Source organism: Lissotriton vulgaris, chromosome 1_1 (assembly GCF_964263255.1).
Source record: "Lissotriton vulgaris chromosome 1_1, aLisVul1.2, whole genome shotgun sequence".
NCBI classification, from domain to species: Eukaryota; Metazoa; Chordata; class Amphibia; order Caudata; family Salamandridae; genus Lissotriton; species Lissotriton vulgaris.
The window spans coordinates 1,035,192,241-1,035,768,956 of NC_141685.1; the positions used below are offsets into that span (position 1 = coordinate 1,035,192,241).

Below are 576,716 nucleotides of genomic sequence, written 5' to 3' on the forward strand. Positions count from 1 at the left end.
TGAGGAACCTTCGTTACTTCGACTAGTTTCTGACCGAGCCCGATCAAATCTTGGAACCGTCGGTCGAAACTCTCTTCTTTTTTCACCCTTTCGTTCCCCTTGCCGGAAGTCTATCTCCAATACTAGATCCACCAATGCGGATATCTCGGTGGGTCTATTTGGAATTCCGGCCAAGGCGTCCTTGAGTTCGTCTCTTAAGATGCGGTAAAACACTGCTGCTCGTTTACTCTCTGGCCAGTTTGTCTCTACCACTAACTTGTTGAATTGGGCCAGATAGCCCACCAGATCTCGGTTTCCTTGTTTCAAATCAAGCAGCTCATTGTCGACAACTTGTGATATTCTTCTCCTGTCAAATATTCGTAAAAACTCATCCTTGAATTCCTCATAATTTCTTAAGATTGGATCGTTTCTGGTGATAAGTGGCATGGACCAGGCTGCTGTGTCCCCACTCAGATAAGATAAAGCAAATGCGACCTTGGATTGTGCGTCAGGGAAAATTGAAGGGCGCCACATGTAATGTAGAGAACACTGAGTTATAAATATTTGCGCCTTTTGTGGATCCCCACTAAATTGCTCTGGGGCTGCCAAGGGTATTACTGGGGACAAGGAATGGATCACTTGGGTAGTCATTTTATTTGTACTATCTGACAAGGGGTTCTGTGTCTCTGATCCTGCACTAAGGGGCTGTCTAAGTCTATGTGCTAGCTCCGTTGTTTCTTTTCTATTATTCACTATCTCCAATCTTAGATTTTAGTTCTCCTCTTTAACTGCACTTAACTCCTTCTGGATCGTGTCTAAGATAACTCCTAAACTTTGCAGGTTTATTCCCTCTGCCATCTCTGCTCAGGTGCTAGGTGCAACTTGGGCACTTCACTCTGTCAGATCTTACAAAAGGATACTCTTGGTAGCAGCACGGGAACAGAGATGCTAGCTTTCGAATCCACCCAAGGCAACAACCCAGAGCTCAACAGTATATATATGAGACTCCAGACTCTTACCTCAGGGGGAAGGGGAAATTGGATAAAATAACAAACAACAAGAAGAGATCCTCTTGGATGACTCCGCTCGTCAGTCCGACCTGCAGACCTTCTCTGTCTTGGAAAACCTGTGGGAAATATTACAGTAAATCTTACTTTGCATCTAAACCCCCCTCTCTACTCTTCTCCTATCTCTCTTCCTGGTTCTCACCTACCATTTCTGCCAAGAGTCCTGTCCTCTCTTCTATCAGGTAAGGCTCCGGATTTCAGCTGACCTTTCTTTATGTATTCGTCCTGTAATTCACAATAACACTATATATTAACCTGTTCTCATCTCCTTTCTGCCTTTATCTAATTCCTGTTCTCGCTACTCACTTTCTATCTGTACTCCTATTCAGCTATCCTGGGTGTCTTTTCCTGTCTTCTCGTGGTTTTCTCTGTTAACTGTAACACATTGAATGCAAATGTTTTAACTGAAAAATCTCTACCTCTAGTGTCTTTCTGTGAATATTTTATATAAGAATTCCTGACTTACTTATGGTCTTTACTTATTCTCTCTAGAACCTTCTCCTGTCTTTTTATTAACTCAGTCCTTCATGTATTTTCTCCTAGGGTTTACTTTCTGTTGTTCCAGTTTTCTAGCTTAGGCTGCAGTGCTGTTTGTTATCCACATCAAGCAAGGTATGTATACATCAGACTGTTTTTCGTTTTGCTTAAATACTATTCATGTACGTTATTGTCACTTATCTCTCTTTTTCTGCTTTCTCCTGACAGACTTCCAGATGAGATGAAGCTATTTCGGTAGGTGCGCCGCCGAACTCCTATTCCTGTCGCCGGGATGCGCTGTTTACCTTTTGCTTTTCTTCACAGAATTCACTCCGATATCTTTACATTTATTCTCGGGATTCCAGATTTACTCGGGTTGTTTCTTACTTGAGAAACGTACTTGGAAGGGCTTATAGTACTGTTTCTCCCTAAACTAAGCTTTCCCTAAACTAAACTTTTACAAGACTTCGAATGCGCTTCCTCTTCGGGACACGCCGTCGGTGAAGTGCGCAGTTCTTAATCATCTCGCGCTTCACCTGGAATCGGTCATTAGAGGCATTAAACACTGGACTGCTGACCGTGGCGAAATCCAGCGGCCATCTTGAGTTTCCATTTCTTCCACAACTCGGACCAGGAACCATTCCTTGACTCCACCCCAGCCCGGTGATTCCTGGCGGAGGCGGCTGCCGCGACTTGTAAATTAGGGGTCCTGACGCACACAGTCTGAATCGGCAGGCTGCATGCAATTTGTATGGGGGTCCCTTATTGTGGCATAATACATGCTGCAGCCCTTAGAGACCCTCTTTAGTACTATGCCCTACGTAATAGGGATACCACTTTCTAGGGAATTACAGGTGTTCTAAAGTGTGTGACAAATGAGCTACAATTAGACCATTTTACCTTATTTTTAGGTAAAGAGCACTCGCGCTGGGGTCTGGTGAGCAGGAACCCAGTGCACATCAGTTGAAAAACATCAGTACCCGTGACAAAAAGAGGTACTTTCCTTCACACCTTGGTCTAGCACTGGTAGGATTGTGCCTGTGGTGTTCTACTCAAGGAAACATCGTACCCAAGTCCTAGACTGTGAAGGGGGGTCCACAATTTAGTTGCCTGACTCCCTGTTTTAGCAACAGGCCATAAAAACTGAGAAGTCTGCTCCTCAGAGTCCAGAGGCAAGAAGCCTCACTGCCACTGGACACCAAGGTTCAGCCTGTGAGACCAAGTCCTGGCCCTCAAAAATAGCACCCAAGTCTGCAGGACCTGGTGAAGTAACTGCAGTGCACACACAGCATGGATGTTACAGGAATTCAAAGGGAACCTCTGCTTTTGCTGTAATTGGAGACCAGTGGAAACTGGTTTTATGCTTGAGTTCATATGACATAGATCCCTGAGGCCAAAGCTATCCCTCCATAGACTGAGGGATAGCCAATGGAAGACCCCCGACACTAGCTCAGAGTCCTTGAGTATCTTCAGCATCGTGCATCCCTTACATCAGGACCACTATATTGATTCCTATGGCAGTCGGCCCACAGAGTTTGGAACTGAACTGGAAGATTCTTTACTTACAAGGTAACTGTTATGTTGGACCTTATTAGTCCCTGTGACTGGCTTACTGTCAGAACTGGTCCCCACTCTCCACAATAGTGCTCTTATAGCTGTTTTCAAGTCACTTGGCCTAACCCGTAAACCGTGAGTAGCACTAGATTACAACTCTTTGTTGCGCTAAGTGAAAAACTGTGAGTTATTGTTCCTTTAAAAATGCATATCCCTTGAACCCTCCGGTGGATTTTGTCATTGAGGTATCTATTTAAAGATAAAAATACAACCTATATTTATAAATTGATGTCCGATTTTTATTGTGTTTCATTTTGGCGCTTGTGAATACTTTATCTTTGTTCCTTTGATAAAGCCTGACTGCTCTGAGCCACAGCTCTGAGCCACAGCTACCCAGGACTAAGCTATGGTTTTACAAATTAGTCTAACTGGGCTTGGTACAGAATTGTGCCTTTAATTACATTGTGAGGTCGCACAAGCACACCATAAAGTAAACTACTTTCCACACAAATAGGCTATCATTGTTATAAAATTCCAGCATGCCACCATATTTAGAAATAATGTGTTGGCCATCTTGGAATGGAAGAACAATGATACAATATGGAAAACAGCATTCCACAATGGTCTACTGGTTTAGAGGAAATGGCCATATGGGATGTGATGCATAGCAGAGGAAGTGGCAAGCAAGGGTTCCATTAGCACTGCCCGGAGAGCTGTTGTATCCTCTTAAAACATGAAACTAAAACGAGGAGAAGAAAAGAAATGAAAGGGGAACTAAATAAATATAGAAAACTCAAAACTAAATATACTCTTTATTCAAAACCCAGCGTAACCCACTTTACGGGTGTTTTGCACTAAAGCTGGGAAAGCGCTTCAATAATTATCGCTCTATCTACTAACAAAAATCGCAATGAGGCTGCACCTAAACATATCTATTGCAGCCCCCCTCAGCAGCATTGTTAAACACATAAACTTAAAAAGCCTGCCAGACATTGGGAACTTCATTCATCTGGAACTCCCAAGTGGGCACATTCGTACTCGCTGTTCATATCACAGCTGCAATTTGCGATTCCTTAAATGCAATTGCCAAATAAAGAATCTCAAATTTTGCGATTCCTTATTTTGCATGTGGGTTTTTGTGTGCTACATAGCACACTGCCCTAATTGCGATCGGAAATGCTGAAATTTGCAGAATTTCAGCATTTGCGAACGCAAATAGGCTTCTTACATATGGCCCAGAGTCTTATGCCATTTCTACAGCAAATCCTTTAAGCATAGGACTAGCACAGTGCTGTCCATGCCGATCTGCAGAATGACAAAAGCAATTTACCTCCCCAGGCACAGTATTACAGCCTTGATTTGGTAAAATGCCAACCAAGCGCACCTGAAATGAGAAAACGACTCACCTGACACAAAGTTTTGCTCTACTTACAGCTCTTCAGTGAGGTACAACGTTGTCCAGATAGAAGGGAACACTCAGTATAAGTCAAAACAGTACCCTTTCAGGCACAGAGTGATGCATAAATTATGCAAAAAAGAAGCAGAGACCTTTGGGTAGTTCTCAAACTTAGGTCGAAAGCAGCTCCTGTATAGAGCCCCCTCAACACCAGCGACACTCTAGAGCTGCTCATCTCAAATGTCTGCTTTTCTATCAAAGTCTTTAAGCATAGGATTAGCACAGTGCCACCCATGCCGAGATCGAAAGGGACAAAGTGTTTTGCCATTTCTACAGCAAAGCCTTTCAGCATAGGACCAGCACAGTGCTATCCATGCCTAGCCGGAGAATGACAAAAGCAATGTACCACCCCAGGCACAGTACTACAGCCTTGATTTGGTAAAATACCAACCAAGCCAACCTGAAATGAGAAAACACATCACCTGACACAAAGTGTTGCTCTACTTACAGCTCTTCAGAGAGGTAAAACTTTGTCCAGATAGAAGGGAGCACCCAGTATGAGTCAAAACAAAATCCTTTCAGGCATTGAGTTATGCATAACTTATGCAGAAAAGAACCAGAGAACTCTGGTTAGTTCTCAAGTTTAGGAGGAAATCAGCCCCTGGATAGAGCACTCTCAACGTCAGCAACACTCTAGATTTGCTCACCTCAAATGTCTGCTTTTCTATCAAAGTCTTTAAACATAGGATTCGCACAGTGCTATCCACGCAGAGATAGAAAGGAGCAAGGGTGCAGATTTACAAGCCCCTTGCACTGCCAGTACGTCACTTTTTGTGATGCACTGGCAGCGCAGTTCTCTGCCCCATACTTACATGTGTAAATAAGGCCCCTTTACACGGAGCACTTTGTGTGAAATGGACATTCAATGTGTGTGGCTATGGGTGTTCCCACTGAACATGAATAAGGATTGCGCTGGCACTGTAAGTGCAAGTGTCTGCTAGGGCACTGACTGATGTGTGCTGGACTCACCTGCAATGCTGTGATCAATAAAGTTTTCAACAAAGTCTGTTTTCTTTTTCAATTTTCTTAAGTATTTTATTCATACTCATGAAGATTATCTTTTTCAGATGTTGGCGATTTTTTCAACCATGAGTCATATACATCCAACGAGTATATTATACATCCGACTTATTTTTCAAATGTGTACAAAATACATTCCAATGCATTTCGGCCAGAAGGCCTTTATCAGGGAAATCTGTGAAACAAAGGTTGTATCCATCACTGTATTGTAAGTATTAATGTTGTTCAATACACTGTATAGAACAAAACACAATAGTGCTTGTTTCTAACTGAAATCTAATCAGAAACGTAAACATTAATATTTAGACAACTAAACAGTCGTTTTGATGCTATTACCTCAATCTCTTATCATAGCTCATAAAAGTGATATTAAGCTAAATGTGGCCCATGGTTAATGTATTTTACGCGCTGAGTTATGACATAGTCCCTACGGGCTATTCATCTGGTAATACGGACCGTTAACCTCCTGTTACATGAACTCGGTTGTCCGTTTGCCAAAAGCGGTGTTTACATACATTGTTATCTCGTTTATTAGTAAAAACGCCCAAGTTGCTTATTTAATGCGCTCGCGTGTTAAAAATGCATACGCTTGAAGCTGATTTTGGAGGTATTAAAGTGTTAAAATCAGCAGTTGCCACCCATTTTATTGAGCACAACCACCAAATCAATCAAATTAAAGCCTGCATACTGGAAGTAGTGGAAAAAAACGAAGAAACTGACAACAGAAAAGCCTTGTTAAAACGTGAGAACCACTGGATATATCACTTACAGACTCTACGCCCACACGGGATTAATGAACGGACAGAATTCAGTTGCTATTTGTAATCCATTTTGATAGCAAGTACTAACTACCTATATTTGTGCTGTGCATTATACCGATAAATGATTAATGATTTTCATCAGTCAGGACAATAGCCATAAGTCTTGAGTTTTTGTAATTTATGCTTTTTAGGTAACCCACACTTTGAGTTAACACAGTTTCCAGTATAGCTCCTTTTATTTTTATTTTTAACTTATCTAGCTGGGCCCTTTAAATCTCCGCAGTCAAGCCCTTTAAGGAAAACACGCGTAACTTGAAGCTAATCCCACTCCATACGCGTCACACGCTGTTTGTGCCGCGGTGAGAGCAGCAGTCCACACAGCGGGTTGAACTCTTAGAACTACGTATCTCCGGTAAGCATTCCCTCCGAGCATAATACCTCCAAAATCAGCTTCAAGCGTATGCATTTTTAACACGTGAGTGCATTAAATAAGCAACTTGGGCGTTTTTACTAATAAACGCGATAACAACGTATGTAAACACCGCTTTTGGCAAACGGACAACCCAGTTCATGTAACAGGAGGTTAACGGTCCGTATTACCAGATGAATAGCCCGTAGGGATTATGTCATAACTCAGCGCGTAAAATACATTAACCATGGGCCACATTTAGCTTAATATCACCTTTATGAGCTATGATAAGAGATCGAGGTAATAGCATCAAAACGACTGTTTAGTTGTCTTAATATTAATGTTTACGTTTCTGATTAGATTTCAGTTAGAAACAAGCCCTATTGTGTTTTGTACTATACAGTGTATTGAACAACATTAATACTTACAATACAGTGATGGATACAACCTTTGTTTCACAGATTTCCCTGATGAAGGCCTTCTGGCCGAAATGCATTGGAATGTATTTTGTACACATTTGAAAAATAAGTCGGGTGTATAATATACTCGTTGGATGTATATGACTCATGGTTGAAAAAATCGCCAACATCTGAAAAAGATAATCTTCATGAGTATGAATAAAATACTTAAGAAAATTGAAAAAGAAAATAGACTTTGTTGAAAACTTTATTGATCACAGCATTGCTGGCGAGTCCAGCACACATCAGTCAGTGCCCTAGGACACACTTGCACTTACAGTGCCAACGCAATCCTTATTCATTACACGTACTCCCGAGCAGGGAGTAATCCATAGGAGCATGACTCACGCCCTAAATTTGTTCATAACAAGTGCAGTGCACGGCCACCATCTATAATTGTTCCCACGCAACACCCATGGAACCAGTCACATTTACAGATTTACGATTAATCATAAACCTGGAAATGTGTCATTATGCTACGCCACCCTAGGGGAGGCGTAGCGAGGTGCAACGAGGAGAAATGTTTGCATTTTTCCTCAGTTTTTTCTTTTTTCAATGCGTGCTGCATTCTACATCACGCATTGAAAGAGGAAAATGCCTCTAGTGATTGTTTTTGTGTAGGAAGGTGGTCCTTCCGGCGCAAAAACAATCTCCCCATGACACAGGCATCCTTGCACCATGGTGCAAGGGTGTCTGCACCCACTCATGGGAGCTGTTTGTGTGCCATTGCAGGGGAGAGCACAGGAATGCAACATATCATTGTAAATATGTTGCATTCCTGTGCTCTGAAAGTGCTGCAGTGTGGCGCCGCCAAAGGGCTTGCGGTGCAAAGCTACAGCACTTTCTTGTAAATCTGCCCCAAAGTCTTTAAGCATAGGACTATCACAGTGTAGTCATGCCGAGCAGTAGAATAACAAAAGCCATTTACCACTTAAGGCACAGTATTACAGCTTTGAATTGGAAAAATACCAACCAAGCCAACCTGAAATGAGTAAAAGCATCGACTGACACAGTGTTTTGCTCTGCTTAGAGCTCTTCAGAGAGGTATAGCTTTGTCAAGACACAAGGGAGCGCCCAGTATAAGTCAAAACAATACCCTTTGAGGCTCAGAGTGACGCATAAATTATGCAAAGAAGAAACAGAAAACTTTGGGTAGTTCTCAAATTTAGGTGGAAAGCAGCTCCTGTGTAGAGCACCCTCAACACCAGCGACACTCTAGATTTGCTCACCTCAACTGCCTGTTTTTCTAACAAAGTCTTTAAGCATAGGATTAGCACAGTGCCATCCACGCCAAGATGGAAAGGCACAAAGTCTTTTGCCATTTCTACAGCAAACTCTTTAAACATAGGACTAGCACAGTGCTGTCCATACCAAGCTGTACAATGACAAAAGCAATTTACCACCCCAGGCAAAGTATTACAGCCTTGATTGGGTAAAATACCAACCAAGACAACCTGAAATGAGAAAACACATCACCTGACACAAAGTGCCACCACTCAGTATCAGTCAAAACAATACCCTTTCAGGCACAGAGTGACACATAAACTATGCAAAAAAGAAGCAGAGAACTCTGGGTAGTTCTCAAATTTAGATTGAAAGCAGCTCCTGTATAGAGCACCCTCAAGACCAGCGACACTCTAGAGCTGCTCATCTGTAATGTCTGCTTTTCTATCAAAGTTTTTAAGCATAGGATTAGAACAGTGCCACCCATGCTGAGATAGAAAGGGACTTGGGGCCCTATGTAGGTAATTTGTGTTTTGCGATTTTCAACTTGCGATTTTTAGGGAATTGCAATTAGAGAATCGCAAAACACAATGTAGGTAGGATTAGCAACATTTTTTGCGCATCCCACATATTCCTTCTTTGCGAATCGCAAATTGAGATTCGCAAATAAGAAATACCTTCTCATTCATTCCTATAGGCTAGAAGGCCCATAGGAATGAATGGGAAGACATTCTCAATTTGTGATTCTCAATTAGAGAATCGCAAATTGAGAATGCAATTTCAGGGTTGCAGGGTGTCAATAGGACACCGTTTTGCACCCCTGAAATTAACTTGTGTGCACATGTGGCCCACATACATGCCCTAAGGGCAAATATGTGACCCACATGGCACTTTGAAAAATGCCAAAAAGTGCATTTTTCAAAGAAATCGCAAAATTCGCACAACTTGGGTGCTTCCTACATTGCATTTAGGGAATCGCAATTTGCGATTCCTTAAATGCAATTGCAAAATAAGGAATCGTAAATTTTGCGATTCCTTATTTTACATGTGGGTTTTTGTGTGCTGCATAGCACACAGCCCTTATTGCGATCGCAAATGCTGAAATTCACAGAATTTAAGCATTTGCGAACGCAATTGGGCTTCTTACATATGGCCCAGAGTCTTTTGCCATTTCTACAGCAAATCCTTTAAGCATAGGTCTAGCACAGTGCTGTCCCTGCCGAGCTGCAGAATGACGAAAGCAATTTACCACCCCAGGTACAGTATTACAGCCTTGATTTGGTAAAATGCCAACCAAGCGCACCTGAAATGAGATAACACATCACCTGACACAGAGTGTTGCTCTACTTACAGCTCTTCAGAGAGGTAAAACTTTGTCCAGATAGAAGGGTGCACCCAGTTTGAGTCAAAATAAAATCCTTTCAGGCATTGATTTATGCATAACTTATGCAGTAAAGAACCAGAGAACTCTGGTTAGTTCTCAAGTTTAGGAGGAAATCAGCCCCTGTATAGAGCACTCTCAACGTCAGCAACACTCTAGATTTGCTCACCTCAAATGTCTGCTTTTCTATCAAAGTCTTTAAACATAGGATTCGCACAGTGCTATCCACGCAGAGATAGAAAGGAACAAAGGTGCAGATTTACAATAATATAAGGCCCCTTTACACGCAGCACTTTGTGTGAAATGGACATTCAATGTGTGTGGCTGTGGGTGTTCCCACGCAACACCCATGGAACCAGTCACATTTACAGATTTACGATTAATAATAAACCTGGAACTGCGTCAGTATGCTACACCACCCTAGGGGAGGCGTAGCGCGGTGCAACGAGAAGAAATGTTTGCATTTATCCTCAGTTTTTTCTTCTTTCAATGCGTGTTGCATTCTACATAAAGCATTGAAAGAGGAAAATGCCTCTAGTGATTGTTTTTGTGTAGGAAGGTGGGCCTTCCGGCGCAAAAACAATCTCCCCATGACGCAGGCATCCTTGCACCATGGTGCAAGGGTGTCTGCACCCACTCATGGGAGCTGCTTGTGTGCCATTGAAAGGGGAGAGCACAGGAATGCGACATAGCATTGTAAATATGTTGCATTTCTGTGCTCTGGAAGTGCCGCAGCGTGGCGCCGCCAAAGGGCTTGCGGTGCAAAGCTACAGCACTTTCTTGTAAATCTGCCCCAAAGTCTTTAAGCATAGGACTATCACAGTGTAGTCATGCCGAGAAGTAGAGTGACAAAAGCCATTTACCACTCCAGGCACAGTATTACAGCTTTGAATTGGAAAAATACCAACCAAGCCAACCTGAAATGAGTAAAAGCAACCCCTGACACAGTGTTTTGCTCTGCTTAGAGCTCTTCAGAGAGGTATAGCTTTGTCAAGACACAAGGGAGCACCCAGTATAAGTCAAAACAATACCCTTTGAGGCTCAGAGTAACGCATAAATTATGCAAAGAAGAAACAGAAAACTTTGGGTAGTTCTCAAATTTAGGTGGAAAGCAGCTCCTGTGTAGAGCACTCTCAACACCAGAGACACTCACCTCAACTGTCTGCTTTTCTATCAAAGTCTTTAAGCATAGGATTAGCACAGTGCCATCCACGCCGAGATGGAAAGGGACAAAGTCTTTTGCCAGTTCCACAGCAAAGCCTTTAAACATAGGACTAGCACAGTGCTGTCTATGCCAAGCTGTAGAATGACAAAAGCCATTTACCACTCCAGGCACAGTAATACAGCTTTGAATTGGTAAAATACCAACCAAGCGAACCGGAAATGAGAAAGCGCATCCCCTGACACAAACTTTTGCTCTACTTACAGCTCTTCAGTGAGGTAAAACTTTGTCCAGATAGAAGGGAGCACTCAGTATCAGTCAAAACAATACCCTTTCAGGCACAGAGTGACGCATAAAATATGCAAAAAAAGAAGGGTAGTTCTCAAATTTAGGTCGAAAGCAGCTCCTGTATAGAGCACTCTCAACATCAGCAATACTGTAGATTTGCTCATTTCAAATGTCTGCTTTTCTATCAAAGTTGTTAAGCATTGGATTAGCACAGTGCCACCCATCCTGAGATAGAAAGGGACAAAGTCTTCTGCCATTTCTAAAGCAAAGGCTTTAAGCATAGGACTAGCATAGTGCTGTCCATGCCGAGCTGCAGAATGACAAAAACAATTTACCACCCCAGGCACAGTATTACAGCCTTGATTTGTTAAAATACCAACCAAGCCAACCTGAAATGAGAAAACGAATCACCTGACACAAAGTTTCACTCTACTTACAGCTCTTCAGAGAGGTAAAACGTTGTCCAGATATAAGGGAGCACCCAGTATCAGTCAAAACAATACCCTTTAAGGCAGAGTTATTCAAATTGTGGGGCGCGCCCCCCCCCCAGGGGGGCGCAACACCATTCCAGGGGGGGGGGGGGCGCACTCGACCCTAACATCTGCTTTTGTTGTCCTCCACTGTTCCCCGCATCGCAATCTTTACCCATTTCAAATGGGAATTTCTTTTCATCAGCAAACTCCAGTGACAGAGGGTTGGATGGGGGAGGGAGGGGAAATCACTGGGTGCGCCGTGCCATGCTTTTGTCTGCTAAGTGATAAGAGTTCACCGTCCCAGGAGGGGGTTAATTGGTGGAGCTGAATACTTCAGCTGCAGTGGGAGGCAGGAAGTATCCTTTGATAAAAACGAAAGCAAACGAAGAGACAGTCCTGTTCCTTCGTGTTCGATTTCAAAGCAGAGGAGACTCCTTGACTCCCACTGCAGCTGAAATGACTGTTCCATAGCTTCCACGGTTTCAGATTGCTAGTGTTACACTTTTATAATTTCAGTGTAATTATGAGTGACATTTCAACCACTGAGTGACACTTTTCTCGCACGCAAAATCAAGCAGTAATGACTAGGGAAATTTATATATACATTAGAAATGACACACATATTGGAGCTTTCATTCAATTAATTCACTTGTATAAATTCTAGACCGCCTTGGGTGCAGAGTTTACGTGAGTTATCAGATCTTTAAAAACAATTTCTGTAATATCAAAATTTGCATTGTGTTGCTTGGCTTTTGAAGTCCATTGGATAACTCTGTTATTTAATCAAAGAATCATACATTGACTTGAAAGCCATAATTGGCTGAATATATTTACAAGCTACCTGAGAGCTTCAGAATATTGAATGGCTTTTAAATGTGACATATTGCTTTCCGTTGTCATCCTGCCACTGGCATTCCCATTTGATTATATTTTCCGAAATTCAAATGCTTTGTATGATTGTGGTGGTATTTAATTCACAGTTCTTCTAACCCCCATACACAGTCCTCCTTCCTGTCACCTCACTCAGGAAAACTTCTGTGCCATTCTGCTCACTGCCACTTGGATCGCTGGTGGAAAAGGCCTAACGCCACTGTATGTCGATTGGATAGTAAAGACTGTGGGCCTTATAAAGTTATTTGCTGCCTCGTCGCCACTGTAGCAGATGCAGTGTCTCTACCATGCAGGCGTTGGCTGGGCCACCAAATTTACAGTTGTCTGCTGTTAAATAGACCCATACATACATGGGTAAAAGATACATCATGGCTGCAGGTCAGCCATGCCAGCACTCGGCTACTTGTAACTCACAGTCCCTCACCTAGACCACGAATAAGACCCAACCCCCACTTTTATTTAGCGTTTGAACCGTACCTTACCCTACTCCCTTTGGCTTCCTCCACAGCACTCCGTGATCAAGGGCATTTCTGCCCGAAATGCATTGGGGATAAGTTTATGCACCAACCCAATGGATCCACGCTGTCACTGATATGTTGTTAATATCAGTGTAAATATTTGTGAATAAAGTCTTCAAAAACTATGAACTAAACATTTGTTTAATACTGCGAATCACATCACTGATCGCCCTCGGTGTGCCTCAATAGGGGATGTGTCAGCAGTTTTTCTGCATACACAACTCAGCTTGTAATTTTCCAGGTGTGTGGACGGACGACACCACCCTTGAGAGCACCCAAAAAAACTTTATTGAGACCACTTTGTAAACGTGATTAAACCCGCAGTGCACCCCCTACTCCTTACATCTTTGTCAAGTCATTTCCGCCCCAGGTGGGTAGCACGCATCGAAAATGCAATTTGAAGAGATTAGCAAAAGTACAGAAGCCAGAGCCCACACGCTCGCGTACGACGAATCTGAAAGAGATCGAATTTACTCGCTGATAGAGGAAGACACCAGCCCCTCCACCACCAGTCGAAACAAGGAGCAATGTATCAAACAGTTATTATATTTGTCTAAACGCCATATCAACCAGAAGCTCCACGCGAGCACATTACTCCGATACCACCGGGCGCTCAGAATCCCACGTGGTTTGCGAATAGCATTGAAGCCGTCACTCTGCAAAAACTCCAAAACATTTATGGATAAATGGAATGGAATATTAAATAAATGCAGTCTTGATTTAATACTGCTGATAGTTGAAGAATTGGCTGGGATACTCAAAGATTTGGAAGTTGAAATCAAAGAAATTGATAATGAATTAAAAAACTTATTAACACCTGAGGAACTGACGTCTTCCTTAGACGACATCAAAAACGTACTTGATAAGCATCAAAAAGAAATTAATGAACGAAAAGTGAGAAAGTTCCGCCGGGACACGCTTGATTACAAGCTCGATGAGGTCTACTCGTGGGCTGATCTGTATGCCCAAAGACGACGCAACCGACCACCTAACGCACAGACTGACACATCATCCTCAGACACAGACTCAACAGGCAGAACATCAAGAAGAGCCCCTACCGTTAGACCAACTCCAAATACTGAACAAGCCAGTACATCAGCAACCAGCCAGGAACAAACCTCTACAAGTCATTTTTTAGAGGTAAGCCCAGATCAACTTGACGACTCAGGCGGAGCAAGACCAAAAGAAAAAGAAAAGAGTCCACCCGCCACGCGGAGCACGGTTGCCAAGAAAGACCTCAAACCAAAAAAGACCGTCTAGTTATTAACATCTCTGATACTAACATTTCCACCTATCAAATGGATTTACTTGAGAGAGGAACATCTTTCATTCCGACTACACCCACAAACCTCCTGGAACTTGAGGTTAGCACCTTCAAGTTTACCAGAAAACTAAGACTACGCCACTTTTTCGATAATATACTTCCACCTACGACAACAAAGAAAGAGGATGAACTCAAAGGATTACGACCTTCCAGTGCTTATCAAGCTCCTAGCAGCCACAAATGCATCGATTTGTTTGAAACCTTGGTTCGCAATGATATACAAAAGATCAATTTCAAAACATCCAGGAAATTGCAAAATCTTACCAAAAAAGACCGTGATAACCTCAAATCACTTGCCAACAACCCACTTATCAAATGTGTTAAAGCCGACAAGGGAGGAGCCTTGGTAATTCTAAACACCAGCATGTACACACAAAAATTGCATGAACATATTGAAGATGCCATGACTTACATGGCACTTGACAACAACCCCACCAGAGAATTTCAAAACATTTTGAAAGACATTGTCAGCAAAGCTCATCAAGCTGGTACCATCGAAGAGCGCACTAAAAACTACTTGTTACCAGAGCATCCTAAAAGTCCTACCATCGATATGTGCCCCAAGATCCACAAAAACCTTTTGGACCCCCCTTTCAGACCTATAGTGTCCACAAAGGGCCGAAATAAACCAAGTTACACAAGCACCCTCTAAGAAATCAATTATCCAGGGAATTTCTATAGAGCATTAGTTAATTCAAGGTTTTTACACCAATGTCACCAAGAGGTCATTTGGAAATGAGGAGCTTCAAAGTATGGATCCAAAACAGTTGTTGTACTTCAAAATCTTTATTTTAAACACATTAAAAGTTTTCCAGCTTTGCACTGCCGACACGTGTTTCGCCCACTCAGGGGCTTTTTCAAGGCAATCTTGGTCAGTATTGACAGGTCTGGCGGTCAGGAAGTTCTTATAAACCGAGGGAAGTATAAAGTGTCAATTATCAGAATCCTTATGGTTTCTAGATGTTGAGCCCCACGCTGAGTTTGGTTGTAATGCGGGAAGTCAAGAAGGTATATCTTAATAATATAGCGCGAGTCGCTGCAAGGAGATAAGTCTTTTATTCATGTGGTCTAGAGTCCAACGGACCTTGATAAGTCTTCTAGTAGTTTGTACTGTGGCCGGATCTCCACTGCTGGGCATACTTTGAAGCTCCTCATTTCCAAATGAACTCTTGGTGACATTGGTGTAAAAACCTTGAATTAACTAATGCTCTATAGAAATTCCCTGGATAATTGATTTCTTAGAGGGTGCTTGTGTAACTTGGTTTATTTCGGATTTTTGATACTAGCATTAAGTTGCTTTGTTTCACACCCTTGGTGGTGGGTGTCTTACCAAGTTCCCAGTGCACCTCTTTTTGTTACTTCACGTACTACTTATTCAGTGAAAATAGTCATCAACAGAAGGTGCGGACGTTTTCTCTTCTTGAGGAACACTACCACCAAGATTGTTGTGTAATAGTGTCCACAAAGGGATCGATACATGAGACAACTGGCAAATTCATTGATAAGTACTTACAACCACTTGTCACCAAATCAGCAAGCTACATCAAGGATACCACTAACTTTCTAGTGAAACTATCAGAACTACAGTTGGTACCTAACGAACCCCTCATCCTTTGCACAGCTGATGTGAGTTCACTCTATACCTCGATACCCCACCAAGGGGGAATCGAGGCAGTTGAACAAATCCTACTCAACAGTGAAATTGACGCATCCATGCAGACCTTTCTAATGGAACTAATGATTTTTATCCTGTATCACAGTTATTTTAGACTAGACGATCAATGGTACCTACAGCTATCCGGAATGGCGATGGGAAACTGCGCCGCCCCGACGTATGCGAATGTATACATGGAGAACTTTGAAAATCAACACATATACACCAACCGAAGTTTTCAAAACAAAACCAAAATGTACGTCCGGTACACTGATGACCTGTTCATCATATGGTCTGACACCAAAGACTCACTTAACAGACTACTATCAGAGATCAACACTAAGGATCCACGGATCAACCTCACTTGGCAAATCAGCGACACAGACATTTCCTTTCTGGATGTCCATATTAAAATAACACCTCAAGGCCTAGTCAAAGACTTGCATAGGAAAAGCACAGACCGGAATAATACTTTACATTTTTTTTTTTAAATCTTTATTGTCAAGATGGCATATTATACAATCACATTGTCATACATAGATCTCATTTGTGTACATGTGGTATTTGCAATCAAGAGAAATGGAAAAAATATGTCGTGATCTAACAACTTACGTTTGCCACCTTGTTATGTGCATGGAGCATTCATAAGACTCCGATAATTACAGGTTTTATGTCATACCTTCATAACATTTCCTCACGGTAGTCCTTGCGTATCTCACTCTTGGTATGTTTACCCACTCCTAACAGTTCAACTTTTAAGTATAACAAAAACAGTTAACCCAACTAAGGTCATCATTTGGCAAGGGGTAATTCCGTATACAGTCAGCAGTCGGCCATTCCACACGTGTATTACTAATCACAAGGTACCTTTGCCACCCTGCACCCTCTCGGCACATCCCAGCGCTCAGTGTGTGGACCCACTCCATCTAGTCTTCATCCTCTTCAGACTCTGAATCCCGGCCCTCCGGCAATGGTGCACATGGTTCTCCCCTATATTTGTTCCATGGCGTCCACACCTTATTCCACTTACGGGGGCAAGCTCGCATCACATATACTGCCCTCTCTTTCACCATTAAAAGGTCCATGTTCCTGATCCACCCAGCTACTGTAGGCAGTTCCGGTGCACCCCATTTTTGCGCTATGTCTCGTTTTGCCACCGTTATAGCCAGCGTAACCCATAGCTGTCCATACCGGTCCAGGTCATTAGGGTCCCAAATGTTTAACAGGCACTTACGGGGTTCTGGCAGGACTGACACTTCCATGGCCTGGGAGACAGTGCGCATGATTTGCCTCCATACATCTTGGATTCGTGGGCAATCCCACAAGGTGTGGAGCAGAGTACCCTCCTCCCCGCAGCCCCTGAGGCAGTATGGGTGTGGCACCCGCTGTATTTTATGTAGGAGTGGTCTGGTGTAGTAAGTGCGGTGTAGAATCTTAAGTTGCACTAAGCGGAACCTGGCCGATATGCCTACCTCCCGTGGTGACGCAAGCGCCTCGTTCCATTCCGTCTCATCCATCTCTCCCAGCTCCCCAACCCATTTCTCTTTAAGCTTCTGTGTGGGGTCCGGTAAATTGTTAACTAGTGTTTTATATGTGAGAGAGGTAGCCTTTTGTTCCATAAAGTCTGTCAGTAGCCTGTCCTCCAGTGGTGATGAGTCTGGGATTGTGGTGTCAGGTGGAATTGCCCGTAGTAGGGCATGCCGGATCTGTACATATCTGAATGTCTCAGTGGGGCCTAACCCATATTGTTGTTGGAGTTGGGAAAATGCAAGCACTGTACCCCCTTCCCAAAGGTCTCCCACCACTGAGATCCCTATGCTGTCCCACTGTGCGAATCCCTTACAGGACCTTAAGTTTTCCAGTGCTTTAGCGTCCCACAACGGTGTTAGCCTGGTGATTTTCCCCTTCCAACCCAGACGCGATTGCGCTGTGTGCCATAGTGTTGCCGTGTGTAATGTCGGGCCAAGTAGGTTCTTAACTTGTGAGTAGTTGTATAGCACTGCGAGCATGCCGTCTGTTCCCAGCTGGGACCAGTCCGCCTTGTATGCGGGGTCTCCCCGCGGGGTGTGGATCCAGTGATTAATTATTTTAAGCTGGGACACCCAATAATATAATTGAAGATTGGGTAATGCAATCCCCCCCTCATACCAGCCCTTTACCAATTTATCATGCGCTATCCGTGCTGGGCCATTACTCCACAGCAAGCTAGATATCAGTGCAGCGACTTGTTTAAAGTATCGTGGGTCCACGATATAGGAGGAATTCTCAAGCACATATAGAAACCTCGGGAGAGCCATCATTTTATACAGCGCCGCCCGCCCAAGGAGGGTCAGCGGCAGTGTAGCCCAGAATTTAACGTCCGCACGTAGGCGAACTAGAGGTGGCAGCAAGTTCTCAGTATAATATCCCTTAGCATCAGTAGTAACGAAAATTCCCAGATATTTAAAAGAGGTGGACGTTATCTTTAGGGGACAGTCGTCATGCAACAACGGGGCTGGGCCCTTGAGCACGTATATTATGGATTTGGACCAATTCAGGGTGTAACCCGACGCCTTGCCATGCTCATCGCACATTGCCAATAGGGCAGGGACTCCTTCGGTGGGATTGACCATGTAAATTAGCATATCATCTGCATACAGGGAGACTTTATCCTCCCACCCTTCCTCCCAGGAGATGCCCCGGAACAGTGGCGTTGCTCTGAGCAGGATTGCCAAAGGTTCCAGCACTAATGCAAAGAGAAGGGGCGATAGCGGGCACCCTTGTCTAGTTCCTCGCCCCAGTGGGAATGGCTGTGAAATGTGACCGTTCGCGACTACGTGCGCGACTGGTGACGTGTACAGTAGCCGTACCCATGCAAGATACTTTGTGCCGAAGCCCATCGGGTCAGGACAGCGAACAAGTATTCCCATTCAACCAGGTCGAATGCCATCCTGGCGTCCAGGGATATTATCAATGCTTGATCCGTAAGAAGATGCGCCCGCGCCATTACCCCATGTAGTCTCCGCAGGTTCAGTGCCGTGCTACGGTGATGCATGAAACCCGACTGGTCGGGGTGTATCAAGGTGTGCAGGTGTTGAGTCAGGCGACTGGCTAGGAGTTTCGCTAATATCTTCGCTTCAATGTTGAGCAAGGAAATGGGTCGGTATGAGGTGCATTCAGTTGGTGGCTTGGCTGGTTTGGGAATGGCCACGATCGTGGCCGTGCGCTGGTCGAGTGGGAGCATTGCCTTCTCTACGCTTTCAGTGTACATATCCAACAGGGGTCTTGCCAGCACTGAGGCCGTCGCTTTATACCACTCTACAGGTATGCCGTTGGGTCCCAGCGCTTTGCCTGATTGTAATGCCTGTATTGCTAAGTGGATCTCGCTCTCTATCAGGTCTGCGTCTAGTTCTTGCTGCGCTTCGTGTGACAGCACTGGGATATCAATGTGACCGAGCGAGGCCATCGCCTCCTGTTCCGTGACGGACCGCTCCGGGGTGTATATCCCCTGAAAGTGGCGCGCTAGGGTGTGTACTATTTGTTCCGGGTGTGTCTGCATTTGGCCCTCATGGTCGTACAGTCTCTGTATCCCTCTATTACTACTGCCTCGTTTGTCCAACCATGCCAGCATCTTCCCGGCCTTGTCCCCCACATCGTATATTCGGTGTGCGGTGTTTGCTAAGTGACCCTTAGTGATCGTTGTCAGGTGGGCCTGGTATTGCTGCTGTTGGAGGTGTAACGTATGAGCGGTGTCTGGGGTGGGGTCCGACATGTGGGCAGTGTTCGCTGCGCCAAGTGCCAGTTCCAAGTTTGTAAGTTCCGTTCTGGAGTCCCTTTTATGCCCTGTGATTGCCGCTATGGCTGCTCCACGTAAGACCGTTTTGTATGCCTCCCAGAGCACCGAGGGCGAGGAGACCGTTCCCGCATTTTCGGTAAAGTAATGTGTCGTGGCCTGCTTGAGTTTCTTCCTGACTCCAGGGATCTGTAGATAATTGGGATATATCGGGTATATTCTGGCGCGCTTTGATTCTTTGGTGGTAAGATGTAGTGACACTGGGGAGTGATCTGAAATGCCCCTGGGTAGAATTTCCAGCTTATCTATAGAGCCCAACCCTATCCCTAAAAGGAAGAAGAAATCAATACGTGAAAGGCTGTTGTGCGAGGAGGAATAGTGCGTGTATTGATTTGCTGTGGGATTCAGTTGACGCCATGCATCCGTGAGGCCCAGTGCGTTTAGGAAGCTGGGAAGAGCAGAGGCCCCTCTCGGGCGGTCTCGTGTGGGAAAGGTGTCTAGCAAGGGGTCTGTTATAGCATTAAAGTCCCCCCCAATGATTATGTTACCCTCCGGAAGTTCTAGGAGAAACTGCCCAAGTGCCGGCAGTGCAGTAGAGTGCAGCGGCGGGGGGATGTATACTGACACCACATTAAGGGTTCTTCACTCCCACTGGCCAGAGATCGCCGCAAAACGTCCCTGGTCATCCGTCCTGTGGCTGTGAACCAGAAAGGGTGAGTTTTTCTTAATGAGTATCCCAGTGCCCCTGGAACCCGTAGTAAATTCAGCATGAACTGCCATGGTGTACCCGCGTCTATTTAAAGCCTTGCATGTATTCCCTGTCAGGTGTGTTTCTTGAAGCAAAACCAACTCAGGCCCGTGGCGCTTGATGGTGTGCAGTACCAAACCCCTTTTTATTTTATCCCCTAATCCCCTGACGTTCCACGTAAGTAGTTTCAGTGGGGGCACCATTGTCAGCGCAGGAGCGCCCTCAGTGGGTGCAGCTTGTTCTTGTCGTGCCATCTGTATTTAAAACCCGTGACGCCAATGTGCAGCAATGTGGCGCAATCTGTAAGGAATGATGTGTGTCTGTGTACCAGGTGTGGATGGCCCTCAGTGCGACCGCTTTCCTTATATAAGTGGTGATGACCAATAACGATAACCATAACATTACAACTTTCCCCCCCCACCCCCTCCCTGCTCCCCTGCTCCACGGACGATGTCCCGCCCGCATCCCCAACTTGGCAGAGTGCTTAGTCCCATCCCTATCTATCTTACTTGCTCGTGGGGTTGGTGAGTCCCCCACAGGCATCGACCAATGCCCGCCCTACTCAGCTCCATCAGCTATGAGGTCCCAAGGGCAGCAGGTGTGCCGGTCCATATGCAGCACAGTCACTCAACCCCTAACAGGTTGGCCTGAGTCGAGAGGATCTCTCTCTAGATCCGAGTCCAGCCCCGCGGCTCCCTCTTCAGTTGTAGGGCTATTGGCTTGGTGCTCCGTCGTCCTCCCGTTACGTTGGTTCTGGCGGTCCTTGTGCGGGCGCTGGGGTTGGCCCACCTGCCTCCATCCATCCAGCCATTCTCGTGCCACCTCAGGTGTGTCAAAAAACCACGTTTTGCCCTCGGCCACAATCCGCAATTTGGCGGGGAAAAGCATCGAGTAGGGTAGGCCCCTATCGCTTAGCGTCTTTTTCACTTCAGTGAATGATTTCCGGCGCCTAGCCACCTCTGCCGTATAGTCCGGAAAGAAGGCCAAAGTCGAGTTCTGAATTTTTACAGGCGGTGCGACCCTTGCTGCCTGCAAGATGGCGTCTCTATCCCTGAAGTTGAACAGCCTGTCCAGGACAGGCCGCGGCGCGTCTCCCGGTTTGGCCGCACCTCCAGGGACCCGGTGCGTCCTTTCTACAGAGAAAAAGTTGGACAGGCCTTTCGGTTGCAGCTTGTTTTTGATAAGGTCTTCTACGTACAGGTCCATGGCGCCTTTCCCCTCCGATTCCGGAAGGCCTAGGATGCGGACGTTGTTTCTTCGGGAGCGCCCTTCCTGATCATCCAGTTTGTCCTGTAGTTGCTTTGTGACTTTCTCCATTCGCTCCATCGCCACTTGCAGGTCTGAAGTGTCCTCAATGAGTGATTTTGTGACCACCTCTACTTGGGACACTCTCTCCGACATCTTCTTAAAGTCCGCCCTCAGCAAATTAACTTCGGAAGAAATAGTGCCCACTGTCGCTTGCACCTCAGTGAGCGTTCTCATAATGTCTTCCAGGGTTACTTTCTTCGTCCCTTCTGTGTCCGGAGGTGCACCATAGGAGTGGCGCCCGCCTCCCTGAGAGTGGCCCTGTTGACCATATGCAAATTTATCAAGTTTTGCCTGCGTCGTTGTACTTCTTAATCCTTTGCCCGCCATGGTGTCGCGCTCCCTGTTGTGCGACCCGGTCTCCTGTATATGTCCAATGCAGACTGCCCGTGGGCCGTGCCGTTCCCCGGACACCAGGCTATGTGTGGCCAGACGGGATTCCTACCGTCAGCAGTATCTTGCACCGTTTTCTACAGTTTCCCAGTTTACCTCGGCCGAGGGGTCGAACTTGCTAAGAGACCGGTCTCCGTGCCCTTGCCGTGCGGTCCACCACGTGTGTACTCCGCTCCTCTGCGCGCTACAGCACGCTCATCGTCTGTGCCTCGCGGTTTCTCCGGTGTTCTCAGGACAGGTAGCACCCTATAAATAGCGTCAGAGTCTCGCTGCGTTTCCGAGTCGCAGCGCCGGGGTGAAGTCTCCAGGAGGTCGCAGCCCCTACCAGTAGTGCGGACTTTATAACATACGCCTTCCCAGGACAGCGCCCGCGTTCCACGGGACAAGGATCAGCGTCGCCCCCCCCCGGTGGGCTTGAGCCAATGTTCGCTGCACGGATCTGTGGGCGCGCTGCTGGATCCACAACTCACTCGGTCTCACCTCACATCTGGAGCGGTAATTCCAGTCTTCCTCTCTCCCCATAAATGGCGTCGCCGATGGTCAGGTATTTCCCCGCTTGCGAGGGTGTTCAGCCAGTCCGGGGTAAAGCAGCCGATGTCGCTCCCTCAGGGGCTCAATCTGGTGGCATGGAGCGTCGGAGCGTTTCTTTTTTCTGGATGTCCGCAGGTGCCGGCTGGAGTCAGTGCGCCTCGGTCGCCCAGGGCGCACTTACGCCCGGGTCCGCCAGGTACGCCAGACCGGTGCTGCCGGGCAGTTAAAGGCCGCAGCAGTCCGCCTCCGAACGGAGCACTTCTCGGCGTCAGATGTTCGCCGGGAGCGGATCGGTGCGTGCCGCTTGTGTTCCTCAGCCGATGTCGCTCCTTCGAGCGGGCGATACCACGGATGTGACTACGGATATGTGCACTGGCCGTTATGCCTAGCGGAGCTCCCTCTTCAAGCTGCCGCTATGCTCGGCAGTTGGCCACGCCCCCCAATACTTTACATTTTTCAGGTTTCCACCAAGGCTCCCTGAAGAAACACCTGCCATTCTCCCAAATGTTGCGTGTCAAGCGCATTGTGTCAGATGAACCCACCTTTGAAACACGCATCAAAGAAATGCATGACCGGTTCCATAATCGGGGGTACCCCGAGAACATTCTAAGTGAAGCACAAACCAGAGTGAAACAAATCTCGAGGAAAGATAGTTTACTCAAAAATCATAAGGAGAAAGAAGAACGCATGGTACTAGTCTCCAAATTTTCGACCGTCAGCCACACATACAAGAAAATCATACATAGACATTGGCCCATACTGCAAATGGAACCTGACTTTCAGGGCATTTTTCAAAATTCACCCATATTCGCCCACACCAGAAGCAGAAACATCAAGGAGATTCTGTCTAAACCCACTGACATCACTTCACAACTTCGTGGAACTCAACCCTGTTTAAACTGCAATCACTGCAATAGCGTAATCAAGGGTAACAGCATACAACATCCCATGAAAGGCCACAACATCCAACTCCAAGTGGACACAACATGTGACTCAATGAACTTGATCTATGCGTTGAAATGCCCCTGTGGGAAACTATACGTTGGCAAAACGGAACGCAAAATAAAGACACGCCTAAACGAACATAAGTCCAACATAAGATTGAAACTTGAAAAATCCAATGTCGCTATGCATTACCTTGAATCCCGCCACACCATCGCCCAACTTAAATTCATTGTATTGGAAATTGTCATCAAAAAAGAAGAAATTGATAACCATAAACTGTTACTGAGAAGAGAACTAGAATGGATTTACCGCCTACAGACCCAGAAACCTTTTGGTCTTAACGATCGAATTGAATTTAGTTGTTATCTGTAATTCATTGATCATATCACTGTACTGTTTACATTGCTCCTAACCCTATTGTTTTCTTTGACCCCCCTCCTCACTCGCTCCTTAATACTGCACCCCATTACAACATGGCCGCCTCACAGAGCACTCAGCCCGCCTTTGCCGTATTGTGCACTTAGTCCCTTGTTTACCTCTAACGCGCCGTCGGCGCTTTCTCATCCATTGCATGAATAACCCCCACCCACAAACACCCCTGACAACGATCTCCGAACGGGACGGATAGCAGAACCCGCTACGTGTTAGCATGAAGTAAGTCAGCCACAGACGCTATTTGATATGACCTTTTTTGTAAATGCATGCGTTCCACCTTCTTTTTAAGCACACGCAATTAAACTCCTACACTACCCATCCCCTCACGGATTAGCACCGCCGCACCAGTCAACTTCACTCGGGCTACTTGTAACTCACAGTCCCTCACCTAGACCACGAATAAGACCCAACCCCCACTTTTATTTAGCGATTGAACCGTACCTTACCCTACTCCCTTTGGCTTCCTCCACAGCACTCCGTGATCAAGGGCATTTCTGCCCGAAATGCATTGGGGATAAGTTTATGCACCAACCCAATGGATCCACGCTGTCACTGATATGTTGTTAATATCAGTGTAAATATTTGTGAATAAAGTCTTCAAAAACTATGAACTAAACATTTGTTTAATACTGCGAATCACATCACTGATCGCCCTCGGTGTGCCTCAATAGGGGATGTATCAGCAGTTTTTCTGCATACACAACTCAGCTTAGCATGGTGTTCTTGTCATCACTTGTGGTTCCTGATTGTAGGCCTCCCAAAGCAGAAGGTGGCAAGCCCATCCTAAACTAAAATCCCCCATGCTGTGATAGTGTTCTTCCGTGACGTGGTGCTTTTCTGCCCTACTACTAGTACTACACAAACCTAGTCACGTAGCTCAAAAAAACTGTAACAGCAATCTATTCATGGCAGCAGCGGAAAAGTGTTTAAAAAGATGTAATTAATAACTACAGTTTAGTTAATAGATTACCTGCTCGGTCAGGAACTTAATATTTATTCATGATCGTCACTGGATAGCAGCTGAGCCCGGATGCCGTCCGGTAGGCTTGGTCTCTCCCATTCACATGGTATATTACCGCCACTGATGTGCCATCAGTCATGCTGCAACCAATGAGCACAGCAGCTTGCTGCACCCACTCTCACTGCGACTGTTCCCCCCCATTTCCCCCCGGCGCTGCACAGTGACCCTGACTCGTGAGCCAGCCAGCCAGCCTCTCTAGCCCTGACTTTGGCTGACTGGTGCAGGTGGGATCCGATACCACACTGGAACCGTCCATGAGCCATCTTTACCGCAGATGGTCGACGGTGCCTTCCATTGGCAACGGTAAAAATCAGCTGCAGCTGGCATTAGTTACTGTTGAAAATACCTCAGTCAGCTGCGGTCACAGTGGCGAGTTCAGGAGGAGCAGGAGCTGCACATGTTAAGTTAAAGAAATACAGGCGGCAGCAGGAGGACCGCCGGAAGTGACGCACACAGCCTAGTATTGTGAGTCTACTTCATCATTGCGCACTAACTGCAGTGACGTTGACACTAAGTTTGGCGCTATGTGTGTCAGCCCGGCCTGGAAGTGTGTCTAACTTGAATACTACAATTACATTGTAGCATAACTAACACGCAAGCCGCAGAGCTGCAAACAGATCTAGCAACATCATTTGTGGGATATGGCCCGTGATATGCACGTGGCGGCAGATTCCAGAAATTTCTGTCAGGTGGAGGGGGGGCCCAACATGTAACAAAAATCAGATGGTGGGGCTCAACCTACAAAAGTTTGAAGACCTCTGCTTTAAGGCATTGCATTATGCATTACTTATGCAGAAAATAACTAGAAAACTCTGGGTAGTTCTCAAGTTTAGGAGGAACGCAGCCCCTGTATAGAGCACTCTCAACGTCAGCAACACTCTAGATTTGCTCACCTCAAATGTCTGCTTTTCTATCAAAGTCTTTAAACATAGGATTAGCACAGTGCCTTCCACGCAGAGATAGAAAGGAACAAAGGGGCAGATTTACAAGCCCCTTGCGCTGCCAGTACGTCACTTTTTTTGAAATGGACATTCAATGTGTATGCTGTTGATTTTCCAACGCCACACCCATGGAACCTGACACATTTACAGATTTACAAGTAATCGTACACCTGGAAATGCGTCAGCATGCTGCGCCACCCTAGGGGAGGCATAGCAAGGCGCAAAGAGGATAAATGTTTGCATTTATCCTAATTTCTTTCTTCATTCAATGCGTGCTGCATTCTACAGCACCCATTGAAAGAGGAAAATGCCTCTAGGGATTGTTTTCGTGTAGGAGGTGGTCCATCTGGCTCAAAAACAATCTCCCCGTGACGCAGGCATCCTTGCACCATGGTGTAAGGGTGTCTTTGCCCGCTCATGAGAGCTGTTTGTGCGCCAGCGTTGGGGAGAGCACAGGAATGCGACATATCATTGTAAATATGTCGCATTCCTGTGCTCTGAAAGTGCTGCAGCGTGGCGCCGCCAAAGGACTTGTGGTGCAGAGCTACAGCACTTTCTTGTAAATCTGCCCCAAAGTCTTTAAGCATAGGACTAGCACATTGTTGTCCATGACAAGCAGTAGAATGACAAAACCAACTTACCACCCCAGGCACAGTATTACAGCTTTGAATTGGTAAAATACCAACCAAGTCAACCTGAAATGAGTAAAAGCAACCCCTGACACAGTGTTTCGCTCTGCTTAGAGCTCTTCAGAGAGGCATAGCTTTGTCAAGACACAAGGGAGCACCCAGTATAAGTGAAAATAATACCCTTTCAAGCTCAGAGTGATGCATACATTTTGCAAAAAGAAGCAGAGAACTCTGGGTAGTGCTCAATTTTAAGTGGAACGCAGCTCCTGTGTAGAGCACCCTCAACACCAGCGACCCTCTAGATCTGCTCACATCAACTGTCTGCTTTTCTATCAAAGTCCTTAAGCATAGGATTAGCACAGTGCCATCCACGCCGAGATAGAAAGGGACAAAGTCTTTTGCCATTTCTACAGCAAAGTCTTTAAGAATAGGACTAGCACAGTGCTGTCAATGTCAAGCTGTAGAATGACAAACACCATTTACCACTCCAGGAACAGTGTTACGGCTTTGGATTGGTACAATGCCAACCAAGTCAACCTGAAATGAGTAAAAGCAACCCTTGACACAGTGTTTTGCTCTATTTACAGATCTTGACTGCTGTCACTGCCCTCCTCCTGTCACTGCTCTTCTGCTGCTGTCACTGCTCTCCTCCTGTCACTGCTCTTTTGCTGCTGCTGTCACTGCTCTCCTCCTGTCACTGCTCTTTTGCTGCTGCTGTCACTGCTCTTCTGCTGATACTGCTGTCTCTGCTCTCTTGCTGCTGTTACTGTTCTCCAGCTGCTGCTACTGTCACTGTTCTCCTGCTCCTGCTACTGTCGCTGCTCTCCTGCTGCTGCTGCTGTCACTGCTCTCCTTCTGCCGTCACTGTTCTCCTCACACTGTGGTCACTCCTATCCTGATGCTGTCACTGCTCTCCTGCTGCTGCTGTTCTCCTCACACTGCTTCACTGCTCTACTGCTGCTGTCACTGCTCTCCTCAAACTGCTGTCACTGCTCTTCTGCTGCTGTCACTGCTCTCCTGCTGCTGTCACTGCTCTCCTGCTGCTGTCACTGCTCTCCTCCTGTCACTGCTCTTCTGCTGCTGTTACTGCTCTCCTCCTGTCACTGCTCTTTTGCTGCTGCTGTCACTACTCTTCTGCTGATGCTGCTGTCTCTGCTCTCTTGCTGCGGTCACTGCTCTCCAGCTGCTGCGGTCACTGTTTGTACTGCTGCTACTGCCACTGTTCTCCTGCTCCTGCTACTGTCACTGCTCTCCTGCTGCTGCTGCTGCTGTCACTGCTCTCCTTCTGCCGTCACTGTTCTCCTTACACTGTGGTCACTCCTATCCTGATGCTGTCACTGCTCTCCTGCTGCTGCTGCTGTCACTGCTCTCCTTCTGCTGTCACTGTTCTCCTCACACTACTGTCACTGCTCTACTGCTGCTGTCACTGCTCTCCTCATGTCACTGTTCTCCTCACACTGCTGTCACTACTCTCCTGCTGCTGTTACTGCTTTCCTGCTGCTACCACTGCTCTCCTCACACTGTGGTCACTGCTCTCCTGATGCTGTCACTGCTCTCCTGCTGCGGCTGTCACTGCTCTCCTCATGTCACTGCTCTCCTCACACTGTGGTCACTCCTATCCTGATGCTGTCACTGCTCTCCTGCTGCTGCTGTTCTCCTCACACTTCTGTCACCGCTCTGCTACTGCTGCTGTCACTGCTCTACTCATGTCTCTGCTCTCCTCACACTGCTGTCACTACTCTCCTGCTGCTGTTGCTGCTTTCCTGCTGCTATCACTGCTCTCCTCACACTGTGGTCACTGCTCTCTTGCTGCTGCTGCTCTCCTGCCTCTGCTGTCACTGCTCTCCTCATGTCACTGCTCTCCTCACACTGTGGTCACTGCTCTCTTGCTGCTGCTGCTCTCCTGCCTCTGCTGTCACTGCTCTCCTCGTGTCACTGCTCTCCTCACACTGTGGTCACTGCTCTCCTGCTCCTGTCACAGGGTTCCTTGTATGCTTCTGCTCCTAGTGAACAGGATTTTGGCTCTTGTTCAGTGATCTTCCATTGGCCGTGTTCGCTCCCTCAGCAGTTGCTCTGGGGGCTGGATGGGAACAGATTTTCTCCAAAAACCTGCTTCGAATTGTGCCTCTGGGATCATCGTCTGTGGTTTCTGGGAACAGAGATGTTTTGCCTACCACTCGGAACTCATAAGAATTGGCTATTCCATTTGGACGTTGAAGTATGGCCTGATTTTAACATCTTAAATTGATTTTAAATTTGGTTTTTATTAGTTTTTATATTTTTTAAATATTTTTTTAATAAGGGCTTTCTGTGTGCTTTGGCTTTCAAACTGTATGATTGCTTTTTTTAAACTGATTTTTCTTTTTTCAATGCGTGCTGCATTCTACATCACGCATTGAAAGAGGAAAATGCCTCTAGTGATTGTTTTTGTGTAGGAAGGTGGTCCTTCCGGCGCAAAAACAATCTCCCCATGACACAGGCATCCTTGCACCATGGTGCAAGGGTGTCTGCACCCACTCATGGGAGCTGTTTGTGTACCATTGCAGGGGAGAGCACAGGAATGCAACATATCATTGTAAATATGTTGCATTCCTGTGCTCTGAAAGTGCTGCAGTGTGGCGCCGCCAAAGGGCTTGCGGTGCAAAGCTACAGCACTTTCTTGTAAATCTGCCCCAAAGTCTTTAAGCATAGGACTATCACAGTGTAGTCATGCCGAGCAGTAGAATAACAAAAGCCATTTACCACTTAAGGCACAGTATTACAGCTTTGAATTGGAAAAATACCAACCAAGCCAACCTGAAATGAGTAAAAGCATCGACTGACACAGTGTTTTGCTCTGCTTAGAGCTCTTCCGAGAGGTATAGCTTTGTCAAGACACAAGGGAGCACCCAGTATAAGTCAAAACAATACCCTTTGAGGCTCAGAGTGACGCATAAATTATGCAAAGAAGAAACAGAAAACTTTGGGTAGTTCTCAAATTTAGGTGGAAAGCAGCTCCTGTTTTGAGCACCCTCAACACCAGCGACACTCTAGATTTGCTCACCTCAACTGCCTGTTTTTCTAACAAAGTCTTTAAGCATAGGATTAGCACAGTGCCATCCACACCAAGATGGAAAGGAACAAAGTCTTTTGCCATTTCTACAGCAAACTCTTTAAACATAGGACTAGCACAGTGCTGTCCATACCAAGCTGTACAATGACAAAAGCAATTTACCACCCCAGGCAAAGTATTACAGCCTTTATTGGGTAAAATACCAACCAAGACAACCTGAAATGAGAAAACACATCACCTGACACAAAGTGCCACCACTCAGTATCAGTCAAAACAATACCCTTTCAGGCACAGAGTGTCGCATAAACTATGCAAAAAAGAAGCAGAGAACTCTGGGTAGTTCTCAAATTTGGATTGAAAGCAGCTCCTGTATAGAGCACCCTCAAGACCAGCGACACTCTAGAGCTGCTCATCTCTAATGTCTGCTTTTCTATCAAAGTTTTTAAGCATAGGATTAGAACAGTGCCACCCATGCTGAGATAGAAAGGGACTTGGGGCCTTATGTAGGTAATTTGTGTTTTGCGATTTTCAACTTGCGATTTTTAGGGAATTGCAATTAGAGAATCGCAAAACACAATGTAGGTAGGATTAGCAACATTTTTTGCGCATCCCACATATTCCTTCTTTGCGAATCGCAAATTGAGATTCGCAAATAAGAAATACCTTCTCATTCATTCCTATAGGCTAAAAGGCCCATAGGAATGAATGGGAAGACATTCTCAATTTGTGATTCTCAATTAGAGAATCGCAAATTGAGAATGCAATTTCAGGGTTGCAGGGTGTCAATAGGACACCGTTTTGCACCCCTGAAATTAACTTGTGTGCACATGTGGCCCACATACATGCCCTAAGGGCAAATATGTGACCCACATGGCACTTTGAAAAATGCCAAAAAGTGCATTTTTCAAAGAAATCGCAAAATTCGCACAACTTGGGTGCTTCCTACATTGCATTTAGGGAATCGCAATTTGCGATTCCTTAAATGCAATTGCAAAATAAGGAATCGTAAATTTTGCGATTCCTTATTTTACATGTGGGTTTTTGTGTGCTGCATAGCACACAGCCCTTATTGCGATCGCAAATGCTGAAATTCACAGAATTTAAGCATTTGCAAACGCAATTGGGCTTCTTACATATGGCCCAGAGTCTTCTGCCATTTCTACAGCAAATCCTTTAAGCATAGGACTAGCACAGTGCTGTCCATGCCGAGCTGCAGAATGACGAAAGCAATTTACCACCCCAGGTACAGTATTACAGCCTTGATTTGGTAAAATGCCAACCAAGCGCACCTGAAATGAGATAACACATCACCTGACACAAAGTGTTGCTCTACTTACAGCTCTTCAGAGAGGTAAAACTTTGTCCAGATAGAAGGGAGCACCCAGTTTGAGTCAAAACAAAATCCTTCCAGGCATTGATTTATGCGTAACTTATGCAGAAAAGAACCAGAGAACTCTGGTTAGTTCTCAAGTTTAGGAGGAAATCAGCCCCTGTATAGAGCACTCTCAACGTCAGCAACACTCTAGATTTGCTCACCTCAAATGTCTGCTTTTCTATCAAAGTCTTTAAACATAGGATTCGCACAGTGCTATCCACGCAGAGATAGAAAGGAACAAAGGTGCAGATTTACAATAATATAAGGCCCCTTTACACGCAGCACTTTGTGTGAAATGGACATTCAATGTGTGTGGCTGCGGGTGTTCCCACGCAACACCCATGGAACCAGTCACATTTACAGATTTACGATTAATAATAAACCTGGAACTGCGTCAGTATGCTACACCACCCTAGGGGAGGCGTAGCGAGGTGCAACGAGAAGAAATGTTTGCATTTATCCTCAGTTTTTTCTTCTTTCAATGCGTGTTGCATTCTACATAAAGCATTGAAAAAGGAAAATGCCTCTAGTGATTGTTTTTGTGTAGGAAGGTGGGCCTTCCGGCGCAAAAACAATCTCCCCATGACGCAGGCATCCTTGCACCATGGTGCAAGGGTGTCTGCACACACTCATGGTAGCTGCTTGTGTGCCATTGAAAGGGGAGAGCACAGGAATGCGACATAGCATTGTAAATATGTTGCATTTCTGTGCTCTGGAAGTGCCGCAGCGTGGCGCCGCCAAAGGGCTTGCGGTGCAAAGCTACAGCACTTTCTTGTAAATCTGCCCCAAAGTCTTTAAGCATAGGACTATCACAGTGTAGTCATGCCGAGCAGTAGAGTGACAAAAGCCATTTACCACTCCAGGCACAGTATTACAGCTTTGAATTGGAAAAATACCAACCAAGCCAACCTGAAATGAGTAAAAGCATCCCCTGACACAGTGTTTTGCTCTGCTTAGAGCTCTTCAGAGAGGTATAGCTTTGTCAAGACACAAGGGAGCACCCAGTATAAGTCAAAACAATACCCTTTGAGGCTCAGAGTAACGCATAAATTATGCAAAGAAGAAACAGAAAACTTTGGGTAGTTCTCAAATTTAGGTGGAAAGCAGCTCCTGTGTAGAGCGCCCTCAACACCAGAGACACTCTAGATTTGCTCACCTCAACTGTCTGCTTTTCTATCAAAGTCTTTAAGCATAGGATTAGCACAGTGCCATCCACGCCGAGATGAAAAGGGACAAAGTCTTTTGCCATTTCTACAGCAAAGCCTTTAAACATAGGACTAGCACAGTGCTGTCCATGCCAAGCTGTAGAATGACAAAAGCCATTTACCACTCCAGGCACAGTAATACAGCTTTGAATTGGTAAAATACCAACCAAGCGAACCGGAAATGAGAAAACGCATCCCCTGACACAAACTTTTGCTCTACTTATAGCTCTTCAGTGAGGTAAAACTTTGTCCAGATAGAAGGGAGCACTCAGTATCAGTCAAAACAATACCCTTTCAGGCACAGAGTGACGCATAAAATATGCAAAAAAAGAAGGGTAGTTCTCAAATTTAGGTCGAAAGCAGCTCCTGTATAGAGCACTCTCAACATCAGCAATACTGTAGATTTGCTCATTTCAAATGTCTGCTTTTCTATCAAAGTTGTTAAGCATTGGATTAGCACAGTGCCACCCATCCTGAGATAGAAAGGGACAAAGTCTTCTGCCATTTCCTAAAGCAAAGGCTTTAAGCATAGGACTAGCATAGTGTTGTCCATGCCGAGCTGCAGAATGACAAAAACAATTTACCACCCCAGGCACAGTATTACAGCCTTGATTTGTTAAAATACCAACCAAGCCAACCTGAAATGAGAAAACGAATCACCTGACACAAAGTTTCACTCTACTTACAGCTCTTCAGAGAGGTAAAACCTTGTCCAGATATAAGGGAGCACCCAATATCAGTCAAAACAATACCCTTTAAGGCAGAGTTCTTCAAACTGTGGGGTGCGCCCCCCCAGGGGGGCGCAACACCATTCCAGGGGGGGGGGGCGCACTCGACCCTAACATCTGCTTTTGCTGTCCTCCACTGTTCCCCGCATCCCAATCTTTACCCATTTCAAATGGGAATTTCTTTTCATCAGCAAACTCCAGTGACAGAGGGTTGGATGGGGGAGGGAGGGGAAATCACTGGGTGCGCCGTGCCATGCTTTTGTCTGCTAAGTGATAAGAGTTCACCGTCCCAGGAGGGGGTTAATTGGTGGAGCTGAATGCTTCAGCTGCAGTGGGAGGCAGGAAGTCTCCTTTGCTAAAAACGAAAGCAAACGAAGAGACAGTCCTGTTCCTTCGTGTTCGATTTCAAAGTAGAGGAGACTCCTTGCCTCTCACTGCAGCGGAAATGACTGTTCCATAGCTGCCACGGTTTCAGATTGCTATGTGTTACACTTTTATAATTTCAGTGTAATTATGAGTGACATTTCAACCACTGAGTGACACTTTTCTCGAGCGCAAAATCAAGCAGTAATGACTAGGGAAATTTATATATACATTAGAAATAACACATATTGGAGCTTTCATTCAATTAATTCACTTGTATAAATTCTAGACCGCCTTGGGTGCAGAGTTTACGTGAGTTATCAGATCTTTAAAAACAATTTCTGTAATATCAAAATTTGCATTGTGTTGCTTGGCTTTTGAAGTCCATTGGATAACTCTGTTATTTAATGACAGAATCATACATTGACTTGAAAGCCATAATTGGCTGAATATATTTACAAGCTACCTGAGAGCTTCAGAATATTGAATGGCTTTTAAATGTGACATATTGCTTTCCATTGTCATCCTGCCACTGGCATTCCCATTTGATTATATTTTCCGAAATTCAAATGCTTTGTATGATTGTGGTGGTATTTAATTCACAGTTCTTCTAACCCCCATACACAGTCCTCCTTCCTGTCACCTCACTCAGGAAAACTTCTGTGCCATTCTGCTCACTGCCACTTGAATCGCAGGTGGAAAAGGCCTAACGCCACTGTATGTCGATTGGATAGTAAAGACTGCGGGCCTTATAAAGTTATTTGCTGCCTCGTCGCCACTGTAGCAGATGCAGTGATCTACCATGCAGGCGTTGGCTGGGCCGCCAAATCTACAGTTGTCTGCTGTTAAATAGACCCATACATACATGGGTAAAAGATACATCATGGCTGCAGGTCAGCCATGCCAGCATGGTGTTCTTGTCATCACTTGTGGTTCCTGATTGTAGGCCTCCCAAAGCAGAAGGTGGCAAGCCCATCCTAAACTAAAATCCCCCATGCTGTGATAGTGTTCTTGCGTGGCGTGGTGCTTTTCTGCCCTACTACTAGTACTACACAAACCTAGTCACATAGCTCAAAAAAACTGTAACAGCAATCTATTCATGGCAGCAGCGGAGAAGTGTTTAAAAAGATGTAATTAATAACTACAGTTTAGTTAATAGATTACCTGCTCAGTCAGGAACCTAATATTTATTCATGATCGTCACTGGACAGCAGCTGAGCCCGGATGCCGCCCGGTAGGCTTGGTCTCTCCCATTCACATGGTATATTACCGCCACCGATGTGCCATCAGTCATGCTGCAACCAATGAGCACAGCAGCTTGCTGCACCCACTCTCACTGCGACTGTTCCCCCCCCCATTTCCGCCCGGCGCTGCACAGTGACCCTGACTCGTGAGCTAGCCAGCCAGCCTCTCTAGCCCTGACTTTGGCTGACTGGTGCAGGTGGGATCCGATACCACACTGGCACCGTCCATGAGCCATCTTTACCGCAGATGGTCGACGGTGCCTTGCATTGGCAACAGTAAAAATCAGCTGCAGCTGGCATTAGTTACTTTTGGAAATACCTCAGTCAGCTGCGGTCACAGCGGCGAGTTCAGGAGGAGCAGGAGCTGCACATGTTAAGTTAAAGAAATACAGGCGGCAGCAGGAGGACCGTCGGAAGTGAAGCACACAGCCTAGTATTGTGAGTCTACTTCATCATTGCGCACTAACTGCAGTGACGTTGACACTAAGTTTGGCGCCATGTGTGTCAGCCCGGCCTGGAAGTGTGTCTAACTTGAATACTACAATTACATTGTAGCAGAATTAACGCGCAAGCCGCAGAGCTGCAAATAGATCTAGCAACATCATTTGTGGGATATGGCCCGTGATATGCACGTGGCGGTAGATTCCAGAAATTTCTGTCAGGTGGAGGGGGGGTCCAACATGTAAAAAAAATCAGATGGTGGGGCTCAACCTACAAAAGTTTGAAGACCTCTGCTTTAAGGCTTTGCATTATGCATTACTTATGCAGAAAATAACTAGAAAACTCTGGGTAGTTCTCAAGTTTAGGAGGAACGCAGCCCCTGTATAGAGCACTCTCAACGTCAGCAACACTCTAGATTTGCTCACCTCAAATGTCTGCTTTTCTATCAAAGTCTTTAAACATAGGATTAGCACAGTGCCTTCCACGCAGAGATAGAAAGGAACAAAGGGGCAGATTTACAAGCCCCTTGCGCTGCCAGTACGTCACTTTTTGTGAAATGGACATTCAATGTGTGTGCTGTTGATTTTCCAACGCCACACCCATGGAACCAGACACATTTGTAGATTTACAAGTAATCGTAAACCTGGAAATGCGTTAGCATGCTGCGCCACCCTAGGGGAGGCATAGCAAGGCGCAAAGAGGATAAATGTTTGCATTTATCCAATTTTTTTTCTTCATTCAATGCGTGCTGCATTCTACAGCACGCATTGAAAGAGGAAAATGCCTCTAGGGATTGTTTTCGTGTAGGAGGTGGTCCATCTGGCTCAAAAACTATCTCCCCGTGACGCAGGCATCCTTTCACCATGGTGTAAGGGTGCCTTTGCCTGCTCATGAGAGCTGTTTGTGCGCTCGTGTAGGGGAGAGCACAGGAATGCGACATATCATTGTATATATGTCGCATTTCTGTGCTCTGAAAGTGCTGCAGCGTGGCGCCGCCAAAGGACTTGTGGTGCAGCGCTGCAGCACTTTCTTGCAAATCTGCCCCAAAGTCTTTAAGCATAGGACTAGCACATTGTTGTCCATGCCAAGCAGTAGAATGACAAAACCAACTTACCACCCCAGGCACAGTATTACAGCTTTGAATTGGTAAAATACCAACCAAGCCAACCTGAAATGAATAAAAGCAACCCCTGACACAGTGTTTCGCTCTGCTTAGAGCTCTTCAGAGAGGCATAGCTTTGTCAAGACACAAGGGAGCACCCAGTATAAGTGAAAATAATACCCTTTCAAGCTCAGAGTGATGCATACATTTTGCAAAAAGAAGCAGAGAACTCTGGGTAGTGCTCAATTTTAAGTGGAACGCAGCTCCTGTGTAGAGCACCCTCAACACCAGCGACACTCTAGATCTGCTCACCTCAACTGTCTGCTTTTCTATCAAAGTCTTTAGACATAGGATTAGCACAGTGCCATCCACGCCGAGATAGAAAGGGACAAAGTCTTTTGCCATTTCTACAGCAAAGTCTTTAAGAATAGGACTAGCACAGTGCTGTCAATGTCAAGCTGTAGAATGACAAACACCATTTACCACTCCAGGAACAGTGTTACGGCTTTGGATTGGTAAAATGCCAACCAAATCAACCTGAAATTAGTAAAAGCAACCCTTGGCACAGTGTTTTGATCTATTTACAGATCTTGACTGCTATCACTGCTCTCCTCCTGTCACTGCTCTTCTGCTGCTGTCACTGCTCTCCTCCTGTCACTGCTCTTTTGCTGCTGCTATCACTGCTCTCCTCCTGTCACTGCTCTTCTGCTGCAGTCACTGCTCTCCTCCTGTCACTGCTCTTTTGCTGCTGCCACTGCTCTCCTCCTGTCACTGCTCTTCTGCTGCTATCACTGCTCTCCTCCTGTTACTGCTCTTCTGCTGATGCTGCTGTCTCTGCTCTCTTGCTGCTGTCACTGCTCTCCAGCTGCTGCGGTCACTGTTTGTACTGCTGCTACTGTCACTGCTCTCCTTCTGCCGTCACTGTTCTCCTCACACTGTGGTCACTGCTCTCCTGATGCTGTCACTGCTCTCATGCTGCTGCTGTTCTCCTCACACTTCTGTCACCGCTCTGCTACTGCTGCTGTCACTGCTCTCCTCATGTCTCTGCTCTCCTCACACTGCTGTCACTACTCTCCTGCTGCTGTTGCTGCTTTCCTGCTGCTATCACTGCTCTCCTCACACTGTGGTCACTGCTCTCTTGCTGCTGCTGCTCTCCTGCCTCTGCTGTCACTGCTCTCCTCATGTCACTGCTCTCCTCACACTGTGGTCACTGCTCTCCTGCTCCTGTCACAGGGTTCCTTGTATGCTTCTGCTCCTAGTGAACAGGATTTTGGCTCTCGTTCAGTGATCTTCCATTGGCCATGTTCGCTCCCTCAGCTGTTGCTCTGGGGGCTGGATGGGAACAGATTTTCTCCAAAAACCTGCTTCGAATTGTACCTCTGGGATCATTGTCTGTGGTTTCTGGGAACAGAGATGTTTTGCCTACCACTCGGAACTCATAAGAATTGGCTATTCCATTTGGACTTTGAAGTATGGCCTGATTTTAACATCTTAAATTGATTTTAAATTTGGTTTTTATTCGTTTTTACATTTTTAAAATATTTTTTTAATAAGGGCTTTCTGTGTGCTTTGGCTTTCAAACTGTATGATTGCTTTTTTTAAACAGATTTTTAGATTGATTTTATAATCGCTTCTGCATGCATATACTGTGATACTATTTATGGTAGCTTTCTCAATATTAGATAGAATATTAGACAACTTATGTCCAAGGAGTGGGTGTCATGTCTCTTAATTTGGCCTCGGGAGAAATGCTACCATTTCTACCATATAAACATTTCCTAAGTTGCCTTCTCTTTCGCACAATGACTTTTTACATACATTTGCATGTGTGACAATGCAAAATTAATTTCTCTGAAACTACTTTTCTTACAAATTCCACTTAGTAAGAACATTATCACAACACCTTGAACATCACGTACAAGGCCTCAACAACACATTGTGCAAATGTAGTTATTTGTTTTCATCTACGAGGTGAGGTTGCTATCAATAGATCATAAGAATCGCAGTCTGACTAAGATATTGACTCGGAAACAGCCACTACAACATGGCTGTTTCCAAGCAGAGCCTCTACCACACATGCAATACCATGCATACACTGTTACCACTGGTAGCCTTCCTCATGCATTTTTATACAACATACGTGGTGAAGACATATGCTGGTTACGGTGGTAAAGGCACCTGTGTGGTCAAGGCTATCAGCATCATTAGAGGAGTAAAGAGATCTTTTCGCTTCTTCTTGATGACCTGTGCTGTGCTTCACAAGAGTTGCCTCGTTGTCATCATGTTAAGATAAGGGGGATTGCTTGTGTAATGAATTTTGGGCTTTAAAATGGGGGTGTCAGAAACTGGGGGCCAGGGGGAGGTTGCACAAGGGGACAGATGTAGGGTTCAGGCAGGGGCTGTTTTTTTTAAAGGGCTGGAGGCCAGAAGAGGGTCACACTGGGATCTAGATTAAGGGCTTAGGGCAGGGTTGGGTATTTTTTTTAAAAGGGCAAATGGGTCACGCAGGGCTCTATTTTTAGGGATTAGAGCAGGGGTCGGGTGTTTTAAAAAAAGGGTGAGTGGGGGAGGCCTAGGGACCGGCTTGAGTACTGAGTGCAGGGGTTAGGGAAAACTTTTATCATGCACAGGCATTTACCATACATGCTTTAAACAAAATACATTGTGAAAGCATGCGTGGTAAAGGTTATACGTGGTAAAGGCATTTGCGTTGTAATGCATGTGTGGTAAAGGCATGCATTGCAACGGAATGTGTTGTTCCATCATACAACTATCAGCTCAATAGCAAGGATGCTTTCTGTTATAAATAAACAAGCATTTACAGGTTGGGGCACCGGAACACTTGCTGTCATTGTGAGGTCACTACGCACTGAAACCTCATGCCCAGCTGCTAGTTGATCGCGCTGTGAGGAGGTATGTCCATCCTGTGACCAGGACAGGGACCTACATCCTTTCCTGTCAGGTGATGGAGGTTGGATCATCCAATAGACAGAGCACATATATACACCATAGGCATCTAGGTTAAAGAACGCATAGTAGGAGTATGCTATGTATGCTCATATATTGTTTTTATATGCCTGCATACATACATTGTTTTAGTAAGATATTGGAACTGCACATTCCGTTCACTGTCCTTATATTGTTAATCACTTTCATCTGCTTCTGTCTATTGGTCATTGCTGCACATATATTCTATTCAAGAATCACAATGGTTCATTAAATATTGAAAAAGGCCCCTCTGTGTATTCCTTGTATATTTCTCTGAGAGAAGGAGAACGCCAGTGACTGAGCAAAGGGGTTCTAGATCCATTGCCACGATCGCTGGGCTCAGAGTTGTCATGTTTTGTGGTTACCAAAACCATTTGCTACCTCTCTACGTTTAGGGATGCATATGGTGGCAATGTGGGCTGGCTGGTCTCTATGACGACATATACTGCGTGGTGCGCAGAATCGCTCTTGCACCAACCCTACGTTTATGTTGCCCAACAAACGTGCAGTTCCTACTGGACAGGGGGGAACCATATGTCACTATGTGTGCAACAAATTGGTTTCAAGCACTGTCTAGGCTCAACACACTCTATATTTACCCTTAGGGTAGGAAGGCTCCCTGCTAGAGTCCATAGGGCTCAAAGAAATGAAAACACAAGTAATGATGGGATGTGTGAATGCAGTCTGGGTGGCAGGGATTTAGTCCCTCTCTTTATGATGATTTGCACAAAGTGGCTAATTGCAATTTTCTGAACCTCTGGAACTAAAAGTCCTGCTGTAGCACTTACACTTTGCTACAGTATTGACCAGCCTGTCATCTATTTCGACGTAGCATCATATATAAGGTCTGCCTGGATAACGATGGGCTCCTGGAGCAAATAAGGACTACAAATGTGGTAATCTAATTTTTTTACTGCTGAGTAAGTTCCTTCTATTTTTTCACTAATATTACTGTGCAGATTATTACGTGTACGTTTTTGCATATGACAACGTGATCCAATTCTGTGACCCCTTTTAAAGTGCAAGTGCAGAATTCAAATCAGATCACATGACTTCAAAGTAAATAGACATAGAGGCCTGAAGTACCTCCAGATTGGTAAATATTATAAACATCTTGTTTCAATGCTTACAATTTCATGGGCTTTTAAAAACCTATGTGCAAGTAGCAAATAAATTGTGCAAATGCGCATACAGTACATTCACTTTTCATAACCTTCCAGAATAATGAATTACACGTTTCAATAACTGCATAAATACCATTTTTGAATGTTTGCAATTAGCAATGATGTTTCCGTGCTTACTATTTCACTGGCTTTAAAAACCTTTGTGCAAATAGCAAATAAATTGTGCAAATACGCATACAGTACATTTTCCTATCATGAATGTTCAAAGTAATGCATTACACATTTAAATAGCTGCATAAATGCCTTTTTAAATAATGCAACTGGCGATGAAAATACCCGGTTAAATCCAACGATGAGCCATAATATTTGCATCAATCATTCTGACTGATCATTAGTGTAAAATCACAATTTAATCATAATGGTCACCATATTTGCCAAATCTTAACTTGGTATTAGCGCCCTTATTCTGTCTTAATATCAGAATAAATCCAATTGTTGACATTGTACTCAAAATCTGTGTCCCATATTCAGTCTGGTAATATCTGATAAGCTTAGTGATAAGAACACCTTACGTGTACCCGAAGCCTGTGTGATTAAAATAATTTTCAACTTTACAGGATATATAACCAACTGAGCCCAATTGTATATGTCCTGACAATTACTCAATAACTATCATTTTCCACCCTCATGTTTCATTTTAATAGTTACAAATTGGAATCAGAAACTAACTAAGCTCAACACTTGACTAAGCTATGGTAATAAAATCTCTAATCATGGGGGATTAAGTTCCTGTTACTAAGGCAAATTCTAGATAGTACTTAGTATAAAAATAAAGCATCATACTTATATACTAAAACAATAAATTAATATCATATAGGTAAAGCAAGCCTGCCTTCCTACTAAGATAAAAAAGTGTTTTTATTTTTTATTTTTTAGATTGCCTTGTTGAAACGTACCCTAATATTGATATTTAGGGTAAACAGGTGTACACATGATCAGTAACATTCAATCCCCCAGGATGCTAACTGTCCATCTGTAATATATATTCTGTCTCCAACTTACGTAATTTTGAGTCTCTGTCACCTCCCCTCCTGCTTGCACTGACTGCATCTATCAGCTAGAATCTCAGGCTCTTGTTATCACTTTGATGTAGTTCCCTGAAATGCCTGGCAACCGGATAAGTATTATCCTGATTTGTAATTGCTCTTAAATGTTGCAAAATACGTTTATGTACTGCATGTTTAGTACTGCCCACATATCTAAGCATACATGGACATTCGAGTACATAAATAGCGAATTCCGTCTTGCACGTAAGCACCTTAGGTATGCGGTGTTTGATATTGCTGAAGCCGTCTTTATATGTTTTCTTGTTGTTGCCATGAATGCACGATTTACAGGTTTTGCATCTGTAGAATCTGTCAGATACGCTCCACAGGATCCGGATGATGATCATAAGGCCCACCTCTAAACGTCACAAACACTCCGAATTATATCAACAGAGTATTTGAGCCATCAGGTGAGGGGTAACTACAAAATAATAAACAGGGAAGGAAAGGAAGGGGTCAGCTAGGAAATGGATGTACCTGGAACGACAAAACATACAGGGATAAGAACACCGTTCATTCAGCAATTCAATCACCAAATGTACTTCCCTAAATAGACAAAATACCTGTGTGTATAAAGTTGGACTACTGAAATAGGCTTCTCAGATTCACCTCTTGGCAGTAATGCTTGTGGCCTATATGAAATATAAACATTGTGAGACCATAATCATATCTACAACTGAAGCAAGAGAACCTGGTATGATTCCCCCTATCCTACCTTCGGTCTGTAGTTTATCTCTTTGTATAAGGGGTTCCTGAGGTGGTCTTCCACCAATGAAATAGAAAATGAACTGTGCTGAGAAAGTATATGAGCGAGTAAGAAGAAACACAGAACACGGTAATGCGTGGGAGGCAAGAACCACAGCACTCCGCTCTGCTAAATCCACTGCACTCAACGAAGTCAGCAAATAACACACAGATACTGAAATTGAAGGAAGGAAAGAACAGAATGTTGTTGAATAGAACTATTCAGAACAATTCCATAAGAGCACAACATCCCAAGAATCCATAGTTTGCTCATACGGCAACGTGTAGCTGCGACCGCCACCGCGCTCCGCATGTAGTTTCAGTAAGTTCACACATACCCTAATAGGTCGCCTGTTCTGAGCTGCGACCGCCACCACGCACCACCTACTCAATGTAGGTAGGGATAAGTAAGATAAACGTGATACACACAAAAGTACACAGCGGCGTGTGGTGCCCCCTACCACTCTGCTCCGCTCTTCGACAACGAACTCAAAAAGGAAGTATCTTCCGATACCAAAACGAAACGGCAGCGTGTGGCGGATTACCACTGCGCTCCACTCTACCAAATACCAAACATAGGATAAGGCGCTGCAGTTCCCTCACTGCACGCACCTCGAATACGGCAACGCGTGGCAACAACCACAGCGCTCCGCTCAAAGTCGATCTCAGAAAGGCGGAGAACCGCTCCTACCGTTTCGCCGGTGAATCCGCATGACAGCGCCCCAGGCGTCCTCAACAGCACAGCGGGGAAGAATAGCTCCGTCTCCGCTCGAATCCAAACCCAGAATAACACGCAACAGGAAGCGTGTCTCACAGTCTCATATAGCCTCAGCCGAGGCTTCTGGGGATTGTAGTCTTTCCTGCCTAAATCTAACTTCCATATATTACGGCCGTCCTAGCATTGCAATGCAGGCGCTTAGACGGATCCTGACAGAATCGTCTATTAGTTTGCAACCATGATGTCTTATCAATGATTTCAGGATTGGTATTCACTAACTTGTCCCTCATAGCAGGAGCCCTACTGTATGTGACACAGACTTTGTGCAGGAGGGTGGAACCAATTACGGGGTCATTGAGGACACTAGACCAAATATGATTATGTCATGAGTGATGTAATATGTGATGTCATCAGCAGTGCATTGCTCGCGCAAGTTATAGTGAGTCCAACTAACTATAACGTGGGTATTTTAATGGTTTTATGTCAGTAAAATTTCCAGCTAACTATAATTGGTGTGAAACCTCTGGTTTTTTCAGTGAATTTAATAGGTTTTTTTAATGCTAATTCCTAACTATAACTGGTGTGAAACCTCTAGTTTTTTCAGTGAATTTCATAGGTTTTTTTTTAATGCTAATTCCTAACTATAACTGGTGTGAAACCTCTGGTTTTTTCAGTGAATTTCATAGGTTTTTTTAATGCTAATTTCTAACTATAACTGGTGTGAAACCTTTAGTTTTTTCTGTGAATTTCACAGGTTTTTTAACTGCTAATTTTTAACTTTTTATAGTGCTTCATACCTATGTACTTTTTAGTGAATTTCTAAGCTTATTTTTTCGCAAATGTCTATAGCTGAGAAAGGTATGTTTTTCTAAAAATGAACCCTATATTGTATAATAAGATATTATTTTTGTTTTAAAATAGTATTTTACTTTTTTTTTCATATTTGACTCTGGAGCGCTCCCGGTGCGCGTACCGGGCGCTTCCCCCGCGGAAAATTCAAGATTTTTTTTTTAAGCCTTTATGAGCCTCCTAAGCCCCCCTCAGAAAACCTAGAGGGTCAGGAAGGGTCTACCGTGCCCCCTTCTACCCATTCCGAACATTGTTTGCCCTCCATCTTGTGTCTCGATTGTACCGAAACACAAAATGGAGGACTCCCATTACGCTGCCAGTACGCGTACCGGAGCGCGCACCGGTAAGCGCTCCATAAAAAAAGGTGGGAAAGTAATTTACAGAAAAACCACTGGAGACACTTTCATCAAATATAGAATAAGCCCAACTACATAGCAGTCCCTTCCAGTTGCCCAAATTTGGTGGAATTCCATTGAGACATTTAGGCTACAGGCCTGTCTAAATATCCTGAGGTAAATTACATGACCAAAACACATATGAAGTGTTAGAATTTACAACCAATTAAAAAGTTTCTTTCATTTTCTACGATTATTTCCTGACATTTGATTGGTTATGTACATGAATAAATAAGAAAAAAAGAGAAGGAAACACAGCCATTTTGACTACTGCTTCCTGAAGTACATTTGAAAAGAAATAACACTGACAACTTCAACTGCTTTCTCAAAGGTAAGTTGTTATTTTGGAAAGTGAAGTATGTTGTACACTTTAAGTTAATTTGAGAAAAAATATTCTGTTAGTTATATACTATCCCTCTGTAATAGTTATAGATTGAGATAGACTTCTCTGTTATAGTTATGGATTGAGTTAGGCTTCCCTTGTATTATTATAAATTTACTTAGGCTTCATCACATACTCTTTGTTATATTTCAAATTCCAGCCTGATACCATACACTGCCCAAAGATAACTTCACTGTTAAAAAATCCAAACTACATGTCTGAACTTAAACCCAACAGTGCCCTATCTCTACTGATATAATTATTTTTTATGCAATTTACAGCAACAAAATGGAAGGAGAAAAGAATATTTCTTTTGAAATTGTTTTGGACAACAACCATGATGGAAAAAATGCTGAAAATGATAACATTGACTTTATGGATGAGTCTCTGGACCTTGAATTACTTGAGTTTGTGGAATCAATGAAAACACAGAATGTAAATGAAGAGATTCCAGACAACATTTTATTAGCAGTTTGATTAAATTATGAAAAAGAATCAGAAGAATAAATTTATATTTAATAATCAAAAATTGTTAGGGGCGTGGCTACGCGCGCAGCGAGACTGGCTGCACCCTAGCGGAGCTCCAGCGTGATCCCGCACTCAGGGGTTAATTTATCCGAGTAAATCACCACCTGGCCGGCCCGGACTTGCAGCGAGTGGCTAAGGGGCGCTGACACAGCACCGGACCGAAAATCAGGGTCCAACGAGCCCCGGGACCGCACCGGCAACAGCGAGGCCGACACAGCCGAGAAGGAGTCCACGGGCTCGGCGAGACCTAGCAGGCAAGCCCGGTGCTGCAACCGGAAACGAAGGCCGCACGGACGGGACCCCTAGGAGGCGTGAACAACGACGGCGGCGCCAGGACACATTGACGGTGATCGGCCCCCGACAGACCACAGGGGACGGAGGCGACCCGACTGGCCACGCCAGGGAGACGAAGAAGTGGTGCACTGCGGAGGAAACGGGACCGCCATCCGGGCGGCCGCGATCGACTGAGAAGCGAGGAGGTGCCCATCCCCCCATCGGCCTATGCCAGTGGAGCGGACCGGCGCTGGAGAAAGCGGACCCGGGTGAAACCCAGACACCCGAAGGGCTGAACACCCACCAGGTTCCAGCGGTGCAGCAATCAGAGGCCCCGAGCACCCCCCCAGGTCGGAGATCGGAGCCCCCGGCGCCGCCGGCAGCGGCCCTGCACGGTGAGTGCTACGGCGCGAGGCGCAACGGAAACAGCACCCGCCTGAGCGCAGACCCGCCGCTCCCGGCGACGCGGAGCCCACGGACCCGGACCCGTGCGGCGCCACAATCCGGGTCCGGCGACCAGACAGCAGAGGAATACCCATTGGGGGGCACCGAGGGCCGCATCCGCAGCACGCAGCGCGGGGTAGTGGTGGGGCAGAGCCAGAGGGAGCCACAGACCGCCTGAGAGACCTGGGACCCGACTGTCCACACCACCCGCCATTGCCACAAACAGCCAGGGGACCCCACGTGCACGGATCTATAGGGACAACCATGAGTGGTGGGTGCCACAGGGAGACACTGCCTGCTGCACGCTACACGCGCTGCAGCTGAACGCCACCGGACTTCGGTGCCCTTAAAGCCACGACATAGCTGGACGCCCGACACAACGGGGAGACGGCACGGAGCCTAAAATATACTTCACTGCAGAAGCGACATAACGTCACACATTGCCTGGGCCAGAATCCGAACCAAGCGGACTAGCTACCGCCACCGGGCCACGCTGCGAACTGCGCAGTTCAACCTCACGGAAGGCTCCAAGGTGGGCATATCCTGCACCCCCCGACCTAGGAATATTGCCGGAGCCCCAGCCAGTGGCTCTGACAAACAACGCGACCACAAACCACCACCTCACCAGGGTCCTCCGAGAGCCAGCGCCCGCCCATGTCCGGGGGTGCCGGAAAACGCACAGGAACGGGGAGCACGTCCCAGAAGGGCAAAATGGATAAGACGCAGAAGCAAACGGACGCGGATCCGGTGACGGCCAAACTGGACTCGGTGCTGGCAGCAATGGAACGCCTGGAAAACTCCATCCAGTCTACCCGGACATCCCTGGAGGCGAAAATAGACGGAGTCGCCATAGACCTCACGCACCTGAAGGAAGACCACAAGAAGCTGGCTGAGCGCACCAAGACCCTGGAAACCACAGTGACGGGCATGGAACCTCGAGTCGCCCAGTCGGATAAGCAGATTAAAGATCTCCTCAACAGGGTGGAGTTCCTGGAGGACAGGGCAGAGGATGCAGAAGGGCGGGCGAGACGCAACAACGTCCGCATAGTGGGTTTGCCCGAAAAATGGGAAGGCAAGGATCCGACCACCCACGTAGAAGAATGGCTACGCACCCTGTTACCGGAAGGCACCCTCTCGCCATACTTCGTGGTGGAACGGGCGCACAGAGTCCCGACCAGGCCACTCCACACCGGCTCCAACCCGCGCCCTTTCCTACTCCGTATCCTGAACTACAGGGACCGAGATGCTGTCCTGCGAGAAACTCGAAAACTGGGCACCATACAAGTCGAAAACGCGAACATAATGTTCTTCCCAGACTACACGATCCAGGTGCAGCGCCAGCGACAATCATTCCTCATGGTGAAGCGGAGGCTACGCCAACTGGGACTTACGTACTCCCTCCTCTTCCCAGCAAAACTCAGGGTGGTAGCGAATGAAAAAACACACTTCTTTGACTCCTCGGAAGACGTGGAAGCCTGGCTGGACAATGGGACGGATAAGAACACTGAAAGATCAGGACGCCCGGACAGGCCAAGGAGACGCAGGAGGTCCAAGAGAAGACGCGGAGCCAGGTCACCCTCCCCAGCGGCCAGCAGCACCCAGCACAGCGCGAGCCCACCGGAAGAAGAAATGCGCAGGGAACAGCAGGAAGCTGTGCGGATGGTCTCGGAGCTCAGCGGCTCCCCTTCGCAACGCTCCCCGCCCGCCCACAGCCCCAGGGTATCGCCAAGCGACGACGAAGCGATCTATGGTCTCCCAGACTCGCAGCTCTCAAATGGGCTGCCAGACATCACCCCACAAACGTCGGACCTGTATGGCTAAAGAAGGAGTGCCACACCACGGGGCCTCCAGCGATAGAAGCAAAGACACAGCACAGCCCGGTGGAGACGGACACTGAACACGCAGTAAGTTGAGACAATGTCATACTTGCAGTAGCCTATTGCGGAGTAGCTGCCCGGTGGCACCCACGCCACATGGGCCACTACATTGCGGGGTCCCTATGGGTGGGCGATGGTTATCAGCTCCAGGCTCGACCGGGGCAGAGGCCCCATGACTTTCTGGACACGCTACTAACCAGGCGGTGGGCCGACCCGAGGCCACTCAGGCCTATACTTCACACCCCTCTGGGAGGGCACTCACGCCTTCACGCTCAACAGACACCCACTGGGCACTTGGACTGCGCGATGGGCAGCAACCCCCCAGAATGGACTGTTCGTACTTTTTGCAGAATGTTTGGACGGCTGCACGTTTGGCAACCGACCCGATGGTATTCTCCCCAGTTAATGTTTACCCCCCCTTTCCCTATTGTGAAACGCTGCATGCATGACCTACAGGGGTGCTCACTAGACTTTTTTGGGTGCTGCTCGGATAAAATTGGGGATGCTCTGACACTGGGTGATGGTGGGCCCCTTGAGGAGGCGCTTGGTGTGGGGGGGAGAATGGGTGTGACTGACTTGTTGTATGCCGATGGCTGAAGTCGTAATGTGTACCTGGAATGTACGCGGAATACACACACCCGCACGCAGGTACATGATTTATTCCTACTTAAAGAGACACAAGGTGCAGATAGCACTCCTTCAGGAGACACACCTAACAGCCCCTGAGGTACACACCCTGCGCAGGCGATGGCGCGGACAGATCTATGCAACTGGGTTCTCCTCTTACGCCAGGGGGGCACTGATATGGATGAGACCAGGGCTCCCGTTTGAGGTAGAGGACTCACACATAGACAAAGAGGGGAGGTTTGTGGCAGTGAAGGGACGCCTAGATGGGCGGCCGCTGGTGGTGGCGTCGCTCTATGCCCCTAACACGGACCAACAGGGCTTCCTCGAGACGGTGTCCACAACACTAGCACACTGGCATGGGATCCCCTGGATGTTGGGGGGGATTACAATAGTGTACTGGATACCACACTGGACCGCTCATTCCCACCACTACCCAATGCGCCAGTAGTGGGCGCCATGAAAGCTCTTATAGCCTGGGCCTCACACTGGAACTTGCATGATGTGTGGCGCCACCGGAACCCTACAGCCAAGATATATTCGTACTATTCGGGAGCCCACACCCTACACACCCGATTGGACAGATTCATGCTCACAGATGATCTACTCCCGCTAGTGACGGACGCGCATTACATGGGTAGGACACACTCGGACCACAACCCACACATGTTAACTGTCTCATGGGCGAGTACTCGCCCCCCTGTCCCCAATTGGAAACTGCAGCCGGACCTCCTACTAGACGCGCCCTTCCGGGATTCACTGTTTGCACATATAGTGCATTACTTTGAGGAAAACGCAGGCTCAGCCACCTCTCTGCAAATGGAATGGGAGGCGTTTAAAGTGGTCATTAGGGGGCAGTGTTTAGGTACACAGGGGAATCTCAAACGTCAGGTGGAGAAGGACCTACAGAGGGTGGAGGAGGAACTGAGTCGACATGAGCGGGACTCGGCGGGAGGGAACATCGCTGGGCTTCAACTTGCGCAGGCGACCCACGAACGGCTATTGGAGAGGCTCCGATGTCTAAATTTCGCGGCTCATGCGGCGCGCACGCACGATAGGAGGGACAAGCCCGGTAAGTTGCTGTCGTGGCTCATCGCCAGGGAAGACCGAACGAAACCAGTCACGAAAGTGCTAGATGCGACTGGGATGCCCCTACACACACAGTCAGAGATTCACGGAGCATTCACTACACATTACAAAACGCTGTATCGCTCTTGCCTGCCCACACCCGCCCCGGACATGGAGGAATATCTCCATCGGATACCGTTACCGGCACTCACCGACGCCCAACGAACTGTCCTCGCGGCACCCGTTGCCCCTGAGGAGCTCCGGGAGACCATAGCGGCGCTTTCCAACGGAAAATCCCCTGGCCCCGACGACTCCCAGCGGAGTTCTATAAAGCCTACCAGGACCTCCTAATCCCTGAACTCGTTAAACTGTATGAGACGGCTCTGGAAGATTCCTCCCTGCCCCCTTCTCTGAGCGAAGCCACACTGGTCTCCCTCTTGAAACCGGGTAAAGAGGGGACGCTTATGGGCTCGTACAGGCCACTCGCCCTCCTAAACACAGACTATAAAATACTAGCCTCCACTCTAGCGAGGAGACTGGCCCAATATACACCCATCCTGGTCCACCCTGACCAGAACGGGTTCGTACCCACACGCAGCACATCGCTCAACATCCGCCGGTTATTCAGGGTGCAGGAGTACGCGAGAGACCCTTGGCCACGATCGGGTTGCATAGTATTAGACCTGGAAAAGGCATTTGATTCGGTAGAGTGGCCGTATCTTAGAACGGTTATGCAAAAGTTTGGTCTGGGTGACACCTATCTGGACATGGTGGGACTCCTATACCAAACGCCTACCGTCCGGGTCCGGATAGGGGGCCTGATATCGGATGCTATACAGGTGAGGCGGGGCACGCGACAAGGCTGCCCGTTATCGCCCCTACTCTTCTCATTGGCCATGGAGCCACTGGCGGAGATGCTGAGGATGCAGGGCGACGAGTGGGGCATCCCATTGATAGACGGGGTACACGTGGTTTCCCTGTACGCCGACGATCTACTCCTCTACGTCAGAGACCTGACGCGGATACCCCCGGAACTCACCAACGCCCTCTGCGAATTCACGACGCACTCGGGACTAAGGGTAAACTGGGGTAAGTCTGGAGTTTTCCCCTTTCACCCAGATATGCAAGAGTGCGCAGTACTGCTAGGAGACACGACACTGACATGGTATGCCGGCACCTTTAAGTACCTGGGCATACACATTTACAGGAACGCGGCGGATATACTGGATGGCAACCTGGTTCGAGCCATAAACTCCTTGCGGGCACAGATCCGATTTTGGGGCACGCTCCCGCTTAACGTCCCGGCCAGGATCACCCTGTCCAAAATGATAGTCTTGCCTAGACTTCTGTACTACTACTCGAACTTACCGGTATATGTCCCAGCTCGGGTCTTCAAAGACCTGGAGGCCTTAGCACGAACCCTTATATGGAATGCAGGGAGACCGAGGGTGGCCCTGAAGAAATTGTATGCCCCGACGTCATCGGGGGGACTTGCGGTCCCGAACCACGAGCATTACTATCTCGCCGCACAGCTTCAGTGGGTGGTAGCCTGGCTCGTGGGCAGAAACCTGAACGACACGGCCTCAACAGTCCCAGCTGTGACCCATGCGGAGGCTCTCACACTGTTCCACCCCCTCAGAGGCGCGACACACGAGACGCAACTGCACGTAGCAGTGGCACTGCGATGCTACAAGCGTGCACTGAAATTAACCAAGGAGACTACACCCTACGCCCCAGCATTACCACTGGAGGGACTGCCCAGGCCAGGGGGAGTAGTGACAGCAGCGCGCCTGCACGACTGGGCGCAGGTGGGGCTTGAAACAATGGCGGACCTATATGACGACGGGACCCTGGTACAGTTCGAAGGGCTAGTGGAGAATCCTGGACTGCCAGCGGGTCAATTCCTGATGCATGCATCGATGATACGGGTCCTTACGGAACACTGGGGCGATATGTCAGCGGAACCCGAGACACACCTCTTAATACAATACCTACACGTCATGGGGGCAGGTACACACGTCGTACACTGGCTAACGCAGGCGCTGAGGTCCCACACAACGAGCTCCCTACAGTCGCTCAGGGACAGGTGGACTACTGACAGGGGGGAGGACTGGTCGGATAAGGAGTGGGAAAGGATTCTAGAGGGACCACAACACATTCCCCGCAATTCGAGATTCAGAATCATACAGTTCTACATCACACACAGGGCATACCTGTCCCCGGACAAGATTAACCGCTACTTTGGCCTGGATACATCCAAATGCCCACGATGCGCGCTACTGAACGCGGATCTCCTACATATGCTGTGGGCATGTCCCAAGCTACGGACGTACTGGCATGATGTCACCACGCTGTTGACGAAAGGGACGGAGCTAAGCGTTCGACACGACTGGGACACTTGTGTACTGGGCCTCCTCACTAGGACGAAACATAACAAGGCGCACATGAGGTTCTGGGATTTGGGGCTGATAACCGCCAAAAGACTCATAACCCGCCACTGGAAAGCCGCAGAACCACCGCTGACGAAACACTGGAGTGCCTCCCTCACCTACTGGGCGACCGCAGAGGGCACGGTACTAAGTAGGGAGGAGACGGCGGGGCGGAGGGCCATACCGATAGCCCAGATATGGGAGGGTTTCCTGCGAACATTCACCAGGGCCTGCCATGATAAAGGGCTGATGTAAGGGGAGGGTAGTGAGAAAGGGGAGAAACAAGAGCCACGCGCAGACAAACAAGAAATACCACCCCCGTGACCCACCGCCCTCCCCCTCCCCCCCCCTGCTCGCCCCCCTCCCACCTCCCTTATCCCCCCCCCGCTTCCCCGCCCACTCCACCCTTTCCCCCCCCCACCTGTCAACAGGGGCCACACACACAGGCGACTCCGCTAATGCACTCCCACCCCGGGACTCAGAGTTATCACGCACCACTCGTATCACCTTCCCGTGAGCACCACTGGGCGGCACCCTACGAGACCACTCCGCCCGAAACCATTGAGACAGGGCCCGCACTGCAGCACCCCCTCCCCGAGTTTGGGTTCATTACACCCTCACTTTCTTTCCTGTTCTTCCCTAGATTGGAACAGCGACACCCACGGCAGAGGTCGCCCCCCAGTTGACCACGCCAGATCTGCCTTTCCTACTCGCACCTTCACTTCTAGCACACAGCGACTACACACAGGAGTGCAGCACATATGCAAACCACTGCCGCAACCTTCCACCCCATGGCAACGACATCCTGAACAATCTAGCCGTCCACAGCCCACGTACATGTCGCCCGGAACCGGGCCTGGATGGTTACTAACACTGTTGGGGAACATCACACTTCATTACTGACCAGAAGGCTGCGGACGCCGGGGGGGCGGCTGGTCATCAGGCTGCCCGCCTGGGCGGGCAAGGTTGGATGTCCTGGTAGGAACGGCACTGCGAGTTACACTGTGATAAAACAATGGAATGAATGGTTTGGTGCATGCAGTGTCCACCCATAAGACAACAGGTGGAGTTCTTCATATGCATGTGCATTTATTGGAGTTTCAACCGTCGTCAACATTCGCTCTGATACTGTACGAGCTACTCCAATTGTTGTTTCCCCTTTGAATTATGCACATAAAGAAATGTACCTGTATACCAAGAGTTTCAATAAAACAGATTTAAAAAAAAAAAAAAAAAAAAAAAAAAAAAATTGTTCGAGCCATTATTCATTTTTATATGTAATTCATCAAGAACATCAAAAATGTTTAAAATATAAAGTGAGACTTATAGTATACTGTACAACTTTTTTGTGTTACATAGAAAGTTTGCTCATAGTTACTTCATTTCTCCCACTATATTATCTCCAATGTCTATTTTACATCTCTTTATCATCTCCTGCCTCCATGTTGTTTCTGTTTTCCTGACAGACTATGGTATGGATTCCATATACCACAATAACTTCTGTAACAACATGCAAGATATCTACAAAGGAAACGGTGTATATTAAATTATAGACTCTGCATTGATACCTACATGTTGGTACTTAAATAAAAATAAACAACAAAAAAAACAATTAATAAACATACAATTTTTTTAAGTGATTTTTTTTCCCATAGTACGCTCCCCCCGCGAAAATCGAAAAAAAATAAATAAATTGGAGACCGCTCGGGGCCCTTTAATGGCCCCCACATCAAACCTAGAGGGTCAGGGGGTGTCTACCCTGCCCCCTTGTGGTCAATTCCCCCCTTTGTTTTTGCCACCTCTTGTGTCTCGATTTTACCGAGACACAAGATGGCGGCTGCTCCAGACTGTTTAGAATGTTTACAGACACCCGAGACCCAATCAGCTTTCTGCGCGCAGGTCGCGTGGCGCGCCGGGTGCGCATACCCGTGCGCGTACCGGGGCGCGGCTCTAGATATATATATATTTTTGAACCTAAATTACTCAAAATCCACTGGAGCACATATCTTGAGACATAGCAAAGGTACATCGGGCTACCAGTCCCTACAATTTTGCCAAGTTTGGTGTACATCCATTCAGCCGTTCGAGCTAAAAGTGAAATCGACCGCCCTATGGAAATTAACATGGGGAAAACGCGTTTTGGGCCCCCCCCTCTTATCTCGGACCCTGCTTGACGAATCCCCCCCAAACTTTCAGGGAAGGACAGGGGCGCCGCAAGGCCTTTTTGAGGGAATTTTCAGGCAGATTCGTCAACCGGCGCCAAAGTTATTCCAAATAGAATTTTGAGATTTAACATTGAAAAAAATCCTAGCTATAACTACCTACTGGCGACCGCCAGTAGGTAATATACATATATATATATCTTTCTTTAATGCCATATATGAAGAAAAGTGAACTTATTAGATGCACAAATCCATTCTGAATGTACATAACAATAATAAGATGATCACAACCTCCTATATACAACTAATTATTAAAAACATTATTTAAACTAAAAGTGATGTTATGTCAATTTTTCTCAATTTAGTTTGAAGGCAGTGTATTCAAATTCCAGCTTCTGTAAATCTGGTCCTATCCTTTTTGGAGTTACAGTGATTAACACCTTAAAAAGCCACCTACCATGCTTCTGACATTTTCTAAAATATATGTGTTATTATACTTAAAAGAACATGTCAAAAATATACTTTTTCACAAATTGTACTTCTCGCATTTTCTGATGTTTGAAAACTTTTTATTTTAGATTTTTGATGGGCATTATACTCCATCACAACTGCTTCAAAGCATGCCACCTGGCAAACTCTAAATAAGGCCTTAGATGTTATTTTTAAATAGTTATTTTTCTGGGGGAATAAAGATTCAACTTTTCTTTTTTTGTACAAAAATAATGTTAAACTGCTGATTTTAAAAGCATATCCACTGTGATTTTAAAAAAAGGACATTCAGTGTAGTTTTTTTCCCATGAGGAAAAAAGAGTTGCACATCGCTGCAGATAAACTCTAAAAGAAGTTTTTTGTAAAAGCGCAATATCTTCGGATGCTGTGGTTTTCATATTCTGTCCCAGCTAAGGCTTTTCTTAGAATGTTTATGAGAAGCCATGGCTTCTAATCTCCACAGCGACCAGGGCTTGAGGCCTCATCTGTGTGATGTCACAACTTAGAACCCTGGCCATAGCAACTACTAGCACATCAGAACCTTCAGTGTGCAGACAGATCCAGACAGGAAAGGCGAAGTACCAGGGCTCTCAGAGGCAATACGATGGAGGGTCCCATTAGCTTCACCCCAGCGGGCTTTGCCTATGCACCCAGAACCAGCCAGGACCTTCCTGATTACGAGGATGAAGGTAAGGGTCCGGAATGGGGTCAGAATAAAAGGAGGTGGACCTGAGCTGTAAAGAAGGGCTGGTGTCTCCCAGGCGCAAAGCACCAACATGACACAAACTTCTGAACTTAAGGAGATGATGTATTCGTAGATGGCGAGTTATGACTAAACGTTTTGTTCAAGTCGAGGTTGGACCCTGAATATTCACTGAGTAATAAACTATGTTTAAGTGGACATGAACAGTCCACAAGGAACCTGTCAATGTTAAAACAAAGCCCATGCTTAGGGCTGTCTAGAATTAATACTTGACCATATAAATACAAAACAAAGGTGTGACAGAGCACAGTACTGAACCTTTTATGACAAATAGCATCTGCTCAGGGCTGGCGCTAGGCATGGGCAGCGGCCCAGAGCCAGCGCTCAGTCCACCAATATGAGGCAGGTCCATTTACTACCCACTTGGAACCGCAGTGTCAAACACTGTTGTACATCGCATTTTGTGACTTCCTAATTGCAAGTGGCAAAAAGTCACAAACAGAAACTCGCAAAATGTAGCGGTCGTACATGTTTCCCAAAATCATAAAAACATAGCAAGGGCTTCTTCATGAGGCTGGATCTCCATAAATATCCAATTCTTCCTTTTTTGAGTCTCAATGTATTTCCTTTTATTGCACATTTTTCAAAAACAATAAGCTTAATAATTGTTTCACTTATGCAAACAGTTGACGCAAAAGGCAATATAAAAGATTTAATGTCCTAAAACTCTTCCCTGCCTCATTAAGCTCCATTAAAGGTCTCCTGTATTTGCTAGTCATCAAGAAGTGCTTGAATGTTTGCCCATCTCTGTGTAGGAAGTTTGAGCGGAAGTGGGAGTGATCCCTCTGTATGATTGTAGCATGCTGAAAACCTCATATTTTTCTTAATATTTTATCATTTTCTCATAATGTTTCCCTTACAGAAGTTTGGGTAGGTGTAAGTTTCTGTGAACGTCAGAAGAACTACTGCAGTGAGTATGCAGAGGATCATGAAAAAGGTAAGACTGAATAATATGCGTATGTGTTGTGGGTGGGAAAAAGGCAAACAAAATTCCTTTCTTTCTCCTTGCTCAAAATGAGTTACCCATTTCTACTGTAAACCAGTGGTGTAGCTAGGCGTTAGGCCCCCCATGGCGGCCCTGTGTTTGCCACCCGCTGATGCCGCAGGTAAGAGGGGGTGGGCGACTGCTGCCCCCTAAACACCCTCCACTTGGGGCGGAATCCTTCCCCTTGCTACACCACAGCTGTAAACTCTGTGGATGGCTAAGATCTGACATAAAATTGGTGTAATTCATAAAGTCTTCGCTTTGGTGTGGAAGACTATATTTAACTTACTCAAAATCTGACATTTTCAAAGTGGCTACATCAAAACATATCAGAAATGGGGAGATGAGTAGTTTTTAAATCTTTAATGCCTTCCTGGCAGATCACAATCATGAAAAATATTTTTCAATATTTAGTGAAGAATTAGTCAACCACAATACAAGTGACTATTTTAAGCCTAGTCAGCCTGCCTTGGTAGTTGGGGTATTTCTGTAATTGTTTTGGAACAACGCTTTAACAAATTTTCTACTATGGACCTTTTCGCAAGGCCCTGAAATACCATCTATTTTGATAGATAAGGTCTTGGCCTGTTAGTCTTAGATTTATTGTAGTCCCCTTTGACCACCGGTTTTATCTTCAAGATGCCTTTCGGAGAATATTATGCTATGCAGATACCCTCACTCACTGACCCAGTACTGATGTATATAATTAAGTGATGAGGCAGTGCTCTAGTAATTAACTTTATAGAGGGCGCTTGGCTTCTTTGCTTGCTGAAGTGCACAAAGAAGTATAAGATTTGAAAAATGGGGCACTGTTTATTTATCCTCAAGACTAAGGATTAACTATAAATTTTTAATAATATCGATATAAATGCAATTTTGTACACCAAAAGTAAATTTCGGAAGTTGGCTTAAAAATGGATGACTACCAATTAAAATGGAAATAGATGTGTTTGGTACCCACTTCTGCGATTTCAGTGGTGCAGTCTTTTAGTTTTTTTGTAAACAACTGATTGTAAACTATTTAAAAATGTCAACAAATGTGTGTTAAAAAACATGAGGGTGAAGGCAATAGGTTTGAGGATGACCCTGCGGAGAGAGCCAAATTCAATAGGAAATGGATGTGAAAAGGACAGAATAAAAGTCCTGGTTGCCTCCTCATAATAACGTCCTTTATTTCTTTGAGAAGGCAGTGAGATGGTTAAAAACTGAGGGGATGCAGAAGAACAATTATTATTCTCGCATTCAGCATCCTAACTTTTTTCAACCAGTGGCCCAATTCAAAGGTCGCTGTTTTCAAGAGGATTGGGGATCCTTATTATCCTATGTTGTTAGCACATACACAATCAACACAAGCAAGTAAACACACAACACCCAATATTCTGTTAATGCCGAGGGGAGCCTTGTAGTCACACAGGTCCCAAGGGCCATGCAGAATTTGGCTATCCCTAGACGTTGACCTTATACTTTTTATATTGTTCACTTTTGTGATGTGGATTCTATTTTAGGAGGATGCACACCCAGCCGTGGCCTCTGCAGGTAAGAGCGGTGGAGCCAGGAGAGGAGGGATTTCGAGAGACGGCCACAAGGTGACATTAAGTATTTCTTTAATTTTTCCTTGTGGTCCTCTCTCAAAATCCCCCCTCACCTGGCCCCACCACTCTTACCTGCAGTGGCCGCGGCTGCACTCACGTAAACAGCCCAGACATCTCTCTTGTTCCTTCAATCTCCTGGTAGAAGAGGTTTGTAGGTTGTGATCATTATAAATCCACCAGATCGGTGTAGACAAAAGGAAACAGAAGAAAGGTTATTTACTAACCAAGCATTCCTGTCCTACCTATTCTCAGCACCTCTCAAGCAATTGAGATGAGTCTCTCAATCATTTCCTTTTCCAGACCTCGCCCATAAAGTGTGTCATATTGCACTCCTCTGAGAGTTAGGACGTCTCTGGGAGCTGCAGTCTATGACTATGGAGTTGTTTGAGTCTCCACACCTTGCCTTTCATTTGACCTTCTCTTGATACAATTTGTTTTACAGAATGGTCTACATCTCCTGATGTTCCTGAATGCCCGGCTTTCTCCCCAAAGAATGTGACTGATGCTGAAGAAGGTGAGCGATCTTTTTCAATTTGCCGAGCAAATAATAAATGTTCTACATCGCTGTATGTTCTCCCAGCTTCCGAGATGGTTGGTAACCCATGCTTCGGCAGCCTCCTGTGAATACACTCTTAACAGAAGATAGACTCTTGTGAACCTCATGGTTAGGGACCCTGCTCAAGAAGCAATGTCCCTGACTAAGAGTTGCACAGGATCATTAAGGAATGAGTGAACCTGAATCACCACAAAAGGGTTTGTTATGATGTATACGGTATCCGAACAAATTTTGTTTTATTCTTGATTATTTTTAAGTCCCAGAGTCAGCAAAGGGTACCTGTTTTCTGTGACTCCGTGGTGGGGCGTCTGTGCCGCTGCTCATTCCAGATTTAAATCCAACAATAATAACATATTTCTCGAAACCATTTAATGCCAAAATTCTTGCTATTTCTAAGCACTACAAATACAGGTGTTACTACTGATTGAGATAAAGGTACTGAGTGGCATTTTTACAAGCACCTATCGCCACCATAAAGTCACTTTTCAGGACTTGTGGTGCTATAGGGGCTGTGCCTTATTTACAAGGCAGGGTTAAGCCAGTTAGCGTGGCTGAACGCTGCCTTGTGAATAAGGCCCCCTTTCACGCTACACTTTGCATGAAAAGGGTGGGAAATTAGTGTTGTGGTGGACTCTTACCAGCAGTGGGCGTGGCTGCGCACACGTATTCAGCCCAGACATCTCTCTCGTTCCTTCAATCTCCTGGTAGAAGGCGTTTGTAGGTTGTGATCATTATAAATCCACACGATCGGTGAAGGCAAAAGTAAACAGAAGAAAGGCTATTTACTAACCAAGCATTCCTGTCCTACCTATTCTCAGCAACTCTGAAGCAACGGAGATGAGTCTCTCAATCATTTAACTTTCCAGACCTCTCCCATAAAGTGTGTCATATTGCACTCCTCTGAGAGTCAGGACTTCTCTGGGTGCTTCAGCCTATGACTATGGAGTTGTTTGATGAGGAGTGCAGTCTGAGTCTCCACACCTTGCCTTTCATATGACCTTCTCTTAATACAATTTGTTTTACAGAATGGCCTACAACTCCTGATGTTCCTGAATGCCCGGCTTTCTCCCCAGAGAATTCGACTGATGTTGAAGAAGGTGAGAGGTCGTTTTCAATTTGCCGAGCAAATACTAAATGTTCTACATCGCTGTATGCTCTCCCAGCTTCCGAGATGGTTGGCAACCCATGCTTCCGCAGCCTCCTGTGAATGCACTCTTAACAGCAGATAGATTCTTGTGAACCTCATGGTTAGTGACCCTGCTCAAGAAGCAGTGTCCCTGACCAAGAGTGTCACAGGATCATGAAGAAATGAGTGAACCTGAATCACCACAGAAGGGTTTGTTATAATGTATATGGTATCCGCACGGATTTTGTTTTATTCTTGATTATTTTTAAGTCCCAGAGTCAGTAAAGGGTACCTGCTCTCTGTGACTCCATGGTGGGGCTTCTGTGCCGCTGCTCATTCCAGATTTGATGCGCATTTTATACATTAAGTTCAGAGTGGAGCAAGAAAAAAAGCATTTTATTTTTCATCATTGAGCCTATTCTTGTTCCACTGAGAGGGCCTTATTGTCCCACTAGCTCACACATGATGTGTTCATCAGTATCCAGAAGACAAAAAATGAATGAAGATTCCGAACCAAATGTTAATGGTTAGAATGCTCTCCCTGAGCCCTCATTCACTTCCTATGATTTGAAGATGGGCTAATCAATATGCCAGGCTCATGATTTCCACTTCATCTTATTTGTATTAGAATACAGCTACATAAACGAGATTATATGGAACATGCCACACCCCACAGACATCATGTGCTTTTACAAAGCAGTGGTTGTCAGATGTGTTTCTCGTATACTGTCTTTAATGAATTTGAAAGCAGTAATAATATTGTCATAATATTCTGAGCCACCTTGGGGGTCGGCATGCTATGTGTCTTTTCAATTTAAAAAACAATACCATATTTCTCGAAAGCACTTAATGCCAACATTCTTGCATTTACTATGCACTACAAATACAGGTGTTACTACTGATCAAGATAAAGGTACTGAGGGGCATATTTACAAGCACCTATTGCCACCACAACATCACTTTTCAGGACGTGTGGTGGCAATAGGGGCTTTGCCTTATTAACAAGGCAGGGTTAAGCCAGTTAGCGTGGCTGAATGCTGCCTTGTGAATAAGGCCCCCTTTCACGTTACACTTTGCGTGAAAAGGGTGGGCAATGGGTGTTGTGGTGGGCTCTTACATACAATGGCCGCGGCTGCGCACACATAGACATCCCAGACATCTCTCTTGTTTCTTTAATCTCCTGGTAGAAGACGTTTGTAGGTCGTGGTCATTATAAATCCACCAGATCGGTGTAGACAAAATTAAATAGTTGTAAGGTTATTTACTAACCAAGCATTCCTGTCCTACCTATTCTCAGCAACTCTGAAGCAACGGAGACGAGTCTCTCAATCATTTCCCTTTCCAGACCTCTCTCATAAAGTGTGTCATATTGCACTCCTCTGAGAGTCAGGACTTCTCTGGGTGCTTCAGCCTATGACTATGGAGTTGTTTGACGATGAGTGCAGTCTAAGTCTCCACACCTTGCCTTTCATAAGACCTTCTCTTGATACAATTTGTTTTACAGAATGGCCTACATCTCCTGATGTTTCTGAATGCCCTGCTTTCTCCCCAGAGATTGCGACTGATGCTGAGGAAGGTGAGCGATCTTTTTCAATTTGAAGAGCAAATATTAAATGTTCTACATCACTGTATGCTCTCCCAGCTTCGAGATGGTTGGCAACCCATGCTTCAGCAGCCTCCTGTGAATACACACTTAACAGCAGATAGATTCTTGTGAACCTCATGGTTAGTGACCCTGCTCAAGAAGCAGTGTCCCTGACTAGGAGTGTCACAGGATCACTAAAGCATGAGTGAACCTGAATCACCACAGAAGGGTTTGTTATAATGTATATGGTATCCGCACAGATTTTGTTTTATACTCGATTATTTTTAAGTCCCAGAGTCAGCAAAGGGTACCTGCTTTCTGTGACTCCATGGTGGGGCGTCTGTGCCGCTGCTCATGCCAGATTTTTTTTTGAAAACATATTTTTATTGATAGATCACATAAAAAAAGTCGCAGACCCCTGTACCCCAGAGGTATCTGCAGGACACCAGCATACATAAACCATAACGTAATCCATCATTTTGTTCATAATCAAGGCTTCGGGATCAATGTACACAACTCAACTTTCCCCTTCCCAACTCCCATCCCCCCCACCATCCCAGACTCCATCCCACCCGGATCCCTCTCCCCCCTGCACGGTACTCAACCTGTCCTGTCCTATACACACACATAGTCCAGACCAGAGCGGACTCAAGCCTCGAGATCAGGGTCTGGTTCCGCTGGTGGCTCCAACCAAATACCCCTATAGTCTGCCCATCTTTTCCAAATCTTGCAATGCTTGCCAGGGCAGCCTCGAGCCAGGAATATGGGTTTCTCCATCCCCATACAGAAATCTAGGCCCCTCTTCCATGCTACTAGCGATGGAGCCTGCAGGTTCTTCCAGGCCCTTGCAATGTCTCTCTTGGCCACAGTGAGCCCTAGCAAGAGCAGGTGTCTCTTGTATATGTTGCCTCCCACCCCCTCTAGCACATGCAGCAACCCCAACCGCGGCGTGCGTGGGAGCACCCAACCCAGCGCCTCATCCAACCCATTCCAGACGCCATTCCAGAATCTATGCTCATGCCAGATTTGATGCGCATTTTATACATTAACTTCAGAGTAGAGCAAGAAAAAAAGCATTTTATTTGTCATCATTGAACCTATTCTTGTTCCACTGAGAGGGCCCTATTGTTCCACTAGCTCACACTGGACATGTTCTTCAGTATCCAGAAGACTAAAAATGAGTGAAGATTCCAAACCAAAAGTTAATGGTTAGAATGCCCTCCCTGAGCCCTCATTCACTTCCTATGATTTGAAGATGGGATAATCAATATGCCAGGCTCATTCTTTCCACTTCATCTTATTTGTATTAGAATACAGTTACATAAACAAGATGATATGGAACATGCCACACCCCACAGATATCATGTGCTTTTACAAAGCAGTGGTTGTCAGACGTGTTTCTCCTATACTGTCTTTAATGCATTTGAAACCAGTAATAATATTATCACAACATTCTGAGCCACCTTGGGGGTCGGCTTGCTATGTGTCTTTTCAATTCAAACAAGAATAACATATTTCTCGAAAGCACTTAGGGCCATATGTAACAAGCAAAATTGCGATCGCAAATGCCGAAATTCACAGAATTTCAGCATTTGCAATCGCAATTTTGCTTTGTGGTACGTATGAGGCAAATCTGCATGCAAAACAAGGAATCGCAAAATTTGCGATTCCTTATTTTGCGATTGCATTTAAGGAATTGCAAATTTTGTGGTTCCTTTAAATACAATGTAAGAAGCACCAAAAAAGTGCAATTTGGCCTAAGAAATCGCAAATTACCAGCAACTTCAAGTTGGTGGTAATTTGCGATTTATTTCAAAAATTCACTTTTTTGCATTTTTCAAAGTGCACTGTGAAGTGCATACATGCCCTTAGGGCATGTATGTGTGCCACATGTGCACCCATGCTTATTCAGGGGTGCAACAGGGTGTCCCTTTGACCCCCTTGCACTCTTGACATTGCATTCTCAATTTGCGATATCTAATTGCTAATCACAAATTGAGAATGTCTTCCCATTCATTCCTAAGGGCCCCAAGGCCTATAGGAATGAATGGGGAAGTATTCCTTAATTTAGAATCGCAATTTGAGGTTTGCAATTAAGGAATATGTAGGATTCGCAAAATTTATTGCAAATCCTACATACATAGCATTTTGAAATTCTAAAAATAGCGATTCGCAAAATTGCGAATCGCAAATGTGGATTTTGATACACTACAAATACAGGTGTTACTACTGATCAAGATAAAGGTTACTGAGGGGCATATTTACAAGCACCTATTGCCACCACAACGTCACTTTTCAGGACTTGTGGTGGCGATAGGGGCTTTGCCTTATTTACAAGGCAGGGTTAAGCCAGTTAGCGTGAATAAGGCCCCCTTTCACTCTACACTTTGTGTGAAAGGGGTGGGCAATGGGTGTTGTGGTGGGCGTTTCACCTCAACACCCTTTGATTTTGACACTGCCCCATATTGTGTCTCTGGCGAAACGAGGAGAAATTTTTATTTCTCTTTGTTTTTGCTGTTTGCATGTGTGCTGCGTTGGGCAGCACACATGGAAACAGCAAAACACCAATGATTGTATATGTACAGGTATATGTCCCTTCCTGCACATAAACAATCATTTTTTTAAATGACATTTTGCAACTTCTATGTGTGCTGCATTAGGAAGCACACATAGAAGTTACAACCCCCCATTCAAAGACTGTTTATGTGCAGCAATGGATACCTTACTGCACATAAACAATCTCCCCTGCAACGCAGACACCCTTGCAATATGGTAAAATGGTGCCCTCTTTGGTGCTAGGTAGCTAAATTAAGTGCCAGTGGAGGAGAAAACGCAGGGCTACACCATAGTGTTGTAAATATAGTGCAGCCTGTATTTCTAAAGTGACGGAGTGTGTTGTTTGCCTTCCTGGCCTAACGACAAGCTTCACCACTATACTGGTAAATATGTCTCTGAGTTTCTCACGCATTGGATCTTCTATAGATTCACATGCTTGAGTCATTTTCTGTTGCCATAACGAATGAGTCAAGAATATCATTCTCTGTGGTGACTGGGAATGATTCAATCCTGTGAATCAATGAAAGGTACCGATGCTGGAGAACCGAAGTTACAGGTAAGTAACCTAGGGCTAGATACAGGAAGGCCATAACCGGTCGGTAACGGCCGAAATCGGCTGTTACCGACCGGTAATAGCCTGTTCTTATGTAGGTGGTATATTCACTGATTCGGTAAATAACGAATCGGTATTTTCCGACTCGGTATTTACTGAATCATCATTTACCGATTCGGTATTTACCGAATCGGTAAATGAGATGTAGGAAGCACTTTAAAGAGTGCTTTTGTGCTTTAAGGATTTGTTATTTACCACCAACAATGAGCTGGTGGTAAATAACGAATACCTGCGTAAATGCAAATCTGTGCATTTACGCCTGTGCCATGTGACAGGCATATATGCCCTTAGGGCATGTATGTGTGCCACATGTGCACACCAGCACTATTTAGGGGTGCAACAGGGTGTCAAAGAGACACCCTGCCACCCTTGACTCTTTCCCAATTTTACAGAATCGGTAATTACCGATTCAGTAATTGACATTCATTCCTATGAGCCTCCAGGCCCATAGGAATGAATGGCAATTACTGAATCGGTCAATACCGATTCGGTAATTACCGAATCTTAACCATTCAGTCATTTTTACCAAATTTTTAGCTACATAGCATTTTCCGATTCTTAAATACCGAATCAGTAAAATTCGTATTTACGAATCGCTAAATACTATTTACCTACATCTAGCCCTTATTTCTTAATCAACTGTGAAAGAAAAAGGCGGATCTAGGACTTACTGAGTTTCAAAATTGAGACGTGCTAGTCACATACAGACACCAGCAGTCACAGCTGAACTTCCTGAGCTACCTTGCCATGACATAATAATACATTACAAAGGACAACACCACATTAAAAGTAATAACATATGTTCGCATTGCATGAGTCATGATGAAACACCTGCTGAGCTACACTTAGCAATAAAGTGAGCTTGAACTCACAGAACCTGCTTAACCCCTTCGCCGCGGCGCGAATTCTGCCACGGTGCGAGGGGGTCGGGGTTGGGCATGGCGCTGCGATAATCATGACAGTTCCCGGCCATCATAAACCACCGAGGGCGTGTGCTCATGACGGCTTGGAGCCGTCAGAACTCCGCCCACTGATTAATTCTCCCACACAGGCGGAGATTTAACAGTGCATGGGCGGAGCGGTAACGTTCTGACAGCTCCCGGACGTCATGAGCACACGCCTACCATGACTCATGACGGCCGGGAGCCATCATGAGCACCGAAAAGGTAACGTCATTTATGTCTGTAATATGCTATGTCAGTTGAACTGCTGGCAACAGAGGATTTATAAACAGTTGTTTTTCACTCATAATTGGACATCTGAAACCTCCTATTAAAAACAACACAACTGGTGGTGAGGGCGATACTTAATTGAAAATTCTCTTTTTGAAGCTTTACTGCTTGAAATTTACACACCAGCCAATTAAGCTCTGAGATTCCACCTCCTCGCCAACAAGAGATACTCCTTGTGCAAATGATACACATGTTCTATATATTGGATAAACATTTACAAAGATTCTGTGTTCTATTGTGGAATTCAGTTAAAACAACACATTCTGATGAGACTCTTAAGGATGTAGCAGCCCATTAGTACTAAGGTGTATTCTACCTTCAAAATCCAATTACAGCTTAAAAGCTAATGGTGGTCTTTGATTATGGTAGCCTTTCATTTGAGACCAAGTATTATATAATTTCACTAGCACAAATGTATGGGTATGTTCGGTTGGGACTGTAGTCTTAGACTTTAGAGTAGTTTGAGACTAAAAGTGCAATATTGAAATTTCTGGAGGCAGAACGAAAGGCAATGGGCACTACATACATGCAGTAGTGCCCTCTTGTATTCAGTTCTGGTCAGCACTTCTTATCTCATTAAAGTACTGAGCTGAGGGAATCAGATGGCAGAGCTTTGCATGTTGTAGATAATTATTGAAGCATCTGAAAGAAGTGCCTCTCCCTAATAAGAATTTATATTTCGCTTGCTTGCTTTTTAGCGAGTCTTTGTGTTGTTTCTACCTGTCATTTGTGGCTTCATTCACTCTTTCATTGCTGGGTCTGGTGCTTAGTGGGGTAATGTGTCCACCGAAGGAGCTATGTTTGACCGTATGGTCACAGGTTCAAATCCCAGTGGATCCACTTAGCCTTTCATCCTTCTGATATCGATAACATGAGTACCATTAAATTGGGTAACAATAAACATCTGTTATTAAGCGCCAATATACCCTTTGCGGTGAACGCGTTGTGAATATTATGGTATGTGATTTCTGATTCCTTAATTTTTTAGACGCTCTTAAGATTATGGATTCTGGTTAGTTATAACACTATTGTGACCCTTATAAAGGCAGTAGGCATGCACCTTGATATCACTCAGGCTAAATGTTTTCCTACCATGACCCAACAGATTAAGGGTAATATTCATGCAGGGTTACTGCAGTGAAGGGCAACCTTTTGTTTACAGCCATTGTTCGATTTGAATTGTTTTTCAGCTCACCAGAATGTTTTTGATAACTCAATGTATGTTTTTGTAAACTTAGTAAGTGCTTATCCTCTATTTCAAAAACATGCATAACATGCCTGCTTCTTCCCCTAGTCACTACACTTAAGGAGATGCCAGCTCTTCAACTTAGCTCATCAGATGCCTTTGAAAACCTAATCCATGCAGAAGAAACATCCCCAGATAACACCGAATCTGAGAAGGATGTAGGAAAGGAAGCAGTTGTTGCTGAGCCGGAAACCATTTCTGATGCCAGTGACTGTTTTTGGTATGAAAATGAAGATCACGTTATTGTAATAGGGTCTGACACTACAGAAACAGCAGAGGAGCAAAATGAGGTTACTACTGAATCTATCTCACTAGTCAAGCCACCCATGTGTACATGCCAAAGAGAAGAGAACAACGGCCACAGGATGACATATAGCTCAGACATTCAGTGTGAGTCAAGTGGTGATGTGGAAGTTGTTCCTCTTCATCCACCAATCTCGGATTTCCCTCCTGGTATCCCTATTACCAAGGAATTTGTGCAAAGTTTTCTTTCGCCGGTACAACGTAATATGCTTTTCCCATATGGGTGTGCTGCTTGCTGGCAGGCATTTGCGTCAGCGGACGTGCTGTTCTCTCACGTGATCCACGGAGTCAGGGGGGACTTCAGTTGCCTTGTGTTCTTCCAGAGGTGGAAACTGATGAGAAGACGGCTGCGCATGGTGAGCAACAGACTTGATGCTGCCATCGAGAGGCGCGACCGTCAGAAGAGAAAGAGGGAAGGTCTCATTTCCCTCCCACGTACAGTATGTTCATGCTGTGGGAGGAGCGTCCAGGGGTACGTGAACAGCACCAGCAGCGAAAGCAACAGCAGCAGCTGCTGCAGTGGCAGCCGGAAGAGGAAGCAGCAAGATGATGTTTGTCATTGCCCACCCCCAAAAAGGCAACGTTCTAGAAGAGAGGTATTCTAGAAGACAACTAGAGCAGACCACAAGAGGCAATTGTTCAGCTAATAAGCCCATACTTTTAGCCAACACTTTAGAATTATTTAGCAAATGTTCATACACATTTAGGTTTAGCACATTACTGTTTTTACATTTGGTGATTTGGAACAACTTCCTACTTTCAGTTTCACCTCTCATTTTCCTTTACAGTTCAGTTTTAAGCTTACCATGGTTCCTTATTTCCTGGGGACTTCCTGTTTCTAGATCCTAGACTTTGTATCTTAAAGTGCCCCAACTCCCGGGTGTTTCTCAACACAAAGATATTTAAAACAGGCTTGAATGAGTGAGGAATAGGGACCGGACTTTACATATTTATATTATTTCCTGGCTGAAAATGGCATTGCTCCCTACCATAAAATAGGCACCAACTCCTGCTATAAAACTGGCACAACTGCCTACTACACAAATAACACTACCTCCCTCACACAGATGAACTTCCTCATAGAAAACAGCTGTTATTTACAACTGCATAAATGGGGAATCATTAATCTGCATAGACACACAGGGTGGTAGTAGGAGGTATTTAAAGTGATTACAAAAAACTCAACTTGGGCAGATGTCAGATAACAATTTTAAAAAGTTGTTTAATGTGGCATGTCTGTACTACTACCCGTACCACTTCGTCGTTATTTACTATTTCTAAACCCTCACTGCTCTTATGTTGGCCAACACCCCAGTACCTTAAAAGTCTAATGAACACTAGCATCAAACCCATGTCTATGCTTGAGACACATGAATTGGGAAAAAACGTAGGTAAAACAGAAAAGCATCCTACTCAACCACCACAATACATGGTGGCTGGCCCTTCCACAGAAAGGAACAAATCAGGGCTGTGACTTCTCTAAACAACGTATTAGGGATCGGGAATGGGAAATTCTGCAACACATATAAGAAACATGGAAGGTCCATCATTTTAAATAAGGCCACCTTACTCATGAAATTAAGTGGGAGCTCCATTCACTTGTGAAGGTCCTTTTAAGTCTTTTTCAGCAGAGGTGTGAGGTTAAGATTGTGGGTCAATTCAGCATCACTGATATATGGACACTCAAGTATTTGAAACTTAAGCAGTATATTGGAATGCTTTTTTGCCAACCAAAAGCAGCGTTATCCCCATTCAGTGAAACCAAAAGGGATTTTCTCTAATTTGCATAAATATTAATTTTAACCTAATTTTAAATATTTTATGGCGTTTTAATATTTGACTTTTTTAAGATGTGTAAATAAATGTATTGTGGGTGCTTTCAAAATATTTTAAATGTATGTATTACCTTTGCCTTTTATGATTTTAACAAAAATCGAATAAAGTGTATTTTGACTGACTGACACTTCGTCGTTATTTACTATTTCTAAACCCTCACTGCTCTTATGTTGGCCAACACCCCAGTACCTTAAAAGTCTAATGAACACTAGCATCAGAGCCATGTCTACGCTTGAGACACATGAATTGGGAAAAAACGTAGGTAAAACAGAAAAGCATCCTACCCAACCACCACAATACATGGTAGCTGGCCCTTCCACAGAAAGGAACAAATCAGGGCTGTGACTTCTCTAAACAACGTATTAGGGATCGGGAATGGGAAATTCTGCAACACATATAAGAAACATGGAAGGTCCATCATTTAAAATAAGGCCACCTTACTCATGAAATTAAGTGGGAGCTCCGTTCACTTGTGAAGGTCCTTTTAAGTCTTTTTCAGCAGAGGTGTGAGGTTAAGATTGTGGGTCTGTGGGTCAATTCAGCACCACTGATATATGGACACTCAAGTATTTGAAAAGCATCCTACCTACTTTTCGAGTTTCACTATACCAGCAATACCAAGCAGTGCAGGAAGAGCGAAAGGCGGTTTAGCTCTGCTCTTTTCTTTTAATCTGGCAGGGACCTTTAGGCAACTAGAGTCTGGTTCCCCAAACATTTTAATTATAGAGTGGGCTATTTCACCAGGTTGTATCCTTGTGGTAATAAACTTCTATAACTCATGGGTTAGATCAACAGACATAGTCCACGTGGACCTCCTGGAAAACGTCCTTAATAATTACAGCCAAAATACACGTACTTATTTCGAGCTTATTATATTAGGTGATTTTAACATCCACAAATGCATTTTAAAATGTAACTTAGGCAAATACGAGGGTCAGACTGACACTGGAAATTTACATTTTGCGCACACTAAAGCGGGGGAGGCACTTTAATTTTTTCTTGCTAGCCTTAGCATGTTTGAACCCCACAGCACAGGCAGTTGCGAAATGTTGCCCACTTACAAAGGCTCAGAAAGCGGGTCTGTGATAGATTATATTTTTATCTCTCAGGGACTAACCTCTAAGGTGAGAAAATATGAGGTAATTGCTTCACCACATAGCGACCACAACCCAGTGTCTGCTGAGTTTCACTGGAGTGACTTATGGAGCAAACACCTGGGTTTTCCCAGGGTTTACACATTGAGGGTGCCCAGTGACCAGGGCAGACGGCTCAAGTGGGGTAAGGTGGTCCAGGAAACCTTTATGGCATCCCTGCTCCCTAAGATAGAGGAACCCATGTGCATCTGTCTAGATCAAAATGCCACTAATAGTCAAATTATTTTAGCCTTTGACTTTATTTGCTCACAAACTGCTAAAGAGCTCACAGTTCCCCAATCCCGATTGCCACTTAAGCCCCACAAATGGTTTGACACCAACTGCTCAAGGGCCCACAGAGACCTGAAAAATGCATTAAAAACAAAGCCGAGGGATAACATACTAATCTCCAAATTAAGACGCGATTATAAACTGGCTATTAAGACAAGAAAAAATATAATTAAAAATAACGCCTGGAATGACTTACTTGACGGGGATGTTCTACGTAATAGTAGGAGATTCTGGGACATCATAAATAATCAATTTTTCTCGGGGGAGGTTAACACAATTTCCGATTGTATCATTACTGATGAGAAATGGGTTAACCATTTTAAAAACATATATGGCAGCAATGACACTGTGGAAGAAAATGGCATGGGGCTAGGTTTGGGGTTACCTGCAGTAGAGTTTAATGAGGAGGAGGTGTATAAAGCTATAATGGACTCCACCAAAAACAAGGCTCCGGGATCAGATGAAATCCCGGTGGACTTTTTCAGATACGCCCCAACTACCTGGTCCAAAGTCCTCACCAATGTGTTCAGGGCAACAAACGATGGATGTTTTCCAGATACATGGGCAACATCTGTTATAGTGCCCATTTTCAAAAAAGGAGATAGGGAGGATCCGGGGTGCTACCGACCAATCTCTCTAATAGACTCTGCCTTTAAGATCTTGGGCAGAGTACTATTAACTAAACTGAGAGCAAACCTGGAGCTCTGTGGGGGTCTCGCAGAGATACAATATGGCTTTAGGGAGAAACGGGGCACCCTGGAGCAATGCTCAAACTTACACCTCCTAATCTCCAAGTACACGGTGGCCGGGGAAGGGTCAGTTTATCTGGCTTTTATGGACCTCTCCTCGGCCTTCGACCTGGTAAATAGGTCCAAGCTTTGGTCCCTACTCTGTGAGCTTGGTATCGAGGATTCCTTGGTGGCACTCATAGCAAGCTTGCACCAGGGGCTCCCTGCGAAGGTCCGGGTTTCTAGGGAGGGTCGATGCTCAGACAGCTTCAGGTCAAAGAAAGGGGTGCGCCAAGGTTGCATCTTGGCCCCCCTCCTATTTACTAGCTATATAAATGGCTTGGGGAAGTCCCTGGTAGCAGGCAACGCAGACGTCCCTCGGGTAGGTGGGAAGCAGGTCCCGGCTCTCCTATATGCGGATGACGCCGTTCTCATCGCCCGTACGGGCATTGGACTACAGACCCTTTTGGAGCTATTTGGTTCTTTTATGGGAAACCTAGACCTAAAGATTAACGTAACCAAATCACACACAATGATTGTGGGCCAACAGAAAAGTAAATCACATACAAAAACCTTTACTTGTAAGGGCGAGGTTCTCTCCAGGGTCCCTGTTTTCCCATATCTAGGGATCCTGTTTGATGAGAAAGGCACCTGGGCCCCGCAGATCAAGGCCAAGAATATCTCTCTAGCACGGTCCACAGCAGCCCTGATGGCCTTCACGAAAAGACTAGGGGCCAAACCAATGGAAGCTGTGTCGAAAGTCTACAAAAGCAAGTGTGTTTCCATTGCTTCATATGGTTCAGCTCTTTGGGGGTATGTTAACTTGGATAGTCTTCAGAGGGTAGAAAACAAGCTTATCAGACGAATTCTATCGGTCCCACATTCTACACCCACCTACTCTATACACGAGGAAGTAGGCCTACCCTACATTATAGATGGACTGAAAATGGCTCCTTTACTTTTCTGGGCTAATACCTGGTTAAATACAGAGTTGTCTTTAAATCACAGTATTCTTAAAGATGTGATTGCAAGGGAGGGGGCAATGAAAATACTATGGTTGAAATACATAAAGTCATCATTCACTGCCCTTGGGAGACCCGATCTATACACAACACCTTCAAATATCAGGAGGGCAGACATTGTATGGATCAAGCAGGAATTCCAGGGGAGGGCCCGTCTAGAGAGAGAGGAGCTTGAAGTTAACAAACCATCAGTAAGAGCACATTTGGTCCTATCCTCTTCACCCTCTATGGAACCATATTTGCAATTTGTCACTAAACCCTTGCACAGATTTTTATTAACCAGACTCAGAATCAACCTGATCCACTATTCGCTAGGTCGTTTTCCTGTGTGGGAAAAACCAGAGCATGCACCACCTTGTGAGTGTGATCAGTTCTCCAACCAGGACACCCTTCATTTTATGTTCTTTTTTGGGTTATATAATACGGAGAGGGGAAAATATCTAATACCTCTTTTGAAAACTATGGGCTTTACACAAGTGAGACCAGCTTTACTTTTCCTTCAACTGTTACCCAATGCACATGTCACTTTCTGTGTTGCAAGTTTCCTTACAGCCGCTTATAGAGGAAGAAATAAAAGAATCCCTAGAACTGTATTGTTTTAAACTAAAATTGCACTAACATATTAATTTTAACCTAATTTTAAATATTTTATGGCGTTTTAATATTTGACTTTTTTAAGATGTGTAAATAAATGTATTGTGGGTGCTTTCAAAATATTTTAAATGTATGTATTACTTTTGCCTTTTATGATTTTAACAAAAATCGAATAAAGTGTATTTTCACTGACTGACACTTCGTCGTTATTTACTATTTCTAAACCCTCACTGCTCTTATGTTGGCCAACACCCCAGTACCTTAAAAGTCTAATGAACACTAGCATCAGAGCCATGTCTACGCTTGAGACACATGAATTGGGAAAAAACGTAGGTAAAACAGAAAAGCATCCTACCCAACCACCACAATACATGGTGGCTGGCCCTTCCACAGAAAGGAACAAATCAGGGCTGTGACTTCTCTAAACAACGTATTAGGGATCGGGAATGGGAAATTCTGCAACACATATAAGAAACATGGAAGGTCCATCATTTTAAATAAGGCCACCTTACTCATGAAATTAAGTGGGAGCTCCGTTCACTTGTGAAGGTCCTTTTAAGTCTTTTTCAGCAGAGGTGTGAGGTTAAGATTGTGGGTCTGTGGGACAATTCAGCACCACTGATATATGGACACTCAAGTATTTGAAACTTAAGGAGTATATTGGAAAGCTTTTTTGCCAACCAAAAGCAGCGTTATCCCCATTCAGTGAAACCAAAAGGGATTTTCTCTAATTTGCATAAATACCCGATGGCTCCTCATGGACTTTCAGGATTTTAAATGCTTGTGGTCCTGACACCTGGGGATTTGAGAGGAAGAGGAGTGTATCAGCTCCGTATAGTGCGTTTTTATTTTCCATTGATCTTCCCCAGAGCCAGCCCTGTACTCAAGCGCCGCAGCAGATCATTCGAGGAAGAGGTTCGATGTCAAGAACAAACAGAAAAGGAGACAGCGGAAACCCCTGCCTGGTGTCCCATCAAATTTGGTTCGTTTACAACTGTACCCTATTTATGAGGACTTGTTAATATAAGATAGTCACATACATTCAGTATTTGGGACCGAAGCCCATACCCATTAGGACCTGATGTAAATGGAACCAGTTGACCATATCGAAAGCTTTCTCAAAGTCCATAAGTAGGAGTTCTAATGGGACTGGAATGTCATGTAGTCTAGCTAGAGCTGTATTGACAAGGCAAATGTAGTAATGGGTGCTACGGTTTGACATAAAGCCGGACTGATCAGCGTGGTCAGAACCCAGTGCAGCCTGGTTGCTAGTATCTCAGCAAATGCTTTTATATCCGCATTAATTAAGGAAATGGGACAATAAGAGGCACCGTCATCTCCAGGACGTCCCGATTTGGGTTGCACTACTATATTGGCAATTTAATAAGGTGGGAAGTGACCTTGCTGCACCGCCTCTGTATAGAGTTTAAGTAGATGTGGGATAATTGTATCCCGAAACTTACTATAGTACTCAATAGGGAAACCATCAGGGCCAGGAGTCTTGCCCGTTTGCATGTCTTCCATTGCTGTCTCAATTTCCTCCACCATAAGGGGAGCATTGAGGGCATCCCTTTGAGCACTAGTTAGTTCTGGAAGGAGTATCTCATTAATAAGGAGTCCAGCCGATTGTCCTATTGTAGTATGCATATAGTGTTTGATAATACCCTGCGTTATCTTTGCTATTTCAATGGATGTATGCAGGTGGTACCTCTCCCAGTCAGTGATATGGAGGGATTACTTTGGAGCCCTTATCTCTAGTGGCCAACTAGTAATGATGTTTCCCACTCTTGTCTCCATGTTCATATGCCAGCCAGATAGATTCCCTCCAGCATTGTTGAGCCTTGTCCAGCATGTGCTGCCGCAGCGTGGTTCTATCAAGTATGAGTTGTTGACAGAGAGTTTCAGAGGAGTCGAATTTGTTTCTCTAACTCTATGATTCAGACATTGCGGTCATTACGTTGGCTATGTTTGTCTCTTTCTACCTGTTTAAGGTATGCTTTGGCCAAGCCTTTAATTACAGCTTTGTTAGCTGCCCATAGAGTGCTTGTTTCACTCGCCAAGCCTTAGTTTATTTCAAAGTAGGAATTAGGCTTTGTACCTAGGTACTCCTTCCATCAGGTATCTGGCATTTAACAGTCATGTTGGCCTCCTGTGTTGTGCAGGATCCCCATGCTGAGCTAACAAGTGAGTGGTCTGATTTCCCTCTGGGGAGGATGCCTTCTTCTGTGGTACATATCATGTTGGTAGCTTGAAGAGGCAGGAGGTCCATCTGTGAGAGGGGTTGGACAGATGCTGAGGTATGTTCATATGTGTTAGCCCGAGGAACCTTCCGAATGATTTTCTTACATTAAATTGATCTAAAATGAGTACATTGGGTATTGTGTCCCATATCTGAACCATGAAGAGCCCTGTAAGACAAAGGTGTATTTTCATTTTTCTACTGAATGGAGTTTCCTTTTGTGTTAACCAACTCTATGAAAATCCAAATTATTGTCCCCTGTGAACAAAATGTTTTCGCAACTCTCTGTTTTATGACATTGTATTTCTACTCCTTGACGAAAACAATAGGATAATGTAATATTTATAGGTTTTTATTGTAAAGTATCACCAGTTGTAAATGTTAAACAAATTCTAGTAAAATGTTACGTTGGAAACTGCTGATATACCTTAAAGAAAACACTGCACCAAAAAATCCCACAAAAATAAACTTTACAAACGTGTTGGCTCCTTACCTGCGGCTGTGGTCTCTTTTTTTGTATGAATGGTGTAGGTTACGCCTTTATCCACAGGAAACAGATAAGGGCATATGTACAAACCCTATCGCGATAGGGGCTGCCCTGGCTTAACGCTGCCTTGTACATAAGTGGGCCGTGGGTGTTGTGGTGGGCGTTCCACCGCAACACCCATTCATTTTGACGCACAAGGGTGGCGTACATAGGAGGCAGCCCCAAAATTAAGACCAGGCAACCCCAGCTCTTAAGATGGCGAAGCAAAAAGAAATGCATTATTTCTCTTCGTTTGCACTTTTTCCATGTGTGAAGCACCCATGGAAAAAGCAAAATGCCATTGTTTGCTTATGTACAGGTCGGTGTCCCTTCCTGTACATCAATAAACTTTTGTTTAAAAATCAATTTTTTCACTTTCATGTGTGCTGCATGAAGCAGCACGGGTGAAAGTGACAGAATGGCATTTCAAGGATTGTTTATGTGCTGGAAGGACACCTTCTATACATAAACAATTATCCCCTGCACACAGACACCCTTGCACTCTGGTCGAAGGGTGCCTGCGTGGGTGCTAAGTTGTCAAACTTTGCGTCATCACCTTGCGTTTCAGAAGTGGAGGAGAGAGGCATTAAGCCAGGAAAGCTAACGCCTCTCTCCTCCGCTTCCTTGTACATATCCCCCATTGTTTTGCGATATCTAGCTGACCTTTCCCAAAGAGTTAAGTTTTTTTTGTGGGTATTTTTGCTTCCCAGATATTTTCTCCACATTCCAACAGCTCATAAAACCTGTAATTGCTTTTAGAAAGAGCTGACTGGGTGATTTTTAAATATATGTCATTATACCAATCCAAGAGTATTTCAGAAGCGAAATCCAAAAATGGTAACTTTCATTTGGTGAGTAGGAATATCAGATGTAGATTCTAGATATCTTGAACATGGTGTTACCTCACTTAAAACGTGAGATCGGTTGTAATATGCTGATCTCCAAGTAAGTAAGTTGAGTGGAGGTACCCACCACTGAAGTAGGGAAATCATGCAACCGAAAATGGCAATATATTTGTAGAACACCCCTCTCTGCTCTCATTATGCAGATGTAAGCCAGAGAGAGTCTTTGCATTGCTGTGAGGTCTCATAGGTCAACAGTCATCAACTAAATAAAGCACAGAATGGCCGAGGGCTTGAAGGAGGTGGGAATTTGACTAAGTGTTCCCCGGGGCCAGCATGGAAAGGCTCATATTCACAGGTTTTGCTGTTTCTTCATTTTGTCCAACAATGCCCAGCACAATAAGTTAATTGCGATTAAAGGGAGTGATGACAGGAGAGATAAAAGTGTTCTAAGCAGCCTAGAAAACCATCCAAGATAATGTGCATTAGATATGAAACGTGGTAGCAGCAGGAAGATTAAAGCAGAATAAAAAATAAAAAGATAAGAGGAAGAATACAGACAGACCGATGAGGTCCAAAGAAAAAGAAACAGGAAATGGCAATAGAGCCGGGAACTTGCAAAAATTGTCAGAGCTAAGGGAGTAGAGAGACCAGAGGAATATGAGGAGCTAATTCTATGCATGTGCCAGTCAATATACTGCGCTTCAGTCGGAAGTTGTCTATCCTCCTCCAAAAGAACCAGATCTGTGAAGGAGCTTAAGGTCCAACAGTTGCTGAAACATTAGATCTTGGTGGATGTAGCCTCATTTCCTATCTCAGCTACCACAATATCGGAACTATGCTGAGGATTTGAGTGCTATGCAGGTCCTCAATTTGGATGTTTTGATCTCCAAAGATCGCAGTTTCATAAAATGTTGAGCTTTGACCATCCTTCTACATGCAGTGTGATATATATGCAGGAGAAAGCAGGTCTATCTGCCTTTTGAATTAGGATAAACAGGACCAAAAGGTCGACCTAGGAACAAAAAGTAGGGATGGACTTAAATCTCTGTCTGTCTGTCCCTGCTTCCTTGCCATTGCTGCCTGACTGGACCAGCTCCTGGTACTGTACATGCCACTCTCCTCCCCGAGCCTCCTTCCACAGGCTAAAGCCAGGTGATTCTTGACCATCAGGAACTATGGAGGGCAAGTGTGGTGACATGGTAGCTAAGTACAATGGGCATAAGCTGGTGTAGCAGTAGGTATTAGTGAAGACTGATATGGTTCTTTTTTAAGGTGACTGTGTTTATCCCATATTATTATATGGATTTACCCTTTAAGCACTATTGCAGTCATGCATGTAATATGACCTCATAATGTTACATGCATGAAAGGTGTAGTGTCTGAGTATTTTGGGGGTATGTGGATGATCTGATACCTGGATCTGTCAGACAGAGGATATCATTTGTGGGAACAGCGTTTGGGCAATGCAAGCTCATAGTCGCAGATAAATAGATTGCATCACAATTACTAGGTTAGGCTCTGGTTAGTCAATATCTCATCAGTAGCTTCTCTCGATTAGACCATGGTGTATTCAATTCAACAAAGCCTGTCACAAGACACCAACCTGCAATACACAGACGCCCTGGCATCAGGGAAAATGGCTATTCTGTGACTTTTGGCTCTCACCCTGTTTGAACCTTGTCAGTGGGCACCCAGAGAGTTTGGCAGCTGTTTCATATGTTTGTGTATGATTCCAGTGGCTCAACTTCCTTTAAGACTAAAAGTAATTTACAATAAAAATGTGCATCACTGGATTATTTTCCTGCTATGGCTGTAGGATGGAATTTGTAATACAATAGATGCCTCTAGTCTTCCAAGATACATAGGGAATGCTCCCAGGCAGATGATAGTTTAACATGAGCCTAGAAACAAGAAAAAGTCATGTTAGTCAGAGTGACAAATAATCTAAAGCCAGCTGAAGCTAAAGGAGCATTTGGTATGTCCAGTTTAGCTAAACATATTAGCCAGGCCTAGATTATTGCTTGCAATGCCTGTTCCAATATCACGGAGATACCTGATAAAGCAATAGTCCCTATCCACTGCGAGAGGTGATTTTTAATCATTTATCACAAAAAATCAAAAACGTTATTCTGCAAATGGTCACCTGATACCCATGTTGAGCATTTTTTGGGAGGATTTCCCTAGTAGGGTTAAAACTCATGTTTTGGAGCAAGCGGATAGCACCAACTATTTCCTCAGAAGGGAGACATGCTTGAATAATTGGAATCCACAATGCACAATGTAGCAGCTTTGGCTATATTGACAAAGATAACTGTGTGCCGAGGGATGGTTGCCATATTGTTTATTTCCACTGCCTTCCACGGGCCAGGTAGAACTTCCTTGTGGACCAAGCCAATGGTTGGTGTGTACCTGTTTCCTCTTATCCTCTTTCAATTAATATTACATCACACAAGTACACATTGCTTTGCTAAACCTCAAGTCTGGATACAATATTAAGATTGGGGTGATTCAACCTAACTTTGGAGAATAGTTCATCCTTGTTATGTTCTTTGCTGATGACGCACTGCTACTGATTAACAATGTGAGGGAACTTTAATGTAGTTAGCTTCTTACTGATTTCATAGAAGCTTTAGATGTACTGTGGTGAATCAAAACTAATGATCTTTGGCCTCTTTAGAAGGTGATAGCATCTGGGATACTATGCACTTCCATGTAGTTTGTATCTATTTCTGGCACAGGCATGACCCCAGATTAGGGTACATTCAAATATTAAGTGAAGGAAACCACTGAAATTCAATAGTAAATACCTATAACCAACTGAGCACTTACAATAATGGTCCAATGCTGGTTCACTTAATAAAAACATATCTGGCAGTAATCTTTACAGAACTCATGCGTCGTCAAAAAAGGATCATGATGGATTAGAAGCTGCAGATAAGTCACTGGAGTGTGAGAAACAAATCTTCTTGTTACCATTAGAATGGAACGCGGTATCAATTTTGAGAAAGAAGTAGCAAACTGTGCATCAAGAAATTGGCTCAACAAAATTGTAATGCAAAGGTGGGTCTGTATCTGTGAATAATCAATATGTTTTTTTAAAAGACGCAGCCCGCAAATGAGTGATGGAACTACATCTCATTCTGGATTTCCATACTAGATATGAACAGGTTTAAAATGTGGTTGGGTCAAGAGGATTGGCTCTAAAGGGTGTTAAGATAAAAAAAGACAGTGAATAATTTCTTAGCAGAGGTGTGCATAAGCTATTGTCTGAAGAACTCCAATGTACAAAATGTTTGAAGACTGGCACGAATCTTGGGTTCTCTAAAGGTGCTTTCAGTGAAATGAAATGGTGGAATATGAGTAACAGAATTAGTGTAATTTGCCCACAGCTGTAAATTTAGGGTGAAGGGTTGGAATGTGTTTTTTCCCAGTGAAGAAATTTTGAGATGGCCATTGAGAAAGTAGCAAATCCCTCCAATTGTTCTTTTCCCCACAGCCATAGGCTCTGCCAGTGATATTCACACATCATTTGGCAATCTGTCCGTTATGTCAAAACAGCTGGGAAAAGAGAGCTGATTAATTGTGAAACACCCAAGCAATCCCAATGTTTCTGGGGGCTTGAGGGACACTATTTTGAGGCCACGCAATTTTCGATTTGAGTCTTGTTCTAGCAGGCTTCAAAGGTAGAGGTTTAATGGCCTTTCAGCTAAGAATTCGGTCAGTTATATCCTACTTGCGAACTCACGCATCAAAATGTCAAAATTAATTTCTCAATTAATAATTAGGCTATTCCATTGGATTGAAAGGGTGAAGTTGGACGTTCTAAGTGTCAAGGCAGAACAAATTGTTAAACATTTGGGCAGCTGTTTATGTTTATGTTGGGTGTAAATACACTATGGAGCTTAAACAAGCATTTGCGATGCAATAGGTCTCGCATTCACGCGAGTTTGAGCTATTGCCATTGTAAATGATAAAGCCATTTATTTATGTTTTGGGTTTTAAAACATAAATAAAAGACATTGTCATTTAAAATACTTTTTTAAGTTTGGTTTTATTGAAGGAATAAAGAAAAGGGGGAAGGGGAGGGAAAGGAAAAAACAGGAAATGCATATGACAATAAAATACATCTTAAAGGAGAATATTAGCAAATGTAAATACATAAAGGAAATAAGCATTACACTAAAACTCTCATGAAAGGCATGTACAACGAGCATGAGAATTACATGAACTAAGTAAATATGTATGAATCAAAATTACAGTAACAATACATTAGAATGTAAATTTTTAATAGAAAGGCAATATGAAAGTCACGGTGTTTTGCGTACCTCCTTTTTTATTGCTCCAATCCTCTCTCTTCTTTACCTTCTTTTCTTCAGCAAGTTTCCTCCTTTTCTGCGGTATCTGGTTATCTTCTAAACGCCGATAAATGTGAAATCCTCCCTTTAAATTCTCTTTGCCAAAAACATCTTTTTTCTCAGTCTGGCTTTTCGTGGCAACCTTCTAAAATCAAATATCTGGGTGTTTGGGTCGCTCCTCTCCTATCTGACACTCTCAAATTGAAATGATTATATCTCTAGGAAAATGGACACAGCTATCACACGTTGGCATCCACTCTTTTTGTCCTGGTGGGGCCGGCTTAGTTCTATAAAGATGATGCTATCTCCCCTTCTTCTTTATACTATTTCTATGCTCCCAATGCGCATTCCAATTTCTTTCTTCAAAAAGATTGACTGGTTTTCTTCTGATCTTCCATTTTATCCTCCCATCTGGTTAAGCATGGAATCCTCCTTTATTTCCCCTTTTAATTTCCGTGAATTTATGTCTTTCACGTCCTATCCAGCTCGCCTTCACACGCCTGTCATTTACAATACTAATAGCTTAAACTCTCGCAAAAGCGAGACCTATTGCATTGCAATAAAAGGACTTCTCGACCGCTTGTTAGATTGTAAATATCAGAGGAAGGGATCGGCATGCGACGTCTTCAAAGTAGTAATAAATAGTGCAGTGAAGAAGATGTGTAAGTGTTGTAAATTACACAGACACAAAGTGTGAAGTGAGACTTACATATGATCTGAGCTATAAACACCTTTCATACTGTGATTACACTGTTGCGGCTCAGATGGAAGAGCGGGAGTGGGGGGCTATATCCTGCCCTCTACGTGATTTGAGTCTGCAGTGTTGCACTGCATAATGTCATTGCTCTCTTTAGCCTAATGAACACTCCAGCTATAGTAGGGCCCTGGCTTCACCTCCTGGTTCAGGGAGAGGAGTGCTTTATGGCATGCATGGAGGGAGAGAAGTATGGCCTCGGCTGCAGCTCCAGCCTCGTAGAGTGCCCCTGCTATTACTAGTGAGCGAGAGGCGCTGAGGTGGTGGAGGTGGTGGTATTGGTGGTGGTATTAGTGGTGGTGGTACTGGTAGTGGTACTGGTAGTGGTTGTGGTGGTGGTACTGGTGATATTGTTACTGACGGTACTGGTCCTGGTGGTACTGGTGGTACTGGTAATGGTGGTACTGGTGGTGGTGGTGGTTGTTGGCATTGGTTGTGGTAGTGGTGGTATTGATAGTGGTATTGGTGGGGGTACTCGTACTGGTGGTATTGGTGGTGGGTGTATTGGTGGCGGCACTGGTGATACTGGTACTGGTGGTACTGGTGGTGGTGGTGGTACTGGTGGTATGGTTGGTTGTGGTACTGGTGGTGGTGGTGGTGGTACTGGTGATGGTGGTGGTGGTACTGGTGGTCGTTCTGATGGTGGTGCTGCTGGTGGTACTGCTGGTGGTACTAGTGGTGGTGGTACTGGTGTGGTGGTGATGGTACTGGTGGTACTGGTGGTGGTGGTACTGGTGGCGGTACATGGCGGAACTGGTGGTGGTACTGGTGGCGGTGGTGCTTGTGGTGGTGCTGGTAGTGGTGGTATTGGTACTGGTGGTGGTACTGATGGTGGTGGTATTTGTGGTAGTGGTACAGGTGGTGGTGGTAATGGTAGTGGTGCAGGTACTGGTGGTGGTGCTTGTGGTGGTACAGTTGGTGGTGGTGGTACTGGTGATGGTGGTGGTACTGGTGGTGGTAGTACTGGTGTTGTTGGTACTGGTGGTGGTGCTACTGCTGGTACTGGCACTAGTGGTTCTGGTGGTGGTGGTACTGGTGTTGTTGGTACTGGTGGTGGTGGTACTGGTACTTGTGAATCTGGTGGTACTGGTGGTGGTGGTATGGGCGGTATGGAACTGGTAGTGGTGGTACTGGTGGTGCTAGTGGTACTGGTGGTACTGGTGGTACTGGTGGTACTGGTGGTATTGGTGATACTGGTGGTGCTGGTGATGGTGGTAGTACTGGTGGTGGTGGTACTGCTGATGGTGTTACTGGGGGTACTGGTAGTGGTGGTACTGGTGGTGGTGGTACTGGTGGTGGTGATACTAGTAGTGGTGGTACTGGTGGTGGTGATGGTACTGTTGGTGGTGGAACTGATGGTACTGGTGGTGGTGGTACAGGTGGTGGGGGTACTGGTGGTGGTTCTGGTGGTGGTACTAGTGGTGGTGGTGGTACTGGTGTTGTTGGTACTGGTGGTGGTGGTACTGGTACTAGTGGTTCTGGTGGTACTGGTGGTGGTATGGGTAGTGGTGTTACTGGTGGTGGTATTGGTGGTGGTACTGCTGGTACTGGTGGTGGTGGTACTGGTGGTGCTAGTGGTACTGGTGGTGATGATACTGGTGGTACTGGTTGTGGTGGTATTGGTGGTGCTGGTTATGGTGGTGGTACTGGTGGTGGTACTGCTGGTTGTTGTACTGGTGGTACTTGTAGTGGTGGTACTGGTGGTGTGGTACTAGTGGTGGTGGTACTGGTGGTGGCACTGGTGGCACTGGTGGTACTGGGAATGGTGGTACTGGTGGCGGTGGAACTGATGGTACTGGTGGTGGTGGTACTGGTGGTGGTGGTACTGGTACTAGTGGTTCTGGTGGTACTGGTGGTGGTGGTATTGGAAGTGGTGTTACTGGTGGTGGTATTGGTGGTGGTACTGCTGGTACTGGTGGTGGTGGTACTGGTGGTGATGGTACTGGTGGTGCTAGTGGCACTGGTGGTGATGATACTGGTGGTACTGGCTGTGGTGGCATTGGTGGTGCTGGTGATGGTGGTGGTACTGGTGGTGGTGGTACTGCTGGTGGTTGTACTGTTGGTACTTGTAGTGGTGGTACTGGTGGTGTGGTACTAGTGGTGGTGGTACTGGTGGTGGCACTGGTGGTACTGGGACTGGTGGTACTGATGGTGGTGGAACTGATGGTACTGGTGGTGGTGGTACTGGTGGTGGTTCTGGTGGTGGTACTGGTAGTTGTGGTACTGGTTTTGGTGTTACTGGTGTTAATGGTAATGGTACTGGCAGTTGTGGTGGTACTAGTGGTACTGGTGGTACTGGTAGTGGTACTGGTGGTGGTTACGGTGGTGGTACTGGTAGTACTGGTAGTGGTGGTACTGGTAGTAATGGCACTGGTGGTGGGTGTGGTACTGGTGGTGGACTAGTGGTGGTATTAGTGGTGTGGTGGTGGTTTTGGTGGTGGTGGTGGGAGTACTGGTGGTGGTGGTGGAACTGGTGGTGGTAGTGGCACTGGTGGTACTGGTAGTACTGATACTGGTAGTGGTGGTACTGGTGCGGTGGTATTGGTGGTACTGGTGGTGGTGGTACTGTTGGTGGTGGGTGTGGTAGTGGTACTGGTGGTACTGGGACTCGTGGTGGTGGTACTGGTGGAACTGATGGTGGTGGTACCGGTGGTGGTCATACTAGTGGTGGTGGTACTGTTGGTGCTAGTGGTACTGGTACTGGTAGTGATGGTGATGGTATTGGTGGTATTGGTGGTGCTGGTGGAGGTGGTATTGGTGGTACTGGTGGTACTGCTGGTGGTGGTACTGCCAGTGGTTGTACTGGTGGTGGTGGTACTCTTGGTGGTAGTACTGGTGGTGGTGGTACTGGTGGTGGTACTGGTGGAACTGATGGTGGTGGTAGAACTGGTTGTGGTACTGGTAGTGGTGGTACTGGTAGTATTGGTACTGGTGGTGGCACTGGTGGTACTGGGACTGGTGGTGGTGGTACTGGTGGGTATTCTGATGGTGGTACTGGTGGTGGTACTGGTGGTGGTTCTGGTGTTGGTACTGGTACTGGTAGAGGTGGCACTGCCGGTGGTGGTGGTACTGGTGGTAATGGTAATGGTACTGGCAGTGGTGGTGGTACTAGTGGTACTGATGGCACTGGAAATTGTGTCACGGATAGTGGTACTGGTGGTGGTTCTGGTGATGGTACTGGTAGTAATGGTACTAGTAGTGGTGGTGGTACTGGTGGGGGTGGTACTGGTGGTCGTGTTGGTGGTGGTATTAGTGGTGGGGGTGGTGGGAGTACTGGTGGTGGTACTGGTGGTGGTACTGGTAGTACTGGTAGTGGTAGTGGTGGTACTGGTGGTGGTGGTACTGGTGGTGGTACTGGTAGTACTGGTAGTGGTAGTGGTGGTACTGGTGGTGGTGGTACTGGTGGTGGTTGTACTGGTGGTACTGGTGAGGTGGTACTGGTGGTGGTGGTACTGGAAGTGGTGTTACTGGTGGTGCTGGTACTGGTGATACTGGTGGTGGTGGTACTGTTGGTGGTGGGTGTGGTGGTGTACTGGGTGTGGTACTGGTGGTGGCACTAGTTGTGGTGGGACTGGTGTTACTGGGACTGGTGGTGCTAGTCTGGTGGTACTGGTGGAGGTGATGGTACTGGCTGTAGTGGTGGTATTGGTGGTTTTGGTGGAGGTGGTAGTGGTGGTACTGGTGGTGGTTGTGGTGGTGGTACTAGTGGTACAGGGACTGGTGGTAGTGATACTGGTGGTGGTGGTGGTACTGTTGGTGGTTGTGGTGGTGATACTGGAGGTACTGGGACTGGTGGTGGTGGTACTGGCGGTGGTGGTGGTACTGGTGTAACTGATGGTACTGGTGGTGGTTTTACTGGTGGTGGTCCTGGTGGTACTTGGACTGGTGGTGGTGGTACTTGGTGGTGGTGGTACTGGTGGAAATGATGGTACTGGTGGTGGTGGTATTGGTGGTGGTACTGGTGGTAGTGGTACTGGATAGTGGTGGTACTGCTACTGGTGGTGGTACTGGTGGTGGAGGTACTGGTGGTAGTGGTACTGGTAGTGGTACTAGTGTTACTGGTGGCACTGGTATGGGTGGTGGTGGTACTGGTGGTGGTGATACTGATGGGGGTGGTACTGGTGGTGGTACTAGCGGTGGTGGTTCTGGTAGTGGTGGCGGGAGTACTGGTGGTGGTACTGGTGGTGGTGGTACCAGTCGTGGTGGTACCGGTGGTGGTAATGGTACTGGTGGTTCTGGTAGTTGTGGTAGTGATGGTACTGGTGGTGGTTGTACTGGTGGTGGTGATGGTACTGGAGGTGTCGGTAGTGGTTGTACTGGTCGTACTTGTGGTGGTACTGGTGGTGGTACTGGGGATGAGAGGTATTTACAAAAATAGAGCACACCCCTGCGTCTTCCCAAGTGCTGGTACTAAAAAAGCTGCCGAACGCCATGTTGCAAGGGTGCCTGCGCTGCAGGGCGATTGTTCATGCACACAAGCAATCAATAATGCCGATATTCTCTTTCTATGTGTGCTGCAGAATGCAGCACACATAGAAAGAGCAAAAAACGAATCATTTCTCCTCGTATCGCCATTCTAGGACCAGGATTACCTGGCCTTAGTTTTTAGCGCTGCCCCAGCCTTGTAAATCTTGGACAGCATCAAAAAGTAGTGGGTATTGCGATGGAGCGCCCACAGCACTACCCATTGTCAGCCCCTTTGCCCCAGCAGACTGCGGCAGAAAGGGTCATATTTACAAGGTGGCGTTAAGCTGTGTTTAGGGGCTTAGCGCCACCTTGTAAATATGGGGAATGGCGCAACGCCACCCAAGTGTTGGAAAAAGTGATGCCCTGGTGGCGTTAGGGGCTTGTAAATATGCCCCATAATGTTTTCACTACTTTCCTGGACTCGGGGTGGGAGTGACGCAAGTGGATGAACAAGACTACAAGCTGCAAAGCACGCTGTCAGAGATAATGTTTTATGTTTGCAACATGTGTTGTAAATCACAATCACAGGCTGTCCGTATATTGTATAGCAGGCCTTCTTCATTGAAAGTGACAGCTTGCGGTAAGTGATAGACCTTGTAAGTCAATCAAGGCTTTTGGACCATCTGGCAAACTTGTGCTTCTGTTTCTTGCTCTGTGTTCGCCCACACTAATCCTTTGCGAATGTCCCTGTAGCTGCCCTCCTCTTTCTTCTGAGTAGTGTGTTCTTGCGGTGTCTGTCACTTTGAGTGCTTATTTAGCTTCTGCATAACCAGCCAGACCAGATGTCTGCATCTCCCTAGCAGTGGCATGTTTCCAAATCTCTTTCCCTGATGTGCTTGCAAGAGAGCAAAGGAGAGTAGCTCTCCCTTGCAGATTAGTTTGGTTGTTGGCTTTCTGCCAGTGTACGACCTTCCATTTTTGTGCATACCGTTTTCCTTCTGTAACTCTTGTTGCCTTTGACCTTGCGTGAACGTTCTGTTGTTGCTTTCATGCCAATGTGGTGATCTGCCTCAACTTACTCCATCTCGGCTTTTAGCATTCAGTCCACGGCATTCCATGCATGGACGTCAATTGGGCAAAAGGTCAAGGGTACCCAACGTGAGATCACATACCCTTTGACCTTAACATCAAATGAAGTGTCATCATATGACCTTTGACCTCGAACCTTCCCTGGAAGTGATGTTACTTGGCCGTAACACAGGTCATATTGTAATAACCGACATTACTGTAGTCCCATAGTAATTGTGTTAATAATATAAAAACACAACACAAATGTCTCTTTTGGATAATCCTATTTGGGAGGTTGCGGACATGATCTTTGAAAATGGTGGGATGTAATGCAATACTTGCCCTAAATTGCTCAGAACGGTGTAAATACGCCAGATCTCTTCTGGAGGGAGGGGTTCAGGAGTGGTTCACCCCATGAGACAATTTTTAGAAATGTTGATCAAATAAAGCATTTGAATCAAACTTTTCACATAAATCTACTACAAAGTCATGAGCTCTTTCATGGCGTGCTAAGCCAGTGAAACCTGAAACTCCCAGGAGTTGACCCCACTTTTTTCAAAATGTGTTATGTGTGCACCTATAAGTCAAAAACAACCTCCATTGTGCCAGAATGTAGTCATTGGTTTCCACCATAGATGCCCCCTCACACCAACAATTACATACAATAGGCCAGCCTAAACATTTTGCTATTAATGTTATACATACAACATGGGTGAGCTTTATGTCAAAATTTACCCTTTGTATTTAAGAGCCAGCATTTTGTCATGTTTGCCCACTCCTATATGCCATGGCTGTTCTCCTTCATGCCAAGAATCTCCTCCAGTGTGCCAGTGCCAGCATTTTGCCACTGGTGCTCCATATGCCATTGCCTAAGTATGCCAGTACCAGAATTTTACAATGGTGGACTGTTTTGCCAAGAATTACCTCTATTATGCCAGAGCCAGAATATTTCCGTGGCTGCCTATATCAAGTATTACCTCTAATGTGCCTGTGCCAGTATTTTGTCACAGGTCCCTGTCGTGTTATCCACAGCCTTGGGTTCCCTATTTTTTTTTACAAAGCCATGCAATGTAGGTTTGCATTGCTTTGTAAATCCCAAAATAGAATTAGCATTGGGGCTGCGCCAAAAAGGTGACCCAATATTATTTATTCTAGGCTCAATCTTCATTCTTCTTATACGATGCACAGACATTGTTTATAATCATTTTTTGATTTACACCAAGTTACCAACTTTTGTGTCCCCCCTCCAATGAATGAATGCATGTCTGATTTCTAACTGTAAATTAACTACAAACAACTTTTCGCTTGTTGGCGATCTCTATATTGCGAAGTATGGGGAATTTAATACCCTTTCATAATTAAAAACATATTTAAATATATTTTAATATAAAGTATGAATGTAAAATAATGTAAATAATATTTACCCTTGGCACTTATAAAAGAAATATTTACAACACATTAACTAACTCCTGAAATTAGATTTTTTATTATATTATAAACTAATTTAAATATATATGCATTTAATTTATAAACAGTAATTTTAAACAACTAATTAAAAATAAAGTTACCCACTCTCCTTAACATTTTAGTTTTTGTTCAATCTTCAGTAATCTTGGCCACAAGTTATGTATGAACAAAGAATTTGGAAGTTTTCTTTTTTTTAAGTTTGATTTACTTTTTTAAGTTTGTTACATATAAAAAATGTAAAATTATCAATAACTATACATACATTTTATCACTACAAATGCATATATATAATTTACATGTTGAAATAATTTATTTCATTTAACATTAATTCCTTTGGGGTGTTATTTTGATTCTCTTTCTCCATTAATTCTATAGGAGAAGGTGGCCATATATAGTGCTTCACTTACTTCAAGGCTGGGCTAGAGTACAATTAAGCCTCTTTTGACACTTTTAGGATTGTAGTAACTTTAGAACTGTATTTTGTGAATTGAATAGTATTACTATTTTCAGGGTGTGTATTTTGTATTAGTATGTCACTCCTAATGCCAATCTCTGAAGTTGGAATTAAAAACACTTCAAAAATCATCTTCTTCATGATATTATTTTGCAACTGCCAAGCTGCCATGTTTTTGATCTCTACAGTTTAGCATTCTCTGAGAACAGAATACTTGTAAACAGCTCCGAACATGATGGGGGAAAAAATAAAATTGAAGGGGATTTGTGTCCTAGCACATTTGAGGTTTCGGCGAATATGGGCATTGTCATTTACAATGTCAATAGCTCAAACTCTCGTAAATGTGAGACCTATTGCATTGCAAATGCTTGTTAATTCTAGAGAAGATGCTTGCCCTAATTGAAGGAGTTTTATACCTCCGCATTACCTATACTTGTGTGCAGACTTCTCTGCCCCTACTGCGTGATGAATTCTCTGCCCCTACTGCGGAATCTCTGCACACTGCTCACTGAAGTATATGTTTTAGTAGTAAATGTGGGTGTGGGAGTGGAGGGACTTGGTGGGAAAAGGAGCAGACATCCTACAAAAGGAGATGGGATTGGGGAGGAGCCACAGGGATTTAAGGTTTACCCTGGACTGGTTTGGGGAGGGATATCACCCACCTGCACAAGAGTAAGCTAATTGTATTTCTTTGGGGGTGGAGATAGGTAACTTACACTTTTTTACTAAGTTTACACTCAGAGTTTGTGAATACCAATGGTAGTAAACTTAGTCCAAAGTGTAAATGCACACAAAAGTGTAAGATACTTTGGTAAATCAGGCCCTATGTGTTTTTTACTTTTTTTTAGCTGGGTCTGTTCTAGCGACCATTATTTTAATAAATACATAGATAATTATAATAGCAAACAGTCTGCTCTAAAGGCTGTGGGCTTAATAATGCTGATGAGGTCTGTGAAAATGGTCTGCTTTAGCAACGTATTTGGCAAGAGGTTTCTATAAATTGGTCTGCTCTAGCGACCTTGAAGAACATATTTTAACACCAGCTTAGCTTGTGCTAGTAGTATGAGTGGTGCTTCAGATGGGATTGCGTGAGAGTCTGCATCAGCAGCTCCTTGAGTCCAGCTCTGTGAAACTGTCACAGATTACGCTCTACTTCTGTCAGACCGAGCAGCCACATTAACAACGTTTTATAGTTGTTGGGTCTGGCAAGACACCTGCCAACTTGAAGAACAATCTCACGGTGTAAGGAGGGGGCGGAGCCTTGGAGGGGCAGGGCCTCGTGCCGAGCTGTACCTATGAGACAATTTTGAACACCACCTCTCCCCCAAGCACCCTCATTCAAAAAAACAGTTTACGGAGACTTGGATGTCGGCAGTTCCAAGCCTTGGGAAACGAGCGGGAAAACCACAATTTACAGTGGTTTCTACTTGTTTTTCCTGCCACCGTGTGATATCAGCTCCTCAACGGGAGACCAGGTGACGGGAGTCGATATAGTTTGTCACACTGTGGCACCATGTGAGTTTGCAGGCATGCAACACCCTACCGGGCTCTAATAAACCTGACGAAGCAGGCTACAGCCTGTTTTTGTCAGATGCTTACAAAGTTAAGAATGGAGTCTGTTATGTAGTCAGCAGTCTAGTAGTTGGGTGGGCACAGCTAGCTGGGAATGAGGGGAAGAGGAGGAGTATAGACAGGATAAGGGGCAGTTAGAGTAGGGACAGGGACCTGATAAGAAGTGTAAAATAAAGCTTGTGAATAGCTACCCACGTGTCTGTCATTATTAGCAAGCCAGACACGACAACTGGCGACGAGGGTGGGATGGTGGAGCCTGCCACCCACAGAACCCCAAGGAAAGCGTACTGTCCCCTCCAGCGTGCAAGAAGATACCGCTGCTGCGACTCGAGTGTCGAAAACGAGCCCAGCGCCCAGATCGAGAGGCCAGTAGTGATCACACCTGCCCTGTGATCCTTCAGATGTGTAGAGCCCAGCAGAGGAGCACTGGTGAACGCTGAGAGCATTTGAAGTGGAGCACTCGCTAGCGCCAAAATGACACTCAACCCCGATGTGTGCAAGTTGGCCCGTCGGTAAAGAGGAGAAATCGGAAGCCCACCCCGATTCTGCCTGATAACGCTGGTGACCAGAATGTGCCTGGGGCCCTGCGGAAGCCCCGTGGACGTGCCCAGAAGCAGGAGTGCTGTTCGCGCCGAAAAGAAGGAAAAGCTCACCCCTGAAGTGTGAGCCTTGGAGGGGACGGAGGACGCGACGTCGGGAGCTCACCCCGGTTGTGCCTGTGCTATTCGCTGCTGTGGTGGAGGCGGCGACAGCCTCTGCATTCAGGGAGAGGCCCCTGCACCCGGTGAGTGGAGTGGGGCCGAGCGACTGAAATAGTGAAGAGAAAGCCAAGTCTCGTGAGAGCCGAGATTTCATAGCAGCGGCCATCTTTAGGTCAGGCAGGCACAGACATCCCCTATATGAGGAAGGTGAGTGGCCATTGCTGAGTCAGGCAAGCAAGGTGTGGAAATAAGCTTTGGCAAACCAAAAGGAAAACAAGCATTGGCGCACACAATAGCCAAGCAGTGGCAAATGTAGCTGAGCAAGCATTGATGAATGTAGAGAAACAAGCACTGATAAATATAAATAAACAAGCATTGACAAGTACAAAGCTGCAACAACCTAACAAGCATTAGCAAATGCAAGAGACATGTAAAGGCAACAGTAAAGCCACAGCAACACAACAAGCACGAGCCAACGCAAGAGGCGAAACAAATAAATAAGCACAAGCAAATGCACAAGGTAAAATGAGAAACAAACCAAACACAGGTAAATGCAAGAAGTGCAATATATAAACAAGCAAACGCAAGAATTACAAGTGAAACAAACACGAGCAAGGACAAGCACCAAAGTAAACTTCCAGCGCTGCGCAAAGATAAATAGTCAACAGTAGGAAGAACCAAGAAATCAAATGATCTAAAAGCACGAGTAAACAGACATCAATGAAGCTTTCCCTCATTCTTGAAACCACTGGATAATCTGTGCTAGGCCGAAAAGAGACGCAAGAACGAGATGTCAATGGCGTCGCACATCATCGCGGAAAAACTCCAAAGCACCTCCAGTTAGCACGCAACACCAAAGAGAGTGGAAAATCGCAGAGCCACAAGTCACACATGGTGCAACTGAATGGTGACCATTTGACGTCAGGCGAGCCAAGCTTAACTCACTGAAGCGTACAGAGACAGTCGTACCAGGAGCGGACAACATACAATAGTCACCGGAGAGGGGGGAAACTCACCAGAATTCAAAGGAAACCACCAAACAAAGACTAGCGGCCGGGAAGGGTCAGCAAAAGAAGACAAGAGGAAGAGTAAGGGAACATTCCTGCGACATTGCCATGCCAGCACATTCCACCATCATGTCGGTGAGAGAAGACACACATACATTGAGCCCCTGCATTGGAATGCCACCCCCAGTGACACAGACCGGCAACCAGAACCGGTGGCTGGAATCACTGGACACATTTCTTGACGCTATCGGAGAGCGAAGAGATAGCAAACGTCTACTACTACTACTCCAATTGGTGGGTCACGAAGGCCGACGCCTGATCAGAACCTTTTCAGCAAAGGATACAGGAACATATAGAACACTCAAAAGAACGATACGTGCTCATTTCACCACAAAGGAAGATGTCGATCATGAACGCATCGTTTTCAATGCAGCACGGAGGGAACCAAGGGAATCACTATCTAACTTTATAACGAGACTACAAAAGTTAGTACAGTACTGTCAATTCAACACATTCACAAATGAGGAAGCAGTCCGTCTCCGGGCGATTGAGACCTGTCTAAAACCAGTCGCACAGCTCAAGATACTTTGAAGGCAGTTCTCGTTAAAGGAAATCATCAGGAGGGCAAGAGCTGGAGAGCGAGCCGAAACAAGAGAGCTGTCAAGGGAATTGCATGTCAATGCAAGAAAGGAAAATGAGCGTAAGGAGACATCCCTCGTGTCAGAACATCAAATCCAAGAGGCAAACGAAACCAGAAAGAGGGAGGATGAAAGTGGACCAGCGACAAGACAGCGAGAAAGACAAAGTGACATGAAATCCTCTGAGTCAACAACGCGAAGACAAAAGACTCAGATGATTCAGGATTATGACAGCCCCACCGATATAACCTCAGGGAGTTATTCAATTTCAAGGAGTCACTCAACAAATGGTACAAACTATTCTGAAAAAGAGTCAAGTGGGACGGATCACATGGACAGAACCGATGTCAGCCTGCTCAACAAGTACGAAGGAAAGACAAGCCACAGAACACCGGACCAGTCATGTCAAATCTGGGAGCCGCTACACAAGCACGCCCGAGCAACGTGCGGGTCACCAATCTTCACAGACAAGTCAGAAGAACCATGTAACCGACAAAAACACCACACTCAGGACACAGACACCAGGGCCCCCTACAAGCGAGAGGAAGAAAGAGACCTCACAAAACTGGGTGATTCACTCCGACATCAGAAAGTGATAGGCAAGCACACTCATGACACTAGTGAAAATGAGGAAACTGGGAAGAGACAAATAACATCACACGAAAAGGGCAGCGCCAAAAGGCCTTGGAATCGAACAAAAGAAACAAACGCTTGGTTGTCAGACAGTCTCTCCACGGAAACAGCATGGAAGACATGTCGAGAGACATATCCCAAGAAATGTCCCAAAGACAATTCTGACTCTAAAAGCAGTTTGTCACAGTCTACCGGTTCAAGAAGTACATCAGTCAAGACACACGTGAAAGAAGGGCCCCGAAGAAAATCAGCAAGAGAATTCCCTGAGTCAAAAGACATGTCGGTACAATCACTCGGATCAACGGTCTCAAGCTCACGACGAACCCCATGGTATCGATCACCTGAGCGGACGTTGGACTCAGAGACTGTTCCATCTATCCAAAGCAACACATCTCACGAGGATGGCTCGGAACAATCAATCATCTCGTCAAGCAACTTGTCCGGTCCGTTGCAGTCATATCCGGACCCGAGGAGGGTACCGTCACCCCTGACGGGGTTTGCGAGGCTGACTCCAAGGGCTTTCGGAAGAAAGTCAACCATATGGGACACTGTACATTGGTGAAAAAAAGGACCGTCTCATCACTCGGTCAAGAAGACAAGGTGTGTTGGCAAAGATGGATCAGCATCACGAAGACAGGAGGGGACGAGAACGGAACGTGCCCATGCCCTAATGCTCAAGGAGTTCAACACTGACAAATGCGAGTGGGAGCAGATAGGACCAACAGAGCCGGTATATGAGTCACAAAACCGAAACAGGACACTCAGTGCTCTATTGTCCAATATGCAGGGTCGTGAGCACGAGAGCATTGATGCCCTTGACTGAATGGACAAAAGAAGTGAACGCACAAACAGATGCTTTGAAAAACAAGTGCCACAATGGAGAACAGACCGCCACTGCCACGCTGAGACATCAGTAGTCACACAGCAAAAAGAAAGCGCGACAACTGTGGACTCTGAGAACAAGCAGTTCACGCAAAATGTCTCACATTTTCAAGAAAGCGCTCCTGAGGTCAAAGATGTCTGTGCTGAGACAACAGAAGGATCGACCAAAGACCGGCCCATCACTGATTCGACCCTACTGATGTTCGAAGACCGGATTGGATCTGAATTCATGCATGGGGACACCTTCTGGTGGCCCAAACAGACTGTCAGCCAATTCATGGGGCTGAGTGGACAAGTGCGAACTTGGTAGAGGTTAATTTCATTTTGTTAAGAAAGGGGGAGATGTTATGTAGTCAGCAGTCTAGTAGTTGGGTGGGCGGAGCTAGCTGGGAATGAGGGGAAGAGGAGGAGTATAGACAGGATATGGGGCAGTTAGAGTAGGGACAGGGACCTGATAAGAAGTGTAAAATAAAGCTTGTGAATAGCTACCCACGTGTCTGTCATTATTAGCAAGCCAGACACGACAGAGTCTAAGAAGTATCCCAATAAGTGGGGGCAGACTGAAGAACACAGTAAAGATCTCTCAGTGCAAGGAGTGGGTCAAGCTACCACTGGCAGTATGGTGGAGTAACCTAGTTTTGAGGTTCTTCGAGCTCTGATTGATAAGCTGGTTTATGCAGCTTAAAAAGCCAATGAGGAGGCTGCAGCAAAGTAAAACAGGAGCCAATCTGACATGACGAGGTCCCAGATGATGACCAAGTAATCAGAGGTCATTACTTTCAGAGTAGATGATTTGGAAGAGATCCTCTATATCATTTAAAAAAAAGATTTTGACTTTCTTGGATTTGCAGTTAATGAAGAGGAAAAGGACTCTTGCTACAATACCATCAAAAGAATCCTGATTAGCTTCCTTTTCCTAAGGAAAGTACTAGCCAAAGAATGGTAAGAAGTGAAATTCCCAAAGTGCCACACTTCTCAGCAAAACGATACCATTTACAAGGATTTAATGAGGCGTTTCCCCCTTAGTCAAGGTGGACTCTTGATGGTGGGTCTGGCAACACAAGGTTTGACAATTTCCAAAGATGCAGCACCATGACATCCTGTGGATAAGAAAGTTCATGCTGTTCTGAAGAGATGATATGCAGCATCCAATGTTGTGCTAGATTCAAACTCATGCCACATGTGTGGTACAATTGCTGCTTAGAAACCTCCAAATAGTTGCGGACTGTTTGCAACGAGTTAGTGATTCAGCTCATTTTGTCGCTGACGGGCCATCGAATCCTGCCTTCAGTGGAAATTTCTTTTGATTCTGTCAGCAGCAGCAGGTCCAGATACTGCTGAGTGAAAGAGATGATGGAGAGGGGATAACTCTCAGAAGGCATTGTTGATGCATCTGCCTTTTGTTGGTACCAAAACCCATGGTTGGTTCAAAAGTCGATGGCTTGGTTACGAAGTCACCAGAGGATCGAAAGAGATTTGCTCCTGCATGGCCATTTTTCAAAGTTATAGGTTCCAGTACCAGAAAAGCTTTTGGTCATGCAATTAATTAAAACTAGAATTGTTTCATTCTGAAGGAATCCACATTTTTGCATCCTTGAACGACTGGCTATTTTCTTCACCCTCTATTTCGAAGGGAATTCAGAATGTCCAGAGTGTGTGCTAGGTAGTAGAAAGGTTAGACAGGCTGATCAACGAGTACTCAGTACTCATACCAACCCTATGTATCCAATTCCTCGGAGCACTCTTTGACACAAGTCTGGGGAGAGCCTTCTCTCTGCAGTCTTACCACATTACTTCAGAAAAGCAGGAGACAGCCAGGGAGTGCTCGACAGTTCAGAGGATAATGGCTTCATCCCCTAGTGTGGTTCTCTAAATGCATGGGGAACACCTTCCTGCACATAAACAATACTTCCCCTCAATCAGGCACCCTTGCACCATGGTGCAAACTTGCCTGCGTTGGTGCTAGGCTGCTAAATTTAGCACCAGTGCAGGGAAAAATGCAGGCTGCACCATTTTCTTGTAAATACGGTGCAGCCCTGGGTTTCAGAAGTGGCAGAGCCTGGATTTAAGCCAACAAGGCTAACTCTGCGCTTCGTCACAACTTTTGTAAATATGCCCCGTAGTCACCTTGAGCCCCAGATACAACATATTTTATATCATTCCTGTGACTTTCCATGCTGCAATTCATTTGGTGGAGGCTAGAGGCCTCTAACTTTGGGAAAGAGTGCCCCTCCTTCCCTCCTTCTCCCAATAGGAATAACCAAAGATGTGAGCACAATGGGCTGGTGTGTCACCCTAAGTCACTTCAAGACTCAAGTCTTGTGAGGTTCGGGAGAGAGAGGAAACTCATCAATTTTGAGGGAGCATAGATGCAAAGTAAAGCATTGCACCCAGATGCCGCTAGGGGTGACAGTGTGTGCTCTACAAATGCTGATTGATTGCTTTGCGTTACTAGCAGACAATTTCCAGTGTAAAACAAGTTTTGCACTGCAAGGTAATTCCAAATAAACATTTTGCCTGTTTGAGTCATTTTTGTGACACAAACTGGTGCAAAATCTTAGTAAATCTGCCCCATAGTCTTCCGTGGCCAGTCCTAAGTTCCCTCATGCTACTCTTGCTATCACTTGGACTTCTACCATGAAAAAGTAGGAACTGTTGGGAGCGCAGTCTCAATTAAGTCTGGGGTGATAGTGGTCAAGTACGTTTTCTGTTTGGTTAAGCTAGTCCGACTAAACTCTATCTGGTGTTGACTAATTCCTCAGCTGGTAAAACCAGAGATGAGGTAGACTATAACTTGGAGTAATGAAACTTGTGCTTGAATATTGCCCCTACGGGACAAGTCGTCTTCCTCAGGACTATAGGTACCTCACGATGGGTATTGTGTACGGTCCCTGTTTTATAGTGCATGTTATCCAAGTGCATTCAACGTATCTGTTCTTTTTTCACAAGATGGAGTAACAGCTGTAGAGACACCACTTTTTCATAGAGCAGGAGCACCTTGGGCAGAAACAGTTCAAAGGTCGCTCCATCCGAGGACAGGTACAGCTAGGGCAGTAATATTGGGCAGTAGTTCTGCAAGCTTTGCATCCACACAGAACAGGTATCTAACACAGTAGCAAAGAAACTTCCTTCTCTCACAGATGGCAGCAAGTGCAGCCTTCCATTTCCGGCAGAACAAATAAAGCAGGGCAGACTAGTACAACCGATCATCACTAGCAGAACATGTACAATTAGGCATGAGTTACAAGTAGGTTACAGGCAGCTCTCAGGAGGGGGGCTTAAGTCACTGAGAGGAACGTAATGCTGGATGAGCGAATATGCAAGTTCTGACGCCATTTTCACTTGAGTGATATTGCACGTCAGCATCCTGAAAGTTCTGCTGCTGTCAATAGGAAAACTTCTGTTTGTGTTAATTCGTTGATGTAGGTATTGACAAGTAGCTGGAACCTATAGATCACTGGTTTTTTAAGTAGCCCAGGCACAGCCTTAGTTACTATGATCTTGACAAGCATACAGGTGCAAGTCTTTGAATGTGCGCACTTAAGGGCGCTGTGCAATGCCAGCCTTTCTGCAGTGCCTGTTCAAAATGGTGAGGGCCACCACTGGCATCAAAACATGGGGTTACAGCAAAAGCAGATTAATCTTACTAGATATGGTGCTTCTCTATTTTTTCCCCTTGAGCAAATTTGGATGCTGTGCTGTGTTGCATACAAAATTCTCCTACTCATTTGACACATGCCTCAGATCAAAAAAGATATTGAAATAAAAAAAAGTGTAATATTCTGAAATGGCCACTAGATGTCAGGCGAGTGCACAAAAATATTATTGACAACAGCACATGCTACAAAACCAGTATATATTCAAGGCGCCCGATTTAACCAAGACAATTAGAATGGGGTTGGTCACACTATTTAATGCCCCACATCAATCTGCATTTTTGTTTGTTTGAATGGAGTTCTTCCATTCTCTACTCCTGCAAGTGTTTCGTTACGGTCTTGTGCAGTGAAAAACTACAAATATAATGTAATGGGGATATTATATCCCTAGGATGAAGCACACACTGTACTGGTATTCACAAGTGCATTTATTAATTAATGCAGAACAGCGTCGGGAAATGCGTCCGGATCGCTCCGATATCGGCGCTCAATGCGCACATAAAATGGCGGCTGCGCTCCACGTCATCACGCTCACGCGTAACGACCAGAGCTCGACACTACATATCTCCCTTCTTTATAACAACAACAACAAACATACAATGAGTCTCTGAGTCTCCAGGGCAAAAGTTACTTCACTTCACCCAGCACATAGTCTCTGTATTTAGCAGGTCTCACTATGTTTCTTCCTGCACGTGTACGCCTTACCAGGGTGGAGGTGAGGCCCTTCTCACTGTCCTCTGCCGTGTTTGCCTGTCTCCTTCCTGTTCCCATGGGACTCCCCATCTCAGGAGTCTTGTCAGTCTTCTCCGGATGTTCCTCTGCAATGGGGTTGTCTTCCTCTTCATGATCTACTCCACTTCTTTCGGCACCTAACTCTTTCCTCCCTTTGCTCGATGATAGACTGTCCGTGGGTGAACTTTGGTTCTCTTGTGTCCGGGACCCATCTTCTCGGGGCCACTGTAGTATCTTGTTGCACTTTGCCATGCGATCCTGCGACCACAAATTTCCGTCGCTCAGCAATGCCGCACTGTCATACACCTCCTTTACTTGCATGGGCAAGTTATATTTGCTTTCTCCTTTTCTTCTCAACTGGACCAGTTTGACTCGTACCCACTCTCCTTTCTCCAACATGGTTTCCTTCACATTTCGCCTCTTATTGTAGTGCTCAGTGTATATTCTCTGTGCTCTCTCTAGGTTGTGTTGAACCACTGCGGGTGACCATATACTCGTGACAGTCTTCTCCATCCACGCCAGATTATCCTTGGTGAACGGGTCATGCCCTCTCAGAATTTGGAACGGACTGTATCCAGTACTAACGGGTGTAATGCGGTAGGCCCACAGCATACTCCATACTTCCTTCTCCCAGTCCTTGCCCATCGCTATGGCTGCCTGTATGGAGCCCATTATGACACGATTAAACCTTTCGGCTAGTCCATTGCCTGCTGGGTGGTAGACCGACGTGTGTTTCACCTTGATGCCATTCCGTGCCATGTACTGATACCACTTTTCCGATGTAAATTGAGACCCCAATATCACTCAGAATGGAGCGGGGTATGCCTTCTCTAAGGAAGGTGGCAGTGAGAAATCTGTTTCTGTGCCCATCTCCTCCTGCATGTCTAGCTCTGGCCACTTTGAAAATCGATCAATGAGAACGCACACGTACTTTGGGGTTCCCTGTGTATCCAGTACTGGCCCAAGAATGTCTATAGACAATTCCTCCCAAGGGTTAGCAGGGTTGTCGAACTTCCCCAACGACGGCCGTAGTAGGGTCTGAGATTTATTCGCTCTTTGGCACTGGTCACATTCACGTACTTGTCCCTCGATCTGGATGTCCATTGCCAACCACCAGTACACCTGCTTGGTTCTCAACTTCGTCTTCACAATGCCTAAGTACCCTTCATGCAACACCGCTAGCAAGTGTGGTATCAGTGACGCTGGAGGGACTACTTTGTCTCCTCTAAACAGGAATGTCCCCTGGTCTCCAATGGACAATTCATCTCGTACCTCAAAGAATTTTCTGAGTTCCGCCTTCCGGAGTCTTTTCTCCAGCCATCCTTGCAGTAGGAAGCTTTTGATTTCCTTGATATCTTTGTCGTTGTCATACGCCTGTTTCCATTCCTGACCACTTATCACTCTCTCCAGGTCTTCTGCAAAAGCTACTCTGACTTCGTCTTTGTCAGCGCCAGTGGGTGCTTCCTGCATCGCCGAGGCTCGGCTGAGATAATCTGCCACCTTGTTTTTAGTTCCCGGGATGTACTCGACATCGTATCTGTAATCTAGCAACTTCAGCCTCATCTTGGCGATGGGCGGTGTAGCGCTTGCATGACCGTGGGACGTGAGTACTTTGACCAGGGGTTTATGGTCTGTCTTGAGTAGGAACCTCATGCCCCATAAAAATTGGCGGAATTTCTCATGGCCCACACTGCCACCAGCATCTCTTTTTCTATTACGCTGAATTTCTGTTCTGTCGGTGACTTTGACCTGGATGCAAAGCTGACGGTCGCCATCTCTCCATTCTTCCTTTCTTGCATGAGGACTGCTCCTAGGCCCTGTTTGCTCGCGTCAGTGGTCAATATGGATTGTCCTTGTGGATCATACCCTTGTAGAGGGACTGCTTTGCTGATGTCTTCCTTGATTCTCTCAAATTCTCCTCACCTGTCCATTCAAAGGCTGTTTTGTTTTGTATGAGCAGCCTCAGGTGGTGTGTCTTGGTGGCGAAATGCTGTGCAAACTTACTGTAATATTCGGCCATCCCTAAGAATGATCTCACTTCTTCCTTGCTCTTTGGTGCGGGTGCTTCACATATCCCCTTGACATTAGCGTGTTTGGGCGTGATGCCTTGCTCACCTATCTCATGCCCTAAGTAGGTCACTGACTCTATTCCGAACCTGCACTTGTCCCATTCCGCTGTCAGGCCATTTCTTTCCAGTACTTGCAGCACGCTTGCCAGCTTCCTGTCATGGTCCATTTTATCTTTGCCCATCACCAAGATGTCATCTTGGAAATATAGTACTCCCTCAATGTCTCTAAATAGTTTGTGCATCAGTTTTTGGAACACCGCCGCTGCTGACGTCAGGCCGAATGGCATCCGGCGGAACTGGTAGCATCCGAAGGGCGTGATAAAAGATGTCAGTTTTTGGCTTGTGTGATGCAGGGCTATCTGGTGGTATGGCAGAGGTGAGATCAATGGTGGAGAACCTCTTTATCCCCTTTGTTTTTGCTAGCATTTCCTCAATCCTCGGTAAAGGGAATTTCTCCACAATTATGCATTTGTTCAGCTCCCGTAAGTCCACACACAGGCGAACCTTGCTGTTGGGTTTTGTCACCACCACCAACAGGGCCAGCCATTATGAACAATTTATCGGTTCAATGATCCCGTTGTCTTTCAATCTCTGCAGCTCTTGTTGCACCGCTTCTCTGATTGCTATGGGTATATTCCTCACCTTGTGAGCCGCAGGTGTGACGTTCTCCTTAAGATCGAGTCTGTGAGTGAATTTCGTTAGTCTCCCAACTTTTCCTCCAAACACCGTGGAAAACTCGCTTTTCATTTTCGTGACGTTTGGCTAATGCTCTATGCTGGTCATCAGGACTTGCGTGTCTCCTCCTGGATTCAATTGTATGCCCAAGTCACTTTGGTCGATTCATCCCAGTACCGAGGGTCCCTTCTCAGCCACGTATAGTTTGCACTCGGCACTGAGTTCTTTAAACACAAACTTCAGGACTCGATATCCGACCATCGGAGTGGGTTCGTCCGTAAACATGACAGGACGTATGTCTGGAGTTCAAGGTGTGATCCCAGGCTAGGCTTGAAACTTTCACTCCACACTGTCCGTTGTACTATGGTGTACGGAGAACCCGAGTCTGCTACCATCTTGACAGGTACCCCTCCTATAACCATGTCACATTGTGGTTTCCTGGAGCACCTGCAGTCAATGCCCAGCACTTGTTCTTCAACGCACAATACATTGTCGTCTTCGTCTTCCCATTCTTCTTCAACTCCCTCATCTTGTGCTATGTACTTAACTGTTGGCTTTTTCATTTTGCAACAACACACATTTTCAAAGTGTCCTACAATTCCGCAATACATGCATTTCGCCCGGAAGGCAGCGCAACGTTTATCATATGCTGCATGAGATGTGCTCCCGCACCTGTAGCACGTGTTAGTGCCCTCCTTGTTCGGTTTCTTTGCCTGTGTGGGACGTGGAGTCCATTTGCCTTGCACTTTCCCTTCCACCGCCGTTGTTTTGCCCCTTTCCGGTGGTTCTGCTTCGACAACTCTATTGACCATGGGCCTCGCGGTGTTCTCTCTCTTCGCAGCATCCACACATCTTTTGGATAGCTCAGCCTTTTTTACCATAGCTATAACCTCCTTCAGGGTAACATCCCCATTCACCCATAGCTTGTCCTGGATCACTGCGTTTGTCGTGTGCATGCCTATTTGGTCTTTGATAAACTCGTCATGCAAGGCCCCGAATTTGCACGTGATCGCTAGTTTCTTCAATGCCGACACGTAGTTGTCGAAGGACTCACCCGTTGCTTGTTTCCTCTGCTGGAAGTTGTATCTGTCTATAGACGTGCACACGCCGGTCTGTAATGGTTGTTTAGAACTTCTATTGCGTGCAGAAACACGTCGTCATCAGCGGCTTGCCGTTGTGTGGGGACCAGATTCTGGAAGACCCTGATCCGTCCTGGGCCTGAGTTGTGGAGTAAGATTCTCTTCCTCCTCTGGTCGGGAAATGCCTCTCCATTCTCATCCTCTAGAGCTTCTAAGTAGTTCATGAAGCATTCTCTCCAGTCCTCCCATTTCATCAGGGGCTCACCCGGTTTGGGTAGGAATGGGATTGGAGTTGTAAGCAACGAAGCCTGCGCACACATTTCTGCTCGTCTATCTGGCTCTGTCTCTTCTCCCCGTGGACTGCCCAGTGCGCTTGTGCTTCTGTGGTGCATTTGATCTTGTTGGGGCTCCAAGGCACCCTCCTGTCCATGCAGTGCTTGTTCCTCCAGGGCCCTAGCTACCTAGTAGGTTCATCTGTTGGGTGACGCTGCGCCTGGTGGGACGTCGGTGCCCTCCGTCGTGGGTGGTCCCTCTCTGTGGCTTGCTTCCCTCTTCAGCACGTTCCTTTACTCCTGGGGTGTGCTGGATATGTTTGTTCCCGGGGTTCTACATCTGCCCTTATTGTGGAATTGGGTGTCTCACTTCTTTATTAAAAGGTATGCAAGCTCCCCCCTGCTCTTGGATACTTCTTTCTGGGTGCTTGCCTGTTGTGGTGTAGTCCTCTGCCGCGCTGTCCTGCTGTGCACTGCCCCCTTGGTCACTGTTCCTCGTGGCCTTCTTGCATGCTCTTTAGTGGGTCCTGGTGTTGCTTCCTGCTCAGCTCCCAACCTCGTCGCCACTGTAATGGTGCTAGTATATCCCTATGATGAGGAACACACTGTACTGGTGTTCACAAGTGCATTTATTAATTAATGCAGAAGAGCACCGGGAAACGCATCCGGATCGCTCCGATATTGGCGCTCAATGCGCCCACAAAATGGCGGCCGTGCTCCACGTCATCACGCTCACACGTAACGACTGGAGCGCGACACTACATATAAGCACTAGGAAACCGGAAGTCCGTCTCGATCTCCCTACAGATACACATATCGCAACTATAAATTGAGCATGCATTGGCAAAGCCAATATGTCTCGCCAACAGTGGCATGGAGTGTCCTACAGCACAGTGTGTTGGAGGAGAGTGTCGTAAACTGGATTTGTTGGAGTGGAGTGCCGTTAATTGGAGAAGGGGGAATAGAGTGTCGTTGAGTAGAGGGGAGTAGAGTTCATTGGTTCAATGGAAGAGAGTGACGTAGAATGCAGCATCGTAGAGTGGATTGGCGTAGAGTGGCGTAGAGTAGAGTGAAGTGGCATAGAGTGAAGTAGATTTGAGTGGACTGAATTGAGGTAGTGGGGTGGACTGGATTGGAGTGGGGTAGATTGAAATGTGGAGACGTCGATTGGATTGGGGTGAGTTTGTAGTGGGTTGGACTAGATTGGTTTGGGGGTGGGTGAATTGGGTTAGAGAAGAGTGGTTTGAAGTGGAGGGGGTGGATTGGAATTGGGCAGATAGTTTTGGATTGGAGCAGATTTGAGTGGTGCAGATTGTTTTTGATTGAAGTGGGGCGAATTACATAGATTGTTTTGGATTACTGCTGATTGGAGTGGGACAGGTTGTTTTGGATTGGAGTGGGGCTGATTAGAGTGGGGCAGATTGCTTTGGATTGGATTGGGGCAGATTGTTTTGGATTGGAGAGGGGTGAACTGGATTGGAGTGGGGTAGATTGAATTGAAGTGGGGTAGATTGAATTGGAGTGAGGTGGATTGGAGTAGGGTGGATTTGCCTGGAGTAGGGTGGATTGGAGTGTGGGGGGCTGGATGGATTGGATTGAGTGGGGTAGACTGAACTGGGGTGGGGTGGATTGCATTGGGGTAGAGAGGGGTGGATTGGAGTAAAGTGGGGTGGATTGGACGGCAGTGGAGTAGGGTAGATTGGAGTGGGATGGACTGGATGGGGAGAATTAGATTGGAGTGGGGTGGATTGAAATGGGGTGGGGTCGGTGGAAATGAAGGCGGGTGGATTGGGTGGGGTGGATTGGAGTGGGGTGGATTGAGTGGAAAGGAATGGAGTGGTCTGGGTGAAGTGGGGTGGATTGGAGTGGGGTAGATTGGAGTGGGGTGGATTGGGTTGCAGTGGGGTGGATTGGAGTGAGTTGCGTGGATTGGATAGAGGTGGATTGGATTGGGTGTGGTGGGGTGGATTGGATTGGGGTGAACTGAAATGGTGTGGGGGGGATTGGAGTGGGGTAGATTGGATTTGGCTAGATTGGGTGGATTGATTGGGGTGGATTGGGTTGGAGTGGGTTGGGCGGGTGGGGTTATTGGAGTGGGGTGGATTTTTTGGGATTAGAGTGGGGCAGATTGATTTGGACTGCAGTGGGGTAGATAGTTTTGGATTGGATCTGATTGGAGTGGGGCACATTGTTTTGGATTGGAGTGGGGCAGGTTGTTTTGGGGCAGATTGTTTTTGATTGGAGTGGTGTAAATTACATTGGAGAGGATTGGATTGGGGTGAGGTGGACTGGAGTGGGGTACATTGGATTGGACTGGATTGTGGTGGATTGGAGTGGATTGGGGTGGTCTGGAATTTGGTGAATGTGGGTGGAGAGGGTGGGTTGGATTGATTTGGATTGGAGTGGGATGCAAAGGAGGAGGGGTGGATCGGGGTTGGGCAGATTGAAGTGGGATAGATTGGAGTGGAGCAGATTGTTTTGGATTGAAGTGGGACAGATTGGAGTGGGGCGGATTGGAGTGGGGCAGATGTGAGTAGGGCAGATTGGAGAGGGGCAGATTGTTTTGATTGAAGTGGGGCAGATTGTTTTGGATTGGAGTGGGGCAGCTTGTTCTGAATTGGAGTGGGGCAGATTGGTGGGGCAGACTGTTTGGATTGCAGTGGGGCAGATTGGAGCGGGGCAGATTGAAGTGGGGCTGATTGTTTTTGATTGAAGTGGGGCAGATTAGAATGGGGCGGACTGAATTGGAACAAATCTGAGCACGGCGGATTGGAGTGGGGCACATTGTTTTGGATTGAAGTGGGGCAGAGTGTTTTGGATTGGTGTGGGCAGATTGTTTGGGATTGCAGTCATGCAGATTGTTTTGCATTGGAGTGGGGTATATTGGAGTGGGGCAGACTGCTTTGGATTGGAGTGGGGCACACTGTTTTGGATTGGAGTGGGGAAGATTGGAGTCAGGCAGACTGTTTCGATTGGAGTGGGGCAGATTGGAGTCAGGCGGACTGTTTCGGTTGGAGTGGGGCTGACTTGTTGTGGGGCAGGTTGGAAGGACTGGAGTGTAGTGGATTGGAGTGGATTGGATTGAGTGGGGCAGATTGGTGTGGGGTGAGGTGGGTGAATAGCAGTGGATTGGAGTGGGGTTGATTGGGGTACACTGCACGATTAAGTTAACAAGTAATTTCAGAAATTACAAATAAGAAATAAACAATGTCGCTTTGCTATTAAATAATCCTCATCTTTTGCACACAGCGCTCATGAGCAAAAATAAAAGAATACTTTGAGGTTTGGTCGACCGGTGCACAGCTTTAAATTTGGTTAAATTTTTTTGATGAGGGTCTTAGTTTGAACAGGTGCTCCTGAGGTATCGTTCGTCTTCTACCCAGAGACGAGTAAAGTTCAATGAAAGAAAGTGTCATCAATTGTAAACTGATGGCATCCCTCGGGGCACACTGATATGTGGTGAAATCCTCCTCTATTAATCATAAAAGGTTTACACTGGTAGTGTTTCACATGAAGAATTCAAATTTTATTTTCTTCTTATTCATTAATACATGTTTGTCTGTATTTTCATTGTTGTCAATAAAGTTTTCATTGACGAGCGTTATTTAATCCTGCTCCAATGCATTTTGGGCAACCGCATTTCATCGGGGAGCATCTACAAAAAACGACATATGGCGGAAAATATATCATCTCACATCTGTGTTCCCGCATATCATAATACAACTGTGGCTAAACACGCACTGGGTAGAATTGTGTTTGTGCTGAAAAACGATCGTTGCTAGCATCGATCTGGAGAGTGTAGTTACTGAGTGAAAAGGTGAATGGAGGTCATGGCCAGGGTCGTGCTGTTCGGTTGGCTGTGCTAAAATAAAGACTTACAAGGTGGTGTATGGCAAGACGGAATGCTACTGATAACAAACTCGAGTGAAAATAAAAATAAAAAAGTGAAGTGGAACATAACAGAAACAATGACGGCGCTTTACATGCTGCGGTGTGTGATCGGAACGCTGGTGCTTACTTACAGAGATTGTCAATGCGATGTTGTATTCGTTCTGCTGTTTCGAGTGGTGCAACTCACACTCGCAGTCGTTTAAACGGGTACTGGCGTGAAAAAGCGGGCTCAATTAATGAAGTGGAAACGTCTACCGGTCATGTGGTCGTGAGAGCGTTAGGGTAAAAAGGGGACTAATGAGGTGCCGGAAGCTTCAGTTGCAATGTAATAATGACGTATGGCGTGTTTGTGAGAAGTGTATTAATTAATAAACGGTAAACTAAACACATAAATCTAGTATCCACTAGACAATAGATGTAAAAACATGAGGTAAAACAAATACAATTAAATACACGGTCAGGGGATGGTCCAAAACAAGTGGGCCCATAAAAGTGGGCTTAATAGTCAATATATAAGTGTCTTATAGGTAACATGAAAATTCAATACGTTCACTGAGCCCGTGGGGCTTGATGGAATTAAGTCTGTAAATCCAGTAATTTTCTCGTTGGAGTAACATTTTGTTATTGTCTCTTCCCTCAATTTTGTCAATCACTTCCAACGCCATGAACTTAAGTTGAGAAAAGTTATGGTTCATTTCTATGAAATGACTGGACACTGATGATTTCAAATTCTTTGCCCTGGTGTTGGACTTATGTTCATTTAAACGAATCTTGAGTTTTCGCTCGGTCTTCCCTATATATACCTTCCCGCATGGGCATTTTAACAGGTATATTAGATTGTTGGTATCGCAGGTAGCCGTAACGTTCAAGGCTATCTCTTATCCTTTCATTGGGTGCATCACCTTGTTGCCTGTGATTATGTTATTGCAATTACTGCATGGTCTGGTACCTCGTGAGGTTAAGTTAATGATTTTGGGTTGCTTTAAAATTTCTCCCAGGTTTCTTCCTCTTGTGTATGTAAAGAGAGGTCTTGGCTTGAACATGTCTTTGAAGTCTGACTCTAGCTGCAACATTGGCCAATGTTTCAATATTATGTTTTTGAACATAGAGCTCACATTTGAATATTTAGGTACTATGACCATTTTGTCACTTTGTGGTTTCGCCTTAGATTGTTTAAGAAGATCCAAACGGTTTAGGTCTTTCACCTGGTTTTTGACTGTGTCTAGTATCTGTTCTGGGTATCCTCTTTCTCGGAATCTGTTAGTCATTTCTTCTATTCTGATGTTGGCCACATTGGGATCAGAAGTGATTCGTTTAACCCTTAGTAGTTGAGATTTGGGTAAGTGTTTTATCAAAGATGCCTGGTGAAAACTTGTGTAGTGCAAAACTTTATTCCGGTCAGTAGGTTTACGGAATATATCTGTTGTGATATGGTTGTCCTTTAAAGTGATGAGAACATCCAGAAATGTTATGGTTTGAGAAAACATGTGTCAGGTTGTAACACTGCGCGCTTACCTGAACTACAACGCCCATGTGCAATGGGCCTTAAACTACGTCTCCCATGAGCCTCTGCTTGCGGGCGGAATATAGCAAGTTCCGGCAGGGAGGCGAGTGTACTTGATTGCGTGGATTCTTTGCGGGAGCGGCTGCTCTCAATCGGGGAGTTCCTCGAGGCGGTGTCTGGTAAGATCAGGCGTCTGTTGAGTAAAGACGTTCTGCATTGTACCTTTTACCGCGTTTTTGCTTTGGCGTTTTTGGAACATTTACGAAGAGCGGTTCGCTCTTGAATCTTGGCGAGTAATTCAGTTGTCTCGCTTGTTTTGTGATACTTATGGCGTTCCTTCTTTCTGGGTGAAAGTGAACTGGGTTGGACGCTGATTTTCCGGAACTTGAGTTGGTCTTTCAAGTGGCGGAATGCAAAGGGGCTCCTCCGCATTGCCGTCATGAACACATGACGTTTTGGATTGAACTTTCTGGTGGATTACAAATACCAAAGCGGACGGTGGTGGTGTTTGAACTACGCCCTACCGTGTTTGCTTGTACTTGAACTTGGAGAATTACACATTTGTTTCCAGTCGGTTTTGATGAAGGAATCAATACCGGTTGCATAGGTATTGCCTTGGATATCTCTTTTGTTTTGCGGTACTTTAATTCCAATTTACATGGACGCTGGATTGTAGTCAAGAACAGTGACTACTCATTATTGGCGTTTATATGTATGAATTCTTAACTCCTCAAGGGTATGTACGTGCTTTAGCATTCCATACATAGGACTATGTCTCGAAGTGCCGATAGTGTATTCTAACTGTGGGCCTTGTGTTGTTTTAAGGAAGGAAGGCGCTGGGAGTATGTCGCTGCATGGATCCTCAGAAGCATAGACAGCTCAGGTGATCCCCCATCCTATTAGCGAGAAATTAATGAGAGTAGGTTTAATGAAATGTACTAACCTGTTGTGTATTTGTTTTACAGCTTACATTTTCCTGCTGCCCCTTTAATTTCCTCCTCCCGGTTTTTTCCCCTTTGGTTTTTTTTTCCTCATCGTATCGCCTGAACACCCTGTGTTTACATATCGGGCTGTTCGGGAGGTCCGGAGGTGGAGCTTTGTTACGGCGAGCGGATCCTGCAGAGTGCCAATCCTGACAGAATCAAGTACCCAAGACTTACACTCTGCCCGGTCCGTTCGTGGTGATAATGGCGTCCATGGAGGATGTGTTGCATGCACTAGTGCTGGTTCAGCAGGAGTTGGCTTCCTCCAAGGCAGAGACGGCTGCGTTAAGAGACAAGGTAGAACAGTTATCTAAAAATCCCTTTAACGCCTCCTCCACTGCATCTTCCATACAGGTGACAGTGCCTCCATCCATTCCTTTGGCCAATCCCAAAAGATTTTCAGGCGATCCTCGCAAGATACAGGTTTTTCTAACCCAGATATTGCTGCATTTTTCATGCAAACCAGCTTTGTTCCCTACCAACCACTCAAGGGTAGCTTTCGCCATTTCCTACTTAGTGGGAGATGCAGCCAATTGGGCTGTGCCTTTAGTTAAAAATAATGATGCCATCTTGTCAGACTGGTCTGCTTTTAGGACAGAATTCGAAAGGGTTTTCGACCGCAGGGCTACGTCCTTTAGTGCAGACAAGGAGCTCCTAGAACTAAGGCAGGGAAAAGGCGTGTAGATTACATATTTGACCGCTTTCAACAGACTGGTGGCTGAGGCTGAATGGCCTGAAGAGAAAAGGATGTCCATTTTCTATCAGGGGTTGAAGGAGGACCTAAAAGATGTGGTGGCTCAAATTGATCCACAGCCAAGAACATGCGTGGACATGATTAATCTAGCATTAAGATTAGATAGTCAGATGACAGAGAGGGGGGGTTCTAGGAGAAGATGGGAAAAAGGATCATTCAGTTTTGATCGTTCCCCTCGTAAGGCACCTGGAGGGTTGGAAAACAGCCCTGAACCTATGAAGATAGGAGCACTCAGAGCCCTGTTGTCTATAGAAGAGAGAGAGGTCAGGAGAACGCAGGGTTTATGTATGTACTGCGGGAAGAAGGGGCATTACGTCAGAGAATGCCCCTCCAAGCCCAAGACATCTAGTGTTTATAGATTTAAAAAAGTAGCAGTTTCGTCCACAGTGTCTGAGACGGAGCAAATGGAGAATAAGAGACCAGGGGTGGAAGGAGAGCAGGAATGGAAAATCACTTCTCTATCCACTGTTGGAATAGGAGAAACAGAGTCACATCTTGTCATAGGCATGACGCTTGAATGTGAGCAAGAGCTCCATCAGGTTTTGGTAATGTTAGACTCCGGAGCAACAGGTAATTTCATTGATGATGGCCTGGTGTCTCGCCTGGCCCTACCACGTATCCCGAGAGAAAACCCTGAGGAAGTCTTAGCGGTAGACGGGCAGCCGTTGAAATCAGGACACATAACAGAGAGAACCAGCGAGGTAGGCCTATCTGTTAGGATGCAAGGGAATATACACTCTGAGCTGTTATCCCTGAATATCATAGCTGCTCCGCAGTATGAGGTAACCTTAGGCATGCCCTGATTAAGTCATCACAATCCTGTTGTGGATTGAAAGACTAAGACGTTTAAGTTCTTGCCCAAGTTTTGCCAGGATCATATGGTGCCTGGTCCCTCTGCTCATGTTCCTGTTCTGACCACCCCTTACTTGGCGGCTACAGCGGTGGAAACGAACGTTCAACTCCCCGAAGAATACAGTCTCTACAGAGATGTATTCAGTGAGACTAAAGCTGAAACATTACCCCCATAGGGAGTACGATTGTCGCATTGATCTGGTGGAAGCGGCCACGATACCTACTTGCAGGGTGTACGCTTTGTCTGTGCCGGAAACTACTCACTTAAAGGAGTATATAGATCACTACCTTCGCTTGGGGTTTATCAGACCTTCCCGCTCCCCAGTGGCCTCCCCTCTTTTCTTTATTGCGAAAGCCAACGGGGACCTACGGGCTTGTGTGGACTATCGCGTCTTGAACAAGAACACCGTACGCACCCGTTACCCTCTCCCCCTCATTTCTCTTTTGCTCGACCAGGTGAGGGAAGCCAGGATATACACCCGTTTGGACTTACGGGGGGCTTATCACCTGGTCAGAGTACGGGAGGGGGATGAGTGGAAGACGGCGTTCAAGATGCAATATGGTCTATACGAGTATTTGGTGATGCCCTTTGGGCTTTGTAATGCCCCGGCGGCGTTCCAATTTTTTATAAGTGACATCTTGAAGGATTATGTGGACCACTTTGTGGTGGTGTATATTAATGATATACTGATATACTCCCAGGATGAATCTTGCCATACGGATCAAGTGATAAAAGTATTGGATAAGTTGAGAGAACATCGCTTGTATGTGAAACTGAGCAAGTGTGAGTTTGGTGTTCATGAGGTGGAGTTCTTAGGGGTGAATCTCAGTCCTACAGGTTTTCAGATGTCGGAAAGGAAGGTCCAGGCGGTTCAGGAATGGCCAGCCCCAAAAAGCGTGCAGGAAGTACAACGTTTTTTGGGGTTCGCCAATTATTACCGTCATTTCATTTTGCACTTCTCACAAACAGCTGTACCCATAACTAGATTGTTGAGAAAAGGGGCAACGTTTGTATGGACCAGAGAGGCCGATGAAGCTTTCAAGACCCTGAAAAGAGCTTTCATTACGGCTCCCGTGTTGGCACACCCTGTAGTTGTACAACCTTTTGTGGTAGAAGCCGACGCTTCGGACGAAGCGATAGGGGCTGTATTGTCTCAGAGAGATTCACTTACTGGACAGCTCCATCCTGTAGCATACCTCTCCAAAAAGCTGAGCCCTGCTGAGACCAACTACACCATAGCTGAGAAAGAGCTCTTGGCTATAAAGCATGATTTTCAGGAGTGGAGACAATACTTATGGGGGCTTGTCACGCTGTGACAGTATACACCGATCACAGAAATCTGCAATACATGACTTCGGCTAGGCATCTGATGCAAAGGCAAATGCGTTGGATGCTTTTCTTTGCGGAATATAACTTTGTGGTGACCTTCAGACCTGGCATAGATAACAGAAAAGTGGATGCTTTGTCCAGGCAAGCGTTGTCGGATGAGCAACAGGAGGAAGTCCCTCAAGCTATTATCCCCGCAGCAAAGGTGTTGTGTGTGGTTCGTGCGGAGAGATTCCTGGAAGAGGTTAAGGGCTCTAGGACTTTGACGGCCTGGGAGTGTTGGGCTGCTGGTAAACCTGGAAGGGTGGTGAAACAAGGGTTACCTTTCCAGGGAGAGTGTTTGTACCTGCCGACTAAAGAGATACATAGAAAGGCTTTTGTTTGGTGTCACGTAGTACCTATGGCGGGTCACGCAGGTGTCACTAAAACAGTTAGACTGCTTCAGCGGTATTTCTGGTGGGATTCCTTGGTTAAGGATGCTACTCAGTGGATGTTGAGCTGTGAAGAGTTTGCAAGAGCGAAGGGGGAGAACACCAGGAAGAAAGGCCATCTGATTCCCATGCCCACGCCTGCTCTCCCATGGCAGAACATAAGCCTAGATTTTATAACGGGCTTACCCTTGGATCAGGGGTGTTCAGCCATATTGGTGGTAGTAGACAACCTAACCAAGATGGGACATTTTATTCCATGTAAAAACCTCCCCACGGCAGGTCAGACTACCCAATTACTGGCTTCTCAGGTCATACGGATACATGGCATTCCTCAGGTGATTGTATCTGATAGGGGGCCACAGTTTGTTGCCCGTTTTTGGAGGATGTGGTGTAAGGCTCTGGGCATTGAATCGGCTCTCTCGACAAGCTTCCATCCGCAGACTGATGAGCAGACCGAAAAGGTTGAATCAGACTTTAAAGAAATATCTGCGTTGTTATTCTAAAGAAGCGCATGAATCTTGGGTGGAACTGTTATGGATGGCTGAATTGGCATATAACAATGCGTGGCATAGCTCTACGGGTATATCTCCTTTCAAAGCCAATTACGGTTATGATGCTACCACTTTGCCCATCACTATCCCTACAGCTCTAAGTAACCATCCCACTGTTATGGAACACGTCCATGCATTGAAGAAGGTGCATAAGGGTGTGCAGAAACATTTGTTGAAGGCTAAAGAAGTATACAAATGATGGGAGGATAAACACAGGAATCCTGGTCATCGGTTTAAGGTTGGGGACAAGGTGTGGCTGTCCACCAGGTACATCCGGTTTAAGCTGAGAAGCGTATTCCACCCACGCTTCATCGGTCCCTATCCGATTGTGCGACAAATCAACCCTGTGGCGTATAGACTCAGGTTGCCTGGTTCTCTTAGAATCCACCCCGTGTTTCACGTCCACCTTTTGAAGCGGGCTCTCTCATCACGTAGGAGGGCACCCCCGCCTGTGGAATGCGATGGGGGTCTTGAATATGAGGTAAAATCTATACGCGACTCTAAAATGCGCAGGGGTGTACTTTGGTACCTGGTTTCCTGGAAGGGATATTCGGCTGAGGACGACTCATGGGAACCTTGGAACAATGTGTATGCACCGAGAGCTGTCAGATCTTTCCATTTGAGGTGTCCTTCCAAACCGTGTCCTAGGAGGCGCTTGGGAGGAGGGCATACTGTCAGGTTGTAACACTGCGCGCCTACCTGAACTACAACTCCCATGTGCAACGGGCCTTAAACTACGTCTCCCATGAGCCTCTGCTTACGGGCGGAATATAGCAAGTTCCGGCAGGAAGGCAAGTGTACTTGATTGCGTGGATTCTTTGCGGGAGCGGCTGCTCTCAATCGGGGAGTTCCTCGAGGCGGTGTCTGGTAAGATCAGGCGTCTGTTGAGTAAAGACGTTCTGCATTGTACCTTTTACCGCATTTCTGCTTTGGCGTTTTTGGAACATTTACGAAGAGCGGTTCGCTCTTGAATCTTGGCGAGTAATTCAGTTGTCTCGCTTGTTTTGTGATACTTATGGCGTTCCTCCTTTCTGGGTGAAAGTGAACTTGGTTGGGCGCTGGTTTTCAGGAAGTTGAGTTGGTCTTTCAAGTGGCGGAATGCAGGGGGGGCTCCTCCGCATTGCCGTCATGAACACATGACATTTTGGATTGAACTTTTTGGTGGATTACAAATACCAAAGCAGACGGCGGTGGTGTTTGAACTACGCCCTACCGTGTTTGGTTGTACTTGAACTTGGAGAATTACACATTTGTTTCCAATCGGTTTTGATGAAGGAATCAATACCCGTTGCATAGGTATTGCCTTGGATATCTCTTTTGTTTTGCGGTACTTTAATTCCAATTTACAAGGACGCTGGATTGTAGTCAAGAACAGTGACTACTCATTATTGGTGTTTATATGTATGAATTCTTAACTCCTCAAGGGTATGTACGTGCTTTAGCATTCCATACATAGGACTATGTCTCGAAGTGCCGATAGTGTATTCTAACTGTGTGCCTTGTGTTGTTTTAAGGAAGGAAGGCACTGGGAGTATGTCGCTGCATGGATGCTCAGAAGCATAGACAGCTCAGGTGATACCCCATCCTATTAGCGAGAAATTATTGAGAGTAGGTTTAATGAAATGTACTAACCTGTTGTGTATTTGTTTTACAGCTTCCATTTCCCTGCTGCCCCTTTCCATTACCCCTCCCGGTTTTTTCCCCTATGAGGTTTTTTCCCTCACCGTATAGCCTGAACACCCTGTGTTTACATATCGGGGTGTTCGGGAGGGCCGGAGGGCCGGAGGTGGAGCTTTGTTATGGCGAGCGGATCCTGCAGAGTGCCAATCCTGACAACATGAGTGCAAAGTGATTAAAGAAGACTGGTCAAAATAAAAGAAATTTAAGTATACAAAATACATTTTTGCAATGTTGTTTGTCCTGCTGGGCACGATTTTGCCAGCCACACACTATTTATTTGCAGGGCACTAAAGGTTAAACTGAACAAAATAGTACCTCAATCATGCTGGGAGCAGCAGACGGGAACTGATTAAATTGAATCAGTCAGTACTTGGTCCCTGCTCCATAAAGAAGAATGAAAATGATGTTAGGCCTGCATTGACCAATCACGAGGCTGTAAATAAGAGTGCCATGCAAGTTAACAAATGGTAAGCAACGGGCAGGCTCCAAGACCTTTTTGTTAGGTCGAAGGCCTAAAAGGCTGCGCTTGCGCAGTCTTAGGCCGGAGATTTAATGAGTCTGAGTAGCGGCGAACGTCCCGCCTCCGTGCCCCATCTCTTCTTCATTGGCTGGCTTCCTAAACGGAGGCCAGCCATTGGAGGAGAGATGCGTCACTCCAAACAAGCTCCGTCCTTTTCGGATTTGGGGGCGTAATTTTTGATGTTCTTTAGACAGTGACGTTGCCTGTCACTCAGAACTTCAAAACCATGCCCCCAAGTCCGAAATTTGCCGAAGGATCCTAAATGCCATTTTCCCTTGATCGTCTGTGCGAGAAGTCGCTGTTACAAAGGTCTTGGAACGGGTAAGTGTTTTTATTATTTACATGTAAGCCCTGTTTTTTTTTTTTAGTTAGGCTAATCTTATGTTTCTTATCTCATTTGTAGGTCCAACATGTCCCGTGGCGTCTTCCTGCAGCGATGTGCACCGCTGTGCACGGAGCGCTTCAGACGGGTATGTATGTTGCTGTAGTTTCCGTGTAAAAGTAAGCCATTTTGTTTTTTTAGGCTAATCTTATGTTTCTTATCTTTTTTGTAGGTCCAACATGTCCCGTGGCGTCTTCCTGCAGCGATGTGCACCGCTGTGCACGGAGTGGTTCCGACCCGCGGCTCGTTTGCAGATTGAGGTGAGCTATCTTTTCAATTTTAATAATATTATGTTTCTTATCTTTTTTGTAGGTCCAACAAGGCCCGTGGCGTTTCCCTGCAGCCGATTGCACCACTGTGGACGAAGCTGTTCAGACGGGTATGTAAGTTGCTGTTGTTTTCGTGTACAAGTAAGCCATTTTGTTTATTTTGGCTAATCTTATGTTTCTTATCTTTTTTGTAGGTCCAACATGTCCCGTGGCGTCTTCCTGCAGCGATGTGCACCGCTGTGCACGGAGCGCTTCAGACGGGTATGTATGTTGCTGTAGTTTCCGTGTAAAAGTAAGCCAGTTTGTTTTTTTAGGCTAATCTTATGTTTCTTATCTTTTTTGTAGGTCCAACATGGCCCGTGGCGTCTTCCAGCAGCGATGTGCACCGCTGTGCACGGAGTGGTTCCGACCCGCGGCTCGTTTGCAGATTGAGGTGAGCTATCTTTTCAATTTTAATAATATTATGTTTCTTATCTTTTTTGTAGGTCCAACAAGGCCCGTGGCGTTTCCCTGCAGCCGATTGCACCACTGTGGACGAAGCTGTTCAGACGGGTATGTAAGTTGCTGTTGTTTTCGTGTACAAGTAAGCCATTTTGTTTATTTTGGCTAATCTTATGTTTCTTATCTTTTTTGTAGGTCCAACATGTCCCGTGGCGTCTTCCTGCAGCGATGTGCACCGCTGTGCACGGAGCGCTTCAGACGGGTATGTATGTTGCTGTTGTTTTCGTCTAAATGTAAGCCATTTTGTTTATTTTGGCTAATCTTATGTTTGTTATCTTTTTTGTAGGTCCAACATGGCCCGTGGCTTCTTCCTGCAGCGATGTGCACCGCTGTGCACGGAGTGGTTCCGACCCGCGGCTCTCTTGCAGATTGAGGTGAGCTATCTTTTCAATTTTAATAATATTATGTTTCTTATCTTTTTTGTAGGTCCAACAAGGCCCGTGGCGTTTCCCTGCAGCCGATTGCACCACTTTGGACGAAGCTGTTCAGACTGGTATGTATGTTGCTGTTGTTTTCGTCTAAATGTAAGCCATTTTGTTTATTTTGGCTAATCTTATGTTTCTTATCTTTTTTGTAGGTCCAACATGGCCCGTGGCTTCTTCCTGCAGCGATGTGCACCGCTGTGCACGGAGTGGTTCCGACCCGCGGCTCTCTTGCAGATTGAGGTGAGCTATCTTTTCAATTTTAATAATATTATGTTTCTTATCTTTTTTGTAGGTCCAACAAGGCCCGTGGCGTTTCCCTGCAGCCGATTGCACCACTGTGGACGAAGCTGTTCAGACGGGTATGTATGTTGCTGTTGTTTTCGTCTAAATGTAAGCCATTTTGTTTATTTTGGCTAATCTTATGTTTCTTATCTTTTTTGTAGGTCCAACATGGCCCGTGGCTTCTTCCTGCAGCGATGTGCACCGCTGTGCACGGAGTGGTTCCGACCCGCGGCTCTTTTGCACATTGAGGTGAGCTATCTTTTCTATTTTAATAATATTATGTTTCTTATCTTTTTTGTAGGTCCAACAAGGCCCATGGCGTTTCCCTGCAGCCGATTGCACCACTGTGGACGAAGCTGTTCAGACGGGTATGTAAGTTGCTGTTGTTTTCGTGTACAAGTAAGCCATTTTGTTTATTTTGGCTAATCTTATGTTTCTTATCTTTTTTGTAGGTCCAACATATCCCGTGGCGTCTTCCTGCAGCGATGTGCACCGCTGTGCACGGAGCGCTTCAGACGGGTATGTATGTTGCTGTAGTTTCCGTGTAAAAGTAAGCCATTTTGTTTTTTTAGGCTAATCTTATGTTTCTTATCTTTTTTGTAGGTCCAACATGGCCCGTGGCGTCTTCCAGCAGCGATGTGCACCGCTGTGCACGGAGTGGTTCCGACCCGCGGCTCGTTTGCAGATTGAGGTGAGCTATCTTTTCAATTTTAATAATATTATGTTTCTTATCTTTTTTGTAGGTCCAACAAGGCCCGTGGCGTTTCCCTGCAGCCGATTGCACCACTGTGGACGAAGTTGTTCAGACGGGTATGTAAGTTGCTGTTGTTTTCGTGTACAAGTAAGCCATTTTGTTTATTTTGGCTAATCTTATGTTTCTTATCTTTTTTGTAGGTCCAACATGTCCCGTGGCGTCTTCCTGCAGCGATGTGCACCGCTGTGCACGGAGCGCTTCAGACGGGTATGTATGTTGCTGTAGTTTCCGTGTAAAAGTAAGCCATTTTGTTTTTTTAGGCTAATCTTATGTTTCTTATCTTTTTTGTAGGTCCAACATGGCCCGTGGCGTCTTCCAGCAGCGATGTGCACCGCTGTGCACGGAGTGGTTCCGACCCGCGGCTCGTTTGCAGATTGAGGTGAGCTATCTTTTCAATTTTAATAATATTATGTTTCTTATCTTTTTTGTAGGTCCAACAAGGCCCGTGGCGTTTCCCTGCAGCCAATTGCACCACTGTGGACGAAGCTGTTCAGACTGGTATGTATGTTGCTGTTGTTTTCGTCTAAATGTAAGCCATTTTGTTTATTTTGGCTAATCTTATGTTTCTTATCTTTTTTGTAGGTCCAACATGGCCCGTGGCTTCTTCCTGCAGCGATGTGCACCGCTGTGCACGGAGTGGTTCCGACCCGCGGCTCTCTTGCAGATTGAGGTGAGCTATCTTTTCAATTTTAATAATATTATGTTTCTTATCTTTTTTGTAGGTCCAACAAGGCCCGTGGCGTTTCCCTGCAGCCGATTGCACCACTTTGGACGAAGCTGTTCAGACAGGTATGTATGTTGCTGTTGTTTTCGTCTAAATGTAAGCCATTTTGTTTATTTTGGCTAATCTTATGTTTCTTATCTTTTTTGTAGGTCCAACATGGCCCGTGGCTTCTTCCTGCAGCGATGTGCACCGCTGTGCACGGAGTGGTTCCGACCCGCGGCTCTTTTGCACATTGAGGTGAGCTATCTTTTCTATTTTAATAATCTTATGTTTCTTATCTTTTTTGTAGGTCCAACAAGGCCCGTGGAGTTTCCCTGCAGCCGATTGCACCACTGTGGACGAAGCTGTTCAGACGGGTATGTATGTTGCTGTTGTTTTCGTCTAAATGTAAGCCATTTTGTTTATTTTGGCTAATCTTATGTTTGTTATCTTTTTTGTAGGTCCAACATGGCCCGTGGCTTCTTCCTGCAGCGATGTGCACCGCTGTGCACGGAGTGGTTCCGACCCGCGGCTCTCTTGCAGATTGAGGTGAGCTATCTTTTCAATTTTAATAATATTATGTTTCTTATCTTTTTTGTAGGTCCAACAAGGCCCGTGGCGTTTCCCTGCAGCCGATTGCACCACTGTGGACGAAGCTGTTCAGACGGGTTTGTATGTTGCTGTTGTTTTCGTCTAAATGTAAGCCATTTTGTTTATTTTGGCTAATCTTATGTTTCTTATCTTTTTTGTAGGTCCAACATGGCCCGTGGCTTCTTCCTGCAGCGATGTGCACCGCTGTGCACGGAGTGGTTCCGACCCGCGGCTCTTTTGCACATTGAGGTGAGCTATCTTTTCTATTTTAATAATATTATGTTTCTTATCTTTTTTGTAGGTCCAACAAGGCCCGTGGCGTTTCCCTGCAGCCGATTGCACCACTGTGGACGAAGCTGTTCAGACGGGTATGTAAGTTGCTGTTGTTTTCGTGTACAAGTAAGCCATTTTGTTTATTTTGGCTAATCTTATGTTTCTTATCTTTTTTGTAGGTCCAACATGTCCCGTGGCGTCTTCCTGCAGCGATGTGCACGGCTGTGCACGGAGCGCTTCAGACGGGTATGTATGTTGCTGTAGTTTCCGTGTAAAAGTAAGCCAGTTTGTTTTTTTAGGCTAATCTTATGTTTCTTATCTTTTTTGTAGGTCCAACATGTCCCGTGGCGTCTTCCTGCAGCGATGTGCACCGCTGTGCACGGAGTGGTTCCGACCCGCGGCTCGTTTGCAGATTGAGGTGAGCTATCTTTTCAATTTTAATAATATTATGTTTTTTATCTTTTTTGTAGGTCCAACAAGGCCCGTGGCGTTTCCCTGCAGCCGATTGCACCACTGTGGACGAAGCTGTTCAGACGGGTATGTAAGTTGCTGTTGTTATTGTCTAAATGTAAGCCATTTTGTTTATTTCGGCTAATCTTATGTTTCTTATCTTTTTTGTAGGTCCAACATGGCCCGTGGCTTCTTCCTGCAGCGATGTGCACCGCTGTGCACGGAGTGGTTCCGACCCGCGGCTCTCTTGCAGATTGAGGTGAGCTATCTTTTCAATTTTAATAATCTTATGTTTCTTATCTTTTTTGTAGGTCCAACAAGGCCCGTGGCGTTTCCCTGCAGCCGATTGCACCACTGTGGACGAAGCTGTTCAGACGGGTATGTATGTTGCTGTTGTTTTCGTCTAAATGTAAGCCATTTTGTTTATTTAGGCTAATCTTATGTTTCTTATCTTTTTTGTAGGTCCAACATGTCCCGTGGCGTCTTCCTGCAGCGATGTGCACCGCTGTGCACGGAGTGGTTCCGACCCGCGGCTCTTTTGCAGATTCAGGTGAGCTATCTTTTCTATTTTAATAATCTTATGTTTCTTATCTTTTTTGTAGGTCCAACAAGGCCCGTGGCGTTTCCCTGCAGCCGATTGCACCACTGTGGACGAAGCTGTTCAGACTGGTATGTATGTTGCTGTTGTTTTTGTCTAAATGTAAGCCATTTTGTTTCTTTTGGCTAATCTTATGTTTCTTATCTTTTTTGTAGGTCCAACATGGCCCGTGGCTTCTTCCTGCAGCGATGTGCACCGCTGTGCACGGAGTGGTTCCGACCCGCGGCTCTTTTGCAGATTGAGGTGAGCTATCTTTTCAATTTTAATAATATTATGTTTTTTATCTTTTTTGTAGGTCCAACAAGGCCCGTGGCGTTTCCCTGCAGCCGATTGCACCACTGTGGACGAAGCTGTTCAGACGGGTATGTAAGTTGCTGTTGTTTTTGTCTAAATGTAAGCCATTTTGTTTATTTTGGCTAATCTTATGTTTCTTATCTTTTTTGTAGGTCCAACATGGCCCGTGGCTTCTTCCTGCAGCGATGTGCACCGCTGTGCACGGAGTGGTTCCGACCCGCGGCTCTCTTGCAGATTGAGGTGAGCTATCTTTTCAATTTTAATAATCTTATGTTTCTTATCTTTTTTGTAGGTCCAACAAGGCCCGTGGCGTTTCCCTGCAGCCGATTGCACCACTGTGGACGAAGCTGTTCAGACGGGTATGTAAGTTGCTGTTGTTTTCGTGTACAAGTAAGCCATTTTGTTTATTTTGGCTAATCTTATGTTTGTTTTCTTTTTCTAGGTCCAACATGACCCGTGGCGTCTTCCTGCAGCGATGTGCACCGCTGTGCACGGAGCGGTTCCTATCCGAGGCTTTGTTGCAATTTGAGGTGAGCTCTATTTTGTATTGTAATAATGGTATATTTTTTCTATTTATATGACTTTCCTGTTTTTTGTATGTCTATAGACTACTTTTTTATATTGTAGGAGGTACTTTCTTTGTTATCGTACGTTATTTCTTGAAAAACATTTTTATTTACCTTTCCATTATATTGTGTGTTATTTATTGTATTGCCACATAAGTGTTATTTCATTTCTTACAATTTTTTTTTCGATATTTCTACTTGATTTGTTTGACGAAAGTGCGATTAATAATTGAATAGGGGGAGTACTTGATTTTAATACGGCATGGGCGGGGCACGTTTATTCACGTTACACTCATTTCCCGATCTCGTCTGGAAAGTTCTACAGGTAAGCGAGCAAGTTTTGTCTGTTGATGTAATGTATTAATTATTTATTGTTACATCTATGGTTTTCATTTACAGGTAAGCCATTTTTTTTTTTTTAGGCTCATCTTATGTTTCTTATCTTTTTTCTAGGTCCAACATGGTCCGTCGAGACTCCCTGCAGCCGCGTGCACAACTGTGCACGCAGTTTTTCAGACAGGTATGTATGTTTTTTTTTGTTTAGGATCCAAGTAAGGCATCTTTTTATTGTAGCTAATGTTATGTTTTTTCTCTTCTGTTTACGTATAACATGGTCGATGTATGTTATTGTTGTTTTCCTTTACCGGTAAACCAGTTTTTTTTTTTGTAGGCTAATCTTATGTTTCTTTTCGTTTTTCTATGTTCAACATGGCCCGTGGCTTCTTCCTGCAGCGATGTGCACCGGTAAGCACGGAGTGGTTCCGATCCGAGGCTTTTGCGACATACAGGTACGTTATTACAGGTACGTTATTTCTTTAGAAATATTTGTATCTACCTTTTCATTATATTGTGTGTTATTTATTGTATTAAATGATAACTGGTATTTCATTTGTTAAAAATGTTTTAGCGATATTTCTACTTTATTTGTTTTGCCGAAAGTGCGATTAATAAATGAATACGGGGAGTACTTGATTTTAATACGGCATGGGCGGGGCACGTTTATTCACGTTAACGTCATTTCCCGATCTCGTCTGGAAAGTTCTACAGGTAAGCGAGCAACTTTTGTTTGTTGATGTAATGTATTAATTATTTATTGTTACATCTACCGTTTTCATTTACAGGTAAGCCATGTTTTTTTTTTTAAGCTCATCTTATGTTTCTTATCTTTTTTCTAGGTCCAACATGGTCCGTCGAGACTCCCTGCAGCCGCGTGCACTGCCGCGTGCACTACTGTACTTTTCAGACAGGTATGTATGTTTTTTTTTGTTTAGGAGCCAAGTAAGGCATCTTTTTATTGTAGCTAATGTAATGTTTTTTCTCTTATGTTTAGGTATAACATGGTCGATGTATGTTATTGTTGTTTTCCTTGACAGGTAAACCAGTTTTTGTTTTTTAGGCTAATCTTATGTTTCTTTTCTTTTTTCTATGTTTAACATGGCCCGTGGCGTCTTCCAGAAGCGATGTGCACCGGTAAGCACGGAGTGGTTCCGATCCGAGGCTTTTGCGACATACAGGTACGTTATTACAGGTACGTTATTTCTTTTGAAATATTTGTATCTACCTTTTCATTATATTGTGTGTTATTTATTGTATTAAATGATAACTGTTATTTCATTTGGTAAAAATGTTTTTGCGATATTTCTACTTTATTTGTTTGACGAAAGTGCGATTAATAAATGAATACGGGGAGTACTTGATTTTAATACGGCATGGGCGGGGCACGTTGCGTTAACGTCATTTCCTGATATCTTCTCGAAAGTTCTACAGGTAAGAGAGCAACTTTTGTCTGATGTCATGTTTAACATTTTTTTAGTTAGATGTACTGTTTTCCTTTACAGGTAACCCAGGTTTATTTTTTTAGGCTAATTTTTTGTTTTTTATCTTTTTTCTAGGTTCGACATGGCCCGTGACGTCACCCTGCAGGGATGTGCACCGCTGTGCACGGAGTTGTTCCGATCCGAGGCTCTTTTGCAGTTTGAGGTCAGCTATCTTTTCTATTGAAATAATCTTATGTTTTTTTCTGTCTTTTGTAGGTTCCACATGGTCCGTGGCGTCTCCCTGCAGACAGGTATGTATGTTTTTGTTTTTTATAGGATCCAAGTAAGGCATCTTTGTATTGTAGCTAATGTTATGTTTTTTCTCTTATGTTTAGGTCTAACATGGTCAATGTATGTTGTTGTTGTTTTACTTTACAAGTAAGCCAGGTTTGTTGTTTTAGGCTAATGTTATGTTTCTTTTCTTTTTTCTAGGTCCAACATGTCCGGTGGCGTCGCCCTGCAGCGATGTGCATTGTGTGCATGGAGCGGTTTCGATCCGAGGCTCCTGCGACATAAAAGTACGTTATTTCTTTAAAAATATTTTTATCTGACTTTTTTTATGATATTGTGTTATTTATTGTATTGTCTAATAGCTGTCATTTAATTTGTAAAAATTTTTTTTGCGATATTTAAAGTTTTATTGGTTTGACGAAAGTGCTATTAATAATTGAATACGGGGGAGTACTTGATTTTAATACGGCATGGGCGGGGCACGTTTATTCACGTTAACGTCATTTCCCGATATCTTCTGGAAAGTTCTACAGGTAAGAGAGCATCTTTAGTCTGTTGATGTAATGTATTAATTATTTTGTGTTAGATCTACGGTTTTCATTTACAGGTAGTTCTACAGGTAAGAGAGCAACTTTAGTCTGTTGATGTAATGTATTAATTATTTTGGTTTAGATCTACGGTTTTCATTTACAGGTAAGCCAAGTTTTTTTTTTTTTAGGATCATCTTATGTTTCCGTCGAGACTAAGAGAGCAACTTTTGTCTGTTGATGTAATGTTTTAAATATTTTTTGTTAGATGTACTTTTTTCCTTTACAGGTAAACCAGGTTTCCTTTTTTTTAGGCTAATCTTATGTTATCTTTTTTCTAGGTCCAACATGGCCCGTGACGTCACCCTGCAGCGATGTGCACCGCTGTGCACGTAGTAGTTCCGATTCGAGGCTCATTTGCAGTTTGAGGTCAGCTATCTTTTCTATTGTAATAATCTTGTTTTTTCTGTCTTTTGTAGGTTCCACATGGTCCGTGGCGTGTCCCTGTAGACAGGTATGTATGTTTTGGTTGTTTTTAGGATCCAAGTAAGGCATCTGTGTATTGTAGCTAATGTTATTTCTCTTATGTTTCGGTCTAACATGGTTAATGTATGTTGTTCTTGTTTGCCTTTACAGGTAAGCCAGGTTTGTTTTTTAGGCTAATGTTATGTTTCTTTTATTTTTTCTAGGTACAACATGGCCTGTGGCGTCGCCCTGCAGCGATGTGCACAGCTGTGCACGGATCTGTTCCGATCCGAGGCTCCTGCGACATACAAGTACGTTATTTCTTTAAATAAAAATGTATCTACCTTTTTTTACTATATTGTCAAATTTATCGTATTGCTTAATAGTTGTCATTTCATTTGTTAAAAATTTTTGGCCGATATTTACACTTTTATTCGTTTGACGAAAGTGCTATTAATAATTTAATACGGGGGAGTACTTTATTTTAATACGGCATGGGCGGGGCACGTTTACTCACGTTAACGTCATTTCCCGATATCTTCTGGAAAGTTCTACAGGTAAGAGAGCAACTTTCGTCCCTTGATGTAATGTATTTACTTATTTTGGGTAGATGTACTGTTTTTCCTTACAGGTAAGCCAGATTTGTTTTTTTAGGCTAATGTAATGTTTCTTTTCTTCCGATTCGAAGCTCTTTTGCAGTTTGAGGTCAGCTATCTTTTCTATTGTAGTAGTTTTTTTTTATTTTTTTTATTCTGTATTTTCTAGGTCCAACATGGCCCGTGGCGTCTCCCTGCAGCCGTGTGCACTACTGTGCACGCAGTTTTTCAGATAGGTATGTATGTTTTTTTAGGCTAATCTTATGTTTCGTTTCTTTTTTCTAGGTCCAACATGGCTCGTGGCGTCTCCCTTTTTCACGTTAACGTAGTTTCCCGATATCTTCACTGAAGTTTGCGCAGGTGTCGTCCTGGTATTCGGGTCCTGTACTCTAGTTTTGCCTTAAGTATCTGATGTTTTCTGATCTTTGCCTCTTGTTTTTAACTTTCTTTTTTCTAGGTCCAACATGGCTCGTGGCGTCTCCCTTTTTCACGTTAACGTAGTTTCCCGATATCTTCACTGATGTTTGCGCAGGTGTCGTCCTGGTATTCGGGTCCTGTACTCTAGTTTTGCCTTAAGTAGCTGATGTTTTCTGATCTTTGCCTCTTGTTTTTAAAAATGTATATGTATGCACTGTCCATGTTCTCTTTGTGTTTGTATGATTTATACACCCCACTGACTGTGCTGCTACGATCGACAGGTAAGTGATATATTTTAATACATTTATGCACTGTTCATGTTTTCTTTGTGTGACGATTGTCTGATTTCTACAGTTCACTGAATTTACTGCTACGATCGACAGGTTAGGTGCAGAGCGCTTTATTAGTAATATAAAAGAATATTTTGCCACAATTTGGAGTATCATTAATTTGTGAGCTACTGTTTCAAATTATATGCCTACTGTTATGCTTGCAAGTTTACGCTCAATTTGATAACGTTTTGTTAACACGCTTGCATGCAACTGCGTTTTTATTTTATTACATTTTACACTGCACTTGCGTATTGTTTTTAATGCACGCACGACTTTGTAGTAACTGCCCAGACTACTTGGTGCCACTTTAATTCTTTTGGGAGGGTGGGACCTGTCTCTTGCATCCGCGCGCGTTCACACTCAATTCACATGTAATTGCCACATCTTGACTCGCAATAAGATACACTTCTTTCCAGACAGTCCTTTGTTTGCTAGAAGGAAGCACCGCACCCAAACATTAACATACGGCTACAGGGCAACATCAACACTACATGTGGTCTTCTTTTGGTATTTAATTCAAGCAACTGACAGGCCTTCGCGTATACTTAACACAGAATTCGCACCTCTTCACTCACAATGGAATACACTTCTTGCCAGACAGTCCTTTGTTTGCTAGAAGGAAGCACCGCACCCAAACATTAACATACGGCTACAGGGCAACATCTTACCTATTTGCTGTTTTTCAACACTACATGTGGCTTCTTTTGTTATTTAATTCAAGCAACGACACTTTTTTTTACCTTTCGCACTATTTAAAACACACGAGCGGACTTTCGGGACAGTTCTTGGGAAAAAGCCCGACGGTATACTTCGAGAGCTGATCGATCTCTAACTAAAAACTGTAAGTAACTGCTTTCATTAAGAATAAGAGAATGCTTTACTTTTACCGTTTTAAATTTTTTAACAAAAATTAATTCAATTACTATATTTGTATAAATGTTATAACTTTATCTTTTACTTCTAAAATTGACGTGCACATGGCTTTTTATTAAACACTTTAAAGCATTTTTGAAGTTCTTTAGTAGCTGCAGTGTAAGAAATGAGTGTATTTAAAAGATCTTATTTGTAGTAACTCCATAAAGAGTACTACCAGTGTTCGTAAAAGCATTAACAGTAAATAGTAGCCATGCGGGAAAGAGCCCTGTCGCTTTGCTGTGGTTGAGCGGGAGGGGGGATGCTGTAACCCCGGACTCTACGTAAAGCGCACCCGTCTCCTCGTGTGCCGTCTGTCATCATCAGTGTCCTGGGGTAACTTTTACTTTAACAAACAGATGACATTCTCTTGTGCGAAACAACTGCTCTTCCTGTAAAAATGCCCATTTGTATTCAGTAGTCTAACTCTGTGACATGCTGGGTAAAGTTTTGGAAATGAGCCGAAAGTAATAATATTAGTAAAGTAATAGCGCATTATTACAATCCATCCGTTTGTCAACAGATTGCACACCAAATGGTGTCTCGTTTGTGACGGGCCACGAACGCTCAAGCTACCTTACCTTGCTCGCGCATCCCCTTTCTGCTTGGGGACTGTCTCCGGGGCTGACCACCTCCATAGCGCCCCTCTCCAGCGCGTCTCAGAGGCACAGGGCACATACATGCTGTTTTTGTACATTACACATGCTCATCTTTTTTTAGATTAATTAAAGTAACTGACATTATTTCTTCCTTTCTCAGTATTTGAAGCACACGAGTGAACATTCTGAATATTTCATAAAAAGAAGCTAGGCCGTATACTTCAAGAGCTCATCTCTCGATTTTACAGAAATGTAAGTAACTTCATACAATGGAAAGACAGTAATGCTTTGTTTTGCATTTTTAGCCTTTTTAACTTCACTTACATTTGTTTACGAGAAATGTAACGCTGTCATACCTTTAGCTTTTATTTGTCAAATTTACGCGCACTCTGTAATTTTTAAAACACTATCTTGTACATTTAGATAATTTGTCCATTGCACCATCACTCACTGCTGCACTCTCTCCTCAGTCTAGATGTAACATCCCTTCATTCTCTCCTCAGCCTCTCCCTGCACGGTCCCTTCACTGTTGCCCTCTCTCCTCGGCCTCTCCCTGCACGGTCCCTTCACTGCTGCCCTCTCTGCTCAGACTCCCGCATCCAGCCAGCACGTCTGACTCATCCACTGCACCATCACTCACTGTTGCACTTTCTCCTCGGCCTCTCCCTGCACGGTCCCTTCACTGCTGCCCTCTCTGCTCAGACCCCCTCATCCAGGCTGCACCCATGACTCATCCACTGCACCATCACTCACTGTTGCACTCTCTCCTCAGCCTCTCCCTGCACGGTCCCTTCACTGATGCACTCTGTAATTTTTAAAACACTATCTTGTACATTTAGATAATTTGTCCATTGCACCATCACTCACTGCTGCACTCTCTCCTCAGTCTAGATGTAACATCCCTTCATTCTCTCCTCAGCCTCTCCCTGCACGGTCCCTTCACTGTTGCCCTCTCTGCTCAGACTCCCGCATCCAGGCTGCACCCATGACTCATCCACTGCACCATCACTCACTGTTGCACTCTCTCCTCAGCCTCTCCCTGCACGGCCCCTTCACTGTTGCACTCTCTCCTCGGCCTCTCCCTGCACGGTCCCTTCACTGCTGCCCTCTCTGCTCAGACTCCCGCATCCAGCCAGCACGTCTGACTCATCCACTGCACCATCACTCACTGTTGCACTTTCTCCTCGGCCTCTCCCTGCACGGTCCCTTCACTGCTGCCCTCTCTGCTCAGACCCCCTCATCCAGGCTGCACCCATGACTCATCCACTGCACCATCACTCACTGTTGCACTCTCTCCTCAGCCTCTCCCTGCACGGTCCCTTCACTGATGCACTCTGTAATTTTTAAAACACTATCTTGTACATTTAGATAATTTGTCCATTGCACCATCACTCACTGCTGCACTCTCTCCTCAGTCTAGATGTAACATCCCTTCATTCTCTCCTCAGCCTCTCCCTGCACGGTCCCTTCACTGTTGCCCTCTCTCCTCGGCCTCTCCCTGCACGGTCCCTTCACTGCTGCCCTCTCTGCTCAGACTCCCGCATCCAGCCAGCACGTCTGACTCATCCACTGCACCATCACTCACTGTTGCACTTTCTCCTCGGCCTCTCCCTGCACGGTCCCTTCACTGCTGCCCTCTCTGCTCAGACCCCCTCATCCAGGCTGCACCCATGACTCATCCACTGCACCATCACTCACTGTTGCACTCTCTCCTCAGCCTCTCCCTGCACGGTCCCTTCACTGATGCACTCTGTAATTTTTAAAACACTATCTTGTACATTTAGATAATTTGTCCATTGCACCATCACTCAATGCTGCACTCTCTCCTCAGTCTAGATGTAACATCCCTTCATTCTCTCCTCAGCCTCTCCCTGCACGGTCCCTTCACTGTTGCCCTCTCTGCTCAGACTCCCGCATCCAGGCTGCACCCATGACTCATCCACTGCACCATCACTCACTGTTGCACTCTCTCCTCAGCCTCTCCCTGCACGGCCCCTTCACTGTTGCACTCTCTCCTCGTCCTCTCCCTGCACGGTCCCTTCACTGCTGCCCTCTCTGCTCAGACCCCCCTCATCCAGGCTGCACCCATGACTCATCCACTGCACCATCACTCACTGTTGCACTCTCTCCTCAGCCTCTCCATGCACGGTCCCTTCACTGTTGCACTCTCTCCTCAGACCCCCCTCATCCAGGCTGCACCCATGACTCATCCACTGCACCATCACTCACTGTTGCACTCTCTCCTCAGCCTCTCCCTGCACGGTCCCTTCACTGATGCACTCTGTAATTTTTAAAACTCTGTCTAGCACATTTCGATAATTTGTTGTAAAAAGCGTTCATTATAATGAAACTGTTGCCGTATCGAATGCTCTTTGGTAGCTGCAGTGTTTATACGGAGTGTATTTCAAAGACCTTATCCCTCGTATAAACTCTTTAAATAGCAGCACTAGTGTTCGCAAAAACAGCCTGTAGCTTTGCTGTCAGTAGAGGGGGGGGGGGGAAGAGGGCGGAGGATGCGGTAGCTACAGACTCCTTACGTAAAGCATCCGTCTCCTCGTGCGCTGTCTGCCCAATGCCACACTTCTTGAATTGTTTTATTCAAGTAACTGACATTATTTTTTATTTCCTTGTATTTCAAGCATTCGAGCGACCTTTTCTCGAGTGGTAGCCAGGCAGTATATTTCGAGAGCTGATATATCTCTGTTGCAGAACTGTAAGTAATTTTATACATTAAAAATTAGACAATGCTTGACTTTTAAGGTTTTACCTTTTTTAACTTTACTTATATTTTGACTTACGATATATGTAACAATGTTATGCCTTTACATTTTATTTGCAAAATATACGTGCACCTTTTAATTTATTACACACTTTCGAGCACATTTCAATAGTTTGTTTAGTACATTTGACATCCTCAACCTCTCCCTCCACCGTCCCTTCACTGCTGCAATTGCTCCTCAGCCTCTCCATGCATACTATCCTCAACGTATACAAATGTAATCTGAATGAACGGAAAAGTGATGCAACTTTTGCCATATCTCATATTCTTTACTAGCTGCAGTGTAAGAAATGAGTGTATTTAAAAGATCTTATTTGTAGTAACTCCATAAAGAGTACTACCAGTGTTCGTAAAAGCATTAACAGTAAATAGTAGCCATGCGGGAAAGAGCCCTGTCACTTTGCTGTGGTTGAGCGGGAGGGGGGATGCTGTAACCCCGAACTCTACGTAAAGCACCCGTCTCCTCGTGTGCCGTCTGTCATCATCAGTGTCCTGGGGTAACTTTTACTTTAACAAACAGATGACATTCTCTTGTGCGAAACAACTGCTCTTCCTGTAAAAATGCCCATTTGTATTCAGTAGTCTAACTCTGTGACATGCTGGGTAAACTTTTGGAAATGAGCCGAAAGTAATAATATTAGTAAAGTAATAGCGCATTATTACAATCCATCCGTTTGTCAACAGATTGCACACCAAATGGTGTCTCGTTTGTGACGGGCCACGAACGCTCGAGCACATTTCAATACTTTGTTTAGTACATTTGACATCCTCAACCTCTCCCTCCACCGTCCCTTCACTGCTGCAATCGCTCGTCAGCCTCTCCATGCATACTCTCCTCAACGTCTCACTGGATCATCCCTTCACTGCCGCACTCACTCTTCTGCCTCTTACTGCAACATCTCTTCATTCTCTCCTCAGCCTCTTCCTGCACGGTCCCTTCACTGTTGCACTCTCTCCTCAGCCTCTCCCTGCACGGTCCTTTCACTGCTGCCCTCTCTGCTCAGACTCCCGCATCCAGCCTGCACGTCTGACTCATCCACTGTACCATCACTCACTGTTGCACTCTCTCCTCAGCCTCTCCCTGCACGGTCTCTTCACTGTTGCCCTCTCTGCTCAGACCCCCGCATCCAGGCTGCACCTCTGACTCATCCACTGAACCATCACTCACTGCTGCACTCTCTCCTCAACATCTCAATGGACCATACCTTTACTGCAGCACTCTCTCATTAGCCTCTCTTTGCACAGTCCATTCACTGCTGCACTCTCTCTTTAGTCTCTCCCTCAACCAACATTTCACTACTGCGCTCTCTTCATCCTCTCTCTGCACCGTCCCTTCACTGCTGCAATCGCTCCTCAGCCTCTCCATGCATACTCTCCTCAACGTCTCACTGGATCATCCCTTCACTGCCGCACTCACTCCTCTGCTTCTCTTTGCACCGTCCTTTCAATAATGCACTCTCTACTCACCTTCTCCCTGCACCGTCCCTTCACTAATGCACTCTCTGCTCAGCTATCCATTGCATTGTCTCTTCACTGCTGCACTCTCATCAACTTCTCACTGCACCATCCCTCCACTGTGGTGCTGAGAGCATAAGGCAAAGAGCATAGTGCAGAGAGCGTTGTACAGAGAGAAAGAGAGAATAAACATAACATTAGCAAATTTGAAAAGATAACTTTTCACAAACTTTACAAAAACAGCATATCGAAACAACTTCATGCACAGTGGTGCATATTACTGCAGGGGGACGCCACGGGCCATGTTGGACCTAGACAAAAGAAAAGAAACATAAGATTTGCCTAAAAAAACAAACATGGCTTACCTCTGAACGAAAACAACAACAACATACATACCCGTCTCAACAGCTTCGTGCACAGTGGTGCACACGGCTGCAGGGAGACGCCACGGGCCATGTTGGATCTACAAAAGACTAAAAAAACATAAGATTATTGCAAAATAAAAGATAGCTTACCTCAAACTGCAAAAGAGCCGCGGATCAGAACAACTCAGTGCACAGTGGTGCACATCGCTGCAGGGAGATGCACGGGCGATGTTGGACCTAGAAATACGAAAATATACCTTTTCCAAAAAATTACTAAACAAAACAAAACATACAGACCGTTCAAAGGAGTACTGAGCAACTTCTTTCAGAGAGGGTCAGAGCAAAATGGCCTTTACATATCTACAGCCATTTTCATAGTTGGGTCTGTGCTGGGTCTGTGCTTTTGTTGTTCGGAGCAACACATAACGACACTCACTGTCTAAAGAACAGCAAAACTTAAAGGCCCCCAAATACACTCTCTATATTATGATCTCTGTATTATGCTCTCTGTATTAAACTCTCTGTACAACACTCTCTGTACAATGCTCTCTATACCACACTCTCTGGACTACGCTCTCTGGACTACACTCTCTGTACAATGCTATCTGTACATACACCCTCTGTACTACATACACCCTCTATACTACATACACACTCTATACTACATACACACTCTATACTACATACACCCTCTATACTACATACACTCTCTGTACATACAATCTTCATACACGATCTCTAAAACACACTCTGATACACATGATATGTATTACGCTCTGTTATCTATGCTCTCTGTATTATACTCTCTGTGTTATGCTCTATGTGTTATGCTCTGTCTTATGCTCTCTGTTTTACGCTCTCTGTTTCTTACACTCTGTTTAGCACACTGTTTATACACGCTCTCTAAGATACACTCTGTTACACATTATATATATATCACGCTCTGTTATCTATGCTTTCTGTATTATGCTTTCTGTGTTAGGCTCTCTGTGTTATGGTCTCTATCTTGCGCTCTTTGTTTCTTACACTCTGTTCCTTACGCCCTTTTCTTACGCTCTGTTTCTTACTCTGTTTCTTACTCTGTTTCTTACTCTGTTTCTTACTCTGTTTCTTACTCTCTGTTTCTTACTCTCTGTTTCTTACTCTCTGTTTCTTACTCTCTGTGTATTACGCTCTGTGTATTACGCTCTGTGCATTACGCTCTGTGCATTACGCTCTGTGCATTACGCTCTGTGCATTACGCTCTGTGCATTACGCTCTCTGCATTACGCTCTCTGCATTACACTCTCTGTATTACGCTCTCTGTACCGCATTCTCTGTACTACATTGTAAGAGTAGTTCAGAGAGTGTGTTGCAAAGAACATGGTACAGAAAGCGTGGTGCAGGAAGCGTGGTGCAGAAAGCGTGGTGCAGAAAGCGTGGTGCAGAGAGTCTGGTGCAGAGAGCATGATGCAAAAAGTATAATGCAGAGAGTATGGTGCAATATAAGTTGGCAATCGCTGATGATGATAAAGTGAGTGCAGGTGAGAACCAATCTGCAAACTCCAATTGGGTTGCTTACGTGAGGCATTGCCAACTTTTTCACATCTTTTCACTTTCTATACATTCTCTGTCTGGCGCTCTCTGTCTGGCGCTCTCTGTCTGGCGCTCTCTGTTTGGCGCTCTGTCTCTTGCGCTCTGTCTCTTACGCTCACCCTCTGTACTACATACACCCTCTGTACTACATACACCCTCTGTACTACATACACCCTCTGTACTACATACACCCTCTGTACTCCATACACCCTCTGTACTACATACACCCTGTGTACTACATACACCCTCTGTACTACATACACCCTCTGTACTACATACACCCTCTGTACATACACTCTGTACATACACTCTGTACATACACTCTGTACATACACTCTGTACATACACTCTGTACATACACTCTGTACATACACTCTTTAACACACTCTCTGTACCATACTCTCTGTACCACACTCTCTGTAACACACAATCTCTTTACATACTCTCTGTACACACTTCCTATATTACTCGCTCAGTATTATGCTCTCTTTAATTTATTACACACTTTCTAGCACATTTCAATACTTTGTTGTAGAGTACGTTTGACATCCTCAACCTCTCCTTCCACCGTCCCTTCAATGCTGCAATCGCTCCTCTGCTTCTCTTTGCACCATCCTTTCAATAATGCACTCTCTACTCACCTTCTCCCTGCACCGTCCCTTCACTAATGCACTCTCTGCTCAGCTACCCATTGCATTGTCCCTTCACTGCTGCACTCTCATCAACTTCTCACTGCATCATCCCTCCACTGTGGTGATGAGAGCATAAGGCAAAGAGCATAGTGCAGAGAGCGTTGTACAGAGAGCTAGAGAGAATAAACATAACATTAGCCAAATTGAAAAGATCACTTTTCACAAATTGTACAAAAACAGCATATCGAAATAACTTCATGCACAGTAGTGCATATCGCTGCAGGAAGACACCACGGGCCATGTTGGACCTACAAAAAAGATAAGAAACATAAGATTAACCTACAAAAACAAACATGGCTTACCTCTGAACGAAAACAACAACATACATACCCGTCTCAACAGCTTCGTGCACAGTGGTGCACACGGCTGCAGGGAGACGCCACGGGCCATGTTGGATCTACAAAAGACAAAAAAATAATAAGATTATTGAAAAAGAAAAGATAGCTTACCTCAAACTGCAAAAGAGCCGCGGATCAGAACAACTCAGTGCACAGTGGTGCACATCGCTGCAGGGAGATGCACGGGCGATGTTGGACCTAGAAATACGAACATATACCTTTTCCAAAAAATTAGTAAACAAAAAAAAAAACATACATACCGTACAAAGGAGTACTGAGCAACTTCTTTCAGAGAGGGTCAAAGAAAAATGGCCTTTACATATCTACAGCCATTTTCAGAGTTGGGTATGTGCTGGGTCTGTGCTTTGGTTGTTCTGAGCAACACATAACGACACTAACTGTCTAAAGAACTGCAAAACTTAAAGGCCCCCAAATACACTCTCTATTATGATCTCTGTATTATGCTCTCTGTATTAAACTCTCTGTACCACACTCTCTGTACAATGCTCTCTGTACTACACTCTCTGGACTACGCTCTCTGGACTACGCTCTCTGTACAATGCTATCTGTACATAGACCCGCTGTAGTACATACACCCTCTATACTACATACACCCTCTATACTACATACACCCTCTATAAAACATACACCCTCTATACTACATACACTCTCTGTACATACAATCTTCATACATGATCTCTAAAACACACTCTGATACACATGATATGTATTACGCTCTGTTATCTATGCTCTCTGTATTATACTCTCTGTGTTATGCTCTGTCTTATGCTCTCTGTTTTACGCTCTCTGTTTCTTACACTCTGTTTAGCACACTGTTTATACACGCTCTCTAAGATACACTCTCTTACACATTATATATATATCACGCTCTGTTATCTATGCTTTCTGTATTATGCTTTCTGTGTTAGGCTCTCTGTGTTATGGTCTCTATCTTGCGCTCTTTGTTTCTTACACTCTGTTCCTTACGCCCTTTTCTTACGCTCTGTTTCTTATTCTGTTTCTTACTCTGTTTCTTACTCTCTGTTTCTTACTCTCTGTTTCTTACTCTCTGTTTCTTACTCTCTGTGTATTGCGCTCTGTGTATTACGCTCTGTGTATTACGCTCTGTGTATTACGCTCTGTGTATTACGCTCTGTGCATTACGCTCTGTGCATTACGCTCTGTGCATTACGCTCTCTGCATTACGCTCTCTGCATTACGCTCTCTGTATTACACTCTCTGTATTACGCTCTCTGTACCGCATTCTCTGTACTACATTGTAAGAGTAGTTCAGAGAGTGTGTTGCAAAGAACATGGTACAGAAAGCGTGGTGCAGAAAGCGTGGTGCAGAAAGCGTGGTGCACAGAGTCTGGTGCAGAGAGCATGATGCAAAAAGTATAATGCAGAGAGTATGGTGCACTATAAGTTGGCAATCGCTGATGATGATAAAGTGAGTGCAGGTGAGAACCAATCTGCAAACTCAAATTGGGTTGCTTACGTGAGGCATTGCCAACTTTTTCACATCTTTTCACTTTCTATACATTCTCTGTCTGGCGCTCTCTGTCTGGCGCTCTCTGTTTGGCGCTCTGTCTCTTGCACTCTGTCTCTTACGCTCACCCTCTGTACTACATACACCCTCTGTACTACATACACCCTCTGTACTACATACACCCTCTGTACTACATACACCCTCTGTACTACATACACCCTCTATACTACATACACCCTCTATACTACATACACTCTCTGTACATACACCCTCTGTACATACACTCTGTACATACACTCTGTACATACACTCTGTACATACACTCTGTACATACACTCTGTACATACACTCTGTACATACACTCTTTAACACACACTCTGTACATACACTCTTTAACACACTCTCTGTACCATACTCTCTGTACCACACTCTCTCTTTACATACTCTCTGTACACACTTCCTATATTACTCGCTCAGTATTATGCTCTCTTTAATTTATTACACACTTTCTAGCACATTTCAATACTTTGTTGTAGAGTACGTTTGACATCCTCAACCTCTCCTTCCACCATCCCTTCAATGCTGCAATCGCTCCTCTGCTTCTCTTTGCACCGTCCTTTCAATAATGCACTCTCTACTCACCTTCTCCCTGCACCGTCCCTTCACTAATGCACTCTCTGCTCAGCTACCCATTGCATTGTCCCTTCACTGCTGCACTCTCATCAACTTCTCACTGCATCATCCCTCCACTGTGGTGATGAGAGCATAAGGCAAAGAGCATAGTGCAGAGAGCGTTGTACAGAGAGCTAGAGAGAATAAACATAACATTAGCCAAATTGAAAAGATCACTTTTCACAAACTGTACAAAAACAGCATATCGAAACAACTTCATGCACAGTAGTGCATATCGCTGCAGGAAGACACCACGGGCCATGTTGGACCTACAAAAAAGATAAGAAACATAAGATTAGCCTAAAAAAACAAACATGGCTTACCTCTGAACGAAAACAACAACATACATACCCGTCTCAACAGCTTCGTGCACAGTGGTGCACACGGCTGCAGGGAGACGCCACAGGCCATGTTGGATCTACAAAAGACAAAAAAATAATAAGATTATTGCAAAAGAAAAGATAGCTTACCTCAAACTGCAAAAGAGCCGCGGATCAGAACAACTCAGTGCACAGTGGTGCACATCGCTGCAGGGAGATGCACGGGCGATGTTGGACCTAGAAATACGAAAATATACCTTTTCCAAAAAATTAGTAAACAAAAAAAAACATACATACCGTTCAAAGGAGTACTGAGCAACTTCTTTCAGAGAGGGTCAAAGAAAAATGGCCTTTACATATCTACAGCCATTTTCAGAGTTGGGTATGTGCTGGGTCTGTGCTTTGGTTGTTCTGAGCAACACATAACGACACTCACTGTCTAAAGAACAGCAAAACTTAAAGGCCCCCAAATACACTCTCTATTATGATCTCTGTATTATGCTCTCTGTATTAAACTCTCTGTACCACACTCTCTGTACAATGCTCTCTGTACTACACTCTCTGGACTACGCTCTCTGGACTACGCTCTCTGTACAATGCTATCTGTACATAGACCCGCTGTAGTACATACACCCTCTATACTACATACACCCTCTATACTACATACACCCTCTATACTACATACACCCTCTATACTACATACACTCTCTGTACATACACTCTCTGTACATACACTCTCTGTACATACACTCTCTGTACATAGAATCTTCAGACACGATCTCTAAAACACACTCTGATACACATGATATGTATTACGCTCTGTTATCTATGCTCTCTGTATTATACTCTCTGTGTTATGCTCTATGTGTTATGCTCTGTCTTACGCTCTCTGTTTTACGCTCTCTGTTTCTTACACTCTGTTTAGCACACTGTTTATACACGCTCTCTAAGATACACTCTGTTACACATTATATATATATCACGCTCTGTTATCTATGCTTTCTGTATTATGCTTTCTGTGTTAGGCTCTCTGTGTTATGGTCTCTATCTTGCGCTCTTTGTTTCTTACACTCTGTTCCTTACGCCCTTTTCTTACGCTCTGTTTCTTACTCTGTTTCTTACTCTGTTTCTTACTCTGTTTCTTACTCTGTTTCTTACTCTGTTTTTTACTCTCTGTTTCTTACTCTCTGTTTCTTACTCTCTGTTTCTTACTCTCTGTTTCTTACTCTCTGTTTCTTACTCTGTTTCTTACGCTCTGTGTATTACGCTCTGTGTATTACGCTCTCTGCATTACGCTCTCTGCATTACGCTCTGTGCATTACGCTCTCTGCATTACACTCTCTGTATTACACTCTCTGTATTACGCTCTCTGTACCGCATTCTCTGTACTACATTGTAAGAGTAGTTCAGAGAGTGTGTTGCAAAGAACATGGTACAGAAAGCGTGGTGCAGGAAGTGTGGTGCAGAAAGTGTGGTGCAGAAAGCGTGGTGCAGAGAGTCTGGTGCAGAGAGCATGATGCAAAAAGTATAATGCAGAGAGTATGGTGCACTATAAGTTGGCAATCGCTGATGATGATAAAGTGAGTGCAGGTGAGAACCAATCTGCAAACTCCAATTGGGTTGCTTACGTGAGGCATTGCCAACTTTTTCACATCTTTTCACTTTATATACATTCTCTGTCTGGCACTCTCTGTCTGGCGCTCTCTGTCTGGCGCTCTCTGTCTGGCGCTCTCTGTCTGGCGCTCTCTGTCTGGCGCTCTCTGTCTGGTGCTCTCTGTCTGGCGCTCTCTGTCTGGCGCTCTCTGTCTGGCGCTCTGTCTCTTACGCTCTGTGTCTTACGCTCACCCTCTGTACTACATACACCCTCTGTACTACATACACCCTCTGTACTACATACACCCTCTGTACTACATACACCCTCTGTACTATATACACCCTCTGTACTACATACACTCTTTACATACACTCTTTACATACACTCTTTACATACACTCTTAACCACACTCTTAACCACACTCTTAACCACACTCTCTGTACCATACTCTCTGTACCACACTCTCTGTAACACACAATCTCTTTACATACTCTCTGTACACACTTCCTATATTACTCTCTCAGTATTATGCTCTCACACTCTCTATACACACACACACACTCTAACACGCTTTAAAAGCACAAAATCTACACAACACTCTTTACTACAATAAACTACACAATATTAAGTACATGCTTATCTAAAAACACTATAGTACAAATGCAACTCACTATTATTTATGACTTGCTCAAAAACACAAATACACTTTACTACACACTTTCATTACCTTGCCTTCTTTCTTGTAATACAATACATTAATAAATAATATTATTAAAAGTACTAACTAATGCATTTTTCTCATTTTTCATAGGTTGGCAATTAATCCTTACAAGATCACAAGTTGCTAATTGCGTGTCCAAACAACATCGAGGTAAAAGTACATAACTGTTTTTGTTTCTCTATCCACTTGTAACAGTAAAAAGACTTTTAACAACATCAAATAGTATAGATCTATAAACAAGATAACATAACTCATTTACTCTCTATATATACATATATATATATATATATATATATATATATATATATATATATATATATATATATATATATATATATAGATAGATAGATAGATATAGATATATATGTGTGTGTGTGCATGTATATAGATATATTTATATATATAGATGTTTATAGAATAGCCTACTTAAATTAAAAATAAAAATACTCAAGTATAAATAAAAGACCTAAATATTATAAAAGTAATACTTAAAAGATTACAAGGAAAAAAATAGGCTAGAAATTAAAAGCTATAAAAATACATCTCATTAATAACTATAATATAAATATAGCAATTTGCCAGTAAACTGTAACTATATACAAATAGAACATAGTCAATATACTCTTTAGACAACAGTTTAAGAAAAAAAAATCAGTGTAGCAATAAATATGATCAAAATACTGCAAGCGGATTATCATCAGGGGCATTTAAGATTTTCAAGTAATTCAAGAGGGAGACAATGTTTACCAAATAGCACATTTGCTATTATACACAACTATAGTAAAGTTGCAAATACATGGACTAAAGAAGATTTACATCACATTATGGACTTAGGTGAAGCTTTATACACAGATATGCATTCAATTAATAGTCAAATACTTATGCATCCAGACGAATTGCCAAATTTTATACAACACAATAACACTATCTATGCACTTAAGCTTAAAGAACCATCATATGGAGACATATTGAAACATTTTGACCCATCAACACCAACATTAATAACAACATTAAAAGCTGCACTAGATTGTAACTCAGGTGTTTTACTTTGCATGGAAAAGTATGTTATTTCTATTATAAACAATAACAATTCATACTTTGTATTTGATTCACATAGCCGCGATAACACAGGAATGCCTCACCCAAATGGAACATGTATTACTATACAAATACCATTTGAAAATCTTCTGAGCTACATCACTAAGCTGGCACATAGCATTAAAGGTCCAAATGATAATTGCGTGCCGTATGAATTAACTCCTATAAATATAACTACTATTAAAAAAGATACGCTTCAAAAAGCAATAGTCAATAATGAACAAAATAGAAATTCTATACCAAGAAAATATATATATGTGCATTCTACTGAAGCATGTTCTAATTTTTTTACACACGCCTTTCAGACACGTATAGAAAGAGCAAAAAATATCATACGTGAAGCTAAATTCAGCACCTTTACTAATGTAGAACAGCCATCAACATCATTAGCTAATCCTCTTAGTACTAGATCAGATCCAAATGCATTTTTAACTCCTACAACACGTACAGAACTAACTACGACTAACAGCCATCACATAGATCCACCACAATATACTACTACATCACAGAATAATACTACAACTAACACATATGCTAGTATAGTTAGAAAAACACTTCAGCAAAATTGCATATACAAACATTTAGAAAAACAAACATCACAAGGTAATTTACATGCCAACACATATACAGATATTAATGATCATGTTTATCAACCTATTCCTGTAAGTAATACAATAATAATTCCTGAAAATAGGGCCAATAGCATATTGACTAAAAGTCTAACAGACACAAATAGAGACCTAAATAATGATAATTTGCCACAAACTCCACAAGATATAGATACAGTTAATAGAACACAGGAGCATAAACAAAACACCATTGAAAACACATCACAATATTCACAATCTCTAACAATGAGTCTATTTGCTATACTACACAACTACTGTAAACCAGCATCTACTTGGGACACTTTAGATGTTAATTGTATAATGGATCTTGGAGATGCTTTATATACTGAAATGCACTCTCTTAATAACGATAATTGTGAACTACTACATAATTTACCTAATTACATAGTTCACAATAACATAATATATTCTACTAAGCTGAAAAAAAGCTTTCAAGGTCAGATAAATGAAGAAAACAAAAGTAAAAACGCTAAATTAATGTCAGCATTTACTTCAGCAATTAATTTAGAAAATGGTGTTTTAATCAGTATAGAAAATAATGCAATTTCTGTATTTAAAAATAACCATTCTTACTTTATATTTGATTCACATAGCCAAGATGAAAAAGCAATACCACATCCGAATGGAACATGTATTGCTATAGAAATAGAATCTATTAATCAACTTATCCAATACATCATAGAGTTACCTAATAAAGGAAAACTAACACATTCACAAAGTATTAGTTTACAATTAACTCCTGTAAAAATTATAACAATTAGCCAAAAATCACTTAACGCAACACTAAAAAACAATAGCAATAATAAAATGAAGTCTAAAAAAAACATATATGTCCATACTACACAAGTATTGGTAAATGCATTAACACATATTACAACTACAAACATACAAGTCAGAAATACAAGTACAAACACAGTAAACAGCAATAGTCAAGCAAATGAAGAGCTTTTAACAACACACAGTAATGTCACTGCCGACATAACTAATAGCAATGACAATGTCATAACTGTATCATTTACACATAGTGATCAATTACCAATACAAACTAGTAGGGTACAGGCGCAAAAAACTAACAGGAAAAGAAAGCATACACAAGAAGCAGAAAATTCAGATTACACTGATACTAACATAAGGTTACAAACAACAACTGAAATAATAAGTAGCTTCCATGCCCAAATAAGATATGGTCCGGAGTATGCTTGCACTATTTGCAATCAATTATGGCATAAACAGAATTTAGTTAAAACACACAGTATTACAAAGAAAGCAAAATTCTTAGAGTGTAACATTAGCAAATTCAAAACTGATGAGATATGTAAAACATGTTACACATATATCAATAACAACAAAATACCCCCTTGTTCTTTTTATAATGGTATGACTTTTCCTAATATTCCAGCAGCTTTACAGTTGCATAATTTAGAAGAAAGATTAGTATCACCAAGAATACCTTTTTTACAAATTAGAGCACTACCACGTGGGTCCCAAAAATCTCTATCAGGTGCAGTAGTTAATGTACCTGCAGATGTTATGACAACTGTTACTGTTTTACCTAGGCAAGTTAATGATAACATGACGATTCCCATTAAATTAAAAAGAAAATTAAGTTACAAATCTTATACACATTTTGAGAATGTAAGACCTAATAAAGTTAAACACGCTGCAATATATTTAGCAAGTACTAGCAATATGTTCAAAGAATATGGAGTCACCATTAATCCAGATTGGCAATATACACCTGCAAATATAACACCTTGTAATGACACTTCTGATACTAACGATACATCAGATTCTGAAGACAACATAGCAGCAGGGAATTTAGATACTATGTTAACGAATGAAACTATAACTACAGAAAATACTAATATTTTAAATTTAGCACCTGCAGAACATAACACACCAAGAGGTCTATATGAAGACATAGATTCTGAATATTTAGCTTTCCCTACAATATTTTGTGGCAAGCGAAGGCTAACAAATAAAGAAAGGCATGTACCAGTACATTACAGCACAATTTGTCAATGGGAATTAAGGAGTAATGATAAAAGAGTAGCAAAGTCTATAACAAATGTTTTCTTTAAATTGACTAAGTTGCGCATAAAGCAAATACATAGCAAAATATACATCTCCCTTAGGAAATACTTTAATAATGGCCATGTTATAACTGCAAAAGACATCAAACAAAAATTAGACAAAATTCTACAATTTAATGAGGGGTACAAAATACTTAAAACTGTACGTAGTTCACCACCATATTGGGAGCAATGCAAAAAAGATTTATTTGCTATGATCAGACAATTAGGGATACCAACTTTCTTTCTGACTTTATCAGCTGCTGAAACAAAATGGTATCATTTAATTAACATCTTATTGCGTAGTGAAAACCAAAAGGAATGTACAAAAGAAGAATTTCAAAATATGTCATGGGAAACAAAATGTGCATTAATACAACAAAATCCTATAACTTGTGCAAGACATTTTGACTTCCAAGTTAGAAAACTATTTAATTGTATACTATTACATGAAAGTAATCCAATCGGCAAAATAATAGATTACTTTTATAGAGTAGAATTCCAACAACGAGGATCCCCACATATACATGCCATAATATGGATCGAGAATGCCCCACAATATGAAACTTCTGAACTGAATAAAGTTATTACTTTTATCAATAAGTATGTAACATGTGCAAAAACTCAAGATCCAAATATAGAGTCTTTATTACCGCTCCAAAAGCACGGGCATACAAAGAATTGTCGTATTAAACATAAAAGAACATGCAAATATCAGTACCCAAAATATCCAATGCCAGAAACGTATATATTAGAACAATTAGAGCTAGACAAAACAGATCAAGAACTCCTTCAGCAAATTGAACTAATACATCTAACGATGAACTCACAAGAATTTCAAAATTACACTTTTAGTCAGTTTTTAGATTCAATGCAACTAGATATAAAACAGTATCTTAAATGTATACAATCAATTATTGAAAAGAAAACTATTTTTCTACAAAGAACACCTGCTGAATGCTTTATTAATAACTACAATCCTACAATTTTACAAGCATGGCAAGCAAACATAGATATACAATACATCTTAGATGCATATGCCTGTGCTGTATATATTGTTTCATATATTAGTAAATCTCAACGTGGAATGAGCAAAATAATTGCACAAGCTGCAAAAGAAGTATATCACAATCCAAGTATAAAAGAACAACTCAAGCATATAGGTAACAAATTCTTAAACTGTACCGAGATAAGTGCACAAGAAGCTGCCTATCTCATACTTCAAATCCCTTTACGAAAAAGTTCTAGATCTTTTGTATTCATTAATACAAGCCCACAAGAAAAGAGGACATACCTATTAAAAGACATTGAGACTATAAATTTATTGCCAGATACTTCTAATAACATTCAATATGAAAATATTATAGTAAAGTACAGCAAACGCCCTGAAATATTAGAAACATGTACATTAGCTGACTATGCATCTATGTATGATGTTAAAAAAAAAAAAAAAAAAAAGAATAAAGAAACCGACCATGAAAATTTTCTTGCAGAAAATAACTTTTATAGCTCAGATGAGGAAGAACTTGAGATTAATCTGCAAAATGAAGAAATAGAAGTAGACTACGCAAAACGCAAAAAACAAAAAATAATTCGATATTGTAGATTTAACAAAAACAATGACTCCGAAAATTATTATAGAGAATTGAAAATGCTTTATTACCCATGGAGAGTTGAACATCAAATAATTGGTCAGAAAGAAACCTATTATGAACGCTATCTAGAAATTCAAAGCACAATTGACTATTATCATAATAAATATAATAAAACATTAACAACAAACGACAATGAAAATAGTACATTAGATCCATTACTTATACCTCCCACAGAAATAGAAAATGATGACAACATATGTCCAGAAATACAAGCTAATGAACAAATAATCTATGACTTATCATTCGATTTAGGAATTAGAAGTACAACTATTGAAGAAGAACTAACAAATAATTTAATACCAAATGAGCAATATAACAGTATAATGCAAAATCTTACCAATGAACAACTTAACTTTATATACCATCACTTACATTGGATAAAGACAAAAGAAACACCCTGCTACACATTTTGTACAGGTGGTGCAGGAGTTGGTAAAAGCTTCCTTATTACTGCACTTTACCAAACATTACTACGATACTACAATACTAAAGCAGGAGAAAATCCAGACAACATATATGTATTGCTTACAGCTCCAACGGGCAAAGCAGCACATAACATTCATGGTAAAACACTACATAGTACTTTTAAAATACCTGTTTCGCAAACACTAGATCACAAACCACTAACTCATGAGAACAGGAGCACACTACAAAACCAATTAATGCATCTAAAAATAGTAATAATTGATGAAATCTCAATGGTAGGAGCAAATATATTCAATTTCATACATAATAGACTACAAGAAATAAAAATGTCTAACCTCCCTTTTGGTGGTGTATCAATTTTAGCAATTGGAGATTTTTATCAATTAAAGCCAGTATTTGACCCATACATTTTTGAAACTTCTAAATATTCATACAGACCATTAAGTACTAATCTATGGCAAGAACATTTTAAGTTATTTGAGTTAACTAAAATAATGAGACAGCTCAATGACTTACCATTTGCAGAACTACTAAACAGATTACGAGAAGGAAAACAAACTACTGAAGATATAAAACAGATACAAACACGAGAATTAGAACCACCAGAAAACATTATCAAAACTATACCTTACATAATGGGAACTAACAATGAAGTTAATAGCATTAATAGTGCAGTTTTATTGCAACATATACAACATTACCCAGTTTACACAGCAACAGCAGTAGATACAGTTGCATCTGACTTAACTGAAATTGTTAAAAAGAAAATTCTTAGTCAATTGCCTACAGACTCAACAAAAACAATGGGCCTGCCATTCGTTGTCCATATTGCCTTGAAATTAAGATATGATCTAACTAGCAATATTAATGTTAATGATGGCTTAACAAATGGTGCTACAGGCATAGTTGAATTTGTAGAAACAATAAATAACACCCCTAATGTTATATGGATTCATTTTGATGATGAAAATGTTGGTAAATATACAAGGCAGGAAAATAAACACATATATAACACTAACATTTTGCCTACTTAGACACCAATACATGCTATAACGCGCCATTTCCAATTTACCAAAAAATTTATAACTATTATACGCAAACAATTTCCCGTACGACAATCATCTGCACGTACTTTACATAGAACACAAGGAGCTACTATTGAACCACTTTACATACACTTTAACAATAGCAAAGTACATCATATGCATTATGTGGCTTTAAGCAGAGCCAAATCATTAGCTAACATATATATTAAAAACTTTAACCCTGACAAAATAGCTGTCCATGCTAAAGTACATGACGAAATGACAAGACTAAGAACAGATATGCTATTGCAAATATCTGTACCACAATTATGTAACTAAAGCCAAATGTGTAATTTGATAGTGCAAAATATACGTTCCCTGCAAAAGAATTACACAGCTATAAAAGCAGACACAAATCTAATGAATGCAGATATTCTATGCTTCACTGAAATAAACACTACTAGACTAGCTGATAGCAATACTTTCTTAATAGAACAGTACCATCTATTAATATTTGACAAATTCCACCATCAAGTAACAAACCATGGCATAGCAATTTACTACAGGAAAAATATTTTTTTAATTCCTATATATGAAACACAACACGAAATTGACATTCTACATTTTACTCTGCAGCTTAATAATTGCAACTACTTATTTGTTATACTATACAAACCACCACATGTACACATACAAATACTATTACAAGTTTTAAGTACGATATTGAACTTTTACCCTAATTATAATTACTGCATAATGGGTGACTTCAACATAGATTTAACACAAACATCACAAAATGCTCACATACTGCTACAATATATGGTAAACGAATTCAAATGTGAACAGAAAGTAACAGAATATACAACTGACTACAAATCGACTTTAGATCATATCTATAGTAATGTAAACTTAAGTCACTATGGTATATTAGAGTCATATTATAGTGATCACAAAGCTTTATGGGTTGCAATTTAGTAAGCATGTTGTATATATATGTGTGTATAAATAGTTCACTATCTTTATGTGGCTAAAGCAGTATTTATGTTAAGTAGTAACTCAGTGGCTCTCTATGGGTATATATGTAGCTCTGTATATGTGTTGATAGCTCTCTGTGTGTATGGCTGTCTCAGTATATGGAAGTTTATGGATGTATCAGTATGTAGTGCTGTATATGTATGTCTGAGTGATACACTTTGTCTGTGTGTGGTAGACTCTCTCTCTATATATACCTCACTCTATCTCTCCCTATCACTTTCTCTCACTAACTCTCTCTCACTACATCACTCACTCTATCTCACACACTACTTCACTCTCTAACTAACTCATTCACTCTCTCTAACTCACTCTCTATCTCACTACTCAACTCTATCTAAATAACAGCAACACAATAACACTACTTCACTAACTCTCACTCAATAGCTCATTAAATAACTGTTGCTACATACATCACTCTCTTGCTACATCACTCTCTAACACACTATCTCACTACTTCACTCTCTACCTCACTACATCACTGTCTCTCACTACATCACTGTCTCTCAATTTCACAATTTCACTCTCACTACATCACTATATCACGCCTCGCTCTCTCTAAAGTTCAGTCAGTCAATAACTCACTAACATAATCACTATCTCACTAACACACAAATTCTATCTCTTTAACTCACTACATCACTCTCTCTCAATCTCACTTCATCCGATTCCCAATCTCTCTATCGCACTAAATAACTTCCACTCTCTATATCACTAACGCACTCTTATCTCACTAACTCACAACATCACTCTCTGTTTATATCTCTACATTCCTAAGCATCACTACCTAACTCTTTCAATACTTCACTCTGTCTCTCACTACCTCACTCTCTATCTACCTCACTCTCTCTCACTACATAACTCTCTCTATTTAATAAGCCTGTTGTATAATTTCATAAGTTACTTTATGTTACTTCAAGATAAAGTACAATGTATTCAACAGTTATATTCAAAATGTATACTCACAATTTATTCTCATTTCAGATGATTTCTATACAAGAAATTAAGATGGGCAAACAAGATGAGAGCAAACCTTATCAAAAGGCTATAAAAGCAAACATTGTAACATGTTCTCAAAAAACAAACTACCAAAATGCTAAGAAAGAAAACAAAATCTTATACCACCTTGCCCTAGCAGATGAAAGTGGTACAATAAAAGCAACATGCTATAATGACGATTTTTACAATCAAACAAAACAAGGAAATGGAATTATTATAAGAAATTTCCTAGCAAAGAACAATGTTGTACTTTTAACGAAACATACAAAAATATCAAGGATGATACCTTTAACGCTTACTAGTGAAATTCTGGACGAAGCAAAAAATATACTAGAACCACCAGCTCCACCAGTATCACCGATTAAAACAATAAGACAAGCAAAATTAAGGACATTGATGAGCATAACAGGGACAATATCCGAGGTATGTTAAGAAGTACAACACAAACTCTATTCAAACATGCTCTCTGCCCCACGCGATCTGCCCCCACGCTCTCTGCCTCACGCTCTCTGCCCCCACGCTCTCTGCCCCCACGCTCTCTGCCCCCACGCTCTCTGCCCCCACGCTCTCTGCCCCCACGCGCTCTCTGCCCCCGCGCTCTCTGCCCCCACGCTCTCGGCCCCCACGCTCTCGGCCCCCACGCTCTCGGCCCCCACGCTCTCTGCCCCCACGCTCTCTGCCCCCACGCTCTCTGCCCCCACGCTCTCTGCCCCCACGCTCTCTGCCCCCACACGCTCTGCCCCCACGCGCTCTGCCCCCACGCGGTCTGCCCCCACGCGCTCTGCCCCCACGCGCTCTGCCCCCACGCTCTCTGCCCCCACGCTCTCTGCCCCCACGCTCTCTGCCCCCACGCTCTCTGCCCCCACGCTCTCTGCCCCCACGCTCTCTGCCCCACATTTTCTCTTCAACACACTATCTTCACAAAAATATGTCTGCACCACACTCTGTCTGCACCGCACTCTGTCTGCACCGCACTCTGTCTGCACCGCACTCTGTCTGCACCGCACTCTGTCTGCACCGCACTCTGTCTGCACCGCACTCTGTCTGCACCGCACTCTGTCGGCACCGCACTCTGTCTGCACCGCACTCTGTCGGCACCGCACTTTGTCGGCACCGCACTCTGTCTGCTATACTGCCACATTACATCACTAATAAAATCTAATATTTACTTTATCTTTTACAGGAAGAAGAAACTAAAAACATTTTTGTGTCAGGACAAGAAACAAAATTAAAATCTATTACAGTTATAGACACAACAGACTCAAAATAACATTATGGAGAAATGCAACAGAATTCCCAATAACACTTGGAACGTATGTCAAAATGACACACTTAACCGTCCACGAGTTTAACAATGAGAAAATGTTAAATACTACGCGGAATACACATATAGAGGTAAGTACTACCCACACGCTCGGACCCACATGCTCTCTGCCCACATGCTCTCTGCCCCCATGCTCTCTGCCCCCACGCTCTCTGCCCCCACGCTCTCTGCCCCCACGCTCTCTGCCCCCACGCTCTCTGCCCCCACGCTCTCTGCCCCAACAGCTCTCCTCAACGCTCTCTGACCCCACGCTCTCTGACCCCACGCTCTCTGACCCCACGCTCTCTGCCACCACGCTCTCTGCCCACCGCGCTCTCTACCCCCTGCACTCTCTGCCCCCGCGCTCTCTGCCCCCACGCTCTCTGCCCCCACGCTCTCTGCCCCCACGCTCTCTGCCCCAACAGCTCTCCTCAACGCTCTCTGCCCCCACACTCTCTGCCCCCACGCTCTCTGCCCCCCGCGCTCTCTGCCCCCCACGCTCTCTGCCCCCCACGCTCTCTGCCCCCCACGCTCTCTGCCCCCCACGCTCTCTGCCCCCGCGCTCTCTGCCCCCGCGCTCTCTGCCCCCCGCGCTCTCTGCCCCCGCGCTCTCTGCCCCCCGCGCTCTCTGCCCCCCGCGCTCTCTGCCCCCGCGCTCTCTGCTCCACGCGCTCTCTGCCCCACGCGCTCTCTGCCCCACGCGCTCTCTGCCCCACGCGCTCTCTGCCCCACGCGCTCTCTGCCCCCGCGCTCTTTGCCCCCCGCGCTCTCTGCCCCCGCGCTCTGTGCCCCCCGCGCTCTGTGCCCCCCGCGATCTCTGCCCCCCGCGCTCTCTGCCCCCCGCGCTCTCTGCCCCAAGCGCTCTCTGCCCCACACTCTGTGTATATGTAGATTAGAGTGCGTTTACCTGTATGTATGCAAAGCTCAATAAGTGGGTACGTGTCTATGTGTGTTTCTTTAAGTGGCTCTATATGAGTATAATTAACTCTCTATGTCTATGTAGATGCCTCAATATGTATGTTACCTACATCTATATCTTACAGCACTATCTATCACTACCTAACTCTCTCACTACCTCACTCTCTAACTCACTACATCACTCTCTATCTTACTACATCACAAATTCACTCTCTATCTATCTCACTACCTCACTTTCTCTTACTCTCTATCTCACTCCCTCACTTTCACTACATCACTCGCAATATACCACACTCACTCTCTAACTGTAGATCTGTATCTTACAGCACTATCTATCACATCACTCTCTCACTACATCACTCTCAATTTCACTACATCACTCTCTATCTTACTACATCACAAATTCACTCTATCTCACTACCTCACTTTCTCTCTATATCACTACATCTTTAGATTACTTTCTATCTCACTACATCACTTTCAACACCTCACTCAAAATAGATCGCGCTCAGTCTCTTGAAATCACTCTCGCTCTCTCACTACATCAATAAATCTAACTCAAAACTCCACTCAATTTATCTCACTACCTCACTATCTTACAACATCTATCTCGCAAAACATCACAACTACACAATCTCCCACTAAATAAGTACACCACTCTCTCTCGCTCTCACTACCTCACTCTATATCTTTAAAACTATCACTTTCTATTTAACTTACCATCTGGACTAATACAATAACAGAATAAGAACAATGCACACTATATGCCTCTATTAACCATTTATTTTTACTTTGCAGGTAATAGAACCACCTTTGGAAAAAATAAATATTACAATATATGGGATTGAAAATACGACGCAAGAAAAATGTACACTAACCGTACACATTCAAGACACTGAACTTTTAAAATCAATGGACATCGAAAATACTATTATAATGGACTACTTCGATATACCTACAGACGTAGAAGACTTTAGTGAAGCTCCCATGCTAAAATTACCAAAAAATGTAAATGTTATATTTAAAAATGGCTCCATTCTTGAAATAATCGAATAAGAGTACAAAAATGTAATTAAAAGTTAACACTAATGCAAACTTTAAGAAATGTAAACAAAAGTATATAAAAATTCTAATTAATAAACTTTTTTAAACACTTTTCAGTACTAATTATTTACAAACAACAACAATGTATTTGATCTTCAGAACTATCAATGCATATTTACAAATAGTCTAGGATTACCTCTGTATGTGTAAGTCAGTAGCTATATATGTCCTCACTCTATCTCAAACTCTCACTTTCACTACCTCATTCTCTTCCCATCACAACGTCACTCACTCTCTCTAACTCACTCTATCAATATCACTAACTCACTCTTTCAACATCACTAATCCACTAAATATATATCACTAACTCACTACTCACACAATCAAACACTCAATACCTCACTCACTAACACAATATCTATCTCACTACATCACAAATTCACTCTCTCTCTCTAACTCACTACTTCACTCACTCTATCTCACTAATTCACTTTCAATACCTCTTTCACTACATCACTCTCTCTCAAGCTCACTACCTCACAACATCACTCTCTGTTTCAATCTCACTACATATAACAACACTACACCTCACAAACTCACTCTTTAACTACCTCACTCTCTGTCACTCACTACCTCACTCTATCTACCTCACTCTCACTACCTCACTATCTCCATTTGTATCACACTAAGACATTTTCACTCTGTTTAAATACATTACTCTATAGCTCACTACCACACAAACTCACTCACTGTTTACATCTCACTACTGTAAAAGATTCCACTACCTCAATACCAAAATGTTTCACAAACTGACTTTTTCCTTCTCTCACTACCTCACTCTCCATCTACATCTTTATCACTACATAAATCTGTCTACTACACTATATTTATCTCAGTACTTCAATATCTCACAACTTCTCTCTCTAAAAATATAACAACTTCACTCTCTCACTACTTCACTCTCTCACTATAACTCACTACATCAATAACTCTATCTCACTACCTCACTCTTTCTATTACAGTAACTCACTTCTACTCTCTATCACTACCTCCCTATCTCACTAAATCACAACATCCCTCTCTCTAACTACCTCACTCTTTACTACCTCACACTCTATCTCACTACATCACACTCTATATACCTCACTCTCTCTCACTACCTCACTCTCTATTTCAATATCTCACTCTATCTTGCTACCTCACTCTCTCTCTGCTAATGCAATAAGTATCCCATATGGTGATTGAGAGGGGGGGGGGGGGGGAATGGACGCCCACGGATTGTCAGAAACTTTGATGTGTGCACATGGAAAGGGATTATATAACTGCAAATGTGGATTATAACTAAGGCATCTAATGTGCTGATGGCCATAGTACCAACACAAGTGTTCATTGTTTTAATGTCAGTACAGTATTAACACAGGCCAGAACCTGCTGCACTAAGAAAACGTTTGATACAACCTGAAATGAACATCATAAAATTCATGCCTCCAAAGTGTCTAGGCTAATATGCAAGTAGATCACCTAGGCTAGTCTTTTACTTTTCATTCTGAGTCTTGTAATCCTACTTTTATATTATAAAAATCAGTGGAAAGCAAAAAAAATACGATCTATGTGCAGCACATATGTGGACAGAAAAAAATTGAAAACTCTGCAAAAAAAATAGGAAGAAGTTGCTAGGGAATGTCACTGCCTCATGATGCTTCAGTCAAATAAGTTTGGCTGCCTTTACAGCCCACTGTGACTATATTCTGTACAGTAAACAGCTACAAAAAAATGACCAGTGATATAAAATATTCAACAATTACTGTACTCCTTCCACCATCAATTGGATCAGTATGTTGCCAACTTTTCAGCTGTGCACTATTTTGACAGGGTCTGTTAGACTGACATCATTTTATAATGTCTTCTCACATTAATGGTGCCTAACAGTCGGAGGAGGGGAGGGAAAAAGAAGTCTGTGGTGTGTTTCAATCTCACTACATATAACAACACTACACCTCACAAACTCACTCTTTAACTACTTCACTCTCTCAGTCACTCACTAACACACTCTATCAACCTCACTCTCACTACCTCACTATCTCTATTTGTATCACACTAAGACACTTTCACTCTGTTTAACTACATCACTCTATATCTCACTAACACACAAACTCACTCACTGTTTACATCTCACTACCGTAAAAGACTCCACTACCTCAATACAGAACTCTTTCACGGACTCACTTTTTCCTTATCTCACTACCTCACTCTCTATCTACCTCACTAAATAACTCTGTCTACTACACACTACTTATCTCAGTACTTCACTATCTCACAACTTCTCTCTCTAAAAATATAACAACTTCACTCTCTCACTACTTCACTCTCTCACTATAACTCACTACATCAATCACTATCTCACAACCTCACTCTTTCTATCACAGTAACTCACTTTCACTCTCTCTATCACTACCTCCCTATCTCACTACATCACAACATCCCACTCTCTAACTACCTCACTCTTTACTACCTCACACTCTATCTCACTACATCACTCTCTCTCTCACTACCTCACTCTCTATTTCAATATCTCACTCTATCTTGCTACCTCTCTCTCTCTACTAATGCAATAAGTATCCCATATGGGGTTTTGGGGGGGGGTGATGGACGCCCACGGATTGTCAGAAAGTTTGATGTGTGCACATAGGGAGGGATTATATAACTACAAATGTGTGTTATGAGTAAGGCATCTAATGTGCTGATGGCCATAGTGCCGACACAAGTGTTCATTGTTTTAATGACATTACAGTATTAACACAGGGCAGAACGTACTGCACTTACAAAACGTTTGCTACAACCTGAAATGAACAACCTAAAATTCATGCCTCCAAAGTTTCTAGGCTAATATGCAAGTACCTCACCTAGGCTAGACTTTTACTTTGCATTTTGGGGCTTGTAGTCCGAGATTTATATAATAAAAAAAAATGCAAGCAAAAATACTAGGATCTATGTGCTGCTCATATGTAAACCTAGAAAAATTGAAAGCTCAGCAAAACAAATAGGAAGAAGTTGCTAGTGAATCTCACTGCCTCGTGATGCTTCAGTCAAATAAGTTTGGCTGCCTCTACAGCCCACTGTGACTATATTCTGTACAGTAAACAGCTAATAAAAAGTGAACAGAGATGTAAAAAATTCAACAATTACTGTACTCCTTCCACCATCAATTGGATCAGTATGTTGGAAACTTTTCAGCTCTGCGCTATTTGAACAGGGTCTGTTATAATTACATCATTTTCTGATGTCTTCTCACATTAATGGTGCATAACAGTCGGAGGAGGGGAGAGAAAATGAAGTATGTAGTGTGAGCTGTGTCTCTTTAATTTACCAGATTCATAAAGGTACACATTACTAACCACGCCTACTTTCTGCAACTCTGACTCCACGGGTCCATTCAGGTGGATAAAGCAGCATGTGCATGGGACATCTTGTAGTATGTGAACACTTTAACAAAAAATTTGGATTCATATTAAAACAAATAAAAGGAAGTTTTGAAGTTGAGATTTAAGAATCGGTGAGATTCAGATTTATGCTACAATCTACAAAGCTTAAATATAGGTGAGCAGAGGTAAACAACTGTAACTCAACCTGCTCTTTAGTACCCCTAATATCTATATCACAACGTCACAAATTCACTCTTTCTATCTCACTACCTCACAAATTATCTCTCTCTCACTACTTCACTCACTCTATATCTCACTAATTCACTTTCGCTACCTCTTTCACTACATCACTCTCTCTACACCTCACAAACGCACTTATTGACTACCTCACTCTCTGTCACTCACTACCTCACTCTATCTACTTCACTCTCACTACCTCAATATCTTGATTTGTATCACAATAAGACACACCACTCTATCTCACAACTTCTCTCTCTCAAAACATCACTACCTCACTCTCTTACTACCTCACACTCTTACTACCTCACCCTCTAGCTCACAACTTCACTCTCGCTCTCTAACTCACTACCTCAATGACTCTCTACCTCACTAACTCACTCTTTCTATCTCACTAACTCGCCATGAAACGCCTAGGTGTCTGTGCGCTTAAAAAGTTTAAAATAACATAACTCACTTTCACTCTCTTTCACAACCTCTCTCTCTCACTACATCACTCTATGCTTATATCATTACCTCACAACATCCCTCTCCCTCCCTCACTCTTTCACTACCTCACTCTCTATCTACCTCACTCTCTCTCACTACCTCACTCTCTCTCTATTTCAATACATCACTCTCTCTCTTTCACTACCTCACTCTCTCTCTGCTAATGCAATAGGTATCACAAATGCAAAAAAAGCTAATGCCGATAGAAATGCCAATGCCATTTATTTAGGGATACAAAAAACTCTCTCTCTGCTAATGCAATAGGTATCACAAATGCAAAAAAAGCTAATGCTGATAGAAATGCCAATGCCATTTATTTAGGGATACAAAAAAGATTTTAAAAAAAATAGCAATACCAATAGCTCTACATATAATATTGCCGAGACCATTGCATTGTAAATGCTTGTTAACAACAGTGACTCAAAAGCGTGGTGCGTGCCCTAGCACATGCTCTTGCAGGCTCGACCCTAAAAATGTGTAATTGAGCAGCAACGTTGGAAAATGGCCTTTCTTTTCCCCTCAGACGGTTTATTGTGGTATCCTTAGAATCTTTATTATTGATTTTTGGTATTTTTCTATTTGCTGAGGCTTTGAGGTCGAGTTAGGATACAAGGAGTTAGATCTGGAATTGAATATGGTATAAATTAATATTATTCAAATAAGTGGCTACAGTCAGATAAGAGCCAAGTGACAAAAGCACACAGCTCAAGAACCGGCTCAATAGTAATTTGGAGCATGTGAAAGCTGTGCAATTTGTAACACAAGGATTTGCAATTTGTAGCATACAGATTAATTTGACAAAAAATTGAACGAAATTCAGGATAAACCAATAACATTAAGGTTTTTTTTAGCAGAGAAAATACTGTATTCATTTGTATGTGCGACCCCTCTATTCTTTTTTTATTTTGTATTTCAAGCGGTTTCATCTTTCACATTGTAAAAGTGGGCTGAAATGTATCTTTTACACATTCATAAAATGAAAATTTATTTTGCCACTTTTTGCCCTGTACACAAATCTTTCTGTAACGTGGACAGTCGACAAATTATTTTATATAGTGTCCTAGAATGCAAGGAGGGAAACTGGAGAAAAAGGTTCTTGCTCATTGTGTTGCACCAATGCAAACTTCACTTTGCCCAGACTTCTGTATCCAGGGGATGTCTGGACATTTTAACCTGCTAATGTGCAACGGATCACCGTTAAAAAAACAGAGAATCAGTGGGGAGGGAAAGTGTAAGAAATGGTCGTTCTAAAGATGGGCACCATTAGTCACCTAATTCAAAATGGGTTAGTTCAACCCTTCTGTAATACTGCAGTTATCAATGTTAAAGTAGAAAAAGCCCAATTGAAATGAAAAAGGTGCATTAAAAAAATGTGTTGCTGAAGTGTAACTCGGAATACTAAACATGGACGGCTGTAAATGGGAATCATGATTTATTTTTCTTTATTAAGTTTCTCAAGGTGGGGTACATGTCAATAGGACCATTGGACAACAGTACTGCAAAATATATACATCTGGGTACAACATAGCGGGAAAAGTTGCGCACTGGTGGTGAGGAAGGGTATGAGTAGTAGTAATGGAGGGATGGGGGATAGAGAAGGGGGAATGGAGGTCGAAAAAGGGGGGGGGGGGTGAAGGTAGCAAATATTGTACAGACAGTAGTGTAGGTAATGGGAAATTGGGGAGAGGATGTGGCCTTACTCTAGAGCGGGCGACCTCGAGCTGGGGAACCAGGGTTGAGTCTCAGCAATAACGCTCAACCTCCTGTGATTCTGGGCAAAGCACTTAATCTCCCAGTGCCTAACAAAAATGAATGTCTCCTCGTGTAATACAACTGGTGCTATGTAAGCGCTCTGATACCCGATGTCTCATGTCTAGTTCGCGCTATATAAAACTTCTTTTAAAAATCAAAAAATAGGATCGTCAAAAGGAACAGTGGAGTAGCTCATGGTGATCGCTAGGTGGTGGTAGACATCAAGAGAAGAGGCTTCATATTGTATGATCATTTGCCAGTGTATGGGAAGCAGCAGGGCCTGTGGTGTGCTAGTGGTGATGCACGCAAGGGTGGAAGAAAGGGAGAGGCCAAGTGGTGGAAAAGATCAATAAACGTTATGGGAGAGGGGAGGAGGGGGGTGAGTAAGGTCAGGTAGCCCCTAGTCGGGTCCGGGTGTAGAGGGCACAGTAGGTATCGGGTGCTGTTAATGGGTGGGCGGGGAATCATACTTTAAAGTAAAAATAGTTTCTTGGTGTGAAGAATTTGGAATATAAGCAATATCTGATTTGGAGAAAAACAAAGCAAAAATGCGTTGTTTTTTTACTATTATCAGACGAATGGAAACAGCAGTTTTTAAGGTAAACACGTGACGGCCGTACGGTAGCATCTATTGCTAACCAGAGCATGAAAACAGATAAGTACATATATTTCATTGGGATTAAATAACTAGTTTAGAGGGAATAGGCTTTTTAATGAACATTTTTAAAATGTAAGATGCTGCTCCATAGGAAAAAAACGGGCAGAAGTGCTACACCTCTCTGTGACACAGTAAAAAACACTGAACATATCTTCACAAAAGTTGTTTACAAAACTTTAAGCTATTGCCATTATAAATCACAATCACTTTTCTTTAAGTATTAATTATTAAAAAAATTAAAAGCCATTGTTATTTGTAATATCAAATATATCTAAGTCACGTAAATTCAAAACATGTTGCATTACAAATGCTATAGGTGTCACATTTGCGAAAGTTATAACTATTGGCATTGTAAATGACAAAACTATTCAGTGTTTTTTATTGTGACGAAAATCAAAGAATAGAAGTGAAATATTAACATCTTTTTGTGACATTTGTAATAAAACTTGAAAAATTGAGAGAACATATTTGAGCCAGTGATGCTGTGGGGGTGCTGAGTGATGCTGTTGTTGCGCTGAGCGATGCTGTGGTTGCGCTGAGTGATGCTGTGGTTGCGCTGAGTTGATGCTTTGGTTGCGCTGAGTGGATGCTGTGGTTGCACTGAGTGGATGCTGTAGTTGCGCTGAGTGGATGCTGTGGTTGCGCTGGGTGGATGCTGTGGTTGCGCTGAGTGGATGCTGCGGTTGCGCAGAGTGGATGCTGTGGTTGCGCTGAGTGGATGCTGTGGTTGCGCTGAGTGGAGGCTGTGGTTGCACGGAGTGGAGGCTGTGGTTGCACGGAGTGGAGGCTGTGGTTGCGCTGAGCGGATGCTGTGGTTGCGCTGAGTGGATGCTGTGGTTGCGCTGAGTTGATGCTGTGGTTGCGCTAAGTGGATGCTGTGGTTGCGCTAAGTGGATGCTGTGGTTGCGCTGAGTGGATGCTGTGGTTACGCTGAGTGATGGCAACAGGGGAAACAGCAGACCTTATAACACGTGGGAACAGAGTCCAACTAGTGTGGAAACGAGCGTGATGCGCATGCGGATGAAAGGCTACATGTATTTTGCAAAACATTACTATTTGATAATATCCAAGTTTTTCATGCCCTTGTTTTTACAATGTTGCTCCTTAACATTTGCGCTCATGCACTTCCAGATCAAACACTGCAATTAGTACAAAAGCCCCTAGTGTGCCACTGCGGGCTCAGGAATCCTACCACCCTCCCGGGTTCGCCCCTGCCACAGACCATGGATTCTGTAGTTTTAGTCTGGCCTGACAGTTGTCAAGTGTCCCACTTACACTATGACTTTGTTTACACCATCGGTCACTGGCATAATCATTGGCGCTGCTTGCCCATCTGGGATGGCATTTTGCAGACCACATCTACTTGAAAGGCTGGGCGGTGAGGGGAGGGCGGCGGGCGTAAGCATTTTTAATTTGCTACTTTCAGGCCTTCGGTTTCCAAGCAACTGGGCTACTATATTAAGGCAACTTTTTTGTTTGTTTTTAAAATACACATTTGCAACAGTAGATCGAGTACAACACTAACAGCTTGGCAAGGTCCAGTGAACGCTTGTTTACAGTATGTACCAATTACATTTTTAGGGAGGGGTGAGGGGGCGGGAAGAGAATCGAATGCCTAACATGGTTTGAGGCTGTCTGAGCCCAGTATAGCATAAGCACCTTTGGGGGTAGACTCTTTAGGGCACTACAAGTACCAGAATGCTTTGTGTTACATGAAACCCTAGCCTGCATATCGTCCCCTTTACAGGGTTGGTCGATTGCTAGGCCATTGTAATATTAGACTGGCTCAGCAGACTCCGTATGGAGCAGGGAGGGGTGCGTTAACAAGGACCCACACAACCCACTAAATTAGTTTTTTTTAATCCAACAGCACCCTTGCCAAATACGAGAAGTGGGAATAAAATGAGGCATAACTCACTTATGCACAGATCTAGATCGGTTTTGCAGGTGGAGTTTACGAGTTTTGTTTTGTGCCCCCGGGTGACATGCAAGGTAGAGAGGCGCGTGGAGCACCGCAGGCTGCCTGTATACGGACACAGACACATGCCCATAAACATCTGTATACAGACAAACGCACACAAACACATCTACATACTGAGACACGCACACAAACACATCTACATACTGAGACACACACACAAACACTTCTGTATACGGACACAGACACACGCCCACAAACATCTGTATACAGACAAATGCACACAAAGACATCTACATACTGGGACACGCACACAAACACTTCTGTATACGGACACAGACAGGCTCACGGAAACACATTCGTATACTGACACACTCACACAAACACATCCGTATACTGACACCGACACGGTCACACAGATTATCAGATGCACACATCAACACGTTCAGTCTGACTCTCAAGCACATCTGTACCACTTCCAAACCAGCATCCACGCATAATCATATCTACACACCTACAATCTGATAGGCACGTGCCGAAAAACACACCTAGATAAAAAAACACTCCTTGACGCTGAAACCTAGACAAAAGCACATGTGTAATGTCACTGAGAATTACAGTTTCCAAAAGACACACACACACTCATCTGCACACAGATATCTGTTTGGACACAGACACTCACAGCTCCACGCACTAACACACCACACAGTGCTCAGAGGGTACACAGAAACACACAGTGACAGACACGCTCTGGCGCGGACAGGCGTCTGCTGCCTGTCACCTATCTGTTCACACACACATGATACAGTCATATGTGCTCACGCTCTGGCTGCGAGGTGAAAGCTTGCTGTCGGCATCAGTGCCAGAGGGGGCTGCTCCCTGGCACCTACAGTCAGTGAGCCCCGAACTGCATGCACTGCACAGAGGCTCCTGTGAAGGAGACGTGCGCGCACGCAGGTCTGGATGTAACGACAGAGCTGCAGAATTACGGAGGGGAGGGAGGTCTCTATGCTAAGCACAGGGTTGTAGCTTAGGTGTTTTATGACATGCCCTTATTACATCAGCCACGCCCCTTTGAGAGACTCCGAAGTTTTTTCATTCCACTTAAAGCCCTATCTTTACTGGTTACTGATGCCGCATTTCTTCACAAATGAAATGCTGAGTCTCTGGCCTGTAACTAGACAAGGGAGGAAGAAGCGCAGCCCAGTGCTAGTCTGCTTCTACTATGGCTGCCCCCCACAGAAATGAAGAGCAGAAGCGAGGCACAGTTTGATTTGCCCGTTCTCCCTCGAACACAGTGAGGCCGGACTGCGCCCCAGCCCCTCGATTTAAAAAAAAAATAAAAAAATAAAAATCACTGAAAGTCTGTGCTTTTGATTCTGCGACTGTCCTCAAATCAAAAACAAGGAACAGCAAAGTTTAAGACTTATGGGAGTAACAGCATGCTATCAGACAACCACCGGGACCGGGTAGCGTGTTCAGAGCGTTCGGGACTTCGGGTTGAAAGAAATGTTAAAACAAATTTAAACAAGTACTCTGCTGTATTTTATTTATTAACTTAATCCAAATGTGCGATGCGTGGGCAGAGAGAAGGCAGGCGCTGTAGAGGGAGGGGGTGGGCTGCCTGCAACTCGACCTACCATATGGAGAGGGAGGGGGTGGGCTGCCTACTAATGCGTGTGGCAACAGAGAGAGAATGAGGCGCGTGCTGGAGAGGGAGGGGGTGGGCTGCCTGGTTAGTGCATGTGGCAACAGATGGAGAGTGAGAGCAATTAGGGGGGAGGTGAAGTGAGGCCAGAGCGAGGCTGATGCCTTTGATGATGGAATGTGAGCTCGTGCACGAGAGGCTTGTTTCTCGTGAACTGTCGAAAATCCTCTTGCTTTGGGAGAGACTTTGGGTTAGCAGCATTAGGGCTGGCCCCTATTCCTATTCCTTACGGAATGGAATAGGGGCGAGCCTTAAAAAGTTGACTCACGGCCTCATTTTAAAAGGAAAACAAGCATTAACAACGCCAATAGGTCTGCCTAAGGGACGTATTTGCTGTGTCAATGATTTTGAGCGATGCTACAACATCCCTGATGCTACGGCAGAATAGCGACAAAGGAAACAACAACAAAAGGTGCAGCAGTCCTATCAGTTTATCACACATAACACGAATTTTTATTTTTTATTTATTTAAAAACGTTTTATATAGCGCTACTGGACCCTGGAGTATCAGAGCGCTTTACAGACAGATAATAAAAGTACATATCTAGAACAAATAATAGACAAAAGAACAAACAAGCATCTAGAACAAAATAGAACATTGTTACAAAGTGAATAAAAATTAGCATGGGATAAAGCATTTCAGTTAGAGGAGGAGATTGAGGAAAGGGAGTAATTTAGGGGTCAGTAGGGGGGATGAGGATGGATTGAAAGATAGGAGAGAAAAGGGTACCCAGGAGGAGGTGAGGCAGTTGAAAAAAAAGAGAGACGGGGTGGGTTGAGGAGAATGAGATGAGGACTGAATCAGTATAGGGACAAAGGTGCCCCAATATTTGTTTAGAAGAAGCACCTTGAGTCTTTTTTTGAAGAGAGGGTAGGAGGGGTTGCAGCGAAGATCTTTGGGGAGTGAGTTCCAAATCTTAGGGGCATTACCAGAGAATGCACGTGATTGTGTCTTTGTACAGTTGAGTTTCGGGGGGATGAGGACAAGGTCATAAGTGCTTCTCAAGGACCTGGAGCACCCAGCTTTTTGTAGTTTGTCTGAGAGGTAAGAGGGGGTGTTCTGGTGAAGGGCTTTGTGAGTAATACATGCCAACTTGAAGGTGGATCTACCTTCAATTGGGAGCCAGTTAAGGTTTTTGAGGATAGGAGAAATGTGATCGAATCGTTTACAATCAGAGATGAGTCTAGCAGCTATGTTGAGGGTATAGAGGGGTCGTGGCACGGAGGGGCATATGGGCATGGTGAAGTAGGAATATTAGTGGGGTGTTGTTGGCTGATGTTAGATTGGGATGGGAGAGGTGGAGAAGAGAAGGATAATTCAATAGAGTTGACTTTGTTCGAAAAGAAGCTGGCGATATCTTCACATCTTTCGATGGTGGCTGTTATTTTAGGGGGGCCAAAGGAGGTTTGTTTTTTAATAATGCTATAGAGTTCTCTGGGACGGATTTTGGCCTGGTCAAGTTGTGTGCGGAAGAAAGAGGCTTTTTCAGCAAAGATGTGCTTCTTGTATTTGGCTCTGGCGTGTCAGGTTATCGGGGGAGGGATGATTCCTCCAAGAGCGTTCCGACTGTCTGAGGGCCCGTCTTTCTTTATTAAGGTCAGAATTAAACCAGGATTTGGGAGGATTTTTTTTTTATTTTTTTATTTTGATTGGGGCAATAAGGTCAAGCACTTGAATGACAGAATATTGTAGTGTTCTGTTAGGTCATTGGTGCTGTGGGGGGGGGGGGGGGGCGGAGAAAGCGGGATTTGATAGAGGATTCCAAATCGCCGGGGGGAATAAGGTGAAGATTACGAGTATGTTTCAAGGGTAAAGTGTCAGTAGGAGTGGGGAGAGGAATAGAGCAGTTCATAGTGAAGAGAATAAGATGATGATCAGACCAGTCGACTGGAAGAATCGTTGAGAGAGAAGCCAGATCCTTGCTAGTCATAATGGCATCAAGGGTGGCGCCTTTAGAGTGAGTCAGGAATTGGCAGATTTGTGTCAGGTCAGTAATGTCCATGATATCGTTAAGGAGAATGACAGACGGATCATCGTTATTATTCCAATGAATATTAAAGTCGCCAAGAAAGAGATTCTTGGAGTGAGTGAGCAAGGATTGAGTGATAAGATCAGACAGCTCATCGGTGAAGGGGATGGGATTACCGGGGGGGTGATAGATAGTATGTAGACGAATGGTGGGGGAGTCCGTAGCCGTAAGATCAACAAAAAAAAAAAAAATCAAAGGAAGAAGGGTCCTGGAGATGAACTAGCGTGAGATTAAGTTCCTTTTTATGAATTTGAGAAAATGCACGTGCTGCCAATCAATTACCTGCCTTCTCTTGGCTAAACCTTAGAGATGAAACAAATGTTTATTTTGACCAAAACAGTGTCGTTTATTTATTTTATTTTGATTAGACTCATTTAGTCATTTTCACTTTTTGTAAAAAATATATATTTGAGTATATGCTATTTGCTGTTCATGTTGTACATAAGGTCTTAAAAATGAACTTGGTTAAAATCTTCCTTTAAAGTGAACAGTAGTGAAAATTACACACAGGAGTTCATACATAGCTTGTGCTTGAATGAAGCAAAAGACGAGGCACCTTGGGGAGTATCTAACAAGATCCTGGGCAGGCAGTGGATATTGGCGTTCACAGTGGTAAAGGAGGAAAGTCTGCAGCAAGTTTGAGGTTCTTCGGCACATTATCTGCGGCGGTTTGTTCTGATAGATATTCAACTTGCTCCACCAGACAGGGATGCTACCCGCCAAAAAAGGATGCAAGAAGTTTATTTTAGTCCTTTGTTTATTCCTTAATTATTAGCTTTACCACCTTTCCAGTTGGCAAACCCCCCAAAAATATTATTTTCCCTTCAGAAATAAAAGTTATTTTTTAAACTGTGGGTGCTTTTTAAGTCTTGCCTGTCAATGCGCATGCGCATATAGCGGAGCGAGACTATAGGGGCTTAAACAGACTTTAACTAACTGGCGATTTGATGCTGTGCCGTGCGCTTTTAGGTCAATGCGCAAGCACATTGACCTAAAATGCGCGTGCACAGCATCAAATCATCTGCCATCTGTTCCCCAGCTTGGCGCCTCCGCTCCCGCTCTCTCCTGGCTGCTCCTCCCCTAATTATTCACGTCCGGCCATTTTGTTTCGGCTTCACTTTCACTCTCTCTCGCTCTGCCTTTCATTACACTCGGCGCGATCCCTGTACTTTTCTATTCCTTTCATAATGCATTCATATCTTTCTTACCACCCCTTCCCCCTCAGTGCACTTTCCTCCCTCTGCTGACTCGCTCCCTATGGAACATAACTATTCTCAATCATTCTATTTCTCTTCCTCTCAGCATCTAAATCCCTGTCCTTCCCACTCTCACGCTCTCTTGGTCGCTACATTGTACACAATATTCATTTATCTTTTTTTCTCTCAGTAACTATCTATGTAACTCTTTTGTCCTCAATATCACTCTTTATTTCACTCTCTTTCGGGACCAATCCCTGTATATCTCTATCTTGCGGGTCCCGTCCATGTCTTCACTCCCTCCCTCTCCCATGTAAGCGCTGGTACACCACGCGCTACTGAAGGGGTGCTTCTCTTCGTGTCCCTCTTTTCTGTGAGAGACCTGACACCAGATCGAAACGCTGCACTTTAATTAATACCCGGACTGCTGTTCCACGCCTGTTGGCGCCTCAGACGTGACGCGGAACTGCTCTGTACAACCTGCAGTGGGTGCTGACTGAGGACCGGCCAATGGGCTAAATTTATCATGGAAGCCATGTTTGAAAGAGGGCTTTTTAAAATGTATGGCCAATCGCAGAAGCAGATAACGGTATCACAAACTATTCCTGATGCAAAAAAAGCCTTGCGTCATAGCAGCTAGAGAAAGAACTCCTAATTATTCACGGCCGACCGGCCGTACTTTCACTTTCACGGCCGGCAGGCCGTATCTCGTTTTATTTCTGAATTTTCTCTGCCTCCGCATTCACCTGGTTTTACATAGAGCTCCACCATGTCCCCGCCCTCTCTTCCAGCCCAGCCTCAGCTCTGACAGTACATTTCTCTTCTGACAGAAAGATCTTCACAGGAAACCGGAAGCAATATCTTGCTCATGTCTCAGAAGCCACTGCCAACTTCATCCAGCTTTCTTATTTACACACACACAGACACACATTGTAAGGGCTTTTTAAAATGTACGGCCAATCGCAGAAGCAGACAAGGGTATCACAAACCATTCCTGATGGAAAAAAAGCCCTGCGTCATAGCAGCTAGAGAAAGAACTAGAGTGCTAATTTAGGAAAGAATAGCTGTCAATTATGGGCGCCATGCTGCTAGTACTTGTTTGTGCTACTTACCTAATTCAGTGCTCCTGCACTGTGGACTATTTTCAACGAGCTACATCAGGATAGGCACATAACTAGACAAGCTTGGTCATACATTTAGCCCATTACCCTAACAGAAGTGATTGTACTTAATGTATTCTGTTTCATTTTTTAGCGCCAGAAATGATACTATACCCTTGCACAAGCAATCACGCATTATACAATTGATGAAGGGAAACTCAAGGTAGTTATACAACAAGTAGTAAGTAATACAATAGGCCATAGTTATATTTGTACTCTTGTTTGTTTTAGCGTTGTACTAAAGCTCTGACAACCAGCATGTCACTTTCACGGTTGCCAGGCCGTGTCTCTCGTTTCCCCCCCCCCATTACAGCTTGAATAATGTATTTCAGCTGCCTCCGCTTTTACTAATTTGCCTTACCCAGACAAATGCTATAGGTGTCACATTTGAAAAAGTTTAAAGTATTGGCATTGTAAATGACAAAGCTATTAATTTTGCTATTTTCAAGACAAACAGATTAAAAAAAAATGTCATTTACAAAACCAATAGCTCCAACTTTTCTAATGCGAGACCTATTGCATTTCCAATGCTTGTTTAAGGAAAGAAATAACATAAGAATCCACTTGTGTTTCCTTTGCCTGTCCTGTTTCCCAGCTGAAAACGTGAAGCAGGGCCTGCAGCCAGAACACGTTATTTTTGTCATCCTCTGCAATACACTCGAGTAGTAAAATGGGTAGAATATTTAGAGGGGGAGTAACCTATGGAGTAAGTGAGTCATATTTCATTGAACCTATGTGCTTCGTTCCCAAAGAGCAGATTCCAACAACTTTGTAGCTATAGATTTACTGCAGTCACATTCAGGTGATTCCCATCACAAAGAGACACAATGGGAGACGGTGATGATCGGTGAAGGTGTTAAAATTTCAGGCATCTCCAACGAGTAGCTCGTGAGCTACTGGTAGCTCTCTGGCTACTTAGAAGTAGTTCTCCTATGCGCCGCCCAGCCTAGTAAATTAGAGGTTATTGCTTGGATGATTTACCATATATATTCCAAAATTGCAAAGTGAGCATTTAAGATGAAAATGTGTGCATTTTCCAAGCTCATTAGATGATATTTAGAGATAAAGGATTGCATGTTTAAATGGTATTTACATTCCAAGTTGATAAAACCTTTCTTGCATTACTACTGGCAATCCTGCCTGATGCACCGAGGTGATCACCACTGGCAGTCTTCCATGGGTTGGCCACTAACGTAATGTTGTCTTCAAGGCCGCTCTTCCCGATATGGTAAGATCTCTAGCGCCCAGATGTGCGAATTTTAACATCATTGGCGACCTCAACATTCATTTTGATTGCAGGTCGTCCACAGCCATAGACACCTTGCTCGCGGACCTTGAAGCACTGCAACTTGTCCAACTTGTCACACTCCCCACTCATACAGGGGGACACATCCTTGATCCCTTCTTCACCACTCTTGAGAGGGCGAAGGTGTCCAACCCGATCCCGGTTGGCTGGACTGACCATTTGCTGGTGGAAGTTTTCTGTCCCATTGACGATCCACCATTCAAATCTGTGGATAGGCTGATTCTAAAAAGACACTGGCACAAGCTTAAACTTGAGGAGTTTTACAGGTTACTGGAGAAGAAACCCCTGAGCCCCATTCTGAATGTGGAACGAGGTTACGAACTGTCTTGCAAATGGATTTCGGATGTCCTTGACTCCCTCATACCTATGTGCTGGTCGAAATGCAACTCTAAGGTACCTAGCCCGTGGTACAACGACTCTCTTGCCGAGCTTAAGAAAATCTGCCGGAAAGCTGAGAGGGAATGGAGGAAGTCTTATGATCTCAGCCTGAAATCCTCTTATTTTGCCAAACTTAAGATCTATCATAGGGCAATCTGCAGAACTCGTGCCGCATTCTATGCCCAGGAATTCCAAACCAGTACTAACCCCTCAAAATTAATTTTTAAGGTCCTTAAAGACCTTATGAATAAAAGGGCCACTTCGGCAGAAATCTGCACTGACTCTCATTGTGAAAGTCTGGCATCCTTCTTTCTAGAGAAAGTGCAGGCTATCTACCGAGGATTTGACTGCTCTCTGCCCGATCCAGAGCCAGCTGGTTCTAACTCCCTGGCTTGTGAGACGCCTGACCTGTCTATGGAGGCTTTTGACATGCAGAGCCTCAGGATCAAATCAGGCTCCCCTCTGGATCCGCTGAAGCCAGCTCAAATCAGGATCCTTTCCCCCCAGTGTCGTGTCCCGATACTCTCCTTGATCAACCTGTCGCTTTCATCCGGCATGGTCCCCTCCTCGTGGAAGCAGGCGGTAGTCACCCCAGTTTTGAAGAAGGCAAATTTAGACCCGCTCCTGCCTGAGAACTACCGCCCCATATCTCTTCCCCCCTGGACTGCCAAAGTCACTGAGGCTCATGTAAATTCCATTCTGTCTGATCATCTTTCCCGTAACCATATACTGGACCCGAGTCAGAATGGCTTCCAGGCGGGACACAGCACCGAGACCGCTTTGCTCTACATGATCGAACACCTGCGCTTGGTGCTCGACTCCGGGCGGACGGCGGCACTCCTTTTACTAGATCTGAACGCCGCATTCGATACTGTGTCCCACCGTGTCTTAATTCAGCGCCTAGAGGAAGCTGGAGTAGCGGGGACTGCTCTTCAGTGGTTCCGCTCTTTCCTCTCTGATCGGTCCTTTAAGGTGGCTATACCACCCTGCCAGTCCACCTTCCATCCTTTGGATCTGGGGGTTCCACAGGGCTCCTCGTTGAGCCCGACCCTGTTCAACCTCTACGTGAAACCGCTAGCTGCGATCGTCAAACAGTGGGGTTTGACGATGACCTCATATGCAGATGATACGCAGCTGGCGGTGACACAGAGTGGAGACCCTGAAATGGATGCCCCCAGATTCCGAGCTGGACTTGTGGCAGTAGCAAATTGGTTAAGAACCAATTGCTTACAACTGAACGCCAAAAAGTCCGAAGTCATGGTTTTGGGGAAACATGCGGAGCTTTGGGGAGATCAGTGGTGGCCTCCAGAATTGGGCGTCACTCCCGTTCCAGCTTCCGAAGTAAAGAACCTAGGGGTATGGCTGGATCCGGCGCTTACCTTCACGGGCCATACGAAGAAGGTTGCAGCCACCTGCTACGGCATCTTGCGAGGCTTAAGACCGATCCTTAAGTTTTTTGATCCTTCCACCCGGCAGCTCGTGGTCCAGGCCTCGGTTCTATCTCGGCTGGACTACGGCAGCGTGCTGCTGCTGGGGATAAGCCAGGCTGAGGCATCTAGGCTACAAAGGGTGCAGAATGCTGCGGCACGGGCCATTGTTGGCCTTCCCAGGCATTGTTCTGTTTCCAGCACTATTTCCGCCCTTCACTGGCTGCCGGTCAGACAAAGAATTAAGTTTAAGTCGCTTTGTCTGGCCTTTAAAATCATGAAGCTCTCTTCGCCGCCTGCACTCGCTAACTTGCTTATCCGCTATGTCCCTTCGAGGTCCCTGAGATTGGAGGCTCTTCATCTCGCGGCCTGCCCCCGTTTTAAACTCAGCAGGATGGGTGGCCGCTCCTACCGAGTGCTTGCCGCTGGTTTGTGGAACTCACTCCCGGTGCACATTCGAGCTCTGGATAATCTGACCGCTTTTAGGCGTGCTATCAAAACCTTCCTGTTCTCTGTACCTGGTTAGCCGTCTTTTTCCTTAGTAATCAATGAGATAGGGAGGAGGAATAGGTGTCCATTTGCTTCCCCTGGGTAAGTATAGAGGTAATCAGGTGCGGAAAATGGACACTTGTAACAATTCTAAACTTTTGGTTAGACTGATTATGGTATCCTCAAAAACACAATGTTTTGTTGGTATTGCGGTATACATCTTTCATCCGCCCCTACATTGTTGTTGTGGCAGTTATCATTGAATACCATAAGACGTGCTAGGTGCCTGCCTCATCCAGAGGCTCCTCTAGTTTAGAGTTGCAGTGTCCAGAGATCAAAAGAAAGGTGAAGTAAAAATGACCCCAAAAAATGGATTTAAAATTAGGTCCACACCCCAGGATTTTATTAATTGGTGTGGATCTAAAAGATAAAATGATTGGTACTTGTACTAGATCAAGTAACTGGATCCAGAAGTATAGCTTGGAAAATGGTGTTGACATGTTTCAGCCCCCTATGGCTCAACGGAGTCTGCAGGGCTTTCGTCAGGACTAAACAAACATACAAACATAGAATAGTTATTTACACCTTTTGTGCAGTTACTGTAATGGCTTACTGGTTTAAATAGTCAGTGGCCAATCAGGCTCTTTTAATCTGTAAAAAGAGGGGCAAAAACAGGAAAACAATACACATTTTATCGTTTAGCTGTATGTACATAGGCACCAGAGTACGTAGTAGTCTCTTCTTAAGTGTTTACATAACAGAATTTACTGATATGGATATTGTGAGGGAACATGTCAAGGCTTGGGGCGGAGAGGCTGGATGTGAGCGACTAAGTAGAGACAAAGGGTCCTGCATTGTGTGAAGGGACCGCTAGAAATGGATTATAAGGCGCGATCCACATTGTGAATGATTATACGGAAGACTGTTATGCACTTGTGTAACTATCAACTGCTAACCGTTATATTAATTTTACATTCAAGGCGTGCGAGCGCTCTAGTTGCATCAAATACTTTTGGTAGCGCGAAGCGTTTTACGGGCACTTCCATATAAAATGGAATACTACAAGGTGTGTCAGGTATTGACAAAAAACGCTACTGAAAACAGTTGTATTAAGAGGTGTTCTCGGCATGCGAGCGTTCTTACCTACTGTTAAGTATCAAGAGGCTTCGTCAGGGGGTACCGGCTATAAATTAGCCACAGAGCTGGGAAAAAGAGGTCGGGAAATGTGTCAGTATTTGGCCACCTTACCGTTAGTTTGCAGTGAGGGATAGAACGCTAATACGCCGCCATTATCCGCGTGGGAGGAGACTTCCGTCACTTGTGCTGACTCTGCCCCTGGACTAAGGGTAGACGTCCGAGACACGTATTTGTAGCAAGACACGTGATTGTATCTGATTGAATGTGAAAACTTTATCAACTACAAAATGGCGATGTTGGAATAAGTTAGAACACGAGCAATGAATGTATGTAATAAGGAAAGTACCGCGGTGGTCTGGAGCAGTAAACAGTCTAATAAATCATACTTTAGCAGTGGTCAAGGGAGAATCATAAAGAGCAATGCTCTGGTCTAGTGTGAATTTAACTCAAATGCAGATAAAGGAGGCTGGCTTCACAGAGCTAGCATACTTGGTTATGCAAACTGGTGCCAGGGTATATTATCATTAAGTCCCCAGATGTGAGTTTTGAGGCGATTCACCCATCTCTGCTCCTTTTCATAGATTTTTTTCTCGGCATTACGTGTTTTATCTGTAATCATTTCAATTACAGTCCAACGTATTTCCTCACATGTGTGTCCTGCCTCAATAAAATGGGCGCACAATTTGGTGGTAGTTTTTTTGAGCCTAATATTGCTCCTGTGTTCACCTATACGTGCTTTTACTTTTCGGCAGGTCATTCCAATATAGATTTTTCCACAAGGGCAGTTTGCCATATAAATTACGTGGGTTGAATTGCAGTTCGTATGTTGTCTCTGGGTCCATATGAGGTTCTCTGAAAGTTGTAGCTGTTTTGAAGGAGTTGTATACTTGCAGGCTATACAGTTTCCACAGGGATAATGGCCTGTGACTGGGGTCATCGTAGGGTCTCTTGTTATTTCCATTTGTTGTATTTTTCTCGGTCGAGTGTGAACCAAGGTGTCACGTAGGTTTTTAGTTCTCCTGTTGGCGAACCGGGGTTTTGGCCATTCAAATTTACCGGTCGTCAAGATTTTCCAATTTTTATTCACCAATTTTTGCATTTCATAAGTGGCTGGACTGAAAGTTGTTACACACGTAACTAGATCTGGTGGGGGGTTTTTGGGGTGAACCTGCAGGAGACATTCTCTCGGTTGGTTGTTGGCGCGTTTCATACACCTGTGAATTGTAGCCTGAGTATAGTCACGTGCTTTTAGTTTTTTGCTGAGTACCAGTGCTTGTTCCTTGTAGTCCTCATTTTTGGTACAATTTCGTTTGATTCTAAGAAACTGACTGTATGGAAGATTGTCTCTTAGTGATTTGTGATGAAAACTTTTATATGAAAGTAAGCTGTTTTTCGCAGTGGGTTTGGTGTAAGTCTTAGTTTGTAGGCTGTGATTTTCAACAAAGATGGTTAAATCCAAAAAATCAATTGTAGTCATTTGCTGTGTATGTGAATTTTAACCAGGGATCACACTCATTTAGCCAGTTGATGAAGAGGTTGAGGTCGTTTTTGATGTCCCATATGAGGAGAATATCATCTATGTACCTCTTCCAGTATAATATACTGGAAGAGTACGGGTTGGATTCGTTGAGTACATGTAGGTCCTCGAACTGGCTCACATACAGTCCAGCTACCGAAGGGGCAAAGGCACTGCCCATGGAAGTTCCATGATTTTGTAAATATAGCAACCCTTCATATTCAAAAAAATTCTCTTTTAACGCTAGTTTACAGCATTGTAAGATAAAATGTCTTGGGGTATGGAAACTCCAGTTTTCATGGAACAGAACATCTTCAAGCATCTGGAGAGTATTGTCTTGTGGGAGACTCGTATATAACGATTCCACATCAAGGCCCACCAAAAGCATGGTGCTCTGATCAAAGTAAATGTCAGAGATCTGTAACAGCAAGTCTCTAGTATCTTTCAAGTAGGTGGGGTTTTTTTGGACTAAGGGCTTCAAGTATTTATCTGCGAATTTAGACAGAGGTTCAAGGAGTGACCCTATACCAGCAACTATGGGTCGTCCAGGTGGAGGGGTTTTGTTTTTATGTATTTTTGGGAGTGAATAAAATTATGGTATCTTAGGTTCTTTGGCCATAAGATAATCAGCCTCTTTGCCTGTTATCCATCCATTCGTTTCTGCCTCATAAATCATCATTGAGATGGTGTTTTGGAGTCTCTCAGTAGGGTCTTCAATGATCTTTCTGTAAAATGTAGTGTCTGAGAGTAGGGTTAAACATTGTTGATTATACCCTTCTTTACTTAAGATGACTAGGCCTCCCCCCTTGTCCGCGGGTTTGATCACTATGTCCTCATTTTCTTCTAAGCTTTTGAGTGCTTTTCGTTCTTTATTACTCAAATTTTGGAAGGGGGTCTTTTTCTTTTGTTCCATGGCATCTACGCCCTTAAGTAGAGCTTGTTCGAAGGTCTGAATCTCAGGTGGAACACTGCCAGTTGGTGGATTGAAGGTGGATTTCCTCTTCAGGTTAGTGTCTCCTTCAGTAGATGGCAAAGGGGTACCCGCAAAGAATGCTTTCAGTTTTAGAACTCGGCAGAATTCTGCTAGTTCACATTTTAGTTTGAACGAATCAAAAGGAGGTGTCGGAACGAATCCTAGACCTTTGTTGAGAATATTTTTTTGATCATCTGAGAGTTCTATATTGGCAAGATTAACTATTAGTGTATGTTGTTCTTGCTGGTGCTCGGTTGAGCAGTTGCCATGCTCCTGGTTAGTATGTTTCTTTGTTGGTCTTGCCACGCTAAGGTCTTTTTTCTTCCTCTGGGTTGGTTCTGGCTCCGGCCTAAAAAAGGCTGTTGTCGTTGTTGCTGGATTTGGTGTTCCGCTGGTTGTTGGTTTTCCATTTGAGGCATTTGTTGCATTTGTTGCATTCCATAGTTGTATGGTGCCATTCAACCTCCGTATTGTGGCATGTAAGGTTGGAAGAAGGGCATGTTCATGTTAGGATAATTTGGTCTTTGCCATCTGTTGCCCCTTCTGGGACGTTGGTATCGGTTGGTGTTTCCTCCCCTTCTGGGGTTATAGTCTTCTGAGCTGTTGACTGAATTGTTAGAAGAGGTTCTGCCTAGAGATTCATTATCTGAACCCAGATCGTTGGTATTATAATCTTCTTTTGAGTAAGGGTGCATCTTTTCTTGACTGAATTTCTTGAGGTCCTTTCCAAGTTTTTCTAGCTTGCTCTGCATTAGGAATTCCTTTGTTTCATCCATTTCTTTATTTAATTCTTCCAATTTCTTTTTGTGGGTCTGTGGGTTGATGCCTTTTTTGAGTTCATTTTCCAATGTTTGGATTTCTTGTAGTAATGCTTCAGACAGTCTTTTAGCTGTTTTAATGATCAGTACTAGATAATCCAAGGTACACTTCCATGAGATGGAAGACCAATCTCTGCGGAATGCCAGATCATGTAGAAAGGTCCTTGGTGCATTATTTACCCAAAGACCCCTTGGTGCTGTTTTGTGTCTTAGGTATTCGGTCATAATGATACCGTGGATGGCAGTTCGTATTTGTTCTCTTTTCTTTTCAGAGAGTGAATCCCAGTTGTCTGTTTGGGCCAATGCCTCCGTAAGGTCTGAATTTTGTAAAAGTGGCTGTGCTGCCAGTATTTCGTCAATGTCGCTCTCATCGAAACTCAGTCCAAGGTTGCCTTCCATTGTTCCACTCTACTTTATCCAAAGGTAGATATCTTCTTAGATATTATGTAGATCTCCCACAGCTGCACGTTGCTTAATATACTTAGTAATCAATGAGATAGGGAGGAGGAATAGGTGTCCATTTGCTTCCCCTGGGTAAGTATGGAGGTAATCAGGTGCGGAAAATGGACACTTGTAACAATTCAAAACTTTTGGTTAGACTGATTATGGTATCCTCAAAAACACAATGTTTTGTTGGTATTGCGGTATATATCTTTCATCCGCCCCTACATTGTTGTTGTGGCAGTTATCATTGAATACCATAAGACGTGCTAGGTGCCTGCCTCATCCAGAGGCTCCTCTGGTTTAGAGTTGCAGTGTCCAGAGATCAAAAGAAAGGTGAAGTAAAAATGACCCCAAAAAATGGATTTAAAATTAGGTACACACCCCAGGATTTTATTAATTGGTGTGGATCTAAAAGATAAAATGATTGGTTCTTGTACTAGATCAAGTAACTGGACCTAGAAGTATAGCTTTGAAAATGGTGTCGACATGTTTCAGCCCCCTATGGCTCAACGGAGTCTGCAGGGCTTTCGTCAGGACTAAACAAACATACAAACATAGAATAGTTACTTACACCTTTTGTGCAGTTACTGTAATGGCTTACTGGTTTAAATAGTCAGTGGCCAATCGGGCTCTTTTAATCTGTAAAAGAGGGACAAAAACAGGAAAACAATACACATTTTATCGTTTAGCTGTATGTACATAGGCACCAGAGTACGTAGTAGTCTCTTCTTAAGTGTTTACATAACAGAATTTACTGATATGGATATTGTGAGGGAACATGTCAAGGCTTGGGGCTGAGAGGCTGGATGTGAGCGACTAAGTAGAGACAAAGGGTCCTGCATTGTGTGAAGGGACCGCTAGAAATGGATTATAAGGCGCGATGCACATTGTGAATGATTATACGGAAGACTGTTATGCACTTGTGTAACTATCAACTGCTAACCGTTATATTAATTTTACATTCAAGGCGTGCGAGCGCTCTAGTTGCATCAAATACTTTTGGTAGCGCGAAGCGTTTTACGGGCACTTCCATATAAAATGGAATACTACAAGGTGTGTCAGGTATTAACAAAAAACGCTACTGAAAACAGTTGTATTAAGAGGCGTTCTCGGCATGCGAGCGTTCTTACCTACTGTTAAGTATCAAGAGGCTTCGTCAGGGGGTACCGGCTATAAATTAGCCACAGAGCTGGGAAAAAGAGGTCGGGAAATGTGTCAGTATTTGGCCACCTTACCGTTAGTTTGCAGTGAGGGATAGAACGCTAATACGCCGCCATTACCCGCGTGGGAGGAGACTTCCGCCACTTGTGCTGACTCTGCCCCTGGACTAAGGGTAGACGTCCGAGACACGTATTTGTAGCAAGACACGTGATTGTATCTGATAGAATGTGAAAACTTTATCAACTACAAAACGGCGATGTCGGAATAAGTTAGAACATGAGCAATGAATGTATGTAATAAGGAAAGTACCACGGTGGTCTTTTTCCTCTTCCTGCGTGTTATGTTTTAGTACCTGTTCAAGCGCCAGGACGCCCCTTTGCTGGGGCAGCTGTGCGCTGTATAAATATTATTAATTAAAATTAATTAATTAATACAAAGCTAATCAAATTAGTAGCTCTGCAAGTTTCTTATTGAACACGAGTAGCCCTCGTTATAGAAAAGGTTGGAGGCCCCTATGTTAAATTCTTTGACTCAGCTGCCATTTTGTAGTCAGTTCTCCTTCTGCAGGTTTGCCCAGTGAGTTAGGGAAGGACAAGACTGATTCGGATGAACAAAAGAGAGTCACAGTCCTGGGTGTTAGCAGTGAGGGTCAGAAGCAGTCAGTGGTGCGGAAGGGACAGATGACTGCAGCTGGCTGTGCTGTTCAGTCAGTGATCTCAGTGAGGCTCCAAAGGCATTTGGTGACATTGGCCTTGGGCTGAATGGTGGGTGATCTTGACACTAACCCCAGGCCCAAAGAAAAGAGAGGCATAAGGAATATGCTACTTACCAGTATGCATCTGTTCTTGGCATAGAGGGCTGCAGAGTGGTACATTATGAATAGATCGCCATCTGGTGTTGGGCTCGGATGATTGCACTTTGTTTTTCTCTTGGAGAGTTCTTTGTAGCTTGGTGACTCCTCCTTTGGTTGGTAGTGCGCATGGGCATCGGCTCCATCCTTAGATTGTTTTGCCATAGTAGGGTTAGATGGAGTAGTATGATAGAATACAGATAGGAATGCCCATGTAAGTGTATCTAAATAAGATAATGTTGGAACAGACACAGGTTTCCGGGGAGGCTGGGAGGGCATGTACCACTCTGCAGCCCTCTATGCCAAGAACAGATGCATACTGGTAAGTAGCATATTCCGTTCGAGGCATATGGGCTGCAGATGGTACATTATGAATAGACTATACAGCAGTTCTCTCCCTAGCGGTGGTCACCCGTGTCTGTTGCAACTGTCTGAAATAAAGTCTTTAATACAGCTTGTCCCACTCTAGCTTGTTGTGTTGTGTGCACATCTACACAATAGTGCTTTGTGAAGGTGTGCGGTGTAACCCAGGTAGCTGCTTTGCATATGTCATCTAGTGGAATGTTTCCCAAGAATGCTATAGATGCTCCTAGTTTACGTGTAGAGTGAGCTCTAGGAGGAACAGTTAATGTTCTCTTTGCTTTTAAGTAGCATATTTGAATACATTTTACAATCCATCTGGCAATGCCCGCTTTAGAGATGGGATTGCCCTTATGTGTAGGAGAAAACGCAACAAATAGCTGTTTTGTCTTTCTGAAAGTTTGTGTTCTTTCTATATAATACAATATTGCCCTTCTGACATCCAATGTATGTAGGGCCCTTTCCGCTACCGTCTGTGGTTTTGGAAAGAAGACCGGTAATTCCACTGACTGATTGATGTGGAATGCAGAAATTACTTTTGGTAAGAATTTTGGGTTTGTTCTAAGAACCACTTTGTTTTGGTGTAACTGCATGAATGGTTCTTGAATCGTAAAAGCTTGTAACTCACTTACTCTTCTAAGTGACGTGATAGCTATGAGGAAGGCCACCTTCCATGTGAGGAATTGTATTTCACACCTATGCATAGGTTCAAATGGTGGTCCCATTAGTCTGGTAAGTACTATGTTGAGATTCCAGACTGGGGAAGGTGGTCGTCTTGGTGGAATGACTCTTTTGAGTCCCTCCATGAAAGCTTTAATTGCTGGTACTTTAAACAGGGAAAGATGTTGCCTGTTTTGTAGGTACACCGCTATAGCTGCGAGATGAACCCTGATAGAGGTATATGCTAAATTACATTGCTGCAAGTGTAGCAAATAGCAAATGATCTGTTTAGTGGATGCGTCCAGAGGGTTGATGTGCTTACTGTTACAGTGTATAGCAAACCTCTTCCATTTTGCTGCATAGCATGCTCTGGTGGTAGGACGTCTTGCTTGTTTAATGATTTCCATACATTCTGGTGGTAAATCTAAATATCCAAACTCTATGACCTCAGGAGTCAGATCGCTAGGTTCAATTGTTTGGGATCTGGGTGCATTATATCTCCATGGTTCTGTGTAAGGTGCATGGGTAATAATGTTAGCTTTTGATGTGGCACCTGTGAGAGTTGTAGTAGCGTGGTGAACCACGGTTGTCTTGCCCACGTGGGTGCCACTAGTATCATTGTCATTGAGTGCTGCTGCAGTTTCCGAACCACTAACGGGATTAGTGGGAGAGGGGGAAAAGCGTAAGCAAATCTGTTGGACCAATTTATCCATAGTGCATTGCCCTGGGACCGGTGGTGTGGGTACCTGGATGCGAAGTTTTGGCATTTTGCGTTCTGATGATTGGCAAACAGATCTATCTCTGGTTGCCCCCATCTTTGGAAGAATGGCTGCAGTATTTGGTTGTGCAGCTCCCATTCGTGTACTTGTTCTGACTCTCTGCTTAGGATGTCTGCTACCTGATTTTGAACTCCTGGTAGGTGTTCTGCTAACAGATAGATCTTTTGAGGAATGGTCCATCTCCAAATGTCCTGTGCTAGTTTGGATAGTTGGAGAGAGTGTGTCCCCCCATGTTTTTGAATATAATACATTGCAGTCATGTTGTCTGTTCTGATCAGGACTGCTTTGTTCGTTATTTGCATTTGGAAAGCTTTTAGTGCTAGAAATACTGCTAATAGTTCCAAGTAGTTGATGTGCAGTTTCTTTTGCTGCACACTCCACTTCCCCTGCACTGTGTATTTGTCCATATGCGCTCCCCATCCGGAGAGCGATGCGTCCGCTGTTAGTATCACTTGTGGAATCGGTTCTAGGAACGACCGTCCCTTGGAAATGTTTGTTGTGTTCCACCACTTCAGAGAGCGATGTGTACGGTCGTCTTCCAACACCAGATCTGTAATCTGACCTTGAGCCTGATTCCACTGTGTCGCTAGACACTCCTGTAGTGGACGCATTTGTAGTCTGGCATGTGGTATTAGCAGTATGCAGGAGGACATCATGCCTAACAGCTGCATAAACACTCGTGCTGGTAGTGAGTGTTGTGGTTGAAATCTTTGTATTAACCTGACCATTGTCTGTATCCTGATTGGATTGGGGTATGCTATGGCTCTTTCTGTGTCTATAGTAGCCCCAGGTATTGCTGAATTTTGTTTGGTTGCAGGTGTGATTTTTTGTAGTTCACCGTAAACCCTAGGTGGTGCAGCAATTGAATCGTCTTCTGTGTGTTGTGAAGACATTCTTCTTGTGACTTGGCCTTTATTAACCAATCGTCCAAGTAGGGGAAGACATGTATTTGTTGTCTTCTTAGGTGTGCTGCCACCACAGCTAGGCATTTTGTGAACACTCTTGGTGCCGTTGTGACCCCGAACGGAAGGACTTTGAATTGATAACGTTGTCCTTCCACTACAAACCTTAGGTATTTCCTGAGGGCTTTGTGAATTGGGATATGAAAGTAAGCGTCTTTTAGATCCAGTGTAGAAAGAAAGTCCCCTTTCTTCAGTAAAGGAAGTACCTGTTGGAGCGTGACCATGTGGAAATGTTCCGAATTTATGTATGCATTGAGAGGTCTGAGGTCTAAGATTGGTCTTAGAGACCCATCTTTTTGGGGGATTAGGAAGTATAGAGAGTATACTCCTGTCCCTTGTTGATCTTTTGGAACCTTCTCTATGGCATGCTTGTGTAGCAGTGATAGTACTTCTTCTTTTAACAATGCCAGATGATCTTGACTCATTGGACGCTGTTTGGGGGGGATGTTTGGTGGGGTAGCTGTGAGTTCTAGGCAATAACCATGTTGGATAATTTGTCTCACCCACTTGTCTGATGTGATGTTTTCCCAGACAGCTAGGAACTGTGATAGACGTCCCCCGACCGGTGCTATGTGGTCTGGGGGAAGTTGTATTAAGTCACTGTTTTGGGGTTGGGGAGTTGCGGTTGTTATTATTTCCGCGGCCTCTACCCTTGTTGTTGTTACCTCTGTAACTACCTCTTGAATTACCTTTGGGTGACGTAGGTGTGAAAGAGGTGGATTGCTGATTTGTTCCTGTATTTTTTGAGCCTCCTCTATAGGTGGATCTACGAAAGGAACCCCTTTGTGTTGGCTGTTGCAATGCTCCCATTGACTTAGCCGTTTCTGTATCTTTCTTCATCTTTTCTAAGGTCTCATCTGTGCTTGAGCCAAAAAGTGTTTTCTGATCAAAGGGTTGGTTCAATAAGGATGTTTGTACTTCTTGTTTGAACCCTGAGACTCTAAGCCATGCATGTCTCCTTAACATGACACTGGTGTTGATGGATCTTGCTGCAGTGTCTGCTGCGTCTAGGGCGCACTTAATGGAAGTGTTAGTTATTATCTTTCCTTCCTGTATTAGCTGATCTGCCCTCTTCTGATGTTCTTTGGGGAGATGTGTGATGAGTTTTTCTAATTTATCATAATGTGCCCTGTCATAACGTGCAAGTAGCGCCTGTGTATTGGCTATACGCCAGCTATTTGCCGCTTGTGATGCTACTCTCTTGCCTGATGCATCTATTAATTTTGACTCTTTATCAGGTGGAGGGGTCTCTCCTGTAGATAATGAGTTCGCTCTTTTGCGAGCGTTTGAAACTACAAGCGAGTCCAGAGGTACCTGCCCTTTGATAAATATTGGATCCTTTGGAGCCGCCTTATATTTTTTATCAATTCTTGGGTTTAACACCCTAGCCCTCACTGGGTCTTTGAATATTTCTCCTGTGTGACTGAGAAGACCCTTCAGCATAGGTAGAGTACCTGATGTTCTTTGTGCAGTAGGTAGTGTCTCTAATAGGAGGTCCTCTATTTGAGGTTCTGTATGTAGATCTACCTTATGATATTTTGCTGCCCTATTAATGAGCTGTACAAACCCTGTGTTATCATCAGGTGGTGAAGGCTTTGAGGGATATAACTCTGGGTCGTTGTCATCATCTGACCCTGCGTTATAATTTTCCCATGGGTCATCCTCATCTGGGATAGTGTCATCATCCCCTTGAGGTTCTCCCTCCCCTGTATCACTGTCTACATCAGACTGAGGTGTAGATGGTCTTGGTGTAGAAGGTGCAGGAATATTTGGCATAGTGTGAGGAATAGGAGAAGAGGGTGTGACTTTAGGTCGAGGAGAAGTAGGAGGAGTTGTATTTGTCCCCAGTGTTCTCTTTTTTGAAGGAAGAGGTTTGTCTTCTATCTGTTCATTCTTCCTCTTCTTCGTCACTACTTTGCCAGTTTGTGGATCGATCAACAAAATCTTTTGTTTGGGATCTGTCTGCTGCTCCTGTGTCAGTACCCAAGCCTTCGGTTCCGAAAGGTGCCTTTGTTTTCGATCGTCAATTTTCGGTGTTTTCGGCACCGAGTGTTTGCTTGATTCCGATTTTTTCGGTGTCGAGTGAGTCTTCGACGTCGAATCATGTTTCTGTTTCGACATGGAATGTTTCGATGCCGAGCTTTCCCTTGCATGGAGCTTCGGCGTCGAAGTCGATGTCGACCTCTTCTCGGATCCGACATGGTGGGAGACCGAGAGTTTCGGTTTCAGTTTCGGTTTCGTTGCCGGGCCCGAAGGCGGGGCGTCGGAAACTTTTTTCTGCAGTTTGACCGGGCTCGAAGGCGGGGTCGTTACCACATGGGGTCGGTTTTTTGGTAAGGGGACGTCGTCACTCACGGTTTGTTGCACGTCGAGTTCTTCGACATCCGACTCGTCCCCTTCTGACCCCGACTGATCCTCATGATCCTCTTCTTCATCGAGGTGCTGGTCTTCGAACAGCTCCGGGATCGCCTCCGACTGCATTCTGGAAACCTCGTGTCTTCGAGCTCGATGATTTCTAATCGTCGACTTGGAGGAGAATGCTGCGCAGGCTTCGCAGTCCCTGGATTCGTGTTCAGGCGATAGGCAGAGGTTGCACCTCGTGTAGGTCCTTGTGTGGGAACTTAGCACCACACGTTGGACATTTCTTGAATGGAGTCCTTTCCTGTTCGTCGACGTAGATCAAAGTTTTTTCTTCGATGTTGGAGTCGAAACGCGCCGGAATGGAAATGAAATCGTGTTCGATAACAATACCGTCGAATTGGAAAGGGAATACGCGCCGATAAGTCACTTCTTTTCGAAGTCGATCTGGAGCGTCTCAATCCTCATCCGAACCCGATGGCAGAAAAAACCAATCTAAGGATGGAGCCGATGCCCATGCGCACTACCAACCAAAGGAGGAGTCACCAAGCTACAAAAGACTCTCCAAGAGAAAAACAAAGTGCAATCATCCGAGCCCAACACCAGATGGCGATCTATTCATAATGTACCATCTGCAGCCCATATGCCTCGAACATTTATTTCAGGTTTGCTAAATTACCTATGTGGAAAGCCAACAAAAGATTGATGGGACACAAAAGTTTCCAAAAAATAAACACACCCCTCACATATACATATGAAATGCTGATTTGCTCTCTCTGGTTATTCAATTTTTTTTTTTGGCAGAAGTGAGGCGACTTCTTTTTTCGTTGTTGTTATTATTACATTTCAACACAACATAAATTACCATCACATTATCATGTGCAACACTTATAGTATAACCGTTGTGCTGACAATTCCTCCAACCACCAAGCCCTTGACTGCTCTCCGTGTTGTATCAGTAAAACACTCTATACTCTACAATGTGTGTTTCCAACCTTAAGCAACGCACCCCCCCCTCCGCACCTGATTTATGGCGAGTGCCTGCAACCAGTATCATCACTATACCAGCTCAGTCGTGCTGCCGCACTCCCAGCCCATCCCTTGCCTATGTGCTTTGAATTGTCCAGGCATTGCAGCCAATGTTATTCAACTGCTGTGCCCTTCAAGGGAACTCAAATCCAGAGGATTCCTCAGTGCATCTAAGATAGCCGCCGAAGCTCTAAATCATCCACCAACTTATCGTCACGCCTGGTCTGCTCCTATGGATGTCCTCCGCTGCAGCCCACACTATGTTCCTAGGCCACTCCTACGCTGGGAGAATTATGCGCCATCCACCTTATGGCGATCCTTCGCTTAGCCAATATGAGCCCCAGAAGCTTCAACCTCCTACTTAGCCTTGTCCCCTTCGGGTTCAGGAGTAACCCCAGCAGCACCACCCTGATCCCGGATACAAAGCTGTATGTTCCACCCAGTGGGCCACCATCTCCTGCCAGTAGGAGCTCAGAGATCTGAAGGACCAAGCAATGTGCATTAGTCCGTTTCCCCCTCACCACAACGCAAACAATTAGACTCTCTTGTGGGATACATGATATGTAAAGCCTTATGTGTGAGGTACGTCTGGTGACTGTGGTTATATTGAATTAATTTGAATCTCGTAATGCATGAAACTGTCTTCACCCTCGCCACGTGCTGCCTTACACAGGTGAGATCCCAACTTTCTACCCCCTGCTAGAGCTAAAACTGCCCCCAGTGTCTGCAAGTGTATGGGTTCCATAAGCTGGGCTATGCTGTGGCCGACATTTTTGTAAACTGGAGGTACCATCCCCGCTCAAAGGTCTTCATTGTTTCCTACCTGCCAATGAAATGTCCGTCTGTGTACAGGTGTCCCAGGGTGCTACAGCCTCCCCTCTTCCACTTCTCCACAGACGGGTCAGCAGCTGTTTTCACGAACACTGGAGCACCCCAATAGGCATGTTTGGAGTATATGGCGCTCTCTATACCATCCTTTTCACGGCCCATTCCCACTCTGCATGTCTGTGTCACCACATACGGTGCCTCGGCCGGCACCCAGCACTCTCCATCAACACCACGGGGAGCCCCTCAGCAACTGTTTCGCCCAATTGTCGTCTGGATCCATCCAGTGCAAGGCATGTTGCAAGTGCGCTGCCATATACTAGGCCTTCAGATCTGGCAACTTGAGACCACCCTTATTTCGAGTCCGTTTAAGGGTACTGAGCCCAATCCTCGCCCGCTTCCCAGACCACAGCAATCCAGTGATCAGTTAATCTTTCTCAGTGCAGTCACCATGCATGAACTCATACAGTGAGCCCTGCAATGGGTAGAGGTATCGCGGCAGCAACACCATTTTAACCAGGGCTACTTTGCTCATCAGGGACCAGGGCAGAGTAGTCTGGCCCATGCCTCATCCTACCCTTGATATGTTCAGGGCTGACAAGTCTGATTCAGTATGCCTAACTCTAATACCAAGACACTTCACACTTAGTCTCCCAAGGGAGGCTTGACGTGGACAGTTGGTCTAATACTTTGACCCTCAAGTCAACGATGGGTAAGAGGGAGGACTTGTCACGATTCACAAGGAGCCCTGAGTTGTCCCCAACTCATGCAAAGACCACAATATGAGCACCAGGGCATTGTCGGCACATAGCGTTATTACTTGACGTGTCTCACCCACCTGGATACTCCATGGTCCCTCACCCTTCTAAGCGTACCCACCAGTGGCTCCATCGCTAGGGCGAATAGGAGAGGATCAGTGGGCAACCCTGTCTCAAACCTCTATGCAGTTCACACCTCTCAGAAACCATCCCTCCCATCCTGACTCTCTCCCTCGGTGCAGTGTACGAAAGTAGTACACAGGGAATATATGTATGACCCAGCCCAGCTTTGTCGAGTGTTAACCATAAATATTCCCAGTCCACCAAATCGAATGCATGTAAGGTAACTTGGCAAGTTTACATGCTTGAATTAAAAAAAAATGTTTGCATCAAATTTACTGTAATTACTTGGGGTGCTTCTCAGGGTAAACAAGGCCAAAACATTTGGTGGTGGTGGTGGTGAGGCTCTCTGGAGGGGTAAAACAAGGCTGTCAGCGGGACCAGGTTGGCCTATTGCACAGTCTGGCAGTGCCAGAAGGGCTGGCCGCTGGTCTGACTGGTCAGTGAGGGAGGTTTTTTTGGACTGTTCTGTGCCTGTTTTAATGGTCAGGTGGGTTGGTTATTACTGTTGATTTCCCTGATATTACTACAAACATTGCCTGCAGCAGGCACAAGCCCGCAGTCTCCCATACCTCTCAAATCACTTATACAGAATGTCTTTACAAGTTTCAAAACTGACTACATTAGCAGAATGTGACACGTTTTAGCTATCTGATTTGCTAATGGAGGCCATTTTTATTTTGCTGACCGTGCATATGTTCTGTCCCGGTCCGTCCCAGGTTGCCAGTAGGACTTCTACTAAGGGAGAACTTATTTCTGTCTGAACTTGAACGTTTGAATGGGCAGCTTACCTGCCGAACAAGTAAAAACATAACAAAGTAGTTTATGGGGACTCAGTGCATGACTCGAGTGGCTTATACACAGCATTACCACCTCGCCAGCTCATCACTTCAAGCAGCAGTTTGGATTAAAAGGCACCTTTTCCGCTCTTACTGCTCTTGTGAGAAGGATTGCACTTTCTGTGCTATTGTTAAATGGTCCATGGCTATTTTTTATTTTAAATAAACTGGACAAAATGAAACATGGATAACAATCAGTTGGGAAAAAGCAACAAGAGGAGCAGGCAGAAGGGGTGGAGGGATGGTTTGCCAGGGAAGAAAAGCATTGGACTGAGAGAGAACTTGAAATCACATGCTTTCGAAGCAGTGCTTAACTAGACTGAAAAAAAGTGGTTACATAAAAAAACAGCAGAAGCAGAAAAGTCAGTCAATAAAAGAGATGGTAAAGAGGCTATGCTCCATTGGAGGGACAAACACGACTGAAAGCTGGGACACCACTAGGAAGCAGGCACATGAGAGTGACAGGAAAGACAACCAATGATAAGCAATGCCTGCACTCCTCAGCAAGCCCACAGTATGTCTAGCAACCAGACAGGTGTGCAGTCTGGTTGGCCCATCCTAAAAATAGCAGCCATTCATGTTTGTTCAATGTAATTGAGAGAAATTTCAGAATGAAATACATCGAGGATTGTAGAAAGCATTGAAGAGGGGACTGAGGGTGGAACATGTCAATGGTTGTTGAGCATCTAATGAGATGTCAGAGGATAAAACTGATCTAAATTGTTTCAAGTCTTAGAGGGATGTCAGAGGGTGGAATAGGCCTGTGATTGTTGAACACATTTGAAACAGGTATGTTTTAAGTTGACAAATCATGTGTGAGACTGTGCTGCCCGCATCATTTTCTAAGATACGTTGTGCTTTTGATCAGAATGTCGGAAGAGAAAACGTGCGTGCTTCTCAGTGAATATTTGGGCCGCCACAGTTTGAGCCTCAATTCTTGAGTAAAGTGCCCCATTAAAGGCCAGCAGGGGGAATGTGGTGTGAATAGTAAACAAATACAGATGTTTCTAAGGCACCCAAGAGTGATTTTTCCATGTTTTAAACTCACCATACGGCACATCCGAACCACAGGGCATCTGCTGGGTCTGTTTCCAACAGATAAACCAACCTCGGAAATATCCTGTTTGTCATTTACAACAAAGCAGGCCTGAGTTGGCGATCGGTCTTTTGTCTTTGTCAATTCTTGTTACAAGGTTTTTGGAAAAGTTGATTATATTGACCAGGGCCCAGCAGCTCCCCTAACAAACAAGCATTGGCAAAGCCAATAGGTCTCGCCTACACAGGAGCTACTGGCTTTGACAATATGTTTTAGCATGTTGTACACCAGTGTCGCTGCTGTTGAGCATGGCTAAAAAGTTAGTGGAGTAAGGGAGTGAGTGGTGTCGAGTGGAGTGTCCTTAAGAGGAGTTGGTGGAGTGTTATGGAGTGGTGTGTTGTGGAGGGAGTACGGTGTCGTAGAGTGGAGGGGAATAGAGTTAAGTGGCGAACAGTAGAGTACAGTGTCAGAGTTGAGTAGAGTGTTGTAGAGTGAAGTGGCATTGAGGGTGTTGCGTGGAGTGGAGTAAAGTGTTGTAGAAAAGAGTGGCTTGGAGCGGAGTAGATTGTCATAGAGTGGAGTGGAATAGAGTGGAGTGGAGTGGAGTAAGGTTGTATGGAGTTGCGTAGAGCATTGTAGAGTGGAGTAGTGCTGTAGAATGGCAAAGAGTGTAGAGTGCTGTAGAGTGGAGTGGCATCTAATGGAGTAGAGTGTCAGTGGATCAGAGTGGAGTGGCCCAGAGTGGAGAGGCCTAAAGTACAGTGGTGAAAAGCAGATTTATGTTGGGTGCATTGGTTTTGAGTAAAGTGGTGTGGGTGCATTGGCGTAGAATGCAGTGAGGTAGAATAGCAGAGAATGCAGTGCCATAGAGCAGAGCAGTGCAGAGTAGATTCCAGTGGCGTAGAGTGTAATGACATAGAGTGGAGTAGTGCAAAGTGGAGTCAAGTGGCATTAAGCGGAGTGGTAAAGGGTAGAGTGCAGAGGCATACACTGCAGTGGCGTAGAGTGTAGTGGCGTAGCGTGCTGTAGAGTGACAAAGTTCAGATGTGCAGAGAGGAGTGCAGTGACATTTAGTGCAGTCTTGCAGAGTAGAGTAGAGTGTCAGGGTACAGGGTTGTAGAGTGTAAAGTAGAGTGGAGTAAAGCGGTGCAAAAAGCAGTGACGTAGAGTACAGTGCTTCAAAGCAGAATAGAGTGGCGCAGAGTGCAGTGATGTAGAGTGCCATGGTGCAGAGTAATGAAGCATGCAGTGGCATAGAGTAGGATGTTGTAGAGCATAGTAGCATAAAGTGCAGTGGTGCAAACTAGCTGGCATAGGTGCAGTGGCGTTAAGTGCCTTGCTTTTGAGAAAAGTGGTGTAGAGTGCAGTGACGTAGTGCAGCATAGAGTGCACTGGCATACAGTGTGGTGATGTAGAGTAAGTTGCAGTGGCGTAGAGGGCAATGGCCTAAAGTGGAGTGGTACAGCATGGAGTAGAGTGTCATAGAGTGACGTGGCATAGAGTGGAATTGGGCAGGGTATAGTGGAGTAGTGCAGGGTAGAGTTCAGTGGTGTAGTGGTGTGGAGTGCAATAGAGTGGCGCAGAGTTCAGTGGTCCTGAGTAGAGTGCAATGGTATAGAGTGCAGTCATGTAGGGTAGAGTGTCAAGAATGCAGGGTCATAGAGTGCATAGTAGAGTGATGCAGAGAGCAGTGACGTAGAGTAAAGTGGTGCAACATAGATAGAGTGGCACAGCGTTCAGTGGCGTAGAGTGTAGTGTCATAGAGTAGAATGTTGTATAGTAGCATAAAATGAAAAGGTGCAAAGTATTTGGCATAGGGTGCATTGGTTTTGAGTAAAGTGGTGTAGAGTGCAGTGGTGTAGAGTGCAGTGGTTTAGAGTACAGTGGTATAGTATAGACTACAGCAGCATAAAGTGGCGCAGCGTAGAGGGTAGTGGCGTAGAGTGCAGTACATTACACTAGCATTGTGGTCCAGGGTTGAGTATAGTGGTGCAGGGGAGACCGCAGTGGCATAGAGTAGACTGTTTCAGAGTAAAGCAAAGTGGTGTAAGAGTGGAGTGGTACAGAGTAGTGCCGGAGAGTGCATTGGCGTAGAGAGCAGTGTTGCAGAAGGGAGTGGCATAGAGTTGAGTGGTGTGGAGTGGTGAAGAGTGCAGCTTTGCATTGTAGAGTGGGGTAGAGTGTAATAGGCATAAAGTAGAGTGGGGCAGAGTAGAGTAGAGAACTGTAGAGTGATTTGGTGTACAGTGCAGTGGTGCACAGTAGATTTGAGAGACGTAGAGGGCATTGGCATAGAGTGCAGTAGAATGGCGTAGAGTGGTGCAAACTAGAGTGCAGTAGTGCAGAGCAGATTGGTAGAGAGTGCAGTGCTGCAGAGTAGAGTGCCACAGAGTGCATTGGTGTAGAGTGCATTGGTGTAGAGTGCAGTGGCGTAGAGTGGTGCAGAGCAAAGAGGCAGAGTGCACTTGTGTAGAGTGGCGTATAGCGCAAAGGTGTAGAGTATAGTGGTGTACAGTGCAGTGGTGCAGAATAGATTGGCATAAAGTGCAGCGCCGTAGAGTGTATTGGTTTTGAGTAAAGTGGTGTAGGGAGCATTGGTATAAAGTGCATTGGCAGAGTGCAGCATTATATAATAGTGTGGAGTGGCGTAGAGAGGAGTGGAGCATAGTGGTGTAGACTGCAGTGGCATAAAGAGATTGTTTCAGAGTAGAGTGAAGTAGCATACAGTGCAGTAGTATAGAGTGTCAGAGTGCAGTGGTGCAGATTAGAGTGGCTTAGAGGGGATTGGCGTAGAGTCGAGTGGTGTAGAGAGCAGTGTTACAGAGTAAAGTGACATAGAGTGAAGTGGTAGGGTGGTGTAGAATAGAGTGGAATAGTTAAGGGTAAGGTGAAGTGGTATAGAGTAGAGTGGAGTAGAATGCATTTGCATAGTGTAGAGTAGTGCAGTGTCGTACAGTGGTGCAGAGAAGAATAGATTGGCATAGAGTACAGCGACGTAGAGCGCAATGGTGTAGAGTGATGTAGCGTGCAGTGGCTGAGAGTGCAGTGGCATATAGTAGAATGTTGTAGAATATAGTAGTGTAAAGTGCAGTGGTGCAAAGTAGGTGGTGTAGGTACAGTGGCTATGGGTCCATTGGTTTTGAGTAAATTGGTATAGAGTGAATTGTCTTAGAGGGCAGTGGTTTAGAGTAGAGTGGCATGACGTAGAGTGCAGAGGCGCAGAGTAGATTATTTCAAAACAGAGTGTAGTGGTGCAGGGTAGAGTATAGTGCTGCAGGGTAGAACATATTAACATAGAGCACTGGAGTAGAGCACAGTGGTGCAGAGTAGAGGGGTGCTGCATTGATTGCAGTAGCGTAGAGTGGAGGGATGCAGAGTGGTGTAAAGTGCAATGGCATAGCGTGAAGTGGCGTAGAGTGAAGTGGTGCAGGGTGGAGTGAAGTGGTATAGAGTAGGGGCGTAGAACGCATTGGCATAGAGTGCAGTGTTGCAGAGTGCAGTGGCCTAGACTGTAGTGATGTAGAGTGCAGTGGTGCATAGAAGGGTGGGGTGGAGTTCACTGGCACAGAGTGCAGTAGAGTAGAGTGGTGTAGAGTGGTACAGAGTAGAGTGCAGTGGCATAGAGTAGAATGGTTTCAAGATTCAAGTTGTTTCATAGACTAGAGTAGCATAGAGTTCAGTACTGTAGAGTAGAGTGTCAGAGTGCAGTGGTGTATTGACGCAGTGTGAACTGGCGTAGAGTACAGTGGTGCAGAGTAAAGTAATGTAGAGTATAGTGGTGTACAGTGCAGGTGTGCAAAGTAGATTGGCATAGAGCGTATTGGTTTTGAGTAGTGGCGCAGAGCACAGTGGCGTGGCGTGGAGTGGTGCTGAGTGGAATAGAGTGGCATAGCCAGCAGCGGCATAGAGTAGATTGTTTCAGAGTAGAGGGCAGTGGCATAGAGTGGAGCGATGGACAGTTCAGGGGTGCAGAGTTCAGTCACGTAGAGTGGAAGAGGCTACAGTGTATACTGTCATAGAATACGTTGGTGTATAGTAGAGTGGCATAGAGTGCAGTGGTGCAGAGTGGAGTGGCATACAGTGCCGTGTCGCAGTTTAGAGTGGTATAGAGAGCATTGGCACAGAGTACAGTGGTACAGAGTACAATAGAGTGGCATAGAGTGCAGTGACGCAGAATAGAATAGAGTGGCGTAGAGTGCAGTGACTCAGTACAATGGTGTAAAGTGCAGTGGCTGTAAGTATAGTAGTATAGTATGCAGTGGTGCAGAGCAGGTTGGTATAGAGTGCATTGGCGTGGGGTGGTGCGGGATAGAGTGAAGTGGCGCTGAATGCAGTGCCACAGAGAGCAGATGCAGAGAGTAGACTGTTTCAGAGTAGAGTGGAGTGGTGTAAAGTAGATTAGAGTGGCATAGAGTGCACTGATGTATAGAGGAGTTGTACAGAGTAGAATGCATTGCTGCGGCGTGCAGGGGCATAGAGTGCAGTGTTGTAGAGTAAGGTGGCAGGGTGAATTGGCACAGAGTGGTGGAGCGTGCACTGACGAAGCGTTTAGTGGTGCATAGTAGAGTAGGGTGGGGTAGAGTGCACTGGCATAGAGTAGAGAGGAGTGGTGTAGAGTATAGAGGCTTAGAGTGGAGTGATGCAGAGAAGAGTGCAGTGACGCAGTGTGGAGTGGTGCAGAGTAGAGCCCAGTGGCATGGAGTGGTGCAGAGTAGAGTGCAGGGGTGCGGAGTGGAGTATGCATGGTATACAAGCACACTGCCATTACAGACAACGCATCTTCAATTGAAATGACCATTACATTTGCACTCACATATAGTTTTACTGATAAAAGTGTACAGCACACAAATAAGGTGTGGAAATGTGATCACCCAATGTATTGACTTGATTATCAGCACAGTTCATTTACAGACATTTGAATTTTGTTTGAAAAACATGCATTTGCAAAGCTGGGCGGTTTTGCCTGTGCAAGAGCTATAGTGGCTTTGCCAATATGTTTTAGCCATATTGTACACCATCCTGGCAGCTGTACAGCATGGCTAAAAGTTAGTGGCTTAAAGGAGAGTGGCGTGGAGTGAAGTGGCGTAAAGTAGAGTGGGGTGTATGGAGTGGCATAGAGTGTCATGGATGTTTTAGAGTGGAGTAGAGTGGAGTGTCATAGTGTTGTGGAGCGTCATGGAAGGAGTAGTGTCGTAGAGTGGAAGGGCATAGAGTGCCCTAGAGTGTCAGAGAGGAGTGGTGTAGACCAGAGTGAAGAGTAGGGACTTAGAGGATGTTGGATAGAGTGGAGTAGAGCATTGTAGATTGTCATAGAGTGGCTTGGCATAGGGTACCAGAGTCGAGTGCCATTGAATAGAGTGCCATAGAGTGGATTGCTGGAGTGGAGTAGTGTGTCATAGAATAAGAGTAGAGTAAAGTGGCATGGATTTGCGTGGAGCGTTGTGAAGTGGAATAGTGCTGTAGGGTGGCATAGAGTTGAATAGGGTGTTGTAGAGTTGAGTAGAGTGACACAGAGTGAAGTAGAGTGGCCTAGAGTAAAGTGGCATAAAGTACAGTGGTGCAGAGTAGATTGATTTAGAGTGGAGTGGCGAAGGATGGAGTAGAGTGGTGTGGAGTAGCGTGGTGTAGAGTACAGTGGTATAGAGTAGATTGTTTCAGAGTAGAGTGAAGTGGTCCAGGGTAAAGTGGAGTGGTGCAGGATAGGATGTAGAGTTGTGTGGAGTTGCATAGAATGTAATGGCATAAAGTGCAGTGGTGCAGAGTAGCGTAGAGTTGAGTGGAGGAGAGTGCAGTCTTTAAGAGTACAGTAGTTTACAGTATAGTTTGTTAGAGTGCTGCAGAGTAGAATGCTGTTGAAAACAATGGTGTAGAATAGAGTAGCGCGCAATGGTGTAGAGTGGTGTAGTTGCAGTAGAGTTCGGTGGCAGAGAGTGCAGTCTTGCAGAGTAGATTGTCTTTGAGTGCACTGGCATAGAGTACACTGGCGTAGGGTGCTTTGGCTTAGTGTTGCAGAGTAGAGTGCTGTAGAGAGAAGTGGCATACAGCATAGTGGTGCAGAGTCGAACAGGGTGGCCTATAGTGAAGTGACATAATGTGCAGTGACTTACTTTGAAGTCAAGAGAAAGAAAACTAAAAAACATGCTCCCACGGAAGACAGAGCCTGACATTTGACATTTGATTTTGTGTGCACAGCAAATGTAACAAGATAAGAACAAGATTTAAAAGTCTGTATACACGAAGAGAGTTTGTGGAAGTATACATTAAAAAAAGGTTTGGGCAACAGGAGCGACGAACTCGAGCTGGACAGCCTAAAGGAAATAAAGCCAGCAAATAGAAAGCCAGAAAATGTGTGTTGGAAATCACAAAGCCAAGGGTAAGCATCGGGCAGAATATGTTCCTTGGTCAACTTTCTAACTGTCCCCAAGCTGCCTTTAGCGTCTGGTAGGCTGAGACCTAAAAAAACATTGTTTAAAAGCAAAAATATTTTTCGGTCTCAAAAAGCAAACTTTGCCATAGTAGACCCTGACATTGAAGGTTATATCTGTGTGTGTGGACATGCATCTTGTGAAAGGTTAGAATGGTGTCACTCGCAGTGAAGCTAGCGAGTGACAGAAGTGGGATGATCAACTGCTTCATGCTGTATTCTGTGTTAGGCAGAAGAAAAATGTAAATGACACAACAACAAATCATTGATGAATGGAGCTGACTGACAGCCCCTATAAGAAAGAATAGTATATATAATTTTAATAAAATCAAAATGCCAGAAAAATGATCCAAGATATATTCATTCTGCCCACTTCAATGCAGATACAATCCTCTGGACCAACCTGCTAGGTCAATATAAGTGCCACATTCAACAGTCATCATTTGAGGGTCGTTTCGTTTTTAGAAGACATCCTGTCTGCCATATTAGAGTTTTTGCCCAGGTATACACTGCAAATAGTGTGGATATCCATCAATTTCTGGCAAATATCATACATCCATCAAGCTGTCTTTTCATTTACACTAAGATATCACTCGCTATGTATACACCAGAGTAGTATAGTAAATAAAAACACAACCACAAACTAAAAGGATTAAAATCTTTGCGATAACTTTTGTTTTTATTTTTAACGATTACAAATGATTAACTGGACTTGAAAAGTGTGTAAACAGTGGGATACGGAGACGATCACTTGCAAGAAAAAGTGGACATTGCTGGATTTCGAACAGCATTTAACGGAGTACAGAAACAGATATCTTGAGTTACACGGTCAACGAGCACTGATTTACGATACAGAGCAGCACACTACAAAGAAATTATTACACATATGTAGTCAAGACAACAGTTCACATAATTATAATCTCAGGTGCTGGATGGCAAAGAGGAGGGTCTGTTGAGGTTTAAAGTAGCCTTTAGTAGCACTTGACATTAGGGCACACCCCTTATAATGGGTTCTATATGCCCGGAGAGCCTGTGAGTTAGCCCACAAGTGTTTAGGTGGAAGATCTCTCATAGTTTAGCTCAAATTATTCTCCCAAAGTTTAGAACAATACATCCCATGTGTAGAGGCTGACATATTCACAGGTTTGTAGGAAATACTTTCCACCATGTTTAAAATAAATATCTATGCACAATTTTAGAAAAAAGGGTTATCTCAAAGTTTAGCTGAAGAATGTATTCCTATTATAGAGAAAAGGCAACTCAAAGTTGAAAAGACTTGTAATTTTTATTAAAAAAAAGAGAACTACCAAATGTATGGGAAATATGCATTGCCAAATTTAGAGGGAAAGACATATTCCTGTATTTAGTGAATAAATGTTTCACCAACTTGAATGCTAATTTTAGAAGGAGAACATATCCCCCACCCCATTACAAAGGGAACCCTTTCCCCAATTTAGAAGATAAATCACTCACATTTCAAAGTAAAGGTGTTTCTTTGAATTATTGGGAGAGACGTATAGCCTATTTTAGATTAAAGGTGTAGTGTTTAGAGGAAAGATGCATATACCCCAAAATTTTAAATGGGAGACTTATCCAGAAATTGAGTTCAAAGGCGTATTTACGACTTTCAAGAAAATAAGTATCCTAAAGATTAGAAGACAGTTTTATCCACATGTCTAGAGGTAATACTGATTCACAAGTTGTTACTGGAGCCTTACCCACCTAAACATTAGAACTTTAAGGGAAGGGAGTCTTAGTCTGTCTTCATGTGCCACTCGATGTAATCAAGGAAAGATACCACTGCTTTTTAAAGCTGCAGCTGTCACAAGCCAAGCCAAGAGAACGCTCTCATATCTGAGACAAAAGCTGACATAACCAGGTAGAGCTCTATTAAGTCTTTTAAACTGTTTTCCCATTTGTTGTTTACAGTGTGGACTGCCAAGAAGGCCACCCATGCTGGCGTGGGTTCTTGTCTTTAGTGCTTTTTTGAATAAAACAAACAAGCTAATATCTTAATTAGCCAAGCGAAGCTGTATAGTAATAAGTTATTCAGAACTAAAAGTTCCATCACCTGAACATTTTTCATTCTTGCGTGAAAAAATGACCTTAGGTTTGGCGCAATAGCCAGCGGGATTTCAGCTTCTTTAATGAACCCCATTTGGTGCATCGTACTAACCTTCCTTAGGGATATCCTACATGTGGAGTGAACCCATCCCTCCTGAACCTGCTTGGTCTCCAAAGATGTGTTTTTAGGACGCACGCCATGCAGAAAGGTTGTGGGAGGATGGAAGGAATGGCGCCAATGTGAAGTTAACAACATTATCTCTATTTTTTTTGTTTCTTTCTTTGCCAAAACCCTATGTCTTTTTCCCCTGTAAGTAGCTCACACCATTGAAATCTAAACAGTGTTCGTAAGTGATTTGTCATCTGTTGGACCCGGCCCATTAGGCAGGTTCACCCCTAGACTTTTTGCATTTTCCTAGCCTATTTATGGAACCTGGTATTTGTGATTTTAGGCCTCTGCGCACTTTTTCACTGTGGTACAGTGTAAAGTGCTTGAGCTCTCTGTGGATGAATGGTGAGTGACCTGCCCTCCCATAGGAATGAATGGGGAATATGTATGCCCATGGTAGTTCCTGATGCGTGGGGAGTGCAGGGGCGAGTTTGGTATGAGAGAACTCGTGAGAATGAATGCCGCAAAATGATGTATGCGACATGGCTGTGTCTAGTCTAGAAGTCCTACTTTTGGAAGTTGGCATATTTGTGCAAGTTGGTGCTAGCGTGTGATTGGCTGGTGAGCCTGGCCCAGAGTGCATGGGCCTGCTTGTGGATTGACTGTCTGGTTTGAGGATGACAGGGGCTGGAGAGCCCAGGAGGTTGTCTGAAGTCAGCCCATGGATGAAAGGCAGCATCTGCTGCCAGGGAAGTGGGAGGAGATGGCACCTGATAGTGAAGGGCTGTTCCTGTGTAACTACAAAGCTGGCTCCACCTCCCGCTGGGCGACTGACACCTCTGTCCCTGATACTGAAGGGGACTTCCCTCTAAACCAGTCCAGCTGGTTCTCACACTGCCTGCTTCAAAGGACTTCAAAGAACTTCAAAGGTTTTGCACTGTATAAAAAGGGGTTGTATCCCCTTCCAAATTGTTCTTGTTTTCAACTTGAATCTGCCAGGAGCATGCTGCTGCTGGGGCTCAGGGGGATCCCTGGGCTCTGCCCAGCTCCTGGACATCTGATGGACTGCTGGGGGACTCTTCCTGGCTGTCCCCCTGTCTGGCTGCATCTTTAAGGACTTCTTGAGCATTCTGTGGACCCTTCTTGCTGTAGGGGTCTGCTCTGGGGACCTTTGGCGCCTGGGAGCGCTGTGCCGTGATCCTGGCGCTTGAGAGCGCTCCTGGCTGCATTACGAGCGTTTCGTTGCACGCATTTTGCGTGAGGATTGGCGGGTGCCACCCCGCTTATTTGATTATTTGCTTCGCGAGTGCCCACCTCGCTTATGGCCGTAATTTTTATTTACTCGAGGTAGCCCACTCCTCGGTAAACTCAGCCCCCGCCTGCCTGCCTAAGAAGGGCCGCTGCGCTGCCCGCAGCGACCCGGAAGTACCTGGCCGGCCGGCCAATCTCAGCGCGGCCGGCCGGAAGTCCCGCCCCCGCAGCCCGAGAGGAGAGAAGCTGCCCGGGGGAGAAGAAGAAGGACGAGTGATGGCGGCGCCGGTGTAAGCAGGACTCCCGTGTCTTGGGGAGAGCCCTGCTGGTGACCTGGATGATGTTGCCGGTCTCCCGTGATCGAGAGGGAGACCGGAGACGAGGAGAGCCCCGACGCGAAGGCCGAGAGCAGCTGAGGTTGCAGGCGGGACTCCGTGATGGAAGAGGAGCCCCGCGCTGCACAGAAGGAGAAGCCGCCGCCCGGAGGAGCCCCGCCCAGGAGAGCCCGGTGAGTTGAAGGGCTGGGGGGCTCCGCGTGGGCCACTGTTGGTGCCTGCTGAAGGCACAGTGCCTGCGAAGAGCGGCCCCACTTGGCAGCGGGCCGCTCCAGCATCTGGGGGCATGTTGATAAGCTCCGTGCGGTGCCGGTCGAGGCACCAAGTAAGGGCGACCCCGAATGGCAGTGGGTCGCCCCACCGTGATTACAGAGCTGCGAAGGGCTCTTGAGGGCCCATCTTGCTGCGTGTTGGTGCCGCTTCGAGGCACAGAGACAGGGCGGCCCCGGATGGCAGTGGGTCGCCCCAACGCTGAGAGAGCCTGTGTGGCTCAGAGGGGCCATATGTGTTTTTAAGAGCCTGTGTGGCTCCAACGTTTGACCAGTGTTGGCCAGAGCCTGTGTGGCTCCAACGTGCGCAGTGTTGGCTTCAGAGCCTGTGTGGCTTAGCTGGCGCCGTTTTGTTGATTCTTCAGGTGCCCAGCACTTTGTGGGCACCTGCCACGTTTAGGCTTTTGTACTTTGGACTGGCGCTGCATGGCAGCGCGCCCTGACTTTGGACCCAGGGCATCCTTGCCCCAACAAGGCCAGTTGGCCTAGGGACTGCCACAGGTAGTGGCTTATGTAGTGTTGGCGCAATGTGATTTCTATGTTTTTAAATAGTAATTGCCTACTGTGTGTTTTTGCGCTATTGATTTATTAGGCACCTCTGAATGTTTATGCATTATGTGTCTTCCTTTCCATGCGCTGCACCTCTGAATGTTTAGTCATCATGTGTCTTCTTGCGCTGCACCCCTGAATGTATTTTATTGCATCATGTGCCCTATTCTTAACACCTCTGAATGTGTTACTGCATCATGTGTCTTCCTTTCCATGCGCTGCACCTCTGAAGGGTTAGTCATCATGTGTCTTCTTGCGCTGCACCCCTGAATGTAGTTTATTGCATCATGTGCTCTATTCTTACTCCTCTGAATGTAGGTTATTGCATCATGGGTAATGTGTCCTTTTCCTAGACCCCTAAATGCTGAGTGATACTTAGGTGGTTGTCTTTTCTACTCCTCTGAATGTAGGTTTATTGCATCATGAGTAATGTATTCTTTCTTAGACCCCTAATGCTGTGTGATACTTAGGTGGTTCTTCTTTCTTAGTACAGGTGGTCCTAGTAAGGTCCTGGTCCCTGTTACCAGTGGTTACTGGTTGTTATCTTTGTGATTACCATTTTATGTTTTATTATTTCTTATTCTAGAAGTGATTTGATATTCTACATATTATCTAGGAGTTCTATATCTGACTATGACAGTGGCCCTTGTGGCCCTGTCTTGTGTACATAATCCCTGTGAATATTGCCCGTGCCAGTTGGCACAATGTATATGTGTGATTTTATCTGATGTGTTTTTACAATACAAAAGTTATTTTTATAATAACCTTGTGTGGAGTCTCTTCTGTGGTGTGCCTAGTATGTTGTTGCTGTTGTGCGCTGGCGCAAATGCTTTACACATTGCCTCCGAGTTTAGCCTTACTGCTTGTGCCAAGCTACCAAGGGGGTGAGCAGAGGTTATCTTGGCGTGTGACTTCCTTGCCCTGACTAGAATGGTGGTTTCTGCCTGGCTTTGGCGTCAGCCTTAGCCTACCAGAAATAGCCAGTTCTAACATTGTTGGTCAGCGGTGCGGATTTTGGACTTGTGTTTGCGCAGTGCCATAGCGACAACTGGCTACATTACAAAACTCTACAATTGTTTTTTTCAGATAGTCACATGTTTGGGATTATTGTTTTTGATTTTTGTTTTTCCTCAAGAGTGTCATTTTCAAATGTGTTTCTGCACTTTATGTTTAGTGGCAGATGAGAGAAAGTGACAGGGCGGGACGCCATTAGAGGGGGGAGGTTCCCATAGATTAGGAATCCCTTGCTGGGTCCCGTGTCCAATCCCAAATCCTGTCCCTGTGTGGGTAGATGGAAGAGAGGGAGTGTGAGGAGAAATGACTAGCTCAGGAGGGTGGTTGTTCCCTGAGTGTAGTGTGTGTGTCTGGATTCCCCAGTGTGGTAGGATCCAGTGGTGGCAGCTTAAATGTGTCCAGTGTGTTAATTCCCATTCCCCGCTCCCAGAGTTTGGTACCTGTGTCACGTGTGGTCAGGTTGAGTGATCAGGGGTGGTGGAAACTGCCTTACCAGTCCGAGGGGGGGGAGTGTGCGAATGAGTGATGTGCTGAACTGGAGGAGTTGGTGTGAGTTTTCTTTTTGTTAAAGAGCTTGCATGAGAGGTGTACCTCTGGTGGTGTGCAGGAGGTCCTGCAGAGGCACTGGACAGGAAGGTGGATGTCTGGCGGTGTGCTAGATGTCTTGCAGAGGCATTAGGGAGTGGTTCCAAAAGGAGTGGTTTGTGTATCTGATGATCCTGTAAAGGGAAAGAGGTTCATGTGTAACCCAGCTTGGTCCCAGTAGTATGGTAGGGGTGTAGGGGCTCACGCCCTGTCTCAGTGGAGGCGGAGTGAGTGTGGGACGGTGTGTCCCACGTTGGCCTGAAACTCTATCTCAGGGCCTGGAGGGTTCCTTAAGGGAGCGCCAGGTCAGGGGCCTAAGCTGTACATAGGTCATTTGAGGAGGATCTTCCTGTGTCTAGAGGACGGGGAGTGTCTGTAACCAGAACTCCGGCGGTCCTAGTGTTGGGCAGTACCGCTCCTAAGTGGAGGGTGCAGAAGTCCTGGCTCGCTGAGCATTTGACCGTCTAGAGTGCTTGACCATTTTGTGGGGCCTCTGGAGGTCGTTCCCCGAGGAGGGGGGAAAGCCAGGTTGGGGTGTGGCCTGACCTGGAAGGAGTACTGGAGGAAAGTGTGTCACTGATACGCCGCTGGCGTGTGCTCTGTCTAGCCTGAGACATACTGGAACTGGAAGGGGGTGCAGAGGGACGGTGTCCTTACTTCTGACCCCGGTGTAACCTGAGGGTTTAGATCTTAGGTTGGGAGATTAGGAAACTTCTAGGCCAAGAGGAATCTCTACCAAAGTGGATCAGCTGAAGAGACTGAGGGGGCTGCCCTTGCTGTGTGTTCTGGGGCTCACCTGCAGTTTGTTGTTTTCACTAAGGTAGAGGAAAGGGGGCTTTGCTGTGTGCTGTGTCCCCCCACCTGCTTGAAGAGTAACTGTGCTGTGTGCTTTGTACCTCAGAAGTGAAATAGTTTCCAGGTGGTAGACCAGTGATGGAGTGAGGTCCTGATCTGGTAGGAGAATTGTGTTCTGGTGAAGTGCTTTTCTGTGAGGGTGCGGAAACCCAGAAGTAGAGGTAGGGTGGGGCATTCTCTCCCGTGACCTCTGGTCAGCTTGAGGGTATGGTCCCTAGGTTGGTGGATCAGTGGTAGTTGTAGCTACACTGAGAGAGAGAGTGGAGAATGGCTATTGTGTGCCAGGGGTTACTACCCCCCACTCTGTGGATTAGTTAGGACCTGTGATTTGGATGGCCTATGGCCTGGTCTTGGCTGTGGATGACTAGTGTGTACCAGTGGGGTACCCTAGTTGAGTCAGAGAGTTATTATTTGGAGGAAACCATGTAGGTTCAGAGTGGCGCAAAACTGGACGGTGTCCCTGCTGTGCGAGGCCGTGTCCGTGGTTTTGTCGCCCAAAGCAGTGAAGCCCATCAGTGGTGTGATTGGTCTACCCTGCGTTTTGGCTGGAAGGGGGTTGTGTTGGACCCGGCCCATTAGGCAGGTTCACCCCTAGACTTTTTGCATTTTCCTAGCCTATTTATGGAACCTGGTATTTGTGATTTTAGGCCTCTGCGCACTTTTTCACTGTGGTACAGTGTAAAGTGCTTGAGCTCTCTGTGGATGAATGGTGAGTGACCTGCCCTCCCATAGGAATGAATGGGGAATATGTATGCCCATGGTAGTTCCTGATGCGTGGGGAGTGCAGGGGCGAGTTTGGTATGAGAGAACTCGTGAGAATGAATGCCGCAAAATGATGTATGCGACATGGCTGTGTCTAGTCTAGAAGTCCTACTTTTGGAAGTTGGCATATTTGTGCAAGTTGGTGCTAGCGTGTGATTGGCTGGTGAGCCTGGCCCAGAGTGCATGGGCCTGCTTGTGGATTGACTGTCTGGTTTGAGGATGACAGGGGCTGGAGAGCCCAGGAGGTTGTCTGAAGTCAGCCCATGGATGAAAGGCAGCATCTGCTGCCAGGGAAGTGGGAGGAGATGGCACCTGATAGTGAAGGGCTGTTCCTGTGTAACTACAAAGCTGGCTCCACCTCCCGCTGGGCGACTGACACCTCTGTCCCTGATACTGAAGGGGACTTCCCTCTAAACCAGTCCAGCTGGTTCTCACACTGCCTGCTTCAAAGGACTTCAAAGAACTTCAAAGGTTTTGCACTGTATAAAAAGGGGTTGTATCCCCTTCCAAATTGTTCTTGTTTTCAACTTGAATCTGCCAGGAGCATGCTGCTGCTGGGGCTCAGGGGGATCCCTGGGCTCTGCCCAGCTCCTGGACATCTGATGGACTGCTGGGGGACTCTTCCTGGCTGTCCCCCTGTCTGGCTGCATCTTTAAGGACTTCTTGAGCATTCTGTGGACCCTTCTTGCTGTAGGGGTCTGCTCTGGGGACCTTTGGCGCCTGGGAGCGCTGTGCCGTGATCCTGGCGCTTGAGAGCGCTCCTGGCTGCATTACGAGCGTTTCGTTGCACGCATTTTGCGTGAGGATTGGCGGGTGCCACCCCGCTTATTTGATTATTTGCTTCGCGAGTGCCCACCTCGCTTATGGCCGTAATTTTTATTTACTCGAGGTAGCCCACTCCTCGGTAAACTCAGCCCCCGCCTGCCTGCCTAAGAAGGGCCGCTGCGCTGCCCGCAGCGACCCGGAAGTACCTGGCCGGCCGGCCAATCTCAGCGCGGCCGGCCGGAAGTCCCGCCCCCGCAGCCCGAGAGGAGAGAAGCTGCCCGGGGGAGAAGAAGAAGGACGAGTGATGGCGGCGCCGGTGTAAGCAGGACTCCCGTGTCTTGGGGAGAGCCCTGCTGGTGACCTGGATGATGTTGCCGGTCTCCCGTGATCGAGAGGGAGACCGGAGACGAGGAGAGCCCCGACGCGAAGGCCGAGAGCAGCTGAGGTTGCAGGCGGGACTCCGTGATGGAAGAGGAGCCCCGCGCTGCACAGAAGGAGAAGCCGCCGCCCGGAGGAGCCCCGCCCAGGAGAGCCCGGTGAGTTGAAGGGCTGGGGGGCTCCGCGTGGGCCACTGTTGGTGCCTGCTGAAGGCACAGTGCCTGCGAAGAGCGGCCCCACTTGGCAGCGGGCCGCTCCAGCATCTGGGGGCATGTTGATAAGCTCCGTGCGGTGCCGGTCGAGGCACCAAGTAAGGGCGACCCCGAATGGCAGTGGGTCGCCCCACCGTGATTACAGAGCTGCGAAGGGCTCTTGAGGGCCCATCTTGCTGCGTGTTGGTGCCGCTTCGAGGCACAGAGACAGGGCGGCCCCGGATGGCAGTGGGTCGCCCCAACGCTGAGAGAGCCTGTGTGGCTCAGAGGGGCCATATGTGTTTTTAAGAGCCTGTGTGGCTCCAACGTTTGACCAGTGTTGGCCAGAGCCTGTGTGGCTCCAACGTGCGCAGTGTTGGCTTCAGAGCCTGTGTGGCTTAGCTGGCGCCGTTTTGTTGATTCTTCAGGTGCCCAGCACTTTGTGGGCACCTGCCACGTTTAGGCTTTTGTACTTTGGACTGGCGCTGCATGGCAGCGCGCCCTGACTTTGGACCCAGGGCATCCTTGCCCCAACAAGGCCAGTTGGCCTAGGGACTGCCACAGGTAGTGGCTTATGTAGTGTTGGCGCAATGTGATTTCTATGTTTTTAAATAGTAATTGCCTACTGTGTGTTTTTGCGCTATTGATTTATTAGGCACCTCTGAATGTTTATGCATTATGTGTCTTCCTTTCCATGCGCTGCACCTCTGAATGTTTAGTCATCATGTGTCTTCTTGCGCTGCACCCCTGAATGTATTTTATTGCATCATGTGCCCTATTCTTAACACCTCTGAATGTGTTACTGCATCATGTGTCTTCCTTTCCATGCGCTGCACCTCTGAAGGGTTAGTCATCATGTGTCTTCTTGCGCTGCACCCCTGAATGTAGTTTATTGCATCATGTGCTCTATTCTTACTCCTCTGAATGTAGGTTATTGCATCATGGGTAATGTGTCCTTTTCCTAGACCCCTAAATGCTGAGTGATACTTAGGTGGTTGTCTTTTCTACTCCTCTGAATGTAGGTTTATTGCATCATGAGTAATGTATTCTTTCTTAGACCCCTAATGCTGTGTGATACTTAGGTGGTTCTTCTTTCTTAGTACAGGTGGTCCTAGTAAGGTCCTGGTCCCTGTTACCAGTGGTTACTGGTTGTTATCTTTGTGATTACCATTTTATGTTTTATTATTTCTTATTCTAGAAGTGATTTGATATTCTACATATTATCTAGGAGTTCTATATCTGACTATGACAGTGGCCCTTGTGGCCCTGTCTTGTGTACATAATCCCTGTGAATATTGCCCGTGCCAGTTGGCACAATGTATATGTGTGATTTTATCTGATGTGTTTTTACAATACAAAAGTTATTTTTATAATAACCTTGTGTGGAGTCTCTTCTGTGGTGTGCCTAGTATGTTGTTGCTGTTGTGCGCTGGCGCAAATGCTTTACACATTGCCTCCGAGTTTAGCCTTACTGCTTGTGCCAAGCTACCAAGGGGGTGAGCAGAGGTTATCTTGGCGTGTGACTTCCTTGCCCTGACTAGAATGGTGGTTTCTGCCTGGCTTTGGCGTCAGCCTTAGCCTACCAGAAATAGCCAGTTCTAACATCATCTTTGTATAACTTGCTGTCCATATCTTAGCAACGCCTTGGTACACAACTGTGGGCTTGCGGGAACTTTGGCTTGAATGTTTATAGAGGCGAACATCTCCCTGACATTCCTTTAGGCTTGATGGGAATAGTCTCTATATACAGAGAAGCTAAAAGTAGAAAAGATAGCCAGGCCGACGGAGTAACTGGGAGATTTCCTGACAGAAAAGGGAGGTTGGGATCGATTCAGCTATATGCTGGATCCTACAGCCCAGTTTACGTCTTTACAAAAAAAAACACCAAATGCCATACACAGTTCCAAGACAAGAAGAGGCGCAAGGCTAAATATATAAGCCTACGCATATCTCTGTAGAACGAATCCTACTTGGTCACCTTCTTTGCCACTGTGAGAAGGTGCCACAGCTAGACCATCTCCCAGATTCTGCAACTAGTAAGGTAAGAACATTTGACCTTTAAGCGCCATTTCTGGGTATATTTTCAGTTCCAGGGGAAACAAATTCTTTGCAACAGTTTCCCAACTCCTGACAATCTCCTTAGAGATAACGCTGCTGGGCTACAGAAAGCCTTAGGTTCTGCTCCTAGCACTTTCTATCAACTACTACTGTTGTGGTGACACACATAGTAGTGCACACATAGTAGTGCACACCTAGTAGCACACACCTGGTAGTCCAACAATGAAAAAAAGCCCTGATCACTTGCTTGAATTTCACTGCTCTGCGGTCTTCTATTATGGTGCAAAGGACATCCACTATGCAGCTGCATTGGCCCCTCCAAGAAGGAAAATAGACCCTGCTCTGAATTTTCATCTGTTTCTTCGGTGATGGAAGGAACATGGCAAGACTGTGAGCCTAACCCACACTGTCGTCAAGAATGCGTCCCAGTCAATGCTTGGTTGCTTGTATAACAATGACCAGCTACTTAAATGGAGGACAAATAAAGCTTTCCAATGAGAACATGAAGCCTTGTAAAGCCAAAGTAAAACAATGTATTTGCAATGCGAGGAAAAACGTGTTTGAGAAAGTCTTTGGTTGGCGTGCAATTGACCACACAATGGACCCTCTGCCCCTCAATGGCAGGAATTTGACCGTTCCATGTACACTTGAGAGACTAATACAGATATGCCACAATAGTACCACTGTAGTCCCTTTCATTTGCACTCCTGAAAATATCCACTTCTTCAAACAGGATCGAGACTCCAACACTTCATATAAAGGTTCACCTACCTCAAGTCTTGCGATACCGGAGTGCTTTGTAAAAATAACTAATATAATTATATTTATTATTATTGCATTATGATATTCAGCTTATTTCTTTCTCTGGAGCTGTTGTCCTGTGCTGAAAAGGCCCACTTTCTTCTTAAATTTGTTCAATTAAGGACAGCCGATGAACTGCTCTCTGTTGCCAGCCATGAAATACTGCAGAGTCCAGTCCTAACCTTTAAAGGCCTTTAAAAGCCTTTTACAGCACCCTCACATGAAGAGCCTCTCAAAGTAACACCTTTGCAGACCGTGAAGCATTTATTGGTATGATATATATTAACTTATTTGCCCCCGAAAGTCTTGACAGAGTGGAGTGGTTTCTATTCCCAGCCACTGATGTTGCACACTGCCTCCTGTGGAAAGACGGTGACTAGCATTAGCTTTGCAGACTCTGTTCCTTTTGTGTTCACTCCTGATTTGGATTGCAGGGTGCACTCTCACCACCCCCACATGTTCCTCCTTTTTAATTCGAAATGCTGAGTGCTGTACTTTTCAGTCTTCAGCCAGTGGCAGGGTAGCTTTTTCACTCTTATTGAGCACTGTGAGTCGGCTCTGTAATCTCGGCCTTTGGCATTTTTGGGGACACCTAAAAAGAAAAAGAAAAACATGCTTAAGAAGAGGCACGCGACTTGTGATAACTCATTATTAGTGACACAGAGATCACATTTTTATCACCCTTTCAACAAAAGAATAGTATATCAATAAATCACTGCATTGTTTGCTGGTTTTCAGCCAAAGTGAGGAATATGGTGTTTATTGCTATATGCATTTGGAACAAGTTTTTGCCAGTTGACATTAAGTGCCATTGGTAGCAATGTAGGAAGTGCTGAGTTTCCAAAGGTCTACCTCGTTGTGGAGTAAGTAGAACTCTGCAAGACTGAGTGACTTCCAGGAGTGAAAATCATATATTTATGTTGTGGTCCTCCAGCTGCCATCTAGTTTTCTACCTTCACTTAGTAAAAAGGAGGCGCTGTTGGGACGCCGTGAATAAGTGAACCAATTTGGTGCTGTCCAGTGTAACCAATAACATGAATCGAGTGCACCCTTAAAGCTAAAGCTTGAGATTGTAAGAGGCGGTGGAACTCTGTGTGACTTTTTTGCCACCAAAAGAGATTTTAAGAGTGTTTGGACTTTGTTACCCAAGCAAAGAAGATTCCACATCCAACGGCTGAATGTCTACTGTTATGGGACTGGTTGCTTTTTTAGCAGATATAACTTTTGGAAAAGAGAAGTGAGATGATGAGCGGATTCGTAGATGGTACACACAAGAAACTGATGACGAAAGATATATTTTGGAAAACAGCGGTGTACCCCATGCTCCATGTGGTAGCAATGGCTTTTTGGGAGCACTGTAATGTCATTTGTTGACAAAATACCTTCTATCGCCACCAGCAGAATATGCCACTCGACTCATTTGGGGTCATTGATATTCCTGAAATAGAGGTGGTGGGTGGAAACTACTCACAAGAAGTTTCTAGTGACCACTGGGAGATGCAAGGGAGCAGAAAGAGGACATGATCGGAGGGCACACAAATATAAGTGAGACCATCATTTACCGGCGAAGGTGGTTTCGCAAAGTTCATATGTGCATAGAGTAGAACAGCGATGTCATTCTGTGAGGCTTCCAGTGCGATGGACAGGGCTGTGCTTCCATCCTGTAAACACAAGATACAGTAAGATGGTGATGCATCCTTCCCTCCATCATTAAGCTAAAGCTGACACGTGCACCGACACTGCATTAGGAATACAGAAAAACGCACATACAACTAGATACACAGGGACAACAATAGAGGCACAAACACAGAAAAGGACAAAGAAAGCAGGCTCATGGACAAATGCGTAGGCTTCCAACAGTTCTTCCATCTCTTAGGGAGGTATAAAAAGCAGATAGGCTACTCCTAAATGGTAATTTTACATTGATAAAAGGATGGGTGCATAACTGCTTAGCACAAAAAGGCAAAAGAACAGTCTAAGAAGTGATGCAACAAAACCGATTGATGGTGGTAGGCTCAAAAATGAAATGGATACTTACCAGTAGGAATATTTTTGCAGCTTGAAAGGTTTTGCATGCTTGAATTACTGGGCATTATTCAGCCATCTAGAGGTTGGGTCCGGAGTCGTCTTCTTGGTCCTCTTTCCTTTTTTTTGCGGGCATCATAGACCACCATTTGACGATATGTCCACCCTTATTGTCAGGTCAGAATTGTGCCCCGGAAGTCCCTATGTGTGGTCGCCATCATCAGATTATTTTGTCCCCTTAGCAACTTTATCGATTGGAATCTTTTTTTCTCTTGGTGGGTTGCTGTTGCCCGCGTCTGTTTGTCCCCTCACATTTCCGGGGAGGCCTGTGGGTTGCATGTGAATCCACAAAACCTTTCTAGCTGCAAACACAACATCTAGTGGTAAGTAAATTGTTTTGTTTTGCAGCATGAATCCTTCTCTGGATTTACATGCTGGGCAAGGATTCTGTATCAGTATTCTTGTCCCCTGAGGGGCAGGGTTGAAATGCGGTTAGGTTGGCAAACAGGTGCTGTAGGACCTTCTGTCCCATCTGTACTTCCTTGCTTATCTGGATGTCCGCATAGTAGTGTTTTGTGAAGGTGTGTGTGAAAAACCATGATGCTGCCAAGCAGATGCCACAGACAGAAACATTTGCGGAGGCCAGAGTTGCAACTTTCTTCCTTGTGGTGTGCGCCCTGGGGTAAGGGCTTCCCTGCTTTCTTGTAGATGGTCTTGCTAGTTTACACAATCGATCTCATGGCGGTTCCCTTCTTGACTGGTGCTCTCTTGGTTGCTCCTGCAAAGCAGACAATGAGTTGGTCTCCCTTCCTCAATGTCTTTGTCTCCTTCAGTTAGTATATTAGCACTCTTACCACATCTATGGTGTGTAGCGCCCTCTCGGCTGTGGTCTTTGGGTTTTGGAAAAGTCAACAGGTGGATGGTCTAGCTGACGTGAATTCATGACACTCTCTCAGGTAGTAAGTGGGGGGCTTTCTGGGTATCACCTTTTATTATGGATCTGTAGATTGGGTTGTAGTGTGGTAAGTGCTTTGAGATCCCTCGCCCTGTGTAGTGATGTGATATAAAGAATGGAGTCATTATGGTAAGGTACCTTAACATTGCCTTAGGCATGGGTTTGAACAGGTTCTGTCATCATCTACGTGAGTACGATGTTTAAATTCCACATTGGTGTTGATTCAGCCCTTGGTGGTGCTACCCTCTTAGATCCTTTTGGAACCTCTTTACCAAGAAGAGGTGGCTTTCTGTCGTTCCACAGGTGTAAGAATCTAAAGCCGCATGGTGTATTTTCAGTGAGGCGCATGGCAGGCTGCTGTACAGTGGGATGGTGAGGGATATTAGTACTGTGTCATTGTATGTCCTTGCCTCTAATTTGTTGTGGTCCCTGCACCAGTGAATGTATCTGGTTCACTTGGCTGAGTAGCACCTACTTGTGCTCGACCTTCTTGCTTGCCTCAGGATCTCTATTGTTCTGTGGGGAAGCTTTAGATGTCGGAATAAATGGTACTGAGGAGCCGTGGGGGCAGGCTTAGTATGGCTGTGTAGGAAGGTGGATACCTGACTATGGTTACCGACTTAGTTGGCCTGGGATCCTGCTAATCAGGGTCCCAGGCTATCTGCTCTCTCTGTAAAATGGACTTCATGTACCCTAGGTACATCTCCAATTGGATATTGGGTCACCTTATCAGCCCCTGTACAGTATACTATAGGTACCCAGGGCATAGGTGCATCCAAGGCCTGCCAGGGGCTGCAGCATATATTTTGCCACCCCTGGCTGGCCATCCAAAATGACACAACTGGCTGATCACCCAGCTGGGGCAAGGTGGTGTAATCACCCCTTGCTTAGGTATAGTATACCTATATCTAAACCTATATCTGGACACATATACACCTATATGTCACTCCTATGGCAGGCCTTAACAATCCTGGAGGCAGAGTGCTTGGTTTTATGTGAGATGGTGCTCTAGCATGAGCTGAGCCTGTCTGCAGCTTTTGGGACCAACTCCCTTAGCTGTTCCGGGATATTGCCATACCATATACTCTTAAGTGCATTATAATTCCCGCGGTTACTTGCTAACTTTGGTTTGGCTTTATCAAAACATGTTGTGTAAGGTGTCATATGCTTTGGAATACTCCCCCCTCTCCAGTTCTGGCGACGGGGGTAGCATTCCACCCTTCTAGAGGGAGAAGACATGTTACTTTGCTTAAACACGGTTAAATCTAACCAAAGTCCCAGCATCACAAAATGGATGCTGCTTCCACAGACACAAGTCTGGCCTCCTGCTGCTGACCGAAACTCGGCAGGGGAGGCCTGGACAAATGGCATCCTGTCACAGGGAGGTGTTACACCACCCCAGATAGGAGATAGTGGATTGTAGCAAGGAGGGTTGAATGAAACGAGACACTGCCTGGGGAGCACAAGGCTTCCCATGCATAATCCAGTTGAAACCGGTGCTGGGACACTCCAGTCCCAGCTCTGGCGCGAAACTGGATAAAGGGAAAGGGGTGTAACCACCCCCTTCTCTGGTCCCACCCATCGGAGGGACCTAGCAGGTAATCCAGCCCCTTAATTTGGAATAAAGGTAGGAGCTGTGCCCAGGAGCATTAGATTATCCTGACTGAAACTTTGATACAGAACTCTGGACCCTTCGACATCCCACTCGACGTGGAAGACTGAAGAATCTCCCTTGTGGTCAAGGAGTGACCACCCTGTGCAAACAGGCACCATCCAGCGCCCAACGGTTTGCTTTGTTGCAGTTCCCGCGGGAACTCGAGCGACAGAGATCGATAAGACCCAGCTTCCCTGACTTCTACCAGCCCCATCCACAGTCCCAGCGAATCTGAGACCAGTGGAGGCGACATGAGGCGTGGGGCCGGCCATCTTGAAAAGACTGCGAACTGCTGACCGTGTAGCTCCCGAGGCTCCCTCGAAGCTGTGCATTGGGGTTTGAGAAGCCTCAGCCTGAGCAGCTTGTGTACCGAAGAACTCCCCTCCACACTCATCGAGTGCTGAGTGGGGCCCTTTTGCATTTTCCTGCTCGACGCATTGGTCCGGTCGCTTGCCAGTTGGCTAGTGGCCCCAGAACCGACAAACCTTTACATTTACACTGCTGGTCTGGTTGCTCCAGACTGGCCCTCGCTCCCCTGAAAAGGAGCCCCCGCTCTGACCTTGCTGGTCCGAGTAAGAAGCGATCTTCGAATCCTGCGTGGGTTGCATTTGCCTAGGCCTGTTAACTCCAATCCGGAAGCCGGCACCGCCAACAGCCAGAGCCTTCGTGGGACAACTCGTGATCCACTCCTGGTCATCGTCGATGTCCCCGATTCCACGTGGCAGCGGAGACAAGCTTCACGACAACCACCTGATTGCGCCCGACATCGCCTGGTTCCTTCCTGGTTCCATCCTGGTCACTGGCTAGTGACCCAGTCTCTGTCCCCTCTGCTTTCAGGTACTCTACATCTTCGATCCACCCTTGGATCCAACCGGACTCTTCTCTCCTGGCCGCCTGCAGCATCTTCATTTCCAGGCTCCATAGATCTCCACGACGAAACCCGACACACTTTGGCACCTATGCACCCGCTTCCTGTGGGTGAGGTAACGATCTAACACCGGTGCTCCTGTAGTGGTTTACACCTCTAGTGTCCTAGTTTAAAGTGGTTTAATTCTATTCCTTTCGGAAGACTTCAAAAACAGTAACTCGATAATTTTTACGCGCCATTGACTTTGCATTGGTGCATGCGTGTGCTTTAGGCACTGCACCCGTGTCCCGCGGGCCTCTCCCGACTTCATCACTGCTAGTCCCGAGTAGTCCCAGCGATTCACAACGCCCTAGCCCTTACCATTGTTCAAGAGATGTTACTTATACCACTATTTTAGTATATGGTTTGAGTGGCCACCGGGCCTATCCAAAATTGTGCAACTTTTGAATGTTTAAAATCCAAAATTGTGCAACTTTTGAATGTTTAACTGTGCTTTTGTTTAAACGCTTGTGCATCTGCACTCATAAAGAGTACAGAGGATTATTCTAGTAATAAATACATATATTATTATAATATATAACTTGTCTGGTGTCCTTTCATTTGATATTACAAGATTGCATATGGTAAAACAGCTGGCTTCACATGCCCTCTTGAGTTTAGCCTAAGACTGCTTAGTCCATGCTACCCCTAGGATAGCTTGTCTATAAGGTTGACTTTACAACCACCACCATAAGGGATTGTTTGGACTGATACACGGTGCCACCAGAACTGTGGACATCATACATCAGGCCAACTTCTCACAGGCTGGCTCTAGGTAGAACACTGTTGTAAACTGTGTCATTAGGAGGTCTTGCAATGCCCTCCTAGGTATGATCTGGTACTGGACATTTCCAGGAGTTCTGAAAATCACATCTTCCTGGCCCACTGAGGGGCAATGAGAATGAGGGTCATTTTTGATTTTCTGAACCTGTTCAGAACTCTTGGAATCAGGAAAATCATTGGAAAAGGGTAAGAAAATCTCCATGCCCTGATTACTGACAGTTTAGAACAATACCACTGGGTCTGGGCTCCCAACGACACAGCTTGCCACAAGCTACTAATAAACAACAAAATGCCAATGCCGCTAATTTCTGGATAGGACAATTATTTGGTCAAAACATAGGGATAAGACAGTATGTTTGTTGATTTTAATTACAATTCTTTTTATTATTTTTAAGTTTAAATTGACCACTTCTATTTAGATAAGTACTTTTTCAAATTCTTGTACAAATGTTAAAATCTGGTGTACACAGCAAAAATTGATATGTGCTATATCAAAATTCACAACTTGCTTATTTACAAAGATTACATTTTATTCACCATTCAATCCACATTCATTCATCACTCAAACCAGTACAAACAACCACTACAAAACATAAATAATTCAAAGGATGTTGGAATTACAATATTCACAACAAAAAGCCAGTATTTGTTTTACAACATAAATGAGTATACTCATTTGAGTGAGTACTTATCTAAATAGAAGTGGTCAATTTAAACTTAAAAATAATAAAAAGAATTGTAATTAAAATCAACAAACATACTGTCTTATCCCTATGTTTTGACCAAATAATTGTCCTATCCAGAAATTAGCGGCATTAGTTGATTACTGACAGGGCATTCCCCTCGGACTGCTGGAGGGATATCTGGACATAACGTTTCGAATTTTGCACTTTCTGGGCTTGCAAACAGGTCTATGCTTGTTGTGCCACATCTTCTAAAGACCTTGTCTAGCAATTCTTGGTTTAGCTCCCATTCATGGGAGACACTAGCCTGTCGGATTTGATGTTCTGGTCTCCCATTTGCTGAGGTACAACATCTTTCTTGTGTTGTCCGTCTAGATCAGCACTGTCTCAGCCCTCACATGTGCTTGAAATGCCCTTAATGCCAAGAAAATTGTCTTAAGTTCCAACCTATATATGTTCTTTATCGCGTCCGTTGGGCTCTAGAGTCCTCGGACTTTGAGGCTGTCCATGTGCGCTCCCCACCCCTTGTGGGTTGCAACCCTTGTTATTGTCACTGTATGAGCAGGTTACCTGAAGGGTCTCCCTATAGCAATGTTGCTCGTGTTCCACCATTGTATCTCCCTTTAGATTTTTGCAGTGACAACCACTTGATCTTTGCAGCTCCCCATAGCTCATGACCATCTGTTGTAGAGCCATTTCTGTAAGGGTCACATGTACAGTCTCCCCTGTGGTATTAGTGGCATGCAGAACACCAGCATGCTTATTAACGTTATTACTGTCCTCACTGTCAGACTGAGTCTTTTAGTAGAGGCAAATTTGATGTTATTGCTGTTGCCCTTTGTGGACTGGATAGGAGCATGCTGTCCTTCAGTTCAAGGTTGCCCCAAGGAAGACCTTTTCCTACTTTGGGCACAGGGGAGTCTTCTGATGATTTATGGAGAATCCCAACTGCTCTACTGTGGAGTTGGCCATTTGCATGTCTTGTTGAAGCTTTTTTTTTAGTTTGCTTTAACTAGCCAGTTGCACAGGTATAGGCACACGTGTATGCCTTACCTCCTTAGGTGTGCAGCAACTTCCACCAAGCACTTTGTGAAAACCCTCCATGCCAAGTTTATGCCAAAGCATAGTACTCTAAACTGCTAGGGTACTGTATCGAATACTAATTCGAATTAACTGCTGTGCCTATGGTTCGATGGTATGTGTAGGGAGGCATCTTTAGGTCGATGATGGCCATGTAGTCTCCATTCCTTAGGAGTGAGATTATTTCCTGCAGGAAATGCACCTTGTTTTTATTAATTTGTTGAGGTAGCTGAGATCAATATTGGTCTGTGTGTAAGATTCCGTTTCGGTAAAAGGAAGTACTCGGAGTAGAATGCTTCTCCATGTTCCTGGTGCAGTACCATTTCTATGGCTCATTTTTTGATGAGCTCTTTTGACTTCCTGGTGCAGTTGCCTGCGTATCTGTTCCCTCAATGGGCTTCTACTTGGCGGCATGGAGTGAGGAGGTTCGTTGACTAGTTCAATGCAGAATCCATGTTCTATTATTTTGAGTATCAAATTGTCTTAGGTGATTGACCTCTGTTCATAGAGGAATCTTCCTATCCTACCCCACCACTGATGTCACTTGCTTGCCGGACCCCTCCTTTGGGGACTCCCAAAAGTGCTGTCTTGTTGGGTGTTGGCACTGTTGGTGGGTCGTCTGCTACATTGCCTGTTGGCTGGAGCTAAGTTGTTGCTGGTATTTCTAGGTGGCTGGGGAGAAACTCGCCCTGCCCCTTGGTTTTCTGTCAGAAATCTCTCCTATCCTGAAGGATCCTCTGAACTGCAACGCCCCAACCACCATGGCCGCACCATTATTATTTTTTATTTTCTGCATTGCTTCGTAAACTGCCTGTCCAAAGAGGACCTCGCCTATGAAAGGTAAACTGATGACTGATGCCTGTACCTCTAGTTTAAAACCTGAGAACCTCAGCCAGGTGTGATTCCTGAGTGTGGTGCCTCCTGAGTGTGTCTGCCACATCCAGTGCTGACCTAAGGAAGCATTTAGCAATGTTCCTTTCCTCTTGGACCACTGCCTGGGCTCTCTTTTGGAATTCCTCTGGGAAGTTTTGCATCAGCCCCTCGATCTCGCACCACTTTTGGTGGCCATAGAAGTTGAGGAGGGCCTTGGAGTTGGCTGTCCCTCATTGTTTAGCCTACTCTCTCTCCAGCTTCTTGCCCACCAGATCCAACCTCTTACTCCCCTCTGGTGATGGCCCCATTGATGTGGGAGCATTGTTTCTCTTTCTTGCAATCACCATGATAATGGAGCCTGTAGACGCATTCCCTTCAATGTACTGAGTGGAGTGTTTATATTTTTTCTCCACCAAGGGTGTTAATCCTCTTGCTGGTTCCCTAAATGCCTCCTTGGTCCAGGATGCCGGGGAGCAGGGCCAGGTAAAGATGTGCCTTCTGGGAGGGCATGGAAACTTCCAGTAAGAAGCAAGAGCATTCCTTCTCCTCCTCTAATTGGACACCATATGTGTCTGCTGCACTCATAATTAGCCAGGCTGAGGTATATGGACAGGTTGAATGGCAGCGAAAGGCCTTGGCGGGTACTTACCACCTAAGGGTAGTCGACGATCGAGTTTGTGGCATGTATTTCCGTGCTAGCTATGGTCCTCAAACGCTGCTGACTGGTCCTCAAACTTTAAGGACTCCTGTTATTTCTCCTGTGGTTCTGTGGTCGTGGGTGCTTCAATGTCTGCCTTCTCATCCTCCCTCCCTCTTTGTTCCGAGAGCCATGCAGGGATGTGAAATTCCTTCAAGGAGTCGTTGAACTCCTCGAGAGTTGACATTTCGCCCTAGAGGCTGCGTTTTTGTATTTGACCTTGAGTGCTCTTATTTGAGTGTCGACCATGGAAGGTGTCTTCCTTTTCGGCATTGGTGGTTATTTCGCCTTCAGCTCCTTGCCCCTTTCCTTCGCTCCTTCTCGAGTGCCTGCATGCATTGAGGGTTTGTTGGAAGGTTTTCCAGGGTCAGAACCCAAGTAGCTCCCTATGCTTGTGCTGACATTCATTCGTCAAGTGTTTGCATGTTGAAGTAGCTTCATAGTCTCAGAATTTAGCATCTGAGGCTTTCGTTGCCTTTGTTACCTTCTACCGTTTCCTTTCGGTGTCTCTCACAGGCTTCCATCTTTTCAGTGACAATATCTTCGGCATTTCACTTTCCTCCCTGTACTGGTTCGGCCTCCTCAACATTCTTCTCATCATCACTGAAGAGGCCAAGTTCTTTCAGGAATTTGTGTGTCTTGTGGGTGCTAGCCATGGCATGGTGTGCTGGCTTGCCGTGAAGAAAATTCAGTGCTGGCTTTACAACCTTTAGCACTGTGGTACATTGGGAGACACAGATTGCAGACCTTGTGTGGATATCTCTGTGCAAACCTATGGTGGAGTATCTGGCTGAATTTAAAGGTGGTGTTTTCTAAGACCCTTGGCCGTCTTTCTCCTCTGCATTCTCTGGCCACGTTGTGCTCACCACAGGTATTCCCGGTTGGAGTCAAGAAGGCCACCTGTTCTTCAGTGTTTCTAGTGGCCACCGGTGTTCTGCAGTGCTTTTCTATGAGAAATTGCTGTATTTTCTCCAGCTCCCTCAAGATTCTTAGGAGCTCCTCAGGCATGCTTCTCTAGGCCCAGTGGTAGAAAATAAATCTGAAGATGGTGACCAAGCATAGGGACTTCCAGGGCACATGTTTGATGTCACACAAGGGATAGACTTACTACCAAATGAGGGTCGACCACACCCACGAGGGTAGAAAAAAATTAGGAGAGTGGACTTACAAGATTCTGGACCCAACCACTAGAGGGCAGAATAATGCATAGTATGTGAATCTAGAAAAAGATTCAAGCCGTAAAACCATGATATCCTGCTTCTCCTCTTGATAAATAGATATTGGGGGACATTTAGTCCCAATGGTAAAGACCGTTGGTCTGGCATTCGACCTGGCTTGTCAATTTAATACTAATCAATACTTATCAAAAAAACACCAGTATCTCTAACATCCTGTAGGCGAACTTTAGCCATACGTGGAAAAGTAAGAAAGATGCGGGTTGGTAGCTGGAAATTGCTTTATCCTGAGGTGTTTTCTTAGAGCAAACAAACACTCTAGCATTTATTGGTACCAAACGGTTGAACTGGGGATGCAGCTGCAAAGCGATTCGTTTTTAACTTTCTTTCTAAAGAAAAGATTCAAAGTATAGAGGGGGGATATATCTAGCCACACTGACGAAATAAACACTTCGTCGACCACATCCAGGAATGCAGAAACACTCTTGACTCAAGGAGCCAGAGAGATGAAGCCCAAGAGTAGAGCTACATTTGTTTTGGGTGAACGATAGAGAGGATTCATGAACAGTACAATGTACTGAGCAGAGCCCTTAAACCTGAGACGTTGGCAAAGTTACTGCAAGCTAATGGAGATAGGCAAATATAGGAGGATGGAATCAAATATCCTCAGATTTAGAAAATATTCAAGACAAAAATGTACGAGTGCAGTCACCATCATTATCCTTACTAGTCAGCACGCAAAGTCTTGCACTGCATCCAGAAACGGTAAAAGCAGGAGAAGGCCACACCCAGGTCTGTAACTGACCCTACCAGCATCAGCCACTCGCCCATCTCCACAGTCAAAAGGAGATGACCGCAATCTCCTGTGCATCGCCAGAATCTTGGCTTTGCTGTGATTCAATTTTACTCATTTGTCAAACCCAAAGAGAAACGCCTTGATAAGGTTGTCGTATAGATCCTTCTCCACCTTGAAGATACCCGTGTGTTATTGTCATACATCTTAAAGTCAAAGAGAGTCGAGGGAAGGCCCCAAAGGCTGTAACAGACACACTCAGCGCTTTAAATGGAAAAAGAAAAGTGCCGGTACTCACCAAATTTATTGGGATGGGTCTTGAGGGTCTCGTAGGGGCGTGTCTGTGGGCGTGGCTTCAAGGCAGGTATTTAACAATGGTGGCATTTTCTTATTTAATGCAAAAGCGCTCCAGTGTCCTTCAGCCAAGTTTCTTCATATGTGCACGGCGTAAATGGTGTTTTTTGCAGTTTTATATTGTGCGAACTTGGCCAGAGGGCATTAAAGCTTTTTACTTGAGAAGCAGACGTTTTACATGAAAAAACCTTTCTTTTTGTTTTTATGGTATGGAGAGATCATCCAGAATAACAGGATGTTGAGCAGAACCCGGGACTTCTGCTCTCTGTACCATAAAAAGAAAATAATGTATACTTTTGTGTAGAACTTCCACTACTCATTTAAAGTGCTTTAATACCCTCCTGCCAAGTGTGCACTATAATAATTGCTAAAAAGTACTAATTGAGCACTGTACACATGAGCTGAACTTGGCCAAAGGAGTTGGGCGCTCTTACAGTGTATGCCACCGCAGCAGCCTTACACTCTAACTGACAACACAAAAGTTCCTATGTGGGGAGCTCTGTCCATCAAGCCACATCTCCTTATTCCTGTCACTCTGTCAGTAAAGAGTATAAGGCAGCAGCAGCAACCTAGCGCTTGAATATACTTACTGTTGACTGTCAGAGTGCCTCACAGACACTCTCCCCCGAAGGTATTCAGCAGCACCAGCACTGCATGAAATCCCATACCCCAGAGCCCGACCCCAGCTTGCCTCTACGAGTACTGATACTCTCCAGACACAAGAAGAAGTTCCGGTACTCTAGGGGAGAAAACTGAGAAGTGCCGGGAATCAGTACCGGTCAGTATTGTCCCACTTAAAGCACTGGACACACTGAAAATGAAGGGCGACAAGCAGAACCCGGGTTTGCGAAAGTACCCCAAAGAGCTCCCATGTCCCTAGTGTTATACAAACTCCACTGGTATCTGGTCATTAACCCTTTTTTATTAAAAGTGAGTTTAATTAAAAACTGGACAACAATACAAGAGGAAGTATGGTCTGGAGCATCCTTATTTCTGAGCATGTTCCTTTTAGTTGTAAACTCTCTGCACAGTATAGGTGTCAGTAGACAAGTTTCATCTCCTGGTCACATGACTCATGAAAGGAATGCTGAGGGGAAAATCACTTGCAGTTCTGGGTGCAAGACTCTGGAAGGGAATAGCCTGTCAGTAGATGTAAGACTGGACACCGCGATACAGTGCTTTACACTAAAAGAAAAGCAAGGGATAGAACTCTTAAACAAGCATTTACAATGCAATAGGTCTTGCAGCATTAAAGTTTGAGTTACTGGCATTGTAAATGACAATGCTTTGCATGATTTTTCTTTTTTAATTTTCAATTGGTATATAAACATTGTTTGTGAACGGTTAGCTGTTGCTTATGCTAAGCAAAGTTGCCAGTAATATAGAGTGCTAGTCTTGCTTGTTATAAGCATGCTGATTTAAAGCGCTCTGATACCTGCGGGTAAAGTTTGCGCTACATAAAAGTGAAAACGAATAAATACATTTTAAAAAGCCTACCTTTACCACGTCCGTTCTTATTCTGCGATGCCCCATATCTTTGGATCCCTGTACTTATTAACTGCACCCAGCTGTGGGAAACCTCCATGGCAGGAACAACGTGTTGCACGGCAGACACGGGCAATGTAGCCACTGTCCTGTGGCTGCACCGTGAGGTAACAGGGCAGGAAGGCAGGCAGTTGGTAGTGCTGTGCCATAGCAGTGTAGTTCTCTGTGTATGCTGGCCATGGGGGTTGCTGTTGGCTGACAAGAAGTGGTGAGGAGGTGCCGGTTCAGAATGCCTGCTTGCTGATCTTGGGCAGGCGACAGGTAAAACAAGTTTGAGCTATCGACACTGCAAATAATAATGCCTTTTGTTTTCGTTTATTTAAAAAAACCTAAATAAAAGGCATTGTTATTTACAATGCCAATGGCTGAAACTCTTGTAACTGCGAGACATATTGCATTGCAAATACTTGTTTGTTGTTGTATTTATACTGTTTAACTTGAACATCTGAAAAGAAACGATTTGTAAAATGAATTCCTTGCACTAAAGCGTTGTGCCCCCGGTACAGGGTTTTATCTGGTGACCTGAGTTAAAGCCAGTCCAATTCTCCATCTGGCGAGATGTGTGGGGACAGTCCAAGTCCATCCCAATGAACTGTTCAGAAGACGGTCTCTGGGCCCCTGCAGGCCGCTTTCGCTCTCACTCCCTCAGCTGTCCTGCCACGGAGCCCCCTTTTAATGGCCCAAATTTACGAGGGGGGAGGCAGTAAATATTGCGACATATTGCTCCTACATCAACTTTACCTTCTCCCTGCCCCCTGCCCTGCGACCTGTCGGTGATCCAATGCAGGTATCCAATCATAGTGCAGCGGGGTCAAGTCGAAGCCTTCCTGCTTGGCCTAGCGCCTAGTGCTGCTGCAAGGATTGGGACAAGGGGCTCAGGCTCAAAACTGCCGACAGCCAGGGCAGCAGTGATATAGTTAATCTCAGCAGCCACTGGGTCCCACTAAAGTGAGTTTCAAGGCGCGTTCAGCTCCGAAACGTTGCTCACCTCCAACCATCTCTGAATCCGAGGTTACCCAGCTTTAATGGCTCCAAAATTTGTCAGATGGAGAAGCCGAGGCATGAAGTTAGCGGACAGATAAATTTACCGTCTGATCCCATCCAATCACGTGATTTGCTCAGGAGCACAAAGTTCGGTCAAGTGCAGAAGGGATTTGGTTTCACCAGTACGATAATACCGTTCAGCATAATAACATTAAAGTCGATAATAACAATAATAGTTTAGCTGACATGCAATTATATGGTGCTGCATATAATTCGCGTTACTATTACCCAAATGAAGAGCACTCATTTTATCAATAAAGATGATGAAAATCTGAGCCAACTTCGCATCTAGTGAGTGGTATATTCGATCACGAAAACAAGTCCGGCCCGAAGAGAGGGGAGGCTTTCCTGATGAAGAAAAAAACGGACTCTGCGACATGGCAGTGCCAGGGGCGGGGATAAACTGACCCGCCAAAGGGGGCACTCACCCGTCAGAGGAACTGGTTCGTCATAGTCGCCGGTCCGTCAGAGGGGGGCTCTCACCCGTCAGAAGGGTGAACCGGGCCATCAGTGGGGGGAGCCGGCCCAACAGAGGAGGGAGGAGCGGCCAACCTGGGGAAGGGGAGGAGGAGCGGCCCACCAGGGGGGAGCGGCCCACCAGGGGGAGGGCACTCACACGTCAGTGGTACCGGCCCTTCAGAGGGGGGCGCTCACCAGTCAAAGGGGGGGAACCGGCCGCTCAGATGCCCTGGTTTGTCAGGGGCTCTGGCCCGTCATCAGAACTGCGTTTGAGTGAGATACCAGGGCGAGAGAGGGATTGGCAGAGAGACAAAAACGAGAGAGAACGACAGAAAGAGAACAAGTTATATGTTAAAGGCAGCTTACCTGTGCCTGTACCTTGGTGCAGAAGATAAGTGCTCATTTCTTGCCAGTCTGCCATTATTTTCAGCAAACAGGACAAACAAGGGACGCCCACCATGGGTTTAGCCGAAGCGAAAGCGCACAACCTCCCGGGAACACACACGCAGTCCTTACGCACTGCGCAAACGTGCGGCCAACTTTGCCTGGGGCATGGAGCGCGCGGCAGTGTCCAGGGCTCACGTGAGCTGAGGGAGCCCCGCGTTTTGGAGCCTGTAGCAGAAAGAGCCCGGTGAGTGGGGGGTTGTGTGCGTGTGTGTGTGTGTGTGCGCACGTGGGCCTACATGTGTATGTGTGCGCGTGTGTCTGTGTGTGTGTGCACGTGTGCCTGCATGTGTGCGCGTGTCTGCGTGTGTGTGCGCGTGTGTCTGTGTGTGCGCGTCAGATCCATTGTGTGTGTGAACAGCATGCCGGAATCGGAGCGCGTGTTCTCGCGCGCGACCTGATCTGATTTCGGCATGCTGCGAGTGCACATCTCTTGTCTCCCTCTTGGCTCGTTGTAAGCAGAGCCGCCGACAATAGGTCTCGTGGCGAGAACGCGCTTTGCGCGCTTTCGCCAGGGCGAGACCTAAAAACAGAAGTATTGGCAAAGCTGACAGTTCTGGCATTGTTAAATAATGCATTTTATATTTATTTACGTTTTGCATGCTTATATGAAAAAAATCAATCCCAGCACCAGGTGCCCACCAAATATGGCACACAATACTTTAAAATGTCATAAAAATAATAGGCTGGCACACCAGCCCTGGCACCTAGGTACACTCTGTTTCAGGCACCTGTGCACCTTTGATCAGGCAAAAAAAGGAGAACACACCACAAAACAGTCAGTTGTTGAAGTGAGCTGACCCACTGCCCCGTGCTGTACGTTGTGGTGGGCAGAACACTAAATGATGCATCAACAGACCAAAAGCCCCTCTGTGTATTTATTTTTACTATGAATGTTTACGATTAGGGGAAGCTAGCAAACACCAAAGTTGTCGATATTCTGGACTAAAGCACAAGTTACTACTTGTGTAACAATATATCTGTAAGAGACATTAGTTAGTGATAGAGTCCTTACCTTAGAATATACCCAGGCGTCCGACTGGATCCGGAAAGTTTTGCTTAGCAGTACCCCTGCGTGTCAGTAGGTGGCGTCCTGTGGCTCGGCATCCGTCACTGGCGTCGTCAGCGCCGAGACAACGTCACAGAGGGTACTTATGCATGCTGACGTCAGTTCTGTACCCGACTTTCCGTGCCGAAACGCAGAGCCGTGCAAGATACTGACCATAGGTGCATAAAACTAGGGCCCTAAAAGGGGATGACCTTAACCCTAGTAATCAGTTCGCAGAATGGGGAGGATGGATGGGGCGATAAGGAATCTATCACTAACTAATGTCTCTTACAGATATATCGTTACACAAGTAGTAACTTGTGCATCTGAAAGAGACACGTTAGTGATAGATTCCTTACCTTAGAATAGATACCCCAGCAATACGAACACCAGTGGTGGTTCTGCAAACAAGATTACACCAGAAAGTTACGGAGCACAGAACGATCAAAGAAGCCATCTCTCCGGACCTGACTGTCAAGGCAGTAGAGCTTGGAAAACATGTCCAGCGAGTCCCACGTAGCTGCCTGACAAATGTCCTGCAAGGGAACGCCACGTCCCAAGGCAGTAGTTGCTGCAGTTGCCCTGGTCGAAAGGGTACGCAGCCCCACAGAAGGCTCCTTCTTGGCCAAGGAGTAACATGCTTTGATGCACAGAACGACCCACCGGGAGATGGTCCGTTTGTGCACAGCCCGACCTTTTTTGGCACCCATATAGCCAACAAAAAGCTGATCATCCACGCGCAACTGCTGTGTACGCTGCAGATAGAATGCGAGCGCACGTTTCGGGTCCAGACGGTGAAGCCTCTCCTCTTCCCTTGAAGGATACGGAGGCGGAAAGAAGGTGGGCAAAGTGATGGTCTGCCCAATGTGGAAGAGTGTGACAACATTTGGCAGAAAAGAAGGACGGGTCCTTAAAACCACCTTGTCCGGATGAACAGAAAGGAAAGGAGGTTTGGAACAAAGGGCCTGAAATGCACTCACTCTTCTGGCTGACAGCAACCAGGAAAGCCTCCTTTAGGGTGAGAAGACACAAGGGACAGTTATGTAGGGGTTCAAAGGGAGTGTACATCAGAAAAGTCAAGACAAGATTTAAGTCTCAATGAGGCATTATGAAGGGTAAGGGTGGAAACATGTGCGTTATGCCTTTAAGAAAACGGTTAACAACCGGGAACTTAAAAAGAGAAGGCTGATATGGAAGCTGTAGAAAGGCAGAGATGGCCGAAAGATAACCTTTGACAGTGCCCAGAGCAGAGCCCTGCTGGGCCAGTGAGAGAAGGAACAGAAGAACCTCAGAAAGGGGATCTACAGCCTTCGCTGTGCCATGCCACAAATCTGTTCCACCGGCAGGCGCATACCGTTTTGGTGGAGGGACGCCTGGCTGCCAGAATGACATCACAGACTTTGGGAGGAAGATCGAAAGGTGTCAACTGTTGCCGTTCAATCTCCATGCCTGGAGGTGGAGGCTGGACAGGTTCGGGTGAAGGACCGTCCCCTGCTGCTGCGACAGAAGATCCTCCAGAAGAGGCAGACGGATCGGGGGATCGATGCTCATACTGAGTAGCTCGGGATACCATACTCTTTAAGCCCAGCCCGGAGCCACAAGAATCACTTGGACCCAGTCGCGCCTGATCTTCTTCAGCACTCTGGGCAGAAGTGGTATAGGCAGAAAGACGTACAATAGACCGCAGCTCCACTCGCGACGAAAAGCGTCTCCGAGCGAGTGCCGCCTTGGAAATTCCAATGTGCAGAACTGATGACATTGCTTGTTCTCTTTGGTGGCAAATAGATCTAACCAAGGTTCTCCCCACTGCAGAAAGAGACCTTGCACCATGTCAGAGTTCAGACGCCATTCGTGATCCACCATGCACCGGCGGCTGAGTTCGTCCGCCCTGGCGTTCAGAGAACCTGCCAGGTGTTGAACCACCAAGGTAATGCCTTGATGTTCCAGCCATGTTCCAGAGGCGCAGAGCCTCCTGATATAGGGTCCACGACCCCACCCCGCCCTGCTTGTTTCAATACCACATGGCGGTGGTGTTGTCCATGAACACCCTCACTACACTTCCCCGGACAGAGGGGAGGAAAGCTTTCTGTGCAAGCCAGATCACCCGCAGTTACAGAAGGTTGATATGGAGTCAGGACTCCGCCGGAGACAAGAGGCCTCTGATATCCGTCTCTCCCATGTGTCCTCCCCATCCCAGGAGGTGTCCCTCCACCATCCGTCACCACTGTGTGCTCCGGTTGGGAAAAGGAGAGGGATCTGCCACTGACCCAATTGCGATTCGTGAGCCACCACTGCAACTGTCGTGCAGCGCCCTCCGAGATTTGGACATGATCGGACATGTTGCCCTGATGCTGTGCCCACTGGAACTTCAGGTTCCACTGCAGATCCTGCATATGCCATCTGGCATGTGTCACCAGCAGGATGCAGGAGGCCATCAGGCCCAGAAGCGGAGGGTCAGCCTGACAGAAACTCGGGATAGAGGCTGAAAGAGCAGAATCATTGCCTGAATATCCAGGACCCGCTACTCGGGAGGATAAACCCAAAACAGCGTCGAATCCAGTACCGCTACGATGAAGGGGAGCTTCTGAGAGGGACTCAGGTGCAACTTCTGCACATTGATGGAGAACCTCAGCAAATGCAAGAGGTCGACTGCCTAAAGAGGGGAGCCTGCCTTCAACAGCCAGTCGTCGAGGTAGGGGAAGACTGACACCCCTGACCGGCGCAGATAAGCTGCGACCACCGCCATCACCATCGTGAACACCCGAGGCGCACTGGTAAGGCCGAAGGGGAGCACGGCAAACTGAAAATGCTCCTGGTCTACTGTGAACCGCCGGTAGCGCCGGTGAGCCGGCAGGACGGGGATGTGAAAAAAAGACACCCCGTCTCCAGGGTCGAGGGCAGCCAGGACCTGAGCTTGAGTCAGCATCTTGAACTTCTCCTTCCGGAAGAAGCGACTGATGTCCCGGAGGTCCAAGATGAGGCGCAGGCCCCCTTGCCCTTCTTGGGGACCAGAAAGTAATGGGAATAACAACCACTCCCTACTTCCTGACCGGGAACGCACTCGATGGCCCCCTTGGCCAGGAGGGCCGTGACTTCCTGACGGAGAAGAGCCAAATGATGCCCCGACATGCGGTGGTACAGAGGTGGCATGGCCTGGGGAGGACGGAAAGGGGAGTGAGTTACCTTGGCAGATTATCTGCAGCACCCACTTGTCCGATGTAATTTCGCACCAGTGGTGGAGGTGGTGGAGGACCCTGCCACCCACCGGCGTGGGGTGCTCCCTGAAGCTCGGATTAGGAAGGCTTAGAGGAGGACTGACCCACGCGCTGGTTACCAGACCCCGCCCCTGCGTAATCCACGGCCGCGCTGAGGCTGGTTCTGCACAGGCTTGTTGGAGGTGCGTGCTTGAGCGTCCCTGCCCTGGCCACGAAAGGAACGAAACACAGACGTGGCAGGGTTCTTTGTGGAAAGACTCAAAGACTTGGCCGTGGCACAAGAGTCTTTAAAGCGCTCCAGGGCATTGTCTGCCTTATCGCCAAAGAGGCGCGAGCCATCAAAGGGCATGTCCATGAGCGAGCCCAGGACATCGGGCGAGTATCCAGTGGAACGCAACCAGGCGTGGCGCCGCAACGCCACAGTCGTGGAAATTGCTCCGCCCAACGAATCAGCGGTGTCCAAACCACACACGATGGCAAACTTCGCCGTATTCTTACCCTCCGCAATCGCTTGGGAAAGGACAGCCTGGACCTCCTCAGAACACTAAGGCAAGACCTGAGCTATAGAATCCCACACTGCGTGGGAGTAACGGCCCAATAAGCAGGCAGTGTTAACCGACCGCAGCCCTAAGCTGGCTGAGGAGAACAACCTCTTGCCAAAATGTTCTAGCCTTTTAGAGCCGTTAACCGGTGGAGCCGTGGGAAAGGCACTCTGCGATGTCGAGGCCTGAATGACCAGGCTCTCAGGTGAGGGGTGAGTGGTAAAGAAGGCGGGATCACCAGGCGCTGGGCGATGACGCATAGCAAGGTTTTTATCCACAGAGCCCCCGTGGCCGGTCGCAACCAAGTGCCCAAGAGGACTTCGGTGAGGGCCTCATTGAAAGGGAGCAGCGGCTCGGACGACGCAGACGCCGTCAGGGTCACCTCCGTAAGGAGGTTGGTTTTAAGGGCCACCGTAAGGAGGTCGAGATTAAGAGCCTCCGAAGCCCGACGCAGCACCACTGTGTAGGAAGCACCCTCGTCCATAGTACGTGGAGGAGAGGCAAACTTCGGGTCAGAAGACACATCAAGTTTGCTCGCATCTTCAAGTTCGTCCACCCAATTTTGCTCGGAGTCACACTGCCAGGCAAGGGGGTCCTCGGACCCGTCCCAGTCCTCATCCGGCTCCGGTGTAGAGAAAGCCAGCCGCGGCGGCAGGGCCAGAGCCGGAGAAGGGACAAGGGGCATCGGGAACGGCGCCGAAAACGGCATCGGCAGGGGCCGAGCTGGAGCCGTATCCCAATTCGGATCCCAGACCGGAACAATATGGTATGGGAACCGGGTCAGGATAAATGGCACCCAGTGCGGTGCCTGGGGCGGAGCAAAGGGCGGCGCTGCACCTTGTGGCGCCGGGGCCAGAACCAGCGGTGCAGGATCCTGTGGCGCCGGGGCTGGCACCGGTGGCGGAGCCGCCGGGCCAACAAGATCTGGACATGGGACTGAGGGGCCAAAAGGCGTGCCGGCGGGAGCCGTGGGCCTAAAAAGGCAGTCCATGGCAGCAAGAAACTCTTGCATCTGTTTGGGAGTCGCAGATGGACCCGGGTATAGCGGATAGGCCGCTGGACTCCCCGGCTCCAGAGGAACGGCAGGGGCGGAGCCCCTGTCCCCCTCGTCCATCTCCGGGGAGAGAAGGGGGACGTCGGAGAGCGAACACGCGTCTTCGACTTCTTTTTATGGCGTCGCTTACCGGAATCCGAAGGCGAAGACTTAAAGCCAGTGGAGCGACGGCTCCGGTCCCGCGAGCGGTCTCGTGAATGGCCCCTGGACCCGGAGCGGCGATGAGAGGAATGCCGGTCCTCCAGCAACTTCCAGCGCCTCTCCCGCAAGGCCTTCAGGGGCATGGCTCGACAGTCTCCACAGTCCCGTGAGTCATGATCGGTCTCCAGGCAGTAGAGGCACACATCGTGGGGGTTTGCCACCGATATGTTACGGTGGCACGACCCACAAGACTTAAATCCGGGCATCCCTACATGCACCAGGAGACAAGAGGAGGAGAAAAAAAGTTTTAAACACGTACTTCGCTTTCGGCGCGGAAAAAGAAAGAACTGACGTCAACGCGCATGGGTGTGGCGCCTAAGTACCCTCCGTGACGTCATCTCGGCACTGACAACACCAGTGACGGACGCGGAACCGCAGGACGCCACCTATTGACGCGCAGGGGTACTGCTAAGCAAAACTTTCCGGATCCAGTCTGACGCCTGGGGATATTCTAAGGTAAGGAATCTATTACTAACGAGTCTCTTTTAGATAACTAAATCAGCAGAGAAAATATAAAAGGCAGAACACACATGGCCGGGGTCAAAGACAGAAACAAAGACAGCGAAAGGCAAAAACAGGAGAAGAGATACCCACCCGCAGAGTTAAAGGCAAACAAGACAGATATGTAAAGCCACTTACACAGAAAGACAAATAGACATCGACAGACACTGGTAGTGACAGAGAAATATACACAACAGAGAGGCAAAGAAAAAGACAGACAAAGATGAACAAAAAGTGCCCTGCCGCCAAGTACAGAGAGGTGCACTAGCTTCACCCTAGAACTTACGTGGTCAGTCAGAGTGACGTCACAGCCTGGAGTGGCCAGGAGGACACGTACTATGTCCACGTGGCCGTGCTCGCAGGCGCACATGAGTGCTGTGGAACCATCGTCATCACGCGCATTCACGTCTGCATGACAGGCCAGAAGCGCCTTCACCATGTCCAGGCGGCCATGACTGACCGCCAGCATCAGAGCAGTCTGTCCAGCCTGTGGAGAGAGGGTACAGACTGACGCGGGCTTCTAGGGGGGCAGTAAGTGTGCATACAGTGCCATATGTAAACCCTTGATTGTGAGAGGGTGCTTGTGAGAACATTAGAAAACAGACAACAGTTCCTGAACGGACAGGTGGCAGTGCATGCCTGTTTAATCATCAGAACAGGCCAAACACAGGCGGAAATAGGGCAAGATCATCGAACAAGCCAAGCGGAGGCAGCAAAAGTGCAAGCAGGTAGGAAAAGACCAAAAACAGTCACCGTCAGTGCAAGCTCAGAGAATAGGTCAAGCAGGGGCAGCAATGGTGCAAGCTCACAGAGCAGGCCAAGTCAGGCAGCAACAATACAAGCTTATAGAAAGGGCCAAGTAGGGGCAGCAAAGTGCAAGCACAAAGAACAGGCCAAAACAGGCCCTGTCAGTGGAAGTTCAGAGAATAGGTCAAGCAGGGGCAGCAACAGTGCAAACTCAAAGAATAAGCCAAGTCAGGCAGCAAGAATGCAAGCTTATAGAGAGGGCCAAGTAGGGGCAGCAGCAGTGCACACTCCTAGAACAGGCCAAGCATGGATAGCAACAATGCAAGCCCACACAGCAAGAGTGCAAAGCCACAGAACTGGCCAGCCACGTTTATCAGCACTGCAAGCTTCCTTCAATCACAAGCCAGACCTGGAATGGACATAAAAACTGCAAACTTCTTGCACTCAATTAACAACCAACAAGGCCGAAAGCAATGAAAGCTACCCCCACAGAGAAAATAACCCAGCATGGGCAGCAGCATCATGCAAGATATCCACCACCAACACTCCCAGCTGTAGTGGTAGCCCTCACAGAGCAATGCAAGACTCACACCACATCAAGGTGCAGTAACAGCCCTCTAGCAGTCTCTCCCCCCTACAGCAGAGGGATAATATGAGCAGCAACAGCATAATTCCTTCTTGAGACATAAAACCTGTCTAGCATGAACAGCAGCAGTGCAAGAGTTCATCTTACAATGACCAGCTCCCCCAGTGTCAGGAACAGTGCCCAGTCTGTGCTTCCAAGAAGAGCAGCAGCAATGCTTCCGTGTGGTCACATCCCACTGCTGCCCCCTCTCTCAGGACCCAGGACTCTCACCCCAGTCAGACTCACCTGACTAGCTTTGGCATTGACGTCTCCCAATCTCAGCATTTGCTGGACGGTCTCCATATCCCCTTCGGACCGGAAGGCGGCCAGCGCTGTCAGCATGATGGCAGTGTACCCCGCCTTGTTCTGCTTGTCCACGTTGCACACGCCTAGAAGAGGCACGCAAAGTAAGATGGATGAAAAGCCAGCTAGCACAGTCGCTTATAACTTTCACCCTCACCCATTGAGCCAGAAAACGTGGGAACCACATGCTAGACTGATTTGTCGCTGAAATACAGAACACTTAACACCAAAGGAGACTGCATGCACCATAGGATTAAATTCAACCCACAGCATGAGTGTGTGATGTCACTTCCACTATCCATAACATTTTGGTGAATTGATCTACATGCCTGGTCTGATAAACTTATGCCAATCAAAGAGAGCCCTTTACTACTCGCAGACAACCTTTACACGTCAATTCTGTACAGTTGTTCCTGCAACGGAACAGAGAGACGGCAAGAAGTATGCCGAGTCCCCATCAGTGAAGTAGGGACATCAGTAAGCGGTGGCAGCTGGCACCATTGTCTCGCTTTTTGGTACCCTAGCGCTGCCCTGGCTAGTCATAGTATCAGGGGTCATGGATGCAGCGCCAGGAACAGAAAGCAAACAAGGTCCTTATACTACTAGTAGTAGTGGCTGTAGTGACCAATCCATGGCCCTATCCAACAAACAGGAGGCAGCTGGGGATTAAGGTGGGGCTAAAGTGTGTGTGACATCACTTTTTCTACCTGTGGCATTTTCGACACCATAGACCTGCTCTACCAACCTAAATCCGCCATCCTTTTGGGATCCTTTACCTGTGTCCAGAAGCATCTTGACAATGGCGAAGTTGGACTGTGAGACAGTGTAGTGCAGTGCTGTGTTCCCATTGCTGTCGGCCATGTTGATAACGTACTCCAGAAGCTGCGGGGAGATAGCCCTGAAGACGTCCAGGTGGTGCTCAACCACTTCCGTGTCCACATCCTGGACCCGCAGTATCCGCAGCCACTCCTGGAGAACTGTGGTGTACGCAGCTTTCTAGTGAGGCAGAAGGATATGTGAATGTGGCTGGCTTTACTCACAGGACATAGTAAACCACTGACTGAAGTGTGGCCTCACAATCATAAAAGGTATGGGGTAGGTTTAATTAAATGCAGGCCCCAAAGTGGGTCAATTTTTCTCTTGACACAAAGTGCATCTACAGAGCTGTGTGTGCACCACAGTGTTGGAACAAAAGGTAAAGATGCGGGTTGGGACTGAAAAGCATTGTCAGAGCTGTGCCTCCCCCACTGTTGGAATGCGTGGATTGGTATAGCTATGTGTGGGTCCTATGTGGAGGTAGCAGTGCATTAGCAGAGTGATGTGCGGGTTTTATGTGAAAGTAGCTGTGAGAACAAACTGGGACTGAGGTGCATTGGTAGAGATGTGGGCAGGCCTCATGAGGTATTAGCTGTCAATTAATCAATCAGGGGGCTTAAAGCGCGCTACTCACCAGTGAGGGTCTCAAGGCGCTGTGGCTACAAAAGGTCAGACCTGGCAGAGAGGTAAACATCCTTTACAACAAAACTTTTTCCACGCAGTACCTTTACAACGCAGGAATTACAACGCAAGTCGTTACAACGACTTGCGCTGGAGGGCGCTGGAGGATAGTAAATAGTTTAATTTACTATCCAAAACCTTCCCTACTATCCACGGGGACTGGAGTTGGAATAGTAAATTAAACTATTCACTATCCAGCGCCCCCCAATGCAAGTTGTTGTAACGACTTGCATTGTAAAACCTGCGTTGTAAAGGAAGGCGTAGAAAAAGCATGCGTTGTAACGACATACATCCGGCAGAGATGTGTATGGGTCCAAGGATACAGTAACAGTTGGAATCTGGGTCAGAATTGAGATGCATCCGCCATACGTGGTTGGGTTCCTCATGGGAGTAGCAGTAGGTACTACGGGTCAGGATTCATGTGATTTGGCAGCGCTGTGTACAAGTCTCTTGTAGGACTGACTGCGGCTGTCACTGGTCAGGGGAAGGATGCACTGGAATGCTAAGTGTGGGTCTCAGTGTTGGGGCAGTAGTGAGTGCCACAGGTCAGGATTAAGGTGCACTGTCAGAGCTGTGCGAGTGCCTCAGCCGGTGTATCAGGAGGAGCTAGACATCAAGCTTGAGGGCCATTGGAAGAGCAGTGTACAGGTCCCTTGTGGAAGTAGCCGTGGGTGCCACAGGCCCGGACTGAGGTGTACACGAGACACAGGATAAGATCCCTCTACCACAGACACAGCAAGAACTCTTACCTTGTCCGCTTCTGGGGCAGCCTCTCGGTTCTCCAGGTGCTTCTGCAGGGTCACGCAGGCTGCGAGGAGGTCCTTACTCAGCTCCACCCTGCGGTGAGAACCAGATAGTCACACTCAACGTACCTTCTGGTGGCTCATGAGTGTCCTTAGAAGTGATAAACAGAGCTGTGTGCCCATTCCCAATTGAATGGACAATTGAGAACATGTCATCCCAATTGCTCATTGACAATTTTATATCACATTAAGTCAATAATATTCACCACACTGACTGGCCCAGTAACAACGCTCTTTTATAATTCTCCAATAATCTTCCTTCCAGCTGACTCAATAATAGCCTTACTTTCCATTGGCCCAATAGCAAACTTTGTTCGCAGTAACTCAATGATAGGCTCCTGATTGACTTAACCCCTTCGCTGCGGCGGCAATTCCGCCGCAGCGCTAGGGGGGGGGCGGGGGATTCGGGGCGAGCGGCGCTCAGATGCTCGTGACGGAGCCGCTCCGTCACGAGCCGCGGTTGCGCTGTGCTCATGACGGAGCGGTTCCGTCATGGCCCCGCCCGCTCAATAGAACGCGCCGCGCAGGCGCGGCGGCAGGGCCATGACGGAACCGCTCAGTCATGAGCACAGCGCAACCGCGGCTCATGACGGAGCGGCTCCATCATGAGCATGCAGGGGGTTAATAATAACAGTCCCTTTCATAGGATCAGTAAAATCTTCATTCTCATTGGTCCAATAATATTATTGACTTATACTCCACCAATACTGCTATCCACTCCGGGTGACCACAATATCAATCGTCCTACTTGTTTGCCAACTACAGAACACGTCATTGGTTCGCTGCTAATATTTCCTATTTGGCCCTAATAATAACCTTCCATCTTCCTTCCTAATTAACAAAAGTCTTCTTTTCCATTTGCCACAACAAACTTTCTCCAGGAAAAAAAATATCTTCCATCCCATTAACACCAATAGTAAGCTTAATTTCAATTTGCTAAATAATCCTCTGTCTTCCCATTGAAGTCTTCCATATAAATGTCCCGGTAATCATGTACAATAATAACTGGCCTTCCAAATATTCCAAAAGTAATATTCCTGCTCCTATGAATCTATATTGTCCTTTCCAAAGGTCCAGATATTGATCTTCCTTGCTACCGACCCTAATGACCATTTTCTTTCACATTTGCCTCACATATAATCATCCTTCACATCCGTCCAATACCAAACAGGTTACTTATCCGTAACAATAGGTTTCCAGCTTCTCCTTTAGAATCACATGCTGTGCGTTATTCTGCTAATAAGTGTCTGGCTCCTGAAACAACAACTGAGTGCCTTAAAAAGTGTTTCTTTTGGGAGTCAATCAAGGAGTTAAGATGACTCACTATGACATTGTGCATAAGCCCTCGTTGCCCCGGTGCATAGTCACCATCTTCAGATTCCTTTCCATGTTATGTAGGGTTTATGTTTCCCTTTGTTATTCTTATTGCCTCATTTTACTGTATTTTTTTCTTTATTTGCATCATTTCCAAGGAGAGTGGGGTCACAAGAATCTAGAGGACTTCCAATTGCAAAACTATTCTTACAGATTCACATGCTTTGCATAGAATATATAGCAGGTGTTAATGGAGAGAGTGGCGTACCCGTAGTTGCAAATAAGTGTTTGAACAATTCCTGCCTCACCTGAAACTCCCTTCTTGCAAGGATGTCGTCGTAGTAGTATTTGGTTTAAGTACATCCTGATGATGAGTGTTGCTGCCATGCATATAACCTTTTAGACTGGATGTATGACGGTACCACGCGTACTTTTACAACGCGTACCGTTACCACGCTACTTTTACCACGCAAGTCGTTACAACGAATTGCGTGGAGGGGCGCTGAATAGTAAATTATTTAATTTACTATTCCAACTCCAGTCCCCGTGGACTCTAGGGAAAGGAGTTGGATAGTAAATTAAAGTATTTACTATCCTGGAGCGCCCCCCAGCGCATTTCGTTGTAACGACCTGCGTAGTAAAAGTAGCGTGCTAACGGTACCGCGTTGTAAAAAATGCGTGGTAACCGTTGCATACCTTTTAGACTGCATTACCAATGCATGCTATTTGGGTCTTCTTTTTAATTGTAGAGTGTGATCTTTGTCTTCTTTTTGTTTTTTTGTTGAATAGTGACATAGCTGTATGGTCTGGTCTATCTAGCTCACTATGGTTCACCTGGAAATGGGTAACCCTATGCGGGGTGTAAACATACAATGGACTAGTCTTTCTCGTTGGTTTAGTCATCTGTGTTCTGTTTGCCTTCATCTTCGGTTGTTGAAACAATAAATTGGTTTAGATGAAAAGCAAAACAACATTTGGAACCTAATGTGATTGGTTCTCATCACCATCTACTCCTTGTGAATTTGAAGAAATAGTTAATGAATAGGTAGCCCCTGTAGTTCACTTATTCTGAGTAAAAATATAGTTACTTTAAGGAAGGCTGTCTTCAAAGTGAGATGTGGTTTGCTGGCTTTGTACACTGGCTCAAAGGGCTGCTTCATCAGTTGAGACAGAACCAGGATGAACTTTCTTGTTGGGAATGGAACTGGCCATTGTCCCTTCCAAATCTCTTGTATTACTGGGGTAGCAAAAATGCTTTTCTAATACTACCCCTAGTGTTTGCCACTAAGGCTGCTAGGAGGTCTTCAGCAAATATGTTATGCTTTTGACAATAACAGTTTCTTTTGTAAATACCCCTAAATCTCGCAGTGTAGCACTTACATCTTTATATTTTGCCATCCTCTTATCTTGTTCTCATTTCGAAGTTGATTCTGAGTAGGAATTTGTGTACACACTTACATTCGAATTAGAGTGTTCCTTTTTTTTCTCTCTGCTTTCCTTGACTACTGTTAGCTTTTCTATCAGTGTTGGATGTGTTTTTTGTCTGTAGAATCCACAGACCCAGTTTGCTCTGAAATGCTTTTCCTACTTATCTATGCTTCTTTGGTACTAGGATGATTTTTTCGGATGTTGTTACATTCTATATCTGTTCGCCCCGATTCTTCGACCTCAGACTAAGCTAGTTTCCCCTGGCTCGTAGACTATATCATTCTCTCATCCTCTGATAACTCCATATCCTTCAGGAAGTATTCCTTGACTTGTGCCATGCATAGAGAGCCCAACACAGTTTCTCTAGTCTTTACAGTTTTTAGCTGAAATATGTCACGGGCCCAGCACCCTTCAGACTTACGGTTCTTGGGTAAGCATTGTTTACATACCTTATGTATGTCTATCTGACCCAAGGTGTGGTGACACTTAGGGCAGACTCCAATAGGTGTGGTTTCCATCACACCCCTAATTTGATATTGAAAAGAGACCCCAAAAAGCCAGTCTTCAAGTCTTCTTCCATGTCTTGGTGTCCTTGTCTCGTCAAAGAACTTTGGCTCCTTACACTCTGCCTTTCCTCTTATCTTCTTGATGTTGGTACTTCCCATGTCTTGATGTCAGCTTCATCTCCCAAGACTTTTCAACACACAATTCTCAATCTTGCTTCTGAACCCAATAGTCGAAAAAAGTATCTGAAGATGGTGATTACGCATAAACTACATTGTGGTCTTACATTAAACATCATAGAGAATCATCATGATTTCTCCTGTGTTTTAATAACGAGAATGTAAATGTTTTTAGGGATAGAGAGGGCGTTTCCAGACTCATTCCATGCATTGCGCAACAATGCACAACATGTAAATCTAGAGAACATTCATGCTGTAAAATAATCGTTTTTCCATTGGCAATGATCCTTTTTTCCCACTACTCCAATAGTAATGCTCCATTTCACTCAAATTTGAAATATTCATCCTAAAAACTGCTCAATCATAATTCTTCTCATTTGCCTATCAACAGTGTTATATTTCATTGGCCGAAATAATAATCTTATATTTCTACTAGCCATAACAATAATCTATTTCTCGATTTACTCAATAAAAATGATTCTCTTCCATTGACCCAGTCATAATTATCTGATGGCCCTCAAAGCAAATCTTCCATGCTACTACTGCAAAAATAATCTTATTTCCTAATGGCCTCACAATCATATTTACCATTTCCCAAGAACCCAACTTTCCCTTTAGCCAAGAACAGATTGCTTTATACTGTGCTCCAAAATAATGTTCTTTCTCTAGCCTTTGGCTGATGACACTGCATCATGATGAGACAACTACACTAGCCATCTCCAAGCACCATATCCCTGCGAACTTTCATCGGCGCCTTTTGTTGTAATGAGGCGATCAACACCTCAAGCTCTCCTGTGGGACAACAATGTATTGCTAGAAGCAGACAACCACTTAAACCCTCAACTGTAATGCATATCACTTTATTCAGCTTATACTGAAAGGTCCTCCAAAGCTTACTACATTCTCCATCTTAAACAAGACCCTACGACTGCTAACATGCTCTTAGTTGGTGAGCCGATGCACGGGCTGGGTAAGCATTGGGGACAAGAAAAGCGTGCTGAGGACTTAGTTGAGTGAGACAGACACGGCCATAAGAACAAACAGAATTGAAGTAGGTGTACCTATCTCTGGGCTTACCTTTTTTTGCTATCTTCTGCGACTCTTGAATTGATGCCCGCTTCTGTTGCTGGAGCGTCAGCCGCAACTGGTATTCTTGTTCCCTCTTTATTCTGCCTATTAGGCTCCACCCCTGAAGGCCGGTGCTCCCCATGTGCTGAAGGTACTGCCTCACTCGCCTCATGATACTCACTCTCTGTGCTTTCATTGTCCGAAACATTTTCGGCGGTGCTAGAATCCTCGGAAGATGTGGATTCGTACCTTAAATGGAGATGTAGAGTGAATTTTGGCCCTGGATGAAAAGCCTTCACCAAGACTGGACAATTATGGGAGGGGTGCTATAATGTGCAATATTTGAGCATTTCCTAAGGCCGGGCTTTCTAGCGGGCTTATGGGGGAGGATGCAAGATTAGTGGCTTTCTATAGGTGCTGCTATCAGAGAATTTAAAAAACCTAATTCTCAGAAGTTCACCAGAGTGAACTACAGCAATGGGTAGAAACCAAAACGCTTTCTGCTTCTAAGTTACACACCTGGCAATTTAACAAAAAATCACCCATTCTGATTTGTACAAATGTGATTAATAATTGTAAGAAATGTTTTCCCCCCAAGAATTTGTTGTAAAAGGCGTCTCATTTCATAATTTAGCTTTATTTTGTGATTAGTGACATCAACTTCAGCACACCCAACTACTCAGCTGCTATATTTCACTCTCTGTAACTCAATCTTATACCAAGTGAAGTAAGTCTCTTATCCGATGAGGTGATATTCAATGATGGGGCCAAGGTGGAAGGACAATCACGATAATGTGAGAAAGAAAGAAAAATATGCAGTACCCTCCGTTCACTCCAACAAACTGCAGACTCTTCTTGGTGCTTGGCGAAACGTCCCCCTCTTCCTTTCGCTTCATGATGGATTTGACATTCACCTGTGACAAAGCTGAAATAGTAGACCAGCATCAGACTAAGGCATCCAATCAAATGGGACTCTAGAGGAATGACAGTAAGGCTCAGTGGGACAGGCTCAGCAAAGCCTTCTGTGAAAATGCACCTGCTGTGGGTGGGGCTTAAGACTATCTAGCCTGGTCTCGTAGGCAGATAAGGCAGGCTTGCACTACGCACGTAAACATCTACCCCTGTATCTCAGAAGGTGAGTGCAGCTTGGACAATGCTCCAGATCTTTTGCCTTGTATCTATGTTTTGTGCAGGAAGCTCACTTGGATGGTGAGCGAAGCTTGAATGGGTTTTAGAACACTCACTCTTCTGCTTTAAGATGACTAGGGAATACTGAGGTTATCTTGTGGTCTCTGGTACTGAGATTTTGCACCATATGCATGAACACGTTCCATGGAGATTAGGAATTGGTTGAAAATCGCCTCTCTACAGAATCCTACACCTGCTCCCACAACTTGCGCTCACCCTCTAGCTATCTTTCTTACCTGGGTCTTCATCATCTGGCCCAAGTGTGGGCCCCTTGGTCTCTCCCACCAAGGACTCCGCAGCTGCCCCTTGGGAAGTGAACGGGGCAGTTTGCCTTGCAGATGCTTGTTCTTTGGCAGCTCTGATGACGTCCGGACAGGTAGAATGAGGCACTGCCAAGGATGCTGTAGGCTGATCTATGGAGTGTCAGGGAAAATTACAAAATACTTCTTTAGCAGAAAGTGATTAGAACTCACACCAAACAAAAGTGGAAATGTTCTCTGTGGGATACCCTGGAGGTTACAGTTTTTAATAATTCCAGTAAGGAGAAGATCATGATCATGCGCCCACTGACAGGATCAGTGCACAGCCTGCTGAGTATAGTGTGAATTATTGTGAGGTATGTCAGTGGGTTAACATGAGTACAGCAGACATCTCGGGCTCATATCCGAGTAATCTAGTTCAAGGGTCACAAAGCCTACCACAGGAACATGGGTCTAATCTGCAGGTCACAGAGTTAAATCCTAGAAGGTCTCTGTGTGACGGATGTACGTTGATACAACGCATGCTTTTACCACGCATGCCTTTACAACGCAGGTTTTTCAACGCAAGTCGTTACAACGACTTGCGTTGGGGGGTGCTGGATAGTGAATAGTTTAATTTACTATTCCAACTCCAGTCCCCGTGGATAGTAGGGAAAGTGTTGGATAGTAAATTAAATTATTACCATTCCTAGAGCGCCCCCCAGCGCAAATCGTTGTAATGACTTGTGTTGTAAAACCTGCGTTGTAAAGGTACTGCGTGGTAAAAGTTGCGTCGTAAAGGATGTTTCCCCTGAGTGATTAATGTCCCTGTCACAGAGATCTCTCTCTCTAATTAGCATGTCACAGGGTTGTAGCCTAAGAAGGGTCACACGTTTGCTTGTCTCCGGTATGAATCCGTGCAAGGTCTGTAACGGTTAACTTCTGCTACCCCAAAGATCTTTGCAAAACCTGCATTTCACAGGCTTGACTCCTTGTAAAATTGCTTAATGGGTGACTGCATCTACTGCAGATATCTTTCTGTAAAATGCAGGTCGCAGATTTAACTGCAGCCAAGACAGGCGTTCAGTGGATCCAATGGGTCAGATTCAGATATCTGAATACAGCCTACAGCTCACAGACGAGGACCCTTGGAAAAGAGCTCACAGAATCAGTGAGCCCCTTGCAGAGCGAGGTCTGGGTGCAACTTGCAGGTCCCATATTCACATCCTAGCTAGGGTAAACCAGCCTCCCTTCTTTCTTGGTCAATGACAATTTGCTATATATATGGGCATCAGTGATCTCATCACAGCATACACTTTGACCTTATTCTCCATATGCTATCCAACCACGGAACATGTTAAACAGAAGTGGTAGGCCAACAGATGGATATCATGGCTCCTATTTTTTGGGGTATGAAATTCATTTACCCAACTGGAGTGGGCCCTGGTCCCCAGAAGGCACCAACACTTTGTTTCACAACAACATGCATGAACCGAAAGAAATGGTATATGAACCATCAGATGGATGATGCCAATGTGGGTCTGTGGACTGATTTATAAACCACTGACCAGATAACTTATTTTTGTTTTTTTTTAGATTTCTCAAGCACATTTACACCAAAGCAAGTAGGAAGACTAAGATGACGTAAGTTCTTTCTAAACGTCCAATGTGGTCTAATACTGTTCAGCAGTTTTTAAACGTGTTGAGATTGAACCTAATACATCAATTTCTGAACGGGAAAGGCAACTATAGTGACACTTACCAATTGTCCAGCACCTTAGCCAATCTGCAAAACTTTCCAGAAACAATCTAATTTTTATATATATATATTTTTTAGATATTTAAAGTAAATTTGACCTATGGGGCAGAGATTTTAACAATCCAAAAATACGTTAACCGAGTTAACTATAAGTAAAAAGAACTGCTAGCACTGAAGTAGCACCAGGAAGCAGCCGCATTCCAAGAGACTATCTGGCATCATTTCTTGTCAACCTTCCTCTTTTCAAATAGTTTTAGCTAATGCTTTTAGCTTTGTCAAGTTGTTTGGCCTTTAACTTCTTCAGTACTAAATTTATGATTTTTGGAGGATAGGTAATTAGATAGTGTGTTATTTCTAGCAGGCCACTGGGGGCGCTCTAGCCAACACAATGCTTTTGTAAGGTAATGTGACTGTTAGGATACGTGGTATTAGCTCACGTGGGCTCAATACGGCCAGTCAAATTCAGGATCCATATGAGGTTATGGATGTTTTTATTAAGACACAATTCACCCTGATGCATGAGGAAACACCACCACATCTTTAGCATAAAGGTTACAAGGCCTCTGGTAACCTATTGGGAGATTTGGGACACAGTGACGAACCTTTTCTCTATCTGATAATATGTTTTTACTATGCCCATGGGCTAGCCTTTCAATTCTGATTAATGTACGTTTTAGGTCTTCTATGCCAATTGACTTCTGAATGAATGGAAGGATATGCTACCATCAGATTTGAGACATAAAAATGGGTTACAACATTTATGATCCTGACCGAAGAAGAAACTCTTTTGTGCCTCAACATTTGTTTTATAAATTGGTTTTCTCCTGCGTCAATTATTTTGTAAATAAATTTAATAAGTAATAAGATGCAACATGCGATGAGATTTTCAGTCTTCAGAAAGGCTCTCGGCAGGGAGTTGGAACAAAGGCTAGTGGCCACAGAAAAAGCTATGAAGCAAATAGATTAGCTATAGTTCTGCAGACACAAAACCAATACAATTCATCAGGTATGATATACGACGAATAATGCTTCGTAACTTGTGTTTCCCGCCATGTGTTGTACTTCGTTGTTAGTCTTTTTTTCATGTGCCTCTGGCACAAGGCTGTTTTGAGCATGACGGGGTCTTGTGATATGTTATGTACGGTGTGTTACAGCATAACTGGTGAATTTCTTTGGTTTTTAGGTTGAGTGCTCGCTGAAGCAAAACTAACTTTAACAGCCTTTTCCACTGAATATCTGAGTTTTTAAATGCTATACTGCATTCACCTATCAGATATCCCATCCACGCTGCATACAGCCTTTGGCCGTGTGCAGCAGGAACTGGCCTGGCATCAAAATGTTGTTATATCAGATTATCAACAGTGCCTTCCATGTTTCATATTCTGCTACATGTAACTTCAAAAATCTTACAAGCTTTCATTAAATCAATTTTAAAAATCAATCCTATTACAACCTTTTGTTCCCCTAAATAATGTCAGGCTGCTGTCTCATGCTGACCATCACAGAGCAGTGTATCTTCACCAAAGGTTCCCCCCAAAATTGCATGGTATTGAAGTACATGCAAGGTGATGGGACTCCCTCGTTCACATCACTACGTGATTTATACCGCCACATAAAATGCTCCCCCATATTTTCCTAGCAAATTTCTTTGTGTATAGACATGATCTGAATCCTTAAAATTCAGAGAATAGTCAAGAAGAAAACGTATACGAGTTTGGCATAAACCTTTACAGTCATAGAACATAATCATTCATAACATTTGCAACATGCCCACCATCGATAGGACTCGACGCAGGTCATCAAATCAGATAAAATAGATAACTTGGGTGCTCTTCTAAAGGTGGTTTGGTAAGACATAAGCAAAACCTTTTCCTCTTCTGCTTTGAAGTATTACTTTAAGGACATCAAGTCGCTGATTTAAACTTCTCAACTTTCTTGCTGCGAGATATAGTTTGATTTTATTTATGAATGGAGATCGGTCGAAAAACTGCTTTTTGGATGTGCTGCAAGCACTGGACCTTGCAAGAAATCTTGTGTACAGGCAATTGCAGTAGTCTACCCATCAGTTTACTGCTGCTCCTATGACCATGGATTTGTGACTCGAATATAGAAGCGAGAGGATAAGCCTTAATTTGATTAACTGATTAAAGCTGTTTCAAACAACAGGACAAATGTGAGCAGAAAAGGACGCACGGACGCAGGCACGCGCGCACACACACACACACACACATCTCAGTATGAAAGCTGAAATGTTTAACTTTGGTAGAACGGTGAAGATGTCGCCAAAGCAATTCAGGATTGGAAGAGGAGCTACAGTGGCCCACTCTTTGGTTCCAAATGGATTCGTCTCTGTTTTGGTGGATATGAGAGTTAGGAAGCAGTGACATATCCACAACTACACTTCTAAGAAGAGACTATAGTTTGTTCTGTTGTATTGACCTAATATAGACTTAGGAGGCGTTGGAGTAGGATTAAATTCAAGCTGGTGAATCCCAAGAGGTGCTTAAAAAAAGGGTGCAAGGTATATGGTAAATAGGACAGGCGAATTTGGGAGGAGGTGAGTCCAGTGGAAGCTGGGCTTGGGGGATGAAATGGCCCCAGTGAAACTGGATTGATTTATTCACTTGGGAATGATTGAAACCATTTCAATGTGATGGCATCAACATGCGCAATGAGTGCTAGCCTCTTTAACAGTCGTCCATGGTGCACATCTTGCCTAGGACTGTCAAGTAGATAAATGTTTTAGTTAGTCAGGATGATGGGATCTAAGTGTGATTCTTTAGCAGCAACCTTATGCATCATTTAACAGTACCTTGTTGTACCAGCATGATGAAAACCAAACAGATTGTGGGAGTTGTAAAAAGCTCAAAAAGCATACATAGATTAAAGATCCCTCAAATTGCCATTAAGATCTGGTAAAGTATCACCCAATGGTTCTTCTTTGTTTCTCTAGAAGCCATTTGATACTTTCTAGTCATCACTAGATACGTCTCGCTATTGGCTGGTACGGTGTTCTTCTTTCACTGTGACTCAAGCTTCAAATTGGTATGTTTCATTTCTTCTAGTAGACAACTGACCAAAGCCCCAGGATTTCAGCCTATATATTTTTTTTTATTGCGAATGTTACCATGGTGGCTATCTGTGAAGGGCCGGGAAGTATTATTATGCGTGCCACAAACTTTGGTTAACAACCCTACAGGGAGAGTAAATTCTAGTCGTACCCTTGAGCAAAAAATGTTACAAGAACATATTCCCATGGGAGCATTACAGAATCTAAGAGGATATGGGGAGATGGGAGTTAAGAGCAGAAAACTGACCAGAGTGATCTGACCAAATGAAAGGAGCGATATTCTGGATGGTGATGTCTGAAATTGCATTTAATGTATGTTCTTTACCGTGCATGGAGGAGTAGACAAATTGATAGAACCAATTTCATTCAGTGTGGACGAGAAGAAACAGAGAAACTTGTAGTTTCTTATTGGTGTCTTCAAGCAAAGGGTAAATTCTCCCAGTAAATAGTGACAAAAAACAAAATGAGCAAGCAGGTCTACGATTTCGGTCAGAGCAGCGATTAATTGATTAGATACTTGCATCCCACTAGGGAGGAGAGCAGTCACATTGAGTGACTCTCCCCTCCATGACCATGGGATTTATCTTGGTGTAATATGTGATAATCAAGTGGAACAATCTGGGCCTTGGTCACTAAATTTTTGGGAGTCATCCAGGTCTCAAGCAGACAAGAAAAGAGGTTTGTAGTTTCTCTAGCTGATGCTGTAACGCAGATCTGGTTTCCGCATGCAGCATTTTATTGGTTGGGTGAGGTTGGGTCTTGTGAGTTGTTGTTTTGTTAACAACCGACTTGCTTAGGGCTTTGGAACTGTGATAAGAGCTTTCAAAGCAGCAGTCTGCGCAAGGATGATGGAGTAGCGTGCACTTAGGTCAAGAATACTTCTAGCCCAATTCATAGAAATAATTAGCAAAGCCAAGGTCTGGCCACAGCAAGAGTGAGATCGTTTTCCTTTTTTTGCGAACACAGGTATAATGCTAAAAATCATGGCACACAAAAATAAAATATTGTCTCAGCAGCACAGGCGCACCAACCTTGCCACAGGGGTGAACTCCTTTCCAGGCAGATGCAAAATGCCATCACTCACGATGCCCGACAACCAATGAAGAGGGCTGAATGACTGACACATCATGTACAAGTTTAGCTACGGGGTGCGTAAAATCACAACAGCGATTCCATTCAGATGTTCCAAACTGCTTGATTTCTATCTACACGTTGTGCTCCCTAAATACATCAAAGAACAAATGCCAGTGAGGATACATATAAGCTTTGCAGCGCTTACAACCAAAAAAGCACCAATGATATTCAGCTAAACAATCATTCTTATCTCGATTAGCTTGTGATAACTGAAAATGGAATGGACCCAGATACCTTCTGAGGGCAGAAGAACCAATATTCACAGCCTACTGAGCCTTACAAGGTCCGTCTTGAATCGTAGGTTCTGTCCAAATTGACCAGCGTCTCCTTATAATCCTGCACATTTTGTGAGCTGTCCTACAACAGAGCGAGCAAACTCTTGTTGGTTGTTTATTTCAACCTTCAACCATCTTGTAGTTAAGTCCTCATATTCCAGCAGGGCAATGCTCGACGTTCAATGTGCGGACGATCATATCCCAACAGATTTGCAAAACTGAACATGGGCTGCAGCGGCCCCATGCAGTATTTTCCACATTGCAGATGAGGAGTAATGATGGGACAGCAGTAACGCAACTCTACTCGACATTATTGTGTATCACTAAAATAAACGTAACTACACCGAGGGTGAAGTGGACAGAAGACCTAAATGAGGGACTGACAGATGGCAAATGACAATTTGTGGTGAGGTACCCAAAACTGTTTTCCAGAAATGCTAGGTTTAAGTCGATACAATACAATATACTGCATTACACATCAGACACCAAGCCACTTCTATAGGATATATGCCTTGTCAGATGCATGCTTAAGATATCAGGCTGAGGACGCCGACCTCAAATACATCTTTTGCTCCCATGCTTCTATGAATGCCTAAAGCACAGATGTATCTGGTCTCACTGAGCACCTGATAGACAACACAAGTGTTTGTTGCTCCTGGCTAAATGACCAATAGTCATGTCGTGGAAGTGCAAGAGCCCACCTAAGGTATCACGCTTAGGGAGAGAGCTTTTCAAGTGTACGAAGCTGATGGGTTGGTGGTATTCAGGCAACCGAAGTGGGGGGGCAATTTTGTCTAAAACTATCTGAAAATGATGACACTAGACCCCCTGAACCACATTCATAATCCTCTCTGGAGAGCATGCACAATTGTAGGTGCTGTAACGGTAGCATTATCGCTGGCAGTAAATACATCAGAAGATGATATGGATAAACTTTTGGGTCTGTTCAAATAGCATTAATTACACTTGGGCTACTTGTGTCAACAATCTGGTGTTGAGGCCTGTAGCTGCTTTAGATAGCATTTTGAAATAGAGGCAACATAGGTATTCGGGCCATGTATAGACACCAGTCATTTGCGCTACTTCACCAATATGTAATTCTGTCTGTGATATTTTGCAAACTATGTCTTTGACTGCATCCGCCCTGCATAAAATGAAAGGAGACGAAGCTATCCAGCCTTTATCTTTCTCTTGGTCTAATGGTTACATGTTCATAAAGGAAAAGTTAATAAAACTATTTGCAAAAAAAACTCCATCATGAAGTTATCCTTTGTTAGCACCATCAAAATTCCCACTTCTCATGAGTATCTTAATGTATGCCTGTTTAGTCACCTTTCTGGTATATGCTCTCTGCTTACAGGATATTAATGAGACAGCAAGAAGGTTTGCACACACTGACAACTCTGTGCCCAGGAAACTCACATGCAATTGACTCTACTTACAGTTGGAATGTTTTGCCATTGGCATGTGAGAGCCTTTTAGGGAAAACATGGCACATATGCAGACCTTGGCCATGTTTAGTTATTGTCCAGAGATGTACCTCTGACGGACTGACCCCGAATGCTCACAAAGATGGTAAATAAGTCTGTCAGGCACCCTTATGCAGAATTCCATCATGTAGCAGTTGCACTATGATAATGATATGCTAGTGAATCTAGAAAAAGTTCATGCCACAATAGGCCCAGCGAAAGTCCAACCACAGAGGGCTAATATAGAATGCAATCTGTGGAGGGACCGGGCCACTCATGGGTCAGCTTATTAGTCTGGATCAATAGAAACGCATCTGATGGAGCAGCTTGGATGTAGGTTTTACAGTTTGCAACAATGGGAGGGACAAGAAGAAGAAGAAGGGAAGCCGTCAACAAAGAAACAAGCAACTGACAACGACAAAGCAAACCAATAGTGAGCAATGGACCGGCTTTAAGCCCACTGCAAGTTTTTGTATGGTCCACAAGAGTCTTTGCCAACAGGCGAAACCTAAATATTGACACCAGGGCGACTGGAATGGAGCTGCTGCCTTTAGAATGTGAGGAGCCTACTTTGCCAACGTAATATCTGCCATGAAAGATGTAAGCCCCGAGGGAAACATTGACATGATCTCTGGACTTTTCCCCTTGTGTTTCAGAGGAGGGTGCGTGCATCCTGTCCGAATCACATGCCACCAGCAGACTGCCAAATAATTTAGAAAAAGTAAATACCAATAGAGGCTACAATGACGTGTTTGTATGCTGGGTTACATTCAGCAAAGAACATGGTCCCGAGGTGCAACAGTGGCCCCGAGGCGGGGACAGGCAGTCTAGATGTTCCATGTTCAGTCTGAGTCCCCCTCCCCGAGCTCTCAAGTTACCCTTGACTTCTTGCAGACTCATCGATACACCCTGGTATTGAGGAGAGGGGTTGCCCCTCACCCTGCCTTTGCTTACCTTACTACCCTGCACCCATCGGTGGGAAAGAGGAAAGGCAATGCAAGCACAGTGAAATTGTTACCAGAAGATACACAATAAGTAAAATACATCTGTCTTGTCTTGGCACAAAACCTTCTTGGGTTTTAGATTTAGAGAATGACTCCTAGCCTTCGGGTCTAAGGGAGAAGGAGTCTATAGAATAAGATCTAAATAAACATTGCCAAGATGGAGAACCATTGCTACAGGTGAATAAGCCTCATCTTTTGAAGAAAATGGCTAGAATGAACAAGTCAAAAGGCATTTGTGACCTCATGGATCTTACCTTTCTGGTCACCGAAGGCCTTTTCTGTTCCTCCCGACTCCTGGTGCGATGTGATGCTGATCTTCTTGACCGTGTGGAAGATGTTGCTGGTGTGGTTGGATGGTAAGGGGAAGGACGTCTCCATAACTTCATCCGTTCTGTAGATAGCAAAGTGTGGCGAGGTGACTGTATCACCCTGGCCTTCGGCTTCCTTGGTCTGGAAGGTTTTGAAGCTGACATATGATTCTTTGGTCTCCAAACTCTGGGCCCTCTGTGGTTTCATGTCCATGCCAGTGGCAGTGCTGGCAGCAATCTCAGGCTCCCTTGGGGTCTGCACCACTTTGACTGTGTCCACCTTGATGGGAACCTCCTGGTGCTTCCACAATATACCAGAAGGGGGCTCAGTTGAGTACACTTGCACCCCTACAGTCCTCTGGACACACTGATGATCTTGAGAACTCACATCTCTTCCTCTGGAATGCTCTGCGAGTGTTTGCTGCCATGTTACACTAGTCATACTGGTGGCGTCGGCTGTTTTTGGCTTGGCATCTTGCCCTTTGTCCTCTGTCAACTTCACCTGCTGGTCTAGCTTCTGGTGGGCCACCTGGAGCTCATGCAAAGCCTTTCGCAGTTGCTTCTCAAGCACCGCTATCTTGGCCGACAGTGCTTGGATCATCTGTCGCTGCTTGTCCACCTCAACGTTGGTAGCCACAGATGATATGCCCAAATCTTGTTCCTTCACAGAAACTCCCAAGCTCCTCACCTCTAGTGGACTTCTTACTTCTTTTTTCCCCTCAGTCTCACTTCCTCTTTCCATCTCACGTTCTTCAGTCCCAACACATACTGACTTTGTCTCTTTCTTCAGAACTGACTGAGGGCTCTGTATTACAGATCCTTCGGCCGTCTCACATCCTGAATCTTGCCTAGAGCTACCGTGTGGTGGTGGAGAGCCCACTTCATGGCGAACCCGGTCAGCCTCTTCCTCTGGTATGTCAATGTACAGCTCACCTCTGGACTTGGTCTTACCATAACCAAGATGGCCGAGGAACCGCTGGCTCTTTAGTTGCACGCTGAGCTGGCGCTTCTCCTCCTGCAGAACGGATATCTTCACCTGCAACACAGGAATCATCTTCACTTGCTCCTCCAGCTGCTTGAGCTTCCTCAGTGCTACCGCCATTTGCTCACGGACATGCTGGAGGTGCCCTGGGGTTGGCGACACTGGTGTGGACAGGCCAGAGCTCATTGGTGTATATACGCTAGAGGCACCTGACTGTGATCCATTCTGAGAGCACATCCTGGAGAATGACTGGTTGAGACCGGCACCAACCAGTGAACTAGTGGACCCTGACCGGCTGCCATGCAAGCTCCCCAAACTTGCCAACCTGGCTCTGCCCCCATCACTCACATCACCTTGGTCCGCCTCGAGCTTCTTCTTGGCGTCAAGCAACGTTTTTTCGACCCTTGCATTGAGGCCACTTATTAGTGGTGGGCGGTTCTCCATGCTGTATGCAGGATAGAATCCGCGGCCACAGTAAGAAAAGGAGGAGTGCCGGCTGTCCATGCTAGCATTGGAGCATAGCGACTCTGTCGAGGTCCACCATGATCCTGTATAGCCCCGTGGCAGGGAGCTGAATCGTGGCTTGCGGTGAACTGGCACCCGTTTGATTGTGTGGCCCTTTTCAATATCATCTACATACTTCAGGAAGTCGAGGTCCAACCGGTAGCCATATGGGGTCTCCACTGAATAGGGCATGCCCTGGTCCTTCCCCCCAAACACCGTTGGAGATGTTGGGTTAGATTTCCCTAAAGGAAGCAACAACAATAAAATGAAAAAGTGTGAGATCAGAAAACAATTCAAACCAATTGGAATTCATACTGCTACATCAAGGCCTCTTTGGAAGGGATGGTCTAGAAGTTATTCTCAGATCTTTCTACTTATGAAAAATATTTGCTCTTATTTTAAATCAACAAAGTTTAAGTATCAGCCGCTTACCAAGCTTGAATTTTCTTTTCATCATAGGTGTGGGAGCAAATAAAAACCTATAATAGTGCTCCCACTGAAACATGGGGACATTATGGAAATCTAACCCCTGCGAAAGCTCTGTCCTGGACTTGAACGACTGCGTATTTTCAAAATGTTATTTCACAATAGACACTGGATCTGATTATGTAGGCTGGGATTACCCCACAAATCCACTTTAAATCAAATATATATTTTAATGTATGTAGCATTAAAATAACATTAGAAGTTAAGGTTGTGTTCTAAACATTTGGAGGACGTAACCCAGCACAGTGGTCATGTTGCAGTATCTACGACACAAAACCTAGAAGCCCTTGAAATGCACTGCTAGCAGCAGCACACGTGACATCACAGATAAAATAACAACAGCCACTGGTGACATCACATATCACATCACCATTTACATAATGTATATCCTCACTAAAACTGCTTATGGACACTGCAGCACACAGTCCATTTGGCACAAACATTGTCCTAGTTGGGTTCCCGAGTGGTTTTGGGGACTGGCCGTTGGCCAAACTACGGAGTAAAAGAAAGGGTGGTAGGAGCAGTGACTGCTTTGCTAGTTGCTTGCAGGCAGTGGGCCAAGGATCTGACCTTTGGGTCATGCGTACATGGAGGATAAATGCGTGCATGAGCAAGGGACTACTTTTACTGCTAAGTTTGTTATTTGGCATTTGGCCAGGCACTACACTTATACCCTGGACACTGCACTCCTCCCAAGCCCCACTGGACATGGGCCCAGCTCCATACCTTCACAGCAGTTTAAGGGCTGCAATCCATGATGATGTAATATTTGGTTTTAGCACTGATGTCATTTGTGATGTTGTCCCTGATTTCGTACCTGACGTCATTAGCAGTGCATGGCATGGTGGGAGCGAAGGTTGCGTTTGCTGGTAATTTCAACGGGTTTTAAGTTTTGTGGTGTAGACACTGCATCAAAACAACTTTGTGTCTTGTTATGTCGCCCAACTACTTCCAACACAATCTTAAACTTGATTGAGGTTTTTCCCAGACATTTAGAAGTACACATACACATATATAAATAAATATATATACATACACACATTGGGGTTTTTCCAGACATACATAAGTACACATACACATATATAAACATATATACATGCACACATATTATGTATATATTCATATTCAATTGCGCATACACTGAAACAAATAAGGACATATACAAATGAATTTCCTGTCGTGTTTGTGACAAAAAATAAGGCATTCAATTTATTAAATACATTTATTTAGTTAGGTAGCATTTGCAGTATAATCTAAGATAATACTATTTATATTACTTCAATTTGGCCCTATCAAATTGTAGTTAGTTACACAGTAACATGTAAGCTTTTTAATTTTAAGCAGTTTTTTTTTAAATACAGCAAGTTGACATTTAAAAAAAAGAAATTTCAAAACAGTGTTTTTATTTTTTCCCCACTGATGCATTAATAACGTTAGGTGAAGTTGTGCCATTTTGACTTTTAAGGTGATTTGCAGTTAAAGGATTTTTAAAGCTGATGTTTAAATGTTTCGTCATTAGTAGCGATCTAATCCAAAAAATGGGTAGACATTTTACAACAAACACGCAAAAAAACATTTAGTTTGCTTTTTTCTGCCTAAAGGCTTCCGTTTAATTTCCGTGGAGCATCTCCTCTTTTTCCTGAGCCACATTTTTTGTAAGTGATTAAAAGATTTTTAATACGCCACACACTCCTATGGGATAGTTGAAATGAAATGAAATACCAGTATTTGTAAAGCGCACAGCTACCTCCGAAGTGGTGTCCCGCGCTGGGGGCCGTCGGGAAGATTAAACGAGCTTTTGCCCAGAGTCACCTGGTGCTGGGCTAACCTGTTGCTGGCACCGGGGATCGAACCGCGAACCCCGTAGTGCGGAGTCAGGCACCCTGGTGGCTACACCACACCTCTTCCACAAGTATCTTCATGAGCTCAAGTGCTTTGGGGTTCTTGTGCTTTTCTTGGAGGCTGATTACAATACGGGGTTGCTTGAGTTCCCACTACCTGGCCTGGCAACTCAGGCCCAATTGTGGAGTCCAACAAGTACCGACTTGCACCCACCTGGGTGATCCACTACTGAACTACAAGTACCAGAATCCCGAGGGGCGATCCGGAGGAGGGGCTAGCGGTGTGCGCTCCATTGCGGTGGTTTTTACTAATTGGCTCCCTTGAGCTTTGAGCCGACGGGCTCCTGGATGCTGCCCTGCGTGCCGGTTCGGGCATCGAGGCCATTGACTGTTGTTTGGCGGCCTTCTCCTCCACCCCTAAACCATTTTCTCTACTGATGAGGGAAGTTATCCCGAAACCCGAGCCATGTCTCGGGCGATACCCAAAAACCCGGGACATGTATCGGGTCTAGAGATTCATCAGTCCAACAAGTACCGACTTGCACCCACCTGGGTGATCCACTACTGAACTACAAGTACCAGAATCCCGAGGGGCGATCCGGAGGAGGGGCTAGCGGTGTGCGCTCCATTGCGGTGGTTTTTACTAATTGGCTCCCTTGAGCTTTGAGCCGACGGGCTCCTGGATGCTGCCCTGCGTGCCGGTTCGGGCATCGAGGCCATTGACTGTTGTTTGGCGGCCTTCTCCTCCACCCCTAAACCATTTTCTCTACTGATGAGGGAAGTTATCCCGAAACCCGAGCCATGTCTCGGGCGATACCCAAAAACCCGGGACATGTATCGGGTCTAGAGATTCATCAGTCCAACAAGTACCGACTTGCACCCACCTGGGTGATCCACTACTGAACTACAAGTACCAGAATCCCGAGGGGCGATCCGGAGGAGGGGCTAGCGGTGTGCGCTCCATTGCGGTGGTTTTTACTAATTGGCTCCCTTGAGCTTTGAGCCGACGGGCTCCTGGATGCTGCCCTGCGTGCCGGTTCGGGCATCGAGGCCATTGACTGTTGTTTGGCGGCCTTCTCCTCCACCCCTAAACCATTTTCTCTACTGATGAGGGAAGTTATCCCGAAACCCGAGCCATGTCTCGGGCGATACCCAAAAACCCGGGACATGTATCGGGTCTAGAGATTCATCAGTCCAACAAGTACCGACTTGCACCCACCTGGGTGATCCACTACTGAACTACAAGTACCAGAATCCCGAGGGGCGATCCGGAGGAGGGGCTAGCGGTGTGCGCTCCATTGCGGTGGTTTTTACTAATTGGCTCCCTTGAGCTTTGAGCCGACGGGCTCCTGGATGCTGCCCTGCGTGCCGGTTCGGGCATCGAGGCCATTGACTGTTGTTTGGCGGCCTTCTCCTCCACCCCTAAACCATTTTCTCTACTGATGAGGGAAGTTATCCCGAAACCCGAGCCATGTCTCGGGCGATACCCAAAAACCCGGGACATGTATCGGGTCTAGAGATTCATCAGTCCAACAAGTACCGACTTGCACCCACCTGGGTGATCCACTACTGAACTACAAGTACCAGAATCCCGAGGGGCGATCCGGAGGAGGGGCTAGCGGTGTGCGCTCCATTGCGGTGGTTTTTACCAATTGTGGAGTAGGACCAAGTCTCTGTCTAGAGTGGCACACTGAAAGAAAAACAATGGACTGGAATGCGGCCAGAGCGATCGCCAGTAGCTGTGATTAAGCCAAGCATTCCTTCCATCTCTTTGATGTAAGTGTGACAGGTATGCCAGCAGGGCCGGACTGGGAACCAAAACCGGCCCTGGCAAAGTGCTCGGCCGGCCCGCCCTCCACAGGTCGGTGGAGGGTTGGGGGGGTTTTGGGATTTGTGGGTGCCGCCGAGCTCTTTGCCAGGGCCGGGATATGCCGATTTTGTATCTGGGCCCTGAAACAAAAACGCCCCCCAGGGGCCCAAAACCAGCCCCCCCACCCGTGCGGCGCACCGGGGGATTGCCCGGGGCCCACTACGGCCAGTACAGCCCTGTATGCCAGACATGAGATTCATGATCACTGAGCCACAGGACTCAACCTATATCTCACGTATGAGGCCTAAATAGACTAAAAACCAGGGTTGCTTGTGTACCCACCGGAGGGGCCTGGCCTGGCAGCTCTGGCTGGTTTTCCTACTGGAGCAGGCCCAAGACTGATTTACATATAGCAGGTCTCTGTCTAGAGTTGCAGGGTGGGTGAAAAATGATGGACTGGAATGTGGCTTGAGTGATCGCCAGGAGATGTGATTAACTCAAGCTTTCCTTATCTTAGTTTGTTGCATTAGAAGTAAAACTAACTTTTTGCATCTCTCTTCTTAACTAACAGTGCAGTGCACCCGACTGCTGACTTTTTCTACCTGCCAGGCATCATTGAGGAAGCCATGTGGAACACACGGAGACACCGGATAGGCCTGAATCATTCAGATCAGAGAAAATAAACTCCCTTAACACACCTGACCCCTCCAGTAAGATTTCCCTCTTATGAACATTCCAGGGATATTTCTCATGTTTTCTTTGGAATGGGGAATGCAGAGATCAAAGCAGGGGGTTGCTAGCCAGTGAAAGATGGAAGCAGGAGGCAGGAATTACTGCTGGGCTGCTTATTACCCACAGAGCTTACTTTTTTCTTTCCAACCTTCTTTGCCAGAACTTCTTGAATTAAAAAAAGTAAACCAATCCCTCCCCCTGAAAAAAATCTACAAGCCGCAAAATGTCATTCTCCCACTTTAAAAAGTGTTAAAAGAAGGCCGAGTAAACTACAGAAGTGGCACCCCAACCCTCCTACTTTTCCCATCCTCACCCTCACTCAATGCCCTGCTGGAGCTTCTTTTCCCCTGACTCAAGGCATTTAAACCACAAATCTCTCGAATAAAAGCAGAGCCGCGCAGTTGCGGAGCTCCCCAGCTCTTAGCTGCTCTCAAAAAACCACCCCCTTTTGTACTTCAAAATGGGAGGGGCATTAGCAAGTTTGCATCATTGACAACTCAGCAATTCTGTAAAAGGTAAAGGTTGTCAAGAAGCGAAGATCTTTGCATGGCAAAGTCGTTCCTTCAAAGACATATTTAAAATTGTTAAATAAGTTGTTTAGGAAAGTTGGCATAGTTTGCGAACGTTTGCTATGAATCTAAACAAGCATTTGCAATGCAACGGTCTCGCCTTTGCAAAAGTTAGAGCTATTGGCATTGTAAAAGACACATTTTTTATTTATGTGTTAGTTTTGAAAACAGATAAATAAATGGCATTGTCATTTACAATGGCAATAGTTGAGCATTGATGTGCGCGTGCTCACACTGCTCACTTCTCACTAGTGGAGAAGTTACGGCAGGGGGTCCTGCCAGGTGAGCCAGCTCGACTGCGCATCTTATGATCTTACTCTGGTCAGCACGCACTCTGCCCCTTTATCAAGGTATGCAGGTTATATATGTACACATATATACAAACAACTAAACCAGAAAAATATCACACTGGCTTCATCTTTAAAAAATGCAAAATAAATATATGATTAAAACGGTTTAGTCTACTACTGGGTTATTTGTACCATTAGCCCACCAGTCTATGGCTTAATCAATTATTTGTGAAAAATAGCTGGTGAGCGCAGCGCGACATTTATGGTTTTATTGTACATAAATATATAAACAAATGAAAGAACGAATGAATAAATATGTAAGTTATATATGCCTCTTCCTTGCTCGAAGTCGTCCGACAAATCTTAGGCCTGTGACTGGCTGCGTGGATTGATAATTTTTGGCAAAAGAAAATGGCCCTGTGGGGGCGGCGCCAGTGAAGGGGGGGGGGGTTTGCAGGTGAGAGGGGTACAGGTGAGGTGACAGCCGGGAGAAAGGGGGCTCAATCCAGGCCCCGCCTTCATGCTCCAGTAACGAGGCCTTTGGCGGGGGAGGGTGGGTGGAGGTAGGTCTCCTCCTCATCATCACCAAGGGAGGGAGGAAGGCGAATGCGGAACTGGACTGCCACCCGGCTCATCGCCGCCAAAAGATTATCAATGAAAGAGGTCATTTTACGGGCCATTAAAACGGAGCGAGAGGAGGCGGGCACGAGAAGGGGGCAGGTGGAGAAGCAGAGGGGGCAAGGGAGAAAGCCTGGACAGAGATAGGCAAAGAGAGGGAAGGCACAGCGAGGGAGAGGCACGGAGAGGGAGAGGCACAGAGAGGCACGAAGAGGGAGAGAAACAGTGAAGAGGGCCGGGGAGGAAGAATCAGAGACGAGGGGGCAGAGGAAGAAAGGACAGCGAGGAGGGGAGAGAACAGGAAAGGCAGAGAAAGTAGGCATTTATGGGTCATTAAATTCAAAGGGGAGACTGGAGGAAACTCAGACAACACTGGATTTAAAGAAAGAGAGGGACGTGAGGTGGAGTGGAAAGAGAGAAAGAGGCAGAAGGTGCACAGGGGACAGTTTGGAGCGACAGAGAAAAGAGTCAGGGAGAGGCAGAGTGCAGGGCAGGGGGAGACCGAGAAAGTGAAAGCCAGTAAACAGGCAGTGAGAGAGGAAAACGAGGGACGCCTGTGGGGGGGGGGGGGGGGGGGGGTGAGACAGAGAGTAGAGGGGAGATGGGAGTGAAGAGGGTAAGAGTGAGGCATTAGGAGGGAGAGGCACGTTACAGAGGGTGACAGGCAGGGAGACAGGGAGCAGAGAAACAAGGGCGAGGCTCAGAAAAGAGAAGAGGGCAAAGCAGGGAGAGGGAGAAAGGGGCAAAGTGAGACGGCAACATCGGGAAGGCAATGGAATGAATGAGGAAAGGGAAGAACGACAAGGGTGAGAGGAAAAGACCGGCGAGAAAAACAGACTGGTGAGAGAAATGTGGAGGGGGTCGAATGATGGAGGAAGAGAAAAGCAAGGAGAAGAGAGATGCAAGAAGAAAAGAGGGCAAGAGAGAAGCAAGGAGAAGAGAGAGCACGAGAGAAGCAAGGAGAAGAGAGGGCAATGCAAGAGCAGATACTTGGAGACGTGAAAAGAAAGGCAGAGTGAAAGCTACTAGAGTCGCCGAACACAGACCGTGAGATGCGACCTGATGCAGTGCCATAATTAAAGGCATGTCATGTCCTGAAAAGTTAGGTCAAGTTCTTTGCGATTCGGCAAGATGTCTCTGCGAGGCGAGCACCTGCTGCTGGCATAAGGAGCAACCTGCAGGCCAGAAAAAGTTTGCACCCTGGCAGCCTTTCATCCCCCCCAAACCGAGAAGGATTAAAATGGGAGGTAGTAATATTCATTTAAATCAATAATACATGCGGAAGTGGCGTTAAGCGGGGGTGGGAGCATGGCGGGCAGGACCCATGCAAGCACCAACATTGTGAATGAACTCCTGAACCTACCCCCCTCCTCCGATCAAACACACACACTTCAAGTAAACAATGCAGCCTCCCTCTGAACGTAGCCACGGCACCCGCGGACATTTTAAAAGTAAAGCGCAGGTGCCGCGATTATAACAAAATGAAAGAAATAGAAAAAACATCTATTTCTTTCATTTTGGTGTAATCGCGGCACCCAGGCTTTACTTTTAAAATGTTACAAGTAAAGCGTGGGTGCCGCGATTATACTAAAATAAAAGAAATAGATGTTTTTTCTATTTCTTTCATGTTGGTATAATCGTGGCACCCCCGCTTTACTTGTAACATTTTACAAGTAAAGCGCAGGTGCTGCGATCATACTAAGATGAAAGAAATTTCTCTTTTAGCCCCGTCCCTTGCAGACTGGGTGCCCCGACTTCCTGCTGTGGTAAAAGGTTCCTTATCTTCTTTATGGGGCCATCTGGAACCCATAAAGAAGATAAGAAAACTTTTACGCCAGCAGTAAGTCAAGTAAGCCAGTCTGAAAGGATGGGGCTTAAAGAGAAAAAAGAATGTCACTAGGACCTCTTCTCCAATGGCTGGCCACCGTTTAGCATGAACGGTGACTCCAGCCAATGGAAAAGAGGGGTGGTGCTTAACCTCGCTAGTGAAACTCACTCTACATCATTAAATCTCGCCAGCTTGACTGCGCATGTGCGCAGTCTTTCGAAGGCCAAGATCTAAAAAAGGATGGTATTGTTTGTAAAACATTTGAAATATTATTTCAGAGTTTTAAAAAGTTGGGATAGTTCGTTGGGAATGGTTAGTAGTTTTATTTTGCGATTTGTAGAGCGCCTGGTGACCCGTAGGCATCCCCGCGCTGTAAATTTGTGAAAACCAAGAGAGGGGGACCGGGGAAACTATTTGGGGAACAGGAAGGTTTTTCGTTTTTTTCGGAAGAGGGCGTGACAAGGTTCCAGACGCAAATTGCGAGGAAGTGAGTTCCATCCTGCGGAGGCTTTGACAGAGAAGCGTCGGCCACCGTTGCGAGCCTTCTTGAACTTAGGAACTGTGGCCAGATGTTCGCCGTCAGAGCGAAGGAGTCTGGGGGCTTTGTAGGGGATGACCATGTCTTTCAGGGCGGCTGGACCAACACCGTTGATGAGTTTATGGGTGGTGCACAGGGCCTTAAACTCTACTCGCTGGCGAACAGGAAGCCAGTGCAGAGCCTTAAGAGCAGGCCTGGCAGAGGCTCTAGGAGGAAGGTTCATAATGAGCCTCGCCGCCGCATTTTGGGTCCGTTGGAGTTTGGCCAAGGTAAATTCAGGTGCGCCGAGGTAGACGGCGTTGCTATAGTCAAGCCGGGCTAAGATGAGCCCTTGAACCAGTAGTTTCCTGGATAGGGGGGAAGGAGAGGGAGAATCTTGCGAATTGAACGCAAGAGGCCAAAGCATGTTCCAGCTGTTTTGGCTGCCTGAGTCTTCATGGTGAGGTCAGGTTCCAGCCATACTCCTAATGTTTTAATTTCTTTTTTTGGTGTAGGGATTTCACCAAAGGCGTCCGGCCAGACTGATGGTGGGATGGAGGTCCATTTATTGCCCAAGAGCATGATTTCGGTTTTTGCACCGTTCAGCTTCAGGGAAGATTCGCACATCCAGGTGTGAATATCCTGGAGACAGTTCAGCAGGCTGTCTGGGTGTTTATCCAGGTGGGAAAGAGAGACGACGAGTTGAGTGTCGTCTGCATAGTTTACTATTTTTATCCCGTAAGGGGTCACGACATCTTCAAGGGGGGCCATGTAGACATTAAACAGGGTGGGACTAAGCGAAGACCCCTGGGGAACACCACTTGTGAGTGGAAGTGGGTCTGAACGTGAGTTGCCGTCCCACACCTGAAATGAGCGACCGGATAAGAAGGAGTCAATCCATGCGCGTGCAGTTTCCACAATTCCTGCCCTGGCCAGGCGATGAAGAAGGACACGGTGGTCCACCGTATCAAAGGCGGGACTGAGATCCAGGAGGATCACTGCCACTGATCCTCCTGAATCCAGGATGCACCTTGCCTCCTCGATGACGGAGAGGAGGGCAGTGTCCGTGCCATGGCCGGGCCGGAATCCTGTTTGGGATTGACGTAGGAGTTTGTTTGTCTCAAGGAATTGGGATAATTGCACATTCACTAATTTCTCAGCCATCTTGCTGATACAAGGGAGGAGCGATATGGGTCTGTAGTTGGCCATGTCGTCCGGGTTCAGTTGGGGCTTTTTCAACAGAGCCTTGACAACAGCATTCTTCCAGTTGGGAGGCACTGTGCCTTGGGAGAGAGAGGTGTTAATGAGATCCCTGATGATGGGGGCTATGCTGGGAGACACGGTTTTTAAGAATCTAACCGGGGCCGGGTCAAGGGGGGATCCGCTTTTCATTTTGGCCAGCGTGGAGGTAACCTCGGTAAGGGAAACTGCTCTGAAAGTGGACAGCCGAGGGCTGTTAATGCAGGCCTCTATATCCGTGTGATTATGAGGGCTGGTGGTAGGGAGGAAGTCCAGTATCCGCGAAATTTTGGAATCGAAATAGGTGGCCAGGTCCTTACTTCTATCCGGAGGAGGGGGGTGAGCAGAGGGTGCCATAGGAATATTAAGTAGTTCTTTGACTATAAGGTAAGATTCTTTTGACAAATTAGTGGCATTTTTTATTCTATTGTCATAGAATGCGGCCTTGGCTAGCTTTAGGGCAGATTTGTAGCGTCTTACCGAGCTGTGGTACATGTCCTTATTACTATGGAGCCAGTCCTTTCTCCACTGTCTCTCAGCCTTTTTGCACTCTTTGCGGAGAGCTCTGAGTTCAGAATTGTACCATGGGGCATGGCCCTTTATCCCATTGTTGTTCTCACGTTTTTTTATGGGGATAATACTGTCGAGGGAGGAGGAGATCCAATCTCTGAACTGGCTATCAGCGGTGGAAGGATCCTCCATGAGACTAGGGGTCGTGGAGTCCAGGGCTTTGGACCAGTCCTCCACCGAGAGTCTGGCCCACGATCTGTCTCTGGTGTAGGTAGTGGGTTTTTGGGGTTTCCTGAATGCCCCTGGTAGGTGGGTCGTGACCAGGAAATGGTCCGTCCACGGGAGTGGTTGGGAATTTATGAATTGGAGAGAAGGGATGTTAGAAAACACCGGATCAAGTAGGTGCCCTTTCGTATGCGTGGCACCGGTATTGGCAAGGAGAAGGCCATGGACCGCCAGGTCACAAATTCGGTCGGATGCTCCTGTGTCTAGTGGGTCATCGAAGTGTATGTTTAGATCTCCTGTTATTAGGAAGTTAGATGTCAGGTGGGCCGAGGAAGAAACGGTTTCCAAAAGGGCGGCCGAGAAGGGGCCGAAATGCCCGGGGGGCCGATACACCAGGAGGCCTGACAGGGAGCTAGTCGGGGATAGCTGGATCGTGAAGAGGCAGCTCTCTGACTCCTGGCTCTGAATCTCGCTGGTTCGACAAGCGAAGTGATCCCGGTGGATGATGGCTAATCCACCTCCTCTGCCTAAGGGGCGGGGTTGGGACATGATAAGAAAGCCCGGGGGTAAAGCCAAAACTATGTCCGAGTTAGAATGCTCAGTGATCCACGTTTCGGTAAGGAAAAGTATGTCCAGATTAAGATCGACAATGAGATGATTAATGAGCAGGGCATGCTTGGGAAGCGATCTGCAATTAAGTGTCGAAATTTTAAGGACAGGGGGTGGAACAGAGGGTTTAGGGAGGAGTAGCTTTCCTGGTTTGCAGATGTTACAGCTGGTAAAAGGACCATTGGGATCGTGCATTACGTGACAAGTGCTATTTTTAGTGGGTCTGAGGCTAAGAAGCTCTCTGCGAGAGTAGCTTACCTTTGTGGCGGTAGGGTCCAGCATAGAGTCTGGCCCTAGGCCCGGTCGTGCGCGTACGGGCGCAGACGGGCTTGCCTTAGGCGCTCCCGCTGCGCTCGTCCGCTGCGCTGGTATGGCCGGCACATTTGTATTGGTTGAGAGTGGGCGTGGCCTCGCAGTGGGCGTGGCTGCCGCCTTGGGCGTTTCCCTGTATCAGCGCGGGTCGCTGTCTCAGGGAAGGTCGAGGAGGGCTGTGTCAGCACGTGAGGTTAGCGCTTCAAACAGGTGAGCTCCCAGGTTTTAAAATCACACAAAAGAGCACAGAATAACAATTTTTAAAATCAAATTGTGGTCACAGTCCTCCGGCTTCCGCCTCAGAGGATACAAACAAAAGTAATGAAACCGCTTGTTCTCAGCGTTTTTGTATTGGTTGAGAGTGGGCGTGGCCTCGCAGTGGGCGTGGCTGCCGCCTTGGGCGTTTCCCTTTATCAGCGCGGGTCGCTGTCTCAGGGAAGTTCGAGGAGGGCTGTGTCAGCGCGTGAGGTTAGCGCTTCAAACAGGTGAGCTCCCAGGTTTTAAAATCACACAAAAGAGCACAGAATAACAATTTTTAAAATCAAATTGTGGTCACAGTCCTCCGGCTTCCGCCTCAGAGGATACAAACAAAAGTAATGAAACCGCTTGTTCTCAGCGTTTTTGTATTGGTTGAGAGTGGGCGTGGCTGCCGCCTTGGGCGTTTCCCTGTATCAGCGCGGGTCGCTGTCTCAGGGAAGGTCGAGGAGGGCTGTGTCAGCGCGTGAGGTTAGCGCTTCAAACAGGTGAGCTCCCAGGTTTTAAAATCACACAAAAGAGCACAGAATAACAATTTTTAAAATCAAATTGTGGTCACAGTCCTCTGGCTACCGCCTCAGAGGATACAAAAGTAATGAAACCGCTTGTTCTCAGCGTTTTTGTATTGGTTGAGAGTGGGCGTGGCCTCGCGCGGGTCGCTGTCTCAGGGAAGGTCGAGGAGGGCTGTCTCAGCGCGTGAGGTTAGCGCTTCAAACAGGTGAGCTCCCAGGTTTTAAAATCACACAAAAGAGCACAGAATAACAATTTTTAAAATCAAATTGTGGTCACAGTCCTCCGGCTTCCGCCTCAGAGGATACAAACAAAAGTAATGAAACCGCTTGTTCTCAGCGTTTTTGTATTGGTTGAGAGTGGGCGTGGCCTCGCAGTGGGCGTGGCTGCCGCCTTGGGCGTTTCCCTGTATCAGCGCGGGTCGCTGTCTCAGGGAAGGTTGAGGAGGGCTGTGTCAGCGCGTGAGGTCAGCGCTTCAAACAGGTGAGCTTCCAGGTTTTAAAATCACACAAAAGAGCACAGAATAACAATTTTTAAAATCAAATTGTGGTCATAGTCCTCCGGCTTCCGCCTCAGAGGATACAAACAAAAGTAATGAAACCGCTTGTTCTCAGCGTTTTTGTATTGGTTGAGAGTGGGCGTGGCCTCGCAGTGGGCGTGGCTGCCGCCTTGGGCGTTTCCCTGTATCAGCGCGGGTCGCTGTCTCAGGGAAGGTCGAGGAGGGCTGTGTCAGCGCGTGAGGTTAGCGCTTCAAACAGGTGAGCTCCCAGGTTTTAAAATCACACAAAAGAGCACAGAATAACAATTTTTAAAATCAAATTGTGGTCACAGTCCTCCGGCTTCCGCCTCAGAGGATACAAACAAAAAAATGAAATGTTGGAGTTTTAAGAACTGGGCTGCACTCTGCGCTTAATACACTTCGACTGGACAGTGGATGGGGTTGTCTAAGGCAGTGACCTAGAGATCAGAGCATGTAGACAACCGTTCTGAGTTTCATGTGACAGATCATTGGATTGGGCAACACTTACGACCTCATTACAAGGTGTGTGGAGTGGTACTTCCTCTTGCAATACCACTCCGTCTGTACAATTACACGTTTCAGTAGGTGGTGTAAAACTAGGCAGGAGTACATTACCTGGTAATATCACATCTGGTAGTATACCCCAGATTTTCTAGCAGGTGCAACATGTGAGCACAAGTGGGCACAGAATTATGGAAACGCATGCAGTAAACAGCCTGGTAATGCTGGTGAGTCAGTATTCCTCATTCCGGGGCGTCACACTTATAGCTGGTAACTGAAGAGGAACCATAACCTGGTAATGGCAATGCTGGCCCAGTATTACCAATCTATTTTTACCAGCCAACGGTTAGCAAAACCCTTAATGGGCACGGGCGCCATGGCCACATCTTCTCTCCAGAGCACCTGATGATGCGTAGACCCTATGTCGTGGCTGTGGCAATCTTTAGGAAACAAGATGCTAAGCGACAGAAACTTGTGTGTAAACAGCATTATCCTTATGAAGCTCTTCTGCCATATACACCACAGGCAATAGCTGAAGGGAAACAGCGTTTACAACGCTGTCATTACTTCTCAGTACTATTACAACGCAGTCGCTACAATGACTGCATTGTTGTTATGCAATGCATTTACATCGCAAGTCATTACAACAACTTGCTGTAGGGGGCGCTGAGGTATTGGAAATGAATTCCAACACCTTCCCTACTGTTGCTCAAACTGGAGTAGGAATAGTAAAAAATACTATTCCTAAGTCCAGCGCTCCCCCTACTGCAAGTCGTTTTAATGACTTGCAATGTAAATGCTTTGCGCACTAACAACGCTGTCATTGTAATGACCACGTTGTAAAAGCACACTATGTAATACATAGCGTTGTAACGTGCTATGTTCATGGTTGTAGGACTAAAGGCTCTAGTATGGAGCCAGAAGGCGGGGAGGACATGTCCATCGTCTGAAGTAAGAATACAGTGATCAGCTGGTGTGATGATCGTTTTGCCATCAGAGGATGGCCGGAACACTGATCTGGGAGGAGTGATATTTCCCGATTGAACCAAGCAGTTGGGGAACAGAAGATGCAGGGTCAACTCAAGGTTGGACGAGACCTGTACCTCAAGATTGGCGTCTTGGTTGAAGTTCCTATGGACCTGCCTCTTCTACTCTGGGGACACCCATGTGTACAGCCGTGTTCAGGCAGATGCTGATCCCCATTTTCTCTGAACGGCAGAGAGACAGATGGACTCCTAGAAGCTCCAACTAACTTTCAGTAAGTGGTGACTGATGTGCAGGGTAATTTAAGTGCCATCAGCTAAAAATGGAGGCCACATTCCTATTTATCTGAAATGGGCAAATGTAATTAACAATTCCCCATATGAAAGATGTTACCAAATGGTAATTTGAAGAAACGCGAGTGTTGTGTTGGACAGAATCAAATTCTATGATCAATTTTACCACATAGATCGTCGGCAATATGCAGCACCAGGGTAAGTGCCTTTACTACAAAGTTTTTCATTAATGAAAATAAAGTAAGCGCAGAGGCGCAAAGCTTTTCTTAGGAGCTACCTAGATGTCGAAGTCGTCAAATACCAAGGCTACCTAGTCTTGAAACCACTTCATGCCTCTTTCTTCCATCACCCTGTACTTCTAGACTTTTTTTCTCACTTTTGCTGTCTCATCCCAATCTCTCCTTTCTCCATTTGTCACTTTCTCCCATCTTTCTCTGCCTTATCCTTTCTCTGTCATGCTGGAAGTCTGATGACAAAAACAAGGCTCACAGCATGCCGCCTGCGCCCCAACCCACAAATAAAGCAATGGTTAACAGTGAAGTACTGTAAGGGTTGGTTCTTGTCATCTCATTAATTAATAATATGACTCATTACTCAGCAAAATAAATGTAAAGCGACCTTGATTTGGATTCCATATATTATCAGTATAGCTGTGTGACTTAAAGAAATAGCTGCTTCTGTTGGGCACCTACAGAGGTAGAGGATCCAATTACTGCTATTTTTTAGTGCCAATGGTACATCCACCACTTTTTGGTGGACACCCTACCTCCGTTACATCCTATAGTCTGATTATCCATCGCTGATGTGAAGGAAATTGACCAAACATCCTGAAGTTTACCTGACACGACATGTCAACTTGAAATACAGAACCTATTGGTGCGCTCAAACATACAATCACTTTTGGGTAGTGTTTTAAGATCAAGTCGTACCAGGGAAGGCGGGTTCCATGTGTAGCACCTGCGCCATGTTGTCACCTCTGTCACCTTCTTCACCCTTTCATGGAATCCCAAAGCGCCTTCAAAAGGGACTTCACTGCACCTTGCGACTCTGCATCCGTAGAAATGACTGGAAAGAAGGGAAGGCTCGTCATAAGAAAGGTGCAAGGAAGCATATTTTTTGTCGGGGTGGGGGTTACAAATACTTGAAAACATTTTTCAAAAACAGCAATGAAAATGGAATACTTACTCGATGTTCTGGTTTAGAGCTTGACATGTGGTTTAGAGCATGACAAGTTCTTGTCATAGGTTGCAGCTATTTGATGGATACCTAACCTTGCCAGGGGCGTAACTTCGGGGGAGAGGGTGTTAACCCCCCCAAAAATGTATTTTTTAGTAAATAGTTGGGTATAAGTGCTTACAGTCGGGTACTGTGAAGTGTCTGTCGGATTTCACCTGGAATTTTTACATGCCCAAACTAACAAAAACACTCACACACATTCGACTTGTTTTTAAGGCCTTCAAATAGGTTGAATAGAGTGCAAAATATTGTTTTTTAGGTACCCCTAACGATCCACACTCCTTTCACTTTCCACTGCCTCTTAAGCCCCCTGATGCACCGCTTCTCATATCATGCATTTTAACAAGATATGTCAGCGAGATCTGAAGCTCACACCCCCAATGTTACTGACCAAGCTACGCCCCTGAACCTTGCCAAGGCCCCACCACCTTCTTCACAGATGACATATGTGTACATACATCTGCATGAAACCTCTGTGCCCTTGTTCAGTTTGTTACAATTCCTCTTGATACCCACAGAGCGCCCAAATCCCACCCAAGTTGCTGGCCTCAGTTCCGCTCCCCTGGCTCGCTCATTTCATGCAGAAAATAATAATACAGCGTATGTGCACGGAGGTATGATAGTTATGTGCCCATGTATGGTGCGCGCGCTGGAGCGAGGTGATGTGCACAGCATGGGAGACGAGGGCCAGACGTGCCTATGCATTCCAGGGCAGTCAAACCAGACATCCGTGGGCTGATGTAGCTTGGAGGCATCTATAACTGTGGCCGCCCATAAAAATCAACAAAATCAGTCCTGGACAGTGCATTTGATGGGCCGGTACTGTCTGGTACTTTTTTTATTTTGAAAGGGAGAGTGCCGGCACTTCTCAGAAACAAGCAGGTACCCTATTACAGGTTACCTGCACTTCTATGTTTCCATTGAAAGCACTGGTCCTTGGAGTACGTAGACGCGCACTTGCCATTCGTAACGTTGGTCGGATAGGTGGCTGGGGTACCCTGATCGAGAAGTGTCCCCCTGTCATTTGTGTGTGTTCTTGGCCTCCTTGATGGCACGGTGAGCGGTCGCTGCAGTCTGCATGACCGGGTGTGTGAGGACAACCATGCTAGCACTGGAGGAGGAAAGAGCCAATGGGGGAAGACTGGTCTAGGGGCCAAATCCAGCCTCCAACGCAAGGCACCAGTATCATCGCATGTATAAGATCCCTGAGGAACCATGGTTCCTTTATTTTTTTGGATGTGTCTTGAGTGAACAGGGCACCTTTTCTACTTTGCGGAAGGCTGGACACATCTCACCGGGTTTGGAAAGAGCAACCATTTTGAATGTGTTAAAATATAGTAAACAAAACAACCATGACAGTACACCAGACAAAAACTTATACTACTAAGGTCCAAAGAATGAAAACATAAAATTGCGAAATCAGATCACTGGAAGCAATCTTGAGACAAATTTAGAGGTTTTTTTCGAGTTCACTGTTTCTAGCATTCACTCCACATTTCTGGTACTTATTTTCATTCTTACACTCGGAAGTATTCTCATCACCAAGGACACTACCCAAACCTTTCTCATCCCTCTGATACACGTAGAGACTTTTTACACACTCAATACTTTATCAGCAGCTATTTGAAACAATTTAATATTTAGCTCAATTCCTATCAATGGGTGGGAAAACAATGATGGGCCGTTCTCTAATTCTCTGGATATGTCAGTCTTTCTCCATAATCCACTCAACTCTAGATTACCTCACTGTTTTCCAAATGTTAACCAGGGTTTTAGACTGGTCTTGGTGTGTTGAGCAAGTTCGTTACTCTAATCTCCTGTTAAATCTTTCAACATGTCTGTTCATTTATAGGTGATATAATACACGGGATTCTGCAATCGTGGTTCAAAACCTGTCTGCAATTTTTTTTTTTACAATAGGCGATTTGTGAAGCAACAAGTCACCTATTGTACAGACATTAGGCAAAACTCAACTGTAATAACTTATTAAATCTGAGTTCTGACCTCACAATGCCTGCTGCTAGAGCAATAGAAGTCAATTAAATACATAATGCAATTAGCATTACAAAAAACAGGACAGAACCAAGGAGTCTCAAAGACGTTTTTTTAGAAGAAGCTTATTATTTAGCAGGTTTTTAGGGTCTTTCACATGGCTAAATACAGTTAAACAGCACTGTGTCGAGCAAATCATGTGACAACCGAAGTGGCACTTGGTGAATGGTGATATTTACAATAAGTGAAAGTGCAAGTGCTAAAGTGAGCAGCGTGAACGACGCATAGTGACAAGAAATATGTACAGTGATGGCTCCACAGTTTCAAGTTGCAATTACTTTGAAGCAAAATTCAATAAATTGTTTGGAGCACAAAACGTAAAATGCGTCAACAAATAATGCTGCAGTGTCGACGGCGTTTCGATCCCCGTGAGTCGGGATCGTCATCAGGACAAGGTTGTCGATGAGGGCAGTGCCGCGCACGCATACACTGATTGCGTGAGACAAGTCCTCAGCGCTCCTGCATCCATTGCGAGCCTACCACGCTAGGAGAGCACTCATCGCCCGCTCCAGTCCCTAAGTAATACAGGCTTCCCCGCCGCTGACTCCCTGAAGCCACGATCAGCCCGCCCCTCCGCAGACCCAGACCGGAGGACTTGTCTCACGCAATCAGTGTATGCGTGCGCGGCACTGCCCTCATCGACAACCTTGTCCTGATGACGATCCCGACTCACGGGGATCGAAACGCCGTCGACACTGCAGCATTATTTGTTGACGCATTTTACGTTTTGTGCTCCAAACAATTTATTGAATTTTGCTTCAAAGTAATTGCAACTTAAAACTGTGGAGCCATCACTGTACATATTTCTTGTCACTATGCGTCGTTCACGCTGCTCACTTTAGCACTTGCACTTTCACTTATTGTAAATATCACCATTCACCAAGTGCCTCTTCGGTTGTCACATGATTTGCTCGACACAGTGCTGTTTAACTGTATTTAGCCATGTGAAAGACCCTAAAAACCTGCTAAATAATAAGCTTCTTCTAAAAAAACGTCTTTGAGACTCCTTGGTTCTGTCCTGTTTTTTGTAATGCTAATTGCATACTGTATTTAATTGACTTCTATTGAGACCAGTTGGGAATTGTTTCTTTTTGCATTACTCACCCATCCCAACGTGGTTCATGGGTTTACTCCTGTTTATCTTACACATGCTGCTAGAGCAAGCGCACAAGAGAAGAAAGGCAGAGCAGGTCATGGAGCACAAAACAAAGCATGGCTTATCCTTCTTTTCTAGCTGTAAAGTGACAACCAGAAAGGAGATATTTATAGCAACATGTTTATTTTTCGCACTCCTTCTGCAATTATAGAAAATGTTATAATCTTTCTGCGTGTTTCTGTGCATTCTACGCTCCTGTGCCTTTAAAAAAAAAGACTTTGATTAAACTACTTCTAATATCTTTTTGCAACATATATCTAACAGATGTTCAACTTTACACTACATATTCTATTTTTAAACATTGTTTTATTAGGTTAAAGCAGTTTATCATATAATGTAGCACCACATTCTTGTACACGTCCAATAAACCTAGGCATTTCAATTACATTTTATGACATTTATTATTAATCCCTTAGAGAGCTGCTCAATACTCATCTGACCCGGGGCTCAATCGGCACCTTGCCCTCTCAAACCAGGGACACCATTGGCACAACAGTGGGGGCAGTACAAGGACTTCCCCTGTAATGTAATGTATGTATTGCGATTTATATAGCGCACGTATCACCCGAAGGCATCAAGGCGCTTGCCTTGGGAACCCGTCCTGGCTTTTCCCTGTGAGATAACCCCTACTGGGCATCCCCAGGGTGAAAGCCAGGCATCCCGCAGCGGGTGGGCCGCCATAGTGGAGATTAAGCAACTATTGCCCAGAGTTGCAGCGTGGGACCCCATGATTAGAATCGGCACCGAGGCGAGAATTATCAAGTCCATGGACATTTTTGGGCTCAGGACCCTGCCGCGTCGGGAATTGAACCCTGGTCCCGGGCCAGACCTCTGCATCAGGGTCTGCCGCTCTAATCAGTGAGTAGATAAGAACAGTTCCCAACAGGTATTATGTAGAGACAGTTTGAAAGATGTATGCAATAAGCATTACAAAGAAAGGAAGAGCCAAGGAGTCAAAAGAGTTTTTCATAGACAGTGGTATTATTTCCAAAGTGGTTGAGGGTCAATACAGTTAAGCAGCACTGTACAGAGTGGATCGTGTGACAACCCGGTGACACTTGGTGCAGGTGCTATATACAATCAGTGACATGTGAGTGTGCAAGTGTTTTAAAAAAATGACAGCAGTTGCGACGCATTAAAACAGAATTCACAACATCAAATGATGGCCCCAGTAGAGACAAGTAATCGTTACTCGAAACAAAGTTATTAGGATGGGAGCACAAGATGTGGAATGCGTCGTTAAATTCGAGCTGTCTAGTCGACGGCGTTTCGATCCCTGTTGTTCGGGATCCTCATCAGGACGGGGTTGTCGATGAGAACAGTGATAGTCGCTTTCCTAGGATGGCAAGGTCCAAATCCTGGGTTAAAACTCAGTTTTCAAGGTTGCTGGATGATTTTTCCGTCTGGGCAGCGAGCGGCGTTGGCGGGTCCTGAATGAATCAAGGAGGAGGGCCTTAACCGGAGTCTGCTGTCACAACGGGTTGCCGGCAGTGAATGCACTGCCGGCAACCCGTTGTGTTTCGAGTAACGATTACTTGTCTCTACTGGGGCCATCATTTGATGTTGTGAACTCTTTTGACTCCTTGGCTCTTCCTTTCTTTGTAATGCTTATTGCATACATCTTTCAAACTGTCTCTACATAATACCTGTTGGGAACTGTTCTTATCTACATATTGCACCCATCCCAACGTGGTTTATGGGTTTTCTCCTGTTGTTTTCATACACGCTCTAATCAGTGAGCCACACTCCTCCACTGTAACCATTATTTTCCCTAGACTCCTTTCCACTTCCGAGGACGAGCTCTACTCTCATAGACTACCTTCTCTGCCACCGTGCACCAGTCCATGTCTCTCTTCCAGTCCCTGAGAGTTGGTGAGGACTGAGCCCCACGTAGACGAGATATGTTGTGCTTAGCAGTCATAAGGCCCAAGCTCTCCCAGGTCTGGTCCGCACGCACCAGGTCGGTGGCTTCCCACACATTACGGAGACATCATTTAGTCGCGGGCAACAGACTCTCACCACAGAATTCGCTCATGCATGACACCACAGAGTCCCAATAGGTCTGGATATTTGGGCATTCCCAGCTACTATGATAAAAAGTACCTTCCCAATCACCGCGTCTGTGACACAGCGAGTCCGACCTCTTGCTTATTTTTACCATCTTGTTACAAGACTAGTAAGCCCTGTGAAGTATTTTGAGCTGTACCAATCGAAAACGTGTCCTGATGGCCACCTCCCTGGGTGATGCTAAGGACTCCAGCCAGTCCTACTCATGGATATCAACCAGGTTCTCTTCCCAGCATTCCCATAGGTGCAGAAGTGTTTAGACGTGTATCAGGGGAATTGATAATGAGTTTTTCGTATGTGAGGGGGATCGCCCTGCAGGTAATGTGGACCTCTAACAATCTAATTTCTAGTGGTGCCGACTCTGGGAGGTCCTCTCCTCAAGGTAGCGATGCCTGTAGAGCATGACATATTGGTAGATCTTGGAAGGCCTCAGCAGGAGCTAAATTATAGGTCTTCTACAAATCGGCACAGGAAACTACCTCCGCTCCGGAACAAAGTTCTCTCACCTTAGAGAGACCAATTAGGTCCTATTTGTCGAAGCCCTGTCTTGCCCCAATCATATTTTGATCAGTTATGGCTCTAATATAACCAACCTGCTAAAAACAGTACTTGGTTTAGTCCAGTGGGAGGGGGGCCATTGTGCCCCCTGTTCACATGAGTCTATACCATCAGCAGATGTATTTGGTTAGGTGAGGCCTGTAAAGGGCTTGGCTTCTTTTTATAATGCCATCCTGGTGGAATGTTGGTTAGTGACGCTGGCACAATGCAGGTTGGCAGGTATATTTAAGCAGTATAAGGTAAACATCTATGCAGATACATACATCACCAGGAGCAGCTGCCATCAGTTCATCAGCCAAGCCAAGGCCTAACTGAAAATCACAGTGTTCCATGAGATGACAGGACACCACCACACCCCCCCACCCCCCTTGACACTGAAAATAAATACTGTTAAATTGACCAAGAAAGAAACCAACTAAACACAGAAGTACCATGAAAACTGAGATTTCCATAACGAACACGATCAAAAAACTCCCAAAGAAGATTGCCCGTGAAAAACCACAAACCTAGAACATAATATAGTTTACCCCCAAAACCCCACATTTTTGAAAACACACAACTAAGGGCTCAGTGATGTGTTCTTTTGATTGTGGCCGCTAACTAACGGTCCTCGAGAGGCACCGTGTGTGACCCCATAGATTGCTGGATGGACCAATGAAGCGTGTTTCATCAGTTTCCGTGGCAGAAGACATCACTGAAACTCAAAGCCAGCCTGCTCTGCTTAAGATTCGCCATGAGGTCTCAGCGCACTCCCTGGTGCGCATGTAGTGCCAGATTTACAAAAAATATTTACTAGGATATAGCGCGTTTTCTTCTCTCCCTGCCCGGGCGCACCTAGGCTGCCATGCACCAACACACACACCCTTGCCTCTAAGTGCAACAGTCTGTGTCCTCTTTAAGGAATAGTAATTGTACTGGAAGAGGACCCTTAAAAGTACAAACACTATCCTTGAACACCTTTCCTGCTGTGTATGTGTGCTCTACAGTAATGTATGCATGCAAGGTAGAAAAAAACGAGAAGGAATCAAAACATTGATCCTTGTGCAGGTGTCTTGAGATTTTAGGGCAAGTCTCTGTCTACAAATGTTCGGCGATCGGGATTGGCATCAAAACCCATTGGTGGTTCCAAACATGGCCATGTACAGCCCCCTTGGAAACCCCTGCTAACTCAAAGTAACAGAAAGCAGTGCATAGTGCAACTTAGTGAAACTGCCCAAGTAACAAAAGTACACGCAAACGCAGTGCAAAGCATTTGTAAATCTGGCCCTGTGGAGTTGTGGGTTGGGCGGACCGGAATAACAGGCTGGGAGGCCGGATGTAGTGAGCTATGTTTTCGGATTTATTCAGAGGTAAGGCACACACAGTATTGTTCCACAGAGATATAGGGAAGAAAGTCCGGAGGGAAGCGTCGAGACGGGTGGGTTCTGATGTAGGGTTGATGTCTTGGTCGGGATCCTCTGTAGGCTGTTGTCATCAGATGACGGTCGGGTGATGGGTCTCCTCGGAGATATGTAAGAGAGAGAGTACAAAAAGGGGTTAGTCCAGTTCAGCGAGGACTACCGAGTACTTCCACCTTCACCGGGAGTGAGTGGGCCAGGAAATGAAACGTGTGGGAGGTGGGAAGGGCAGATGGGGATAAGGTCGACTGAGCAAGCGGGAAGGGTAGAGTGACTGGGGTGTCCGGGGTCAGTGCGAGGATATATATACAAAGTGCTCGTGATGCTTCGTTTATCTATGGGGATAGTGCAGGGTGCTCGTGAGGCTCTATATACAAGGCTTTACAGGTATTTACAGTATATTTACAAAGGGACACGGAGAAAGGATAGAGTGTACTCACGTGCCCCGCCGCAACTCTCATCCGAGTTGCGGCCGCTCTCCAGCCACCTCCGGAGGTCGCCACCAGTCCTCCGACCACAGGTCCTCTTCCTCGTTCTCCTCTCCGCTTTCCGCCTTCTCTCCGATCTCCTCCTGCCTTCCGCTCTCCGTCAGGGGTTCCGCGCCGTTCGCTGTCTCCTGCCACGAGTCCGCTGGGCTGAACGAGGTCTTGTCTGCTCTCCCGACTTTTCTATGTTCCTGGTGGAGCGTAGTTGACGCGCTTCCGCTTCCGGATGGGTCGGGTTCCGGGTCACCAGTCGGGAATTCACTTCCGGTATCCGGCTTGTCGGGTTCCGGGTCTTCGTGGGTTAGCGGATCCTGTGGGTGAAGAGAGGAAGTCCGATGACCTAGGGATGCTGTTCGTTCCGGCGTGGGGGTGGGAGACCCCTGTCTGTTCCGCCCTTCCGATGAGGTAGGGACCACTGATTTTCCACAGGCCCATAGAGAGCCTGGAACTTATAGCTGAGCAGGAGTGCTGAGGTACACATATACGGTACATGTCATTACCTATGTGTGGCACCACCCCTTTACCTGGACTAACGCAGATGACCGCACCGTTATGATAAATGGGGAAACCCAACAAGGGTCCTTGGGCCTGGGTGTCGATTAGTACGAAAAACAATGGTATTAGACCTTTCTTGTCACACAATTTACTTTGTAGGACAATTTATATTATTCAATAAAAATTCTGAGCATGTATAGAGTCACATACTATGTGTGCACGAGAGCAGAACTAGGGAAAGAGACTGCACCTTTTCCTTGAGTGAAGAGCGTAGCATCTTTCTGATACATGCTGCTCTGGTCCATGGTTCTCGTAGACGTACGAACTGTGATGTCTTTAGAAGAGAATTTTAGGGATTGGTGTTTGTTTAAATAGGGAGATTTTACAAGTGTGTAGAGCTGGAGACAGAGTACAATGGTGATCGCCTTGTTGGTGTGTGTGTTTCAACATGAATAGAATGAGGCCAGGGTTTGTAGCTTCAAGCGGCGTAAGTACTGTGGGTAATATATGGGTGCCTCCTAACCCTCGTGTTTTTGGACATTTGTGTAGTGTAGTGCTATGGAATGGTGCTGGAGGAAGTACTGGGCTGCACAAGTGTTTCGCTTTTTCAAAAGTTCAGTCTGCACAAACTGGGGGCTGCCATTATGCAAGGGAGACGTTCCACCTGATGCTTCTGCAGCCTCTGGGGGGCGCAGTACTGTGTCCAGATTCATATGCGTAGTTTTGTCTGGCACTAGGCCATGTTGGTTTGACTAGCTAGTGTGACTGGGTATTGAAGATTGTAGTGTGCTGGGCTGCACTTTTGTGTGTATGAGAGGGTGTCTGAGTGTCTTGTTCTTTTAGGTATGTGGAACAGAGCGAAGAGGTGAGAGTTCGCCTTGCTCTTTATGGATGATTGTTGTATTGGTTTCACACGTGTCCTGTGAGTAAGGAAGGGGGATGATGATGTGGCTTGATGTGTCTGTGATGCACAGGCTGTCAATGCTGTAGAATGTCGAGTGTGGATGCTGTGAGAATGTGATGCCGCATGAATGTTGGGGCTGTATGCTGGGTGCAGCCAAGCAGTTGGATGACAAAGCCCTAACTGAAGCTATCAAAATGTGGCTGTACCAATAGGTGACTAAGATAAAATTAAAATAAAATGTTACCTCCTACCTGAGCGGCTCCGGACTCTTGTGTGAAGACCCTGCCTTCCAACTACACCACCTGCTTTTACAGTAATCATTTATATGCATTAACTGCCTACTTAGTTTAGACCAGAGCTTAATTTGAGCCAGTGGTTTCCGATGCTCAGCACTGGCACTTAATTTGCTGCACCGGCACTTATGACAGTCTACCACATGGTGACCTGTTTGTATGATTTAGAGTGAGCACAACAACAGTTGTTTACTAATTCAATATACATTAACAATAACTATTATCTGCCGCCATTGCTAATCTTAATGCTTTGGGGGCTTTGAATAGTCTGAACTGTCACACTTGTAGGTGTGTGATGGTTAGTAGCTGGTTTGGTGCTGTCATTGGTAGTGCTAGCAGTGCAATGAGTGGTGTAGGCTGCTGTGGCCTCCTGGCACCTAATTTTTTTTACAAATTAAGCACTGGTTTAGACATGCTTTCTAGGTGGATCCTTGTAGAGAAAGGAAGTGGCGGATTTACACCAATTATGTTAAGCGGGTTTAAAAAAGAATGATTGGATGCATTGTTATTTTTCTTCTACCCTTGTCCAAGTGGTGAAACACATTTAAGCAATTGTAGGCAAACAATAGCAAAAGAAGCCCAGGAGATGGCAAAGCCTATGAAACAATAAAGAAATCTGCAGCAGTGAAGAAAAACACACACACAAAAAAACAATCTGTGTACAATGCATCTATGAGATGCAAAGAGTGATAGTTGAATGCACTTTGACATTTAAATTAGTCCCTTATATTTTCACTGAAAGCATTCAATGCTTGGTGGTGGAATGATGCATCTAACAGCCTATATCATAAAGAGAGAGGTCAATACTCCTGTGGGTGGAGCCTAAGCAGATGTATATATATATTAAAGATTTGGTCAAAATAGGTCTCCCAGTCAGTTGTTCTATCAGCCTAAAAAAATTCATACGATCGGCAATGTTGGTGGATGAAGTGGTTATCTGTAGACAAAGGCAGCCCTAAACAATCAGCTAAGGTAACGCGTGCAGGAAACTAGATTGGCTTTAAGGAAGAGTTGTGGCCAGAGCACTCCATGCCAGCAGAGCACCAGATTTGTTGAAACATGTTTGTGGCATGCTAGTTAATCTGGTTCAGTTGATGCGAAGGCTACAGGTTTGAGAAAGCACCTTCTTTTGAAATGAAAGTTCGAGATAGGAAATGCTGAGTCTGGGAAAAGTTCAACTTAGGAAAGATTTTTCGATTACAAATAAAAACTCAAAAGAACACGGGTCGAAATGTCTAATAAAACATATGTCTCAATTTCAATTTCAATTTCAAAATGCTTTATTCGGTGTATATAAATATAACCATATAGCAACAAAAATAAAAATTACATGTACATCATTAATTTACATCAGGCCCTAATTTATGGATTACCAAATACAAGCATTATGTGCTCCTTCTTGATTCTGAGAGAGGAAGACGTAACATATGTCTCAATTTGCGGCGAGGTGCCGGTAGTCCTAGGAGTGGGCGGAAACTCATGAGTAACTGCTACATATTGGGTCTAGTCAAAGTGTGTACGCGCGTGCATCCTGCGTCGTCGAAGACGCGCACACACATTGTGTTCCTGAGCTCAGGCCAGGGGATAGCTATCATTGGTGCAGCAGATGCAGAGACACTAGGGCCAGAGCTTCGAAGGGACAATTGAACCCTGGAGTTCAATACAATGAAAGGGTTTATTTTCCTTACTTGCACTAGGGCTCAAGGCATTGTTGCAACGCCACTGTGTGAACTTGTACAAATGCACACGCAAAATACATCACAAAAGCATGTGCCCGTTTCCAAGTCTCCCTCTTGAAAACATACACACCCCTTGTTTGTAAGTTTGTTTCCTACAGCTGCACATCTCAGTCGCACACAGGACTGACCTCTGCCTTAAGTATGGCTCTCTCTCAGAGCGGAGTCCGTGCGCACCCAGACTCCTCGACCGTCCCCGCTCCTCATGATCGTCAGGCGCCCGCCGCCCACGAGCCAAAAATGTGAATACAGCAGAAATAAACCTTCCTTATTGGCCCCTCCCGCCGCTCCCAAATCCGCGGCGCCGATTAAGGAAATTGCGCTTTTGGATTTGTTTCGTCCTCGCTTATTTTCTCTGCTGAAAGAAGCCTGGCAGGGGGTAAGAAATGCGGAAATGAGGCAAAATGAAGCGCGCGCTAAGCTTGTTGGTAGGGTCTACTTTCCAATGATAACAACCAATGCCCCTACACGATGGTCAGTGGTACTTTCCGCAGTTTTAAAAGGGGCCAGCCGGGGAATGAGGTCACCACAGGTCTCAAACCCAACGCACCGCCACCAAACGCAGCAACGTTCTTGAATGACAACTGTTGGTGGCTGCTAAGGATTCAGTTTCGGGTAAAACACATTTTTACCCTCCAGACTTGATAGCATCTTTAAGAAGATGCAGGTACATTTTGGCCAAAATCTGAGCCTGTTCTGGTTTGTACCGTATTGCACTGCGACTGTGGCATTTATACTGCGCTTCGTACCCCTATGTGGGGGACCCAAGCATCTTCTTGATCGGTTAGCATGCAAATTGTTTGAGACCACATGATTGGAAGGCCGCGTATTACGCGTGGGCCTACGCGAGAAGCGTTTTTAGGTCGAAGCCTACCAGTCAGTACAGCTGTCTGGTGCGCTAAAGATATCTTGGGGACATTCGGAAAGCTGACCTAGGAATGCAATCCGCCTACTGCTTATCATCATCTTTGTGGTTTGTAATGTAACTCACATTTGCTTGCTTTCAATTAGCTGGCTTTATTTGTTTTAGGCTATCCAGCTTGAGTTAGTCCATCCTGTGGAGCATACCCTGTTTACAGTGCTCGCTTTCTGTAAATAGGCCTTTACATTTTGTTCTTATCTTGTCACACTTGCTGTGCATTCATAAACAGAGGTTAAATGTCGGGCTCTGTCTTCCGAGGGAGCATGGTGTTTACTTGTATTTCTCCTACTTCAAAGTGAGAGGCTTTATTTGACATTTTGGGGGTAAGAACAGGGGTGGCTTTTTTCCCTTTGATTATGTATAGGGTTCTCTTGTCTTTTTAATAGGCTATCCCTACCACTGTCGCAGCTTCTCGGTTTGACACCTTTGGATACTGTGCCTTCTACATATTTATTTTAGTTACTTACTAAAGGCTTCTTTCGAGCACACAACATTTAAATGCCTGTGTGTTAACTGTACAACTATGCCAGAGTATATAAGAATTAGGAAAGTACAAATGAAGCACATTTTTGTAATCCTGAGGTGTGCTGGAAACAAATATTTGAATACGATCAACACAAATCAATACACTAGGAGATGCCATTTCTACACATTATCGTATGTGCGCTGTATAGTTTTTAGTAAAACTGTATGTCTATGCAAATGGTCTGGTGATTTCAATTGAAAATGTGTAGTCTGTAATGGCATTGGATAACCACACCATGCATACTCCACTCTACGCCACTCCACTCTACATCACACTTCTCTATGACACTTCACTCTACTCCACACTATGTCACTCCACTCTATCCCACTCCACTCTAAGACCACTTTACTCCACTACCTTCTATGACACTCAACTCCAAGCCACTTAACTCTAGGCCAATCTACTCCACTCTATACTCCGCCACTCCACTCTATGACACTTTACTCCACTGTAAGCCCCTCAGCTCTATGACACTCTACTCCTCTCCACTCTAAGACCCTCCACAACACTCTACACCACTCTACTTACTCGGTAACACTCTATGTTACTCTACTTACTCCACGCCACTCTATCCCACTCTACTCTATGCCACTCCTCTCTACTCTATGCCAGTCCAGGACACTCTACTCCAAGCTCCGCCTCTCCATGCTACTTCACTCTACGTCCCTCCACTCTATGACCAGAGCTTAATTTGTGCAGGAGTATTCCAGTGCTCGGCACTTAATTACTAACACAGCACTTTGTGATGACAGCCCACCACACGGTGGCGCTGTCTGCCCATTTTCAGAACACCACATCTAGTTAGCAAATCAATATACACTAAGCAATAATATTAACAGCACGTTGAGGCCATTAGTACTGCCATTTTGCAACTCTGGCAGGAGCAGTGGGTGATGCAAGCTGCAGTGGCATCGTAAGCGGTACCTTGAGCCCCAGCACTTATTTTTGCAGAAATGAAGCACTGTTTACAAACCTCCACATAGGGCAATTGATATTGGTATGTAGCGTGCAGTGTTGGAAGGACCAAGGTTTTTCTGTATGAGGAGTTGTCTGACGTAACCAGTCTTCATCTCAGATGGTAGGTTTTTTTTTTTGTACGGATCTGTTCAGGATGGGCTTAGTTACTGATCTGGCGCAAGTGTTCAGAAGAATGTTTTTGAAGACTTTTGGAGAGACTGGATCCATTTGGGACCTAGAAGGTTTTGGTGCGTTGATAATGTCTCAGAATTCATTTTGTGACTTTATAAAAGGAATTAAGAGATTGCTGATGGACTGGGTCTATTTTTTTTGTAAAGATCTTGCCACTTGTGTGTGGAATGGTTAAAGCTTTTACCTTGAGATGCTCTTCTAGTTTTCCACTTTTTGTGATAAATTGTTTTGCGATTGCTTTAGAGAATGCTTGAGAATGTGTTATTTCAATTACTTGGTGGGGGCTTGGATGTGGTGCAATATTTACCAAAACTAGCGTGTAGCCAGTCAATTCAATGTTGTATAGCAAGGAGGTGCAAATTGAGGTTTTGAACCCTTTATGTCCTGCTCAAACTCGTGTTTCCTCTAAGAGTCAGATAGCATGAACCAATACATTTGAAGAACTGAAAATATGAAGTTGCAGGTTCTCCTCGTTCCACCCACAAAGTAATGGCCCAGTTGAAAAGTTCAACAGAATTGATAAAGAGAGCACCAAGGCTCGCTTGTAAAGCTAAAATAGGATGACTGCTCCAGCCAACTGTGTGTGTGAGTGAGAAGACATTTGCCTGCGCTGTTCCGCCATTTTTGATAGTCCAAGTACAGCTGTTGCATGCAATGACAGACAGAAAACTGGCCACAAAGCAAAGGATCTTTTTGTTGGCAGGAAAAGTGAAGCAATTGTGCCCAAGTACGGACGCTGGTCACAGGCTTGTGCTCCCTACTTGGCAGCCTTCAACCTGCTTCTCCATTTCAGGTGTACACTCCGGAAGACACCAGGTTGGTGCTGTGGATGGCACTCTTAACTAAGGAACTATTTTTGTGCCTCAAAGGAGACTAATGGAGTATTTGCTACGGCTGTACTTCCGGATCTGCCATCCCACATGGTGCCACTGTGTGTCACGTGGTATCAGAACTCTTCACATGGTCACTAAGTGAAAAGTGTTAATTCTAAGGACAGCTGAAATGAGGGATAGATGTGCACTGCTTGGGTCCATTCTATGGTTTCTAACCGCTCCAGGACAAGACTGGTGGCCTCAAAAAGGAAAATTGGTGTATTTGGGGAGGTGATGTCAGTAATCCAAAGACTCACCCCCATTTCTTGGAACCCACTTAAGCGCCTTCTTTTGTTACCACTATAGTATCATACAATAAAAATTATTCTAAGGTTAGTAGGTCAGCACTTCCCCGGAAATGGCGTAAGTAGTAATTTGCATACCCCTGCTGACGCTGGAGGTGATGTAGACTACCCTGCAACATCAGGGATGCAAAAATCGTATGTTGGTATAAAATGCAATTGAAATACAAGTGATTCATGAGATATGTAAAGCAGATGCTACAGGAATTCAATGATGTCTTCCCACGGCTGTGGGAAATGATGGACGTGTGCACTTTGGGGGATGGAAATGATGCAATGTCAGCAGAAGGAAGGTAAGGATGCAGGTCTGTTAGCAGACAAGACAAATTCACTGGGCGTGTGCGTTCTCCATAAAAAAGCATCCTGGATTTGTGGAGGGCAGAGCAACCTTTATATGAGATTTGTGCACAAGGAAACCATGAAGAAAAGACAACTTTAGTTTAGCCAAGGAACCTCTAGACCTTACTCCAAGGACCAAAGACCGGCAGTAGGTCTAATGAAGGATGATGGCTAAAGCCCAGCGAACAGATAAATGAACAAGCCAGCAATTTGGTAAACAGAACCACTATGCAAAGGACAGCCAAGCTCACCCATCGTTTCCAAACTCTGGAAGAAAATGAAATGTACTTGGTTAATGCATCATAGCTGAGAGCTCTTCAATACTGTACCTTTTGGTGAATGTCATGACTACTGCACAGTTTGGAAATCTGATCCCCAGACAAAACAGTAGCGGACTGCAATGAAAATATTTTCATCCAGTTCCCCAAGCCAGACTACACTGAATGGTACAGTGAAGTTCAAAACGCACCACAATCGAATGAGAATATGTTCAGAGGTACTTGTGACCAGCAAGATGCTTTGCTTCTCCTTCGCCTGTCCGTTGTCTTACAGCGCAATCGACCATAAAATCCTACTGACTGGACAAGGACATTTGTGGGATGTCTAATAGTTGTCTAAACTGGATCATGTCATTTCCTGGTGACTGTCAGCAACAGGTACACTTGGGATCTTCAGAATCCTCTTTTTGTGGAATAAAGTGCTGTGTTCCACGAGGCTCCTTACTTTCCCGCTACTTTACTAGAACTGGCTTGAAAGTGCAACTGTGTGCGAGGCCGACTGCTGTCAGTTCTTAAAAATATACATAGAATGATCTTTGGAGCTGCTCAAGGGAGTAGTTCGCTCTCATCTCACGCTAATGGCTGTTTGGTGCATCATTCTGCGTCTTAAGGAGTGTTTGTATTAGAAGACATGCAGGACTGTTTACATACCAAATGTACTCAGAATCACCACACATTCTGTAGTTTTGCTTTTACACTGCAGCAAACGTTTTAAATATTTTACTCAGGATTAAAAAATGCAAGCCAGGTCTTTTGCCAATGCTTGTTATTGGTTATGCGCATCCCTTGTCATATTTGCTAGTCTGATAGAAGATCCACTTCCAGATGCATGCAGATGAAACTCAAATTAACATCTGTCCACAACAGGGATGTCCAACATAGGTCCAAGAAGATCCGACCCATGCCAGATTTTAGGGATATCCATGCAAGTTACATTTACAGAAAATTATTATAAACGGAATTCATTATCCTCGTGGGTATTAATTCTGAAAATCTGACAAGGTTCCAGTCCTCTTGGTCCCCACAAACACTGGGTGAGAAATAGCTATCCGTGCCTAAATAATGAAAAAAAAACAAATGTCTTCTCCTGAGAACACATCAATCCATGCCCCTCCTTTTAAATGGCTTGCCAGACTTGGACATGCTAATCCATCAATCTGAAAGCCAACATCCTAGAATCATTTATGACGTGAACATCACATCCGCCTTCCAATAAGTGTTACTGCTAGTGGTGTCAACTTGCAGCTCTATGTTCCCGGCCCTTTTATTTGCTGATTAACATTCCCTTCGCCTGACCGTCTGCACTACTCCTGGTACCTGCCTGTAAGGTCTGTTTCTCATCCCCAGAGACTTCCAAATCTCGGCATGTCTCCCCCACGAATGGGGCCGGGAAGGGGAGGGGGGGTGCTGGGGGGGGGGGGGGGGGGGGCTTGGTGTTCTCTCGATGCCTCCAACATCTTTTCCCCCTCTCTTTCAATTCGAAGTTATCCTGTCTGGCCACCGTACTCCATTCCTAATATTTCATTTAACAATGCTTCAGGAAAAAAGACCCAAAATACTCGCATAAGCTCACTACACACAGGCTGAAAAAGAATCCTTCCCTGCAGCAGCCGGCTTCGTTCCTCAAGCTCGTTGTAACGGATGAACAGGGGGAAGGGCCCTGGGCGCGGAAGTGCCTCAGCCCCTGCTTGCCCTCTGAACCAAACCACGTGATTCTGGGCATTCTTGAAAGCTGAACTGCACACGCTCTCGGCGTCACCGATCTTCCTGTCCGCATGTCGGCTCAGCGAATGCAGGACGTCAACTATGGGCGCCTACCCTACATGATGTATTCTATCTCCCCTAGGATCGATTTTATTATATTCCTCCTCTTGCACTCTGAGTTAACTGAAAGGTTACACATGGTGCTCTGCTCTATAAAACGGGAAATAAAGAAATAACCCAGAGGTATTATGAGACGGTTGACCTCTATTGGCCCAAAGTTCTGGAAATGGCCTCCCCCAGGACATGCAGCCATGGTGGTACCACATCTCTCATGGGACGCCAACCCTCTCTCTCTTTATGGCCTCACAAGCTCACTAGGCTCACATCATCCTTTTCTTTGCTCGTCATCACCCAGGCATCTGTTTCTCCTTGCTCCTCTCCACGCCCTACTCTCCTCTACATCCAGGGATGTAGCTTGGTCAGTAACATTGGGGGTGTGAGCTTCTGATTTCCCAACAATCTCGCTGACAAATCTTGTTAAAATACATTATATGAGAATCGGTGTATGTGGCGAGCCTAAGCGGCAGTGGAATGGAATAAGAGTGGATTGTTTGTAGTACTTAAAACACAATATTTTGCACACTAATCAACATTTTTTGAAGGCCTTTATAATAGGGATGAGTGTGTGTGTGCTTTTGTCAGTGTGGGCATGTAAAAATCCCAGGTGAAATCTGACAGACACTTCACAGTGCAGGACTGAAAGCACTTGTACCCAACTATTTACTCAAAAAGACATTTTTGGGGGGGGGGGGTAACACCCCAAACACCTCCCCATGAAACATCGCCCCAGCCTACATCCTACCCTGCTGGCCTCTCAGGCTTCAACCCTCCTCCCTCCCAAATCAGTCTCCCTCCAGCCTTATTATTTCCTCTCAGCTCTCCCAGGGCTCTACTAAAAGAAATATAATAAACAATCTTTTTTTCTGACGGATTCGGAAGAGGTACCGCCAAAATACAAAAAAATATATATGTATTTATATAAAACTTGCTAAGCCCCAAGTCTACTCAGTAGGGTTCCTATTTTGGAAGCTTGCATGGGGGATGGAGACGGCTGTGGAAAACAGAGGGGTCATGCAAAAAAAAATACTTTCCATTTCCTATTTCGAGTTCATCCGAAGGGTTATTTTTGAGACATGGGTGGATGAGAAAATACTGGATTCACCCGAAAAAAATAGCCACGAAATCTCAGAGAGCTAAAGAAAAAAAAAAGGCTCGAGCGCCGTACATGGAAGCAATTTTCCTCCAAAAATAAACAGTTGTGGGACTTGGAATATGAGAACTTCCTGGGCGTGGTGATGGCGGATAGCAGCAGTTGAGGGAGGGGGTGGGAGCCATTTTAGAGTGCCCAATCTTGGATTTCATGACAAAAACGTGCGCTCGACACCTTTGACCTGAAATCTACTGCTTAACTGAGCGGTCAAGTGATTTGTATATAGTGCAGCCAAAGGCAACAGGACTGGTTGACTCTGGACATTTCTTTAGTGCAGTATGCTTTCAGAGAAGGCGTCCAAGTGCTGGCCCGCTTATTCATGGCTTTGAGGAAAACAGGAGAGTTGTGCTGGCATTATGTGTCAGATACGTTTGCACAACTTTGGAACTGGAGAACCAGGTTCGAGTCCTAGCCCTGGTTCAACCTCCTGTGTGCTAGGGAGATCACGTCATCACTCTATACCTACATAAACATGTGTGATGTAATCTGGTTCACATGTAAAGTACTCGCATATCCCCGGGCCACATTTGCCCAGTAGGAAAGTGCAAACAAAAAAGTGGGCATTACTTCATGTTTTGAGCACTCACACTGAAAGAGGGAGCCAACCAGGCATCTGCGGGAGACAGGTCCGGAATGGCTGCAGCGGGTGCCGGGCGTTTCCCTGGTGCGCCGGAGGGGTGGGGTTCGGTTTTGTGGCCGTGTAAGCCGGTTTTGTCACTGATGGGCAGTTTTGCAGCAATGCTGCAATATCGGCCCCTTGTAACAAAAGGGGGAGCAGTGCTTCTTACTAGCACCCACCCCCCCTCCCTCCCCAGGGCCGGTCGAGCTGCAATCTGCCAGACATTGTTGCTGTTCCCTGTCCAGCCCTGGCGGGAAAGGATGTGGCAATACGGCAGGTGCTGCTGACTTTGGACCTGGGGAACCAAGTAGGAAGTGGGCACCAACATACTGTGATTCTGGGCAAAACACTTAAATGATAAATTTAACTGGTGTTACAATTTAAACATTTAGGGTCTCTTTCCTCCGCTTGCAAATTTCACTCATTGCATGCAGCAAGGTGAAATAATTTCTGAAGGGCTCACACACCTCTATAATCAGCCTGTGTCATGATACGAGCGTTTAAAGCCTCCATGTTTTTCCCGCTACTTCTGAGACTTGCATTCCTAGTTATCCCATTATCGAACACACTACAAATGCCAGAAGGCAATGAAAAACCCGGCCTGGATTAGCTCCCCGCAAACACCGGAGAAACCTAAGAGTTGTGCCTCCCGCGCCGTGGTTAGGCGCCTTTGGGCGCACATTTGCTTGCTAGATTCCATCGCAGTGGTCGGGAGAGAGCCTAAGCAGCCTGACTGAGTAACTGTTGCTGTGGAGACTTACTAACAGGCTCCCATTGCTCACTTCAGCTTTCCTGTGAGCTGAGCTGTGAGTTCAGTACATTCGAGCCTCTGCCAGTGCTGGCTTGTGTTGCAAACACCAACAGCTGCCACTCTGACCATGGGCGTCCGCAGACATTTTTCCAGGGGGGGGCAAATTGTTAACGTCATCACCATCCTCCGACATGATGTGTGCCAGGTGGGGCACACGAATCACTGAGACGCAGAACTAGGATAGACTTAATTAAATGCCAGGAATCCAGGACATGTGACTGACCCTGCCACGGGCCAACAAACACCACCTGTAGGGAAAACGCTAAACTTTCTAACAAGGTGCTTTATCTCTGTCTGCTAGGTGTGCAGACTTCTGGGTCCTCGATCCAACACCAATCAAGGCTGTCTTCAGCACGATTCGATTTTTATCAGAATACTTTAAAACAGCCTATGATTAAAGCACCAGATTAAATATACTGTATGCACAGTGTATGTTAGGGATTATTTGTAGCACACATATTTACCAATATTGGCTTCTTGGCGCTAGAATTCATGATAAATGTTATCCAAAGTTAAAGCACAACATCAAAGTGAGTAATAAATAATGTAGCAATCACACACGCTAGTGATTTGACAGTGGGTGCTCCCTTAACTAGAATTCCCCGGGCTTTGCTAAATTTTACACACATTCAATTAATTTATACAAAATAAAATGTATAGGTCCAAATGTTAGCTATATTTTTGAAAAGAAACTTAGAGTCCCTCTACCTGTAGTCAATGTCAAACTGACATCGTGCGCACGTTTAGGGATACAATATTGGCCAGCTCCCTTATGCGGAAGCCCAGCACCGTAAATGTGTGGCACATGCGGCGCCCGCAGCTGCGCCACATCACAGGTCCAGGGATGCTGAGTCTTACACAGTGGTCGAAGTGGGGGAAAAAAAGTAGGGGAACAGTGGGCAGAGAACCAGAGGGCGGGAATAACCCAAGGTTTGGATCTGTGTGTGGAGCCAGAGGTGTGGCTAGAATGCGCAGACATCCCAATTTTTAATATTTGTTTGGCATTTCACTGCCCGGTTATAATGAGTTTTTGACATTAAAATATATTCACAAAGTGGGATATGCTTCTAATCACAGAATGTACCAAATTCGATAAAATGTGGAAACACAAGCCATTTGTCTCCGAGTCATGGAGTTTCTGTCATCAGCACTTCACCCATTTTCAACAACAGCAGTTCAAACATGAATGGCAAAATATCCTAGTGTGCAAATGTTTTCTCTAAAATTATGGCTCTGCCATATTTGCCTCATAATGCAAGATCTGCTGCATGATCTGACCATTTAAACTAATAAATTGTTTGTAGCTCAAACATTCCAAAAGTTAATATAAAATGTGACTTGTGTTGCTGCGGAGTGGATGGCCTATTGTAAAGGTTGACTGGTCACCATTCTCACTGCTGCATTTGTATGTTGCACTGGTACTAAAAAGGCAAAATCTTTCCAGAGTCTGTTAGCATGTGTACACACGTCAAAATAATAAAATATCTGAAAATATACTGCTTTACGATGCAGCCTTTTTTTAATGCATAATTTAGTCAACACTACGGCATAATATTGTCATCCTTTGCTGCATACTTAATTCCAGTGGCCCCACAGCAGGCAGCGCATGTTAAAAGTGCTTGTGAATGAAGCAGGGAGACTGTGAAGTTTGCAAACTTAGTTTGGTGTGTGCAAATCCTGCATTCAATTGCAGCTACTGCTGCTGAAACAAGGCCAATGGTGGTACCTTTGGGTGAGGAAGATTGGCCTCAAGGGCAGGGCCAGCCATAGCACTGGTGGTGTCCTGTGCATTAATGTTTGTTAGTGCCCCCAATGACCACCTCTGCCATGGATTCCCTCACTACCACCCTTTAACTGTGCCCCCCAAGTCTCCATAACCACTATCTCTCTGATGCATTTAATTTGATTTACAGCGCCACTCATACCATTGTAGGGTGTCAGAGCACTTTACATCACACACATTACACTGAGACAATCAATATGTGTGTAAATCACTGTATAGAAAATGTTACATAAGACTAAGGACTACAAGGTGTAGGCGTCACATGACAACCATACTAGTAGCCCGTATAGTTTTATAGTGATTGGTCTGGAGAAACACAATACCCGGAATTTAAAACGTAATACCATGGTTGGGGGTTCTCCTTAATAATCAGAATTGATTTCTGTCCAAAAGAACACTTTTTGGGACTTTAGGATAATCAAAGACTGGGGGACGAGGGGAGGAACATAACGCTCGAATTTATACCTTGCAGTTTGTATGCAGCTCTTAAATGACAGTTAATAGCTCACTGTTCTAAGTTAGGATTTTAACTTATAAACTGCAAGTAATAAAAGGATCTCTGACAAAAGCAGTAGATCACTGATCTATTTACATTATGTGCACTTTGTGATCTGCATGGCGCATGTTCTTTGCAGCCGGTACATTAACCCTCTGAGCTACCTTTCCATGAGTCAAAACTTCCACTAGACAAAATTCTGATCGCTCTCTTGGAAGAACATTAATCACCAGAGTCATCATGCCGAAAATTGCTGGAAGCCAGGAAGGAGGCAGCAAGTGTTTTTAAAACCATAATATACTTGCAAACATGATGCCTTCACCTAAAGTCAGCACCCGGTGCGGTCACACTGGTTGCACCGCCCTAGAGCTGGCCCTTCTCAAGGGTCCTGTGACCTCAGTGACTGTTGTTCTAGGGTGTGCTGCTTCATAGGCCTGCCCGCAAGACTGGATGTGAACTTCAGTATGGATAGTGGTGGACAAGCCTTGAAGGTTAACCTACACTTGTCATGCTAGGGTCCACCTGCTGGTGCGAAGACACCAGGACTTCTAAGGTGTTGCGAAGCCTTCTAAGGTCTAGCATGTGATTGTGCTCTCGCAGGAGAGTGGTCTGGTGGGCTGGTTATTAAGGCTGAACCTGGTTCCCAGTTTCAAATTCAGCCGCTCTGACCATAGTGCCACATCCTCTCCCCCACTGAACACCGTACTGCCCCACTGAGAAAAACTCCCACTGTTTTCAACGACAACCCAATTGTTGCCCGCTATAAAATCCTGGATGCACAATTTAAATTACGCACTAGACAAGAGCAATATGCTGCCTACAAAAAAAAAAGGAACGACATCCTGGAAAAAGCAAACACTTATAGGGAATGCAAAATTTAGCAAACCATGTGAAATGTAAGCAGGAACAACATGGTTACCTTAACGCTTTTACACTCACTATTCAGAAATCAGTGAGTGATTTTGCCTGAAAAGTTAAGGACACGACTACAGGGCCCTGAATGGACCCATTTTAATGGCCATTGCTTATATCCTTACAAAACGTAAGCAGTATGGTAAAAAGACCATATCCCTGGACGCAGAGCCGCAGCACACATTTTGTTTTCCAATCCACACATTTTGGTACCTCCAGGATTGGTGCACTAGTTCCAAGTCTAGGGAAAACAAAGACAAGAAAACAAAAATAGAGCTTCACTGGCAAACTCTGTAAAAGTGCCACTAATGTGTTTCAGTGTGAATTAAATCAGTTTGGCCAGTTTGCTACCACTCTGTCTTACTTTATTTAGTTATTTTTCATATTTTTTGTCTGTTATTCCCAATGCTGAACTTTGGAATTAAAATGTCAGAAAAATACTACATTTCCAGCTAAAGCATCTTTCTTTTTTGGATCCATTTCACAGGGAAGCAAATAAAAGAAAGGAGTGGAAAGAGAGTGAGAACACCGTCTTGAAGTCACGGTTTTCATGGGCGTCTGCAGGAGGGGCAAGGAGCGTCGCTCCGGGGGGGGGGGGGGGGGGGGGGGCAAGCGCCCTTCCTTGTCCCCCCCCTGCGGCCGCCCATGACTCTGACCCACCTCCATTGCATCCCATCATTCTTCTTGCTTTTTGATGCTTTTGTTGTGTGTGACGTTGCCTGCAAACTGAGGCAGCAATATAAAATATGCAGAAAAGCTTTAACAATTTCAAACAGCTGATGAACATTACCAACGTTTCTGAATATCTGTAGAAAAGTCCAAAACCTGCAGGAATCTAAGAAATCTGAAGAGGAGTGTCACCTCAATGCTCTTTGAGCAGTGCAAAAAACTTAAAATAAAATGATAATAACAAGACGTTATTATTACTTTCTTTTTCCTTGCGGGACTCAGAGTCAGGTCGAGGCTCAGCTCAGCTCGCCAGAGTGAGGAGAGGTTTGCACTCCCCAAGTGCGCATGACTGTTTGGCCGGCTGTCTTGGGCCGGTCAAACAGTCATGTGTACTTAGCATATTCTCCACCTGGCTGTGTAGCACAGCCTGTTGGAGAACATGCCCAGGCTCACAGGCACTGGCTGAGTGGCCAAACAGGCCACTCAGACCAATCATGATACTGCTGATGCACCGTCGAGCCTGGGTGCTTCGTTTCTGCTGCAGTGCCGAGTGAGGACAGAGGAGAGGCAGCGGCGGGCGAAGGTATGTTTATTTAATGTATTTTTCACCCCGCCTCACCACCACCGTTCCAAGGCAGCCACCACTGCGTCCTGATATCTAGAACTGGTAATGGTCTCTAGGACTTGATAGACAGATTCACCATGTAATGGAGGACAAGGATATGAAAATTAATTTAAAGAAAACTTTTACCATGATGTGTGGGAAAGGGAGATTCAGAAGAAAACTCATCATAATACGGGAGTACACTCGTTGCAACAGAAGGTTTTACATATCTAGGTGGGAATTTCTCTAGCAATAGCCAATCGGGGACTCATGTAGCAGAATCACAACTGAAATTCATTAGATCTTTGGAAGCCCTTTTTAGGTTTGCATCAAAGATGGGTAATAAGCCCATTAGAGAGCTGTTGACCATATATAGAAGCAAATGTATTCCTAGTGTCAATTACAGAGCCCCCTTGTGGAGCCTGACAAATTGTAAAATGTTGCAGACAAAGGAACATCTTTTGATGCAAACTATTAGCAGTGCCCCGTTCAACCTCCTTTTATATAGTTCAAAAGGAATTAGGAGCCCCCTATTTAGAGGATGGCTTGCAGACAAGCTCCATCACCCTCTGGTATAACATTTGGAGTAAAGATGGCACTAAATTCACCAAAGATATAATAACAGACTATCTTACTCTGGAACATAGAGCAAGAATACAATGGTTGGCAAATGTAAACAGTTTGCTAAAGGAGGAGGATGAGAAATTGAGCATCGTTGAGCCAGAGGGAGTATTACAATTTTGTAAGAAATATTTTAAATCTGTTTTGTTAGGGAAAAGGATGGCCGACATAGAAAAGAGAGAGTGTTTCAAACTGACTGTGTCAATGTTCCTCTCAGACCCCATGCAACCAAATCCCCAGACCTACCTCATCTTAGTACTAAATATTCAGCACAGATTTTATTCAAAAAGACTGCGACTAGGCGCATTGCACGTTTTGGTTATTTTTCTTGAGATAGGGCTTCTGTTCCCAAAAGTTACCCAAATGCCCATATGATGGTAAGTCCAACCAGACTAAATTGCATTTTCTACTTTTTTGTAAGTTTTATAGGGATCTGAGGAAACAAATACTGCGGCCATTGTTTTTAACCCCTTCGATGCTGATGACGGTCCCGAGCTGTCATGCACTACAGTGGGCGTGTGCTGATGACGGCTGGGGGCCGTCATGAACCCGCCCAATCGCGATTCTGCCGCACAGGCGCAGAATCGCGGCCGCGCCCAAGGGGTTAAAAGAAAGGGATAATGTTACTTACCCAGTGAGCATCTGTTCTTGGCATGCAGAGCTGTAGATTCACTTGCTTTGCATACTCCTGCCAGCTAGTGTTGGGTCCGGATGTTTGCAAGTTGTTTTTCTTCAAAGAAGTCTGCCAAGTCACGAGGTAAGTGACTCCTCCTTTCAGTAATAGTGCGCATGGGCATCAACTTAATTGTTAGATTGTATTCCCACAGAAGGTGAGAATGTAGTTAGTATAGGTAGAATAGAGATGTCCATGCATATGTATGTAAGTAAGAAGAACTCCAACAGGTACAGGTACCTGGAGAGGTGGGTGGGCACATGTGAATCTATAGCTCTACATGCCAAGAACAGATGCTTACTGGGTAAGTAACATTATCCATTCCAGGCATATGAGCTGTAGATCACATGCTTTGCATAGACTATACCGTAGTATTCTCCCAACGCAATGGCTAACCTTTAGCTGGCGCAGTTGTCTGAAAAAGTGTTCCAAGTACTGCCTGGCCTGCATTATCTTTTTGTCTCGCTAACACATCTACACAATAGTGCTTGGTGAATGTGTGCGGTGTAGACCATGTTGCAGCTTTAAAGATGTCAGCTATGGGGATGTTTCCTAAGAAAGCCATAGTAGCCCCTAGTTTGCGGGTGGAATACGCTCTAGGGGGTATTGGTAAAGTCCTCTTTGCGCCTGGTAGGAGCTCCTGTGAAGAGCTCCCAGTGCTTGGGATCCCGTTGCGGGCTTTATCCCGGTCAGCACCCACCAGAAGCAGAAAAAGTAACTGGAACAAGTAACTGGATCACTACAAGTTATGTTATGTTATGTTATGTTGCTGGCCTGATCGGAGGATTGACGGCGGTTGGAGCCTGGGGAGCCCCACGACCTGCCACTGGACACTCGCCTTCGGACACCTACATCGCGTCGCCAGGACCGGGCGGCTGGGGCGCCGGGAGACTGCAGAGCCATAGCGGGTTGATGAGTCAGGCTGGTTGGCGAAGGTGGGTGCCTGCAAAACCCCTCGACCTGGCTCTGGACATTCCCCCGTCGCGTCGCCGGGACTGGGCGGCTGGGGCTCCACCGGAGGATCCGGGTACCTGCTGAGTGCAACGGGCCGGGACTGGGCGGCTGGGGCTCCACCGGAGGATCCGGGAACCTGCTGAGGGCAACGGGCCGGGACTGGGCGGCTGGGGCTCCACCGGAGGATCCGGGAACCGGCTGAGTGCAACGTGCAACCGGCACCGGGGATTGCTGATCGGACCGCACTGCAGCAGAAGGATTAGCAGCGGCACTGGGGAGCTGTGAGTGGCCCCCCTCCCCCCGACGGCTCCAAGGCAGAGGCGCGGGTTGCTGCGCCGGTTGCTGCGATCGGCGGGGAGTGGCAGAGAGGAGCCGCCTGCACCACATCATTGAATTCGCGGCGCCTTCGGAGGACCGGGAGCCGTGGGCTGTTGCGCTGGTTGAGCAGGGATCTCGAGTGAAACAGTACCGTCGGCCCAACAGCGGTGGAAGCGAGGTGGCATTAGAGGGCTGGGTGAGGCAGAAGGCTGGGTGAGGCAGAAGGCTGGGTGAGGCCCCCCCCCCGCTCCTCGGCAGAAGGGGGCTGGTGTGCCAGTGAAGCGATCAGCCCACACCTCACACATCAGACGCAGCACACTAACGGGATCAGGAGGGAAGTTTGTTGAGTGGAGCCAGCTATCGGAGGCTGGAGAGACAGTGTAATCGGAGGGCTATGAGAGAGACCCCCCTCCAGCCCTACATACAGCCCTATATACAACTCGATTAAAGATGGCAACAGCAACCTGACAATCTCTGCTGGCTGGTATATAAGGTATTTACTTCTCCCCAACCGCCTACTCACATCCTAAACTATCCCCTTTGTTCAAAATGGCTGGGGCCATAAAACTGTCGTAATAAATCCCATCGAGGCCCCTGATGTCCACGAGGCTCTTCAGCTCAACTCCTCCACACATGTCCACCAGAAGTAGAGATAAGCCTCCCTCCCAGCATGCTACGAGCAGTGCTTGCTCCAACGGAATGTGAAACTGCCCTTCCCTGTGCTTAAAGTAATAGCAGCAGACAGAGGACTAACTTCTCTATCTCCCCCAGCGGTTCGGCCATCTTGGTCTGTCTATCCCTGGCGACCTTCATGGACTAGTCATACCTCACGATCAAATGTCCACCTTACTACAGTGGTACTTTATGTATATGCCTATTTGTATCTTGCACACTTCACTTTTTAGTCAACTGTAATGCACCAAAGCTACCTCATATACTTGCATCATATGTTTACACGCAAGATTATGATAGGGTGTTCGCCTTTTACGGTGTCACTATATGTCTATATTCCTAATGGTATACTGCACATCCCACTTTCTCTGCACCTTTATACACCAATTGCTACCTCATATATTTTGGCTGCTCACTAGTGTCACTATAGGTCACATATAATTTTTTTGGTCGCAAATGTATGTTACTACTGATTAATATACCTCATTTATTTTTTGGCTGCAACTGTATGGTACTACTGATTCATATACCTCACTTATTTTTGACTACGCACTATTGTGATATAGCATATAACTTTGTTGCAACTCTATCTTGCTCTATCTTGTATGTTACTACTGATTCATATACCTCACTTATTTTTGACTACGCACTATTGTGATATAGCATATAACTTTGTTGCAACTCTATCTTGCTCTATCTTGTATGTTACTACTGATTCATATACCTCACTTATTTTTGACTACGCACTATTGTTATATAGCATATAACTTTGTTGCAACTCTATCTTGCTACTGTTTCATGCACCTCATTTATTCTGAAGCACCCATTTTTGTCTTCTCACTTTTGTCACTTTTGATTCAGGCGTTTTACTATCTGCATCAGTATTTCAGTCCAGCACATCATCAGTATTATACCTATATTTTATGCTGTACATGTTTGTTACCCACTACGACTTCACTGTAATGCACCGAATAATTGCTTTTATTGACCTGCTACAGTTATATAACCTGCTCCCATTCCAAGTGTCCATACCTTTTTGCACCAACTACTACCTCATACACTCTGGCTGCTCATTAATGCCACTGTTGTTATAGGCAATGGGTTATTAGTGCATGTGATTGTACTCTGCCCCCGTATATCATTATTGTACACCCTACATCTGTGCAACTCGCACCCACTACAGATCTTACCCCTGTTTGCATTGACTACTACAGCATACACTTTGGCTGCCCACTAGTGGTACTTCAGTCCATGCAACCGGCGATTACTGGGCACCCTCCCACACCTACCTACTCCATCACCCCAACATGGAGCTCATCGGCAAGCACACATACAGAATCAACTACCCACCCGCACTCACCAAAAAAGCAGCTAAACGTTTTAAACACAACTTACTGAGGTCCCACCCTGAAGTACCCTTTGCAGACACCTACCACTCACCGGTCAATGGTGCAGTAAACATTGATATCATCTTCCACACCGCACGCAGTGCTCTATGGAGAAAAACGTTCCTCTCTTTACTCACCGTATCCATTACCAGGAAATCCGCTCATGGCCAAACACTCTCCATCACACCATCCCAACTCTTCCCAGGCAGAACCTCCATCACTATCTATAACAACGGGATTGTCCTAATCCAATCCACGGACAGGAACCTGGAACTACTTGACAACCTGTTCCCAACTTTCGTACAGCACCTCTCCAATCCACGGACCCCACTTAGTCCAATCACCCTTAACCCAACTCAGTCCCTAAACGACACGCACCTCTCCTCCACCACCGGCACCGCCGTCAACCACCCACCTATTGCATCCACTTCACACTCATCGATCACAGACTTAGATCTCTCCCCGACACACACCAGCCGTACACCCCCCCGTCCCACCAATACCCGGACTTCCTTTCATACCACTCCCATTCCTCTATCCCCTGACAACACAGCTCCCAACAACAACGCCTCTAACCTACCTCAGCCCCAAATGAACGCACGCCTCTCCCCTACCACCGGCACCTTAGTCATACACCCACCTACGGTTATTACCCCACACCCCTCAATCACAGACACAGTTATGTCACCCACACACACCAACCTTACCCCCTCCCCCCTTTCACCAGCCCACATTCCCATTCTTCTCACCCATGACATCACAGCTCCCACCCACAATCCGCCCAACCACGTTCAGCACCAGACCGACACGCATACAGACAAACCCTACCCCTTATCCCCCCCACTCTCAGCCCCCACTTCCACCCATTAACCAACCACACCGAGCACGCCTCTATCACTTCAACTCCGACTTCACAAAAAAGAACATACAATCACACTTCCCCTCCCGTTCTCACCCCCCAATACCCTACATGCGCCCCCATCACCACTTATACACGCCCATCCTCCACCATGCACTCTCCAACAACCACCAATACCCTCCCCCATACTATGTCATCCTACCACGACCTTCCAATACCCACTACCAACACGAATCCCACACTAGACTACGTTATGGCCTCCCTCCTCCAGCTCAAAGAGGACATTCACATCATCAAACAACTACTCGGCACGCATTCCAGACACTCCTCACCCACCACCCTCCTCAAGCTCAAACAAGACATGCACATCATCAAACAACTACTCTGCGCACATCCCAGACACCCCGCACCCGCCTACACCAGCACCACCCTTCCCAACAGGACCTCCACCTGGTCGGCTGACTCGTGCACTCAACGCCCCCCGCACTGGACCTCAATCCCTGTTCGCAATCGGGAAAACCGTCCCCATCGCTCCTGCAACACACTATCGGACCTCGACACAGTTACCCTCCTCCGCTCCTACGACCCAGCTCCCCTTAACAACACACTCTCCACACTCCGCGCCATTCCAACGATTCTTCCAAATCCCCTTAGACACCCCACGCAAACCAACAGAATGTCTATCCTTAGTAACCTGAGAAAAGTCCCCCTTTCTCTAGAACCCCCTTCCACCCTCGACACACCCCGTCTCAAATGCACCCTCCTCAACTGCAGGTCGGCCTCTAGGCACTCCTCTGCAATCGCTGATCTCATCTCATCACTGGACCTTGACCTAATCATCATGACTGAAACCTGGTTAACTGAATCCTCTACACCCATACTGGACATACTGGTTCCCCCCAACTACCACATCACCAGACTAGACCGGGTTGGTCAAAAAGGTGGGGGAATCGCATGTATACACAGGAGTAACCTCTCTGTCTTGAAAGTAACCTCTCCCTCCCTACCCTCCCTAACCTTCTGTGAATACATTTGCCTAGATATTATCAGTGAGGGCAAACCGATGTGCTCTCTACACGGCATCTACCACCCACCTGGAGACAACTTTGCCTTCTCGCAACAAATCATGGATTTGATCACTACCAATTCAGGGCGACAACACACACAAATATACCTTGGTGACTTCAACCTTCACTGGAACGATCAGAATGACGCAGTGGTAAATAGCCTTAAAAAATTCCTCGACGCCCTTGACCTCACCCAAATATGCAACAGTCCGACTCACAAGAAAGGCTCCATCATCGACCTTATCATCTCCAAAGAGGACTCTATCCAACTCGAATCTATCCAACCCTGTGACTGGTCAGATCATCACATTGTCACGTTCTTCATCAACGAAAAAGTTAAATTTAACCCGGCTCAATCCATCAAGCCCAAAGTCTGGAAAAGGGACCTGAAAAAACTCAACCCAAACTCTCTACCCCCCAACAGCTGCAATATATTACTTCCTCCCACTGGCGTTACGGATGTCCAATCCTTGACGGATCACTACCTCAACGCGATGACCTCCATAGTTAACGAGGCTGCACCTATGCAGCTAAAAAGAGCATCCACAAAGATGTCCAATCCTTGGTACGACGGGAGTCTCAATGACGATAGACGGGCCATGCGAATGGCAGAGCGCACTTGGAGATCAGCCCCCTCCGCACTGCACTTAAAAACGCTGAAGAAAAAGAGAAATGCCTACTTCAGGAAAATAAAACGCTCAAAATCAGATTTCTTCAGCCGCCAGCTCGACCAAGCCAAAAATAGTCCGAGAAAGCTGTTTGAGCTAATCAGAACACAATCCAAGGAACAACCCCAACCTCTCAGCACTCTTGGCGAAGCACCCTCCTGTGAAGACTTCGCTTCTTTCTTTATCCAAAAAACCGACAACATAAAGAACGATCTCCTCATTGATGTAAGTCTCTACCCCAAACCCCTCTGCACAGCACCCACTGAACCTAAAAACAATGCTACATGGTCATCCTTTGCCACCTACTCGGAAGAAGAAATTGGTAGACTACTCAGCACTGTGAAACCAGCCAACCACCTCTCAGACCCCCTTCCTGCCAACGCTGTCAAAGACCTTACCCCGTCGCTCCTCCCACTCTGGACTAAAATTATCAACAGCTCACTTCAACAAGGGACCATCCCCGACTCCCTCAAAGTTGGACAAGTCACACCGCTACTAAAGAAACCTACAGCCGACCCCTCTGATCTAAATAATTACCGTCCCATTACCAATATTCCGACTCTTGCCAAATTGCTGGAAAAATGCGCACAAACTCAATTGACTAGACACATTAATCAGTTTGATCTGCTCAACCCCCATCAATCAGGCTCCAGAGCGGACCACAGTACAGAAACTGCTATGATTCACATAATTGACGATGCCCTCCAAATCTTGGACCAAAACGATACCTGCCTCCTTATCCTTCTGGATCTCTCTTCTGCATTCAACACCGTCAAACATGAGAACTTACTCGAGCTCTTAAACACAAGAATGGGTATATCTGGAACTGTGCTCAAGTGGTTTACGTCCTTTTTACACAACAGAACGCAGAAATTCAAGAGTAACAACTTGATGTCTTCTCCAATACCGGTATCGCTAGGCGTCCCACAAGGATCCTCCCTATCCCCAACTTTGTTTAACCTAGTTATGGAACCTCTCACCACCTTGCTACAGGCATCCAATATTCAATTCCACATGTACGCCGATGACACCCAACTTTATCTCAAAGTACAATCACCCAAAGACATTATGCTCTTGAACTCAACGATCAGAAGCACCCAATCATGGTTGGCCGCTAATCATCTCAAACTCAATGCTCTTAAAACAGAGTTCCTCTTGATCTCACCCCCTGCGAAGATCACTACCACACAAACCTGGCTTAAACACCTAACCGCACTCAATGTTCACCCCACTATCGTAGACTCAGCAAAATCTCTAGGCATAACACTTGACACCAACCTCAACATGCAGGAACACATCAACAAAGCAACTAAGGGGGCGAACTACCAGATCAATACCCTAAGGAAACTCAAACCCTTCCTTCCAGCCAAAGATTTCCAAACTGCGGTACAAGCTCTAGTCATCCCCCGAATAGATTACGGCAGCATCGCCCTCTGCGGTCTCCCCCTAACTACCACGGCACCCATAAGAGCTTCTCTAAACACCGCAGTGAGACTCATCACCGGATCAAAAAAGCACTCACACATTTCCCCTGACCTGAGAGCCCTGAACTGGCTGCCTTTTGAAGCCAGAATACATCTGAAAATCGCCTGCATCACGCACAAGGCGGTCCACCTGAGATCACCCGGATATCTCGCCCAGAAGCTGACGATTTCCGGAGGCTCTAGAAACACCAGAGGTACAAACAATTTCTTGCTAAAGCCCCAACGATTCCGCAAGGAAAAAATGTATAAACGCTCCTTCTCAGGAATGGCACCCAGGATCTGGAACTCACTCCCCACTGAAATCAGGCTCATCTCCTCTACCATACTTTTTAAGAAAGAAGTAAAAGCTATCCTCATGGCTAAATACACTTGAATTATTACTGAGGATGATATTACAGACGTTGGACCATTCAGATCTATTGTGCTTTTCTGCATTTTTGTATGACTCGTGTTACTGACCTGTCTAAGTGTTTACGCTATCAATTATTTGTATTTGTTTCATTATTGATGTGTTTGGTTTACTATGTTCCCACATGTACCTTCCCCACCCCATTTGTTATTTACTCACACGCTCTTCCTTTGTCTGTAAAGCGCTCTGATATCTGCAAAGATCTTGTTCGCGCTATATAAAACTTTCAAAATAAAATAAATAAATAAATAAATAAAATTTAACAATCCACTGAGCAATACCCGATTTAGAAATAGGATTGCCTTTGTGTGGTGAAGCAAAAGCCACAAAGAGTTGTTTTGTTTGACAAAATGATTTTGTTACCGCTATGTAATACAGTAAGGCTCGTCTAGCATCTAAAGTGACGAGCCCGTTCTGCCACTTAATCTGGTTGAGAAAAGAACACAGGCAACTCAACAGATTGGTTGATGTGGAAGGCAGATACCACTTTGGATAGGAACCTGTTAGTGCAAAGAACCACTTTGTCTTTGTAGAGTTCGAAAAATGGTTCCTCTATGGTTAGTGCCTGAAGCTCACCCACTCTCCTCAGTGATGTAATGCAATGAGGAAAGAAACTTTCCAAGTGAGAAATTGCCGTTCACCTTTATTCATTGGCTCGAAGGGTGGACCCATTAGTCTGGTAAGGACAATTTTAAGATTCCACACTGGAGCAAGTGGAAGTCTTGGTGGGAGTCCTTCCATAAAAGTATTGATAACAGGTACTCTGAAAAGGGACAGATGCTGTTTATTTTGAAAGTATGCAGCTATTGCAGCGAGATGTAAGCGTATGGATGTGTAAGCCAATGCTGACTGCTGCAACTGTAGTAAGTAACAAATGCTATTTTGATTGGAAGCATCTAACTGGTTGATATGGTTTTTATTACAATATATAACAAATCGCTTCCATTTATGTGCACAGCAAGCCCTTGTAGTAGGCCTTCTGGACTCCTTAATGATGTTCATACAGTCTGGTGAAAGTTTACAAGAAATTTGAGAGGTGCATTCGAAATAGTGAAAAAAGTTCATAAAGTTTATAAGTCTTCTGTTCTTTCTTTGTTGAATTCTTTTATTCTCTCTTTTTAGGATACAACGGCACAGCCAACACGTTTCATTCCCTTTAGTGCCTTGGGAATTTCGTCAGGGCTACAAGTGGGAACATCTAAATCCGATAATCTGAAGTAAAGTGGCACATTGACTATAAGTGAAGACAAAAGTATGATCGATAATCTAAGCCTGGGATTCCTGTATATTATAAAGTTCTTTGGATAGAAATCCACTTGCGTTTCTTCCGTGGACGACAAGCAGTTGCATTTGGAGGAAGATCGTAATTTTGTCCTTACCCCCAGCGACGGGACATCCGTAACACCAGCAGTTTTCAGAAGTGAAAGAAGGCTTATTTGTAGATGGCGTCCGTACGAGTTGCCATATACGTTTGAGTTATCCGATGCGGGACCTATGATAGGGTCTCCGGAGCCGCCTGCTCCTCCGTGTTCGCGTTCGAAGTAGTAGTAGTACTTCGCCTTTCACTTCTGAGAACTGCTGGCGTTACGGATGTCCCGTCGCTGGGGGTAAGGACAAAATTACGATCTTCCTCCAAATACAACTGCTCGTCGTCCACGAAAGAAACGCATGTGGATTTCTATCCACAGAACTTTATAATATACAGGAATCCCAGGCTTAGATTATCGATCATACTTTTGTCTTGCACTTATGGTCAATGTGCCACTTTACTTCGGATCATCGGATTGAGATGTTCCCACTTGTAGCCCTGACGAAATTCCCAAGGCACTAAAGGGAATGAAACGTGTTGGCTGTGCCGTTGTATCCTAAAAAGAGAGAATAAAAGAATTCAACAAAGAAAGAACAGAAGACTTATAAACTTTATGAACTTTTTTCACTATTTCGAGTGCACCTCTCAAATTTCTTGTAAATTTTCTGTATGGTAGACATCCTTGGCAGCGGATGGTGAGAGTGGTTGCACCACACAAACTTATGAAACCGAGGAAGTTGATGTGCTAAACCTTGGTCTGCTGCTGTGTACTTTAGTTTTTTGTATAACAGTCTGGTGAAAGGTTAAAATAACCAAACTCTAGACTTCAGGTGCCAGATCGCTAGATTTAGTTCTTTGGGATCTGGATGAATTTTGTCTCCATGGCTGTGTGTGAGGAGACTGGGTGTGAGATGTAGTTTTTTATGAGGAACTACTGAGAGGTCTAACAAGGTAGTGACCCAAGGTTGACGGGCCCATGTGGGAGCTACTAGGTTCAGTGTGAGGGGTGTTTGTCTGAGCTTCTGAACCACTAGTGGAATGAGTGGGAGATACGCAAAAGCGTAGGCAAATATCCCTGACCAGTTCATCCATAGTGCATTGCCTTTGGACAATTGGTGTGGATACCTGGAGGCGAAGTTTGGGCATTTTGCGTTTTGATGTGGGGCGAACAGATCTATCTGTGGAAAAACCCACATTTGAAAGAATGGGAGTAGAACTTGAGGGTGAGGTTCCCACTTGTGAATCTGTTGTCTCTGCCTACTGAGAAAATATGTGATTTGATTGTTTACTCCTGGGAGGTGTTCTGCCAGGAGAAAAATGTTGTGATGTATGGCCCACCTCCAAATGGTTTGTGCAAGGCGTGACAGCTGGAGAGAGTATGCCCCCCGTGTTTCTGTATGTAATACATCACGGTCATGATGTCTGTGCGGACTAGGACAGCTTTGCCTGCAAGGTGAGTCTGGAAGGCTTTGAGCGCTAAAAATACTGCTAGCAACTCTAGTTGATTTATATGAAGTTGCTTTTGCTTCTGACTTCACAAACCTTGAACTGTGTGAGTTTGAAGATGAGCTCCCCAACCAGTGAGAGATGCGGCTGCTTTTAGCACTGTCTGTGAAACTGGGTCGATGAGGGACTGCCCGTTGAATAAGTTTTGTGGGTTCCACCACTGCAGAGAGCGGTGAGTGTGGCCATCTGCCAACACTAGATCTGACAATTGACCCTGAGACTGATTCCACTGACGTGCTAAGCATTCTTGAAGGGGACGCATTTGAAGTCTCACATGGGGAACTATTATGACGCAAGACGTCATCATTCCCAGCAGCTACATGTATACTTGAGCTGGAAGTGACCGGACGGGCTGCAATGGTAAGATTAGAGCCTGAATACTGCAGATTCTGGCTGCATTGGGTCAGACTAGAGGGTTTTGAGTATTGAGAGTGGCTCCCAAATATGTTTGCGTGTTAGAGGGTTGGAGATGGGAATTCAACACATTCAGTGTGAACCCCAGATCGTGCAGTAATTGCAGTGTTATTTGAGTGTGTTGGAGACACTTTGGGTAAGAATTGGCTTTGATGAGCCAGTCATCCAAGTATGGGAAAACATGAATATGTTGTCTTCGCAGGTGAGCAGTGACTACTGCCAGGCATTTGGTGAAAACTCTGGGAGCAGTGATGACTCCAAATGGAAGCACTTTGTACTGGTAGTGTTGTCCTGCTACCACAAACCTGAGATATTTGCAATGAGCGGGATGTATTGGAATATGGAAGTGTAAGTACTTTTTAAGTCTAAAGTAGACATAAAGTCACCTTGCTGTAGGAGTGGAAGCACTTGTTAAAGCATGACCATATGAAAGGGATCTGATTGAATGTATTGATTTAGCTAGCTGAGATCTAATATAGGACTGAGTGAGCCGTCCTTTTTGGGTATGAGAAAGTATGAAGAGTACACACCCGATCACTGAGGCACTGGTGTTGATTGCACGCGCCACAGAGTTAGCTGCATCTAAAGCGTATCTAATAGATGTGTTTGAAATTAGCTTTCCTTCCTGATCGTATGCCTTAGACTTATGTTCATCAGATAGAAATTAGAGAAATTGTTCCATTTCGTTGTAGTGCGCTCTGTCGTATCTAGCTAAGAGAACCTGGGTATTGGCAATACGCCAATGATTGCCTGCCTGTGCAGCTATTCTTTTTCCGGAGGCATCTATTAGTTTAGATTCCTTGTCAGGTGGAGAGGCATCCCCTAGGTTTGAGAGTTTGCACTTTTACGGGCATTAGAAACTACTAAAGAATCCAATGGTAATTGACCGTTGATGTAAACTGGGTCTGATGGTGCAGATTTATACTTTTTTTCCACCCTTGGTGAACATTTGTGCACAAACCAGATCTTTAAAGATGTTGTCTGCATGTTTTAGCATACCCTTAAGCATAGGCAGTGTGTGAATGGATCTTTGGGAAGAGCTCAGTGTCTCAAAAAGAAAATCCTCCTCAAGTGACTCTTTATGAAGCTGAACTCCATGATATTCAGCAGCCCTATTTATTAGGTCTTTATACCCTATATTATCATCAAGTGGAGAGGGCTTTGTAGGGTATAAGTCTGGATTGTTTTCTGTGTTTGGATCTGTGTTATAATCGTTCCATAGATCAGGACTATTATCCTCTACCCCGTCCCTGTCATCCTAATTGTCAGGTGATTTTGGTGGTGGTGGTTCATTTGTGGGTGTTATCAATAAATGTGGGTTAGGTGGGTAAGGAGGTGGTAGAGAAGGAGGAGAGGGATTAGTACCAACATGTTTTCCCTTAAAAGGAATGTGGTAAGCGTCCTCTGTTTTTGGTTTGCGTTTCAATATACATTTTTTTTTTAATATGTCCAGTTTTGGGATTGATGACCAGTTTCTCTTGTTACGGGTCTGTGTTTGAAGGTAGGACATCGAAACTAGGCTCCTTTGATGGAGTAGGAACTGTTTTATCTTTCAGTGCCAATATTTTCGGAGCTGAAGTGTTCGGATTAGAGGATGGTTTCAATTTCGGTAAAGAAGGAGTTGATTCTGAAACGTGTATCAATGCTGATTGTTTTGGCTTGGTGCCCTAATGTGCCCGACTCAATCCCGAACCGGAAGGCTTTAATATTTGTTTTGTTGCCAGGCCAGAAGGCGGGGCATCTGAAATATGTTCATGGTGCCGACCTTGGCCCGAAGGCAGAGGAGGGCCAGGGGCCTTTTTCTTGGGCAGCGGTGGACTTTGGGGCAGGAGAGGATCGGTACTCACGGTACACTGACCCTGCGGAATCTCTTCGTCCATGTCGGATTTGGCTTCTGACACGGAAATTAGCTCCTCTTCTTCTTTGGCTTCTAGTGCGTCGTCGACGTCTTGTTTGGAATCTTCTCCGAAGAGATCCGGAATGGAGCCGCTGTGTTGTTGTTGCATTTTGTGATGTAGAGCCAGACGGTCACAGCGCGGCTTTTTGGATCTGAACGGTTTGCACATGTTGCAGTCTAGTTCGTCGTGCTCCGGGGAGAGGCACAAGTTGCACACTTTGTGAGAGTCAGTGCGCGGGTTCTTGGCGTGGCAACGGGGACAGAATTTAAAAGGAGCCCATTCCATTGACTGCAAGATGGTCCAACGCGGCTAGGCCCGACGGCCTTCCACAAAGTTTCCGATCAAAAGAGAGTTTTGTGAACCGATACACTGAGAATAGGAAACGTGATCGAAGAACAATACCATTGAGGGTAAGTGAATTGCACACCGAGAGGAACCCGAGGAACAGTTTCGAACCAGAGCGCAGCAATACACGTCTGAACCAGATGCGGAAAAAGACAATCCAACAAAGGAGTCGATGCCCCTGCACACGATCACCGAAAGGAGGAGTCACCTACCTCGTGACTGGAAAAACTTCTTCGAAGAAAAACAACCTGCAAACATCCGGACCCAACACTAGATGGCAGGAGTATACAAAGCATGTGATCTATAGCTCACATGCCTCAAACAAATATTTGTTATAAAGATGCCTTTAATTGTATCTGTAATCTTAATTCTGTGAATCTGTGCTATTAAGTTTCTGTCTGTTTCTTATGCCATCTAAAGAAGGAAACAGCTGCTATACCTGAAAATTCTAACTTACAAATATGAAAAGTCCATTAATTATCCCTCATCCGATGTTTTCTGATAATGTCTTTTAATTTGATGACCATTGAGTTGACGCCTAGTCTGATATCTGGTGTCCTGCGCCTGTACATCTAACTGTCCACGTTATGAGATACTTTTTATGGATTTTATATAGAATTTTTATTAAGATCTTTTGTAAATTTTATCTATGCAATTTTTGTATGTATATTTTTATCAGAATAAAAATTCATTTGATTGATTGAGGGATTGATTAAAGAAATCTGTGCCTTCCACTCAAACATCTATTGTTTAGATTAGGACTACCCTTAAGTATTAGCCTTTTATTTGTAATGAGAAAAGCCAAACTATGAACACATAATGCAAAAAAAATTTAAGTCGCACCATATGGAAAACAGGCAGTCACCTGCTGATTGTCATACACCTTCGAGCACAGTCTTGTTATCAAATGAGCATGTCACCTCTTCAAACACAGTATAACTGACTTGTTGAACACCATGAGACGGCAGGTCCGCTCAGTTTCTTATGAAAAGGATCTAACTGCACTCCAAAATAACAACTATACGAAGGCATTGGACGAATCTTACATCCTGGGGAAAGTCCAACCATACCTAACGCGGTGCCTGCCGCTTTGTAAATGCAAATGCTGAAATGCATTTTTAGCATTGTGGCGGTGGTGCAGAGAGCACCGCCCACCACAATGCTAAAAATACAGGATGTGCCCGCCGCTGTGGCGGGCACATCCTAATAACCCCCAGGGACCCCCGCCCTTATGGCAGGCGGTCCCTATTACCACGAGGATGGCGGGCGGGCAGAGTCCGCCCGCCATCCTAATGACCCCCTAAGTACCGGGATAGAAAGCTGAAAGTTCCCCGCAACATGAGATTGACTGCTGAAATGTTTTTTTTTTCTTCACAGGAGGCACCAGGAGGGGGTGGAAATGGTGGGTGGGGTTCTAATTTTATTTTTTTACTGTAATGATTTTAATTAATCGAACGGTTTAATAAAAAGAAAAAGACTTGATGAATGGATGCTGAACAGGTGCAGCAGCCTCACTCACTGGGTGAGCATGTCATTCCTTAAAAAAAAGTCTTGCTTCTTGTGAGCTCGTTTCACACTTTGGGACAACACTCTCCCTTATTTGTTAGTGTGTCAGCCCTTCAACACTGTCTCAGTCACTGGGTAAGGCATCTTACATGTTGGAGGTCATTGGCTAGGAGAGTCTCATCCCTTGAAGCACAGGCCCACTCTTTTTGGTGCAAGTCTCATTCAATGAGAATCTCGCTCATTGAATAGGAGTCTCACTTATTTGCTGCAAGGCGCACCATCTTAGTGACTAAGGCTCACACTTCACTCACTGAGTTAGAGACTAGTACACTGGACCAAATTCTCACTCATTGGGATGTCTCACCTGTTGGAGCACATAGTATCATGACAGACTAGCTTCAAATACCCGCGGTGCAAATGCACCCTTGGGGATAGTGTGACCTAGGGGGTAGTAGAGTTATTGTTGTCATGCATTTGCACGTCTCGAGGGACATCAGCCTTGCGGTTGTCCCAACGGTTCGAGTTTTATTATCACTGTTATACAAAAGATATCACAGCACTCAAAAACTTCTAATCTGTTCATTATACTTTTAGTCCATTAAGTTAAGGTCCAGAAATATTCAGGCCAAGCTCTGTTTATTGTTCGAAATCTTCATGTGAAGAAGCAACACCAACGGTACAGCCAACACACGTTTCATCACTTGCGTGACTTCTTCAAGGCTTCAAGATTTATTTAACACAATAACAGGTAGTCAGAAACTGGAATTAGTTTCTATATTCACATTATTTATTAAATCTATTTCAAATGGCAGGAACGGACATATTCTTTTAGATTTAAAGAATTTAGGCCAAAGGCGGAGAAAGAAGTTCCGGATTCCTTTACAATATACCCCTGGGTATGACACCCTAGTGTATAAGTGTTAATAAGGTCAAGGAGTAGTAAAGATTAAAAAAAGAATATGAAGCACAAGATCCGATGTATAGAGAACAAAGAAAGTAAAGGACATCCGTGTTAATCTAGAACCGCAGTGTAATGTGAAGCTGAGCTTACATATTTATGACCACTGTGTCTGTGCGGCCTTCTGTCCGCCAGCAGTTGCTTGCTGCCTGGCGGAGGGAACACCACGTCCCTATTCGGTGTGCGATCTCGTTATAACAGTTATCCAGTTTCCAAATCCATGCGTGGGTAGCTCAGCCAGGCCGGTTTTTCTTTCCCTCAATCACTTCTAGGTCTTGTGGTACCGGTAGGGTGACCAACTGGCATAGGTGCAAATTCAGGACGGTGAGTGTAAAAATTGAGGACAAAGGGTCAAAATTCAGGACAAAAATTCAGGACAAAAGGTCATAATTCAGGACAAAACTTCAGGACAAAAGGTACGTTTTACAGATACGTCAGAGGTGGTCGCGCAATAGTATATATGTAAGTAAATAGGCAACCATCTAAGTACAAGTCAAAATAGGTTTATATTAGGTTGAGACAATTGTGCACTTCACGGTTTTTCAGTAAGGCTGCAGCTTGCTGCCTTAGACAATTCAAAATTTGCATCTCACTCCAGCAGGTACATTAATCACCAGACAATGGTGAACCACACCTGAATATAAGTGAAGCCGCTTTTATTGTTGATTGAAAAATACTGGATATATAAGGAACTTTGGAGTGCCAGCCCCCTGTAACAAACCCCCCCCTTCCAGCCTCCCAGGGAAACACCCGATGGTCAAATCGCCTTGCGGAGTGGAGGAGTCCGTTTAGCAGCGTCAAAGTCCTTCGGCGTTCGAGTCAGCGCTGATTATTCGCGCATGCGCGATGCGGACTCCTCCACTCCGCAAGGCGATTTGATGACCACCTTGTTCTGCAATTCTGACTTCCAACGTGGCGATTTAAGTTTCTCCCGCAGCACGCAGTCCCGGGATCTCTTGGTCCCCTAGCAGTTGCCATCTATTCCCCTGCCTCCCAGGACACGTTACCATCCATGACAAAGGATGCTTCCACTATGAATTCGTTTTTCTGGATACACTTCCATTGAGTGCTCTGGCCCTGAGGAGAATCCCCCCGACTACTAGGGATTCGAAACGCGTAGGCCCCAGTCCCTTTGGTCTGCTTTTGGTTGTCCTAGTGTTTAACTGTGTTACACTAGTTTTGACAATTTTACACCCACTCTTGCAAAAAAACTTCGAAAAAGTTGATTTCATTTAACTCTAAGGAGTGTATCGTATTGATTTTGAATTTCCCTCCAGTGTACAGCAGACTTATTACTTCCCCCTCTGGTGTATTAATTCCCCAGTCTGTGTGAAGTATCTTAGTATGAATGTATGAATGTTTGTGGTATGACTGTGATATGTTTGACTTATGACTGTATGGTTGATTTTTTACCCTATTCTGTGTCCTTTTTCATTATTGTCACAAAATCTCTTATTGAAATTATACACTAAGGTCAAATTCATTGTACCTTCCATATATTTTGTAGAATAAAACAGCTATTAAATAGCACCTCCCAGTTTTGAATAGTATTCTTTATTTGGTTGACAAATTGGTATATGAACTACAGTATCAGTATTGGCACTTCTTCTCTGTTGTTCTGCTGTACACTGAGGCAGGAGGAGGCCGCCACATGATTTACCAGCCCAGACTGCCCCATTGACAATCTGTATGTGGCAATCAGCCCCATACAGAATGACAATGGTCGGGGAGGGGCTGCTCTTTTGCTCGAGGAGGAGCGCGAGGCGCACAATCAGGAACGTGAGGCCTCTCACAGTGGAGCAGTGCTGCTCCCTTTAATGGCCAAAATTACAGACAAAAGGCGTCCGTAAAAGGTTTCCTCCCGGACAACAGAAGTGAGGCCCAAATTACGGACTGTCCGTGAAAATTACGGACGGTTGGTCACCCTAGGTACCGGATGTAATTAAATAAGTTAAAGCAGGACTACAAGTCCCAGAATGCAAAGAAAACGGATTGGATGGGCTACTTATGCACGGATCTGAGAATTTAAAGAGCTGTGGGGTAATGGGCTTCTCTTGGTAATGCATCCAAAAGAAGGAACATGCCCGTGGTGTTTATAATAAGGAGCATTACAAGGGTATATTGATGGCGAAACTTATAGCCCACGTGAACTGCACGCTTCAGGCTAGACCAACTTGGCTTAGGGTACAAGTAGTACATCGTGAGCTCTAGGGAGAATGAAAGCCCCTACCAGAGTAAGGTGCCACAGAGACCGGAAATGCACCTCTGGGGACAGTGCAGCTCAGAGGGAGGTACGCCCACTGCGGGCAGCATGTCGAGTATGGTAGTGTACCTTAGGAGGCTTGTGGCAGAGTACTGGAAGAGGGCGTCGTCTAGTGTATGGAGGTGAAGTGCCTACTTCCCCCACTCGGGCACTAGGCAGTGTGCCCCACTTTAGAACTCTGACTTCAAGGAGGCAGTGCGCGCACGCTGCATCACAGTGAGGTGCCACCTGCACGCGGCGGAGGTGGCAGAATTCTAGCTGACCCCTTCACACCTAGAGGAGGAGCAGCCGCAGCCTGCATGAGGCTATACGGGCACCGCAACGAGAGCCTCGAGCTGAGAGGGCCCTCGACTAGGGTGACCAACCATCTGTAAAATTCACGAACCTTCCGTAATTGGGACCTCACATCCGTTGTCTGTGAGGGTCCCTTTCACGGACGCCCTTTGTCCGTAATTTTGGCCATCACAGGGAGCAGCGCTGCTCCCTGTGAGAAGCCTTAGCCCCTTGATGCTGTCGCCTCGCACACATCCTGGAGCACAATAGCAGCCCCACCCGTCTATAGTCATTCTGTATGCAGCTGATGATTGCCACACACAGAATGACATTGGGTCAGTCTGGGGTGTGACAGCATGTGGCGGCCTCCTCCTGCCTCAGTGAACAGCCGGGCATTCTGTTAGATAAAAGGTAAAACGCCCAAGCTGCAACATTAGAAAACAGTTTATATAAAGAAGCCTGTAAAACAAGTTAAAAAGAACGGGTTATCCTTCTTTCACTATCTCATCATTTTAGAAATTAAGTATTTTCAATATTATATTCAACAAAGCCATGGTTACTGCTTTCTTAGGTCTCGGCTAGTAACGCGCTGAAAGCGCGTTCTCGCCAGAGAACTATTGTTGGCGTCTCAGCAGCCTGAGAACACCGAAGTGAGACAAGACCTGGCCCCGCGCAGCGTTTCCCCATAGGATAACGTTGTGCGCGCGGCCAGGTCTTGTCTCCACAGCATGCCAATGCAGGCCGGATCGCGACGCGCGCCTGCTGGAATGCAGGGGGAGTCCTGCGGCACGTGAGCTGTGTGCGCGCGAAACCGCATTCCAGCCCACGGACATACGAAAAACAGTGAAGAGCTGACGGTGAATACAACTTTCACAAAACTCACACTTCTGCCGTAAATGCTAAAATGCTTTATAGCGGATTGTATAGGAACAGTTATGCATCTCAAACAATTTTTCATTCGGGTACATGAGGTGCTGCACCATGAAGTAAAACGTTATTTTTAAATGAAGACACAAACATTGAGGATTATTCTAGCTGAACCTGCTTATTTTACTTTCAAACTTAAAGCCATCAAAAGCAGATATTCAAAAAAACATCATTGGTGAACGTTAAGAGCAAGGTGAAGGTACCAACCAAAGCGATATCAAAATGGATTTTTAGTCGAGAAACACTTTGAAGCTGATGCGAAAGCCCGGATCCCACGGAAGTGCTGCTAGTTGAGGATGAGGGGCTTCTGTAATCACGGCAGTGTTTGTGCATAGAAAGGGATTTGTGGCTCCTTACACCTCCGGGCGAGGAAACAAAATGTAAGATTTAAAAGACATCTTTTCTCTAAGTTTAGCTGTTTGAGCCACATAGCTTTAGGGGACGATGTACTGTCTTCAGCCTCAGTTTTTAAAATCTATTTGATCACATCATCCCACAGGTTTTTCAAAAAAATAAAGTTCACTTCTCAGTTTAAATCACGTTATCGGGCCCTCAGCTGTCCCCCACACACCATTCTCCCCTCTACGTTGTCTTGGGTGCAGGTGCCGCTACAGCATTTCTCTTTTGTGTAAAACAACAGGCTGGTGCAGATGATCCTATTGCATTTAAAGTATAAAACAGATGTTTGAATTTAAAAAATTGTACATTGACAGTTTTCCCAGCCAGTTTCTAAATCAGTGCAGGGAATTATAGCACCTGCAGCAGCTTGTTGTGTTGACCTAATTTGCAATGGCTGGAGAGACTTCTGAAAACCCAATGGTACCAGGAAAGGGAGGGCGGGGCTAGCATGCCTGATGAGACACGTCTGTTTCCAACCGGAAGAGTGCTTCTGGTGGTAAACATAGCTTCTAGACAGGGATGGTGGGTACTATATTTTAAGTTAAAGTTCAGGCTAAGTCCTTCAGCACCCAGGCTAGCAGATTTACTTCATTAGACAGGCGAACACTCGGTATAAAAAGAGCCAGCAGCAAGGTTGCACTTGAGTCAGAAAAAGACATAGAAGGCGCCGGGAAGCCCCGAGTCGAGGAGTCACAGGCTCTACCACAGCACAGCTCCCACTCCCTTCACAACCCACGCTTCCCTCCTCACTCACAGCTTACCCCACACTTCTGACAGCTCTTCTCCCTCCCCACATTTCACCACCTATCCACTCTACCCTCTCTCACACACCCGCCCTCAAGGCGTACCACTGCTGCCTACAGGCAGACCACCCCCCCCCCCCCACAGATCCCCAAACTCAACACCCCACTATTCTCACAGTTCTATCCCCTACCTTTCTCACAAACCACCCTCCTCACATACCACCCCCATTCCCACAGGCATCTCTAAACTCCACTTTCCTCACATTCTACCCCCGCCCTCCTCACTCACGGCTCACCCTCCTCTCCAGTTAAATCCCATCTTCACCCCCACCACCCATAGATCAACTCAGCACCCCACATCTCACCCTTTCCATTCAACCCCCCGCCGCCCTTCTCTCTGCCTGCGCGTGCCTCTTCCAGTAACGGACTCCTTGGACTCTAAGTGCTCTCTAATCACATCGACGTCTGGTTAAGTTAGTGGGATCAAGCAGGATGGATAATATCTGTGCGTGTGTGGGTGGCTCTGTGGGTGTGGGTGGCTCTGTGTGAATGACTGTGGGTGTGTGGCTGTGTGTGGGTGCAAATGTAATAGGTCTCGCATTTGCGAGCAATTAAGCTATTGGCATTGTAAATGACAATGTCATTTATTTATGTTTTAAAACAAAAACATAAATAAAAATAATGTCATGAGCAATGCCAATAGGTCTAACTTTAACAATACCGAGACCATTGCATTGTAAATGCTTGTTATTTTAAGCAAATAACAACCATTAACAAAGCCAATAGTTCTGGCTTGTTGTTGGTGTAATGACACTTGCTGTATTATATATCTGGATGCAATGACAGAAACAACATAATACCAGTCGCGTGAAACACTATGCTAAGCACAGATTTTTAGACGAGGTGTTTTAAACCACACCCTTATTACATTGAACACCCCCTTTGAAGAGACCCCCCAGTTTTTTTACGCCACGTAAATCCCTGGAAACAACACCATGTCACTGTCACCTCACATCCTGGCACTGTACATCATGCATGACTCATGACTTCTAGTTTTCAGATTGCCTATGTGCAGGGAAATAGTGAAACCCACAACTTGCCACCCCACCCCTTGCTTTAGGAACTACAGCAGGGGTGACGTTCTTGATGGGCCTCTTCTGTCTGCAACTCTGCAGACAAATGCTCAGCTCATAAGAAAAGGTGGGTGAGTAAATAAGTGAAGGAATTTGTGAATGGCTGGATGGATTAGTGAAAGGATGAATGGATGAATGAAATGGAGAATGGATAGATAATGAAAGAAAGGATGGATGGATAAGTGAGTGAGTGGAAGTATGGATGAGAAAAAAGGTAAATAGATGGATGTATGGGTGGAAGGGTGGATGGATGGGTAAAAGGGTGGATAGATGAATGAAAGATTGGCTGGATTGATGAATTGATAAGTGAAAAGGTAGATGGCTGGATAAGTTAAAGGGTGGCTCTAAGGATTGATGAGTGAGTGAAAGGGTGTAGATGGACAAAAGGATGGTTAGATGAATGAAGAAGTAAAGGGTGGATGAATGAGAGAACGGATGGATGGATGAGTGAAAGGATGGATGAGTAACAAGGTCAACGGATGGATTCATAAATGGATGAGTACATGGATGGGTGGGTGAAAGGATGGATAGATGAATGGATGGATGTGTGAAAGGGTAGATAGTGGGTGAGTGAATGGGTGAATGAATGAGTGAAAGGATGGATGGATTGATGAATTGATAAGTGAAAGGGTGGATGGATGGATAAGTTAAGGGGTGGATGTAAGGATTGATGAGTGAGTGAAAGGGTGTAGATGGACAAAAGGAGGATAGATGAGTAAGTGAAAGGATGGCTGGATGGGTGAAAGGGTAAATGCCTGGATAGATGAGTGAATAGATGGATGGGTAGAAGAGTGAATGGATGACTGTACGGATGGATGGGTGAAAGGGTGGGTGGATGAATAATGGATGGATGAGTGAAAGGGTGGATGGAGGGATGAATGAGTGAAATGATGGATGGAAGGGTACATGGTGGATAGGTTTGCAAATGGATGAATATGTTTGGATATAGATGGGCACTTAGATGGAAGGACAGAATGAATGGTAAAAGACTGAATGATATATAAAAGAATGATTACACCTTGTAGCACCCATTATCTTAAGTAACATTTCCTATACATTGACTTTCACGTTTATATGAGTCATTGTCTCTACATAATGTGTGTGTGATGTAACGCACTCTGACACCCTGCCCTACATACTTGGGATGAGTAACACTATAAAAGAAATTGAATACACATGAGAGACGGTCTATGTGAAGATGAGGGGCTCCATTGGAGGGTGGTAGCAAGGCCCGACTGGCCAACCGGCCATCAGGTGTTTCCCTGGGAGGCTGGAAAGAGTGGTGAGCGGTTTTGTTACTTGGGGCTGGCACTGCCAAGTTCCTTGTATATCCAATCAACAATAAAAGCGGTCTCACTTATATTCAGGTGTGGTTCACCATTGTATGGTGACTAATGTACCTGCTGGAGCGAGATGTCAGTTTTGAATCCTCTAATGTAGCAAGCAGCGGCCAAACTGAAAAACCGTGAAGTGCACGATTGTCTCAACCTAATATAAACTTATTTTGACTTGTACTTAAGTGTTTGTCTATTTACTTACTTATATACTATTGCGCAACCACCTCTGATGTATCTGTAAAACTTACTTTTTGTCCCGAAGTTTTGTCCTGAATTTTGACCCTTTGTCCTGAATTTTTACACTCGCCGTCCTGAATTTGCACCCATGCCAGTTGGTCACCGTACCCTCGACCCTTTCAGGAGCAGACACTACTCCAGAGCGGACTTGGGCGCATCACTATATTGTATAAAGGAGACAGTGACTACAGTATATACATCTGTCAACATTTACTTTGTGAAAGACGTGCGATAACCCATACATGCCAACATTTTAGGAAAGGGACGTGGGAGATGTAAAGTAAAAAAATCGGGAGAATGAAAATTCTCCATTGACTTCTATTGCAGAAAAGGCAATTTCAGGCGGGAGACAGCTGAAACCAAGCCACTTTTGGCTTGAAACATCGGTAGTCTCCCGGCTGAATCGGGTCTGTTGGCATGTATGGATACCATTTGTGTAAGCACAGACAAGGCCGGGGAGGCAATGATTTGACTTTCCAGGGTAGGAGGGTCCTGCTGCCAGAATTGAATTCCCCCTGGTGTAAGTAATGCATCCATCCCTGAACAGATGGGTTTTGGTTATCAGTCTAAAGTCCAAAGGGAGTTTAGAAAGGATAGGGGCACCTGTCCAGAAGGGGCATGCTGGCCTCCGGCATGGGCTGGGCATATTTTGGCTGGACCTAGGAGAGGCCCAGTAATCAGCAGGATGTAGTTAAAGATGTCTACCTTGGTGCAGGGCCCTGGTTGTGACAGTGGCCACCCCCAGAGCTGTGGAGGAGTTACAGGGCGATCCAGAGTCTGGAAGGTACAGAAGGCTACTACATGCAGCAGCACATTAAGGGTGCTAAGCCAAGGATACCCAGGGATGTCTTAGCATGTCCCCTGGATGTACGACGGCGCCCCATTAGTCCTACGGGCGGTTGTGGGCCTGAGCAACCGGGGGCTGCCTCGAACAATCCGCCCCCTTTTGGGGGGGCGTGAGGAAGTGCGTGGACTGGCGGTCCACTGACAGGAGGGGTGGCCCCTCCCAAAATTGGTAACCACCGATTGGGTACGGCCACGGTGTTATTTGGCTTATCAGGCAGGCATGCGGCATAGGGGCTGGCCTGCCCTTGGATCGCCCGAGAGATAACCCACCATGATGGCATATTTGTTATGGATATAAACCTGCAGCAAATTTCTCCACTAACAAGGTGTCTTGTGGTTTATTTATGTATGCTGCTGTATGAGAACTGAGGAGTGTTGCCGATATTGGCACTATGAAAATTCCCCATAGACTTCTATTGCAGGAAATGCCATTTCAGGCGGGAGACAGCTGAAATCAAGCCACTTTTGGCTTGAAACATCAGTAGTCTCCCGGCTGAATCGGGTCTGTTGGCATGTATGGATAACAATACGGGTCTGTTGGCATGTATGGATAACAATAACACCACATTGCCTAGGATGACACAACCAGTGCATTACTGTTGTACAAAACATTTGTGTAAGCACAGACAAAGACTGGGGTACTTGACTTCTGAACAGCACTGCCAGGTCGTGGGGAGGGGTAACAACAATAACACCACATCTGCCCAAGAGCAGACAGCCACTCAAGTCCTCGCGAGGCAGCTATGTTTAGGACTTCATGACGTCAGTAAAGTCCTACAGGGGGGCTCGGAGTAGACAATCCCTGAAGTCCTACACTCGCAGATTCGCAGAGGAAGTGGACAGTCAGCCGGGCTAGCCTTGGAGGCTCTGAGGAGGAGGGGCCAAGCAGAGGTCACTCCAGAGGCAGGCGCGCAACTGCGCGGAGGGCAGCCCCCTGCGCTCCCGTCTGAGGTCAGCCACTGGCCACCCCTGATAAGAGGGGCACTGATTACACGGAGCTTAACATTCCCGAAAAATGTAAAACAGAACGAATTTATGTATCGTAAAATCCACAGAAGGGGGCTGGTAGACAATTAATTAAGCCTCGTGGCTCCAGACCCGGGCCTGGCTATGGTGACACGCCGTTGTTAAGAAATACTCAGAGTAAATGAGCCTAGGCGAGTAAGATACTCAAGCACGCGAGCGGCCTGTGAGGAGGACTGAGTGAACCTCCGCAGACGTCTGCAAGGGGGAGTGAGCGAGGCTACTCTGAAATGTATCAGCCAATGAGGTGCACGAGGCCAGTGTTGGCAACTGAGTGAGGGACCACTAAAGGGGGCGATCTCTTCACGGAGCACGAGTGAGGCTCCACAGAGGTGCACAAAGATGGTGGCGGAGAGTGATTCCAATGAAAAGAATGAGTGAGGCGCCACTGAGGTGCACAAAGATGGTGGCGGAGAGTGAGACCAAAGAAAGGAATGAGTGAGGCTCCACTGAGGTGCACAAAGATGGTGGCGGAGAGTGAGACCAAAGAAAGGAATGAGTGAGGCTCCACTGAGGTGCACAAAGATGAGCGGAGAGTGATTCTAAAGAAAGGAATGAGTGAGGCGCCAATGAGATGCACAAAGATGGTGGCGGTGAGTGCGACCAAAGAAAGGAATGAGTGAGGCTCCAGTGAGGTGCACAAAGATGGTGGAGGAGAGTGCGACCAAAGAAAGGAATGAGTGAGGCTGCCCTGCGGTGCACAAAGATGGCGGCAGAAAGTGAGACCAAAGAAAGGAACGAGTGAGGCGCCACTGAGGTGCACAAAGATGGTGGCGGAGAGTGATTCCAATGAAAAGAATGAGTGAGGCGCCACTGAGGTGCGCAAAGATGGTGGCGGAGAGTGAGACCAAAGAAAGGAATGAGTGAGGCTCCACTGAGGTACACAAAGATGGTGGTGGAGAGTGATTCCAAAGAAAGGAATGAGTGAGGCGCCACTGAGGTGCACAAAGATGGTGGCGGAGAGTGAGACCAAAGAAAGGCATGAGTGAGGCGTCACTGAGGTCCACAAAGATGGTGGCGGAGAGTGCGACCATAGAAAGGAATGAGTGAGGCTCCACTGAGGTGCAAAAAGATGGTGGAGGAGAGTGCGACCAAAGAAAGGAATGAGTGAGGCTGCCCTGCGGTGCACAAAGATGGCGGCAGAGAGTGAGACCAAAGAAAGGAACGAGTGAGGCGCCACTGAGGTGCACAAAGATGGTGGCGGAGAGTGATTCCAATGAAAAGAATGAGTGAGGCGCCACTGAGGTGCGCAAAGATGGTGGCGGAGAGTGAGACCAAAGAAAGGAATGAGTGAGGCTCCACTGAGGTGCAAAAAGATGGTGGAGGAGAGTGCGACCAAAGAAAGGAATGAGTGAGGCTGCCCTGCGGCGCACAAAGATGGCGGCAGAAAGTGAGACCAAAGAAAGGAACGAGTGAGGCGCCACTGAGGTGCACAAAGATGGTGGCGGAGAGTGATTCCAATGAAAAGAATGAGTGAGGCGCCACTGAGGTGCGCAAAGATGGTGGCGGAGAGTGAGACCAAAGAAAGGAATGAGTGAGGCTCCACTGAGGTACACAAAGATGGTGGTGGAGAGTGATTCCAAAGAAAGGAATGAGTGAGGCGCCACTGAGGTGCACAAAGATGGTGGCGGAGAGTGAGACCAAAGAAAGGAATGAGTGAGGCTCCACTGAGGTGCACAAAGATGAGCGGAGAGTGATTCCAAAGAAAGGAATGAGTGAGGCGCCACTGAGATGCACAAAGATGGTGGTGGAGAGTGTGACCAAAGAAAGGCATGAGTGAGGCGTCACTGAGGTCCACAAAGATAGTGGCGGAGAGTGCGACCCTAGAAAGGAATGAGTGAGGCTCCGCTGAGGTGCAAAAAGATGGTGGAGTAGAGTGCGACCAAAGAAAGGAATGAGTGAGGCTGCCCTGCGGTGCACAAAGATGGCGGCAGAGAGTGAGACCAAAGAAAGGAACAAGTGAGGTGCCACTGAGGTGCACAAAGATGGTGGCGGAGAGTGATTCCAATGAAAAGAATGAGTGAGGCGCCACTGAGGTGCGCAAAGATGGTGGCGGAGAGTGAGACCAAAGAAAGGAATGAGTGAGGCTCCACTGAGGTACACAAAGATGACGGCGGAGAGTGCGACCAAAGAAAGGAATTAGTGAGGCTCCACTGAGGGTCACAAAGATGGTTGAGACGCACAAAGATGGTGGCGGAGTGAGCGACCAAAGAAAGGAATGAGTGAGGCTCCACTGAGGTGCACAAAGATGGCGGCGGAAAGTGAGACCAAAGAAAGGAATGAATGAGACTCCACTGAGGTGCACCAAGATGGCGGCGGAGAGTGAGACCAAAGAAAGGAATGAGTGACACTCCCCTGAAGTGCACAAAGATGGTGGGGGAGAGTAATTCCAATGAAAGGAATGAGTGAGGCCCAACTGAGGTGCACAAAGATAATGGCGGAGAGTGCGACCAAAGAAAGGAAGGAGTGAGGCTCCACTGAGGTGCACAAGATGATGGCGGAGAGTGAGACCAAAGAAAGGAATGAGTGAGGCTCCACTGAGGTGCACAATGATGGTGGTGGAGAGTGAGACCAAAGAAAGGAATGAGTGACGCTCCCCTAAAGTGCACAAAGATAGTGACGGAGAGTGATTCCAAAGACAGGAATGAGTGGGGCTCCACAAAGATGGTGACGGAGAGTGAGACCAAAGAATGGCACGAGTGAGGCGCCAATGAGGTGCGCAAAGATGATGACTGAGAGTGAGACCGGAGAAAGGCATGGATTAGGCGCCAGTGAAGAGTATATGGCCACTGATGTTCGGTTTATGCAAAACTACTATAAATGCACAAGAAAAGTGTTTTGGTAAATAAAAGCACCAGATAAGTGGGATGACTAAGACTCCATATGACATCAGAGGAAGGAATGAGTTAAGATCTATTGACGTCTATTTGATAAGGAATGAGTTTCACACCAGTGAAGTCTGAGGTCATCAAGGTAAGGAATGAGTGAAATACAATTTGAGATTTATGGGAACATGAACCCCTGGAGGTGAGAAATTAGTGAAACCAATAGCAACAGTGACTTTAGTTGTGACCGGCATCTGCTTGAGCAGGCAAAGTTAACACCACCACTGACAATGGATGGACACTTGTTTGTTTGCTGAACGTTGAACCACATTGGGTAAATCTCTAGTGAAAGAGGTATGGAGGCCAGGTCAGCAAACGCTATAAACAAGAGCAGAAAATCAGGTTGGGGACTGACCTTCGCCTTCTGTCGATGTGATTCATGGAGAAGAATTGGAAAAGCCGCCTGAAGAAATACATTGTATTGTATTGTAATTGCATTTATATAGCGCTTACTACCCCATACGAGGCATCAAAGCACTTTTTTGGCAGGTAGCACGCTACTCCGGGACCCATAGAGGATTAGTGTTGAATTAGTATAGTGAAACATGCAAGTACATTTAAAGTGGTGGATAGGTTAGTCAATTATTTGGATTTGGAATGATAGGAGAAGGATAGAGAAGGAAAAAAAGGTTTGTATTTATATAGCGCTTGTTACCCCTGATGGTGTGTTGAAACATGCTATTCAGGAAGCCCATAAAGGATTAGTGGTGAATTAATATAGTGAAATATGAAAGTAATTTCAGTGGTGGATATTAGTCGGTTATTTGGAGAGAGAAGGATAGGGGAGGGATAAAATGGGAAGAAAGGATTGCATTCATATAGCACTTGTTACCCCTGATGGATGATGAAGTGCTTTTCTGGCGAGTAGCATGCCACTCCGGAATTCATAAAGGATTAGTTTTGAAAATTAGAATGTAATAATATGAAGTAATTTGAGTAGTGGATATGTTATTCAGTTATTTGGGTAGAGAAGGGTAGGTGGCAGGATAGTGAAGGGAAAGAGGTTTGTATTTATATAGCGCTTGCTACCCCTGATGCGGTATTGAAGCGCAAGTAGCACACTACTCTGGAACCCATCAGGATTAGTGTTGAATTAGTATGGTGAAACATGAAAGTAATTTTAGTGGTGGATATGTTAGTCAGTTATTTGGATTGAGAAGGGTTGGTGAGGGGTAGAAAAGAGGGAAGAGTTTAGAAAGGTTTGTTTTGGGGGATCAGTATAGTAAAAGAGGTGTAAGATGATGTAAGGAGGGGTAGAGTAGGAGAGAGTCTAGAAAGGGTTATTTTGGGGATCATAGTAGTGGTATATGGTTTGGGGTTAAATGAGAGAGTGGATGTAGAGGATATATTGAGGAAAGTATATGCTGAGAAATAGGGAAGTGCATTGGAAATGCTAAATTAGAAGAAAGTGATAAATATATAGATACATAAGTACATTGAAAGTATATAGATGCATAATGGAGGTATGAATATTGGGCAGCATTTCTGGCATTGGTCAGTCTCGAAAAGGCTTAAACAGGCAACTGCCCTTGTCCTCTCTGCCTATAGCCTCAACGCCCGGGCTGAGACGCCCTAAGCCTGGCCTTTTATAGCCCTAGTAATCAGGTGACCCCATCAGCCAATGGGAACCGTAGCCCTAACACTATCCAATCACAACACTAGCCCTAACAATCTAGAGCCAATAGGAGGCCAGGACCTTACAGTGAATCTTAGCCCTAGTCCAAGCACCCAATCAGTTCAAAAACCCTAACCGCTACATACAATAGAGGCCCTAGCCCTACCAGTAGTCCCACCCAAAGTCCAAGCAACCAATGGCACAGGAAGCCCTAGTCCCTACTTCCAATAGAAAGCCTAACCCTACTCTTAGTCCCACAACCAGTCCAGCAACCAATCACACCAGAAGTCCTAATCGCTACTTCCAATTAAAAGTCTAACCCTAGCCCTAGTGCCACCCTAGTCCCAACAACCAATAACACAGGAAACCCTAGTCCCTAGTCCCAACCTTACATTGACTGAATCATAGTCCCAGAAACCAATCAGAAGATTCAAATACCCAACCAATGAGGACACTAACCCTAATCCAATAGAAACATCAGATACAACCACCAATCAGTGTACACATGTACCAAACAATATCAGACCATGTAAGGTCCCAGCGACCTCAGACAAGGTTTACTGGCTAGGGAGTTGGAAGCTGCTTTTCTTGTTCAGAATCTCCTTGGAGACAAACATGTGTGCAGATGCTCTGAAGATGCTAACAAGAACCTTGTGGTGCTCCTGGGTTTGAGTTAGTCTTGATGCAAGAGATTGAAAGCTACCAGAAACCATCTCTATCCAGAATCTTCTAGCCAGGACTTTCTTCACCGAGATAACTTGGCAATACAGAAATAGCTCTGATAGAACCATGAGACGCAAACACCCCTAAAATCAATCTCCCTTAGAAATGGCTGAACAAGGCACCATCAGCTGGAAACCTGGACACATATCTTACACAATTCCCAGAGCTTGTCCCAGGCAGGACTCCCTGCTCAGGGCTCGGGTCCAGTCGACGTCAGCTGCCTGGAGAGACAAATCCGGTACACATTCTTTAGCTTCGACACACGGGCTCTTACACTCCGATCCGATTTCCAACTTCTTCTGGTCTGCCAGATGGCGCAGCTGTCCGTACAGGGTTCCCAGTTCTTAAGCTTGCGGGAGTGGAAAGGACATGCATGGAATGTGGAAACCTCAAAGACGGGGGACAAGCCCATGAGTATCCCAGCAACAAAATGGCCACCATCCTGCAAACATCTTTGTTGCCTCACAGCTCCGTTTAAGAGCCAAGACTTACATGTTATTCGCAAGCAGTATCTTGCGCCAATGCTTCTTGGATGTCAGACACTAACTAACGTCCTTTCTGTGAATGACAACGAAGATAGCACTGTAGAGGCCAACTGTAAGACAGGCCACTCCTCTAGATACGGTTGTAAAGGGAAATACGGGAGAATGTCAACATCAACAAGATTTTCTCTGCTTACCCATCATGGCCACATTTTGACCGCGGAGAGCACTGCGGTACTGCCTGTTATTTGTAGCCTGCTCTGTACTTAAGGGAAAACAAACTAAAAATACGTTTTATCACATCTGCTGAGGGTCAACTTGAAAACGCCTATTTAAAAAGTCAAGTGGAACTGGCTGGAGGAGGAACTCGCAGAAGGGTTGCATCTGGATGGAAGAGGCAGGGCAGGCTCCATCTTATTTCGGCAGCAGATGTTGCTTTTTGAGGCAGAACGGGGGCACTGCATTCACTATTCCCTTGAATATTAGTTTTACTGTCAAAATAAGACAACGTTTGACTGAGATACTCAAAAGGATCCGTTTGAGGAAAGATTCTGGAGCAGGTGTGTATCCTGGTTTGGTTGACTACGTTGCAACTTAGTCACAATATCGGCTGCATTCGGAGCACATGGCTTTTGTGTTTTTGGCATGCGTTAGCAGCAGAGATGGAGAGTTGTTCGGGATTTAGTAAATCCCTCCAGGTCAAGTGTCCAAATGCAAATCAATTCCCCAAACCAGCCACAGTTGAAAAAAACACATTTGCCAATCATTCTTTGCAGAAAAGACCTCTTATTTTAATAGCTGCCTCCTTAATGTAGCAGTCACTACTCTTTGGATGTCAAATTAGATGGTCGACTGAACCATAGGAAGTATAACAAGCATTGGCAAAGCCAATAGGTCGCACTTTGTGGCCTATTGGCAATGTTTTTTAGCCAGGCTGCACATCATTCTTGATGCTGTACAGTCTTGCTAAAGTAAAATAAAATCACTTTTATGGAGCTGCACACGTTTTTTTTGTAGGTGCGCGCATCAAGCATGTCAAAATACAAGTCACTTTTTTCAGATCAGTAACTAAAAACAAAATGCGCAAAGGCTGTTTATAAATATTTTTAAAAATCAAAAGGGTTAAGCAAAACAGGGAGGGAGGGAACGGCACACAGGATCAACAAGTAAAGGGGGGGTCACTGCATATGTAACAAGGGGAAGGGTGGTGGAGGATGCAACATGGAATAGCACATGGAGAGTGCAAGAGGGAGGGAGGTGGGGAGAAGCGCACGGAGATAGGCAGCAGCATGAGTTGGGAGAGAAATGTATAAGGGAGGCAGCTCGAAAACATACACTCTGTGAGTGCTTGCACAAAAAGAAAAGAAATGGGGTTCCTAACATCGAGCACAGACACCAGGCAAACGCACACGGTAAATAAGTAGTGGGCCATGGGAGGGGCAAACACAAGCTGGTACATGAATAAGAAGCAGGCAATGAATGGGTTGTATGACAGTTCCACACATGCAATTACTACGAATGCCATTATAACGCCGACCATACAACGCATGCGTCATTACCACGCCGTGCATTTCGTAAGAAAAATGTTTCAACGTGTATGGCTCTACCACAATATCACGGTAAAGGCATGCTTGATAATATGCATTTATCAAGCATACCTTTACCACGATATTATTGTGGTAATATTATATTATATTATAGGCGTGGTATAGGCATCAGCTCGGTAATGGCCTGTGTGCAGTTGGTGCGCGCTCTGGCATGAGCGTTCTAGCTTTATAATATTACTCCCTACGTGATCCGTTCACAGTGTTAATCGACACTGTGAATGGACTTACTTTTAGTGATGAGACAAAGAGGCCAGATCGGGAACCCTGCCGGCCCTGAACCCAAAGTCCGATGGGGCAAGACAAAGCCTGAAGGGTCCTGGGGGACACAGAGGTGAGTTGAACACGTCTTTAAAAAATAGGCTTTTGAAAATATGTAATTTAGATATTTCTGTTTTTTAAACATATTACAGAAGCAAGAGTGCACATGTGATTTCCTTTAAAGTGTTCCCCTGTCGTAGTCTCCTGCCCGGTCCTGACCCCTAATTCCGCTCCTTAAATAAATGCTAGGACCTAAGACCGCTCCTCCCCTCACCACCGTTGCCTCCCACCCACCCTAAGTTCCTAAATCCTTCCCCTCCCCCCTCCATCCTGAGACCGAAAACAGGGTCCATGACCATTACCACACATCCTATACAAATTTACAACATACATGTCTTTACCATATATGTCTGATTTTGCCTGCGAGGTAAAGGCATAATGGCGGTAAGTGCTTTGTGGTAATGCACATGTGTGGTAAAGGCATGTTCGTTGTTAGGAATGCGTGGTAATGGTCATGTGGTGTTATGACCGTGTTATAATGGCTGTTTCCCAAATGAAATTGACATGGAAAGACAACCAATGGTAAGCAATGAGTGGGAGCAAAGCACCTCAGTGTTCATGGTAAGCCAAAATATGCAACACAACTGACAGCTCATGCATTGTCTGGTAGGATGGACCTAACAATCAGATAACCACTGCATCATGGGTACATCTTTATGCTTTTTTAAACCTTCCTGAAAAAGAGAAATTCAACAAAGATCTGAATTTATTTGAAGAGTCAGAATTTATTAGTAGAATAGCAGGGGGCAAACTATAGAGCGGGGATCAAGAGAGCATAGTTTAGATGGGTGTTGCGGATTGGTCAATGGGTTAAAATTAGGACCTCACAGTAAAAATTGGGCTCCTCGGCCCCAATCCTAAAGAATGTTTTTTGGCAGCTGAAAGCCTTGAACAAGTTACCTGTAATACTATTTCCAGGTAAGTAACTTGGGGCTCACGCTGTGGATGGCAGAGTGATGCAGAGTATGAATCTAGAACAGATTCACACCACAAAACCTTGATAATAGTCACAACTTTTAAAAGCCAAGGAAGGCAGATTGCCAGATGCCAGTCTCCTGGCAGCAATCACCCGCCGCTTGCAGATGCAATGACAAGCTGTGAACAAAGTGTCAAACACACAAATATTTTGATCACACTACTCATCCAAGCTTGCAATTGAGCCTGAAGCTTTGGATGGCAGTCATTTCCTGGTAATTAATCTCCAAGTGGAAGTGCTTAGCCCACCACATGAATTGCACTGACCCCGAGGTCACATCACCATTATACACTATTAACAAAAGCATGCAAGTACTTTAGAAATGTGTTTTAAATGGTTCAAGCTCCATGATCTGCAAAAGCAGGCTTTCTTGGTGTCTCGATGACCATGGCATTCTTTGCTTGAGGTCATTCAGCCTCTGAGAGTCACTTCAGCTCCAATTTGAGGCTGTTCTTGTCTTATGACCGGATACTGGAGAAACATTCAGAGGTTACTATACTTTTGAAATCAAAAGAACCGGGTGATCCTCGGCAGTCCTCTACATCCTTCCTTCAATTCAATTCTCTTTCTTACAACACCAAAACTCAGGGGCTGTCACTGAAATAAATACATGTACGTAACCCAACATGAAAAGAACATTTCTGGATTGTTTTCTTGGGAATGCCCTATCTGACTAACTGAAAGACAGATCCAACACTCTTATACCATGGACACATTGACAATCACATTTCATTTTTTTTAAGTTTAGCTCTATGAATGCCACTTGAAGAATTCCTACTTCAAGCTGTGCTATGTGGAATGTCTGGCGTCATAATTAGTTAATCAAGAGAGGAGGCAAGAGCATGCTTCAGGAATGGAGTTTACCTCCCATGTCAAGTTAAAATGCCATGTGATGTTTTCAATGAAGCACTGTTAGAAGGATGTCTGATCTTAGCCGACATTGTTCAAGGCTGGTAATACACTGTCCGACAATATAAAAAGAGTCAGTGTGCCTCTTATCTTCGGCAATACGCATTACAATTATTTACTGCAGGGAACCTGTCTTGTCTTCACTGAAATGCAGACCTTATATATAAAAAAAATTGAGAGGAGTCCAGAAAACGACAAAATATGAACCAGCTCCCAAAGGCACACATTTGCGTCTCATAATGTGGTAAAAACAAAACAACGATAACACTTTGAAGCAACAAAAACACCACATTGTCAGAATCGTAAAAAGGAAATGTATGTTTTTTTTGTTTTAATTTCCAGTAATTTGTCCATGTGCATCACTGCCAAGCAGCCTAGGATATGTGGCATCTTATGCCAGTTTTGACCTTTGTAACCAACAAACTATGCATTTGACATCTCTCGGGGCTTGCTTCCACAATTTGTAAGTATAGTTTTAATGCAACATGCTGCTGGTAAAAAGAAAAGAAAATAACCAGACCTGGCTGGAAGTGTCACAAATGGGTCAGGATGGCATGTCACCTCTATTGCACATCACATGTGACCTCCACTGCACACCCCCTGCACCCCTGCACTGTCTATCATCCAGTGTTTCCATGGCACACCATGTACAGCACACAAAGCATCCACGTCTCCTCTGACGGGAGCCACTCCTCGCTCTCTGAAGGGTCTCACCCTGCGAATCCCTTATTCATTTGTGTTTATACTGTCTGTATCCCTCTGTGTGCACCAGCTAAACAAAAGTCATACCCATTGGCTTTGTCAATGGGGGATTTCTAAATGATGTCTCACCCAGTACTATTGCAACAAAAACAATAATAAAAAGAAATATCACCGGCTTTGTCTCCTTACCTAAGTCTGAGACTCGCCTTCTAGGAGAAACTGCCCCAGCATACTGATCTTACACACGAGTCAATAACTTCCTTCCTTATTTTCGTTACTCCTTCAAACAACTGCACGCATGTTTTTGACTTTTCTTAGTTATATCTGGAGAGAGAAGAATGGGGAACAAAACAATTCGATGAGATCTTATGTTGGTACATAAACATTTTTAAATTCATGTTTTGCTGATTTCCTGGTATTTACAATGATCACTCTACAGCAGGCAAGTATCACTAAGCTGTATATAACACCTCAAGCCAGCCCTGGCTTTTTAGCTAACAAGAGACTGCATCCTGGGACTTGTAGTTTTGCTTTAATGTTGTATGCATAGACTAAAAATTCCCCAGCATGCAAAGTGCTACCTGAACCGGGTCAAACCTAGTTAGGGCGCTTTTCTGCTGGGCAAACCAGGGAACAGCATTTTAACGCCCACAACGTACAAGGCCAAAATACAAGCCAACCTCTCTGTTACATATGTTCAAATTTTGGCTCACGTCTGAGATTGGAGTTTGAAGCCCGGATGAAATTACAATGCTATTCAATACAGAAACTCGCATATAAAAAGATTTCCGCACAGATTCTATGGAAAAGAAAATACATCGTATAAAAAAGTAGGGAAGTCAACGTTCAAGCATTTTTACTGGGACAACTAAAGGATTTTAGGATAATTTTACAGGTGACCAAAATTAGAACAGAGAGGCCCTCACCTACTGAATAAGCGTGGTGTGGAAGGAGTGTAGACTTTGCCTGTGTGTGGGTGGGGTGGGGGGGAGCTTGCAACCTGCAGGCCACACCCCCTGTGGAAGTGGTATATATTTAGGAAGTCTCTCCAGGGTGATGGCAGTAGGGCTGCAGGTATTTGGACTCTATCTAAATCCGAATCCGCTGCATTCTCAAACTGCTGACCATCCTGGAACATGAAGTTAGATACATTTCTTGCATTCAACTCAGGTAGCAGCAGTGGCCTCTGGTCAACAGGGCATTTACTAGTCCATTCGCTCAAAAGGGTTAATTAAGCCTCTGTCTCTTCAGATTACATGTACCGTCTTGTTACTCAAGAGATTTGGAGTGAATGTACCCGCCGGCGGGGAGGCGTCTTCCAGAGGTGACAAGTGGAGTTACTGTCTCCTCATGATAATGTGGCACTCTGCTCGGGCTGAGGCATGGAGTGCTTGTCTAGAAACAAAGAGATGTCCTGCAAGCGGCTGGGGGGTGAAGCTGTTGTCTCCTTTACAATGTAAGATCCTGTGATAGGTGAGGACTGCAGTGATTGCCTTCTCTTGAGAATAGGGGACTCTGTTAAAGGTGACGTTTGAAATTGGGCTTTCCTTGGTATAGAGTGGAGTAGTTGTCGCCTGCTGGTAGAGATGAGACTGTTGTGGGTCGTGTTCTCTTCACAGTGCACTGTCCCGTGGGCTGTAGTGGCCTACTAGCCAGGCAACAGTGCCTAACCATGATGGGTGTATACACATGGACACTGAACGATGAGAGAGTCGCCGAGCAGCTCAATATCCAAAAGTGCATCTTTCAATTCTGGTACCACATCAAGAACTTAATCCAGATGCCCTCCACTACCAGGTTCTGCTGGTGAAGGACATTAAGTAGTATCAAATTGGCAACCCCCCAAAGATTCTTTACAATGTTTTATCAAAGCACTGCAATATTTCTTTGTCAACCCTGAAGGCTTCCTAACACATGAAACCTAAAGCTGGAGTTGGGACATTTTTATCGACTTGGATCGAGCCCAAAGAAAGTACTACACAACTTATTGGGAGATGCAACTAGAACAACTTCAACAAGCTAGAATACAACAGATCACTGAAAAGGAACTTTAATCTTGCTGAAAATATAATTGTGGTGGAAAAACCTAGGCACAGACAAACGTTCTTCAAAAACCCAGACCGAGTGACCACAGTCTGTAAACAGAGATTGGCTGACACAGATCAAAGCACAAGCACAGGATTTTCCAACAGTTGCACTTGGGGGAAGTGGAGTGCGAGAACACTTTCTCCTGCCTACAAAGCCACTCAGACACTTACTTCTCCACATCCTGCAAGAAAAGGAAGTCTTCGCTAACAAAACTGAAGGACAACAGTGTGCCATCTTCGGAAGCCTGTCAGAAACAGTGGAGAGTGCAGCATGCCACCAAAAGATGCACTGTTCATAAAACATGGAGCTACCACTGGACAGACTGTATTATTTGATATATATTTTACATCAAAACATGAGCGCTAGTTTGATTTGTCATGCCAATAAAACATATTGTATGTGCAGTAGTCGTCTCCCCCGGCAAGATGTGTGATTTTTCCCCCTCAATATGTTTTCATAACCGAATAGTAAAGGTGTGGTTGTCTCTCACCCCCACTCCTCCTAGCATAGGAGATCTAGCTTATGCTCAAAGAGGAGCACTTGAGTTCTTGGCTCCTCCCACACAATGTGGTCGCTGCTTACAAACGCTAGCTGGAGTGATTGTTTCCTCCATGCAACCAGGACAGGGCAGGAGTTGACAAGTCCTGCCGTGGAAAGTGGTTTCCCATTGCAGCTTAAGGCATGCGGCGGATGTCCCCCAAGGGGGAGCGGGCTGCTATCCACTTGCACGACTCACATTCGATGTAGGCTTTTCTCTTTCATGCTATCCGCCCTTTTCTCCCACATAAGTGTTGAATGGACAGTCGAGTGAACCCTAGCCGGAGCTAGATCCCAATGTCCTCTCTGTAAGATCTCTATGTAAGGAACACAACTGAATATCCCGCAGGCTCCTCCGAGCTCATGCAGGATAAGTCCTTCAAATCTCACTCATTTACGTGAAGTCTCACACTTGATGCTTTCTAGGAAGCCCTGAATGCCATAAGACAGCCTAATACTGAACATTATCATTTTTCTGTTATAGTGTCTTGTTTTTAAACAAAATCATCCACTCTCAAACCTCAGGCATTTTGAGATCTGTGACTGGCAAGGAGAGAGCGAGGCGGTCGAATCAGTTTGCTAGAAACAGGCCACCACATCTCAGACCTCAACATTTGTCCCTGACAAATGCACCACTTCAGCTGGTAATGTAACTAGGGCTCCCTTAAGACTCCAGGTGGATGGAACATTTTTTCACATTTTGCTGTTTAATTCTGCAATAATTTCTATTATGACACTTAAGTGCACAGAGTGAAGCGCCAGAATGGTTTAGGTGGTTAGGTGAAACTGGGGCTTTGTGCCCTTGGAGATGCACAATAATTCCTATCGTACAAATAAACATTATAAAGCATTAGTAATAACACCAACAAGTGATAAATATAACCTCTGCACCTGTGTCCTGGTGTATATGCAGCCCCAAAGCACTCTTAGATTGTCCTAAAATGCCCAGTTTGCTGTTTTACAATTAAATAAAGTTTTGCTCTACCCTATGAGTGCACTCCAACATTCCCAACTTTGATTGTCAGCACCCAAACCTATGATCTTTTAATGACACACTCGGTAGAACAGACGGGTCTAACTTACTCCATGCTACTGCACTTTTCTTTGCATTTCTTGTGTGCTTTCCCACTCCCACCCTCCCTCACCACCACCACTCCTTCCTCCAAGAACTGTCAACTTTCTCCTCTACTTCCCCCACAGCCGCCCAGCCTGTAAAACTCACCAGCAAACAGATCTTTCTTTCATTCCAGCAGCTGCAGTGCTTGCTTGGATGAGAAGGGGCTGTATTCCCCAGAGAGGACCTGGAATGTATAGATGGATGTGTGCAGAATTCTGCTGCTTGGGGTGTATTACTGAAGCCTGCTCGAGTTCAGGATCACAGGACTGGCAAGTGGAGCGGTGGCTATTTCAGCAAGTCTCGTACTGGGAATCCCTGGTAAATTACATCCAGGAAGGGGGGGGGCAGTGTACCCAAAATATCCAATGCTAGCCTACGAAGCAATGTCTTGGATCTTCGCAGTCTCCTGAACAAACCAGCTTTCGGAGTGACTCCCTGGCACACGCAACCCGAGCAAAGACACAGTGTCACAAAACTGCTCCAATGGAAGTCTCCAAAATATTATTTTAATATTCTTCTGTTGAGCTATGTGGCAAAGGCTTGCTCTGTCTGCAGTGTCAGGCTCTGAAGCAGCTCTCCGGTACCAGGGTCTGGAGCTTGTAGCAACTGCCTGGCACCAGACTCTGGAAAAACTCCTGGTACCAGCATCCGGAGCGACTCCTTGTACCAACCTCTGGAGCGACTCCCGGATCAACCTCCGGGGCGACTCCTGGTACCAAACCCTGGACAGACTCCTGGGCCAGCCTCTGGAGAGACTCCTGGTACCAACCCCTGGACAGACTCCTGGACCAGCCTTTGGAGAGACTCCTGGTACCAACCTCTGGAGAGACTCCCGGATCAACCTCCGGAGCGACTCCTGGTACCAAACCCTGGACAGACTCCTGGGCCAGCCTCTGGAGAGACTCCTGGTACCAACTGCTGGAGAGACTCCTGGTACCAGCCTCTGGGACCGCTCTCCAGAATCAGTGTCTCTAGAGTAACTCCCGGGTACCGGCCTCTGGAGTAAATAATTCCTTGTGACCGGACTCAGAAGCGACTCGCCCCCTGCCAGTCTCCGAGTGACCCTTCTCTGCCACCGTCCGCAGCGATCCGCTTCTGCATCCAGCGCCCCGCTGGCTCCTTCCTCTCTCCGTTTTGCCGTCTCTGTATTTTTTGGGTTCCTCCCGTCTCCCTGGCTGGGATTTTAATTATTTCAAGACGAAAACATGTGTTTCTCGCAAAGACTGGGCTCGGCGCAGGCTGAATCACACGGACCGGCCCCTCCCCCACCTCCTCCTCTTTCCATCATCTTTTGGTTATGGAAAATGTCAAATCACGTCACTGCACATGACCCATTTAACAACTGGTGTGAGGGCGTGATCGCCGCCCCTCCCAGCCCCGCTCAGGCTTCTGCGTTCCGGCTATCACCGCCTTGAGAAGTCTCGGGGGGCACCCACCTCATCTGGCAGGGGGTACCTTCGAGTGAGTCCTTGGGGTCCCCCCATCCCCTGGGTACATTGTCACCAACCGAGAGTTGTGGGAATGCGCGAGCCACTGGCCAAATCCCAAGAGATGTGGGCATAACTGAAACTCTGCATAGCGATGAGACAACTCGGTCAGTTAAGGCGCCTGCTGCGTGCATTATGCAGGTTCCAAATCGCCTAGTGAGTTAACGCACTCGCTGCACCGATCTGGTTAAACCCCCTGGTATGGCGCTTTGCACCCACACTAAACCCTCTGGTATGGTGCTGTGCAACTAAACCCACTGGTATTGTGCTTTGCGCCACCCACACTAAACCCTCTGGTATGGTGCTGTGCAACTAAACGCTCTGGTATGGTGCGTTGCACCCACACTAAACCCTCTGGTATGGTGCTTTGCACCACCCACACTAAACCCTCTGGCATGGTGTTTTGCACCCACACTAAACTCTGGTATGGTGCTTTGCACCCACACTAAACCCACTGGTATTGTGCTTTGCACCCACACTAAACCCTCTGGTATGGTGCTTTGCACCCACACTAAACCCTCTGGTATGGTGCTTTGCACCACCCACACTAAACCCTCTGGCATGGTGCTTTGCACCTACACTAAACCCTCTGGTATGGTGCTGTGCAACTAAACCCACTGGTATTGTGCTTTGCACCACCCACACTAAACCCTCTGGTATGGTGCTGTGCAACTAAAAGCTCTGGTATGGTGCTTTGCACCCACACTAAACCCTCTGGTATGGTGCTGTGCAACTAAACCCACTGGTATTGTGCTTTGCACCCACACTAAACCCTCTGGTATGGTGCTTTGCACCCACACTAAACCCTCTGGTATGGTGCTTTGCACCCACACTAAACCCTCTGGTATGGTGCTTTGCACCCACACTAAACCCACTGGTATTGTGCTTTGCACCCACACTAAACCCTCTGGTATGGTGCATTGCACCCACACTAAACCATCTGGTATGGTGCTGTGCAACTAAACACTCTGGTATGGTGCTTTGCACCCACACTAAACCCTCTGGTATGGTGCTTTGCACCACCCACACTAAACCCTCTGGCATGGTGTTTTGCACCCACACTAAAACCTCTGGTATGGTGCTTTGCACCCACACTAAACACACTGGTATTGTGCTTTGCACCCACACTAAACTCTCTGGTATGGTGCTTTGCACCACCCACACTAAACCCTCTGGCATGGTGCTTTGCAGCTACACTAAAAACTCTGGTATGATGCTGTGCAACTAAACCCACTGGTATTGTGCTTTGCACCACCCACACTAAACCCTCTGGTATGGTGCTGTGCAACTAAAAGCTCTGGTATGTTGCTTTGCACCCACACTAAACCCTCTGGTATGGTGCTGTGCAACTAAACCCACTGGTATTGTGCTTTGCACCCACACTAAACCCTCTGGTATGGTGCTTTGCACCCACACTAAACCCTCTGGTATGGTGCTTTGCACAACCCACACTAAACCCTCTGGCATGGTGCTTTGCACCCACACTAAACCCTCTGGTATGGTGCTTTGCACCCACACTAAACCCTCTGCTACGGTGCTTTGCACCCACACTAAACCCTCTGGTATGGTGCTGTGCACCTAAACAACCTGGTATGGTGCTTTGCACCCACACTAAACCCTCTGATATGGTGCTGTGCACCTAAACAACCTGGCATGCTGCTTTGCACCACTCACACTAAACCCTCTGGTATGGTGCTTTGCAACTAAACCCACTGGTATTGTGCTTTGCACCACCCACACTAAACCCTCTGGTATGGTGCTTTGCACCCACACTAAACCCTCTGGTATGGTGCTTTGCACCACCCACACTAAACCCTCTGGCATGGTGCTTTGCACCTACACTAAACCCTCTGGTATGGTGCTGTGCAACTAAACCCACTGGTATTGTGCTTTGCACCACCCACACTAAACCCTCTGGTATGGTGCTGTGCAACTAAAAGCTCTGGTATGGTGCTTTGCACCCACACTAAACCCTCTGGTATGGTGCTGTGCAACTAAACCCACTGGTATTGTGCTTTGCACCCACACTAAACCCTCAGGTATGGTGCTTTGCACCCACACTAAACCCTCTGGTATGGTGCTTTGCACCCACACTAAACCCTCTGGTATGGTGCTTTGCACCCACACTAAACCCTCTGGTATGGTGCTTTGCACCCACACTAAACCCTCTGGTATGGTGCTTTGCACCCACACTAAACCCACTGGTATTGTGCTGTGCACCCACACTAAACCCTCTGGTATGGTGCATTGCACCCACACTAAACCCTCTGGTATGGTGCTGTGCAACTAAACACTCTGGTATGGTGCTTTGCACCACCCACACTAAACCCTCAGGCATGGTGTTTTGCACCCACACTAAACCCTCTGGTATGGTGCTTTGCACCCACACTAAACTCACTGGTTTTGTGCTTTGCACCCACACTAAACTCTCTGGTATGGTGCTTTGCACCACCCACACTAAACCCTCTGGCATGGTGCTTTGCAGCTACACTAAACCCTCTGGTATGATGCTCTGCAACTAAACCCACTGGTATTGTGCTTTGCACCACCCACACTAAACCCTCTGGTATGGTGCTGTGCAACTAAAAGCTCTGGTATGGTGCTTTGCACCCACACTAAACCCTCTGGTATGATGCTGTGCAACTAAACCCACTGGTATTGTGCTTTGCACCCACACTAAACCCTCTGGTATGGTGCTTTGCACCCACACTAAACCCTCTGGTATGGTGCTTTGCACCACCCACACTAAACCCTCTGGCATGGTGCTTTGCACCCACACTAAACCCTCTGGTATGGTGCTATGCACCCACACTAAACCCTCTGGTACGGTGCTTTGCACCCACACTAAACCCTCTGGTATGGTGCTGTGCACCTAAACAACCTGGTATGGTGCTTTGCACCCACACTAAACCCTCTGATATGGTGCTGTGCACCCAAACAACCTGGTATGCTGCTTTGCACCACTCACACTAAACCCTCTGGTATGGTGCTTTGCAACTAAACCCACTGGTATTGTGCTTTGCACCACCCACACTAAACCCTCTGGCATGGTGCTTTGCACCTAAACCAACTGGTATTGTGCTTTGCACCCACACTAAACCCTCTAGTATGGTGCTTTGCAACCACACTAAACCCTTTGCTATGGTGCTTTGCACCCACACTAAACCCTCTGCTGTGGTGCTTTGCATCTAAACCCCCTGGTATGGGGATTTGCACCCACACTAAACCCTCTGCTGTGGTGCTTTGCACCTAAACCCTCTGCTATGGTGCTTTGCACATACACCACCAGGTATGGTGCTTTGCACCCACACTAAACCCTCTGCTATGGTGCTTTGCACCTAAACCCTCTGCTATGGTGCTTTGCACATACACCACCAGGTATGGTGCTTTGCACCCACACTAAACCCTCTGCTATGGTGCTTTGCACCTAAACCCTCTGCTATGGTGCTTTACACATACACCACCAGGTATGGTGCTTTGCACCCACACTAAACCCTCTGGTACAGCGCTTTGCACCTAAACCCCCTGATATTGTGCTTTGCACCCATACTAAACCCTCTGATATAGCACTTTGCACCCACACTAAACCCTCTGGTATGGCGCATTGCATCCAAAACAAAACCCTCTGGTATGGCGCTTTGCACCGACACTAAACCGTCTGGTATGGCGCTTTGCACCCACACTAAACCCTCTGGTATGGCGCTTTGCACCCACACTAAACCCTCTGGTATGGCGCATAGCATCCAAAACAAAACCCTCTGGTATGGCGCTTTGCACCCACACTAAACCCTCTTGTATGGTGCTTTGCGCCAACCCTGGTCCCTCAGAAAGATGTTCTTCACCAACAATGAACTCCACGAAAGGTCAGGTGGTGATTGGGAGCTCTAGGTCTGGCGGAAGTGCTGGATTTAATCTGTAGGGGAGAAGGTGGGGATTGGATTGTAGGTAAAGGCAGGGATGATGTTCTACCTCAGGTAGTGGTTATGGGATTTTAGGTAAAGCTGTGGGGCTCCTAGAACATGCTGGGTCACAAGATGGTGCATGAGTTCTAGGTCAGTGAGCGGTAGGATAGTTCAAGAGGTGGGGTGAATCCTAGGTCAGAAGCCGATAAGGCTCCTATGAGACGAGACGTTAGGGTTTATATGTCAGGGGGTGATAGGGTTCCAGAAAGTGATTATTTGAACAGGTGGCTGCAGGTGGGGCAGACTGGCACTATTTATTTCGGGCCTCAGGTTATTTTTAATCAGACTCTGACCCAGAAAAAGAGAGAGAAGGGCAACAAATGGGTAAAGGTGGAGGAAGAGAAAGGCAGAAAAACAGCCAAAAAGGGAGAAAGAATGGATGAAAAGTAGCCTTCAAGAGTGAGATAAAGGGTCCGGGAGCGTATGCTGTTGGAATACAAGAGGTGAAAATACAGCGCGGGTATTCGGCAGGCTTCTGGGAACAAGTTGGGCCCAGCGCTTATTCTTTTACAAATTTACAAATTAAGCACTGTTTATAGATCAGGCGATGGTTGGTTAATAGGTCAGACGATGGTGGAGTTCATAGGTCAGGAGGTAGGAGCGTTCCTAGGTCAGGAGGTAGGTTTCATAGGAGGTGTCATGGTTCCTAGATCAGAAGGTGGTAGAGTTTCTAGGTCAGGAGGTGGCAGGATTCACAAGTCAGGAAGTGATGCGATTCTTGGGTTAGACAATGATGGTTTCATAGGTCCGAAGGGTGTGGGGTTCCTAGGTACGAAGGTGATGGGGTTCCTAGGTCCGAAGGTGATGGGGTTCCAAGGTCCGAAGGTGATGGGGTTCCTAGGCCCGAAGGTGATGGGGTTCCAAGGTCCGAAGGTGATGGGGTTCCTGGGTCCGAAGGTGGTGGGGTTCCTTGGTCTGAAGGTGATGGGGTTCCTGGGTCCGAAGGTGGTGGGGTTCCTTGGTCTGAAGGTGAAGGGGTTCCTTGGTCTGAAGGTGGTGGGGTTCCTAGGTCTGAAGGTGGTGGGGTTAGTAGGTCTGAAGGTTGTGGGGTCCCTAGGTCTGAAGGTGGTTGGGTTCCTAGGTCTGAAGGTGGTGGGGTTCCTTGGTCTGAAGGTGGTGGGGTTCTTAGGTCTGAAGGTGGTGGGGTTCTTAGGTCTGAAGGTGGTGGGGTTCCTTGGTCTGAAGGTGGTGGGGTTCCTAGGTCTGAAGGTGGTGGAGTTCAAAGGTCTGAAGGTAGAGGGGTTCCTATGTCTGAAGGTGGTGGGGTTCCTAGGTCTGAAGGTGGTGGGGTTTCTTGGTCTGAAGGTGGTGGGGTTCCTAGGTCTGAAGGTGGTGGAGTTCAAAGGTCTGAAGGCGGAGGGGTTCCTATGTCTGAAGGTGGTGGGGTTCCTAGGTCTGAAGGTGGTGGGGTTCCTTGTCCTTGGGTGATGGGGTTCCTAGGTCTGAAGGTGGTGGGGTTCCTTGGTCTGAAGGTGAAGGGGTTCCTTGGTCTGAAGGTGGTGGAGTTCCTAGGTCTGAAGGTGGTGGGGTTCCTTGGTCTGAAGGTGAAGGGGTTCCTTGGTCTGAAGGTGGTGGGGTTCCTAGGTCTGAAGGTGGTGGGGTTCCTTGGTCTGAAGGTGAAGGGGTTCCTAGGTCCGAAGGTGATGGGGTTCCTATGTCTGAAGGTGGTGGGGTTCCTAGGTCTGAAGGTGGTGGGGTTCCTTGGTCTGAAGGTGATGGGGTTCCAAGGTCCGAAGGTGATGGTGTTCCTGGGTCCGAAGGTGGTGGGGTTCCTGGGTCCGAAGGTGGTGGGGTTCCAAGGTCCGAAGGTGATGGGGTTCCAAGGTCCGAAGGTGATGGGGTTCCTATGTCTGAAGGTGGTGGGGTTCCTAGGTCTGAAGGTGGTGGGGTTCCTTGGTCTGAAGGTGAAGGGGTTCCTCTGTCTGAAGGTGGTGGGGTTCACAAGTCAGGAAGTGATGCGATTCTTGGGTTAGACAATGATGGTTTCATAGGTCCGAAGGGTGTGGGGTTCCAAGGTCCGAAGGTGATGGGGTTCCTAGGTCCGAAGGTGATGGGGTTCCAAGGTCCGAAGGTGATGGGGTTCCAAGGTCCGAAGGTGATGGGGTTCCAAGGTCCGAAAGTGATGGGGTTCCAAGGTCCGAAGGTGATGGGGTTCCAAGGTCCGAAGGTGATGGGGTTCCTAGGTCCGAAGGTGATGGGGTTCCTGGGTCCGAAGGTGATGGGGTTCCTGGGTCCGAAGGTGATGGGGTTCCTGGGTCCGAAGGTGGTGGGGTTCCTTGGTCCGAAGGTGATGGGGTTCCTGGGTCCGAAGGTGGTGGGGTTCCAAGGTCCGAAGGTGATGGGGTTCCAAGGTCCGAAGGTGATGGGGTTCCTATGTCTGAAGGTGGTGGGGTTCCTAGGTCTGAAGGTGGTGGGGTTCCTTGTCCTTGGGTGATGGGGTTCCTAGGTCTGAAGGTGAAGGGGTTCCTTGGTCTGAAGGTGGTGGGGTTCCTAGGTCTGAAGGTGGTGGTGTTACTAGGTCTGAAGGTGGTGGGGTCCCTAGGTCTGAAGGTGGTTGGGTTCCTAGGTCTGAAGGTGGTGGGGTTCCTTGGTCTGAAGGTGAAGGGGTTCCTTGGTCTGAAGGTGGTGGGGTTCCTAGGTCTGAAGGTGGTGGGGTTCCTTGGTCTGAAGGTGGTGGGGTTCCTAGGTCTGAAGGTGGTGGGGTTCAAAGGTCTGAAGGTGGAGGGGTTCCTATGTCTGAAGGTGGTGGGGTTCCTAGGTCTGAAGGTGGTGGGGTTCCTTGTCCTTGGGTGATGGGGTTCCTAGGTCTGAAGGTGGTGGGGTTCCTTGGTCTGAAGGTGAAGGGGTTCCTTGGTCTGAAGGTGGTGGGGTTCCTAGGTCTGAAGGTGGTGGGGTTCCTTGGTCTGAAGGTGAAGGGGTTCCTTGGTCTGAAGGTGGTGGGGTTCCTAGGTCTGAAGGTGGTGGGGTTCCTTGGTCTGAAGGCGAAGGGGTTCTTAGGTCCGAAGGTTATGGGGTTCCTATGTCTGAAGGTGGCGGGGTTCCTAGGTCTGAAGGTGGTGGGGTTCCTTGGTCTGAAGGTGATGGGGTTCCAAGGTCCGAAGGTGGTGGGGTTCCAAGGTCCGAAGGTGATGGGGTTCCTAGGTCCGAAGGTGATGGGGTTCCTGGGTCCGAAGGTGGTGGGGTTCCTGGGTCCGAAGTTGGTGGGGTTCCAAGGTCCGAAGGTGATGGGGTTCCAAGGTCCGAAGGTGATGGGGTTCCAAGGTCCGAAGGTGAAGGGGTTCCTATGTCTGAGGGTGGTGGGGTTCCTAGGTCTGAAGGTGGTGGGGTTCCTAGGTCTGAAGGTGGTGGGGTTCAAAGGTCTGAAGGTGAAGGGGTTCCTAGGTCTGAAGGTGGTGGGGTTCCTAGGTCTGAAGGTGGTGGAGTTACTAGGTCTGGAGGTGGTGGGGTTCCTAGGTCTGAAGGTGGTGGAATTCAAAGGTCTGAAGGTGGAGGGGTTCCTATGTCTGAAGGTGGTGGGGTTCCTTGTCCTTGGGTGATGGGGTTCCTAGGTCTGAAGGTGGTGGGGTTCCTTGGTCTGAAGGTGAAGGGGTTCCTTGGTCTGAAGGTGGTGGGGTTCCTAGGTCTGAAGGTGGTGGGGTTCCTTGGTCTGAAGGTGAAGGGGTTCCTTGGTCTGAAGGTGGTGGGGTTCCTTGGTCTGAAGGTGAAGGGGTTCCTAGGTCCGAAGGTGATGGGGTTCCTATGTCTGAAGGTGGTGGGGTTCCTAGGTCTGAAGGTGGTGGGGTTCCTTGGTCTGAAGGTGAAGGGGTTCCTTGGTCTGAAGGTGGTGGGGTTCCTAGGTCTGAAGGTGGTGGGGTTCCTAGGTCTGAAGGTGGTGGGGTTACTAGGTCTGAAGGTGGTGGGGTCCCTAGGTCTGAAGGTGGTTGGGTTCGGTCTGAAGATGGTGGGGTTCCTTGGTCTGGTGGGGTTCCTTGGTCTGAAGGTGGTGGGGTTCCTTGGTCTGAAGGGGGTGGGGTTCCTAGGTCTGAAGGTGGTTGGGGTCCTAGGACCGTAGGTTGTGGGGTTCAAAGGCCTGGAGGTGGTGAGGTTCCTTGGTCTGAAGGTGGTGTGGTTCCTTGGTCTGAAGGTGGTGAAGTTCCTAGGTCTGAAAGTGGTGGGGTTCAAAGGTCTGAAGGTGGAGGGGTTCCTAGGTCTGAAGGTGGTGGGGTTCCTAGGTCTGAAGGTGGTGGGGTTCCTAGGTCTGAAGGTGGTGAGGTTCCTAGGTCCGAAGGTGGTGGGGTTCAAAGGTCTGAAGGTGGAGGGGTTCCTAGCTCTGAAGGTGGTGGGGTTCCTAGGTCTGAAGGTGGTGGGGTTCCCAGGTCTGAAGGTGGTGGGGTTCCTATGTCTGAAGGTGGTGGGGTTCCTAGGTCTGAAGGTGGTGGGGTTCAAAGGTCTGAAGGTGGAGGGGTTCCTAGCTCTGAAGGTGGTGGGGTTCCTAGGTCTGAAGGTGGTGGGGTTCCTAGGTCCGAAGGTGGTGGGGTTCCTAGGTCTGAAGGTGGTGGGGTTCCTAGGTCTGAAGGTGGTGAGGTTCCTAGGTCCGAAGGTGGTGGGGTTCAAAGGTCTGAAGGTGGAGGGGTTCCTAGCTCTGAAGGTGGTGGGGTTCCTAGGTCTGAAAGTGGTGGGGTTCCTAGGTCTGAAGGTGGTGGGGTTCTCAGGTCTGAAGGTGGTGGGGTTCTCAGGTCTGAAGGTGGTGGGGTTCCTATGTCTGAAGGTGGTGGGGTTCCTAGGTCTGAAGGTGGTGGGGTTCCTAGGTCTGGAAGTGGTAAAATCCTTAGGTCAGGCGGCGGTAGGATTCTTAGATCACAAAGTGGCAGGCTCATGGGTTAAGGGGCGGTGACATCCTGGGTCTCTGGCAGGAAAGGTGTCTTTGTGAAGGTTGGGTGGTGGTGTTCTCTGCCCTGATGCAGGAAGCAGTGCCAGAGGTCCAAGGCCGGTGGGGGCACTGTAGAGGGAGGGGTTAGATCTGTTCTATGCAAGGGAGGAGCCTGTCAGGTAGTGCTTGACATCTAAAGGCGAGTAAGGGGTCCCTGGAGGAAGGCCCGCCCGCGCTGAAGGGGAGGCTGGCAGTGGGTCTGGCGGGAGCGCCACGCCTGGTAAGGGCATGGGTTCTCGGTGGCGGGCGGTTGGAGGGTCAGCAGGGAGATAGGAGGCCGACGAGCGGGTTATTTTTAGTAGGATGTGTGTATAGTGTTCTCTATCAGAGCCGGGCCCAAGAATGTGAGGCCAGAACAAAGGGACTTTTATAAAGGCTGAACTCCCACAGCTGGGCTGCGAGAGAGGGGGGGAGGGCCACCAGGAAGAACCAGAGGGGATGGAGGGATGGGAACAGGCAAGGAGGAGAGGGTGGCTTCAGTGGGACCACCGGTCTGAGGGGAGGAGGCAGGCTTGGAGAAAGAGCAGGGTATGACATGGGATTTACAGAAGAAGCAGCGCCTAGAGCGATGGGGAGAAACAACGAGCAGGGGCAGTCTGAAGAGAAGAGAAGACTAGAGAGAAACAGAGCAAAGGGGGAGGCAATGGCAACCCTATGGGGAAAGATGGAGACTATGGGGGCAACAAGAGAGACTATAAGGAGGGAGTCGGTCTTGGAGGGGGCGTCAGGGACAAACAGCGACACGAGACAAGAGGAAGGGGACAGAGAGAAGAATATGGGAGCAATGGAGAAACAGAGGCGGGAGGGATGAGGCATGGGAAGAGAGGGCATGAGCGGATAGGGAGACATCATGATTAAACTGGGGTGAACAGAGGGACGGAAGGCAATAGGTATCGATAACATAACATAAGATGAGTATGTGTAAAGCGCACGTTCACCTGTAGGTATCTTGGCGCTGAATAACAGATGTTTATTGTTACCCAACTCAATGGTACTCATTTTTCTTGCCCTCCTTCTTCCCTACCCTTTCTCCCCCTCCTCCTCTCCCTTACCCTATCCCTCTATTTCTTCACCCCTCCTTTCACACTAAACCTTCTCCCTATATACCCTGACCATTTAGCTGACCTGTTTCTGTAAAAAACGTGTATATTCCTGTTACTTTTGTCTGCAATCTAATGCCTCCGTCACTTATTTGCCAACGGAAAACATATGTTTATTGTGTTCTCTATATTTATCTTGTCTGAATGCTGCATTTTTTTTACTGTATTTTTTTTAACTTTACTATGTGCATTTCTTCTAATACTTTGTAACTGTATTATTTTCAAACATGATACCCATGGGTGTAGCCAGCGCTATATAAAACCTTTTTGAAATAAAAATAAATAAATACATTTTATCGACCTCAGATGAATGAAAGGCTGAATGGACCTACAGGGATTTAAACCTGTGACCATGAGGTCGAACACAGGCCCCTGCAGTGGAAGCATTAGTCTACTAAGCCACCAGACCCAGATGCGAGAGAAAGATGTGGTGGGGAGAGAGAGGGAGAACTGCAAGGGCCACAGGAGGGAGGAAGAGGCTCGAATGGGGTGAGAAAGGAGGTGTCTGAAAACAAGTGGAGTGCGGGGAAAGAGCTGGAAGAGAAGGCTGAGGTTGGGACAGGGTTTGGAGTTACTGGGTTGCTAGAATACAGCTGCATAAAAGCCACTGCTTACCATGTATGTACAGATACATCCATCATAAACCTAAACATAACCCTGCACCTTACTGTGGCTATCCTAAGGCCTGCCAAGCTCGATCCGGACTTTAAACCTAGACCTCGCCCCAAACCTTACAGTAAACCTAATCCTAAATCTTAACATTAGCCTGCATAGCACGTTTTGCCTCACCCTAAGCTAAACCTACACATTTCCCAAGCACTTAGTCTAACCCTAACTGTTACCAGTAACTTTAGGCATGCCCTTACCCTAAACCTAAGGCTATAACTCACCCTAAAGCTAAGCCCAACCTTCCACCGATGCCTACCCATACAGCACACCTGACTGTACACCACACGGCAATCCTGATCCTACCCTTAATGTGAATCCTAAACCGAACGCTGCCTTTTACCCTACCCCATTCGGTGCAAATGTAGTGTACATTCAGTGCCAGAACCCACTTTCATGTCTGTTGTGTGATCGATAAGGCACTTTACTTCTTTGCCTTTACGCTTAGCTTGCCTAGTGGTGCCTGCGCTGGTGGAAACACCTTTCTGGCAAGGCCGGAAACCCAAGAGATTCCCAAAGAAGCCACACTCTCTATGTGGACTAATACCCCAGAACAGCCTTCCATTGCCCCTCAGAATTGTTCCTTCCTCAGAATTGTGCCTTCCTCAGAATTGTTTCCTCCTCAAATTTCTTCCCTCCTCAGAATTGTTCCCTCCTCAGAATGGTGCCTTCCTCAGAATTGTGCCTTCCCCAGAATTAAGCCTTCCTCAGAATGATTCCTTCCTCAGAATAGTTCCCTCCTCAGATTTGTTCCTTCGTCAGAATTGTTCCCTCCTCAGAATTGTGCCTTCCTTAGAATTGCTCATTCGTTAGTAGCTTTCAGGAGAAATCTCAAAACCAAACTGTAGTAATCTGCTTCTTGTGTAATGCATCTCCCTGGTGGTTCTCTGCCTGATGCTCTAGCTATATGATGTCATTTGGAATGTTATGGATGTTTGTACTTGAAGGGGAAGCAATTAGAGAAGATAAGCTGAGCAGCCAGGAGGCTGCTCCTGGCGGGGCTTATATTAAGACTTACATTGGAACTTACTAAGCTGTAACCTAATGAATAAAATACCATCGAAGAGTAGATGGTATTTCAAGCACCAACATCCATAACATTCCAAATGACATAATAAAGCTAGAGCATTAGGAAGAGAACCAGGGTAAGGAAGATGCATTACATAAGAAGCAGATTACTACACAAACTCTCCACATTCTCAAGGACCATCCTACATCATCTCCCCTCCCTGTCCTGGCGCTCTTTGCTGTGATGCTGTGTTTCTGTGTTTCCGGTCTCTTCTCTGTTTTCACAGCTCTGTCAGCTCACATGGTGTGTAGGTATGCAGGGCTGGGCACAGGGCTCGAGCCATTTCAAGCTAGGGTAGCACTTTGTAAATACTCTCAAAATAACACTAGTGGTGTGAGATGTAGTGGAAATACATGCAGTTGTAGGTTTCAAAAAAAAATCTTCTCTCTGTTCTTTGATAAGTGAAATCGGTTTTATTGGGGTTGCAAATGGTAAGGGGGGTACTGGAGGGAGGTGAAGGAGGCTTGGCAGTCGAGGGGTGCTGGGACGATGTGAGACAACACAAAAGATGCTTGATGGGACAACACATGCAAGGAAAAAGAAGTGTAAATGGGAATTGAGAGTCCGTGAGAAAGGAGAGAGAGAAAGTGCTAGTGAGGTGTAGAAAGGGAGAGAACAAAGATCAGCAGAAAAGGAGACACCGTGAGATGAACAGTGTCAGGGAAAGAGAATGAGAAGGAAGACAAAAAGAGGATGGGCTACGTGGTACATTAAAACAAGAATTGGCAAAAGTCAATAGGTTTTGCCTTTGAGACTTATTGGTTTTACTAGTGGGTTTTAGCCAAGCTGTACAGCATGATTAAAACCAATTTGCAACGAAACAATATGAGAGGGTCATAGAAGCACACGGTGAAACAAAGCAACACATGGGGAAGACTCAGGAAGATACAGAAACACAGAGACGAGACAGAGAAGAACGCAAGGGAGACAGCTGGAAAACACTCGCACTCTTGTAGACAGCTTTAATAAAAAGACAAATGTAGCACGAAAAAGCAAGCAGTGTACGTCCATACTCTAGGAGAAGGACAAAATCAAAATGGGGAAGTAAAGCCCACACAATCCATCAAATAAGAAGCAGGAAAATGAGAGTGAAAATGAGGCCAACTAAAGGTAAAACAATGGGCAGGTTCTAAACCCACTGTAAACTAACAAAATGTCTGACAATAGACTGTGCATGCGCTGTTTAGGCATGACCTCAAAAGTAACGCAGGCACAAGGGGCGAACTTGATTGGTCATGCTGGCTGTAAAGCGCCCCAAAACAGATTTAACTCTACCAAATCTCCATGAAGACAAAATAACTGCAAAACACCTAAAAATGTACAAAAAGATTACGATTTCTGCGTACGAGATAGATACAAATATGTTTTTAAATATGCTTTCTGGCACCAGGAGTGATCAGCACCAGGTCACAATTCTTTGGCACTGTGTGAGTGGAGCAAACGCAAGGAGATGATGGACGGAGCGCTGAAACTTTTCGGACACTCACCCCTTGTCAGAGATCTTGGTTGAATCCATCATCGTTCTTTAGCTCACTTCACCACCTCAGTTCAGACCCAGCTATATGCAAATCAGTCTTGACCCTGTGCCTCATGGGAACAGTCCAGTCCGAACTGCCAAGCCAGGTCTTCCCTAAACCGAAAACAAGCAACCTGGGACTGGTTTCTGGGTAACACCCTTCATCAGCCAGGCTAGCTTGGATCCAGTGGCAAAGCGAGTAAGGAACCCACGTCTGGGCATACCCTGACAACTTAGGGCGAACAAAGCAAACACAAGGAGATGATGGACGGAGCGCTGAAACTTTTCAGACACTCACCCCAGTCATAGATCTGGGTTGAATCTATCGTCGTTCTTTAGCTCACTTCGCCACCAAATTCACACCCAGCCATATGCAAATAAGTCTTGAGTAGTAGTAAGAGGTGAGTGTGTAAACATAGGTGCAATTAGAAGGCAGTGCGAGGAGAACGGGTTGGCAGGGTGGAATTAAAAGAAAAAAGAGATTTTAATGGGGAGCGAGTGTCGAGGAGAAGAGAGAGAAGCGCTTGCAAGGAGTAGAGAGAGAGAACACAGAGATAAGCAGAAAACGTTTAGTTATACAGCGATACAGAAGAGAATGAGTTGAAAAACAAAAAGTGGGAGACGGGGGTTAAGTGGCACATTGAAAAAAGCATTGATAAAGTCAACAGGTTTAGCCTTTAGGACTTATTGGTTTTGCCAATGGGTTTTAACCATGCTGCATAGCATCGCTGATGCTGCGCAGCATAGCTAAAGAATAAAAAAAAAGACTTTTGAAGCAGATGGATCTGCCATTTGTAGGCACACGCACCAAGTGTCCATGTGCCTACAAAATTATGCAAGTGCTTTTTTTTGTTTTGTTATTATTAGTTACCAATCTGAGTTGGATCAGTAACTTAAAAAAATGCTGCAGAGGGGGGCAGAAGCAAAACGGGGAATGTAGGTAGGCAGGGAAGCAAAACGGAAGACGTGGCTTGAGGGAGGCAATACAGGGTCAGGATCACAAAAGAGGGGTATAGAAGCACAGAGTGAGAGAAAGCAACGCGGAGGAGCACAGAATCCCAGAGCTAGGAAGAGCAACACAAAGACAAGAGGCAGAGAAGCACAAGAGGGAAACAGCAGGAAACACATGCACTCTTGTACAGAGCTTAACCAAAAATATAAAAATAACACCAAATAAACAAACTGCATAAAGACTCAGTAATGCGTCTGTCCATGCTTCAGGGGAGGAACAAACTCATGATGGGGAAGTAAAGCCCACACAAGTGATCAAATAAGAAGCAAGGAAATGAGAGTGACAATAAGGCCAACCAATGGTAAACAATGGGCAGACTCTAAACCTACTGCAAGCTAACACAATATCTCACAATAGACAGCGCCTGCGCTGCCTTAGACAAGACATTAAAAAATACTACTCCGTCAAAGCGGGGCCAACGTGACTTCTCATAACAAAAAAAAGCAGACCTTTTCGCATTGCCAATGTTTGTTTCATAATCCCATGCACCCTTTCTGATGCAACGATCTCTCTTCTGTGAAGGGATGTGACGTGTCTCATTGCTTTCATAGGCTGACTAGGATCTGACATCTAAATTCATCTTGGGTGACCTCCACCACTTTCACCTCACTAATGACAGGAGAGTAACCTATAGCTGTAGCCATGGTGACCTCACTGGTTACCCACACTGCATGAGGGAGCTTCGCAAGATGGCACCTCACAGAGCCTCTTCCTGCTTTGCAGAGTGCAATATAAAGAATGTAATGTAAAGGGCAATTTAAAAAGACTTGGGTCTGGGACAGCAAAAGCCCAACTTTTATGGGCCGTTTGCCACACTGGGCTATAAGCGGTACAAAAGGGGGTGGTGATGGACGGAGCATCTGAATCAATCAAACACTCACACCCAGTCAAAAGATCTGGGTTTAATCCATCACCGTTCTTTCGCCCACTCTGCCACCCCAGTTCAGACATGGCTATATGCAAATCAGTCTGACCCTGTGCCTCATGGGAACAGTCCAGCCCGAACTGCCAAGCCATGTCTTCCCTGGACCGGAAACAAGCTTCCGAGGACCGGTTTCTGGCACTCCAGCCGTCTTCAGCCCGGCTTGCTTGAATCCAGTGGCAAAGTGAGCAAGGGACTCACGTCTGAGCATACCCTGCCACACTTATGGCAGCCAGAAGAGGTACAAAAGGGGGTGGTGATGGACGGAGCATCTGAATCAATCAAACACTCACACCCAGTCAAAAGATCTGGGTTTAATCCATCACCGTTCTTTAGCCCACTCTGCCACCCCAGTTCAGACATGGCTATATGCAAATCAGTCTGACCCTGTGCCTCATGGGAACAGTCCAGCCCAAACTGCCAAGCCATGTCTTCCCTGGACCGGAAACAAGCTTCCGAGTACCGGTTTCTGGCATTCCAGCCGTCTTCAGCCCGGCTTGCTTGAATCCAGTGGCAAAGTGAGCAAGGGACTCACGTCTGAGCATACCCTGCCACACTTATGGCGGCCAGAAGCGGTACAAAAGGGGGTGGTGATGGACGGAGCATCTGAATCAATCAAACACTCACACCCAGTCAAAAAATCTGGGTTTAATCCATCACCGTTCTTTAGCCCACTCTGCCACCCCAGTTCAGACATGGCTATATGCAAATCAGTCTGACCCTGTGCCTCATGGGAACAGTCCAGCCCGAACTGCCAACGGGGCTATAAGGCAGTTTACTGCCCCTCCCTCTTTCAAGTGTTTTTATTTGGATTGGCACTTATCTATCAGTCAAGGAACGAGGTGCAGAGCTGGGAATATTCAGCCAGAAAAAGGGTTTTGCAAAAATGTGAATTTGACAGAAACACCCAAGTCAGAACCCTTATGGGAGAAGCACATAGGTGGATTCTGTTGGAGGAAATGTGAGAACCCGGGCTCTCACCTCCTTCTGATGTGGCATTGCCCCAAACTTCAAAGATATTAGGGAAAAATCTAGATGATACTGACCTGATGTTTAGCATCAAAGGATTAGACTCTGGCTGCAGGTCACATCCGTGGTGGCTGACCAACTTTCCTATCCCTTTAGAAACCCACAGGGACGACTGGTAACCTTGCTGCAAAGTGCAGCCAAACATGCGATCCTGGGGCTGTGGGGGTAAAAAAGGTGCACCCAGCTATAGAGCATGGCTTTACTATTTGGTAAATAAGCATGGAAAAGATCTGAATGGTGTTGGCAGGCAGGAGTCAACAGTTTGGTCTACTGTGGAAACCATGCTTGTCTTTTTTAGGGTCTGGATTTAGAGAGGTCACTTGTCCCAAGTTCCTGAGAGTGTTAGGTATCTCTCGCCCTCCCTGAGGGGTGATAAGTGGTGCTGGGTGTTGGTTGGTTTCAATGCTCGGTTGAGGGAGGGGAGATAGAGGTTCACGAGCAGGGCAGCATTTCATAAGAGGCAGACATGCTACAGAAGCAGACATATCATTTGGAGGGGAGGGGTGCTAGTTGTTGGATGTGTTGTTTCATACACTCGGTTTGTTTTTTAATCTGGAGCATGCGGGGGTTTCTGCAAGGAGCAGACAAAGATACTCTTTAGTGCTTAATTAGGACCCGCTGGCCACAGCATGTGGGCGAGTGAATGTGTATTTGTATAAAACCAATAAACAAAGTTGAAGCTAAAATGAAACGAATGCCACACAGTCTTCTGCCTCTGAGCTACAGAAGCAGTCCCTCGGGCAGAGCATACCCTGTTTCTGCAGCTAGGCTACTCAAGGTGGCATTAACCCATGGGTGAGGGGGTTATATGACATTGTGGGTCCCACAGATGCCTCCAATGTGCTGCCCTGGATGGCAATGAGGCTCCATAGCGAGGCCTTCTGAAGTGGTCAAGAGGAGACATGGTCACAGATCCCAACTTGTAGCCCTGGTGAGGAAATATCCTCTGGTGCATCTGGTAGGGACACCGCAGCGTAAGTGAGGTCCCTTGTGTTCTCTTCTGGAGAGGGCCAGCCCTGCCAGCCGGGTATGAACAGTTCCTGAGGAGAAGAATCAGTGCCGGTTTGCCTAAGGAGCCATTTGCCTACAAAGGCACAGTGGGCTAAAAACGATGGGTTAGAATGCTTTCCCGAGCGACTGGCAGTGGTTAGACTGTTTGCGAGCATTTCTCCCTTCACCTTTTGTGTAATCACTGCAGAGAAACAGCTACAGGGGTCAAGACTTACCCCACGTGTCTGAAGATTGCCCACCCATACACCACGCACGACCAGCTGGCCTTAATGCGGCGCTATTCGACGTTTCAAGACCTTAGGGGTGCTCCATTCCTTTCTCAACCCAGGGCACCCCCTGATCTTGCTGCCCAGCACATCTCATTGCTTCTCTGCACTGCCTCACACAAGCCCAAAACAAATTACAAACTGGCAAAAACAATGAAAAAATGTAAACAACAGCTTGCATCTAACCCATACTCAATGATGGATTGCAGTTTTTACCAGACTTTTTATTTTTATTGTATTTACTTCCTATTTCTTTGTTATATTTTTTCCTTAAAGCGTTTCAGATAGCAAGAAGTGTTTTGGATATGCAAGAGCTGCTCATCCTGAAAAAGCCCCACCTGGACCCCAACAACCTCAGTAATTATCATCCTCACCCCTTCCTTCATTTGGAACAGTCATCTAGAAATCCATGATCACCCAGCTCCTCAATAAGGTAAGTGATCCAGCCTCAAATCACTAGACGTCACAAGGATGGCTACGAGATCTGGAAGATCACAGATATTGAAGGTGTGTCCTTTTTTTCGTTCTATTTGTCGGCACAGCATTTGCCACAATGGCGACTAAGTAGATTTTTCTCCAGAATCCCATACAACTGCACACACAAGGCAGCAAAGCACACAAAACTAAGAGTGTCTTTCATCAGTGCCCCCTGCCGGGGAGGATGAACTAGGGCTGGGCGTAGTTTGTGAAGTAGCGCTAAGCTACGCAAAGTGCACTTCGCACTACGCGAGCTACGCGTAGCACTACGCGAACAGCATAGTACCCTGTTCGCACTGTGCAAGATACCGTTTTCAATGATTGCACAGTGTGGACAAGCATCCGACACTTTGCAGTCATTGAAAACGGCATCTTGCACAGTGCAAGCTGTCGTTTTCTGCCGCTCAAGTAAATTTTTACTCGAGCTGCAACTTTCTCAAGGCGTACTGGTAGTTTCTCATCGCGAGCGGTTGCGAGCATACGTGACCACTCGCAATGAGAAACCTGACCTCCCCGTGTGGAGAATCTTGCCGGGAGGTTTATTTTCCACACTCGCGATCGGCAACTTGATGTTGCTGATCGCGAACTAGGAAAAAGTTTTGCCGGGATGTCATTTTGCTTGCTCGCGGTTGCCAACTTGCCGTTGAGGACCGCAAGCAAAAAATGACCGCTACGCGTGTTTGTACTGTACTACGTGCAAATCGCGTAGTGCTAAGTAGCGCAAACTACACGAGCATAGTGTAGTGCTGTGCCCAGGGTTAGGATGAACCCCAATGTGGCAGAGAATGGAATCAGAGTAGCCGTGGAAATACTTGTCCTTGCAGATAGAGCTCTGCTCACAGGATCCGCAACTCTATCCGACTTTCCACCTTAAAGAGCGTGCTTCGTGCTGAAGTACGCCTTATAAAGAGTCTCTGAGGGGCCCTCGAAGCTTGACATACTGCCTGATAGTATGCCAACTGCACAGCATTACCACTGTGCCACAGTGTGACAAAACCAGTGAAATACAACCAGAATACTGCTGTATTATGTAAAAAAAAACTCACAGCATTACGTCTAGAATTAAAGCTGGGTAGCAGTGAATTATGAGGATATTTTTTACCAAGAGGAACTGAGTGACATGAAATAGACAAGAGCAAAGCTCCGGTGGTCCATGTCACTCAGAACCCAGAGGAGAAAAAAAAATCACTTCTCACCGATCTATAATTTTATGTTGTACATAGCCCCAAAATCATCTTCCCCTGATTTCAGCGGCTCCGCAGGGGATTAATGGAGGAGCCATACGTAACATGGCAACTCCTCCCAGTCCCAAATACATAAAAAAAAAACGAAAACAATCTCTTACCTGCAACGCCTAACCAACTCTGAACACATCTGCCTTCCTTCCCCCTGCTGCAGCTGTGCTTTCTGCTTTCATTCAACGCAGACAAGCTGCACTGCACTGACAGGCTCTCGGACAGCCCTGTCAGCCTGCCCTGGAAGGCCTTTACCACATTACACCAGTGGGTAACCAGTTTTGCATACGTAAGCCGAAATTGGTCCACAACCAACACAGCCAGTGTGGGCTGCTACCCTGTAACAACAAAGCGCTGACGAGTATATGTTATATGTTGTAAAAAAAATTCAATAAAAATATTATATTAAAAAAAAAAAGTTTTGTTATCAACTGCTGCTATGTCATAGCAGTGAGTTATGTCATTAGAAACTGAATTAAATGGTTGAGGCTCTCTATGAGAGCCATACAGAACAAAAGGAATTCTGCTCAGTGCTCCAACACTAGAGGATTAGCCGGAATACTGTATTACACTGTGTCAAAGACACTTCCCCACCTTTTCCACTGGAATACTGCACCCCGGAGTGCGAAACCTACCCCATTACCATATAGGGTGCCAACTCCACTTCAGCGGTGTAGGAGGTTCCTGGATTGCACACCCCAATAATTAACACCAATATATCACTTTAAGCCATATTCTGCATGCTGACCTGGCGCACCCTCTGTTCTAAAAGTGCTGTGCATACTAACATATCCATGCTAATTGTTAGCAGACAAAAAGTCTCACAAACTCACTGCTTTATTAGAGCAATTCTGCAGTAAATTAAGATTTCTATTCCAAGATTTTCTTTCAATTGGAATTCTGTTATTTCTTCACCAGTTTGCTCAACATCACCGGTTGGTGTGCTTTCCATGAATACTCTACATAATTTAGGTTTCTTACATCACAATCATGATCTTGCTCAATTATTTTCAGTTGGCATGATAGTAGTTAATCACTAATGAATTTTGGACAGGTGTCTTTCATTGGGGTTCTTTTTTTCAATTTAATTCCAGAATACAATGGAAAAAATGCTAATTAACAATAATATATAGTGAGTATGAGAATCCCTAAAGTATAAATGTACTTTTCAAAAAGAAATTCGAAAAACATCTTTAAATACCATAATCAATCTAAAAATGTTTTAAAAAGTTCTAAAAATCTTGTTTGTGTTGGAATAAAAAAATGTAGCCATGTGAAGTAACTTTCAAAATGTATGCCAACACCACTCATATAATGTGTGCAAATGCAATAATCCTTTTACCATAAATGTTCATATGTGCTTCTACTGTGCAACATGCCGCAAAGGACTTTAAAATGCCATAATCACTCAAAAAAATGAAAGACAGGAGGGCAAGAAGGGGCTCCGCTGTTCTTTTGTGGCAAACAATGAACACATCCTACAGTAAGGGGTAGCAAGAATTTTTTTTTTTAAATCAGTGTGGAAGCTAGCTTTTGGACTGAATGGGGCTGAAAGATTTGACACACCTTTGACTCACTGATAGTGCTCATTGATAATCCTGGAACATTGAAAGAGTGAAGGTACAACCAAGAAGTAGTGGAAAATGAGATTTCAAGACCAGACTTGATTGAGGCAGGGTAGATACCCAGATTAATCTGAGAATATGATGTCATAGAACATTAGAGTTGGCTATCTAGGAATATACACATTTTCACTTGAAATGGAAATGAATCCTTGAAGGATTTATACTGTTCTGAAGAAGACCATTGTTTTCTTGAAGAAAGAAGCCAAAACTGCATCAACAGTGATAAGACTTTAATCTCATTATTGCTTATCTATGGGGGGGGGGTTAACGGCCAGAGCTTCTGACTCTAAAACTGGAGATACAGGTTCCAGTCCCGGCCTCAGCTGAACATCTTGTGATTCTGGGCAAATCACTTAATTTCTCCATGCCTTAAAGAAAACCTTGGGTTATTGTAATTTGGTGCTTATATAAAGCACTCTAGAGCCCTTGGGCCAAGTTTGTGCTAAATAAAAACTGGAAACAAATTTATAACAAATATCCTCCAGAGTGTTTTTCTAATGATAAGTGATCCCCATATTTGCTACTTAATCAGTTTTTTTGTGCCACAGAATTTGGTCTTCCGCTGCCACATAATTTCCGTGGCACTGACCATAAATATATAGTTTTCCAATTCCATAGTACAAGGAATACTGCTCTGCAGTGTGCCACTTTTACAGCTGTAATAATACAATGCTAGACTGTGCTTGTGCCACAGCCTTTGGTGAACCAATGATCCCTGTGGATGGAAGGCGTAAGTCCAGCCCCCACCAAGACTTGCTTCATCGGCTTCTGTGCTCCATTACAGGCTCACATGTTTGACAGGGCCCTGGGCCGTGTTCACTCCAATGGCGTTCTGGGCCAGTGCCAAGGCAAGTGAACCTCGTGTTTTCTAGAGAGTTCCACCAGCTGACTAGAGACTGTGGGCGCTAGAGGATTCACGCATCTCATGCCCAACAAACAAGCATTTGCAATGCAATAGGTCTTGCATTTGTGAGAGTTTAAGCTATTGGCATTGTAAATGACAATGCCTTTTATTTATGTTTTGATAATTAACACATAAATAAAAGGCTTTGTCATTTACCGTGCCAATACCTTAAACTCTTGTAAATGCAAGACCTAGTCACAGAAGTAGCCTCCATTGTCCCGGGCTGGTTGGAAAGTGAAAGCGCACATGGCGCGCTGAATGTTGCAGGAAAGCATGTTGTGCCTGCAGTAGGAGAAACTCAGTAAAGAAAATAGTCCTTACAGACTAAATAAGACCTACCGTGTTATACCATAAGTAAAAGGGCCAATCCTCATGGGAGGTTACAAATGAAGACTAGGCGGTACAAAAGAAGGACTAAAAAGCCTATTAACGAATCAGAAGCCAGCATTTACAAAGGACAAAGAAATAAGCCAATGACAAATATGGGCGGAGAGTGTGCAGGCTTCAAGGCCATACACGAATACAGCATGCGCCGCAGAGCAGTGCATGCGCTTCCCAGGCTCGACCTAAAAACAGGAACACACTGCTAGGAAGGTGCTGCATTTCTAATAAACAAAATTCAAATCTTGTTAGCGTAGCCAAAAGGATGAGAAGCGCTGTACAGATGGTACTAGAAATAACACAAATAATAACGTGTAGCTCATATAACAATGTATCCACTGTGAACTAATAGATAATACCCTGACCTAGGACATTGCTCCTCATTTTAGTCACACTGGAAAGGGCTAGTCGGTTCTGCTTCAGTTCTAACTGCAGGCAGATCTCTGCAGTGGGTGCATTAAACCACTGAGCTACCACTCTTTTTAGGTGCCTTAAACTCGTGATTCAATAGAAATCAGATTAGTCAGGCCTGCAGGACTGAGGGTCTGTTTGTGTTTGTGGTCATCTACTGCTACCACAGCTATAGCTTTCTGCTGGTGAAAAGTGTTAAAGCAAGTTTGCAAAGAGTTAACTTGGCATATGGGATACACACATGCATCTTTGTAGCATGGAAACAAGATATGACGAATGGTCGATAGATAACACACATATTGGGCATAAAGTTCTTGCAAAACAAATTCAGGAAGGAACAAATGCCCTCACATAAATATCTCACCATATCTCTACAGTCACAGTGTGTTAAAGCAGGCATACCCACAGCCGAAGTTTTTAATTGTTATACTTGCGAGTCTTACCTTTGTGATCTGAAAAGCAAATTCTCACCCATCACCCAGAGCCCATTATACTGCCATTCACTTTTTTCCATTGCACTGAAGCAAAATGTCAGTTACATTGCACCCTGCTTGGAACAAGGAGGTCGCACTCTGCACTAAAATGTATGCTTCTTTGACGCTATGTAATGTGAAATTTCATTTAAAGTTCCCGAATTTCTGCTGAGGAGACATGGTCCTCTACTCAGATCAAACAGCGAGTCAAGAAGGTGAGCCAAGAACGTACCAACTCATTACAGTTTATGCTCATTGAGAAAAACTAAAGACAGCACTGGGCAATGTCCTTCCACATAAAAAGTTTGCTTGTGTGTGTTGAATTATGGAAACCGACAGGAAGGTTTAGGCCCAGGTATTTTGTCTCTGTTTTGGGTACAGACAATGAGGGTCAAAAGAGTGTCTGCTACGTTTCCACAGAACCAAACCAGTTGTCACTGCTAGACTGGGAAACAAGCTAGCACTGGGGGGTTATTGAGAGTCCACAAGATTGACTTTGGATGCTATTCTGGGGTATGACGGGCTTTTTCCTTGGCGGAAACCTACAAAACAACACCCGGCTGGCATAACTACAAGCACAATACAACTCCACTATCAGCCAGATAAGAGCCCTCGGATATGTGCCCGAGAACAGAGGGCAGAGAGGAGGCGGCCACAGGGTGGCGGGAGAGAGGACGGGGAGAGGGGGAACACCAGTCTTCAGGGAGAGGAGGCAGCGGTGGAGGGCTGATTGGGGGGAAGAGGTGCCCAACGGACTTCACGAGAAGAGGACAGGCTGAGAGGAGAGCAACTGTCTTCAAAGAAACGGGCAGGCTGAGGGGAAAGAGGAACAGAGGGTACCTCACGGGTGGAGACATGGGGGGGAGGGGGGGAGAAGCATGCTAAGGGAGAAAGGGGGCAGAGAAGAAGCGGAGGCCACGAGACTTCAGGAAAAGGGCAAGCTACGAGGAAAGAAGCCAGACGTGGTGTGGAGGAAGAGGGGGCATGAAAACACAGGATAGAGGTAAAGTCCGCGCTATATAAAAACGAATAAATAAAATAAAAAAATAAAAACCCGCGCTGCTGCGTCAGAAGGGACAGGCTGAAGGGAAATGGAGTCTAAGATATCATGACGTAGTCTGCTGAAAAGTGTGGGCCAGTGAGGGAGAATGCGCCTAGTGAAACGTATGAGGCAATGAAGGGAATGGGTGAGACGCCATTGAGGTGCAGGAGGGCCCCCACGAGGTGCGAGTCTCCACTGACTTGCGTGAGGGTGGTGACAGGGAGTGAATGAGACCTCATCGAGATGCATGACACTAGTGAAGGGGTGGGGGGGGGCAGTTGAGGTTCCAGCCAGAGAGTGCGCGAGACGGCGCTGAATGGACCTAGAAATAAACTGCCCGGATTTTTTACTCTCACTGTTCAGGAGTGAATACGTAAGAGGGGGCGGAAGTGAGAGCTCATTCCACTCCACTGGTGCCTCCTCTCCCCCACAGCCACCCGACGTTACATTAAAGACCACACTGTGGAGCAAAGAAAACACATTTGGAATTCGGGAAGACAGGCGCACAGGAAATGTCTGCCAGAGCCCGAGAGCAGATGCCCCGGGCGCCCCCGGCCCAGGGGCGGTGTGTTGATATAACCGGGGCAAGGGCAGGGCTAACCCGCAGCGCCCCATGACTGAAAACCGCGCAGTAAACAAGGCCTCAAACCCGAATCTCATGTTTTGGGGGCAGACCCAACATTCAGAGTGAGGGCCTAGCAGAGGTTTCAGGGATTGGGAGCCAGATGTGTGGCTGACTCTGCCCAAGCAATCCTCGCGACGTGTCACGTGACTCAGGACGGCGACTTCACTTGAGCTGCAGGCCCGATGCTGCCCCACAATCACAATCACCCTTCAAGCTCACCTGGCGGGCCACTGACGCAGCCCCGGCGACTGACTGACAGAGCCCCCCAAGGAGCCCAGACTGACTGTCGCGGGTGCGGCCGGGCCTAAGAGACCTAAGCGACGGTTAGACATGGAGGTGACTGCCCAGGGCAGAGGCAACCCCCAGACACCGCCAGCGACCCGTTGACTGTCAGAGGCACATTTACCACAGGTGACTGCCCCAGTGGCGGGCCTGACACTGTCCTACTCACTGGACAAAGGCACTGTCCCACACGGTCCTTGCCCTACCATTTCACTTGATGAATCACTGATACTGCCAGGCAGCCTTGCAGAACGGTCTGTGGGACTGGCCTGACACTCACCCAACCAGAGTCGTAGCTATCGATAGTGCAGCAGAGGTGCCGCGCAAACACAACAAGACGATGGACGGAGTGCGAAACTTTTCAACCACTCGCACCCAGTCACAGATGTCAAAGACCTGGGTTTAATTCGGCCTCACCCCGCCACCCGAGTTTGGCCCCAGCCATATGCAAATCAGTCTTGACACTGTTCCTCATGGGAACAGTCCAGCAGGATCTGCCAGGCCGGGTCCTCCCTGGACCGACCCCGCCCAGAGACCAGCATCCTGGGACCAGTTTCGTGGTAAAGATTCCATTTCGATTAGCTAAACACTTATTCAAAAGACATCTCTGGCGAATGATGAGATTGCAAGGATAAGTTTTTTTGTGAAATATCATCCCCAGGTATTTATATTATTTTACGTGTTCCGTCTATCCGCTTGCGTCCATTTGAATAACCATTATTATTACCTCCCCTAAAAAAACATTTTCCTACTTTTTTTATGAGCACTAAAAGAGAATGGTCGCAACGATACTGGTACAGACCTTGCAGTCGGACGCAACGTCATTTCCGTTTGGCCTGATCTACCTCTGTCTCGGAGGTCTAAATCCGAGCCAGTCTATCAGGATATTCATCTAAAAAAAAAACGAACCTAAACCCAGGAAATACTGTGACATTTTGGAATGTATCAGGGAGTCAGCTGTTGCTGCGTAAGAAATAGCTGGCAGGGCGGTTTGAGCGATAAAGCACATCGCTGCAGAACTGATATAATGAATTACGCTCTAGCAAAAATTATAAAATTACCCGGGATTCCTTTCTGTGCATAGCAGGCCCCCCACTCACGCCTGACAAAGAGCAGGCATCATAAACAGCAGGGCTGCCTCGCTCTGGCACCATTAGGAGCATGTGCCCCCGGACCCCCGTGATAGATGGGTCGGAAAGGGTAGGGCGGTGCCGGAGGGTGTCTGGGAATGGAACATTCCCAGCTGGACTCTTTCTCCCAGACAGACAGCACTGCGCCGGCTATGGCAGTGCTCTGATGAACACAAAACTCTTAACAGCGCCCTACCACTCACCCCAAATGCTCACCAGCAGACCCCGTCACCCCCAAGAAATATGTGGCAAGGCAATGCTGTGCAAACGCCAGACACTCGGGTTGTCACGGCTGACGTTCTGCAGCATATGTGACAGCCAGTGTGATTGTGGACTAATACACACTCACAATTATAGGGAGTTGCAGGTATGCCCACGAAGGGCAACAACCCGGTATATAAAATATAAAAAAAATAGACAATTGGTGAAGTGTGGAAAATTGACCCTTGCCATGATGAAATTGCGGTAAGTTCCTCCCTGGCAATGAAACATGTTGGTTTTTAAGTGAGCAGACACACAGCACGGAATAAAGTTATGTAGCCAGTGTTGTCTAGTTCGTTTTTAGATTAGGAATAGCGGTGTTCCAGTTCAGATCCCGCTACTCCTCACAACACTGCCGCATGCCCAGAGAAGGTATCTGGTGCACTGGCTACACGTGATACCACACTCAGCACTGTCTTTCTTCTTTTTCTTACTTTACCACAATTTTTGTTATGGGTTGGCAGTCGCTGATGATTAGAACCTGAGGATGCAGGCGAGTGCCAGTCTGCGAACTCCCATGGTGTTACTCCCGTGAGGCACTGCCAACTTTTCTCACCCTTTTTTTCTTTTCCTTTTTATGTTTGGTCATTCACACTAGAGGGTGGTACAGACCACGGGAGACAGAGCTCACTGACACATTTGATTTTAAAGAAAAGCAGGTGATTCAGGTCCCTCTTGAATAGACAGCATAAGTATAACCGCTGTTCCGTCACACAAAGTTGGGTGACTCTATACGTTTGGAGGGATCACTGAGCAGTTTGTTCACCTACAGAACAGGTCCATCGTTGTTTATGATTTCGTGAGTGGGGGGCGACCTGTTTTTTACCCCCTTTAGCTTCTTGATCTATATGGTGGATTGAGGCAGCTCTGCCGATGGTCACCAACCCGGGGGGCCCTGACGTGCACCGAGGTAGCTCTATCGATGCTCCTCAACCCGGGGACCATGACGTGCACTCGAGGCAGCTCTAACAATGCTCTTCATCCCCGGGGACCACAAAGCGCACTCGAGGGTGGGCTTGGGTTAGTGCCCTGGCATTTCTTCCTGAACTCGCATCCCCACTCCCGGCCTTTGGTGCACTATTTCCATTTGCCTGTTTTCCCAAAATAATGTACGCTGGCTTCGTGCCTGGGATGTTCCGCCAACACACGGGCTGCCCTGCCCACTCTGCTTTTCCCGTGCCAACTCTGTCCCTAGAGCTGGATAATCATGTTTGTTTCACAGGCGTGTACAGCCCTCCAGCGAGCACTCTGTCTCTCTCGCCCCTCCCCTGAGTGAGGGACTGGCTGTTTGTGAGGGTACAAGATGTGGGATGTGACCCCAAATTTAAGGGAGTAGTCATCAAAACGTTCGGGTGGTTACAGTCGGAAAATGATTTCTCTCAAGGGCAGTAGTAAATCCCCAAGTTGAGAATGTAGAGCCCACTCCCAAAAAAGGGGTAGGAAAGTGGGAACAGGTAAAAAACAGATGGGAAAAAAAGTAAGCAAAAGTACACCTTTGCTAAGATATTTACATTGATGTATACCTTGTAGAGATAGGTAAGTAATCAAATTAATAGAGTCGAACAGAGCTGAGCCTGAGTCTGGCTTGGCTCTAAGAGCCTATAAACGAGCAGAGCCCAGGAAATGTTTGACATTTAAATCCTCTGGTCGGCGTTACCGACACTGCGATTACAATGCGACCGCAATGCGACCGCACATGGTGCGGTCGCATACTTCCATTTGTCTATGGGAGCTTGAGCTATGGCCGTAAACCGGCCATAGAACAAGCTCCCATAGACAAATGGGAGAATCTATCCCTGCACAGCGTGGGCTGCCTGCCACACGGTGCAGGGATTAACGGGGGCACAACTCAGCCCCCAACCGGAGGCCGCAGGGTGAAGGGGGTTCTGCTTGAGGCCCCCAATGTTGGTTTTCGACAGGTGTTCTATGTCAGAAAGCCCAACATGAAAATCCAGTCGGAAATCGGCATCGTAATACCTATGGTGGAAATGCCATCCATACGGATTATGGGCAGGCCTCTGATTGTACAACAGGCTCCTTGAGTCAGTCAGAATCCAACTGGAATTACCGTCCGGTTTCACTTTCGACAGCCTGCATCGCAATGCTCCGGTCAAAACTGAAACTGCAATGAGACCCAAAAAGCCTCCGACCAGGCCCTAAATTGAAGGAGCTCCTACCCATCCCCTCACTGCCTATGCTACCATAGTATTAGTAAGCTAAGAGTTAAGTAAGTTGTCATACATACCCTAAAAGTAGCCAAGACTATTATAAATAGAGCAACATTTGAGACTATTTAATCAAACACAGTTGTCTTTTGAACAGCGCACAGCCTGACTTCAAGAACCTGAAGGTGCTCACATATGTGCTCATAGAGAAAGAGGAGGCTCAGTGAAGTAAATATTTTCAGAGGGTCACATAATTAGCGAATATGGCAGGCGAGATTGATCACTGATTTTCTTATTTCAGTGTGTGTTCAGCCCCTAGATGGGTATATTTTTCGGTCTTGTGCTTTACATCAACAGCTAATGCCTGGTCCTGAATTCTTGGTACATGAGGTGAGAGCAGGTAGAAGCCATATAAAAGCTTGGCTCGTGCTGGGCTCGAGGGCCCAAGAAGACCTCGAGCTGTGCCAGAGCCAGGCACCTGACTTGAGGATTCATGGAAGACTGGCTAAACAGACACCATGGGCTGAGCAGAGGCATTACGCAAAATGAGGTGGTTCCTGGCAGGATCTGCTGAAGGGCCCCTGGCACTCCAATATCTCAGAGATATTCATACATCATAGGCGGAAAAGCAGGGACTTCCATTGCAGCCCTGGGACTGTGCTGGAGCTCTCTGAGGGGTGAGGCCTCCCTATTCTAAGACAAAGCCAGTGACACTGCCTGATGCCTGTCTGGGAAGCCCTGCCATTGACTGCGGATATAAAAGGAGTGGGTGCACTAATACTGCTAGATCTGCCCACCACATTCTCCTCCTGAAGAGAGAGGGCCGTGGGATCCTTGTAAGTACCCTAGACTGGATCTCGCTGCACCTACGCATCAGTCTAGCATCGTTTCACTGCCAGTTTACTGCAGCTTCTGCTAGCCAGGGTTCTGGGGTGCTGCAATGCTTGGCCATCTCACCCCTCCTCTTCACCCGGCAGCCGGACAGCAAGCCCTTCAATATAACCTACTCCAACTTCGCCAATGACCCGCGGTTCCTCCTAAAGCAGGAAAACCGAAGAATTTGTATAACTCTGGAAGCGACCACTGCCTCTGACCCTCGACTGATGGATGCTGAGTAACCACCATGGACATAACCAATTCTTAACAGAGATTTCAATTTGGTAGAGAATGGAAGAACTGTCTGGCCACAGAAACACGACCCACTCCCAGCAACATAAGCCGAAATCAGAAATCTTTGAGTATTTGCGGACTCCAACCTTTCCCTGGTTCCAGCAGTGAAGCCAGTTACAAGAAGAAAACAAGTTACTTACCTGTAACTTTGGTTCCCCAGTATTGGTAACTTTCATAGATTCCCATGCTTTGTATCATTCCCCGTCGTCGGAATGGGAGCCTCGGTAAATAGTAAAAAACTAAAGTAGTAAGCACAAAGTGAAAAAATAGGCCTAGGCCTCATCTCATTTTGTAGCTTATCCACCTCTTTGTGTAAAAGAGACCAAATTTCTGCAGCAGCCAATCAGAGCAGCCTCACCCCATAGAACCTTCCTGAGAGAAGCTCAGAGCCTCAGATTTTCGTAGCCGTTGTATATAGCTACCCATCAAGATCAGAAGAGTGAGCTTTCCCAGGGGAGGCGGGTGGGCGCATGGGAATCTATGAAAGTTACCAATACTGGGGAACCAAAGTTACAGGTAAGTAACTTGTTTTCTTGCCCCAGTATTGGAACTTTCATAGATTCCCATGCTTTGTATCAGAGTAACTAGCAGTAAAGAAAAAACATATTTTGTCATACCTAAACCTGAAAATGTGACACATCTCTGTAAAAACAGTATAACACATAGGATCATGAAATATGACAATAATGCAGTATACAAAATATGCCAAGGAAGGCGGGATAGAAAGGAAAGCTCACCGACTTATTGGAAAAGGTTCCTCAGGACTGCTTGGCCCACTGCTGCATCCTCCCTCACAGAAGAATCCAGACAATAGTGGCGGGTGAAGGTGTGGACACTGCTCCACGTAGCCGCCCTGCAAATGTCCTTGATAGGGACTCCTGCGAATAACGCCGCAGATGAAGCCATGGATCTGGTAGAGTGAGCACGAACTGCTCGCTGCAGAGGTTTCCCAGCCGCCTGGTGACAAAATTGTATAGCACTGGAAATCCAACGGGAAATACAAGCCTTCGAAACAGCACAACCCTTGCGTGGAGCACTGAAGGAGACAAAGAGCTGTGAAGATTTCCTGAACTGCTTCGTTCGCTCCAGATAGAATTTCAGGCATCTGTGAATGTCCAGAGAGTGCAGAGTTCTTTCCGCAGGTGAAGAAGGTTTTGGAAAAAATGGTTTCAAGACCACGGGTTCATTTAGGTGGAATTCCGAAGGAACTTTCGGGATAAATTTAGGATTTGTCCGTAGAATCAGCACATTATTCTTAAACTGGAGAAAAGGTTCCTCAATCGTGAAAGCCTGTATCTCGCTTACTCTACGAGCCGATGTCAGGGCCAAGAGAAGAGCCACTTTCCAGGAAAGAAACTTAAGGTCAGACTTATGCACAGGTTCAAAAGGGGCTTTCATGAGGGATGACAGAACCAGATTCAAGTGCCAGGTTGGAGGAGGTGGCCGAACTGGAGGAAAAACCCTGAACAAACCTTTCAGGAACTGTTTGACAATCCTAGCCGACCATAGGGAAGGCCCTGAAGATGAACGTCTGAATCTAGAGATGGCTGCCAGATGGACTTTTATCGACGATGGAGCCAATCCCGATTTTGCCAGAGAAAGGAGGTAAGGCAAGAGCTTGTGTGGAGAAGAAGTATACGGGTGTAAACCTTCCTTCTGGCACCAAACACAGAATCTCTTCCATTTGGCTCGATAGGTCTTGTTGGTACTAGGGGCCCGAGCCTGAGCTAGAATGTCTCTACATTCACTTGGGAGATCTAATCCCTGGAACTCTCTGAACTCAGGAGCCACGCTGTCAATCGCAGGGACTTCAAGTCCGGATGTAGAACCTGACCGTGAGACATTGTTAGCAAAGTTGGAATAGGCTGAAGGAGAACTGGCTGGTCCTGGGAGAGGAGAAGAAGCTCCGAGTACCAAACTTGTCTGGGCCATGCTGGAGCGATCAAAATCATCCTGCACGGTTCCACCTTGAGTTTGCTGACCAACTTCGGAATCAGTGGAATGGGAGGAAAAGCGTAAACAAAGGCGCCTGACCAGGCAATCAAAAGCGCATTCCCCAAGGATTCCCGATGGTGAACCCTGCTTGCGAAGGACAGGCATTTGGCGTTCTGGGGAGTCGCAAACAGGTCGATTGATGGTGTCCCCCATCGAGCAAAGAGATCCTCCAGAACGGTCTGATCCAGCTCCCACTCGTGAGAGACTGTCCTCTGACGGCTCAAAGCGTCCGCCCTGACATTGAGCGTCCCCGCTAGATGTTCCGCCGAAAGGGCGACGTTGTTCTGTATCAACCAATTCCATATCGTTTGGGCTTCCTTGGAGAGGGTGGAGGATCTTGTGCCACCCTGTTTGTTTATGTAGTGCATGGCTGTAGTGTTGTCCGTACGAACCAGCACTGTCCTGTTTTGAATCCTCGGAAGAAAAGCTTGAAGAGCCAAGCGGATCGCGAGAAGTTCCAGGAGGTTGATATGGAACTTGCGTTGCACTGGACTCCAGTGACCGCTGACCTTCAGCTCCTGGAGGACCGCTCCCCATCCTTCCATGGAAGCATCCGTTGTTACAATCAGGGGAGATGGAGGAATGAGGAACGATAAACCCTTGGAAAGATTGTCTTTTTCCAGCCACCAGCCGCCTGCTTTTCTCATTTCTTTGGTAACGACAACCTTGTCGTCGAAGGATCCTGTGACTTGCCGCCACTGCCTGTCCAGTTGCTCTTGTAGTGGACGCATCCTGAGCCTGCAGTGCGGAACTAAAGGAATGCAAGATGAAATCGATCCGAGAAGTGATTTGTACTTGCGAACTGTCAGTGTCTTTCGAGATTGGAGAAGACGAGCTGAACACATTAGTTTGGTCTGGCGCTCCTCCGATGGAAGGGCTAAGCAACTGTCCGTGTTCAGGATGGCACCCAGGAACCTTGTTGACCTGGATGGGTATAAAACCGATTTCTCCTTGTTGAGGCGAAGACCTAGCCGCTCGAACAGATCCTTGCACGTCCGGACTGCACTGGACGCTTCTTGAACAGATGGAGCTTTCAGCAGCCAATCGTCCAGGTATGGAAACACCTGAATAGCTTGTTTTCTGAGAAAAGCTGCCACCGGAGCTAGAACCTTTGTGAAGATCCGTGGGGCGGACCGGAGACCAAATGGCAGTACCTTGAATTGAAAGTGACTCTTGCCCACTGTAAAGCGCAGATATTGCCTGTGAGCTGGATGGATAGGAACGTGGAAGTAGGCGTCCTCCAAATCGAGGGTCGCCATATAATCCCCCGGATTGAGCAGACGAAGGATGTCCTGAAGAGTGACCATCCTGAAGGACAACTTCACGAGATAAGTGTTGAGCTGCCGTAGATCTAAAATCGGACGCCACTTGTTCTTTGTCTTCCGAACCAGGAAGAACCTGGAATAGAACCCCTTTCCCTTTTGAGAAAGAGGTACAGGCTCTACTGCCCCCTTGGTGAAAAGTTGGTGGGCTTCGAGATGAAGGAGCCTGAGATGTTTCGGAAGGAAGGCATCCGGCGCTCTTGTTGGAGGAAGGTCTTGAAACTCCAATGTGTGTCCTTCTCTGACAATCTGGAGGACCCACTGATCCGATGTAATAATTATCCAGTTGTGTAGGCAATGGGAAATCCTGCCCCCCACAGATGTGAATGAGGGAACAGGAACAGTGGAAAGAGCCACCTGGCCGCTATTGTTTCCTGGTGTTGTCTCTCCTTTGCTGCCCCTGGCGTCCTCTAGGCTGCTGGCGAGAGAAAGAGCCCCTTTGAGTGTATTGTGGTTTATACGACTGGCTGGACTGAGATCCAGAGGAGTAGCGATTTTGATTACCTCCACGGTAAGACGAAAAGCCTCTTCCTCTAGCTCCTCTAGCTCCTCTGAAGGGCACCTTACGATACTGCAATGTACCCAAGGACTTAGCTGTATCCGTGTCCTTTTTGATTCCCTGCAGGGCCTCATCAACGTGCTTGCCAAATAGCATCTCACCGTCATATGGCAGATCCAAGATCTTATTCTGTACCTCCTGCCTGAACCATGTGGCCTTTAACCACCCCTGGCGTCGCAGAACCGCCGAGCCAGCTAGTGCACGGAATGCGGTGGTTGCAATATCCATTGCCACATCAATGACTTCCGAAGAGGCCCGCTCCCCTTCGAGCAAAATCTTCTTCACATCTTCCTTAGACGAATCCTGCAGTTCGTCAACAAATGGGGCCAGATCGCACCACATTTGTCGATCATAGCGTCCCAGAATTGCTAACGCATTGGCCGCCCGAACCAGGAGACTGGCCATAGCTGAAAACCTCTTGCCCACATTGTCTAGGCGCCTGCCCTCCTTATCTGGCGGCGTAGTCATCGGCGCAGAAGGATTCTTGGACTTGCTCTGGGCAGCCTGCGAAATGACCGAATCCGGTTTCGGTTGGCCAAGTAAACATGCTGGACTGCCATCCGGTGCCTTATACTTCTTTTCTAGTCTCGGAAGTACCGGGAGGACTGTAGCCGGATTATGCATAGCCTTCAAGCCCTCAGACCAGACATGCTCGATGATTGGAATGGACCTCACTGACTTCCTGAATGGTTCTTTAAAGTCATACAAAAAGCAATCCGATTGCACTGTGGTCACTGGGAGACCAAATCTTTTGGATGCCCTGTCCATTAAGTTGTGAAACCCTCCAACATCCGCTGGAGGCGAAGTAATATTATCCGGGTCGGTGTTGTCCGGATCCATAGGGTCAGTAGTATTCCATGGCGTCTGTTGATCCTGATCAGGATCCGCTTGCTGGTCTGCATCTGAAGACGCAGCATCATCATCATCATCAGTGTCCTGCACCTGCACTACCTCTTGAGGGCGCACTTCCAGCGCAGCGGCACGCTCTCTTGAGGGTAAAGAATGGTCTGCCACAGGACGCAATGTCTGAGGCGGAGGTGTCGTGGTGCGCACTTGTTGGCCTTCCGGAGGTGTCGGGAAACGTTGCTTGTAATCCCGCAACATAAGTTGTAAATCCGTCACTAAAGCGGATGGTATTGCCACCATACCCTCGGGTAACTGACGCATCGGTTGTTGTGGAGGCACCTGCCTGGAAGCAGTACATTCCTCCTCATAATAATGCTCTGGAGCATAGTGCTGTCGTTCCATCTGCTCCTCCTCAGAGCTAAACTCCTGCACCTTAACCTGGAGGTCAGAAGGGCTATAGGCCTGCCCAAATTCACTGAAAGTCTCTTCCTCAGAGTCATCCTCCAAAAGTAGTGTTGGTGGTAGCTTCTGAACCTGGCGAGGAGACGTCATCTCTGGCGTGATATGCTTTCTTTTCAACGAAAAAACATGTTTTCCCGCCAATTCCATCGTCGACGAGGTCGTCGTCGACGAGGCCCTCGTCGACGAGGCCGTCGTCGACGGGGAGGTCTTCTGTATCAGTGTCGACAGTGGAAGTGTAGACATAGAAACTGTCTTCGTCGACGAGGATAGTGTCGTCGACGAGGTGAAGCTCATCGTCGACGATGGTGGAATCGTCGACGGGACCGTCGACGAGCTCGTCGTCATCAGCATGGCAACCGGCGTCGTCGATATCGTCGTCGTCGAAGTCGTCCTCGTCGACGACACCGCCGTCGACGGCAACTTTGCAGACATTGTCGTCGACGTGGAGGTGGTCACCCTCGTCGACGACGAGCAGGATTCCGGAGCCTTGAAAGCAGTCGACGGTGTAGGCGTCGACGCAGCCATCGTCGACGAGCCCGTCGACGAGGCAACCTTGGTAGTGTTGTCCTTTTTAACACTCGTAGACGACGTACCTGGGAGTTTAGTCGTCGACGGTTTATGCTTCTTGTCTGAAGCCACCTCCTGAATCGGGGTTGAAGGTTTTTTGACCCCACGATCCTTCTCTGAGGAAGGCGAAGAGACTGTAGAAGCCTTTCTCACCTTTTTTGATGTCAGAAGTTCCTCAGGCTTACCCTGCCTCTCCTTTTCACCTCGGTGAGGAGATTTTTGGGCAGCCGGCCTGTCAGACCTATCAGAGGTCCCTGGTAAGGCCTTGTGTCGGGACTCGTCTGAAGCAGAAAGGGGGGACCTACCCCTCTTTTGAGACCTCCTGGATGACACCATAGACGAGGAGCCCTCACTGTCCGAAGAGATAATGTCCTTTCGGTCCTTCACCTTCTGAAGCCATGTGAGGAGACGTCCTTCTCTGTCCCTCTGGGTCTTGGCTGAGAAGGATCTGCAAATCGGACAGTCTAACGGTTTGTGGTCCGGATACAAACAGTAGATACAATCCTCATGTTTGTCCTCGACAAACAACCTCTTCTTAGAGCAGGTGGCACAGGCTCTAAAAAGGGCTTTCCTCTCCGACATGTTGAGAAAAAATCCAAGTAGTTGAAGAAAAAACTGAAGAAAACTGAGCAGAGCTCAATGGAGACTCCCTTGCACAACGTGCGGTAGAAAATCTGAGGCTCTGAGCTTCTCTCAGGAAGGTTCTATGGGGTGAGGCTGCTCTGATTGGCTGCTGCAGAAATTTGGTCTCTTTTACACAAAGAGGTGGATAAGCTACAAAATGAGATGAGGCCTAGGCCTATTTTTTCACTTTGTGCTTACTACTTTAGTTTTTTACTATTTACCGAGGCTCCCATTCCGACGACGGGGAATGATACAAAGCATGGGAATCTATGAAAGTTCCAATACTGGGGCAAACACATTCTACACCATACAAGCTCTTCAAGACATCTTACCTCATCTAGGTTCTCCCATACGAAGCCTCAGGCCGCCTTCACCCTCCGTGTCTATTTTAGGTCACAAAAATGGTCACTATATCGAGGCTGCGTTCTTCCAACTCCAGAAACTGGACGGGATCAGACACAGGACAGCAAAACAACATATAAACCTCAACCCAGGAAGGCAGCACACGAGTGCTCCAGATGCTCTGCATAGCCAGAAGAACCCTCCTCAATAAGGCCCATCCACCGCCCAAATAAAGCTCTAAAGATACTCATAGAACAGAACCCTCCACAGTAGACGGCCACCTCAGCTGATCATACCCAACACTTGAGGAACAGCATTGGTAGAATCTCCTACGCCATACAAGCAGAAAATTATGTACACCACCTATTCCAGCAAGGACACGGAGGATGCGGGATTACACTGACCAATAAGCACATCTGTTCATGCACACATGGGTTCCATCGACATCACAAGACCCTGGACTATAAAGATCCAGAACAACACCCTACACAAAGAACTGGAACCTATCACATAGGCCACACTTGCAAGCTATAACTTTCCCATCAGACACAAAGATAACACTCAAATGTGGTATCTCCCACTCCTATCCACTCTACTACATACTAAAGCATACAGACAGATGACAGGATAAGAGCAGCACTCTCATCTTCAATCACAAAACCAATATGCTCCCTACATTGACTTGGCTGCAATTTGTAATTCAACAGTCTTCCAACCTGTTGTATGTGTATTTCTTGAAAATAAAAACCAAAAAGTGTTTTCTTTGTTTTTCTTTTTTAAAGTGGGTTCTCAACCTATAAGTCCTTTAACCCCTACCCGTCCTTTCCCATTTTTTTTATTTCCCTTTGTAGATGGTAATTGGTTCAGAGATCATGAGGAGAGCCCTTAAGGGGTGCACGGGATGGGAGACGCGTCCTATTTGGACAGGGCATTTATAAGGAGTTCTGACTTGTGTAGTAATTTTTCCATCCACTCTTGTGCTGTGGCGGAGGCAGCCTTACCCTGCATCCCTCCCTTCCGTTACCTGCCCAAAAGATCCTGTAGGACTTGTGTTACGGTCAGTGGCGGCTCCTCTGCTAAGGCGGAGGAGCATTGCCCCACTGCTCGTTGAGCAGTGCAACAGAAAAATAAAGTGTCTGTATACTCTGAGCAGCTAAGCTCATACCCTCTGACCCTGTATCATTTCCTATATAACTTGGCTCTCGCCTCTGCAACTGGGTGTGTGTGTAACTGTGTTACTGTAAGCTCTGCAGGTCGCCTCCCTCACACCCTGCACCTGTATAATGTGCGCAGCTAAGCTTTCGCCCCAGCCTGTACATCTGTAAGCCCATGCAGCTCTTGCCTGTAGTAAGGTGGGTGTTGCTCACTCTTGGACTTAACACCTTGGCTGCTAGGTGTTTTCCCCCCCTGTGCTGGAAATTGCTCTGAGGCTGTATTCATGACGAGCTCAGCTCGTCATCAGCACAGCTCAACTGTGCATCATGACGAGCTGAGCTCGTCATCAGCATCGAAAGGGTTAAGCTGCTGCTTTAAAAGAAAAAAAAGCGAGGGACTTCATGCTAAGTTTACAAGATGTTTGGCCAATGTTGGAAGGGAAGGCCTGACTCACCGGTGACACACCAACCCCAGCTGCGCCCCCAGGGGGCACAGAGTTAAAGACCGTGAAGTGGCCTGGCAAGGAAAGACCCATCAGCAGACCGGGCCATAATCCACCGGTAAGGACCTCCTCTCTGGAGGGTCTCTGCTCCAAGCCCCATTTCATGGAGAAGGAAACAAAGCTATTTCGACTAATGCGAAACAGACCTATCCAAACTTTCCCGCGTTTTTTGGCAGCTGCGGGCGAACACGATCCTCTCAGCCGGACCAGCTGACTCAGCGGCTCGTCGAGCGCCAAGAGGCGGGCCCGCGGGGCTCAGGGCCCAGACCGTGTGCGGGAACCTCTCCCTTGCCTCCCGCCCACGCTCTAGACCCTATTTGAATTTTAGGAAAGAACGCGGCCTGGAACTGAACCTTTCCAGCCGTGGCTATGTGTGGGAGAACTGAAAAATGGCACAGGGGCCTGGAACCTTCCCAGGTACTGCAATGTGGGAAAACAGAAGCGCAGCAGCTCGGAGAGGTGGGGTCTCATAAAAGCCACCACTGCGCCATAAACGCCATTACCCGCTGAATCTAAAACGGGGAGGAGTTCTCAACATGTGGCGGGTTATATCAAAACAAACACATTAACCACTTACCTTGGGTCCACGAGTAGCATACCACTCGTCGTATATCGCTTCAGTGCGTCACTGTTACCTACATAAAATTGCAATACTAGGGTGCCATTTAACTATGCAAGGCTTTACACAAGTCCCTACGGCGCAGGGGGCCTCCACCCCTTAAGCGGCACTCCCACCCTAGGGAAGGGAAGGGGGCATTCAGATCATGGTCAGTAAATATCTGTGAGACACAGGAGCGTCAGGGGCCACCACATTCTGTGTTAGGCAACTGTACCAATGGGGTGGTTAACACGAGCGTTGAGCTGGCAATACTTAAATAAACGACTGTTCAACTGCGAATTAAGCGAATGGGCTAAACCAGTGCAAAACAGAACTCCCCCAGAGGGGTAAAGCAAGCCTACTCACTAATCAGAGTACATCACAATTTATACACAAACAAGCATTGGCGAAAGCAACATGATTGAGTGACGCACTCGAGCACTAATGGCGTAGCTTGGTCAGTAAGACTGGGGCGTGTGTTTCAGATTTTCCGGCAATCATGGTAGCATATTGTGTTAGCCATTATAAGAGAAACTGCGCACGGGGGCGGGGGCTTAAGGGCCAATGGAAAGGAGTGTGAATTGTGTGGGGTTCTTAAAACACAGTATGTTGTAAAATAACCATGTTCAAAGACCTTCAACACAGAGACAAGTGTGTTTTTTCTTCTTCTGAATATTTAAATATCTCAGGAGAAATCCAACAGACACAAAAACCACAGTTGATGGACAGAATGCAGAACAATGTCATACATTCACCAAATCCAACAGACACCTTAACATACCAGACTAAAAGCTCCTGTGCCCAACTATTTAATACATAGTACATTTATTAGTTTGGTGCACTGACAAAACAATAAAAGAATGCTTGCTGCAGGGCAAAACACATTAAAAAAAGCATTACCAATTTGTATAAAAACAAGCATTAGCAATTCTAATACTTAGTACAGAGGGATAGGCCAAGCACAGTGTACTGTGTGGTAGGACCCTTGTGGTTCTGGTTGGACTCAACAGAAGAATTACATAACTTGCTGAGAGGTGTTAAGTTGTGGTTTTAACGGTTATGACATAATGAGAGTGCAGTGTGTGATCATATGCTGAGGAATAAAGATGTCTGTTACAGAGCTCCGTGTGTGGCATATCCATTTGCCTGCTTCCAGGATAGGGTGCATTCTGGCAATGAAGGTGGGATACCTGCCCTGAAGAAAAGAGCCTGCCCTCCCTTAGACTTTGCAATGGTACAGTACAGCAAACTGCTCACGTGTGCCCCAAGTCGATGCAAAGCAGTATGAAGTTGGCGTATGTGGAGTCGAAACTTTGCTCCAGGCTAAGCACAGCCTCTGAAGCAGTTGAAGGCACTACTGTTGGTAAGACTGAAAGAAGAAATACTGCATGGCACCATAACACAGAGCCATCAATAACGGACAGCAAACGCTAAAGGCAGTGATAACCAGGTACCAAATTACAAACGTACTTACCAGCACGAACAAGGAAAGTGTTACACAACCACAAATCAGGTGTGACGACCCAGTCTCAGGTGAAAGATCGCTCCATGCAAAGAGGCAAGTGGCATCCAGGGCAACGAAAGCCATTGGAATATTGACATTTTCCAGTGACTGTAGAGGGGAGCGCGAAGTATGATGAAGCCATGTTCCTAAAACTAGCACCACCATGCGACACAGCCAGGAAGCAGAATATTGGCTCTAGGTGGACTGCATGGATTAAGATATTCGATGACTTTATAGGTGCCTTGGAAGAACTACATGATAAGAAAATCATTAAGTATGTAAAGAACCTTGTGAGTGACAAAGTAAAAAACGTGCTAAAGAAAATCTCGCAGACTGATGCAATATCATACCGTCAAATTAAAGAAGCATTGGGAACCAAGTTCAATCTGATGCCGAATGTCGACTACGAAAGGTACATTTTCAATCAAGCAAGACAGCAAGCTTGTGATAAGAAGGATGAGTTTGTAGAGATACTTAACATGTTTATCAAGTTCAGTGAATTCAATGATGAAGAAGCCATGCACCTTAGTCTTTGATGGTTGTCTTTCAGACTCATTCAGAAGACGCATGTTGAGAGAGACACTCAGTTTAGTGAGTCCGTCTGGACTCGTGCCATAGCGGTCGCTCCCCACGCCTCCTGATTCCTGAACATAGCGCCTACTGCTGGAGCGCTTTCCCTGAAGCGCTTTCCCTGCTCTCCGCTACTGCAACTTCTGAACTGCACTGCCCTGCTATCGGCGTTTGGTATCGTAGCCTGCTGCTTTTTAAATTACTATTGTCAGCCCATTCTGCCGGTCATAGCGCATCACACCGTAGCGCCGCACCTAAATGATCTGATATTGAGCGTGACAGTACCGAGACATTGAAACAGCCTGCTCTTGCTTTTACTGTTTTATTTGGCATTTCAGATTGTTTACCTCGCCTCAGTTTCGTTTTCTCTCCCCGACCACCATCTTGTTGTTGTGCTTCCCTTGGCCCGCCTACCCTCCCCGTTACCACCTCCCAGCTGACCCTCCCACCCACGAATAGAAGGCTCACCTCCTCCTACACACCGCTGTGACCGTCTGGACTCGTGCCATAGCGGTCGCTCCCCACGCCTCCTGATTCCTGAATATAGCGCCTACTGCTGGAGCGCTTTCCCTGAAGCGCTTTCCCTGCTCTCCGCTACTGCAACTTCTGAACTGCACTGCCCTGCTATCGGCGTTTGGTATCGTAGCCTGCTGCTTTTTAAATTACTATTGTCAGCCCGCTCTGCCGGTCATAGCACATCACACCGTAGCGCCGCACCTAAATGATCTGATCTTGAGCGTGACAGTACCGAGACATTGAAACAGCCTGCTCTTGCTTTTACTGTTTTATTTGGCATTTCAGATTGTTTACCTCGCCTCAGTTTCGTTTTCTCTCCCCGACCACCATCTTGTTGTTGTGCTTCCCTTGGCCCGCCTACCCTCCCCGCTACCGCCTCCCAGCTGACCCTCCCACCCACGAATGGAAGGCTCATCTCCTCCTACACACCGCTGTGACCGTCTGGACTCGTGCCATAGCGGTCGCTCCCCACGCCTCCTGATTCCTGAACATAGCGCCCACTGCTGGAGCGCTTTCCCTGAAGCGCTTTCCCTGCTCTCCGCTACTGCAACTTCTGAACTGCACTGCCCTGCTATCGGCGTTTGGTATAGTAGCCTGCTGCTTTTTAAATTACTATTGTCAGCCCACTCTGCCGGTCATAGCGCATCACACCGTAGCGCCGCACCTAAATGATCTGATCTTGAGCGTGACAGTACTGAGACATTGAAACAGCCTGCTCTTGCTTTTACTGTTTTATTTGGCATTTCAGATTGTTTACCTCAGTTTCGTTTTCTCTCCCCGACCACCATCTTGTTGTTGTGCTTCCCTTGGCCCGCCTACCCTCACCGCTACCGCCTCACAGCTGACCCTCCCACGCTCCGCCCCCCTCCACTCTCCATTTAAGACTGATGACCCAACGCGCAGCGGTCACGCGCAGCGGTCGCGCCGAAGGTGCGCCAAAGGTAAGCCCGTCTACGCCCGTCCGCGCCTGGACCGCGCCCAGTGCTAGACCCCCTGGCCCCCGCATAATCCACCCCTCCCGCATTACATACGACGCCTCCACCCTCTTAGCACTTAACCCCGGCCGACTCCCTAACTGCGCCCAAGCAGCACCAGGACACATCCATGGACCCTTCACCTGCCACTCCTGCAAATTCACCTGCATCAAGACCCACACCAAACCCACAAACACCAAACAGAGATCCAACACCAACCACCTTAAATACATCCTTCTCAACACCCGCTCGGTTCACAAACACGCCATCGACCTCTGGAATCTACTCGACACCATTTCCCCGGACATCGCCTTCCTAACAGAAACCTGGATGAATGCCTCTTCAGCTCCAGACATCACCATAGCCATCCCGGACGGTTACAAGGTCATCCGTAAGGACCGCACCATCCAAACAGGTGGAGGCATCGCCATCGTCCACAAGAACACCATCCGCGTCTCAACCAGCCCAGAAGACAACTTCGCTACCGTCGAACACCTTCACTTCCAGATCCACACAGACCCCAAGACCACACTCAGAGGCACCCTCCTCTACAGGCCACCAGGACCCCGTACAAAATTCAGCGAAGACATCACTGATTTCATCACCCCACACGCCCTCCCCTCGGAAGAATACATTCTACTGGGAGACCTCAATTTTCACCTGGAAAAGAGCAACGACAATAACACTACCACCCTTCTGGACAATCTCGCCAATATCGGACTAAAACAACTTGTCAACACCCCCACACACTATGCAGGACACACACTCAACCCTATCTTCACTTCCAGCAAGCATATCTCCTTCACTCACACCACACCCCTCCACTGGACGGACCACAGTTGCATCCACTTCACTTACAATAAGACCACGATCCACAACCACCCTCAACCAACTCTGCGAAGAAATTGGAACAAAATCACCATCAACCAGATCTCCACATCGCTTCTTCAAAAACCCCCTGCCTATTCAACGAACCCTAACCAAGCCGCCATCAACCTCACACAATGGTTAACCCAAACCGCCGACAAACTAGCACCCTTGAAAAAACATCAAATCAAGCAAGGAAGCAAGAACGCCCCCTGGTTCAACGATGACCTTAAGAAATCCAAGAAGCTCTGTCGTTCCCTTGAGAAAACTTGGAAAAAAGACCCAAACAATATCACCCAAGCCGCCTTCAAAAACGCCACCCGCAAACACCACCAACTAATCCGGACAGCCAAGAAATCAGCACTCAAAGACCGACTAGACAACAACGCCCTCAACAGCAAGGAACTTTTCAACATCATCAAAGAATTCACCAACCCCACCGCAAGCTCAAACGACATCACCCCCTCTCAAGTCCTCTGTGACTCCCTCGCCTCATTTTTCCATGACAAAATCGCCGACATTCATAACAGCTTTGACAACCAACCCGCAAACCAGTCCACCCCACTCACCTCTGAACCTGTACCTCCTCCGAATAACCTTTTCGACTGGAACCCAATCACCACAGAAGACACCATTCGCCTGATGAACTCCATCCACTCAGGATCCCCTACAGACCCATGCCCCCATCACATCTTCAACAATGCAAACTCCATCATCACACCCCATCTCCGAGACGTCATCAACTGCTCCCTCAACTCCGCCACATTCCCAGAAAGCTGGAAACACGCCAAACTCAGCGCCCTTCTGAAGAAACCCACAGCTGACCCCACCGAACTCAAAACCTACCACCCCACCTCGCTCCTCCCATTCCCTGCCAAAGTCATTGAAAAAGCCATCAACAATCAGCTCGCCGCCTTCCTCGAAACCAACAAATCTCTCGACTCCTCACAGTCTGGCTTCCGAGCCAAACACAGCACCGAGACCGCCCTCATCGCAGCAACAGACAACATTCGAACATTACTGGACAATGGAGACACAGTCGCCCATATCCTCCTTGACCTCTCTGCAACCTTCGACACAGTCTGCCACAGCACCCTGATACAACGCCTCAGAAACATCGGAATTCAAGGAAAAGCATTGGACTGGATCATCTCGTTCCTCGCTGGAAGAACTCAAAGAGTTCGCCTCCCCCCTTTTAAGTCAGAAGCCACCGAAGTCATCTGCGGCGTCCCGCAAGGATCATCAATCAGCCCCACCCTCTTCAACGTCTACATGAGCCCCCTCGCAACCATCGCACGTCAACACAACCTCAATATCATCTCCTACGCTGATGACCCTCAGCTGATCCTCTCACTCACCAAAGACCCAATCACCGCCAAAACCAACCTACATGAAGGGATGAAAGAAGTAGCCGAGTGGATGAAGCACAGCCGTCTGAAACTGAACTCGGACAAAACGGAAGTCCTCATCTTAGGTGCATCCCCTTCCGCCTGGGACGACTCTTGGTGGCCAACGGCCCTAGGAAAAGCCCCCATACCGACGGACCACGCACGGAACCTGGGCATCATCCTGGATTCCTCACTCTGGATGACCAGACAAGTCAACGCCGTCTCATCATCATGCTTCAACATCCTCCGCATGCTCACAAAAACATTTCGCTGGATCCCCACAGAAACAAGAAAAACGGTCACCCACGCACTGGTTACAAGCCATCTGGACTACGGAAACACCCTTTACGCCGGTACCACCGCAAAACAGCAGAAAAAACTCCAACGCATCCAAAATGCTTCAGCCAGACTCATACTAGACATCCCCCGCACAGACCACATTTCTGTTCACCTGAAATACCTTCACTGGCTCCCCGTCAACAAGAGAATAACGTTCCGCCTCCTCACCCACGCACACAAAGCCCTATACGAACTTGGACCTGATTGTCTCAACATGCGCCTTTCCTTTTACACCCCCACCCGCCAGCTACGTTCGTCCAACCAAGCCCTCGCCGCTGTTCCGCGCATCCACAAAGCCACCATGGGGGGAAGATCCTTCTCCTACTTAGCGGCCAAAACCTGGAATTCCCTTCCCATCCACCTCCGCCTTACTCAAAACCACCTAGCCTTCAGAAAACAACTTAAAACCTGGATATTCGATAAGTAAACCTCCCCCTCCTTCCTCAAGCGCCTTGAGACCCTCTGGGTATGTAGTGCGCTATATAAATTTTTGACTTGACTTGACTTGAAAGTGCTAATGGTCACGAGGGCAGAAGAACGTGCAGATTGACAAGCCACTGATACAGAAGCTGGAATAGCGCAAGTTGAATCAGCATTGATCATCGAGTCGTAGGATGCTTGTTTCCAGGCCAGGGAGGACCTGGCTTGGCAGTTCAGACTGGACTCACTGGCGTAACGAAACCTGAGGCCCCCTCCCTGCAGGGTATGTGGAGGGGCCCCCTCCAGACTCAACCAAGAGCTCTCCAGCAAGTTGTGCTGAGGGGCCCCGCTGGAGCTTATGGCTGCAGGGACCTGTGTTACCCCAGTGGCTGGACTGTTCCCATGAGAAAGAGAGTCAGGGCTGATTTGCATATGGCTGGGTCTAAACTGGGGAGACATGGTGAGCAAAAGAACAATGGATTAAACCCAGATCTTTGTTTGCATTGTTCAGCATTCCGTCCATCATTTGTTCCTTTAGCTTTTGTCGCCCTAAGTGGGAAAGGTATGCCCTGACATGGGTCCTGTGCTCACTGCGCCACTGGATTCAAGCTGGTCCAGCTGATAAGGGGCGATGCCCCGAAAAGGTAGGGTGTTAAAATATCGATTACAAAAATATAGCTGACATAAATATAGTTGTAAAAATATCGTTTACAAAAATATCGACTCCCTATACTTAAACAGGTAAGTACATAAATATCGACTCCAAAATATTGTTGTAATTAATATAGATGTAAAAAATATCGACTTTTTAAAATAATTAAAATTACATTAAATAATAAATAAATATAAGTACTATTAACAAAATACATTACATTACTTTTATTTTTTAACTATTTAAAACAAATTTACTACACTTTTTAATTATAAACTTAATAAATGTGGACATATACATCTATTTAACACATTACTTTATATAACAAAAATAATACATACATATAATTAAAATATAGAATATATTACTAATTAAAACATTTGATAGCGTAGGAGTAAAACTTACTATTCCCACTCCAGGGGGTGCAACAGTAGGGAAAGCGTTGGATAGCGTAGGGGTAAAAATGACTATTCCCACTCCAGGGGGTGCAACAGTAGGGAAAGCGTTGGATAGCGGAGGGGTAAAAATTACTATTCCCACTCCAGGGGGTGCAACAGTAGGGAAAGCGTTGGATAGCGTAGGGGTAAAAATTACTATTCCCACTCCAGGGGGTGCAACAGTAGGGAAAGCGTTGGATAGCGTAGGGGTAAAAATTACTAGTCCCACTCCAGGGGGTGCAACAGTAGGGAAAGTGTTGGATAGCGTACGGGTAAAAATTACTATTCCCACTCCAGGGGGTGCAACAGTAGGGAAAGCGTAGAAGTAAAAACTACTATTCCCACTCCAGAGGGTGCAACAGTAGGGAAAGCGTTGGATAGCGTAGGGGTAAAAATTACTATTCCCACTCCAGAGGGTGCAACAGTAGGGAAAGCGTTGGATAGCGTAGGGGTAAAAATTACTATTCCTACTCCAGAGGGTGCAACAGTAGGGAAAGCGTTGGATAGCGTAGGGGTAAAAATTACTATTCCCACTCCAGGGGGTGCAACAGTAGGGAAAGCGTTGGATAGCGTAGGGGTAAAAATTACTAAAAGTATTTAATCATTTATAAAATAACAATTATTATTTTTTTTGTAATCATTAATTAAATAATTAATCAATTAAATTGTAATTAATTTACTACATTTTCACTAAAATATTCCTGTACACACACCTAAAATAATTTAAAAATTAACATAATTAATTACATAATTATTAATCAATTAACTAATTGAAATTAATTAACTATTATTTATTACACTATTTATATTCATTTAAAACATTAATTAATCTATTATTTCATTATATTTAAATTACTTCCCACCCTACTCCCCTATAAACCCACAACCCGCTACGGAACTATTAATACTAAATTCAACATAAAATACATTATTAACTAATAAAATACTACTAAAAATACTACTTTGACTACAAATACTCATTAAAAACACTACATTACTTATAATTATTTAAAAAACGATAATATTGTAAACTATGTTTTTGTAAACGATATTTATTACAACTTTATTAATGTTAACGATATTACTTACCTGTCTGTCGATATTCTGGTCAGACTATATTTTTGTCATCGATATTTCTTCCTGTAGATATTTTTGCAGCGATCTTTAGGTAAGTCGATATTTTTGCGACAATATTCCCGTTCTGTACCCCCCAAAAATGCTCCCAGGATGCTTGTTTTCAGTCCAGGGAGGACCTGGCTTGGCAGTTCGGGCTGGCCTGTTCCCATGAGGAACAGGGTTAATAGTTAATAGTGATTTGCATATGGGTGGGTCCAAACCAGGGTGGCATGGTGTGCAAAAGAACAATGGATTAAACCCAGATCTTTGTGACTGGGGGCGAATGTTTGTATTGTTCAGCATTCCATCCATTATTAGTTCCTTTTCCTTTCCTGAAAAGCAGGCACAAGGTAGATGCAGGCAAGTCAACGTTTACAGCGAAGAAAAAGTGTTGTTTCAGATGTGGGTTTTCATTTCCCAATGGGACAATTATGCAAAGGCTAGGGGAAAGAAAGCCACTTTGAAAAGGTCTGCAAAGCGAAAGAGAAACCAAATGGGTCACAGCGAGAATAGAAAATGGGTACCTGAAAGTTCCAGGAGTATTCTCGCCAACCCCACAAGGCCAGAAAGCAATATCAGTTACGACAAGTAGAAACCAAAGTCGATTGTCATCAAGTTCATCCTACAAAGGCTCTTTAGTGTCATTATCAAGCGCCAGTGAAGAAGATGGAGGTGCGACAATGATATTGACTAAGGAACATAAGTCACATGTAGGTTTGGCGGCTTGCAAGGAAGAACAAAAGGCAAACCACCAAACAAAACAACTGAATTCATTTGGACACTTCCAAGATTACAATAAAATTCATCGGTTGCCCCACAACCTTTATCGTAGACAGTGTTCCATCGAATAACATCATGCCTGTTGAGCAGCTTAATAGCTTGTCTCCCGTGCCACAACTCAACCACCAGACACAAATGTATACAAGTGGGCTTCTTCTAAACCGTTGAAGAGTCAAGGGTCATTCTCAGTGACATTAAGCAGTATCAGTGCAAATGCCAATCCACGTTCTTCAAGAAACGTCCTTCAGTGCATGCCTACTCGAACAACACCACCCTCGCAACACACTGCATACGCCACATAAAGACTCCACACCATATGTATAAAACAATGATCTTTGTATTAAACACACACACATTGAAATCAAAACAAGATACATATTGTATATACATTTTACAGTTATATGCAATTGTTGAACTTCCCCATTAGCAGGAAGGTCAATCACAGATCTTTGACTACGCTTTGTGATCCAGCTCCTCAGTCACTCAACTACACCAGCTAACGATACTCGTTGGCCCTGCTGGCGCCTCATTAACTAGACAGTCGGAACCACTTACCTTGGAAAGAAACAGTTACTTAGTTTTGTCCATCTGGATCAGACCTCTTGGCACCCGGGGGCACCCACAAGCGTTCTGGATCATTATCCTCCATGTAGACAAAATGTTGTGACCCAGGAAGCTGGCACACTTCCAAGTCTGGAGAAATGTTTGCCCTCAGGCGGAGATGCGAGCTGCCGTAGCTCCCAACAGCCAGTCGTAGGTGCCCACAAGGCACGCCGAAACCCTTCGGGCCATGTCACGATGTTCTCTGCAACAAAGTACCTTGTGGCATGTGTCCAGGGAGAGGAAACCAGGGACCTCTAACAGAGGCCACAATATCAGGCACTGTTGTCTTCCCAATCTGGAGGTCTCAACTCCGTTCACCCAGTATCACTCGGACACCACAAGCTCTGGAGTGCAAGCTAGCACAGGCCCCCTTGGTTGCAAGCATTGGTCCCTCGGACTCTGTAAGCTTACCCGCACTCCTTGCACTCCTTGAACTCTCGACATCTCTGCACCTCAGGTGGCTGCTGATCTTTTCAAGCACACTCATCTTGCACAGTGTGACGACAGTGTACACCAGGACGGTCCTTGTCCCAACTGACGATCACTTCCACCCAATTCAGCCACACCCACTGCGGTCTTTACGATCTTGTGGAAACAGTGAGATCCTTTGTGTCCCTGGGATTTCAGGCACAGAAGGACAGCTAATCAGCCCTTGGAGAGATCTTAGGGACCAAATAAAGACAAGGTGGTACTAAGGAGGGACTAACAAGCCTGTTAACGAATCAGAAGCCAGCATTTACAAAGGACAATGACACAGGCCAATTAAAAATATGGGCGGAGAGTGGGCGGAGCTGCACGTCCATTTTTGAATACAGCATGCCTCACTGAGCAGCGCATGCGCTGGCCAGGCTCAACCTAAAAATAGAAAACTAAATGACTGGCCATCAGCCCCAGGCACTGACGCGTGCTTATTGTCAGGTGGATGTATGTGCACGTGATCTGGTAAAATGCCATCACTCACAGAGCAGTAAATCAACTGGCTGAAGTGAGCTGACCTATTGTCACATGCACCATGTTCTACATTCCAAGAGTGAAGAGCATACATGTTAAACAAAAAGGCAATAGAAGCATACTTTTTAAGTCAAAGCACACACATTCTGCAAAATCGAAAACGTGTGGCGAAGAGGATCAACGTGGGCAGTCTATGCCCTTCTCTCAGCAATGCTTCTTAAAGCTCTTTTTCCCTTCATCACTAACGTTCTGGTTACAGCTGTGCTGTAAAACCAGACCTACAAAGAAGTGTTATTATGATACAATGGTTGAAGTAAATAATTAAATTACAGTGTACATTTCATATGCAAAATAATCCCTCATGAATTCCAATTAGTGGCGAAAAGATACACCAAAGCAGCCAACAGAAAAATAGTGTGACAGTAATAATCCCGTGGGCTGACCAAAAATGTGAATGACAAGGTCTCAAACCAATGGCAATAGGAGGTGGAGACAGAGAAGCCAACAGTTGAAGGAGGCTGAGCCAAAGTCAATTAGGGTATGAATAGAATACAATAGGTCTACCATAAAAAGTGAGAGGGCATTTACAACTCAAGCCTAATCACCCTAAATGGTGCAAGTGCCATTATACGTCATACCTGATTACATATATTCCAAAACGGTGAGCTAGGAGTATACAAAGGTTTTGTATTTTTTTTGCGTTCTTCGCCAAGCTCTGTGGAAAATGTTTGTGAAGGGTGCAAAGATTTTCATCGTCACTTGTGCAAAAAAATGTGTCTTTGATTACAACTTTTGTGCACATATATTTAATATTGACAAAATGGTTCTGCATTACATATATTTAGAGGTATGTGAAATGTGCGTAATGTGCTTTCATGTCATCATGCAAGATTCAGGCAATATTGCACACAATTATGTATAATTAAGCAAAATTCGCAATTATGCACTTTTTTTATAGCACAGAATGCATCCTCGTGTAATTTTTGGGAGCAAGGACGCATTCATCAAAAACACTGGAAAAAACAGAAAATCGCATTCTGGTGTTCACGCGGATTTGCGGACCTTTTTACCTGTGAATGGCACATCATTATATAAAGTGCAGTAATGGCATAATTTCAGCAATCTGATGCAGAAGAGAAGTACAAACCCACCTTCCAAAAAATGTGGGAATTTAGCATAACAAATGTGATGCGAAAATCCAAATTACGCAAAATACACCAGCATAATTTAAATTTGGCCCAGGACAACAAATATTATGCAATGCCATTGTGCATGAAACATTCAGGAAAAGGTAAACTTGTCCATACATTTTCTGACTATTTTACCAGCGTGGCTTGTTTAGAGTGAAAAGTAACTCGTAGTGCACTGAACATTATCTCGCAATAAAGCACAACTTTCACTTAGGATCAACTAAAAGGGAAACCTTCAAAGCCTTTGGGAAGGTTGAAAATGATGAACTTCCCAGGACTTAGCTGGCGGGCACACAAGTGTCACAGACCCATCACAGAATCATCCTGTGTTCCCTATCAGACACCTGCAACACAAAAGCAACGTCTTACAGAGGGAGAGGATTTGCAGGAAAACAAAGCAGGAGATTGAAGGAGGGACACAAATAACGAATGGAAGTTGGACACCAAAGTAAAGCCCGAGCTCTTGCATCAGGTCTTGGGGTAGGCTCGAACGTACTTTTGGTATTTTATGAATGAGTAAGGTAGAAGGACAACTCACAAGGAACAAGTCCAGAGTGGAACACACAACTCCGGGCATGCACCAAGAAGCGCCCAAATCTTTGTGATAGTTAGGCAAAACAACTGTGACAATGCAGTTTATGAGAAAGTTAACCGAGTCATTCCAGCAAGTGCTCAACAGTGGCTTACAGAAGAAAGCATTAGCAAAACCGATAGCTCTGGGTTTAAAGTGCTAACGCAAGTATCCATTTGTGCAAGCATCAGCAGCGAGCAGGTGATGTAAAATACTTCTTAATAAATTCAAAGAGGCGGAAGAATACATTCAAACTGCCAATGTCATTAGAGGAGAGTGAATACTTCCCTGGTGCGGCGGAGTGAGAAAAGCCAAAGGTTGAAAGGGGTGAAACCAAAGCCCACTCTATGCATATTAGAAACAAAAGGTCTATTTAGAGAGGTGTGCTGTCAAATTATCCAGGCCACAGAAACAGACTTTCAGGTAAAAAAAATAAAATAAAAAATCATAGGAAAATGTTGGTAGGAGATGATGTAGGTTTCAAAACGGACACCAAATATAACTCTGGAAACTGACTGATCATGCATATTGATAATACCCAAAAGAGTTTAATTTACTTTTATATTAGGAAACCTACATCCCAAAATTGCAACTGTGTCGACAAAGGTTGGTGTGAAGTCATCTTTCACATTGCGCTGGAATAGAACGACCTCTTGAGAATCAGAGATAACTTATGATATTAGGAAATGTGCAAACCAGAAGTAGGTGAAACACAACGCAAAGCTGCACTGTTGGACGGTGCAAAACGAACCACACAATAAGAAGTTGGTGGCTCAGGATTTGAAAGTCTACAGTCCATACTGGAGTGTCCATTTTTAGGTCTTGCCTACGACAGGGCATGCACTGTTGCTACAAGACGTATTGTTTTGCATACATTGGGCTTAACCTGCACACATCATACCATTGGTTGTTTTCTTTGGCAATCTCATCAGCTAGCTTTCTACTGGTTTGCTCCCATAGGCTTCCCTTGATGTCAGGAGTCTGCCCTTCCCTGGAGCATGGACCAAGTACATGTCATCGTCCCATGTTTATGTCGCACACATTTTTTTTAATCTCTGGTTTTCAGACAGCTGCTCCTGCCATCTGATTGCTGCTAGTGGATGCGGGGATTCTGCTCACCAAATGGTATTAACTCATCTGTACGGACTGTTGTCAGGTATTTCTGGAAGGGGCATTTATTTATGTTATGGTGTACCTCGCCTGTCCTTTGCAATCCTCAGCCCCCTGTTTAGTGTCTCAATCCCTTGCCGGAGGTGTGTGGAGACTCGTGTATTCTTTGAGCTACTTTGCACTTTTGTTTGTTGTAAATTATCGTCTAGTGCATCGTGAAGTAGGTATGGCAACATCTACTGATGGGATTTGTAGTTCCTGTGGGTGTGGCTCATTAGACTAATTGAATTTGGCCGTGTCACTTTACACAAGCATTAGCAAAGCCAATATGTTTCTCGGTCTCTCCTATGTTTTGCTCTGCTGTACAACATGGCAAAAAAAACACCGACAAAGCCAAAGATCTTGCATAGGCAAGACCTGTTGGCTTTTAGGGCATGTCACTGGGCTGAAGGTACACTGCAGCCAGATGCCTGGCTCCAGGTTGGACTCCAACGGGGTGTCAAAGCGCAGGCACCAAGGGAGCCCGGAATGACCATAACCCTGCAGCAGGACATCACCAATGAGAATTCACTCTGCTCACCTTTGGTCAATAGCATCACCCATGAAATAGTGAGGGGTCCCGAGTACGGGGGACTGCAGAGAAGTACTGAGGATGTCTTCTGTGAACTCTTCTCCAAGGGTCCAGCTCGAGCACCCGGATGAGGATCAGCTGCCACTAAACGTCAGTCTCCCTGAAGCCTGGGCGAGGGCAGGAAAACAGGGTAGACCAAAGTGCAAACAAGGAGGCAGGATGTCACAGATACTTGTCCATGAAAGTCTTGGGTGAGCCTGGAGGCGCTGTGTGTGAGATGGGTTTGCCCGGATGATACCTGCTTGTGAGTCCAGTGGCCCTGCTCTGGACAGTGTAAAACTGGAGGCAGCATGTGAAAGTCCTGCTGACAGGTGGTTGTGTACTGGTGTGTTCCTGCAGACATCCCTGGGGGTGTGGCGAGGCACGGCTTGGCTGTAAATGAACGCAAGGCAAAGAAGCGAGGAACTGTCGTCAATGCTGGGACATGTGTTACTTGTGATAGTTGTGAGTTATGCACCACACAGACACTAGTGAAATGTACATGATTGCATGTACCTGTAAAAACTATTGAGATTTAAGTGGAGTGTTGGTATTCAAGACTTGCCAATTAATACCTGTACATTCTTACAACTAGCACTAGAAACTAACTTTGGGCTCCAGAGTAGAGCACTTCAACGCTTCCTCAGGGCTAGCAAGTGCTATATAAATTCACAGTACCATACAACCAACTGATGTTACTGTTGTGATCTGCTTTCACTGGAAGTGGCATCCTTATCTAGGCAATAAACAGATCTGTAACATAAGCTGGAAGGGTGGTAGACACCTATTTTTTATTTTATTTATCCGTTTATTCTTTTAAATAAATTGCTCAGTTTATGCCATCGTTGTTTTTGGCAAAGGCCGCCCTAGAAGCGGGCATAAAGGGCCGGCGCAGAGGTCCCAGAAAGAGCCAGTTTGGGCAGGGCGATGCAGCCTGTAAAAGGTGGTAAGACAAGAATCAAGTGTTGGTAAAGGGTCACACCCCGGCAGGGCGGGGTGACAATTGGAGGCTACTCACCTGGGGATGCCTTGCAGCAGCCGACGGGGTATACTCGGAGCACGGCACTCGCAGCCCAGACTCGCCGGACGGCAGGGCACAATTGGACAGACAAGGTAGCAAGTTTGAGCCTAACAGCAGTGGAGAAGGTACTTCCCTGGTGGTTAGAAGAAAACCCAACACAGAGAACTCTATTTACCTCCCAAATTGACATGTCTGATTTATGGTTTATCAAGGATGCGTGAGAAGTGTGGCTCAGGGGTTAGAGGCGGCAGACCCGGAAGCTGAGATCGGCCCTGGACCAGGGTTCAATTCCCCGCCTCGGCGGGTCTTGGGCTCAAAAATTCCACGGACTCGATAATTCTCGCTCCAGTGCCTTCTCGACTCACGGGTTCACACTCTGCGACTCTGGGCAATAGCTTGCTTAATCTCCACAACGGCCCCTCGCGGCGGGATGCCTGGCTTTCACCTTGTGGATACCCTGCTGGGGTTACCTCACAGGGGAATACCAGGACGGGTTCCCTAAGCAAGCGCCGGGAAACCCTTTGTGGGTAGCTGTGCGCTATATAAGCTCAAATACATACATACATACATACATACATACATACAGAAATGATTTATGACATGATTTAGAACTAACGAGCTGATTTATGACGGGCCCTGTCAGAATGCTTTATGACCCCCTCAAGCCAAGGGGGAGGATGTGCTATGCAGACATGCTAAATAAAATTGCGGCCTATAATCCCAACAGAACACATGCCTCGTGTTTTTGTGATGTAAGAAGGTAGTTAAAGTGGGCCAAGTGCAAGAATGAATACAGACAAATAACAACACTTGCTGTTAAGGACCAGGTTTGCGTTGCTGTTTTTTAGGAATGTTTCACAGTACTGTTGCGACTTTAAACATTATTTTCAACTGTTCAATCACACTATTTTCCAGATGGTTTATTGCATTTATTCTAATGTTATTATCAACCTTTTTCAGCTGACACATGTTTCGCTTACGTGGCAACACTCATCCATTCTGCAGGCTTTATCAAAGCTTGCTACCTTATTTTGTTCCCTGTCCAATAACTTCAATAAAAAGACAATCGCAGGACGTAAGATCCCTAAAGCTGGCCAGTATTCAAGATCTTCTTGTGAACAAACTGAGATTGACAGTACCCACAGACCGGAAGACAACACCACAAGATAGCCAGTTTAGGAGAGAGAGGCTTCACCCGGCGAGAAGTGTTTCTACGGGGTTTACTGGATGACGACCAAGCCTTGATGAAGGCAACAGATTAGACGGTTGTAGCAACACGAGCAAAACATGTGTCGGCTGCCAAGGTTGATAAAATCAGAATTGGAATCCACTATTTAGAAAACCGTTTCATTAAACAGCAATAGATGAATAAGGTTGAAAACTAACATAACTATACTATTCAACGTAAGAAAAACGAAGCACTGGCTTTGCAACTAAACTGGCCCATCACAGCAAGCATTTGAACAAGGGAGAAACAAAGCAAGTTATAAAAAAAATGTAAAAACTGCTATTTTCGTGTCAATTGAGTTTAGTTTCACTTTCTGTGGGGATATAAACCCCTCCCTGCTCCCCCCCACCAACTTTCTTACACGGTGGAAAGATGACGAATACGTCTTATGAGCAGCAGATGTGTAGCTTGGGGTGGAGCAAGGTAAAGTAGTCTCTTGGGTTAATAAAGATATTTTTAAGGCGTTTTAGCAATGCGCAACTTATGCAGTAACGGGACGAACAATTCCATGTACTCAGGCCTTTATTAGAAATCAGTACCACCACAAATAAAGAACAAAAAAAACGCTTCAAACAACTTGTGGATATTTATTTCAGAATTTTTTTTTTACCTAAAGCTGCTTACCTAACCTGTGGATAAATACAAATTAATCCTATTTCCATTCCAAGAGAACAGTTTGAAACGACTCTGAGTAAAGCGTGCAAGAAGCTTGGATGGCGTCGAGGAGCTCTTAAAGTCATGATGCAACATTCATGTTAATTACATGCAACGGGTCCTGAATAGGCTTAATGTGTTTTGGCGCTTGTGCCATTCATGGCAAGTATATTGGATTCTATTCTTTCTCTAACTGACTTTGGGTTAGCCTCCTTAAACCATTGGTTTCTTTGGCTGACGATCCGCCTACCATTGGTTTGAGACATTGTCAATCACATCTTGGATCAGCTGACAGCAGTATTTTAGTCTTACCTTCTTTCAACTGGCTGTTTGGGCGTAGCCTTCCTTCTCTATTGGAATGCATGAGGAATTATCTTACTTCTGAAAAGTGCACATATTATACCATCCATACATTGTACAACAAAGCAATTATTTTTGGGTCTAGATTTGCCAGTGCAGTTGTCCAAAAAACCTATTGTTTTCAATAAGCATACAGTGGGCTTTATCAAATCAAATCAAATCAGGGATATTTATTTAGCGCAACATATCACCCGGAAGTCTCATGGCGCTTTGCGGAGGCTCAGGAGTTTGGTTTAGACAGGAGCCAGTTGGGAATCGAACAGCCAGGTTTTTAGTTCCCTGCAGAAACAATTGTGGTCTGAGATAACGCATAAGTGTAAGGGCAATTTATTCCAGAAGGCGGGTGTGAGGAGAGAAAAAGCCCCCCCCCCATTCTTGTGGCACAAATTTTGATGGGTGTTAGAAGGAATTTGCTGCTGGATCTTAGAGTCCAGCATGGGTGATACCAGATAAGTTTCTTTTTCCAGTATCCAGGACCCTTGCCGTGTAAGTTCTTGTGGGTTAGGCAGAGATTCTTGAAGCGGGTCCTGTTTCCTGACGGGAAGCCAGTGAAGAAGTCTCAAGTTAGGAGCCGAAGGAGCTCTCGAAGGGAGATTCAACACCAATCTGGCGGCAGTATTCTGCAGAACTTGGAGCCCAGTAAGAAGATCTTCATTTATTGAGGACAGCACAGTATTACCGTAATCCATAGGGTTGATGATCAGGCCTTGGACTAGTGGCTTCCTGGCTTCCATCAGGAGCCATTTAAACACTTTGCGTAGTTTTCGCATGATTCCGAAACAAGAGCCAATTAGATGGTTGACCTGATCTTTCATATACAATTGATTGTCTATTTGGATGCCTAAGTTCCGAACTGATTATTTTGGCACTGGACAAGGTCCCAGGGTTTGAGGCCACCAGTCATTGGACCAGTGTTCATGAGCTTTGCCAAAGAGGACTATATCAGATTTTCCTCCATTTAATTGTAAATTATTTAGATTCATCCATCTATCGATATGGGTCATGCAGTTTTGAAATCGTAACTTTGTGTCAGTTGGATCTGGACCGAGGGTGATCAGAATCAGAGTATCACTGGCGTATGACACTACATCAAAGCCGTAGGATCTAATCACCTTGGCCAGCGGAGTTACATGAAGATTAAAAATCATCGGGCTCAAAATAGAGCATTGTGGTACTCCCATACTTACTTGCCTATTGCTAGAAATGATGTCATCGATCTGGATAGCTGTGACTCGATCAGTTAGATAGCTCCTCAGCCATTTAAGGGCTTTCCCTTGGACACCAATCTCCCAGAGTCTTAGATCTAAAATTCTGTGGGAGATGGTGTCGAAGGCAGTGGATAGGTCTAGCAGGACGAGAATAGATGATTGTCCTCTATCCAATGCTAGCCTGATGTCGTCTGTGACTTCGACCAGTGCTGTTTCAGTACTGTGTGCGGGCCTAAAACCGGACTGAGACGAGTCCAGTAGACCGTGGCTTTCCAGATGAGATGAATGACAAGCTGTCTAATGACCAATAACTCAAGTATCTTCCCAAAATATGGGAGGAGCGAGATAGGATGATAATTTAGAGATTAGGGTCTGCAGTGTTTTTTTTTAATAATGGGCCTCACTCTGGCGACCTTCCATATCTTAGGGACAACTGCTTGTGATAGTGAGCTATTAAATGGGTCGGTGAGGTGATCCAAAAATACATGACCAATGGTTGGAAGGAAACGCAGTGGTATGGGGTCTACAGGTGATCCAGATTTAATTTTTTCTATAGTTCCAATCACTTCTTCCAAATTACATAGAGAGAATTCTTCCAAAATGGGAGGGGAACTAGTGTAAACAGAAAGTTGACTTTGTGCGATGTTAATGTTTTCTTGGAGTGGAAAGGAGCTATAAATTGCATTAATTTTGTCATCAAAGTGTTTAGAAAGGGAATCCACACAGTTCTGTGAAGCGGGATTAGATGACTGTGCTGGAAGCGACGTAAACCCCAATAATGTTATAGAGCTCCTTGATAGAATTTGCTCCTTTTACTAGTTTGATTTTCTCCAAATAACTACGGTGTACACTTCTATATTTTTCACGGTCAGACTGGCTTTTGTTTTTCTCCATTTCCGTTCCGCTGTCTTGCAGGAGAGCTTTATTTCCTTCAGTTGTTCCGTAAACCAAGGTGCGGTTCTAGGTTAAATTTTACTTTAGTGAGGGCGGCAATTTTATTAAGTGCAGGTGTTATGGCTCCCTCAAGGGAAGTTGCTACCAGGGCGATGTTATCGGCTTGGCATTTAGATGGAAGGTTAAAGTGGATTGAAAAGGAGATGGGAGTGACTTTCCACAATGACCTTCTCCACTTAGTTTCGTTTTTTAAATCTCTTTCACTTTTGTGGACTGGGATGGTGAATTTCAGTAGATCATGGTCTAACCATAATAATGGGAGTGGAGGTTCCACCGTAATACCCGGGGAATTTGTAAATATTAGGTCAAGTGTATGTCCTGCGGAATGAGTGGGACTATCCACCAATTGTACAAGTCCGAGGGAGCTCATATTAGTGATGAGCTGATTAGTATCTGGGTCAGATGAAATCTCTGCATGATGATTAAAATCACCTATTAGGAGAAAAAAAAATCGGAGGCTAGCACATGTGGGGCAATATTCTCCAAAAGCTTATATGTAAAATCAGTTTTCGGGCCAGGTGGTCTATATACCAGTGCTCCTCTCCAGGTGACCTGAGAAAGACTATCTATTCTAAAAATACATATTTCTAGTTGATCTGTACTAGTAGATTCTGAAGTGGTGATGGTCGTACTGGGAGTTGTGGCAATTAACAAGCCTCCTCCCGTTTGCCCTTCCTATCCACCCTGGTTATTTTATATTGGGATGGGAAGGCGACTGCCACATCTGTGGAGGAGTGTTCAAGTAGCCAGGATTCTGTTATGAAACAGATGTTTGGTATCTCCATGTCCATAAGGCTCCATATCTCCATAGTATGCTTTGGGATGGAGCGTGCATTGAAATACATCCCTTTTAATGATTTTAATGTTTTAGGCGTTCGTGTTTGAGCCAGATTACTTGGAGCTTGGGGTGTGCTAGGGTATGTTGGTTCATTAAGCCATGGTTTTTCTTTCGTGTTACTGGCAACAGTATTGCCCTGAAAAACTGGTTGTTCTGAAAACAGTGGGTGGGCTTTAGGTTCACTGGCTTTTATTAACCACCCCTTTCAGCAATTGGCTTGAGACTTGGCCAATCACACCGCAGCAGAAAGGGGTAAAGCCTGTCTCAAATAGCATTGGCTGTTTGGGTACATGCACTGCAGTGCACACGGGGCTACTTTACATCTCTCTGCCACTTTCTTTCTGTCTGCTCCTTGTTCTAAAGAAATGCCCAAATACACCCATGTGCATGCTTGCCTATACATTTGTTGCAATATTAAACCCAGACTCGTTGGCTTTGCAAATCTCTGTTTTCATTGCTTTTCACTGCTGCAGGCATTTCATTGTTGCTTTTGTCAGAGTTCGAGTGCAAGTGTCAAAACTATTGGCTTTGCTAATGCTTGGTTTACCTATAGCTCCCACGTGCATTATGGTTAATCCAGTGCATGATAAGAGTCTCTTTAGTTTACTCATAAGCAGGGCTTTATGTGGGCCGGGTCTGACCGGTGCTGAGCACGGAGTTTTTAAAAGGGGCCTCGAAAGGGGTCTCTACCGGGCTCTGTTTTGTGCCCTGTCACAGGCGGTCAGTTTTTTTCTGGACTGCAGGGACAGCAGGCACATCGATGTGCGCGTGCTCACACTGCTCACTTCTCACTAGTCGAGAAGTTACAGCATGACGTCAAGCCAAGTGAGCGTTGTAGGGGAAGGGAAATCCTTTAAAGAGAGTCATTTTCTCTCTGGATTTCCCTTCTCTTTTTGAAACTCAGGAGCAGCAACTTTGTCCTGGTGTCACCAGGGCTTTAAGTGGAAGCTTTTTCAATATTATTTATCTTATGCAACTAACAATCACTGACAAAGCCAATAGTCCTGACTTGTTATCGGTATGATATTATGTGCTGTATCATATATCTGGATGCAATGACAGACACAGCAAAATACAAGTCGTGCAGCACACTATGCTAAGCAAAGATTTTTAGCTTATGTGTTTTTAAGTCATGCCCTTAATGACATTGATAATTAAACAACAGGGGGTGGTGATGGACAGAGTTTCTGAATAAAGCAGAATACTCTCACCCAGTCAAGAGATCAGGGCTTAATCCAAGACCGTTTTTTAGCTCACTGCACCATCCCAGCTCAGAACTTGGCTATATGCAAATTAGTCTGTCCCTGGCCCAGTGCATCACGGGAACAGGGCAAACCAAACTACCAAGCCAATTCTTTCACTGGGAAGGAAACAAGCTACCGGGGACCGGTTTCTGGCATTTCAGCCGTCTTCGGCCCGGCTTGCTTGAATCCTGATGGTGCAATGAGCAAGGGACTCACGTCTGAGTATACCCTTCCACGCTTATGGTGGAAAAAATAATTAAACAACAGGGGGTGGTGATGGACAGAGTTTCTGAATAAAGCAGAATACTCTCACCCAGTCAAGAGATCAGGGCTTAATCCAACACCGTTTTTTAGCTCACTGCACCATCCCAGCTCAGAACTTGGCTATATGCAAATTAGTCTGTCCCTGGCCCAGTGCATCATGGGAACAGGGCAAACCAAACTACCAAGCCAATTCTTTGCTCTGGGAAGGAAACAAGCTACCGGGGACCGGTTTCTGGCATTTCAGCCGTCTTCGGCCCGGCTTGCTTGAATCCTGATGGTGCAATGAGCAAGGGACTCACGTCTGAGTATACCCTTCCACGCTTATGGTGGACAAAATAATTAAACAACAGGGGGTGGTGATGGACAGAGTTTCTGAATAAAGCAGAATACTCTCACCCAGTCAAAAGATCAGGGCTTAATCCAACACCGTTTTTTAGCTCACTGCACCATCCCAGCTCAGAACTTGGCTATATGCAAATTAGTCTGTCCCTGGCCCAGTGCATCATGGGAACAGGGCAAACCAAACTACCAAGCCAATTCTTTCACTGGGAAGGAAACAAGCTACCGGGGACCGGTTTCTGGCATTTCAGCCGTCTTCGGCCCGGCTTGCTTGAATCCTGATGGTGCAATGAGCAAGGGACTCACGTCTGAGTATACCCTTCCACGCTTATGGTGGACAAAATAATTAAACAACAGGGGGTGGTGATGGACAGAGTTTCTGAATAAAGCAGAATACTCTCACCCAGTCAAGAGATCAGGGCTTAATCCAACACCGTTTTTTAGCTCACTGCACCATCCCAGCTCAGAACTTGGCTATATGCAAATTAGTCTGTCCCTGGCCCAGTGCATCATGGGAACAGGGCAAACCAAACTACCAAGCCAATTCTTTCACTGGGAAGGAAACAAGCTACCGGGGACCGGTTTCTGGCATTTCAGCCGTCTTCGGCCCGGCTTGCTTGAATCCTGATGGTGCAATGAGCAAGGGACTCACGTCTGAGTATACCCTTCCACGCTTATGGTGGACAAAATAATTAAACAACAGGGGGTGGTGATGGACAGAGTTTCTGAATAAAGCAGAATACTCTCACCCAGTCAAGAGATCAGGGCTTAATCCAACACCGTTTTTTAGCTCACTGCACCATCCCAGCTCAGAACTTGGCTATATGCAAATTAGTCTGTCCCTGGCCCAGTGCATCATGGGAACAGGGCAAACCAAACTACCAAGCCAATTCTTTCACTGGGAAGGAAACAAGCTACCGGGGACCGGTTTCTGGCATTTCAGCCGTCTTCGGCCCGGCTTGCTTGAATCCTGATGGTGCAATGAGCAAGGGACTCACGTCTGAGTATACCCTTCCACGCTTATGGTGGACAAAATAATTAAACAACAGGGGGTGGTGATGGACAGAGTTTCTGAATAAAGCAGAATACTCTCACCCAGTCAAGAGATCAGGGCTTAATCCAACACCGTTTTTTAGCTCACTGCACCATCCCAGCTCAGAACTTGGCTATATGCAGAGTGGGCTAAAGAACGGTGATGGATTAAACCCAGATCTTTTGACTGGGTGTGAGTATTTGATTGATTCAGATGCTCCGTCCATCACCACCCCCTTTTGTACCACTTTTGGCCGCCATAAGTGTGGCAGGGTATACTCACCCTTTTAATATTTTCTGTGTTTCTGTACTTGGATCGCCCACTCTGCCCACAGTCCTGCTCATCTGATTTTTCCTTTCAGTGTGTCTGCGTCTGTCCCAGGACTACCTGTTGCATCACCCCAGACAAAGTCCTTTTCCGAAGATATCAAACAATTTGCCTAGGACCACCGGATCCTAAGCCAAACCGAAAACCGCACCTTATTCCCAGTGGCCCAATGTCAACAGTATTGCCCCCCCCCCAGGCCAGTGGCCTCTCCCTGGGATCCCAATCTTACCCCACTATTGCCTTATTTAATAAAGCATGTGCTCCCGATCCCCCTTTCACAACCAGCACCCTCCAAAAGTGAGCCTCCAGCCATCTGAGAAACAGTCTCCCTTCACAATTGTTACCCCTGCACCCAACCTTACTGCCCCCTTTCCCGTGCCGTGTGCCACCTCAAGTCCTGTTTTCCGCTACTCTTGAGCCCGCTCCCGCCCAACTGTGTCCAGGCCCCACCCTTCACCATGGCAGCAAAAGGTCCTGTAGGGTTCTGACCGACCTCTGGTGCAAGCCTGGGTAACTGTTGCCTGCTCCAAAAACTCCACCTAATGCTGCTGGTGATCCACTGACAGTGCGGTGAGAACTTGCTTTCCCCTTCTGCTCTAGCCTGGCTTCATTATGCCTTATAGCGCTTGTGGTGTAAGCCTGCGCAGTTGCAGGGCAGAGGCTAAGCGTTAATTGTCGAGTTGCGGCATTTCCCCTGAATTGCTTTGGGAACGCATACCTATTAAAAAAATTGGGACAATTCCAATGTGCCTAATGAGCAAGTAAGGCTGGGTCAGATTCGCTCGGATGCTAGGTGATTCTGGAATAGGTAATTTACAGGCTCCGGCCTGTACAAAACCTGGATTCGAACACAGGCGCGTCAGCCTCACACCACCTTACAGTCATGTATGAGCAGGCTCAGTACTAGAGCATTCTCACTTGTGACTGCCCCTGCCCCAGTGCTACCTTTCACGGTCACCGATGCAGCTGCACAACCAACAGCTCTGGCCATAATACGCACCTCCACAGCACAAGCTGAATTCCCACCTGGGGCCATGGGCCACTCTCACGCAGCCCATTGTTCCTCAGCTGCCGAGAGAAACCAGTGGTAGACGTCAGTGCGCCCCTCCCCCTCTGATCCCGCCGATGGCTCTGAATAGGGCAGAAACATTTTCAATAAGCAATAAACACACATCCATTAAACCTCCTTTGCTACGCTACTGTCGCCATGTGAGAATGGGCAGCAGGATAAGAGGGTCTCTTACTACTGCAGGGTTGGGGCATAGCTGAACACAGTTCTATTGAACTACGGCCCAGAGGGGCCCGTGAATACAGGGGAGAGGCCCCTGCTGCCAAGCCCCAGCCCTCGCCGCGTCCGCACTAGCACGGGGGTGGTGGGCAAGCACATCCTGACCACGCACCCTTTTGTGCTTGAACCAGGGCTATTGGGCATCAGGTGGTCGGCTGGCGGGCGGCCCGGGCTCGAAAGCCCACGGGCCAACCGAATGTGTTGCTCTTTGTCCCCCCCACCAACGGATAAACAGTCCAAACGTGTTTTCTTAAAATATTAGCGCATCTGCACTGACCACAGTACCCCTGAGGCTCATAATACTTCACCGTCAATATACAATGCGGTTGTTACACATCTTTTTCTTTAAAAGGGTTTGGATACCTTCATTAAATATCCTCAACCATATATTGGCAATAGATATAAGCACGTTGGCCACAGATATATTACTACATATTCTTATTCTTCGGCAGACACATGATATTAAACAATTGCCTGGTTCGCTTTCAAAGTCAACTTGAACCATTCAAGTTGAATTTCGGCAGGCCGCCCAGGCCTCCAACAAACCTGTAGAGCTCTCTTCCCCTCGCGAGCCGGGAAAAACAGGCATCAATCCGGTGGCACAGCCACTGGCCCAGACCCAAAACAATCGGCTATGGAAACCAAGGTCAACTATAATATGCGCTCATGAATATCCAAAATGCCCTCTGCACATGTGGATGCAGCAACGCAGTGGGCTTGGCTCTCTGAGGCTCGGCCGATCTGCAGTAATTACTGCATAAAGGCATGCAACGATACAGATAAACCAATAAACTGTATCCACTCTTCCGCAAACATAGCCACACAGCTGTTACATCACAGATCAGTGCACAATGACTATAAAGTAAAGCCTGCGGCACCACCGCCGCCGTTGGGCAAAGACACAGGACAGGAGAGGGAGACACTAGGGGGTGGAGAGGCTGATAATGCCAGCCCACTAACAGAAACAACAAGCATTCAAAATGCAATAGGTCTCGCCTCCTCCTACTCTTACCACTCCCTATCCTCTGATGACCCCCCTTTTTTCTTGTTCTTGATCCACCCCTTACGCTGTGTCTTACTTGACAGCCTGCGTTAGTGACCCATCCCCACTTCCTTTGGCGCCATTTCTGTCCCCCACCCCTTATTAGCTTCTGCATCCCGCCACCCCACCAGAGCCTAAACCCCAGTCAACTTCCCCGAGACAGCGCCTAATGACGTTTTATGCATCCCGGCTAAATTACTGTCTTCAAGTATCTGCAACGTGAACCCTCTGCTGTGCGCCCTTCATAGCCAACCAGTTCATCCACAATCCATCCATAATTCCATCATGCCTTTAGTGCTTATTCACCGTCTAGTGCCATCCACACGACATGATGGGCTCTGCATGTAATATCCCCTCTTTCCTCCATTCCTTCCGTGTCGCCCCCTGTCCTGCCCCCCTACCCCTTCGTCCCTCCCCGAGCCCACCCTCCCTCCCAGCAGAGCCCCTAACCTTCGCACCCCGCAGCTGATGCGCCCTCCCTGTTCTCCTCGTCTTACCAATTCCTTTCCTCTGCCGACCCCCTTTTTCCTGCCACTTACCACTTACGCCGGGTCTTCTGTGGCTGCCTGCGTTGGTGCCCCATCCCCCCAATCCCTTTGGCGCCCTTTCCTTCTACCACAGTTTCTCTTTTGCACCCTGCTATCACCCCAAGCCCAACCACCTGTACATTTCACTGGGACCACTCTTAATGACATTCTATGCCTTAATCGCTCCATTTACTGGTCGCCTCTGCTGGGAGCCCCCACCAGCTCCGTACTCACAAATATATGCCTAATCCCTCCAGTATACCTTGCGTGCCTCTTCACCAACGAGTGACCTCCAACAATATGATGTTGCTACACATGTATGATCCGCCTCGTCCTTCCCTTTAAACGATAACTTTCACAATTACTTGCCACCCCGCGATGTCCTTGCCTGCGTGCAGCACAAGACCCCTTGCCCCTACTCCGCCCATCACCAACCCCCAAGCTAGCCCAGGACCGACCCCCACGGTCCTGGGCCAGTGAAGCCAGCACCAAGAACTCCAGCTGTCCCCCCCCTATCCTCCGACACCCCTTCATGTGCTTCTCTCCCCTGCTGCACTCTCCTGCTCTCTAGAGATGTGGCCTAATGACCAGAGCTGCCATCTAAGTCAAGTAAATACAAAACATGTTGCATTCCAAATGCTATAGGTGTCACATTCGCGAAAGTTATAACTATTGGCATTGTAAATGACAAAGATATCAATTTAGCTATTTTAAAAACCAACAAATAAATAAAATATTTGTCATTTACAAGACCAATAGCTCCAACTTTTCTAATGCGAGACCTATTGCATTTCCAATGCTTGTTTTTGGTCAGTTACCATGACTATTCCCTCTGACAGCTCTTCGAGCGATAGCCTCTCCTTGTTGGACATCCAGCATCTATGCGGCCCCTAGGCTTCACCTTGCTGCCGTCATTTGTGTGGGCGGCCCTTGTGCCTGTACGGGGGTGCAAGTCAGGGGCGGATTGGCAATGCGGGCATTCGGGCATCAGCCGAAGGGCCGGTATCTCAGTGCCCTCTGTGGGCCGTTTTTTTTTCTCCCCTTTCCCAGCCGCACAGTGAAGCTGCATTCAAATCTCTGTCTCTGTCTCCGTGATCTCTGTGGACTAGGAAAGGTGTTGCCATGGTTGGCCATGTGTAGGTCTAGATTTACTCCAGGTCTGAGCTGGGGTACATTTATTACTGGTTTTTGGGTTCTTTTTTGCTGTAGTAACTTTAGAAGTGCAGTTTGTGAATGCCCATGGACTTACTCTTTTGAGGTTGAATGTCTATCTTTCCCTAAATCCTTCTTAGTCCCTCCTAAATTCCTCCGTACTCCTCCCTAAACCGCACCCATTCGCTAGTAAATATTCCCTTTTTTCCAGCCATTCTCCCAGCCCTTCTCAAATTTACTATTACGTAGTAAACTTAGACGTGTGGGACTCTTTCCAAAAATAAGACGGGAGAGGTGGAAGTGGACATTTACAGTGAGGTTTTAGAATTGCATTTTGTAGTAAGTAGTATTACTGGGAAAGTATTACAAATAGGGTGCACTTTCCCTGTTTGCCCCCTGGCGCAATTATAAGCAGGTGCACCAGGATCAAACGTGGACAGTGCACCCTATTAAAATAAATGCCTTGCCTCCTGGGCCACCATGAACGTGTGCTGCCCTGGCGACAATGCAGTCCGTGAAATACGGAGTGGCTGCTTCAAAACCATTCTGTGTTTCTCTCTGAAGGAGGCAACTAACCTGCACTTTAGAGAGGGGCAAAAGATCCCCTGCAGGTGGGTGCAGTCAGTGCCTACACCTGCCTGCAAGGAGATGTCTTCGGGGACCATGGGACACCCTTTTCTTACTCCAGATGGCTGCCCTCAGACGGCACACTGAGAGTGTGCCAACTTTTTTTGGAGCACTTTGTGAGCCTCCTAAGGGCCTGTTTACCTATGCGCCTGTGTTGGTAATACGGCACGGGCGCAAAAGCAGAGAGATTTCCTTCAATTGTATGCAGCCACACTCCCAGGCAAATAATGGAACGCCTTCTTAAGATAGGGCTGGCTCAACATGAAAATTTAAAACAATCTGCTATAGCCTATCTAATATATTTGGGCAGTAATAATGAACTGTTTTTTTATATATATACATGTTTTTATATTTTTATAGACGTCTGCTTATGTACATTTAATTGAGTTCTTAAACAAATTTTTTCTTGTCTGTTTAAAATTTCTTATTTCTGTTATATGTTTTGTATTACTATGCATGTCTTTTATGAAGAAAATTCGAAATAAAGACGTTAAAAACGGAAACTGATAGGGCTGGCTCAACATGTGTGTCACGGCTATCAGTGTTACAGAAGGGGCTGAACAAGCATCTGCGACTCCTTCTGTAATACCAAAGTACCCCAGTGACATACAAAGTCCTGGGCCACCTTCAAAAATGCAGCCACTGTACTAATGCTTTACGTACTACAAAAGGCAGTTTGGGAAAAGCCCCCACTGTGTTTAGTTTGAAGTACCAGTCTCTGCTGTTGGCAAGGATGGTGCAATCAGGTGGACAGTGGCTTTCCCCATCCAATTTGGATTTTGCTTATATTGTGACAGTTTCTAAGATGGTATCCGTCTAGAGTCTGTCCTGTGGGTATCTTGTGCCAGTTTTGTACGTGAACGTGACTTAAACTGGAATTACGGGTTGTGGCAGTGATGCCTGGTTCCTCATTCGCACCCTTTGACTGTATGGGAGCCAGCACCGCCCCGGAGGATGCACAGACGGTGCAACTGTTGCCTAAACCAACTGAGCTATGATCTGGCCCTAAACAACGAGGCCCTAAAAGTTCTGGGCTGGGTGCCGTCCCTTTAAACCTCAGATTTTTAACAATGGAATATTCAGACGAGAAAATAGAGAAACAAGAGCCACGACAAACCGAAGCCATGCGTGCGGCGCTAGGCCAGGGAATGTGGGCTGGGTGCCAGGGAACCGGAGCCTCTTGGGTCTGCCGGCCCTGGCCTCGCCTACAGGACAGAGGAGGGGAATGGAGCCTAGGCAGGGCCATGCACCATCACCTCCCCACAGCTTAGGGTCCCGAAAACCCAAGAGTGCAGCCACCCCTGCAGTTTTACTGCTAATCGGGGGACAAGAGTGGGAGAGGTGAGAGCTAGTCACTGATTGGCAGTTGACCTGGCAACTTGATGCAGAAGCCCACTATTAGAGACTGCTCTAGCAGAAAGATAGAGGACCTCTGCAGGGGTACACACCTTGCGTTAGTAGCAGGAAGCACCCTGCTAGCAGATGGTGTAGTTGCCCACGTTGCTCTGGCAGTGGAAAGCCTCATGGTAGAAGAATCCTAAGCTTTCTCTCTTTTAGAACCTCTGTCGATTCGATGGTCGATGGAAGTCAACTAGGTATTGCCAGGAGTAGGCAACTACTACCCCTGGACTTTGGTACCTCTTGTGCTGTCCATCAGTGGCGTAGCAAGGGTATCATGGGCCCTAGTGCAAGCACAGAAAATGGGCCAGCCATCAATTCATTCTATAGTAAAAGCCAGTCAGAATTTGGGAGCAGTAGTCTCATATTAATCCTGGGCTCTGGTACCACAGCACCTGCTGCACTATTTGTAACTACATCCTTGCGCTCTCCTGGCTCCCATGCTTATTTATTTTATCACTCTTTTTCCTTCTTTGAATCTTCTCTCACTCCAAAAATGTATTGACCCCTCTCTTTTCATAAAACCGTGTCTTTGTCCCTTTGCATTGTTTTACTCTTGTAGCACGCCGCATCCTCTCCTTCAAGGAATTAGCAACTTTTCAAAGGCCAGCACATCTTAAAGTTTCGGCTAGACAGCGCATGTGCTGCCCCTGCGATATTTCTATTTACATACAGTGCGCCTACAGACCTACGCTTTAGCATTGCTCTCATTTCCTTTTCTCCCATTTGACTCGGCATGCTGATGTCATTTCCTCTTCTAGTGTTTGACCCTCCCCTGGAACATGGACCAAGTACTTGTGCCCATCCTATGCTCTTGTTTTTGGAGCTACTTTTTTCTTTGTGTTCAAGCACTTCATATGAGTGTTTGTATTTTCAGTCTGTCACCCATACCCCATCCATTTAGCTTCTATTAAGCCTGTCTCCCTCCTACCCTGTACTCTACAGCACTGCACACTACTTTGCCCAACTCTCCTCAACTCTATCTCTTCTTAGCACCACTCTGCTCTACCCCCCTGCAATCCACTCCACTCAACTCTGCACAACTTTAAGCCAGTGCGCTTTGCACCATTTACTCAACTGCGCACCACTCTACGTTACTGTACTGTACACCCCTGTACTCTACGCCACTGCACTCTACTCTGCACCATTACACTATGCCAGTCCACTCTACACCAATGCACTCAACTCTGCATCACTCTACGCTACTCTAATCTACTCTGAACCATTGAACTCTGCATCACTGTACTCTACGCCACTCTGCTGTCACTGCTCTCTATGCCACTGCACTCTACCCTGCACCACTCCACGCCACTCGACTCTCCTCTGAAACAATCTACTCTACACCACTACCCTTTACACCACTCTACTCCACTTTGCAGCACTCTACTATATGCCACTGCAGTCTATGCTGTATTACTCCGCATCACTCTACTCTACTTTACACCATGCCACTGCACTCTACACCACTTTACTCAAAACCAATGCACTTTAGGCCACTGCACTCTACACCAATCTACTCTGCACCACTGCACTCGTCACTCTATTCCACTCCGCACCGCTGTACTCTACACCACTTTACTCTGTACCACTGAACTCTACACTACTCTACAGCACTGCACTCCACCCCACTCCAATCTAATCTACTATGCACCACTGCTCTCGATGACCCTGCACTCAACATAACTCAACTGTATGCCTCTGCACTTTCCTCTGCACCACTCTACTCTGAAACAATCTACTCTACGTCACTGCAATCAATGCCACTCTACTCTACGCCACTCCATTCTTCAATACACCATTCCACTCTACCCTGCCCCAATTCAATCTACCCTGCGCCACTCAACTCTATGCCACTGCACTCTACGCCAATCTATTCTACTTTGCACCACTGCAATCTACGCCATTGATGTCTATGTCACTCCACACCACTGCATTCTATGACCCACTACTCTGCAACACTGCACTCTCTGCCACTGCGCTGTGCACCACTGAATTGCCGTGTAAGGTAAGCGGTACGTTCATCTTAGATTCAACACAGTGAAGAATATAAGGATATGCCGGTTTGTCCTGTCACAAATCTCTAATAGACAATGGACAGCAGCCATTTTCATGCTTGCTCTTGACTTGTACTATAAGCCTTGAGGAAGCTCCTGTCCTGTGTAAGTGAAATGCAAGGGTGGTTTTAATGAAGACATAACGAATAAGGAACATTTTTGAATGGCATCGGCTGGAAACTGCTATACGTTGATTGATTGACTTTGTACTAAAGATTTTTGGAAAAGGATTTGACATAATTGCTGGCACTCTTATTTGATATATAGATTCTTATGTTGGGTTGTTTCACAGCCAACGCATAGAGGTGGGCAATGATCTGATTTACATAAGGCAACTCACTGGTAATGCTGTGCATTGGTCCTTAGCTGTCTAGACGTTTTGCCACTCTAAAACAGTACGTAATGCCACTTTACTGCACAACACGCTACTCTACACCACGCCACTCTCCTTTATGCCAACTTTTAGCCATGCTGAATAGTAGCCACGTTGGTGTACAAATGGCTAAAACACATTGGCAAAGCCAATAGCTGCTGCATTGTTGTATGTACTCCCCTTATCTCTCTATGCTCCATCGCATAGCCCATTCCTACTCGTGCACTAAGGTTATAGAGCTGTTATGTTTGTATTAGTTGATTCAATGCCCATTAGATTCCCCATGTTAGACTAATGTTCTGATTTGTTACCTTTGCCTCAATTTGTAAAGCGCTCTGATATCCTTCGGGATCAAGTTCGCGCTATATAAAACTTTATAAATAAATAAAATAAATAGGTGAGACCTATTGGCTTTGCCAATGCTTGTTCTGATTGAGAGCCAATAGCATGACAGGATTTATTTCACATTTCCTATATGTTGATCTCTCCTACCCCTCTTCTGCTCCCTCTTTTCCCACTTTCATCTCCTGCCCTCAGATCTTGGAGGCGACCTCAGAGGTGACAGCAAGCACTTTACAAATAATCAACATAACATATCTTTGAGAGATGCTCTTTGTTATCACTAAACATGTTCGAGGGATCCAGGTCTGAGGTTGTCAATCGTGCACCAAAGCCAAATAGCTGGCAGCGTGAGGCTCTCCGACAATACAACCCACTGCTCTCACGCCCGCAGCTCACAGAGACAAAAGAACATCTTGTACAGCCCACATGCACCCTCACAACATAACAGCAGAACTATATAGCTGGCAAAGGGAGGGGCGCCAACAATGTCGTCCAAACGGCTGCACAATAGGCAACTGTTCACCCTTGTGGCACCAGAGAAAGAGCACACTGCAAAGACTGTGCAAACTCGGACACAGCAGGGCAAACTAGGGCCTTCTATCCAAGCAGTGCGAACCCTCGTTATGCACCACACAGAAGTTACCCTTAGAACCCTTAGTTACAGAGCCCCAGTGAAAAGATGTCTAACTAGCAAGATTCCAGTCAGTTAGAAAGCTCACAACCGTGAGGGAGAGCATCCTTAGAGAGCAGAGAGAGGAGCAGAGTCATGCAAACAGCAGAATGCACTAGAAACCCCCCTAAGCGTAACATTAATATTGAGTGATGGAGTCTCCTTGAGGTTGAGGCGAGCCACGGGATTCTGCTTCGCTTTCGTTGCCCTCAAGGGTCTAGACTGCATGTATGTGTAGCTCAACCCTTTTACCCCAGGTTTTCTCTATGCATTCTGGTACTTGTTGTTCTGAATTTATAATGGAATAAACAAGAGCACAAGACCAAAATGTAAAGCAAAATCCTAGACTGGATGAGGCACAGGCACCTGTCATCAGGATAGTGAAGAGGTTTGGGACTTTGGCTTGGATGCTGCAACTTTCAGCTTACAGTGGTGTCTTGGTGTCAACCACCATCAGTGGAATAGTTAACAACAAGGGGTGGTGATGGACAGAGTTTCTGAATTAAGCAGAATACTCTCACCCAGTCAAGAGATCAGGGCTAGATCCAACACCGTTTTTTAGCTCACTGCACCATCCCAGCTCAGAACCTGGCTATATGCGAATTAGTCTGTTCCTGTCCCAGTGCATGATGGGAGCAGGGCAAACCAAACTACCAAGCCAATTCTTACACTGGGAAGGAAACAAGCTTCCGGGGACCGGTTTCTGGCATTTCAGCCGTCGTCGGCCCGGCTTGCTTGAATCCTGATGGTGCAATGAGCAAGGGACTCACATCTGAGTATACCCTTCCACGCTTAGGGTGGACAAAATATTTAACAACAAGGGGTGGTGATGGACAGAGTTTCTGAATTAAGCAGAATACTCTCACCCAGTCAAGAGATCAGGGCTAGATCCAACACCGTTTTTTAGCTCACTGCACCATCCCAGCTCAGAACCTGGCTATATGCAAATTAGTCTGTTCCTGTCCCAGTGCATGATGGGAACAGGGCAAACCAAACTACCAAGCCAATTCTTACACTGGGAAGGAAACAAGCTTCCGGGGACCGGTTTCTGGCATTTCAGCCGTCGTCGGCCCGGCTTGCTTGAATCCTGATGGTGCAATGAGCAAGGGACTCACATCTGAGTATACCCTTCCACGCTTAGGGTGGACAAAATATTTAACAACAAGGGGTGGTGATGGACAGAGTTTCTGAATTAAGCAGAATACTCTCACCCAGTCAAGAGATCAGGGCTAGATCTAACACCGTTTTTTAGCTCACTGCACCATCCCAGCTCAGAACCTGGCTATATGCAAATTAGTCTGTTCCTGTCCCAGTGCATGATGGGAACAGGGCAAACCAAACTACCAAGCCAATTCTTACACTGGGAAGGAAACAAGCTTCCGGGGACCGGTTTCTGGCATTTCAGCCGTCGTCGGCCCGGCTTGCTTGAATCCTGATGGTGCAATGAGCAAGGGACTCACATCTGAGTATACCCTTCCACGCTTAGGGCGGACAAAATATTTAACAACAAGGGGTGGTGATGGACAGAGTTTCTGAATTAAGCAGAATACTCTCACCCAGTCAAGAGATCAGGGCTAGATCCACCACCGTTTTTTAGCTCACTGCACCATCCCAGCTCAGAACCTGGCTATATGCAAATTAGTCTGTTCCTGTCCCAGTGCATGATGGGAACAGGGCAAACCAAACTACCAAGCCAATTTTTACACTGGGAAGGAAACAAGCTTCCGGGGACCGGTTTCTGGCATTTCAGCCGTCGTCGGCCCGGCTTGCTTGAATCCTGATGTTGCAATGAGCAAGGGACTCACATCTGAGTATACCCTTCCACGCTTAGGGTGGACAAAATATTTAACAACAAGGGGTGGTGATGGACAGAGTTTCTGCATTAAGCAGAATACTCTCACCCAGTCAAGAGATCAGGGCTAGATCCAACACCGTTTTTTAGCTCACTGCACCATCCCAGCTCAGAACCTGGCTATATGCAAATTAGTCTGTTCCTGTCCCAGTGCATGGTGGGAACAGGGCAAACCAAACTACCAAGCCAATTCTTACACTGGGAAGGAAACAAGCTTCCGGGGACCGGTTTCTAGCATTTCAGCCGTCGTCGGCCCGGCTTGCTTGAATCCTGATGGTGCAATGAGCAAGGGACTCACATCTGAGTATACCCTTCCACGCTTAGGGCGGACAAAATATTTAACAACAAGGGGTGGTGATGGACAGAGTTTCTGAATTAAGCAGAATACTCTCACCCAGTCAAGAGATCAGGGATAGATCCAACACCATTTTTTAGCTCACTGCACCATCCCAGCTCAGAACCTGGCTATATGCAAATTAGTCTGTTCCTGTCCCAGTGCATGATGGGAACAGGGCAAACCAAACTACCAAGCCAATTCTTACACTGGGAAGGAAACAAGCTTCCGGGGACCGGTTTCTGGCATTTCAGCCGTCGTCGGCCCGGCTTGCTTGAATCCTGATGGTGCAATGAGCAAGGGACTCACATCTGAGTATACCCTTCCACGCTTAGGGCGGACAAAATATTTAACAACAAGGGGTGGTGATGGACAGAGTTTCTGAATTAAGCAGAATACTCTCACCCAGTCAAGAGATCAGGGCTAGATCCAACACCTTTTTTTAGCTCACTGCACCATCCCAGCTCAGAACCTGGCTATATGCAAATTAGTATGTTCCTGTCCCTGTGCATGATGGGAACAGGGCAAACCAAACTACCAAGCCAATTCTTACACTGGGAAGGAAACAAGCTTCCGGGGACCGGTTTCTGGCATTTCAGCCGTCGTCGGCCCGGCTTGCTTGAATCCTGATGGTGCAATGAGCAAGGGACTCACATCTGAGTATACCCTTACACGCTTAGGGTGGACAAAATATTTAACAACAAGGGGTGGTGATGGACAGAGTTTCTGAATTAAGCAGAATACTCTCACCCAGTCAAGAGATCAGGGCTAGATCCACCACCGTTTTTTAGCTCACTGCACCATCCCAGCTCAGAACCTGGCTATATGCAAATTAGTCTGTTCCTGTCCCAGTGCATGATGGGAACAGGGCAAACCAAACTACCAAGCCAATTCTTACACTGGGAAGGAAACAAGCTTCCGGGGACCGGTTTCTGGCATTTCCGCCGTTGTCGGCCCGGCTTGCTTGAATCCTGATGGTGCAATGAGCAAGGGACTCACATCTGAGTATACCCTTCCACGCTTAGGGTGGACAAAATATTTAACAACAAGGGGTGGTGATAGACAGAGTTTCTGAATTAAGCAGAATACTCTCACCCAGTCAAGAGATCAGGGCTAGATCCAACACCGTTTTTTAGCTCACTGCACCATCCCAGCTCAGAACCTGGCTATATGCAAATTAGTCTGTTCCTGTCCCAGTGCATGATGGGAACAGGGCAAACCAAACTACCAAGCCAATTCTTACACTGGGAAGGAAACAAGCTTCCGGGGACCGGTTTCTGGCATTTCAGCCGTCGTCGGCCCGGCTTTCTTGAATCCTGATGGTGCAATGAGCAAGGGACTCACATCTGAGTATACACTTCCACGCTTAGGGTGGACAAAATATTTAACAACAAGGGGTGGTGAAGGACACCCCCTTTTCTGAATCATCAGTAGAATAGTGACACTCTGAGGCAGGATGAGCGAAACAAAATTTGTCAAAGGCCGCACCAATGGTAGATCACACTTTGCCAAGCGCTAGTCTAACGAAGCGCGCCCTTAGGACCCGGGCCCCCCGGACACGCCCCCCCGGTCACATGGTCTATGGCGGCCGGTTCGCCCAATAGGTGCCCGGCCACCAATTACTTCCGGGTCAGCTAGGACGTATTTCCGGTGTGGCAGGGGGCGGAGACCTTTGGCCTATTTAGGGTCAAGTCCCCGTGGCCTCGGACTCTTCTCCCTCACCCTTGTGGCGGTAAAGAAACCTGCGATCAGTGACATTGTCTAACACAATGGACGGGAGTCCGCCTTGCGTACTCCCTAGGCCAGCACTGAGGGGGGAGACGGTAAGCTCTCCGCTGGGAAGAAGTGACCACCGGCTGGGGAGTATAGGGCGACAGATTACGAGCCTCCTGGGTCCCTGGGCAGCCTGCTGGTCGGGGGGGGTGGGCCCTGGAAATGGCGGACAAGGATCAGAGGTTGGGGCCCACCTGTCTTGGGCGCAGGTGCGCTGCACCTTGCGTGGGAGGCTCAGTTGCGAGATGCGAGCCAGAGGGCCCCCTTGGTGCTGGGGGCGATGATAATATTTGCATTCATGAAGGTCAATATTAAAAGTGTTTTGTGAATTTTAACTATGCATGTTACTTTGCTTTTGTCATGTTTATGAAATGTTGAGATTAAACATGGCCGTTTTAAAACCCACTCAAATCTTTGGTGATTCAATTGTGGGATTGTTTGGCGGCAAGGGGGAGGCGGGGCTATTCTGGGGGATCCGGGTCCTATGCCAAGCGCTAGTCTAAGGAAGCGCGCCGTTAGGACCCGGGCCCCCTGGCCACGCCCCCCGGTCACATGGTCTATGGCGGCCGGTTCGCCCAATAGGCGCCCGGCCGCCAATTACTTCCGGGTCAGCTAGGACGTATTTCCGGTGTGGCAGGGGGCAGAGACATTTGGCCTATTTAGGGTCAAGTCCCCGTGGCCTCGGTCTCTTCTCCCTCTGCCACTCCAGCTGGACGAGCTCGCCGGGCGCTTCCAATCCCCCCCCCCTCTCCTAGACTCCAGTTTTGAATTCCCACCCACCCGTCCCTTTGCTTAGGAGTTAGAGGCGGGGGCTTGCAGTAAAGAGACCTGCGATCAGTGACATTTTCTAACACAATGGACGGGAGTCCGCCTTGCGTACTCCCTAGGCCAGCACTGAGGGGGGAGACGGTAAGCTCTCCGCTGGAAAGAAGTGGCCACCGGCTGGGGAGGCTAGGGCGACAGATTACGAGCCTCCTGGGTCCCTGGGCAGCCTGGTGGTCGGGGGGTGGGCCCTGGAACTGGCGGACAAGGATCAGAGGTTGGGGCCCACCTCTCTTGGGCGCAGGTGCGCTGCACCTTGCGTGGGAGGCTCCGTTGCAAGATGCGAGCCAGAGGGCCCCCTTGGTGCTGGGGGCGATGATAATATTTTGCATTCATGAAGGTCAATATTAAAAGTGTTTTGTGAATTTTAACTATGCATGTTACTTTGCTTTTATCATGTTTATGAAATGTTGAGATTAAACATGGCTGTTTTAAAACCCACTCAAATCTTTGGTGATTCAATTGTGGGATTGTTTGGCAGCTAGGGGGAGGTGGGGCTGTTCTGGGGGATCCGGGTCCTAATAAAGTTGTACCCCAGCGGAAAGACTTATGCCTCAATGTCTATTGGTGATCTGAGGATTTTGAAAATCACGAGTCCAGCACTCAACTGGAATCAATTCCCTTTAAAAAACAAACCATGGCAGGTCATAATGGAAGATCACTTCTCGACCACCCGTGCTCTTGAGAGCCCCACACGGACCTGTTCTGCAAACAACAACCCCCCCCCCCCCCCCCCCCCCCCCACCCGCCGCTACGGTAATATGAGGCCAGCCTCCAACTTTGCGTTCTACTAAGCAAAATACCTACCAATGACCTCATGGTGAAAAGCCCAGCAGATGCCTTTTCGGCTGCTCCACCAACCTATGCACTTCAATGTGTTCAAGCTGCTTTGTCCTCAAGGCCTTACAACCAGAAACCCTAACCACCTTTGGACGCTTTACCTCAGGGATGACTAAAGCTGGTCCTCAAAAGATGAACTGGATATCCACCTGGGATGAATTTACTTATAGTGACTATGTGGCAATCGTTTACACAGTCGTTATCCTGAAAATCTGACATGGATCTGGCCCTCCTGGACGTTCCTAGGACAACCGGGCTCTAGCCAATGTGGCACAAAATCATAAAACATATTTAAACACCAAAACTAACCCCCAGAGTACAAACTACAAAGAAAGTGAAGACGGATCTACATGCAAGAGAAACAAAATGAATGTTAAGCACACTAACCAACTTATGAAAGATTGCAGGCGGATCTGTGTTACTAAAATGAATTTGTGAAAAACGAAAAAAAAATCAAGAAAAGTTCAAAACAAAGCATACTGATTAAAACCCATGTGCTTCACTTTCATTGCTTTATGTGATTGTCTCTTAGTATCCTTGTGTTTAACTATCGCACTGGGTGGCTGTCTGAGCATCTCTCTATGACTGCGCAACATTCTCTGAAAATCTATCTATATGACTGACTTTGTGGTCCTTGTTCTGCGACTATCTCTAAGGTGTATTCTCTGAGTGAATGTCTCTATGCTGCGTCTGTTAGATTGTCCCACTATAACTACCTGAGGGTATCACTATCTGTAACTGTTCAATTTGCTCTCTTTCTGTTACTGTCTCCAAGAGTCTGCCTCTCTCCGAGCATTCTATTTGTACCTGGGACTAGGTATCTCTTTCTGTGACTGTCTTGGTGATTTTGTACTGTGTTCTGTCTCTAAGGGTGAAAGCTTTCCTTTGTTTGGGTGCCTCGGTGTGTCTGCGAGGTTTCCAGGAGGTCGCTGCGTCTGATTATTTCTCTGATATGTGTCTTTTTTGTTGGTCTCTGTGCACATCTCTCACTGTGACAAACTTCAAGTATGTTTCTCAGTGACTCTCCAAGGGTGTGTCCTTTTGAGCTGCGGTTTTTGCGTGGTTTTGTTTTGTGGGAGGAGTGGAAAATGTGTCTGCGCGGACACATCTCTGAGGGGCATATTGCGTCACGCAACTCAAAAAAAAAGATATATGAAGCCACGCAAGGCCACATTGTGCAGCCCTGATTGGCTTCATAACGCTTGAGTAGAGCAACAGTGCAAATTGCTGTATTGCCTTATTCTGCCCAGGGAAAGCGTGCCATAGATGTTGTGTGGCTGTTCCCAAGCAACTCCCATGGTTTTTGATCCAATTCATTCCCAGTTTTCCCAGAAGTGGAAAACCCCGGAATGCACCAGAAAGATACACCTCCCCAGGTGAGACGTAACAAGAAATATCTTTATTTCTCCTTGTTACTTCCTCTTTCAATGTGTGCTGCATTCTGCAGAGGAATTTTCCTCTCAGGACAGTTTTTGTGCAGGAGGTGCCGCTTCCTGCACAAAAACAATCCGGTCTGGGATGCAGGCATACTTGCACCATGGTGCACGGGGTCTGTATTGGCGCTAGGCAGCCAAAACAATGCCAGCGCAGAGACAAGGACAGGTATGCGTTAGGTTCTTTTAAATACGGTGCATTCCTACCCTTTCCCTGTAACACAGCACAGCAAGGTGTCTTGCTGCGCTGATTTGAATTACTTTGCAAAAAATAAGGCTCTGAATATCCACTCCCTTCTACATCCACAAGGCATCTGTAACATACCTTCTACAGGTTTGAGATGTCAGTGAAGAAGGCTAGCGTTACGGGTGTAAAAATATGAGAAAGAAAATTACTGGGCAGAAAAAAAAATCAGGCTTTGTCAAAGTCAGGTAGGTTGAGACCTACTGGCGCTAACAAGGATTTTTGTCGATGATGTACAGTATGGGTAAAATGGAAAATGCTCTTTGCAAATGCTGTGCAGCTTCGGCAAAAGAAAGAAAAAAATGCAGAGTGTTGTCACGTCATGATGCTATTGGCACCCGAGTCATTTAGTAGGTGTCTGCATGCAAGATGATGTGCTTGAGTGCATCACAATACAAACGCGCATCTACCTAATGATGCAAGCCCCATTTCATTATATTTTTATATACTGATCCAAGATGGTCATGGTACTTGGCGCTGTAAATAAAAATAAAAAAATCAACTGCGCCAAAGAGCATTTCTGCAAGTGGAACGACCCAGCAGCAAATGGAGGCTGCAGGAGTACTAAGAATGCAATAAAAATAATTAAACATTAAAAGGATCATGGAGGTGGCCAGGAACAGAGGAGTGTGTGGGGAAAGCAATTGGGAGTGTGGAGGGAGACTATATAAAAACAACAATAAAGTTGATTAGGGGAAAAAGAAGTAAAGAAGGACATTCAAAAGCAGCACACGCAGGATAGGGCAAAATGGAGCATAATGGGAGGTAAACGGCAGGGGAAAAACAGGAGGGAGAGCTGAAAAAACATGCACTCTCATGGAGTGTTTAACAAAAAGGAAAAAAAGTAGTTCCCTAATAGCAAGCAGTGGAAAGATACAAGTCAGCCAATCAAAAGGCTGGTAAAGATAACGAGGCTTGGCTCCAGGGGAGGGGAAAACTACAAGATAAGCATTGGCAAACCCAATCGGTCAGTCACACCATTTTCTCCAATTGGCTTTGTCAATGTATAGCATGTCTAAAGTTAAAAAAAATGTAATTCCTGAGATGTGACCTTCCACGGCATTTAGTATACATGCGCACAACGCATGCAAGCGCCTACAAAATGAAGCAGTTGCTTTTTGGTGTGTTTTTTTTTACTTAGTTACGGCTCTAAGTTGGATCAGTAACTAAAAAATAAAATGTGCAAAAGAGTTTTTGCTTTTTAACCCCTTCCATGCTGATGACGAACCCCAGCCGCCATGCACTACGGTGCTCGTGTGCTGATGACGGCTGGGGTTTGTCACGGCCCGCCCCTGTTCGTGTTGTTTACAGCACACCAGGGGAATCGCGGCCACATGGAAAGGGTTAAAGTGAGCAGAGGAAAGAACAGAAGCAATGGGATGCCGGAGCATCATGGAAAGAGGGAAATCGGACACAAAAACAACACAGGAAGGCAGCAGGGAACAAACACAAAAGCAACATGAAGGTGGGTGGAGGAACGAAAGTGAAGCAACACAGGAAGGACAGTAGGGGAGAGGTAATGGGAAGAAACATGCAGGTGATCGCAACAGAGAGAGGGCCGGGTGACACAGCAACACAGGGAGTGAAGCATACGAGGGAGGCAGCTTGAAAACACGCAGTCACATGGAGTTTTCAGCACAAAAGAAACAAGCATTTTCAATACAATAGGTCTCACTTTTGCCAGTGTCAAAGCAATTGGAATTGTAAATGACAATGCCTTTTATTTATGTGTTTTAAACCCAGCACATATATAAAAGGCATTGTTATTTTGAATGCAAATAGCTTAAACACTCGCAAATGCGAGAGCACTTTAATGTTGGCCACGCCCCTTTCTTTAGACGCTGCTCGCCGTATTCAGGTTACAGTGAACAGAGTCTAAACAAAGGGGCACGGACAATATTAAAGTGAAAGCGCATATGGTGCACTTTCACACAAAGCAAAAACAAAATAATTAATTTTGAAGCGTTCTGCAGCTCGGCTGCTGAAGTGAAAGTGGCCCGCGCTATTAATTAATAAAATAAATAAGCACAGCCACTAATGTGAAAGCGCCTGCCTGTAAAATAAATAAATAAATAAGCGCGGACGCTTAACTGAAAGCGGACCGTGACGTAAATTAAATTACTGACTAAGCGCGGCCGCTATTCTTAAAACGGACCTCGTACGACCTCGTAGTAATTTAAATAAATGCAGTAGTCAAAGCATGCCGTGTGCTGACATGTTGTGGGTGGAATAGGGGAAGAGTAATAAAGAAAATAGGGCTCATCAACTTATATAGCAGACCATGTAACAACACAAGCAAAAGGTCCAGTCGTTATGTGAAGTAACAAATGCAGACAAGGTGGTACCAAGTAGGGACTAACAAGCCTACTAACGACTCGGAAGCCAGCGTTTACAAAGGACAAGGACACAAGTCAATTAAAAATATGGGTGGAGAGTGGGCGGGGCTTCAAATCCATACTCCACTAATGCATGCCTCGCGGGAGCGCATACGCTACCCAGGCTCAACCTATAAAGTAGTGCTTGGAAAGCAAACAATGGAAGCAAAGATGCCAGCCAATGAAAGCGCTGGTAAAGAGACAATGCTGAATGGGAGACAGACAAAGTTGACAATCTGGGGTCTGAATAAGAAGTAACCAAATGAGAGTGACAAGGAATACTGACCAATGGTAATCAGTGGGCTGGCGCCAAGCCCCTTTAGGTTGTTGGTAAGGCACAGTATGTCTAGTGCTGTCTAGGAGACTTGACCTAAAGAGAAAGGAAAGTCATAGAAGAAGCAAGCAAATGAGAGTGGCATTAAACCCAATGAACAGTAAGTTCCCTATAAGTTATTGGTATGTCCACAAGACTCTTTACCCCAAATGGCAAAATAGGCATAAAAACGAAGTAGAGCTGAAAAAGAGGAAGAAAATGACAGTCAAAAATTGTATATGTAAACAAGCAAAAGAAACATGGGCTGAAGTGGAAGTGAACGTAAATTCTGCACAAATTAACATCAATGTAACGTTTAAAAAGGTCTAAAACAGTATTTGTACCTTCTTGTTTTCATAATGCTTGCTGTCACCACATTCTTGCCGCTTCAGAGCACTGTACAGCAAGCTATGCTATGCTATGACTTTGCTGAATGTAATACATTTTATCTGCATCCGACTTGTCAAATGCGAAGACTGCATTGCATAGTTAAAACCTACAAGCTGGAGGTTTTAGACCAACATCTCTACAGCAAGCGCATTAACCCACTGAGCCTCTCATCAGGGTGGGACCGTAAAACTGCACTCCACCTAAGTTTGAACTTGGTGCGTAAACCCACGGCACTAGTTGATTGGCATATCTGCCTTTATTATGCATTATTCCATACAACTGAAAGTCCTCTAGGCGCTACAGATTCTCTTTAGGCTTTAGAGGACGGGTGTCTGATTTGGTTTTAAATGACAGACGGTCTAGGAGAGGACAAAGAGAGGGCCTAGACCGTTAAGTAGGCGTATAATTGACAATCATTTAGATCAATTGTAGGTAGTGCTTGTTAACAGGCCCAATATCCAAGCGCTATCCCTCTCTGCGGAAGATCTTGTGCAAATGGCGTGTCTCATTTCGAAACAACCCGAAATCAGATGTCTCCTTGAAACAAAAGGTCTCTGTACCACACAAGGCCAAAGCGAGTTCCCAGAATCCTCCACACCTCCCACCGCGTGCCGCCTGCCCATCCCGAGCCCCTCGCTGGCAGCCACACGTCAATATCAACATTTCCCTAATCTTGGTCACCAGACATCTGCGCTTTAACGGCCCCCTGCTGCCAAAGAGCTTTAAAAACAAGCAGCTTTGGGTGGGGCAAGCGCAGGATAACAAAATAACAAAAACACATAGTGTGTGTGTGGTTCAAGAGTGGGTGGGCCTTTTAGAACTGATGGCTGCAAAATACACGGATTCCCATCCTCCATTGTCTTCTACTCAGGGGGGCTGGTAGATATTCACCCTGGCTTCTACATATCAACTCGAAGAGGACACTGCTGAAGCATTTTTTTGGGGACAAACATAGAATAAATAAAATTGGAATCACCGACGTATCCCCCTATAAACACGCATAAAGTACATTTTACCGATAACGGGTGACCCCTGCTAGCCATCACTCTGCACATCAAGGCCCAGTGGATAAACACTTCACTAACGACAGTCCTGCAAACTCTCCTGCATTGAATCACACCACACCCACCATCACTACACTTTTGGGAAAAAAGATGTTGGGGTACAAGTACTGCGGTGTAAAAAAAAAATACGTTTTAAGGTGTGGCCAAAGAAGCAAGATAAAGTCTTATAAACACACTGACACCCGGTTTTCTTGGCACCCTAGTGCTGCTACACAGATGCCGAATGTATCCGTGCATAAGAAATTGAAAAGGGCCTCCGTGTAGCTGTCGACAACAACAATCGAACTGTAATGTCAATTCTCCAAAGGTTCTTTACAGCTCACTTATGTTCTAACCCGGAAACACATCCAAAGACATCTCAAGAATTAACCACACTGATGGATGAATAAAAAGAGCACATCTTTAATTAGGAGAGAGTGAAGGCATGGGAAGACGGATGGAACGTGGGAGTAGGAAACTGGGAAAAAAGCTAGCATGCTCCGGTTGTGCATATGGTGTGAATTAGTGGCAGTAAATGACTTAGCTGCCCTACCCACTCGCCGACATAGGCACCCTGATGGGCAACGGCGCTACACGTTTGCTGCATGCTAGACCAAAGGGTCATATTTGGCCCATACATACGAGGATGAGGAGGGTCACACACAGAAAGGAGTGGGCGCAGAAAATAAGTCCACTGAGTCCGATTACTTTTAAGGAATGTGAGGTTTTATACATTGCTGGAGTCCGGCCACTTTATATGCGAGGCTCGGCACATAGTCATGCCGCTGCGCCACTCCTGGCCTGGAGTGTGATGACAATACCAGGAGGGAACAACTACCCCTTCCCTCCCTAGTATGAGAACAGACCCTCCCTCCCCGGAGTCCAGGAGCCGCCCCTGGGTCTCCAGAACAGAGACGACCCTCCCAGTTCACATTCTTCAGCCTCTCGGTTGATGAGACTCCAAGTATTTTACTTTTTTCCTTCTTGGTCCCTTACCCAAGACTGTCATCTCCGCCTTACTAAAGGGAGGAGGGATCGTAAAGCTGCAGAGCGCTCCTGCCTCCAAACCACACACTTTTCAAGCCTCAAACTTCCAACCACACTGCCCAGAAGGGGAGGGGCCTGCAAAAAGCCTAGCTAGTGTGAGAATGGAACGAAGAGAGTCCTAGGAAGCCGCCTTTTTTTTTTACAGACTTTTATTTAGTGCGAACTTGACCGGTATCGGGTATCGAGCGCTTTACATAGCACCAGTTGCGTTACATGAAGACACATTCATTGTTGTTAGGCACGGGGAGATTAAGTGATTTGCCCAGAATCACAGGACGTTCAGCGTCATTGCTGAGACTCGAACTCTACGGGCCGACCGACACATCCCCGTAGGAAGTGACGTGCCTGCAGCGGCAGCCAGCTGCTGAGCACCAGAAGGCTGGTGCGCTGGCCATCTTGTGGCAATACGGTGTCCGCCCTCTTATGAGGGTCACCTGCGGCGACGAGTCGGGCGGCCTGCATAGTGCCAATATCGGCCAGCACACCAACCACCCAATAATCATGTTGTACATGAATAAATGAACACACAGGACAACTTGTTGTTGGGAAAAAAGTGGCTGCAGGTTTATTAGCATACTTATGCCAAAACATGGTGGGTTAACTTACAGATGATCCAAAGGCAAGCCGCCCCTCGCAGCTTGCCACCTGATAGGCCAAGTAGCCCGCGGCCTTGGCCTGACGGTGCTTAGCGGTTGTGGTGAGAGGATAGCCCCTCCCCTATCAGGTGAACCATTGGTCAACCCTCTAGCTCACACCCCCCCCCTACGAGGGGCGGAGCGTTCAAGCGACCCCCGGTTGTCCAGGTAACCAACCGCCCGTAGGATAACGGGGCGCCGTCGCCCCCCCAGGGTCCACCTCACAGATCTCCCGGTTATATTGGGCCTCAGCACCCTTAGTGCTTCTGCATAGGGTACTCCTGAGTACCTTTCGCCTCTGGATCATCCTGTAACTCCTCCACAGCCCTGGATGTGGCTACCGTCACAGACAGGGCCCCCCACCTGAGCTAACCTTCCTAAACGCAGCCTGCTGAAAGCAGGGCTTCCTGAATGTCCAAGAGAAATAAATCCATGCCTACTTTGGAAAGGTGGACTCCTTCCTCGTCAAAGCAATCAGTGGCTTTGGCGTGAAGTTCCCCATGTCGAATGAAGCCAAAGCCCATCAGCTCAGCGAATTTACGCATTGCGCAGTTTACCTTCCTTCACGCCACTTCTATCGCTTGCCCAGAGCGAGCACCTAGCCAAAACCGGCGTGGTGTGATCTCAGACCACCATAGTTCGCACAGTCCCAATAAGTTGCTGATCTTGGTAATGTTCACTTTCATGTCCCTCAGGAGGAACCTTTTACCTAGGATAGGCAAGTGATTCCCTCCCTGGTGCAGGATAAGCACGTTTGGGGGGTGGGCATTCCCTTGTAATTCTTGCGTTAGTAAGCCCAGCTCCCCGCTCCAACGCAAGCCAGCAATTCCTCGCCATACAAAAGGAGTTTTGCTAAACCCATGGTTTCCAGATTCGAGGTCGACTGCCCTAGCCATTAGGCCAACTCCTCTCATGCAGGCAGTCGGATCGCAGCAGTCAGGCGGGGTGGGGTCTGCCACCTCCGAAAAGGATCTAGGATGCTGTTGGGGCGGCGGTCAGAATCCTATCCTTAGCATGAAGACTTTGCCGGCGCAGACACCACCGTAGGGATTACAATGTCTCTTTCCGACAGCCTTTTCACGGCAGTCCAACAGCCATGTAAAGGCGGTCAGAAAAGGACTTTGGGGACCCCAAACCCCTTGTGGGCTACTGTAGAGGGACCCTGTGGACACATGTAGTGCTCCCATGCAAATACATGCACTGTGTACCAGGCACCACGCACCACGCAGTACCTGGCACACGGTGCATGGATGTGCACAAAGTGCTCTTTTACACTGCAGCTTGTGCTGCAGAGCTTTTCCTGGGCCGAAGCATGGGCCACCATGTAAATTAGAACGTTTCCAACCTCTAGCACGGCGGTCTCATTCTAATTAAGCAGTCGGACCGCTGCCTGCTTGTCAGTTGGTCTCCTGAACGACGTGATAGCAGGCAGCGGTTCGACTGCCCGCTATCATAACAAGCATTTGCAATGCAATGGTCTCGGCATCATTAAAGGTAGAGCAATTGGCATTGCTTATGACATTTCTTTTTTTTTCTATAAATCATAAATAAATGGCATTGTCATTTACATTGCCAATACACAGCACTCTGCACTCAACAGCACACACCACTCTGCACCTGCACTCACTGCTCTGCACACTCACTCTGCACTCACTACTCTGCACTCACTACTCTGCACTCACTACTCTGCACTCACTACTCTGCACTCACTATTCTGCATTCTGCACACTCACTCTGCACTCACTACTCTGCACTCTGCACTCACTATTCTGCACTTTGCACACTCTGCACTCACTACTCTGCACTCACTACTCTGCACTCACTACTCTGCACTCACTACTCTGCACTCTGCACTCACTACTCTGCACTCACTACTCTGCACTCACTACTCTGCACTCACTACTCTTCACTCTGCACTCACTACTCTGCACTCTGCACTCACTACTCTGCACTCTGCACTCACTACTCTGCACTCTGCACTCACTACTCTGCACTCACTACTCTGCACTCACTACTCTGCACTCACTACTCTGCACTTTGCACTCACTACTCTGCACTCACTACTCACTACTCTGCACTCACTACTCACTACTCTGCACTCACTACTCTGCACTCTGCACTCACTACTCTGCACTCTGCACTCACTACTCTGCACTCACTACTCTGCACTCACTACTCTGCACTCACTACTCTGCACTTTGCACTCACTACTCTGCACTCACTACTCATTACTCTGCACTCACTACTCACTACTCTGCACTCACTACTCTGCACTCTGCACTCACTACTCTGCACTCACTACTCTGCACTCACTACTCTGCACTCACTACTCTGCACTCTGCACTCACTACTCTGCACTCACTACTCACTACTCTGCACTCACTACTCTGCACTCACTACTCTGCACTCACTACTCTGCACTCTGCACTCACTACTCTGCACTCTGCACTCACTACTCTGCACTCTGCACTCACTACTCTGCACTCTGCACTCACTACTCTGTACTCACTACTCTGCACTCACTACTCACACTCACTACTCTGCACTCACTACTCTGCACTCTGCACTCACTACTCTGCACTCACTACTCACCACTCTGCACTCTCTACTCTGCACTCTGCACTCACTACTCTGCACTCACTACTCACTACTCTGCACTCTCTACTCTGCACTCTGCACTCTGCACTCACTACTCTGCACTCACTACTCTGCACTCACTACTCAGCACTCACTACTCACTACTCTGCACTCTGCACTCACTACTCTGCACTCACTACTCTGCACTCACTACTCTGCACTCACCACTCTGCACTCACCACTCTGCACTCACCACTCTGCACTCACCACTCTGCACTCACCACTCTGCACTCACCACTCTGCACTCACTACTCTGCACTCACTACTCGGAATATGAGATAGAAACTGAAAACTGTTATTACCAATAAATGTAGGGTTGGGCCACCTGTTCCCAGCATGCCTTGAAGATGCAAGGCCCGTTACATGTATTCTACTCTGTTCTTGTCCCGTTCACCCTGTCTCTGTAAAGAGCCACCCATTGGCATCATAGGATGAATGAAGCGCTTTGTCTAGGGCCAATTACTGGTATTGATTTTTCAGCTCAATCTTACTTCAGGCAGCTGCTCCACTATCTATTAATATGACGTGCAATGTGCAATCCGAGATGTGCAGTGAGCGGGAAGGACACAGCACTGTGGAGTGGAAAACCGAATACGATGGCAACTCTATCCCACAGTCCTGCAGTCACAAGCAAACACAAAGGTGTGTCTCACTACAAAAGAGGTCACAGGATGTCACAGTGATTCACTGCAGGACTGTGGCTGCAACTCTACAGCAACTGCACCAACTCAATGCCAAAGGCTGTCGCAGGAGCAAAGAAGACTAATGTAGTGCAAAACCATATACTGCAGCTACAAAGGGTGGCAGGACCATGTCAACACTGCCCCATTGTAGCCAAAGAGGAATAGATACAGACAAATAAAGAAAAGCACAAATTCCTCACAGTCAAAACAAGCGTATGACAGTATTTATACATAGAAGTAAGATTATAAAGACAGAGCATTACCTAACCAAGTACTGTAGTCATAGCAAACACGACCTTCCCTCACATAAATACATGGCCAAATGGATACAGCAAACCAGGAGTTTAAAGCACACGTGACCTTTCAAAGCAAACATGCTACAAAGAGACACCAAGCAACACGCTAAATCTCTCCACCAGCTCAACACTGAGAACACTTGAGAAAGAGATATCTAATTAATCCAACACAGCACGGAAATAAGACAGAATGGCTTATCCCATCTTTACATATTGCACTAGCAACTAGAACTCAACAGGCAAACAGAACAAAAGCCAGTGTCGTTGTTAGAGTGGCGTTGTGAGTCTCGTCTACATGCAGATAAGATGGACACGCTTTCATTTAGCAGCCAAATATACAATAACTCTTACTGCCCCCGGAATTCCGCCGCGGCCGCACCGGAAGTCAGGCAAGGTCGCCTGTGACGGGGGCGGAGCCGTGTCCGGACCGGAAGAGGAGGCAGGCGGAGGAAATGCGTGGAGCGGCCCGGGGCTCCTGCGAGCATGGAGAGCCCCGGGGCCGACAACAGGACGTTGCACACGTGTTGCGGGGCTCCCTTGACCAAGAGGGAGTCCCGGGAAAGGAGCCGCAGCATCAACTCTCCCTGCCGGTGCGGAGAGCGGAGTCCCCCAGATTGCCACAGTAAGTTAAAGGGGAGAGGGGGGGGCCGGTGTGCGCGCGTGCGTGCGTGTGTGTGTGTGTGTGTGTGTGTGTGTGCGCGCGTGTGTGTATGAGTGGGGGGGGTTCTGTATGTATGTGCGTGCGTGAGCGCTTCTGTTTCTATGTATGCGCATGCGTGTGTTGTGTGGGAGCCTCGCGCAGCGCTCGTACTAATGCGCGTGCCAGTTTAGATTCGCCTGCGCGTGCCAGGAGTGTCTCCTGGGAAGCACACTCGCTGACAAAAGATCTCGGCGGAGACGCGCTTCCGCGCGGCTAGCCGAGACCTAATGAGCCCCTAAGAGCATAAAAAAGCAAGCAACTGATCCACATGGGGGTTTGCTCAGTGAGTTTCGGGGCGAAGTTAGAAAATGGCCAAAAATAACTCCAACTTAGGGGGCGTGGCCTACAAGGCCAAGATTGTGGGTGCTTTCTAATCGAACTCCTGCCACCCCCTTAAATCCTACAGCATCCAGCAATGCACCTGTGGATTGGGCGCCGTCACTGCTGCCTCGAAGTGGCCTGAAGCTCAGAGTGATGATCTCCACTCGAGCGAGCTGGCCACAGCGCAGCAGGCGATGGGGGAATGGGACCCGGGCCGCTCGTGTGGGGCGGCGCAAACCCAGCTACTGGATTGGCCAGTACCTGGGGGGGCTTGCAAGGCAGGCCCAGTGTGACCCGGGCGGGGTGACATGTTTGAGTGGCCTGGCTGGGTCTGTAGCACCGGAAGAGAGAGTGATTGTGGATGGCGTTGACGCCAGAAGGACGAACAGCGGTGGGGGCCCGCTTTTTTTCCCCTGCCCCCCAGCCACCCAATGTCCATGAGAGGCTGGCAGTGTATCCTGAGCCCCAGAACTAAGGCGATCTCTGCCTGTGGAGACCTGCCATAGGCCTGGGCGAGTAGTACAAGCTTACCAGACCTGGTAGCGTTCTAGGGGCCCGTAGAGCAGATCCCTGCATCCTGTCTGTGGTGCACGAGGTGAGCCGCCGGTGGATGCCTGATGACTCGTGGTACTTAGATGCTCACCAGCCACATAGTACTGAATGCCTGGTCGATGGATGGGTCCGTACCAATTTGCAATGTTCCGGTGCTCTTGTTTGCCTGGCTGACAGCTTGTGCTGCCCCTCTTCATCCCTCAGGTTTCCATACTGAGGAAGCGGGTCGGGCAGAGAAGACGGTCCAGAGGCCGAAGCTGGGACAACGCCTACCTAAGCCAGAGGTATACCTGGACTACTTGGAATGCCTGGGGAAGGAGCCAGGGCTGTCCCGGGGTGAGTGAGTAACTGGCTGCTCGTGGTGTCCCACGTTATAGTAATTGGGTGGTGGTAAGTGAGCATCAACTTTACGAGGGGGTCTGTGGGCCCCTCCAGTGGATACTTCTCTAGTGTGGCAGCTAGGTGGCCTTCATTGCGGAATGAATGGCAGTCATGGGTACAAGACAAGGGCCCTGTATCACAGGTTCAATCTAAAATAGACAGGTTCACCACCCCTCCAGCTGAAGCGGGGGATGCTTCATCCGACACAGCCCATGGGTACCCCTATGACTGAATCAACAAGCAGTGGAGCCATCCTACAGGCCATTGAAGCCTCGAGGGAAGCAGTGGAAACAAGAATTGAAGAAGTGTGGATGGCGTTACTCTACTCAGGCAAGACCTCGGCAATGTAGCAAATCGGGTCATGGAGGCCGGAAGCCGAGTCTCCATCCTGGAAGATGAAGTATCCACACTTAAGGCCACTGTCTCAAAACTGACCCTCTTGGCGAAACAACTCAAAGCCAGATGAGATGATGCCGAAAATAGAGCTCAGCAGAATAACCTCTGCTTCATGGGGGTTTCGAAAGGGGCGTGCCCAGAGAAATTCTTGGAAACCTGGCTTGGGTACTGGACCTCGACTGATCTCTTCCCTTGCTTCATTCTTGAGCGAACCAATATATAATTGGTGCCTAGGGCCCCCCAACGAACAAGGATTGCACGGATCCTTAATTTACGAGACAGAGATGTGATGCTCCAGGAGGCACTGAAGGCTGTACCTCATGTATCAATTCATCCACATTATGATCTTTTCGGACTACTCGAGACTAGTGCAGCAGAAGCGGAAATCCCTCAATAAGGTTAAACAAAAGCTGAGAGCCATGAAACTCAAATATATGCTGATGTTCCCCGCCACCCTGAAAGTGATCCATGATTCCCATGCCCACTTCTTTAGCACTCCGGATTAGGCCTGGGTGACAGAGTGGAAGAATCTCACCCGATCAGACCGTGCAGAGAGTAGACTTCGAGAAGCCCTGGGGGGCCTCAGCTGAGTACCCCACCCCCTCTCACAGGACGGGGTCGTGTAGCTGGTGCAGCCTGGCCCAGGGATCCCCAGAATACTCTGGGACTGAGATTGACTTGCATAGCTCTGACACAAGTGAGCAGACTGCCAAATTACTCTCCAGGATCCTATGATGGAAGATTTGGGGCAGTCCCTGACTGACTATTCCTCTGGTGGCCCCGGGGTACTACGGCGAACAAGGAATAGCTCTCCTTCGGCTCCATGCCTTGCCTGGGGTCTCCGGACTTGCCTGTGTCCTTGGCCACGGGTTGTAGGCGCACCTTTTCACCCTGAAGTAGTAGGAGGTTCTTCACCGAATCTCCCAAGGCCTGGATACCATGTTGGGTTTTCAGCATAGTTTATGGGTGACAAACGTTCGGGGGGGGGGGGAGATTATGGGGACGGAGGGGTTGGGGAAGTTGATGATACTTTTGTATTGTGTAAAGTTATCAGTACCCAGGCCAGAACCAGAGATCCCATCTATAAATATCCCACAGAATACACCTCTTTTGCACACAACTCGCAGCCTTTGAGGTCCCGCACATTCACCCATTGCCCTTTCCATGTCTGTTATCTATTACCTCTACAGGCCAAATGGTTAATTTCTCCATGGGCCTATTAAACTGCATCAGAGGGCAGACATCCTCCAGTATGCTAAGAGGAGGCTCCCAGAGACACCCATGCTCCAGGAGACTCACTTGCATGGCACCCACTAACCCTACTTATGTCGTTCTGGGTACGACCATGTGTTTCATGCAGGCTTTACAGAGGTATGAGGGTGTTGGCCATACTTTTACATAGATCGTTCCCCATGGTCCACACTAAAATACATGCCTCCACTCAGAGCATATTTCTGGGACTTGAGGGGAGCCTGGAGGGGTCCCATTACAAATTTCTTAGTGTTTATATCACGGCACAGTCTCCTAACGGAGAGTTGGATGATTGTCGTGCACTGATCCTGGTTTTCCCACTGGGGTGACCATCATCACGGGTGACTTTAATGCACTTCCCAATCCCAGGCTTGACTCAACCACAGGATTAGTGGCACGCCAGATGGCCGGCTCCAAATTACGGGAGTTCTGGATGAACTCCCTAGGTCTCTGCAATGTCTGGAGGGGGAGGCATTCACATGCGAGAGAATACACACACACATCCGCAGTGCACAAAACTCTCATTCACATTGATCTGGTGCTGCTCCCACCGACGGATGTCCTCCTTACCATAGCAATATAGATTCTCTTGCAAGGCATATCACTCCCCAGTGCATCTTCATATAGGCACTCCATTGGCAACTCAAAAACCATTTTGGTGGCTTACTAGATGGTTTCCTGACAATTACCAATATTCAGAGTACCTTGGAGAGAAGGTTGCACCATATTTTTAAACCAATTGGGGCTTTGTCTCCTCTGCAAGCCTGCTGTGGAGAGCGGGCATAGCCATGATACATTGATGGGCTTAATCCCTGAATGTGAAAAACACCGACAAATGGTGGCCCTAGAAACACAAATTCTATAACTTGAGAAACAATGCACAGCAGGTCACCATAGCACTTATTCTCGACAATTAAAGGTGGCCAAGTCTTCTCTTCGCCAGCTCGTTTAGGAGGAGGCCCGCCAATGTTGGCAAGCCTTTCTCCATAATGTCTAATATCCAATAAAATACTCTGATTGGCCACTAGAGATATGTCCTATAGGGTAGTATCCGCAGATATGGATAAGAGTGGCTAATGCAGAAGCCTTTGCAGACTACTATTGAGCCCTGTACACTCACCCCCCCCCCCTACTGTCACCACACACCCCGCCTCTTCGATCTTGGTGGATATCCCCCAACCACGGATTTCCCAGCTCCCACGTGCAGACCAGGACCCTCACTGACACTGGAAGAGGTGGCAGAGGCCCTGGCTGAGACGAACCCTGGCAAGACCGCAGGCAAATTTCTGGTGGAATTCTATTGTAAATATTGAGAAATTCTCGTACCCAGATTTTTGTCCCTCTATTTGGAGGCAGTGGACAGGGGGAGGTTCCACCAGGAATTGGGCCTTGCCACCACAGTAGCTCTACACAAACCTGGGCGCCCCCAGAATGTTGTGCCTATTATACGCCAATCTAGAGAATTAATAATGAACTCAAAATATTTGGATAAGTGCTTGACCGTAGACTCCTCCGACTTATCATTGACCTGATCCATCCCAATCAAAGCAGCTTTTTTCTGCGTCGCAGCACAAGGCATTGCATTAGACGACTACATATGGTGCTGGCCTGGAACACCGGGATCCAAGAGTTGCATGCACTCTTACTTATTCATTTTGAGAAGGCCTTTGATTCGGTGGACTGTGTATTTCTGGACCAAGTATTGCAGCACATGGACCTCGGCCCGAGATTTGTACGCTATGTCAAACTATTATACTCTTCCCCCTCTGTCCAGGTGTGAGTCAGTGGAACTCTATTCGACCCCTCCCTTCCCCAGTCAAAGGGGAACTAGACAAGGGTCTCCTTCTCCCCTTTGCTTTACGCTCTTGTGATTGACCCCTTAGCTAGGTATATTAGATGTGGTTCACAGATATGTGGCTAGCCCCTGAAGGGGGAGAGAGGAAGATAGAATAGTGCTATACGCAGACAAAGTCCTTGTGATGACAATCTTGTACCTCTATGGGGAGGCCTGGGGATTACAAACTAACTGGGCAAAATCAATCCTAATCCCACTTACAAGGGGAGCGAAACCAAGGATTGGCAGACAAAGAACCCCATCAAATGTCTTAGCCTCTTTTATCTAGGCGTGCATGTCTCAGGGGAACCTGCCCTGACTTTGTCCCTTAACATTTCCCTGATTCTGACCAAAATGAAATGGGATTTTAAGTCCTGGGAGTGCATCCCCCTTCTGGTGCTACCTTGGTAGGGTGGCCTTATTTAAAATGAAATGATTGTTTTACCAAGGTTTTTGTACGTCCTGCAAAACTTTCCCCATCATATTTCAGTGGCGTGGTTCTGGGATCTTCGGCTACTATTAGATCCTTCCTCAGGGAGAGGCACCCACCACACATTACTTGGGATAAATGTTGCTAGTCGACCTTTGATGGGGATATGGGCATGGCTGACATTGGTCTGCACTATTGGGCTTCACAATTGCTAGTTATTAATGACTGGATGAATGGAGGCTGGAGGACCCAGCCTATAAATTGGAGCTTTCCTGCTGGGTCTGGATAATGCCCATCACTTGCTCTGTGGGGGCCCTTTCTCCGTTTCCTACCCGAGCCTACCAGGATGGTGTTCCCCATATGGCCCACAGCACTGAAATTACTGGAGTAGGAAAAGCAAATCACACAACAAAACCCACTGTGGAGGGGCGGCGATTTGCCCAGGTGAGGACTTTGAGAAATGGGACAGAATTTGTATCACACATGCACTCTACTCCCATCGTGGGGAACTTCTTAATCCTCCAGAACAGAGTTTCCCAAACTGGGGTCCGCGGACCCCCAGGGGTCCGTGACACATTTCCTGGGGGTCCGTAGGCAACAGCTTTAAAAGCACAGAAAAATGTCCTTTATAATTAGCAGCTTTCCAGCAACAATAAAAGTGTCAAGATCATGCCAGTGATTAATGTACCTGCTGGAGCGTGAGGAGAGTTTTGTTCAGTGGCAGCTTTGACTTAACTAATGTTGCACAGAGGGTTAATGTGCCTACTGCAAAGAATGTGTAACATGCATTTTAAAACGCAGTATTTTATGTGCATAGGTTCGTGGTTACTGCTTTTGTCACAGAGTTGTGTTCGTTACTGTGCACTTCACAATTGTAATGTAGCAGAGGGACCTATAAACTGTCATCAAAGAGCTGATTGCAAACTGCATGGTACCAGTTAGTAACTTATGTTTTCCCCCAGTTATTCATTATCCTGATGCTGCTAAAAAGGTTTATTTGGGTGGAAATACATTTTTAATGTTAAAGTCAGTGCTAGCCACCATGTTATGTTCTGAAACACACTGATTTACATGTATGATTCAATGTCTCTATAAGTGTGTGATGTCAAGTGCGCTGGCATCCTACAATGGTATGAGAGATGCTATAAAACAAATGAAATGCTTGTTACAGAGGGGCTATTACTTCAATATAAAATACTAAGGGCAAGATGTATGATCCGTTTTTATATGTGCGAATGTGTTCGCGAACCCATTTGCGCATGCAAAAACCTATTGGGCCATGTACATTGCCTATTTCGCGAGTTGCAATTTGTTTGCGACTTGCTAAATACGTTTTGCAACTTGCTATTTGGAAGGGGCATTTCCTTCCAAATAGCGAGTCTCAAAACCATGTACAAATGTTTTGCGGTCGCAAAACATTTGCAATTACCACCTACTTCATGTAGATGGTAATGCATTTGCAAATTGGAAGGGGTCCTCAGGGGACCCTTTCCCCTTTGCAAATGCATGCAAAATTATTTTTTAAGGGCAGGCCATGGTCCCAGGGACCTCTGCCTGTCCTTAGAAAATTAAACGAAAATGTTTCATTTCCTTTTTCTTTCAATGCATGGTAAATGGGCTGCATTTTCTTTTAAAAACTGCTTTATTTAAAAGCAGTCCCAGACATGGTGGCCTGCAAAGTCCAGCAGGCCACCATACCTGGGGGGGCTGGCATTCCCATTGGGCTCGCAAATTGCGAGAGGCTCATTAATATTAATGAACCTCACAATTTGCGACCCCATTGGGAATCCCAAACAGTGTTAAACACACTGTTGTACATTTCATTTTTCGACTCGCAATTTGCCCCTTTCCATATGTCGCCAATTGCGAGGCGCTAATTGAAATGGTCGTACATCTGTCCCCTAAATCCTTAGGACTTTGAGTATTTGTTTTGTATGCACACGTGTGTATTTTTTTCGAATTACTGTTTTAATATTTGAAGTTTAACTCATACAAATTGCTTGGGGGTCCCCGGCTTCCAGTGGTGACTCAATGGGGGTCCTCAGGAGTCAAAAGTTTGGGAACCACTGCTCCAGAATATAACCCACTCAAGGCCAAACTACTTCAGGGCCCCCTAGGCAAAGGAGGAATTTCACAATTATACAAATCATTGGTCATTAATTCCCACAACAAGTTTGAACTTCTCAAGCAAAAATGGGAATGGTAAGCCCCCTAGATGATACAGACTAGAGGGATGTGCGAATGGCACCTCGTGTAATTGCCATATCCTCTCACTTGCGGCTCATTCAGCACCATTATTTGCATGCCACATACCTCTTGCTGATGCGTCTCTGGAAGGTGGGTAAAAGACCTACCTCACAGTGTAACCAATGTGCCACTCAGGGCACTGACTTTCCCCATGTGGTGTGGCTGTGTCTCGTTACTGCACAGTACTGGTCAGCCGTAGGTGAGGTTTTAACGGAGGTGCTGGAGAGGCCAGTGGAACTCCCTTCTAAATTGCCTCTGCTGGGAATCTTGGAAGGTTTCGGAGGACCCAGAAGAGAAAGCGTGTTGGTGGGCATGGGCACACTGCTTGCTAAACAAGACATAGCATGTCACTGGATTGCACTCGATCCCACCCAGGAAAGCAGACTGGCACTTGGCAATGGACTGGTGCTCCAAACTGGAGGAGCCCATTTACCGGGGAAGGGGTTGTCCACATAAGCATGCCAAGATATGGGGTCGATGGTGGACTTATTCCGGACTAAGCAACGCTGCCTCTACTGGGTGAGGGGGCAAATTGGCAAAAATCATTATTTTGCCGATGCGTAGTATCAGACAATTTTTTTTTAAAGGGCAAAATGAAGTGGTTGCTGTCGTTTCATAGGCGTGTGCATGCATAAGGATGTATGTACAGTTATGCGTCATCACGGATGTGCACATAAAAAAATTACGCAGGCACCAATTTTTTTATTTCCCTATCTGAGATGGATGGATCAGTAAGCAAAAAAATAGATGAAATTTAACTAAGGTGAAAGGTTGGCAGCAATATCCTATTTCTCCTTGTTTTCTCATCTTTGCATGTGGGCTGCATTCTCTTGCACACATTCATTCAATAAATAGGTATAAAACATAGTTTTTGATGAGGAAGGGACCCCTTCCTGTACAAAAGCTTTGTAGGCCACAATGCAGACGCTCTTGCATTATGGCTAAGGGTTCCTGTACTGGCACACGCCTGCACAAAGCGTGCCAGCACATGGGGAGACAAGAGTAGTAGTGAACAGTGAATAGTAGTGAGTAGTGAGTAGTAGTGAGACAAGAACTGCACCATTTTTTATAGCTATGGCACAGTTCTGCTCACTCCAGTTAATGCAACACAGCAATTTTGCTTGCTGCCATGCGTTGTATGAACTCTTACTAAATCTGGGCCAAAATATCAGTAAAGGGTGCCGCTGGACCCACAGGCCTATGGAGTGATAGCTGGATCCGAAGGCCTATGGAGTGATAGCTGGACCATCAGGCCTATGGAGCGAAAGCTGGACCCGCAGGCCTATGGAGTGATAGCTGGATCCGCAGGCCTATGGAGTGATAGCTCGATCCGCAAGCCTATGGAGTGATAGCTCGATCCGCAGGCCTATGGAGTGATAGCTCGATCCGCAGGCCTATGGAATGAATGCTGGACCTACAGGCCTGTGGAGCGATAGCTGGACCCACAGGCCTATGGAGGGATAGCTGGATCCGCGGGCCTATGGAATAATTGCTGGACCTGCAGGCCTATGGAGTGATAGCAGGACCTGCATGCCTATGGAATGATTGCTGGATCCGCAGGCCTATGGAGTGATAGCTGGACCCACCGGCCTATGGAGTGATAGCTGGACCCGCAGGACTATGGAGTGATAGCTGGACCAGCTGGCCTATGGAATGATTGCTGGACCTGCAGGTCTATGGAGCGATAGCTGGACCTGCAGGCCTATGGAGTGACAGCTGGACCCGCAGGCCTATTGAATGATTGCTGGACCCGCAGGCCTATGGAGTGATAGCTGGACCCGCAGGCCTATGGAATGATTGCTGGACCCGCAGGCCTATGGAGTGATAGCTGGACCCGCAGGCCTATGGAATGATTGCTGGACCCGCAGGCCTATGGAGTGATAGCTGGACCCGCAGGCCTATGGAGTGATAGCTGGACCCGCAGGCCTATGGAATGATTGCTGGACCTGCAGGCCTATGGAGTGACAGCTGGACCCGCAGGCCTATGGAATGATTGCTGGACCCGCAGGCCTATGGAGTGATAGCTGGACCCGCAGGCCTATGGAATGATTGCTGGAGCCGCAGGCCTATGGAGTGATAACTGGACCCGCAGGCCTATGGAGTGATAGCTGGACCTGCCTAACTGAACTTTAGTTACATTTCTTCTTGGAATTTTTATACAGTTGTTGGCCATCCTAGCGTCCACTTACCGGGCTTTCAGTTACCCAGGGGAGCTTCTTACAGGCCAGTTGGGAACGCTTTTAGTTCGTGGCTTCAGTTCCAGACCAGTCTCGTCCAACTTGCCCATTTACTGTTATTTTAAATCCATGGTGCCGGTCCTGTGAGGTCTTCACGCAAACCCTCAAGATAAGCACACAGTAGACACCAAACTCCCCCTCCACTATCCCCTAAAAGAAGCTGTGCCAATACAGTGACCAGCCACTGTGTGTCACTGTTGCATCGATGACTGTTCCCTTCAGACCTCAGTGCCATACCATAGCTGACCACTAGGACTCCCTGCTTCACCATTACATTAATTAATCAAATGCTGTGAGTAGTCAGTGGGTGTCACAGATGCACAAATGAGTACTTTCTCAAGGAGTCAGTCACTGCAATACCATGGCGAACCACTCGGTGCCACATCAAATGCCACTTGATTCTGTGTCTGAAAACTGGGTGTCACTGCTGCATGTGTGTTTACTTCTTCCAGACCGCAGGTGGTGCCAAACTGCCACTGGGAGTCAGTGTTGCAACAATGTCAGCATGCTACATCCAGGACCTCATCCAGCGCCATACAGCAGCTACTGATAGTGGGTTTTACAACTGCAGAGATGCCTACTTCCTCCAGAACTCAGGCAGTGCCAATCTAAGACTGGCCAATAGATGTCACTGTTGCACTAGTGTCTGATCTGCCTCCAGAATCTCAGCCACTTCCGCACAGTGAATGGCCACTGGGTGACACTACTACTGGGCTGTCTACTTCCTCCGGACCTCAGGCGTTGCCAAACAGTGACTGGCCATTGGGTGTCCCTGCTGCACCTCTGTCTGCTACTGCCAGGAACTCAGCCACTGCCTTGCAACGACCAGTCACTTCATTGTTTCTGCTGCAACACTGTCTGCAAAGGGGTGTATGAATGTTTAAACAGGAGTCTGTGACTATGATTTTTCTTGAACTATCCACTGGTTAAAAGTTTTAAAAAGTTACGTTGAGAATCAGCTTTCCAGGCACTGAATCCGTTCAGTTCATAAACTGATATAAAGCAGGTTCCACCTGTAGTAAACACTTCAATGAATTCCAGCGAATTAAAGATGCAGCAGGAATGCGGCTCTTAAGAATGTCTGAGGTGTGCGCCTGCCCAATCTGGAGCTCAGCCCAAGTACACAGACCCTGACTAGAACCCTGTGCCATGGCACTTAGGCCCGCGCCAGCCCTGTCTATGGCACACAAGTCTGTCCTTGCACATAAGCCTTGGCCCCGACACACGGCTCATGTCCTTACACAGAAGCACCTGCCTCTCCCAGTGTGGCAAAGCAAACCCTATATGGAACACACCCGTGCTTTGGTGCACAGCCCGTGCACTGGCGCGCATCGCCAGCCGCTTGCCCTGGCACACCAGAGTATTGATTCCCGCGTACAACCTAATGCACAACTCAAGTCCTCGACCCCTGCACACAACTACAATGCCTTTCAGCCACCCCCCACCCCCCGTCCGCATGTATGACCCATGTCCTAATCGAATGAACACAGATCTGCACGCTGCTAGGGCACTTCAGCCATTCAGCAGGTGCAGAACCAGGGTCGGGGGTGGACGGCGTCCACCCAATATTTTCACAGGGTGGACACCGTCCACCCTGCCAAGAAGTTGGGCACAACTGAAAAAGATGCTGAACTCGTCCCAGTGTAATTTCCAACCACCTGGACACTTTCAGCAGTGGCTGCATGTTGTTGTCTGCTTTTGATACCCAACAACCTGCAGGCACTTAGTTAAGACTCCTGCTGGGCCCATAACAAAGGATGAATAGGAGGGGTCATCAGGCCTCCTTTTGTTCAAGGCTCTTGGCTGGCAGCAGTCAGGAGCCTCACACCTAGAAGCAAAAGCAGTGGAGGGGAAACAAAGGCTCACACCTTGTTGCACTTCACACATACTTGAGAGGCAGCTTTTCACTTTTTCCAGGCTCTGTTTAGGAGATATGCATGCACTGTAAGAATGTCAGATGTGTTGGTCTTTCCCAGTATTTACACAAAATAAATAGCATTTATATAGTGCTTACTGCCCTTGAGGAGGCGTTGTAATAATTTAAATATCACTATTTTTTCTTGTAAAGCACTATGGGTAGAGGAAGTTTACGCTGACAAATGGCAACATTGTTGTAAGTGTAGCTTACAAAAGCGTAAATCTTCTGCCTAAATCGGGAGGGTTTCCCTGTATACTCGAAATGTGCTTTAATATATTCATGATAGACGTTAAACATATATGTGACGCTTAAGATCTAGTGTCACTTCTTATGATGCCACTTCGTGTGATGCCACTTTGTGTGATGCCACTTCCCGTGGTGTCAAGCGCATACTGATTAACTAGGGTAGTCCCCCGCACTTACTTTTTAGGACTTGTGCTCTGTGCAGAACCCCATGTCCGTCACAGCTGTTCCCCTACCCAACAGCCCTTGCACACAACCACAGCAAGCTCTTCCCAAAACCTCAACCACACGCTGACGGGCCACTGGGTGTCAGTTCTACAATCTTTCTCGTCTGCTCACCTGGGTGTTATGCGCGAGTGCTGTGCAGTGACTTGCCTATAGGGGGCAGGGCAGTAGAGAACCCCAGAGCGGCCACATAAAAGAAACACATTTGTTTTTCATAAAAACGCCATCTGTTAAAAGTAAGACCCGGTTTCACGCTCAAGGAGACACGCATTTTGTATGCTGGAAATTAGTTTTCCATGCACTGAACCCTCGTGTGACAAAAACAAACTGAAAGCAGATTGCCACCTGTAAAAACGACTTCGATGAATAACCGTCAAAATATGCGGCAGAGCTATGAAGCAGTGTGATTCTGAAGATTGCTGAAGGTAGGCATCTGCCCTGAATGGGAAACTCCACAGGGGCATAGCTATCAAAGGTGAAGCAGGTGCAGTGGCATCCGGGCACACTGGTCGGTGGAGCCCAGAGAATGTAAGATTTTTGTGTGTGTTGCTCTCCAGCCGGCAGCCCTGGGAGGAGCTCTTCCTTGCCTGCACTAAAGCTCTTGGCTCTCTTGCTACCTCACTGCAACCCATTGCACAGACGCACCGCACCCTCCATGACCTAGAGTTCTTCACACAATTGCCATGGCACTTTGCCTTTGTACTGGCACACAGTCCTCACACCTGGCACACAGCTCCTTGCAGTGTGCAAGACCCCCCTACTTGGCAACCAGCTCCGTGGCCTGCTTACAGCCACACCCCACAGCAGACAGCCGCCTGCAACCACCCATGTCATCACTGCACATGGAACTGATATGGGCTCCTCTGCCCCCTGCCCCCTGCCCTCCCCGAACACAACTCAAAGAAATGCGCACAGTCCAAGGCTTGGGAGATATTGAATTGCCCACATGGACACTACTCATGCCCAGAGCATCCTACTTTGGCACACTACCCCTCAGAACTTGTAAATTGAACGTACTGTCTGCCATGGCATATATCTACCCCACACATCCCCATGCCATCACACCGCATAGGGGAGGGGAGGGTCCTTTTAAGATATTTCCACCGCTCAAACTACTTTCATAGTTCACTATACTAATTCACCATTAACACTGCATGGGTTCAAGAGTAGCGTGCTACTCGCCAAAAAAGCACTTCAACACTGCATCAGGGGTAGCAAACGCTATATAAATGCAAACCTTTTTCCCTCTTCTATCCCTCCACTATCCTTCTCAATCCAAATAACTGACTGACATGTCCACCACTCAAATTACTTTCATATTTCACTATACTAATTCAACACTAATCCTTTATGGGTTCCAGAGTAGCGTGCTAATCGACGAAAAAGTGCTTCAAAGCCTCGTCAGGGGTTGTAAGCGATATATAAAAGCAATTACAATACAGTGCAATATATAGCACATGCCAGTGGAAACATTACCCCATTTACACCGGGCATTCTTCCGTCAGTATCTCGGTGTTAAAGGTGCGAACTATTTATTCCAAACCTATAACACCACACTTTTTGAAAAGTACATTAAGCTCAGAAATGACAAGAACCGTGAACATTGTGCCCCAAAATGCCAACTTGGATGTTAGAAACAGAGGCCCCACGAGTTCATAATTGCATATTCAGTGGCGTGATCGGCTCAGTTATCTCACAGAAATGGGAACTCATGGAGGGAAAACCAGTTCCCATAATACTTTTCCCCATAAGGTATTTTACTTAATTAAAATACTAAAATTCATGACTATTCGCTTAAAAACTTAGTTAAAGAAGAGTTTAAGGTTGAGGTGCAGGCTATCAGCCGTTGATTTTTCAGCACAGGAACCTTTGAAAGTCCCATGAAAACCTCCATGTTACGTCCCTGGCGCCCCTCAATATTTTGACAAATGCAGCAACGAGGCTGGGATTGCACGGAGCACCAGGACTGCATAGCACCCCCTGCGCTGTGCATCAAGCATCCTGCTCACAGCCTAGCGCCTGGTGCACCAGGCTCTAGACAGGCACAAAGGTGCCAGCATGTGCCGCCTGTGGGCCTGTCTAGAACATAGTAACTCAGGATGTTGCTGTGCAGTTCCAAATAACAAGGACCAACCGGGGAACGGCTACTTCGCAATATGTGGAAAGCCAAAGAGTCAACACACACTTCAGTAATTCGTAGATGTCACCAAACTTTAATTCTGCTGCATTTCCCAACTAAATATCAATGATTTATCCTGAAATCTTCACTACGTTAAGTCTACAATCCTGCGTAGGCTTTTCTTTTCAGACTTTATCAGGAAAGCCTCTGAGTCAGTGCAGCCAAACTGTGGGACACAGCTTTGTTTTCATCAGCGTAATTAAAAAAAAAACAAGCCAACCTTGAGTGTATGCCTCTGCAAAAGGCAGAGAGTCAAAAGGAAAGTGCCTGTGAGAAGCAGGAGCTTAGAAAGAGAATATGAGCAAGAGAAGACTCAGGGTAAGAGATGGGCAAGAAAATGGGGTTTGCGCTGGACAGGAGGTTTTGAAAAAGGGAATTGAATGTGTGCATATGTCTAAGAGACGAGTATCTCATTGCGAGGTGAGGCTGTGAGTGCGGGGAGGGAAAATGGGATGTCCGAAGAACTGTGTAAGGCAGAAAGCGGACCTTTTACAGAAGGGTGTGAGGAGAAAGTGAAACTAGGAGCTATGTGAACGATGATGTGAGAAAGAGTGCATACGATACAATAGTGAGATGGCTGCCAGAACAGGAGAGGGAGAGAGTGAGAGGGAGGGGGGGGGGGGGAGAGGGAGAGAGGGGGAGAGAGGAAGTGTGTGTGTGTCGTGAGCTTGAAGGAAATGATAAAGATAGACAGCAGGGTATCAGAGGATGGACAGAAATTGGCGTGTGAATGAAAAGTGTGAAAGAGGACAGTATGTGAGACAAAACAAATGGAGATAGTGTTAAGAAGAGAACGTGTCAGGCTCATGCATTTAAGGAAAAGAGAGGGATGAAGGATAAAAAAAAGTTAGAGTAGCTGTGAGAAAAGTGGCAGGGTGAGACACGAGAGCTGGGGGAATTTTTGAGGAAGAGAATACTACGTGGATCCATAGGCATGAGCGGAGCAGGTATGAATGAAGAGCACGAAGGTGCTGAGTGTAGGAAAAAAGGGTGAAAATACAAATTAAGGTGAAACAAGAGAAAATGAGAAGAAACTGAAAAAAGACAGCAATGTGAGCCAAACATGTGCATATAAGAAAGACAGAGAGAGCGAATGAGAAAGATGGAAATGGTAGGAAAGGACAGAATAGAGATAGAGCCCGGATAAAAGAAGAGAAAGGGCTATCTAGTAGAGAAAGGGTGAATAAAGAGACAGAAGGAGCAACGGTGCAGGGACAGTAGAGCATATGGGAGACTTGTGTGCATTTTTTTATTTTAGCAGGTCATAATGGGCACATGTAGATCCCTTCATTCCCTCTCACCCAGTGCGTGGGGAATGTCTCTTTATTGGTATAGCAACCACCACACCCCCCACACTTTTGACATATGTGCATGTGATGTCAGCTGCTGTTGGATCTAAAGGAAGAGACAGGAGCAAGATATGACCTCAGGAGGTACAGCAATGACAACAGGTCTCCGAGTGACAGGACTTTCAGGATGCGGACATGAAATATCCCGTAAGTCAGGATGGTGTCAGAACTTGCATGTTCACTAACTCATCCATCTATATACTCCTCTCACTAAGTTAAACATGCACTCCAGAGATTTGTCTGTAACCTACATGACACTCATGCCTTGACCGACCATGTTCTCTATGTGCTGAAAATTTGTCCTAGACTGCCTCGCTGAATCTTTTCTGTGAGGAATCGAACATTATATCTGCTTTGTGTGCGAGGGAGAAGCTTGCTTTGCTACTGCACTTCTGTAACTGTTCTGTGAGAGAGCAAAGCTTGCAATGCATGATATGTAACACTACACTAGGAACAGCACCGACGCCCGCGGACCATGCACGCAACTTGGTATTCATCCTCGACTCCTCCCTCTCCATGTCCAAGCAGGTCAGCGCCGTCTCCTCCTCCTGGTACAACACCCTACGCACGCTTCGCAGGATCTACAAGTGGATCCCGATCGAAACCATAAGAACAGTGACCCAAGCCCTCGTCAGCAGCCGGCTGGACTACGGCAACGCACTCTACGCAGGAATCCCGACCAAACACCTACAGGGACTACAATGCATCCAGAACGCCTCAGCCCGCCTGATCCTCAACCTCCCCCGACGCAGCCACATCACCCCCACCTCAGAGACCTTCACTGGCTCCCAATCAACAAGAGGATTACCTTCAAGCTCCTCACCCACGCACACAAAGCACTCCACAACTCCAGACCAGCCTACCTGAACAACAGACTCAACTTCTACACCCCCGCCCGCCAGCTCCGCTCCGCCAGCTCCGCTCCGCCAGCTCCGCTCCGCCAGCCTCGCCCTCGCCGCCGTCCCACTAATCCAGCATACCACTTCCGGAGGCAGATCCTTCTCCTTCCTTGCTGCCAAGACCTGGAACACCCTCCGAACCCACCTGCGGCCGACCCAGGACCTGCTCACCTTCAGGAAGGTCCTCAAGACCTGGCTCTTCAAGCAGTAGCAGCAGCCACCTCCCCCCCCCCCCCGGCCCCCTCAGCGCCTTGAGACCCTCACGAATGAGTAGTGCGCTTTACGAGTTCTGTGATTGATTGATTGATGTAGGAGCATGTGATAGGGAAATCTTGTGTTGCTTCTGCTCTATCTGCACCTGTTTTCTAACGGATATAAGAGTACACTTTTTCTGCTCAATATTTTCCAGTGATATGGGGAAGGATTGTTTCCACTGCTCCTGGCCAATCTTATGAAAAATACAAAGGATATATTGAATGCACTTGCATAACATAGCCTGTCAATCAGGGACTGTTTCACAACATTTGATGCAGGATGCCAAGGCCTGTAGTCAGGAGATAGGCGCCTGACTCACAGGGTCAACATTTCGGCATCAACACATTATGGTGAAAAAGAAAAGTACTTCCTGTTGCTCGACTCTTGTGTTTTGAGCCTTATAGTAGGGAGACAACAAGATTTTTTTAGCTCAACAACACACAATTGTAAAATAGTTACGAGTTTAGCAAATGGAGAACATTAATGTCGAGGGGAATGTTGCAGGACATAACCTCACTCCAACTAGGAAACCAATCACAAGGAAATTGAACACCCAGTGAATAAGCAGTACTCCTGGGTGCTTCCCAGTGCTAGAGGCGGAACGCACTAACAAAGCATACCACACTAGGTATGCGAGGCTTCGTCATCCTATGTGAGGGTTTGCCATCCTATATGAGTACATGAACGTACAGTAATTAAATACAAGGTTTGACTGTTTCTTTCAGGATTGTTATATTTCTTGTACGTTTATGTGTGTTCAAGGAGAGTGTGCAACAGTCCTTTAATGCCTCTCGCTCCCTCTTTAGTGTGTTAGCTACTTGTATTGTACCTGTTCTGTATTTGTGAGTGAAACCTTGCGATGTCCCTCCTGCTTCTGCGCCCTGTCTTTTACTTATTCTGGGTGTTGATGTCGGTTGAGATGCTGCCGCCCATGTTTTTCATTTGTTGTGATGTTAAGCTCGTTATTAAGCTTACCACTGCACAAAATGTAAAAAGATTCACATTGCCATCGATTGCTTTAATGTGAGTTAAATGAAAGAGTGAATCTTTACAAAATATGTGAGCAGAGATTACTTTTGGTCTTGTGTGTGAAAAAAACATTTTTTTTAAAACCCAAGTTGACGACTTTTAAAAAATGTAAAACATAGCAGACGCATGGCTTAATGTGATACATAATATCTCGATCCAATTCTGCTATTTAGCCCGTAGCATTTTGCATGCTGTGGTGTTGAACCAGTAATGGCACCATTCATAGCAAAACTATAGGCCCTGCAATGCCAACATTGTGTTGGCTGAAAAGCCAGTATTGGTAGATGGTATTATATGCAGAGCCACTGGAACAACGCAGCAGTGGCTGAACAAATTGTGTAACAGGACTGAGATAATTACGCAGATATGAAAGGCACATTATGAGGCATAAGGCAACACAATCTGCAGCAGTCTTATTTCTGTATTTTGACCTTCTAACAACAATTACAAGTGCCTGGGCAAAGCTGCACCACATTAGGACCATTTTCACCTGCAGCAACCAGGATCAGAAAGGTGACCAGTTCATTTTGCAAAGGATCGGTTACTGCTCAGGATTAGGTGGTGGATGCCTTTGAGCTCGATACAAAATGTCTCTTGTGGTGACATCTTCAGTGGCAGCAGGTGGTGCATTAGCTGTTTAAATTCAATGATTATGTAGAAAACGCTGCAGCTACAGAAACGCTTAGTTCCAGTGGCCCTGATTATATGTCTCAGTGCCAACTGTCAGGCTTCTGAAATGCAAAATACAGGTTAGGTCCTGGCCTTGTACCTTTTTCTCTCGTAGGCAACCAAGAGTTGAACAGCCCATTGGGCTAGAAGGCAGAGACAAGCTTTCAAATGTAGACAGCGGCAACTCACTGCGAATGGGCTAACATTATTACTCATTGGTTAAACAAATGGGCGTGTTAAAAAGATATTTCCCAGAAAAATAGGAACAGAAGCAGCTAAAGTGTCTGAAAAGAGCGGAGAAAAGAAAAATAAAGAACTAGCAACCCCCTTCCCAAGACCATCTTCAGCCTAGAGACAGTGGTTTAACTAAAATGATGAGGCCCCTCTGTGAAGAGGCAACCCTGAGTCTTCAATACCTCACAGATATTCATTTGCCTTGGGCTGAACTGGTGGCCCTTGAAGAGTTGAGGGCTAAAAGCTTTGTGGCTCTCCTGCGCTGCCTTACCTTCCTTCCTTCCTAAAGGTTTCTGGGCTTTAGGTGGAGCGCTAGTGAAGGGCCCTGTCTTAAATAAGTGCAGCGCATACAGCAGGCGCTGCCCAACAAGGGCCACAAGAGAGTTATGTTGTGACCTAGAAACAGAGATTCTACGGAATTCACCAGTTTGGGCAGCTTCCCAGTCGAACTTCTGTTGCTGTCACGCATGACATCGGTGACATCACCAATGTGCAATGAGATTATAATTTTCATCACATGACAACACGTTTCGGTTGCATAATGGGCCAAAAATACTACGGTAATATTTTAGAGGACGGAACACTTTTGAAAAGTTTGGGACAGACTGAACACGTTGGACCAAAATTTATCTGCAGCGCTTGTCTCAATCTAAACTAGAGAGGTGCAAATTATTTATTTGTTTATTTGTTTTATATGCGCGCACACACACACACAGTCACACCTTATTCTTAAATTTGCTAAGTCCCTTCAAACTCAAATGGGCTTGAACTTTTATTTTTGTTGCATGGAGAGATGGCTCAGTGAGATCAACGTCTGCCACTGAAATATGAAATTAGCTGCAAGTTACTAGTTCAAATCCAGGTAAGACCAACCCATTTTCCCGAGGTGGGTTAGCTGATGATCATTAAACGGTGCGATACCAAAGGGGATGATGGACGGAGAGCTTGAGTAAATCAAACACTCACCCCCAGTCAACTGATCTTGGTTTAATCCATCATCATTCTTTAGCTCACTCCACCACCCAAGTTCAGACATGGCCATATGCAAATCAGTCTGACCCTGTGCCTCATGGGAACATTCCAGCCCGAACTGCCAAGCCATGTCTTCCCTGGACCGGAAACAAGCATCCTGGGTCCGGTTTCAGGTTTATAACCCTCATCAGCCAGGCTATCTTGAATCCAGTGGCAAATTGAGCAAGGGACCCACGTCTGGGCATACCCTGCCAACTTAGAGCGAAAAAGCAATACCAAAGGGGATGATGGACGGCGCGCTTGAGCAAATCAAACACTCACCCCCAGTCAACTGATCTGGGTTTAATCCATCATCATTCTTTAGCTCACTCAACCACCCCAGTTCAGACCCAGCTATATGCAAATCAGTCTGACCCTGTACCTCATGGGAACAGTTCAGCCCTAACTGCCAAGCCATGTCTTCCCTGGACCGGAAACAAGCATCCTGGGACCAGTTTCAGGTTCATAACCCTCATCAGCCAGGCTATCTTGAATCCAGTGCAAAGTGAGCAAGGGACCCAAGTCTGGGCATACCCTGCCAATTTATGGCGCACAAAGCGATACCAAAGGGGATGATGAACGGAGCGCTTGAGCAAATCAAACACTCGCCCCCAGTCAACTGAACTGGGGTGGTGGAGTGAGCTAAAGAATGATGATGGATTAAACCCAGATTAGTAGACTGGGGGTGAGTGTTTGATTTGCTCAAACGCTTCATCCGTCATCCCCTTTGGTATCGCTTTGTTCGTCCTAAGTTGGCAGGGTATGCCCAGACGTGGGTCCTTTGCTCACTTTGCCACTGGATTCAAGATAGCCTGGTTGATGAAGGTTATGAACCCGAAACCGGTCCCAGGATGCTTGTTTCCGCTCCAGGGAAGACATGGCTTGGCAGTTCGGGCTGGACTGTTCCCATGAGGCACAGGGTCAGACTGATTTGCATATGGCCAAGTCTGAACTGGGGTGGTGGAGTGAGCTAAAGATTGATGATGGATTAAACCCAGATCAGTTGACTGGGGGTGAGTGTTTGATTTGCTCAAACGCTCCGTCCGTCATCCCCTTTGGATGTGTCAACTGGTGCGGTAGCCCCCAATAAAAAACCCCATCAAATGTAACCCCTAAAGAAAAAACCTGATTCAGAACAAATACGACAACAGTAACATGACCAGAGTTTGTCATATAAAAGGAAAGGATCCAAGGAGGCCAGGCTCGAGCAGCCGTCCGGCCCATTTCAGGTCCAGGTCGTGCCTACCCGCCCGCGGAGAGGTTGTCGAGCGTCTTTTCAGGACCTCCCTCCCCGCCCCCCCCAGCCCCCCTCTAAGTGACCATCCCCTTGCTCTCCATTAAAGACCTCAAGGGGAGGCAGAACACTCCGACGGCTGTGAAAGTGAAGAGATCACTGCTTCCCTCCCCTTATCCATTGTGGCCTGATCATGTTTCCTGACAGAAGTGGCCTTCCCAATGCGTTGCCATCTTGATGGGCGGTTGGCACCTCGGACTCCAGGCCCCTTTGCTTGCGCAGTCGAGCGCTCAGCACTTAGACCGAGGACCTCCAATGCCTCCGTCAGCGAGCGGATCTGGTACAACTTCCCTCGTAGCTTGAAAATTATTCGAAAGGGGTATCCCCAAGAATAAGGGATGCCTTGCTCACGCAGGTGCGAGGTAACCACCTTAAATTCACGTCTCTTGAGTAGAGTGGAGGCCGCTTAGTCCTGAAAGATGGCCGGTGTATGACCCCTGAACTGTATCGGATGAGCCGCTCTCGCCTTCTGGATGATACATTCTTTTAACCCCTTCGATGCTGGTGACGGAACCATTCCATCATCAGTCCCGGTTGAGCTGTGCTGATGACGGAATGGTTCCGTCATGACCACACCCAGTTAAGGGATGTCCAGCACCGGGGAGGAATCAAGGCAGCAGGCAAGGTGCTAATTGAAAATCGTGGATGCACACGAGAATTTCAGGTGGCGGAGCTTTGTTTCCGCGGGGGAGGCCCACTCTGTGTGCCCGGTCCATACGGATGTCGACTACCTCGTCCTCTCTCAGGATCTGCTGAAACAGCGCCCCAACGTACGCCCGGAGATCATCCCCCTCTTCACGCCATGGCACGCCTCTAATCTGTACATTATTCTGCCGGGAGCGGTTCTCTAAATCTTCAGCATGCGCATGAAGATCAATATGCTGTTCCTAGAGGAGCAACATGTCTTGCTGGAGCTGGTGGAGTTCTTCTTCCCTGCTAACATCATTCTCTTCAAGCGTGGCTACTCGCTCCCCAATTTCATCGACATCTCGTCGGACCTCACAGAGGTCTGCCGCAAGTTGGCCCTTAAGATCCTGAATGTTCTCCTTGATGGCAGCAAAAAGCTCAAACATAAAAGCTTTGGTGGCCAGGGTCTAATCTCCTTCCGCCGCTCCGGCAAGATTTTCACCAGCCGATTGCGTCGATACAGATTGCTTTTGGAGGAGCTCCTTCAACGTTTTATCTTTATCGACGCATTTAAGGCCATGGCGCACAAGCTCAGTTCTAGGAGCCCACCTTGATCTTGGAGCACAGCTGTCAGCCCGTTCAGTCCGCTCTATTCTCTGCAGAGCCTTGCAAACACCACCTCCTTCCCGTTACTCACAAATTCTGCAGGGGCAGACAGCCAGTACCAGGAGAATCCTACAACCCAGGGAGGCGCTCGCTTGACCACCGATTACCTGGCCCCTACTAGGACAGGAGGGGAGCCATCCCCGATGTCGTCTCCGATGCAGGCACTCCCCAGCAGAGGTCCTGGGCACCCCGCTCTCGCCGCTGTTACTGGACCTCAGGCCTGGTTAGTGCTATCTTCTTCCTCCCCCTGTACCTGGAAGCGCAGACCCTGATCTCCTCTGTGCTCCTTGGACCTCCTCCTTGCCTAGCCCCAGGGCAGGGCCCCCATGCACCACCAGGTCGTCTCACCCATCTGGTGTGACTCCCACCTGCGCCCACACGTACTGACAGTGCATCTGGGAGCAGGGTACACAGGACGGCAGGACGGACGCTAATCGCGGGCAAAATACTGCTTCCAGGCCCCGGACGTTGTACCCAGCAAGGCCAGTCAAGCGTAGGCAGAGGGGCAGGTAGAGATAAGGGCTGCACTCACTGGTGAATTGCCGGGTGATGCGAAGTCCTCCTGAAGTTCTTGTGATGCGGGATTTCAGGGCCGCCTTCGTTGCAGGCTTCTTGTAGAGCAGGCCCCCAAACTCCCAGCACTATCGCAGGAGAAGACAAAATGGTGAGCCAGGTAGTCATCTACCTTCAGACGCTGTTAATGCGCTATTAGCGTTCTGAAGGCAGAGTGAAGTGCCGGACCGCCAGAGGACAACAGCGAGGGCGCCCTCCGATGTTAAGAGAAGCGCCCCTGACACTCGTAGCCGTCGCCGCCCATCCGCAGTCTCAAGCAGGGCAGAGACAGCAGCAAATGACGGGCATATCGAGAGGCGGGCAGCAGGGCCCTCTTCGAACCCCAGTAGCACGAGGTCAATCCGGCCCCAGAGTCCACCAGCAGTCAGACCTGGCAGCACTTCCAGACGATCAGGCGCCTAACCACTCCCCCGCTCAGCGACTCCGCCTGGGGCGCCCAGGCCGCTACTCCAATGTCAGCGCAGCCGCCATTTTTCCGCGGAAGCACCGCAGCAGGCCCCGCTGGAATCGGACGTGGATCGCCACCACCACCGTCAGAGGTCTTCAATGTGGCGTCGGATAAGGCACAAGTCGATTCCGGGCCGAAATCCGCAAGCAGATGACCGTGAAATGGGGCTCGAACAAAGCTATGAGTCGGCGGGGCCTGAGGGACGAGAATCCACGTCCTACCGTACCGCCATCCTGGCCACCTTTATAGTTACTTTAGAGTAACTGAAGGAGGGTTTCAGCAAGGATTATGACTGGAGCCTTTGATCCTTGTCTCTCTCTATTTGGGCGGGACCGGTGCCAGACCATGGGATATCTCATGGTCAGCATAGCCGTAGTTAGTCAAGAGTAAGTATGTTTCAGGCCTCCGCTGCGCCTCAGTAAATATTCTTAAAATCTTAAACGGAAGTGAACTTCAGAGGGCAGAGAATGGAGAGATCTTCTCTAGACCGCTCTTATCCTGCAGGCTGGAAGTGAAGCAGGCTCAGCTACGCCAACTCAGAGCATCTGGTCACCTGTTCATTTCTGAAGGCCTTGGCTGGACGAGAAAAGGCCCTTCCATATTGCACCTTGATGATGATGCACAATATATTTAAGTGGCATTTTTTCTTTTCTGTACCTTGTCTGTACCTTCAATGCTAAAATCGTGGTTGAGCGAGCAGTGTCTCTTCGACCCATCACCTCCTGGATGATGAGCATTAGTCTGAAGCAGTTTCTCTCCTTTAACCAGAAATTGTGCTGGGCTTACAGCACTGGTACAAGATTGCTGGAGGAACGCGGTTTGAGCACAAACTGCATCATCATTCTGGGCCCCTTGGCTTTGCCAAAGATTTTAGCCAGAAGTCTGATGTAGATTAGACAGCCCAGTCTAGAAGTGGCACTCTGGGGAGGGAGGGTGAGCATGGGTTGAATCCCTCAAAGTAGGCACAGATGTAGGAAGACACTCTTCATGACTCTGTGGTCTTGGGGATGAAAACGAGCTTGGAGAAGATATTTAGAGGTTTTGTTACCTCTGTCCCTCCAGGGTGGCACATCACAGTCCCTTTGCTGAGGTGAATGTGGGTTGTGCCTCCATTGCTTCTGAGTGGGCCATTGTGAATCCTCTACTGTGGTGCTTGGATATCCGAGGCTTTGCAACTTTCCTGCATCTGGGAGGACCCCTTACACTGTTTACTAAGATTTCTCAATATCCTAAACTTGACGTCACAGATTCTGGGAGGACCTCTTCCACCATTTACTAAGATGTCTCAATATCCCAGGCTTGATTTCCCTGCATCTGGGAGGACCTTACACCGTTTACTATAATGTCTCAATATCCCAGGCCTGATTTCCCTGCATCTGGGAGGACCTTACACTGTTTACTAAGATGTCTCAATATCCTAGGCTTGACTTCAATGCATCTGGGAGGACCCCTTACAACATTTACTAAGATGTCTCAATATCCTAGGCTTGACTTCCCTGCATCCGAGATGACCCTTACACTGTTTTCTAAGATGTCTCAATATCCTAGGCTGACTTCCTTGCATCTAGGAGGACCCTTACGCTGTTTACTAAGATGTCTCAATATCCTAGGCTTGACTTCCCTGCATCTGGGAAGACCCTTACACCGTTTACTAAGATGTCTCAATATCCTAGGCTTGACTTCCCTGCATCTGGGAGGATCCTTACACTGTTTTCTAAGATGTCTCAATATCCTAGGCCGACTTCCTTGCATCTAGGAGGACCCTTACACTGTTTACTAAGATGTCTCAATATCCTAGGCTTGACTTCCCTGCATCTGGGAGGACCCCTTACAACATTTACTAAGATGTCTCAATATCCCAGGCTTGACTTCCTTGCATCTGGGAGGACCCTTACACTGTTTACTAAGATGCCTCAATATCCCAGGCTTGACTTCCTTGCATCTAGGCGGACCCTTACACTGTTTACTAAGATGTCTCAATATCCTAGGCTTGACGTCACTGCTTCTGGGTGGACCTGACAGACCCTCTACCTGTAAGTTTCTTATAGTAAGTATAAGCAATAACTTTGTTATTGCTCTATTTTGCCATCTTAACATACATTGACACAAAAGGCATTCCAACAGCACATAAAATGGAAAGGTTTATTAAGAAAGAAAAATATACCCATTACACAGATCGAATTGAACTTTTTATTCACTAACGAATAGGATTATGCCTTGAAGGGAAAGTTAGGACCGCTACTTGGTTTAACACAGCCCTTTAAACTCCAAGAGTAGAGTAGCGTGTATTAAAAGAAGTGTGCACGTGTAGGCTTGTTTTCAGCTCAGTGCTGCACTATTGTTGAACTCAGCCGAAAACACGTTTTACGTGCACACTTCTGGCAATAAAAAGAGTGCCTCTTTTATTCTGTGCAGCCATCTTATGCTTTAGGACTGATGTTAGCTCGGGGTTTATACCGTGTCCACACTTGAAACTTTAGAAGGAACTCATTCCATTAAGAAAGAACACTGCGGAGCAGAGCAGCCTTGTACAACGAAAGCGCCCCGCTAGTAGGCACTATAAGATTAAATTACATCAGACATCAAAAACATAAGTAACATGTTTGAGATTTTTCTGCGCTCTGAGTGTCCTCTTGAAATAACTGCTGCTCTAGAAAACAGTCTCTCTGGGGTCATACGTTTTTATGAACAATGAAACAAAACATTTTCATGAGAAGGAAGGAATCCTTCAAGCACTGTTCAATTTACTTTTAAATATATCCTGATTTTTGACGATACAAACAAGGGTCATTCTCTAGACAAGTCCATCAACTTGGAACATTAATGCTATCTGGGCGAACGTTGTATCTCATTACTACCAGTTCAATAACTGAACGAAGCAACCAACAACTGAAAGGTGATCTATTAACTGTTGCAATGTGTCTGTACTGCACCACGAGCACTGTACTTCTTTTGGATTATTTTGATAATTTACGCAAAAAGCATTTTTTTACTAAAATCTGCAAAGTATGCAGCAGATGGTTGAATGTAGCACGCGCACGTGTAACCGTATTTAAGTGGAAAACTTCACAGCATCATTCAAGAGGCCCTGACTGTGACCCCATTATGCGCCCCTAAAGAAAGTAAATGCGAGTTCACAAAAAAAGGATTAAGAACACCAGATTAAAGTGAAATCGATAAAGACTTATTTGTTTCCAAGTGTAGTATCAGCCCCTTATCTAATGTGTAGGAACATCCCAGGGATTTTCCCGCAGAATGAAAACTCAGAAGGAAGGGGAAGAAATATTTAGGATAAAGGCCTAAGCAATAATATTCAGCACTACATCACAGACACCCTCTTTTTCACTCACCTACATAAACATAAATGCCCCATACTATAGAGCAAGAGGGGTAAATGGCGTGTGTGTATGGGGGGGGGGGGGCTACTCACTTCTAGGGGTAGGTAAGCAGACAGAGAAAAGGCGGCACACCAAATTCACCACTGTTGAGGTTTTCAAGGCATACCAGGGTTAAGACCTAATGACAAACATCTGTACGGGTGGAGGAGGAAGGGGGGGAAGCCAGGTCAGCAGAAAAAATAGGGCCTGCCAGACCTGCCTCCCCCCCCCCTCCCTTTCCAAACCTCGGCTTCATCCTCAAGAGAGAGCCGAGAACCAGGAAGCGAGCCAAGCTCACACTGAAAACATATCAAATAGCCTCTTGCTAGGGCTGAGCCGCCCCTACCAAAAATCAAAAAAAAAAAAAAAACCTCGGCACCGCTACAACCCACAAAAGTCCCTGCCACCAACCACCTCATCCACTCTGAAGACCACCACCTCACCCGGGCAGGAGGGTGCCTCTTCGGGCAGGAGGAGAATGAATGCCCTTTCGATTCTTTAAAAGCAATAAAACAGCGCTTAGCAATAGCAAATCTCACAGAAACTCCCCGTTTCAGTATTCTACGTCCACTCCCTCAAGAACTCCGCACACACCACAACTTCAGTATTTCACCCTTTATTGAAGCAAAATAACATGATGCATTGTGACTGAGCTTTCAGGCAAAATGTGTCAGCTTGTTTAACTTCATTTAATGCTGAAAAAAATGACGCTGTGGTTATGTGTGGAGTACTAGAGGCAGTGGGTGAAGAGTATATATAATAATAAATATGCCACATGTTTGGATGCTTTTATTGCATTAAAAAAGTGCAGCGGTACAAAAATACTACATTTCACGGAGAACCGTGATATATGGAAAATGTTGCATGGGTTGCTATGAAATACGGGTTTCATCACCATGACAGCCCAAACCACTTTGCTACTGCCTTGCCAAGGCTACTGGGATTATGCAGCACTGCGGGCCAAATCATTTGGCAAGGTTATCTAAATTATGTGGCAAAAAAACTCAAACTATGTGCGTCAATTTTTTTATATTATTTGCATCAATTTAAGCCACATTATGTTCTGAAATCTGCAATTTATGCAAATTGCATAACAAATGGCTAAACCCATAATTATGCAGTAAACATTGCAGTCACGGAATCACATAAATCCACTGGCACTCACCATAATAATGTATTTATGAAAGGCAAAAAAAAAAATCATTACAATCGGGGCCCATTGTTAGTTGCCCTTTGCTTTCATGAAAACTGTTTTTAAGCTAATCACTACAAAGAACATTGTAATGTGAAAAAATACATAACGGGTAGCGTGTAATACGGTCCTATACTGCCATCTCGGTATTCTGGAGACATTTACAAACCACTCGGCCTGAGAATGGGGTGGTTTATGGTGTTACCAGAGCTACTCGTGGGCACTACTGGACAATATTAAACAGTTAACCATTGTGTCAATACTGGATGCATTTACACAGTCATCCATTATGTATCCATAACTTGAGCCTGTTAATTATAACCTCTCATCCATTACTCCAAAAGTCAGATTATGTTATTACCAAAGTAAATTTCAACTATAGTGAAAAGGCACTCCTAACTGCAACACAAACGACTGTTTATATTGATTTTCTCACAGCACGGAACTAAACTTTTGTGCATTGACTCTACTAAAATATCTTTGTTTATAAACGCCTACACATATAAGTCTCCGAGTAATGACCCCTCCGCGGACTCATTTAGGGTAAAATGGTCATTAGCCGTATTAAGATAAGGAGATTTTATAAATTGCTGCCTTACGATGCTGTTGTCTTTAATATGCATTGAGCTTAAATTCAAGATTTTATCAGCGATGAGCAGTGGAGTAAAACACATTTTCGAATTCCACTGCAATGTAAATATAAACAAATAGACATATACACTTCTTTCAACCATGAGCCACAAATGCTGACATACATTAAATTATACATGCACACGTTTTACAAGCAACTGGTCAAAAACATCTGCAGATAAAAGGGGAGCCGTTATGTGCGTTGTATGAGCAAAACGCCATCTATCATGTGCATTTGCACACAGCTTACCCGCCGACGCGCCGTGTGGCCTCCAGCAGCAGCCCTGTACAGTGCAGATGTGTTCATGTGCTCGTGCCCCTGGTCTCGTCGGCGGACCTTCCTGGACGCGAAGAGAAACGGGGAGGGCGGATAGTTTAGCAGTTAGAGCTGGGACAGAGGAAGGGTGCGAGGCGGGGTTGGGGATTGGGGGGTCAGGGTGGTTTGTGCATTTGTAGTGAGATCCCTGCCTATGGCTCACTTTTGATGGCTCTCAGCTCATCAGCACTATGCCTCTCCCACAGAGATGGCATCAGCGCCGCCCCTGTGCCCATACTGCTGCACAGCAGACCCTCGCCGCTGCTTATCGCCACGTTGGTGGATCTTAGCTCCACGTCATGTTCGTTTAGGACTGATGTCTAACATTACAGCAGCACCATCGCTGCTGGTCACCAGCTGCGCAAGTACCCCGGCCCGCGCCGCCCCTCGCTCCACAGTAATACCCCACTACTACTGCAGCGCTCATACCTCCGCCGCCGCCGGCTGCCACTGCACCTACCGCTCTTCGCTCACTTGTGTTGACAAACAGAGCAGCGGCATCGAAGCACTCCCCGAGTTCACTGCCCACGGCTAGCAGCACCCCGTTACTCTCTTCTGCTGGGAAACAACCCCTGCCCCCCCCCCCCCTCCTCCTCCTGGCTGACGCCTCAAGGCGCCTTGCCCTGTCTTACCCACGCGACTGATGACCAACATGCCAGCAGCATCGTGAACTTGCTCACCTCATCTGCTGCTGCTGGTCCAGTGGTCCCCCCAGCTCTGGCGGTTCATCACAGCCAAGCAAATGCCTCTGAACGGGGCTGGGAGCGCCGGGGACCCTGCCCGCCCCTCTTAAAGGGCCAGCTTCAAGGCACGGTTCAATCTACAAGTGAAGATTACAAAGTTTCTGCTCTCATCTTCTCCAGAGGGGTCCCAAAGAGATGCTCAGTGCTATTAAAATTCCATCGAGTTTTACGAGGCACGGACGTTTATATTATTTTTAATACACGTTCATGTCTGCTCCTATAGACTAGAAGCCGGTGCTCACTGAATTGGGTGGGGGGGGGGGGGGGGTGCTTGGGAAGTGGGGGGGTCGGGGTGTGTACTCACATCTCACCGTAACAGGAAAATGAATAAATGAATGAGTTTAGGGACGTCCCCATCTACAGCGCACCGAATCATGCACGGACCATAGCTGGCGTCTCTCTAGCGTTTTCAGAGTTTTTTTCCCAATCTATTTCAGTGACATTTGGGGTGACATCTGTGAGTTTCAGGGAGAACCGGCTAACTACATTCGTTTCAGGGAGAAGTCGAGGACGAGGGAGGGGGGTTCGATCTGGGTTGGTGTGGTCTGGAAGCAGATGTCAACCCCTCACCCACCGAACACCCCCACAGAAAAGAGAAACCTTACTCCTTCATGGAGAGCCAATGATGGCTGTAAGTGTTTACGTTACTATAGAAGGGTTAGCAGTGCAGACCACATCACAAAAAGAAACAATACAGCTCTCAATTTAATGGAAAAGCAAAACGAGAGGAAAGTATTATCTTTCTGAACTGGGAATTAGCCCAACTTTGCCATCGAAAGATGGCACTGTAAACACAACCGTGGCTTTGATTTCACGTGGAATGCCCAACCCAGCGGAAACCGCTGTATACGTCGGTTCGTGAGTGGTGATCTCTGCTCATTGAGGTGTCCAGTTTCATACATCCACTGCCGGTTCCCCATCAGAGATTAATGTATGGAACGTATTACATTATTCACCGTGAAAGGACCATTTGCCCCTTTGCCTAGGTGCTTCGGGTATGACGGAGGTCAAAGGAGGAATTTCTCAGCCAGGGAAGACAGTAGTAACTAATACAAGCATTTGCAATGCAATAGGTCTTGCATTTGTGAGAGTTTGAACTATTGGTATTGTAAATAACAAAGCCTTTTTTAAAGTGTATTGAAAACCTGCAAGCGGAGCATAAACATGCACTTTGAACTTATAGTCCTTGCTTACGAGAAGCAAAGCTCGCAGTAAAAGAGGTGCAGTTACTGCAAGCCTTGCTTCTCGAAAGCAACCAGCCTTGCTTCTTGTAAGCAACAACCGTAAGTGCGTGTTTGCGCACCACTTGCAGGTAGGTTTTCAAACACCTAAATAAAAGGCATTGTACAATGCAAATCGACCAAGCCTTGAAAAGCCACTAGGAGAGCTTGCATTACACTGTATGGTTGGGGGCACTATATGGGTGGAAGGTAGGTGTGCAACGCATCTACCTATGTATTTTGATACATTCTCAGATTTACCAACACTGGTAAACCTGGGAATGCATCAGAATTGCATGCCTTCCCATCAGAGGCACTATGGAATGGTTATTTTTATACTATGCTAGTATGCATGTGCGTGAGCGTCCACAGTAATTTTTAGGTCTCGACTTACAGCATTGCTTGTTTGTGTCAAGATTGTTTGTGTCGAGATTATAGTGAGGCTTTCAAAAGTCTACCCAAACTGCTGCGGATTGGGTACAGTTCATGTGAGCCAGGCGCGTGCACAAAACACCACAAGCCTTGGCATCAGACTTCAAAGGGATCCTCTCCCCTGCCCCCCATCAGACTTCAAAGGAATGCGCTCCCCCGCCCCTGCCACAACAATGCAGAGAGCTTCATCACACTTTCCTAACGAGTCTTCCTTCTCCTGCATGTGACCCTACTTGCACCCTCTCGGATCCATCTTCATTCTTTTCTGCTTTTTCCTGTTTCCGCCACACACTCCACTCCTTTGTATCTCTTTTCTGGCCTCATTCCTACTTAACTTTCATTCTTTCTCCTTTAATCATATTTCCACCTTCTCACAACCCCTTTGAGCACTGTTATCTTAACATTTGTGTTTCTCTCCGTCTTATAATGTCTGCACTGCCACCATTTACTTCGGACCCTCACACCTCCTCACCCTCACACACCCTCTCACCCAGACACACCCTCACAACCCTCTCACCCTCACACACCCCCACCCTCACACACCCTCACCCTCACATACCCCCACCCTCACACACCCTCACCCTCACACCCACACACCCTCACAACCCCACACCCTCACACACCCTCACCCTCACATCCCCTCAAATCCCCTCACACCCCCTCACCCTCACACACACCCTCACCCTTACACACCCCCTCACTCCCCTCCCCCTCTCTCCCCCTCCCCTCACACCCCCTCACCATCACTCCCCCTCACCATCACTCCCCCTCACCCTCTCTCCCTCTCTCCCCCTCACCCTCACACCCCCCTCCCCCTCACCCTCACATCCACTCACCCTCACTCCCCTCTCACCCTCACCCTCACACACCCTCACAACCCTCTCACCCTCACACCCCCTCACTGACCCTCACACACACACCCTCACCCTCACACACCCTCACACCCCCCTCACCCTCACACCCTCTCACCCTCACATCCTCACACCCTCACACTCACACCCTCACCCTCACACCCCCTCACCCACCCTCGGACCCTCACCCTCACACCCCCTCACAACCCTCTCGCCCTCACACACCCTCACACACCCTCACACCCCCCCACTCACCCTCACACACACCCTCTCACCCTCACACCCCCCTCACCCTCACACCCTCTCACCCTCACTCACTCTCACACCCTCTCACCCTCACTCACTCTCACACCCTCACCCTCATCCTCACATCCTCACACTCCCTCACCCTCAGACCCTCACCCTCACCCTCATACCCTCACCCTCAAACCCCTCACCCTCACAACCCTCTCACCCTCACACACCCTCTCACCCTCACACACCCTCACCCTCACACACCCTCACCAGCATAGCATAACAAAACATAGCATAACAAAACACAGCATAGCATAACAAAAAAGCATAGGATAGCAAAACATAGCATAGCATAACAAAACAAAGCATAGGATAGCAAAACAAAACATAGCATAACAAAACCAAACAAAACAAAACACAGCATAGCAAAACACAACAAAGCATAGCATAGCATAAAACATAGCATAACAAAACAAAGCAAAGCATAAAATAACAAAGCATAGCAAAACAAAACATAGCATAGTATAACAAAACATAGCATAGCATAACAAAACACAACAAAACATAGCAGAACATAGCATAACAAAACATAGCATAACATTACAAAACATAGCATAACATAACAAAACAAACCATAGCATAACAAAGCATAGCACAAAACAGCAAAACACAACAAAACATAGCATAACAAAACACAACAAAACATAGCATCCATAACAAAACATAGCATGACAAAGCATAGAAAAACATAGCATAGCATAACAAAACGCAACAAAACATAGCATAGCATAACAAAACACAACATAGCATAGCATAACAAAACAAAGCTTAGCATAGCATAACATAACAAAACATAGCATAACAAAGTATAGCATAGCATAACAAAACATAGCATAGCAAAACATAGCATAGCATACAGGGCTCGAAAATTCCACTCGACCACTCGCATAGTCGAGCAAAATTTAACAAGGTCAAGCTGTTTTTAGGTCCTACACGCCCTTTCTGGCGAGTAGGAAAACAAACCAAATTTTGTCCTCTGTCAGTGAAAACAGAGCAAATGTGACAAGATAACAAGATTTAAAGGCATTTTTATTGCTCACAAAGTTAATGAGCAATAAAGATGCCTTTAAAACTTGTTATCTTGTCACATTTGCTCTGCTTTCAGAGACGGTCGAGGACATTTTTTAAGGTACTAGTCCTGCAGGACTAGTACAATTTTTTTGATTTTTCGAGCCTTGGCATAGCAAAACACAACAAAACATAGCATAGCATAACAAAACAAAGCATAGGATAGCAAAACTAAACATAGCATAACAAATCATAGGGTAGCAAAACAAAACATAGCATAGCATAACAAAACATAGCATAACATAACAAAACATAGCATAACAAAACACAACACATAGCATAACGAAACATAGCAAAACACAACAAAACATAGCATAGCTGAACAAAACACAACAAAACATAGCATAGCAAAACAAAACATATAATAGCATAGCAAAACATAGCATACCAAACACAAAAAAACCTAGCATAGCATAACAAAGCATAGCATAACAAAACATAGCATAGCAAAACAAAGCATAGCATAATAAAACAAAACAAAACATAGCATATCATAACAAAACATAGCATTGCATAACAAAGCAAAGCATAGCAAAACATAGCATAGCATAACAAAACATAGTATAGCATAACAAAACACAGCTAAGCATTGCATAACAAATCAAAACACAGGATAGCAAAACAAAGCATAGCATAACAAAGCAAAACATAGCATAGCATAACAAAACAAAACATAGGATAGTAAAACAAAACATAGCATAGCATACAGCATCACTCAGGGGCACCACAGCATCACTCAGGGGCACCACAGCATCACTCAGGGGCACCACAAGATCACTGTGCGCTAACACAGCATCACTGAACGCCACAGCATCACTCGGTCGCCATCACAACATCACTCCGCGCCTCCACAGTATCAATCTGTGCAACCATTCAACAACAACTGGTTCAAATATGTTCTCTCACTGTTTCAAGCTTTATTACAAATGTAACAAAAAGATGTTAATATTTCACTTCTGTTCTTGGATTTTCGTCACAATAAAATACACTGAACATAATCTTCACAAAAGTTATTTACAAAAGTTTAAGCTATTGCCATTATAAATTACAATAACTTTTATTTAAGTATTAATTATTAAAAAAATAAAAGCCATTGTTATTTGTACATGTAAGTCACGTAAATACAACACATATTGGATTACAAATGCTATAGGAGTCACATTTGCGAAAGTTATAACCATTGGCATTGTAAATGACAAAGCTATTAATTAAGCTATTTTCAAAAACAAAACAAATAAAAAATGTGTCACTTACAATACCAATAGCTCAAACTTTCCTAATGCGAGACCTATTGCATTGCAAATGCTTGTTCTTATATGGTTCTGCACATACAACATTCTGCACTGTACTGTTATTTCTGAAGCCTGCATTCTTTCATACTGTTTCCTTTGTCGCTTAATGAGCTTTGCACTGTATTTATAGCTTGCAATGCTCTGCTCTGTTTTTCTTGCATTTCTTCTCCCTTTTGGACAAGACAACTATCAAAATACCTCCCTTGAAACAACAATACCACCGCATAATATTTCTTCATATGCCCCTATAATTTGCTTTTGCAAACAGTACACTTTACGCAGGACCCTAACACCTTACCTCTCTCCAGACAAACATTGTCTTATGAACTGCCACCAAAAGCTATCTAGCATAGGTATATGGACCATTATCCAACACGAAATATTAGTATACCGAAATATCAGTCTCTGCTAATTGTAAAAATCATTAGCAATCCATCAATGGAAATTCCAAACTGTACCATAATGCCCACAGCTAAATGAAAAGCTGGTGTGACATAGAGCTCGAAGAAAGGCAAGTGGGCATGACGTAACAAAATATATCCAGATCTTAAGCACAGAACTGATATGCCCCTCATAGTGTTTAGTGCCTTACAAGTGTACAATGCACGGAACGGAACACACAAAGCTGCACGCAATCAGACAGCACCATAATAAAACAAGGGGCTGGAGCCGCCACCGTCCCCATCACCAGTGAATTGGGTCACAAGGTCGCCGAAAAGCACGAGGAGCCGCAGATGCGCAGAAGGGAAAGCTTAGCCCAGAATAAATCTAGGCTTCAGGGGCCAGTGTGAACCTAGGGCCATGGCGAGGTGATGCTTCCTTTTTTTTTTTTTAAATAAAGCTTATTAAAGATACACCACAAACCCTTTATTGGCAACCGAGAAATATGCAAAAAAAAACAACATACTGCGTGCAAGCAAGAAAATTACCCATCCGTGAGGGGTGAGTACTTTTGCATAACTCCCCCACAGCACACACAATTCACGGCGACGACCTGCGAAACATGACGAATGAAATACTTGCTATCTAATAAAAGCATTAATAACAGAAAAAGGTGTTAGGCAGCATCAACATGCCTAAATCAATTTTCCCGCGCGGGCATGGACAGAGGCAGGTATTGGGCTGAGGTGGGCAATTCAGAAACAACTCGAGCTATAAGTTACAAATCCTTGTATTGGGACAGCGGTAGAAGGGGGGATGTATGGTCAACTGATGGTAGAGGAAGCTCAACTAACTTACAATTTCGAACCATACTGTGCCAAAGCTTGTCGCCAATTGCTGACCCTATGACTGATCTCGCTTTAGGGTGGTGCATTATCATGGACCGCGGCCACATAATTCATGTGCAGCAGTGGACAGTGAAGCCCAACCAAGCTTTGTTCGGATGCACTGTGACAATTTACAAGACCGCGAGTGGTGCGCACGTGCGCACCACAGTGAGCGTTCTGTTTTCAATTATCGCACCCGTGTCTGGGCACGATAATTGAAAACAGATGTGGCCTGTGCGGGTAACCGACACCAATAGGCAGTGGGCGGAGCAAGGTGGGACATGCACCCGCCTTTGCCCAATTGCGTGCTGCCTTTATTTGAAAGACACACGCAAAGCCCATTAGCATGTAAGAAAGAAAAAAACACACGCACGAGCGTGTAGTGAGCTTGGGCACCTTTCTGAAGCCCCCTACTAAAAGTCAAGCAAGCAGCGCATGTACGCTGCTCTAGGCTTGCCCTAAAAATGGGTAATAAACTGCAAGTGAGAAAAGTGAGAATAACCTATTATATCTGGACCCTACTCCCAAAAGGGGTTACTCAAATCAAAGGCGGAACCTTTTATTTCTTACTAAAAATGGAGGCAAACATGGGGTCATGGAAGCAAAAAACATAACGTGAAATATGTAGCAAGGCTATATTTACAAGGGCACCAAGTGGACGGTCGGAGTACGACATTTAAATGGTTCTGTGGGGAGCAGACATTGGTGCAGCAGTGACACCCAGTGGTCGGAGATAATACGGCGAGAGAGGAGACACCGGTGCAGCAGTGCCCCCTGTCTTGAGCAACTGTATGGTAGTGCCAAAGATTTAGAGAGAAGGTACTGATGCAGCAGTGATGCAGCAGTGATGCCCAGCTGTAATTTTTCACATAAAAAGGATACCAAGCTGATCCTGTTGTCTGGGCTCGCTAGAAGAGAACAATAGGGCCCTGAATAGTTTCTCTCAGTTGTTTGTTAACCAGGTTTGTGATACACATTTCCAGTCTATACATGTGAAACTGTCTGAGGTTCTGGAAGGATGAGACACCGACAGCCACTGTCTATTCACCTGCAGATGTCCATTTGGCAGGAGGCAGGGTTCACATCTAGTGACCAATCACAGTATGGCAACTGCTACTGGGGCAGCATTAATACCCAGAGGCCAGTTACAATATGGGATTGGTTCAGATTGTCAAGAGAGCAGCCGTATTGCTGCAGTGACTCCTGACTGCAAGACAAATTAGGTAATTGGCTGAAAGACTGGAGGAATGAGACAGACCTCCTTTCTTACCATTTTAGCATACAAACTGCAGCCCAGTTTCCAGGAAATCCCAATGTTTGGCCTAGACATGTCAACCGGAATCAGTTCCCTTGTCACTACGGCCTGACCATCTAGCTGCCGAGCACAGGTTCTGCATTCTTAAGATGCCTGAAGGGACGGTGGCAACCCTGTGGAAAATTGCCCTATGGTTTCCCTTGCTGCAATTGCTTGTTATATATTCATAAGGGATATACAGAGCAGAAAAGACAGAGAGGAGGTCATGTAATGCGCACTGCCCCATAAAGGCCCTTGGACCCATAGAACAGAGTGTTGAGGACATCCTCGACCTCCCCAGACGAACCCACATCACCCCCACCTCAGGAAGCTTCAGCCGAGACGACAGTTCAAGATGCTGATCCACAGTTACAAAGCCCTGCACAATCAAGGACCAGCATACATCAACCACCGCTTGAACTTCCACCAGCCTACCAGACATCTGCACTCCCCCTCCCTCCTCCTCACTCACCCCCCCCTCAATCGCCAAAGCAACAGTGGAGGTCAATCCTCCTACTTCACTGCCAATTCCTAGAACGTCCCCCGCTCCTCTTCATCTCGAAACCTCATCTTATCTGCTGGATTTCAGGAAAGGACTCAAGACCTGGCTGTTTAACTGAAACCCTCCTTGACAGGGTTCACAGCACCTGCAGACCCTCACAGGTGATTAGCCATGCTTTACAAATCCTGTATGATTGATGGGCACTGCACACCAGACAGTGCTTAATTTAAGCCAGTGGTTTCCGTTGCTCAGCACCTGCACTTAATTGTCAACACTGGCACTTATGACAGTCTGCCACATGGTGGTGCTGTTTGTCTGATTTAGAGATGAGCACACCAACAGTTTATGGATTCAATATACTTTAAAAATAACTAATACCTGCAGCACAAGACATTCTTATAGATATGGGCAAGGCTTTAACCCCTTCGCTGCTGATGACGAGCTCAGCTCGTCATCAGCCACGGGTGGCGTGTGCTGATAACGAGCTGAGCTCGTCATGTAACGCGGAAAATGGAAAACAGCCGCACAGCGCAAAAATCACCGCAGCAGCGATGCGGTTAAGGGGCCAGGTTACAAGAGGTCTGAGCACCAGCAGTTTTTTAAAGGGGGCCTCGAAACGGGTCTCTATCGGTCTCTGTTTGAGACCTGGCACCGGCAGTCCGTTTTTTTCCCGGACTTCAGTGACAGCAGTATGCTGTCACTGCAGTCCAGAAATAGGTGCCAGGGCGCAAAACAGCCCGATAGAGACCCGTTTCGAGACAGCAAGCACATCAATGTGCGCTGCGCACACTGCTCGCTTCACACTAGTGGAGAAGTTACTGACGTCATGCCAGGTGAGCGTTGTGAGGGAGGGAAATCCTTTAAAGAGTCATTTTCTTTCTGGATTTTCTTTCTCTTCTTGAAACGAAGAGCAGCAACATTGTGGTGTCACCAGGGCTTTAAGTGGAAACTTTTTCAATATTATATGTAACAAGCCATAGTTGCAAATTATTTATCTCATGCAACTAATAACCATTGACAAAGCCAATAGTCCAGACTTGTTGTAGGTATGATGTTACTTGCTGTATCACATATCTGGATGCAATGACAGAAACAGCAAAATACAAGTCGGGCGGCACACTATGGTAAAGACAGATTTTTAGAGTAAGTGTTTTAAAGCCACACCCTTAATTACATTGGCCACGCCCCTTTGAGAGACCCAACTCAGTTTTTTCATCCCACTTAAAGCCCTGGATATGGGGGCCTGGAATTGTCTGATTTGTCACACTGGTAAGAGCGTGATGGTTAGTAAGTGTGTTGATGCAGTCGCTGGCAGGGGCAAAGGCTGGTGGAAGCTACAGTGGACTCCTAAAGAGGGCCCTGCCACAATCTTTTTTTCCAACAAATTATGCACTGGCACTAGGTTTGTGCCACTTATCATAAGAAAACCATAGGAGAAAAAGCTTTCTCAGTACAAGCCACCAACCTCTGGAAGTTACTACCAGCCAACATTTGAAGCATCCAGGACCATACATACTGCAGAAGAAAGTTAAAAACATGGCTATTTCATCTATAACAACATCATCCCACACCACAGTGCTAGGACCCGGAAAGACAATCACATCTTCAAGCTCAATCTTCAGCATGAACTCACAGGCAACAACCCAACCAGAAAATTACTTTCTATATGCAAGTAAGCGATGAGAGGCTCACCTACAGTTCACCTTGTTAATATTTAGTTATGTCAATTCATTTATAACATTTCTCCCCCAAACTAATACAATAAGACTCAGCCGTCAATTGTAACTTACCCCTCTAAAACTCACATAATACAGATCTGCTACAGGGGTTGTCCATCGGCAGTACATTAGCAGCCAATAAATTAACTATAACCAAACGAACAGGCATGGGATAACTAAAGAGATCTGTGATACACTGCCAGTCAATCGGAGGACTTTAATGTAGTCCAGGATTGCAAGTCCAAATACTGATACACTAAGACGACTTGTTTACATTACGCAATGACACTTGTATATGAGACAATAGTAACAATACCTATCCCAGATGACCTCTCCACTTGCGCTCTCTCTCTCTCTATAACCATGCCAGCTCAGGACCACAACTATAAACAACATTTAATGTTGGACATCCCAGTGCATTAACCCTCCAAGCAGACTATAATCATAAGAAATAACATAAAGGGGTGTGCAGAGCTGTTCAAAGCTGCCAGCTTACTGAAAAACCATAAACTGCACCTCTCTCTCACACCTCATCATCCACCACACTGCTATGTGCAAAGACAACAGGTTTCCAACCACACATCCCACATGATGTAGCTTGCTGCCCATGTGGGTAAGTACTTTAGTGCTCCACACAGGGTTAGTAAGCGCTATATAAATGCTGCACTACAGTACAATAGATCCTGGACCTCAGGCATGGATGTCATTCTTGGGTGCCCCCCAACACTCCTCCCTTACCGCTCACAAATTGGCTGAAAGTAGCTAAAAATAGAAGCCACTTCAAGGGAAGTAAGTGTCTTAGAGCCAGAGTCTGGCAATGGATTGAGACAGCTGGGAGAATGTGAGAGGGGGTGAGACAGAAAAAAGGAGGGTGAGAAAGGGAATAGGGTGGAAAAGGAGAAGCAATTAGGAGGGGGTGTGATGGGATCTACAGAGTGGCAGAGGAGGGGTGAAGGAAGTAAGGGAAAAGATGGAGAGCAGAGACAGTACGAAGGGAAGACAGGGAGGGGAGAGGCGTTAAAGGAGGCAAACATTTAGAAGGTGAGAGATAGGAAATAAAGAGTGGGAGAAGGGGGTGAGATAAATAACGGGGATAGATGCAGTGGCGTACCAAGGTCAGGTGGTACCCGGTGCGGAAAATTTCTTGTCATCCCCGGCTTGACAAAATGGCAAAAATACGTGTTTTAAGCACATATTTTTGCCATTTTTTCACCCCCTCAGTGATGACACGCGGGGCGGCCCGCACCCCCCAACCCCCCTTCCTACGACCCTGGATAGATGAGGGAAGTGGCGATAAGGAGAGAGGGGAAGACAGTGTGAAAGAGGAGAGAAAAGAGAATGAGGGGCCGATAAGGAACACGTGAGAGGGATAGGGAAGTGGAAAGTCGGTGTGATCGATACTATGGAGTATAGATATCAGGGGGACTGTGGTAGGGGAGACAATATGTGGCAGAAGAGATGTGGGCAAGAAGGAGCGAGAGGGAGGAGTGAGAAAGAGGAGAGGAACATTAAGAATAGGGGACTAGTGAGTCTACAGAGTGAGAGGGAGGAGAAAAGTGTGTGAGAGGGGATGAGAGACAGACATGGGAAACCATAGGGAGACAGGGGAAAGAAAAATGTTAGAGGAGAGTGACAGGCGAGGAGAGATGATAGTGTGAGAGGGGAAACACATTAAAGGGGTAGGGAGGGGTTACAAAGTGATAAAGGAGGGGGATTAACAGAGACAAGAGAGACGAGGGTGAGAGAGATAAGGTGCAAAAGAAGGTTAACTACTGAGAAAGACGGGAGAGAACGAGAAATGCAAGAAAGGAAAGAGAAGAGGGGCCGTGGAAGAGGAGAATGTGTGAGGCAAACAGCAAGTACAAAAGAGAGGTGGAAGAGGCGAGTGAGAGTAGAAAGGAGAGAAGAGAGAGTGAGAAGAAAATAAACGGAGACAGAGAAGTGGAACCAGAGGATGAAAAAGCAACAAGAAGAGGCGGTAAGAGAGAGAGACATAGACGATAGGGTGTGTAGAATAGGATAGACAGAGAAAGAGAGGAAAAATGAGAGAACAGGAAAGGCGGGGGCGGGGAGACGGCAAGCAGATAGAAAAACGACAAGTGGGAAGGTATTAGGGAAAGAGAGACAAGGAGAAAGGAAGACAACGATGGAGAAAGGAAGACAACGATGAAGGAAGGGGAAGACTAGTGGGGAAGGGAGTAGTAGAAGAAGAATGTGGAAGAACCAGTTATAATGGGATAATAAGAGCAGTCTGAAATGGGGAGCAAATGAAGAGGGTGTCGCAAGAAGAGAGGAAGGGAAGAGACAGTGACAGGAAGGGGACACAAAGCCTGCATGTGTGAGAGGGTACAGGAATAATGGAAGAGGGAAGGGAGCACAACTGAAAGGGGGCTTATGAGAGTGTAAAAAGCAGTAATGAGTTGCTGGACGAGAAAGGGTGCACCGTTGTCCGATGACGAGGGCTGACATCACATGCCAGAGGTCGAACTAGCCTTTAACAAGGCCGACCCATACCTTCATCCTCCCCAGGTCAAGAAACGAGGACCAACCGCTTCCTCGATGCTTATGCACACAGAGACGAATTACTGAATGTATTTGATATTTATTTCAAGAGGGCAGTTTTAACTCCAAGAGTGTGTTACAGCTGTCATCTATAAATAAATACAAAGGCCACAAGTAAGTGAGCTGCAGTAGCCTGTGCCACAGCACAGATGCTATCCCCGGACAAACTGAAGCGCGCAGATGCCGGTCTCATGGCCAATTGCGCGCTAGGTCAGTTGCACGCAAAACAAATATATAAATACATCTATACCAAATCTTAGTCGAGCAGTCCGTAGCCGCAGCAGCGCCGCCGAGAAGACAGGATTAAGGGTATAAATAGCACATTCGAGAGTGCTCGAGCACGGCAGGATGCGGCTCCCTCTGCCTGCGTGCGCTTCGTCGCGCCATTAGCCGCCCACGCGCCGCTACTTACGCTCGGGAGGACCCATCTCTGCTCGAGCGGCAGCGGACCTTCCCCCAGCTGAGGCGCGAGCCCCACGTCCGTCCGCGCGGCGTCGTGCGGGCGTCACGGCACGTGGGACAGCACCATCTGCTGGGGATGAGCCGTGGGGCAGTTGTCGAGCTGCAGTTCGCATGCGCATTGCTGCTTACTTCCCTCAGGAAGTGCGGAGGTCCAGTGTTGCTCATCCAGTGTCGCACTGCAAGCTTCCTTTGCACACAGAGCAGGTACCATATATATCGGGTGACCAGAATTTTAAATGCAAAATAAACTGGACATTTCACAAAAATAGAAGAAGGACTGTAATTTTACATCAAGGGATGACAGTGCTCCTCAGAAGAGAATTACAAAACAGGCAGTAAGAACATATATAAGATGCATTTTTTAAACCCAATAGCTTGCCTGTGAAATGTATTGCTTTCTTGGAACAACTGCTAACTGTCCCCGCTTTGTAAAACATGAAAAACACCCCCCACCCGTATTTAGTCGACCCTCTCCAAAAAACGGGGACATGAGCTACATTTTTCGAAATCTACCCGGACTGCTGGTGAAAAACTAGGACCGTCCTGGCAAATCTGGGACGGCTGGTCACCCTACATATACAAGTATCAGCATTCCATTGACAAACATCTAAGGGGTATAGCACGTGCTAGCAGCGGTGCAGGCTTCACTTATGCGCACAAGGGCAAATTAACTGAAAGTTCCCTCAAAAACAGAATAGGTAGCACACACATTGCCCCAGTGCAACAAGGTGAGAAACAGTGCAAATGCCCCTCACACACAGGCAGCTAGTACACAGGCCTCATTAGTGAACGCTTTAGAAAAAGAACAGGATGCAGCAGAACATAGTTGCAAAAGGTGCAGCATGTGCATGACAGCTTATGTTGGACATAACCAGAATCCAGCAGCAGCATTAATTTCCACCCATGCGCACAACGGGTACCATACAAGTAGCATAATATCACAAAAGAGGGGACAGAGAGGAAATCATTAATGCAGCCCGGCACCCATCCTCCCCAAAAGAAAACCTGTAAGTAAATCTGGGGTGCAGTGCCGCTTCACCGCCAAATTGCTGAATTGACTGGTAGATCCAATGTCACCCATTCATCATCTTGAATCCTGTGCAAAGGAAGCAATAGCCTTGACCCACGTAGGTGGTACGCTTCATCAACGGGCTAGTTCCTCGCTGGGTGGGTGGCGCAATACCCAGAAGGCTCCCAAAAATTGATGCTCTTTGACAGAGATATTTTCTCCTTCTGACCTTGTATTTACCCGAGCTCAGGTAACTGCCCTATCTGAGTGGGTTAAGAGGGAAAGATAGACTGGGTTAGGGTGAAGTTAAAATTGGCTATGGGCCCTCCCATGACACTGTTTATTCCTGGCTAATGTCCGTGCTAAGATTAAAAACAGAAATGATCTAATCGGGCATAAGGATGAGCCATTGGTTTTAGTGTGGTCAACATGATTTCATCAGAACCAGAAACAACCCTAATCTACTTAGCTTGGTTTTGTTTAAAAACATAAAAATACTGGTATCTTAAAGAATGCACTCAATTTACCTCAAGTTAAGTGAAAGGAAATTAAAGTGAAGAACAATACTGTTAAAGCCCCATGACCGACTTGGTTTGTATAATGGGACTTTTAGGGTAAACTCAGAGCTGGGAACCCTCAACCAAATGGATGCGGAGGGAGCGCAGCAGACATCCTACCCTGTTTCTGAGGTTTCTGAACAGTCATACAGGTAGCAGCAGTGAAACATTTTCTCAAAAGCATACAAAAAGTTCAGCAGATGTGTGAAAGCTTCCTTTGTGCAAACAACAGGTACCACTAACCAGTTGTGGCACAAGTTTCCAAAACAGTTACAGTGCGTCAGAGCACTGACAAAAAGCAGTGCAATCTTCACATGCAAAAACAGATCTTTTGGTTGTTTCAGGGATTAACATTTGGGGCCCTGTAACCCATTTTGCATTGCGTAACAAACAGGGTAGCATTTGATTTACATTATTATTTCAGCATTACTGACAGTATCGTGGTGAAAATAGTGACAAAAATATCATGTAAAAAATATAATTTACCACAATATTGTGCTCTTACACTTATAATGGTAAGTACAAAAATATCGAAAAAATATATATTTGACGCTAATATCGACAAAAATGTAATTTAAAAAAATATAGTTTAAAGTAGTAAATGTAAAATATTTTAATATGTAAATGTAATATAATGTAAATTAAATATATTCCACTAATGTGTATTACTATATATAAATGTATACTTATATAAACACACAGATATATTGGTTTGCATTTACATGAATATATATATATATATATATACACACACACACACACACATATATAAATATATATAGTGTAACAATTATTAAAACAATTTCTTTTACAGTATAGTCATTTTTAAAACGTATTATGAAATTATATTTATGTATATTTTTGTAGTGATACATTATACACACACACACACATATATATATATGTATATGTATATATATATATATATATATATATATATATATATATATATATATATATATGTATTTTACAACAAATTTGGCTAAAAGGAAAGCTGGCGCTATAATCTCAGTTTACTGGTCCCCACCGGTATGGTAATAATAGTAAAAAACAATAGTACTGAGACATAACCAAAAATGACACGGTGCACATTCTTGCGTAGCTTTTCTTATATTGTTCTTCTTTATTTAATTACTTGTTGAATCTCTTTGCACACCAAATATAATATACAGCCAACACGTGTTTCACACACACTGTGCTTCTTCAGGGCTGTTAAGCAAATACCCCCAAAAATATATTCATAAGTACTTAAACATAAGGACAGTATATACTACATTTAATAAACCAATTGCATCCTGAAATGAAAAGTACACAGAAATGGCAAATAAACCTTTCTCGTTGTCTAAGATGATTATTTTCACCATCAGCATTTGCAACCTGGTTGTTTAGAAATTATTATGCTGAGTATCAACAATACATTTGTTATACACATAAAATGCAAATATTATTATTACAGACAGTTCAAGATCTACCCAGGGGAACACATCAGAAGATTTGTAATTATTGCAGTAGTTGTTCAACCTAACGTTAGAACATAATCGATTGAATAAATGTTTACCATAAGCGAAAAATGTGGTCTCTCTGTGTTTATGCTACATGAGGTACTCAGGTGTAAGTTCTGAGCTAAGAATAACGCAGTCTTCCACAAACATTCCCTGTAATCAACAATTCACTGCTATTAAATTATTTTATATTTTGGTCTTTATTTTGATACTGTGCACGCTAAATTTGAAATCAATTTACTTTATAAAGATGATGTAGTCACTTCTTCCTTATTGTAGGATACTAGAATATTTGTTTGTTCTGAATCTCCATACTCCTCATCATATCTGTCAGACAATTTATATTACTACAATTATTATAATGAGTCAGTATTTTAAATCCTAAATGTACATCTCTATTTTATACCATGTTCTCACCTCTTCCACAAAATTGGTTTCCAAAATATACACGGAGGTCATATTAATATACATATGTGTGTATATATATATATATATATATATTTTTTTTTTCTGAAGTCATATGGTCATATTAGTAAACATCACCATTACTCTGAGTTAAGTAAACAGCACATATTATTTCAACTGGTATCATATATCAACCTGAAACCCTTCTTTTAATTCTTGTTATCTAAAAAATGCTTTGCCATTAAAAAGAAGAAAAACTTAAGTGTTCAAAAATCATCTATTTCATGTATCACTGAGCACAATCCATCGTTGCCACCCCCCATGCAATGCAAAAAAAATCTAATACTCTTGCAAGCTATGCAATCAAATCTGCATTCTTATCGTGTACAGAATAGTCAGTGCTTACCATGGTATGGGCATTTAAAAATATACCACTGTAGCCAGACCTAAAATTGTCCTTAACAGTTTACTTTCCTTTTTTTCAAATTGCCTAAATACCTCTATAACTGTTTTGTAGCCCATATTGCCTCGCTTAATCCACGCTGCAATAACAAATATATACGATTCCCCCATGCAATTAACACTCAAAATGCTGGGTTCCCCACTGCTCTACTCACTGCGTCTCCCGATAGTAACGTCCTCCTTCCTTCTCAAATCATTTGTGCCACGGTATCTATCTCCACAGGCATTATATAGCCCATTCGATTGTGCTAATTATGTTCACCTGATCTTCACCTCTGTGAAATATTTGAATGGCTTGAAATGCTGTGACGGTAGGTACATCTTTAAATATACTCCACATAGTCTTAATCAAAAGCTCTTTCGTTCAATATTTATTCAGAGATTTCTAAGTTGAAATGAAGTAGCATTCAATCCTAAAAATCTCTTTTTGAAAAAAAAGTCCCATTTTATAATTATAACATGTAAGAAGAAAATAACGCTACGTCCTTTCATCCTGGATCGAATCCGTAATTCTCAATGATCAATTCATTGGTTGTATTTTCTGTTGTTGTAACCCTAATTTCTATCATGCATTTCGTTTTGAGGCATTGTAAAAATAGTTATTGTTATTGTTATTGTTATTTCCGGTTTATATAGCGCCAACTCACCGGCAGGTCTCAAGGCGCTTATGACCGAAAGGCACAACAACTTATTTGGCAGGATGAAGAAAATACCAAAGTGTAGCTAGACTGACCTTAAAGCCTCCCTGAATAGAATTGTTTTTAGGGTTTTCCTGAAACGAAAGAGGTTACCTTCTTTACGGAGGGGCTCAGGTAGTTTGTTCCAGATTTTAGGTATCAAAAGAGAGAAAGATCTCCCGCCTTTTGTGGCCAATCTGAACCGGGGGCAAACAAGCAACTGTGCATCTGAAGACCTAAGTCTTCGTTCAGGTTTGTACACCTCCAGCCGTTACTTAATATAGGCAGGTGCTTGCCCATAGATTGCCTTATGGGCTATACATAGGCTTTTAAAATCAGACCTTTGCCTAATGGGCAGCCTATGGAGGCTCTGTAGCAACGGAGAGGCATGGGATCTTCTTGGGAGCCTGAAAATAAGTCGTGCAGCGTCATTTAGGACCACCTGCAATCTATTGGTCAAGATTTTTGGTAGACCTAAATAGAGCGCATTCCCGTAGTCCAGCCTCAAAATTATTGTAGCAGAAACTACTATGCGAAGCATGGACCGGGAAAGAAGGGGGACTAATTTGCGCAGCTGTCTGATTAGACCAGTACAGGTCCCTACTACGGAGGAAATCTGAGTGACCATTGACAGTTCGCAGTCAATCTTGATACCCAGGCTTTTCACCTTATCAGCTGGTTTAGGGGTGGGACCTAATTCCTGGGGCCAGTACAAGTCGCTCCATGGGGAACATATGGACGAAACCACTAAAACCTCTGTTTTTTCAGGATTAATCTTCAGAAGATTCATGGTCATCCAACTGACTGTGTATCTAAGAACATCCTGCGCATGGTTCTAAACACAGTCACTGTGTTATCTATGCTCAATAACAGCTGGGTGTCGTCAGCATAGTTAAATACACGACAACCCATCTTTGCCAGGGAGTTAATCAATGGTTGCAGGTACAGGTTGAATAGGAGTGGGGATAGTGCGGAGCCTTGAGGGACCCCGCACGTCAAATTTCCCACCTCCGATACCTTATCCCCCAGCTGAATCCTCTGTGTCCTCCCTACCAGGAAGGATTTCAGCCACCGGTAGGCTGTGTCCCGAATCCCGAAATTGGCCAGTCTATCCAAGAGCAGGGTATGGCTGACAGTATCGAACGCCGCTGATAGGTCTAAAAGTATCAGGGCACTCGGCTTCTTACTGTCAGCCATCCCTCTAAGCTCATCCAGCACCGAGAGCATCACCAACTCGGTGCTGTGATGTGCACGAAACCCTGTCTGAAGCTCATGGAGAAGATGGTGTGACTCCAGGAACGAGGCCAGGGATTTCAGCAATTGTTGTTCAAGGATTTTGGACAAGAACAGGAGTTGGTAGATGGGCCTGTAATTCTTCAAAGTCTTAGGATCGGCTCCTGATTTCTTTATTAAAGGCTTCACTCGAGCTTCTTTGAAGCTGGCTGGTAACCACCCTGTTTCTAGTGAGTTTATTTCTATCATGACTTTAAGTATACGTTCAAGACCAAAATTAAAATTAAATGAATAACTTATTAGCCTCTGCGGGATTGAACCTATGGCTTCTATCCTACCAATTGTAAGTTGCACTCTACCATTGTACTATCTCCATTCCATACCTTGCGTCTAATTTATATGTATTTAACACTTTCACCTGATCTTGGCCAGAAGAAAATTAATGTTATTCTCCCATTATTTTAAATTCAAATCCATATACATTCTATTAAACCAGGGTTGAGATCACGGTATTCTCAGAAACAATAAAGTAAATTAAAATGAATACACCATGGTTCTGATTATTCTAAAAACAGTATTACTATTGTGAATATAATTATTTGTTCAAGACCAACATTTTCATTAAATTAATAACTGATTGCCCTTTCCAGGACAGAGCCTATGACTGCTATCATACCAATTTTAAGTTGCACTTTACCATTGTGCTATCTCCATTCTGTTACTTTGCATCACAATTATATGTATTTAACATTGACAACTAATATTAAGAAAATTTGTATTATTTCCCAAATTATTTAAAATTCAAATTAGTATACATTCCATTAAACCAGGGTCGAGATCGAGGGTGATCTAAAAAAAACTAAATTAAATACAAATGAATGTAAGGCTATATCCCCAAGGTTTAAGAGGTTGAATCTCTGGTGCGCCATTTTATGTTAATCCGATACACTAACTTAGTGTTATACTAATAATAGATAAAGCATCAGATCTCTTTAATCTAATGATGCATATTCTATAAAGGGGAAAGTAAATGCCTACATCATAGTATACAGTTCCTCATTAATGTTCAGACCATCCTGAACCGTTTTTAGTTCATTGATCCAAAATGTTTCACTGATTCTTATTTTCGTATCCAAATCGTCACCTCTTCTATCTAAAGTGACATGTTCTAGACCCATGAATCAAATAACTCCCACTTCAGTGATTTTCTGATTATCTCTATAGTGCAGGGATACTCAAAGTACGGCCCGGGGGCTGCATGCGGCACTGCTGACCTTTAATTGCGGCCCCCCGGTGAACAGCAGAACTGGGCTGCTGTTCACTTAACAGAGCAGGAAAAATCAGAAGCTGCCAAACAAATGGGCATATTTATTTTACATATTAGCTAAAGTAAGCATAATGCAGAAAATAAAGTGCCCTAGACATCTTATCTTTAGGAACACCCTTAGTATAAAAACACCTTTAGTTTTAAACTCTCTGCAAACAAGTGTATTTTATTAATATGCATGAGAGTTTCACCTTGGTAGATCAGATTGTAACTGCATTGAGAGGCATTTATTAGCAGTGGTAGTTTTCAAACATGATTTTGGAAACTTTCATGCCACCCCCATTCTGAAAAGAATGCTATTAGTGAACCAAGAGAGAAGTAATTTGTCTGGTGCACCTTGTGTGTAGCCTTGGTTGTTATATAATTGGCACACCATTATAGTTTATTAAATACAACTTGAGAAGATTTTGTACCGTACATATCCTATTCCTGAACTCATGTATTTTTAAGGGGCTCCCATATGTGTTAATGAAGAAATAGGAGGCAAAGTGAAATTAACAAATTGCCTAGGATCACACAATGTCATCATGTGGGGAAGTCAGGACTGATACCAGGTTTTCTGGTTTCACATTTTGAAATTCAGACACCGGATGAGTATCTCTTTCGCTCTCATGTTTTACATTTTAAGTTAATGCTTTGACTTTAATTCTTGATGCATGAGAATAGAGCACAGGTGGCTGAGAGAAGTCATCTGAAGGCTCAGTTTGTTGTCCTTATCATGCATCTGCTTCGCATCCCCATATGCTCACCTTTCATCAACCCGACCCTCCCATTGTTGGCATCAGTATGGCTCTTGGGCATACCACAGAGAGAACTGTGCGCCCCCCAGGGAAATGTTTGTGAGTACCCATGCTATAGTGTGTAGCATTGGATACTTGACATCACAGTTTTTTATGGCCCCTAGATGCTCCATACAGGAAATTTTCACTTTTCTCGCAGTGGAATCTACATGTATCTTCCCACAAATGCACGTCATAGAAGGTACACAGTTACAGGAATTACAGCTAATAAAATAAGTTATCTCATACTTCCTATTAGTAAAGATCTTTTACCATCCAGTACATGTTTACAACAAATGCAATTGTTGCATTTGTATCAGCCTTTCGGCAATATGCTGCTCCATCTTTCCTCTACTCCAGTTCCAATAGTAAACTGTATTGTATCACTGGGACTCAATAAGTGTAGGAGCTTTCCTATATACTACGACCAGTTTAGATGGTAAGATTTTTTTAATGTAAATTAATTCAGTAAAGAAGAACAAAGTAAGAAAAAAAATTATGCATGAATGTGCTCTGTATAATTTTTGGTTACGTCTCAGTACCATTGTTTTGTAACATATACTAAATAAAACCGTAACGCATATAAACAATTGAATAAGAAAATTATATCAATTAATGTTGACAACAAATAAAACCTAAAAAATGGAAACACCTGAAAAACGCATAAAAATATAAATCCATTTAACCAATATTATAAAAACGATTAGAATCTAAGAATAATAAATATACTATTCCCACTCTAGTTTATGCAACAGTAGGGAAGTATTGAACTTCGGAGGAGTTAGATTTACTATTCCTACTTCAGTCAGTGCAATAGTAGGGAAAGTGTTGAAATTCGGAGGGTTAAACACATAACATATATGAGTAACCCCATGAATGTAGAAAAAATATTAAACTTTTAATTAAAAAAAAATATATATATAAGAATTGTGTGTAATTAAAAAAACGATTATTAATCAATTACTATTCAATAAAAAAAATCAATTAATAATTATTTAATCACTCATTAGTAACCCCCCACCCTGTACCCCTACATACATAGCAGTCCACACCTCAAATATAATTAAAAGATAACTATTTCATAATTTACATACTTAAAATAAATGAAATAATTAACAATTAATAGTTAAATAATTATTACTTAATTAACTTCCCACCCTAGATCCCTTCAAGCCTAGCATCCAGCAAATAAAATACAATGAAAATGAATCAGTATTCCACAATTTGCATATTTAAAATTCAATTAAATCATTAACTTACAAATAATAATTGATTATACTCAATTAACTTCTCAACCTATACCCCTATAAACTTAGCATCCTGCAACTAAAATATAAGTAAAATAAATCTGCATTCCATATTTTATAAATTTAAGACTCAATGAAATAATTAACAATTAATAACAAATTGTTGATTAAGTATTTCTTATTTAACGTCACACCCTACACTCCTACAAGCTTAGCTGCCCACAGCTAAAATATGAGTAAAAAGAAAAGTATTTGTTAGCTATTACTTAATTAACTTACCACCCTATACCGCGCCAAAGCTAAAAGCCCCTAAATAACATATCATAAAAAAATTAATTAGTATTACATAAATTAAATTATTATCAATCATATAATTAAATAAAAAGTATTAAATAATTCTTATGTATTACCTCATTAACTTTCCACTAAATCCCCCTACAACCCCAATAACCAGCTACAAAACTATAAATTACTATTATAAATTAATCGAAAATTCTAAATCACTTAAAATTACTGGGTATTTTTCAAAAACAATTATTAACATTTAAATAAACAATAGTAATATAAAATTATTATATCAATTAAAACACACTAAATTAATAAAAAAAATTACCCACTATATTAGTGATGATATTAAAAACTTCAATGTTATTTAAGATATTACTTACCTCAAAAAACAATATTTTTGTCAAAGATATTTCTGCATCACGATATTTGCGTCACGATATTTACTGTCCAAACGCCATTATTTCATCTGCCATCACTGACCTCCTCTCTGTGCTCCTCTGGCACCACCACTGTTCTCTAATGCCACTCTCCCCTGTACTTTGGACATCTCCCATGCATGACACTCGCCATAGATATGAAGAGGCCTCTTATGTGTTTCATCATCAGCCAGTTTTAGGTCTCGCCTAGGCAGCGCTTGCGCTGTCTCTTAAAGACATGTTGTGTTCAGGATATGCGCTTGGAGCTATTCCCAACTTTTCTAAGCCCCTCCCATCTTTTGTATTGGCTCCTCCTACTGTCCTTGGGCTTTTCCTTGGTGAAATAGTTTACTAGTTTCTCCTTTTCAAATTTTGCAACCTCGGATTACGGGCTGTCCCTATTACATGGCCCTCTAAGTTCCGCGGAAGCAGATTTATAGCTCACCCCTGAGAACCAAAGAAGGTAAAGGGGGCTGGAATACAATAATAAACAACCAAACCATGATCACCTTGTTACGCTTTGGTTTGGCATGCGTCAGACTCTTGGCGTTGTTGCACATGCTCTGGTAATCTGGTGAGATATGTTGTACAACATTAATATTCCACTTTTTTTACACGTCCTTTAGGCCCCCCAAGCTATACCACACTCCACACACACACACATATATATATATATATATATATATATATATATATATATATATATATATATATATATATATATATATATATATATATATATATATATATATATATATATATATATATATATATATATATATATATATATATATTTCACAACCTCCGACTGGGGAGCCCATGACCCTGCAGGGCGGCCTCTTAACCTGGGCACGGAGAAGCCCGGCTACATTTTCTTGGCAAGAAACATCAAACAAGAGGCCCACTTGAGGAGACAGCATGCATTTAATCAGACAGAGTGAACAGCAATTCCAACGTCCCAACTAGTTTCGGCTCGACAAGCCTTGTTCACGGGTAGGAGTAACACCATAATGTCTGTGTTCACGCATATTTATGACGTGTGTAGGTCACCTGACTGTTCTTGGACTACTGCACCCAGAATGCACCATACTGCACAGGTAAGTGATAGGAAAATTCCATCTGTTATAGCTATAAGCACAATGTACTAATCAGTGTCCCGGTGCATTCCCTATAACTGGAAATGTAAAACCAAGTGGTGAGCAGAGCGGGTTCCATGTAAAAAGCACAATGCTAAAATGACGTCCTGCCGTCTCCTGAACAAATGAACGGAGAGTCATCTCCAGTCAAATCCCTTTCAGCGCTGCCGTCTGATGTACCAATTGGTGAACCTCAGTGGGCCGGGCGGCAGTGTGTGGGTCAGTCTCCCTCGTAGAAACATTTCACAAAGAACCTCCGACTGGGGAGCCCATGACCCTGCAGGGCGGCCTCTTAACCCGGGCACACAACACACACATATATATATATATATATATATATATATATATATATATATATATATATATATATATATATATATATATATATATATATATATATATATATATATATATATATATATATATATATATATATATATATATATATATATATATATATATATTACCTACTGGCGGTCGCCAGTAGGTAGTTATAGTTAGGATAATTTTCAATGTTAAATCTCAACATTCTATTTTGAATAACTTTGGCGCCGGTTGACGAATCTGCCTGAAATTTTCAGGAAAATGGTCTCATGGCGGTCCGGTCCTTCCCTGAAAGTTTGGGGGGGATTCGTCAAGCGGGGGCCGAGATAAAAGGGGGGTCCCAAAACGCGTTTTCCCCATGTTAATTTCCATAGGGCGGTCGATTTCACTTTTAGCCCGAACGGCTGAATGGATTTCCACCAAACTTGGCAAAATTGTAGGGACTGGTAGCCCGATGTGCCTTTGCTATGTCTCAAGATATGTGCTCCAGTGGATTTTGAGTAATTAAGGTTCAAAAAAATATATATATCTATAGCAGCGCTCCGGTAAGCGCACCGGTACGCGCACCGGGCGCGTCACGCGACTTGCGCGGAGAAAGCTGATTGGCTCTGGGGTGTCTGTAAACATTCTAAACAGTCCGGAGCGGCCGCCATCTTGTGTCTCGGTAGGATCGAGACACAAGAGGTGGCCAAAACAAAGGGGGAAATGACCATAAGGGGGCAGAGTAGACCCCCCTTGACCCCCTAGGTTTGATGTGGGGGCCATAAAAGGGCCCCACGGGGCAAAAAAAAAATAAAAAAAAATTTTGATTTTCGCGGGGTGAGCGCCCGGTACGCGCACCGGGCGCGTCACGCGACTTGCGCGGAGAAAGCTGATTGGCTCTGGGGGGTCTGTAAACATTCTAAACAGTCCGGAGCGGCCGCCATCTTGTGTCTCGGTAGGATCGAGACACAAGAGGTGGCCAAAACAAAGGGGGAAATGACCATAAGGGGGCAGAGTAGACCCCCCTTGACCCCCTAGGTTTGATGTGGGGGCCATAAAAGGGCCCCACGGGGCAAAAAAAAAATAAAAATTTTTTTTGATTTTCGCGGGGTGAGCGCCCGGTACGCGCACCGGTAAGCGTACCGGGGAGTGTACCATGGGGAAAAAGAATGACAGTTTTAAAAGTAGCTGATTAGAAAAAAAAATGTTTAGTTGTTTTTTTTATATATACACATACATATATATAAATGCATATGCACATATATATATGCATATATGTCTATATGTGTGCGTGTAGAGAGAGGTAGAGAGGTAGAGGTGTAGAGGTAGAGAGGTAGAGAGGTAGAGAGTAGAGAGTGAGTAATAGAGAGTAGAGAGTGAGTAGTAGAGAGTAGTAGAGAGCAGTAGAGAGAGTAGCAGAGTGAGTAGTAGAGAGTAGTAGAGTGAATAGTAGAGTGAGTAGTAGAGAGTAGTAGAGAGTGAGTAGTAGAGACTGAGTAGTAGAGAGTAGTAGAGAGTAAGTAGTAGAGTGAGTAGTAGAGAGCAGTAGAGAGTGAGTAGTAGAGAGTGGGAGAGAGTAAGTAGTAGAGAGTAGTGGAGAATATTCCAAAGTTTGGCACAGCACCACTTTCACAATGAGTCCAATCAAATCATATCACTTAGAGTACTTATTGAAGCGCTGAATCTTGGTGTATATTCAAATGCTTTTATTTTCCTTAAGTTTATGTACCACAGCCAGCCGAAACGTTTCGTTCTGTACAACAGAACTTCTTCAGGGCGTTCTTATTTCCTTCAAGTTATGTCGGTATCCCGTTGTCATATAACTAGATATTTCTTCCAAATGTTAGACGAGACATAAGTATATTCTTATTAAAAGTGACTAGGTATCAATTTTACCCACACAATTCGGGCAGACTTGAGTAATTTATAGCATCCTCAAAGTCAGTCTTTCAAAAATTCCAAAGTATAGGACATGATAATCCAAATCCAAATGTTTCTCAAGAAAAGTCATTTACAATCGTTCGGAATATCGGTGTTTGGGCAGATATGATCCAGGGACCCCCAGTATGCAAGGGGAATTAGTCCCCCCTCTGCAAAGGCGCCAGTGGCCTGCATTGCAGAGAGGTGTAACAAGGGTGTGGCCTCATTACATTTCTCTGCAATGCAGCTCCCTCGTGCATACTGGAGGCTCCTGGTGGACTAGTTGACCCCAGGGACCCCCAGAATGCAAGGGGAATTAGTTCCCCCTCTGCAAACGCGGCAGTGGGCTGCGTTGCAGAGAGGTGTAACAAGGGGCATAGTCTCATTACACCTCTGCAATGCAGCCCCAGGCGCATACTGGAGGTTCCAGGTGGGCTAATAGGCCCCCAGGGGCCCCCAGTATGCAAGGGGAATTAGTTTCCCCTCTTCAAACATGCACGGGGGCTGCGTTGCAGAGAGGTGTAAAAAGGGTTGTGGCTTCATTACACCTCTCTGCAATGCAGTCCCCTGGCGCATACTGGAGATTCCTGGTGGGCTTTCAGGTCTTATATAGTTAGGAGTTAGCATTAAAAAAACCTTTGAAATTCACTGAAAAAACCACAGGTTTCACACCAGTTATAGTTAGGAATTAGCATTTAAAAAACCTTTGAAATTCACTGAAAAAACCACAGGTTTCACACCAGTTATAGTTAGGAATTAGCATTTAAAAAACCTTTGAAATTCACTGAAAAAACCATAGGTTTCACACCAGTTATAGTTAGGAATTAGCATTTAAAAAACCTATTAAATTCACTGACAAAACCAGTTATAGTTAGCTGGAAATTTTACTGATATAAAACCAATGAAATTCCACGTTATAGTTAGTTGGACTCACTATAACTTGCGCGTGCAATGCACTGCTGATGACGTCACATATTACATCACTCATGACATGGTCAGTGACATCACTCATGACATCACTGATGACACCATCCTTGTGACATAGTGACAGACCTCCTTTCACTGTAATGTAACCCTTGAAACACATATTCAAAAATAGAAACTGAAATTTAAAAAAAAATGGAGATACCCATATCAGTTACAACAAGCAATTCAGTAATTCCACCATCTATATGCACATCCAGTCATTCACCAACAGTTCTATATAGTCACTCATACATATACTCACTTATCATATGAAGTGATACACCTATACATCCTGTTACACACCGACAGTCATCCAAAAGTTACTCACACACATACTCACACGTGCAAATAAACTATTGAACATCCATTTATTTGAATATAGAGTTATACACACACTTCCACCTTACTTGTATTGAAAAATACACATATTTATTCTCTTAAACAATCACTTATAGAAACACATACTTATTTAAACAGGAACTCTTACAATCTCTTACTCTCACATATACTCACTTATATACATCAATATTCACATATACTAGATTAAAACATATGTAGTTACTGATAAAGACACTAGTGAGACAGTCATTCACTCACTAACATACACATATACACACTCATCCATCTATACAGTCCTGCACATATGCTGTCTTCAAAACACATACAAACAGCGAGTCAGTCACTCATGCATCTATGTGCTAAGTAATACCCCCACCAAACCATATAGACACTCATACTGATACTAAGAGAAACATCTAATAACCCATATACATACGCATGTAGCTACTTACCAACACATGTAGCCACTTATAAACAAAGTGAAACAATAATATATATATTTAAATATTTAAACATTACTCACTAATATTTATTTTTCAGAAAGACACATATTCACTGGATGGTGTCATCAGTGATGTCATGAGTGATGTCACTGACCATGTCATGAGTGATGTAATATGTGACGTCATCAGCAGTGCATTGCACGCGCAAGTTATAGTGAGTCCAACTAACTATAACGTGGAATTTCATTGGTTTTATATCAGTAAAATTTCCAGCTAACTATAACTGGTTTTGTCAGTGAATTTAATAGGTTTTTTAAATGCTAATTCCTAACTATAACTGGTGTGAAACCTATGGTTTTTTCAGTGAATATATATATATATATATATATATATATATATATATATATATATATATATATATATATATATATTACCTACTGGCGGTCGCCAGTAGGTAGTTATAGTTAGGATTTTTTTCAATGTTAAATCTCAAAATTCTATTTGGAATAACTTTGGCTTCGGTTGACGAATCTGCCTCAAAATTTCCTCAAAATGGCCTCGCGGCGCCCCGGTCCTTCCCTGAAAGTTTGGGGGGATTCCTCAAGCGGGGGCCGAGATAAAAGGGGGGTCCCAAAACACGTTTTCTCCATGTTAATTTCCATAGGGCGGTCGATTTCACTTTTAGCCCGAACGGCTGAATGGATTTCCACCAAACTTGGCAAAATTGTAGGGACTGTTAGCCCGATGTGCCTTTGCTATGTCTCAAGATATGTGCTCCAGTGGATTTTGAGTAATTTAGGTTAAAAAAAATATATATATCTATAGGCGCGCCCGGTACGCGCACCGGGCGCGCCACGCGACTTGCGCGCAGAAAGCTGATTGGCTCTTGGGTGTCTGTAAACATTCTAAACAGTCTGGAGCGGCCGCCATCTTGTGTCTCGGTAAAATCGAGACCCAAGAGGTGGCAAAAACAAAGGGGGGAATTGACCAAAAGGGTCCCCCTCCTAACCCCCTAGGTTTAATGTGGGGGCTAAAATAGGGTCCTGCGGGGCATTTAAAAAAAATATTTTTTTTCGATTTGTGCTGGGAGCGAAGCACGGGGAAAATCCAGGACCACATTTATGAAGGCCTTGCGCTGCCAGTTTTGCGCCGCCTGTGCGTCACTTTTTGTGACGCACCAGCGGTGTAAAAAAATGCGCCTCGTTGCGCTATATTTAAAAAGTGACGCATTTAGGTAGATGCGTCACTTTTTAAATATAGCGCAACGAGGCGCATTTTTTTAGGTAGATGCGTCACTTTTTAAATATAGTGCAACGAGGCGCATTTTTTTACACCGCTGGTGCGATGCGTCACTTTTCTGTGTGCACTCCTTACGACAATCCAGATGTGTCATATTTAATGTATGACGAATCATGTCGCAAGGAGTTACAGATACGTCAGTATTTCTGACATATCTGTAAACAGAAAAGTGACGCATTGCTGGAGTGCGTCACAAAAGTGACGCAACTCCAGTAATGCGTCCTTTCACATGGGGAAAGCACCATCGCACCAGCGGTGTAAAAAAATGCGCCTCGTTGTGCTATATTTAAAAAGTGACGCATCTAGGTAGATGGGTCACTTTTTAAAACCGTGCGCCACATTATATCTGCGTCAGGTATAATGTATGCAGAAAATAGCAAAAAGCTTGGTAATAGTGACGCAGTGAAATCTATGAGATTTCACTGCGTCACTTTTAGGATGCTGTTGCGTCAAAATCTTGCGCCTGCCTCACAGGAGGCGTAAGACTGACCCAAGCCCTTTCACATGGGGCTTTCCCCATGTGAAAGGACGCATTACTGGAGTTGCGTCACTTTTGTGACGCACTCCAGCAATGCGTCACTTTTGTGTTTACAGATACGTCAGAAATACTGACGTATCTGTAACTCCTTGCGACATGATTCGTCATACATTAAATATGACACATCTGGAATGTCGTAAGGAGTGCGCACAGAAAAGTGACGCATCGCACCAGCGGTGTAAAAAAATGCGCCTCGTTGCACTATATTTAAAAAGTGACGCATCTAGGTAGATGGGTCACTTTTTAAAACCCTGCGCCACATTATACCTGCGTCAGGTATAATGTATGCAGAGGGGGTGTTCCCCCGCAAAAAGCTTGGTAATAGCAACGCAGTGAAATCTATGAGATTTCACTGCGTCACTTTTAGGATGCTGTTGCGTCAAAATCTTGCGCCTGCCTCACAGCAGGTGTAAGACTGACGCAAGACCTTTCACATGGTGCTTTCCCCATGTGAAAGGACACATTACTGGAGTTGCGTCACATTTGTGACGCACTCCAGTAATGTGTCAATTTTGTGTTTACAGATACGTCAGAAATACTGACGTATCTGTAACTCCTTGCGAATTGATTAGTCATAAATTAATTATGACATATCTGGAATGTCATAAGGAGTGCGCCCAGAAAAGCGACGCATCGCTGTTTTCACGTAGCGATGCGTCACTTTTCAGAAATGAGGCCTCCAGTTTATTCACTGTGTCACCTCTACGACCCTTTCTTGCGTCAATACGTCCCTTTTGCATACATTACACCTGACGTAGGAATAATGTGGCACAGGGGTTTAAAAAGTGACGTATTTACCTAGAATTGCCACTTTGTAAATATGAATAAATAAGGTGCATTTTTTATTGGACTGTTGTGTCACAAAAAGTGATGCTTTGGTGGCGTTAAAGTGACGCATGGCTTCATAAATGAGGCCTTCTACCTTCAACTCCAGCAATGCATCTTTTCTTATCCTTCAACACTCCTGTTCTTTTTCAACATTTTCATTGAATATCATCATTCAAAAGATGTTCACGAAACCTAGAATTTTAAAAAGTGGGGCACTTCTTGGAGGCAAGATGGCCGCTGACAGTCTGTAGGAGGAGGACGTGCTCCCTGTCGCTCCCTGTCCCGAGGTAGAGCAATGAGGTGAACGAGGCAGAAAACGCTAAAAAAAACGCTGGAAAAAAAAAAGCATCGGATTGTATCTATCCTCTGTACTGGCGGCGGTTGCGGTGGATTTAGCGGATTTGGAAAAAGGGAAAGTATAGACACGAGGAGAGACGAGGAGAAAGCCAGCCGATGTGGTTTTTTGCACAGGCATTCACGGAGGCACTAACCTTCCCGGCGGCGGCGGATGCAGTGCTGACCCGTGTATTGGACAATGCGTGTCAGCTGATGGTGAAGGCGGATTCCTGGAGGGAGAGCTATCGGCAGTCACGGAGGCAGCGGCGTTTCCGACAGCAGAGTTTGGTAGCAGCAGCGCTATCAGGTGCGTGGCGTGTGATGGCGCCAAAAATATCGAAGGCTTTGCGAGAGGAGAAAGCAGCGTGGAGCGAGTCTGATGCACCAGCGGCGAACCTTCGAGCTAAAAAACTGACACGCACCCAGGAAGAAGTCGGTACTGCTGAGCAAGGAAGGATTGCTGTGAGAAGTAAGGAGGCTGGCAGCTTTGTGGGGGAGAAACAAAAGAAAAAGGAAAAAATAAAAGGGGCTGTGATTAAAGCAAATAAAGGAAAATTAACAGAACAGGGGAACCTGAGGCAGCCGTTAGTCTCAGAGGCCTTTTTTCCTGTTACTGTTTCTAGTTCTCAGGCGCTGGTTACTAATGTGGCCATAACTCAAATAGAAAGGACACAATCTGGGAGATTAGAAGACGAAGGTGAACTGGATTATGTGCCCGAATGCGATTTTGACCCTGAGCATGGCGCCCCTGCGAAAGTGGCAGATAACACTCTCCCGGTATCCTGTGCTTTGATAGGGACTGAAAACGTGACTATTTTGACTGAAAAAGCGCATAAAAACACTGAATTGTCTCAAGGAAGTTTACTTCAGGAGAGGGAAGAGAACTTTTTGGAGAAGGACATAAGAGGGTGTGCTAAAGAGGGCAGTGTGGTCACTGTCACTGTTACTAATGAGCCCTCTGGCAGTGTGAGGGATAACAGACCTACACACAATGCTGAGGAGAATGTCGGAGAGGGTGTTTTACCTCCCAGAGCTGATGCAGTCAACATATTGACTTTAACGGAGGCATTAACTGAGGCGATAAGAGAGGGGGAAAGTAGCCTTAACACTCATAAGCTGTCTGTTATCAACCTACCTGTAATAGGGAAAAACGGCCAGGAGGGTAGTAGAAGCATGCATTCAGATGGAGGGGAGGCTGGAAAAGGAAGTTGTAACGGAAATGATGATGGTGGTAATGGTAACGGCAACGATAATGGTGATATTGGAGTCAATAACACGAAGGATATAACTGTCAGCGATCCTAAGGCAGCAAAAACCATAACTGGTTCTCCTAGTGATGAATGTTTTTTTTCCGTCAATGAGGGTGAAGAGGAAGGGGAAGAGGTGGGGGCGGTCGGGGGAGGTGAGTCGGATCCCTTTATTGCAGACTCAGGAAGCGATCTGACACTGTCTGGGTTGGAAACGGGGACCACTACTACATCAGGTTCTGTACAAGACATAGCTCTAAAGCGTAAACCAAAAGTCCTGACCAAAAAAAGGAGAAGAGCGAAAGGATCTATAAGCCCAGCTGCTATTAGCATTGCAAAAAGGCTAGACTGGGATTACGCAGCCACCTCTCAGTTGTATAAAGAGGGAACTGGCGGCATAGATGAAGCTACGGGTCTTTCACGGAGGACTGAGGAGGGGGCTAGGCAAGGGCAATCTGACACTCAGACCCAGATCCATACCCAGGTTTATAATCAGTCACATCCCCAAGGCCAAGATTCACCTAAGGGGCTTGAAATGATTTTCTCCATGCTCAAACAAATCCAAACTGAGGCGAGGGTAGAGAGTCAGAGAGCCAGGCAGGAAAGTAAAAAAATACAAAGCTCCCTTCGGGAAGTAAGCAAGGCATGTACAGATTTGGCAGGGAGACTTACGGAAGTTGAGGAAAGAACAGGGAATTTGGAAGACGAAATGAAAGGCTGGAAAGAATTTAGACAAGATCAAGAAAGAACTAATAGTGATGTGTTATGGAAGCTTGAAGAGTTTGAGAACAGGCAGAGGAGGAATAATGTAAGACTCTTAGGTATTCCGGAAGGAAGAGAAGGAAAAGACATCAGGACCTACACAATAGAGCTCCTTAAGGGGGCACTGCCAGACATAAAAGGTTGGGACTGGGAGTCAGAAATCCAACGTGTTCACAGATTCCCATTTGTACAGAGGAAGGGGGCTGGCTCAAATAAACCTAGAGCAATTCTAATTTATGTGGGCAATTATCTGCTGAGGGAAGAGATAATGGGGAAAGCAAGGCCACAGACAAAATGTAGATATCAAGAGGTAGAATTCTTTGCCAGACCAGACTTTTGTCACACGACGGTAGAGCGTAGATGGAGATTGCGAGAATTAATAACTCCGTTCCAGAGAATTGGCTGTGAGGCATATTTACTGTATCCTAGTAGACTGAAGGTGGTAAGAGATGGCCAATTTAAAATTTTCCATTCAGAAATTAGGGCAGCTGAATTTTTGGAGTGGCTGAAAGAAAAGAACTCGCACACTCATCCACAACCCCAATCACACGCGGATAGTGAACTGGTGGTAGACCTTTTGGCAAAAAGATAGTAGGATCTAGGGTATAGCCCTGAGAAGTAGATACAGTGACAGAACAGTTTTAGTATTCTGATGTATATAGTATGTAGAAAGATAGTAAAAAATTACACATTTGGTTTTTTTTCTTTTTCAGTGGACAGTAGACAACGGGGGCGGGGAGGGCCAGGGGGGCGCGGGATCCAAGCAGACACAGCTGTCATATATAGGTCCTCTGGACCTATTTTCCCGTAGGGGGGGTGGGACAGTCAGGGTGGGGGCTAGGGGTGGGGGGCACAGGGGGGGCAAGGAACATAAAGGTAGTTGGGAATATAGTACACAAGAGATACTATGGAATAAAAAGATTAATAAAATGGAAGAAAAATCTGCGAGTTATAAAGTCGTGGCAACAAACTGTGTCAATTTTTTTGTGTTTAAAATGATTAAATCTATGGTTATATTTGTTAAAAACCCAGGATGAGTACTCGTATTATGACATGGAATGTATGTGGTCTCAATGACAGGGTAAAACGGCAGAAGGCAGCAACCCTGATTAAACAATTAAGATTGGACTTTTTAATATTACAGGAAACACATATACAGGTATCTGAAATTAGGCTTCTAGATCAGTTAGGGCTAACGGTTTTAGCACACTCTAGGCAGGGCACTAGGAACAGGGGGGTTGCTGTGATGGCAAAGCAAAGAAATATATGTACTAGAAAAAAATGGGAGGATGTATGGGGTAGATGGGCTTTAGTCGAGTGTATGGTCGGAGAAACATGGGTCACCCTTGGGTCTATTTATGGGTCTACAGGGGATGACCCGGAGATTTTTGAGGAAATTGACATAGAGTTGGCAACTTGGGCACCCTTCATATTGATAGGGGGAGATTTTAACATCAATGGAGCAGGAGGTTTGGGGTTGGGGTTAGGACCCCCAGTTAAATACAAAGGGAGGAAGAGAAGAGTTTTTAAAGCAGTATGTAATCTAGCTAGGAATAACGGATTATTAGATGTATGGGATACTCTGAACCCGGGACAAAATGGGTACACATACTATTCATCACCTCATAGGATAAGCGTTAGATTGGATTATTTCTTAATTAGTACTCAACGTATGGATGGGGCAGAGATTGAAAGAATACCAAGGCTTTTTTCAGATCACAACCCTCTCATCGTCACTTTGAAAGGTATGAAAACGGCAAGGAAGGTTACTGAGTGGATATTCGAGAGGGCATTGCTCGTGGAGGATGCATATATCCGGCATATGAAGAAATGGATAGTTGAGTTCTTGAATATAAATAGACAAACGGCATCTGTCGGGATAGTGTGGGATTGTTTTAAGGCCGGAGTAAGGGGTGAGACTATTAGCTTTGGCGCTAGGAAAAGGAAAGAGGAAAAGGAAAGATCTGAGCAGATAAAGAGGGAGTTGTTGTCGGCAGAGGAGGAACTAACTAATAGGACAGAGCGAATTCATAATCAAGACCCAGTAGACCTCCCACTCATGAAACTTGTAAAATTAAGAACGGAAGCAGAAGAGTACATAGCAGAAAGGGCTGCGAAACAATATACAATAAATAGAGAGAATTGTTATGAGTTGAACGAAAGGGTTGGTAAAATGTTAGCAGCCAGAACTAGACAGAAAGCATCTCTTGGTGAGATAAAAGCAATAAAGGATATCTCAGGGATGATGGTAACCAATGTACAAGAAATAAGGGAAGTCTTCAGAAGCTTCTATATGAAGCTCTATTCTGAGAGTCAAATAAAAGATCATGAAGACATAATGGAGTATTTGAATGAATATGAGGGGGGACAGCTGGAAGAAACAGAGAAACAGAGGATAGACACTGTTCTGGAACTAGAGGAAGTAGAAGCAGCTATGAAGAGTTTACCAGCAGGAAAGGCTGCTGGCCCAGATAAGATTCCGTTAGAATTTTACAAAGTTTTTTGGGAGGAGTTGGCAGGAGATATGCTGTATACTTTTAAACAAGCACAGAAGGGATGCTCAATACCGAACACTCGGTCTGAGGCTGAAATAGTGGTTATCCTCAAAAAAGGAAAGATACCGACTGACCCAGGGTCATACAGACCAATTACCCTTATGAATACAGATACGAAGATTTACTCTAAGGTATTGGCAATCAGATTTGCCAGTGTAATAACACCGTTAGTTACTACTAATCAGCACGGCTTTATTCCAGGGCGGGGGACCACGCATCATGTAAGGAAATTAATTACCCTTATGGACATGACGGAGGCTAATGGGGATCCATTTGCGGTATTATTATTGGATGCTGAAAAAGCCTTCGACCGTGTGTCATGGGTATACCTATGGAGTGTTCTGGAAAAAGTGGGATTTGGCAGCGGCTTCTTGACAGCGATAAAGACACTATACAGAGACCCGAGCGCTGCAATTAGAATTAATGCGGGGTTAACGGACAAAGTAAAAATTGAGAGGGGCACAAGGCAGGGGTGTCCATGCTCTCCTCTGCTGTTTGCTATATATCTAGACCCGTTAATTAGAAAACTGGAGTTAAATAGACATATACCCCCAATTGTCACACTTAGGGGGGAGTGTAAGATTCTGGCATACGCTGATGACGTGGCGGTTATAACATCATCACCCACAGAGGCTATAAGATATGTGGAAGAAGAGGCGAAAGAATTTGGGAAAGTGTCTGGGTATTCCTTGAACACTGGAAAAACACAAATTATAAAAAACAGCAAGGCACCATGCCTGGACTCTAGGGTGGCAGTGACAGGAACATATTTAGGAATAACTATAGCCTCAGCATTAGAAAAAATAGTAGAACTAAATATTAATCCTATTATACAGAAAGTAGGGGGTGAGCTGGACAGATTGAACAATCTCCATCTCACTTTGGTTGGAAGAGTAAATATTATAAAAATGTTAATTATGCCAACATTTTTATACCTTTTCCGAACAATTCCCCTATGGTTTGACAATGTCTGGTTTAAGAAGATTGAGAACATGATTAACAAGTTTATATGGTCCAAAGGTAAGACTAGAAGGGCGGCGAGATTTCTGGCACTTCCACGCGAAAGAGGAGGTTGGGCACTACCAGATATCAAGCTTTATTATTGGGCTGCCGCTCTACAGTACATGACAGGATTAATAGGTGGAGCCGAAGCAGAAGGAGAGGATCATCTGGGGTCTTTAGCAATATACGGTATTTTGATGGGGGAAGAAACTAAGAATATTTTTTTGAAAAATTTTGACACGCTATACTTTAAAAGAACGCGCTTTAAGACGATGGTGGGAGCTCACAAGCTATGGAAGGCGTTTATGAAAAAATTTGGTCTGGGTAAATTCAACAGGTATACGAGGATATATGATAATAGGGTATTTCCGCAAGATATCTTTTTCGATTCAATATATAGAGAGTGGTTTCGAAATGGAGTAATAAAATTGGGGGATATTATGGGGACACAAGGGATGAAACAATTTGGAATAATACAGAAAAAGTTTAATTTGCCAAGAAGCCATTTTTTTAAATACTTACAAGTAAGAAGTTTCCTACAAAATAAAAGAGGGGGGACGAGAGGATTTGAAAAAAATAATATATTAGAAATAATAGAGAGTGGAGTAGATTGCACTATTAAAAGGTTTTACGCAGAGTTAAACGAGCATAGAACAGATGACATGGATAAATGGGGGGAAAGCTGGTCAGTGAAGCTGGGTATAGAACAAGATTGCTTTAAAGATTCATTAGTCTTAGGGATAAATATTTTGTGCTCTGCATCTTTACAGGCACAACAATACAAGACCTTGTACTGGCTTTACTATACCCCGGCTAAACTAGCACAATGGGGAGCGACAAACGGTATACATTGCCCCAGGTGTATGAGTGCAAATGCGGATGCTATCCATATGTTTGCAACGTGTCCAAAGCTAGCAATACTACTTAAAGAAATAGAATTGTTTCTACAGAGAGTATTAAAAATAGCTGCTAATTTAACACCCGTGACTGTATTACTAGGGACAGATGGTAGTATTGAAGATGAAGCAGGGAAATACTGTATCTTCATTGCTATGGCAGTGTATAGACTATGTATAGCATCTGCATGGTTAGATCAAACGGTACCATCATTCCAGCAATGGCTAGCCAGGTTGCTGAGTATACACAATTTAGAAAGAGCAATCTACTCAAGAAGGGGGAAAAACTCGAGGAAACTAGGCTTGAAAATATGGGAGGCTATAACGAAATGGAAGGAAGAAGGATGATGTATATAGAAATTGTATATAAAACTGTATTTGTATATAGATTGTATATAAACTGTATATAACTGATAATATTTGGTGTATATTTAATGCATACAAAGGATGTCAAAATCAGTATATAAGCTATAGGATATTGAGCTAATCCTCAATATGATTGATGATATATTTTGTTTTGAAAAGTAAGCTTTAATTTATTCTATGTTGATGTTATATGAAGATGTATGGTATGAATATTCCATGGATATGCTGTATTGTTTACTTGTTCCACGCCCCCTCTGGGTTCCAGAGGGTGGTAAATATGTAAAAATCCTTTAATAAAAAGAATTAAAAAAAAAAAAAAAAGAATATCATCATTCCCCATATTCACTCTTCTTCTCATAACTTTCTTTCCTAACACTCACCTTCTTTCAGTCCTCCTACTTCACTTCCTTTCACCTCTCATACCTTTCTGTTCTTTCTTACTCATTCTCCTTTCAATTATCAATGCACTCTATTTCACTTACTCTTTTTCATTTTTTTAAGAATATAGCTCTTTGATGAGAATTGGAGGTAGTTCTGAAAAGAACTTTTGGTTTTCTTCTTTTTTCAAAACAGGAACAAAAACAGGGAATGGAAACTGCTCAACAGGAGCAAAAAAAACAAAAAAAATTAGGGGTGGGAAGGGCAGGGATGGTTCTCCAGTGCTTGTACCATGAGCTGGACACTTTGCTCCCCATAGGTGAGGAGTTGATTGCAGTATCTGCATCTGACGATACCATGGTTAAATGCAGGTTGAATGTTTGGCACCTGCTCCTGTGATTGCCCCCTCCCAGAAGAAGTTGCTCCTCCGGTGGATGTAGAGGCCCCATCACTGGGAACCTCTTGTGCCAGAGCCCTGACACTTTCCCGGGCAAAATTCTTGGGGTGCTTCCTCTGCACATGCCGGATCATTGTGAAGTTCCCAAAAGAGTACTTTTTCAAAGGGTTACCTCGTGACAGCTCTTCTTTGCAGATCCTGCACTGCACTTTTGGAGCATTTACCTTTTTTTGTCCAGGTGGGATTTCAAAAAATTTCCAAATGAAATGTTCCTTAACTTTTCGTTGAGGAGGCTCTTCATTAATGAATTCTGGGTCATCCTCACTGCTGGATTGTCTGGCAGCCATTGTAAAACCAAGAAATATCCTGGAGCAAAAAGGCAGGTCTTTCAGTCACAAAAGTGAAAGAAGAAGTGAAGGAAATGGGTGGGGATTTCATTCTTTGTAAAAAAAACTGTTAGCAACCAATGAAAAGTGTTATTTTAAGGTCACATGACCCGACGCGCTTACGCTGCGCGCTCCACAGCGCTTCCGGGTGCGTTTACACGGCGCGAACGTAGGCGCTTCCGGGGCGCAAACGTGGCGCGAACGTAGGCGCTTCTGGGTGCGTTTACGCGGCGCGAACGTAGGCGCTTCCGAGGGCACTTACGTTGCGTGCCGAAGTGACGTCATCAAACTTTTACAGAAATGCATAATCATTTTCCTTATAAAAAAAAACTGATTTTATTTGTATGGTACGAAATGTTTTGCATTATTATTAACTTTTCATTCATATTTTTTTTCTCGAACGAAAGTAGCGCTCTGGGTGCGCTTTCAGGTGAGCTCACCGGTTAGCTTACCGGAAAGCTTACCGGAGAGCTTACCTGAAAGCTTCCCGGAGCGCGCACCCAGAGCGCAAAAGAAAAAATTATATATAAAAAAAAAAAATGAATACTTACAAAAAACAGCAAATTGTAAAAAAAAAAAAAGGTTAGAAACTCGATATAGAAAGGAATTAGCATTTAAAAAACCTATGAAATTCACTGAAAAAACCATAGGTTTCACACCAGTTATAGTTAGGAATTAGCATTTAAAAAACCTATCAAATTCACTGAAAAAACCATAGGTTTCACACCAGTTATAGTTACCTGGAAATTTTACTGACATAAAACCATTGAAATTCCTACGTTATAGTTAGTTGGACTCACTATAACTTGCGTGTGTAATGCACTGCTGATGACATCACATATTACATCACTCATGACATGGTCAGTGACATCACTCATGACATCACTGATGACACCATCCTTGTGACAGAGAGACTGACCTACTTTCACTGTAAAGTAACCCTTAAAACACATTTTGAAAAATAAAAAATAACATTTAAAAAAAGTGGACATACCTATACCAGATACAACAACCAATTCAGTAATTCCACCATTTATATACACATCCACTCGCTCATCAACACTTCTATATAGTCACTCATACATATACTAACTCATCATATGTAGTGAGACACCTATACATCCGTTAACACACTGACAGTCTTCAAAAAGTTGCTCACACACATACTCACACATGCAAATAAACTATTGAACATCCATTTATTTGCATATACAGCTATACATACACTACCACCTTACTTCTAAGGAAACTTACACATACTTACTCTCTTAAACAATCACTTATAGAAACACATACTTATTAAAACAAGAACTCTTTCAATCTCTCACTCTCACATATACTCAATTATATACACCAATACTCACATATACTACATTAAAACATATGTAGTTACAGATAAAGACACTAGTGAGACAGTCATTCACTTACTAACACAAACATATACACACTCATTCGCCCTTACAATCCTACACATATGCTGTCTTCAAAACACATACAAACAGTGAGTCAGTCATTGATGCATCTTTGTGCTAAGTAACACCCCCACCAAATCAAACAGACAATTATAAAGATACTAAAAAAAACATCTAATAACCCATATACACACACATGTAGCTACTCACCAACCCATGCAGCCACTTATACACAAAGTGAAACACTGATACATATATTTAAATATTTAAACATTACTCGCTAATATATGTATTCACTAAGATGCACTTAATAAGGCAGTTATCCAATCATTTTTTTTAAAAAAAACATCCATTAAGACAATAATTTAAACAAATATTCTTCCATCGACCTTAACATACATATATAAAACATATTTATTTATCTGAAAGACACACATTCACTGGATGGTGTCATCAGTGATGTCATGAGTGATGTCACTGACCATGTCATGAGTGATGTAATATGTGATGTCATCAGCAGTGCATTACACGCGCAAGTTATAGTGAGTCCAACTAACTATAACGTGGGAATTTCAATGGTTTTATGTCAGTAAAATTTCCAGGTAACTATAACTGGTGTGAAACCTATGGTTTTTTCAGTGAATTTGATAGTTTTTTTAAATGCTAATTCCTAACTATAACTGGTGTGAAACCTATGGTTTTTTCAGTGAATATATATATATATATATATATATATATATATATATATATATATATATATATATATATATATATATATACACACACACTTCAATGTTAATTACCTGGTGGTGTACTTGGCCACACCTCACTGAGGTATAAATGAGGACTAATACCACAAAGGCATGCACTGAAACCCAGATTTGGAAGCCTCTGGGTAGAGTCTCGTCCACGCTGGTTTCAGGGGAGGAACAAGCCTGGTTCGATGAGGTGACGGAGTCTCAGGTTCTCAGATACCTCGAGCCTGATAACTACCCTGCATTTCCTCGGAACAGGTAAGAGTAAACAAATATATACATAAATCAGTCTCTACAGCCGTGCTGATAAGTGACTGAGTCAAGGGCGCACAGTGCCACCAGTCTCTAACACTCCGTTGCACACTGAACTGTTCTAGTTTGAAGGCGCAGCAAACGTGCACGCTTTTTCAGACTTGTACTCACGGTTCTAAAACTCTGTGACAAATTGGGATTCCTTTGTTGTTTGCTGCAGCAGTCTTGTGCAGGTTCCTCTAAAGAGAGCCTTTTATAGCCCTAGCAGGGTGCTCACAGATGCTGTGATGCTGCCGGAGCAGGGCTGTAGGCGGGTTTGTCTAAGCTGTTGAATCCGAGTTGCTGGCCAGTTTCTCCTACTGCAGCTCGGCCAAAGGCAGAAGCTTTAGGATCACCTCCAATATCTTCTTGCTTCTTAGTCCAAGTCACCTATTTCGCATCAATGGGTGTGACGACAGGCATGGCTTAAATGGACTTGGTTGGCCAAAAGGGCAGCAGAAAGCATAGGTGTTTATGCAACCTTCTAGAACAGAACCTTCTATAACAGTGTAGAAGAGCAGGGTGTGACAGTAAGGGAACTTTCTAGACAGTCTAAAACCTCCCAGAACAGCCTACAAGGGCAAGGTGTGATGGTGTGTCCAATGTGGAACCTTCTGCAACAGTCTACAACCTTGATAAAACATTTTTTTGGAGGACAGTGGAGCCTTCTCACTGCCAGCACCTAACCTGCTATTACTCCCAAAGTCTTACCCCTTCCATTCTTATAGGGGTCAGTGTGCACACCGAATGGCACCCACTGTCATAGTGCCTATTCCCTCAGGAATTTAACAAATTGAAACAAAAATGCACAGGTGCACCACTTACACAATAATTCTAAATAGGGCTGGATATAGGGTTCAAAAACAATAGTTAGCGAAGGCAGAGATCTTCAATTTAATTTCTTTATTCCATTTTATTGTTGTGTAGAAAAAACAATACAGCCGGGCGTTTTGTCCTACTATAGGACTTCTTCAGGGCGATGATTCCAATATCAATGGGTCTCTGTCGGGTAGAAAATAACTATATTTCCTCCGACGTGAATTATATATGAGTGGCGATTTCAAGAAACAATCCACGTGTGGGGCACAACAATTCAAAGGCGGTTATACGCTCTAAGTTAGGGGTCCATCAATGCCATCGTCTAGTGTTGATTGAATTCCAAAAATTATCTTAAAAACGATAAATGGCAGTAGTCAGTCTTTGAATTGTCATCAGTCTGATGGAGTGATCATCTTTGAGCTGGATATAAGTGCTCTATCCTTATTAAGGGCCGGGTATAGTAGAGCAGCAGGAAAAATTGCCACAGGTAGCCCAATGGAGTACAAGGGACAGGGTCGCAATGTGATAAAAGCGATCCAACGGAGTTTCCATAAGCGTTGTCTCGACCGGCTCCCTCCAACAGGTCAAGAACCTTCTAGAACAGTCTAGAAGAGCAGGGCGTGGCCAATGTGCAATTGTGGCAAATTTACAATCATTCTGAACTGTGCCTACTCCTGAATGACAAGACCAAAAAACAACATGGTTGTGCAGAAAGCGCTTGGGCATGAAATAGGAAGCATGTAAATTGTGCGTGACCTCTAGACACACATATCCTGCAGCGCTCAGGCAATAATACCACACTAACCCTGAGCTCTGAGGGTTGTGGGTGTGTATTGGGAGTGTAATATGGTAACCTAGTATACTTCCACATTTAACACTAAACTCCAGTCTGTGGCAATCACTGTACCTATAATAAACCCAGAGAAAGAAGTCTGTTAGAACAACGTAGGGGTTTCTAGCAACCCGACAGTAGATACACAAGAATTGTTTTGGCATTCTGTTTGCTCTTCTTTCAAGTATGCCCTTAGTGTTAATATGTAAAGACTCGGCAGACCTGTCAAGTAGGATTTGACACTTTAGCAGGATTTGACACTGTGATGCCAAAAAGAGGCCCGCAGTGATTGGAGCCTACCTGATTGGGAGAACAGAGAAAAGGCTCTACACAGGTGTCAGCTAACATCAGCTAGGATATAAGAGGTCCTCCTTAATTGAATATTTATGTATTTTTTTATCTTTAGAGTGAACAATATTGTTTTTAATCTAATGTCTGTCCTGAAGAAGATGGTGTCAACCCGTTTATGTCCACCGAAAGCAGAGTTAATAACTCTTTTATATTGTATTGTTTTATTATGTAAAACTAAAACTAGGTGTATGCTTTTACCTTGGAGACTTATTGCTAGATGTACCATCTGAACACAACTGACCATTATATATTTAGCAGTAAACAAAATGTAAATGTGGGAATATTAAATATGTGAAAAGTATAATTGATGTGTAGATAAAGGACTACTACGCATAGGGGTGATAATCCAGAGTAACACTGTCTGTGGTCTCTTCTGTAAAAAGATTTTATGAATTGTTTATAAATTGTTTTGACTTTTAAACATTCTTATCGTTGAATACAAAATTATTTTTCAATAAAGGAGGAGATATTTTTACCAAAAATAAGGCTTATAATTTGGATGCATTGTATGTAAGTGTGTGAATAGTATGATGTGGACGCATGTTATAAATAACCCCTGCTCACCCCCTTGGTAGCTTGGTACGAGCAGTCAGGCTTATCTTAGAGGCAGTGTGTAAAGCATTTGCACATAATCAACAGTAATACAGTGTAAGCACTACAAAAGGACACCACACCAGTTTAGAAAAATATCTAATATTTTTATATACTTAAGGAAAGACAAAAAACGATAAAAATACACAATACAGTACTTCGAAATCTTCAGTTATCAAAATACCTTGAAAAACAGTTCCTTGAAGTCTATAGCTCCGTCCAGGGCTATCACAGCATTGTGAACGAACAAATCCAAACAGTTCTGGCTGACCGCGGCGTCGCGTTCCGGAGGTCGGAGAAGGAGTCGTCGGGGCCCTCGAAGTCACACGTGTTGCAGATCAAACTCCTCTCTGTTGAAGTCAGGAGCGCTGGCATCGGCAGGCGTCGGGTGCTGCGGGGCGAAGTGCAGCGGTGCCACGTGCAGTGCCCTCAGGTCGCGGTGCGAGTAGTGGCTCGGTGGCGGCATCAGATGGTGTCGTCGGTGAGGCCAGGTTGGCGGTGCGAAGTGAATGCTGTGCTTGTCGTGGTGCTGGCAAGTCGAGGTGCAAGCAGCGGCATCGTCGGTGCTGGAGCTCTGTCGTCTGGAGTCGATGGCGACGGTAGGCCAAGGCTACGGTGCGGGGTGAGGGCGATGCGTTGTGTAACTTTACGAACAGTGCCTTCGAACCACGGTGCAAGCAGCGGTGTAGATTTCGGCGTGGAGTGATGTCATCTGGGATACAAAGGTGTTGTCGTGAGGCAAGGTGGTGCAGAGCCCACTGGTTATGGTGCCAGCAGCGGCTCTGTGGCGGCATCAGCAGGCGGCGTCAGTGAGACCAGGGTTAAGGTGCAGCGATGCCTTCAGGACACGAAGTCGGCAGCGGCGTCGTAGACCTCTTTGAGTTGCGTTTTCTTCTGTTAAAGCACAACACACAGTCTCCAATGCTGAGGGCAGAAGAGCTTAAAGTCTTTGCTGTTCCTGAGACTTCTTAAACAGGGGGCAAGCCCTACCTCAAGCCCTTGGAGAAACTCACAAAAGTAGATTGCAGAAAGTCCAGTCTAGTCCTTTCACTGCTGAAGACAGAGGCAGCCACTGCAGGCCAACACAGCAAAGCACACAGCAAAGTGGTAGTCCCTCCTCACAGCTTCTCCAGCTCTTCTTGGTCCAAAAGAGTTCTAAAGTTCAGGGATCTGGCCCCAATGTTTATATCCCAAAATCCTTTGATCTCTTCGGCAGAGAGTGTGCCCAGCCAGAACCAGTTCTGCCATCTCTGGATTTGACTTCCAGGCAGTAGGTGGAGACGGCATGGTCAGAGGCAGACCAGGCCCTTTGAGGTGCAAGGAAATTTCCTCCCCCTTCCCCAATTGCAGCCCAGGCCTATTCAGCCCTTTCCCGACCCACCTAGACTATCTGGAGCCACTCCTGCTCCCCAGCCTTCTGTCTTCCAAAACCCAGACAGACAATCCACATGCCAGCAGAGGCACACAGGATGACTGAGAAAAAAATACCTATTTCCTAAAAGTGGTATTTTCAAACACAGAATGTAAGAATCACCTTCACTAAAAGATGTATCTTTAGATTAGAGTTCAGGCATATTAAACTTATTTTCCAACCTAATTACCTGGGCCAGTTATGTTTATAAGATGTTATAAACAAACTCCCCATTCTGTCCTATGGGGAACAGGTAGCCTTGCAATAGCGAAAAACGAACTTGGCCATAATTTCCTATCAGGACATGCCACACACACCAGGGCATGTCCTACCTTTCACATACACTGCACCCGGCCCACAGGGGTACCTTGGGCCTACCTTAGGGGTGGCTGACATGTAAGAAAAGGGAAGGTGAGGGACTGGAAAGTATGTGCAGTGGCCAAGTCGACATGGCAGTTACAAACTGCGCGCAGACTCCGCAATGGCGGGTCTGAGTTACCTTTTCATGGCTGCTCACGTGGGTGGCACAGTCGGTGCTGCAGGCCCAGCAGTAAATTACAAAAAACAATTTGATGGACAGAATGTAGATCAATGTCTTACATTCACCCCAGTACAACGATCTGGGCCTAAATCCATCGTTTTTTGCACTCCACACCACCCTGGGTCAGATAATGGCTTTATGCAAATCAGCTCTGACCCTGTGCCCCATGGGAACAGTCCAGTCCGAACTACAACAGCCATATCTTTCCCAGACCGGAATCAAGCATCCGAGGACCGGACCGGTTTCGAGGTAACACCTCTCATCAGCCCGGCTAGCTTGACTCCAGTGGTGTGGAGGCTCTGGGACCCACGTCTGAGCTACCCCAGTACACTCAGGGAGAAAATTACAAAAAACAATTTGATGGACAGAATGTAGATCAATGTCTTACATTCACCCCAGTACAAGGATCTGGGCCTAAATCCATCGTTTTTTGCACTCCACACCACCCTAGGTCAGATAATGGCTTTATGCAAATCAGCTCTGACCCTGTGCCCCATGGGAACAGTCCAGTCCGAACTACAACAGCCATATCTTTCCCAGACCGGAATCAAGCATCCGAGGACCGGCATGCCCAGCAGTAGCATTTGATTCACAGGCCCTGGCACACTCAGTGCACTTTACTAGGGACTAACAAGTAAATCAAATATTCAATCATGGAAACACCAATCCATAACACAATTTACCACAGGAGCATTTGCACTTTACCACTGACCAGTAGTTAGAAAAGTGTGCAGAAACACCACGCCAGCAAAAACAGAGTCAAAACCGGGAGGTCAGAAAGCAAAAACTCTGGGGAAACACGCCAAAAGATGCCAAGTCTAACAACACAGTAAAAGAAAAATCAAAAATAACATGGGGAACAACATTTTGTTATCAGTTATGTTGACCCAGTTCCCGTTGTCTCTGAAGGTTTGCTCTCAAATTAGTTTTTTGAGTCGGCTAACATTTGCCTGTGACAAGGGCATAGGGCAACCTCTTTGAAGTTAATACAGTTCCTGGGCCCAAACAGCTGGTCATCATGTCAAGGGAATACCGCCACCTCCCCACACCAAAGCCTTTTTTCTGTGCTCTGTGAGCAGTTTTCACACCTCTACAAATGCTAATTACTGTCTGGCAGAAGTGAGAAAGCAAATGCATCTTTCAGACAGGGAAAAGGTACATTTGTAAAAGTTTCATTTTTTAAAATATTTATTAAAAATCAGACTTCGGGGGCGTGGCCTGCAGCTAACCAAGATGGCTGCGACCTAGTAAGGCTCCGAGGGTGAGACCGATTCCCCCCACACATCCGACCAGTTATCCGGCTCCAGCACTGACCCGCGCTCTAAATATTTGTGGCAGAGGTGAACCGGAGTACAGCGATCCAACTCCAAGACTTCTGCAACCTCGGAGCTAGAAGCAGCATCGAAAGGGAGTTTGCGGCCTGCAGCTGCGTTGTGAGCACCGGCCTCAATTTTGGAGACCCACCGGAGAGGCACGGCGCGAGGCGCCGTCAACAAGCGGCGCACCGGACTACAGAGTGCATCTGAGGCGGCCGGCGGTTGGTGAGTGGTGCAGCTGCCCCTCGCCCGGCCTTGCTCCCATCACGCCGCCAGGGCAAAATAGTAGTCAATACACGCCGCAATTACGGCCTGAAGAGGCGCGGAGCCCGGGGATCTCCCACTGCGCCAAGGCTTGACATCGCCCGAATTCGCCCTTCTGTGTGGGCCATCGGCTTCAGAGTGGGCTCCACACTGGTTAAGACGCTTACCTACCGCCCTGCCGATTCTTGTGGCGTGGGGACCCCTGGGCCAGGTACAACTTTCACATGAAGCGACGCCCCCAGACATGGTGGCCCTACACCAGGTACAAACCACGGTGGGTACGATTTCGACTGATGTGACGCTCCTGCGGGCGGACCTGCAAAAAATGTCGTCCAGGATCACAGAGGTGGAACAGGTCACGACGTCACTCATCTCAGACACTGCACTACTGCTTAAACGCGTAACGCAATTGGAGGAAGACAATAGACTAATGGCGGACAAGATGGACGAACAAGAAGGGCGCTCCAGACGCAACAATATTCGCATAATTGGCCTTCCGGAATCGGAAGGGGGACCTGCCATGGACCTTTATGTGGAGGATCTCGTGAAAAACACACTGCAACCTAAAGGCCTCTCAAATTACTTCTCTGTGGAGCAGGCACACAGGGTACCAGGTGGACGCCCGCGCCCCGGGGCACGACCAAGATCTGTCCTGGCACGCCATTCTGCAAACGGCGATGGTGGCACCACCCATACGGATCCAAAATTCTGAAATCTCATTTTTCCCTGACTACACGACGGCGGTGGCAGCGCGACACAGGAGTTTCCTTGAGGTGAAAAAGACGCCGAGATCCCGCAAACTGCCCTACTCCATGCTCTTCCCGGCGTGCCTCAGAGTGGTGGCAGATAAAAAAAACTATTTTTTTGATACACCGGAGGAGGCACATGACTAGCTCGAGGGGTGGCGTCAGGCGGAGGGGTCCGGGAGGCAGAACGGGCGGCGTAGATGATAAGGAAAGACAGATGAAGCTGAAGAACCCGAGCAGGAGGAGAGAGATGAGAACAATGTGACCAAAGACTCTGGGGAATGACTCCTTCAGGCACAAGGGCAGTACTTACCTCTTTCCTCTGTATGATGTGTCTTATAATGCTGATCATTGCTGATTGGGATTCACCTCCCCTACTTACTGAGAAGACTATTAGTGATGAGCCGGGACTCTGGAACTGTTGGGGCTCTATCTGGTCCACCTTGGACTTTCACCCCCCATGCTCTCATAAGCAACGATGTTTTTCGATAGGGACAATGAGCACTCTGCTGAGTTGGTGTGGCGGGCAGTTTGGAGTCCGCAAGGCAGGGAGGCAGGGAGGGGGTGTAAGTTCTTTGTTTTTTATGTTACATGTTCACGCGATGCTTAGATGTGAAATGGACGGCACAGTGTTATGGTTCGCAGAAACTGATTGTCACCTGATTACCACGCAGGTCCACAAGTGCCCTGAAAGTTTTCAGTCTGATGATGGGGGTTGACTCGCACCCTGTTTTAAAGGAGGGCTCTGATGTGGTAACCCGTCCTTATCTATACTCACTTGGAATGTTCGCGGCCTGGGTGACAAAATTTAACGAGGCCTGGTTCTGAAATGCATTAAGAGGGAAGGTGCGGCAGTGGTGCTCTTACAGGAAACACACCTCACTGGCACGGCTACGAGGGCAATGGACAGGTGGGGTTTTAAGATGATGGCCCACTCAGAATTCACCTCTGGGTCTAGAGGAGTTGGTATCTTGGTAAAAAAGCAGTTCCCTTTACTCATACAATCCGTTAAATCTGACAACGCAGGTAGATTTGCTGCTATATACGCACAGTGGGAAGGGAAGCCTATTAATATTGTTTCAGTCTATATACCACCAGCCCTACAGGCGACAGCCCTAGCGGACTTCAGTGCATTCCTACTGGGGCTCCCGGAAGGTGACCTACTTATTGGGGGAGATTTCAATTTGGTGGCTGATAACCTAGTGGATAGATTCCCACCCAGATTAGATGCGTCGGAAGCATCACGGTTGGGGGGCTTCTTGATGACTATGGGACTCGTGGACCTTTGGAGGAAGCATCATCCTCTGGAATGCCAGTTCACCTATCACTCCAGCGTGCATAATATCTCGCTAGACTCGATTATTTTCTGGGCTCGGTGGGTGGCCCTGGCAATGTTGTTAATGTAGAAATCAGACCACGGGGTATCTCTGATCACTCCCCTCTGTTGATTAGTTATGCACATCATCAGCTCAAACGGCGTCGGACCTATCCGATCCGTTCTGGCTACCTCCACAATCATAAGATCAGGAAAGAACTGAAGACGGGGACGAAACATTACTTCCAAGACAACACTGATTGTGTGACCTCATCTATCACACTATGGGAGACCTACAAGACAGTGATTAGAGGGCAAGCAATAGTCTCCATCACAGCACATAAGCGTGCAGGGCAAGCGGAACTGCTAGCTTTAGAAACGGCAGTAGCTGAGGCAGAGACGCAGCATGCTGCTGACCCGACCCCCACAACGGCACATAATTTGCAAGTAGCACAGCGCCAACACAGAGCACACTTGACTGAAGGGGTCAAGCAACAAATGCCCCATTTACGGCACAAAATTTATGAGGTAGGAGACAAGGCGGGCAAGTTACTCGCGTGGCTGGACAGACGTGACAGGCGGGTCAGATGGATAGCACAGCTTGCGATGGAGGGAGGGAGCCCTACTACGGATCCACATACAATAGTCCACATGCTAGCACAGCACTACATGACTGTATACTCCTCTACATCCACTATCTCGGAGGAAGAGGCATACACCTACATCAAAGACCTTAAAATGCCCACATTATCCGCGGCAGAAGCACAAGCCTTAGACGAAGACCTCACGACCGATGAGGTGCAGTTAGCTATTAAAGCACTACAGGCGGGTAAGGCGCTAGGGCTTAATGGTATACCAGTGGAATTATACAAACAGCTGACAGGCACAATTGCGCAACATCTCCTGAATATGTTTAAAGATAGCCTAGAGGCTGGGGAACTTCCATTGGATCAACGCACGGCTACTATTGTTGCTATAATAAAACTGAGGAAGCCAGCTGACCAATGTACGTCCTATCGCCCGATCTCCCTCATCAACGCCGAGGCTAAAATACTTGCTAAATTATTGGAGCTTCGTCTTTCGTCCCATCTGCCCAAACTCATACATAAAGACCAGTCTGCCTTTATGCCCGGCAGGAACACGGCACTCAATTTAAGTCGAGTACATGGTGTATTGGCACGCGCGGAATATCTTCAGGAACCGGCCGTAATACTCTCCCTGGACGCACATATGGCGTTTGACACAGTCCACTGGCCCTTTTTATTTGGGGTGCTACGCCATTTTGGGTTTGGCCCAAAGTTCTGTGCCTGGATCCGCTTGTTGTATGAGAAGCCCATGGCGCATGTCACTGCTAACGGCCATATCTCATCGGATTTCCCCTTGGCCAGAGGCACGCGACAGGGTTGGCCACTGTCCCCGTTACTGTTTGCCATGGTTTTGGAACCTTTGGCGGAATGGATAAGATGGGAGCCTACTATCAGAGGCCTCCATTGGACCGATGATTGAGAAGATAGAATATCCCTGTACGCAGACGATATCCTATTATATTTCACCTCTCCCAAGCGCTCTATTAACACTCTTCTGGATGTCTGCACAGCCTACGGCCGAGCGTCTGGCTATTCGATTAACTGGTCTAAATCCACCATGTACATACTGCGCAGGCCCCACCACGCTTACCGGACGGCTGTCCATTACGGACTGCAGACAGTGCATTTAAGTATCTAGGGATATACATCACAGCTAGCCCGGTTGACTTGCATGCACATAACTTGCAACCCCCCCATGATCGTCTTAAACATGACATACGTCACTTGGAATCGCTACCGCTGACCCTGCTAGGCAAGGCAGCGCTTTTCAAAATGATGGCTCTACCCCGCTTTCTCTATATTTTAGAAAACACGCCATACCCCGTGCATGCCACCTATTTTAAAACAATTGCAGCACAAGTCTCGGTGCTACTGTGGAGTCATAAACCCGCACGTATAGCGCAGGCCAAGCTAACACGAAGCTGGTACGATGGAGGCATAGCGCTCCCGGACATCTGCCTTTACTACTGGGCATCACAGTTGAAGGTTATCAACCAGTGGCTGCATCTCTCACAGTCCGAACCAGCTCTGAAGGCAGACAGGGCACAGTTGGGATTGTCTGGTATGCTGGCTCCCCTCTATGATGAATCCTTAACCGTCACAAAGTTTGACCCACTGAAACACACACTCACTATATGGCACGCGGCACTGACTAGGTTGGGATGGCGGGGAGTTTTGACACAGTTGACTCCGTTATGGGACACAAAGAAGCTGGGGAAACTCAGGCAAACCAAGGGCTTTGACCGCTGGGATGCTATAGGTATTTCAACTATCGGGGATCTATGGCAGAAGGGATACGTAATACCCTTTGAGACACTGAGACAACAGTATGATCTGGCACCTTCAGAACATTTCTGGTATATGCAGATACGTCATGCATTAACAACGACACTGACACCTGAAATGGACATCCCAGAGGCGTCCCCTCTTGAGGACAGACTACTCACAGACTATATGCCATCAAAGGCGACTTCACTGACGTATCGTAAGCTAATAAATAATTTACCTGACCCAATAGTGCCCTTACGGGAGAAATGGTTGCATGATTGTGGGGATATTGATGACTCGGAGTGGCGAGAGGTGATTGCGTCTCCGAAAGAAGTGGGCATCTCCTCGCGTCTCCGCTTGGTCCAACTACGCATATTACATAAATCATATTACACTAGAGACATACTGCATAAGATTAAACGAATAGCACACCCATACTGCCTGCGGGGATGTGGTGAAGTGGGGACCTTCTGTCACACAATATGGGACTGCCCGAGAATTGCACACTACTGGGTTCAAGTGATGCGAACCATGTCTCAATCGGAAGAAGTTTCCATATTGCCAGACCCTAGACGTTGCCTTTTGAATATATGGGAATCTAATGACCTCACACGTTCGAGACAGGGTTGGATGACACTGGGTATGCTGATGGCAAAGAGGAATATATCGCAGAAATGGGGCAGGATGGAGTCACCCACGCTAGCGGCTTGGAAGCATGATATGGATGCAGTGATGATTTCGGGCAGTGTTCTGCAATAGAGGTTGTCCCAAAAAATGGAGTAGGATCTAGGGGGCATGGAATAAATATAGAGGGGACATTTGTGAGCCACCCTCGGATGATGATAGTTCCAGCTCTGATTCCGATTGATGCGTTGGACATAATGCATTTGCTAACAGCCCATGTTGCGATTGGTGGATTGAGATGTAATTATACTTGTGACATAATCATAATGGTTTCTGCTGAAGGACTACTAGTATGCCAATTTGACAATATTTAAAGGGGGAGCACAGGCACGTTACCACTGGTTAAAGTTCTAAAGCCAGCAATAATATAGGGTTGTAGGAAAGTGGGTTTCTGTTGCAGTAACCCCCCCCCCCACTTGTTGCCAGACTACTGATGCACTTTTACTTGGTGTGCCCTGGGTCCCTGCCAATCAGGTTCCCAGGGCCTGTGTTCTTTCCCCAAAACTAACCCAATTGGCATCTCTGCACCCGTTGTCCACGGCCTGAGCTCGGGTGGGCAAACACCACGAGGAGGGCACCCGTGTCTAGATTTGCTCCCTGTGCTCTCCCTGTGCTCTCATATCCACCGCATAGTGAGACTTTCCAGTCTTCTAATAAGCTTCCAGACCCTCCCCTGCATGCATATCCTGACTTTCAGCCATTTCGACACTTATTGGGAATTGACATCAATTCAGTGCTGTTCTTGAACCAGCACTGCCTGCAGTGCTACCTAGACTCTTGAGCTTTAGCTCAATTCTTGTTCCTGCCGCAGCACTGCCTTCTATGCTACTTTGTTTTCTTGATTTCTCAACCTGCACTATTTCTTGGCAGCGTTGTACTCCTCTTTCTGTGTACGTTTTTCTACCCAGTTCCAGTCCTTGTCCAAGTCCATGACTGTGTTCCGCACATAGTCCTGGACTTTCCCTGACACTCCGGCGATCCTGAACCGAGATCTGGTGATCCCTGACCTATCTCATGCCTCCTCCGACACCTGCAGCCTAAATCCAGAAGGCCCCCCTAACGGCGACCAGGGGCTGGCAAGAATATCCGACCCCACAAGGCACCCCTGCCCCGATGCCCCAGGGCCTTGTGTGCCCAAACCAATGGTGCCTAACCAACCCCTAACTTCCCAACTTACCTCTCAAAGTGGTGGTTGCACCCAGACGTCCTTTGTCTCCCTGCCTGTAGTGCCTTTGCAAACCAGAGGTTCTCAATTGGAAACCAAAGGGCATCCGACCTCGAAACAGCACCCTACACCCGGCCGCCCTAGTGCAGCTGAGGGTGCACCTTAGGTGCTAATCTGTTTCGCCATTTGCCCTGAGCTGAAGTGCAGGAGCTTTGCTCCCACAACCCAGTGGCCTGCTTGCCAGCAGCCACCAACCGGAGGCCCCCTATTCCGCATTGGATAACATTGGGCCGCAACACTCTGCACCTGGCTGCCCTAGTGCCTCTGAGGATGTAACAAGAGTGCATCACTGACACTGGGGGAAACCCTTTTTCTAACCCCAGAACCTTAAACCCAAAGACCGATTACCTACTTTAAAACCGATAACCATATTTTCCTCCATAGGACAACAATGAGCGTTTTTATGTGAAAATTTTCTAAGTGTCGAGTTTTGAAATCTAAAGAAACTCTTTCAAATTGCATAATCTAACAAAAACGATTTTACTTACCTGTTTCCAGGAAATGGCCCAGAGTAGTATCCAGGTATACTACTGTGAGTAAGCCTAGTAATCTCAAAAGTTACTTACCTGCTATTTTGTTGAAATTCCCATTGAAGCCTATGTACTGCATTTACTAAGTACTGCCTTTTTACTGCATCCACTGTAAATCATATCAAAGTACATATTCAATTGCAATCCTAAAACTGTGTCATCCAAATCGTATTCTAATTGCATTACTACTGTAAAGCACTTATTGCTTAACTGTACCTGGCTTGCTTCATTCTAGAATTAACCCCTTTAGTGCTGCCGTCGGCCAACGGTCGTCGCGAGCACTACCTTGCCAGTGCTGCGCACGTCTATTTGCCGACGCGGCCGCACCCATTTGTTCGAACATTCAGCACTGGCGCAGAACGTTCGAAGCAACAAACGGGTTAAAATATCTGAAAGAATATTTGTATACAAAACCAATTGGTCTTAAGGTCAGTCTTTGAGTGTGTGAATGAATTTGCTGACGGAGTGGGTACAACAAGTACTTAACACTGTCCTCTGATACTGCCTTACTGCTCGACCACACTACCACAAATAAAGGGTAAGGTTCTATCTAAGTTTATCTCTGCCTACCTTTGGGGTTCCACTGGACTCTGTGCACTCTATACCTCACTTTGGTATAGTATATACAGAGCTAGCTTCCTACGAGGTTCCAATAAAAGGTGACAAATATGGGGTGACCACACAAAAAAGGCAAATTTCCTGCCTTTGGTGATTGGAGAACCTAACTTGGTAGTCCGTCCTTATACACATCCATTTGACCATTGGGTGCTTCCCCATAATATATTTGTTGACATGCCTGTGAAGATAAACACAGCACTCATTTGCCAGATCTGATATTCAAAAGTGGCAGAATCTATTGGCCTTGGCTTCCCAGAAGTGCCACGCAGCAGTAGATAAGACTGCCCATCAATGATCAGTGCCTTGTGAAACAGAGGGGAAAAGGCAGCACACACGTAACCTCCACTTCGTCCTCCGATTGTGAAATTACATAGTTCTACAAGGACCATGATTAAATAAAACATTTTTTACCTTTGTTATCTTTACCTCAAGAAAACACAGTTTACTTTCACTCTAAATTAAAGGTGCTATTCTATGCGGTGCAAGAAGCCAGAAACATTTATTCAGCTGCACAGGATACAAAGTGTGAAGGTGTCATTTCACAGCTGGAGAATTAATATTCCTTCTCAATGACTATTTAGAAGAATTTATCTGTCTGTAGCAGGATGTCTTAGCCCAAATGGAATTTTTGTTCAAGTGGTCTGCCGAAAGCATATCTGATCTTACGTGGCAATTCCTGAATATGCTTTGAAACTGTCCGAGCTGTTAACCTTCACCCCACCCCTTTTTTCAACCCTAAATCCCTTTTGTTACATTGCTAATTTCAGTAATGTACATTCCCTTAACATTTTTTATTTTTCATCATTACTACATTTCTTCTTTAAGACATTTTTTCATTTTGATTTAGGATTAGTGTACTTCTTCATTTTCACCCAAAGCCAGAAAGAGATCTCAATGCAAAGTAGCAGCGTAGCCTCAGTTTTTAATTCTTACCTACAGGTTTTAACTGTCTGTTGTCTAAGACCTATTGCCTACAATACCAAAAAGAGAGCCCACTGGTTTTCTTTGGATTGTTTTCTTCTCAGTCTCATTTGCTTGCTTCCTATTTGATGACATCCCTTCCTCTTCTTGCATGTGTCCCTCCCATAAATCACAGCAAGTGATTTTAATACTAGTGTTTCTTGTGCTATAGTTGAGGCTGACAGACAAAAGTATGTGAAATTGTGTATTGATTAAATAGAAAGCAATTTTGCAAAATTTGCTTTGCATAACATATGGGAATTTCAGATGTTGTTTGTGTGAGAAAGTGCCATCTCTCTTGCATTGGTATACCCCACTTTTTGCTGGACTGCTGTTGTGCTTTGACTGAGTGTGCCCTGGGCTCCTGCCAACCAGGTACCCAGGGAATGTGTTCCTTCCCTAAAGCTGTATTGAAACAAAACCCAAATGGCATCTCTGGCCACCTATTAGCCCCTAGTAAATGGTAGCCTAGGTGCCCAAGGCCTGATGACCAGAGAAGAACAGTAAGGGCTGCAGCACTTATTGTGCCACCCTTAGGGGTCCTGTACCCTGATACCCACACACTGCCTTTGCAGGCTGAGTGTCTAGGTACAGAACTTAACAGAGAGTCGACATGGCACACATCCCTTTGTACCATGCCCACAGAACCCACTGCCCTGGCATACTTCAGTCACCCCTCTAGCTGTGTGCCCTATGCCAGTGGTGTGGGCACATGTGCATAAGGCCTGTGCCCCTACAGTACCCAGAGCCATTCCTGGGCACTGTAAGTGCAGTGATGCCATTAAGAGTACATGGTGATGGGAGGTTGTCATTATGAACTCCACAGCACTATAATGGCGACACTGAAGACTGACAAGTTTGGTACCAAACTTCTCAGCACATTAAACCAGCACTGATGCCAGTGTGGGATGTAATGTAAAATGCACCAGAGGGCATCTTAGAGATCCCCCCTGAAAACCTAACCTACAATCCACATCTGGTCTGAGTGGCTGCAGAGGCTTCCACACAGCAGACATGTTGCTGGACCCCTGGGGGGAGAGCTCCCGCTCTCCTGGGCCTGCAACAATGTACATCCTGGGCGAGGTGCTCGGGCTCCTCCCCCAGGATGTGCAGGGAGAAGCTTCAAAGGCATGCTGCCTCTGTGAGCTTCTCCAGACCATTTGCTGTACTCAGCAACTGGCCCCCACCAGTTCCAACCGCCACTCTGGTGGGAAGACTGGCGGGAAACCCCACGTCAGGCCGGGGGGGGGGGGGGGTTGCCTGTGCCAACCCAACCCCTCAGGTGGGAGAGGAGAGGTGAAGCACGACCCTGGGCTCTGGCCATCTTGAAGATGGGGAGCCCTGCCCAATCACAGCTAGGCTCCTGCCCCCCTCCCACAGGAGAGGAGCAGGCTAGGGGGTGTACCCAACCTATAACAGGGACTTATTGGTCCCTGCCCTACCTGTAACTCCCCTGATTTTAGTATTTGGGGGCACCCGGAACCTTCCTTCCTGAGATCCCGATAAGAAAAGAAGAAAGAAGATCAAGAAGAAGAAGACCCGCTGTGCAGCTGCTAACAACAGGACGACACCCACTGACTTGGCCCCAGCCCTACCGGCCGGTCAATCCTGGAACCTGCACCCGCTTAACACCGGCGACTCCTGCGGACAGCAACCTTGAGAAACCCGGAGGACCTGCCTGCCTTGACGCTCTTAAAGACTGGGACTCCCATAAGCAGAGGCTCTGCTTCAACAACCAACCCCTGGTGCCAGCCAGGAAGCTCAAGACCTGCCCACTCTGCACCCGCCAAGCCTGGCCCATGCCAGATTGATCCAAGACCACAAGGACGTCCCCCCGGCGACTGGGACCCGAAGTCCAGTGCCCAAAGACCCTCCTCGACGAACCAGACGACACCTGCAGCCTCAGAACCAGGGACCCCTCCAACCGCGACCAGCCGAGGGTAAGATTTCCCGACACCCAAAGACACCCAGCGCCCTGCGACCCCCTGTGCCTCCCTTTGGGGTACCTACCTCTTCTCCAGGATCCCAACTTACCTCTTGAAGTGGTGGTCGCACCTGAAGAATCACCGTACCCGAGTCGGCAGCCTTTGTTCCCTTTTTGCCTTTCCCATTGAATAACATTGAGCGCTCGACGGCTCAAAGGCACCCTGCACCAAGCCGCCCGAGTGCCCCTGTCAGTGCAACCTGTGCCCTATCTTACTTCCCCATTTCCCCTGAGCAAGTGACCAGGATCCCAGCTCCCACAGCTGCGTGGCCTGCTAGCCAGCAGCCACAACCGGAGGCCCCCCTGCCCCTCATTGGATAACATTGGGCCTAACTACCTCTGCACCTGGCCGCCCCTGTGCCGCTGAGGGTAAACCAACTGTACCTACCTGACCCTGTGGGACCCCTGAGTCTATGCCCAGAACCCTAACTTCCCCAGCCGAGTACTCACCAGGAAACCGGTAACTCACTTAACTGCCATTGGATAACATTGACTGGTTTGACTCGAAAAATCTTCTGTCTACTTTTGAAAACTTAAAATTTTCCCATAAAATCAACCGAATTCCAAAGTACTCACCTGTGATCAGGAGAGAAGCCAGTACTGCATCTTGTAGCCCAGTACTGAACCGCAAAAGTAATCCTAGTCGGTTTACCAGTAACTTGAATTTTCTCCTTAGGAATCCATTTTGTGCTTTTCTGTGAAATTTCTTCTGTTTACTTTTGAAAACTAAAAAATATTGTTTAAAAATCATACCAAATACTGAAACGTAATTACTTACCTGTTTTAAGTTGAGACCCAAGTGCTGGACCTAGGAGCCCAGTACTGGATTACAAAAGTAACGAGATCGTACTTTAACTGGAACCTGAATTTTCTCCCATTGGATAACATTGCCAGTTTTTCATTGAAAAGTTTCTAAGTAGTTCGAGCTACGTCAGCAAACAAGATGGCTGCTTAGGCTCCCGGCTCCGACGACCTCCGTATCCCGCCACAATATCCTGTACATTATCCGGATCTTACGCCTAGCCTCTGTGTGCATGAACCTTTCCGTACTCCGATGGTGAAATCCAGAAACTTTTATCTGCTGGTTTGACGAAGTTCAATTGAAGATTGTGGCCTACTCCAGCGGTGAAGCCGGGGCCTCGAGTATTTTCACAGCCGGGCTGCAGTGCAACAACATTGGCTGGGAGACCCAGGCTGGCTCTGGTCAATCGGAGTGGAGGCTTTGTTTAAGCCCGAATTTGGCGGCGATCGTTTCTATTGCTCAGCATCGATGGAGGAGTAATTCTGCTTGCTGTAGGCTACGTGTGGGGGTCCCCGTCCCGCGGACCCGGTACTGGGCCCGACGGAGTTCGGTGAGTCGGGGTCTCTGGCCTGCGGCCTTAACCGGGTTGTGGCTGTGAATAAAGACTGGTCACCCTCCGCATCTGCACGTTCGGGATCCTGTTTGTCACCCCCCTGAGGATGCCAGATTCACCCGGGGAGGTGATTGTGATTGGTGTTGGGCGTGAGACTATGGATCGAACGGTGCTTGAGCCATCGCTGAGATCAATACTGGCAGAAATTTGGGCGTTCCATTCACATGTGGATGTCTTATTGAGCAAATTGGACACGCGCCTATTTGAGATGCTCTTGGTGGAACCGGACCCAGCCTTACTATCAGAACAGTAAGCTACAGCCGTTCAAACCGCGGCTATTTTGACTCTGTGCGAGAACCCCGTGAGAAAGCAAGGATTGAAGCCATCGGATGGTGCCCTGGAGGACGGTGTTCCCGAGGTTGTCAGTGTATTGCCGAACCTTCCATCACTATCGACTTTGGAGGTACCGAAAGGCGTTCCCCTGCCGGAAACTTTTGATCGTGACTTTCCATTCATATTGTGGTCGTCCTCTCCTCACTTGGTGACTTTACGACTCCTGGGCAAGATACATTGGGACTTTCCATCTGGGAGGGAGAGTTCTCCTGCGTCTGAAGATTTTGCGGACTCACTGCCTAGGTGTCGCCATAGATTGATTCTTGATGACTCCCTTCTCCTTTATTACTCCTTTGTGTGCCTTTGGGTCTCGCTGGGGGGGTTCGTGTCTTGGTCCGGAAGGGCCAAGGTTAAGATCAACCAGGTCGGGACGGGTTGGAGTGGCTTTTAAGGGTGTTCAACTTGCAACTGTTTGATCTAAGAGGCTGGGCGGTGTATCACGGTGCCCCCTAATTTCTTCTATAAGTGTTGTCATACCTTGGTCTTTTAGTGATAGGGGGTGTCTGTTTCTGGCGGGGGGACTAAAGGGGCTGGGAGCCCAAACGGATAAGCCCTCCTCCATTCTTTTTCCTACTTTTAGGGTTTTAGTTATTAGGGGCGCTGCTAGTGGGGTTAGGCTGTAGCCATTTGCAGGGGTGCAGGGTGGGGGGCTGGAAAGGGGTTTTTTATTTTGCCTTTTTTTATTTCTATGGCCTTTTTCTTCCTTCCCTTTCTCTTCCTTAAAGGATTAGTATAGCTGACGATTCATTTGGATTCTTATTGTGTACTTCTATTTAGTGCTTATGCTTTTATGATATCCTGATTCCCGGGTGGGCAGGCCCTGAGAACTGGCGCTCAACATTGAATGTATATCGTATTGTTGTTTGCACCAATCCATATGCTTCGCGCCAATGTTCCATTACAGCGGTTATTATGTGCATATCCTGTCTCTTGCCCTGTCCCCCGTAATCTTCCGTTTGATTGTATGGCACCTGATCCTTTCTTAAATAATATAAAATGGAACCTCTGTCTCATCCTGGGACTCAGTTGTGCATTCCAATACAAGTTTTATCCTGATTCGCTGCCGGACCTCAGGGTTGTCGGCTGATGAGCTGTGTCGTACTGTGATATAGGCGGTCTTAATTTTGTTTAGCCGCCGGCCCCTGCGGTTGTAGGCCCATGCTTGTATTTTTATTGAATGCTACCATAATGGTTTTTCAAAACAAAAAAAAAGAAAAGAAAAGTTTTTAAGTGTGAACTTTTAAAATAGCTTTAGATTCCTTAAAAATCACTGCAATAAAAAAAACGTTTTTACTAAACTGTTTCCAGAATAGATCCCAGGACTGAATCTAGGATCCAGTCCTGGAACTACCAGAGTAATCTACAAAGTAATCAGAAGTATTTATATAGAAAAACCCATTGAGCTCAATGCTAAATTGTGTTTAGAATCGTGTTGCCTACTGCAACGCCTGTACCTATTGTGTTTACAAAATGTATTGCCTTTCTGCAAAGTACTCATCTGAGACCTCTCATATTGAGAACAGTATATTTTTATATCTGTTGGTTCTAAAAATAAACCAACTATATCTTTGATATAAAAACAATTGGCGTGGAGTTCAGTCTTTGAGTGTGTTAAACCTTTTCCTGATTGAGTGGGTACAACAAATGCTTTACACTGTCCTCTGGTACTGCCTTACTGCTCGACCAAGCTACCACTTTGGAGAGTAAGGTCATACCTGGCTTTAATCTTCGTTATACCTCTGGGGTTTGTGGACTCTATACACACTGTACCTTACCTTGGTCCAGTATATATAGAGCCACTTTCTCACACTGGTGGATCAGCGGTGGGATACAAACTTGCATGTGTTGGACTGCTTGGTTACCATCTGATAACAAGACAGAACTCATAAATTGCCTTTAGAATTCTGAAATTGTTTTTTCCCAAAATACTAAAAGTCTGGTAGGGCCTTGCTTAAGTCCCATTAGAATTTTAGAAAAATAAAAGTCACTATAGTTAGGGTAGGCGGTTAGAAGTGTCAGGTTAGAATGTCTCAACAGAACTCAGCTTTTACTGGTTGAGGAGCTCGACCTCACACCTTACTTGCACTTGAATTTCAAGGAATTGAGGTCTCTATTGTAGAAGAGTAGGTCTGCTTCCTATGGTCACCCCCACTTTTTGCTGTGATTTTCTGTTTTTTTTACTTTAGTGTGGCTGTGGGCCTGCTAATCAGACCCACAGTCCAGCTGTTCTCTCTATAAATTGATTCCATGTACTTTAGGTACATACCTGATTGGGTTCTGGGTCACCTTTGTGAGCCCCTGTATAGTGTACCATAGGTACCCAGGGCATAGGTACATCCAAGGCCTATCAGGGGCTGCAGCATGTATTATACCAACCCTTGGTTGGCCATCCAAACTGACACCACAGGCTGATCACTCAGCTTGGGTAAGGTGGTGTAATCACCCCTTACTTAGATATAGTATATCTATATCTACCTTATATATAGACACATATGCACCTATAAGTCACTCCTATGGTAGGCCTCGACAGTCCTGGAGGCAGAGTGCTTGGTTTTATGTTAGAGGGTACCCTAGCGCGAGCTAAGTCCCTCTGCAGCTTTCGGAACCATCTCCTTATAGCTGTTCTATGATATAGCCATAACATATCCTCTTAAGTGCATTATAATCCTCGCGGTTAATGCTAACTTTGGTTTGGCTTTATCAAAACATGTCATGTAAGGTGTCAAAAACTTTGGAATACTACCCCCCACCCTGCCAGTTCTGGCGGCGGGGGTAGCATTCCACCCTTCTATAGGGAAAAGACATGTATGTTACTGCTTTACCCGGTTAAAGTTCAACAGAGACTCAGCATCACAAAATGGATGCTGCTGCCACAGACACGACTCTGACCTCCTGCTGCTGGGGGAAACTCCAGCAAGGGAGGCCTGGACAATAGGTTTCCTGTTGAGGGAGGTGCTAGCACCTCCCCAGACAGCCTGTAGTTTATTGGGACAGGGTGGGTTGAATGGAACGATGCTTTTCCAGACACTGCCTGGGGCACACAAGGTGCTCCATGCATAGCCCGGTACAAACCAGTTGCTGGGGCACTCCAGCCCCGCTCTGGCACTAACTGGACAAAGGGAAAGGGGTGTAACCACCCCCTTCCTAGGTCCACGCATAGGAGGGACCTAGCAGTTAATCCAGCCCATTTTCTTAGTATAAAGATAGGTGCTGTGTCCCCAGGACTTTAGATTATTCTGGAACGAAACTCTGATACAAAACTCTTGGACCTTCAACGTTCTATTCTGACTAGAAGTCTGAAGACATCTCCCATGTGGTCAAGGAGTGACCACCCTGTGCAAACAGGCACCACCAGTAACTTGCCGGTCTGCTTTGTCAATGCTCCCGCCGGAGCCCGAAGACTTAGCGACACAGGAACTGGACTTCCAGACTTCTCTGACTCCGACCCACATCCACAGCAAAGCTGAGACCCGTGGCGGACACGAGAGACGTGGGACCGGACACCCTGGACATCCTGAATTTTGCTAACTGCATCGACTCCTGAGGTAACTCGCAGTTGTGCATTGGGGTATGAGAAGCCCCAGACCCGAGCGCCATATGCACCAAAGCGAAGCCCTCCACGAGTGCCGCGTGGGGCCCGCTCTTGCATTTCAGCTCAACTCGTCTTTCCAGTTGCTAGCCTGCTGGCTAGTGAGCCCCCTGAAGACAAACCTTTGAAACAAAACTTCTTTCCTAGTTGCTCCAGGCTTGCTCCAGCTTCCCTGCAAAGGAGAAGCTCCTCGGACCTTGATGGTCTGCTCTGAAGCCAATATTCACTTCCTGCATGGATTGCGTTTGCCAAGGCTTGTTGGGTCCAGTCCGGATACCGACATCGCAGTCAACTAGATCATTCGTGGGACAGCTCAAACCCAGCTCCTTGTCGTCGTCGACACCTCCTGGTCCTTGTGGCTGCAGAAACAAGCTTCACCTCTTCACCTGAGATCATCGCGACATCGCCTTGTTCCTTCCTGGTCACTGGCTAGTGACCCAGACTCTGTCCCCTCTGCTTTCAGGTTCTTCATATCTTCGATCCACCCGGACACTCTGTCACACCTAGGCGATAGGTTGTAAAAATGAGGAATGAAAGGGGACTACATATCCCAGAAAACCTATATGGTGTTAAAAAGGGTTTCAAAGACAACCAGTAACCAAAGACCCTTTTAGGTTGCCCGGCGGTATCGCCTCTATGACCCACCAATGTTAATCAATGAAGAAGCAGGCGCTGGAGACTGGAAGGCAGGAAACGAGGATTTTATTCTCTCCGGAGGAGAACACATCAATTCAGACAGCAAGTATCGTCACGAGGTGCTCTAACCACATCTCTGAGGCCTGGCCTCTTATACTAGGGTTTATGACCTTTATTGCACATAACACATTCTCGCAACACGTTGATAGTTGAAAGAACATCCTCGGAATCTCCCCTTCGGGCCCGTTCCCACATACATTTACAGTTGGATTCCCCACCCCGGTCACAACAGGTGATGGTTGCCGCACAGCAGGGCATTCCGCCGATTCACGGAATGCATGGGGTTGATCGGATCTCATAGGGTGGGGGCTTTGATCGGCTCGAGGGTTTTTTTGATGGGGAGGGGAAGCTTCCTACTGTACGGGGTAATAAACAGTATCCGCAGGGCCAGGTGGCGGCCTGGGAACAAGGAAGACAAACGGGGACACAGGAAAAGGGGGTTTGCATCAAAAGGATCTGAGGCCATGAAAGGAATGAGGGGAGGTGTCGCGCTGGAAACAGGATGGGATTCTGTGGTGAAGCTGCGCTGAAGAGGGGTTTATGACCCGAGGCATGAGAGAGCGGAGGTTGCCAATGTGCGGGGGGGGGATGCTTGCGAGGTTAAGAGAGAGAGAGAGAGAGAGAGAGAGAGACGCGCTGGCTATCAGCGAGGGGCAGGGAGGCCATGGTGTTCAAAATGGCTGCCGCTTACGCGCACGAATGGGCGTGAAAAGGGGCAAGATGGCGCCGATAATGTTCACCAAGTTTGTATTTATTTTCCACAGTCCTCCCTTTAACATTTCCGAAGACATCTTGCTGGCCTATTTCCTATCTACACCTATATGCAGCGATCATAAGTAAGGGAGAGGGGATTTAGGCAAAAGAACTGTACATAAACATCACATTATAAACATCATATTGAAAAATCTCGTCATCTAGTAGGCGGGTTCATCGTTAAGTTGGTTGCAGAAAAAGTCATCGTAATGCAATATCAGACTAGAAGTACGTAGCGAGGGCGTTGGGTACAGATCATAGATACTTATAGTCATTTGGAATAAGAACTGGTAAGTTATCATATAAGTAAGTCCTTTTTGTACTCGGCGGGAGCATAGTCAGTCCAATGGTGGTAGGGAGAGAAATGAGATATAATAAAAAAATAAAAATCAGAGTTCTCAGTGTCTATGCCGTCTTCTGTTGGCACTGTTGAGCACCTGGATTACCTATCAACAGAAATGTTCATGTGGATTGAGTCGTTGGGGGTCTGCGGGGAGGGGTGCATTTGGTTTGGTTTTCGTCAGACCTCGTAGGAGAAATGCGTTACGATTTTGGAGCAGGTGCATTTTCTTCCGTAACCCAGTGCATAGTTAGTAGGAGGCAGAAAGGATGGTGATAAGAAAGTGCAATTTGTCTTTGAGTGGTGGGGTCTGTTTGTTTCTTGAGTCTTTGTGATGGGTATTTCCTGTTGCCTCCATCATCTTCTTATCTGGCGTTTCCATCATCTTCAAGGTGCTCGGTAGCGGGCAGAACCACAGACTTTGTTTATCTTTTCTTCGGGGGCGACCCTTGGTGGAGTTCTAGGTCACCGTTCTGGGATTTAACATAGTTCGTGGTCTACTTAGGCGGAGCTCCCTCCCTTCTGACGCAGGGAGTACTCTTCTCTGGGTAGCTTCAGTAGGATTTGGAGGAACTTGGGAGTTCGGGTGGAAAGGTGCGGGTGTGAACAGTCCTTATGGTAGGTCGGAGGAGGAGGGGATGGAGCAAGGCCAAGTCGGGAACAGATCAGGGGGACGGAGAGTTTGCGACAGGCGGGTCCGTAACCATGTTCAGAGAGCGGGGACTTTTTGGCACACGTTGATCATAGAGCAGGGGCTTCAGGTCAGCCCTTTCCTTAGCTTTGTCTGAAACAGTGCCCCGTCCTGCGACTCCTTACTGCTGTGGTCTCGCCTCGTCCTCCGTCGCTGATGTTCCACAATCCGCAGTCAGGCCGCGTGCTCCCACATCCGGTCTCTTTCTCCTCCGACAGTGATACCCTTAAATGAGTGTTGAAAAGACAGTCTTTAGAGATTTTGCAGAAGAAGGTAATTACATAAATCTATTTCTCTCCCAACACCAAGCAACTGGGGTAAGCACTCGCTACATTTGAGATTTTTGCGGCTAACGTATAAACAATTGATGATGGGTTTGCTGGATTCCTTACAACCTCCTTTTGTTGGCTAATTCTTTGGCGCTTTGATGATTATTACGTTCATTTGTAATAGGTACGAGGTCTGTTACTCATTTATTGCATACGTCTATTACAGTAGATGTCAGTTCTTCTGGTAAAGACCCATTTCCCTAGTACGAGTCTTGCAAGGCTAGGCTGGTCTTCAGGGGTTTGTATTTTACGAAAAAGTGCAACGTGCTATTCACCATAGTCTGATAGGCATCCTTCTGAGGGATGAACATAGGCTAAACGACTCTTCATTACATCAAGACATCCTATTTTCAACAAGGTTTACTGCAACAAGTTCTTTCAAATTTCGATCTAATTTTAACTTTGCACACATCTTCCTAACTTTCTATATAAATTCTCGTAACCTGGTTACTACAAGAACTCGGGGGGGCTTGCGATAATTATTAAACTTATCCTTGGGGTGGGTGGGGTCTTATGGAAAGCAATTAGGAGCACAGCGAATTGGAGCAAGGGGCGTTTTTCAGGTTCTCGTTCAGGGCAGCTGATACCAAACTGGGGGCATTTTGGGAAGACGGGGGTGTCTCGATCATTTCTTACTGCTTGGGGTATGGAGACAATTTGGAGTGGGGATGGTCGCATTACCACAGACATATTTTATCATAGAAGCCACTGACAAATGGTTCCCTGAGTGTGGGTCAAATTTAGGGAACCTTAGTCGTCTTACCTGTCCCTTTCCTTTTGGCCAATTTAAATTTCATCCATATTTAGCAGAAAAGGAGAGGTAGTAACGTGGTACCGATACAATTTTATTTAGGACGAATTTGTGCAAATACTTGTGGTATTTGGGGCCAATCAGGAGGTGCACCAGGTTCGCCAATTAGGTGCCAGTCGCTAGGAAGAGGGAAAGTGTGGAGGGGTGGAAGAGTGAGAGAGAGAGAGAGAAAGAGAGAGAGAGAGAGAGAGAGAGAGAGAGAGAGAGACAATAGGCCAAACAGTACACGTGTGACATGGAGAATGACCGTGTATTGTTTGGGCTATTCAGTGCGTTACCCAACGTTAGACGTTTCGGGTCTGTGTTAGGATGTAGGAAGCATGCAGTTTTGGGACAGAAGAGCATTAGATCAGGTACAAAAAAGGTCGTGCATTGGGTAGGGCGTCTTTTTGTGTCGTCTTGCAGCGTTAGTCCGTTTTCATGCATCGGGCGTGACGTGGCTCCAGATCCCTTACGATACTCTAATCGGGATTCTAATGTAACCTGCAGAGGGAAAAAAGGGGGGAAAGGGGGAGGTGGGGGGACAACATTCGAACACATCAAATGTACGGGCACGAAAGTCCTTTACTTACCGCATACTCGTACTTATCTCTTCGGGATATAATCCTTAGGGTCTTGGTCTCTGAAGTTTAAGGGGGCGGGCAATGTGATAGGTGGTTCATGGGGAGGTTCGAGGATGGCATTAAGGATCGTGTGTAGGGAAACGCTAAAAAGATCAGAGGTGCCTAGCGTGGGGTACCCGGTTTTGTAGATGTATCCGGCCATCGGGATCCTTAAATCATTTCCTAAAGCTGTGATGTTCTAAGGCATATCAGTTCTTCGTTCAACCCTGTACCTGAGTACCTTCAACCACCATAACTTTATAGCATTTTATCAATCACACCGCTTTACTTTACCCATTCTCAGAAGTCGAGGTCCTTCTTCATACATTAGTTCCTGAGCTTAGTCGCATATTTTGGAGGCAACGTATCATACCTTTGATTCGATCATCAATCCAGGGCCGAACAACCATTTCTCAGATAACCTTAAAAAAAGGAGCAGAACGGTTGCGCACAGAAAAACCCTCCCACTGATTCCCACATTTACAAAAGTATGTGATGCCTATTCATAGTTTTGAAGGCCTTTATTTGCATAATTATTCAGTACGTAAAATGTGAAGAGTGCAATCATATTTTGGCCGGACATGTCGACGATGGAAGCACATGCAGTAGGGGGTTATTTTGTGGCACAAGAACATGTTAAAAAGGGCCTAATTAATTATTTGCAAGTAACTAAAAACATTTCATTGCGTGACGAGGGAATCAGGGGCATTTCAGTTCATAAATGGAAACACAGTCAAGCTCATCGGAATCACATTTCCTAGATGTAAACCGTGGGTGTGCATCATAAGCGACGTTATGTACCAGTTACAATAAATATCAAAAATAAATCGTTCATTGAAATCAACATTTTTACGGAACCCCTTTCAAATGTTCGCCAAGTGAACCCTCCTCCCTTTTTCATCGAGTGCGCAATGGTTCGTATATATATCTTAGTACATCAAGTTTCATTAGCTAAGGAACACCACGAGGCATCCGTTAGTTCCTATTGATACCGGCGCCATTTTGGGCGAGGCCGGTTTAGTCCGGAAGTAGCATCAGGGGCAAAAATGTCCCCAACGATTGGCGGTTGGACCAGGGTCCCTTTCGGCAGTTCAAAAAAAACTGTGCTAACAGAGGTGCTGGCGATGTGGACCGTCAATCAAGAGAGGGAGGGGGTAGAGTCTTTCTTACCGGGTCATGTTGATGTTCAGCCGGAACTTACTCGAGTTCGTTAGCCCATAATGTTCCTGGGTGGTTCAGACGGAAGCTGATGCAGACACGAGAGCACCGCCATCTTGTTGCTGTGCCGTGGTTATTTCATATGAGATCAATGCAGCTGTTCCTCACCGGAAGCCTGAAGGGGCTGAGGGCCCTTGGGACTTTGGTAGAATCTTCAAAGTCGAGGGGACGTTTGTCGATGGTGGGGGCTTGCGCCCAGGTGGGCAAGCGCCCGAGTTGTAATTTCGGACAAAGTTTCTCCAGTGGCCTAGACCCGCCTTCCGAGGGCCCAGACGCCATTTCGAGACCCTGCAGCAGCAGCCCTTCGTCGTATCTATCAGGAGTGGAAGAAACTCCTTGTGGTGATGAAAGACAGAGCATCATGCTGTTGGAGCAGGACATTTTGGTTCGGGGCGCCAGGGTGCAGCAGTGGAGCCTTCATCTGGGGAGGTGAGGGAGGCTCGTCTGTGCCGTCTCCCTCTCCCGGCGCATCCCACGCCGTCCCTTTGAATCAGGGGTGCACATGATGACCACCCTACACCCCTGATTCCGACTCTTGGGGGACCATTGTACGTCCGGTGCTCCGCAAGTATGCCCGTCGGACATTGTATGTCCTGTGCTGCGTAAATATACCAGTCGGGCATGATATGTCCTGTGCAGCGTAGGTATATGGCCGTCGCCCGGCTGGAGGACATCGGCGCCGGACCAGGGCAGGGAAGCCTCCTACCTGTGGAGGTGGGAGAGGCTCGTCCGCGTCGCCTCTCCCTCCCTGCCCACCCTGCATCCGTTCGATGGAGGAATTCGTGATGGCCGGACCAGGAGATACGAGGGAGGGGGTCATTTGCAGCCGTCCCCTCCCTACTCGCGGCCCGGGGGACGCCATCCCTGGAAGGGTAGTATGGGAAGACCATTTCATTGCCTGCTTTGTGGAGCCTCCAGTACCTTCTCGCCAGCGATCTCTTTTTGGCCCATGGTTGCTGGCAGGCCCCGCCCCACACGTGTTATGTGTTTCGGATGGGCGGGATCATCGAACTGTTACATTTCGAGGACTTCCGGAGTGAGCATAATATGTTTTATATTTCTCCTATTAGTACAGTTTGTTTTTAGAGAGTGTTCTTACTAGTTATTCTATTTACTGTTGGTTGTGTGTTTTCTTTACCGTAATTAAATCCTAAGTTATATAATAGACGCTTGGCTTTCTTGAGTCCTTTCTCTAACGGGGGTTGTTTACACTGGCCTGTAATTGTGTTTGGTTTTCAGAGTGGGGGAGCAACAGAGAGCAATCAGTCCCAGAACTCTAACATGTCGTTAAAATTGGTCTGACGAAATCTGTGCCATCGAGCATAATCAAACGGGGTGGTTCTGTCTGTCCTGTCTGCACTAGTCTGATTGGTTTTTATCTCGCGCCTTTTCCCTTTCTGTCGGCCTGTTCTTTCTGTCGACCCTCCGTTCTTACCTATGCTCTGCAGAGTCGGGCATTGGGCTTTCCAGTGCCCGAGACATTTACAGAAAGCACATTGGTTTTGTTTTAAATCTGTTCGTCCTGTGCATAGTGTCGGGGGATTACCTTCGGGTCGTTGTGTCCCGGGGTTGACTTGTCGGCACACCCCTTTACACCGTTCTCTTTTCATGTCTACTCCTCGGGACTGTGCCATCGCTGGCCCTTCCCTTTGCCTACTAGGCGTTTGGAGGGTTGTCCGTCGTGTCCCTTCACCTTTTCTAAATTCGTCGCCTTCCCTTCGTCGTGTGGCTTCTTTGCGCCACATACCGAGACTATCGAGCATAATAGGTGTTGTTTCATTCCTACGAAGGGCTATTTCTACCGTTTCTATTTTGTCAAGATCAAAGGATCCTCTCAGTGGCCACTGACTTTCTCGATCCTTTTTCGTATATTTATGCCACAGCTCACTATAGGCTATAGCGATTAATCCATGCTTCATGAACATGTCCTTATTAGGGGTGCCTTCCAGCGGAGCCGGATGGTTCATCTCTAATAAGCAGTCCGGGCTAAACAGGCTACTAACCAGTGGGGAGAAGACAGGCATGACGGATCACAATGGGATAATAGTCTGCACTACCTATCTTATCGCTGCGTGCAAAGACTAGACAGAATATTTCTATTCTACGTTGTTTGCACGTAGTGAATACCTCATGAACCAATCTTGAGCAATCAATGTTAGGTCAAAAATAAAAAATCAATATGGTCAATGGGAAGAATAAGTAGGCTCGCAAAGGTTCGCGTCACCTACCCTTTCACTATCTGCAAAGAGGGGACCTATTCTTCCCTGTTTGCAGACAGAGAATCTCCAGAAAACAATCTATAACAGTTAATCAATGGGGGGTGGGGGGCAATTGTTCAATGGGGGAGAAAGATAGGTCCGACGGGTGCGTACCTATCCTTCGCTGTTTATAAAGGGAGAGCCTGTTGTTTCTCCGTTTGCAGACAGTGAATCTCCAAATAAATTAACAAAAAGTAATACTAGTATTTTCTCAACAATTATCAATCACTTTCAATTATCTATCACTTTCGCAATTCGTCGTGTTTACACGACCTTACCCGGACCGCATGGACAGTTTCTTGTCTTCCGAATCCAGCGCCCGATCGTCCTCTTCTCTTCGTACTTCTCGTGGCACTCCTGATGGTTCCCAGTCAGGACCGCAGATCACTCGAGAGAGGTCTGTTCGGAACCAGTGAAGTTCGGATGATCGGCTGTCAGACGAGGGTCTATCGGACAGGGTACCTTCCGATCGTTGCAGTCGTTCACTCTGTCGTCAGGACCTCTCCCACTGGATCCACGAGTCGCTGATGGGCCCCACGTTGGGCGCCAATTGTTAAAAAGGGTTTCAAAGACAACCAGTAACCAAAGACCCTTTTAGGTTGCCCGGCGGTATCGCCTCTATGACCCACCAATGTTAATCAATGAAGAAGCAGGCGCTGGAGACTGGAAGGCAGGAAACGAGGATTTTATTCTCTCCGGAGGAGAACACATCAATTCAGACAGCAAGTATCGTCACGAGGTGCTCTAACCACATCTCTGAGGCCTGGCCTCTTATACTAGGGTTTATGACCTTTATTGCACATAACACATTCTCGCAACACGTTGATAGTTGAAAGAACATCCTCGGAATCTCCCCTTCGGGCCCGTTCCCACATACATTTACAGTTGGATTCCCCACCCCGGTCACAACAGGTGATGGTTGCCGCACAGCAGGGCATTCCGCCGATTCACGGAATGCATGGGGTTGATCGGATCTCATAGGGTGGGGGCTTTGATCGGCTCGAGGGTTTTTTTGATGGGGAGGGGAAGCTTCCTACTGTACGGGGTAATAAACAGTATCCGCAGGGCCAGGTGGCGGCCTGGGAACAAGGAAGACAAACGGGGACACAGGAAAAGGGGGTTTGCATCAAAAGGATCTGAGGCCATGAAAGGAATGAGGGGAGGTGTCGCGCTGGGAACAGGATGGGATTCTGTGGTGAAGCTGCGCTGAAGAGGGGTTTATGACCCGAGGCATGAGAGAGCGGAGGTTGCCAATGTGCGGGGGGGGGATGCTTGCGAGGTTAAGAGAGAGAGAGAGAGAGAGAGAGAGAGAGAGACGCGCTGGCTATCAGCGAGGGGCAGGGAGGCCATGGTGTTCAAAATGGCTGCCGCTTACGCGCACGAATGGGCGTGAAAAGGGGCAAGATGGCGCCGATAATGTTCACCAAGTTTGTATTTATTTTCCACAGTGGCAGTCCTACCTCTCTTTCATCTCTATTGCCATCCAAAAACTCCCCTTCTCCTTTCACCTTGCTTGTCACTTGTGTTTGTTAGCCATGTTCCAGAGGACTCACATTGGCGTTTTCTTCGTGTTACTTGGTGTTCCTAAGTCAGAAAGTGCCGAGTTATCCTGCCTACAAACTGCCTTGGCATTATTTTTCTTTATATTTCCCTCGAGTCGTGCTGCAGGGTGACTCTGTTCCTTGCCTCGCTATGGATAAGCGAGAGACCGGATGCTAACAATTCACTCTCAAGTATTTCTTGGTACGCTGTGGCGTATAGTAGCAGAGAAACCGCGGAACAACGCGCATGATTTTTATGCGCTGATCGTTGTGTGTGCGGTTCAGTTTCAAGACGCTGTGTGGCAGTCCAACACAGCGTTCTCTAAGGAAGACATCGGGTCGCAGTGCTAGGTGCATTTTTCAGCCTCTTTCAGTTCTTTGCCAATATCTGGAGCCGGAGTCTGATAGTTATCAGACGTTGACAGAGACAGTGTGCAGTAGGAAGTCTCCTGCTTTTAAACTGAAGGACCATTTCTCTGGAATTAACATCGACATTCTAAATAGAGCTAAGTACATTTCCTTTAATCCTCGCTAAAGGTTTCTGACATAAGGAGGAAAAGTGGATTGAGAGCTGTATCTCAATCAGTGACAAACGTAGAAGACATTGCACCTTGTTTATTTTCATTCCTTTATTTTTCCTTTTTTGAGCCTTTTTTCTTGGAGTGAATGTGGTTGCCTAGACATGTAAGTTTATGAACAAAATGTTTGAGATAGTATGTCTATCTAAGGGAGGGCAGGGACATACTTACCTTGTTATTGTGTTTCTGCTACAGGAAACCTGGGGCGAGTAAGAAAGTGAAGACATTCCATTCCACTGCACGCCACTAGATGTTTTATGCTGCCACATCTTTATTGTTTCCTTTGTCCTTTTTTACCCTTTCCCCAAATATGGTATAGTAAATGTAAATGTAAATGTACATGTATTTATATAGCGCAAATCGCCCACATCGCAGGCATCTATGCGCTTGCTTAGGGAACCCGTCCTGGTATTCCCCTGTGAGATACCCCGGCAGGGTATCCACAAGGTGAAAGCCAGGCATCCCGCCGCGAGGGGCCGTTGTGGAGATTAAGCAAGCTATTGCCCAGAGTCGCAGAGTGTGAACCCGTGAGTTGAGTAGGCACCGGAGCGAGAATTATCGAGTCCGTGGAATTATTGAGCCCAACCCCCGTCGGGGCGGGGAATTGAACCCTGGTCCAGGGCCGATCTCAGCTTCCGGGTCTGCCGCCTCTAACCCCTGAGCCACACTTCGCCACTGTCTGTGGAGTGATAACTTAAACTCGCAGGTAGTGCCATAGAAATGGATACGGTATCTTAGCATCGCTCCTTCTGTATCCGGCATAAAGGTTAGTGAACCTTTATTAATCTGTGACACACTCTTCCACTGGCCGCCTGCAGCACTTCTTTTGCAGATCTCCATTGAAAGCATCGACAAAACCCGACATCAAAAGGCACCTATGCACCCGGCTTCCCTGGGTGAGGTAACACGAGTACTCCGGTGCTCCCGTGGGTCTGGACTCTCGCAGTGTCCTAGTCTGAAGGGGTTTTGTCGTTGTCCATCCGGAAGTGCCCTTAAACAGTAACTTTGTAACTTCTTCGTTCTCCATTATAAGTCAATGGTAACTCGCGACTGTGTTTAGACACTGCACGCGTCTCCCGTGGGTCTCCTACTTCCTAACCTTTGGTTGTTTAGTGTAGCCCCAGCGATTCCCTAGGCCTTTTCACTATTCCTGAAGTGGTTCTTATACCACTTACTTAGTGTATGGTTTGTGAGGCCCCTAGGGCATAACTGTTTTTGTGCAACTTATCGTATGCTAATTGAGTAATTTGTGAAGTACTTCGATCTCTGACCTCATAAAGAGTGCAGAGGTGTTGTGTTAGAAATAAATACATATATATACCTTGTGTGGTGTCCTTTCATTTGGTATTCAAGGGATTATAATTGGTAAAACAGCTGGCTTCACATGCTCTCTGAAGTTTTAGCCTAAGACTGCTGGTTCATGTTACCACTAGGATAGCTTGTCTATAAGGTTGGCTTTACAACCACCATCAATAAGGGTCGTTTAGACTGGTGCAAGGTGCCCACTAGAATAGTGGACATCATATGCCACGCTAACTTCTCACACCTATGCAAACTTACAAATATAGTCATGGGCCTGCATCCAACCAAACAAGGGCTCCAGGAGCTCCTGACTTAGTATGCAAAAGGCCACCCCTCTGAACAGGGTGACATCCAGTCAGAGGAGGAGGAGTATGATACCAATCCTCGCCCCCCCACCTCTAGGGAAGTAAGGGTCTCTACACCCTTAAACCCAAGAGTCAGCTTCTGGGGGCCTGGGAACCACACAGGTGGACTGGCCCCAGAGAACACATTGGGGGAGCCCCCACGAAGAAGACAACTTCTTAGCAAAGTTGGCCAAGAGATTAGATCTAGAGTCCAGACTCCTGGCTCTAGAAAATGAAAGGAAATAAATGGGTTTAGCTCCAATCTCTGGTGGCAGCAATACCAATAATAAGAATAAAGAGTTATCTTATGATCCTAAGATCCCCAAAGGGATTGTCTCTAAATTTGAGGAAGGTGATGATATCACCAAGTGGATCACAGCCTTTGAGAGGGCTTGTGATATCCGAAGATTAAAGAAACCTCTCTGGGGGGCACTCCTGTGGGAACTGTTCTCTGGTAACTGCAGAGACAGGCTTCTGACCCTCTCTGGGCCAAATGCAGGGTCCTATGACCTCATGAAGAAAACTCTGATTGAGGGATTTGGGCTCACTACTGAGGAGTATAGAATCAGGTTCAGGGGGGCTCACAAAACCCAGACCCAATCCTGGATAGATTTTGTAGACTACTCAGTAAAGACACTGGATGGTCGGTTAACTGGACACAATATGCATGATTTTTTTGGACTTTATAATTTATTTATGAAGGAACACATTTTGAGTAATTGCACAAATGAAAAATTGCATCAACATTTGGTAGACCTAGGTCTAATTTCCCCCAAGAATTGGGAAAGAAGGCAGACCATTGGGTCAAGACTAGGGTGACAAGGACAACCACTGGGAAGAAGGTGGTTACAAAACCTCCCCAGGGGAAGGGTGGTGAGAATCCCCAAGATAAAAAGCCTGAGTCTTCCAAAGGGCCCCAAAAACCTGTACAGGTCGGTGGGTCCCAAACCACTCCCTATGTGGCTCAGCCCTATAGGGGTAAGAACTTTGATCCTAACAAGGCCTATTGTAACAATTGTAAGAAGTTGGGATATTTAACTGTAGACAAAAACAGCCCCTACAATAAAGCCCCTAAGGCACCCAGTACAGCCACCCCAGGGACAGTGAATCTACAGATGGGATCAGAGGAGGGCCCATGGCAAATCTAGGAATACACTCAAGCTAGTCTAGTCTCCTTGGGGGAAATTTGCAATACCCCTCCATTAATGGAACTAGAGTAGAAGCCCTGAGGGATACAAGTGCCAATATCACTAGGGTAAAGGAAATGCTGGTTTCCCCAGAGCAATACTTGATTGAGAAAACGTACCCAGTCACCAATGCTGACAGCATTACCACACAACACCTATGCCTATGGTGACATCAGGTTGGGGGGAGGTTACTAGCCTGAAACTGGTAGTAGTATCTCCACAATTGCCAGCTGACTGTCTGCTTGGAAATGACCTAGAACCCTCAGCCTGGGCAGAGGCTGAGCAAGTAACACATGCAGCCATGCTGGGTATCCCTAGACTGATGTGTGTGCAAACCAGAGCACAGAGCAAAAAGAAGGGTGAACAAGTAGGTTTGGAGCCTGAACGTATGGCCCAACCAACCAAGAGAAAAAGCAAGAAGACTAGGGGACCAGCTTCTACACAGCAAGCCTCTCAGGACACCTCTCCTCAGGGAGAGGACTTGAAAACCCTAGAGGGCCCAGAGCCCATGGAGCTTGATTCAGAAAAGGGGGTGGTGATGGACAGAGTAACTGAATTAAGCAGAACACTCCTACCCAGTCCAAAGATCAGGGCTTGATCCATCACCGTTTTTTACCTCACTGCACCATCCCAGCTCAGAACCTGGCTACATGCAAATTAGTCTGTCCCTGGCCCAGTGCATCATGGGAAGAGGGCAGACCAAACTACCAAGCCAATTCTTACACTGGGAAGGAAACAAGCTTCCGGGGACCGGTTTCTGGCATTTCAGCCGTCTTCGGCCCGGCTTGCTTGAATCCTGATGGTGCAGTGAGCAAGGGACTCACATCTGAGTATACCCTTCCACGCTTATGGTGGACAAAACGATTCAGAAAAGGGGGTGGTGATGGACAGAGTATCTGAATTAAGCAGAACACTCCTACCCAGTCCAAAGATCAGGGCTTGATCCATCACCGTTTTTTAGCTCACTGCACCATCCCAGTTCAGAACCTGGCTACATGCAAATTAGTCTGTCCCTGGCCCAGTGCATCATGGGAACAGGGCAGACCAAACTACCAAGCCAATTCTTACACTGGGAAGGAAACAAGCTTCCGGGGACCGGTTTCTGGCATTTCAGCCGTCTTCGGCCCGGCTTGCTTGAATCCTGATGGTGCAGTGAGCAAGGGACTCACATCTGAGTATACACTTCCACGCTTATGGTTGACAAAACGATTCAGAAAAGAGGGTGGTGATAGACAGAGTATCTGAATTAAGCAGAACACTCCTACCCAGTCCAAAGATCAGGGCTTGATCCATCCCAGTTTTTTAGCTCACTGCACCCTCCCAGCTCAGAACCTGGCTACATGCAAATTAGTCTGTCCCTGGCCCAGTGCATCATGGGAACAGGGCAGACCAAACTACCAAGCCAATTCTTACACTGGGAAGGAAACAAGCTTCCGGGGACCGGTTTCTGGCATTTCAGCCGTCTTCGGCCCGGCTTGCTTGAATCCTGATGGTGCAGTGAGCAAGGGACTCACATCTGAGTATACCCTTCCACGCTTATGGTGGACAAAACGATTCAGAAAATGGGGTGGTGATGGACAGAGTATCTGAATTAAGCAGAACATTCCTACCGAGTCCAAAATCAGGGCTTGATCCATCACCGTTTTTTAGCTTCTGCACCATCCCAGCTCAGAACCTGGCTACATGCAAATTAGTCTGTCCCTGACCCAGTGCATCATGGGAACAGGGCAGACCAAACTACCAAGCCAATTCTTACACTGGGAAGGAAACAAGCTTCCGGGGACCGGTTTCTGGCATTTCAGCCGTCTTCGGCCCGGCTTGCTTGAATCCTGATGGTGCAGTGAGCAAGGGACTCACATCTGAGTATACCCTTCGCCGCTTATGGTGGACAAAACGATTCAGAAAAGGGGGTGGTGATGGACAGAGTATCTGAATTAAGCAGAACACTCCTACCCAGTCCAAAGATCAGGGCTTGATCCATCACCGGTTTTTAGCTCACTGCACCATCCCAGCTCAGAACCTGGCTACATGCAAATTAGTCTGTCCCTGGCCCAGTGCATCATGGGAACAGGCCAGACCAAACTACCAAGCCAATTCTTACACTGGGAAGGAAACAAGCTTCCGGGGACCGGTTTCTGGCATTTCAGCCGTCTTCGGCCCGGCTTGCTTGAATCCTGATGGTGCAGTGAGCAAGGGACTCACATCTGAGTATGCCCTTCCACGCTTATGGTGGACAAAACGATTCAGAAAAGGGGGTGGTGATGGACAGAGTATCTGAATTAAGCAGAACACTCCTACCCAGTCCAAAGATCAGGGCTTGATCCATCACCGTTTTTTAGCTCACTGCACCATCCCAGTTCAGAACCTGGCTACATGCAAATTAGTCTGTCCCTGGCCCAGTGCATCATGGGAACAGGGCAGACCAAACTACCAAGCCAATTCTTACACTGGGAAGGAAACAAGCTTCCGGGGACCGGTTTCTGGCATTTCAGCCGTCTTCGGCCCGGCTTGCTTGAATCCTGACGGTGCAGTGAGCAAGGGACTCACATCTGAGTATACCCTTCCACGCTTATGGTGGACAAAACGATTCAGAAAATGGGGTGGTGATGGACAGAGTATCTGAATTAAGCAGAACACTCCTACCGAGTCCAAGATCAGGGCTTGATCCATCACCGTTTTTTAGCTCACTGCACCATCCCAGCTCAGAACCTGGCTACATGCAAATTAGTCTGTCCCTGACCCAGTGCATCATGGGAACAGGGCAGACCAAACCACCAAGCCAATTCTTACACTGGGAAGGAAACAAGCTTCCGGGGACCGGTTTCTGGCATTTCAGCCGTCTTCGGCCCGGCTTGCTTGAATCCTGATGGTGCAGTGAGCAAGGGACTCACATCTGAGTATACCCTTCCACGCTTATGGTGGACAAAACAATTCAGAAAAGGGGGTGGTGATGGACAGAGTATCTGAATTAAGCAGAACACTCCTACCCAGTCCAAAGATCAGGGCTTGATCCATCCCCGTTTTTTTAGCTCACTGCACCATCCCAGCTCAGAACCTGGCTACATACAAATTAGTCTGTCCCTGGCCCAGTGCATCATGGGAACAGGGCAGACCAAACTACCAAGCCAATACTTACACTGGGAAGGAAACAAGCTTCCGGGGACCGGTTTCTGGCATATCAGCCGTCTTCGGCCCGGCTTGCTTGAATCCTGATGGTGCAGTGAGCAAGGGACTCACATCTGAGTATACCCTTCCACGCTTATGGTGGACAAAACGATTCAGAAAAGGGGGTGGTGATGGACAGAGTATCTGAATTAAGCAGAATACTCCTACCCAGTCAAAAGATCAGGGCTTGATCCATCACGTTTTTTTAGCTCACTGCACCATCCCAGCTCAGAACCTGGCTACATGCAAATTAGTCTGTCCCTGGCCCAGTGCATCATGGGAACAGGGCAGACCAAACTACCAAGCCAATTCTTACACTGGGAAGGAAACAAGCTTCCGGGGACCGGTTTCAGGCATTTCAGCCGTCTTCGGCCCGGCTTGCTTGAATCCTGATGGTGCAGTGAGCAAGGGACTCACATCTGAGTGTACCCTTCCACGCTTATGGTGGACAAAACGATTCAGAAAAGGGGGTGGTGATGGACAGAGTATCTGAATTAAGCAGAACACTCCTACCCAGTCCAAAGATCAGGGCTTGATCCATCCCCGTTTTTTAGCTCACTGCACCATCCCAGCTCAGAACCTGGCTACATGCAAATTAGTCTGTCCCTGGCCCAGTGCATCATGGGAACAGGGCAGACCAAACTACCAAGCCAATTCTTACACTGGGAAGGAAACAAGCTTCCGGGGACCGGTTTCTGGCATTTCAGCCGTCTTCGGCCCGGCTTGCTTGAATCCTGATGGTGCAGTGAGCAAGGGACTCACATCTGAGTATACCCTTCCACGCTTATGGTGGACAAAACGATTCAGAAAAGGGGGTGGTGATGGACAGAGTATCTGAATTAAGCAGAACACTCCTACCCAGTCCAAAGATCAGGGCTTGATCCATCACCGTTTTTTAGCTCACTGCACCATCCCAGCTCAGAACCTGGCTACATGCAAATTAGTCTGTCCCTGGCCCAGTTTGAGCTTGAGCTTTACCAGGTTGGACTCCTGGGCCCAGGGGAACCCACTTGGGAAGAGCTGTGCCAGGGTCAGTGAGACTGCCCCACCCTTGAAAGCCTGAGGCAGCAAGCTGTTTCAGAAGCACAAGGAGATGTCAGTGGTACCCACAGAGATTATTGGGAAGAGGGATTACTGTATGTTGAGGCAAGAAACCCCACTCCTGGAGCTACCAGGAGGGTGGTAGTGCCACAGAAGTACAGGGAGTTCCTCCTAACTTTAGCTCATGACATCCCCCAAGCTGGACATCTGGGGCAGAACAAAGCTTGGGAAAGGCTAGTTAGCCACTTCTACTTGCCCCAGATGCACCAACAGGTGAATGAGTCTGTGAGCTCCTGTGTTACCTGTCAGGCCAGTGGCAAGACAGGTGGCCACCCAAAGCCCCCACGATACCACTGCCAGTGGTGGGGGTACCCTTTGAAAGGGTAGGTGTGGACATTGTGGGTCCACTTGAACCTCCCACAGCCTCAGGGAACAAATGTATTCTAATAGTAGTGGATCATGCTACTAGGTACCCTGAACTACTACAGGTCCTGCAGTAGCCACGGCCTTCCTGGGTGTCTTCACCAGGGTAGGGTTTCCTAAGGAGGTGGTTTCAGACAGAGGTTCCAACTTCATGTCTGCTTACCTGAAACACATGTGGAAGGAGTGTGGTGTGCAGTACACGTTTACTACCCCATACCACCCACAAACTAATGGTCTTGTGGAAAGATTCAACAAGACATTAAAAGGTATGATCATGGGGCTCCGTGAAAAACTCAAAAGGAGATTGGATGTCCTGGTGCCATGCCTGCTTTTCGCTTATAGGGAAGTGCCACAGAAAGGAGTGGGGTTTTCACCCTTTGAACTTTTGTTTGGTCATCCTGTAAGGGGACCACTTTGTCTTGTGAAGGAGTGTTGGGAGAGGCCTCTCCAAGAACCCAATCAAGACATTGTGGACTATGTGCTTGGCCTAAGGTCCAGAATGGATGAGTATATGCAAAGGCATCCAAGAATCTTGAGGCCAGCCAGGAGCTTCAGAAGCACTGGTATGACCAAAAAGCTGCCATGGTTTAATTTCAACCAGGATAACAGGTGTGGGTTTTGGAGCCAGTGGCACCAAGGGCTCTCCAAGACAGATGGAGTGGCCCTTACCTATCCTGGAGAAAAAGAGTGAGGTCAATTACTTAGTGGACCTGGGCACCAGCAGGACACCCAAAAGTGTTATCTATGTGAACCGCCTTAAACTCTACAATGACAAGGCTGACCTCACCATGCTGATGGTGACTGATGAGGAACAAGAAGCAGAGAGTGAACATCTCCATGATCTCCTCTCTTCCAGCCCAAAAGATGGGTCAGTGGATGGAGTGGTCTTTTCAGACACCCTCTCTACCCATCAGCAGACTAACTGCAAGCAAGTCTTGCAACAGTTTGCTAGTCTCTTTTCCTTGACCCCTGGTCTGACCAGCTGGTGTACCCATGATGTGGACACTGGTGACAGTAACCCTGTCAAAAACAAAATCTGTCGACCATCAGACCAAGTCAAGGAAAGCATCAGAGCTGAAGTCAGCAAGATGCTGGGTGGGGTGATTGAACCCTCTGAGAACCCCTGGGCAAGCCCGGTGGTTCTGGTCCCCAAGCCTCATAAACAGGGTGGAAAGAGAGAGATGAGGTTCTGTGTGGACTATAGAGGGCTCAACTCTGTCACCAAGACAGATTCTCACCCCATTCCCAGAGCAGAGCAGATGAGTTGATAGACAAGTTAGGGGCAGCCAAATTCCTCAGTACCTTTGACTTAACTGCAGGGTACTGGCAGATTGGCATAGCCCCAGGAACCAAAGAGTAAGCAGCATTCTCCACCCCTGATGGGCACTATCAGTTTCCTGTAATACCTGTTGGGTTAAAGATTGCCCCTGCCACCTTCCAGAGGTTGGTGAACCAAGTCCTGACTGGATTGGAGTCGTTTAGTGCAGCTTTTCTTGATAATATTGCTGTCTTTAGCTCCACCTGGCAGGACCACCTGATCCACCTTGGGAAGGTTCTACAAGCCCTGCAATCTGCAGGACTGACTATCAAGGCATCCAAATGCTAGATAGGGCAGGGCACTGTGGTGTACTTGGGCCACATTTTTGTTGGAGGCCAGGTCCAACCCTTACAGCCCAAGATCCAGAGTATTCTGGACTGGGCAGCTCCAACAACCCAGACCCAAGTCAGGGCATTCCTTGGCTTCACTGGATACTACATGACTTTTGTGAAGGGATATGGGCCCATTGTGAACCCCTCACAGAACTCACCTCAAAGAAAATGCCCAAGAAAGTAAACTGGACTGTTAGCTGCCGAAAGGCTTTTGACACCCTGAAAGAAGCAATGTGCTCAGCACCCACTCTAAAATCACCAGACTACTCCAAGTAGTTCATAGTGCAGACTGATGCCTCAGAGCTGGGGATAGGAGCAGTCCTATCCCAGGTCAATGAGGAAGGCCAAGACAACCTGTTGCTTTTATAAGCAGGAGGCTACTCCCCAGAGAGCAGCGCTGGAGTGGCATTGAGAGGGAGGCCTTAGCAGTTGTTTGGTCCCTGAAGAAGTTGAGGCCCTAACTGTTTGGAACTCAATTCCTGGTTCAAACTGACCACAGACCTCTCAGATGGCTAATGCAGATGAAGGGGGAAAATCCACTACTAAGATGGTCCATCTCCCTACAGGGAATGGACTCTGAAGTGAAACACCGACCAGGGACGGCCCATGCCAATGCAGATGGACTTTCCAGGTTCTTCCACTTGGACAATGAAGGCTCCCTAGGGCAAGGTTAGTCCCATCACCTTTCGTTTGGGGGGGGGGTGTGAGAAAGTGCCATCTTTCTTGCATTGTATGCCCCCACTTTTTGCTGGACTGCTGATGTGCTTTGACTGAGTGTGCCCTGAGCTCCTGCGAACCAGGTACCCAGGGCCTGTGTTCCTTCCCTAAAGCTGTATTGAAACAAAACCCAATTTGCATCTCTGGCCACCTATTTGCACCTAGTAAATAGTACCCTAGGTGCCCAAGGCCTGGTGACCAGAGAAGACCCCTAAAGGCTGCAGCACTTATTGTGCCTCCCTTAGGGGCCCTGTACACTGATACCCACACCTTGCCTTTGCAGGCTGATTGTCTAGGTACAGAACTAAACAGAGTAGACATGGCGACATGGCACACATCCCTGTGTGCCATGCCCACAGAACCCACTGCCCTGGCATACTTCAGTCACCCCTCTAGCTGGGTGCCCTATGCCAGTGGTGTGGGCATAGGTGCATGAGCCCTGTGCCCCTACAGTACCCAGGGCCATTCCTGGGCACTGTAAGTGCAGGGCTGCCATTAAGAATATATGGTGCTGGAAGGTTGTCATTACGAACTCCACAGCACCATTATGGCTTCACTTAAGACTGAGAAGATTGATATCAAACTTCTCAGCACATTAAACCCGCACTGATGTCAGTGTGAGATTTATTGTAAAATGCACCAGAGGGCATCTTAGAGATGCCCCCTGAAACCTAATCTACAATCCACGTCTGGACTGAGAGGCTGCCTACGCTGCCACAAAGCAGACATGTTGCTGGACCCCTGGGTAGAGAGCCCCCGCTCTCCTGGGCCTGCAACAATGCATATCCTGGGCGAGGTGCTAGGTCTCCTCCCCCATGATGGGCAGGGAGAAGCTTCAAAGGCTTGCCGCGTCTGTGAGCTTCTCCAGACCATTTGCTGTACTCAGCAACTGGCCCCCACCAGTTCCAACCCTCACTCTGGCGGGAAACCCCACGTCAGGACAGGGGGGTGTGCCAGCCTGTGCCAACCCTACCCCTCAGATGTGAGAGGCGAGGTGAAGCACGACCCCGGGCTCTGGCCATCTTGAAGATGGGGAGCCCTGTCCAATCACAGCTAGGCTCATGCCCCCCTCCCATAGGAGAGGAGCAGGCTAGGGGGTGTACCCACCCCATGACAGGGACCTATTGGTCCCTACCCTTGCCCTACCTGTAACACCCCTAAATTTAGTATTTAGGGGCACCCTGAACCTTCCTTCCTGAGATCCCGATAAGAAAAGAAGAAAGAAGATCAAGAAGAAGAACTGCCATGCAGCTGCTAACAACAGGACGACACCCACTGACTTGGCCCCAGCACTACCGGCCTGTCGTTCCTGGAACCTGCTCCTGCTTAATCCCGGCGACTCCTGTGGACAGCAACCTTGGGGCACCCGAAAGACCTACCTGCCTTGACCCTCTTAAAGACTGGGACTCCCATAAGCAGAGGCTCTGCTTCAACAACCAACCCCTGGTGCCAGCCAGGAAGCTCAAGAACTGCCCACTCTGCACCCGCCGAGACGGCCGTGCCCGAGTGATCCAAGACCACGAGGACGTCCCCCCGGCGACTGGGACCCAAAGTCCAGTGCCCAAAGACCATCCTCAACGAACCTGACGAAGCATGCAGCCTCAGAACCAGGGACCCCTCCAACCGCGACCAGCCAAGGGTAAGATTTCCCGACACCCAAAGACACCGCTGCACCCAGCGCCCTGCGACCCCCTGTGCCTCCCTTTGGGGTACCTACCTCTTCTCCAGGATCCCAACTTACCTCTTTAAGTGGTGGTCGCACCTGAAGAATCACCGTCCCTGAGTCTGCAGCCTTTGTTTTCTTTTTGCCTTTCTCATTTAATAACATTGAGCGCCCGACGGATCAAAGGCACCCTGCACCCAGCCGCCCGAATGCCCCTGGCAGCACAACCTGTGCCCTATCCTACTTCCCCATTTGCCCTGAGCAAGTGACCAGGAGCCTAGCTCCCACAGCGGCTTCGCCTGCTAGCCAGCAGCTACCAACCGGACGCCCCCTGCCCTTAAGATAACATTAGGCCTAACTACCTCTGCACCCGGCCCTGTCCACTGAGGGTGAACCAACTGTACCTACCTGACCCTGAACCCTAACTTCTTCAGCCAAGTACTCACCGGGAAACCGGTAACTCACTTACCTGCCATTGGATAACATTGACTGGTTTGACTCGAAAGATCTTCTGTCTACTTTTGAAAACTTAAAATATTCCCATAAAATCAACCGAATTCCGAAGTACTCACCTGTGATCAGGAGAGAAGCCAGTACTGCATCCTGTAGCCCAGTACTGAACCGTAAAAGTAATTCTAGTCAGGTTTACTAGTAACTTGGATTTTCTCCTTAGGAACCCATTGTGTGCTTTTCTGTGAAATTGCTTCTGTCTACTTAGAAAACTTTAAATATTGTTTAAAAAATAATGTGTGGAGACTTTAATATTAACGGATTAAATGGCTTATGGAAAAGTGACCCTGATAAATTTGTAGGACGAAAGAGGAGAAGCCATAGGGCTCTAATTCAAACCATGAATGACAATGGGCTTATAGATATGTGGAAACAACAAAATGCATGCACGGGTGGCAGTACATATTATTCTGCACCACATAAAGCAGCAGCACGACACATAAAGCAGCAGCACGACTAGACTATTTTCTGATTTCTCCTACTTTTCGCTACATCTGCAAAATAAGCAGGTTGCCACGCGTAATATCTGATCATAACCCCCTAGTACTAGAGATTTTAATCCCAAATCATCAGATTCAACCAACTAGCTGGTCATTCAAGCGAGCTTTACTACAAGATAATAAATATGTGGCACACATGGAAGGCTGGCTGAAGGACTTTCTCAAAATAAATAGAGGGACCGCGTAGGCTGGGATAGTTCGGGACGCCCTGAAGGCCGGTATTAGGGGGGGGGGAGACCATGAGCTATTCTATTAGACGAAATAAAGCAGAAAAGGCAGAGATGGAGACGAAGATAAGGCTAATTGCCACGTTAGAGGAGGAATTGGTCAGAGCGATCGGGTCTAATCACAGCATAGAAGAGATAGTCCAGAAACTGGCTCTAGCTAAGGCAGGGGAGTTGATTGCTTCTAAAGCCGCCGGAAAATTTTTGGCCTGGAAGTAGGATCAATATGAATATAGTGAACAAGTAGGGCGTATTTTAGCAGTCAAAACTCGACAGGAAACAACTAGAGGGGATATATCAGAGCTGATGTCAGACACTGGGGTAACTGCTACCACTCCTAAAGAGATTTGCATGGTGTTTCAGGAATTCTACCAAAACTTATACGACTCGGACAGGGACATGGGTAGAGAGGAAATAGATCACTATCTTGAGTCTGCATCAATCGAGAGGTTCTCCATGGAGGACACTGCAGCTATGGAGGCTTGTTTTTCTTCAGAGGAAATTCAGGGGGCAATTAACGATCTACCTGTTGGGAAGGCGGTAGGGCCCGATCTTATCCCCCTTGAATTTTGTAAGAATTTTTTTCCAGCCTTAAAAGAAGATATCTGTAGACTTATGATCCAAACCCAGAGTGGTGAAACACCCCCACAATCCTGGGGAGAAGCCACAATTGTGGTGTTTCTGAAAAAAAGCAAGCCCCCCAACAGATCCAGGCTCATATAGACCAATCAGCCTCATGAACAGTTATACTAAAATATATTCAAAGATCCTAGCTAACAGTTTGAGCTAGGTAATAGGGAAGGTAATCTCTCCTAGACAACACAGGTTCATCCCAGTGAGGGGCACTGCAGACCATATCAGAAGAATGTGCGCTTTATTCGATGGTACGTTATATCAAAAAACAGGGGTGCCAGGACTCGGGTTCAACTTACAACAGCTTTTTATTTAGCGGCTGTGTCCCTTCTTTTTATGGATTCAGAAGGTTTGTATTTTCATTCAAAACATTTTTCAAAAGTTCAAAAATATTTACATTTTGTACAGACAACAGAGGATTTAACATTCCTTAGACAATTGAAACAATATAAACATAAGTCATAAGTGCAATACTTTGTAGAAAGACAAATTATAACATTCCTTTGTAAGTACACTTTAGCTATTAAACTGGAAAACAAACTCAATTTGGTACACCACTTGTTTTGGTAAAAGTCCTTACGACCGAGCGTACATAGTTAATAGGACTAGACACATGGGGCCTTATGACTTTGGAGAAATCGCCCTATGTTCGTGTGCAAACCCTTAGGATTTAGGTTGCCTTTGAAGCAGCCGAACAGCCGACGCGTTTCCAAACCCTTTGTTCAGTTTATAGGGTTCTTCCTCAGGGCTGAGCTGTGGACCTATGGTGTAAGATTGGGGGACATTTAGTATCTCCTTTTCTCTGATTTATTTAACTAACATATTGCATGAGTAAAACATGGGGTTAAAGTTTTACCTCTTCTCGCGTTAATGTTCACTGTGATTTATTGGGCACAGGGCATCTGATTATCCTTCGTTATCACCATTGCCTAAACAATGAAGTAAAGGATGGTGTTCTGGTAAGTTTTTTATCTTAAGATGCAAGTTTTAAACATTTTGTGTCCTTATTTAAACTATGCCAGCACTTACTTGTTTGTGTGTTTCAGATTGCTTAGTAACTTGAGATAACCGTTTGTGAAGATCTTTTTAAGTTCTGGGATGCTTGGTTCTGTTAGAATGAAAATTTAAATCAGTCCGTGTGTAACAATGGATAAATGTTTGTTACGCAGTCTAAAGTAGTGAGACTTACTTATGTGTAACGTGGTAAAGGTCTTGTATGCGGCTCCTCTTTCTTTTGTTTGTTACTCGTTGCCTCCTATCGGTCGGAGATTCTGTTAATTTAAAACACACAGAGGGCGACCAATGAATGTATTACTGGGTGCGGTCATGGTATTGCTTGACTATAGTCCGGTAAAGTTGTTCCGAACTACTTACCTCTGTCGCTAGTTCTGTAGTGTGTATCAAAGAACTCCGTGTGGCCGCATGACAGTCGTTCAGTTCGCTGCGAGTTGAGTATGTTTCCCAACGTCTCAGCGGAACTCGTTTTCCGTTTAAATACTCTGCTAAGCATCTTGGGACTTGTAGTGTTCTGTGTGTAACCCTGTTTGGCACTGTATAGAACTTGTATTCCACTAGGTTAAATTGAGTTATGTTTTAAGCAGTGGCTGGCATTATGTCTTACAAGAAAGTGTATGTTCACAAGGTGGTTTAGCAGAGGGCTCAGTAATTAGATCGTTGTAATTCAGACATTTCGTTCAACCCGTCCACCACACAGTTAAATTTAAGAATTAGGTAGGCTTCTTTTTTCAACAACATGGCATCTATGTTTCCCCCTCTAGGAGGGACGTTCATTGCTGCCAGTACTGTCCATTTAAAGTCTGTCTCGGTGTGTTGTTGTTCAACGAAGTGTTGTACCAAAGGGGCAGTCAACACTTTATGCCTTATTCTGGATCTGTGTTGTGCTATTCGCTGGTTTACTTTTTGAGTGGTTTTCCCAATGTACAACTTGGGACACGGGCACACGATTGCGTATATAACATTGCTAGTTTTACAATTGGAGAATTCTTTGTGTATCCATTTCATTGTATTGAATTGAAATTCCTCCCCTTCCATTGTGTTAGGGCAGGACACGCACGAGCTACACTTATGGTGGCCTCTTATTGGTGGTAACTTCCATAGCGAGCGTAAGTCAGCTTTGGCTTGGCTTGCCCCCAGGTCGGCTCTTACAATATATTGTGCTATACTTTTGTTTTTCTTTAGAGCAAACAATGGTTTCTCCATTGGGACTTCCGAGTTCGTAATCAAATGCCAATTTTTTTAAATTATTGATTTCAATTTGTTTGTGTATGGCCCGAAAGTTGTGACACAGACTGGCCTTTCAAGAGGTTTGGTCTCTTTCTTTTTCAATAGTTCTTCTCGTGGCGTGTACCAAGCCCTTGTTGTGGAATGTTTCAATAATTTCGAGGGATAACCTCTTTGGCTTAGTTGATCGCTAAGTATTTGGGAGTGTGCTATGAAGTCTTCCTTTCGGGAACAGTTGCGTCGAATTCTCAACATTTGTCCGTATGGTAAATTAGACTTTAAACTTTTGGGGTGATAACTTGCATAATGCAAAATTGTATTCTTGTCCGTGTTTTTGCGATGTAAAGTGGTCGTCAATTTGTTTTCATTGGGAAAAACTACTACATCAAGGAAAGTGAGAGATGTTCTGCTGTGTGTCATTGTGAATTTTATGTCTGGGTGTCTGGTATTAAGCCACTGATGGAATTGGGCGAGCATTTCTTCAGACCCTTTCCATTGACACCAGATATCATCTATGAAGCGATACCATGTTGTTATGTTTGGTTTGAATGGGTTGTTGTGGTAGATGAAGCGTTCCTCATGACGATTCCATAGTGGTAAAACACGCTGACAAGGGGGGCGCATTGGTGGTATGGGCTCGTGATAAATACATCGCAGAAGCCAATAGCCAAATCAAGAACACTGAGTGGTACAGAGAAGTAAAAGAAGATCCAACTTCACAAATAAAAGCTGAGATTCAGACAAAAATCGCAGAGGGTCGTGACAAGGGGATACTAGGAACAAAGGAATTTGAATATCTTGACAAAAAAAGCCCACGCATTCCAGTCATTTATTTTCTACCGAAAATACATAAGAACTTGACTGAACCACCCGGAAGACCCATTGTCTCCGGGTGTGATTCATTATTAGAACCACTGGCCAAGTATGTGGATGTGTTCCTAAAACCTTTCTTGCCTCAAGTGACATCGTACCTTAAAGATACCACAGACTTTATTAACAAGGTTGAAGGGGTCCCATTCGATGACACTCAGGAACTGCTGGTATCCTTCGATGTCACCTCTCTATACACCCAAATCCCTCAAGAGGAGGGATTGGAAGCAATGGAGTACTACTTGGACACACACCCCAGACCACAAAGAGTCCCAACGGACTTTATCATTGACTTAGCGAGGATAGCCCTCAAAAGAAACTACTTTCGGTTCATGGACGCGTTCTACGTGCAGGTGAAGGGGACCGCCATGGGGTGTCCTTATGCCCCGGAAATGGCGGTCCTCTTCATGGCCCTGTATGAGGAACGCTTCATCTACCACAACAACCCATTCAAACCAAACATAACAACATGGTATCGCTTCATAGATGATATCTGGTGTCAATGGAAAGGGTCTGAAGAAATGCTCGCCCAATTCCATCAGTGGCTTAATACCAGACACCCAGACATAAAATTCACAATGACACACAGCAGAACATTTCTCACTTTCCTTGATGTAGTAGTTTTTCCCAATGAAAACAAATTGACGACCACTTTACATCGCAAAAACACGGACAAGAATACAATTTTGCATTATGCAAGTTATCACCCCAAAAGTTTAAAGTCTAATTTACCATACGGACAAATGTTGAGAATTCTACGCAACTGTTCCCGAAAGGAAGACTTCATAGCACACTCCCAAATACTTAGCGATCAACTAAGCCAAAGAGGTTATCCCTCGAAATTATTGAAACATTCCACAACAAGGGCTTGGTACACGCCACGAGAAGAACTATTGAAAAAGAAAGAGACCAAACCTCTTGAAAGGCCAGTCTGTGTCACAACTTTCAGGCCATACACAAACAAATTGAAATCAATAATTTTAAAAAATTGGCATTTGATTACGAACTCGGAAGTCCCAATGGAGAAACCATTGTTTGCTCTAAAGAAAAACAAAAGTATAGCACAATATATTGTAAGAGCCGACCTGGGGGCAAGCCAAGCCAAAGCTGACTTACGCTCGCTATGGAAGTTACCACCAATAAGAGGCCACCATAAGTGTAGCTCGTGCGTGTCCTGCCCTAACACAATGGAAGGGGAGGAATTTCAATTCAATACAATGAAATGGATACACAAAGAATTCTCCAATTGTAAAACTAGCAATGTTATATACGCAATCATGTGCCCGTGTCCCAAGTTGTACATTGGGAAAACCACTCAAAGAGTAAACCAGCGAATAGCACAACACAGATCCAGAATAAGGCATAAAGTGTTGACTGCCCCTTTGGTACAACACTTCGTTGAACAACAACACACTGAGACAGACTTTAAATGGACAGTACTGGCAGCAATGAAAGTCCCTCCTAGAGGGGGAAACATAGATGCCATGTTGTTGAAAAGAGAAGCCTACCTAATTCTTAAATTTAACTGTGTGGTGGACGGGTTGAACGAAATGTCTGAATTACAACGATCTAATTACTGAGCCCTCTGCTAAACCACCTTGTGAACATACACTTTCTTGTAAGACATAATGCCAGCCACTGCTTAAAACATAACTCAATTTAACCTAGTGGAATACAAGTTCTATACAGTGCCAAACAGGGTTACACACAGAACACTACAAGTCCCAAGATGCTTAGCAGAGTATTTAAACGGAAAACGAGTTCCGCTGAGACGTTGGGAAACATACTCGACTCGCAGCGAACTGAACGACTGTCATGCGGCCACACGGAGTTCTTTGATACACACTACAGAACTAGCGACAGAGGTAAGGAGTTCGGAACAACTTTACCGGACTATAGTCAAGCAATACCATGACCGCACCCAGTAATACATTCATTGGTCGCCCTCTGTGTGTTTTAAATTAACAGAATCTCCGACCGATAGGAGGCAACGAGTAACAAACAAAAGAAAGAGGAGCCGCATACAAGACCTTTACCACGTTACACATAAGTAAGTCTCACTACTTTAGACTGCGTAACAAACATTTATCCATTGTTACACACGGACTGATTTAAATTTTCATTCTAACAGAACCAAGCATCCCAGAACTTAAAAGATCTTCACAAACGGTTATCTCAAGTTACTAAGCAATCTGAAACACACAAACAAGTAAGTGCTGGCATAGTTTAAATAAGGACACAAAATGTTTAAAACATGCATCTTAAGATAAAAAACTTACCAGAACACCATCCTTTACTTCATTGTTTAGGCAATGGTGATAACGAAGGATAATCAGATGCCCTGTGCCCAATAAATCACAGTGAACATTAACGCGAGAAGAGGTAAAACTTTAACCCCATGTTTTACTCATGCAATATGTTAGTTAAATAAATCGGAGAAAAGGAGATACTAAATGTCCCCCAATCTTACACCATAGGTCCACAGCTCAGCCCTGAGGAAGAACCCTATAAACTGAACAAAGGGTTTGGAAACGCGTCGGCTGTTTGACTGTTTCAAAGGCAACCTAAATCCTAAGGGTTTGCACACGAACATAGGGCGATTTCTCCAAAGTCATAAGGCCCCATGTGTCTAGTCCTATTAACTATGTACGCTCGGTCGTAAGGACTTTTACCAAAACAAGTGGTGTACCAAATTGAGTTTGTTTTCCAGTTTAATAGCTAAAGTGTAATTACAAAGGAATGTTATAATTTGTCTTTCTACAAAGTATTGCACTTATGACTTATGTTTATATTGTTTCAATTGTCTAAGGAATGTTAAATCCTCTGTTGTCTGTACAAAATGTAAATATTTTTGAACTTTTGAAAAATGTTTTGAATGAAAATACAAACCTTCTGAATCCATAAAAAGAAGGGACACAGCCGCTAAATAAAAAGCTGTTGTAAGTTGAACCCGAGTCCTGGCACCCCTGTTTTTTGATATAACGTATACTGTCCAGCCAGGACCCGTAGGACAAAACCCCTCCAGTGCTAAAAGTTTATTCGATGGTACGGCAGCCTCACGAGACCCTATGGCCCTTATATTGCTCGACGCCGAGAAAGTGTTTGACAGGGTCTCGTGGGGCTTCCTCTGGTCTGCACTAGAAAAAGTAAATGTTGGAATAAGCTGTATAAGGGCTTTACAGGCACTATACATAAACCCTAAGATTAGACTTCGAGCTATGGGCGAGGTGATTGAAGTAATCCGCATTCGGCGAGGAACCCGGCAAGGGTGTCCCTGCTCCGCTACTATTTGCTTTTTATATCGACTCCTTTATCAGGAGAATAGAATTAAATATAAGCATCCTGCCAATAAGATTGAATGGGTATGAAACTAAAATCTTAGGCTATGCAGATGACTTAGCAATCACGTCTGCAGAACCCGTATTGGCTATGGTGGAAATAGAACAAGAAGCAGACATCTATGGGGCATTGTCTGGTTAGAAATTAAACCAAGGCAAGACACAAATTGTGGTCAATAATAAAATCACACTGACTGACCAAAGAGTAACAAAATCAGCTATATACCTTGGAATAATAATACCATCGGATTTAACAAAGATAGTGGAAAAAAATCTGGCCACTGTAATTCAAAAATCTAAAAAAAGATCTAGATAGAATGAACAATCTACATCTGACGATAGTAGGTCGCTGCTACATAATAAAAATGATATTCCTCCCAAAAGTCCTGTATTTATTCAGGACCATCCCACTGAAATTTAGCAATAACTGGTTCAAAGAGATCTAAAGAGTTGCCAACCATTTTATCTGGGCGCAAGGTTGAATGCGTAGGGCTATTAAATGTATGTCCCTCGCTAGGGATAGAGGGGGCTAGGCAGTACCTGACTTTAGGGCATACTATTGGGCGTCGGTCCTCCAATATATGAGGGGGCTACTAGGAGGCATTACTTCGGATAAATGGAGGGGAGGGGAGGGCGTGCCAGACATCTATGAACTTTTAATAACCAAGGTCAATAATTGGCTCTTAACGTTCAGTGAGGCAAGCTATCACAAGAAAGTTAAGTTTAAGACACTTGGGGCAGCAATTATGGTTTGGACTTCAGTCCGGAAAAAGCTGGGACTAGGAAGAATGAACCACTATACCCCCTTATTTAAGAACCCCTCATTACCGGAGGTGTTTCATGATAATGTAATGAGACGATGGGACGAGCTTGGTGTAAAGACTATTGGGGATTTCACTGACACTACAGGCATAATTTGATAAAGCACAAAACTTATATAATTTAGAACATAGAGATTTTTACCTGCAGACAAGGTCGGCTTTGCTAAAGAAGCAAGGAGGTAACAAGGTATTCGAAAGAGAAGCAGTCATGGAGCGATTGCAAAGCCAGGAGGGATGCTCAATTACACATATATATGAGGAACTGAGCCAGTACAAGGAGGACGATCTGGTGAAAACCTCTGAAAAGTAGAGAACAAAATTGAATATAGCTGGGAATGAGTTTGAAACCTCGCTTAAACTGTTGAGCATAGTAATTAAGGGTGGCGAACCTCCAGGCTCAACACTGCAAATCTATTTTTGAACTATATTATACACCAAAAAGAATAGTTCGCTGGGGGGGGGGTACAAGCGGTATAAGCTGCCCGCGATGCCAAAGTACAGAAGCGGACACGATTCATATGTTTGCCTCATGCTCTATCCTAGCTCCCTTTAAAAAGGCAATAGAACAGTTTATGGCAAGAGCATTTGGGATCCAGATAAGTTTAACTAATGAATTAATGGTTTTGGGAGTAATCAGAGAAGGAGTTCCTGTAGTTCCTCAGGAATTTTTATTCCTGGCAATGGCTAAAGCAGGATCTGTATAGCATCTTTATGGAAAGACCCAAATCCCCCAACGTTCCAACAATGGTTATCACAGCTCCTAGCTATATATATAGTCTAGAGAAGGCATTATATGAGAAAAAAGTACGGAAAGCAAAGCAGCTAGGGAAGCGTATTTGGGCTCCAGTCATAGAGTGGAAACAGAGGCTGGAGAGTAATTAGCTGGGAATGGCTATGAGTACTGCTCCCTTGACTAAAAGCTAGGAGGATCCCGCTAGAGAGGATGAAAGATGTGAAGGATGGGACGAGAGTTGTATTAAGGCTGGATTAACAGGAACGGATATTTATAACAACGCTAAGATCTATGATGTGTTTCGTATACCATAAAGACAGAAGAAGATACTAGATTCTGCTGTAAATATACAAGGATATGTATCAGTACAAAGTGAAAATTGTAAGCTGAATGTACATGGATTTTCTTTTTTTAACTTGTGTATCAATGAAATGATGAAATAATGAATTGATGATGATTGGAAGAAAAAAAAAAAAGGAATCCATTGTGTGCTTTTCTGAGAAATTTCTTCTGTCTACTTTTGAAAACTTGACATATTTTTTAAAAATCATATCAAATACTGAAACGTAATTACTTACCTGTTTTAAGTTGAGACCCCAGAGCTGGGCCTAGGAGCCCAGTACTGGATTACAAAAGCAACAAGATCGTACTTTAACTGCAACCTGAATTTTCTCCCATTGGATAACATTGCCAGTTTTTCGTTGAAAAGTTTCTACGTGTGAACTTTTAAAATAGCTTTATATTCCTTAAAAATCACTGCAATAACAAAAACGTTTTTACTTAACTGTTTTCAGCTTAGATCCCAGGATTGAATCTAGGATCCAGTCCTGGAACTACCAGAGTAATCTACAAAGTAATCAGCTGTATTTATATGGAAAAACCCATTGAGCTCAATGCTAAATTGTGTTTAGAATTGTGTTGCCTACTGCAACTCCTGTACCTATTGTATTTACAAAATATATTGCCTTTCTGCAAAGTACTCATCTGAGAGCTCTTATATTGAGAACAGTATATTTTTATATCTGTTGGTTCTAAAAATAAAACTATATATTTGATATAAAACAATTGGCCTGGAGTTCAGTCTTTGAGTGTGTGAAACCTTTTGCTGTTTGAGTGGGTACAATAAATGCTTTACACTGTCCTCTGGTACTGCCTTACTGCTCGACCAAGCTACCACTTTAGAGAGTAAGGTCACACCTGACTTTAACCTCTGTTATACCTCAGGGGTTTGTGGACTCTATACATTCTGTACCTTACCTTGGTCCAGTATATATAGAGCCACTTTCTCACAGTTTGTGTAATGAAAATTTTGCCCAGGTCTAAAGTGGAAATATGTGCCTCTATTATGATTTTTTTTTAATCTGTGTTCACCCTACAGGGCACAAGTATTAATTCCAGCAGAGAAATCACAACCTTTCATCCTTCTTAGATTTATAAAATGTGCATCAATGAGTTAACTGCAGCAGTCTTCTGTAGCACATGCTACATAAAGCAAAAGTCACTGTATATTTGTGAAATCAAGAAACAGGTCACAATGGTCGCCATACAGCAGGAATAAAGTACAACACATAAGACGCATTGGTGAAACCAATAGACCTGCCATTTGCTGCCAGCCTTTTGACATTGTCAATGCTTGTTTTGTCATCCTTTTATGAAACCTTTTGTTGTGGGAACTACTGAACAATCGCCAATACAAAAAACAATGGGTTAACAGCAAAAATATTTTTGGTCTCAAACATCACACATTTCCATAGCACTCCCTGGCACTTACAAATGAGCTTCTTGTGAAAGTGCAGAATGCCGTCACTTACAGTAAAGTTAGCCAATAGCCAAAGTGAGCTCACCAATTACTTCACGGTTTATGCTGAAGTGAGCAGAAGAAATGTGAATGACACAACAGACCAATCAAAGAATGAAGAGGACTGGCTGACAGCTCCTACAAATACGTATATTTACTATTTTAGCTCAACACCAATTTAGCACCAATAATCCCATAATCATTTCTCTCTGCACACAGTACACCCCTAACTCTAATTGGAAACGATGTATGAAGTGAATAAGAGTTACTAAGTAGGGCAACATATTGCACATCTATCCGAAATCATGGTATCATATGATAAGCAGTGACTAAGTAGGGTTATGTAGTACACAAGATGGAGTTGTGAAACCTAAATAGATATACTTTACATTTCAAATTTAATGGTGGGCCTGTACTTGCAAAAACCTTTTTTTTCAAAATTAATATGGCTTCTTTCATGGTGTGTTCACTGTCATTATTTAGTCAATTACTATATATGTGGTTTTATGGATAACCTAAAAATGCATATGTGTGCGTGTAAATGAACGTTCATTGTTCTAACTACATTTTGTGGTGTGGGTTACAATTGTAGGTTCAAATGTAATTCGGTGGTTCAGCTGTACACTGGTTAGAATTAGGCAGTATTAGGGTGTCTGAATGTATTGTATTGTATTATAATTATATAGCGCTTATTACCCCTGACGAGGCGCACATGAGAGCGAATGTCCCTTTGTTTAGGCTTAGCTCAGTGTGTTCTTGATGGTGGAGTTAGCATGACCCTCATTATGTAATGTTCATTTCATTTTGACCAGGTAGTAACAGAAATTTCATTGGTAATTTCTTTGAAAAGTACCACAGAACATGCTGATGTGGGATTTGAGGGCACAACAAAAAAATAACCTGGAAAATTGTGGAGATTGAAAAAATGAGGTTGAGAGAAAGGGAATGGAGGAGAAAGGAAAAAAGACAGGAAGGGAGATATGGAAGAGGATGACAGAAGAAAGAAAGAAATATACTTAGAAAGGAAAGAGCGATGAGGCAGTGAAAGATGGAAAAAGAATAATGTGATTGGAGAAAGAAATAATAGAAGGCATGCAGAAAAGAGCAGACAAGGAAAAAACGAATAAGTGGGAGAGTGGAGGATAGGAGGGCGAAAACAAAGTTGAGAAACAAAATTGTAAGAAAAAGAAAGCGGGGATACAGGAACAAAAAGAATTATGGAGGGCATAGAGAAAGCATAAGAAAGGACGAAAAGGAGAGCGAAAAAAATCAGAGAAAGAAGTGGAAAAGAAAAGAGAATATAGAACTACAGGTAAGCAAGTGAAAAGTGATGAGAGAAGAAAGTGAGAGGGAGAGAGGTCAGAAACATGTAGAAGAGGAAGAGAGGAGAAGGCAAAGGGGAAGGGGAAAACAATGGTAAAAACAAAAAGGTAAAGAAAAGGGAGAGGGGATTACAGGAAAGCAGTGATTCAGAAGCAATTGTAGCAGAAAAAAACTGGATTGACAAGGCAAGTCAAAGTGAAAGATAGGAGGTAGAAAGAAATTGAAGAGAGTCAGAGAAGAGAGAGAGAAGCAGGTGGAAAGAGTAGGAGAATTAAGACAATGGAGAAATAGAAGAAAGAACGTCAGTGAGCTATATATAGGGCTCAGTTTAGAGTTGGTGCATGGGTTACCTCGTCACAAACGTGACAGATATCCGGTCCGTCATATTTCAAGTGCATTATATCCTATAGCACCTATAATACACCAGAATGGAAATCCGTCATATTTGTGACCGAGTATCCCATCTGCCAAACTCTAAATCAGATCTATAGTCCGTCCACCTGAGGAAAAAATGATCCACACTTCACCTGGAGGAATTCCAAGCTACACTTACATCTGAATCCAGAATGGATCAATATTGCGTGTGAAAGGCATGTTTCTTAAATATCTATCAAGCTTTCACACACGATGTAGGCCCAATGCACTGTAAAATTAAGCATTTTGCATGAAATACCAGTTTGCATGTGGAAGGTTCTCTAATCCCTTCAGTGTGTTAAGATCTTATGTTAGGATTATTAGATCAGTATCACTGCCGAAATTTGCTTTAAAAGCACAATTGTTCTACTTTAATTTGGGGAATTGTAGGACCATGCAGGTGTAGGATGAGGAGAAACGAGGCCCGTCCTACAACCACATAACACTACTTCTTTCCTCAGGTCTACCTCTCTCTCATCAGTCTGCACTCATCACTTCTCCACTCCAACCTTCTCTTGTCAGGCCTCCCCACCTCATCAGCCCTTCCTCTTGCTCTCCCCCCAGACCTTCATTCCCCCTAACCCATCTCTCCTCATCTCTTCCCCTACCAATCCTTGTCCTCACAGCACTTCCTGAAAGAAACTTGAGAAAGAAGGAAGGAAAGAAGAAAAGAATGAATTAAAGGGGAGTTGGTATTGTGGTGCAGGGGAGGAGACAGGGAAGACACAAAACAGGGACCAGGAGACATTAAAAGAGAAGACCTGATAGCAAGAATCGGGAAGCAACCTTGTGAATGGATGATTGTCCCAAAAACACCGTTTTTTCACCAGACAGAGCAATGGCACTTTATGAAAAGCCACATTTAAGTGCCTAACCAACATGGACAAAAAAGGAGATAATGTAGAGCAGGAGAGGGTAGGACAACACAAGAGGAAAGGAGCTAGACATGCTTGGTAACCGTGACTACAAACAGGGCTTGCCAGAGAATAAGCGCCTCGATGAGCTGGTCATGAACTATTGGGGTCGCCTTGCACGAGCCACTCAGAGGCAGCAAGTTGTTCCCCTTTTCCACATCCTGAGTCTCTTCCTAATAAACGCATATTAAAGGGTTTCTGGAAGGTCGGCTACTGTCAGGGTTAGGGAAGCCAAATCTTTAACCGGAGTTTACAGTGGTTGGAGGGAAAGGATGAAACTAGCATGAGAGCGCAAAATACATAACCCCAAATGCATGGATTCTCGGCTGTGGAGTTACCTGCTTGCTGCTCCGAACTCGACCTCTGAAAACCAAATGATACTGGGTTAGGATTGCATATCCTGTTACAACACAAAAGATGCCAGTATCTCTACAACTTACTCTTTTCCTAGGTATAATTTTTCTAGCTTATCCAAATGTTGTTCACTTTGGTTACTGATTTGCTGTAGCTTTACTTCTGCCAGGACTTTTTATACTACTTTGAGCATTTACCCAGAAAATCCAGTTTCCCAATCCCGTCACCTCACTAAAGAATTTTACAAAAAAACTCATAATGGCATGTGTAGAAATATATGTTAAAAAAAATCTGAAAAGTTTCAGCTAGAAGCCAAAACTATATCACAACGAACACCGGTGTTAAAATCACTAGCTGTGATCCATGGGAGGGGCCTATTCTACATTCTATTTGCTATAGTTCATGCACTTGGGGCATCCTTCCCCCATGACAGCAGGGGAGTTTTCTGCTGTACTAACATCCCATCCTGAAAAAGTGTACAGGTACGATATATTGGTAAATGCTTTACGAAGGAAACATATTTTTGCTTAAACTGTACCATTTGTCACCGTTTTACGAAAATACTTTGGGGAAAGGGTGCTCGTATATTTTATAAGTAGTTTTAAAGTCCTAAAAGCCTACGACTAGGGCAACACGTTTTAGAATGCACCTTTTCCCACAGATAATGCAAACACTAGAAACAGAAAGTTCACATCCTGCCAAGTGTAATAGTCCAATGTTTTTAAAAATGCAGTATTTGCCATTCAGCTGGTAAATGTCATTAAGGGAGAGGCCAGCACCCCCTGCGTGTTTTTAAGTCCTGGTATGCAGAAATCATTCACTGGCCCAGTGTTGTAAAACACACAATTCAACCCGAACTTTCTAGATAAATGAACCCCTCTTATTACACATTGGCCCACAATAGTGAAAGGAAGCCGAAATATTGCTGTAGATTCCCCTGCTATTCGATATCTTAGCACTCCCCCCCCCCCCCCCCCAAAAAAAAAAAAGATTGTCTAGATGCGCCCCTGGTCTCTACACCACCCCACGGCAGCAGGCATGCGCTTTTGTGCTGTTGAACAGCACTGGCAACAAGCGTGGTTTTCTTATTGCCGACAGAATTTGGCATCGGCAACAAGCACTGGCAAATCCAAAATGTCTGCTAACGCCTTTCAGGGGCAAGGCTTATTGCCTCTGCCAATGCTCGTTAGTACTCATTTGTTGAAGACACCCCTCACAAGGTTCTGGCAGTCACCACAGGGAGCGTGTGATCTCTCTATCCGTCAGGCTGGTCACAGGATCCGTTGATGATCCGGAACATTCTGCGTGACCAACATTTGTATCTGCCCGCCCTGACTTCCGGTGAGAGCCCGGGCTAGAGCTCTGCGGGGGGCGTGGGCTTGTCAAAACCAGTGTGAGGTCCACTCTTGTGCGTGTGCACGGCTCGTCTTCTACTCTTTGTTTCCCTTCCTGAGAGTGGGACCCGCACTGCTCTGCTGGTACCCCTCCACCCTACCTACCCTGCAGCTTTCCTTCCTATCGCACACAGCTGTGCCAGCGGGGCACCTCACCCCTGCTCTCCGTCACACTCTCTTACTCCAATATTAGGCCACATCATACTCCAGCTTTGATAATGCACCTCAACCCTGACGAAAAGTTACTTCCCCAGTATTTGGGGCCCACACACAGCTGACACTATACCTCACAGCTGCCCTACAGCTTCCTGTCCTATTCCAGCAGCGAGGCCACGTACAACTCAGTCAACGTCCCTCGACCCTGCTCTACAGGCTGCCTTCGTATTCCGCTGCTCTTCATCTCACACAGTTATCCGTCCATGTGACGAAGCGCACACCTGTGAGAAGTCGGCACAGGTTTAACGAACCGCGCAGTGTGTGCGCCATACATGGGAACAATGTCAAATAAAGTTCACGAAGCACGCAGTGAATAGATTACAATTTTCCAGCAGACTGCAATGGCGTTTTCTTTTCCTATGCTGCGAGTTCAAACGTTCTGTTCAAGTCAAGTCAAGTCAAGTCAAAGCACGCTTTATTTGATTTAAAAAAAATCATAAAAAGCACATACAATACATATACATTAAAATCACAGCTCATTTATGTACAAAATCAGCCCAGGCCATAATTAAACTGTACTACATCTTGTTTGGCACATATAATTAAAATCTGTTAAAAAGATACCATATTTACAATAAAATGTTTAGTGGTACACGTTTATTCTTAGTTCTAAAGGCTTCCGCTAGAAAGCTGGCAACGCTAAAAGTAATGTAAATATTGCCCAACATCTGGAGGTAGATTAATGCGGGTCTGACTTGAATAAAGCCAGCCTCCCTCAACACAGGTAACAGATGTTTTTTCCTAGCGGCAGTATAAAACCCACAAAACATCATAAAATGCATGGTATCTTGATTTGAAAAATTATCACACTCACAAGGAGGGGCATCTTCTGAATTGTCCCATGATGGGTAACAGCCTAAGGAGAATTGAATCAGGTTAACCCTGAATCTTACTAATAGGTGTCTATGAAGGGGTCTTGTAACAAATTCCAGGTATGGTTCCAGGGTGGGAGTAGTGATTAACATAGAGTGTGCTCTTACAGATGGTTTCATTATTTCCTTCTCCTCTCTGTTAAGACGGACTCTCGCTATAAAATGGACCTTGATCCACTTTACATTTGCTCTCCTGATATTAGATGGAGATAGAAAAAGTTCCGGTCTCCCTAGAGCAGAGAATGTGTTTTTTAGATACTTCAGCCAAGGTATTTTCATGGCATGATCCAAAGAAGTGTCATCCTCCAGGATAAGATGGTCCAAGGTTAACTCTGGATTTAGCCATGTCTTTGCCCAGAGTAGGAGGGGTGCCAGGTTCAACTTGTCTGCAATGTAAGGCAAACCCCCTTCCTCATGGATGGAAAAGGTAGGGGTCGATTTGGGGACTGCGAGCAGTTGTCTGATTATCCTATTTTCTACCCTTTGGATTTTGTCTTGGGTAGCATAGCCCCACAATTAAGTCAGCGTCCCTCGACCCTGCTCTACAGCCTGCCTTCGTATTCCGCTGCTCGTCATCTCACACAGTTATCCTTCCATGTGATGAAAGCGCACACCTGTGAGAAGTCGGCACAGGATTAACGTACCGCGCAGTGTGTGCGCCATACATGGGAACAATGTCAAATAAAGTTCACGAAGCACGCAGTCAATAGATTACAATTTTCCAGCAGACTGCAATGGCGTTTTCTTTTCCTATGCTGCGAGTTCAAACGTTCTGTTTGTTGCACAGGGTGTGAAGTGAAGCTCATTATGTATGCAGCTGGTAGGGGTGAGTGAGATGTCTGGCAGGAAATATGCAAATGAGCAGGGGAAGTGAGAATCATTTCCAGCGCGAGCACAATCAGCACCAGTGCCGGCCGGGGTTGCTTACGTCTGGGTAATGTGCAGAGCTTGTCGCCTCAGTGGCTGGGGCTTTTCGTGACTGGTGCAGGGATATAGATCCTTCCATCTCTATGGTTAGGGGCTTATAGGAGTGCTGCAGGTCTACAGAGCTTTCCAATTCTATGGTTAGGGTTTTATAGGAGTAGTGCAGGGCTGCAGAGCATTCCATCTCTATGGTTAGGGGCTTATAGGAGTGGCGCAGGCCTGCAGAGCATTCCAACTCTGTGATTAGGGTCTTATAGGAGTGGTGCAGGGCTGCAGAGCCTTCCATCTCTATGGTTAGGGGCTTATAGGAGTGGCGCAGGCCTGCAGAGCCTTCCAATTCTATGATTAGGGTCTTCTAGGAGTGGTGCAGGGCTGCAGAGCCTTCCATCTCTATGGTTAGTGGCTTATAGGAGTGGTGCAAGGCTGCAGAGCCTTCCAATTCTATCGTTAGTGGCTTATAGGAGTGGTGCAGGGCTGCAGAGCCTTCCAACTCTATGGTTAGTGGCTTATAGGAGTGGTGCAAGGCTGCAGAGCCTTCCAATGCTATCGTTAGTGGCTTATAGGAGTGGTGCAAGGCTGCAGAGCCTTCCAATTCTATCGTTAGTGGCTTATAGGAGTGGTGCAGGTCTACAGAGCTCTATGATTCGGGGCTTATGGGAGTGGTGCGGGGCTACAGAGCCTTCCAACTCTGATTATGGGCTTATAGGAGTGCTGCAGGCCTACAGAGCTTTCCAATTCTATGGTTAGGGTCTTATAGGAGTGATGCAGTGTCGTAATTTGACAATGATCGGGTTAGCGTTAAGCTTTGCTACATATTATTCCCTTATCTTGACTATAGTTGTTAAACGCCATTTTGTATGTTACGGCGGCCATTTTAGAGAATGCGTCGCCTCGTGGTCAGCATGCCCTGTCGTCCTTCCTCTGTACCACTGACCACTCGAGTTTGCCCAGCAACAGGTTATTTTTAGTAACGGTCAAGCCCGCACATGCGCAGGTCAGACTGACCAGTCATCACTTAGGAATGTTCCGCCAAACTGACCAGTGGTGTTGTAGCCCCTCCCATGAGTTGGCTGTGTTCCAAAAATGACCATATATGTATTTAAAACACTGTAACCATGTACCGCCTATCTTTTAATGTCTGTAAAACTGTATAAAAGAAGGACTTACACCGATGTTCGGTGTGATACTTCTTGCATTTCCGAAGGGTGATGTAGGAATGTACCACCACCCCATGGGGTCTTAATAAACTTGTGTTTTGCATTTTCTAGTTTCAGTGCCAACAGTTCTTATGGTGTAGAGGGTATTCTGCGGAGTATGTAGGCCTGGAGAACCCAATACCACAAATTTGCGACCACGAAGGGACTCATCGGTGACTCGGATGCCCGAAGGAGAGGTCGTGACAAAGGATTGGAAACTCGCCATGGACGCGTACGCTGCCATTGAGTGACCCGAGTCTTGGCATCCACTGTGTTTTTTTTCCCTTCCTTCTGATCTGACCTTCCAGGTGGCGCCGGTCCCCGACTGAGATCCTGCTCGTCTGAGTTGTCGTAAAGTGCCGGTTTGGCTGATTTGATCAAAGACCTTGGCAGTTGGAACCTGGATATCTGAGATTTTGGTAAGACTTGTGATTGGTAAGGTAGTCTGCGGACGCTCACTGTGGTTCTATGAATATGAATATGTTTTGAGTTAGCTAACATTTGGTTCTATGATTTGACTTATATGTGTAGTGCACTTCACATAGGCAGGCATGTAGAGATGTTTCTCTAACTTTGTTTGTGTTTTGAGCGGCACATTTTGTGTGAAGTATAGTAAGTGCCATTTTTATGGTATCACGTTTTCGTGATACTTTTTGAACATGCCTGTTTTAAGCACACTCCGAGGAATGTGCTGTTTTGGGAATGGTACCACATATCGACTAAACGAATCTCAGCCGGCTCCCCCAGAGGGGACTCCCAATCGTGAAATGTATATTAAATTTGGCCTTCCCCCTATATTGTATAGTAAATTATGGAACAAATACACCAAGTCTGATCCCGAGTTGCAATGGCCACTACATGGGTCGTTTGATTTACGAAAGGTTCAGTTTGTGGAGCAATGTTTGTTTCAACGCAGGTCTAGACAGGATATGTTTGACTGTGTACGAATGTGGGAGAAAGCAGTGCGTGAACAAATGAAGCGTGAGATTGCCTTGGCGGAAAAAGAGCAGCGCAAGGCTGCTCGAGATAAAGCTTTACAGCTGGAGGAGAAGGAGTTGCAGGAGAAGAAAGAGAGGGAGGCACGGGAACGTAATTTGCAAACGAGCGGTCAATTTCCTATTCAGCGTTCGCTTTATCCGGTCCTTACTAATGAAGTTGATGATTTTTCATTATTAGATCGGTCTCTGCCTCCGTATGTTCTGCCTACAGCTCCGGACGAGGATTTGGGCGACGAAGATCGAGATAGTGCGAGTACGAGGTTAACTGCTGGTAAAGCCGCGGATTTGCGCAGTTTCGCTAGGAAACTGAATTTGAATAAAATAACTATGTCAGAGATTAATGTTGAAAGGAATAAGTGGTCAGAACGAGAACAGTTGTATTTCCTCAGTACTTTTGCAGACGAAGTTGTTGAACGATTTCGTAAGAATTCAGATGATCTAGAACCTAAGGGTATATCAGTACATCATGAGAATATGCGTAAAGGTCTATTTGTTATTACAGATGCAGATGCTTTTTTCCTACGATTGGTCCAGCTACGGGATGAGGCGTCCAGATTACGGGAAGCACGAAAAGCATCAGAGAAGTCTGTGCCGGGGGTCGACGGAGCAATCCAAAGAGTGTTCTATCTTTGGAGCAGATAAGAGTTCTAAAGTGCATGTTATGCCTATGCGAGAAGCTGCACCTTTGTATGTTCCCCCTAAAGGGCAAGGTACCAGTGATGATAAATTGTCTGGGGATGCAAAAGGGTATTTTATATATAATTGGGTGTATACGCCTTGGAATAGAGCAGATGTTATGGCTTTGAAAAACGCTTTGCCCGATCCCCGTAAAAATCCGGCAGCTTTCTATGAAGGAGTGGAGGGGGCTATTTCTTCTTGTGTTATGACACTAGTTGATATAGATCTTTTCTTTGGATTAATACTCCCCCCTGATATGTGGAGAGCGATTCGTAAGTTTGATGATCAAACGATTTTAGGAGCAGATTGGAAAACTATAGGCCTGGCTGATTTAGACAGGGAACCTGCATGTAAGCCTTGTCAGTTAATTCTCGATCTCCCAACAGCTATTCTGTACAAATTAAAAACGCTTGTCCCCCCTAAAAAGATTGATTGGACTATGTTAGCCTCTTGCAAACAGAAACAAGACGAGTCGGTATCTGACTTTTTCTCACGTTTTGAAGAGGCGTTTCATGATTATAGTGGGCAATTATTGACAGACGATACGGGTAGGCATTTGTTTGTTGACAAATATGTGGCTAATCTCCTACCGGAGATTGCAAAGCGATTAAAAACTAGTGAAAGTTCCTGGACCACGGTGACCCCTGCGTCTTTGTTAACTATGGCTCAGTATTACGAACGGCAGGAGTTAGAAGCTAAAGAAAGTGTTGATAAGAAAGCGAAGGAGTTAAAGACGAAGGTGATGTTGGCACAGGTTCGTGGTGCACAATCTAGAGGGAATGATAGAGGCAGGCGAGGAGGGGGTAATACGTCGTATGGTTGTACCGACATTGCTGAGGACCAATGTGCATATTGTAAAGAGTTTGGGCATTGGGCTGAAGATTGTCCGGTGCTTCGTGAGCAACGTAGCCAGCGTGGTCGAGGAGGTGGAAGGACACGGAATAGTTATTCGGGAGCGAGAGGTGGAGGAAGCGATCGTGGTAGGTTTGAGGCGAGGGGTCATGGTCAGGATGAACGTAACACTTTCGACCGACGAAATCAGTACCAGATATCGGAGGGTGAGAATGTGGAGAGTCAGGATTATGTGCACGCATAGGATTGCGTAGGATGGGGTGTGGAATCGGTTGAAGTGCCAGTAGATCAAAGAGGTCCATATGTATCAGCGGGCGTTTTGGGTTCTACTGATCAGTTTTTAGTTGACACAGGAGCTACCCGTAGTGCTTTGTCTAAAAACTTGGTTCCAAGGGCTCCCCTGTCTGGCGAAACGATTACATGTATAGGGTTCGATGGCACACCCTCTCCAAGCCCATTGTCACAACCTCTTGCGTTTTGCATTGATAAATTTTTTGGCCTGTGCCCATTCTTATTGTCGCCTCATACCCCAGACAATATTATGGGCATAGATTTGCTCAAATATTTTCGAGCAACAATACGCTGCGCTCCTGAAGGAGTGCGGGTTATTTTGAATGACAATTATCCGGATGCAGGAAGACAATGCACCATGCAGGAAATTGAAGCACTAGCCTCTCTCCCGCACACGTTATGGGCGACATCAGATACGGATGTGGGACAGATGCTCATCCCGCCTATTCGAATTACTGTTAAGGAGGGAGTGTCTTTGCCACGTGTACCTCAGTATAAGATATCTAGAGAAGGTGAGATTGCCCTGACGCACATCGTTCAGGATTTGATTATTGCCGGAGTGGTGGAGGAAGTTCCCTACAACGTCTGTAACAGCCCTATTCCTCCAATCTTTAAGAAAGACACTGACGACAAAGTCTATCGATTTATTATTGATTTGAGAGAAATAAACAAAATTATAGTGCCCCAGTACCCGGTGGTGTCTGAGATCACCACCTTACTTACTTTGGTCCCCCCCACTGCCACTACCTTCTCTGTCATCGACCTTAAGAATGCCTTCTTTTCCATTCCCATCCATCCCGACAGCAGATATCTATTTGGCTTCACGTTGAATAATAAATCGTATAGATTTTGTCGTGTTCCTCAAGGCTACACAGAAAGTCCTAGCATTTATAGCCAGGCTTTAAAAAGACAGCTCGACTCTTTTGAATTGCGGTCTGGAGTAGCTCTTATCCAATACGTTGATGACCTCTTATTGGCTGCAGACACTTATGCACAATGCGAGGAGAGTACTCTTGCTTTTCTCTCCTTTCTGGCTCAGCCTAATCACAAAGTTTCTAGGAAAAGTTACAATATTGTAGACCAAAGGTGACCTACCTCGGTCATCTTTTGTCTAAGGAGGGACGTGCATTAACATCTGATCGAATTCAAGCGATTTTAGATACACCAGTCCCCCGCACTTAGAGGAGTGTGCGTGCCTTCATAGGATTAACGTCCTTCTGTAGACAGTGGATAATGGGGTTTTCGCACATTATAAAACCTTTGTTAGCGTTATTGTCCAAAACTACACCAATGCCCCTTGAATGGACAGATGAATGTCAGAATGCTTTTGAACAATTGAGACAGGCCCTTTGTTCTGCACCAGTGTTAGGTACACCAGATTACACAAAGATTTTCACGTTGTATGTGCACGAGAAAGATGGGTGCGCATTGTCGGTGTTAGTGCAGACACACGGGGATAAGCAGAGGCCCTATGCATACATTTCGGCCATTCTTGATCCTGTAGCACGAGGATTACCTGGGTGTTTTCGAGCAGTTGCAGCAACAGCAGTAGCTATACGACAGAGTGAGGGAATAGTTTTGTCACACAAACGGTTGGTGTTAGTTCCCCATGCGGTGGACGCTCTGCTAAACCAAACGAAAACCCAGTATCTCACGAGTGCACGTTTAACAGGATATGAGCTTACACTTTTGACGCCACATATCACACTAAAGAGATGTGCTACCCTGAACCCTGCCACTTTATTGCCGTATCCGGTTGCGGAGGGCCAAGAGGAAGAACACCATGACTGTGTTTTACTGACTGAAGAACAAACAAAGGGTCGTGTCGACTTGCAGGATACGCCACTTCCAGATGTGGATGGGGAACTGTGGGTTGATGGATCGTGTTTAAGGCTGCCAGATGGCACAACTTCTGCAGCATATGCGATCACGACACTTAAGACAGTGGTAGAAACAGCACGAATACCACAGAAATCGGCCCAAGCAGCGGAGTTAATAGCTTTGACAAGAGCCTGCGAATTGAGTGCTGGCTTATGTGTGAATATCTACACAGACAGCCGGTACGCCTTCGGAGTAGCGCATGACTTCGGCTTACTCTGGAGAGAGCGTGGGTTTCTGACTTCGCATGGAGTACACCTCAAGCACGGAGAGCTAGTGCGTGATCTCTTGAATGCGTGGCTTTGCCCAAAGAAAGTGGCGATAATCAAATGCAGTGCACATAAAAAGATCACTGACAAAGTGGGACAAGGCAATGCTTTTGCGGACAGTATAGCAAGACAAACGGCTATGTCACGAAATGGCTCTCCAATGTATGTGGTGAAGTCGCAGGCTGAGCGATGGCATGATGCTAGAGCGGAGATATTAGATATTCAGAAATCAGCGACCGAAGCAGAACTTGCAACCTGGGCAGCAGAGGGAGTGCTGGATGATGAGGGTTGTTGGAGGAGTAAAGATATGGAACAATGGAAATTGACTGCAGCTTACTTGCAAGCGATGTCCAGATGACACATGTGTTGGCACATGTTGGAGCTCTTGCAATTACTCGATTGCTAACGCGAGTTTGGGAGCATCCTGAGATTGCCAATACGGCCAAGAGAGTAGTGCAGACCTGTTTGATATGTTTACAGCACAATCCTGCAAAAGGGACTCATACTCCGAAAGGAGGGTTCGTTCCACCTACTGCACCGTTTGAAGTACTGCAAATGGATTACATCCAGCTTGAGCGTTGCAATAACCTTAAGTATGTCTTAGTGGTGGTGTGTGCTTTTAGTAAATGGGTTGAGGCCTTCCCCACGAAGGATAATACAGCATTGACAACAGCTAAGGTTTTGCTCAAGGAGTACTTCCCTCGATACGGCGTTTGCTAATTTTTGTGGAGCGACAATGATCCTCATTTTGTTGGGAAAATTGTGGAGTACGTGTTGAAGGGATTGGGAATCCAGCAGAAGTTTCATGCTGTGTTCCATCCTCAGTCAGCAGGTATTGTTGAACGGTATAATGCTACTCTAAAACTAAAGTTAGCAAAGATTGTGGCATCCACATCTTTGAAGTGGCCGGATGCCCTGCCTTTGGCATTACTCTCTATCAGATCAGTGCCCCATTCCCGAACTGGCCTCACACCTTATGAAGTGGGGTTTGGAAGGCCTATGAACATATGGGGAGTTCCTAAGCCTCGATTGTTACATGATGTGCCTTGTATAATGATGAACGATTATTTGGCATGATTAACAAATGTTTTACTTTCTATTCATCAACAGGTTCGAGAAGCGCTCCCTGACAATTCCATTGGAGAGGCTCACAATCTTCGTCCTGGGGATCATGTGATGGTCCGCTCGTTCGAGAGGATGAACAGCTTGGAACCGAGGTGGCGTGGCCCCGAGCAGGTATTGCTCGCAACTCGAACGGCTGTGCGAGTTACCAATAGGAAGCGGTGGGTGCACTCTACTCACTGCCGTCGTGTTTCTCCGGACCTGGTGAGCCCAACTGCATTTTCTGACTACCGAGATATCCTGGACGAGGAAAAGAGCCCAGCTGTAACGTCTGCCAAATCGGAGGGAGCCTTCCCGGACCACACTGTTTCTGGACGAGAAAGATACAATCTACGACCACGATAAGAAGATTTTTTTTTGGTGCGAGACTGGTTGAGTTACCGCTCTGGGGTTTGTGAAACGGAAGCCGGGAATATCAAGGGGGGGGGATCCGTTCTGCCAAGTGTAGCGACACCCGTCTTGACCCCGGAGAAGAAACCAACGGCTACCTCGGAGCTCAGCACTCATATTTTTATTTTTAGCTGTGTTTTTTGAGACATTGTGAACTTTGAACTATGGCGTCTTCAGCAGCACAAGACAAAAGAATTCTTGGTGCTGTGTTATTTGTGTTGACAATTGTGGTAATAGCTGTGATAGCCTGGGTAGTAGAACTTGTGGTGCCTGCGCGAGAACATTTGCTGCCGACTACCCCGGCTCCATCTGAACATTTTCATTTCACTCTACCATATCATGAAGAGAGGCACCGTCAGACTTATTTGAACAATAGTTTTATTCAGATTCTGCATCACACTCATAATATGACGAACACTTCTAACTGTTGGGTATGTGGGATGTTGCCTGGACACCAGAAGAAAGGGGGCACACCGCTTATCCCACTTCCGTTTTCTCATAATGGATCTTGCAATGCCTGGTACACCCTCCTATTCACCTTGCGATGGCCGACAAAAGGGGGGCTGCTTTTTCGTCTTAATAAAATTTGTTTTAATGATCGAGACGGCTATCCGCAAGCTGAAGGAACTAAGTTTGAATGGGAGGAGTACCGCCCCGATAATGTGTCAGCACCACGAGTCTACAGTAATCATCGAAGTGTCAACATGTCCAATTCTCATGTTATTAATGTTATTGATACGAAAGCTGATCTCTGTGTACGTAATAAAGGTACAATCCCAGTTGGCAGAAGTGAATGTAACACCACTCTCACCTTTGATACCCCGAATGGCATTTCATTTGTGGCCTCCCGGAATACGTACTTCATATGTGGTAATAAAGGTTATCATCGTCTCCCTTTAGGATGGTTAGGAACATGTTACATATCTTTTGTATTGCCCCCTGTGTTTATTGCTCCGCCCATGTACCATAATAATTATATATTATATCATGACTTTATATTAAATAGAGTCAAGAGAGCAGTAGTTCTTGATGAGATAGATCAAACAGACACTGCGTTGCAACAATATGTCGATTTCAATCTGGGTTTGTTTTCTTTTGTGGGAGCTGCTCTGAATAGCCGGAAAATACGACGGTTAACTCGTGTTGTAGAAGCTGTTGCCAATGATACTGCTTTTGCGTTAGGAAATTTAACTGAAGAGCTACAGATATCTAGAATTGTAACGCTCCAGAACCGGATGGTTCTAGATGTGGTCCTAGCTGATCGAGGGGGGGCATGCCGTATTATCGGAAGTAGTTGCTGTGTTTACGTGCCAGATAATTCACCATCTGTGTATGATGCCATATCCAAATGACATAAAATTGCTGCTGAGATACATCCTGACAATGGTACGTGGACCTTTTCGGGATGGTTTTGGTCAATGCTTAGTACATGGCGTTGGAAGTTACTGACGATCCTATGTATAATAATTGGGATATTATTTTTCTTATGCCTCTGTATTCAGTGTGGCCCTGCATTATGTTCTATATGTCTATCTGCCTGTATTCCATCCAGACGAGCTTTTGCTAAACATGAACAAATGATTCATAAGGAAGTGGCCCAGATTATGTCCATCGATATAGAAGATGAGTATCCTGATTATGTCCATTATGAGGTAGCTTCAGCTAAACGCTAAAAGGGTCGTCTGTCGTAATTTGACAATGATCGGGTTAGCGTTAAGCTTTGCTACATATTATTCCCTTATCTTGACTATAGTTGTTAAACGCCATTTTGTATGTTACGGTGACCATTTTAGAGAATGCGTCGCCTCGTGGTCAGCATGCCCTGTTGTCCTTCCTCTGTACCACTGACCACTCGAGTTTGCCCTGCAACAGGTTATTTTTAGTAACGGTCAAGCCCGCACATGCGCAGGTCAGACTGACCAGTCATCACTTAGGAATGTTCCGCCAAACTGACCAGTGGTGTTGTAGCCCCTCCCATGAGTTGGCTGTGTTCCAAAAATGACCATATATGTATTTAAAACTCTGTAACCATGTACCGCCTATCTTTTAATGTCTGTAAAACTGTATAAAAGAAGGACTTACACCGATGTTCGGTGTGATACTTCTTGCATTTCCGAAGGGTGATGTAGGAATGTACCACCACCCCATGGGGTCTTAATAAACTTGTCTTTTGCATTTTCTAGTTTCCGTGCCAACAGTTCTTATGGTGTAGAGCAGTGATTCCCAAACTGTGCGCCGCGGCGCCCCGGTGCGCCGTTATGAGAAGCCAGGGGCGCCGCGGCACGATGTGGAAATTGTAGCACTTGCTGTTGGAGGCCAGCTCATATTTGTTTGAAGTGCTGAAGAGGCTTCAACAGCTCCTCCCAGACCTGCAGTCTATCAATTAGCCCCATTGTCATTCTGTCTGTGGCAATTCTCTCACACAGAATGACAATGGGCCAAACTGCAGTTACAGAAGCCTAGCGCACGCACGGCAGGATTGCATTACCTTGGGGAGACATGGAGACTTGTTATTTCGATTTTTCATTATTAAAACTGTTCTTGCTATCCCACATTCTGTCCGGTGTTCAGAAGAATTAATGATAAACAAACTAATTTCAACGTATGTGCCACTGAAACAGGAGAGTAAAGGGAAGGGGTCCCAGTAGTATGAGGACATTAACCAAAAAGATGAAAATAATCAAACAAACATAACTTCCGTGCACATTGTTTTATTCACAATGGGATGATATATTGAATATATATAATTTACAGAATCATAAATCAGTGGTTATTTACAGTGCCCCAAAGGTAGAAGCGGGGAGGGTAGTGTGATAGTGTTGGGAATTGGTGAAGGAAAGAGAGAGGATTCTTAGGTGACAGTAAAATCAGCAATTAAGGATTATTTCACAAAGTTACAAACTCTGTACCAAAAACAAGACCGACAGGTTCATGCGAATTATTTTAAACACAAATCATACTCCAAATGTTCAATGAATGAAAACGATGGGGTGTTGAGTTGACGGTGAAGGACAATCAGTTGTCGACGTTTCGACCCTCATACGTGCAGATATTAGTGTTAATCTTGCTGTGGGGTCTTCATCAGGACTGGAGTGTAGGGGACACGTAACCACGGACGTGGTATGGACAGGACCCGGTAATATGTAGGTTCGGAGTCAATTTCAAGAGAGGATCGTAATGTATCCCAGACGCTGTAAGTATTTTTTCACGGATTCTTGAGGGTCCCTTGTACCATCTGTAGTATGTAATCCGCACGCCGTAACCGGTACACGTCCGGCGGGGATCGTGTTCAGTGGCGCTCAGGCGGTGATGAGTAATTTGCTGTGTCTGTCACGGAGTAAATGAACCTGTCGGTCTTGTTTTTGGTACAGAGTTTGTAACTTTGTGAAATAATCCTTAATTGCTGATTTTACTGTCACCTAAGAATCCTCTCTCTTTCCTTCACCAATTCCCAACACTATCACACTACCCTCCCCGCTTCTACCTTTGGGGCACTGTAAATAACCACTGATTTATGATTCTGTAAATTATATATATTCAATATATCATCCCGTTGTGAATAAAACAATGTGGACGGAAGTTATGTTTGTTTGATTATTTTCATCTTTTTGGTTAATGTCCTCATACTACTGGGACCCCTTCCCTTTACTCATTTGATAACCCAGGTCCCCGTAACTTTAACTGGGTCAACCCCCTATCAATATCCCACTGAAACAGGAGCCATGCTTTGGGGTTCAGGGTGCGCAATTTACTTTGAAATACACGGCTAATGGTAACGACTTCCGAGTTATTTACATGCCTGCAATTATAAGACCATCATACAAAAAGTCAGTTTAACTCTGGCGATTAATGTATCTCCTTGAGAGATATCTAAACGTTGACTAATCCCAGTTTTGACTCATCATAAAATAGAGCAGATGGACATGTGCCTCTTGCAAATCACAGAGTGTAACATGCTGCTTAAACAATTGTTTTTATGTAGATGGTTCAGGGTTGCTTTGGAAAATAATAAAAAAGTATTAGTAAGGACAACCCCCAACCACAATGTTATGTTTTGAACCCTGAGTTTGTATTTCTCCAGGCTAAAACGCTCTTAACATATAATTAGGAATTGAGCACTTATGTGGCTGCAGTTTTTTCCTCACAATTATTGATTTGCCACATAACCATTAACTGTTGCATAATCTGCAGATTTAAGCAGAAAAAATTAGTTTCTAGCACAAAGGATCAAACATTTCTAAAAAAGTGGCGAAATGTATTCACGCACCATGTGAATGGTAGTGTATGTGTGTGTGCTCTCTTGTGCTTTGCTATGATGACTTGAATGTGCTCTGCTGCATTTGCTATTTGGATGTATGTGTACTCAGCATCTGCAGAAATAATTTGTGCTTTGCTGCAATTGCAGCTACAGCTTCTCTCTGGTTTGCATCATTGGTGCATGCATTCATGCGTGAGCTCTATTATATGTGCTGTATTGGCATGTTTGTGCTCCATTTAAATTTACTACATTCATTAATATCCTCCTCTTTGTGGTTCAATATGCTTGATTAGCCTTTTGCGGTCGCAAACAGCATGATTCTGCAAATCAGACCGTTTCCAATTGAAAAAGACTTTGTACATATGGCCCTAAGTTCCTTTCTTGTTTACAGCACGGTGAACTCAATACTAACTACATACTTGTGGGGTGGGTGGGTGCAGGGTCACAGGCCTGGTGGAGAGCGTTGGGTGGGTGAGTGCAGGGTCAGGGGCCTGATGGAGAACGCTGGGTGGGTGCGAGGCAGAGGGGAGAAGGGTGCAAGGCAGAGAGGAGAAGGGTGCAAGGCAGAGAGGAGAAGGGTGCAAGGCAGAGAGGAGAAGGGTGCATGATAGAGAGGCGAAGGGTGCAAGGCAGAGAGGCGAAGGGTGCACGGCGGTGGGGAGAAGGGTGCAAGGCGGAGGGGAGGAGGGTGCAAGGCGGAGGGGAGGAGGGTGCAAGGAGGAGGGGAGAAGGGTGCATGATAGAGAGGCGAAGGGTGCAAGGCAGAGAGGCGAAGGGTGCACGGCAGAGGGGAGAAAGGTGCAAGGCGGAGGGGAGGAGGGTGCAAGGCAGAGGGGAGAAGGGTGCAAAGCAGAGGGGAGAAGTATGCAAGGCAGAGGGGTGAATGGTGCAAGGCGGAGGGGAGAATGGTGCAAGGTAGAAAAGGGTGCAAGGCGGAGGCAGAGGGGGAGGGGGCGAAGGGTGCAAGGGGAGGGGAGGAGGGTGCAAGGCAGAGGGGAGGAGGGTGCAAGGCGGAGGGGGAGGAGGGTGCAAGGAGGAGGGGAGAAGGGTGCAAGGAGGAGGGTGCAAGGCGGAGGGGAGGAGGGTGCAAGGCAGAGGGGAGAAGGGTGCAAGGCAGAGAGGAGAAGGGTGCATGATAGAGAGGCGAAGGGTGCAAGGCAGAGAGGCGAAGGGTGAACGGCGGAGGGGAGAAGGGTGCAAGGCGGAGGGGAGGAGGGTGCAAGGCGGAGGGGAGGAGGGTGCAAGGAGGAGGGGAGAAGGGTGCAAGGCGGAGGGGAGGAGGGTGCAAGGCAGAGGGGAGAAGGGTGCAAAGCAGAGGGGAGAAGTATGCAAGGCAGAGGGGTGAATGGTGCAAGGCAGAGGGGAGAATGGTGCAAGGTAGAAAAGGGTGCAAGGGGGAGGGGGTGAAGGGTGCAAGGGGAGGGTGAGAAGGGTGTAAGGCAGAGGGGAGAAGGGTGCAAGGCAGAGGGGAGAAGGGTGCAAGGCAGAGGGGTGAATGGTGCAAGGCAGAGGGGAGAATTGTGCAAGGTAGAGGGGAGAATGGTGCAAGGTAGAAAAGGGTGCAAGGCGGAGGGGGAGGGGGAGAAGGGTGCAAGTGGGAGGGTGAGAAGGGTGTAAGGCAGAGGGGAGAAGGGTGCAAGGGGGATGGTGATGAAGTTAAAAATGTGCCCCCCCCTCTGGATACATTTCTGCGGACGCCCATGATCAGAGCCCACCCCACTTAAACTTCTTGTAACGCCACAGAGCTCCTTGAGCTTTTCTCTAGTCTGGTTACTTTTAGTGGGAGTGCTTTATACTACTCTATGAAGGTATGCATTGAGATGTACTTTATAAGATCTTTGTGATTGCAAATAACGTTTTATGATAGTGATGGCTACTCTCTGAATCCTTCATCACGTCTAGGCCTGATTCTTCATGTAGACCAGTGGTTCCCAAAGAGTGCGCCGCGGCACCACAGTGCGTGGGTAAAAAAATGGTGGGGAGCCATGGCCAACTGCCAATTAGGTCAAGGGAGCCACGGCTCAAAAAAGTTTGGGAACCACTGGTGTAGAGGGTATTCTGCGGAGTATGTAGGCCTGGAGAACCCAATACCACAGCAGGGCTGCAGAGCCTTCCAGCTATATGGTTAGTGGCTTACAGGAGTGGTGCAGGGCTACAGAGCCTAGCTTCCAACTCTATGGTTAGTAGCTTATAGGAGTGGTGCAGGGCTACAGAGCCTTGCTTCCAACTCTATGGTTCGGGGCTTATGGGAGTGGTGCGGGGCTACAGAGCCTTCCAACTCTGATTATAGACTTATGGAAGTGGTGCAGGGCTACAGAGCCTAGCTTCCAGCTCTATGGTTCGGGGCTTATGGGAGTGGTGCGGGGCTACAGAGCCTTCCAACTCTGATTATATGCTTATGGAAGTGGTGCAGGGCTACAGAGCCTAGCTTCCAACTCTATGGTTCGGGGCTTATGGGAGTGGTGCGGGGCTACAGAGCCTAGCTTCCAGCTCTATGGTTCGGGGCTTATGGGAGTGGTGCGGGGCTACAGAGCCTTCCAACTCTGATTATATGCTTATGGAAGTGGTGCAGGGCTACAGAGCCTAGCTTCCAACTCTATGGTTCGGGGCTTATGGTAGTGCTGCAGAGCCTGTCACTTCAAGGACTGGGTGACCCCATAGGAGTGTTTCAAAGCAACAAACCCTTCCGCCTCTAGGGTTAAATGAACGGGCCTAGTGCAGGGTTACAAAGCCTGTTAAGTCAAGGGCTGGGTGACCTTGTGGGGCTAGTATACAGCCTTCCTCCTTTATGGCTGGGGTCTTCTTGAGGTCGGAGCAGGCCTATAGAGCTTTGCTCCTGAAGGGCTGAATGACCTTGGGGGGCTGGTGTAGAGTGAAATATCCTTCCACCTCTATGCCTGGCGTCTTCATGAGACTGGAGCAGGGACACAGAGTCATCCACCTCTATGGCTGAGGAACATTATTGGGCCAGTGCAGGGACACAACTACACAGCCTTCCATCTCTACGGCTGGAGACCATGAGCCTGGAGCTGGCTATAGGGCCTGCCTGCTCTGAAACTGGAGAGGTTCAGGGTTTCGACATGGCAATAGATAAACTCCCACCTCTTGGGTCAGGCATGCTAAATCGAATTGCAAAGGGATACAGATGCTGTAATCTGCAGAACAAATCAGGCACAGGGGGGCTGACACTGGGCAACCTAGCCTGTTACCTCTTTGGCTGGAAGTCCTCAGGGTATGAGGGCAGGGACAGAGAACATGTCACCTCAAGGACTGGATGGTCTCAGGGGACTGGCATTCAGGTAAAGAGTGCCAGTCATGTCTAGATGTGTAGGGAATATCGCAGGAGTCGGCTAGCCACCTGTACAACAGGGTTTTCTTAGCGGGTCGGGACAGGGAAACAAGGCCTGTCACCGCCAAAGGTGAATCCACTCAGAGTGGGCAAAGGGATGATGCGTCCAGACGTGGGTTCCTTTGTCGCTATGCCGTAGGACTCAGGTTATATTAAATCAACAATGGTTCAGGGAAATAACTTTTTCTAAAACAAACCTTCTTACAACACAAATAACAATGAAATTAGGACTTGTAAATTAGGTATCAACAATAATTATACAAAAAAACATTTATAATTGAATTATATTCCAACTTATAAAACATAAAATATTCAACTTGTGCTCAGTTATATAAACCGTACATAATTGAAAACATAACAGTGTAAACAAAAACAATGACAGAAGGACAATGTACACAAAAAGTCTGTCAAATGACAGTACACAACACAATATATGCTTCCTCCTAGTGTGCCAAAGTGAGGCGTTGATGGCGTTTCGACCTCCGCAAGTTCATTAGGTCATCATCAGGACATGAAATCTTAGGGGCAACCATCTAAATTACTTTATAAACGTTTGAAACCCATCCACACTAAGAGACCAGCTAAGGCCAGTTGTCAGCAGTCCCAAGTGGGAAATTAATGACTAGTGCCGGGTACAGACAGTAATTATAATAGATCAGCTCCGGGTTGCGAAAACCTTGCATTGTAAAGGTGAGAAACGTCCCTCTGTCACGTCAACAGAGCAGCGTGTGAATCAACCCTGCTCTCCAAATGAATAATTCATTTTCACTCGTAAAGGTTGATTGTTCCGGAGATGAGTACGAGTGAAGATGTATTATTATAATTACTGTCTATACCGGGCACTAGTCATTAATTTTCCATTTGGGAACGAAATTGACGTGCCTGGACTGGTGTGTAGTCTGTCGGCCTTGCGGCACCCATGGTCACCTGGGGCTTCTGGGTGTTCAAAACCGACCCTGGAGGTGAACGTACAGCACAAACAAATATGGGGCTTGGTGGGGGGCGGAGGGGGCAATTCTGAGCTCTGTCACCCAGTTTTTTTGGGCAGGGGGAACCGTCCAAGGGACTGTGAGGTTTTTGTATTGGTCTGGGGGTATGGTGAGGGTAAGGTAATGCCTCTTTTTCCATGATCACCCCCAAAGTTTTAGACTGATGCTGCTGGTTTTTCGACTCTTGAGAGTGCACTGAGGTCTGCTAACCAGACCTCCGTGCCGGCGCTCTGACCCCTAAAAGTGTATGTTTGATCGACTTATACCTAATTAGCATAACTTACTTATGAGTCCACTGGTATATGGTACCAGGGGTACCCAGGGCCTGTAAGTTAAAGTGTCCTTCAAGGACTATAGCACTTAATGTGTCATCCTGGGTGTGAAGAAGTAAAACATGTCTCCCAGCCTGTCATTGTAAACTGCTGACTTGACTTTGCCATTTAAACTAATGAGAAAGCTCAGACCTCCCTTTTTAATGTCTATAAGTGACCCCTACAGAAGGCCTATCGAGCCCTAAGTCTGGCAGCTATATATTAAAAAATAGGACATATATTGTCATATGTATTAACAGTAAAAACCCTAAATTGTTGTTTTTGGTGTGGTAACCCAATTAGAAAGCATTGGCAAAGCCAATAGGTTTCACCTATGCAAAATCTATTGGCTTGTCCATGTTTTTTATACTTTACACAGCAGTTAAGCTTCTGTACAACATGTTAAAAAAAAAAGCATTTGCAATGCATATATTGCTGAAAGTTTGAGCCATTGGCGAAGCAAATAATGCAACGCCAATAGCTCAAACTATCAGTAATGCAAGACCTATTGCATTGCAAGTGCTTGTTCCCTCTTCTATCCCTCCGCTATCCTTCTCAATCCAAATAGCTGACTAATATCCACCACTCAAATGACTTTCATATTTCAACATACTAATTCATCACTAATCCTTTTTGGGTTCCGGAGTAGCGTGCTACTCGCCGAAAAAAGCACTTCAACACCCCAACAGGGATAACAAGCACTATATAAATGCAAACCTTTTCCCCTCCTCTATCCCTCCGCTATCCTTCTCAATCCCAATAACTGATTAATATCCACCACTCAAATTACTTTCATATTTCACTATACTAATTCACCACTAATCCTTTGATGGGTTCAGAAGTAGCGAGCTACTTGCCAAAAAAAAGCACTTCAACACCCCATCAGGTGTAACAAGTGCTACATAAATGCAAACCTTTTTCCCTTTTCTATCCAGCCACTATCCTTCTGAATCCAAATAACTGACTATCCTATCCACCATTCAAATTACTTTCATATTTCACCATACTAATTCAACACTAATACTTCTTGGGTTCCGGAGTAGCTTGCTACTCGCAAAAATATTGCTTCAACGCCTCGTCGGGGGTAGTAAGCACTATATAAATGCAATTACAATACAATACAATCAATTTTAACTCCTGAATGGAACTACTAAAGTTGGTACTTCACTTCAAGGTATCAAAATAATCGTGAACAACACAGTGATGGGAGGGTCCGAGGGGATGTTTACCGACCTAACACAGCTATAACCCCCAAACAAGACAGTCTACAAAAACGCAAAATAGCTGTGGGTCAAAAGGACTTTGGAAATGAAAGCTAACTAGGTACCTGACCAACAATCCAAGTGAAAAGTATATGTGGAATACAATATACCTAATGTGAAGGAAAGTCTCTTCTGATGGTGGAAAAAATACCCATCAGTTGTCGACCGGTGCCGCCCTTGGGTATTGCACCGTTACAACGCAACTTTTACAACGCACTACCATTACATCGCAACTTTTACAACGCAAATACCATTACAATGCATGCCATTACAACGCATGTCATTACATAGCAGATACTATTACAACGCATGCCATTACATCGTAAGTATAGGTAAGTATATACATTTTTTATTTTTATTTTACATTATTTTATTAATTTAATTAATATTAAAATTAAAATAAAATATTAATATATTAATTTAAGTAATTTTGGGGTATTTTTAGGTTTTAGGGCTGGGATTGGTTTTTGGGGTACAGGGGTATTTTTAGGTTTTAGGGCTGGGTTTGGTTTTTGGGGTACAGGGGTATTTTTAGGTTTTAGGGCTATGTTTGGTTTTTGGGGTACAGGGGTATTTTTAGGTTTTAGGGCTGGGATTGGTTTTTAGGGTACAGGGGTATTTTTAGGTTTTAGGGCTGGGATTGGTTTTTAGGTTTTTTTTTAGGTTTTAGGGCTGGGTTTGGTTTTTGGGGTACAGGGGTATTTTTAGGTTTTAGGGCTAGGCTTGGTTTTTGGGGTACAGGGGTATTTTTAGGTTTTAGGGCTAGGTTTGGTTTTTGGGGTACAGGGGAATTACGACTTTAAATAAATTAAATTAATTAAAGAAGTGTGGCTCACTGGTTAGAGCAGGCAGACCCTGAAGGAGAGGTCAGACCCGGGACCAGGGTTCGATTCCCGACGCGGCAGGGTGTTGAGCTCAAATGTCCACGGACTCGATAATTCTCGCTTCGGTGCCTGACCTAATCATGGGTTCACACTATGCAACTCTGGGCATTAAGCTTGCTTAATCTACACAACGGCCCCCCCCGCGGCGGGATGCCTGGCTTTCACCTTGGGGATGCCCTGTAGGGGCTATCCCACAGGGAAAAACCAGGACGGGTTCCCAAGGCAAGCGCGGAGATACCCCTTCGGGGGTCGATTCTGGCGCTATATAAGAAATGCAATAATAATAATTTAATTAAATTTAATGAAATTAATTACAATATTTACAATTATAAAATTTATTGAATTTCATTACGTAAATTAAATTAATGACTTTTTTTAAATTTCATTTATTATAATTAAATAATATTATTTACAATTTATAAATTAATTAATTTTCTTTATTTATATTAAATTAAATTATATTAAGTATTATTTTAAATTTAATTAAATTATATTTATTGTAATAAATTACATTATATTATTTACAATTTATAAATTTATTATATTTCATAAATTATATTATATTAAATATATTAAATTAATTACAATTTTAATATTCATTAAATTACTATAATTAAATGAAATGACATTAATTACAGTTTAAAATTTTTTAACATTATATTTATTATTTTAAATTAATTAAATTAACTTTATTACATTTTTAAAAAAAAGATATACTTACCTATACTTACGATGTAATGGCATGCGTTGTAATAGTATCTGCTATGTAATGCCATGCGTTGTAATGGCATGCATTGTAATGGTACCTGCGTTGTAAAAATTGCGTTGTAACGGTCTGCGTTGTAAAATAACGCGGCAGCTTATACACATTATTTGTGGATCTGAGGGCCGCCTTCGACTTGGTGCCCAGAGGTAAACTTTGGAATGTCCTGTCAGAGATGGGTGTACCCGCGGACATTTTGATAATCTTACAGAGATTACACTATAACAACTATGCCCGAGTGAGGTGCGGGAAGTCAGGGGAACTGACGGACAGATTCCCCGTTGACAGGGGGGTTAGGCAGGGCTGTGTGCTCGCACCGACCCTGTTCTGCCTCTTTGTCAACGGGGTAATCGCCCACCTGAATGGTACTGAAAACACGGACGCCCCAAAATTGAACGGCAGCAGGGTGCCTGCAATCATGTTTGCAGACGACACCCTGCTCCTGTCCAAAACCCCAATGGGGATTCAGCGGATTCTTGACTCTTTTGTGGCCTTTTGTACAGACAGGGGGTCTAGAAATTAACGCCGCAAAAACTAAATTTATGGTCCTGAATCCAAGTCAGAAATTGCGCCCGAATCCACTACTGGGAGCGTCAAGGCTAGAGAGAGTCTCCACCTTTGAATATCTAGGTGTAACCCTGAATGAGACTATGTCATGGGGGCCACATCAGACTAGAGCTAACCTCAAATTAGTACAGACCACTGGGGGCATCGCGCGGATGATGAAGAGCTCGACATACCGGCCTTTGGGACCGCTCATACAGATCTATAAAGCACAGGCTAGGGGCGCTACTATGTATGGGGCGGAATTGTGGGGACACACATCAACTCGTAGTCTGTCGGCAACTAAGAACAATTTCATTAGACAGATAGTTGCACTTCCGGCCAGCACCCCGCTCCTTCCCCTGAGGCTGGATCTGGGACTGAGACCAATAGCTGATGAAATAGGTCTCAGACCCATAGTCTTCTGGCGAAGACTGTGGAGTAGCGAAGAACTATCTGCTTACAGGGCGGAACTGAGTGAGCTTCTAACTCATCCCAAAGCGTCACAAATCCCCTGGGTAAAATACATCCAAAAATCATGTACAACATTGGGGTTCCCTGATCTCTGGTCCGATCCTGCAAACGCCTCATTAAACATCCCACGCAAAACTTTGGCCAAGGTCTACCACGACCAGAAATTATCAACTGCCATGGACTGCCAGCGGGAGGGATCATTAACATCTGCATTTATGCTGAGCAAGGACTCATATAGGCTGGAAAGGGTCTTGGACGCCATGTCCCCCGTGTTGGCCAGGAAGCTGTTTCTCCAATGGAGATATGGAACATTGCCTCCGCGATCTTTTACCAGCTCCTGGACAACCCCGTCCTCTTCTAAGCAGTGTCCGACATGCTCCTATGCGGAGGAGAGTGATCTGCACGTGGCCCTGTTTTGCCCAACCTATATGAAAGCTAGGAAGCACTGGCCTTTACCACTTATTAGAAACTTTGGTTGCAGGGAGTATCTCCCGATGTACAGAATTCTAAAAACCGATGTTTCGAGTTTAACCGTGTTTGTACTGGCAAAATTCCTCACCAATGTCTGGCATACCCGCACTCGCATTTTGAAATCACAGGCCCTGATTTAATCCCAAGTCTTTCAAAATGTAACTCTGGTAGTTTTAATTTACAGAAATGAATGATTTTACAGTGTATAACATGTGCTGTTTTGTTATTGTTGTTGATTTTACCATGGTTGTATATGTTTTATTGTTGTTGTACATCTTTTATGGCCACATGGCCGAAATAAAGATTGAATAAATAAAGAATTTAAGTAATGTTGGGGTATTTTTAGGTTTTAGGGCTGGGTTTGGTTTTTGGGGTACAGGGGTATTTTTACGTTTTAGGGCTGGGTTTGGTTTTTGGGGTACAGGGGTATTTTTAGGTTTTAGGGCTGGGTTTGGTTTTTGGGGTACAGGGGTATTTTTAGGTTTTAGGGCTGGGATTGGTTTTTGGGGTACAGGGGTATTTTTAGGGCTGGGTTTGGTTTTTGGGGTACAGGGGTATTTTTAGGTTTTAGGGCTAGGTTTGGTTTTGGGGGTACAGGGGTATTTTTAGGTTTTAGGGCTGGGTTTGGTTTTTGGGGTACAGGGGTATTTTTAGGTTTTAGGGCTGGGTTTGGTTTTTGGGGTACAGGGGTATTTTTAGGTTTTAGGGCTGGGATTGGTTTTTGGGGTACAGGGGTATTTTTAGGTTTTAGGGCTGGGTTTGGTTTTTGGGGTACAGGGGTATTTTTAGGTTTTAGGGCTATGTTTGGTTTTTGGGGTACAGGGGTATTTTTAGGTTTTAGGGCTGGGATTGGTTTTTAGGGTACAGGGGTATTTTTAGGTTTTAGGGCTGGGATTGGTTTTTAGGGTACAGGGGTATTTTTAGGTTTTAGGGCTAGGTTTGGTTTTTGGGGTACAGGGGTATTTTTAGGTTTTAGGGCTAGGTTTGGTTTTTGGGGTACAGGGGAATTACGACTTTAAATAAATTAAATTAATTAAATTAATTTAATTAAATTTAATTAAATTAATTACAATATTTACAATTATAAAATTAATTGAATTTCATTACTTAAATTAAATTAAATACTTTTTTTATTTCATTTATCATAATTAAATAATCTTTCAAAATGTAACTCTGGTAGTTTTAATTTACAGAAATGAATGATTTTACAGTGTATAACATGTGCTGTTTTGTTATTGTTGTTGATTTTACCATGGTTGTATATGTTTTATTGTTGTTGTACATCTTTTATGGCCACATGGCCGAAATAAAGATTGAATAAATAAAGAATTTAAGTAATTTTGGGGTATTTTTAGGTTTTAGGGCTGGGTTTGGTTTTTGGGGTACAGGGGTATTTTTACGTTTTAGGGCTGGGTATGGTTTTTGGGGTACAGGGGTATTTTTACGTTTTAGGGCTGGGTTTGGTTTTTGGGGTACAGGGGTATTTTTAGGTTTTAGGGCTAGGTTTGGTTTTTGGGGTACAGGGGTATTTTTAGGTTTTAGGGCTGGGATTGGTTTTTGGGGTACAGGGGTATTTTTAGGTTTTAGGGCTGGGTTTGGTTTTTGGGGTACAGGGGTATTTTTAGGTTTTAGGGCTAGGTTTGGTTTTGGGGGTACAGGGGTATTTTTAGGTTTTAGGGCTGGGTTTGGTTTTTGGGGTACAGGGGTATTTTTAGGTTTTAGGGCTGGGTTTGGTTTTTGGGGTACAGGGGTATTTTTAGGTTTTAGGGCTGGGTTTGGTTTTTGGGGTACAGGGGTATTTTTAGGTTTTAGGGCTGGGTTTGGTTTTTGGGGTACAGGGGTATTTTTAGGTTTTAGGGCTGGGATTGGTTTTTGGGGCACAGGGGTATTTTTAGGTTTTAGGGCTGGGATTGGTTTTTGGGGTACAGGGGTATTTGTAGGTTTTAGGGCTGGGTTTGGTTTTTGGGGTACATGGGTATTTTTAGGTTTTAGGGCTATGTTTGGTTTTTGGGGTACAGGGGTATTTTTAGGTTTTAGGGCTGGGATTGGTTTTTAGGGTACAGGGGTATTTTTAGGTTTTAGGGCTGGGATTGGTTTTTAGGGTACAGGGGTACTTTTAGGTTTTAGGGCTAGGTTTGGTTTTTGGGGTACAGGGGTATTTTTAGGTTTTAGGGCTGGGTTTGGTTTTTGGGGTACAGGGGTATTTTTAGGTTTTAGGGCTAGGTTTGGTTTTTGGGGTACAGGGGTATTTTTAGGTTTTAGGGCTAGGTTTGGTTTTTGGGGTACAGGGGAATTACGAATTTAAATAAATTAAATTAATGAAATTAATTTAATTTAATTTAATTAATTACAATACTTACAATTATAAAATTAATTGAATTTCATTACTTAAATTAAATTAATTACTTTTTTAAATTTCATTTATTATAATTAAATAATATTATTTACAATTTTTAAATTAATTAATTTTCTTTATTTATATTAAATTACATTATATTAAGTATTATTTAAAATTTAATTAAATTATATTTATTGTAATAGATTACATTATATTATTTACAATTTATAAATTTATTATGTTTCATAAATTATATTATATTAAATATATTAAATTAATTACAATTTTAATATTCATTAAATTACTATAATTAAATGAAATTACATTAATTACTGTTTAAAATTTTTTAACATTATATTTATTATTTTAAATTAATTAAATTAACTTTATTAAATTTTTTTTAAAAAGATATACTTACCTATACTTACGATGTAATGGCATGCGTTGTAATAGTATCTGCTATGTAATACCATGCGTTGTAATGGCATGCATTGTAATGGTACCTGCGTTGTAAAAATTGCGTTGTAACGGTCTGCGTTGTAAAATAACGCGTTGTAACGTCATAGATCCCCGCCCTTGTCATCATTTGGGGTCCTTCACACCGGAAGAAGATGTTACAACCATGACCAGAATGATTTTACTATAGGTTGTACAATGTTTGTGAACCGGTGTATCCAGGAAGGATATGGACATGTGGTGACAACTATAAAGCAGTGCGTGAAACTAGTGAAGTGAAAATGTGGTGTGAAATAAGATAAAATTAGAGAGTAAAGAGGAAAAAGTAGTTTTAATCGTTACCTCTCTACTTCTAAGTCAATAAAAAACGAGTGCGAATAGTAGTTTAAACAAATAGCTACTATAAGTATGAATAGGTCAACATGTTTCTGCAGTCTAATTGACCCCAGTAGGTGTCAGCTGCATTCTTCAGGACCGATTATCGCTACTGCTTGCCAAAGTGATAAGGAATAATAATAAACGGCGAGTTTCACCTGGATTTCCTAGGTGTATTAATTCTCCTATATTTGCAGGAGCGAAAAGCTCCACATCACCCACCTGATCGCCCACTGCTCTCTCAGAGAATCCAACAGCCTCATTCTAGGTGATCTTAACCTCCACTGGAACAATAAGAACCGTGCAACAATAAACCCCCTAAACGAACTTCTACAATCCAACAACCTTACCCAACACTGCACAAAAGAGACCCACAACAAAGGGGCAATCCTGGACGCCATCATCGCCCAACATGATGCAATTTCTATAGACCATATCCTTCTGGTAGATTGGTCAGACCATCACCTATTCCTATTCCACCTCACGCAACAGATCCTGTCCCATCCACCCATCGCAGCCCCCCCCTACATGGTCCAGGAACCTATCACAAATCAACAAGATTGAACTAGAAGAAAGATTAGCCTCCTCCCTGCCAATCTCCGCGGAAGGCCTCTCAGTTACTGAACTCACCTTACACTACAACACTACCACGTCCGCCATCCTAGACCAATTGGCACCCCTAAAACAAAAAAAACCTAGGAACAACCCGTCGAGAACCTGGTTTAACAAGGACATCAACGAGGAAAGAAGACATCTCAGAGCCACAGAACGTCATTAGAGAAAGAACCCCTCCTCCAGCCGATGCGAGGAACTCAGATCAGTAAGAAGAAGGTACAAGAAACATATCAATAGCGAAAAAACAAACTTCTTCTGCAACGCGCTGGACAAGGCAAAAACCGACCAAGAGAACTCTTTGACATCATCAAAAAACAAACGTCCAAGCCATCTACTATCCATGCCCAGCCCTCCAAAACCCTATGTGATAACTTCTCAACCTTCTTCAATGAAAAAATCGCCAAGATCGAACTAGCTCTCAACATCAATCCTCATCCTCATGGCAAGAACGACCTAACAGCAACAGAAACCACCTCTAGAGATCCTTCCTCAATCACTTGGTCCTCCTTCGACCACATCCACAAAGCCGAGATCCTCAATCTAATCTCATCCTCCAAACCCTCATCGCACAACATTGATCCCATCCCCTCCCGAATGGCCAAAGACCTGAAACTCACACTTGCTCCACTCTGGTGTGAAATCATCAACAGCTCCTTAAAAACTGGCATCATCCCCGACTGCCTCAAAGTCGGCCAGGTTACACCACTTCTGAAGAAACCAGGCCTAGACTCAAACGACCTGAACAACTTTAGAGCAGTTTCCAATCTGCCCTTCCTAGCCAAAATCCTAGAAAAATGTGTACTACGCCAAATAAACAATCAGATCGACAACATCAACCTTCTAGACCACAACCAATCAGGCTTCAGAAAAGGCTATAGCACCGAAACCGCAATCCTGAACATAGTGGATGACATCCGCAACTCCCTTGATTCAGATCATTGTTGCCACCTCATCCTCCTAGACCTGTCAGCGGCCTTTGACACGGTAGATCACAGGCTGCTCATCAAGGCCCTCAGAGAACGAGTAGGTGCAGACGATGTGGTCCTGCAATGTTTCTCCTCCTTCTTTCAGAACCGCTTCCAAAGAGTCAAAATCAAATCCTTCACATCCGACCCTCTCCCCGTGACCAGAGGGGTCGCCCAAGGATCTGTTCTTTCTCCTCAACTGTTCAAC

At 45.7% G+C, this 576,716-nt stretch overlaps 1 protein-coding gene and 1 long non-coding RNA gene across 4 annotated transcripts; one reads left to right on the forward strand and one right to left on the reverse strand.

Annotated features, from left to right (window-relative positions):
- The first annotated feature begins 122,302 nt into the window (after positions 1-122,302).
- On the forward strand, positions 122,303-151,485 carry LOC147748468 (uncharacterized). Of its 2 annotated transcripts, none has more exons than XR_015299719.1 (6): positions 122,303-126,525; positions 127,356-127,447; positions 129,835-129,908; positions 139,286-139,345; positions 148,117-148,554; positions 151,151-151,485. It is a non-coding gene; the product is annotated as an uncharacterized LOC147748468 (long non-coding RNA). The 2 variants fall into 2 exon arrangements; XR_015299718.1 differs by lacking the exon at positions 151,151-151,485 and adding an exon at positions 149,315-149,388.
- Positions 151,486-202,936: 51,451 nt separating this feature from the next.
- Positions 202,937-448,099, reverse strand: KANK2 (KN motif and ankyrin repeat domains 2). Of its 2 annotated transcripts, XM_086962090.1 has the most exons (14): positions 448,030-448,099; positions 447,284-447,374; positions 323,954-324,088; positions 262,612-262,747; positions 245,494-247,275; positions 236,526-236,702; positions 235,924-236,026; positions 235,111-235,350; positions 230,555-230,642; positions 229,085-229,304; positions 228,252-228,394; positions 226,920-227,120; positions 206,164-206,262; positions 202,937-205,193 (listed from the first exon to the last, which is right to left on the reverse strand). In XM_086962090.1, the coding sequence occupies exons 4-14, from the start codon at positions 262,646-262,648 to the stop codon at positions 205,137-205,139; spliced, it is 3,147 nt and encodes a 1,048-aa protein (XP_086818216.1). In that variant the 5' UTR covers positions 262,649-262,747; positions 323,954-324,088; positions 447,284-447,374; positions 448,030-448,099; the 3' UTR covers positions 202,937-205,136. The 2 variants fall into 2 exon arrangements, with proteins under 2 accessions (XP_086818216.1, XP_086818224.1); XM_086962098.1 differs by lacking the exon at positions 448,030-448,099 and having other exon boundaries at positions 447,284-447,491.
- Between the last annotated feature and the right edge of the window lie 128,617 nt (positions 448,100-576,716).

Coding starts and splice junctions, on each gene's coding strand:
- KANK2 (XM_086962090.1), bottom strand. CDS start 262,648: ATGGCGCAGGTGCTACACATGGAACCCGCCTTCCCTG. Junction 236,027..236,525: donor GCCAGATGATGAAGACCCAG/GTAAGAAAGATA, acceptor CTACTATTTCAG/CTTTGTCACAGGTGAATGTC. Junction 206,263..226,919: donor ACGTCACTCTGACTGACCAC/GTAAGTTCTAGG, acceptor TTGTGTTTACAG/GATGGAAGCACAGCCCTGTC.